The following is a 576,716-nucleotide window of genomic DNA, read 5'->3' as shown; positions in this document are numbered from 1 at the left end:
AAAGGGTTGGTTGTAACATAAAGTCAGTAAGTGTGCCTGCGACAGGGCATCCCAAAAGCTTTTTACTTAATTCGAAAACACTATTTTCAAAACATCTGAGACTCTCAATTCAGGTCTTGCTTTTTTTCCTAGCAAAAGACAATTTTAAAACATAATTATGTAAGCTAAAAATTAGCCAACAGAGAAAGGTAGTATGTCACATAATGAAGTGATTCTCAAAGCATGATGCCTGGACCAGCAGCATCAGAGTTACCCAGGAAATTGTTAGAAATGCAAATTCTCAGGCCACACGCCAGACCTAATGAAGCAGAAACTCTCGGGAAGGCAGAAATCTGTGTTGCAACAAGCACTGCAGGTGATTTTGAAGTGCTCTGAAGTTTGAGAAGCATTGGCAGAGTCCTTAAGAACAGTGTCTCTGGGGCCGGCCTGGTGGCGCAGCAGTTAAGTTCGCATGTTCCACTTCTCGGCAGCCTGGGGTTCGCCGGTTCGGATCCCGGGTGTGAACATGGCACTGCTTGGCACGCCATGCTGTGGTAGGCATCCCACATATAAAGTAGAGGAAGAGGGGCACGATGTTAGCTCAGGGCCAGGCTTCCTCAACAAAATGAGGAGGACTGGAAGGAGTTAGCTCAGGGCTAATCTTCCTCAAAAAAAAAAAAAAGAAAAAGAAAACACTGCCTTTGAAGTCAGTCACTGGGTTTGAATAGCAGACTGATACTTAGGTGTGTGACCTTAGGTGAGTCACTTAATAGCTCTGTTCTTCAGATTCTTCCTCTGTAAAAGGAAGAAGACTGCATTAATACTACTTATTTCATAGTGTTCTTATAAAGATTGAATGAGTTGATATATGTAAAGTGCTTAGAATAGTGCCTGGATATTATAAGAGTTATGTACATTATGGACTTTTACTATTAATATAGTTGTTACACTACAACTAATCTACTGGATTAACTGAAATTTAGCTTCAAGAATGGCCTTGAAGAACAAGACTATTAGAAATAATGGATAAAAGGAAGATTTTTAAAAGTTCCTACGGGGAAGATAAGTCTGAGTTGCGGGCCTCACTGAGGTACCTGAGAATTATGGCTGCTTATGGGCCTAGGGGTCTCTACATACAGTGAAGAGGCATTAGCCATAAAAATGCAATAGAAAACAAACTTCATTGCTTCATGTTTCAACATGAGCTTTCTAAAGCTATGCATACCTTCTATGCATAATAAGGCTTTATTTTTCACACAAAATTCTCAATTGTTTCCATGGTTCTTTGAGAGAATCAATATGTTCCTGTCCCTGGTCTACCGTCACTTTTTTTGGATCTGTGAAAGAAGAAAATATTGAGACAGCCTCTGACTAGGAAACAAAAGAACAAAGCCTGTCATCTTTTACTCTTCCCTCCTCTTTGATCTCTCCATTCAAGTGCTTCTCAAACTTGAATGTGCATGCAAATCACCAGGGATCTTGTTCAATGCAGATTTTGATGCACTGGGTCTCCAGAGGGGCCCGAGATTCTACCTTTCTAACAAGCTTCCAAGAGATGCCAATACGGCTGGCCCCGCCTCCACACTATATGCAGCAAGCATTTCTATCACATCTGATTGTTAGCAAATCCTGTTGATTTCTTCTTTATGGACTCTTGTATCTCATTTCTTCCGTAGCCTTCCTGGTTCAGGCACTTAATCTTCCAACCACACTTCTGATTTTCAGTCTGCCTCACGCCAAACCCCTTGTCTTATCATTGCTAAATTCATCTTTTACAAACAGGGTTTTAAATACATTTTCCCTGTGCTCAAAAACTTTCAGTAGATCCCCTGCCTAAGAGTCATTTAGAGGGCATCAACTATATGATGGGGGCTGTGTTATATCCTGGGAATACAAAGATGAAAAAACACAGGCTCTATCTTTGAAAAGTTCAAACGTAAGTAAACAATTTTAAGACAATAAAAAAGGGCAATGGTATAGACATATGCATGAGATGTTTTGAAAGCTTCAAGAGGGAGATTTATGAAGAATTCCTTACATAGGTCACACAACAGCTGAGTTTTAAGGGATGGATACATGTGAAAATGACAGGGAAGGTCATAGAAGAAAAGTGGTCAGCAGAACAGAGGCAAAAAGGAGATAGTGGGCTGCTAGCTGTTTCACAATGAGCTCTGGAGAAGAGATGTTTATATTGGCTCTTGCTAGCAGGCAAGAACAGACTCCAGCACATCGCTTAATAGAGATATGCAGCCCTGTGGGGAGATGAACAGGGAACTAGAAGTAGTTTGGTGTTACCAGAACATGGAGCATATATTTGGCTGCTGTTATTCAAGATTTTCCATAATTTTATCTGACATTTAGATCTAATAATCTATGGAGTCTTGGGTGAGTCACAAGACCAACTTCTTTAGGGCTCAATTTACTCTTTAAGAAATCAAGGGATTGAATCAGGCAAGCTCTAAGGAGCATTACATCTCAACTCTTACAAATGTTCCTGAATTTTAACCATTATTTGCTATCATTACTATCATTCCCCTTCACATGCTCCATATGCTACTGGTTAGATTTTCTAGACTGCTCCCCAAAAAGCCTTGTGATTATCCTTCTCCACAGTCATCTTATAAAAGTAGGGATACCAGGTCCTTTAGCTACGCTTGCTGTGGACACTATACAGGCAAAGTTGTGATTTAAGTTCACTTTCATTATGATGTGGGCTCAGTGAGTCAAGGAGTCGAAAGAAAAATTTCTTGGACTCTCAAGGTCTGGCAGTAGTGCTCTTTTATTCAGAGAATAGTATGGAATAGCATGAGGACAGGACCCATCGGCAGTAAAGAGCTGCAGGCATGGGGACAGGACCCATGGGCAGTGAAGAGCTGCAACATGGGTTGACGGTAGGGCTAAATTTAAGGCATAGTTATGTGAGTTATCCCTTTCCAAGACAAAAGAAAGACCATGTAAAAAAAGTCATTAAAATGGTATCAGTATAGGTGGGGTCTGGTTATTGGGTGGTCCTATAACTTTAGATAAGAATCAGATCGGATTAAGTAAATGGCTGAAGCCACCACCTTAAATATCACCTTTAGCTAAAGACAAAGGAGGATGTTGGTGGCTGGGGGGGGGGGGGGGTCAGTTGCATGAGGTTGTCAGACAAGTACAGCAAACAAGAGCAAGATTATTATGCAGACTTAAGTCCTTGCCTTCTCCATTAAGAGTTTGTAGAGATAGGTCATCCCCCCTTCCTCCTGGTGCAGAGAGGGAGACAAGCCCGCAGATGGAGACTTCCTTCACAAATGCAAATGTCTCTCATCAAAGGGCAAGCAAATTCCACCCTTCAGAGTTTCCTTCCTGGCTGCAGCTTTCAAAAGTAACCAGCCCAAAATAATCCTCATCAATTAGAGCAACCATTGCTGCTAAAGCTGTAATTGTGGTCCTTTTGGCTGGCTCACTTGGACTCTAGATACAAAGACAGCAGAGTCAGTAAGTGTGACATGATAGTTTAGCCAGCTCTGGGGCAAGTTGCTTACCATCTCTAGGAATTGGCTAACCCTGGGAGGGATAGTCATTCCATGGCCATCAGGGACCCAGATGTCAAAACATCAAAATACAGAAAGTAAAAGACATGGTTAATACATCGCTCCAGAGACTTTTGCTCCAGGTAAGCAAATCTCACCTGTAACTCTATGGATTTGCCTCTCTCTCCAGAGTTCAGGGTGGCATTTTCCCCATGACTATAGTTCTCTGATAGGTCCAAGAAGAGTTATTGATTTTCAACTTGTTCAGCTTTTTCTTGTTGCAAGCAAGGAAGTGATTAACTTCTAAGCTTATTACACGTCAGAACTGAAACCAGAAATCTTCAATCCATTTTAACTGTTCTGCTTACTTTAGTTTCATGCCAAGATTAAAATATTTACAATAATTTCCAGTTTCAATGATATTACCCTGAGAAATTTATTTTTATGGAAATTTTTGCTAAGCCTAGGAGTCAGATGGCAGGCAGTTCATTCATACAATAACATTTGCTCTTATTTTCCTTTAAAATGTAATATGAAAAGATAAAGACAAAATTGCCTCATGATTATCTTTTTTTTAGGAAACTGCCAGGAAATTATTTTCTTTAACAAGTTTAGTTATTCAAACATCATTTAAAGCAGCTAAGAAATGACACCAAACTAAAGCAATTTCTGTTGTCACATGCTGACAAAAGCACTGAACTAGAAATTCCAAGGCCGAAGTTGAACATTAATTATTAATTACCAGCTGAGCTGGATATCTTTACAAATGGTTCACTCTCAAATTTCTCAATACGTGAATTTGGATATTATTTGCCTTTCTAACTCACAGTGTAGTTAAGAGCATGGAAGGGCGTCTGAAAGCTTTACATTTATATCTCAAAGCACTATGGAAATGTAGGAAAGTAATACCCTGATTAATAACTCCCATGCCCATCCTCCCAAGTGTTGAATTAAAAAGGACAGAGAGCTAATTCTGGCTGAAAGAAACCACAGCTTCAGATCACACACATGTTAAGAATGAGAACATAGGCTCTGTATTCTTGAACCCCTTACCCTCAGCTCAGGAACAGAACCTAAGACTCTGAGATGAGAAAAATAAGTGAAGCATAAGCAAATAAAGGATAGCAAATAACACTCATCAAGATAAGCAACCAAGTACATGGTTTCTCAGAAAAGTTAACTAGTTAGGGAGTTTAAATTGCCTTTGTGACAGAGAATACTCCTGTTTGTGGCTGAGGAAGTCAAGTGAGGATCCCAGCACTTATTACCACATCTGTTGGCAAGACCAAGAGAGGACTTATGTTCCTGGCTTGACAATATGTCTTTTTCTTTAGCAGTAAATTCAACCCAAATGACAAACTACAGACAGAAAATGACCATGGACGTTGCCTTCGGTAATAACACTGGGCAGAGAAGTTTATTGCTGGATAAACATTTGTCCCAGGTGTATCATAAAGCATAGAGGTAAGGGCAAAAAATCTCCCTAAATTGTCTATTTTCCACAGTTGTATTCCTATTTTTTACATTGAGAGTGAAGTTTTATATTATTCACTGTTTGTACCTAAGTTCCACAGCAAACACAAATATCTTGCTAAAGTCCAAATGAATTCACTTCCCCAGGATATTTAACGTTAGGAAAGAATGAGGAAGGGACCCAGCCTTTCTTGAGTACCTGCTATATACCCAGCTCCATGGAAGCTGATGCCTGTTGAGAGGAAGTAGACAGCAAGTCAAGCTTCCTTGGATTTGGACTCCTGGTTTCACAAGCTTTAGGCCGTGAGTTTACTCTCACAGTACCTCAGTCTTTTTTCCACCTCATTTGTTCATTGGGGATCATAATACAATCTGCCTTAAAGGATTTTGGAGGCTTGGTACATGTAAAGCACTTATTGCTATCCTGGCACAGAGATGTCAGCTATTTCTTATTTGCCTGTATTACCTCAGACCATCTTCAAAAGAGCTCTATCAGTTAGATATCTGCCTCCCCCATTTTATGGAGAACACAAGTGAAACTGAGAAATAAGACCAAATAAGGAATATGGCAGGATTCGAATCAGGGCTTTTCTGGTTTCCATATCTGAGCTCTCACTCTATTATTCAATTGTGGTATAACAAATTACTAACATATAATATTAACATGTTATATATGTTATATGCCAGAAGTGTTACATAATACACATGTTATATATATTTCAACCTTTCCATCTTCTCTATCCTAACATATTAACTTTTCTTTGAATTTGAAATTAATTGGTAATTTATCTCTCACTCACATTTCTTTCTTTGTGAGAAAAATTCAGACTACTCTCACACTGTGGTAAGTGGTAAAAAGTTTAGCAACTCCCAATATGGTTTATGTGTTCAGACTTTATATGGATCATTGTATCATATGAACTGAAATGTGAGTATTTGAAATAAAATTGCAAATAGCAAATTAATCAGAGACTCATAAATGCAAATATTATTTGAACAAATTTTGAGAAATTTATATCATTTCTATAACCTTTAATTGTTAATATTAAATTTACGATTGTTTTGTCTTATTTCCAGTATGACAAAATTGTAACTAGTTCTGAATATCAATCAATTTTAAAATACAAGGAAAATGTGGATTAGATAAATTAAATTCACTAAAGAAATAACCTGCATACCAAATTTTATGAAAGAGAAATTAACAGAAAGTGTTCAAAAATATACCATTATATCTGGGTAATATACCCATATATATATACCATTATATCTTTTACTTCCTTAACTGGTAAACGAAACTGTGATTTCTTTAAAGATTTAATTTCAAAAAATTGAAAAAAAATGTATTCTTTCATTTTTGAAATTTGACTGCAAATAGAGTTTAATCATATCGATTTCATTTAATTCCAATAAAGTGTTGAGAGAGAGAAATGTAAATGAATAGTGCATGGAATACTGCCATATTTTGATTATGTAAATTAAAATTTTGATGTAGAGTTATTAAGCAATTTTCTTGGATGCTAATGTTTAACAGAGTAAGGCTAATTTTCTTTTCATGTTTTGACTAGTCAATGTTACCTTCATAGAATTTTTAAAGACTCTCGCTTAAATTTTAATGAAGCCAGTTAGTCCCTAGAAAAGAGTAATAAGACATCAGTTATTGAAAGAAAGGTAAGTAGAATGACTAATTATTTAAAACTGGCCATTTCTCATACACATGCATTAAATACTGGAAAACCATCTTTTGAAGTTGGAATGGGAAGACAGGTTAAATTGACAAAAACATTTTGAAGGTAGTGACTAAGACAAAAAAATCAGAATCATAGATATTATAAATTTACCTATTCTGTGTAAATGCAATAAAAGTAAGAGCAATAATAAATGAGTTCATTTATCTTTGTTTACTTTCTGGAAAACAGCTTTTAGTAAATAAGGATTTCAAAAATAATTCAAACTATAATATTGTTTGAAAAAGGGAATTAGAGGAGAACTTACAGAATCTAACCTTGATCCTGAGATTGCTTATAAAAAGTAGCCCCTGAAATAAGCAGTATGCCTAAAGAGGTTTATGTGGACTCTATCATTGAATTTTGGTCTATATCCTACTCTATTTGACCACTGCAAATGGAAAAAATTCCACGAAATTTATTACTGGAGTCATAATTTTAGTGCTTTACCATCTAACATAGCTAATTAATTAGCAAAACACATTTGGTATATACGACATAAGGTTTTCACTATGTAAGTTAAACACAGGACATTTAATGCATATTCATAGAATATGAAGATACTCTTTTAAAAGTTATATTTATATTTTAAAAAGTAATCATATCCTTCTCTCACTTTGCTTTTCTATAAACCATGAAGCTTCTGAAAGGAGTAGTCTGCCGACACTGATTCCATTTATTCAGCTTTAATTCAGTTTATTTATAAATTACATTATTTTACACTATTTAAATGTATAGGGGCTGGCCCCGTGGCTGAGTGGTTAAGTTTGCATGCTCCACTTTGGTGGCAGAGGGTTTATTGGTTCAGATCCTGGGCCCAACATAGCACTGCTCATCAGACCATGCTGAGGCAGCATCTCACACAGCACAACCAGATGGACCTACAGCTAGAATGTACAACTATGTACTGGGGGGCTTTTGGGGAGAAGAGAAACAAAAAAGAAGAAGATTGGCAACAGATGTTAGCTCAGGTGCCAATTTTTAAAAAATAAATGAATAAACTAAATAAATGTATAGATTATTTAAAAATTAATATGTTCTGAGTCTAACAAAATTATAGATGAACTTGCCCTTTGACTTCTGCAATAGATGCACATGATCATTCACTGTAGCATTATTTGTTATAGCAAAAAGAAAAAGATTGAGTTAAATGTCTATCCTTAGGGTACAAATTGAAAACAATTATTTACTACCTACACAATGGAATTATATGCAACTAAAAAAGACGACGGAGGATTTATACACTGATGGGGGTAATCTCTAAAGTATATTTTTAAATTTAAAAAGGCAAGAAACTACACAGTTCATATAATAGTTACATTTTCTGCAAGAAAGAAAAAATTATATAAATTGAGTACACAAAACACATGCATATGCGTCTGCTTTTACGTAAGGAAACACTGGAAATGTAAACCAGAAGCTAAAATAGACAACTACAGGAGGCAGTAGGAGAAATGTGGTAGAGTTAAGAATGGAAAAGAGACTTCTCTGAATAAAAGATTTTACATAATTTTTACTTTGAGCTATATGTGTTTTATCTATTCAAAAACACAGTTATATAAAAAGCAAACACTAAAACATAAAATGAAGAGATGTAAATGACTCTAGCTGTTTATGAATTTGTTAACATTAACCACAGAAGGAGAAATACTATTTCAAAAGACTTTTAAACACTATATTCTGTACATTCTTGGTGGTATAAATTTTAAGGACAAAAAAAAAAAAGAAAAACCAGCTGAGAAATCTTAAATCTAACGCAATAGATATAATGTTAATGGTATTATTACCATTGTAACTTTGAAATCATCCAAACATTCTATAAGATAAAGCAAATAAGAAATTTTGTTAATGTGTTAATGTTATTAGAAACTAAGATTTTTCAATGCAGGAGAAAAGAGAAATATTAAATCAAGCAAATTAAGTAAAAAGTATCAATATGAATACATGATGTTTATTTTTTTAAAAAAAATATTTCCTATCTCTATTCACTGAAAGTAATTAGGAGCAATGCCATCTCAATAGCAATTAGCTCAATGGAACCCTTAGTGTCCACATCTTGGTTTCCAGTACCATTTCCAACTAAAAAAATCAGGATTTCATGGAGAAATTGCTATTCCAATAAGAGGTAGGGAAATATAGGTTAACTGTAGGACATCGTTTTAAGTCAGAAAGCAAGGAAGAGTCCAAAGACTGCTGATGCTAAATTAAATGGACCCAGAGACAGTTTGAAGGAGTTATCACCAGCCAAATTAGATACAATATAAACTTCAAAATAAATAATATCTGCAAATGATGATTATACACTGAATACATAAAAACTCATAATGAAAAATCAAAAAAGGAAAAGGAAAAAACTCATGTGCCACTAATGAAGTTGACTATTATAAGAACGCCTTACTCTGAAATTGGAAATTAAAGAAAAAAATTAACCATTTACCCTGCAGTTTTATAAGGCACCGGAGTTCACCCTAGTGGATGATCAAACTCTCATCATTAGGTAATAATACCAGCTGACAAATGAAGAAAGAGTAACAGAGTTAGAAAATCACAATTTTGCAACTCCCAATGAAATAATTAATTCCTGCAAGTATCATTAATGGATGCTAAAACCATGGGGTCAAATGTCCTTGTTCCAACCAGTGGGAATTCCTTTGCATAGCATAAGTTAACCTCAGCTGATTTGGACTGACCATATGTGTATCTCCAGAGCTGCCTAGAGCAAGATGATGCCTTAGCCAATCAATGCAATATATTAATGAAAGAGAAATGATGTTCTGTAACCCTATATACCTGATTTGTTTGAGGGGCAGGAAATACCAGCCTGTCAGAACTGTTTAACATCAACAATCAGATTTATGTCTTGCACCTGCTTTTGGTAGAGCCTGGGGGTGAGGTGATTGATGGTTAAGGGTCCTCATGGAATTGGAAGGTGCCTATGAGACTCTTTGAATATAAGATAGTCCCGCCATCAGCAGAATTGGGCTTCCTGGTACCAAGATGCTTCACATGCATACCAGGATGATTCAAGATTGTAGATTTGTCTCAATTTGTCACAGCATCCTCTTCAACCCAGCACTGGGAAGACAAAGCTAATCCTGGGATCTCCAGACCCGGTTCAACGCATATCCTTCTCCTGCAGTTGCTGTACTGTTCTCTTTGCCTGTAACAAAGCTATTCCATAAATATAAATCATTGGAGTCCTGTGAATATTTTCAGAATCCAACACTTAAGGCAATTAATGAGTAATTAAATTTACTTCTATATCTTTTTGATATACCTCCTGATTCTCTGAGTATTTCTTTGCTTTTTGCCGCAAGGTATCCATGTATATCTGACACATTTCCTGCCCTAGACCTGGATTCAACCATTTTCTCAAAGAACTTCTAGTTTTTGATGAGTAATTTAATGTGCCAATTTGACTAGGCTAAGGGATGTCCAGATAGGTGGTAAAACATTATTTCTGGGGGTGTCTCTGAGTATTTCCTAATGAGATTAGCATTAGAATCCATAAACCGGGTAAAGCAGGTCACCCTACCAATGTTGATGGGCATCATCCAATCTGCTGAAGGTCTGCATAGTACAAAAAAGCAGAGGAAGGGCGAATTTGCTCCTCTGAGCTGGGACACCCATCTTCTGCCCTAGGACATCAGTGATCCTGCTTCTCAGACCTTCGAATTTGGAATGGAACTACACCACTGGCTTCCCTGGGCCTCCAGTTTGTAGGTGGCAGATGGTGGAACTCCTGTTTCCATAATCCCATGAGCCACTCCCTCATAATAAATCTCTTTCTATATATCTGCATATATCCTATTGGTTCTGTTTCTCTGGAGAACACTGGCTAATACATAGTTACTTTTAATGGGGGATTATATTCAGAAAACAAGACAAGGACCGTGGGGATGCTTTGATACAGTTTCTAGGCCCTTTCTATATATAGAGCTAGCAAGTATGTTTAAAAAAATGTAAATAATGAGTTCACATTAATATTTCCAATTTAAATTCAAACATCAAAATGTTTTCCTGCATTTTATTGATTCTGTATTTGTCTGTACTTTTTCTTTCCATGAAAATATTGTGTCTAAAATATCAACATAGTTATTTATGCAATTTATCTACCATATGCTTTAAATAGTTTAAAAGTATAACGTCAATCGTAATATTAAAAACAAGATACTGAGTGAAGTCTAAGATTCTACGTCATCCATATCTTTAGGATATATTCCTCTAAATATGTGCAGTCAGAGTGCAATCACCTGAAAATTTCTCTCTGTGTAGTCACGGTACAAGCATGGTAAGTCATTAGATTTCTTTGCTTCAGCTTATGTTCAATATTTTGTTTTGTTTTGTTTTGTTTTCTCATTAACTTTATTATTTGAATGGGTAAAACATTTATATGGTTAAAAAGTCAAAGCTATATCTAATGGTACATTAAGAAAAGTATTATGTCCATTGCTATTCCATTCACTCTTCCTCCCACTCCATGGACAAGAGTTCCTTTTTCAAAAATGAGTAAATTGTATGACTCTATAGATTTCATTACTTATTATTTCCTTTTTTGCCACTCAACAGGAAGAATAGTACATACATTATTCTGCACTTTGCCATTCTCTCCCAGCAGTACGTCTTGAAGATGTCAATTTTTCAAGGCACAAGATCTTTCTCATTATTTTTATGGCTGCATTTGAATCATAGTTAGGTTTCCTCCACTCTCACACTTTAAAATAATTCATCCATTTATTAAAGTACCTGTTTCACTTGATTTTTAACAACTGGATTTCTGTTTTGGGGGGTTTTATTCTGGTGTGTGGTACAAGATAAAAGTCCAATATTTTTTTGTTTTAATGGCCATCAAGTTCCCAGCTCCATTTATTTAAATGTATGAATTTTCTCTAGTGATTTGAGACTCACATCGTATCATACATGATATGTCATATAAAAATTTCTTTGTTTACATTGCCTCAGACTGTTTTAGAATAAAAATAATATATACTTATATTGAATTTCCCCTTTTCCATTTCTTCCTAGTCTGATTTCTCTTATTCCCTTCCTCTTGAAAATCAACTATTACCTTGAAATTTGTGTAAATTATTTCAATCCACATTTTAATATTTTTATTGCATTTATGTATATCTATAAACAATTTTTGTCTGCTTTTCAAATTTCATATAAATGTTAGACTGTGGTAGATATCTTCATGTAACTTTTTTCTTTCATTTAAATTATAGTTTCAGGATCTATCAAAGTTGGTACCTACCATCAACCTCATTTATTTTTAACCCCTGTTTAGAAGTTCCACAATCACTTATTCATAATCCCCAAACCCCAAAACCTCTAAATGCAAAAGTTTGATTTGGTTGCTTGTTTATAAATCTGGTACCCAAAACTAGTTTTTTTTGACAAAACTTCAGAATTTCTATGGATACAATTTATCACCTTTATTAGTGGCTCTATATTTTGCTGTAAAAATATTAACTGGCTTGATTATAGAGAAATGTTCCAGATCCTGCTTGCGATGTTAGCGAATGTTCAGTATATTCAGACTTTTCTAAAACTTTGAATTTGAAAACACTTCTCCCAAGGGTAGATTGAAAAAAATGGCCTCAATACTTTGCAACTTCTCCTCTTCAAAGATAGAGTGTATTTATTCACAACTAGAGTCTAGATTAGGTATTTGATTTGCTTTGGCCAGTAGAGTATTTGTAAGTGGGATACAAACAGAAGCTTAAAAAGTTCCTCCACATTGACCTTGTCTATTTGCTGTTCTTGGAGACCAAATTATCTTTCACTCCAGGCAATAGACAGCCAACCTCCAGACTTGTGAGTGAGGTCACGTTTCATCAGCTGCCAGTAGATACACACTTATGTGCAGCCAAATCCAGAAGAACCTTTTGGGTGAGTCCAGCTCAAATTGCTTACCCACAAATAATGTGCTAAATAAATGGGCATTGTTTTAAACCACTAACTTTTAAGACACTACTGTGAAAAAGAAAATGTACCAGACAAATCATGGAAGAATTATACAATATTAAATATTTGATTGATGTTATTTCCTGTGATTAGATCACCAATGATGGAGCAAGACTAATAATTTTGATGTAATGATGATAGCAGAATCCAAACATCCCAGGATAGTTTCTCTCTTGATCACAAATTATTATACAACAGGAATGAATCACAATTTTCAAGGGAATCCAAGATCTACTGCTCCAATAGATGTATCTTTCCATCTATAAGAAGTTATGACCGATGCTTTAAAAAAAATGTCAGCTATCCCTGACTCTTCCTTGGCTTTTTCATGAAAATTATATTGCACATTTTCACCTAACAGGAATGATGGAAGTTGTTTTGATAATGTCTTTTTTATGCCCTCAGTGCCAATAAGCACTTTGTTATTAAGATTTAATGATTTAACACTAAATAGGAAAAATTGTTTGAAGGTTTATTATTTTCCAGTAAGATGCCTCAAAGAAAATTCTATTATAAACACACCAGAGTTAGAGATCCAATCTATTTGAAAAATGTTTTAGAAAATTGTATCAAAGTAAGGATGAGAAAAAAACAAGAAATAATGATGATTTGACCCCTAGAAAGCAATAGAGATAACATCACTGTCTATGATAAAATTTGGAATCTAAAACAAGTGGCAATTAGTGTTGGGTTACTTCCTTCTCATTATAATCACTTAGTTCACTCATCAATAAGGGTAATAACACAAGACATTTAAAGTTCCACATGCTGAGAAGGTTTCAAGTTGTGCTATTCAGGTTTAATAAGAATGTTTATTCCCAAAAGAATGCAAAACATGGAATATTGAAGTACACAAATACATCAGTTTTCTATAATTACAGACAAAGCATTTGTAAGAATTTTCAGGAGAGTGCAACATTCACACTTACCACCTAGATGCTGGCAACTTACCAATATTCTGCAACCATGACTCCAAATAAACTAACTTTGTGGGAAGCTTTCTTATTTGTGCAAGAAATTGGAAGAACTGGAAATAGTTAACTTGATGTTATGGTTGAATATAAATCGAAGAATAAAAATAAATCCACTGGAAAAATATAGCAAATATATGAAAAAAGTAGGATTATAAGGATAACTCAGTAGTTAAAAATTCTAGATCTTTACTCTTAAAAGTGCCAGTGCAATTAACGCTTGATTATACAAAGAAATTGTTAATCACTCATTAGTTTCTCCCACATGTCCAGTCTACAGTGACTATAACTTCAGGTGCATCCAGACTCAGAAAAAGGCAATTTTTTCTTACATATATGCATGCGTAACACTGTAGTTTTCATAAACACATGTGTCAAAAAATCATACATGATTTTTAATATTATAGTCTTTTAGTTTTCTCCCTGTCTCCCCTTATTGCCCAAAAGAGGAATTTTGACTCATTCAACATTCTGGGATATTCCAAAGCATTAGCACTCTTGATACTGGGATAACCAGTATAAAACATCTTCTCAGTGGAAAATGTTCTGTTTTTACAGTCATTCAGAGCACAACCTCAAAGCTGGAATTTCTCAGTTTATTTATAATGGATTCATTATTTCTTTTATTTCCTTTTATTTTCTGTCTTTCTCCAAAATGAATTTTCAAATTATGTTGAAAATTGAGAAGTCCTGATTGCTCACCTACCTACCAAAAGGTTTGTTTCGCATAGATATTCTAACATATATACACACATATACACAAAAAAAGAGGATATCTTTATCTTATGTGAACCTTCCAATAATAAATAATCTTCCATAATATAATAAAATAGTACAGAAAAATCAAACTCCATTAAAACCAACTTTATGTATTATTATATTGTCAGATTTTCTTCTCTAGCAACAATTATACAATTTTTTTCATTGAATCATGCATGATTACAGTAACGATATAACATAATTTGCTTAATACTGTTATTCCCTTTCACTCTTAAAATATTCTGAGTTGGAAATTTCTTTCAAAAAAATGTTTTCCATTTCTAACAAAACGATGAGTGCTTCTACTAGGGAATGCTTTGTCAGGGATGTCGCAAGAATCCCTTTAAACTATAAACTGTAATTGCCACCTGTGCATTTAAGCTCCTTGTGTCAAGGGACTAGCAGGCAAGAAGAGGAGTCACCATTCTGAAGTGAGTTATTGACCTTGATCATTAGGAGAAAGTTGGCCTACTATTACACAAAGGGAGCATGGAATAATATGATTGGCACCTAAGTGATCAACTTGGGTGCCACTCTGTACTCACTTGGTAAATTTTGACAGTAAATGGACTGAGAAAGCCATGGTGACCAAAGACCCAGAACCCTCAGAAATGAGGCTCTAGACACCAGGAAGACAGATCCACTGGAATCCTATAAGAGCTGTTCTTGGACTTTATATGAAGAAATGGATGTGAGAAACACACAGAATAGTCTGTAAAGGATGCTGGCTGTATAGCCTAGACTCCCTCTAGGATTAGAAGCCTTATTACCCCAGCTGCTGGGAATATTGCCAGCAGACCTCCCTCACCTGTCAGTCCCCTTTGAAGATTGTATTAGTGGATGAGACCTGCCTCACCCAAGGCAATTCTTCCTTCTCAAGGCAGACCACAGCAGTGCCTACCTGACATGGGGTAAAGGCCTGGCCCTCCTAACCCTACTTGGGACCTCTGTGAAGGTTTATCCCATCTCAAGACTCCCAGTAGAGTCAGTTCATAACTTTTCTTAAGACTATATCTCCCTCTACCTGATCTTGCTCCGTTTCCTTTACTTTCCATTGATGTTTCCCCCAAGAGTACTCCATAAGAAATCTACTGGCTAAAAAGCAAAGAAACAAACAAAAATCAGCTATGAAGAATGGAAAAGAATTTAGAGTGTTTATTTCAACTCTTCATGATTAAAAAGCATTTTTACATTGTTCTTGCTCTACACATGTGCTGTATGTGATCTTTCAGCGTGTCTTCATTCTCACTTGTTTTATATTTTCATACTTCAGAATCAGGAAAGCTAACCATTATTTTGCCAGAATCTGTTATAGCTGGAGTTCTGTATATTGTTCAGGTTTCATCAATGGTTGGAAAGCCACGGGAGAGGATGTTCTCCCGGTAAGAAGGAGACCATTTTCTAGAGGCTGTTTCTGCTGTTGAACAAGGCCAGAGACATTTCAAGCCAGAGGGAAATAAAGAGTTCCACAGATTTTACTTGCTCATGACTAGGGTAGAGGTACCCTGTTGAGAGATGCTTCTTACTGCCTGTGCCTCATATAATCCAGAATAATGACTCCAAATACATTAAGATAACACCCCCAGTTATGAGCTGTTTGGGGACACTACACTTAGATTTCTCATATTTCAGTCTTAAGTGTTTTATTTTATGGACTTGCATGAATTTCTATCAATTTAAAAATTGAGACATAAAATATTACTAAAAGAGTTTGTTTTAATTTTCAAATTTACATCTAGAAAATGGAAGGCTGATTGTTTTTTCCCATTGCCTGAATAAGCATAGGGAGCCACAACAATTGGTTTGGTCCTTAGGGAGCAATGCAACACATCTTTAGAATGTAAATTGCCAATCCCTGTGCCAAGCTTTCATCACTAAACTCTATAACAGCAGACTCGTTATTTGAAATTTTAAGAACTGAAATTAACTTGTTTCTATTTTCTGTATTAGACATTCTATTTAGAGGATAAGCATACACTTTTTTTATATAGCTTTAGGTTTTAAAGTACACGTTTCTTGAAGAGCTTTGTGATACATCCTACAATTTTAAAAATAGCTCATATAATATTTCCCCTGCCAGGAATCATTTGCTCGGTAGGACAATTCTAACATTTTAGGTTGAAGTGTATGGTTCTTTGGGTAATGTGTATAATATTATACTTCTGTACTTATCTAACAAATACTATGGATCTGAAACAGATCTGTAATTACATTTTTCACATATTTTAGAAAAATGATATACAATTTTAAAGAAGTAAGCTTTCCACTTGCAAAAACCAATGAATTTCATCATCTTTATGGCATCCACTTCACATAAAACTTCATGTAGTAATTCCTCTATTTAACCTCTTGTATAAAAATCTTCCCCATCTCACTCCATGCTCACTCCAACATCCTTTCATGGTAATCATGGCATCTTTTGGCTTCTGGGGTAATCTAAGAATGTTAAAGACAAAGCTGGGAAATGTTAAAACTTCTCAGAATTAATGGACTCCCTGGGAGTGAAAAAGGTGATGTCTGAAACTCTCCAAGAAGTATGTTTTGATACAAGTTGACATAAATTACAAAAATATCATCACTGAGCTGAATATTTATGTTAAGTTATGTATTCTTGGCAAATAGGTTTCCAAGACTGTTTTCCTTTCAAAAGCTAATTTTAGGATGATGTTTTTAAACCCTAATTTGTAAAAATTTTATATGCTAAAAGGAAACCTAGTTTCCTAACAGAGCCATAAGGGCTATAGACAAGAAGAATGTGATAGATTACCAGAGCTGTCCTAAGCCAATTAGTTAGATAAGGAAAGAAACAGGAGAGCCCATATTTAGGGAGTTAGACATTCCAACTACTATTCTTCCTAAAACTAACAAAACCCTGCAATTAATACTGGTTGAGAGTAATTCTACAATGGTACTATTGTCCAGCAAATAATGAGAATAAATAATATTTCTAGTATTTCTAGCACCTACATGCCCAAGCTCTTAACTATAACACTGTACTTCCTAGTTTATTCAGATTCAATATTTGTCTTCTATAACTCTCTTAAGGCTTCAGATTCCTTTGTATCTCATATTGTATCCATCCAGGCTGAGAAACAGAAACCACTCCAGGTATTTCAAACAAAGAGTAGTTAATAGAGGAACTGCTTCTAATAGTGGTCAAGGAATGAAAGAAAAAGTAGTGTTATCCAGAGCCCATCTCTGAGGCTGCTGCTGTGCCAGCAGAAAGCTTTGAAAATGCCACCAAATTAGATAAGCAGGCAGCTAGGAGGCCACACTCTGATACTTCAGGAGCTTGAAGTCCACCCTCCATCTGAAGTGCTGACCTGCCGCCAGTACAGCCAGAGCCTGCAGTCACCTCCAGTAGCCTGCTATACAGAAGACAGTGCAGAAATAATATGACTTCCTCCTTCTTTAAATTCCAGTCTAGCACAAGTGCCTCACTTTGACAGAATCCAACCAGAAAACAGCTGGCAAGGGAGCCTGAGAAATATAATTTTAGGTTTCCAGCCCATAACACAAGACAAAATGAATGTGAGACTGAACTCAGATAAATATTTGGCACATATTTTAATGCGGTATTCCTAGAGAGATATTGAACAATTATATTTTAGGGTTTATTTTGGAGCGACTATTAATATACATAAGCATATCATATAATTTAGGAAGGTTGGTGTGATCAGCAGAAGCAGTGTTCTGATGAGAGCATTCATATGGTTGGGTTGCTATTGATGGATGCTTAGTCCCTTTCAGCAGCTTTTGTTTTACACTGGAATAATTTTCCTTATTAAGAAAACCAAACGTTGCCATGAGCAACGTTGTGTGTCCAATAGTAAGCATTCAACTGATCTTTAAATATTTCACCACTATTAGGTCTGAAGCTGCTACAGGCACAAATAGCACCTGTAATGCAAACTACGAATGGTCAAATCCAATAAGGTCTTGTGTGAGAACACAGTCTTAATTGGAAATAGCCTTTTTGATGCCAGCCCGCACTTTATTCAGTAATAGATCATTTCTAAAGCACATAAATACTTGTTTATGGTACACTGTACTCCAGATTCTGAATTTCCAGATAAATTAAGTAATATTATAATTGGATAGACAATTTATTTGTGCATGTGTCTGTGTATAGAAAGGAGAGACACGTTAGCAGAATGTCACTCAGTTATCTGAATACTTAGGGATATTAATGTCAAGGCCACAATGTGAAAACAACAATGCTTTCTAAGAGAATGCTGGCCAAAGAGAAATCTCCTCTGTATGTATTTGTCCTTGCTATACTGAAATAGTGAGGACATTCAGACATTTTTCAAAATTGTTAATTGATTTTAGAGGAAACGCTTCTAACATCACAACTCTAAACATAATGTTTCTCATATACTTCTGGTCTGTCAAGCTTGGACATGTTCTTTTCCTGGTTTACTACTTTTGAGTGAGAAATACGTAAAAAATCATACAAATGCATTTTTATCTTTTCTTGATAAATTATGTTTTTGTATTTTAATTTATTAAAATAGTTAAGTTCATATATTTTCTAATGCTAAATGACCCTTGGATTTCTAGGATAACTATGTGGACATGTTGTATTGATCTACTTATGCTCTGCTGGATTGCATAAACAAATGTGTATTTGGGATATTGGCAATTGTTTTAAGTCATAATATGGTTGTTTTGTATTCCTAATATTCTTATTCTGTTGTAGAATAAAGGATATTACTCTGACAGAGTGTGTTAGGGAACTGTAATTTTCTGTGTTCTGGAAAAAATTTATGTACATAAAAACTATGGTACTTGAAGTTGCCTGGGTCTAGTAACATTAAAGGTAGAAACTAAGATGGAGGGTTAGGTTTGACTACAATTTACTTTTTTGGGGAGTAATTAGTAGCAGATTCAAGTTTTATACTGTTTCATGAATCAATTTTGGATACTTCCATTTTCTGAAATTTATTGAAACCATTCACAAAATTTCAAGTACATTGGTAAAAATTTTAATGTAATTTTTATGAAAATGTTTACTATTTTCCATATATGTGGTTCTAACTCTTTTCACATGCCTAATAATAGTTTCCTAATATTTGTTACCTAGTGTTAGGGACCAAATTTTGCTCTCCCTCAAAATTCACATGTTGAATGCCTAACTCCCCGTACTTTAGAATGTGACTGTGCCTGGAGACAGAGCCTTTGAAGAGGTAATGAAGTTAAAATGAGGTCATTAGGTTGGGCCCTAAGCCAATTGCACTGGTGTCCCTACAGGAGGGACATGCAGGGAGAGACCCCAGGGATATCAGCACAGAGAGGAAAGGATACTGGCTCAAAGAGGAGATGAGGAGGAGGCAGCTGCCTTCAAGCCAAGAACAGAGGCCTCAGGAGACACCAAACCTGCCAACACCTTGATCTTGGACTTCTAGCCTCCAGAGCTGTGAGACAATAAATTTCTGTTGTTCAATACACTCAGTCACTGGAATTCTATTACGGCAACCTAAGAAACCAATACGTCTTGTCCTGACCAGACTTAACAAAGATTAGTTATTTTATTGTTTCTTTCACTAGAATCAACTTGTGGTTTTATCGATGCTTTCATTTATTGTGTCTCTTCATTTCTGTCTTTATTGTTTCCTGTACTTTAAAACGTAACTCATTTCAGCTTCTTTCTATTTTTTCCAAACTTTCATATTTTAAAAAATATATACTAAAGGCTCACTCCATCAGCTTATCTATTTAGTCCTTGCTTTCCATCCATTTCTAAAACCTGTAGTTTCAGTGGTAATTTTTTTTAACCTGAAGATTTGCTTATATGAAGTTTAGTTAGATAGAGATGGATTTTATTTGTTTCATTTCTCACTATCTTTTTGTGGCTAATTTGTAAACTATTGCATTGCTTTTAAAGAACATATTCTATATTATTTCTAAGAAAATAATATTTTCCTTGTAGCTAAAAACATGACATTTTTAATTGTTCCATAGTGCTTTACTCATTCATTCATTCATTCAACAAACTTATGTTGAACAACTTTTTTTGTGTTCCAGGGTCTGGGAAAGGCAGGGAATAGCACTACAAACAAGAAGCAAGGTCATAGGGATGGAGCTTACATTTGAATTGAGGGTGACACACAACTAGAAGTAAGCAGCCAAACAAAACAATTTTGAGTTGTAATAAGTGCTCTGATGAGAACAAATGAGGGCTGAGGTAGAGAATAACAAAGCAGGGGTCTACTCTAGGTAAGGTGGTCATAGAAGTCTTCCCTGAAAAGATGACACTATCTGAGACATCAAATTAGAGAAGAACTAAACATGAGAAGAGTTGGGAGTATGTGGGGGAAGATGGAGCCTCACAGGGAGTCAAAGCTAGGGGTTGTAGAAGGGAAAGAAAGGCTTGCCACCACGGAGCCTTTCCTCTGGTGTCCTGCATCACTTGCTCTTACTCTAGGTAGGATGACTTACCTCCTGGTGGCCTAAGTAACTGTGGCACTTTTCTGCCTCTCTGGCCCCAGTGCCAACTCTACAAGTCTCCTTGGTAATAACGTCCTCTCTATTTGGAGAATTACATGTACAGATTTAATCTGATAATGATGTAACTAACAGAGAAGTTCTTCCAGAGGGCCTCTTCTTTTGGTCAGCCTGCACCACCTCTGATGATGGAATTATTAGTTTTCTATCAGGAGAAACCAGCTTTTGGGGAGATTTCCACTTTGAGGTTGTGGAATCCTCAGTTCTCTTGGGTTTCTTTCTCAAACTGATGGTATTTACTTTATAACTTTCTGAATTCCTCTCTATTCTGGCTTGTTTGTGTCACCTTTCCAGTTTACGGGTACTGTTATAAATTTATTCTCATAATCATATGTTTTTCTGTCATTTCAACAGAATTTTGGAAATGACTGGAAGTAAGTGCACAGGATAAGTCAACTTTGTTTATATCAGAGTCATAAAATTTACTTCAAAAGTATCCTTTTATTTATTTAAAAAATGTTTTATAGGGGCCGGCCCTGTGACCTACAGTTAAATGTCCTCATCTTCCACTTCAGTGGTCCAGGTTGGCAGGCCGGGATCCCAGGTGCAGCCCTACACCACTCATCAGTCCTGCTGTGTCAGTGACCCACATATTAAATAGAGGAAGATTGGCAATGGATGTTAGCTCAGGGTGAACCTTAAGTAAACACTCTGATGACTTTTGATTGATGTAATGACCAGTGTAAGTATCAACTCCTCAAAATACAGAACATTTCCATCACCCTACTAAGCTACTTCATGCCCCTTTCAAATGCTACCACTGATGGCAACCATTGTTCTGACTTTTATTTGAATGTTCTTTATCTTTGTATAAACAGAATCAGGCAATAGAGTCTCTTTCATGTTGGCCTTTTACTCAACTCAACATTATGCTTTTGAGGTTTATCCATGCTGTTTTTCTGAATCAGCAGTACATTCCTTTTTACTGGTGATTAGTATTCTATTATGTAACTATAGTATGCTTTGTTTTTACATTCCCCTGTTGATGGACAGATGGGCTGCTTTGAGTTTTGGATCATTATGAATAAAACCACCATAAATATTCTTATGTAAGCCTCTTTGTGGGCATAAATTTTCATCTCTCTTAGGTAAATATCCAGGAGTAGAATTGCTGAATAGTAAGGTAGATGCATATTTAACTTCATCAGGAAGTGCCAAAGAGTTTTCCAAAGTGTTTGCACCATTTTCTAATCCCATCCACAAGGTAAACACTCAATCATACCACATGTTCAACAACTATTGATGTTTTCAGTATTTTTAGATTTAGCTGTTTTAAAGAGTATATAGTGGCATCCCATTGTGAGTTTAATTTGCATTTCTGATCACTAATGATAACAAGAAATTTTTCTTGTAGTAATTGACATGCATGTATCTTCTTTTGTGAAGTATCCATTCAAGTTTTTTGCTCATTTTTTAATTCAGTTGTCTTTATTTAAAAATGGATTTGATTGAGTTCATTATATATTCTAGATAAAAGTTACTTCTCAGATATTTGCTAATGACAATAATTTCTCCCCTGATGTGGTACTTTCTTAATAATACCTTTTGATGAGAAGTATGTGTTTTTAATAATATTCTCAGAGAAAAATATAAAACCTTTCCATCTCCCCAGAAAGTTTCCTCATGCTCTGATGTCCATTTCCCCGTCAAGCACACGCGCTTCACAATAGAAGCAATTATTAATCTGATTTCAAACATCGTAAGTTAGTTTTGCATAGTCAAGAAGTTCATATGAATGGAATCATACATTTTCTTGCAGTTAGCATAAGACTTCTAAAATGATCTAAGTTCTTGAACATATCAGTATTTCAATACTTTTTAGTGCATATGTTAGTCATTCTCTATATTGTTGCATAGCTTTCCACTGTATGATTTACTCTTTCATTTATCCATTGAGAGAAATCTGGGTTTTTTTTTCTAGTAATTGTATAATATACTGCTATGATAATAATATTAACATGAACATTTTAGTACAAGGCTTTTTGTAGATACATAACTCTGATAAATACCCAGGAGTGGAATTGCTAGGTCAGAAGGTAGATGTATTTTAAACATTTTATCATTTCCAGCATGTAGATTTTGCACATCATGAGTTACATTTATCCAGAAGCCGTTGGTGCTATTTTAAGTGGTAGTTTTTATTTCCTTTTCTAATTGTTGTTTGTTGCTGATATATAAGAATACAATTGATTTCTGTATACCAACTTTGAATCTTGAGACATTGCTAAATTTCCTTTAACTTTTCCTTCTTTTGTGTCCTTGGTTGTTTTTGGTATCAAGTTTATAGTGGCCTCCTAAAATGACTTGGGAAGTATTCCGTTGTCTTCCCTTTTCTGAGTCTGTATAGAAATAGTATTTCCTTCTTAAATATTTAAAAACATTCCCAAGTGATGCCATATGTGTTTAAACTTTCTTTGTAGGAAGTAGTTTAATTATGAATTTAATTTGTTAAATGTGTATAGAACTATTGAGTTTTTAAATTTTTTATTTAATCACTTCTTATAATTTCTGTCATTTAAGGAAATTCATTTAGTTGTCAAATGGATTGACCTAAAGTTGTTCATAATGTCCCCTCATTCATTACTTGTATTACTAAATTGTATTTTTTCTCTTTTTTCTTGATAAATCTAGCTAGATGTTTATCAATTTTAGTCATCTTTTCAAAGAATTAAATTGTCTCTTGTTTACTTAATCTATTATTTGCTTTCTATTTCATTGACTTATATTTTTATTATTTCTTTTCTTTATTAATTTTGGTTTAATTTACCCTTCTTTTTTCATATGCTTAAAGTGGAAGCAGGGGATACTTATTTTAAATCTTCTTTCTTTTGAGCATTCAAAGCTCATATTTCACTCTAAGGACTACTTTGCCTAAATCCCGCATATTTGTATATGTTATGTTCTTTTCTCATTTGCTGCAAAATAATGTTTCTTATGTATCTTATGATTTTTCTATGGCCCATCAGTTATCTAGTAGTACATTTTTAAATTTCCATATGTTGTGGAATGTTGTAAGTAAGTATCTTCTTCTTGTTGATTTCTAACTTATATCCACTTTGCCCCAGGGTTTGGTCGACCTTGGTGCGTGATCCACATGTACTAGGTATGTATTGGGTGTAGTGATCTATCAATGTCAATTAAGTCAAGTTGGTTGATAGCAGGTTAGCTGAAACTATTGTTCAAATTATATATATATATTTTCTTGTCTACCTATTCTTTCTGAAAATGGGATGTTAAGTCTCTGACATTAAAGTGGATTTGTTGATATTTCACTTTTGTTCTGACAAAATTAGTTTCATAATTGGGATGTTTTGTTATTGGTTTCATATGTATTTAATATTTATATTTTCTTGATTAATAGATTCTTTTTTTCATTATGAAAGAATTCTTTTCTTGACATTGTTCTTGAAGTCCTCTTTGACTAATATTAATATAGCCACATCATTTTTCTTAATTCTTTTCATCCTTTTACTTTCTGCCTGTTTTTGTCTTTATGTTTAAAATGTGTGTTTTATAGAAAATCATAGACTTTGGGCCTTGCTTTTTTAAATGCAGTTTGAAAAACTATTCCTTGAGTTGAAGTGTCTGGTTTATTTATATCCAATGTAAATATGATAAGTTTGGATGTAATTCCAGCATCTAGGCATTTGATTTCTGTTTATCCCAATCATATTTTGTTCCTCTGCTCCCCCTTCCTTTGTATGGAAATAAAATATTTTTAGTATTCCATTTTATTTTCTCTAGTAAGTTTTTATCCATGCCTTTTTTGTTTTTTTAGTTCTTATTTAGAGACTGTAATGTGCATCTGTAACTTATCAATGTCTACATTCAAAAACTATTCTATTACTTGGCAATTTAGGAACAATTTAGAAATGGTGATGTCTGTCCAATTACTCTTCTCTCTCGTTTGTGTTTGTTTCAATATTTTATTTCCATATATACTATCAAATGCATATTCTTTATTATTAATCTTACTTTAAAGAACTCATTGCTTTATAAGAAAAATTAATATATGTGTATAAAAATAGAATAATAAAAAAGCTCATTTTTTATTAAGGTATTTGTTCTTTCCAGTGTTTTTAATATCTTCCTGTAGATCTTGTTTTCTACCTGATATCATTTCCTTTTATTCTGATATAGTTGTTTTCCTCTACCTAATGTGCCTGTTTTGAAGATTTTCTCTTCTCTTTGGTTTTCAACTGTTATTGAAGCACCTAGGTGCATTTTTCCTACTATTTTTCATGAGTGGGATTCATTAAGGTTTTTGGGTTTCTTGATGTTTTTCATCAAGTTTGGGAAATTTTAGCCCATTGTTTCTTCCAATACTTTTCTGTCCCATTATCTCTCCCTTTTACTTCTGAGATTTGAGTCACATTTATGTCAAATTGGTTCACATTGGTCCTCAGGTCATTTAAGCTTTTTTTCTCTTCATTCTTCAAATTGAATAAATTCTAATAATCTGTTTTCAAGTTTTCTAACCACTTTTCTGCTATTTCTAATCTTGAATCCAATGAATTTTTATTTCAGTTAATGTATTTTTCAATTATAAAATTTCTGTTTGATTTGTTTATAGTTTCCATTTCTCTCCTGACACTTCCCAACACTCTCTGATCACTTATTAAAACAATCTTTTCCTTTACATCTGTATTTGTTAATTACAATTCAGAGTCATCTTTAGTATTTTTCTATCCACTATTTTTCCCTCTTGAATATTGGTGACATTTTTGTTCCTTGCATATTTAGCATTTTTCTGCCATATATGTTGGGTTATACATTGTATAGCCTATGTATTATATCTTCCTTTAAAGAGTAGTAATTTTGTCTTATTAGTTAAATTATGGTCAGGTCACCTTGAAATTGTGGAGACCCGATTTTATATTTCATTAATGCTTGGCTGCTTCACTTTTGCCCTTAATCCAAGGCAAATCCCTTAGTTCTGTGAGGTAGTGTTTACTATTAAGTTGTGCTACTTCTGAAGTTTCCATTGAAAGCCTAAGGTGTTTATATATAACCTTTAACTTGGTTGTCATATTTCAAACTCTATATCCTTTTCATTGCGCAGAAAGTGAGATACACATTCAACTGTTTTATCTTCAAGCTACTGTATTCTGCTGAGCTCCTTGGAGTCTTACCTACATGTGTGTATTTAGGGGTCAGGTAAAGACTGATTTTGGGGGCTTCTACTTCTGAGTCTCCATTCTTGCAGACTGGAGAGTGCCATGGGGCAAAGTCATATAAATATAGAGATCTCACTAACTGCTTTACCCATTTTTCAAGGATTAAAACCTTACAGTGTCTACCTGCTTTTTCTGTTCTCCAGTGTCTTCAGAGAGTTATTTTTAATACTCATCCAGAGTTTATAGTTTTTGTATGTGGGAGCATTACTTGAATACAACCAAGGGACAGAAATTTTATGAACAACATTTTTCAAAATATAATCAGCTTTTTAAAAAAATAAGTTCATATATTTCAACACCTATCACCAAATAATGCTTCTAAGGATTTTAACAAAAGAAAAACTTGCTTAATTTTTAATGACTTTTTAAAAATTTTTCTAAATTAATTTTTAGTTTACTTGATAAAATATACCATTTAGAAACTTATAGTAGCATCTGTTTAAATGGTAAAATAGTAGAAATATTCCCATTAAAGAGTGCCTTGTAAAGTACAAATACAGTTAACATGGTAATTTAGTATGTTATTTGGATAGAGACTCAACCAACAAAAATCTAAAATTTTCTACAAACAGATATACCAACTTAGGACATATCATTTTTAAGGCTATGTCTATCATAGTACCAGCAAAATCTATAACATACTGAAAAGTTAATGTACTCCAAAATGTGCTAGACTTGGCTAAGAGAATATATAATATTTTATTTGAGGACATGAAAGACTTTCTGGAAAACTAGAGAAAATAATATATTTCTGCATGGGAAGACACAATCATGTAAAGATATGCCAATAAATTGTGTGTGTGTTTGTGTGTGAGTGTGTGTGCGTGTGTAATGGTACTGTTACAGGAATTAAATCAATCAATGAAAAAGAATAAAATCTAAAAATATATCTCTATACACGTGGAAACTAGTAAATGACAAAATGTTTTTCTAGCCATTTGAAAAGGATGAATTATTAAACGAGTGTTATTGGGAAACTGAGCTTTCTATTTGGGGAGAAAAAATTATATGCATGTGTCATACTAAATATGAAAATTTACTCAAGTTTTGTTAAAGATGTAAAATTTAAAATGGTACAATAAAACATTGGGAATAAAACATATGAAGATAAAAAATAAAAGAGAGAAGCTCCCAAGTAAAGACCAGATAGATTTGACTGCACAAAAATGTAAAACTTTTGTGGAATGAAGGATACTGTATAAAAATACAAGAAAAGTGACACTGGGGAAAAAAGTTCCTGATTCCATATATACATATAAAATTATATATTTATAAATATTTATATGTAAAATTCCATATATATAAAATTCATATATATGTATAATTACATATGTATGTGATAAACTTTCAAGAGTTAGCATCCACACATAATTATAAAGGAATCTTAACTTCCCTATTCCCCCCAAAATAAAGACCCCCATGTAATATCATTTTTTGCCTACCAGACTGGCAACATATTTTTGAAAGAGAGATAATATCTGTCATTGACGAAGAGAAAGAAATTGGTACATTTATATATCATTAACAGAATTGTAAATTGTGACATTCTTTTGGTTGGCAATTAAGCAATATTTATAAAACATGAGATGTTCCTATCCTATGATGCATCCATTTCTCTTCTATCAATACTTACTTTGTGGATGAGAGCACTCATTACAACACTGGTTAATCAGGACAGTAGTTGGGAGGCACCTGTTTAGTAATACGCACTGCAAACATAAATTATGGTAAAGCAGACTATGCACTCTTATTTTAATAAAGTATTTCTTCATGTATTAACTTGGAAGGTATTCCATACCATATTAAGTGAATAAAAGTAATTCTGATACCCTGTGATCAAATGTATTTTTAAATCCATTCATGCATATGGACATTGACTTAAGCAGGACATGAGTATGTATATTGATATTCTTGTAATTGCACAAAAATAGATCTGTGAATGGCACTACTTCCGGGAAACAATTGAGAATGAAAAGAGAGCAAAGAAGTATCTGTTTCAAACCAACAGAAGATGTTCTTGAAATAAAGAATAATAAAACAAAGAAGCTAACTAAAACAAAGAAGCAAAAGAGGGAATCGCTCACTGAGAAACTAGCTCTTTGCAAATTCTCTGCTGTGACTCATCGTGCCCGGACGAAACTGACTTTGTAGCTTTATGCAATTTGCTCATTTTTCGGGGTACCTCGGGTAATTTTGCCTGAGATCCCTGGCTATGCATTTGATGAATAACTAGGTAAACAAATTAAAGTGCCCAATGGAGACAATTTATCCAGATTAATTCAGGGAAACGGATAGATAGTGCCTGCATCTACTTTATCCTTAACTTAAAAGTAGAACCTTTAAAAGACAGCAGTTGCCCTGGAATCACCTCCTAATGAAATGTGAAATCTAGGAATGTCATCTCCTTCTGTTAAATCTTAAGCATTGTCAAAAGCCGGTACTCCTTCCTCTGCTGAAGAGAACTGGTTACTGTAACAACCTCTGGGGCAGTGTTACTAACCACACAGGCAGAACAAACCCACTACCTCATCTGACAAACGTTTCTGTGTTCACAGTGTTATCAAGTAATTTAGAAGTGGACAGAAATGTGGTAAGAAAGGGAGAAATGAAAGAGATTTGAAATTAGATATTAATCCAGAAGGAAACTTAAAATAAAGGATGGAGGAAACCAACTAAACAGCTAGGGTAGCTCTCACCTCAGGCCTCAGGCCTCCTTTCTCTGCTGTGGGGCTGGCAAGATGGCAGTGCTACAGTTAGTCAGAGAGCAAGTTCTCATCCTCAGTCTCCAAATAATTTTTCAGCTGTGGGTGAAATAAGGAGAGCTAACTACTGATGCCAGACAAAGCAATGAATAGAAATTTCCAGAAATGCACCCTGATTTCAAAATAAAGTCTACTGGGAAAGGTGAGAAAATGATTGGATCAAAAGAAATATAAATTTCGAATCCTTTGTGCTTACTTGCTGTAAAATGGATGTAACATTTCTCCTCCCTTCCTTATCACTGTGAGTATAAAGTTACATAATCTTCTTAGAAAGTGATTTAAAATCTACTAAGATTTATAAAATATAAGTAATATTTCTTATTAATAAAATTTAAATGACCAAATATCTGGAATTGATTGAAAAGCTACTTTTTGTCAAAATATTTTTAATATCGTTATTTCTCCTTTAACAACAAAAAAGTTTATATTTGAGACTCAAGACAATTAGAGTATCCTTCTAATACTTTTCAATAAATTTAAGATTGTGGGTAAAAAAATAAAAATGAATTAAATAGTATATCCAAGTATGGGCGGCTATAGTGAATTTTGAAAGAGTCTGAGTCTGAGATTGTCAAAAATATATTCTCCAAATATCAAAAGAAATAACCTTTGCTTAAACTCTCCCCAATATGGTGGTTAATCAGCAATCTATTAATTTTCAGAATTTAACTACGTTTAAAATGTTGAACTCCTGTTATACTGCTAAATATATTTCCCTCCACGTAAGAGTGTAATGACCTAAAACAGTTGTACTCATTTAAATGGAGCCATTTTTATAGCTGTGAGAGAGTAAGTATAAAAATGACAATCTCTCATTTTAGCCCAGCTTTTCTGAAACTAAAAAGGAGTCAAAATAGCATGTTTTAAGGAGAAACAAAAAGAGGTGTGACCACCTTTTCTCAACTGAGTTCACATACACCAAGTTCTCAACCATAATAGTATTTTTATAGCTAGCTGATAAACTTCTAAAAATAGAGATTTAAAAAGAGAAACGTTGGTAAGCTTTAACTCCTGAGCTGGATTATGTTCCTAGAAACACTTATCAGACTTCTTAAAAATCCTAAATGATTGTCCTATTTGTTAAAATAGAGGACACTATAAAAGAATGATAGTGGGGCTGGCCCTGTGGCTGAGTGGTTAAGTTCGTGCACTCTGCTTCCGCCACTCAGGGTTTCGTGGGTTCAGATCCTGGGTGCAGACATGGCACCACTCATCAGGCCATGCTGAGGTGGCACCCCACATGTCACAACTAGAAGGACCCACAACTAAAACTATACAACTATGTACCAGGGGTCTTCGGGGAGAAAAAGGAAAAATAAAATCTAAAAAAAAAAAATTAAAAGAATGATAGAACATGGTAGAGTAGGTGTGAATGTGTAGGTTTAGAAGAAGTATTTGGTTTTGTTGGGTTGAGTAATATCTATGATGAGTTTTATGAATCAGTATATTAACAAAGACAGAGTCTATAGAAAACTAGGAGAAGAAAGATACACAGCCCACAACTCTGTCCCACAGCCTATCAGAATATTAGTTTCTCCAATAAGATAGCATCCTCTGTGGCTATGAAAACAATATCATGTTTCTAGACATTAGTAGATTTGATGTAGTCTTATCTTCATAATAATGTTAAACATAATATTAGATATAAATAATTTTCTAATTATTCTATAAATAAAGATTTGTTTTGTTTTTTCTACTGAAAATTTTTCTGTCAGGAATTCTGTTGTTCTTAAGTTTTGTTGTTGTTTGTTTTAACATTTTCTGAGGGAGATTCAAATCTGCATTTTGATCCTTGCTTTCACCGTAAAAAAGATGAATACATAGATTTTACTAAACTGAGAAAAATTGAGATTCTTATTGAATTAATGAGATTTGAGTCAACATTAGTGGAAAACATGAAAACGTTAGCTGAAAACGTGAAAACATGGCATTTTTAAGCTAATTTGATCAGAAGATAAAATATTTATGCAATGGTCCTAAGCCCTTTATCAATTTACCATTATCCATGTAAAAGTCTAAACTCCAGCTTGGCATTCAAAATGCTCTACTATTCATCACTGCCTCTCTCTTTTAATGTATTCCCATTATTTCTCTACAAAAATCACTCTAGCAGCCAAATCTACTAAATATCACCCATCCATACCAGCATCTATGTCTTTCTTCATTTAATTCCTGCTTGGAATACTCTTCTTTCTTCCTTCCTTTTTCTTTTTATTGAGGTCACGTTGGTTTATAACAATATGTAAATTTCAGGTGTACATCTTTATATTTCGGCTTCCATATAGACTGCATTGTGTTCACCACCCAGTCTAGTTGTCGTCAGTCACCATACCCCTTCTTCATTCTTCTTAGCCATACTTGACTGATCCCTCAAAAGCTAGCTCAAGTCCCTTCTTCATGCAGTTTGCCTGTTCAGTAATCTCTAAGTAATCTCTTCCTCAATCCAAACCTTTATATACCTAAGGTTTACTGCTCATTTGGCACATATTATGGGCTACTGAATAGTATTTGTCACTTATATGAATGTCCTTTCTCTTTAACCACATTGCACTAAGACCATAGAGAGCAGAATAAAAGAGTCACATAACTTTTGTAATTCCACAGGAACTAGTAGATTGTCTTGAACACAGTAATAACAGCAGTGATCACCAGATACATTTATGGACTTGTCATTACGTTTACTATGGAGGAAAGATATAGAACTGAGTTTAAACCCAGTCTTCACCATTTATTAGCTTTGAAGCTTTGATCAAGTTACTTAATATTTCTAAAACAGTATATTAAGGACTTTATAAGAGTTATCTATTGTTCAATATAAACTTGCATGATAGCTTCTATTATTAGCTGAATTTTAAGACCAAAGAAGCTGAAGCCTAAAAAGCTTACTTAAGGACAGAAGCTAGCAAATAGAGGGGCCAGGATGTCCCTGATTGAGATCCAGAGCTAAGGTCTTACCCAGAGAGAGACGTCAACTGACACAGAAAGACAACATGTTGGGTGTATATCTACCTAGCATTTTACCTGCTAGCAAAATGAATTTCAGGACTATTTGGGGGCTGACAGTAGGAGATGAGCCTTCCTAATTACAATAAGAACCAGCCACACGGGCTCAAAAGAATTTCTAACACTAACAGAAGGAACTGGTAAAGAACTACTTCCTATTTGGTCTACTGACAGCAAAGCTAAAAGCCCTGCTGTTCTCCCTCACGCTGGTAGTTATATCAGCTCTCAAGTTTCCGCCAAGCAAGGAAGGTCCTGGCCTAATGGAGGAGCTCTAACAGTCAGCCAGCCACAATTACAAGGGTATTTGTTTTCAAACACAACTGGGCATTTGAAGTTGAAGCTGGTTTCCAATTAACCATTCCAAATTAAGGCAGAAAATATAAAGGAAGAACAAGGAAATATCTCAAGCACTTTTGCTTTTTAATAGGTTTGACCTTTCTAAGGTTGAACTTTGTGACAGGCTTTGCTGCAAGAAAACCTGAAAGAAATAAAACTGCAAAACTCTAAAAATAAGAACTACGAATTGTGATTTTTAAGGAGCTTAAGCCTCAATTCAGCTCAGATGTCCTAAGTACAAATACTTCTTAATTACCACCCCAGTACTCCCCAAACCATGCGAATAGATAGCCTCTATCTGCTGCCTCTCCCTCTCCTCACCAGTTCCACTCCTCACAGCTGCCTGATCCATTTTATCATAACCTCACTGCAAGTGTTAGGTTGCTAGTCATGGGTGCTTTCCTCTAGGGTAAAGCCAGCACTCTTCTAAGTGCTTGTACATGTTGATGTCTCATTTGCATTAAAGGCTAATGACCAGCCAGTGTATTATAGGAAGGAAGGAATTAGGAAGACCTGCTTTAAATCCTATAGCTCCGCAGGAAATTTGTTATAAGATCTTGCCTAAGTAACAACGTTTCTTGATCTCAGTCTTCTCATTTATGAAATAAAACTCTTTTTCTGGATTATAGCCAAGCATTAAACTCTAATTTTGTGCCAGTAAATCTACCTATTATGCATAACTTTCATAATAGTAATCTTCTGCTTGTCTTCTTTCTCTGTCTGGCATTAATTTATTTGTCTTTCTTGGTTTTTAGATGCCATTATCACCTGAGCTGATTTTCAAGCCTTCTCTATTCTTTCACTATTTTCACTCTTATTCATTTTCCTTCTACATTCACTCATTCATGGGATTTCAACTGTCAAATATTTGACACTGAATACTAAATTTTCAATTGCCTATTATATAATCATTATGCCATATCATTTTTCCAGGTCATTTATGTTAGCATTAGAGATCATAGACCCTACAGTAAGGCATTTTCTTATTTCTCGAATTCCGGAGTTTCTCAATCTTGGAGTCACAGTAGACTCTTTCTTCAACACTGCTATAGTTAATTCACAGCTAAACGTTATTATTCTCTCTACAAGCTTTCATTACAAGGTTTGAAACCACCTGTATCAACATAACACAACTATCGGGACTGAGAACTGACACCACCCATTTCAACAGGACTTGGCTGTTTGTTCATAGGAATATTTGCCCAGGAATATAAGACTATAATTCAATAGACTAGATATGAAATTTTAATATCCAGTAGGGACCTACTGACACCTATAACTGTCAGCCCTCTCTTCTAATTTACTCTTCACATGGTTGCTGGACCAAACTCGCTTTAAAAAATGTTTTTGGGGGGCCAGTCCCGTGGCTGAGTGGTTAAGTTCACGCACTGTGCTGTCTCAGCCCAGGGTTTCACCGGTTCGAATCCTGGGCGTGGACATGGCACCGCTCAGCAGGCCATGCTGAGGCAGCATCCCACATGCCACAACTAGAAGAACCCACAACTAAGAATATACGGCTATGTACCGGGAGGCTTTGGGGTGAAAAAGGAAAAAATAATAAAATCTTTTAAAAAAAAAAGTTTTTGGAATGTACACACACTCTAAAGTCCAAAGGGAAGTTTTAAATCTGCAGAGCCAACTTTCTAACATATAGTTTTGAAGCCCTTCTCATCAACCAACCTATTTTAACTCTGTTAGGCGGTTAATTTTAGACCCCTTTTCTCAGTGTTCTCTTACTTATATGAGAGTCTTTCCCTGTGGGTACTTCATTTGCAGCACTTAATTGTCAGCACTTACTCACCAATCTGTAATTTTTTCGTTTACTGGGAACTCTGACCTACCCATGACCACCCATCCACACTTGACACTTCCTTTGCAGATAGTTTTGTTAAAGTGTGTTCCAGAGCTTGTTCCTTCTCTTTGGCAGAGTAAGTGATCCTCATTAAACATTCCATCTTTTCCCTCACGTTTCCCCACCCCTTTGCAGTTAGGAAGGGCCATGTGACTAGTTCTGGCTAATGGGCTGGGGAATAAATGATACGTGTCACTGCTGAGCAAAGGCATGGAAGAGTTGGAGCTCAACCTTCCAGCTGTCTTTTCTACTAGAAGGCTGCATGTGCCACATGGCACAGCTACACAATCATGGCGTCTCCATCAGCCTGGGTTCTCTAGTGACGTTACAGGGCAAATCTCATAAATGGCCTAAACTGGACACATAGTGAGAGCAAAAACAAACCTTTGTGTGTTAAGCCACTGAGGTTCTATCATCTGTACTTAAACAACACAGTTGTCAAATTTAGTCAAATGACTTTAGATAAAGGACTATTTCTCCAATTGATTTTATGGTTCCCTCCACAGTATACTGTATAGATTTCCACACAAATGTTATAGTCAACTAATACTTTTGACTGTATGGTTTTTGTTGTTTTGTATTTAATTTTTCCTAAACATAAGTGACGCTGGAAATTATAATGCAATAGAAATGAAATCAATGATAATGATTAGAACTCTTCCTCATACTGTTCTAAATGTTGCATTTCAGAGATTTGAAAAATCAATTTTAAAGTTGTTAAGAAAGAGAGTTATCTAGGTGTATGTGTTAGGGATTCATCAGGGAAGCAAACTCCTATGAATTATGTGAAAAGAGATTTATTATAGAAATTGGATCTTACACAGTTGGAGGAGGCAGTGGGTAAAGGAAGGTTTGAAAGGGGGAGAAGGAGAATCAGAGTTGACGCCTACCAGTCAGTCAGAAAAGCCAGGAAGCACAGCCCCTGAGGTAGAACTGCCAAGGGCAAGCTGGCGGAGAAGTCTATGGGAAACTGCTGCTGTTATGGGTTTTCAGTCGGTGGTCTAGCGATGAGCTTGGGGCCGCTGTTGGTCAACAGATCAGCAGTTAGGTGAAAGCTGGACATGGAGCGGGAGGAGAAGCTTAATCTCTTACTGCTTGTGTATCTGTCTTTTCCCCATACCTAATAAGAGATTAGGTTTCTGCCAGGCCAATAAGGAATCTTCAAGCCAAAATTGCAAGTGAAAGCATTCCCATGTCTCACAGCAATGGGTCTGCATTAGCAGCCCTGCCAAGCTCAGTCTCTGCTAGGAGCAGCTGGAGGAAAGTGTGGCCTTGGCATTGACCCAGAGGGGGATCCAGGAGCACAGCAGCTGAGGCTCCATTCAATTATATTCCCTGCAGTAAGGTTTGCCATTTCACTTCCACTTTCCAAATCTCACACAAATTCCCTTTTCAACCAAAATAATCCCAAACCATACAAAGAAGGGGATTTGAAGTGCAGAAGGAGGCTGGGCCTTCAAATAAAGAGAAGTTTAAGTGAGAGTAGTCAGCCTGAGGGCAAAGAGTAGTGGGTTAGAGATGACCACAAATTCTGTACTGCTTCTCTATCAATGGGTAGAGGCTATCTCCCCTCCCCTTGAATCACTGTTGGGCTTGGAGACACACTGGTTTGGAGCAGAAGGGAAGCTATGCCTGTTCCTGGCCTAGTTCTTAAGAGACCTTGCAGGGAATATAATTGAATGGAGCCTCAGCTGCTGTGCTCCTGGATCCACCTCTGGGTCAATGCCAAGGCCACACTTTCCTCCAGCTGCTCCTAGTGGAGACTGAGCTTGGCAGGGCTGCTAATGCAGACCCATTGCTGTGAGACATGGGAATGCTTTCACTTGCAGTTTTGGCTTGAAGATTCCTTATTGGCCCAGCAGAAACGTTCTCGGAACTGTGCTAAGATCTGAAATTCCTTTTACCCAACGCTTCTTTCTTCCCTCCCTTTCACAAGGGGCAGACCTCTCATGGCTTCCTTTCCATTTACCCTTCTTAGCCATTTCTGCCAAAAAATATCTTGTGCGTCTAATCCCACATTGGTATCAGATTCGTGGAAGACCTGAATTAACATAAGCTGTTCGTTATACAGCAACAAATCACTGAAACACAATTGAGCATTCTTCCACATTTGTCTAAGACAGACCTCATATGATGTAATTAGATTCTACTTAATAAAGATATTTTTACAAAATACTCAATATTAATGGTTATTCCTTTATGTCCTTTTTATATAAATCACAAATTAGGAAAAAAATACTATTTGGCCAGGCCAGGCATTCTTTATTATTATTTTTTTTGATAGTATGATGGGTATTTTCAAAGAAATACCACGTTCTCATAAAAATGTAGTCTTCAGATTTACCTGCTTACAATGAGCAATCAACAAATCCTTTCTGAATGCCCTATGTATGAGAGGTAAAATAGCCCAGGAGAAAACAAATTGATAAGATAATGATTGTATCTTCAAGAAAGTCTATTCTACTATGGAGAAAACAAATACCCAAATACAATCAACAGTACCATGAAGTTAACGCCTGGTGGGATTGCTCTCTTCATCTGTTCATTACTGGAATAGACAAGCCAGTCATTAACTCCAGGAACGTCCACATTTGGCTATGGTTTATAGAAAGTTTGGTGTGTAACAGAAGATAAAGAACCAGCAAAGAAGACAAAAATGAAAACAAAAAAGAGGGGCCGGCTCCTTGGCCGAGTGGTTAAGTTTGCGCGCTCCGCTGCGGCGGCCCAGGGTTCAGATTCCCGGCGCAGACGTGGCGCCGCTCGTCAGGCCACGTTGAGGCGGTGTCCCACATCCCACAACTAGAAGGACATGCAGCTAAGATATACAACTGTGTACGGGGGCGGGGTTGGGGAGATAAAGCAGAAAAAAAATTTAAAAAGATTGGCAACAGTTGTTAGCCCAGGTGCCAATCTTTAAAAAAAAAAAGGAAGATTGGCAACAGTTGTTAGCCCAGGTGCCAACTTTAAAAAAAAAAAACAAAAAAGAAAACAAAAAAGAGCTAATTCCAGACTCAGGGAGAACTAGAACGGTTCATGGAAAAGAAATGGGACACTAAATGCAAGCTAGGCTTTTTCACACTAGCAGACTAATTTGATCCTTAAAAAAAGTTAGCAAAGTAGAGAACTATATAGGGACCTTGATGCTTAGAGAGCTTTAGAATCTGGAGCATCAAGTATCTTCACACGGCAGAGCAAGGATGCAATACCACTTCTGTCTAATTTATTTAAACACGGTAACTTGCTGGAATTCAGAGAATGAGAAAGAAAATTTGAAGCCACACAGACTAGGAAAGAAAGAAAACAAAGAAAGCAATTACATTTAGCAAGTAGGAGTTCATTTGGAAACTTCAAGATTGCAAATTCGTAGAGTGAGAAATCCCATTTCAAGGAGTATGTAACCAAGCAACCACAATAAAACTCTTCAAAAAAATAGATTTTGAATTTCAGCATAAGTCGTTTTTTCTTAGTTTTCCATTTTCCTTCTAATTCCTGGCTGGTGGAAAGTGGAAAAGTCTTTAAATTCTCCAATCAGATCCTTGGGCCACTTTCAAAAGAGAAAGGCTTATTTAACCAGGCAAATGAGCCCAATGAGGTATTTTAACTTAAGAATAATATCATTGTTTACTGAATAGTGTAATGTGTCAGAAAATGTTTTCCATGTACTATCTCATTGAATCGTTCCAAAAAGGTGAGCAGTAGGCACTACTTTAAATCCATTTTGTAGACGAGGACTCTGATCCACAAAGGTTAAGTGAAATTGTCCAAATTCACACAGCCTGCAAGTAGCGAAGTCAAGCTTCAAACCTACGCAAAAGTCTGGTGTCCACATCCTTCCGTTTATAATTTAACTGATGTTTTGAAACTGTATTTGCTTATTTTTTGAAAAACTTTTATAATCACATGGTTCAAATTCCAAATGTTAACACTCAATGTTAGCAGATTCTGTGTCCTAAAAACATTATGTGCATAACTAAGCAAAAAATTTACATATGTATGTGTATATAAAATGCCTCCTTTTTAAGCACAAACTATCACACAATATACACCCCTCTACAATTTGCTTTTATAAAAAATGTTACTAATTTTCAATGTCAGCTTAGAAAACATTCCTTGGTCTCTTCTTATGACTATGTAGTCTTTACATGGGTGTGACACAATTTGTTAACCAGTCCACTATTGATGGGCATTTGAGTTATTCCCAGTCATTTGCTATCACTACCAATGCTACAATGAATAACCTCGTCCTTACCTCTTCTTACATTTCTTCTGGACCCCTCAGCATTATTCCTGCACCGTGCTGCCTCTCTGAGGAAGCCAAGTTATCATTCTTGGCAATTATGACTCTGAGATTTTTTTTTGTAAAAGTAAGTACATTTTGAGGCACGTCAATTTCTCACTGTAGTATTTTCCACTAGGCAAGGAGGTCTAAATGTGAATGTTCAGCTCAGAGCATTTGTTAAACCAACAGAATGAGTAGGGGGGGATGATGTTAGAAAAAATGGTGAATAGGGTTTGAGGGCAATTAGGAGTGACAATCAAGTACAGCCATCAAGAGGTCTTTTTTAAATAATGACTTTACTCATATTTTAGGGAAAACTGTAGCACTGTTCTCTAGAGACTAACATCCCACAAATTTATATATCAGCTAATATACTGCATGTGCATTACCAGCTAATTCTCTCACCAAACATTTACCTGATGGCTAGACACGCTTTAAAGAGCTCTGGAAGCTAGAATAATTAGGCCTACAGGTTATTTTTTTTCTCCCCCTCATTAATTACTTACTTGGAGAGTCAACTCATGAAACTGCACAACTATCTTCAGCAAATCTATTTTATTTTGAGCTCTTTGGAGGATGCTTGTTATATAAACTTCCAGTAATGTTATGAATGATACTATTCTTCTCACTAACAAGAGTCTTGGAAAGTTTAATGCTTCTATTTTAAAGATATTTACTAATCATATCTGCTCTGATCATTTGTTATTCCTGGTTCCTTCTTTCCGATTATGCCAATTCTATTCCAATGCAATCTTATCTCACTCTAATCAGAAGAACAAGTTTGCTTAGAGCTCTTTAAAGTCAGGTCAGCAGAGTGAAACCCTTATATATTAAGTTAGAGGCTTAGAGGTTGTTCAATAAATGCTATTGCTGTGATCATGATAAAATGAATTTTCCCAAGATAAGTAGGAATTAAGACAGAGGAGACTTTAGCCTTAGATTTCTCATCTTCTCTTAACTCTTGTTGATCCCAGGTTGAGCAGACTACAATTCTTTACTCAAAGCATCAGTAAGAAAAGTTTCATTGTTATATATCTTGGTTTAGAGCTCTTCATGACATACAAATGATATAATGAAAATATTTCTTAGACAGACTAATTTACATCTAGCTGTTGCCTCAATTAAATAATTAGGAAGACATTATTGAATGAAGCTATAATCTAATTGATAAAAGAGTAGAAGCTATTTCTAAAGTGTAGGTGAACACAAAAAATATATACTACCTTGCTCAAGAAAGCAGAATCATTCAGTTATGAATTCATTAATCAAACATTCATTGTGAGCCTCCTTTGTGCCACATAGGAGGATAGGAGCTGATGATGACTAAAGGATGAGCCCTGTTTCTGTCTAGTAGGAGACACATATATAAACAAAAAAATGTCATAGAATAGTATAGCTATAATAATAAGAAGAAGAATTTTCAAAACTAACAGCTAGAATGGCCAGCAGGTTTCATTTCATCTGCCAAAGCTCCTAGGTTGGTCTTAGCTTCTGGAGCATGATTTAGAAGGGTTGAAACTGAGTCAGAGACATGATCAATTGGCAATGGCTGCCATGGATACTGGATGGAAAGAGACAGTCTGCATGTGGTCTATTTGCTGTCTCTGCTGCGCGGTGTAGAAGAGGTGAACACAGATGATGGTGATGATCCCAGGTTTTAGAGATGAGTTGACATCTTTGAATAGCCTTGAAAATTAGATCAAAATATGGAGAAGGTGGTGAAGGGCAGTCAAAGCAGAGGGAAAAGTATGAAAAAAGGCAAAAGTTATAAAATCAGCCTCAGCGTTAAGTTCAGCACTCTCCGGAACTAGAAAGTGGGTTGGAAGGGAAGCAGGGTGAGCGACAGACTAGAGAGTTTTACAGGAGTCAGTCATCACAGATCCCTTTCATACGTGTGGAAAATTTGGAACATAATCCCCAGGCCAGTATTTCGGAAACAGTAGTTCACAGAACATCTGTATCAGAGTTATCTGAGATGGTTTGTAAAGCAACCAACTCAGAATATCTGAATATGGGGCTGAGAATCTTCATTTTTAACAAGCTTTCTAGGTGATTAAAATTTGGGATCCCACATTGGGAAACTATTATAGCATGAGAATAAGACTCTTCAGGCAGTTTCCACACTGAGCAGTTAACTCAGTTTGCTCACAAACGTTCCCCACTGTAGAAGCGGGCCAGGCTAGTGTTCACCAGCACCTGCATCCACAGCCGCCCAGAATCTCCTGCACAGGACAGGCTGTGGTAGTATTTCCAGCTCATCAATTTTAGTTAAGTGAATTTTAGCTAAGAATCTTTAGTGTAGTGGGCAAATTCTAACACTGGAATCTAATTGTAATTGGAAATAAATACTCAGTTTAATTTGAGCTTTTTTCAATAAATTGGAACAAAAGAAGATATTTTGCCCTAGTTGGAATCATATTCTCAGCTTTGGGGAGAAAAAGCTTTAGAGAGAGAATAACTCATTGTCTTCACAATGGTCCAGATTACAGCTAGGTTTGCAAAGAGTTGCCTACTTTCAGCTACAATGTTTCCTGGTTTATTATAGAAAACAGAAAAAAGCAACTGCTATGTCATGGAAACCCCCAGCTCATTACATCGCTGTTAAGAAGCCCACAAATAATTCAGTTAGTTCTCTATTTACATGCAGATATAGTACACTGTGCAGTAGTTCTCTTTTGTTGTTGTTTTAACAAACCTTGTAAAATATGACCTGAGACTTTGGATAGAGAAAAGAAAATCCTGAGAGTTGGGATTTGACCACTGTATAAAATTATTATTGTTGTTATTTTTTAATTCGTATATTCTGGAAGATATTCATTCACTTCACAACATTTATCAACACTGGTTCATTCATTCACTCATTTATCCAAAGAACATTGCCATGTGGCTAGGTATTAGGGCTAATATGGTGGGCAAGAAACAAACAGGTTTCCTGCCCTTGTGGAACTCGGGGTCCAGTGGAGGGGGTAGCTCTTATTCAAATGATCAACCAAATAGGAGTCTAGTTTCAACTATAATAAATGCTTTGAAAGGAAGTCACATCATGCCACGGGAGCATCAAATGATGGAAACGCAGCACATTTTTAGGGTTAAGGAAAAATTCCCTAGAGAGTGACGCAATTTTGAGTTGTGAACTAAGGGGAAATAATTATGAATTTGGAAGATGGGAGTGGGTTCCAGGTAAAGGGCACTTTCTATTTGCAGGTCAGGAGGATGACAAGTTTAGAGAACAATGAATTTTGGTTGGGGAAGAGGAAGGGCTTATACAATTGGAGGACCAAGAGTTATGCAGGGCCTAGGCAATGCAAAGTCTTGAGGCATGTAAAGTATTTAGGCCTTTTATTCAAGCACTTGATAAGATCAGTTAACACTTATTAACTATATACCACATGGTAGGCTCTATGAGTTTATTTTACATGAATGTCTGTAGGGTATGCTGTAACACCACTCCACTTCAGGATTGAGACACTCATTCCCCTCAGCTGCATGGAGTGTCACTGTTGAAACAGCCTAGTCTCTCCTCGTGAATTGCCCTTGACTAAAGCAGTTGCCTGCTCTAAGATTATACCCGTTCCCTGGGGCAACCCTCGCCCAAGGACTGGTTGATGCTAGTGTTCAAAGGCCTCCCCCCTTCACTATCTTGAAGTGAAAACATATTTTTGGAAAATAATGATGCATTGTTATATAAAATCTCTCATTGGATCATTTCATAACACTCTTTGGCTATTGAACTATCAGAGTAAACATGATCATAAAATATGTAACATCATATCAACATGTATACTGCTTTGACTCCTAAAATACAAGGAAAATAGTATATTTACAATATGAAATAAAATAAAAAATAGTGCATAATAAAATAATCAGATGGACTTGTAATTGGTCAAGTCTGTCGAAAGAAACAAGTAGAATTTGTGCAGATTAATTTATTGATCAATAAACAATTCATAAAATGCCAAATTAAAAAGCAGATGTTTATCTATTCTTATCTCCTCTACACCTTTGCATCATTTGACATGCTGAGCCCCCCCTTCTCCTTTAAACTCTGTTCCCCTGCCTTCAGGATGTTATGTCATCTCAAACTTTTCTAGCCATTGCTTTTCTGTCTCTTTTAAAGATTCTTCTTCACGTGCCCACCCTTGAAAATTTGTCATGCAATTCAAAGCTCAGATCTTGTCCTATTGCTCTTTTCACTCTATTCTCATAATTTCACCCATTTTTGTGATTTAGCTACCACATAAATGATGATTTTCACATCTCTTTTTTAATCCCAAACTTATTTCCCATGTGTATCTTCGGATATCTGCTGCACAATTTCAAAACTGATGTGAAATCTGAAGGAAACCAAAATGAAAACCCTACACTGAAATCTTAATTTTTTTTCCTAAAGTTGTTGCTTCCTCCAACTTCTCTATCTCAATTTATGGCTGATTGCATTGAAGTCCTGTGAATTTTACATCCTAAATATTTCTAAAGTCAGTCCACTATTTTAGATTCAAGCCTCCACTTGGCAAAAGCAGGTTTTCTTTATTTCTTATTCATATTTATACCTCTGACCTTATCTCCCTCAAATTCATATTCCACCCTACAGCCCGAGTGACCCATGGAAGATTCAAATTCAATGTGTCATTTCCCAAATAATAATCCTGCAGTGCTTTCTTATTTTCCACAAATTCCAAAATCCCTAGGCTGGCACACAATTTTTTGAAGATGTGGCCCCTGATTTCCTTTCTAGGACTAGATCTTACCTTCATTTAAATGATTCACGGAGAACTTTGTATGGTATTTAGCAGTGCTCAAAATATATTCAAAAATGACCAAATGAGTGAATGAATGAATGTTAGAAATGCTGTAATATACTGTTGTGTATGACTGGACAAAGAGATCTGTGGGCAACAAAGGGAGATCGTGAAGTAAAACACCAACAGCGTCAACAGATAAGCAGTGTGGTGGCTAATAAAACAGCTGATGCAGGGGTCTGAACGCTTGTGCCTCACCACTGAGACAACTGACACGCCCTGATTTGCATCTGTCTACTCCAGGACTACATGCAAAAGAATATTCCTCAGAACAATGGGCATTGAAAATTCTGTATTCTATAACACCATTCCTATTTTAGTACTCCTTACCTGTTTTGAATTACAGACCTTGTTTATGGCAATTCAATGAATGTTAAAGGCACTTTTAGATGGAAAGTGTATAACAACTTGCATTCAGAAATTTTTACATAAAATTTCAGTGGCTTTGCTGAGCTTGACTTAAAAATTCTTCCTATAATTAATCTTTAGCTTTCCTAATGCTTTATTAGGTGAAGCTTAAAAGTTACATCAAGAAAAATTTCAATAGTATTATATATTCTATTAGAATAGAGGATAAATGATTGGTTTAGAATAATATGTCGACTAAAAATTAATTTTATTGATGCAATATACCTACGATTTTTGTTATTCAGTTAAAAAACATATGTATCCAGGGGGCTGGCCCCGTGGCCGAGTGGTTAAGTTCGCGCGCTCCGCTGCAGGCGGCCCAGTGCTTCGTTGGTTCGAATCCTGGGTGCGGACATGGCACTGCTCATCAAACCACGCTGAGGCAGCATCCCACATGCCACAACTAGAAGGACCCACAACGAAGAATATACAACTATGTACTGGGGGGCTTTGGGGAGAAAAAGGAAAAGAATAGAATATTTAAAAAAAAACAAACAAACATATGTGTCCATATGCTTTTAGTCCCAGAGACGCCTATTGCTGAAGTAGAAGCACACATGATGTACGAACGCAGGTCTATAGCTACATAAATAAATGCGAAATTCAAAAACCAGAACTATTCACATTTCATCTAAAATATCCAGATGGTTAAATCATTCATGCTTTAATTTTTAAAATATATTTATCTGGACTTTCGATTTTATTTTTCCCTTTGCATCTCAGAATTTAGAACACACATACAAGACAAAAACACAACGCTTTGGCATTACTTGGTATTTCATTAGTTAAAAGATAAGCATTGTCATTCACTTTTTCAGCCCCATAGGCAAATATTACACTATTTAAGGAAAAGAGAATGAAGAGCTGAGCAATAAGTGAGTGATTCAGAGCCGTATAAATACCCCTCCTGGAGTATTCAAACTCTTATCCTTCATCAAACTCAGGATTGAGAGTCAGAATTATATGGATGCTTTCCCCATCTTGCCGCTTTGCCATCTGTCCTAAAGTAATCATTATTTTTTTCCAACAATCACATTGTGGAATCTGCGTTAAGGAACAAACTACTCCTTGGAACAATTAGGCTGGCATTGAGGCTGTTGGCCCAGCAGAGCACATTATTCACAAATGCCACATGTTCCACGTATGTTAATAAAACTAAAACTCTATAGCTTTTTTTTTTTTTTTGAAGAAAGTTAGCCCTGAGCTAACATCTGTTGCCAATCCTCCTTTTTGTTTGCCTTTTGCTGAGGAAGACTGGTCCTGAGCTAATATCCATGCCTGTCTTCCTCTACCTTATATGTGGGGTGCCTGCCACAGCATGGCTTGACAAGCAGTGCCAGGTCCACACCCGGGATCTGAACCAGTGAACCCCAGGCCACCGAAGCAGTACATGCAAACTTAACCACTGGGCCACCAGGCCGGCGCCCTGAAAGTTTATAGTTTTACCCTGGTTTGATTGCTTAGAATGAAAGACTAGTAAATCAGGTAAATCGAGCCAAATATCAATTTTAGGTAAGGAGCCAAAGCAAGACCTTTCAAAGTCTTAATTGTGGACAGCAACTGGAGAATTAGATCCTTTCAGTTTACTGAGATGTTCATTGACCACAGCTCTGTGTAAAGCTCCCCGTTTGATCCTCATTCTTTTCCTTTGCACGCTGCTGTCAGCAATTACAGACACCTGCTGAAAGGGTTCACAACCGCTGAAATGAGTGAGAGATTTTATGTGTTTGACAGTCTAATAATGTCACGTCCTACTAACTCTCCCTAAGAATTGGAATAATTTTAAATGATATGGGTACTAGGTAATAGTATCAGATCAGTGCCCTCTTTATTCGTTTGTTCAATAGCCTACAGTCAATACCTGTACTAGTGTATGTGATCATTATGAAGAGCTCTGAAAAAAAGGCATGTTTAAGCAATTGGGAGATGGCTGTGCTTGTGTGTTGTTAAGCAGTAACAGAGAGAATCAAAGTAGTAGACTTCACAGAGCTACTGTTATTGTACTTTCCGGTGTATCATTTACTTCTTTTGCTTACATTCGGTTTCTTTCTTTGGGGCAGTAAGTAAATGTAAAAGACATATGACAAACAAAGGTTATTTCCTATACCTAAAATTCCTATGAATTCTTTTTCTTAAAAGACGCAAAATATTTCATCATGACTTTTCATGCTCTTAATTGCTAACAGAAATATCTGGGATCTTTCTGAACATCAGGTCAGGATGGAAGCAACGGTGAGTTGACCTATGTCACATTCACACTACTTTATCACCTACAGATCCCTTTTTGTCTATGCAGAAAGGTAGGGTGTTCTTCTAAATCAAATACAATATTGTAGTAGGCAGAATAAAGAACTAGAAAGAAAGTTTTCATACCGTATTTGTAGGAAAAATGGAAATCTTCTATCTTTCAAAGAAAAGTAGTTAGGAACTTCATTTTACAAAAATAATCCCTCAAATTATTATTTTATTAATAACAATTATCTTCCTATGAAATAGAAGCAAAATCTAATATCTTTTCTAATAAGCACACTTTTCCAAGGTTACATTAAAAATACTGTCAAATATGGGTGAGATAAACTTTACACTCATTAGGATGGCTGTTATAAAAACGTAGAAAATAAGTGTTGGCCAGGATGTAGAGAAACTGGAACCCTTGTGCACTGATAGTGTGAATGCAAAATGGCACATCTACTTTGGGAAACAATATGGAAGTTCCTGAAAAAGTTAAAAAATAGAGTTACTATGTGATCCAGCAATTCTACCTCTAGGCATGTATTCAAAGGGATTGAGAGCAGGGACTAAATCCATGCTCATAGCAGCATTATTCACAATAGCCATAGGAGGAAGCAATCCAAGTGTCCATCAACAGAGGAATAGATAACAAAATGTGGCATGTACAATGGAATATTATCCAGCCTTAAAAAGGAAGGAAATTCTGACAAATCCTAGAGATGAACCTTAAAGACATTACGCTAAGTGAAATAAACCAATCACAAAAGGACAAATAATATATGATTCCGTTTATACGAAGTACTTAAAGTAGTGAAATTCATAGAGACAGAAAGTAGAATGGTGGTGGCTAGGGACTGGAGGAGGGGGGATGGGGAGTTATTGTTTAAGAGAGTTTCAGATTTCCAAGACGAAAAGAGTTCTGATGAAAAGGATGACGGTGCAAGTTGTGTAACGGTGTGATTACACTTAATACTGCTGAATTGTAAACTTAAAAATGGTTAAAATAGTAAATTTTGTTACATATATTTTACAATTTTAAAAACTAAAAAAAAAAATTTTTTGAATGTAGGTGAAATAAGACTTAAAATATGTGCTCTGGGGCCAGTTCAGTGGCATGGTGTTTAAGTTTGCACACTCCACTTTGGTGGCCCAGAGGTTGGTGGGTTTGGATCCCGGGTGCGGGCCTAAACATGGCTCACTGGGTCATGCTGTGGTGGCTTCCCACGTACAAAATGGAGGAAGATTGGCACAGGTGTTATCTCAGGACCAAACTTCCTCACCAAAAAAATCCCTATTCTTTCTTATCAAGTACCTATATGACCCAAATGTGATTGTTGAATTTTCTGTTACTATTTTGTGTTTATAACTAAAGTAACATAATTGAAAATGTAGTCACCTTGCTTCCACAGGTTTACAATTGCCTTGCGCTTTCTCTGTTCCACTTGCCTGCCTTTCTCCCCAGTTTTGACAGCTACTGGAACCTCTATGGACATAATCAAAATAAGAAATCCAGCTTCCGTGATGAGTGGCTTCCAGGTAAGACTGTGTGCCTGATCAGCTAAATCATCAGGCAGCCTCAGATTCCTGAAAATGGAGAAATAGATTGCTATTAAAAATTAAAAATTAGAGAAACCAATCCATTTGAAAACATGGTAGTAAATGTGTTACATACATAAGGGAAAATTATCTGGAAATATAAAACCAAATGTTAATAGTAGCTATGAAATTTTGTTCTTTTGAATTATGTATATGTTCAATTTTGTTCATAATGAGCATTGTATAAAAAACAGTTGAAAGAAGAAAATAAGAAGCAGAAGAAAAAGAAAAAAGAAAATGTAGTTGCTTCTTCTATTTCCAGATGCTAATATCCTGATAAACATGGATTGTTTGGGAATGGTATCTCACTCAGGCATTTTATGACCCTATTTCCCAACTCAAAGAGTTTCCTTTATGAAACACTATCCTCCATCCGAGTTAACAGGGAGCTTTATTTAGTGCCATCTGCAGACTTAATTAATGTATGTTTACCTTCTTTTTTGGGTGATTAATGTGAGAGATGTTACATGTGAGCTTTCACACCGATTTCTTTAGCATTCCTCTTGATAGTTTCTCTTTATTCATTAAGAATGATCATTACCCTCTAACTTTTTCTTTATACCTCAGCTAGCTTTTAATCCATAGGTCTGTTTCAGAGGAATATTGACAGGACTTCTCTGAGAGATAATGAGACTGTTTAACATCTTCACAATTACTGTGTGATACCCTCTTAAAAATGCATTGTGTAGATGACACTAATACCACAGGCACGTTGAATCTTTTTACTTTTTTTTTTTTTTTTTTGAGGAAGATTAGCCCTGAACTAACATCTACTGCGAATCCTCCTCCTTTTGCTGAGGAAGCCTGGCCCTGAGCTAACATCTGTGCCCAACCTCCTCTACTTTATATGCGGGATGCCTGCCTTAGCACTGCTTGACAAGCGACGCATAGGTCCGCACCCAGGATCACAACTGGCAAACCCCGGGCTGTCAAAGCAGGACGTGGGAACTTCACCGCTGTGCCACTGGCCAGCCCCTTTTTACGTCATGTTTTTAATACAGGTCCTATGCCCAGCCACCCGACCCTTATCGCAACTACGGTTCTCTCCTGACAGGTAAGTCAGAGAATTCCAAGGCTGTTCTGAGGAGTGTAATGTAGACAAAACCCAAGAATGGATGTTGCTCTGCTCCTCTGACTTGCCTTGAAATGTCACAATCAGTCCCTGAGTTAAACTGCTCCTGAGGGGGGCTGATGCTGAACATTCCAGAGAATCATAGTATCTGTTAAGCTGGATTTGTTGAGGGTAACAATACATAGTGGATCTAAACTTGGTTTTGAGAAACTGCACTGAGGCTGCCTGTAGACACAAGGCATTTGAGAAATAAAACAGTATTAAACAACTTGAATAGTGCTTTTAATTACTTGTATTTCTTAGTTCTCATTAGTGTAGGCAATTAGGCTTTTTTCCAGCATGAAAATAAATCAATCCAGTCTCTTACATTCAGTATTTTTAAAACAAAGAATGATTTCATATTCCAAACCCTTTTTTTAAACCAAAAATCACACAGTAGTTGTCATTGTCTTTAAGACCAAATACCATCAGACAGTTTTTATCTTTTTAATGCCCACTATTTATATTGCACTTAGATTTTTCAGGGCTTTCTCTGTGCTGAATTGTCAAGGATGAAAATTCATCTCTAATATTCTTCCATTTTCTAAAACTGCTCCTTGTTCCTTTAAGATATCCCATAGAGGGACCCTGAGAATAGTGAGGTCATTTTGCCACACAGGCCCTGGCTGGCCCGTCCACCCAGACATCTCTCCATGTTCTAGATCTTGGCTACTTATTTTCCAAACTTCAATGTAAACATAACTTTTCTGTGTCTCATTCTCTTAATTCCATGTTTCAGTGAAAACTAGCTAATCTGAAAACTAGGTAATCTGAAAACTAGCTAATCCAAATGCTGCTTAGTTCATGAGATCCCATGGCAAAATGTCATCCCTCTATGATATCTAGGCCTCCCAGGAACAATGAATTAACCTAAAGAAATGTCCATTATGTTTGGGATTTCAGACACTATTTTCAGACTTAAGGAAGGAATATTCTTCTTTAGTTAGGTGGCTGTTAGTGTCCCTTAAGGCTTTGATCCTCAGTGTGTGGACCTTAGACCAATGGTATCAGCATCATCTGGAGGCTTATTAAAAATACAGACTCTCAGGTCCCTCCCTAGACCTAATGAATAATATTCTGAATTTTAACAAGATTCCTAGAGATTTATGTGCACACTAACATTTGATAAGCACACTGGAAACCCCATCATACTAATATTTATATATTAATATTGTACATAAATAATAATAAGACCCAATATTTTGAGCGTTTCTATGTGCAGGCACTGTGGTAAGTACTGTCCACATGTTATTTTATTTAATCCTCACCATAACTCTGAGTTATTCCAGTTTTACAGATTAGGTGCACAGCCTGAGAGGTTCCTTGGCTTGTCTCAATTCACAGAGCTATTATGTGGACGAGTGAGGAATCAAACTCGGCCCTGTTGGATGTCTGACCATGAGAACTCAATCATTTCCATCTGTGCAGAAGGCTTTATGTCATTTGGCTTGCTTGGCAGAACATGAAAGTTATAAGGATAGTACCCATGGGGGGGTCACTATACCTAGTACTAGCGGCGGTTGCATCCTCAAGTGGAATTGCCAGGAACAGCATTTTATCCACTCAAATTGGGTGAAAATTCTCAAAAATCTCATAAATATAGGAAGGAATGATAAGCACACATGACCTTCTCTGATATACTTTTGTCTTTTTCTCCAGTCAATGCAGCACCACTGTTAACCGTGCAAAATTGATTTCTGGAGAGTTGACCTTTCCCTGTTTCCACTTCCTATATTACCATCCTGGGGCATTCAAGATCAAAAATTCAGATACTAGCAATGTTCAAGTCTAATAGGAAGTAATCCCACTTGCCTTTTCAAAGAAGCAGGACTGGGAAAACATTTGAATGATTGGGGTTGATAGAAATTGTAGCTTTTCCAAGACTGACCAGGGAAACCTATAGAAGTGATGGTATGAAATGGAAAATAGCCAAAGAGGGATTTCAAATTAGTTTACTTTTAATATGAAAATTCCTCTTTTCATATAAAACTAATGTGAGCTCATTTAAATAATACAAAAGTGTTTAAAACCATTATCAAAACCACTCCCAACCCTGTCCTTACAATCTCATTTTCCAGAAATAACCTTGTTGAGCTGGGTGATTAGTTTTCAGAGGGCTACCTTATCTTCATATCTATCTCTCTACCCACTTATCTATATAGAATTTTAATTTTCACAAATTGAGATTACACTAAGCATTTTGTTTTGTAGCATGCATTCTTATACTAACAACAAATTGCAAACATCTCTTTCTGTCAGGATGTGTAGATCTATGCCATAATTTTAATGACTGCAAGTAGTCCATTGTATGGATGAGCTTATTTAAAAAAAAATTACTATGGATAAATATTTATTTTGTGTCATTTTATTTTGCCGTTACTGTGCTGCAAAAAGAACCCCAAATCTACATTGCATACTTATGTTCTAATGTGAATATCTTTAAGGACAAATTTTATAAATGAAATCATTAGATTGATATATATTGTAAAGTTTTTCTCTTGCAAGAAAGTGGCATCAGTTGACACTCTCACCAGCAGTGTATGAGCCTTCACATTGGCTAAAATTAGACTTTTAAAAATTTTGCCAATATGGCAAGTGAAAATTTGTATCCTATTGGTATTTTAATTTTTACTTATTTGACTATTATCAAAATTAAATGTTTTTATATAATTATTGACCATTATGTTTAAATTTATAAATTTCTAATTTATTTATTTTGCCTATTTACATTTGAATGTCCATATTATTATTTGTAGGATTTATTATGTATAATGGGGATTAATTCTTTCCCCTAAAATAAGTTATACACTTATAGTAAATATATACTTATACTAAATATACTTAATACTAAAATAAGTATTACTAAAATAAGTATTCCTAGCTTATAATTTGATTATGTTAACAATATCTCTTATAGAAATACTTTAAATTTTAGGAAACAAAACTGTAAATATTTTCTTTATATTACCTTAAAACCCAAATTACCATATGCTACAATTCATTTTCACTTCTGGAAAATATGCAGGTGCTTATTAACCAAAAATGAGAATTTAAAACATAAAAGCCCAAAGGCTTTATGTAATTTTTGGTCATCCTGCATACAGCTGGAAAAGTGTTTATTTATTTATGTTTGTCCATTTTTTACTGATTTTTAGGTCATACATTAATAATAACTTTCTAAAGTATTTTTGTTGAAAGTCCTTTTGAACTGAAAGTCTCCCCATCATAATCTTATTTAGACCTCAGAGAGTGTAAAGTAATTAAATGCACGTGTTCACAGACCTCTGCTAGGGAGTGCCCATTTTTACTGTCCTGCTCTCTGAATTCTAATAAATATGATAGATCACACTAAAGAAGTTTATTCTTTCAAACAAATTCTGAGATTCAGGAAGATTCCATGTAGTCTTGTGAGAAAAAAAAAGGAATTGTGCCAGGCAATCAGCTAAATGAACCAGGATTATGATTGGAGTGGCAGACATCCTAGTCCTATTGTCTTTATTCATAAAGAGAACACATCCAAGGACAAGCCTGATTCAGAGAATCTTGAAATACTTGCATTCAAAGAGACCTCACTTGTAATCTATTCTCAAAATCTCTTGCTAGAAATGGTTACTTAAAGTACCTAAATTTAGACAACTCTATCAGAAAGGTAGTTTCTAGAAGTAGAATTCAGAGATAGAAAAGTGTCCCAAGACAGTAGAAATTGCAGTTTATGGTGAGGATATGTTCATAAAAACTAATTGCACATAGTTTTAGAAACAGACTATTTCCCCCAGTGGTGCTGGAGCATAGAAGAGACCCACAGTGCATGTCTGAAGATAGGAAGGATGGCAGATAGCGTGGAGAGTGGATACTCCATGGGGCCATCTGTGCTAGGACAGGTCAGCTTCAGAAAAAAATAACAACAGGAATAAGGCCACCAGAAACAGAACTTAAGACTTGTCAGCTGTCTCCTCCCCAAACAAAAGACCATCACAATAACCTGTTGATCAAGCAAAGTGAAGTTTATTAAAGTTATTTTAGAAAGGGTGAATAACATTTTGACAGTCTCAACAGTATCTCACAGGAGGGAGATCAGATAAAGATATTGATAGAACTTGGGGTTTCACCTTAGTGGTTTAATTCAAGTTTAATTAAACTTTTGTTTGATAAGTTAGCTGTTTGCTCAGGTGAGGAAATTATTTGCCTGGACAAAATGGTTTTCGGGAATTTCCTGGAGTTATGTATTATCTTACAGAATTATTTTCCTGGATAAGAATTTCTTGGAAAAAATGCTCAAGGCAAGTTGACACAGGAGATTTCATTTCCAAATCCTGATAAACTCTAGATGCAATTGGTCTCAATTCTAAGATTACTAAAGAGAATACTTGGGAAACAAGTCCCTTCTGCCTTCTGTCTCCTTTCCAATTCTCACATCACAGTCATCCTAATCTTCAACAAGATTCTTGTTAATTGCCATAGTATAATTTTAGGGACCTGCCAGCCCCTCAAAATACCTTGCATTCTGCTTGAAGATGTCCAAGTTTCTAATTAGAAAGGCTTAAAAGAGAAACAGTTGGTTGAGTTAAGACATTGGCTGAAACTCATTGAAATGACCAGCCATCAATCAGCAAGTTTAAAAGGATGAAATAAATGACTCCTCAGTTCTGAAAGGATCAAGAGATATGAAGAGAGCAGAGGCTCTTTACCATCTCAGATGTGGAGGGGATGAAGAGATGGACATTCAAGGTAGAAGCAAAGACAAGAGATAGAATAAACGAAAATTGAGGGGTTAAGTATTTTGGTTTAGCTGTTACAGGCAATCCCAATTCTGCTTCATGGGGAATGTGAAGGATTAAATTGGTGCATGAATAATCTAATTATTCTAAAATACAGGTTTAACCATTGTTAACAGCCTTCCACAAGATAAAATAAATCCTGAAGCTTGTCATTTTTGGTTATTTTAGAAAGCATTTTAAAAGATTGGGTCAGTTTTACCTAAGTGTTTATTGGCCAAGTCAAGCAAAATACCATATAACCTATTGATGCTTTTTCAGAATGTGGAGGCTAAGTGGGCCCAGTAGTTGATCCAATTCTGGATCCAGATATAAAATATTCACCGCCATATGTAACATGTTTTTCACTTTCCTGCTTGACTTTGTTTATATATGAAAAAACATGAAAACACTCCCTGTATGGAGTTAGAGCTATCAGATGCTAACACCACGTAACTTAATTTGTGAAAAGTATAAAACAAACATGCTGTTTGGGTATCATTTTTCTTTTCAGCATATGTTTTATCTTCCTAGCATTACTTGTCTGACAACAGGTGGCTTCCTAATAATACAGAATGACAGTTTCTCAGTAACTAAACTGTAAACATTTCTTGCTGGACTAGCAATCAAAGTAAACAAGCCACAGTTTCCACATTAGCAGATTTGAAGAATGGCAGCCAAAATTTACCTATTATATTTAAAATGATCTTAAGCACTGTTTTTGGTTATGCCTAAGTAAGGCAGGGAGAACTCTTATGGTTTGAAGTATTTGCAAATAAACATTTAAACATGATCATTCTCTGTTTTGTTATTGAATTTATTAAGTGTTATGTATATAGGCTAAGGATTTTGAGATATTGGATATAAACCACGTCTTCCAATCATAGGTATACCCCTCTGATGTATTACATTCATATGGAAACTTTCTGGTCATAGCACATGAAAAGGGTAGAAAAGAGTAATATTGTTACTTACAATAGTGATTATTGATGTTGACATAAACCCCCATTATTTCATGCCTTTTAAAAAGCTATGACTAGGATAAGCAAAACTATCATTATAATTTTAACTTTCAAAATAAGAATTCCACTGCCCAGGATTATTCTGAAAATTAAAGCAATGGATTCATTTTCTTTTTTTATTAAGAAGGAACATGTCAGCTATATTAGCAATTATTAGAGTACATCTCTTCCTATAATCATTAATCTATTTCCATTTTATATTCTTCAGTAGAGAACAATTACATCCCCAGTAGTCTTTACATAATACTCAGGCTTAGATGATTAGAGTGTGCAAAGAGATGATTTATTTTATTTTATTTTTTCAAAAACTGAGCTAATAAAAAGAGATATAGTTTCAATGCATCATTACCAGGATCTAAAAACTACACCAATATACATTGTCTATAGATCACACCTTGCATTTTTTCTGCTTCATTCTTTGATCAAACTTTAGCCTTTTTAATAGGAGGTAAAAACAAGACTCTTCCTGTTTGGGATTTCTGACTAGGTTGAACTAAGAACAAGGTGCGCCAGAGAACTCGCACTTTCGACAGCACTGTGAGAAACCAGCCTTCTCTCCACCTTCGGGCTGTAGAAAGCAAGCTGAGAAACACCAGGATGAAGAAGGCCTGGGGAAATTTCTTTGTGAAGATTGTCAAAGGGTTGTCTTCTTCTCCCTGCCCTTCTGTTCAGAGAAGGAGGAGGTTTGTGTCTCCTTCAATCAAGTTGGATGTGCTCAAGAGAACTCCTTGGAGAGCTTGACACGTGTCCCTTGAAGTTGGGTGGCACAACAACTAGCGTCTGCCTGATCTGTAAACAATTTCTAAAGGTCAAAGCCAGGCAGGTCAAAGCTGCCCCTGTAAAAAGAGAAACAGGAAGTCTGCAATAGGAACATGCCATTTTTCTACCAATGGTGGGGCAGAGTTGCTTGTTTTTCAAGAGTCAGCTGTGGCACCTGCAGAACTGAGCTGGAACTGAATTATCTTAAAAGGAGCCCCACATGCAAGGCCTAACTGGATGGTCAAAGTCAGCTCAACAGAGACAGACTTGCACTGGAAGCCAGGAGCTGAGGCAGAAGTCATAAGCAGCCAGCCAGCTGGAGGAAGGTGTCACCTATGCTGAGCAACACAGCTGTGGGAGGTCACAGGTGGTTAGATCCTCTAAGAAGTTACAAAATTGCCCCATGAGAAGGTAGCATTTGGCCATCTCACAGATAGGGAACTCCAAAGACAAATTTACAGAGCATCATTCAACTTAGAATTGGTCAGCTCCCTGCTGGCAATGGTGGAGATATAAGACAGGGAACTAGCTTGTAGAAAAAATGATGCAGATCAATAGTGAAATAAATTTCAGGGCCCTTTCCCTGCAGGTTTGCAAGCCCATCAGGCCCGAGGTGCGGGAGAGGAGCAAGCTTCCAATCAAGTGAGAAAGGGAGTATTTTCTTTAGGTTGGACTAATATTTTTATACCTGGAAAAATGAGATTGTTAACTAATTCCTGAGAATTTCTAGAAAATCTAAGGTGTCTGAGAGACAACATGCAGAATAGAGGAAAAGGATTTGATGAGAGTTTTTTGAAAAGAATGATGGGAAAAATAATAGATCCATTTTCTAATGAGGACCACATTGCGTTCTCAGTGATCCATTGGTAAATTGGTTATGCATTTTTAACTGTTCACATTCATATGGTATTTCACAGTTTATAGAATGATTTTATGGCATTATCAAATTTGATCCTCACCCAAAACTTGCATATGTCAGAGTAGATATCATTACTTTCCTCTTGGAGGTAAAGAAACTAGGTCTAAAACAATATGAATTGTCTTGCTTAAAACTGGATGACTAGTACCGGCAATGATAAGACTCCATATTAGCGCTATTCCCTCTGCTCTTTGCTCTCAAATAGACTCTGCCCGGGATGAGGAGATTTGGGATTCACTCATCCATTCTTCATGACTGCCTATTACCCTGTTCCTCCTCCTGTTGTTATTTTTTTTTTCTTTGTATGCTAAATGCATCACTGCTTCCTTAAATATTTGAGTAGAAACTTAGGAGAGTAAACTTACTGCTCACATACAACTGGTGACAAGCTCTTACTGATTTCTTTTTTTAAGCAGCATTATTAGTGTTTAACTTGCATGGAATAAACTGTATGTATTTTCGTGTGCAATTTGCTATTTTGACATCTGTATACATCTAAGGAATCACCACCATGATGTAGATAAATAACATATCAATGAATCCCAAAAGTTTCCTCATAACCCATCCTTCCCTCCTTCCCTCCCCACCTTCTCCCCAGGAGCCCACTAATTTACTTTCAGTTAATATAAGTTAATATGTATTTTATATAAATGGAATCATATATCTATTTATTCTTCTTTGTCTGATTCCTTATACATGGCATAATTTGAGGGAGATTCATTCACAATTTTGTATGTATCAATAGTGTGTCCTTTTGTATTGCTGTATTCCTTGTCAGGACGTACTGCAAATTGCTTATCTATTCATCTGCTGATGAGCATTTGGGTTATTTCTAGTTTGGGGTCATTACAACAATGCTTCTATAAACATTTTTGTACAGGTCTTTGTTTGAATACATACTTTAATTTCTCTTTGATAAACACCTAGGAATGGAATGGCTAGATAATGTGGTAGGTGTATTTTTTTTTTAAGAAGCTGTCAAATTGTTTTACAAAGTAGTTGTACTATCTTACATAGCCAATAGCAGGATATGAGAATTCCAGTTCCTCCATATCCTTGCCAACATTTGATATGACCAATTTTTAAAATTTCAATCATTTTAATAGGTTTTTAGGTGTATTATAGAGTAGTTTTAATATGAATTTCTCTAATAACTAATTATATTGAACTTTGCTATCCATATGTCTTCTTTGATGAAGTGTCTGTTCAAATTTTTTGCCCATTTTGTTAGGTTTTTTGTTTTCTTAGTGAGTTTGAAAGTTCTTTTTATATTCTGGATATAATTTCTTCATCAGATTTATGGTTTGCAAATATTTTCTTCCAATCTTTTGCTTGTCTCTTAATTCTCTAAATAATGTTTTTCAAAGAGCAGAAGATTTTAATTTGGGTGAAGTACAACTCATCATTCTTTTCTTTTATGGATTATACTTTCAAAGTCATCTAAGAATTATCTGAGTGTCATCTAAGAAATATTTTCCAAACCCAAAACACACTGACTTTTCTCCTTTGTTTCCTTCTAGAACTTTCATAGTTTTAGGTTTCACACGTTAAGTTTTTCATGAAATTTTTATAAAAGGCATGTGCTATGGATTGAAGCTCGTTCGTTTTCTTCTTGTTTCTTTTAATTTGCATATAGAGTTATCACTTTTGCCTCGCTATTTTTTAAAAACACTATCCTTTCTCCACTGAATTACCTCTGCGCCTTTGTCAAATATGTGTTGTCCAAATATTCATGAATTTATTTCCGGATTCCCTGTTCGGTTTCATTGATGTATTTGTCAGCCTTGACACCAATACCACACAGTCATGTTAAATAAGTCTTGAATAAATCTGATAGTATCAGTCCTCTAAATTTGTTGTTCTTTTTCAAAGATGTTTTGGCTATTCTACACCCTTTGAATTTCCATATGAATATTAGAAATTCCATATGAATATGAAATTCCATATGAATATTGTCAATTTCTGCAAAACAATTCTGCTCGGATTTTTTTTTCATTTTGATGAGGAAGATTGGCCCTATGCTAATACCCGTTGCCAATATTCCTCTTTTTTTTTTCTCCGCAAAGCCCCAGTACATAGTTGTACATTTCTAGTTGTACGTCAATGTAGTCCTTCTATGTAGGATGTCGCTTCAGCATGGCTTGATGAATGGTATGTAGGCCTGTGCCCAGGATCTGAACCCATGGACCCCAGGCCACTGAAGCAGAGGACGTGAACTTAGCCACCCATCAATGGGGCCAGCCCCTCTACTTGGATTTTGATTGAGATTGTATTCCAACTGTAGATCCACTTGGGCAGAATTGACATCTTAACAACATTGAGGCTTTTGACTAATGAAAAAAGACCACTTATTTAGATCTTTTAAAATTTGTCCCAGCAATGTTTTGAAGATTTCAGTGTACCTACAGACCTTGCATATTTTGTCAGATTTATCCTTATCTGGCTAAGAGACCACATAAAGGTGAAAACAAATTTTCTGAGACATGAGAACTATAGGCTTCACTTTTTGGAAAAAACAAGGAGTCACACTTAAGCCCTCACACAAGCAATTGAATATAAAATAAGACAAAAGAGTCTCCTGAAAAAAATGACTGTGATTCATGTTGATAGAGTTGCTAAGGGTAGGAATGATGGTAGTGGCAGGCTTATGGTTGGAATGAGGATTTGGTTGGAATTCTGGAGAAGGATTTAGGGTGAGACTCGTGGTCAAAGAGAGTAAAAAGTCTAGGAAACTGCTGTGCACATAATCGCCAATTTTTTTAGTGGTGAAATTTAAAATTTTATTTTTAGCCTGGTCTAAAATGGCTACTTATGTCCCCTTGACAAGGTCAGATGGATACACCATTTATTGTAGTATTACAGAGTTTAATTGATCAGATGAAATACCCTTTACTCTAATGCTAATTAACAACAAGTCAGGTTCTGTTCAAAGTTAGTGAAATCCCCATGTCGGGAAACCTTTCAAATTTAATAGCTAATAATCTGTGATGAATGGTGCAGGCACTGACCTTCTTAGAGTCAAAGGCTGCAAGACTATAGAGCCTCCTATGACACCTTAGAGCTCTATGAGCAATTAAATAATAACATTAAATGAGAATTCACATGACTAACAAAGAAGACCATTTGAGTTCACACCCTAAGCAGATTTCCTTCCCTCTTGCACACTCTTGGATCATTTTAGGCTGTGGGGAAATATTTGGTACTGAAGTGCCTTGCAGCTATGATAAGTCCCTTGAGTGGCAGTTGACAGTTCTGAAAGACTGTGGCCTTGGAGGCTGATGAGTCTCCTACCCATCCTGAATTCCAAACAGAGGCTTCTATTTTTAACTCCACTATCAGTGCACATGACTGTCCTTGAAGGGCAAGTGAGCCAAACTGATGCGATGTTTCTATTGCTGAGGTGAGAGAGTTTGAGGTGCAGCCAATAGTTTCACATGATCCTTTAAGGTAGCAGACAGCGTTGAAAAAGGAATGGCAATCCAAATAAAATAAAATAATCATTTTAGTGAAATATTCAGGAAGACCAGATGTTTGTTTCCAAAGCAAATGGAAAGTTACTTTCTAAATGGATTATTCTACCTAAACCCATAATTCAGTTGTTGATGGGATAATGGTGATGGTACAAACACCAATTTAAGGAGATCACTTGACATTCATTTCATGGAGTGCTTTTTAAAGACATGTTTAATCCTACCAACATTTTTATCTCCATGGAGAACTTCATTCAACTCACACGTTATTCCACTCTTCATAAATCACTCAGCTACAGACTTCAAACTTCAATTCACTCAATTCAACACTTACCAAGCAACTAGCACGTGAAAAGCATTAAATTAAGGCTGGAGGGGATTCCAAGATAAATAGAACACAGCATTCACCCTCCAGGGGATCACAGTCCAATAGGTAAGAGAGACACACATATCAATAGTTTTAAAACAAGGGAAACTCTGATAAGTGTTTCTACTATTTTATTTTGGAAAGAGAGATGAATTCTGGCTATATGCAAGGACATAGAAAGAGTGTTATCTTTTCTCTTATGATGACTTCTGCAACCTCTTAATAAATTTAAGTTTTTGCTCACTGTGTTATGACATCTTATCAAGTAGAATGCTTGTAGTTGCAAATAACATAATAATTAACTAGCGTTGTCTTAGTGAGAAAAAAAAATCTTACACACACAAGAAGTAATTTAGAAGTAGATGATCCTAAGTGTGGTATAATAACATAAGGATATCATTAAGGACCCATGTGCTTTTTAACTCTCCACTCTGCTATCTTCAGTAGTAAGTTTTGATCATCTAGCTTGTTATTTCCTGGTTACAAGAGGGCTGCCTCAGCTCTAATCATCACTTGCTATACAATCCATCCAAAGTAAGAAGAAAGGGGCAAGATTTCTCACTATTTCTTTATATCAAGGAGAAAAATCCTGGCCAGTAGCATCCCAGGACATTTCTCTTATATCTTATTTGTCAGTATTGGTCACATTTACTCCTAAAGGAATACCTTAGCAAAGGGATGACACTCACCTTACTTGTCTTTGATCAATCACAGTTCATTTCCTGAATCTGTGGAGGGGCCTGCTTTCCCTGAGTGAGTCACTGTGCAAACAAAACTGAGAATATATAACCCAAAAAGGAAAGGAGAGGAGAGTCATCAATCAACAGTGTCTGCCAGAACATTTTGATATAACTAAGTACTCAGAGATTATACCATCACTAAAAAGAAATGAGTACATCATCCCCAAATCTAAAATAATTCTTGCCAATAAACCAATCATGGGGGAAAGGAAGGTGAAATAGTGGAGGATGGGGCATATGCTCATAGCTCATTCAGGGAGTTTGGAGTGTGACATTATGGGACAAGCACCTACACATGTGAGTCTCAAGCCACATTCCAATTGCCTGAACAGCTTTAAAAAATATTGATGCCCACTTTAGAGACCTCATTTAAGTGGAATTAATCAGTTTTTGTCCTTCTGTGACTGGCTTATTTCAGTTAACCTAATGTTCTCAAGTTTCATCTATGTTATAGCCTATGACAGTATTTCCTTCTCTTTTAGGGCTAAATAATATTCCATTTTATGTAGATACCACATTTTCTAATGGGTTAGAGTTTCAGTCATGAAAGATGAAAAAATTCTAAAGATTTGTCATATAACAATGTACATATAGTTAATACCGTATTGTAAACTGAAAATTTTGTTTAAAAGGTAGATTTTATGTTCTATGGTCTTTACCACAATAAAAGAAATTGTATCTTTATACCTAGGTCACTAGAGATTCCGATTTTCAGATTTAATCGGTCTGGGCTAGGGCCTGGGGATTTCTTGGTTTTGGTTTTGGTTGGTTGGTTGGTTTTGCATTTCCCATGGCAGTTCTAAAGTGTAACTGACCAAGACAGTTTTAATGTTCCCCTCAGCTGAACAAAACGTTAAACAGGTTTCTTCCTGACTATAGGCCCCTGACCTCTTTTTTCTTAGAGGATTTACTTTTGAAAACCTGTAATTATAATTTTTTTCTCTGCTTCTTTGAAATGTATGTAAATCTTTTCCCAACCTCTTGCCAGTTTTACAATGCAGAAAATGTCTTTCCCCAGGAGCTCTCTGAAATGTAAACATTCAAGGAGATAGCACACCTACCTCCCACTCTCTGAGGGAGGGTAGGAGCCTAACTTGGACGGATCCGCCCGGATCAGCAAACACAGATGGTCTAACCACAGAGACAAACATATGTAAACTCAGGAATAACTCAATTTGCTTGTTACGTCCTATTGATCAACATTCGTCCTAACATCCTCCAGTATTTTTCCACTAGCTCACCCCAGCACATAAAATCCCTCCTGTGCTTTGCCTCAGCAGAGTTGGGTGTCCAGACTTAATCTGTGCTCTCTCCTCTACTGCTGGCAACAGTATCGGAATAAAAGCCAATTTTATTCCTATAAAATCAACCTTGGTCTGCTCATCTTGACCAGGGTGATTTTTTCCCTTTAATATATCCAGTTAAGAATTTCTAAAGGGCTTTAGAAGACCTACTGTCAATCAGTTTACTTAACCTCAACAGACCTTCATTTCCCCATCTGTAAATAGCAATTTCCTCAAAAGATGGCTGGAAGGATTAATTGTGATAGACACACACCCTGATCAGAGATGGGCTCTCAGGAGTTGGTGGTTTCTTTCTTCCCTCAGGGACCATATATGCATGGATAAGGTTAGACAAGCTTCAGTTCATTTGTTAGAGGTCTACAGTGTTGCATTGCTCTATTTGTCAATATAACCATCCAGAAAATAATTTCACTTCATATGGACTACTATAAATAACCAATTTAGTCATCAATAAAATTTTAAGAATACAGGGCAGCTAAAGATCTGGGATCAAGAGTTATTTAATTCACATTTTAAGGGCAATGAAAAGTGATTAACCTGGGATTTATCTCTCAAGCCAAGAAGAGAACATTCTGTAGACTGATCATCTTTAATTGAGTCTCTCAACTCTAATCTGCCTCTCTCTGTATTTGAATGTGAAATTAAATTCCTTCTGTGGGCATCTGCCTCTACCTCACTTTGCTTGCTTCTCATCATATTACTAATGCTGGACTCTTAACTTCTTCTTTGTGTTTCTTCTGGCAATTAACTCTAAATATGCTTTTGCTTACATCTTGTCATTTGAGCCTCACACCTTCCCTATGAGGAAGGCAGGGCATGTAAACCACTTTATAAATTAATAAACTAAAAGAAGAAGTAGATTTTAAAATCCAAGTAGATAAAAATTGAAGGAAACTGGAAGGAAATCCCCATCATCTGACTCTAAGTTCAGTGTATTTTCTACATTGCCATGCTAACATATTTTAAAATATGTAATGAGCATACCTTTATATTTCCAGTTTTCACGAAAATATCGGGTAAAATATCAATATCTGGGCCTCTATGGCTTATTCACTCCTCTTCCTTAAACCAACTGCCTAACCGAATTTCTGAATATTCCTAGTACCGCCTGCTACCTGTCTACCAAACAGCATGTTTACACTTTTTGGATACACCTGAAGAAAACTGCTGAATTAGATTAAGAGTTATGGCTGAACTGATTCTGTTCCACCTGACTGGCTGGAAGTTCTCCAGTGCCTGGCACCATATCTGCACACCTCCCACACAACAACTAGCCCTGAGGGCTTCTTCCTCTCTGCCTGCCTCTTTGTGCTATGATTTTTGACTCCGAGCCTGGCTGTGTGGTGAGCTGTGATAGACATGTATCAGAGTTGGACAAATTCAGTTGTCAGATAAATGCCTCCCTGACTATAAAGTTCTTTAAGGAGAGGAATGTAGTGATGGACTCACCAAGGTCCTCTCTAAACTCTCTCTTTCATGGTCAAGCCCCATAAAGAGAGATAAAGTTTGCCTTCTGATGGAAATCTAGGTCTCAACTGTAGACCTTTGGGAATTAAAAACACAAATGATTTATTCCACCACTGTAGTATAAAGAAATTTTAATATTTAACCATAAACATTTTTCTGTTCGCATTTATAGGAAAAAATTAAATCCGAAAAGTTAGGCTTAAATTGAAAAGTTATTAACAATAATTAAGAATTGAAAAGTTAACCAGGTGTTTATTTCTTTAAATTTTTCATAAAATTGTACCTTTGTTTGTACTAGAAGGCTTTCACATTTTTTAAAAATTGTGTTTCTAGGTTTCAAAATCTAACATTTTATTGAATCCTACATCTAATAACTAATGCTTGTCTTCTTCCCTTTACTCTGACCTGAGTGTCACACAATCAGATGAAAAGACAAGAACCCAGCTTGAAAGAGAATTGTATGCCAAAGTTTGGTTCCATATATGTTATTCTCTGGAAGAAATGGGCAGGATGAATTTTTCCACATATTCTGCAATCTGAAATTCATTTGAGTTGTCAAATGTTTTAAATGGAAATATCTCATGGCAATATCAACCCTCCCTTATCCATTATCCATTATTGCTTACTGTGAATTATTAACATCAGACCAGCACCCAACCTGTCAAGGACTGAAGCGCAGGGATCTTTTGCTTTGCAAGGGTAAGAAATGGCAAGCTACCTGGACAACCAGAAAGACTCAGGGGGATACTGTTTAGGCACCGAACACTAAGAAGATTCTAGTTTCCACAGAAAGGAAAAGAGGGCAACAAATATAAAATTAGTCTACTTTCAGGGTGCCCCTGAAAGTTCTTGCTTTAATCACTGCTGCCTAAGGTAAGAAGATATTTTAAGACCGGTTTAAAAGAGATCAGTTGCCTAAGTCACCCTAAGCTAAGTATCCATTTTCGACATGAAGTCCTGCCCTCTTTGTAGCAGGAAGGGATGGGGAAAAGGATAACAGCTGATGAGATAGGAACATGCATCATCCTCCCTTCTTCAGGGTCAGTATAGATCAGTGTATCTGACATATACTTTCCATAGAATTTGTTGTCTATGACTGAGGAGTTTGGGCTAGATCTGCAGGAACACTTCCCTGGAGACATTGTCAAAGTTTGGATCTCAGATAAGAAGGTATGTCTAGAAGTTGGAGACGGAGGTAAACTTCTTCCTCTTCCTGCTTGGAAATCAGCTCTGTTCTAGCACTTTAACTACTAGTACATAGAAAGAGAGAGACAGCATCCTTTGGCATGGGTTTGGTATTGCCATGTAGGTCATAGCAATGACAAAATTTCTCCAACAGGAGGAGACAAGACCCAAGGGGAGTCAAAACAGGATGGGAAGAAGCCATATTGGTACTGAAGCTGGCAGAAAGATTTGAAGGTACAAGTGAGATACCTTCTGGTAATGCCTAGAAACAACTGAGGAGTCCATAGCTGTGCCCCTGAAGTTCTGAGTGAGGGGTTATCAAGTCAGCAGACTCCTGGGTTAAAACTAAAACTGTAATTAAATTACCAAAATAAATTAGGAAAAATAAAAACATTTAACAGCTCATTTTTCTTAGAAAGGGCATAAACCATCTGATCCTGTGCTAGAACTACTCTCTCAGATATCCACGCCTGGACTAGTTATCAAGCTTTTTGCTGTGGAATTATGGGTAGAATACCTTAGGAAGGACCAGGCTATTTAGGGCTGGCCTTACACATGTAACTCAGGAGGCAAATTCACATATCACATACGTTTCCAATGTTCACTAAAAGTTAAGAGCCAACCACCAGCTGACACTTGAACTTATTGGTTTATCCATTTACTGAGTGTCACTGTAAACACAAACTCAGTGACTCATTCCACCAAAAATGAAAGATCTGTTTTTTAGGAAAAGCTGGAAAAAGTCCACTGATCAGAAGTTTCATGACAACTAAAATATAGAATTATTAATACTATTTCCAGATACACCTTTTCTCCAAAAGCCAACATGGGTAAATTTTCTACGATGAGCCCAGGAACCATTTCTCTATCTAATTCAGAACAAGCTTTGTTCATCAAATATTTGTTGGGCGTCACTTCGTGCCCAGTCCTGTGGTGGGGAATTATCGGTAAGCAAAGGGTACATGGTCTCTGCTCTGACTGAAACTACGGTTTAGTGGGGGTGGTTGAGCATTAGTGAAATAAGCCTGGTAACAATCATGAATTACAAAGAAAAGTGTCCTGATGGAAAAAAGAGCCTAGTTTTACCTTGTAACTGGATACCTGGCCTTGACTGAGGATCAGGCAAGAACTCCCTGAGGAAGTGTCAGGAGGACAGAGAGCGAAGGATTAAAGAAGTTAACCAGGTAAGACTAACTTAACTTTATTTCAAACCAAAGTGACTAAATACATCAGAACCTTTGCAGTCTGAAAACTTGCCAAGAGAGGTCGTTTGACCTTCAGCCACAGTCTGATCTTTATGATCATATACAGTTTGAAAGATCACAGTTACTAGAATAAGGACAAGTAAAATGTTGTTAAAGTGGGAAACACAATCTTAAGAATGTCGCTTACAGTCAAATTTTTTACGTTAAATATACTTATTTCCCTCTGATTTGGTCTATCGGGTTTACGAGCTGGACTTGGCACGCCATGCATAGAGCACTGTTCCGGCTCACATTCCCTGTGGTTCCCGAAAGAGTAGTAACTACCATTATCTATCATTTGTGTTGTCATTACCGTGTGATGACAGATATTACCTCAAAAGCATGTAGTAGAATCTGAAATATTCTTAGCCTTAAAACTTCATTAGTGCTTTTAACGTGCCATTGTCAAGTAGTAAAAGACCAACGGAAAAGATGCAAACTTGAATTTAGAGATTTAACACTCATGAGGCTTCTGTTTCCCATGGGCAACTAAATCACCCTGTAACCTTGAGAGGGCCACTTATTCTCAGTCGACTAATTATCCTCACTGATATTAACAGGAGGGGTTTATTTTGCTCTTTCTCTAGCTTTGAAAGGCAGAATAACTCAACCTTGAATGCACCACGGCCAGACTACCTTCCTCCCTCTATTCTGTTCTTCCTAATTTTCACAGTTTTTAAAAAAATTAATGAAGTGTTTCCTTCTTTGGTGTCATGAAATCTTACTCTCCAAGCCTATCAGAAAATGAGGCTACTATTTATTTTGCAGCAGTTTGAAGAAAAATAAAATCATAGGTATGAGAACAACTTGGGCATTATAAGAAAATCATCATCATACGATTTTTGAGCACTGATTGTGAGCCTGTTATTAAGTATTAAGCAGATTATTTCATTTAATTTTCAAGACAACTGTATAAAGCAGGTGCTACTACTATCCCCATTTTACAGATGAAAAAACTGAGGATTGAAGAGACTAACCTCTCAAGGTGGGACCTTTGGTAAGTGTCAGAACTGGGATTTTATCTTGAGTCTGTGTTCTGAATTGTCTCCTTAGTCCACATTATGTAACTCTTCATAGCTTCATTTAAGACAAAGGTTCTGCATGTTGAATTGCAATGTAAATTCTCAGTGTATTGTTTTTTCTGTTTACGCACTCAAATGTTTACATTAGGAAACTCCCCAGGTAGCATCATTCAGTGCCCTCACCCTTCCTGTATCATGAAGTAATTCAAATAACAAGTCAATACACCTGCTCCATAGGTTTTGCCTGTGGGCCCACCATCTGGAAGACACTCTCCAGGTGGGTATTCACACCACTCTTACACAGTGACATGTTTTACTCTCTCCCAAGAAATTCAATCCAGTAGTTTCTGGGTATGAAAAAGTAAATAAATCAGGAAGAAATTAATTAGCATTGCAATCCTTTCCAGTACTGTGTGTGAAAACCGTAGAGAATTTCTAGGGGGGAAAAAAATAGACCAAAATCCAGACCCACTTCCCTGCCTTTTTAACAAATTTCCTCAAGGGCATTTGACCACAGTTTCAGCTTGCTATGGGAAACATTAATAAACCCCTGAGAGTGTTCTGAAGATTAGGATGCATTCTCTTCTCATTTTTGTCTTTTAAAGACTGCATCCCTTACTCTCACGTAACTTTGGAAATTGCAAAACTTGGTTTCTGAGTCTGAAGATCCAAACCTAAAATTGTTTGAAGGACAGAGCGTGAGAAAACACTTTTCTAATGTGACCTTAAACAATTCACTCCTCAATGACTAGAGTTCGCAGATTCTATAGTGACAAAATAAGACCCTGTACACCGGATCTCTGCAATTGATATGTAACTAGAGAATAGAAGCAACCATTCAGCTAATTTAGGTGAAATGAGCAGGATAGGGGGAAGATGTTCTGATGGTACTAAATCAAAAATGCAAACAAATAAAAATATTTTAAAGATCAGTGTGTTACTCATTCACCAACAAACTTCTTTAGGTGAGCCTATTATGAGCCAGTCATACTAATATAATTTTTCTGTACTCTGATTTCTACAAGAGTATTGGTGCTTACTATACACTGTCTTCCATGGGTTTTCAGGTAGAATAATAAAAAGGAAATGGGTTCTGGCTTAATTTCCAGTTAGTTTCTTGCTATTTATGTGACATTAAACAAAGTAGTTAACCCGTCTGAGCTTCATTTGCCCATCCGCAACATAAGGGCAAATAATACCTACTTCCTATTATGAGCATTAAATAATGTGAATCGTACAGAGTGGGAGCCCCTTCATAGCCTCTGCAATGCCTAAAATCAGAGGTTTACTAACCATTTTTCCAAAGATTACCAAATGTCATTTCCGATAATTTATTGACAGTGTCCTCCCCAGAGCAATAAATCATAATTGGCACAGTACCCATTTACATAATAATAATACCAGCATCCTCACACAATAGTTTCTATTAATAAGGTCCACACACATAATCTTATGATTTTATGGCCTTCTATCCAAGAAGCTGTACAAAGCATTTAATTGGAGCGTTTATCTTTGAGACTTTCTCCTCTGCATTTATTGGCCTGTGAATCAACTCCAGGGGCTCCACTCTCCTTTCTCTACTACTCCAAAGGCCTAACCTCCTCCACTCACTAAGGGCTTTCATTTCAACCAGCTCTAATCTCGTTTTGATAGAATACTTCTAAATTGTTGGGCTGAAAGGGATTCATCCATTCATTCAACAAATATTTGTGGTGCCTGCTATGCACAGGAATTGTTGCTAAATGTGAAAACAATGATGCATGACACAGGCTATGTTCATTTTTCTTTTTTTGTATTAAGACCTTACCCAGTATCAATCAAATTATAGCAAGTAAATCCACCTTGATAACCCTAAGAATCGCTTATTTTATAAAGATTAAATTAACCATGGACCAATCCCAAAGGACTGTATGAAAGAGAGAACTTTAAGTTCCTCTGTTATTTAGGAGCTGAGATTTAAAGCAGCAGGCAGAGACTGGAGGTGATAACTGCTTTTCTTACTGCTGTACACTGGAGCAAGACATATTTGCGTATGAGTCACCCTCCTCAGCAAGCTTTAGTCAAAGGGCTAATTACATGTGTTGTCCTAGAATAGAACAAAGAGAATTAACCCAGCAGATTTTTCCATCTAAGACTAATGTGCTAATATGGACATGCACACACATTTTGTAAGAAAGCAGCCCAGAAGTCCTCAATCAAATTGATATGGAAATTATATAGATATAAAAATGTTTGCTTCCAATTTTAATCAAGGGGAAGTACACTGGGTTAGAAGAATGAGATAAATAAAAGTCAGTGCCAAGTTCACGGCTGTTTCTCATTTTAGGATTAATAAGAAGTTTCATTTTTCTCCGCTAATATTCTGATTTATCTTAGGAGAAAAAAGATTTAAAATCACATCTCACATTGTCTGTTCTGAAAGGCCTTACTGTCTGTTAGTCCTGTAACCATTCCTTAATAAATACAGTAGACACTTCTTTTAGTGGGTGTATAGCAGAGGTTTAAAAAAATTCTCTTGACCTTTCCATTGTTAGTTTAGGGAAGAATAAGAAATAAAAATGGGTAAGATGTTCTTTTGTGAGCTAAAGAAAGAGAAATGTTTTTTCTCTCCTCACTCACTGCCCAGTGAAATCTCTCTCAAGAAAGTTAATACCTTCAAAAGAGTGTTTGGTCTTCTCTCTACTCTAATCAATATTGGAGAATGGAGGTCATCAACTTTGGAGATGGCAGAACTTCACAGTTTTCAGTACTCAATATTTCTTAGACGTCTTTCTTCATATTGACATTTCTAGAAACTACCTTGTCTTCTTTTTTCTAATCATCAATTTACCATGTCTTCTAGTTATTTAAGGAAATTCAAGAAAATTTTCTAAATCTAACATAAATAGGTGATATAATCTTGGAATTTTAGTTTTCATTGTTTCTTTATTATATGACTTGTCTTCTTTTTTTTTTTTTGAGGAAGATTAGCCCTGACCTTACTGCTGCCAATCCTCCTTTTTTCACTGAGGAAGACTGGCCCTGAGCTAACATCCATGCCCATCTTCCTCTACTTTATACGTCGGACGCCTACCACAGCATGGCTTGCCAAGCAGTGCCATGTCAGTACCCGGGATCCGAACCCGCGAACCCCAGGTCGCCAAAGCAGAACGTGTGCACTTAACCGCTGCTCCACCGGGCCAGCCCCTGGTTTGTCTTCTGTACATCTCTCTTGCTTCCCATTGTATACCCTTGCCTGATGGCTGATATGCAAAATAGGCACTATTTGTTGAATAGAGTGATGAATTCTATTTCTATAAGAATCACTTCCCATTCCCAGGACAAAGGAACTAAAGATCCAATGAGTGATAATTACTTCTTATGAGTTGTGGTAAAATACATACTGCATAAGGTTGAAATTATTAACCAAAATTAAACTTTAAAAAGTTAACTGTGAATGTAATCTTTAATTATAGAGTTGGCATAATTTTCACATCTAACATAGACTAATTGTCCAGAGCACTGTCTCTAGAGTCATAAGGTTTGGACTGAAATTCTGGCTTCAACACTTATTACTTACTTATGAGATTTGTGTAAATAACTTAAAATCTTATGTGTTCTGCTTTCACCATCTGTGATAACTACCTCACAGAGTGTGGGTGGCTTAAATAAGATTATCCATATAAAGGGCTTTGGGACACCGTCGGGTCCATAGTAAGCTGTTATCTGTATTACATCTCTTCCATCCTATCCTGATGTGGAGCCACCTCTCGTTCCCAGGGACCTTCCAACTGCATCCAGGTGAATCAGAGTTTATTGTGAGCACTGAGAGAGCATATCACCCTAAATTAATGGGTCATCCGGGGCCTAAATGTTCCTGCCCCAATTTATTTTCATCCCTTTCATTTTCCATATACTTGGAAATGGCATATAGAATAAATACAGAGAGAAAGAAGAATGCAAATCAGAGAGGAGAGGAATGGATGCTGCTCTGACCAAGTTGGAGAGCCAGACTTTATGTGCTCCAAAAGAAGGTGCAATGCCTACTGACTGTACTGTTTTTCTGCCTCCCCAATTTGGAGATAGCACAATTTAGGTTCTAGTCACAGCACTGGCACTAATTGCTTTGGGCAAAAAAACTTCAGCTCTCTGGGCCTCTTTTTTCCTCCTGTGAAAAAGTCAGAAGTTAAATGAAATGATCTCAGGGGTCCTGCTGGTGGTGTGGTGGTTAAGTTCCTGCACTCAGCTCTGGTGCCTGTTGCCCATGGGTCCCCGATTCAGATCCCGGGTGTGGACATATGCACCATTTATCAAGCCACACTATGGCAGGCATCCCACATATAAAAAATAGAGGAAGATGGACATGGATGCTAGCACAGGGCCAGTCTTTCTCAGCAAAAGGCCGGCCCCATGAATTTTTTAATCATCATCATCATGATTGATTTCATCAGAATTGAAAAGCATTGCTTGCAGAGCATTTTATATTAAATGGTATTGCCGTTTATTAGGAAAAATGTGAGACTTGTTTTTAAGAGTCTTCACATTGGGTGAACTTCTGTGAGAACTTTGCTCTTCTGCATTTTAGTACCTCTTCTAATTGTTGGAAATTATCTGTGGCAGGAATGAAATTATAATCATGGAGATACACAAAATGCTTTAGGATAGGAGTTTAGTAACATGTATCCTAGGAACTTCGGCACTGGTTATACTGAACTCCGTCAATTTCAGATACGTTGCTTCCTTTGGGAGAGAGAATCTCTGCAGAAAATGAAGGCTGTCTTGATAATGACATATATGTAAAGGCTTATTGTGTTTTCAGCTATCAATTCAGAAGGAAGTGTCTCAGCATTTCCAGGCATCCCATTATCTTCTTAGTTTCAAGAAGATTCCAGATGACCTTTAGAAACATTTTGAAAAATATTCCCTGATGCAAACTCTAGAGAAAAAAAATAATGCCCTGAGCAATCAGGCACAGCATGCTGCTGTTTGCCAGCCATTAATATAGCCTGCAGATCTCCAGCAGGAGACAGGAGCCTAGAGGATGTACTTTCAAAACATTTGCAGGGTGAAAGCTGCCCTAGTCTGGTGGGTATATTTGTGCAGCTGCCTTGGAAAATGTCCCCTGACAGGGCTCTAGTGAATAGCTCTTCATTTTTTCAGCAGCTCTTTCTTTTAACTGTTAGTTGCTTAAACTCTTAGAGCTGGGCTAGACATTCTGATCTCTAATTTCTCCAAGACTACTTCTTTTCATTCATTAATTGGCGACCCATTAAGCACGATGTTTTCAGATGGGCTGGAAAACAAACAGGGCAAGCCACAAAGGCACAAGTACTGTCCTTAAAAGAAAATCATCAGAATACAATTTCTTTTGAGAAAAATGGGTTTGCAAATGACCTGTGCTGACCTCTGCTATGTTAGAAATCTTGACCCTGGCCACCCATTATCTATTACAAGGAAACTGGGGACTGAAAATTCTAGGAAAGAGTTTCCCAACCTCATTTAACCTTGAAATTGTGCCAGTGTTATAGGATACCCCTGTGATTCTGAGCTCATGAGGTGAAAACCATTGATTTAAAACAGTACACACCGTCACAAATTAATTGCTAGAGGAAATTATCAAAAGGAGGAAATAAATTCCGAATTTTGGACCCAAACAAAATTAATAATCGTGACACACCTGAGAAATTAAGTTGTTTTTACCAATAAGATTTTTTTTAAGATTTAAAAAAAGTCTTTCAATTTGGTAGCTTTGTTACAAAATGTATATTTAACAACAATATTTTAAAACCAGAAGAGTGTTTGATCCTCTTTTTAGTAAGTCACATATTGGACAACTGTTAGAAATATTATTGTCAAGTTTGATTCCCACCTCAAGTGCAGCATCTCACTTTTATTATAATACTTTGTTTTAATTATAGAGTAACATACTATTCTTTATGATATAATAAGGAAGAAAAATATGAAATCTCACAATTTGCAGCTTTTCAAAGAACCTTAAATTAGGTTGCTCCTAAAAAATTGTTTCTTCACTAATAATTCAGCTTTCAATTTTTTTAGAAACCAAACTATACAGTTTTTTAAAATGTATAACTCTTTTATTATGGAAATTTGCCATAGAAATAAAGAGAACAATAAAATAAATTCCCATGTTCCCATAACTAAGCTTCAACAATGATCAACATTCTTCTTCTTATTATTATAATATATTATTGCTCTTATTTCACCAAAAATTTTCTTTATTTTCTGTAAACAGGTAGCTAGATCTACCTATTAAGCATCCAACTGCATTCCGTCAAGAGACACATTGTATCTGGTTGTCTGAATTTACTATTGTGAAGATTCATCAATAGTTTCCTACCATGTTATCCATCTCTTATATCGCTATCAAGTTTTCACCTAAGGATTTTACTATTAATGTAATTGCCTAGGTATATTATTTCACTAGGTATTGCAAAATAGGGATTTTCTAGTTTTATCACTCTCGTACACTTGTTAGCCTTGATTCTTACTTAAAGAAGATCTATATCAACAATTTCAAGACTCTGAAAGACTACTGGGGAAGAGTAGGGTAAATGCTTGATTCTTTCTCATTGCCAGTTCTCAAAATAGTGAGTTAGTGCCCTGTAAACTCTTAAGGAGACCAATAATTTGTGCTTTGTTTTGTCATTTATTTTGGGAATCCATGGATTTCAATGTATTTTATGGTTTCAGTGCATTGCAGCCATTATTCTTTTTGATGCTCAAGCTATCCGTCAACGTCAGTGGCTCCTGGCTCTTCTCTTTGATGGATTTCTTGCTTTTAGGTACAACAGGATATTTCAGGTTCATCTTGTACTTTTCCTGCCCTACACTCTGAGTCAGCCATTTGTCCAAGGAGTCCTGGGTTTTTTCACTGAAAAGTTGCATCTAGAGATGACATTGCTGACATTAGGGATGCTCCATTTTTCTAGGACTTTTCAGGGCAATATAGAAAATATACAAATTTTAGAAAAACAATAAATTGTGAATTAATACTGATATTTGGAATTGGCATTACAGAGTTTTACTTAATGTGTAAGTTTTCACTTGATTTTTAAAATATGTATATCTTGTTCTTTCTAAAAATTTTGGATTCTAAATGACGTTAGCATAATTATTTTATAATAATATAATGTGTATAAAATAATTTCTATCTGTATATTATATAGTTTCAAAATACAATTCTCCACATTGTCATTAAAAATAAACCTGCACAGGAGCCGGCCCCATAGCCGAGTGGTTAAGTTTGTGTGCTCCGCTGTGGTGGCCCAGGGTTTCGCCGGTTCGGATCCTGGGTACGGACATGGCACCGCTCATCAAGGCATGCTGAGGTGGCATCTCACATGCCACAACTAGAAGGACCCATAACTAAAAATACACAACTATGCACTGGGGGGCTTTGGGGAGAAAAAGGAAAAATAAAATCTTTAAAAATAAATAAATAAATAAGCCTGCACACTAAAAGAAGTTTAAAATCTGCGTGGTTCTTTTCAGACCTTAGAATAGGTACTACATTTTTTACTCTAAGTACTGTGTTTTTAAAAGTCATCTGAAATAAGTCTTCTATATCTGGTTATTCCACCAACTTTATATACTGCTCGGTTCATTTTTGATTTGTTCCCATTTCAAGGGATTGCTGTGGGTTTTTTTTTTTATTCAATTTTGGTTTTTCAATTCATGAAAAACATTGACATGATTCCAAAGTCAAAACTATAAACCAAAATACTTTCAGTTTCCAGCTTCGTCTTTTCCCCTCCTTAGTCTTTCCTTCCCACAGAGTAACCATTTTTATTACTTTCCAGATTATCCTGCCACTTTTCCTTAAAAAATGGTAGCAAACTATACAAAGTGTTCTTGAATCTATTAGAATTTGATCCGTGAAGCAGAAGCTCTATGAGTGACATAAAGGATTCATTGTAGGGATTAGAAATTGTGCAATCTGGAGAGCCGGCTAAGCCGTCTCTGTAAGCCTGGTACCCCTGGATCTAGGTCTGGGCTTGGAATCAGCAGGACCAGCAGTCAGGAAGTCATGATGCATATAAAGTGAGGAGAGCAGGGGCAAAGCAGAACCTATGAAGATGGACCGAAAGCCACATCTGTCTCTCATCCGAACTGGCAATGGCGTCTCAGCACCTCCAACCCTCTGACGTTGACGATGTGGGTGACCTGCAAAAAAGCTGGAATACTTTGCCACAATGTCAGCCCCCAAGATGACCAGTATTCACAGAAGCTGAAGGAGGAGATCCAGTAGGATTTAGAGGGGCTGCCTGCCCAGCTGCTGCCCTATGCAGATCCACCACAATCTCATAAGTGGGATGAGCTACAATGGTGCCTCACTTCACACAGATCTGAGTGTAAATCTAGAAGCTGATGCCAGACTTCAAATCCCAGGTAAATTTTGCTTGTGGCCAGCCCTAACTTAGAGCTATGCATGGAAGACAATACTGGGAAACGTAGTTCCAACTAAGCTAAGGTGAAAAAATGCAAAACCACCACAGTACATCCTTTGTCAACTTGTCATCCAATCTATATCCCTCTTTTAATCATAGTTAACTCCCCCCGAAATGTAATAGCAAAATCACGGTTCCATCTAACCCAATGCAACTATATCTCGTACAACGGAAAGCAAAATACCTTCTTCCCAAAAAAGGATACCAAGTCCTTTTATCCATTTTTGGGTGATGTTTATTCCTCTTCTTGATGAAGCATGAAGTATTCTATGACTTAAATACCGAGATATGATACTTGCCACTATTAGTACATTAGATAGTAGAGAATAATAGAGAGGAAGAGAAAGATGACTTACAAATGTCTATATATATATATATATATACACACACAGATATATATATATATATATATTTATATCAAAATAAGGAAGAAATATTCAAGACTATCACTTCATTTCTTCAACTTGACAAATGGCCGTAGCTGATATTTATAACTACCATCTTCCACTACACCTACCATATCTTTTTTGACTTTGGCAAGCACCTTGATGGATGATGGTTCTTTGCCTGGTAGGGTGACTTAAATCTTCATTCCTGAAGGTTTGGGCCATTAGAATTGCCTCTTTTGAGTCATTCTAGTTATCACTGAATTTAATGACAGGATATGGGCGTTCTCAGCAATACCCTAGGGTACCCCTGAATCGAACAGTACTCTTCCTTACCCCAAGGAAAAGGGTAAGTTGTATAGTATAGTATACAGAGAAGCTGAAGGAGGAGATCCAAAAGGATTTAGAGGAGCTGCCTGCCTGTATAGTAGCAACCCAATTTTCCCTTGATATTCAGGAGCAATCTATCCAGCAAGTACAATAAATCCCATTTTTGTTTGTTGATTCCAATTCAAGGATTCATTGATGCATCTCCTAGTGGAAGCACTTCTCCCTTGTAATTCAAGACCTCTATACCAGCACAGCCTGATGTTACAGATAAAAGAATCAACTAAGAGTTCTCTGGATTATAGAGAGTCTAGCCACTCCTATGCCCACATCTTGATTCCCAGACCCATAAATCCTGACTGTGGGAGAAATTGTATCATACATTAGTCACTAATTTAGAATATAAACTCTATCCTGGAGAATAAACAGACTAACCCCACAAGGTGTTGTGAACCAGCTGGCTCCTTAACTGAGTCTTCAGAAGGCTGATCCACTAACAAGCATGAACCCATTTCAGCACTTGCTGCAAAATGAGTTTCTTGGTCAGAAGCAACGTAGTAGTGGAATATCATGGAGGCAAACAGGTATGATGTAAATCCGAGGATGGTGATATTGGAAGAAGTATTGTAGGAAGGCAGGCAAATCCACATCCAGATTTAGTGTCTATTCCAGTGGAAATAGAGTGATCCCTATCCATGATGAATATGATCAAAAGTGATCAACCTGATGACTGGAAGAAGTTAATCACCATTTATAACCTAGCCTTGGAAGTAACGTAATGTCAACTCCATCATACTCTATTAATTGAGGCAGTCAAAAAGTCTCCCAAGTTTCAAAGGGAGGGATATATATATGCGCCACCTCTTGAAGGAGGAGTATCAGGGTTCTGATGAAAATGATGTTGGATGAAGTATGTGTTAGGCAATTCTCATAAAATATAATCTGCTATTTGGCAACCAGATGTTTTTATGCACCAATAGGTCTTTGATATTACTGGAGTCATATAGACAGATCTCCCTTATTTTTATAGCTGCATAGTAGTCCATCATGTGATTATATCGTAGCTTATTATGTGGTTTATATCATATGAATTTTATCTATAAAAGCTCATTACATAGATTACATCATAGCTCTGCTCCCTACTGATGGATATTTTAATTTGGTACGGGAAGCAGTTTTGCTATACAAAAATGTTTGTTAAACAAATAATACTGTGATGAACAGACTTGTTCATAAGTTACTCCTTTTGAAATTTTATTTTGTGCATATATTCAGGGTAAAAAAGTATGCATCTGTAAATCTTCTAATTTTGCTCTTTTGATTTAGATACGGTTTGAGAAAAAGAAGCTTGTTTCCTTGAGATGAGCCCCTTTTAGTCACAGATTCTTAGAGGAATGCATTTGTGCACTATAAATTAACATGATCAAATAGTGTCCCAGACATGTTTTAGTACACGTTATAGCACACATTACATAACGAAGAAGCAATCATTGAATAGACAACTGCATTAGAATATTCATTCTGCAGTATTGTGTGGTTTGTACTTTGATGAGAAAGCAAATTAACTCTTCTAACAAATCCATGAAAAGAGAATGTGTTTAAAAAATACGATTGATTTGTTAGGTCCCAGCATGAAATACTTATGACTGTCTGGGATGCTGCTGAAAACAGTGATCCATGCTGTTTCATATCTATTTAAAAGTAGAATTGAATTTTGATCAAACTAAGTCTCTGGGGATCTCCTATAGCATTACACTACATGTTCGCTGTGAAAATGAGTTTTTTTCCTGTGATTCAGGTAAAAAACTGATTCAGTCTGTCAAATCTGAATTGCTACACGTGCCAATTGCATTGAACTTTTCACTGAAAAATACCGTATTTATATAAGATGATTTAGCTATAAAAACTAAAACTGATGATTTCCCTTGCTTTTTTGCTGACACTCTTTAGTTTCTCTAATGTGTTAAGTGACCTAAGAAGTTCACAATACATGAAATATAGGGTAAACTGATATAAAAGGAAGCTGAACAGAATTTTTTAAACCTGAAGAAAATTCAAAAATTACCATGGAAAAACAAATGGAGTGTTTAGAAAAGATGGGTGTTCAGGTGATAAGAGACTGGATGAGTCCAAGTCATAAAGGTTCAGTGTGCATGAAGTAAGGACGTATCTTTCTACAAGTAGGAGAAACACAATAGGGTCTAAACCAAATGTCAGCCAACCTAAATTTGATACTCCACCAGTCCGTGGTCGAACCAGAAATTTTCACTGAAAGAGAACTATAGGTAAATTTGGAAAGGGGTGAGTATATTCTGTGTGGATTTTGCATCTTCCCATCTCCCTGATAACATTTTATCTTCTTAGGCACCTCCTGTTCAGATTTCTCTCCCCATGCCTTCTCCTTACATAGTCCTCAGGTTTTGTTGCCAGTTTTCCAAGTTTCTCACTCTATTTCAGTGTTTTGCAAACTGTTTCGACTGCTGCTTATTGTAAGAAATATATTTTATATTATGATCCAGACCAAAACCTATATAACTAAAACAATTAAAAGTTTTAGAAACAATACTTTCCACCATTACGTTCAATATATATTGATACTTTGTATTCTTTCCAACCCTAACTATTCTATGTTGGTGAAATAAAGAATGCTGGTTTCCACCCACTAGATTGATGTTTTATCTAATATTGCACAACTGCTTAAAGCACTCATTATATGCCTATGACTCCCAAATCTAAAATTCCAAGCTAGATCTCATTCTTTGAGTGTAGGCATGTATACACATGTATCTATTGGGTGTCTTTCTTTAGCTGTCTTATATGTCTCACAAATCCAACTACCTGAGATTAAGAACTTTCCTTCCTCTGTTGTCCAACTTGGTGAATGGAACCAACATCCACTTAGATACTGAAAGGAGAAACTTGGGAGCTGTGCTAGATGGAGGAAAGCAAAGACACATTAATTAATTTTTTTTAACTGCAAGTAACAGAAATCATAACTCAAGCTGGTTTAAACAATAAGGATATTTGTTGGCTCATTAATCTTGGCTTACTCTTAGAAGCAAGTATCTTTTTTCCTACAAGCCCACAGAAAAACTCTCCTGGTATCTCATTGGCCTGAACTGTATTACATGCCCATTTCTAAACCAACCACACGTTTGGGAAAGTTTCAAGTGCTGATTGGCTTGGGCCTACACTCATAAGCCAATCTTCTTTGCAAAGGGAAATGAGACAACCTGTCATGAATATCCATTGAAGTTGCCTTATGTGATCACTTCTGCCTAAATACCATTAATTATATCATAGAGGAGTGACTGTCTGAAGGAAAATTGTGGTTCTAGAAAGAAGACACAATGGGAAAAAGCAGTTTCTCATTAGGTAACTAATAATGCCATTTTCACATGGCAAGTGTGTCCCATCTCTCCTCTCATGCCATGGCAACTGTGGTTAATCCATCACTTTCCTAGTACGTGCTCATATAGCCCTCCAATCACTCTGAACTGAATCACTCCTGGAAGGCACTTCAAATTCACCAGAGTTATCACGCTTTGTTGAAATCTATTTGCTATTTCTGCCCTGGATCCTTCTTTCTACTTTACCCTGATCACCTATTAAGTCATATAATTTCATCTCATATAACTCACAAATTATTCCTAAAGTCGTAGCTCTATTTCAAGTTCTAACCCTTTCAAGTCTAAACTATTGCAAACATCTCAAGCTCTCAAATCTATCCTTCCTTCTGATTTTAACGAAGTATTTCCAAAATGCAAATATAACCATATCACTAGCATGTTTAGAATCCTTCAATGATTACCCACTGCCTATAGAAAAAAAAAAAAAGCTCCAAATCCTTATCAGGAATGCAAAGCTATCCATGACCTGCCCCTTACTTCTTATTTCTGTTTACTGCCACATAAGCCCTATGCTCTTATCATAACAAGCCTCATACAGCTCTTATTTGCATCGTCATGATTCATATCTTTATTGTATATCTTGCTTTCTCTGCTCAGAAAGTGCTCCCTCTTTACTCATTAACTTTCTGTCACTGAGGCACCCCAAGGTTCCCCATGGTATATGTTCTGCTTTGCTGAAACACATCCGTAAACCCCATTTTGTTTGACAATAGGTGTGTTTCTCACAGAACAAAGTAGAGCAACGCTTCATGGCACAGACACACAGAAAATTAGACTACTGTTTGCAAAGCATGCTGGGCAAAGTGGGAGGCTGCTTGGACACTTTGGCAGCAAAAGGCATCACCTGTCTTTTAAAGATTGAGGGATATCAGGCCTGGCCCCATGGTTGAGTGGTTAAGTTTGGACTATCCGCTTCAGCAGCCCAGAGTTTTGCCGGTTCAGATCCTAGGTGCAGACATGGCACCGCTCATCAGGGCATGCTGAGGTGGCACCCCACATAGCACAACCAGAGGCAGTCCCAACTTGAATATGTAACTATGTACTGGGGGACTTTGGGGAGAAGAAGAAGAAGAAAAAAAGAAGATTGGCAACAGATGTTAGCTTGGCTGCCAACCTTTAAAAAAAAAAGGCCAAGGGATATCAGCATCTCATCATACCTTTAACCCAGCATCTAGTTTGAAGAGTTCTAGGAGGAGATTTAGGGTAGATGGTGACAAGGTGGAAAAGATTACTTTGGTCCACAACCCAGTATATAAACTCCCACAAGGCAAATCAAAGACTTACTTAGAACCACCTTTCTTGTGAAGAACAGATATTACTAACTGTTATCAAATGTTTGATCTTTAAGGGTAGAGTTTCCTCTTGTTCACTTAACAATCCCTCACCTCTTTATTAATGTATTTCTCTGATTCACAAACAGAATGCAGAGTGAAAAGGACAGCTCTGGATTTCTCTTTCCACATTTCCAGATAGATTTCTCCGCTGCAGTGATATTGTACTATTTCATATTTGCACCTGACTGGCCTATTAGTGGAGGAACTGTCCTGGTGGAAGTTGGAACCATCTAAGGTGAGAGTCAGGTGGAGTGGAAAGAAAGACACCTGGAAATAATATCACTCACCTCTTAAGGTTTCTTATGGGAAGTTATGACTGCTGATCATTAGTAGTTGTATGAAGGAGGTGGGGAGTAGGGGACAGTAGTTATGGAGAAAAAGTGTGAGTATTAAGCAATATTTATGTTGTTAGAAGAAAAGGAGTGTGGAGTGACAGGGGCAAATGATGCATAAGGTGTAGAGCATGGACGAGAACCGCAGAAAGTGAAGGTGACTGAAGCTTCCGTGACTTCCTTTACATGCTTTCGTGATTCAGCTTTAAAAGAAGAGGCAAATCCCAAGTGGTGTGCATTGAATTGTGTCTCCCCAAAAAGACGTGTTGGAATTCTAACCTCCAGTACCTAAGAGTGTGACTTATTTGGAATAAGATCTTTCCAACTGTAAGCAAATTACATGAGATCATTAGTGTAGGCCCAACTCCAATATGACTGGCCTTTATAAAAAGGGGAAATTTGATGCAGAGACAGACAAGCAAGGAGGGAAGATGATGTGAAAAGACACAGAGAAAAGACGGTAATGTGACTGGAGTGGTGCATCTATACAAGTCAAAGAACACCAAAGATTGCCAGCAAACACCAGAAACTGGAAGAGGCATGGAAGGATTCTCTCCTCTAGCCTTCAGAGGAAGAATGGCCCTGCAGACACCTTAATCAGATTTCTAACCTCCAGAACTGTGAAAAAATAAATTTCTATTGGTTAAGCCACCCAGTTTTTGTATTTTATTACAACAGCTCTAGAAAAGATCTAGAAAAAGCATCTAGAAAGCTCTAGAGAAAACATCATGAAGGCAACTTGAAAGAGAATGGGAGCTTTGGAAAACTTTAGGGCTGGATTAACTCCAACAGGAAATCTTCATAGTCAGCACCCCTGTTCTTTCCACTCCTGCTCTGCTCCTAGAAAACGGCAAAAGCTCCTTGAACCCATGTTTTCTGAAGTCAGGAGTTTAGCTGAAGACAGAATTCAGATTATCCAACTCTAAGTTCCATGAAACTGAGGGGAGCATAGCAGGATATTTTTTTAGCCTGGTTCCAAGCCTGTAAGGTACCTATTTGTAATTTTTTTAAAATAGGGATTTTCAGGGCTGGCTTGGTGGTGTAGTGTTTAAGTTCACACACTCCACTTCAGCTGCCTGAACTTTGCCTGTTCGGATCCCAGACACAGGCCTACACGCTGCTCAACAAACCATGCTGTGGAGGCGTCCCACATATAAAATAGAGGAAGACTGGCACAGATGTTAACTTAGGGACAATCTTCCTCAAGCAAAAAAAGAGGAAGTTTGGGGCCGGTGCTGTCACTGAGTGGTTAAAGTTCTGCATGCTCTGCTTTGGTGGCCCGGGGTTTGCAGGTTCAGATCATCCACTCATCAGCCACACTGTGGAGGCATCCCACATACATAGTAGAGGAAGATAGGCACAGATGTTAGCTCAGGGCTAATCTTCCTCAAGCAGAAAAAGAGGAGGATTGGCAACAGATGTTAGCTCAGGGCAAATCTTCCTCACCAAAAAAATAAATAAATAAAATAGGGATTTTCTACACACATGTGCACGAACACACTAATTGATGAGTGATTTTGAAAGGTTTTTCCTCAAAAGAATTTAAGAATATTTTTGTAGTTTATGATTTTGTAAATTGACTTTAGGCCTACATTTCATACTATTAGGAATCTTGATTTTAAATCTTTACTAAGAAACTCAGTCATGAAAAAACTTGCTTTTGCCTTTGAAGGATTACCTTTGAGAACTTATTCTGGTTACCACAAAATTACTTTCGTTTCATCATTTAACCACCAACTCAGTGCCACATCTTTCTCAAAGACATTATGCTAAATTATATTACATTACTATAATATTGCATATACTACATTATACTAAATAAAACTACAAAGTTAATATATTTTCAGATGACACCTGAAGACAGGCAAAGGTGGCAATAGTGTTGATGTCTTTTCATAATGTCTTTATTTAATCATCTTAACTCATCAGCTCCTAAAAAGTGGAGATCGGATCTATTAAAATTTTTCACAAAATAGTTAGTTTTAATTCTCGGAAGATAGGTGCTTAAAAATAATTTAAGTGATGAATATTACTTAATATTTATATTATTACTTATATTATTACTCATGTTACTCATATTATTACTCATAATTAAAATAAGTGCTATTACTTAATATTCATATTATTATTCATGTTAATCATATTATTATTTATGTTGCTAGTTAATCATTTAAGTCATGAAAATACTCAATTGCAATCAAGTACTAATTAACTTTTTCTTTTCCAATGTAAATTCCATCATGCCTCTAACCCAGTCATGTCCCTTGTCAGTCATTGCTCCAACTTATTTCTAGCTGTCCTGACTTTAAAAAGGCTTTTCTTTTTCACATGCTGTACATTTGTAGGACTTGTTTTATGGGAGGCATAAAGCATTCCTTAGCCAAAGTCACCCTTTAACAGGGGTGTAAGATTTCGGGATAAGCAGATGGAATTATACTGATAGTCACTGCATCTCAGATGTACTTTGATAAGCAAATTTTTACACGTGAAGTCATTACACTTGAAAAGTAGCTAATATCGTCCATAAGATATTTTTGTTTTCTTTACAAAAACTTAAAAAATAACCTCAATTGACAGAAATTATCTTATTAAAGCCCATTTGTTGTTTACTAAAATAAAACACTGAATATTAAAGAAACAAAAGCCACAGTCATTTAGCTTAAACTCTAAGCATGTTAATGGCGTGTAAGCATTTCACTTGGGTATACAATAAGATCTGCTGTACATGCTCTTTTTCTTTGATGTATTGGAAATAAGAGTGGTGAGAAGAAACTAGTTTCTTTTGTGTACCCTCTTAACTCATATACAATTAGAAGCTTTGTATAGATTACAGTTTTACAAGAAATATATGATGTGCATTTAATCATTCACATTTTATGGCTAACGAAACAAGCTCGGCTAGGTTATGTAATGGATTAGCCAGTACAATCTTATTTGCATGTACCTAAAACCCAACCTGAACTAGTTTAAGCAAGAAAGAAATTTACTGGTGCATTAGCCAAACAAAAGAAGGGATGAGGATGGAACTAGACTTAGTGACACTTGGGTCTAGGAAACTAAACTTCTTCAAGTTTTTCTTTTTCACTATTTCCTACTCTCTCTTTGGGGCTTCTTTCAAATCATTTCTGCATGAAGATGGAGCAAAGGCTCTTTAACTGATTCTAAGAGAAAATGAGAATATTTCCCATATTACAAAGAGAACACATAAAAAAAGAAACCTAATTGGCTGACCTTGTATTGCAGGTCCATCTCTGGAACCATCCCTATGGTCAGGGGCAAAGGGTTCCAGGATTGGCTCATTCTGGATCACGAGCTCATTCCTGTGGTCTGACTTTGTGACCTCTTATCAGAAGGAGGTGAGGATGGGTGGTTTCAGCTGTCCCATGAAAGAATTGCTTTAAGGTATTTTCCCAATGCTGTATTGTCAATTGGTTCGTGATGTACAACTTCAATTCTGTTCTTTCTAATACACTATCTTATTGTAAAACACATTTGCTACAATTATGGAGGTTTTTAGGTTAAATTGAATCAAACTATACTTTGAAGTATCATCACAAACATTCTCTTTTGATTATGCAGCTTTCACATAGAAGAAAATCTTTTTATTTTAGAGCAATGAAAAAATAGAGTTATAATAGGCAGGCAGTCATAAAATAAGTTAATATCATAGTAAATGTGTGAGCCTTTCTCTCTACCCATCTCATCTCCACCTTAATATTCAGGCAGCAATCTTGTTACAGAGTATTGATCATAAACTAGATTTATCTAATTGTGTGTTGGTTGAAGAGCTTTAATGTGAAAATTATTTTTTAACCATATTCTCTAATCACAAAATATTAGCCTATAAGCACAAGGATTTATGTTAATGTACCCCACCTACTATCAATGCACTCAGGTTAGCTGATAACAATCTTGGGTAAGCTGTGCATGATCTTTTAATCAGAACAATATTTTTTCACAGAGGTTTATAAGAATTTCAATTTAAAAAAAACTCTCACTTTTTCTACTTCTTTTCCCTGAACACTACTTTCCATTCTCTCAGATTCTGACAAATTTCCAGAGACTTCCAAAAGGATATCATCTTTCTAATTGTGTATTTGGTTGGCATGTAAGTGGAGGGAGCAGGTTGGGACAAAAGATGGAAAATGGGGTTGAAACGTTCTGCCTGAGTGAAGAATAAAGACTAAGGATAGCACTTCTGCTCTACTGGGCTGAAGCTTACAACTTGATTAGTCAACTTAAATTTAACTGCTCAAAATGTAAATAAATGGTTGTCTCCATCTTTCTTTAATTTTTAGATAATGACATTAGATATCTAATCACGTAATAACTGATGTTTGATGTTTAGTCGTAACACACCCTACAGTAAATCCTCACACACTTCATTGTCATCACTTATTCACACAGTGTTTTTATAGTGAGCCTCTTAGCAAAATTCAGAGTATTACAAATCAATCATTTTTACCCGTGTAAAGGAATACAGCATTTGACCAAAACGTAATAGGAGTTTCAGAAACACAAAAACTACCTAATGTGTATTATTTAGCTGTTGGCAAATGTTTCTGACTTAGTGATTTTTTTCTGTAAATAGGTTAAAAATTAAAAGAAATATTAGAAAAATGTGCTAATAAGTCATTGTGAGGACAACAAATGGTCTAATTTCAATTCTTGATAATAATTAATGATATTTTAAAGTTCAAAGCCATAGGCAACTTCAACTCTTCAAGTCAGAAGTAACATATCATGACTCATATATATAGGTACACGTACACTAATTTGAACTTTGATGCTGATTGCATCTTTTGAAAAACAAAGCAGCAATAATTCTAATAGTGTTGGAAAGCCTTTTAAAATATTTGTCTGTAGAACCCAGAATTTAAGATCAGTAGAGCTTATCATAAACAGAGTTTTGTATATCAGTGTGGTAGCTACTGAGGGATGGCCAAAAATGATTGTATTCCAGGCTTACTGCTGCAAATCTAAGGTGCTGCTTTTCAGAGAAGCTGATCTGAAGAGCTTCTACATAAAGTTCCTAAGTTCCAGAATGTATCTTCCTCAGGGTGCTCTAGTTTAAATTCTACTCCACTGACTGTGGGCCTACAGGGGTAAACACAAGACTTCCGGTCTGCTTATGATACAAAACAAAAGCCAACTTCCATAGAAGGTGGGAAAATGAGGGGAAAGACAAACGTAAAATGCCTGGGCATTTCTTGTCCATCAAAAGCATCCTTTGTGTCAGCTATTCTCTAGATGAAGGAATCATAATGAACATACCAGACACAATGCAAACCTTCCCTTAGGTGGCTTTATTTTGTTCCAGAGGCACTTTACCTGAACCATCAGTGACCCTCCCAAGTGCCCTTCAAGGTAAGACCTAGGTGGGTACATTGGCTGATAAAGACCAGAGGCTTGCTAGCTCAGGTTGTATGTGGCCCACATGAGATGGCAACATAAGTCACCAGGCTTCAAAATCCATACTCTTCCACCCTACACTCTAACTGTAGGATTAAAAGGTCATGATCTAGTTCAAAGTAAATAAAACTGTCCTGAGAGGTTATCTAAGCAAGAATAGCTCTTCTGCTGCTTGACTGGTATTGAAAGAGATTCTGTTGGGTGCAAGCAAATGTCATTAGGTCTTCAGGGTCTGCCCTCTGTAGTGCAGCTAACAGAAACCTTTACTTACACTGCTTGCCAAAAGTGATATAGCGGGTATAGCCTCCTGGATCTGTCCAGGGCGGATGAAGAGAAGACAACATCAGAGAGTAGAGCTGACACTGCTTCAGACTTGAGAAGCATAAGAAGGAGAAGAAAATCTCCTCACCCAGCACCAGAGACCTGTGCACAGAAGTGGTGACGCTAATGAAGGGCAGAGCAGGGAGAGTTTAATTTTCGGTTATCTTTTAAATTTGGACTTTATAAATGTATACTGTGTAGTCCCTTTAAATGTATACATCCTCAGGAATGTATAAGTAGTACGTATCAAGTTTTCAGAAACAAACCTTAGAGAGAAATTATAATAAATTTGTACAAATAAAGTTAGTCCGTGATAGCAAATGTTATTTTATGATTCAGGGGTTGATCACATCTCCAGCTGCCTTGTCATCCTAACATTCTATTATCCTATCACAAAATACCACACTTCTGTTAGAGGAAAAATGCCCATCTGGGTCATATCAAATTTAATTACTCTAATACTCATATAATTATGGAGTTGTCTCAAGTTCCAAAGACATCCATTCCATTAAAAATTAATAGTTTTGCAATGAAGAAAGACTGTGTAATCCCTTTAGTAGGAGGATATTAAAAAGCAGAGAAAGTTAAAATGTATCAACACAAAAAGAAGCAGAAAAATCTTAAAGTCCTTCTCTCTCTGCTTCCTTCTCACCCCAGGCATGGAATACAGCATACCAGTAGAGGAGAGAAAAGATGGAAATTCATTTGACACTCAAAAAATATTTCTTGGGTGCCTAGCACATTCCAGGCCTTGTTGTAGATACATGCATTATCACAATGAAATTGAGATCCCTGCTCTTTGGTATTTTATATTCAAGTGGTGGGTGCTTGGTAGGGGTAGAGGGTGGAGAGAAAGAGGGAATAAGTAAGTGAGCGTTAAAAACAATAAGTAAATTTGATAATACGTTAGCAGGTGATAACTGCTATGGGAAAAAATCGGAGCAGGTTTACGGACTGGTATACTACTCAGAGAGAAGGAAGGCAGGCCACAGTTTTAAAAAGGGTGGATGGGGGATCCCACTGAGAATGTAAGTTGTGATCAAGGTGAGGGAGTTAGCATGTGGATATCTAAGAACAAGTATTCCAAGCAAAGGCCTTAAACCAAGAGCATGCGTAGGTTGTTCAAAGAAGTGGTAAGGAGAGTTATTGGAATGAAGCAAGCAAGGATGAAACATTGGAGAGAAAAAGGACAGAGAGATAACAGGGATCAGATCATGCAGGACCTTTGAGGCTCTAGTAAGGACATAGCCCTTTATTCAAAACAGGACACCACTGGAGAGGTCTGAGCAGTGGAGAGACATATCTGGGTTACATTTTATAGCATCATTCTGGTTCTCTGCTGAGAATAGACTGTGGAGGAGGCAAGGGTGCAACCAATTAGAAGACTGCTGCAGTAATTCAGATGGTGACTCAGACCAGGGTGGTAGCAGTTAAGAAGTGGTTAGATTCAGAAAATATTGTAAAGGTGGAACCAGCAGAATTTTCTAATGGAGAAAGAGGTGTTGAGGACACCAAGATTTTTGGATTGAGCAACTGGCAGAATGGAGTTACTATCAGTTGAGATGGAAAGTCTTCTTGGATTGAACAGATTTGTACAGCAGGATAAGTCAGATATATTAAGTATGAGACGTCTATTTGTCTACTAGTCATTCAAGTGGAGCCGTAGAGTAGGCAGGTGCACTTCAAAGAGTTCTGACCTGGGGAGAGACATTTGGTAGTGAGCAGCGTGTAGGAGGAATTGAAACCCATGGTTCTGGATGAGCTCACTAAGGGAAGGAGTGTAAATACAGGAGATGACCAAGGATTGCTCCCTGGTGCACTCCAATCTTAAGAGACGACAGAAAGGAGGAAAGTCTAGAAAGGAAACCAAAAGCAATTGACCAGTGAGGTAGGAGGAAAACCATGAAATGAAAAAAGTTTACCCAAAGGAGGAGATGATGATCTGCTGAATCAAATGTTTCTGATTCTGCTAATGGAAATCAGTTTTCAAAAAAGCAAAGTATGTGAGAAAAATGGATTTACCACTCCCTTTAGTCCATATCATTAGAGGAAGAACTTTGAAGTGTTTTTATTTATGCAATTTAACTTCATGTCGTTTTTTAAAGGGCAAAATTTGCAAGCGTACATAGAGAAATCCAGGTGAGAGCTCAGGAGCTGAAAGTCCAGGTACCATTAATCTCTGTGAAGGCTCTTTTCAATTCTGACCCCAATTGTTCAAACAGTGCTGATTTCTTAGCCTCTGCCTTATATAAGTTATCATGTGGTAGATGAAGGGTGCTTGCTGCTCTGAGTCATTTGTCTCATTAATAGAGAAAACCATGAAACAGATGTTTGCACGTTTATCTAGGTTTCTACTACACAAAATTGGCAAAGAGATTTATCAGCAGAAGTTCAGTCAGCTCTCTATCTGCCAGCTCTTTCTGATAGTAGAAGCTGAGATTAGTAATTAATATCCTTTTCCATGTGGAAAAAATAATCATTATGTTAGAAAATAGTGAGTGAGCAGAGAGGCCACCCAATAGCTCCGTGGCTGAGGAGGAGCGTGAGAGTTCACATTTTGTTTCTACTAGGTGCTGAAGAAAAGCAAAACAAGGTAAGTTATGGGTCTACAAAACCTCAGAGGGGTGGGGCTGCTTTATTAGATTGACCTGGTTAGCACATCAAATAACAGGCTGTGCTCCTGGACAAGAGTAATAGAAAGGAACGTAGTCGAAAGAAAGTAGGCATAACATGGAGTCCCACCCGGTTACAGAAAGACAAGAAGGGACTTTTTGGGTCTATGTAAGACACAAAATCTAGACAATATCTTTTACTTATACCAACAGTATTAGAAAAAGTTTTAGAAAACCAATAAACCAATGAGGTATTCATGATGTTTGCAAATCAATGAGCTTCTGAATCATGCAAACATAATAAAATATTTTAGATAATTTTTCTTCGGAATAAAATTATAAAAATAGGTAGTATTAGAATCCTCCCTCCTTTCTTTGCTCTTTCAACTTAGCAAATGAAATAATCTTTTATTACTTTCTCCCTTGGTTCTGTGTGTGGCTAGGCCTGCAGGGTTGATCCTGGGGAATCCCGCACTGTGAGGTGGGCAGCCTCCCCCATGCTCCCCTCCTAACCTGCACAGACTGACCTCCAGGATTCCAGCACCAGAATCAAGGAATTGGGTACGATTCATATTACTCTGAAAAATAATTTTCATCATATAATATGAAACATTTTAACTTGTCTATTTCATGTCATTTTTATAAAACAGAAAGAGAAAAAATCAATCAAATCATTTTAGAATAAAAAATAAATAAAATAATAAATTCTTTAAAATCATGCACATTTTAATGTTTCTATTTTATATATTTTTGGTATCAAAATTGCACTCAGATCACAATATTTTCTTACTACTAAGAGATATCCATAGGCACTTAATCATTTATTTAAATAATCTACAAAATGGAACACAAACATAAAATACTGAAATTGGTCATCTATTTGAAATGCTAACAAAATTTTAAAAAAACAACGTATAGCAAAGGAAAACTAAATTAGTATATTTTAATTCTACAAAAATGTATAAATATTTAAATTTATAGCAAAAGGACAATTACACCATTTAGTAATGCTTACAATATTTAAAATGTGTAATTCTTTATGCACAATCTACTTTTATAAATGTTAAAGAACTGTGTGCCAAGCATATAACTAAAACATTTTTGAATAATTTCTCATTAGCTGTTGCTACACTGACCAAAAAAACAAAAGCTCCTGCAAAAAAAATTCATATAATCATCAAGTCCTTTTTTTTCCGTTTGTGCTATTTTTAGCTGAAAATACAACTGAAACCAGGCAGCAGCTTACATTCATTCTTTTACCAAATTAAATGCATGATGAAAATCTCATTTTTTAACTGTCATAGATATAGCCTTAATCATCTAATTTCCCATCCTCATCCTAACTCATTAAAAACAGAATATTAAGTGATTTTTTTCTCCCTAGCTAAAAACAAAAGCAAAATGATAACTTTATATAATGAGGACATAAATATCATAGAAGTGGTCTTTATCTCAAAAGACAGTTAACAAAAGAGCTGCCCTGCATCACTAGTATTTCAGAGGGATTTTTTTAAACAAATACAATGAAAATTGCCTTCAGAATTTATTGAACAATATAAAACAAAAGTTGGACACAAATTTACACAAACTATTTAAAACACATTGCTGGTGTTCATTCAACACCTTAAAGTCATACAGTAGCTTATACTTAATAGCAGTTTGAACATGGTGTAGTCACACCAGATGAGTTCATGTGCTGTATAGAAGAGCGGCTGTGTTTTCTATTCCATATTTGACATATTGGAGAAAAATGGGAAAAAATGGTCAGTAGTGGCTGAATCTTGAACTATAAGTTGCCTTAAGGCTTAACTGAATTTTTGCTGCCCAAGTGAACTGGAAATTTATTCAAGTTTGCAGTTATCAGCTATGCAGAAAGACAGCTTGTGGATGATGACACATCCATCAAGATCTTGAATTTGTAAAATTCTTTGTATTTGTCAAATTAGCATCCTTTATAATTTAAGAATGCATACACATTTTGCCTCCTGTAATATTAGATTGAGCATCTATAAATGAGATGTAAGTAAAATGGTTGTGATTAGATATGATCATCATTTCTCAAGTGGTGAAAACAACATAGGGGGGAATCAATATTTTGACCTTCACTGCACCAATTTGTGCTATGCTCTCAACTTCCCACCAAACAAACAAAAAAAGCTAAAATTGTTTCTGTTGTTTTATTGTTGTAGTTATTTTTTCTGTCTCTCCCTTTACTTTTTTTTTTCTTTTTATTTATTAGGCTGTTTCTAAACACCATAGCAAAACTGAATTTAAGGGTTGTGTTTACTAGAACCTACAGAGCTCCCCTGGGAAGCCTAGAAATCTCTGCTGATTACCCGGCAGTCTTTGAAGCTGCATAACCTAGAACCTGCCCAATGTTCACAGTACTAGCTGGTCTAATTCTCTGTGCAAGCTGTAGGCCAATCTTTTAACTTGAATATCATTATAAGGAAAACGGAAGTGAGTGGAGAGTATGTTCCATTAGTTACTGCTGAAGAGGCTTTGCTTCCCTGAAACCCACTTTGCCCAATAATGCCAGGATGTTTTGTAACTATGCTATTTCCTGTTAATTTCTTTATTTCTGCTGCAGGTCTTTATTTATCGCCTGTGGTAGTAGTTCATAGAGCTAATCTTATTTAAGTATGAAAGGTAGTGAGAAGTTATAGGTCTCTAAAGAATCAATGTACTTATCACAAAATGTTTAATGAAGACATTTTCCTCATTATTGTGCCCTTCCTATTTTATTTTTGAGTACTTTAGAATTGAAGACAGTATTAGGTTATATTAACAATGATGAGTCCTGGCAACACTAATAATAGCTATGTGATCCTTGGGGAAACCACATTACATATCTGGGTCTCAGCCTTATTATCTATAAACAGAGAAACTAAACATAGATCATCTGTAAAGTCCTTTCAAAGTTTCTACAATTGTGTTTTGTTCATATACTTGCACTTAGAAAATAAACTTAGTAATAGCTTCTATGGAACCATGAAATACACTATGATTTTTAAGAAAATGATACATCTCCCTCTAAAAGTAAAAATCTTACACCTTCAGGTAGCCATTGAACATAACCAAAAAATAAAAATAATGTTTATCTTAATAAAGCAACTTATATAATATAGCAGCATGTTTATAAAATGTCATATTTCATTTCCATAAGGCAGGATATTTTATCACAGAGAAAAAATATAGTCCATATTTTAATGTGAAGAAATTAGGAAGAAAATTATCATTTAGCGAGAAAGTTATGTAAATCCTGTCTAAATATATGACTAAACTTTATTTTAAAATTTAAAATAATGTGCAAAAAAAGGGATATGATACAGTAGCACTTAGCAACTATAACACATATTTTTCAGTTCATTAATTTAAGAAATATTTAAAGAATGCTTACTCTGTGCCAAGAACTCTAACAGGTACTGGGGATACCACAGTGAACAAAACTGGCAAAGTCCCGGCAGTTATGGGGCTTATATTCTAAGGCGTGTGATGGGGATGTTGGCGGGTAGGGAGGTGGAAGGGTAGATAAAAAATAAGGAAGAAAATTTATAGTTTGTCAGAGAATGTACAGGAGATAGTGAGGGCAGGAGGGAGAAGGCTTTGCCTTACTGACGAGATAATAGTTGAACAGAAATCTAAAGAAAGCGAGTGAGAGACCTCTGTGGGGCAGAGGGAACAAAACACCAAGACAGAAACTTGCTTGGAAGCCAGAATAAAATAAGTAAGGGGCAGAATGGTATGACGCGTAATCAGAAACATGTGCTTATGTGTGTGCGTATGCACAAGAGTAGAGGGGTGTCATTCATCAAGGACCTTGAAGACCACTGTAAGAAGTTAGGTTGGAGAGACACGAGAAGTCATTGGAAGGTTGTGAACAGAGAAGTGACACAGTCAAATTTATGTTTAAGAGAATCACTATGGCTCTTGTATCGAGAAAAGACTATTGGAGGAAAGGCTGGCAAACTAGGGAACCAAATTATATGCATATTGCAAAGAAAAAGGTTACAGTGGATGTGGTGGTAAGTTGTTGGTTTCTGCTTATATTTCAATATAGCATCAAGGGAATTTGCTGATGGATTAGACAAAAGTTGAGAGAGAAAAAGCAAAGTTAAAAGTAACTCTGGGCTTTTGATCTCAGCATCTGGAAGGTTGGAGTTGGCATTAACTGCAATGGGGAAGACCTCAGAAGAGGAAGTGTAAAGTCATTTGAAATATCTATTAGTCTAGTTCCATAGACAAGGAAGATATGAGTGCATTGCAAATTCAATCAGGATTCTAATTTTCTGTACTAAATACAATAAATATTTTTGAAAAAAACTAATTTCTAGCTTTTTGATATTTTATGTCATTTTTTGTTTGTTAGATACTCTAACAGCATGTGCTTAAACCATCTGAGGATTCTTTGAAAATTCTCCTCTGGCATGAAATTCATGCAGTTTTCATTTTTCCTGTATTTTTGCTTATGACCATAATGAAATTTCAAATATTTAAAATGCTGTTGAAATGTGTCAAATTCAGTTTTGATAGAGTAGCTGTACTTTCAAAAAATTTGTCGTTGACTATTTGCTAGATAACACATGCATTTTGATTGACAGATCCATAATAACTGGAACAGATTGTCTGAGTCCTTGATTGAGTCTTTAAGCTTTTTAAGTTTAAGGAAAAATGCTTTGCAGGGACATTCTACCATATTTTAGTCAGGAAAAGGGGAAAAAAAGACAGTGAAAACGGAAAATGGGATTGTTAAGTCAGACCTCAGTTGAGTTGTGAGGCCACTATCGATTTAAAGCAGTGGTTCATAGCTCTTGGGAGTCACAGTTTCCTCAGAAGTTTGCTTTAAGCACTGAATTCTCCCCCCAGAAAAAAATGCCCGACAATCAAACCTTTGCTTATAATTTTAAGAGAGTCAAGGATTCCCAGAGACCTTGAGGTGAGGGACGTCTATACTTTAAGGAGTAAATGAAAGTGCTCCAGGTTGTAGAACTCATCCTTAGAGTTGTACCAGTATAATGCCAAAAGGAAGGAATGCTAGCTGGGAAAGTCACACAAGATATTACTGGCCTTCAGAAAGTGTCCTCCTTTTCATTATAAAGCAGTGTGTGTGTGTGTGTGTGTGTGTGTGTGCGCGCGCGCGTGTGAGAGAGAGAGAGTGAGACAGAGACAGAGAGAGAGAGAGAGATAGACAGAGAGACAGAGAGAGGGAGAAGGAGTTGTCCTGTAGCTGAACTAACATTTTCTGTCGGAGGTTTTTAAGAAAAGATGAGAGGGAAGACGTGGCATCTTCTACTCTACAGGATGCTTCTTCTATTTTTCCCCCAAATTCTCTTAGCTGCTGGGTCCATTTATAATGAATAAAATACATACGTAGAGCAGCTTTATGGACATTTTAAATGGTGCCAAACACTAAAATTTATTAGCACAAATCTCGCTAGTAGATTTTTCTTCCTTTTCATGTTTTTTGCTCATCTATTTTGAACACAAAGGATTTTAAGATGGAGGAAGAACATGTGAAGCTAGCCTAATTCTGATTGTGTTCTGTGAGTCACAATTTATGGCGAATTCTATCTAGGAGTTTAATCAAAATAGAAGTTTAATGGATGTGTATTGAGTTCTTTCCCCTAGTGATGAAAACTTTAGATAGTCTAACACAGCAATGAAATTCTGATACTAACGCATTATTTTTTAAAATATAAAATTAAAATGGTAACTGATCTAACTGAAATCTTTAAATGCAAAAAAACCCTAAAAATTAGGGCTAAAACTTCACCCTTCACCTACAATTCTGTACAGCATAAGCAACACGTTACAGTCTCTATAGTGAAGGCTGTATAGTTTACATGAGACAAAGCGAGTGGGTAAGGACTGAGTTTCTGATGTCAACTCTGGGACTAAGATGATTTACACTCAACCTGTATTAGGAGTGACTGCAACCCAAACGGAATATCTTTTAAAATGATTCAATTGTAGCTTCTTCTTGCTCCTTGCAATGTTCAGCTAGTTTCTTGATTTCATGTACTTTAAATTGAATTTTCAAATTCTCCTCCTCTTTTTTTTTGTTTAAATGTGATGCTTTTTATAAGAACTCTATAATAAATCATTATCCAATTTAATTTTTTTCCTGGTACAAAACTTGGTACGATGAATTGATTGCTCAGAAATAATTCAGTGTGTGGTCTTGCTGTTGACATAGATATTGAACATGTTTCCATGAAAGTCCAGTAGATACAGAGTGAGTTTATAAAACAACTGATATTTCATAATGAAGATATTTTATAAGGCATTTACATTGTCTCTCTTTCAACAACTATGACAAGAAAAATAAAAATAACCCCCCAATAAATCCTGTGATGTGAGGGAATAAAGATTGTTTTTAAAAGCAAACACAATTTGTTTTTTAAGTTGTTCCGATGTTTAATAACAGTTTGCTGTTATTTATATTTCTTATGTGCTTTTTGATCAGATACAAATTTTAGTAGGGAAATAAGCAAACATTCCTAAAAATGAATTATAAACAACTGTGTTTTAGAATACTAAAAGGATTTTAAAACTTTCAATTCAGCAAAGTTAATATTTTTCCCTAGCTGAAATAATGGAAAAACAAAAGTGTAGACACTTTCATGATTTGGGGGAAATGGTCTTCATGCCCCCAAAGTCATGTTCCTTAGCAGCCATTGTTGGGATCTGCTTCCACTACAGTCCTGCATGGTGGGCACCATTTTGTCGTCTTCAGAAGGTTCATCAAGACATTGGTTACTGTTAACATGTCTCAGCGTGAGTCTCTGTAAAAGATAACCAATAATCAGTGCAATATATTTTACCTTTAACTTCATAAGCACATCAGATTACATTTGCTCTTACAAAATCATTTATGATTTTTTTTTACTGTAAACACAGTCATATGTTTGTGAAAGGAAATGTGCACAGGTGGCTCTGAATTAATTATTATACAATTTTCACTGTTATGGTTTCATCATTGTCGAATACACCTTTATTTGCAGATGGTTAAAGAAATCGGCTGTCATTTATCGTGCATTGCCAAGAATTCAGGCTCCTTTGCAAAAAGCCCATTTGTTAGCTCTGAGTTCAGTGGAGGGCTGCAAATATTAACAAGCTTTCACAAAAGCTTAGTTTTCTTAGGCATGTGTTATTCATTAATCATTTGGTAAACATGCAAAGAGATGTCACAGCTGTGACCCAAATGAACAAAACCACCAGAGATGTTCCCATTTCAAAATACTAAACAAGCCATAGCATCTTTGACTGTGAGACAGTCACCATAGAAGAGTGATTATCACAGCAGCAAAGATCTGTCTTACTGGATAGTATGCTCACCATATTTTGGTTTGCATTTTTAAGGATCTTAAAAAATATCAATATCAAATAAAAATAGAGATGTGATGCTCATTTACTTTTAAGTATCTATATTTTATTTTCTTCATGATAACAGTATTCATTAATAAGCATCCTCTCAGTACCCAAATGTTGAAATGTAATTCCAATAAATGCATCATGTTCACCAATCATTACATGTCTTCTCTTTGCAGTTCACATTTACATTTTGAGATCGTATTTTTTGGACTTTTCAGATATACATTTTAAGCCCATATGCTTTATGCATACTAATTGATGCACACTAATTATATACATTTCTATTCAGTTTCATGGACAATGCCTAGAACCATACTATACGACAAACTCCCCAACCAGAAGAGGAGTGTTTGAATGTATGGAAGGTGACTTGCAGATATATCTTGAAAAAGTATGCCATGTACTTTTGCTGCATATTACCAAAACTAAAGGTAGATAGATCTTTTTATTTTTATTTTTTTTGGCTCTTGATATTACATTGGAAGTTGTATGATAAAAAATACAAGGGGCATGCAAAAAAAATGGTGGAGAAACACTGTCTAGACAATGGTAATTTGTTTGGATCAGGACTGCAAACACCCTGGACTGCATTATCCTGAGAAAAGATGGAGCAGAAAATGGTGGGGGATGCCTAATAGACAGCAAGCAGGAAGTAAAAGAGCAAGGCTCTTAGATGTGAAGGAGATTTCAAGATTGAGGCCTTTGTTGTATCAAGCTATTTATATTAAAAATGAAGAAAAGAAAAAATAGCCAGCAACAGGCAAGAAGATAGTTGATTTATGCTTATGATGCCAGAAATTATGTTGTTGGCTTATGAACCAACAGCCAGTTTGAAAGATACAAAAAATCAAACATTTTTCTAGAAAGTTCTAGTTAAAATCAACAAAATATTCCTCATTTTTGTTACGTACTTGAAGTCCTTTGCGTATGTATGTCCTTTTTCAAAAAAGCCACTTACCCTTGATGCTTCTATTAGACTCTTTTTTAAAAAATGTATATGACTTTAAGGATAAGATTGAATATGTGTTTTCAACTACGTAAATAATGATAATTTAAGAAATATTAGTAAATATTGTTCTTTCTAAAAAAATGCTTAAATATTTTCTTTGGAGGAATTAAGTCAAAAGCTACTGCTGTAAAGATAACAACCAACCAACCAAAAAACTCTCCTTTTTAATATAGTACAGTAGAAACACAGATATTTTAGGGTCAGAGAGCCCTAAATATGAATTCCTGCTTCCCCATTTACTAACCGTGAAAACTTGGGCAAGCTACCAAATCATTCTGAGGAATCAGAGTCTTTGTCAGAAAATGCTTAGTTATACTGACGAATACTTAAAATGCCCTTTCTACTTCTGCTTAAAAAATCTGACCGGCAGTCGACTATCTAACTGCGATCCCACAGCAACCTGACAAGGGTAAAAGGGTTATGTTTCTAGGCAACATTGCTTATGGTAAAAATGACCTCTGATTGATAAACTGCATGTCCATCTGATAAACTGCAACGTTAATAGCTGATAGGAACACAAATTGTGGGCTTCTTTAAGTGCAAAGACTTAGAATTTTGCACCTTCCATTGGGTTACTTGGAGCTATGCCTATGGAGTTGTTACAGAGATATTGCTTCCTGTGAAGCAAGAGGCTATTAAGCCAGGAAGGTTTCCAGGTGACATGGCTCTCATCCCCTTGCACAGGGCTATCACCTCTGGCGAAGCCAGCTCCCACAGTCTGTATGAACTGCTGAGGGAATGCCGCAAATTCTGCTGAGAGAATCAAGTTGTGGTTTCTGCCCTAGAATCCTGTAAGCAGACTTGTAAGAAGAAATGTCAAGTCTGAGAAGATCCCTTATTGGTCATTGCACCTATCGGGTATGGTTACTTTGAAAACAAACTAAGATAATATACTTATGTTGCCTTGTACACAAGTGCTATTTGTGCAAAAGGTCCAGACTTTTCCAGCATGTTTGGCATGCCCTTCAATGTATTTCTAAGCTAAACAACACCCCTTCTCTCTTTTCCTCTCCAGACCTCCATTCCAAGCCTTGTCACAAGCATTCCAAGCTCAATTGTGTCCTCTACTAACAACTTTTAACTGGTTCATCTGAACCAGAATAAGTCCCTAACTGCCCATGTGTTCTTATAGCAAGGTATTGGACAATTGAATATCATTTAGAGGACAACGAGTCCCTTAAGATCAAGAACGAGGACACGTTCTTATTTGTACTCTTCACAACAATTCCATACCAGTTTTTTTACTTGAAATGAATGATGATTCATTTTATTGCTTACTAAGAAGATATTCATAAATCATACAAGTGAGAGATAAATGGTACAATTTTTAAAAAGCATTTATTATTATAATTATATCACTTAACCAACCACAAAGAAATGTTTAAAAACAATTTATTTCATAAAGTTATTAAAAATTACATCTTAGCTTTCAATAATGCACTTGCATAAAGTTTCAGGTTAAAATAATAAATTCCAGAAAGGATATGCCATATCTGCACACAACCAAAGTATCTGAGTAAAAATTAACAAAATTAAATATTTCAATGTTCCAAAAGCAATCCATTTTTGGTTATGTTAGTTTTTATTGATTTATTTTCAGCTCTAATGCAAAATCTATTGTTATAGAGACATGGCTATAGTTAGCCTAAAAAAGAGCTAAAATGTCATAATGTATGCCTTCAATTATATTTATGCATATATATATTTGAAATAAAGAAAAAACTGGAAAATACCTATTAATTAATAATAGACTAAACACTACTTAATATATGCAGTATGCAAATTAATTAGCAGCTAAGAGGTGAAAGACAGAAAAATAATTCCATGGAGAAATAGCACATCAAGATTTTTCTTAACCACATTTTAAAGAAATTTCTAGATTTCAATAACAGAATATAACAAAAATCTAAAATAAATTTAATAAAGTCTATAACACAAACCTCCAAAAATTATTTGAGAATATAATCAGTAGGATTCTTAAAAATATTCCTAAAAACTTCCATTCTTGTATAGTTTCTTAGTAGCCATTTCTGCCAAGGGCTATCATTACATATTTCCACAGTGGGCTGTTGGGAGCCATCAGCTACTTTGCTTACAGAGAGACAGGACTGGGTGATTAAGTGAAGAAGAGTGTGGGTCTGTTTGACAAAGAAAATAATGAATAATGACAAAATCAAGTACAAAGGCAGTAATCAATCAATCATTCTCGGCAACATACAATTTCTACTGGATAAGGATGGGAGCTACACGTCACAATAATTGTATCCATGGAGCTGTGAGCTGCATCCTTTTAGATGGCTCTAATATCAGCTGTATTCAGGAGGAGTAAATGAAGATAAGACTGAGAATATGGAGAAAAGCCTAGATCAGATGATAAAACATTTTGGGCAAAAGTTTATTTTGAATAGAGAAGGTTATATTCTCAGTGTTCATCCTAATAATAACATACTTTCAGTGCTAAATGAGTTATTTTGTGAGCAGATATTCAAAATCATAGTTAGTTCAGAGAGTTTCCAATTACGGTCTTTGGCCTCCTCATTCCTTTGCCCTAAACTTGAGTGGATGCTGGTGAAGAGTCTCAGGAATAATTTAGCTTTAAAGCTTTGCTTTACTTTCTACAGTATGGTACTCAAATTGTTTCCACAAGGCTAACCTAGTGGTGTTAAAAGTGTTTCACATATGCTTGCCACATTCACGTAAATGTCAATTAGAAAGTTAGTGAAGGGAGGAGAAAGACAAAGATCAACTCTATTTGGTCTCTTAATTTGAGCTAATTCTCCAAACGCAATTTGTAATTTATTTATTCGTCTGTTTCTTATTTTCCATCTATTTCCTCTGCAGGAACATAAGCTCCAGGAAGGCCAAGGACCATGACTACCTACATCATCAACCCAGTGCCTGCCCACAGGAGGCATTGTATAAGTTTATTGATTGAAACACTTAGTAGAAAGCCAATGAGGAAAATAAATTCTGATAAAATTCACCTACATCTCTCGGGCAGCTTAATGGACACAAATCATTGGATTTTCCATTTCAAGGACTTACTTTCTACAGTAAAATGGTAGAGGAATCATTTATAAGATAGGAAAGGTAACGTCATATATAATACATTTTATTTGTAAATTGATACTGTTCACTATATAGTTTGATTTATTAAGAAGACTAGTTTAGGGTTTTTTTTTAAAACCAAACTTGAATTTCCTATCTATATTGTTTAAAATTTCTAGGCTTGATTATCCTTTGCCCTCAGTGATTTTTCTTTTTGCAATAAAATTTTCTTAGTAAATGTCATGTTAACATCAAAGATCCCAGTGTTAAGGATTGTGAATTCCATGTGTCATTATAAAGGAAAATAAATTGTACAGTTTTCCTTGGTTTAAAATAAAAACAAAACTTGATTTTCCTTATGCTCAGGAAATGTAACTCCAGAACATGAATACAGTATAAAAATTTCCATTAAAAATACATTTGTAAAATTTTACCTCAACTTGTTTATCACATGAATGACCATGAAACACATTCAAAGAACTTTCACTCCAGGTATTTCTAAAAAGTCATGAACCAGAAAAAAATTAGAAATCTCAAGTAACCTCATTGAGATAAAAATTAATTTTCATTTTAAAAAATCCACAAAAGCGTTTGTTAATTTCATTCGTTTAAAAAAATGTATAGTTTATTTTTTCTGGTACTCTGTCGAGAAGATACCAACTATTAATATTTGATGTGTTTTCTAGTAATTTTTATCACATGCAAATTTATGTAATTGAGGTCAGCTAATGAAATATCCTTCTATTTGCATTGCGGGCATCCCTCTTATCATTAAAATAATCTAAAAACATCTTAAGTAAACAATTTATACAAGTAGATTTGCCAAAAGTCATTTAATTTTTCTATTTGGGGGGAATGTCTTTCCAGTTTGGAGTTATAAATAATGTTGTGGTAAACATCTCTGAACATCTCTCTCCACATCTATATTGTTTCTTTAGAAATAATTCTTAGAAGTGAAATCACAAGGTCAAAAGATATGAGCATTTTAATACATTAGCAAAGTTTAAAAAAAACTATAATAATTATTTTGTAATAATAGCAGTCTCAGCTAACATTTCTTGTGCTTATGATACGCCAGAATACTGTATGAATGTCAGTTTTCCTGCATCTACACCAGTACTGTGTGTTGGCATTAAAAACATGTATTGACATACTGACAGGATAAATAAATAAATGGATAAAAGAACACACATGAAATAATTTTTTATTTATGTATTTTTGATAGTTATTTAAATTAACTTTTAAATTTCATTTTCTTTGGCTATTTATATTTCTCCGAGGCTGTTTATTCAAGACCTTGCATATTTTATATTGGGTGTACATTTTTTTCTTTTAAATGCTCTTTCTGATGCATATGAGCCCTTTGTCATATTTGTTGCAAATGCCTCTCACAACTTTAGGAAACCGTCATGTTAACTCAATTTTGAAGGCCATGTGACCTGTAGACTGATATGCATCATACGGCCAAATATCTTCTCCTAGAGCTTTATTTAAAATATTGACTAGAAAACAGGGTAATATGAACCCTAAGGTAGTACTGGTTTTTGTTTATAACAGCATTACTTAATTGTTCTCCTCTGAAGTTTAAAGCATTAGAATTTCCTGGGATTTATAAAATTTTAATCACACTATTTTAAGATGCATAAGAAAAAAATTAATAATTCCTGCCTTTAAACGTATTTGTATGTTTTGCTAAGACAAGATGTGTTACAGAGCCTTCCTAAGTCCACCCTTGGGAAGATACAGTTACTACTGACAGCCAACCGGAATCAGGCTAGGGAAACAACTTTGCTGACAAAATAAAATCATAAAATTAGATCATACCTTTGTACCTTTAAAAAGCACTAAGTAAAAAACTTGACATTTTAATGAACAAATAGAAGCGACTATGATTGATTGAAGAACCAATCACACATGTAGGTCTCAGTTTAAAAGATGCCATACTAAAAGTTTAAAATGAAACCCAGTTGATTATTATATATGATGATAAACAAAGAATAAATTTAGACTGTTACAGATATTTAATTTAATGATAAAGGCAATAGGGTTTCCCCTATTGATCAAGTACAGAATAACAATTATTTAAAAATTAATATAATAAAGTTGTTATTCCAAATATTAAGAAGATTTCCTGACAAGGCGATCTGTGCATTCATTAGAATAGAGTGTGAGTCTTCTTAAGAAAGTGTAAATGTTTAACAAACGAGAACTAAAAATGCAGTACTAAACTATTGAAAGTCCCAGTCACTAACTGATTCTACATAAGAAATCACAGCTATGGGGCGATAGGAACATGGAAAGGTTTTACTACTCTGATATACACAGCCTTCAAAGGTAAATGGAGCCACTGTTTTTATTAGGAATGCTACACAGGGAAATGGCTGGGTTGCCGGTTATAGATCACTTACCTTGAAATTATATTCCCATTTACCTGCTTTCTGATAAAGGTAAATAAAAGAGGAGGTATTAAGTAAAGTCTAAATATAAGCTTCTGTGATTTCAGTAAATATCAATCCAACATATTTTACCTACTGACAAAAATTCCTTATATTGTGACTGTGGGAAACATTTGATACAGATGAATAACAAATTCCTAACAAGTATTTTCTCAGTCAATTTGCTCAGTCACGTGAAAAACAAGACTTATTTTTAGCATCATCTTTTGCTCTCTTTTTTTTTCTTTGTTACATAGTGTTTGTTGAGGATAAGTGTTCTGTTCTAAAATTAGATTCTCACACTGTATGTTGTTGCCTAGATGTTCAAAAAGAAATGTGATTATGTGCACTTGTTGCAGGAAAATGTAAATTTCAAATGGATTGGAACACAATTGCAATGTTAAAACAGAATATAAGAAAACTCGAATAAAACAGAATGAATGGATGACAGACCTTTATAAAAATAATTTCTAAAATGTCTCAGTGAGATGAAATTGCTCCTTTTTGTTTTAACTCTGTGGCAATGGGCTTTTATAGCACCAAAGTGTTCAGGTAATTTATTCAAGAGATTTAAACCTGGTGGGGATCTTGCAGTTTTGCTAACGATGCTCAGTTGCCCCCCAAATCAAACATGTTTGGCCAGGTATAAAGTGATACCAAATTAAATTCACAGTTGTGTTATTTAAGAAATATTTACAAGAAAGTAGGAAGCTATATTTCAAATCAAAGTTGGCCAAAGATATGTATTTATTATCAACATATGCTTAGTTTTATGCAAATAAAAAAAGAAGCAATTAGATAGTAATTAATACATAATGAATATAGAGCTAAAGTTTATAAGCAATTAGACATACTGACAAAATAGTTTTATGATTGCCTGTTTGTCTAAACAGACAATATTTATTGCAGAACGTCTTTCCAATTATTAAGGAAAGGAGAAATTCTATGTGAATAAAGTTTGGTATGACAAACAATAGTATTTAATAATTTCTTTCATTTGTAATACTGTCCATTTAGCTTATTACATCATCATCACTGAAAGCATCTAATTCTTTCTGGTTTTTCACTGACTTCAAGAGGCAATATAGTGTAGTGGAAAGATTGCTAGATTTATTGCCAGAAAGCTGGGGTGTAAAAACCTAGACAAGGCACTGAAACACTTAGAGCTTCTGATCACTAATGTGAAGAACACAAATTTTAATAGTAGTATCTTATAGGACTGTCATTAAGAATTGCGTGAGAAAACAAATAAAATTATAGACACTCAATAAACTTTATTCCTTTCTCTTCCCTCCTCCCCCACCTAAGAAGTAAACAAACCAGTGCAGCTGGAGAGACTGCATGTTTTGAGACTTTACGATACTGTTTCAATTTTCCTCTGGATATTCCAACAATTCTGCTCCTATTTATGACTTGTTTTTCTAAGACTGAAAGGACTACAGGAAATAAGGTGATGGAATATTTCAACCGTTCACACTGTGAGATTCCCAATTGTACTGATAACTAGCTTTCTTTCATTACTGTATTAGGACCTAAATCCTGTCTCTGTGGCTCGCGATGTGATCTTTGCGCTTTAGTTTCGTCCTGATAAAGGCTGAAAGAAGAGAACTTTAAGGTAAATTTCAGCTCTGTAATTCTATAAACCCCACCAAGTTTCATTCTGCTTTGAAAGCGCACCACCTCAGAGGTTTCTCAAAGAGGAATAAATCTGCCCTTGATAGCAACAGATAAAGAACTGAACTAAAGAGGTAGCAAGCTGCACTTGTCTGCTTTCCACTGGTTGGAATAGGAGCAGACTAGAGCTACTCATCAGCTTCTCCTCTTTCCCATCTCAGCACCTCTCACTCTTCTGCTCACTTTCCCTCCCCAATCCCTCCTGGGGACCTTGACATTCTCCCAAGTGTACTTATACCTTTCCATAACTTTGCAATATTTTTCAACAGTGTATAGAAAAACTAAGGAAAATAAGTGGATATTTGGCCACTGTCTAGACCTGTCCTTCTCAAACTTCGATGTGTACATGAGTGACCTGGGAATTTTGTTAAAGTACAGACTCTGATCTATGTGTGTTTAGGGTGGTATCTCAGATTCCTCATTCCTAACAAGTTTCCAGGTGACGTTACTGGTCCTAGAATCACACTTTGGGTAGCAATGGTTGGCTCTATTCTGTAGACTAAAGTGATCCTAAACCTGAAACTTAAAGAAAAGGTAATAAAAATAAATATTATATTTCAATTTCATTAAAACAAATCATCTCCTTTTTTCTGACTTCTTCACAAATAAAATCAGTATTGTCTCAAAGCTGAAATTTCCAGAAAGGCAATGCATTATTCTTATAATTATTCTATTTTCACATGACTTCTCTACATTTTGATTTATACATTTTTAGATGTGGCAAAAATATCTACATTATGATTGGAAATTTTGAATTTAGACAAGTGTAACATCACAATTTAATTTTCAAAACATAAACACATAGGAGAATAAATTAATCTATATTACATAACTATTAGGATGATTGGATTATTTATTTAAAAATAAACATTCCTCAATATCTGTGGCTTTTTTGTGTGTGTTCTAGAAACAAAGTTTACATGACACAAAATACTATAATGCTCTAAAAATACTGCAATAACTACTAGTCATCCAAAATAGCAAATCTGAAAAACTATTTCTTTATTTTAGGTGAAGCTATCTATTTTTTTTCACGTTTTTTTCAAAGTCCCTTACTATTAAATAATCTTGCTAATGGCTGATAAGAATATGAACAAAAATATAAGCCTAATTACCAACAATATTTATTTCAAAAACAAAAGAATTTGAGTTATGCCTATGAAGCTATTTTCCACTCAAAAAATTATAGAAAAGTTTAAAGATTAAAAGTGGAATTTTGAAATACAATACTGCTTCACCTTACAAAAATATGTACACTCATTCTCCTTTCATTATAAATACGCTAGATTTCTTTATTTTTGGCACAAGCCCAATAAAGTCACGGGTTCCCAGTGAAAACTAAAGGGCAACAACAACAATAACAAAAAGTTTTATTAAAAAAATATTACTTGCAGGATCTCTCCTTTATTTGTACATTTTTATCTGTACTGTTCCTCATAGAAGAGATAGGGAGCAGATTAAGGGTCCAGGTTTACCCACGTGTATTATTTGAGGACATGACTTCTTCAGGCTTAATATAAAGAGTGGTGATGGTAATAGTTGAAGAGTAAAAAATGGTGGTCAGACAAAGTTATAAGGTATTGAGAAGACAAAAGAGTCTGAATAGAACATAGGAAGGATTCAGGGTGTTAGTCCTTAATTATGTTCCAGAAAAGACTATTTCATGTCTTGGTAAGAGCTTGGTAATGTATAAACTTTAGGGCCAAATTTTAATCCTATGTAATCAGTTTCAAATCCTATAAGAATTCAGTAAGTTTTCCTGATATTTCACATAAGAAACTACATTGTGTAAATTACAATGAGATTCAAAGAGTTTTTAAAAAGAAGATCTTGTTAAAATATGAATAATACCAACAACTCTGTGGATTGGTTTTTAAAATGTTACTCTTGCAAAGTATTTTAGGCTCGCCTAGAACACTGCATTTGTGAAATTAATTTACCTCTATTGTATTATATATTTTGTAAGAATAAAGTTTATTTCTTATCTTAAATAAGCCACCAAGAATTTAATAATGTGGAAAATGTAACACAACCAATTCATTTTGCTAAGCAAAGAGAACTGAATGAAATGAAGCTGTTTCAAGGCAGCTTCCTTACGCGGAGGAAAATATTTCTTTTTTATTAGCTCCATCTGATGGTTGATCTGGTTTTTACACACTGCCTGGCTATAAATTCCCCATAGTAATTTTATCGTTTTTCTCTCCTTCTCTTCTATCAGGAAGATGTGCTATGTTGAGAAGATGCCACTTAGCTGATTATATACCTAACTAGTTTATCTTACAGAGTATTTACTATTATAAAGAGCATTCATACTAACCTTGTCAACTTTTTCCTTTTTCCCTTTAAGTTGAAAGCATATATATCACAGATTACAACAGCGTAAAATTTAAAATTTGAAAGTATGAAAATAATCTATTGTCCTCTATGCACATCTTCATATATACTTCTCAAACAAGCAAAGCTTACCCCTTACCTAATTTATGTTGAGCACGTACATGGTGATAAATTTTACGCACATAAAAATGACTTTATTTTCCTCATACATGTTTTATATTAATGGACCAGTTTGGCAAAAACCTATTTATATGATATACCATCCTAATGTTATCAGATCTCAGCATGTATGCTTGAAAATACAGCTATTCCAATGCAGAAAAAAATAGCTTAGGATTTAAATGTATTTGAAATATATAACTTGACTTTAAGCATTAAATAAGTGAATTAAGAAAAATACTATACCTCGGCATCATATTCCCATAACTGATTTCCTCTCATATGATGGCATTTTAACATGATTACAGGTCCATTGAGTCTAGAAACATCCAGGCACAAGTCATCTGTTCGGATTTCTTTGTCGGCAGTATAAGAAAATACCTGAAAATATAGAATTCAGCTAATAAAATGATATCTACTTAAAAACAAAAGAGTCACAGTATAGCAGATTTACCTGTGGAAGATTTCCTATCATGTAAACTTATGTTTTCAAATGATCTCTGCTGTGTGATCTCCAGAAAGCTAGGTCATCTCTCCGAGTCCTTTTCTTCAACCGCAAAGTAGGGACCTTGTCATCTGTTTTATAAGATTTTGATGAAGCCTCAATTCAACAAACTAAATTTTTAAATGCTTATTATATGCTGGCACTGTGTTTCCACACTATACTTCCCTTATAATGCTCACAACACGTTCAATAAAATAAAGTCTGTAAATTACATGGAGCTCAATAAAGGGCAGCCCTTTTTCCTCCCAACTTATGACCCCCGACTCTCGAGACAATCATGTTTTTCATAAAGAAGTTTAAATCTTTAATTCAATAACATAAGTACACTACATAAATTTTATTAAATATTGTCAGTGGGTTTCTGAAGCTTATAGAATTATCTTCTCTAGAGATCTCATTAAAGGTAGGCTCTATACTTTCTCATATGGTTTTGGCTAAGCTTGACTACATCAATTCTTCTCAAAATATCCAAGAAATGTCAAGGTGGATTGTAGACTCATTAGTGAATTCAAATTGATATTGTAATAATCTCTATTATTTTGTTCCCAGTGTGAATAATTTATTTATAACATTGATTATTAAAGTTTCATGAGGGTTATTAAGTACATAATTACAAAGGTGGTTTTCTTTTGTTAGCCATGATAAGCACGGTTCAGGGTTCTGTGGGTATTTATTTCTTCCTGGTAATGTCAAGAGGTAGTGTAAGGAGGAAGGTCCTCTCAGGATCTCTTTGTTTCCCAAAGCAGTCTGATGAAATCTGAGGAAGTCAGCTCCACAAATCACTTCTAAACTCTGGAGTCCAAGTCTGTGAGCTGAACAAGTTAATCTTGAAAGGGTTCCTCTATAGCACTGCTACTCTGGGCTTCTGGGAAAATCACAGGAAGCGGTAAGAGGAAGCTGCAGAGTCAATGATGGAACCCAAGTACCCTCTTAAGCCAACATCTGAAAAGGAAATTCTTCACAAACTTTACACATTCTGCTCAAAAATATAAAAGCTTGAGAACCATATGAAGTTCATTTAATTGAGCTATATAAAATATATTATACACTTCCTGTTGAAATTCAGAAAAATTTTTCCTATCTTTAATATTTTTAATGTTCATAGTTTTAGTGGAAATATGAGTAACCAAAAGAAGAACAAAAGAAACACTCATCAAAGATAAGTATTTGCATCCTTCCCAAGCATGTTTTTTTTTTTTTTTGAGGAAGATTAGCCCTGAGCTAACAACTGCCACCAATCCTCCTCTTTTTGCTGAGGAAGACTGCCCTGAGCTAACATCCATGCCCATCTTCCTCCACTTTATATGTGGGACGCCTGCCACAGCATGGCTTGACAAGCAGTGCATAGGTCCGCACCTGGGATCCGAACTGGTGAACCCTGGGCCACCAAAGCAGAACGTGCAAACTTAACTGCTGTGCCATTGGGCTGGCCCCCAGTATTTTAAAAATATAATTACAAACATATTTAATTAACTGATTCTAACAGTAAACCTTAATCTGAGGGAGGAAAATTTCTTTTGCCAATTATAGGGTTATTTCAATGTAAAGGATAATTTTCCACATTAAAATTCCTTTCTTTTGGTTGTATACAGATGCCAGTGTAAACAGAGACACTGAAGCATTCACATTCACCATTAATTTTGCATAATGTGTATAATCATGCCCTAAGCGATGATTCTCCTCCGGTCTCTTACAATAGTTTGGAAACTTTACATGTTGAAAGTTCTAGACAGCAGTCTCCCACATTCTGTTCCTCAATTTCTAATTTTGATTCCTTTTTTTTTTGTCAATTAGCAGATAAGTAATTTTCACTCAAGAAAGATATATTTGTATAATATTTTCTGAGGCTATATATGCACATCTGAAATTATTTTTCCTTGGCCTTTGCACTTGAAAAAAACCCTAACTGATAGAATACTTGCCCCACAGATACTTTTTCTGGGGAAAAAAACTGTAGATAATGCTTTCATTATTTTCTGGTGTTAATGTAAAACCAGGATTAATTTGTTTTTCATACCCGATAATCTCATTTTTTTTTTTCTTTTTGGAAGATTAGCCCTGAACTAACTACTGCCAATCCTCCTCTTTTTGCTGAGGAAGACTGGCCCTGAGCTAACATCCATGCCCATCTTCCTCTACTTTATATGTGGGACACCTACCACAGCATGGTTTTTGCCAAGCAGTGCCATGTCTGCACCCGGGATCCGAACCAGGGAACCCAGGGCCACCGAGAAACAGAACGTGCGAACTTAACCGCTGCACCACTGGGCCAGCCCCTCACTTTTTTTTTAAAGATTGACACCTGAGCTAACATCTGTTGCCAATCTTCTTCTTCTTTTATTTTTTTTCTCCCCAAAGTCCCCAGTACATAGTTGTATATTCTAGTTGTAGCTCCTTCTGGTTGAGCTTGTGGGATGCTGCCTCAGCATGACCTGACAAGCAGTGCCATGTCTGCGCCCAGGATCCAAACTGCTGAAACCCTGGACCACTGAAGTGGAGTGCGCGAACTTAACCACTTGGCCACGGGGCTGGCCTGCTGATAATCTCATTTTTATAACTGTTTCTAGGATGTTTTTTATTCTACATAATAATAATAAACAGCCAGTACATGTCAGTACATACATCTTTCTTGATTTTATCTGGAAATTAGGTTTGTTCTCAATTATTTATCTGTTCTATCTATCATCTTGCTACCCATAACCGTCATCTTTGTGCTTTTTCATATCTCCAACTGTAGGAGGTTCATGGAAATCGCTCTGGCATGCACTAAAATATTATACACAAAATACTTTGTAGAAATCTAGGTACGTAGACAGCATCTGGTAATTGATATTTAGTGTTATTATTCCAGTCTTGGGGCTAATCCCAGGTTGTGGCCTTGCATATGGATTCCTGCCTTGACAATATGCCAGTACCCAAAGAATTTTAGGACAGGATCCTGGCAGGCTTTGCTCTTGCCTGTCTGTGCCTACCCCTTGGCCACCACACACACAGTCCTGAGGTGGCGCTCTAATACCTAATGACAGACCTTCCTGACACATTTAGCATAGTGCCATCTCCATATATCGTCACCCTCTAGATTAACCACTTCTGAGTTCCTTATGCCTGGGGGGACAACCTCACATCTCTTGCTAGATTTCCTAGAAGGCAGCTGCTCCCTATGGCTACTGCCTGTTGCCTGTGTCAATGCCCCATGTAGACTCTCTCAGTTGCTATGTGTAGTTCCTAGTAAAGCACCTGCCCGGTCTGTTCTCCCGTTGTAGTTAAAACCTTTATGCCTGATCATAAGGTCAGATAAAATAGCTAAAACATGAACACACATGAAGCACTTTAACTTAGAGTCAACTGTCACACATGTTGATGACTTTACCAGGTGGATTCCTTCATTAGTGAAGTCTGATTGTATATTCTCTTAGACAAACTGGAAATTATTCCTCCATTTCCGGATACCACTCAAACTGCTTTATCATTGGTTTACCAATACTTATTCTTATTAAAACAAGAATTGAGTTACACAAACCATAGATTTAGCGTTTATTTTCTGTTGCTCCAATTCCAGCTTGGCTCTAATGACAATTGATTGAATCAAAGTCTAATCACTTTGAGCTAAGGTGACTAGAAACAGGGTAAAATAATCAATCTTCTTATCCTCCCATCCATTATAAAAGAGGAAATAGAGAGGAAGTTAACATTAATTGAGCAACTATCTGTGTTAGAAACCATGTGGATATGATTCATATATATTATACTAAATCAATTTGCACTTTTATTACATTGTGCAATTACATGTATATTCCTGTGATGGATACCAACTTATAGTATTGCAAGTATAAGTAGAGCTCTTTATGTGAACCATATGGATGTAAGAGTTTATGGTGCTTTGAAAATTCTGTATTTTATACCTCATCTTCAAATTTGTTTAAATGTAAAGTTATGAGCTATCTGGCATTACATATCACCTTCTGTAATCTGTTGGTCAAGCCAGCTCTACGAACAACCACTAATGAGGCCATTTCTACTCAACTATTTTAAGTTCAGCTGTCTTATAAGAAGTGATGGATCTTTTGCTCCATTTTGTGGACCCTGTTAATTATCATGCCTCTCAAAACTACTCAGTTCACTGTAACAACTCAGTTTTTATTGTCTCCTATTGTATCAGTTTGCTAGGGCTGCTATAACAAAGTACCACAGACTAGGCGGCTTAAGCAACAGGCATTTATTTCCTCAGAGTACTGGAGGTTGGAAGTCCATGATCAAAGTATCAGCAAGACCGGTTTCTTCTGTGGCCCTCTCTCCTTGGCTTGTAGAGGGTCATCTTCTCCCTGCATCTTCCCATGGTCTTCCCACAGTGCCTTTCTGTGTCCTAATCACTTCTTATAAGGACAACAGTCAGCTTAGATTAGGGCCCACCCTGATGATCTCATTTTACCTTCATTACGTCTTTAAAGAGCCCATCTCCAAAGATAGTCACATTCTGAGTTACTGGGATTAGGACTTCACCGTGTGAATTTTGAGGGGACACAATTCAGCTCATAAGAATTTTAACTCTTTAAAATGTGTTGAAAGAGACAATGCATCTTTTTCTACTCCTAGATGAAAACTATAGCATGTGTGATTTTTCTGCTTACTAGCCTAGGTCCCCTGGGGATTCAATTCAAAAATTAGAGTAGTTTGTTTAATATTACCAAAAGTGACAGGGGCCAGCCCGGTGGCATAGTGGTTAAGTTCACATGCTCTGTTTCAGTGGCCCAGGGTTCGCCAGTTCAGATCCTGGGCACGGACCTAGCATCACTCATCAAGCCATGCTGTGGCAGTCATCCCACATATAAAAAATGGAGGAAGATAGGCACCAATGTTAGCTCAGGGCCAATCTTCCTCAGCAAAAAGAGGAGGATTGGGGCCGGTCCAGTGGCGCAGCAGTGGTTTGCACGTTCCACTTCAGCAGCCCAGGGTTTACTGGTTCGGTTCCTAGGTGTGGACCTATGCACCACTTGTCCAGCCATGCTGCGGCAGGCATCCCACATATTAAGTAGAGGAAGATGGGCACAGATGTTAGCATGGGGCCAGTCTTCCTCAGCAAAAAGAGGAGGATTGGTGGCAGATTTTAGCTCAGGGCTAATCTTCCTCAAAAAAGAAAAAAATCAGAATGAAATTTAATACTAAATCTCCTCCCTCTCTGTACATTGGGCCTGCTTTATGTTGGAAGCTGGCAGCGGGATAGGGCATCCTAGACTTCTCTATTTCACCGTCTTAAGCTTCATTTCTTCTCGCCTCTCTTGCCCACTCCCAAATCCCCCCAGCTGCTAGTCAGGTTTTGGTTCTTCCAAGGTGGTAAAGGTATAGGAGAGGTCTTACTTGAACTCTTCATAACTGCTTCCTGTTCTCTGGCCTGGCAGAGATTGAAAGCTCCCTCTCTTGGGAGTATTTATGGTTCTTTAGACATTCCCATTGCTAAGCACCTCTCACTGCAGTGTTAACTAAGAGGATGATGCCTACTTTATAAGTGGGCCACTCTTTATGATCTTTTTAACTCTGGGAGGCAAGATGACCCAGGCAGCGTAGTCACTTCAATTCAGTTGTCACCGGCCAGCTTTACACGTATGAGTCAGGTCACAGCCTGCCATATTTCACAAATGCAAAAAGCACATCACTTAGCGAGCTCTTAAAGTGGTGTCCTGCATCATTTGCAGGGCCCATTGCAAAACGAAAATGCAGGACGACTTGTTCAAAAATTATTAAGACTTTCAAGACTGTAGGGCACTGTTGGACTGCCTGGGTTTCATATTCATGAAGCTGCCCCTGTCTTGAATCTTCCTCTCAGAAGTTTTGTCACTGGAAGCTAGAATTCCAGCCCCCCTCCTCCAAACGGAGGGCAACTACTTTCTCCATAGAAAACCTTATAATCTTCTTCACCTTCTGACACCTCCTGTTATGGGTTGAACTGTGTTCCCTCAAAACATATATTGATCCTAATCCCTAGTAACTCAGAATGTGAACGTATTTGGAAATAGGGTCATTGCAGATGTAATTAGTTAAGTTACCATGAGGTCATACTGGACTAGGGCAGACCCTTAATCCAAAATGACTGGTGTCCTCATAAGAAGACAGAGACCTATGTAGAGAAAACAGCCCTGTGATGACAGAGGCAGAAATGAGCAATGCATCCACAAGCCAGAGGGATTGGCAGCAAATACCAGAAGCTGGAAGAAGGAAGGAAGGATTCTCCCTTAGAGGTTTCAGAAGGAATATGCTCCTTCTGACACCTTGATTTCAGATTCTGTTGTTTTAAGCTACCCAGTTTGTGGCAGTTTGTTATGACAGCCCTGGGAAACTAGCACACCTCCTATTATTCCTTATTCTGGTTGAAGGGTCTAAAAGTCATAGAATCAGTTTTCCAAATTGTCATTGCAAATTTCACCTAGGAAGTCTGATTTTAGATTTCACTTCTATTGTATCTCAGTGTCCAGGCTGAAAATTGTAACATCCAGTCATACTTTCCAAAAGCATCAGAGCAATCATTTTTATAATCACTTTTCTATTTAAATATATGTCCATAAAGTGGTTCTTTACTGTGACTAGATGATTTATTTCTTTTTAAATATACTTTATTGAGGTCAGATTGATTTCTGTCTCTGAATTCCTGTACTCATATGAGTTGAGGAATAATTCCCAAAATATAAAGGATTATAGCCAGTTCCAATCTTGATTCCGTCCTCTCTTAATATTTTTTTCAGAGAAGGCAAGCATTTTCTTTATTTCACAAATGCATATGGTTTGTTCTGGATTCTTCATTTTGGGAAATATGTCCGAAGGCATTTTATGATTCTTCAAATATCTACAATTAAAACAGCATTTAAACAATTTCCAAGGACTGTTGTGAGAACGATCTTCTAAAATATTCTGCATTAAATTAACACTTTATTTCACACAATGAAAGACTGTGTCCATATATTCTTTTAAAAGTTGTATCACACGTAAAATCCTAATGTTATATAGTTACTTCTTTAAAAATACTATTTTATATTTACCCCTTTGAGAAACTGCAAACAAATTTTTGCTCAGATTTGTAGCATAAGCAGCTGCTCCCTTGAAACCTTGTTCCAGCCGGGCAAGTTGCAAAGCAAGGACGCTGTGTTCCGTGTACTGGGACCTGGACCACGCTTCCTTCAGCAAGGGGCTCAGGAACTAAACGCCCTCTGCTGGCTCTATCTTTTCTTCTTTTATCCTTAGATTAAGAAATAGCTTGCCAATATATATACACATATATATATTTATTTTTATATATGTATTCTGTGTGTACTTAAAATATTCACAAGTGCATTTGATTCAGCTTTATAATATAGGTTGTGATTTCCCTAGATTTAGTTTTGAATTTATAAAATACTTTGCCTGTTGAGCTCCTCAGGACAATATTTACTGTAAAAGGTCACAGTTTGAAGGGACTGTATATATTACTCTCTACCAACTGCTTCACTTTCCAGATGAAGAAACTGAGGTCAATAAAGTTACAAGATCCACCCAATTTGAGAGAGACACTTAGTCACAGAGGTCTCTCTCGACCCCAAGCTTATTGCCACTATTCTTTCACTTGACTATACTGTCCCTTACACAACCATCACTTAGTCATTTTGGAGCTTTGGACCCTCTAAGAGACCTCTTTAGGTATTTGAAGTTCAGTCAATTTGAGGAATCTGTTAACCATCCAGAAGGTAAATTATAAGAAAACAAACACATCATGATAGTTTTCTCCCTCATTCTGTAAAAATAGCCCAGGGAAATTTGCATTGAAATAACAAGGAAAATTGTTTAGCAACAAAAATTAGACCTTTAGCAATGTGATTTATTTTTCAAAATTTTCTCTCTTACTGCATGTCACACCATCCTGAAATAAGCATGCAGAATGCATAGATGAAATTGAACTTATCAATGGAACTGCCAAGCAGTGACTTTTGCTCTCAGATGGGGTCTTTTTCTGTCTTAATTGATTTCAAGCTTCATCTATAGCTTGTTAGCTCAGTGGTTTGTGTAAAAGAGGGTAAGGAGAAGTAGGTAGCTTCTAGATGTGTCCTCTTAACTTATCTTAGATGCCTAGATGATATCTATGGTCTTTTGCAGTTTTAGTGCTCTAAAACTATTATTAAAAAGAAGATGGGGGTGTGTATCTCATGTTTAATATTTCCATCCTGTTCTCAACATCAGCTACGAAGTATTAACTCTTTCCCCTTTCACTTCAATATAACTATGTACACATAATTTAATTTGATATTTCTTAATTTGTGCTCAGGAAGTCACATCATTCTTCCATCCCTGACCAGGTATGTGCTCATACCCTAGGACTATCCATTCCACTTTGCCCAGGAAAGACTATGCTCATTAAAAGTCTTAGTACATTCTTCACTTTCTTCGTGTAGGATTTTGTATCTACTCTTACCCAGATCACTTATCCCCACTGTAATGCAGGTATGGCATCATCTGTGTATATCTTTGGAACAGGACAACACTAAAATAATGGGATTTGGAAAATGACACAGACCTGAGTTTGAGACCTTCCTCCACTACTCATCAGAACCAGAGTTACTGTGAGGCTTTGTCAGGATCTTGGCTTCCTCATCTGGGAAAAGGGATAGAGGTGCCCCCTGTTTCCTGGGCTATTTCAGAGGTTGAAGGAGGCAATTCATGTAAACTCTAAACACAGAACTTGCCCAAAGTAACATCTCAGTGTTAGTTATTATCTGTGCAAAATCCAGGCATATAATCTGCATTTGATTACATTCTGTCTCATCTTTGTGTTTTATTTTATTTTGTAAAACTTGTTGCCCAGTAACAATGCTAAGGATATATTCTGAACATCTTTGGAAACAATTCTAGGAAAGGAGTATGTGTCCAATAATTACTTATTGAATTGAAATGAAAACAATTTGTCTTTGAATTCTCTAGCTCACTTTGTGGAAAACAGAGCAAGAGAGTAAGGTAATATAATAAGCAGCATGCACTAATACAATAAAAAAAAGTGACTGATGTTTCTATTTTCTTTCTACTTCATTTTTAAATCTTCCCATTTTAAACACACTGATATTACAGTTTATGCATGTTTAATACTTTACTCTGCCTTGAAGGGTTTTAAAGGAAGACTACACTGAGAAATCTAATACATATATAAGCATTATGCTCCATTTACTCATATTTTACTATTGAACTATTGAAGAATATAAATTGCAAATTTAAGCCCAATTAGCATTCCTTCCAAAAGTTACCCCACTCGATAAGCTTGAATGTGTAGCTGTTGCTTTCTGTGTGATTATGGTAGCATTCTGAGATGGCCCCAACATTCCTGTCCCCTGGTGTACATACCTTGTATAAACACCCTTCCCTTGAGTGTGGGTGAGGCTGTGACTATGACAGGAAAGTCACTCCATGATTACATTATGTTATGTAGGACCTCATATTAGCCGACCAAAGAGAGAGGTTTTCCTACTGACCTTGAACACGAAAACTGCCATGTTTTGGAGATGGCCACATAGCAGGGAACAGATGGCAAGCCCTAGCTGCTGACAGCAACCCCTGGCAGAGAGTCAGTGAAAACACCAAAAAGCACGAAGATGCGACCTCAGTCCTTCAAGTGAAGGGAACTGAAATTGGCCAATAATCAGGAATCTTGGAAGAGGACTCCAAACCTCCAGTGAGATCACAGCTCTGGCCAACGCCTTCATGTCAGTCATGTGGGACCCTGAGTAGAGAACCCAGCCACGTTGTGCCTGAATTTCTGACCCACAGAACTGTTAGATAATAATTTTGTGCTGTTTTAAGCCACTAAATTTGTAAAAATTTGTCACACCATACTAGAAAACCAATATAGTGGCTATCAAAAAAAAAAGGACATAATGCAAAAACTAAAAGTCTCACCATGTGGAATATTTTCTCCCATGCTGTGTCTACATCATTTATTTATTCATTCAATAAGGCATTCATCCATCTTTTTATTCAACTGATGTTTTGAGACTTAAATATTTCAGGCTTCATCCAAACCATTTAGACCTTTCATGAGACTTTGAATTCGATGCACATACGTCTAACTAGTGCCGACGTTTCTGTATGAGTTTCCTCCATTATTCTAGCCTACCTTGAACTCTGTTCTCCATGTTCTCATTGCAATCATTTTCTGTACCAAATTATTTTTCTCATGGTATTATTCTCTGCTATGTTTTCCTCTGATTGTATCATTCCTTAAATATTTATTCTCTGAAAGATTGGCCCTAATGCATATAAATTACAAGGAAGTAAAGGGAATTCTTAGAAGGGATATTCTCCTTCAGCCATGGGCAATTGAGTACATACTTTCCCTTTATCACTATCTCATTGTTTGGCACTATAGAGCAGCAAGATATTTGGTCTTTAAGGTTCTCACTGATTTATGCCTGTGAATATAAAATAGCAATATATATCATCCACATGACATCTATATCAAGTATTATATTTGTTTTAGTGTTTATTAGCCACAAATTCATGGGAAAAAGTTTGTGCCATCCTTTTTGAATATACTTTTACTGGTATTTTGGTAATATTTCATACCTTAAAAGGTTTTCACTTACATTATATCAATAGGCACTTCCTAAAAGTCTAGTGTGTGGCATATGATTAGATAAAAAATGATTAAATATATAAAAAGCCTCAAAGGCAAATTTTAATGTCCTAGATGGCACAAAGATACTCTTATTGTGTATGAGTTACAACTGCCTCTTATCTGTAAAGATAAACTACTCTTTAGTTTAAATTAGACCTAATTAAAATAATTCACCTCCAGGTTATTACTACTAGATGGAAATAATACTAAATTTTTCTTGGTGGTTTCAAACTTAAAGAAATCCTATTTACTTATGGCATTCATCATTGCTGCAAACTAAAATCAAGCTCTATTTAGTTTGGCTTCCTCCAAAAGCTGACACTGAGACAAGGATTCAAGTGCAAGTAGTTTATTGGGTGGATGGCCCTAGGAAGGACCACTGGGCAGTAGGGAAGGGAAAGGAGCCAATACAGGGTATATTACATATTAGTTATAGTGTGGGTAACTGGAGTTTAATCCTGTTGGGGATCGTTGACAACCACTTTAGAACAAGCAACTCAGAATCAGTCCCCTCAAAGGGTGAAGGAGCTGGGGATAATTATACACCACTTGCCCTCAGCTTTTGCTTGAGGTGTGCTTCCGGGAAGTAGAACTGATTAATTCCCCAGGTGTTACTAGGTGGGTAAAGCAGCCTCTGGTAGTGAAAACCCTCAGGCAAAGGGACAGAGGTCCTGGCCTTTGAATGTTGGGCTGGAAGCAAATGGAACAAGAGAAAATAAACAACATTTTGGGAGCACCTGCTGTGTGTTCAGCAAAATAGCAGTCACTTAAAATATATTGTATACTAAATATGATACAGCACATATCATATGTTACACATTTCTTCAATAACCTTTCAAGATAAGCATAATTTCAAGATAAGCATAATTATTACTCTTTTACAAATGAAGAACATGAGGCCTGAAAAGGTTAAATAAATTCCCCAAGTGGGAGAACCTATCTTTGAACTAATCCCATGCTCTTTTCACACTTACCATTTTGCCTCTCAGTGATAATTACAATTTAAAAAAAACCCTCCGGACTTTACTAAGATTTCACTAATTTTTCCCTAAAGTTCCCATATGATTCCCTGTTCGTTGTTTCCAGGATACCATATTACATATAGTTATCATATTTCCTTAGGCCACTCTGACAGATGCTCAGACTTTCTTCTCTTTGATGACTTTGACAGTTTTGAGGGGCAGTGGTTAGGTATTTTACAGCATGTCCCTCAGTTTGGGCTCATCTAATGCTTGTCCCATGGTTAGATTGGTTATAGGTTTTGGGGAGGAAGACTACAAGCTGAAGTGCCATTCTCATCACATCATATCAAGGGTGCATGGCAGCAATGTGACGTATAATGTAGAACCTGGATGACTTGCCCAAAGTCGCATCTGCTGTGTCTCTCCACTGTAAAGTCACCACCACCCCATTCCATGTTCTACTGTCTAGAAGCAAGTCAGTAAGCACAGCCCACATGCAAGGGGGGCAGGAGAGCTAAATTTCACCTTCTGAAAGAGGGATCATCCCCATAAATTATTTGGAATTCTTCTATACAGGAGATCTCAGAGATCAATTTTAACACATTTCTAAAAACTTCAGTCTAAAATTGGGGGCCATGTCTTTATGTTAAATTTATATATAACACATTAAGATTCTCATAGTAAAAGATAAGTCTAGCTCATGAGCCACTTGTTTCACTCACTGAAAGAAGAAAAAATTCAGATCCCACTGGGAATAAGTAGGTAGATTGTGACGTGACCATTTCTGCTGCCTAGAAGCGGCACTTCCTCTCAGCAGTGTGTAGGCTATGGATTGAGCACTGGCCATCGTGACCTATAAAGACCCCTCTGATCATTCCTTGGTGTTACAATGACCATAAAATGCACCTTTAAATTTGTTAAGTATTGTTTTTTGGAACAAACAAAAATTCCTCTTAAAAAAAATAGTCTGAATATCTCAGCCAGATACATACATTTTACTTCTAAGTAAGAAGAACATCCCATAGTCTATTTAGAAAGTTAGCAACTAGAGAGTTGGAGTAGAAATATGTATATCTGGTAGGTTTTCATTTGAAGGCTAAGATTCTTTATTAGCAATTGGAATGGACCCTAGAAATTTCTATGGTAAGCTACCGAAGCTTTTCTTTCCTTTAATGGAAAGGTATCATTTCTGTACATACCACACGTAGCTTCTTGTTCTGTATTGGATCAAGTCCTTTGATAACATAATAACAGAAATAAAATGAAAAAAAGTTCTATAGTCTGTCCCTGCTTGTGGTGAAATTATACTTGGGTACTAAATAATAAGAATAAAAAGCCCTTTTCATTTTGTCTGTACTCACCATGTTATTTTTAATAACAAAAGTGCATGTCCAAGTATTTTCATGAGGTTGTGTTAGAAATAGGTTATAGGCTATCCTTGACAACCTTTGCAGTCTGAAAGCTCTTTGCTTCTTTTGTCCCCTCAAATCAAAATTCCCTTGCTTGACATTTACATTCTATTATAAACTTAACTCCTCTACTTATAAAACTTAATTTTCCACTCTCCTTAGTACAGGCATTCCACTTCATTTGGCCAGTATCCTTGCTGTCCCTGAGCACACTCTATTCTCTGTGCTCACTGACAGCTTTCTGAAACCTTTTAGACCCACTCCTGTCCTTATCATACCTTTTTCTAAATGCCTCCTGTATAGCAGTACAATTTTTTTTTCAAAATGATTGTTTTGTATTCCCACTGAGATTGAGCATAGGGATTGGGTATCTATTTACTTATTTATTTTTCCTCTTGTTAAAAAGTGAAAGTGGATTTAAACAGAATTATATACATATATAATATTATATACATATACTATATATATTATATTATATATATATAATAGGTAAGAAAGAAAAGTGAAAAATCACATCTGCATAAACAAGGATGATATAATAAAAAGAATCAAAGTATGTGGCCACTATAAATATTTGTCCATAGAATTTTATTAATTTTCCCTGAATGGACTATGTATTTGGCAGTAAGAAAGAAAAGACAAAGCTGTTCCTCAGGAGACAAACGACTCTTCCTAATACTCAGTGAAGTATGAAATTCTCTTAGGGGTACTCATAGGAAGGACTCTATGTCATGTAAAGAACAGCATCTTCACCAACTTCCTTATACACAAAAAAGAGTTTGAGTTTTAAGCTATTTTTATATTCCTCTGGGTACCCATATATTTTTGGGTACATATACCTTGTTCAACAAATTCTTGATTAACAGGGGTTTTTTTCTTTAAATCACTAATTTTTGGTGACTAGTAGGTTGCTCGAAATTTAGCATTGTTCTGAGATATTTTCTAAAAACATTTGTTTTCTAATTTTTTTTTTCCAAATTCAAGCTTTCTAAATTTATGTCCCTTGTCACTGGACCAAAGATTTCACAAATTATCTGGACTTGCTGCTCTTGCTTATCTAAAAGTAGAGATAAAAGTATTTTAGAATTGATGGACATGTGGCATAACCATATCAATTTACAGTATTAGAATTAGAGGGCCAAAAGGACAAAGGACTTCTATAAAGTCATGGCTATGGACTGAATGTTTGTTTCCCCGATTCCCTCTCATTCATATGTTGAACCCTAACTGCCAATGTGATGGTATTTGGGGGTGGGGTCTTTGAGAAGTAATTAGGTTTAGATGAGGTCATGAGGGTGGGACACCCACGATGGCATTAGTGCCCTTATAAGAGGAAGAGGGGACTCATCTCTCTGGCATGTGAGGACATAGCAAGAAGGTAGCTGTGTGCAAGCCAGGTAGAGAGCTCTCACCAGAACCTGACTATGCTGGCACCCTGATCTCAGACTGGCTTGCACACAGTCTTACTTAAACTAGGAAGCAACTCAGGATAATGGTTAAGACTAGGGTGTTGTATCAAGAAGAATTATGCATAAGACAGGAGAAAAGTACTTGAAAATATGGTGGAGAAAGGAATGAGCATCAGAAGAATCATAAAGTACCTAGGAGAGAAGTTCTGCTGGGACTAAGTAGTTTAATGGAGACAACTCTATCTTGGTAAAGTTAGCAGGAAGTTTGGGGTCCATCCCTAAGTAACAGAAGCTTCAAAGGAGATAGACTGGTGGGCTGAGGGAGCCGAATGATGCTGCTAGTAACCAAACATTTTTCTTTTAGTAGATTTTTCAGTTAACAGCCTACCCTTCTCAGTAAGAAAAGTTCTATTGATAGTGTGAGATGAGAGAGTTATATATGCCTCTGTGGGGGGCGTGTGTGTGTGTGTGTGTGTGTGTGTGTGTGTGTTGGGGTTTTATTAAACTAGGGTAGCACCAAACTTTCTGCTCTGTGAGAATGTATAATATTTCATTTTTTAAGGGAAGTTCTTCAAAATATTCTGGGAATCCCATTAATAAAATGAATACAAATTTATGTGAATTTTTCCAAAAAGCTTAAAGTATTTTAACATTTAAGCCATGCAGAAATTTAATTTTAAGCCCCTTAGAGAATGGGCTGCTACAATGATACACTTTAATTAATTGGTTAATCAATAGAATAAATATTTCTTTTGTCCTACTATGTGCACAGACATAATTTGACATCATCATTTCCTAAGTGCCTTCTTAGGGGCTGTCTTCCCCTTCAAGTTTAGGTTAGTGTTCCTCCTTGTGGCTCCCTACTCCCCCGTCTCCATATACTTTCTTTATTAGGAATGACAGTAGAAACTTTTATCATCCCAACACCAGGAATAATTGAACCTTATTGAAGCTAGTTTGTTTTTATATTATTCACATAATGAATCATATAACCAAGTTTGTACTTATAGCTAAAAAGCTCAGAGCCAAAGTTGTGGATTATTTAAATGAATGTAGGATTTCAGGGAATTAATCCTACATACTTTACAGTAAAATAGTAAAAGTGCTTTCCAGGTTGACTTACATTGCCAATTTTTTCATAGCTTTTGGAAAAAAAAGTCATGTGATAGATGTTAACTATCATTATGCAGAAATACATAAAATGACAGTATAACACTTAGAAGAAAAGATAAATCTAAGAAACAGCCAGTATTAGTGCCTATTTTTTAGGAATCTTTAACAAAAAAATCTTACAATCTCTGAGTAACTATCAGGGAAAGAAAAGGATTGAACACAACAGATTTGTCATTTGTTTCCATGCCAGGAAACACTCTGGCCAGGCCAAAAACCTGGCAGATTCAGCTCATAAGTTTAACTTCCCACAAGTTTTAATCAACTCCAAGCTTAATAGATGTTTCTTTAATATAAATAATAATATAATTTATTTGAATTAAGAAAATGTTACTTGATTGTTTGCTCAGTTCTTGAATTAAGATTTGAAAAAGCAATTTAAAACAATTTTTAAAACTCCTGTGTAGAATTTATTAACTATTGACTGAAGAGGCCATTACCATTTAATATTTATGGATTCAATTTTAGTTATTTTATATCTTTAAGTTTCCATTAATATACAATTTAGAGCTTATTGTTAATTTTATCCTGTAATAACTGGGAACTCTTTAAAATTTTTTGTTTCTTTTTCCAGTTGGGAATGATATTTTGAAAGGAGATCTCACCTCATTATTGAATGAGGTTGAAGTGAAGTTAGGATCAGGTTGGAGCTATGGGGAAGCTATATTGAAAACTATTGTAATAATTCAAATATGAGGCAATCTAAGTCCAGATTTTGAAAGTAGAATTATGAATGAAAGAAAAGAAGAAATAGCTAAAAAGGACAAGTAGAAAGAATCCACAAGACTTAGTGTCTAATTTAGGGAGGTCAGGGGATGATGAAAGATAAGAGAGGAAAATGTAAAAGATAGATGAATAGAGAGATTGAATGGAAAAAGGCTTTGGATGAAAGATGAGTTAATTATAGACACATTGAGTTTGAGGCATCTCTTGGTCATTCAAGTAGAAATGTACATTAGTCAGTTTGAAATAATGGATGGAAGCCCAGGAATTGGTATGGCTTTGGAGCTTCCTTTTGGATAAATTTGAGGGGATTTATTTCCTAGGAAAATAAAATGTGAAGAATCAAGAATAAATGGAGTAGAATGGAAATCATACTGCCACTGACCTGTACATGTATCCCAAAGGCTTTGTTGACACTAGGTTGACCCCATGATAGCAGGCCCTACTGAGACTTACTTGGAAGGAAACTAACTCTTGGATTGATGGGTTTGAGTATGAACAGACACCTCATGGCCAACTGAAAAACTGGACCAATGTGAAATATTTGTCTTTTTTGGATATTTTCTCATACCAATATCGTCACTAACATCCTCTAGAGTGTCTGCTACAGGCTAGGATAATCAGGTTTTGTTGGATGAATGATTGAGCCAAGTTACCATTCCATCTTCAGCATATTTTAGTCCCTTGGTAGGAGTATAAGCCAATCAAAGACCAGAGAAGTCCTCCCAGCCAAGCAATAATAAGATTGAAATGCTCTTGGAATGATTCCTATTTCTATAGAAGTTATAATAACACTACTCTCTTCTAGCTTGCGTGTATCCAACTCTTTTCAACATTTAATGATTGGTACATGTTCCTTCTTTCCTCATAGGCCATTTCATTTCACTTGCAAATTTACTTTGTGAAATCCCTGGTGAGTTTTAATTCCATTGTGCAAGCTACTAAAAGAGGACCAAATTAGTGTAGAAATGGCTTCTATTTAATTATAGTACTTAGAAAAATGCAAACTTTAAAATGAATACATATCTATTGAAAGAATGTATTCATTACAATCTGTGAGTAAATTAGAGTGCATTACTAAAATAATCACTCTTTCTCTAGGAGAGGGTCTGTAATGAGGAGAGAAAATATTTGTTTACTCTCAAAATTTGTAATGCACTTGTCATAAGGTTAGATTCTTCTTAAGTATAGATAATCCCATCTTAGAGGAGGAGGAGACATTTGTATGAAAGTATAGATAAGACCTAATGATCTCTTGTTTATCTTGGCAGAAAACAGAGTTTTAATAAATGGCCAGCATAAGCTTCCCTAAAGGCTTGCTACCTTGAAAAATTGCTCTAATCATTTACCGCAATAAATCACATGGAATGTTTCCATGTGCTTTCTAGGTCTCTCCAAATGAGTGGATCTAGGGAGAAAGAGAAACATTATAAATACATTTGCTAAAATGTGAATATTTTTCCATCACTTTATATTTTTTTGTCTTTAGAAGGAATGAGTACAATATGTATGGGAGCTGCTTTCCCCCCATTTTTGATTAAATGTGAATTACTACTCAAAGGAAAATGCAATTGGATTTTTAAAAATTTGTACTAATACTTGATATCAAAATGGTTATGTAATAAACATTCTATTAATCTAATTTGTACCAAATTATATTTTATATAAATTTTAAATAAAAATTAGTGTCAAAATTTGAAAAGCTATAGTATATGCCCAATAAGACTAATACATATTTACCAGTTTTGATATTGGCTCCTTTAAGATGATGTAAATGTCTTTTAATAGTACCTCATTAAAAAAGAACAGTGTTTCTACATTAAAAAGAGAAAGCATAAAGGCAAACATTGACTGGAATACACAAACTGTTTAAAAGTCTGCATATGAAAACACACTGTGAACAAATGTCAAATCAGAAAAATATCTGCAGCATGTATAACAGAAGGTAATAATCTTACTTGAAGTGTTTTTTAGAAGTGGACAAGAAAATAAAGAACTCCCTCAACCCCCAATGGAAACATCAGCAAAAACATGACTAGGAAATTCATAAAGTATTGATGCCAATATTAAAAATGCATAAATGCATTGATAATGTTAGAAATATGATTTAAGATGAAATGTTCTTCCCATACTAAAAAGATAAAAGACCAAAAAGCAAAAACACAATACCCAGTTAGGACTGGCCATTGTGATCACAATCCTGGGAGGGTGTGGGTAGGGATGGATATAAATGCAGTGCATATAAACTTGGTGTGGAATCAGCCTGATTTAGGTTCAAACTGGCTTTACCACCTCCAACACGTTACCAGTCTCTCAGGGTTTCCATTAAACTCTTGAGTAAAATCAGGATACTAAGACTATTCACTTCATAGATTGTTGTGAGAATCAAAGTGGGTAATGCATGTTAAAAGTTCATCATAGTGCCTCTTCCTATTTTAGCTATTAGTCCTATTAAATTGGTAAAACCTTAAAGAGGACAGTTTGTCACTATGTATTTAAAGCCTTATAATGTTGCATAACCTTTGATCTAGCAAATTTACTTCCAGACATTATTTCTAAAAAAGTAAATATGGATGCTCACTAGATTTTATCCACAAGAGTATTGATGAACCTAATCTATAACAACAAAAATTCACAAATAACACTGTGTGTTACACAACAAGGATTGATTAAGTAAATTACAGTTTACCCACTAAAATTATGCCCTGTTTAGGTTAAGAAGTTATTAGCCAATAGGTAGCAGAAAATATTCTAAATTATCTGGGTTTTAAACAGTGAGAGTCTAAAGTTTGTGAGTGGAGCAGTATGTGGCCCATAGTGCAATTAGAGAGATCAGAGTCAGTGAACTGTAGAGATCTGAAATTGCACAGAGCACGCAGGGAAGGGAGAATTATCAGACATACATCAAGAGCACAAAGAACTATTAGAAATCAAGGGAGACTAGGCTAGAAAGCTAGATGGGGATGAAATTACGAGAGGCTTTGTATAGCAATATAACTAAGGAATCTGTACTTTATTCTTGGACAGTGGAGAATTCCTGGAGATTTTAATTTTAATGTAGTGTGTATGGAATGTATTTATGGAATTCCATATGATGTATGGAAATGAGGTTTATTTTGACCACACAAGTGAATGAGATATAGGCTAGGATAAAGATAGAGGTCCTGGTTGTAAAGGGACTTAGAGGTGGGAGATAAAGGACATGATTTTCAGAGAAATATCAAGACTTGGTGACCAATCAAACTTCAGAAGTGAAGTGTCTATATTAGATTTCAATTTTGGATGACTGTGTGAAAGGGAAGAAAATGAGTATAGTTTGGAAACAGCTGAGTTTGAGATGCTTGTAGAGATTCCCAATAATTAATTGGCAATAGATTCCAGAGCTCAGAAGAGAGGTTGGGGATGAAGATTTAAATCTGAGTCATTAGCATTGCAGGGGACACAGAACTGCTTCCAGGAATCTGCCATCTTTTTGGAAGGATAGAGAAAACATTCCCATAACTTCTAGTAACACACATTCTACCAGTAAATTGTAAGTTCTTTCTTTCACTTATAAAAATTTATGTTCAAGTTTTAATCAAATTCCTCATTTTCATTCTTTTGAAAGTGTTTAATGATCATTATGATATTACTTGCTAATGAAAAGAAAGCATTTCAACAACAGATAGGAATGGACTAATTTTGTCATTATTCTTTGAAGCAGAAGACTTTTATTACTAAGGTTTTGAAAAGAGCACTTAGAGATGATCAAGTGTAGAGTTTAATAATTTCCCACTTACTGTCTTGTTTTTACAGTATTCCTGCCACAAAAACTGTTGTGCATTTTTTCATCTATTTACCTGACTAGTTTTTATTGGGTGTCTACCATATCCCAAGCCCTGTGCTGGGGGCTGGGGATGGAGAGAGGAGAATATGCTGAGTATTTCACTGTTTAAGTGTTCAAAAAATATATTACCAACAACTACTGAAAAGTGAACTTCTTGGAGAAGAACTTAAAAAAAATAAACTACCAAGACTCCTGCGCAAGGAGAAATGGTTAAGGTATAATTGACAATAAACATAAAATACCTACTTTTAGAAATGTAACTGAGTGGAAATGCTAAAAAGCAACGCTAACATTTGTTACGACTTTTGTGTAAAAGCAGGAGAGGGCAATTTGCATGTTAATTAATTAATTAATTTATTTTTTGAAGAAGATTAGCCCTGAGCTGACATCGGTGCCCATCTTCCTCTACTTTATATGTGGGATGCCTACAACAGCATGGCTTGCCAAATGGTGCCATGTCTGAACCCAGGATCCAAACTGGTGAACCCCAGCACCAAAGTGGAACGTGCACACTTAATCACTGTGCCACTGGGCCAGCCTCCCAGTTTGAATATTTTTATGGATTGGGGCTACTTTTAAAAATTTGAAACTAAATAACTATAAAAATAGATGCTGCTTCCATGGTAACATAAAAGAATAGCAATGAAAAACAGGAAAGGTGGCTCTAGAATAAAATCCCAAAAGCTGTTCTTTTTTAAAGTAAGTCAAAAAGTTAAACACATCCATAAAATAAAAATATTGAGTTCAATCAAAGCATAAATCATAATAGGGTTTTATGTGATGGTTTAATTTTTCATAATATATATTTTGTATTAAGTTACATATTTGGTATAATATATTTTGTATAATAATAATAATAATACATATTTTGTATTGTTATTTGTTAGAACAACAGGACAGGTAGTTCATTTTATTAACCTTAACAAGACCATAGGAAGGGTTGTGTATTTATCTTGCCTCTGGCATTAGGCATCAAATGAACATTTTATTTTTTCTTATAGAAGTAAAAAGACAAATAATTGAGACATAAATGAAAATAAGTGAAGAGAATAATTAATGGCAATAGATTAATATGTACTAAGTGTCTAGTATACGCCAGGTTAGTGTTAGTTGTTTTACAAATTTTACTAATCTTTACAGAATAAAATTGTGGGAAAATCTTTTATCCATTGCATAGATAAAATATTAAAGCTCAAAAATATTAAGTAACTTACCATCAGTTACCCAATTAATCAGGTCAGAGAAATGTCATAATATGATGTTCTTTTATTCTTAACAGTTCAATTTTCTCCAGTTCTATTTGTTTAATTATGAAAGTAATCCATATATACAGAAAAATGTGAGTTGAAAAGTAAAATTTCCTGTTCCAACTCCATCTTCTCACCAGAGGTAATTTACATTCCAGATAGATTTCTATATATTTCTAATAGATTACAATGAATCTATATTAATATAGATATTGCAGGTACTATATAGAGAAAAATGTTCGCATATATTTTTCATAAATGAGATCATTAAAAGTAAGTTGTAATCTGGATTTTTTTCTCTTTTTTTGCTTTTCAGTGACAATACACGTAGACCTCTCTCAGTCATTTTGGTGGCTATGTAGTATTCTATACTATGAGTACACCATGGTTCATTTAAACATTCCCCTCTTGGTAAACATTTGGTTGTTTCCATTGTTTGTGTTATAACAAAAAGGGCTCCAGTAAACATTCTTGTATATATATTTGTAGACAGAAAAATATTACTTTTAACTTCTGTCTTGTCATCAAGTCAATAATGTAGAGACATTAGAATATATATATATATGGGTTTTTACTTATTGTTTATTTGTTCACTTTATTTACTAATCCCTGAGATTGGTGTCCCTCTATATTTTTGGTGACTATGACAATACCAGCATTCTTTGGCAATGTCTACATAGTACTAAGGTATAAATTCATTGTTCTAACCATGAATTCTTTCCTCTATTTACTTGACTATTATTTATCAGGTCCCTACCTCTCTCAAGCAGTCTACCAAGTGCTGTGGATGAAAAGAGGATTAAGATATAGCCCCTGCCAGCAACAAGTTTTTCAGTAGAGTGGGATAGCTCATTTCTGGGTATCGAAAACTTGTAAGTGAATAATATATTTTTTAACGTCTATGATCCAGGTGTTTCATGTCATTTAGACAAATATAGGTACAAGACTAGTTATTCTTTTTAACACTAACCATAGCACCTTAATGAATCTATGAGGATAATTCACCTGGGATATCTTCCTCCTTCAATTGCGTCTGCAATTGAATCAGTGATTTCATAAATAATGTTTCTCTTTTGGAATTCTGTAGGTCATCATGGTAGATGATCAGTTGACTTTTTTTTCATAAGCTGTTGAAACATCTTACGAGAGATACTTCTAAAAGTCTACCCAATATCATGGTAAATAAACTATGAGGAACAGTCGCATGTGAGGTGAAATATTCAGAGTTTCTGTGTTAGGAGTATTCAAATAACATATTTCTGGCCAAAGAGACATACATAGAGGTGTGTTGAGCCTCTAGGAAGTCTTTTGTTTTTCTTAACAGAGGGACAGATGAGGCTATGGTAGCTCTTCTCTACCCCCACTTCTTCCTGCCTTGAATGTGGACATGATGTCTGGAGTTTCAGCAGCCCTTTTGTGACCAGCTGATGATAAAAGTTAACTTTAAGGACTGAAGAATGGAAGATAGAAACTTTCTGGTTTCTTGACGGAATCATTGAGGACTTGAACAAATGCCAACACTTGACTACCTTCAGATTTCTTAGTCTTCTGACAGTTAAGTTTTTTGGCATTTCCAGCTGAATTCAATGAGACCTCACTGGTTTTTGCTAGCAGAGGCCTCTCACATTCTTTGTGAATCAATATAATAAGCTGGACCATTTTTAAATGCTCTGCCATTGTTCTGCCCATGTTGCTTTTTCCATCATCTTCTTTCATGAGGTCATTTTTCCCTGCTATAATTTAGAAAGATTGATTTAAATATTTTCTTACTTAAATTGAAACTCTGAAACCCTAATTAGGATTTTAATAGTTATTTTTTTTTTTTTAAGGGAGAAACTTTCTTTTAATGATCTCCATTGAATCACACAGGTCCTATTTGAAGTACGGTGCCAAAACCCAACAGGGCTGTTGCTTTTTCTCTATGGATTCTTGCTATATTCAGCTACATCGCAAATATAACCAGAATGTTGTGCTGGATATAATAACTTTTGCTTCCTCAGTTCACTCTAACACACCAGATAAAGAACTCACTGGTGTGCTTCTCTTTGACTTTGGCAGACAACATGTCTACAGAGGATTAACTATGTTGAGTTTGCTTTGTACTAAATTCCCATGAATTCCAGAATGTGCCTCTCAAAGTGGCCATGGAAAAAGAGCTGCTCTACTCGAAGATTCACAGCCAAGCAGCCTCCATGTGGCCCACCTTGCAAAGCCATTTCCAATTCTTCCAGAAATCACAAGAATCCTTTTATAGTCTGATAAGTTTCTGATAATTAGTTGGATTGTCATACACACAAAAGGCTGCCCTAGACTTTTATTCAGCCAGCAATCTTATTTAAATACTACATTTTTACTTGGTCCAAAGGGCATCTTCAGATAGGCAAAGCAAAAATGTAACAGATGTGCTTATCCTTGCACCTTAAAATTTTATTGAACCTCAAAAACTCATAGAAAACATGATATACAAAAACATTTGCAAAAGAAATTTAGAATAATCACCATTGGGAAAACATCATATTAGTTGAGGAATTATTTTATATTATTCAGATATAACAGAATAAAATGTAGTCTCCATTTGCTCATACATGGTAAAATGAGATGGGTCTGAAATATTTGGCTATCAATTGTAGGCTCACTGAATATATTGCCCTTCTTATTAATTCTATAGTGCTTTCTTAAGATACTTGGGATAATAAAATAGCCAGATTAGTTCTTGATTTAAATGCCCATTAATTTCCTAAACTAAGCCTTTAACTTTATTGTTATTGGCATGTGAGCCAGAGTCTACCCTGATAGTTTTCCCAACCATATTTTCCCCAAAAATATGAAGCTGATAAAAAAAAGGAGAGTTTACCTGATTTCCTCCCATACCATGACAGTTGAATATACCCACTTTTTCATTTTCCTTGCGGCCCATGTTGTCTAAACATTGATTCGTTTCAACGTTTCTTATCTAAAGGAAACATACAAAAACGTAAGTCAGATAGTGATTTAAGTCAGAAAATCTTTCTGATATTATCAAATTGTATATTGATAACAAAATGATACAAGTTTGTAAAGAAATTTCTCCAAGAAGAACACATTGCTTTAAATATGTATTTTTCTTTTTCTATGTCCATTCTTAGATCTGTGTAAATTTCTAAACTCCTATGAAGTAACCTTGAACAACACTGGCTTTGTCATTAGCATCTAACCAAGAGGCACCTCTTGTTTATAGTATAGTATCAGAGAAGAAGTATCTACATATTACAAATTAGGAATTCTTCCCCAAATCCTTTTAAAATTAGGACAGTTTCCAAATTCCACTCAAATAACCATAGTCTATTCTTGAACTCCTACTGTAACACAATAGGAGGAACAGAAACAAATTGTTTAAATATCCAAATTCATGTTTTTCTTAGGTCACTTCATTACTAGATGAGCCATTCTGTATACTAATAAAGATTAACTACACTGCTTATTTGTGTAACTAAAATATATTCATGCATCTTTTTCCCTTCTCAATGCCAGGCTTAATGAAAAGTAGTTGACCCTAAGAAAAGCTATTACAAGGTTAAATGGTGATTTCACATTATATGCCTCAAAAGCGAGATTAAATTGCCAACTGCAAACATAAGATTCTTGGTTTACACTCAAACACTGCATTAGACCCATGATTAACAGAAAGTTAATACATATTTGTGCCAAATGTTATGCAAAAGTCATTTGTTGAGTTTAAAGTTGCTAAAATTCTAAATCAAGCACAAATAAATGCAAAAAAAGGAGAAGAAAAACCTTTCTAATAGATGGAATGTTTTAGATTTTTTCCTTAGTCTCAACCCCAAGTATGTATTTATACTTGTCCACTCTGCTTCCAAAAACCTCTTATCTCTGGCTCTTATCAGGACATGCATATTTTACTGTTCACTCATATATTAGTCAGACATATCTGTTTAGTTATCTATGCTTTAGGTACGTTTCTTCATATTGGCAAATGGTTAAGGTTAAAAACTTCTATAGAGGATGGATTAGGTTTATGAGATTCACTTTTTTGCATGGTGCAGAACACCATGGTCAAGTAATGGCTCCCAGAGTTGGGAAAACTGATGTGATTTACATGAAGGCCCCAACCAGCAATTGAGAATATTGGTGGGGATTGGAATTCATACTTGGTAAGGGCTGGACAGAGCTGAGTAGAGCGGTCAAGTCCTGTTCCAACGGGTTGAAATTGACAACAGACATATAGATGCTTTCATGAAGAAATCTGAGCAGCAACCAGTTAGAACGGACAGAACACACCATGACTTAGAGGGAAAGGTTACAAGCTTCAAGAAACAAAATCATGTCCCAGTTCCAGACTGGTGGGATTAGGGCTGAAATGTACTCCTAAATCTGATTTAGGTTGGTTCAGGCATTGGAGGAGACTGAGCATATAGGTTAAGGCTAATAATTTTTCAGGACATGTAGCTGGACAGGATTGGGGGAGACAATGATAGCTAGATGATGTAGTAAATTGGTCTGCCCATAGTCTGATCGATATATTACATATAGGTTGAATCACTGTTTCTTTTAAAGATTGGCACCTGAGTTAACATCTGTTGCCAATTTTCTTTCTTTTCTTTTTTTCTTCTTCTTCTCCTCCCCAAAGCACCCCAGTACATAGGTGTATACTAGTTGTAAGTCCTTCTGGCTTTGCTATGTGGGATGCTGTCTCAGCATGGCTTGATGAGCGGTGCTAGGTCCCTGCCTAGGATGAGAATCAGCAAAACCCTGGGCCACCGAAGTAGACTGCGTGAACTTAACCACTTGGCCACAGGGTTGCCTCGAGGCTGAATTATTTTTATATCCCTTACAGCAGACTTTTCTTGTTAACTTTTCATAAAAGGCAGACTTCAGGAGAAGCAATAGAATTATTTGTTATTATTATTTATCATCCTACAAAAGTGTAGAATAGTGTAATACTATAATACAGGAATAAATATCACACAAAATTATTAATTCACTTTTAGATGTCAGCTATGCAATCTGATTTAAAGGCCCTCTGCTTGGTGCATGTTATTTGGATAGATGCTAGTTAATAATTACAGGGGCTACAGGATCAGTCGCTTGTAAGGTTCTGTCTCTTTGCTGGACAACAGAAGATTCAAAGCCATACTCAGTGCAGTAAATACTCTGACAATAGCATTTTAAAGTGCCATATGGTAGATGCAGGTCATCCTACTCTTTGACAAACTAAGCACAGAACTCAAGAATGCTTCCAAAATATTTTGCCCTCAGTAACAATCTATTATTATTTTCTTTATAATAGATAGTTTGTTTTTTGGTCTGTAACCTTTCTCATGAATTCATTCATTCATTCATTCAACAAATATCATTGAGAGTATGCATCCTTCAATGGCAAGCACGATTCGAGGTGCTGAGGATACTGAAATGAACAAAGCAAACATAGTCCCTTCCATCGTGGAGCTCACGTTTTAGAAGGGAAGAGTGCAATACACAAACACATTTGTAATACGTCAGAAAGTCAAGAAGCCCTACGAAGAAATAGAAAGCACGATAAGGGTAGGGAAAGCAATGGAGGGGGTACTATTTTAGATAGGGGACCAGGAAAGGCCACCCTGAGGAAATGATACTTGCAAAAACACCTTATTGAAATGAGAGAACAGCCATATTTTCACCTACGTAAGAGCATTCCAGACAGGGGGAACAGCAAATGGATGCTCCCTGCAGCTGAGAAAACTGAGTGAGAAATGGGCTAGCAATGTGGCGAGGGTGCAGGGAGCGAGGGACAAGTTAGAGGAATATGCAGACTAAATAATATAAGGAATCCTAAGTTTTTGACCATGACAGTGACATATTAATAGTTCATTCTGGCTGCTGTGTGCAGAAGAAATTAGAGGGAGGCAAGAGGGGAAGCAGAGACACCAGTAAGGGGACTACTGCAGTCACGTCAGCAACAGATGATGGTTACTTGGAAGAGGAGAGAAGGGTAACAACGGAGGTGGAGAGGTCAGATTTGGCATGCTTTTAAGGTAGACCCAGTAGGACTTGCAATTGGATTGGATATGAGCTATGAGAGAAAAAAACACAGCAAGAAGCATTCCAAGGTTTTGGCCTGGGCAAATGGGTAAATGATGTTTCCATTTACTGGGATCAATATTCTGAGTTCTTGTATGTTGACACATACATCTGTGGCCTTTACAGTTGTAAATCAATTTAGTAGATCTGGACTCCTTGGCCTACAATATTTTTCCTTGAGTTACTTTAAAATGTTACTCTATTTACTTCCAGCATAAATAGTTGCTTTTAAAAGTCTGATGATAATCTGATTTTCTTTCTCTTATCCTGACAAATGTCTACTTGCCTGAATGCCAAACTGATTTTTTTCTTTAAAGTCCAATAGATTTACCACAAATTATCTTAATATTGTTCCCTCTGGACCACTCTTCCAGGTATGTGGTATTCGTTTTCAACATGTAGGTTCAATTTTATTCCCCGGAAAGTTTCCTTGAATTCTAGTTATTAATGTCCATTTTGTTTCACTGCTTTGATTTTCCTTCTTAGGAAATCCTATTACTTTGGATCTTATTTCTTATCTTCTATAGATGCCACTTTCTATTGAATAGTTTTGTCTTTAATTTCCTTTTCCCCTCGAAAATTCTTATGGCTTTTTCTCCCGGCAGTATTGACTCATGTTCTTTCAAGTTTAGCCTTCAATTCTAAAATGATTTATTCTTTAATTTCTAATTCTTTCCTGTATTTCAGGCCCTGATTTCCAAGGCTTTTAAAATTGATTTATGTTGTTCTTTCCTATATTTTATCATTATAAAATTCCTTTTAGGGTGTTTCGACATATTAGGTTACACATTTCCTCTGTTTTATGAGCATAAAGTTTTGGTGTGCTTGCATTGTTTGCAGACATATCATTCTATTGATTATTTTTATTCTTATAGTACTCATGCTTTTCTACTATTTTCCTTTTTTGGGGGGGAATCATCTTGCACCTTTAAATTATTCTGCCACTTGGTTCTCATGCCCAGATATTCCCATTTAATTGGTACGGAGGGTAACCCGGCCATCAGGAGTTATAAAATCTCCCCAGGTGATTCCAATGTGCACGAAGTTTGGCAACCACCATTCTGGAGGAAGGTATATAGTGTCTTGATGTTAAATAGTGACATTATAATTACTTTTCCTTTTTGAAGTAACTTCTTTTTCAGTGGTTCCCACCTGGGCTGCCTAATAGGTTTACCTGGAAAGCTTTTAGAATATAATTCTACTTGGCCTCACCCTCATAGATTCTGATCCAAATGGTCTGGAGTAGGACCAGGATACAGTTTAAAGCCCCCCAGATGATTTGAATGTATAATCAGAGTTGAAACCCATTGTATCAAGAGAATACAATGGAGCACTTGCTGGCGGGAAGCCTATATATGCTGTGAATCCTCTTGAAAAACTCTGGATGCTCGTGCAAAGTAAAGGAGGTTTTCATAGCAAAGCTGATTCTTCCACTATGCAGCAGCAAGGTTTAGAGTAAATGTTTCTAGGTGTCGCTGACAGGAAATGTCTACACAGGAGACCATTTCTAACTTCACAAGTCTAGGTCTCCTGTGCCAGTACTTTTTTGAATAGTTGAAAAAAGTTGGCTTCTATTCTTTGAGATCTCCTGGCTCTGTTCATCTCTCCCATTTTTTTTTTTTTTTTATCCAATTCTATCTGGACCCTCCATTTCCTTTGCCAAATATTTTCCTTACCTCCTCAATTTGGGCTTTATTTCTTAGAGTTTCTCCTCATAAGCAGGTTCAGCTAGTGAGTTTCAAAATTCACAAGTTACAGAGTGTTCAGCCCCTTCAGACATTAGAAAGGAGATTTTTCACTGACTTACAGATTGGATTTTATGAAAACACCTCTTCCAATTTCAGCTACTATTATCAAATTGGCTTGAAACAATTTTTTCATGAGTATCTATTGGTAATAGGGGTGTTATCCCGATTTCCATCAGACCCCCCATTGCTTACCTTTGTTTCCTCCTGCAAAGGTTGTAGTATCATATGGTCATGAAATTGACCTCTTATATTTTGGGATTTGTGAGAATGCCTTGCCACCTAATTTTGTTGTCAATCTTGTCAATCAAATTTTGGTTCTACTATCCTGTTGCTCGTCCTGTTTCTTTTCAATAGAAAAATTCAAAAAGATTCAAATACTGTGTCACTCCTGCCACTATTTTTTCAGAATTCCAGAATAGACTCATTTTGAAGACTGCATAAGCCTGTCCTATATCTGATGTGTTCTAACTTTCTCACAAAATGATTTCTGGACATGTAATATTACTTGTTCCTTAGAATGTAGCCGGTGTTAAGAGGATACAATATAAGAACTCAAGTGAAATCTGGTGAGGCTGGCTGGACATGAGCTCTGGGAGACTAGAAATAGACAGGAGTCAGTGGTTTAAGAAAGCTGTCAGAATGAGATAGTGGAGACAACAACCACACCACCACTACAATAATAATAATTAGCAATTAGCCACGCGCTGTTCCAAGTACTTAAGTGTAATAGCTAATTTAATAATTCCAAACAACTATTACACTCATTTTACAAATGAAAACATTAAGATACAGAGAGGTCAAGTAATTTGCCAAACTAAAGAATTAAAAGTTATTATAGTGAATTTGGGAATTGCCCAATCCAGACTCCAGACAGGCAGGCAGTGTGAGTCAGAAAGGAGTCCTGGAAGGAGCAAGGGAGGATGAAGTTCTAGTTGAACAGAGGTAAAGGTAACGACATGTCATCCAGACAATGGTGAAGACACATGGAACAAGACACATGAAAGTAACCTAAGATCAGGCCCAGGGGACCAGGTCAAGAAGACTAGAAGTGAAGTGTTCTTCATGCTGAGTGCCAGATTGTTGGGCTGAGGTCATGTAAATTATTTCTGGCTATGGCTAAGATGGCGTTCGATACAAACAGGATAGGGCACGGAGTGTAAGGGAACAGAGGCATCAAAAATCATCTTAAAAAAATAAGAGGGACACATCATCTGGATAGAGACAACATCTGAAAGGTTTATGTCACTAGGTCTATGATATCCAGATTAAAAAAAAAATCCATGCACACTTAGAAGGCAGCTTAGTGTATATCAGGTTGTTCTCCAGTCAGTTAGCCCAACACTGTTCTGCTATATTTTCTTCCAAATATAAAAATGGCTACTGAGTGTACTGAAGGTTCTCAACAAGCAGATCTTAAGGCACATTACAAGATATTGGCATACAGGAAAGTTCTAACTATGCATCTTATATTTTGAGATTCAAAGGATGATCAGATTTAGGATAATCTTGTGTGATTTTTAAATCAGAAGACTTCTAAGAACACCCTGGGACCTCAGTCAAATATATACTCCCAAAGAATGTTGTTTAAGCAAAGAAGTGAAATTTCAGGAAGGACCCCCAATCTTGTCACTGGTACCATATTACCTGACAACACCTATTGCTTAGTCATGCTATTAAGAAAAATCTAGGCAACCAACCACTGAAGAACTTCATGCGTTAGAAATTCCTTACAGAGTGTGTTCTATGACTTGTGTCAACATAAGTAGAGCACACTGGCAGTTCTGAGATCTGGAAAATTGTTTTGACTCATTCTTTTTGTTATAGTATAGCTTTGAATATATGGCGTAGGGCCAACACAGTTTTAACTTTAATTGCTGTCTGTTTTGAGATTTCTTTGTTCATACATAATCTTTTACTACTTGAAAATAATTTTCAATGATATAAACTTGAGAATATTTTTCCCACTTGTGTTTTGATGTTTGAAATCAGCAAGCGTATTCTAAATATTTCTAATCACCAGCAGCATCATTGGTAATGTTCTTACCACTTACATAGTTTGTTCATTAGCTTTTGCTCCCTCTGCTGGATTGTGACAACAAGCCACAAGGGGAACTCCAATTCTAAAAGAGGCAAACACTCTCCCCATCCCTAAACCTTTGCATTTCAAAACTAATATGTAAAATCCATTCTAAAGATAAGAGTCTAAACTTAAACTATGTGGTGTTTTTTTTTTGCTTTAATTACTTCAACACATGCTTATCCTTCAACTGCACATCCTTACTCATTATCATTATTTTACATGTGTTAATCTCACTTGGTTTCTCTTTACTTTGTAATGAAGGAAATAGGCACAATTGCAGTGAATTCCGCAGTTTAATGTTAACATTTCCATATGATAGTCGCTGTAGAAAATATGCATTTAAGAATATTTTCTCTTAACAAAATTGTGAATAATTCAGAAGGATGAGGGCAAAATCAAGTCCGAGCTGACTTTGCTTATGTAGACCTGGGTTTAGAATGCTCTGATTAATGACTGTGAGATTTAAAAATTTTGAGTATGTGATATCCTAACCGCCTTCCACAAAAAAAGTAAAGAACATGGAAAATTGAACAATTTCATTTATTTTGGTGAATAACAAAAACAAACAACAAGAATCCTGGGAGAATTCAGTAAATGCTTACCTGGCACATAGTTTGTGGCAGCTGTTTGCGCCACTACCTATTTGAGTAATAAAATTAGAATTGGTTCTAGCCTAAATATCAGCAATGTGAAGTCAAAACATTTTTTCAGGTAATAAACTCGCTCATTTTGTTCAGAGGTGGGTTACCTGGCCCAACAATCTTCCACATTAACAGCTGATGAACAGCAACATATTCTGTCTGTACATGTGCATATTCAGTTACCCTGAGATGAAAATTAGGTACTGGATCCCAAAGAGTTTTGGGGACATATACATGGGCCGTGAGAATGCCCTAATTTGTGTAAGTCATCTAAAATGAGGCTTTCTTACCGGTTATCCTGTAAAGGGTCAAGAAGACTGTGAATCTATAAATAGATCTCCTGATTACCAACCCAGAGGGTAAATCTCTAAGCATTTTAGCCTCTGCATTTGTCAGTAACTGATTTTACGCTTAATCCCTGCAGCCTAGCAGCTTCACAGATGTCTATTTTTAGTCACCTAAATTTACTCTTTAAAAATATTTAAGGAATACAATACCAGTATGTATAAGGACCTTAACTAGTTGCACAGGTTAAAGAATATAAGAGGAAAAAGAAGTGCTGAGGTCAAGCAAGCATACAAAATGCATAGACTAAAGTCTAAACATCTTCAAAGCAACACGCAAATGCAAATTTTAAGCCCCAAGAGTTAAGTCACTTGGTTCCAGAAATCCTCTTCTCCTTCTTCTGGCCCTCTGATATTCTTGTGTTCTATATAGCTCACAATTTTTTCTCCAAAATGCTGGCCTCTCATAGGCCAAAAATTTGGAACGAGGCATTATGACTTTAGAATGCCATTTTTCAATCTTTTACTTCAATTAGCCTTTATATTTACAAGATTAGAGCCTGGCATGCTAAATCTACATAAGCTAAAGGGCTAGTTAAGAGAGAATTTAATACTGCAAAGAGCTCAACTCCCTTATTCCAATACGATCTGCTTACCGAGTCTAAAACACATATGCTTCATTAAGCTACTTAAAGGTTTTAGTTCAAAGCAATTGCACAGCATTTAACTTCCCATCGGAAATTGTGTGTAATTCATGGACTGGTTAAAGTAATATTTCAATTACCTGAGTAAAATGCAAACATATAAAAAATTAAGATACAATTGATATTAATAATTATACTAATGATTATTTTGTTGACAATATATGATAATGAGAAACTGATTACCACATTTGCCTCTATCTTCCAATACAGCTAGGTAAGTTATAAAGAGAAATTTACAAGGAAATGTTTATATTCACCAATATACTGCAATATTAAATATATAGGCTTTGGAAAAGATTGAAACTTAAGGAAATTGTAGATTGTTAAATCCTAACATTTTCACTTAAAATTGAGGAGTACATATAAATATAATACAAAGAAATAATTTTGTTGTCTTGATAAGTAGCTTGGACACCTGATACCACTTTGAGGCTCCAAGTATTTGAGAGAAAGTACTTTCGTACATAAGGAAAGATAGCTTTTTACATTCTCAAATAATGATTAATGACAAGCAGTAAGAAAGAAAAAGCTTTAAATAAATGACTATTGTCCATTAACAGTTCATCCCAAACTCATAATCAAAATGTCTGCCTTAAATTATGTACACACAACTATACAAAAATTGAATTGGGAAGTAGTGCTTGGTGAATTTGTCCTCCTGTTTCCATGGAAACAGATGTTGTATTGCATCTCCTTAAGGCTGGTTTTAAAGTGGAAAACTACGGTACATTAATATCTCAGAAAGTTTAAAACAATATATCTCATAGATTTCTGAATTTATTGGGTTTTCGAAACAGCAGTTCATAGCATGCCTATATTATACTGCATGTAGGGTGCCGTTTATTTCCACTGAGTTTATTACCTGTTTGATTCTCTCTTGCCATCCCTCCCATCCCTCATTTCAGTAGAATGGCTCAAGAGTAAAGGTCTTTCCTTATTTGACTTCACATCCTTAGCATATAATATAGGTTCCAGCTCAAGCTCTTATTTAATAAATGCATTTTGAATGAATAAAATATAGTAATATAAGCTATTTTCTCCTTATAGTTATAAGAAAAAGTGAGCTTTAGTGTCAGACTAACATGTATTTGAATCCTGACTTCAACAGCTAGCTATATGACCCATATGTCAATCACACAAACTTTCTACATGTCAGTTTCCATATTAAATTGGAGATAATAACAAAACTCAAGTCATGGAGCTGTTGTGATTCTTAAGCAATGTAACTGTTACAAAGCATCTAGCAGTATGTTTGACGTAGTAAGAAAGCAATAAATGGTAGCTAGAATAATTAAAATAATTACTGGTGTTGCTACTACTTCTTTCCAGACATTGTGCTAGATGCTTTTTATCTTCAATCATCCATATAACCCTGTATTTCTATCTTCATTCTGTGGACAAGTAAGTATCAGAGAGGATACTGAGTGCCACTCAAGCTGTGAGGTCAGGATTTACACCCTCCTTGGCTTGACTCCAAAGCCTGGAGATTTTTCCAATACAACACGCTGCCTCATCTGAATATGTTTCAGAAATCCACAAAGGTACAATCCCTCTCTTTAAAAGCTTTTCAAAATATTTCTATAAATTAAAATATGGCCACCTGATCCATTACAGAAGATAGCTAATTGAAAATCAGTAGGTTGTACACAGGAACTGGCCCACACTATGCTTTTACTTTTTCAGGAAGTCAATAATTAGGTTTCTTTAATGTAGCGCTGCAAATCATAAAATTGGATTTTTAACGTGGAAGTAAACATCCAGGTTCCATTTCAGAGCCTTGAGTCGTTCCCAGGAGTCACCCCAGTGGCCCCAGAGAATTTCCAAAAAGTCCTCTTTACTCAAATCTGTCTTGTTATAGGCCGTGGTCATACCTCCTTTTAGAAAAAGTAATCAATGTTTACTCATCAGCTGGGTTTGCTGCCAACAGTGGGAGAAATACTCTACCACATGTTAGAAAAACCCCCTTCTTCTCAGAGTACAGTCAGGTTCAGGATTGTTAAATTTTTCAATAAAGAAACTAGACACTTTCTTGGAGATCTTTAGTAGAACTAGATTATAATAACTAGCATGCAAACAGTGTTCAAGTTTAAAAGGCAGTCTCAGGAGCAGCCTAGTGGCATAGTGGTTAAGTTCATGCGCTCTGCTTTGGTGGCCCAAGGTTCACAGGTTTGGCTCCCAGGAGTGGACCAAGCACCACTTGTCAAGCCACACTGTGGTGGCACCCCACATGAAATAGAGGAAGATTGGCACAGATGTTGGTTAAGTGACCGTCTTCCTCAAGCAAAAAGAGGAAGATGGGCAGCAGATGTTAGCTCAGGGCCCATCTTCCTCACCAAAAAAACCCCCAAAAAACCAAAACACTCTCACATATTTTATGTATTGAATATAAATCCATGTGATATTAATGTTAACATGGGAATATCGTGTATTCGAAAACAACAGCAACAACACCACCCCCCACCAAGAAAAGGAAACAAAAATTTTAAAAATAAAACCCTGAGGCACAAGACTATTAACTGACTACAGTCACATACCTAGAAAGTGGTACATTCAGTGTTATTACACATGAACCTTTTCACTAAATTATTCAAATTAATGTTAAATATAGGTAAACTGAAATATTCTATAAGAGATATTTACATGCCTAATGAGGAAGTGGAGATTTAGCAAATAGTGTATGGATATGACACAGAAAAACAGTCTTTAAAAACAATTCAGCTGGGGCTCCATTCAGTTTGAGTACTTTTTTCTTTAATTACTTTCTAGTTAATCATAAATTATGTTTATAGATTAAACTTACAGAGCAGATAAAGTTACAGATTTTCTTGGCAAACGAACCAAAAAAATATTATATTGAACTGTATAAATTTTCAGATATTTTATTATGGCCTACAAAAATGGCAGTTTCGATCTAAGAATAAACTTAATAATTATTTTCCAAACGCATTATATTTTTGCTGTTGAAATGCTTTAATTGCAACCAATATTAAATTAGTTTTGATTCCCAAACCTAATCTCTATTAAGTGGGAAATTACCAATATGGAGCATATAATTCATATGGGAATAATTCCTATTTTGAGCAATTGAATATATATTATGAATATATGTTTGTATAGTTAGGATGAAGCCAACTGTGCATTTCTAAAGATAATAGATATTTTGGAAAAGAATGATACAGATCAAAGGTTCTCAGTAGGTCCACAGGGTCAATACGATTTTAATAATAATACTACTATATTACCTGCAGTTTTCACTCTCACATCTTGTGAAGGTACAAGGAGTCTTCCAGAGGCGACATGTTGTGTGATATTACAGCAGACTGAATACTGACACAGATTTAAGAATCCAGCTGTCTTCTATTAGGCCAGACATTAATGCAACTTACAAAAATATTAATGATGCTAATCTTCTTACTATTTGATTTTGCTTTGGAAAATAAATTTATTTTTCAAAACTATGTCACTTATATTACATGTAATGGATTATTATATTACTTTTAAGTTATCAGTTTTAACTTCAATAGAGTAAATATTAATAGCTATAATCCATGTTTTTGGGTTTGTAGCTTTTGCTTAAAAGCTCTTTGGGGTTCACAATAAATTTCAAAAGTATAAGGGTCCATACAGCCAGCTCTGGTGGTCTCATGGTTAAGATTTGGCTCTCATTGCGAGGCCCAGGTTAATTTCCTGCTCAGGGAATCACACCACCGGTCTTTTGGTTGTCATACTGTGGCAGCTGCATGTTGTTGTAATGCTGAAGCTATGCCACCAGTATTTCAAACACCAACAGGGTCTCCCATGGTGGACAGGCTTCAGTGGAGCTTCCAGACTAAGACAGACTAGGAAGAAGGACTCGGCCACCCACCTCTGAAAAAACTGGCCATGACAACTCTATGAATAGCAGCAGAGCACTGTCTGATAGAGCACTGGAAGGAGAGAGGATGGGGCAAAAAAGAGTGAGCAGGGTTCTGCTCTGCTGTACGCGGGGGTGGTAGCAGTTGGAGTCAACTCAATGCCATCACCACCAACTAAAGGTCCATATAACCAAAAAGTTTCAGAATTGTTGGTATATAAACAAGGAAGTACTATTTATTCAGTCTTAAACTATTGCCTTACTTTTACAAATCCCAATGATAAAGACCTTTATGGTCCTTGTAATATATGAGAAGCCATTTAAAATAGATTTATTTAAAAACCCTTACAGCATTTTATTCATAAAATAAAAAATATGGAGCTCCTTAGAAATTGCTCCATTTGCAAAATATATTTATAACAACCAAAATAAATAATTCATACCTCACCAAGTGAGTAATAACGTCTTGGGATCTGGGAGTCCGGATAGATGTTTTCAAGGTACCAAGAAAAGGGCTTACACTTCAGATTTTCTCTTAGTGATTTTCTGACTGACACATCTCCATAATCCACTTTGACAACACCTGGAAGTTTTCAGAGAAACACACAAATCAGTTTGTGCTATTTTTGTTTTAGCACTGTTTCAATCTGTTTACTTTGTTATCAGTCTTTTTCTCTATAATTATAGTTCCATCAAATTCAATTGCACATTCAGCTGCTACTACACTGATTTTCTTACTACCATCCAATTAGTACATTAAACAGATGTAAAAAACAGTTCTTCCATTGGTTATGACTTTTCAAAAGCAAATATTTATCACCAGGTACTTATTTTTCTTGGGTTGAATAATTAACCAAGTAAGTGTAAATTGGTGTTAATTTAGCATCTCATAATCAAAGCTTAACTGAACTGTATGATAATGTGGTTCTTTCTCTTTAAGAAAAATTTCAATAGTTCCAATGTTTATTAATGCTTATATTTTCCATACAGTGTCATTTATTCACCATCTGTAGATTTCATGAGAAATTTATATAAATATGATCCTCACAATGGACGGCACTTTTGTTCTAACTTTCCTTTTTCTTGTTGAACTTTTATTCTATCTAGGTTTACCATAGATCTGATTTTTTTGTTGACATTTTTTCCTGTTCTTTTTTATAAGTTAGCATAAGCCACCTCAAATCCTTAGATGAGTAAACTGGTAAATAAATAAGCATGAAGAAATTAACATAATCAATTGGAATATACTCACGTGTATATTAAAATTGCTTAATTTTATTTCATATAATAGAATATATGAAATTAAAATGAATATTTCCATTGAAGATCATAAAAGAATGTTTTCTGGTTGTGGATTAAAAAACTGATTTGTTTTTCTTTTTTTTATTAAAGATTGCCACCTGAGATAACATCTGTTGCCAGTCTTTTTTTTTTCCTTCTTCTCCCCAAAGCCCTCCAGTACATAGCTGTATATTCTAGTTGTAGGTCCTTCTGGTTCTGCTATGTGGGACACCGCCTCAGCATAGCCTGATGAGTGGTGCTAGGTCAGCACCCAGGATCTGAATGGGCGAAACCCTGGGCCGCTGAAGTGGAGCGATTGAATTTCACCACTCGGCCGGCCATGGCGCTGGCCCTACCACTGATTTTTATATAAAATGATATCATGGTGACATGATTTGCTCATTATTATCAATATTTCAAATTATATTTGACTGAAATGACTAAATAACTGTGATAAGATTGCAATTATTTCTTAGAGTATTTTGAAAAGATCTCTGTTTAATGTGTTTCTTTCATACTGGTAAGCAACCAGACTTTGGCACAGAAAAGAAAATGACCCAGCTTTTAGAATATTCTATCCCAACCATGCAGCAAAGCCAACCGATCATTCTGTAAAATAGGAAACAATTGTTAAGACAACCTAAATATCTGTAACTAATGCCATTATTTGGGTAACTGTCTTCAAAAGTGGCAACACTCTTGAAGGTCATCACCAGCTAGTTTGCCCCTCCTCCCATTGTCTCTTCAGAAGTTTTGTTTTATCAAAATTAAATGCCCTAGTGTTGTTAGAAAGCATTCTGATGCTATTTAAGCGGCCAAACCATTTCCCTCTAAAATAAAATATTGATTTTTCTTGCTGATGTGTGTAGAGAAAACAACAAGATCTTTAGTCTTTTTAAAGAGAGAAATATTTACTTTCAAAATAATTCTATCCAGAACTTCCGATCTGGGGTGAAACCTTCAAAAGAAGAGGCTCAAAAACAGTTACAAAATAGATCACTAAAAAATTTCTCTTTGTGTTAACTGCTATAGCAATTGAAATGGTCTAATTGAAAGTCTTCAAAATCATATAAAAAGATGACGTTGGGTCCAAGAAGAAAAGGCACTGTAGTTTCAGAGGACTTAGTTCAATAGTCAGTTTTACTGTTCCAGTTTCATTTTTGAGGTGGGTTCTTCACACACGCCAAGGTCATTCCCAATTTCTGTTTGGATTGGTTTTACTCTGGATCTTACGAGAGTTGTCTTTCACTTTGTCAGAGTCTCTGCTCAAGCTTCATTCCTCAGGTTCATTCTGACCTTCCTATAGAAAGTGATCCCTCCCTCCCGTCATCCTGGGTCATGCTCTATCCCTCTATCCTGCTTAATTGTTCTCCAGGGCACCTATTACTACTTGATATTATATTATAGATTAATTTGCTCATTGTCTCCCTAACAAAAATTTTGGACAAATTATTTATTCTCTTGAAGCCTAAGGTATCCTATTTAATAATATCTTGTAAGATGTTGTAAATACTAAATAATGTCTGAAAAAGCATAAAGTCCATGGTATATAATAATTGTTGAATACATATTGAATATTGTAATGGATATCTGTTGTGTTTGCATGCCCAACATCCATTCTGTCTTCTGATAAGAGAGTTCAAGCTTTCTTTTGGCAACTAACTCTCCCCCACTTTTGGTTTGCATGGTTTGGGGACGCCACTCTTCTACCCACCTTTCCAGCTCCAATTGCGGCAGAGACTAAGGCATATCACCCAGAAATCTTGTTAAAATGCAGATTCTGATTCAGTTGGTCTGGAGTGAGGCCTGAGAGTCTGCATATCTAACAAGCTCCCAAGGGATGCTGCTGTTGTGCAGGCCAAATTCTGAGTAAGCCCAAGACAATCAGAGCCTTCCATTTCTCAACCTTACACCCAACCCATTGTAATGATTGGCTCAGGAACGGGTATGGGAACCAGCCAGCCTAATAAAAGTATACTGAGAATTTTGCTAGGACTATTAAGAAGTTGAAGCTCTATTTCGTCTGGAATTGCTAGCTATAAGATGATTTAAGCCCAGAACTTCTGGGGTTACCATATAGAGAATGCCTAAGTCAGTGATGCCAATACAGGAGTAAGGTAAATAAACAGATGGAAAGAGAAAGAGAAAAAGACAAAGATAGAGAACAGAGGGCAAGCCAAGATGAATCCAACAGATTTTTACTGTGTTGCAACTATATACAAGGCATGTTTTCTAGGCACCTGGGATATATCAATGAACAAAACAAAAGTATTTTCCTCTAGGGAGTTTACATTATGTGTGTATTGCATTATACATTATTATTTTTTTCAAAGGCAACTTACAAGAGTTGCAAGTTTTAAGGTAAGTCTTTCCATGAGACTTGCACAAACGCTGGAAAAGCTTTGACAGGGATAAAGATTCATAATGAGCTAGAAAAAAAGAGTATTTTAATTAACTCCAGGTTTGCAGGTTTGATTAATAGGTAAATGATAACACTTATGGGTTGTTCTACTTTATTTAATAACTTCTCCTTTATTCATCATTTTTAAATCTATTTCATGATAGTATTAAATTAAGATATGTGGAGCAATCATGTTTTAAATTCTTAAATAGATAATAGAAGACCATCATAGTCTCAGCCAAGTTCTTCCCCTAGTAGATGACTAATAAGCCTAATGGTTCTTATTCCCTATAATCAAAGCACCTGATGACAGAATAGCCTGATTATAGGCTAAAGCCTAGAGTTTTATGTATAAGAATATATACTGTAGCATATCTTAAAGTGGAGAAAAGGGGAAATAATTCAATAAGGGAATGCTTAAGTAAATCAATCGTATATCCAATTGACAAAATATAATTCATACATTGAAACAATTACGTCTATAAGAATATGGAAAAATGTTTATAAATAAAAATATAAAGAATTTTTATTATATTTTCAGTATAAGTAAGTAAAATGAAAACATATGGAATAACAAAACTGAGAAAAATAAAACAGCACATTCCATTTGGTACTAAAAAAATAAAGAGAGAGAGAACTAAAAAAATCTCCTATTTTTTCCTTAAGTACAACAATTAAAACTATGAAGCTAATCATAAAGATTTTTATATACAATGATATTATATTAATATACTTGCATATTATAGTTGAGTGGTATACATAGATTCAGCTAAGAATTTTTTTGGTAATATTTTAAAATTTTCCTATAAACAGGAAATCATCTTCTCTGTTATTTACTTGAATAACTGTCACCAGGAGTTTTAAGAATAAGGATCTGAATTTCTTTCTCCTCAAAAGTAAGAAAATAAAAAGATCAATCATTTTTAAGCCAACTAGGGACTACCGTATTCTGAGTATAAAAATACTATATTGTGTCAGAGGTTTAGCAGATTACTTGGAATAATTTTTTTAATTTAAAATTACTCTTTTAATCTACTCTTTTCATTTTACCCATTCTTGATAGTCACCCAAATTACCCAGCCTCATCACCACTCATTAGGAAGTCACTACATAGAACTATATTAACAGGCTGATGGCCCATACCAGCTAATAATACATAGTGATTATCTGTTGAATTTGTCATTTACTATTATTACTGCAATTTTATTTTAATGGAATAAAAATGAGATAATGAATTATACAAAGATCATAGGTTCAGCTGAGAGCTATGTTACACAGAAGAAGTAAATATTATACAACATCTGAATTTATTTGTCTGTCTGATCTCCATAGTCAAAAGTTTGGGCCAGCCCTGTGGCCTAGTGGTTAAGTTCAGTGTGCTCTGCTTTGGTGGCCTGGGTTCAGATCCTGGGTGTGGACCTATACCATTCATCAGTGGCCATCCTATGGCAGTGACCCACATGCAAAATTAAGGAAGATTAGCACAGATGTTTGCTCAGGGCAAATCTTCCCTAAGCCAAAAAAAAAAAAAAAAAAAAGAGGAAGATTGGCAATGGATGTTAGCTCAGGGCAAAATCTTCTTCAGGAAAAAAAAAAGTTTGGCCAAGTCTTGAGGTAAAATTTTCTAGGTAATTGCATCAAATTTCAGTTCAATATTTGACAATAAACACCTCATATTCAACTGCTTTGTTCCAGATCAGTGAGAATATGAGAAGTAAGAAAAGTGAATCTTTGCAATAGCCTTTTAAAATAAGGGTCAATTTGATATCACTTGAGGTAAATGGACTATAACATCTACAATCTCTAGGAAAAATTTCTAAGTAAGGACCTTTAAAGCAATGTTTACCATCCTTCAGAAGCTAGAGCAGCCAGGGTACGTAGTCAACTGATCCCTAATTCATATACTTTATGGAAAATGCAAAGGAGATACTGAACCAATGGAAATACTACTGATCTACCTGTATGCACGCTGTTTTGTTCTGTTTTTTATTCCCCAGTAAAGAAGGATTTATATACAATCTATATATTCGTCTTTTTGGAACTTCTTACATTTACTTAAGAAATATGTATTCATTGCAGACAATTCTAAAACATAGGTAAGTATGAACAGTAAAATAAAAATCACCTGTAATATAACTATATTTACATTATGGTAATGGTTTTTCTAGAAGTCTATTTATGTATAAATATATAGGTACAACTTTTCTTGCAAAAATTGATTCATACTGTAATATACATTTGCGACTTGCTTTTTTCCTAAAACAGTATGTCATGAACATTTTTCAGATCAGTTAAACTCTTTTGTAACTTTGTATTTACTGACTCTGTGGCATTCTATTTTACAAGTTGGTAATAACTTATTTAACCAGTTCCTTATAGTTGGGCATTCAAGTTGTTTCTAATTTTGGATTTCAAAATCAACGAACATCTTTGTGCTTTTTATTATGTATGTCCTTGATTATTTTATTAAGACAATTTCTAGAAGCAATGTATTTTGATAAATTATATGCTGATTTCAAGAGTTTTAAAAATACGTATCTATTATTAACCTGCTCTTCAGAGAGGTTGTTCAAGTTTACATACCCTCCAATGGTATAAACCAATTTCTCTTCCAGAACACTGACTATTTTAATTTATTCTTGAATTTACCACTTTTTGTTATAGGGAGAAAAATGGTATCTCATTATTATTTAAAATTGATTACTAGTGATGATAATTCTCCTATTGGTCTTGCTATTTCTTCTTTTATAAATTGTCTATTCTTTTCCTATTCCCAGTTCTCTGTTGAAGTGCTCACTTTTTGATTTATAAGCATTCTTTTTTTTTGTGGAGGAGGATTATCCCTGAGCTAACATCCGCCGCCAATCCTCCTCTTTTTGCTGAGGTAGATTGGCCTTAAGCTAACATCAATGCCCATCTTCCTCTATTTTGTGTGTGGGATGCCTGCTACAGCGTGGCTTGATACGCTGTATGTAGGTCTGTGCCCAGGATCCGAACTGGCAAACCCTAGGCCGCTGAAGCAGAGAGCATGAACTTAACTGCTACACCACAGGGCCGGCCCCATTTATAAGTATATTGGGGATACGTGTTGCAAACATTTAAATTTTTAAGTGCTTATTTTTGCAATACAAAAAAATGCTAAAAATCTTTTCTGTTGTGTTTTCTGCTCTTCATATTATGCTTAGAAAGGGCTTCACTATCCGAAGATATAAAAAACGTCCAACTACATATCTTCAATTCTGAAGTTTTTTCGCTTCATATATTTTCATTTAAGTCATTAATCATCAGAAATTTAGTTTAGTATGTCTCCAACCATGTTTCTTTTTGGCTTTTGTTTCTTTGTAAATATAACATACATTTTTTAAATGAGTCACTTGTTTTTGTTTCAGTTTGTTTTAATTAAGGACACTAGTCAGCTCTCTAATATATCTTATTGCTTGTAGGCCAACCACTTTTATAATCTAAGTTTTATCTAGGATCAACTTAGTATAATCTATAGCTGTATATTTAGATGATATTATTTTGACTTGTGTGAAATCTAAATGAGGACTTGCCTTATGTTATTGCTTTTCACTGAGGGTAAATTTTAAAAAGATAGTTACTCAAAACTTGTTATTGTACCAGCATTATGAATATGCGGACGTCTTTAAGTATTTCATGATATAATTTTGTTTTGTTTTGTTTTTAATAAGAAATCTCAGAAGCAATTTCTTTTATGGATTCAGAAATAGGAGAAACTGTGTTTTTCCCTAGCAACTGATTTATTTTTATCTTATTACACTCCTAAGTTTATAGCTGATAAGGTATCCTTCTATATCCTATCCTGTGTATCATATGAATTTATAATTTAGAAAGCTGTCTCCAACCATTTTTTGAGGAGGACAAGCATTCTTCCATCCCTCCATGGCATGGTAAGGTCTCAGAAGTACTGGAACAACAGATAGCATATTATTTAAGGGGCTTCATGTTCTCAACTCCACAATAAACACTTTTGTCTATACTTTCTCATTAAATCTCTGTAACAACCCTATGTACTATTGTTGTATTGTGTTTGTTTTAAACAAGAAAGAATTGAGACTTTAAATTAAACATTAAACTTTCTCAAGCTTATTTACAAAATAGCAAGAGGATTAGAAGTCACTCACATCCATCTAACATCAAAGTCCAGGCTCTTGCCTATTCTATTAGAATAGGATCAAAAAATTGGAGAAACTTTGAAAAACCTATACAGAGATATCTTTCCCTGGGTGGTGGTACAAAACTTGAAAATTAGCTTTCCTTGAAGGATAGGATCCAGTTGGCAAATTCTCCCTGTTCTGACAGACCAATGTGATCCAAGATCCTGGACAGACTTGAATTCATAGAAATAAATGATCAGTAATGACATAATTGGGAGTTTTTCTATTGATTTGACAATTAAATGCAAGCCAGAGATTTCAGTGTGCAATTGACTGACCCACAAAAAAATTTCCATAAAATGCTTCACAAATTGTTTCGTACCCATCACAAGTTCTGCAGGATGCTAGATATAACTGTTTCTTCAGTTCTATGACACATATTATATTATTATACCATCTCTGAAATAGTGATATGTATTTCGTAATCAGTGGCATCTTACAATTGCTCCTGGGGAGAAGACAATTGCATTGTAGCTGTCACTGCTTGAGCATGTGCAAATGTGGTTTTCTTTTGTGGAATAACTAGCCAGTTGCAGTTTCAGTAACTAATGTATGAACATTTAAAATCAATGGGCATTTAAACACATCCTGATTATTGTCTGAAAAACTATCCTTTGATACTTCTGGTAAAATCAGGAAAATACCAAGACGAAAATTTGCTGAACGGTTTCAGAGACTTGGAAGACAATCCCAGGGATAATAAAGTTTTAAGAAAGCCTACATCATCAATCATCTTGATGGCATTGAGAATGACAGCGGATGGAAAACACCTACACACCAGTAAATCTATACTCAAAAGTGATTCAAAAAGAGTCAGCCTCTAAATGGGAATAAGTTGCTTGATCAATTTATTTTGCTTATTCAAAAAAATTCTATGTATGTACAAGAAGGAGATATGATCAAAAAGCTATGTCTGAATTAGTTTATGTCTGAAAGAGTCCCTTTAATAGGGACAGAATAATTCTAAGTGAAAAGGAAATCTTATATTATAGTTTAATTGGAAACTTTTTCTGAGTGGTATATAACAAAATGATGATCTTTAAAATGATGGTAGCTTAAATTAGATGAAATACAGTACTTACATATTATTTGACCAGATTTTAATAGAAACAATGAGTTAAAGCCGAATAAGTGTCTTTACTACTGGACTTCTTAGAACTTTTACTATACTAAAGAGTATTTTGAATATCCAAAGTAGGTGTATTTCCCAAATTCATTTGTCCTTTTCCAAAAATTTGAGACAACAATGCCCCACTGAAAACACTGAGAAACTCAGCTTTATTGTATTTTCTATATCTTAGCAAAAATATTAGTCATTCACAGGATATAAATTGATCCCATTAGAGAAAAACTTTAGTGGAGAAAGAAAATTCTGTATGCTTTTCACATTTTCTTATGAGCAAGTTTCTATCCAAGATCTTAATTAAACCAAGAAAGTGGTAGTAAATACAAACATACATATTTGTTGATGTGTATATTTATGTTCAGTTCCTAGAACAGTATCTGGTGCCAACAGGTGTTCTTTAAATATTAGCTGTACTGCTCTCGGGCACGCAGTCTCTCTTCCCTCTTATTCTTTCCTGCTCATTCTTTCTTGCACTTTCCCCCATATATGTGTGTGTAAGAAATGTCTCTATATATTTTCTTTCATGACTTAGAATTACTACTTTACACTTACTGAACTAAAAGTGGTTTTGATTTATTTAGATGTACATTTTATATTACTCTTTTATATGTACATAAACTTACTTCTCTCTCTTTTATATATATCTTTCTCTCTCTCTCTCTCACATATATCTTACCTCCCTTCTCTCTTTCTTTTATATCTATCTTACACATATATATATCTTTCAAAGGAGAGAGAGAAAGAGAAAGAGAGAGAGAAGTTTATGCAAAATATAGTCCCAAAGTGTTAGGGTCTCGTTAACAAAGAACACATTAACAATAACATTTAATACTTATTAAAGTCAATTTTCCTAGTCTGTATTTGGTCAGCATTCTTTTCTGCAAAGCCAATAAAAAATCTAATTATGTTTTTAAATGATGAGTTATTAGGAAAAAAAAAAACTAATATGACCCAGAAAGACAAGTGTGAATTAGTTGTCATATCTTATTAACTCAGGTAATATCTGAGAATGTATTGTGTAACATGTTAACTCAGAATAATTATTAAGGACACATAGTCAATTCTTGATTATCTAGACTAACAGAATGTGAACCTACAGTATGTAATTTTTTTCAATAGGAACGACTTCTATGTCATTTAAAGCTTTCTTTTAAGCAGCAAAAGGAAAGAATTCTAAATATATGTAGAGGTGATTAAAGGAGATTAAGTACACACCAGTTCACTCAGAGTCTAGTTCACACTGCCCAGGTTTGAATCCTGCTCTTCCATGTACGGGATGTGTGATACTGGCCAAGTTACGTAACCTCATAAGGCCTCAGTGCTTTCCTCCATTAAGTGGGCATAACGATAGCATCTTCCTCAGGGTGTTATTGTGATTATTAAGTGAGTTAATAGGTAAAACACTTAAACAGTACATGATATATACTAAGTGCTCACTAAATGTTACCTATCATGTTTCTTGTTTTAATAAGGAAACGGACTTCCAGAGGCATACCATACTCGAATAGAAGAGTAGGATAGTTATTTTCTGAGCTTGTACACTTCTGTTGTAGATTACATGAATGCAGTGGGAAGTCAAGAACTAAACTTTGGCCTGGATGCCCTTTCAGTGAGAAGTGTATCATACATCACTTCCAAGACTTCTCAGAAGTGCACTCAGACAGGTATCATTTAAGGTCTCAAGCCAAGCATTTTTCTACACCCAAAGTACTAACAAAATGAAGCGGAAGCTCCACACATTTCTGCACTTACTATTTCCCCTGTCCACATTTGTGCACTGCAGTGATTCTGACGCATACACCACGCAAGAAAAATACAATTTCCATAATCATCGTCTGTCAGTTAAGAAGACACACTACTAAGAACAGTCAGAATTCAGATTAAAAAAAAAAACACTGTTCTAAGAGAACATGATGAACTCTGCTTTGCAAGAAAAATTGTGAAAATATTTTCAACCTCTGTTGTCAACCAATTTCCCCCTTCTGTCTTGCACTATTATAAATGAGGGAGCTGGAAAGGCTATAGGAGAGCCATTAGTCACCCCTGGGACACTGTGTACTGTTACTTTGGAACAACCAATGACAAAAATTTCAATGAGCATGAGTTTGACTTATGATTTTGGGGAATGGTAGAGTAACATATTCCTCCTGGGTTTCCCATGCAGTATTTATCCTCTTCTAGTACTAGTCATGCCAAAAACTTGATGCTGAAAACAAAGCAAAGCTTATTTATTGCATACATAAGATAGAGTTCACAAACCAGATTTAATACTGCTTGGTATGAGAACTTCTCAGTAGGTGCTAAATAAGAGCAACATTCAGTCATAAGGAAAACAGGCCAAGTGTGTCAGCTGTACTATCGTGATGCTAAAATCTTCTTCTACGTAATAGTCTAGTAATCTTATTACATATACAATTCTAACATGCTTCTCCTCTTTTTTTAGAGATTTGTATTTTTCTCAGGTTGTCACTGTCTAAGACTATCCTACCATTTAATTCAGCCAACTCTCTGGGTCCGTAGAGGCAACTGAGCAGCTGAAGGGGAAGGCAGAATGCCAACAACTTGAAAGGAATAGCATGTGTGTAATGTAGTTTTTTCATTTTCTAGTGAGAAAGGAAAGCATTTTGAATCATACCATAGCTGTGGTATTCAAATGTACAAACTCTAAAGAATATCAGGAGTGTAAATATCGATTTGAGCTTCTCAAATTATTTCTTCCGCCCTCTGACTGCCAGTCGCAAATAGGTTAAAACCTCAAAATCACTGGTCGAAAGACGAAGGAGTAATTACTGAAAACTGTGGGAAAAAAATGGCAATGCAGTGAAAATTTACTGATTGACAATTGTATACAATCACAGAATTACATCAACATTGTAACAGTTTGAGTTAGAATTGACAGGTTCACACTGTCGATTGGACCTGTGTGAAGTAGCACAGCTGAGAAGTGAAAGAGCTCGTTTTGGAGCCTAGGGCTCTTGACTTCGAGGTCAGTGCCCTTAACAACTGTTCCTTCACTCAAGATGTTTTCATTGTTTCTCTCTCTGTATTAAATACTGCGCTGGGTGATAGGGATAAAATGTTGAACAAAACCTATACAGTTTCTTCCCTCACAGGTTAATCAATAGTTAATCAAATAACTAACACAATTACCACACGTAAAATTACAAATGTATTTGAGAGATGTTCATAGTATTTAAAAGCATACAATAGGCAACTGATTCCCTGGTGGTTAGGGAGGGGAGATCAGGGTAGGCTTCTCTGAGGAAGCGATCATTGAACTGAAATGGTTATCAAAGGTGGGTTAGATGAGATGGAGAATGAACTGGGTGGGCATTACAAAAAATGCTATTTGGTTTTATTCTTTAGGAACATGGTTGATTAAAAGGTTGGCTTTCTTGGCTATTAGCCAAGCATTACTCACTTCTTTATTTCTGTATTACTTTCTGTGGCAAATAGACTCTAAGATGACCCTGACTATAACCATTTCCTGGTAATCACACGCTTGTGTGGTCCTTTTTCCCGGAGTGTGGGGAGAATCTAGGCTTGTCACCAAAAGAATATGACAAAGGTGAGGGGATGTCACTACTGTAATAATGTTACATGAGATTGCAACTTATATCTTGCTAGCAGATTATTTATTGACTCTCTCCATTATTGGCTTTTGAGTTAAACTGCCATGTTGTAAACTGTCCTAAGGAAAGGCCCACATGGAAAGAAACTTCTGGCCAACAGCCAGCAAGGAATTGAAGCCCTCCTTTTGACAATATGCAAGGAACTAAAGTTGACGAAAGTCACGAGAACTTGTAAGTAGATCTTTCCCCAGTGGCCTCAAGATGAGAACGCAGCCTTTGCTGACATGTGGGTTTCAGCCATGTGAGAGACTCTGAAGCAGAGAACCCAATTAGGCCATGCCTGGATTCCTAACCCATAGGAATTGCGAGATAATAAATGTGTGTGGTTTTAAGCCACTCGGTTTGTGGCAACTTACTACACATCCACAGATAATTAATATATTGCCCTTTTGTGCCATTTCAGATTGTATTTGAAATGTCTTCTTTTTGATACTGATAGCAGCAAGTCCCCTATCATCTTAGAAAAATCTCCTGGAAAACTAAGAAAAAAATTCTGGGGGAATATCATGAAATTATTTAGATCATTTATTTAATTTTATACATTTAAAAGGTCTTTTAAAATTGAACACCTGAATATTAATACACAACCATTTAAGAATACATAAAGAAAGATATCCTACCACCTTTTCCCCTAAATGTCATACTAGAGTTTAAAATGCATTAGGCTAAAAAATACTATGGAGAAATGGAGACAACGATGATTCATGTCAGTATTTCATGTGTGATTGATCCACCTGAGTATGAATTCCAGAGCCATCATATACTAGCCATATGATCTTGGGTAAACTATACTTGTGGAAGGTACAATAGAAATAATAATTGTAACTACTTCATATAATTGTTATGAGGAAATAAATGAGATAATGCATACAAAGTACCCTGGCACAGAGTGAGAGCATAAAAATTTTAACTATTGTTATGTGAAAAAAGTTATAAACGTCTTTTGTTCAGTTTTATAAAATTTGCAGTAAAGTATTTCATAATCTAATAACAGATTATAGTCTTAATATTTTACTTTTGAATTTTTAGGTACAAATGGGGAAATTTTTAAGTTTAATTACATTCCTTCTTGGAAAAATTTTAAACCAACTTTCAGTGATTTTAGTCATAGGTTAAGATATTTGCTGCTTCAGATAATAAGCATTAAGACAGTGTTTTATAATATTTTCGTGGGGCTTAACAATCTTAATCCCTTTAATCTTTTTCATGTAGTCTTTAATCTTGCATTTTTTCTTCCTGCCCAATGTTCAGTGTTTACTAAGTTAAGAGGCACTCTGCAAGGCAGTGTTACAGAATTCATCACACATTTTTAAGAACATTAAAATTGTATGGTTACCATATAGCGTAATTACAGATTTCTGCTTGATAATAAACTAATGCTGTTTCAATATTTACAGAACACAGACACTAGGGGCCTAATTCACATTCAGTGATTATTAACACATCAGTGTGCTTTCACATTTTAAGTAGTTTTTAGATAATTAACTTTTAAAAGTTTCTTTATTTTAGACAGACAACATGAAAATCAAAAAGCCTTCTGAGGAACTGAATATGTTGGGAAATATTAGACAATGTTAATAGACCAAAGATAAATTATTTTAAAATTATTTACACTAAAGCAATATTTTAATTTTTACTCACAGTTTCATAACCATGGTCTCAACTCTTAAAGATGGTCAATAGTAACACTAACAAAAGTTAAGAACACTTGATCAAACCTTGTTAATAAAAATCTAATTTAAGGCTTTCTTAAAAAAGGAGAGAAAGCTACATGGCATTTTGCATGGTGGGTTTATTTCATGAGAACATATAATTAGTTCTTAGGCAACATGACATGTTTTATTATCATAGGGAAATATAAAATTTTCAACTGTCCTACCAAGATGGGCTAATGACAAAGTTTAAGTGGCTTTTGAAAAATGTTTGCTGATATAGTTTTGTTTTCTGCTTTAAAAGAGCTAGGTATCATTTATTAAGCGTACACTATGTATTTCCAGCCACCATTATATGCTCTCTTAACTTACTGCTATTATTATTGTTTCATTTTACATATATAACAAGCAACTTTCCTGAGACTGGGCCTTAGACATTTTTTTTTAAAGTCATAGTTTATCGAATTTTAAGTGCAGAGAGAAGATTCTTAACTATGCAAGCCAATGTAGAAGCATCATGATAAAATGGTGAAGATCAATGGTTAATCCAAGGAAAACCATCTTTGACTTTGTAATACGTGGTTTTTAATACATACTTTTGTAATACAGGAAATTGTTGTAACCAACCTGCCCTCTGCATTTTTTAACTTCGATAAAATGAAATGCAATTTTTTTTTTTTTTTTAAGGAAGATTAGACCTGAGCTAACATCTGCACCAATCCTCCTCCTTTTGCTGAGGAAGACTGGCCCTGAGCTAACATCCATGGCCATTTTCCTCCACTTTAAAAGTGGGATGCATGGCATGCCAAGCTGTGCCATGTCCGCACCCGGGATCCGAAGCGGCAAACCTGGGCTGCCGAAATGGAACGTGCGCACATAACTGCTGCATCACCGGGCCGGCCCCCCTGAAATGCAATTTTTATGCATGTGTAAACTATATTAGATAAGGCACTTACAACAAAGAGGTTGAATAATGATTTTGATGTAAGTTTTCTAGAGTCCGGACTTTTCCTATTGGAAGGAGATTCAGAAAGAAGTCATTCTCCCTAACATAAAATGTTACTTACACACTTCCTCACCGTCTCAGGAGAAGAGGCACAAAGCCGCACATCTCAGATCATTCATAAGATAATCAACCAGGAGGTTTTAGTAACATTTGTAATGAATGATAAATTCTTAATCGGAATGTTGAATAAGTGTAGCAGAGCAACCTCCTGCTACCATCCCTGTGAACTTGTTGAATGGGGGTTTTCTTTAACTGTGGGGTATAGGGATGGGATTCTCCTACAGAGAATTGATATTCCCTGTGTCAGTTCCCCAGACAGGAAACTGGAGGTGAAATGGTCAGTGGATCTGAAATTTGGGTAGTCTAGTTGGGTTTAAGATGATGGGGGTCATATGAACACAGTCTCAAGGAAGTAAGTCAGGATAACCCAGTTAAAAAGGTGATGTGCCCCGCAAGACCCCCCCTGAGCTTTGTTCCACCAGTAGGCCACAGTGCCAAGTATGGTCAAATCACTAAAGTTTCTCTGTGAAGGTTTTCCCGACTACTGTATCTAAAAGGGCACGGCTACTCTGCCCAGTCCCCTTTCATTACCTACTAACTTCTTTAGCTACTATCATAACATAATATCTAATTATCTTACTTATTATCTGTCTTCCAACTACAAGGTAAGCTCCATGAAGATAAGGATTTTTGTCTGTTTCATGTAATTCTAGATCCTGAGGACCTAAAAGAATGCCTGGCAAATATTAAATATCAATAAATGTTTGTTATGTGAATGAATGAACTAGTCCTCTTAAGTCAGATTAACTACTTCTACATAGCTTTTCATTTTTATTTCCTTTGGAAAGTCTCCCTTAAATAATTTAAAGTTAATGCGTAGACTAAAGCCATAGAGTGATTCTTCTTTTATTGCTAAATTTAGAGGTCTGGGTTTGATTTTGTTAGTGGAGCAAGTACAAAAATAAAGCTAATTTCTCTCTCTCTGTCAAATGCCAACAAATTTTCTGATACAAAAATAAAACAAAAATTCCCAGTGTCAATTAGCATGGGTCATAAATATGTGAAAAAGGTTGGTACAAAAAAAGACAGTGAACAGAACCCAGACAACTCAAAAGCAAGAAACCACAGGACTAAAATAGGTCCTTACTAAAGAGGACTACTATCAGATCATTGCTTATCATTTAATGCTTGTTGCATATACTTACCAAGCTAATATATATTTAAACATAAACTATTTATATTACTATTATTCTTAATCATTTCATTGTCTTCAAAAGTTCTATTTTAGGAAATCCTTCAGGTAGAATTATAAGATCATTCTCAACTGGGCAGATTCTAACATTCTAGTGTATTCCAGGTCCTGGTGCTATGAGTATTCAAAATGAGGTCTATTGCAACCCTAATGGATTCTGCTTTAGCAAGAGATTCTTTTCTAGGTGTAGAATTATATATTCACTAATTTATAAAGGAAGGAATTCGTTCAAGCCATAGAAAACTCATAGGGGAATCTTTAGATATTGTTGTAGCTTAGGAGACAAATCTTAAGTTTTTCTGTTTTATTTCTTCAACCAAACCTTATGGGACCATGGAAAACTCATAGATAATATTGTTCTAGATATCTATGAGCTAAAAGTACAAAAACTGATTCTGTCATGATTTTAAAATTTTGTCTTATTTGCCAGATAATATCCATAGTTATAAACAGACAACATTAACCTGCCATTTCTTGTCCATATTCATTTGGTGTAAAAGACATTCAGTATGATTGTGACATAAATGAGGATTACGAATTCAAGATAGTTCAGTAAGACGCAGAACCTAAAATCCATGCTGCATGCACATCTGCATTATTTATTAGTATTTATTATTACTATTAGCTGAATTTTTAAAAATCAAAGTCTTAAATTCTTATGGTCTTTTTAAAAATCCAACTCTGCTGGGGGAAAAAATGTATCTTTACCTCTTTGAACTCACTCAGTGACAGATAACAGAAAAGAAATATTACATGATTTATCTCAAACTGTATATATATCCTCTAGTGTAGTTCAAAGTATGTCCCTGAAAAGACCTCTGCTATTACCTAACTGTGCAATGCAACACATAAGCAAGAAGATGTCTCATTAAGTAGCATGGACTGAACTCAAAATAGGGGCACTTTAATGAAGATGGAATTTGCTCATGAAAAGAATTTTTAGAAAGAAGTGAGGTGACTATCTGTATAAACAAAACAAAACATCCGTTTCTTTCAATCACCTTGTTATTCCAGGTAAAGTTATTTTTATTATCGATTTTCTTAATAAATAGAACTTTTTTGTTGGGTATATTACTGTTCTGCATCACTTGCTCCAAGCGCAAAGAAAGGTAAATCATATAGTCCTTTTGACTCCCTTGTGTGACATTAAAGTGGGCTTTATGTTTTGTAAAATATGAATGTGTTCATTAATGACTAGATTCTTGAAATAAAATGCAATTTAAAAGAATTATGAAACCTCTAAGTGGACGTGCCAGGTTATGCATTGCCAAAAGAGAGGCTAATGTGGACTCTCATCTTCTTTATTACTCAAAGAATCCAGTAGATGGAAGCCTTTCCCTTTTAAAACTCAAACTGCTTCAAAAGCATGTGGTTGGATTTGTTCATTCCTGATGACAGAGTAGCTGGAAATACCTGGAAAAAAGCACTTGCTCTCCTAAGAGCGTATCAGAAAGACCACAGTTTACCTGCTTTGTAAGTGGTTTGAAAATTGCATTATCAAAGACAAGTTGTTTTGACCCCTGTGAAGTGAATGAGAAAGGGAAGAATAAATACATTGATTGATTCCTGAAGCCAGGCTCTTGGTGCAGTTTTGTTTGTATTCCGGCATTAGTGTCCAGGTTCTTGTTACCTTTTCTCAGTGATAAACTCCTTATGCTAGCGCTTACATCTGTTTTCTCACACTACAGTTCTTTCGGACGAGCAGGGAAGGACATGCTGAATTAGGTTTTCCTGGGATGAGCAAAGAAAAGTGGCCTAGGGTTTCTCCTGAGATGTGAGGCTCAAGTGCACGGCTTGGCTGTGTTTCTCTCTGTCCCTGTATATGGCCTCTATCTCCCTCTCTTAGGCTGGTCACCTCTGCCTTCTTACCAGAGTCCTAATTATTATCTCTGAGAACATCCATAGATTGTCCTCTTACTTAACTGTCCAGGGAATGAATGATTGCATCTTAAATAATTGATTAGATTTAATCATTAAGATGAATTAAATCACTGTTATTCTATTAGATTGGTTATTTAGCTCTCTGTCTCTTTGAAAGATATTCAAAACTAAGGTAGTTAAAAAAAAAGTCTGGGTTTGGAGCCTTTCAATGTACAGTGTAAGCTGAATATTTTCGTCAGTTCAAATCTCAATGTGGAATTAACACTTTGGCAGGAAAAACACACTGTTCTTTAATCCTAAAAGGGGCAATTGAATGGTGTTTTTCCATGTGTTTACAAGTCGAACTAATGAAACAATTATACGTACAATGGCAAACCTCCTCTAGTGTAGCTAAGGTACTTGAAATCAACACTACCTGCTTTCCAGCAAATTCCATCACAATTAGGGGATGGTTCCCCACCCCTTTTTTGTTACTGGGTTTTGAAGTTTATAGTTAAGCTTTAATTCAGAGCCTTCTCTCAGCTATGGCTCCTAACTGCTCTAACTGCTCATCAGCTTTGCTTGTACTAAGGAAAAGTCATCACCTCATGTTTCATTGAAAACTCATTTAACCATGTCCTATATGCTTTTAAGGACAAAAAGGCAATATCCGTAATTAAGATTTTAAAAACAACAGCTACAATAACTTCTCTAGGTGAACAGTATGTAAGTATTCTTTCTTCAACAGGTAGAGATCTGGATAAAAAATTTGGATGATGTTTACTGAATACTGGAAATTCACCATGTACCTAAATGGCTTACGGCAGTACTATTAAATAATATTCTAATTCACAAAATGGAAGGTTTCATCTTGCAATCACAGCCCCAATTTCTATACTGCACAAGAATCAAGGAAGAAGGAAGCAGGAAAAGGGAGGAGGCTGGAAGTAAAGATAATAGCCTGTTGTAACTGGTGAACTGTCTCAGTTGATAAATCTGAAGGAGAAACTCACAAAAGGCTTTGAGAACACAACTTTAGCCTCACAACTGACGAGACCAAAAATGGAACTCAGATGTAAGAAATCTGCCTTAAACAAACGAAACAAAGCAAAATACACATAAAACTCACGGAGCTCTGAGTATCTTTGTTATTACACTCCATTTAAAAATCCTTAGGGGTCCTTAAAGCCATACTCCTGCCCACTTTAAACTACTATTACAAGGCCAAGGTCAGATTTGTACCCAAAATGGAAAAGCATTTGTTGTTACCATTCTGTGATCAAAATCCATTTTCTGTCTTTGACTTAGTTATTTTGTAAGAGAAAGTAATATTTAAACAATTAAATTTTAAAAATTTAAACATGGGACGCTCATTGATTTTAAAAGCAGGTATGTTTTTTATACAAAATTTTGGAGAAAAAGAAAGTCTGGTGATGTTGTTCTCTGTTCTATCCCTTATTGTCTTTGTGATCTTCAACAAGTAACGTGCCTTTTTGGACTCTGCTTTTCTTCTTAGTAAACTGGGAGGCTAGAGCAGATGATTTTAAATTACCTTCAAGATTTTGAATTACAGAGACATGGACAATCAAAAAAGAAAGGGACAGGAAAATCCCAGTGTCATTCAGATTCACGTCTCAATTTAAATTGTGAGGACATACATATAATACAACTTCAATTTTGTCATGTCATTTCTATATTTAGTTTGATTACTAAAACAGCTAAATTCCATGTTTTTTTTCCCTTTTTAATTAGTGTGTTTCCTCATACATTATGCCAGATGTCTTACTCTCAGCATCAGCATCTGGTAATAAATTACAAGTGCTGAAGCTTTCGTTATAAACTGAGGAATTTTTTTTGTACATTATTCATTCTTCATAACATTTTCTTGACTTTGGTATTAAAATACTTGCAAAATGTTTTGACTTTTTAAAATCAAATTTCAATTTTAGCTTATGTTAGTTTCCAGAAAGTGTCCTTTTAAAAAATAATGTTCTAAAAAAACTATTTTTAGACGTATATTAATGATTAAATGAAAGATTGAGTCCATATTTTAACATATCATATTGAAAAGAAAAAAATTAAATGCAGTTTATAACATTTTCATGATTTGAGTTCATCTATAAAACGCATGGCTTTTTTTTTTAAACAGTAGAGAGATGTATACTGACTGTGGAAAGTTTCAAATATACAGGAAAGGAGGAATAAATTAATAATCACATACAATCCCACTACCCAGAAATAAGCAAAAGTAACATGTTATCATATTTCTCTTCATTATTCACTTTCTATTATTTTTCGTCTAGCTGAAAACATACTGTATTTTGCATTTTTGTTTTTTATATTTTAACTCATTTCCTAAGCAATTTCCTAATGAAAAACACCTTATAAATATTTTAGGGCTGCATGATAATCTATTAGATGTGCCATTACTTAATTATTCAGTCCCTTATTATTGATTGTCAGATATTATCACTGTACAATATTACAAATGACGTTGTGGTAAATGCACTTTTGCATAATTATTTGCATGAATTTTTTTAATAACCTGCAAATCTCTTTCTTAATAAGGCTTCAGGGACCAAAAACCTGTTTTCTATTGCCTCTAGTTGCTAGGGAAAATTTACACTACCACACAAATAAATCAGCAAAGATGAGGAAATAGTGAATTTTTCCACACCCTAAGATCTTGAGACTTTTAGGATTATTAGTCTGAGCATATTCTATTCTCCTCTCTGACTAGACATACTTCAAGTTAGTATGACAATATAATCTCAATTTGATAATTCTTGGAAGTTTTGAATTAAACTATCTATTCTGTGTAAATCCCAGTAACTTTCTCATAGTCTAAAAAAAGGCTTATTTGTTTTTATAAAGCCATTAAGCTTTAAAATCTTCACAAAGATGTTTGGACTATTCACCAAAAAGTAGCCTTCGATATTTCCCAATTTTGAAGAAAGCATCCCTTCCTTTCTAATCTTACAGTAACCTGTTGAATATAATTTTAGGCAATCGATTTCCATTTCACTTATGTATTTGTCTATGTCAGGTATAAGCGCTTAAGCTTGCTCTCTTAAACTTTGGAAAGCTCTGTAGTGAATAAATTGTTCGTTCCTTTTTAACTAATTATGAGACAGGTAAGTTTTTCTACATATGTCTTGCCCAGGCTCTTGATCAGAATGGCCCCCAAAGACTAATGTTTCTATTAAGATTTGACTAAAGCACTAACATGTATGAGGATTGTCTTCTTTAACTGTCAAAAAATATAAAAGATATAAAAAATTATGGACAGTTTCTAAAATTGTTTTTGAAAATGTGTTTTTTTAAACATAAGGACCTGTTTTATCCCCTCACCCCACTCAGGATTAGACTACAGCTGCAAATGGAGCAAAACGACTTCCTCCAGTGGTGGAAAATAAAAATGTCTACTCCTGCTAACAGAAGATAAGATACCTGAAATTATACAGTATCTGTCCCTTCTGGCTTCCTCAAGGACTTTCCTCTTGCTATTGTTTATCTTTATCCTGAATCATCAATTTCTCCCTCCCTACCAGATCCTCCTCATGAATATGTACATATCTTATAGTATTTCTGATAAAAAAATACAGTCAAAACTACAATAACAAACACTTTTCTTGCCACATGGTCGCCTCTCTGCTCTCTTTCACACACACAAAACAACTTCTGGAAACATTTGTTGATAAAAGTGATTGTCAATGTTGACAGCATATTAGAATTATCTAGAGAACTCTTTTAAAAATACTCCAAGCTCCAAGAATACTTTCAAGCTCCTCTCCTTACTCTCTCCCTCCCAGAGGCTCTGATTTGACTGATTTGAGATTAGACTGGCCTGGCATTGGGCATTGGCAATTTCCAAAGTTACACAGGACAATTCTAGGATGAATCCAGGGTGGAATAGCACTGGTGGATATTCTCTTTTTCCAGTTCCACACCTCCCATTCTGTCTTCAATCTACTCTAAGATGGCTTCCATCAACACCACTCCACTGAAAGTCAACTAAGCCAGGTCACCAATCACTTCCATGTTACGAGGTACGATAGTCACTTTTTGTCCTCATCTTACCTTCTCAATGGCATTCCACATAGGTGACTACTCCCTTGCTCCCAGCTTACGTTTTCTTAGCTTCCTCAATACCACACTCTTCTGGTTTTCTTTCTATTTCAGTAGGCACCCTAGATCCCCTTTGGTGTCTCCTCTTATGCTGATCTTCCAAATGTTGTTCTGTCCTGATTCTGAGACTGATGTTTTATTCTAAACTTCTCCCTAGGTAATCTCATTGAGTCCAATGGGTTTAAATAGTATCTATAAGCAGTGGACTCTCAAATTGTTAACACTAATCCTGACAATTTAAGATTTATAATCCAACTGCCTATTTGACACTTACACTTCAATATCTAGGAAGGCACCTCAACAAGTCCAAAACCAAACTCTGGATTCAGCTCTACCCAACCCGAAACTGCTCTTACTCCAATCTTCTCCATCTCAGGAAATGGCATCTCCAACTCCCCAGTAGCTCAAAACTAAACTCTAAGGATTTTTACTTTTCTTTCTCTTACCATCCCCCTCCAAGCAATCTATTAACAAACCTGCTGACCCTACTTCTATGACATATACTAGTTCAGATCACTTATACCATCCCTCTTACTACCGTCCCAGTCAAAGCTCTCATTGTTTCTCCTTTTGTTTAGGAAAGTAGCCTTCAAACTAGTTTTCTTGCTTATGCTCTTTCCTCTTTACACTCAGTATTCTACAGAGGCACCATAGTAATCTTTTGAAAATATAAGTCAGATTTTAACAGGCTTTACAAACCTTCCAAAGAGTTCCCACCACTTAGGATAAAATCAAACTCCTTAGAATAGTTTAGAGGACTCCGTTTGTTCTAGTCCTTCTCTACCTCTCCAGCTGTATTTTGTTTCAATCCCTCCCTCACTAATTATGCCTTACTAGCTGCTATGGACCAATGTGCCCCCCCCCCAACTGATATTTTTAAACTCTAACCCCCAACGTGACTATATCTGAAGATAGGGCCTTTAGTATGTTCTTAAGGGTAAATGAGATCATAAGGGTGGGGCCCTAATCCAATAGGATTGGTGGCTTTATAAGAAGAGGAAGAGAGAGAGACAGAGAGAGAAATATAGAGCTCTGCACACCCACAAAGAAGAGATCTTGTGAGCACACAGTAAGATGGGGCCGTCTACAAGCCAAGAGAAGAGTCCTCAGAATGAAACCTATCTTGATGACACATTTATCGTGGACTGCTCAGCCTCCAAAACTGTGAGAAAATAAATTTCTGCTGTTTAAGTCACCCAGTATATAGTTTTCTGTTATGGCAGAGAGAAAAGACTAATACAGATTTTCTTTCTTTTCCTCAGAATTATCAAGTTCATCCTTATCCTATGGTTTTGCACTAACTGTGTCTTCTGCCTTGAATACTCTCTCCTAGATTGCTACATGGTTGCACCTATTCGTTGGTTCAAAGCCACTGTCACAGAGAGACCTTCCTAAACCATTCAATCTAAAGCAGCTGTCTCCTCCAGTTGCTCTTACCTATTTTATTTTCTTCATAACACTTTGTCTTTGAAATTGTTCTATTTATTTTCTCACTTGTAAATTATTCATCTCCTCCACTAAGTTTAAACTCTATGAGAGCTGGAACTGCATCTGTCCTGTTCACTGTGGTACTCTAGCATTTAGAACAGTGTCTAGCATGAATAGTAGCTTAATAGACACTTGTTGAATGAATAAATATCTGGAACCCATAATAAAATTTAATAAAGCCAAAAGAACTTCTGCAAAAGGAGACAAATTCCACACTCAGAGAAATACTCAAGTGGTTTGAAAGAGCTACGTGATGTATTGATACAGTATTGGCAAACATGCAATCACGAAACAGAGGTCTTTGATTCTCTTCCTTTCCTGGGAGCTGGCACTGATTGGATAGAAATTTTGCTTAGGTATTGTGCATGTGTTTCTTAAATAATTTTTACAAAACTGAGGCATGTATAGATTATGCTTTCATTTAGGAAAACTGAAGCTCATATAAGGGAAACTTAGCCAAAGTTACATGGAAGTGAGCAGGGTTTAGCCCAGTGTGTTTAAAGTCTGTGCTCTCTCTACAGTGCCATGCTGCCTGTCTCAAAGTCCCTATTAGATATGGCTAGACACAATGTTATCTGAAAGAAATTCTGTCTCAGGCTTTTAGGCCTCTCCAAGGAAATCTTTGTCTTGGATAAATTAAGTACAATCCTGAAGAAAATAAATTTGGTGGCCCCTTAAAGTCTCCACCAGATACTCCACAATTCTAGAACACAATGGAACATTCACTTGATGAATTGTGCTATAAAACCAGCAAGATCTGACCTTTGAAGGAAGTTAAAGAGAATGGTACCTCAGTAGTATCTTGTTGCCACCCATCTCCTACTAGTCATCAGAAAGTTGTGGAGAATTTTCTGGAATGTTATACTGAGGTAATAATTACAATAGTCAACATTTATTGAGCATTTCCTCTGTCCCAGGCTTGTTCCCACAACTGTATGATGCAAGTGTTATCCCTATTTTAGTAATGAGAAATTTAAGTCTCAGAGAAATCAACTAACTGTGAGGTAGCTGACAAAGAAATGGCAGAAGCAGGATTGAAAAATGACAGGTCTGACTCCAGAGCTCTGGCTCTCAAGCTCCACACTAGGCCAACTCAATCCCACGGTAATATTAGGGAGACATCTGACTAAATATCCTCCACAGAAGAATTGCCTTCACTCCACACGAGTGGCGCTCATAGTTCTTTAAGAGAAAGCTTGGTCTGCATCTGGTCACCCACTCTCCCAGAGAGGGCTTTGCTATTATCTCAATGTTGGCAAGGATTTCTATGCTGTAGCCAACTTTGTCTGAGCAATAGTGGCATTGGTGTTGTCTAATCTCCTATGAGAATAAGCACCTAGTAAAAATATCAGGAAAATAAAAAAAAGAAAATTCATGTATGCTTCTCATTAAGAAGAAGTAATAAATTGTGGTATCAAATCTGTGAGAGTGCCTTTTTTCATCAGAGCCAGAGATATTTTTTTCACGTGCTTTACCCAATTTATTATCCATTGGATTTTCCTTTAATCAAAGTGAATTCATTGGAGACATAAACAAATAGTTTATTACAAGGAAAAAGAAACACCCACATGTTTCAAAATGTATTCTTTGCCAAAAGTCAATCTTTCTTATCTGTATTATTGGCCTAGTGACTCTTTACAACTTACCACTACTCCTTTTTATTTAACCACATTTCAGAAAATGTGAGAATCTTTACTATTGTAAATCGTCATACCTTACTCTTGAACTTTTTTCCCCCTAGTATTTCCATTTCCCATGACAAATGTTTTCATCCTTAGCTACTTATGTTCCATAATTATTCTATTTTGTACAACTTTTTATCCATGCCTTTCATTTAAAAATGTTTCTAGATCACCTCTATCCTTTGCACTCTTGCTTTATTGATAGATAAATTGACAAAGTCATGAAAATTCAGCCTTATTTTTTCATTAAGATAGAAATTATAGCTTCCACACTGTTTTATAGTCAGGACCTGCTCAAAGTTTCTATTTCAAGTTTGTGATAGGAACCAGGAAAATGTGTGATTTTCCAAAATATCAGATTGAGGAAACAGTCGATTCCATTGTTCTTTTGTACTTTAAAATTGTAAACAAGGAAATGCTCTATCAGGTTAAAAAAACATTGCTGACCTTTGGCTTTGGAGAGTAAACTGTATTCTTTCACAATTTGCTGGTAATGCCAGCTGGGGTGATCAGAAATGCTTTCTGATGGCTCAGTTGGGGACATAAGTACTCAACTCTATGTAACTAGTGGCTAACAAAATTATTCTTTCTATTGCCTGACCTATTTCTGGACTATTTATCTACATTATCCTTTCCTTCTCTTAATGTTTATTTCATTTCTTGGGATTATTTCTCTATTTCCAGGGACTAAATCCAGAGGGGAGATTGATATGATTATCTTCCCTTTCCTTGCATATGTGAAGGTTCTTAGCATCTTGAACTCCTTTGTAGCCTGCCAGTTAGAATGATCTTGCTTAGGTTTGCATCACTCATGTTTTATCCCTTCATTCATGGTTTACACCTCAGTTGTCTTACAACTAGGCACTTTCCACACTGTATAATGCAAATTCGATTTCTACATCATGACAACCATTTCAATTAAATAAAGTTTATTTCTTCATTTGATTGCCTTCAAATTCCATCTTTATATGCATATATTTCTCTTTGATTTGCAACACATATTTTCTCCTTTTAGGATTCAATCTTCTTTCTTCAATCGTCTTAACTTGTATTTTTAATGGTAATCTCTAAAACTTTGGCATAAGTCAGAGGGTTACACATAGAATAAACAACCACCACCACCATTTATTGAGATTTTACTCTGTTCCAAGCTCTGTGGTAAAACCTCCTTATATACACTAATTCATTTAATCTTCTTTAAAATATTTGAGATAAAATTTTTTTCTCCATTATACATAGAAAGAAACTGAAGATGAAGGAGGCAGTATGACATTCTCAAGGTCACATAACTAATAATTGATGGAGTCTGGATCTAAAGGCAAGTGTTTCTGACCTGTGCCCTTAAACACTCTATTTTGATTCCTCCAAGGATAGAGTCGATGAATTCTACTTTGTCACAGACCAAATCAACTTTGGGCTCTACTATAATAAATAATTTGTTATGAGCAGTCTAAATTTAAGAAAGATATCACAGTGCCTATAATATCTAAATAAATGAAGATAAAAGGTAGTAGCACTGAAATTCCTTCTTCTCACAGTGTCCACCCAGGCATAAGGGAAAGAGTACTCCATGGTCTTTGATTTACATCACTCATAATCCAGTCTAATCAGTCCCCATATGCTTACCTTCAATGTTTGACCCAGTTTGTTGGTGACCTTTAGTGACATCTTGGAATTGACTTATTTATGACCGTCTGGCCTCAAACTTGAACCTGCTTTTTCTGTGTAACTATTCTCTCCTTCTCTCCACCCTGGTGACGTCCTTTCACACATTATTCATTGTTCAACTCCACCCCAGTCTCTATGTATCTCACAGAGAGGGTTTTTCCTATTGTGTGTTGATTCCTGCCCAGTCCTTTGACAGATCACCTTGATTTTTGCCTGATAATTTTCACCTGAGTAACACTGCTCAGAAGTGTTGACGTTATATAACACATTTTGGAAATTAATGCTGGTTTGAAGAAGATCTGAATTTACCTTAACAGTTTAACTTACTGCATTTGCTATCTCATTAATCCAAAAGAGAAGAGACGTCAGTTGGTTTATCCAGTCTTCCTGCCAGGATCTGGTTGTCACCATCATGTTCCTCTCTTTAGACAGCAAACCTTGCATGACTTATGTCTGAAGCTATGCATATATGACAGGCAAGGTGCTCATGATTAAACTCTCTCTCCCATATATTTTTTATATATATACAAATAAATTGATATATGTTTATATATAATGACATACACAAACTCATATGTACGCATTATTGTGTTTGTATGTATGTACATACATGTGGTACTTTCTGAACTATATATTTTCGATAAAGATATAATTTTGAAAAAAATTTTAAAGGAGGCAGGAATTTTACTTTGGTTTCAAATACAGTATCGGATTAGTTCATTCTTGGTAAGTGTGACATTTTTTGAGAGATAAGGAAGAAGAAAAATAAAGAAAAGAATAACCTTGGCTGTGATATGCCACTAAATCCTTCCTAATGGTTTTGGCATAAATCAATGTTGAACGATGTCCATGCACACAATCAGGAAAATAGTTAATGTATTATTAATTAAGATTAATTACAGGAACACATCAACAGGCTTTAATTCTCATCAATGATGTTTATTTCTTAAGCACTCTAGTGGAAAGGATAAAAGCATTTGATGATTGTCAATAACATTGACTTTAAACTAATGGACATGGTCTAGGTCTCTTCACCAAGCTGATACTAGGTCAGTTTTCTCGGGGGGAAAATACTCATTACTCTTTGCATTGAAGACATCCTTCAGAAGATTTGGCTACAAAGGGGGATTTCCTTTTATAGAGATAGTTCCTTTTATGCAGTAAATAAGACTGTTTAGTCAGTCAATCAATCAAAGTACATTCATTGAATATCTAACAGGAAATAATGTAAGCAATGGAATCCTAAGCCTATGGCTGTTTCTACTTGCTCTGAATAAAACCAGTGGAAAAGTATTTCCTTGCTTCAGGCAAAATGACAAGTCTCAGTCCATTTATAGGATGATCTTGTCACAGCAGCCCGCATTACCTTATGAAATAGATATGCTTTCTGCAAACTGAATCTTAACTTCATTGGGAAAACGTACCCTTTCAAGCAATTTTGGTATGAATCTTTAAGGTAGTGCACAAATGAGACTGAAGGAACTTTACGTAATATTAATGGAATATTCTGACATAAGTTTAAAATCTTTTATTCTCTCATTTTTTAACATTGGGAGTTTATAAACAAAACAACTAAATTTTTCTTTCTATTCTTGATGGTGGTATAATTGTGTTTTTCTGGTTTGTTTAAATTTAAGATCACAGTTGGGAACAATCTGTATAAAAACTATTTATTTATATCCAAAGATTGATGGAAAAAGGGGTAAAACTGTTTTTTGCATTCCTAGAGCCTATTGTAGTAACAGGCTTGGTGAAGGTGTTTAGTAAATGAAATAAATGGATAAATAGAGCCTTGATGAAGTTAATGATTTTCTCCATTCCAAAAGAAGAAAGCAGTAGAGCAGAATGTGAAAATCCCTCCAAATAAATGGGATTCTATTTCTCATATGCAAAGTAAGAGGTGTTGAACTAGATTATCTAGAAGGTACTACTTGGCAGTCATATTTTTGCAGAAAATATAAGAATGCAAATGTGTGTAAAAAGGGTAGAATATTCCTTAGTCATAGAATAAAATGGATTAAAAGTTCATTTCTAAACACATCATTAGAAAACACAGAATTTTAGGTGAGATCTGATTTCATCGGGTCCAAAGTAGTCTTTCTAATGATATTAATTTGCTGTACTTTCTAATTTCTATTACACTGTTCTCGGGGTCTTGATGGAATTCCCTGGAAACAATATGATCTCCCTGGCATCTCCAAGGCCACTCCTCCAGAATCAAAAAATTTTGCTGATCTCCCACAGGAGAAGTGATATTGAACAATATGTTAATGCTTTATAAAGTGAGGTTAAGAGTCTTCTTGCCAAGAAGGAGGTTGCATTATTATGCTCCCAGAACTGAGGTTAATTGAAAATTAAGTTTCTGTTTTAACTCTGAGACAAAATTAGAAATTATCTTTCTGTAATTATAACAGGTGTAAATTATATTTTTTGTCTCTCAATGCAATATCGTTTGCCTACAAACAGGTATTCTGAGATAATTTCAATTCTATAAGGATAGACAACGGTATCTCATCTCTGTTTGCTCAATATAAGATCCTTCTCATTGTGTTCCATTCAACACAAAGCCTGTGTGATTTGAAGCCTATGCAATTTGCAGCTCAAGGATGGTGGGTTTTAAATGCTCTTGACATCAAAAAATAATTATTGAAAGGTAAATGATTGAGACTGTTTCACCTTTCAGACACCCCCAGTTAGTCTCATATGATGGCTATAAAGGGATTAAAGCTTTTATGCCAACCCACTGAGCAGGGCACGGATGTGATTCCTTTGTAGATGAGATAAAGCACTTGGGTGATATTGTCAGATGAATAAACACATTGACTTAAAAACACAATTGCATAAACATGATGTGGAAAGCACAGGTCTGGAGAGTCAATTTAACACTTCTATTTAACTCCAGCCTTTATCTTTTATATTTATTCTAAAGGAGCTTCACATAAAAACTCCCTATGGGCAACAAATTTGCCCACATTTAAATTTCAGGCTATAGATCTAACTATTTCATTTCATCATGCTGCTCTTCACTTTTTTTCCTGTTTTGGAGTGTGGTTTAATTTTCTTTCATTACTATAATGGGTCAGAGTGTGCAGAACAGCGATTGCAGCAAAATTGCATTTTTAAGAAAAGGTCATGCAATTAGCTGATGGATTGATAGAGATAACTATGGCTGGCAGAATCCTCACTAGGTCCATCACAGAAATCCATAGAATAAATGATCAGGACATTTACCCAAAAAAAGATAAAACAAATGCCATAGACATAATTCAGAGCACCGCTCTGAAAAAGCTGGAGACAAGCCAATGTTTGAGAACATCTAAGCCATAACTGGAAGACAGGGATGATGAAAGAGTAGTGATTCAAACTTGAGTGAGCTGGTTGGACAGGCACACATCTGGCTTACCCAGCCTATTTGGTTTTTGACATAACTAAGGTATTACTGTGCTCAAAAGAAAATTAGAAAAATAAAAACTGGATCCAGAAAACTTTAGCATATCCCAGAGATCAGTAATACTGGGTGAGAAGAAAATCAAGCATTGAGTGCTTCATGCCTAGAAAAGATGACTGGATTAAAGTAAATCAGAAATCAAAATAAATACCGAACAATGACACTTTAAAAGCTGCATAATAGAATTTGGTACCTAAAAAACAGACTGCAAATTTTGTGATTTAAGTCTGTTATAATGAAAACTCAATTAATGTATTTAATATGTATGTATTTAATATTTTAAAGGACTTTAAAGTTTGACCTAAACTAATTATTGAGCCCATATAGTGTTGTCAGTTGTGAAAATGAACATGGGGAGAAAGAAGGATGGAATCTCTTCTTTAATGCAAAGCCTAAGTGGCCACTTGTGGAGGATATTTTAGAGGTGATCCATGTGCTGGTAAGTTAGCAGTCAGCTTCTGCTACAGAACAAACCACCCCAAACTTAGCGTCTAAAACAATAACCAGTTATTTAGCTCACAGGTCTTCAGGTCAGCAACTTGGCTGGATTTAGCTGGGGCTCTTCCTTTTCTGGTTCAACTTCCCTCTCATATTTACGAAGAGCTGCTAAATTGGTGGAGGCTGGCTGGTTTATGATGACTTTGGCTGGGAAAGCCGGGATGAAGTGAAACCTCTCTCCACTTCAATAGGTCTCTCATGCTTCAATAGGCTAGAACTGACTTGATCACATGGCAAGCCTTCTCTCTTCCAAGAGGAAGAGATGACGTATACAGGCCTCTTCAGTCCTATGCTCAGAAATTACTCTATGTCACCTATCCCACAAAAGCAAGTTGTAAGACCAGTCCAGATTCAAGAGGTGGAAAACTAGACTTACTTCTTGATGAGAGGGAAAGAATTTGCAGTCATTTTTTGTACTCTCCCATAATCTATGTTAGAGTAGAAATGTCTAAGGACCATTCCAATTCTTATTGCCTACGCTTCTGTGAAAATAATAGGGTGCCATCTTTCTCTCTGGTCACCCAATTCTTGGCATAGCCTCACTGTCTACTTTATTCCTTGCTTCCTACTTCTGAGGTCATAGCCCAGTCAGTGTCAATTCCATGTCACTGAGCTTAATAATGGTGGCAACTCTTACCCAGAATTGTGAACAAACTAAATTGAGTTTGGCAGTCAAGGGAGTCTTACCTTAAGAAACGGCTCTAATTAGTTTTCTAAAAATAAATCAGGCCTTAAGGGAGTACCAGAAGCTAAACTATGAAGTGCTAGGAAAGCCAGAACTAAAATTCAAACATGAGGAGTCACTGTCCAAAGCTAAGGTGAGTGATGTTGATAAAAAGGCTGATTTTCTACATCCAAAGGCTAAGAAATTGAGTGGACATTATTATTTCACTAATCAATATAGTATCATAGCAATGATAGATAGCATTTGTTAAGCACTCACTGTGTGACAGAAAGCAGGCTAAGCACTCGCATTTAATGTAAAGGCAGTACTGTGAGGTAGGCGCTATTTTTAGTTCTATCTTATACAAGAGGAATTTGAGGATTAGAGAGTACTCTCTATTACAGCAAAACGAGAAAAGCTTACACAGCTGGGTAAGCATTAGAGCTAAGATTTGAACCCAAGAAAGTCTGACTCCAGATATTCTGCTTTGAACTACAAAATTATATGGTCACTCCAGAGAAGGTTATGGCTGAAAGAAATATTAGAGACCGTCTAGTTATATTTCAAAAGGGTTAATAACTTAAGCCAACATCACATATTTGGCCAGTATCAGAATTAGAACTGTAATAAAATTTAAGTTACACACACACTAACCTTGAAAGGAATGTTTATACTATACATGCATACAAACTGTATATAGATACACTGTTACATTTATTGATCTACAAATATGCCCATTGTTTGTTACACTTGGCAGTGTTGATCACATTCTGCTCAATAAAATCTTCCTTAAATAATCAGAAAAAATAAATAAGATGTTCCTTTTGGTGTTTTAATCTGAAAAATATACAGAGAAAATAAGCAATCTGTTCAAGATCCTTCTAGCTTCCTTCCCCACCAATCACTCCATGCTAATTACTAAACATAACCCACCCTTTCAATTACACACTGTATTTTCATTTCTCTTACTTTTTGAATTCCCAGCTTTTTCACCAATCCCATCTTCACCCTGATACCCCAATCCTCCAAAGTATGATTCATCTTGATGGCCCAACTCCAATGCCACAGCCCTCCTTGGCTGGATTGATCTCATCCTCTCTCCTCTGAGTTCTTGGAGCATTGCATTTACACAGCTTGAATCGGATTTACATTGTCTGATAGTTATCACGGTCCCACACTAAGCTGTGAGTTCTGGGAAAGCAGGAACTCTGCTTTACTTTTCTTTAAATCCCCTAGTGCACGGTATACAAAATATCTCCTTAATAAAGGCTTATTGAGTAGTCTCATTTATGAGATTAGACTTTTTTGGAGACATCTATCCACCCACAGGTATACTGTTACAAATCTATTACTCTAAAAATGGACATGGGATTGTAAGCACAACCCATTTGATGAGCATTTCCAGTAGGAAGCCAAAAGTCCTCCTTCATTTCAGAATGTGTTTCACTCTTCTGCCAAAGCAGCACCCTGTACTGGGATAAAAAGCAGTCTGCTCTACCCTCTCTGGCACCTTCCCCTCCTGCCTGTCCTTTCCAAGCCTCCAAGATCTAGCTAGAGAATGAGTTGGATGAAGAATTGTCTATTCCCTTAATATTCAGGAACATGAAAGGTTAGACTGTTTTTGTGCGAAAGGATAGAATAAGCCTGAATGGAGAGCTAATGAACTATATAGGGGTTATCATTTTCTTTACATGGTAAGCAACAGCAGTAAACAAGGACAGAAATGTTAGTAATTTTCCTTTCACTGAAGCCACCCACTCAGCACTCTTGCATTCAGAGTAGTGCAATGATTAAACTACTGTAACATATGTATATGTGAATATTTGCAAACACCCAACCTAGGAAGAAAAGCAGTCAATGTAATACCATATAACTCAAAAGAACATGATCATCTTTCTTCTTTACAAGATTTATTGCCAACCATCTTTCTTTTTCCCAGAGATTTGCTAAAATTCATTAACTACATTTTCAGACACAATATGGTCCCTTCACAGGATATTTATTATCTATGCTCATTAAATCATGTTTCTTTTGCAACGCTTATTTCTAAGATTAAGGGCTACATTTTCAGACAGCCCACCTTAACAGATTGACTTAGACAGCACTCTATCACATTAGGTTTAAGAAAATAGCCATTCTAACTTATAATCTGTTTTACTGGGGAGCAGCAATCTAATTCACATTGATTTTGAGTAAACCTTTACATACTCATCTGCTCCATTTTAAGCTGGACTTGTACAAATCAATGCATTCTTGAGCATCAACATGCACTAAGTGATCAATGGGTAAGGAAAATCATTATTTATTGCTCAGTAATCGTGTTTACATTCAAATAAAATATAATAACATGTGCAAAGCCATTTTGGAGGAAGAACAAGGGACCAGTGAATGACAAGCAGACTGTCTTCCTTCACAGTCTTCCAAATGAAGTAGAAGATCTGAGGAATTTTACCAGGAAAGTAAGGAGAAGGTCCTAAGACTCACCTCTACCTAGTTTTAGTCCTCAAGTGCCAAAGCAGTTGTCAACATTTTCATGATGTTTTAATCCTAGGCACCGTCCAATTGGTAAACAGTAGTTCTGAGCACCACGACTCCAGGCAATAATCCTCTTTGCTCGATTGTGATCAGCTCCGGTGCTGATCTGGTCTCTGCCTACCTGCTCACTCTTGGCTCTGACCCCTAGCTTTAATTATCCCTCTTGTCATTTGAACTGGAGTATATAGTTGGTCTCTCTGGTGTTTGACTTTCAGTTCTCCCTAGTGGATTATAGCCTGGACTTGTCCCACTAACGCTGTCATCAGGACCACCTTGAACAGGATACCTGGTCTCGTTCCAACTCCATTTGAATTCTCATCTCTGGTACCACTAGTTACCTGATTTTGCTTTAGCTCCACTGTGAAGGGCGGGAAGCGGAGGCAAACAACAAGAATAGAAATAGAAGTAAATGAAATACGTTGTTGTTCTGGTTTTCTCCTTTTTAGCAAGGCAGCCCTGCAAGCAGCAGGACAGATAAGCCTTGGTTTCTGCAGCACAGCATAACCGAACAGATGGGCTGCGATGAAATTGCCCATCAAAATTTGTTTTGTCCTGTTATTACAGTTATTCAGGCAAGGAATGCAGATTGAAATAAGAAATGGCTGAACATAGGTTCTGTTTTTAGTGAGTTAAAAAAAATTCTTAGTACCATGAATGCAGGTCACACATTTCTTTCATCGTAGCTCCTTGCAGACTAAAAGAGCTGGAGACTGCACTTGGCAAGTATCTAAGTAGTAAAGTTAGATGTATAAAAATTGGAATGCTGAAAACTAAATGGGAAAGCACTCTGTTCAAAGATCGCACAAATTTGTGAATCAAATCAGCACATAAAGATATATCTTGAAAAATGGTAAGATTTACTTTTTTAACGTGACTGTACTGGGGTGTTAGAGAGTGTCCTGATCATCCCACTGAGTGATCACCTATCCCTTGACCAATACTCTCCTGGCAGCTCTAATAAATGTAGCTTTGTTACAGGTGAGAACACACAAGACCAAAGCGTTTGAGTAGCTTACCCAATGCTACAGAAAATATCAAAGTCAAGTCTTTCCCCAACAGTTCCCCACCAAGCGCAATGCCTCATGATTACCTCCTGCTCGTGACTAAATCCAGCTAACGAAAGAATTTACATCCCTTAAATATCAGAATCACCCTGCTTCCTACATTAAACATGCAGTCAAGTGAGAAACCAGGAATAGACATGGGATCCCAAGCCAGACAGCGATCTCTAATAAGGTTATGAGAACTCACATGCAGTATTAAAAGAAAGGATAGCACTATTACCAGCAATACAAGAAAAACAAAAAATAGTAATACAATTTAGAGGATGCCTTGCCAAAAATAAAGGATCACCCAAGAGTGTTAACAGGCAATTAGAAGATAAACTTAATTTCCAATACAATGTTCTTTTCAACATACTGCCTGAATCTCCACATCTCTATTTCTTTTCAATCAATCTCCAGGTTAATAAAAACCAGTATTGTCAAATATCCATATTTATATAGATCATATAAGACAACCAAAAGCTTTTCTTAAGCAGAGAAACGTGTACCACTAGTGGAAACATGATGATTAATAGACGGTATGTGGATACCGATTTGCATCTTAGTAGCTAAGTATTTATTTAATATGCTTTAACCTATAACTTCATAGTTTAAGCCTCAGTTAAATTGTGAGAAGATTTAAAATAAATTTAAAGAAAAAAGTAAACATAGATTAGGATATGGCAAAACTAATGAAAGAGGTAAATAAGTTAATAACAGAGGTTCGGGAAATACTAATCTGAAGTAGAATAAGATTGGACCCATAAAATTGAGAACGGTGGTTTATTTACCAAAAGTTGCACCAGTGATGGGGTTTCCTAAATAGAAGAATTTAGTGTAAGTGATGAAATACCTCACTTAAATACGAAACGAGCCAGAATACTGCGTGATATCAACCCTATAAAGTTTTCTTCAAAATAATTTATTTCTCATGTGTTGCTTTATTGCTATATTGATTTCAAGAACTGATTAAAATGCACTTTTTGCACGGGCCTAGATTTCTCTTAACTAAAATTCAATCTGAGCAAATTGAAAACTGGCAATTCTCAGACTCTTAAGTGAAAACATAGGATTTTAGAGTCCGAGTTTAGAAAACCAGACTAATACACCAGAGACACATTTCTTCAAGTTCTTTTCCAAAGAGTGCTAAGGAAAATCTACTTAATAGCAGTTAGATTTAAATTTACTTGATTATTAGCAGAAAGTTAATGGGACAATCTGTAGATAACTTTGTTGAAAATAAAGCAAACAGGTTTTAAACCAATTCTGAGAGGCTCTGCTCACAAATAATAATAGAATGGTGATCAAAGAGAAATCATTAGAAGTTGTGTTTAGTAGAGATTTAGTGAACAATATCAGACCTAAATGAAGTCAAATTGAGATGTTTGAAACCAGTTTAATTTCAAGAGAACTTGCTGACAAACAAGAAATTCTGTTCTCAATAAGGACAAATGCCAATTAAAGATAGTGGCAGGAAGAAAGGCAGAATGCTGAGATTGAGACTTTCACCACTAATTAGGAAAATTTTAAATTCTCTCCTTGGTAGATTGACAGAAAGAGGAAAATGTACTTCAAAACAACTTGACCTCAGAACATAGTGTCTAAAGTTCTAGAACATTATTAAGTAGATAATTTTGCTTGAGGAAAGTACTCATTTTATGCAGACTCTCAAACTAAAAGCTGTCCTGGGAATGCTGTGAGATTTTTTTATTATATTTACTTAAAAAATCTGGGGTTATCAGCTAAGCATATCAGCAATAAGGAAAATGAACAACTTACTTTTCATAGTTCTATTATTAACTTTTATTATATCATATATATATATACATGTTTTATGTTTATGTTTCATATATATGATTTCACATGTATATGACTTTAAAAGGCAGATTGCAGTGTAATATGTCATATACATTGGAGTATCATCCACCAAAATCTGAAATCTATTTCCTAAAGACAAATTTTAAACAACGCCAATCAGAGTTGCAATTCTCACATGACTTAAGATAAACTACATTTGCCTAAAGAGAGACAATAATCTCATTATCTAAAACAATAGTGGAGGTTCACCCTGCCAATATCTCTAGCAGTGATGAAGATTCAAGAGATTTGTGGCCCTCATCAATGGTACCTATGAATATATCCCAGATACCTACCAGATGCCTAGAATTACACAGGTCTTATTCAAAACCCTGGGTTCTCCCATCAGTTTTGTTAAGACTACACGGCATCTTTTAGGCTCAACAGTGAAAATAATCAAGAAAGCCAATAAATTAAGTCCTTGGACAACCACTAGGTATATTAGGGGTTACCAAAGTACAGGGATGAATAAGAAATAGCCTAGACACACACGAACATTTCAAGAATTGACATTACATTTATGTAATCAGAAGTCTCGTATCCATTCCTATACAGAAATCATGTTACTTCAACCTTTGAGAAATTTTATATTTTTCATCAATTTTAACCGTTTAAATAATTGAAACGTATTTTAACTTTGAATCATGTTTAAATAATTGAAATTTATCTTATTAGTAATTTTCAAAGAATCTCTGCCTTATAAGGAAATATTTGAAACATCACATTTTCCTAAGATGACCAATCCATTAATGACAAAACTCCAGTTAAATTTTTAGATATATAGACACTTATATGTAGTCACTTAAGAGAAACAAAAACTCAGTTACTTTAGAAAAGTATTCATATAATGTGAATATCTTTGCCGGCTCCTGCTATACCTCCCAACTGTGTAAAATAGCCAATTATAATTTGTAAACGGTCCATTAAAATCATAGGACCTACATTACCCAATGTAATCTTGAAATAGAATCAATTTAGAAGACTTATACTATCTGACTTCAAGACTTCTAAAGCTACAGTCATGAAGGCACTGTGGTATAGGCAAAGGAACACATAGATCAGTGGAACAAAACGAGGAGTCCAGAAATAGACATTTAAACAGATATTTGATTTTCAACAAAGGTGTCAAAGCAACACAATGGGGAAACAAAAGTATTTTCAAAAATGGTGCTAAAATAATTGAGTAACTGTATAGGCAAAACAAAACCCTCAAGCCCTACCTCATACTAGGCATAAAAAACAATTTAAGGTTGATCACAGATTTAAATATAAAAGCTAAGTCCATTAAGCTTTTAGCAGTAAACATAGGAAAATGACTTTGTGACACAGGAGTAGGAAAAGAAGTCTTAGAACATTATAAAATAACCATTGATATACTAGGCTTCATCAAAATTTTTAAAATCCTGTTCATCAAGACAGTATAAAAAATGAGTAATAGGAAGGGCCGGCCTGGTGGCACAGTGGTTAAGTCTGTGAGCTCCACTTTGGCAGCCTGGCCTTCGCCAGCTGGGATCCTGGGCGTGGACCTACCCGCCACTTATCAAGTCATGCTGTGGCAGGCATCCCACATATAAAGTAGAGGAAGATGGGCACAGATGTTAGCTCGGGGCCAATCTTCCTCAGCAAAAAGAGGAGGATTGTGGTGGTGGCAGTGGATATTAGCTCAGGGCTAATCTTCTTCTTCAAAAGAGAACAAAAGGTAAACTACAGACAGAGAGAAAATACTTGCAAAATATATCTGACAAAGGACTGATATATAGATATATAAAGTCCTCTTACAAATAAATAATAAAAAAAGACAACTCAATTTCAAAAACTGGAAAATATTTGAAGAGATATTGCAAATAAAGTTATTCAAACAGTTAATAAGCACACAAAAAGTACTCAGTGTCATTAGTTACCAGGGAAATAATAATTAAAACCTTAGTGAGATATCACCATACAAACCCCAGAATGGTAAACATTAAGAAGGCTGACAACATCTAATCTGTCTGAAGTGTGGGCAACCATAACTTTCATATATTGTCAGTGAGATTGCAAAATTTCTCATAAGAGAAATTTTGGTCTGCTTATTTCTCATAAAACTAAATATGCACCTATCCTGTGACTCAGAAGTTCTACTTCTAAATATTTATGCAAATTATATAAAAGCAGATGTTCGCAAAAATACTTCTTCATAAATGTTCACAGCATTTTGATTCATAATAGCAAAACAAAGCCAAACAGAACTGGAAACTACCCAATGTTCATTAAAAAGATGATGGATAAATAGAGTGTAGTATAGTCATACAACGACATTCTACTTAGCAATGGAAAGAGATCACTGACACATGAAATATTACAGATAAGTCTAAAAAAATTGCAGAATAAAAGAGGCCTTACACAGTAGAGAACGTGCTGTATGATTTCATTTATATGAAGTTCTAGACCATGCAAAATTAATCTATGGTGCAAAAGCATCAGAGTTGTGGCTGCCTTTGGGAGGATAGGACTGACAGGTAAAGGGCATAGGGGAATTTTCTGGAGTGATGGTAGTGTACTGTATTTTGAATAGAGTCTTGGTTTACACAGCTGCATACATTTCTCACAACTCAGAAATATGTGCTTAAAACATTTATATTTTATTGTGTGAATATTGCACCTCAAAAAACCTCTAAACAGAGCCCAGCCCCATGGCCAAGTGGTTAAGTTCACACGCTCTGCTTTGGCAGCCCAGGATTTCACTGGTTTGGATCCTGGGTGTGGACATGGCACAGCTCATCAGGCCATGCTGAGGCAGCGTCCCACATAACACAACCAGAGGCACTCACAACTAGAATATACAACTATGTACTGGGGGGCTTCGGGGAGAAGAAGAAGAAAAGAAGATTGGTACCAGATGTTAGCTCTGGTGCCAATCTTAAAAAAAAAAAGGAAAGCAAAACCTCTAAACAAATATTAACTTTAGTTGATGCTATTTAAGTATTTAGTGCTATTTAAGTATTTAGTATTTACATAAAGTATTCAGTCTAAGTATTTATGGGAAGTGTATGGATGTCTGCAATTCACTTTGAGATGCATTAAAAATAAGAGGGATTAATAGATAAAAGGCTAGGTAGATAGATAGGTTTGTGATACAGGAAGTATATAATAGAATGTTAGTAGCAGAATATAGGTAGTTGGGTAAACAGTTTTTCTCTGTAAAGTTCTGTCAACTTCATTGCATGTTTGAAAATCTTCAAAACTTTTGAGGAAAAAATATACTATTTTATCCATAGATGGAATAGTAGAAAGGTAATATCACTGCTAGAACATTAAAAAAAATAGATATGACACCATATCCCACAAAACAAAATTACTGAGGGTGTTTTAGCTCCATATGGGGAACATATGGACGGTGCTATTTCTTACTCATTAAAGTTGGTTTGATAACAACACAGATGAAAAGTTCTGTTTTGCTCATCAAACACTACATTTACCAACAAGATTTTAGAAATCATTTGAATTCTATAATGACATCCTTAAATGAAGTTTAGAGGTACTCAGTGGTTTCTGTAAACTAAAGCATGTACAGTGATTCTGTCATTCTTTTCTAAGCATCTTTGATCACAACTTCAGTGAAAGGGTGTTCATACAAAAATTACCTTCCTCTATTATGTTAAAAGTAAGCTCTGAGCTTAATTAAAATATAATCATAAACTATTCTTGCATCTAGAGAAAAAAAATTTGAGACTCTCAAGAACATTTTGAGTAGTGTTAAGAAGTGCTTATAAAATAAATCAATAAAAACAAACACTTTTAAGGAGGTGCCCAAGGCACAATGTCTCATTGATGTATGTTATTTTTTTTTTTTTAAAGATTTTATTTTTTCCTTTTTCTCCCCAAAGCCCCCCGGTACATAGTTGTGTATTCTTCGTTGTGGGTTCTTCTAGTTGTGGCATGTGGGACGCTGCCTCAGCGTGGTCTGATGAGTAGTGCCATGTCCGCGCCCAGGATTCGAACTAACGAAACACTGGGCCGCCTGCTGCGGAGTGCGCGAACTTAACCACTCGGCCACGGGGCCAGCCCCTGATGTATGTTATTTTTTATCTTTTTTGAGAAAAATAATGTTCTCGGTAATGTGATTTAGCTAATTTCATACAAGAGGCTATGTCAGAATGGATAGAGTTCAGAAATCATTTACTTTCAGGTTCCTATTTTTAACAATAGAATAGATATGAAACTATTTTACTTAATAAAAATGTAATAGACATACACTACCCATTAAGTAGTGCCTGATTAATGTTATTTTAGTTTATCAATTCAGTTAACGAAGATTTATTAAGCAGCTACAATATGTCAGTTATTGCACTCGGAAGGATATATTGGTTAATACTACATTTTATAGGTTTGCAAAGAAGATTAGCAGTCCTTGTCATATAGAACACATAACTGAAGAAGCATTAATGGATCTAACACTAGGTAAGAACATCTGGGCAACCTTCAAAGCATGACCAGGAATTTAGCTGAGTTCTAGAAGAGAAGCAATAAGCTAAGGAGAGTTTCATGTTGGGCCAGTTGATGAAGTTAAGACAGCATCTGTCTCTTGGAATCCTATGCTTTGTTCCACAACTTAAAGATGGCATTTCTCATTTCAATGTGGTAAATGCCATAACATCAGAATGAAGTGTAACATTTACACATACCTGTGCTGATGCATTTCAAGAACAAGACTATTTAATCCAAGAAAAAGAACTCTTATCTTGTATATTTAAGGAAGTATTAGATTGAATCATAAGATGTTGCTGTTTGTGTAGGTCAAAAATGTTCAAATATCATCAATTTTATATGGTGCCACTAAATATTATTTTAAAAAAGCAAGTCTCCATCTGACCTGTTACAATTCCTCAACTGACTTATTGCAAAAATCAAATGAAATGGCAAATATGAAAGTACTTAGTACACTATAAATACAACCTGAGGCAATGCAATCTGAACTTGGGAAGAGGCAAGACATGAGGCTGAGTATGGGTGAAGCCTAGGCTACATTATTTTACTGGCAAGTGAGTGGGGACTAACGCTTAAAAGTTGTTTGTAAATTTAAAAATTAGCCAAAGGAAGATAGGAATTACATGATTATTATTAAATTCCAACTGAGTCTAGTTTCTGACTAGGAAGGATTATGGCAGAGATTCAGACAGGTAAAAAATTAGTATCACAGATATAAATGGGAAGTCCCAGGCTTAGAAACACTAGCATTCAAGTAGCAGAACCCAGAAATGATGGTGCTAGAGTACAGAAGAGAGAACTGGTGTGGAGAGCTAGGGTTAAGAACTATAATAAAAGACAGGTTTATTAAAAGCCAAATATAGAGAAGGCACTATGCTAATGTCCACTATATCCATTATTTCATTGGAATTGACAATAAACCTAATGAGTTATGTATTATAATATCCATTATACAGATGGTAAAATGAAGCTTATAGAGTTTAAGTCATTTGACCAAAGTTGCACAACTTACTGGTTGAGTTGATGTTTGAAACTGGATCATTGTAGTGCAAAAGTCATTATCTTTCTATGATTTCCTGCAAGAAAACTACCCAGTCACAGAGAAAAAGGCCAGTGCTCCCTTCCTGAGTAAGTGTCATTCAAAGCTAGACTCCAGCTGCCAGGGAACCAGAGTGACAAGGTTAGTAAGACACTACCAGTAAGACTAACTTGATGCTGCCCAGATGAGATGCTCCCAGGTAGATTCTGTGCTGGACTAGCTAAGTTCCCAGAGTGCTGGGGGAGGATAAATCAGTTTAGGTAAGCAGAGCTGCAGGCGAGCAAGCTGAGACATTCAGTAGGAGGTACGCTAAAGGTTCCTACACTAGTAGGTACACTGAAGGAACTGAAGTCGGTTGTACTGGGAATCATTTCTTATAACGGTGGCCAGGGAAGAGAGGAGTGAATGCAGTGTTGGCAAAGATATAAACCATGGAGTCAGACTGACTCGGATTCAGTTCAAGCTATGCACCACCGCTTCCTATGTGGCAGACTTTAGGAAGTTCTTTCACCAATCTGGGTTTCAAATTTCTCATTGCAAACTGGGAAAAATAAAAGTACCTACCTCACGGGTCGTGAGGCTTAAAAGAGAATCCATGGACAGCATGCAGGACTGTGTCTAACAATATTAGCAAGCACTCAATAAATAGTAGCATTTGTTGATTAGAAGGCTACACATTATACTTTTCAGAAGATGTGTAAAAGCAAACACCTGTTTCATCTACCTGAGAATCAAAGACAAGTATTAGGGAAACCAAATTTGGTACAAAGTTAGAGAGAAACTGGCCCAGAACAGGAGCAGGCTGTGTAGAGCTGTGGGAGGGCATTTGCAGTGCCTTGTCCACGATTCACTTTATTTGTTATCAGAGTCTAGGCGACGCAGGCTGTCTTAAAGAAATGGGTTTGAGGCAGATACAGTGACACTAGTTGAGACTCTGTTCCTCCTCGGACTTCAATTTATTCATTTGTTAAAAGGGGTAATAATGTTTCATAGCCTGTTACAAGGACTGAAACCAACTTGTTTAAGTACACTCCCTAAATTAAAACAATATGTAAAGTAGCTTTGTACTGTTATTATCATCAAAGAGCACTGAAAAAGTACGAAAGAAAAATGTTCCTCTGGGATGTAAAATGTAGAAAAACTTCACAAGAAATAATTAGACTTCCTGAGAGATGGTGCATTTAGTAAATAGTTTGTTTCAAAGAAAAATGAATCCTATGATGAAGTGTTTATAATCTATGGTTGATTAATATGTGCATTTTATTTTTTGCTCTTTATATGCTTATATGAAACTACTTGTTTTATTGATCACAGTGTTTAGAACCTATGTCTTTCCTTGTGATGGGGTGCGTGGATCAATATGATCTTATCAGAGATTTATCTGTGTGCTGGTGACTGAGTGATCTCATAAAAGAGCTCTGGTCTTTATTGAATTGTTTTTCAATTCAGCTCTCAAAGCTCACAATTGCCAACTTCAACAAGATGCAAGAAAATTATAATGCTAACTCATGTTTCCCAACAAAATTTTTTCAGCTTTACTGAATCTGAGATCTTTCAAAATCATAAAATCATGTTTATGACACCATTTCCAGAAGATATTCCCTGGTCTTGCTATTAATGCTTAGACTGAATCAGAACTAAACTGCATTAAGTTATCTTGCGGCTAAAAGTCCTTCAATGCTCCCCAAGTTCTTCATGATAAAGACTAGAGCTCTCTACGTGAACCTTCAGGAAACTGTCAACTTCCTTCTCTTCCGCTTCAAATCCTGCATCCCCACACCTTCCCCGTCTCTAGCTCCAACCCCGTTTCCCATACGCACATCTTAATCTTCAGCAATACCAAACTGTTTACGGTTCTCCAATAAACCAGGATTTAAATACACACACATACACACATTTCCTCTGTCTTAAATATTCTTCTTGAAGTGGAACTACTAGTTTCTACTTGTCATTTAAGACATGGTTCAAGTGTGATGCTCTTTGGTAAGCCTTGGCTGTTCCTCACTGCCACATGACGCTACTTCCCATCTGTTTGCCCACGTCTCCTAACTTGAATATGAACATATGAGGGCTATTGTGTCTTTTAATCCTACATTCTTGAAAACAGTATGTTCATTTGCACATAGTAGAAAATCCATGAATATTTTTTGAATGAAAAAGTGAATAAATAAAAATTACCCTTATTGTTATTCTGACTCTGAATTAAAGCTTTTTTTTTTTCCCTGAGGAAGATTAGCCCTGAGCTAACATCTGTGCCCATCTTCCTCTACTTTATATGTGAGATGCCTACCACAGCATGGCTTAATAAGCAGTGCATAAGTCCTACCCAGGATCTGAATTGGTGAAGCCCGGGCCACAGAAGTGGAGCACATGAACTTAACCAATATGCCACTGGGTGGGCCCCTTAAACCTCTATTTTTAATACACTTGCTCCTGCTTTATTCTTTTGTCCTTGAATCCCATAGGCTTTAGGTTACTGAGACTCTCTCTTGCTCTTAGCAACACCTAAGAGAACCGAAATCTAGTTTTGATCTGCACTCAGTCTAATGAGCAGAGCCCTTATACTTCTAGCAGACTCGACTGGCATGGTCCTCCTTCTGCTTTTCATCTAGCATTGTCATGGTCTGCAATCATGTTCAAGACTCAAAGGTACTTAACACTGGATCTGTTTTACACTGCCTGTGGGCCTGGATGGCCACCTATCATCAGTGTCCACAGATTTAGGATATTAAGTCTCTTTGCTAGACAGAACATCCTCCTTGCATCAGCTTTTGGATATGCCCATCTCCTTCCCTCCTGGCTTCTTTCTCTGTACCTGTGTCACCCTATAGTTTGGATTTACATCAGTTCCCAGGCCTTTCCCAACTTGAATGATTTCATAGTAAATTAAGCCATGTCCTATGAAGTGACTTGTGATAGCTTTAACGTTGGATATTAAAGCAGTGTTGTTTGTCAATAATTTGATCTTATTCAAAGAACATTTTGCTTTCTTCCATCTTCTAAGGGAAATATTTACAAGTAAAAACTTTTGTCACGTTCATCTACATTTTGGCCAAGGAAGAGAAAAACTTGATGTCAGTCTCTTTTGTTAAAAGTGTCTTAAGGTATTTTACATGGTACTTAGATGATTCTTGCAATATCTCTGTAAGCGAGGTAAGAGAATTGTATTTTTTTTCTTTTCTTTTCTTTTTTTTGTTGAGGAAGACTAGCCCTGAGCTAACATCCATGCCCATCTTCCTGTACTTTATATGTGGGACGCCTACCACAGCATGGCTTTTGCCAAGTGGTGCCATGTCCGCACCCAGGATCTGAACTGGTGAACCCTGGACCGCCGAGAAGTGGAACGTGAGAACTTAACTGCTGCGCCACCGGGCCGGCCCCAGAGAGTTGCATTTTATCCACGTTTCATGGATAGGAAATTGTAACGGTAAATTCACTGGCACATTCTCTTATTTATGTGTCTGATTAGTGATGATAATTAAATGGAGATCCTTTGATTCTCACTTTATGGCTCTCTCCTTGGATTATACAAACCTGTGTACTGATGATTGCCCATGTGAACCTTCTTTGGAGCACTCTTGGTATTTTCTAGAATTGCATTTGATTAATAGAACAAGTATAAGTTGTACGGTATTTTCAAATACTGTGGAAGTTTCAAATAATTTGGTATTTAATGTATTCTAATGAACCAGCAACAGAGGTGATCTTGAAATCACAGTATTCATTTCTAAAAATCTAGTGAAAAATGGAGAAAGGCAGAATTATTAGAAGGAATTCACTAGTCTTTTCATTTCCATGACCCTTTAAGAAGTTCTAGAAAGGCTCTGTTTGATACTGACTATGCTCTTTCATCCTTAATGCTCACCTCTGAATAACATGCAGACTCCAGAGAGCCAGATATTCAAGTGCATTGCCAGGATCCTGCAGAAAAAAAGTGTCAGGGCCTGCTTTGTGAAGGCTTTCCTACTGTCTAGTATAAAATAGTATTGGGACTTCCTCAAATAGAGTCCCCTGCTGGGACACACAGTTGGGAAGCAACTCATAGCACATCAGAGACAGGCCAGGCCCAAACATGAAATAGACGCTGTGGCTTTGTTATGAATATGCCAGACTTCAGGGTCAATGCTCCCATCAGGAGGGAACGCACACTGTTTTTCAAAGGAGCTCTAGGACATGCTGGGAAACCTAACACTCATGTGGGTGTTTTTCCCTCTTAACTTTAAATTCTGCTTAACAGAAAAACACTTAAAAACAAACAAAGAAAGCACATTTTAACACTGTGAAACTATTAAGCACTACTAACACTATTAAATTGGCAATGAATATATTAAGAGCGTCTAGTCAAACAAATGTGCTAAAAAAATACTATTTGGGCAGTAATTCATAAGAATAGGTTCTTTCCACTCTCAAATGACTGGGAAGTCATTTAAAGTAAGAGACAGTACAGAGTAGTTTGAGGCAGGATTATAGAGTGGTGAAGGGCCAAGTGTTAGAAACAAGACCAATGTTATAAGCCTCTCTCTTAATACTTGATAACTGTGTCCTTGATTCTCTATTTTCTCATCCTTAAAACAGGGATATAATATCATTCTATGATATTGTAGTCAATATCAAATAAGATAAAGTATGACAAATATTGAGCAAAGTGCTTACTTCCTAGGAAGGGACAACAATTATTAGCTACGTCTAAATCACTATTATTAACACGAATGTACTTGATAAACAGAAAAGTTCTGGTAAGGTAAGTGGCCTTAGAAATTTCAGTCTGGTGAAGAGAGTACTACTTTGAGCCAGTCGGATCTGGATCAGGAAGCCAGCTGCAGTCATTTCTAGCTGTATGATCATAGCACTGTACTAAGCCTCTCATGGCCTCAGTTGCTTCCTCTGTAAATAAGAGTAACACCTACTTCTGAGAGTTGCGGTGAACGTGAAATAAAGTCACACATGCCAAGTACCTATTGTAGTACTTGGCTAGTCCCTTTTGCCTTCATTGGAAACCTATGGCTATAATCTTTGTCTATCATTTCAGTTGGGCAGAACTGAAAAGATCAGACATTTCTCTTCCATGGCTCTTGTCTGACAATATGATATCTTAATTGTATTATCTATTAGCTTCAATATTATGAGCAAAGATACAGTTAAGAACAAACAAAATACACAATGACGGATTGGTATGGAGAGACAAATTTGACAACACCTGTGGTCAAACCACTGAAGAATGGATGATTTACAAAGTTGAGAAGAGACAGGAAAAATAATTGTAGGTTTGAGTACATAAAAATTATAATATCAGATCCTCAAAATATCTGTTACCAAAATAAGAAAAAAAAGGCATTTGGAATAAAATACTATATTTATAACAAATATGAAAGATCCAGGGTTTTTATCTTTCATATAGTTTGTGCTCAGATAAATTGGTAATTAATATACTAAGGCCCTGATAAATAAATGGGAAGAAGAAGGAAAGACTTTGCAAAAGAGGAAATACAACTATTAAATAAACATAAAGCAAAATATTCAGAATTTTTATTAATCCAAGCATAGAGACTAAAATATTGAGATAGGCTTAATCACCTGTTAATTATTTTAAAAGTCAACAACAGTTACTGCTGGTGATGATGTCTCATAAAACTCTAAATTTCTAACATTGAATTTCCCCTAACTTTCATATTTTCTGGATAAGGTAATATTCTTAACTGCTATTTTTACAGAAAATAATTGGATATTACATAAACAGGTTTGAAATAGTTGACAAAAATTCTCATACCAGAAAGAGATATATGGAACTCACAGATGCTGTGTACAACAATTAAATTTTTTTTTGAGAATTTTTTTTTCTGGAAACTGAAAGTTGCATGGATATTTGATCAGAATCTAAGAGAGAATCTATGCATTAGGCAGTAAAGGCATGCAGTGTTATATTTAAAAGTAAGTTGAAAAGATAAGATATCAGGGATGCAACTTTAGAAATAGGAAGAAGGGGCGAGTTCGTCAGAAAAGATAGATGATTGACAAAGTAATTATAATGTGATATTTTCCTAACATTCTATCTATCTTTTGGAAAGCACTGTCACATATACTTCTCTCATCTAATCCCTTCAATGATTCTGCACAATATATTTCATTTTTACAGCTGATGATATTGAGACTGAAAGAGGTTAAATGGCTTCCTTCTTCAAGTTCAGAGGCCAGTGAAGACTTCAGCTAGGGCTTGAACCTGAGTCCCCTGCCTAAAGGTTCTCTACTTTCCATTATGTTGGCCTGGATGTAAACAGTATTAATATATGAGCCTCAGTGATAAAGTGTAAAGTGTTATTGTAGACTATAATAGAGATTTTGGAGAGAGGATGGGGTAGATAGAGAGTGAACACGTACAATTGAAGTTTTCTTAAGCCTATGCTTTGGGTCAAGCATTGCCTTCTCTTTATTCTAGAGCTTGCCATCCAAATAGTTAAATTTAAATTAATCTAAAGTAAACGAAATTAGAAAAGCAGTTCCCTAATCATTCTAGGTACATGCCAAGTGTTCAAGAGGCACAAATAGCTAGTAGCTACCATATTGAACAACGCAGAATTATAGAACATTTTCGTTATTGCAAAATATTCTGTTGAGCAATAAGTTTCCTCCAGCCTGGTACTTCTTTGTAGGGTGAAAACCCTCAATTCAGGGAACATAGGAAGTTATTTAATCATTTGAGAGCTTGGATTCTTTCTGTGGGGATGTTCTTGATCTTAGGGGACCATCTGTCTCATGCTCCAGAAGTTTGGGAATTATTTATGCACTTTCCAACAGTACTGTTAGGAGTGAAGTGCATACTTATCTAAGGTCTCTTTAAAGAGCCCTATCTCAGGAGATATACAAAGGTTGCTCATGGGAAATCCTACTCCTGTTGACTTAATTTCCCAAATAGTGGATCCTAACACATTTCCAATTTGGAGCAAAGTTGTACAGTACATGGAGTTTGTTTTTAGCAACAACCCAATATTGTTCTGAGTCTCTCTATTTTCCCACATTTCTAACCACAGTGTATTTGATTGGGGCCCTTAAAATATCCTCCCCTGGTCCTGGAGCCCTTCATTGGATCCTAGATAACTCTTCCCAAGCTCAAAATTTGTCCTGCCTCCTTTATCTCTCATCTGCCAACAAAATATACCTTTCTAGAATTCTATTCTCTCCAGCTAATGGCATTAACTAGCTCTTGTCTGGGTAGTTAATGATTCATGGTGATGGCATAATAAGAATGCCCTAGAAACAAGAGTACTTGGGTTTTCTAGTGTGGGTGCAGAAGTGCAAGACTGCATCCTTGAAAGAACGAAAAGTGGAATAAGGAGACCTGGGTTTGCTTCTGCCTCCACCATTTATTAATTATGCAGCTAAAGGCATAGTACTCAACCATCTTGAGTTGGATTCTTCACATAAAAAATGGAGACAATAATACCTACAACACATGGTTTTTGTGAAGCTTAAATGGGATAATCGATTTGGCTCTAAATCCATTCTAACAATTTTTCACCATGATGTCACACTAATATCTGTGCCAGTTTTATTTTATTTCTTTGTGAAAGCATTGATGTCAGTTCAGGGCTGTTTTCTGCAGAAAAATTCAGATGTCCTTTAACACTGTCAGATGCTATTTGTTAGCTCAAAGATAAAAGAATGACAATAACAGCAACATAATGGTCTGTTAAAGTCTTTGTCAGCCCAGTCAACAAGCAAGAACTCATATCTGTGAGCTGTGGAGTATGAGTTAATTTGGTTTAAATTGTGCAATTTTACACCATGTGATTATGCAGTTTGCAAACAAAGTCTTTTGTGTTTTAAAAGCAGAAAATTTTAGATCTGAGGTTAATGTCACTACCTGACAAAGAATTTGTAAAGATCATAGTGGCAGGGTGCATAAAACTTTCCTTTAGAAACATATTCTATCATGTATTGGGTCATAACACTCTCAAAGGAGAGAGAAAATCATGTCTATTTGGAGCTGTATTCATATTTCCAAGCCACTAAGGTGCCACTCAAAAACACGGAAATGCTCTGTCTATAAATAGACAAGTGACAGAATCATGTATCTTCTGAAAATGCAAAATGTTCTTCTCAGGGGCTCAATTAGGCATGGGAACAACAGTGTGAGCAACTCCCTTCCCAAGCTTGAATAGCTCATAAAATTTTTTTCAAAGTATTTTCATAATCTATTATTTCATTTCAAGCAGCCAAAACCCCTAGGAGGACTCTTGTCCCTTTCTAATTATACCAGTAATTATGAGTGAACTTGTTTTATTGTACACAATGTTGTAGCCATGGTTTGGGATAACATATTCAAGATTGCCTAGAACTTCTAAGACCTCATCATATGTAAAGTGCATTCAAGTCAGAATGCTGTTTGAAAGATGCGACAAAAAGCGGGCTAGGGAAGGGCATGGCTGTAGTTTGTTGATTGGTAAATTTCAAAGCTTAGGAATGAATACTTAAAAGACATTTTTTAAAAAATGAAACCTCTCATATTCTAATGTATAAGACCTATGAGATCACATTCTATCTGTACCTGCTTCGTAATAAAGTTGCCTGTTTATCTGCCTACTGATTTGAAAATTTCTTGGAGTCAAGCAAAGTGTTACTTACCATTTTATTTCCAGGTCCCAAGAAAGTGCCTAATACAATATTAAAACCACTTTCTGAAGATGAATGAATTTATGAATGAGTAAATGTATGTATTTCCTGATATCAGTCAATTCCGCCCCCCAAAAAAATAGTTCTAATCATCTGAGGCAGATAACGTCTCTTTAATATAGTATTTCTTAAAGATCATTTCACTCATCTTTCTCTAAATCTCTGAATATTCTCCAAACCTCTGGTATCTTTTGAGAGGACTGGCTGAAGCTGGATATAGTATGCCAGGTCCTGATGCCCCATATAGTTAGCTCCACATGGCAGGCTTGTGGTAGAGTTAAAATGATCCCAGACTTAAAACCCAGATCAGCTTCAGTTTGTATTCTGATAACTTATTCACTGTCTCTGATCCTCAACTTCCTTGTTCTGCAAAATGGGGATGGCAAATTCATACTAAATGTGGCAACCTGCAAAGCACTTGGCACATAGTAGATGCTCGAGACATAGTAATAAATGCAGTCTGCTCAACTCAGGCCAATTAAAAATGTGCTCCATAAAAAGAAAGAAAATGTTTTAAATATCTTTAAAAAACCCCTTAGAATTATAACTTGCATACATATATATATAACAGGTATATATATATGCATAGACTCTTAATTATATAATATACTTTACTGTACATACATACAACTATATAGAATTGTATAAACCAGGAGTTGGTAAACGTTTCCATAAAGGGCCAGATAGTAAATATTTTAGGTTTTGTGGGACATATGATCTCTGTTGCAGTTATTCAGCTCTGCTATTGTAGCATTAAAGCAGCCCTAAATAATGCATAAACAAATGAGCATGGCTATGTTGTAATAAAACTTTATTTATGGACATTAAAATATAGATTCCATAGAACTTTCATGTGTCATAAAGTATTACTCTTTTTATTTTTTCTGCCAGTCATTTAGGAATGTAAAAAACATTCTTAGCTCACAGGCCATTAAAAAAAACAGACAGCAGCCTGGATTTGTCCCACAGCTGCAGTTTACCAACCTCTGGTACAAACCAAGCCATGTGTACTGAAATTTATCGGTGATTTAGGAAATTTTCAAGATTAATGTTTACTATACAATTTTTCTTCCTTATGTACTGACTTAATAACTCAACCACCTTTGAGAGGTGAATTAACTCTTTTGTTATTAGCATCTTTGAATTGCCTTAGCATTCAACCCTTATTAGATCTCATTTTCTCTACATCTACTCTCTCTCGGTGAGCTCATCCGGTGTTCTGACCTGAAAATCATCTACAAGGTGATGGCTCCCCAATTTATGTCTCCAGCCTGAACTTTTTTCCTGAACTCTAGACTCATATTTCAAAAACCCTATCCAACATCTCCACCTGATGGATAAAGTTCATCTCAAACTTAACATGTCCAGAACTAAACTCACGATCTTCTTCCTAAGCTTGTTTTTCTTATAGTCTTTTTATCCCAATTTATGGCAACTCCTCTTTCTATTTGTTCAGGCAAAACTGAGTCATCCTTGATTCTTTTCTTTCCTTTACAACACATATCCATTCCATCTATAAATACTCTTGGCTCTATCTTCAAAATATATCTGGAATATAATCATTTCATGTCATCTCTAGCGTTACCATTATTATGACCTCTCCCTTGAATTATTGCGTTAGGCTCCCAGCTGGTCCCATTGTTCCCCACCTCCCTACCCCTGATCATCTACAGTCTACTCTCAATACATGATTCAGAGTGGTCTATTATAATCTAAGTTAGATCATGTCACTCCTGTGGTCACAACCTTCCGATGGCTCTACTGCACTCAGAGAAAATGCCAGTCTTTACTGTGTCCTACATAACTCACCCATATTCCCCATTTCCTCCACTCCTCACTCAATCTACCTGACCTCATCTTCCTCAATTCTTGATGTTGTTTGCTTCTGTACTTTAAGCAAGACAGTCACACCTCTGGCCAGAATAGTCTACCTAATGCTTGTAACAAAGGTTTTTGTTCAAATGTTACTTTCTCAATGAGGCTGATTATTGATCTATTTCATACTATGTCCCACACCTCCAATACCAGCTCTTTCCTGCTTTATTTTTCTCCATCACATTGTCACCATTTGACAAATACTGCACATTTTAACTATTTAAATCACCCTATGAGAAAGTAATCTCCATGAAAGCACAGATTTTTATCTGCTTCATTCACCATGGTTCTCCCTAACAGTGAAGAATGGTTTCTGGCAAAGCAGAAATTCAAAATGGATTTGTTGAATAATGGAACATATTTTGGTACTGGGATTGTGAGTGATCTTTACTTCTCTTTTCTTTGTGCATGTCTATATTTCCTGTTAAAAAGAAAAAAAAGTAGAACAGACTTTACAAGAGACATAAATGTTGGGCGCTGGCTTTGGTAATGTCATATATATGTGAACTTGGGTAAGTTCAAAAGTCTATGACCTGAATTTTTATCTGTATAACTAAAATAAGATAAAAAGACATCTATGATTTATACGTATATATATATACGCATATACATATATATGCGTATATATATATACAAATTATATGATAAAGTAAAAAGATACTCTAGACTGCCTAACTTATGTATTATTGTGAGGATAAAATATGATAAATGTTTTTGAAGATATTGTGTACACTATTAAATGCTGTTCAACATGAGATCATTACAAAGAAGGATTACTATATATTTTTCTCTAATCATTTTAGGATAAGTGATAGACTCAATTACATTCACATATTTGTTTTTGTTCCATAGACTCTATAATCTGAATTTAATATAGGACTAGTTTTGAATCTAGATTCAAGTTGATGAATAGTGATTTTTTTCTCCAGCTATGGAAGAGGAAAAGGAAGAGAAGACTTGAAAAAAATTCAATTTTACCATCAACATCAATACAGTACATCAGGTGACACAGGAACAATGAAAGAAATGAATCAAAAAGCTATTATTAAATTGAAATCATTAAGGACGCAGTGTCAAGTGGCATTAAGAGCCATATAATTTCATGTACTGCATTTGAAGAATACATGTGTATTACATGGATGAGGAGGGATGAGAAGAGATGAAGGAGTTCAAGGAGGATTAGTGGAGTTGCAAGCAGACGATGGGGGCTGAGGGAACCTCAGTCTCCTAACCAAGTTAGAAAGTTGGGACAATGGAGATCTGCTAAGAGACAGGCAATAGGAAGAACAATGCCACGCTGTCTGGCTTAGGAAGTGTCAACAGGTTCTATTACTTCAAAGCCATAAACGACATTCCAATTCTTTCAATGTCTGTCATTTGAAGACAGAAATAAGATAGCTGCTTTTAAAATCAGTTTGTAGAATATCACCTAGTGTACCTGCAAAATATTCCTGTGATAAACAAATATGAAATATGTTCACAAGGCGTGTATTGCAACTCAAAGTATATTTTATCTACCAATAAACCCCTAGCAGATTGAACATAAAAATTCCCCCCAGCCATTGGAAAACAAACCATCAATCCACGAAACTCTGGTGTACACAGAAAGAAGGCTCAGATACCAAAAATGATTATCCAAGTAGAGCTTTTACTACAAAAAGGGGTTCAAATCATTCCTTGAAAATCAGAATTTAAATCAGTAATTGGCAAAACCTAATCGTTTGATATCCATTGTCACTAAAGCGGATATCCATTTCTGTATGTGAACTAAACACAATTCAAAGCTAAAACTTTCCCCAAAACCTCAGAGCAAATGTTAATCCTTATTTTCATTTAATTATTTGTAATCAAACATGTCTGTATAAGAACATCTACATTACGGGGGAAAACTCTGCAATTTCATTCCAAATAATGATTATATTTCAAACATCCTATTTGGCCAACATACTTCTTGACTTATTAATGGAGGGGGGAAGTACTGAACTACATCAGAACATTTTAATACCAGCCTAAAATAAATTTATTATTTCATTGAGTCATTGCAAATAAATCTTGTCAATTATCCAAACTTCCTCCAAATTAAGACAAACAAATTATGCAACAGTATCACCTCTGTTAAAGAATAAGGCAAGCCTGAAAGCCTGGAAAAGCCATCATATATAGAAGATACGGAAGATAACTATAGCTGTATGAACTACAGGTTAGTTACTCTTGGTTTTGAAACCTCTTGTATTAATACAAACTATGAGAAAGCTACACTAGTATAATGTGTTTGAAAATGAGGTTCAGAGTATAAGTTAAATGACAGCAGGTTCTGTGCCTGGTTTTGCCCATGACTGAATGCCTTACATGTAGTAACTGCTCAGTAAATATGTGTCTCATAAATGAACCAATAAATTATTTTCACAACCATCTTATCTTTGGTCCAATTCCTTTACTCCTGAAGTGCATTACGTACTCCGGCTTAGTCTTTAAAAGCATCATATTTAATACCAGTTTGTGTTAATCATGTCTCCTTACTTTCCGTATTCTGATGCTTTGGCAGCTGGGCCCTTACTAAACCCTGGATGGACTGATCCTCTCAGGGTTAGCTACTTCCTAGAGATAGTAAACAATTTACCAGGGAATGTGCCTGTCAAATGCAAACCAAACAAGACAGAGCCCACACCTCCAACCACCTCTTCTATGGGGCTCTCACACTCCAGGCCACTATCCACTTGTGCTAATAACCGTAGGGCCACATACCAGACACCTAGGGACAGACACTATATACTAGAGCCTCCTATCTCCAATGAGAGACCTTTCACCTATGAAGTTGGCAAAGATTTTTAAATTGGTCACTCTGAGTATAATTTGGTCCAATCTTTCTACAAGGTACTTTGGATAGTCCTTAAACCAGTACAGCAATAATGAACTAAACTTGTGATAGGAAAAAGACCCACACAGCTAGCGAAAATGCCTAATGGAATAGAGTGATGTTAATAATAACGTATTTATATATATAATATGCAATATATGGAAATGTATAATACATTGTTCAAAGAAAAATATTAAAAAGTATAATTTCACATTTATAACAAAACGTGTGTTTGGTTATTCATATAACAATGGTTGCAAGGTTAAACACGAAAATGCTGAATGAGTATCACTATGTGGTGAGTTTATGGATGTCTTAAAATGTCTTATTTTCAATTTTTAAATATTTTAAAAATAGAGAAATTAAACTATGTACCCACAATGTAGGTATAACAAATTCAAATGTTTACCATATTCAGATCTCTTTCTTTTTAAAAAACAAAACTTTACAAGCACAGTTAAAGTTCTACTTACCCCTCTTCCTTCCTTTCCTTCCCATATATGGAAGCAATTATCTTCCATAAATACTTTTCTGAAAGGTTTCTACAGAGAATATATATTATCTTGTAATTAGGAAAACCATACTAAATTTATCTGGTGTGGTATTGCAATGTCTCTTCATGCTGAACTAATGATAACCCACATCACTATTTTATATTTTAAAATGGTAGCAGTTCCTCTTAAGCCTTGGCCATAACTTGAAATGACATTGTGTGGGGCCTGGCACTCCACCAGGGCCAGGCATTCCACAAATCCTTTGATATGGATACACATATTTTGCCACAAATATTTTAACCATTTAAAATTTTTGTTAATTTATTACTAATTAGAGATGGTATATTTGCGACATTGCTCTGACTATGATTTTTTTTTGCTTAGATGTCTTATAGAACATCGAACCAGAGAAGAACTTTAATACCCTGAAACAATTAGGAGTCTTGCCCCAGAGATTTACCCAGTTAGGAATATCAAAAGGTTCTTGCAGCAAGAAGTCCCACCACAGAGGAGTGCTCAGTTGACTGGAAGTAATTTCACTGTAGCATCCCTTAATAATAAATATTGGGACATTAAAATTTTAAACAACTGAATGTCAATTTATAATTACTACCAGGGGCTTTTAATCAGAAAATAAATTTGATCATTCTGAAACTAATGTTATAATTATATTGAAAAAGACTTGTGGTTTTATTAAGTTTGCTTAGACCAAGGAAATTGTCCATGATCTCTGAATTCTAAATTCAATTCTAAAAGCATCCTTTAATATAAACACGCTTTAAATAAAGTGTTCCACATATAGAATAACTTTGTATTCCCTTCGTGCTTGATGGGAGAGCTTCTACAAGTGAAATAAACCCAATTGATGATTTGAAATTTAAATTGACCCCTGAGGTCTCGCAAATGAGCTGGGAGCCAAGAATATCCTTGATTAGAATGCAGCAGTTATCACTGATGTACATAGTCTCTAACTGACCGGATTGGCATAGCTTTCTGGTTTTCCTGATGGTCCTTGGATTGGCCAGATGAGGGTCACTTTTAAAATAAGATCAAAAAGTTTGACTCTTGACTTCCCAAACTGCACCTTGATGGGGTTCGGGGCAGGCTGCCCCAAAATATAGCACTTTGGCATATTGATTATTTTGAATTAGAATTATTTAAGAAACAGTCAGTGAGACAAGGAAACTCTGACCCTCCTTTGTCTCCCTGAAAGTAGGAAATAAATCTCCCATATGAAGAGTATCCTCCCTGTACCAGGAGGTAGGGAGACATCCTCATTACTAGAAATAGGGAATTCAGGGCCAAGAAGGATGTATAAACAAAACTTGTTACTACTTTATTAATTTGCTACCCCAAATCCAAACTTCTTTGTCTTGTCTATTCTTTATAAATTTATTGCTTATCTAAAAGGTATAAAAGCTGCCTGCTTTGGTTACTTCTCTGGGTTTCATATTCTTATGGGGCCCCTTAGGTATGTAATTAAATTTGTATTTCTCCTGTTAATCTGTTTTATGTTAATTTGATTCTTAGACCAGCCAAAGAACCTAAAAGGGTAGAAAGAAAATTTTTCCTCCCCAACAAACTATTTCTTAAAATGTTTCTACCACTAACCATTCCAGTTGCCCCTCACAGTCTGTTCTTCCAATCGAAAACATAGCAGGAGCTGTGTTTAATTTAACTAGACTTCTAGGTACACATGCTAGTTCTATGTGCAGGTGGCACTCAATTCCTTCTCCAACCCACTATTCATGCTATTCAGCCCTTTGGTATTAATATGTGTTTGTCATTCGTCCTGATGGATATATGCCCTTTTATAGACATTATCTATACATTATTCATCTTAGAATTCCTCAGGCTTTCTAACAAATTAAAGTACCAAGTAGATACATAATGAATAGAGACTAAAAAGGCATAAATGTAGCCTTAAAGGACATATAAGAGACAAAAGAAGTGGTCAGATCATGAGAAAACTTGCTTCTTTTATTTTACCACTTATTCCAGCATTTTAACTTCTAACAATTTGTATTAAGGATGGGATAAGATTTAACTCCAAAACATTCATGGCTATGTTATTTATAACATATTTTAAATGACCTGGAGTCCCAGTAATTTGGATTTTGATAAATAATTTTGATTAATCCATATAACATAACATAACGCAGTCATAATTAACAAAGTGAAAATATAATTCCTGAATGGGAAAATGTTCAAGGTATATAAGTTAATTATTTTTCTCTCTTTCCTTTCTCTCATCTAGAGATTAGAAGAATATATACAAAAATGTTCACACTGATTATCAGTGGTTTCAGAGTTACAGTTTTTTCTCCTTGCCTTTAAAAATATTTTTTATTTTTTCTGTATAGACACATTCATCTTATGATAAAGGAAATATGATGAAAAATGATTAAATAAAGTGGTTTAATGATTAAAGTGATTCTTTAGCCCATTGCTCTAGTGCTACATTAAAGAAAATACATAAATGCTTTATCTAAAAAGCTGTATTCTTTGAAAGTAAGAAATAAAATTATATTACTAGGTTCAAAATAATGATGTTTAGCATTTGCCATTTGTTGAACAGTCATTGAAGGAAGCAAAGAAATTTATAAATCTTCAATTGTGCGGACATATATTTTCTATAACATTGTCTTACTTTCCACTGTTATTTCATATTATAATATTAATTTTGAATTCATTTGAAAAAGCAATGAATTCTTTATATCTCTAACTACAAAAGAAACATCAGAAAAATGTTTCAAAATATCAGTGTTGAGCAATGACTAATAATAGTTACAAATGAAGAGCCCCAGCTATTGTAAAGGTGATTAGCAGCTTATCCCTTTTCCTAGACAAATTAAAATTATGAATAGTTCTCTCTGTTAAAGGAAAAAGTGAGTTGTTTCCTACCAAGTCTGCAAGTGGCAGCTGATGCTTCATTTGAAACTAGCCTTTGTTTTAACAAATGAAACTAATCTAGTGGATCCCAATCATGGAAGATAATATCAGAGAGGCCTTTATCTACTACAATTGCAGTAACTTGCAAAGCTTCACGGACAGCTGAGTTCATTATGCTGAAGTTGCCAACCACATTGCCAGTCATTGATATTGCTTTTGAACTCTCATTGTTATATCTCCTCATGGACATTTCTTTTGTCTTCTCTTTCATAGAATGTTTAAACATTCCATTCTGTCTCTTACAAATGACATTCTAGAAGATCCCCATAAGGTTTTTCTTTGCCATCACAGAGAAATAAGATGTTTTTTCATTCCACTAATGTTCAAGATATGATTCTTCAAACTAATCTCAAATTTTTTGAAATCATTTTCACTATTATCTTGAGAATTTTTTTGATTATATTTATGAAAAACCATAGGATACCATCGCATTCTACACACCATAAGCTCATTATAGATTCACTTAACATCCACCAAGATAACTCATTATGTCCAAGAAATCAATAAACAACCTTTAAACTGAATTGGAAGTAGAAGTATTCTCAGCACTGGAGAAATTTAAGCTGTAAATATGACACAGCATATTATGTCGAGTAATTCAGTAATTGATGTGGGTTTTTAGTCCTTACCATCTAATTTCTATGACCACTGCACCAGAACATTTTCGTGGGATCCCCACTTCGGACAAAGACAGTAACCATCCACAAAGTTGCATGCATCAGAAAACTTGCCAGCATCTTTGACTTCTTCCATCTCTTTTTATTTTTTAATTTAATTTTAATTTTTTTGAAGAAGAAGATTAGCCCTGAACTAACATTCGCCTGCCACAGCATGGCTTGATAGGTCCGTGCCTGAGATCCAAACCCGTGAACCCTGGGCCGCCGAAGCGGAGCGTATGAACTTAACCATTATGCCACTGAGCCAGCCCTGACTTCTTCCCTCTCTTAATTGAAAACTTTCAAGCAATGACTACATTTTTTATTTATACCTCCAAAATATTCCTGAACTTTGTTTACATCTCTCCATTCTCACTACTACATGATTTTAGGCCATCAACATTTTATACTTGGTTTAGAGCACCACATCTTGCAGCCTCCAATCTTGCCCCTACTCCGTTTCTTCTACCGTATAACAGCCAGAGTAATCTCTCGAAATAAATAAAATCAATTCACTTTCCACTTTCGTCCTTCACTGGCACCTCGCTGCCCTTTGAGATTAACTCCATGCTGCTACTTAACTCTTCCAATCATATTAAATTTCTCACTTTCAGTTTCTGGAAAGCATCATGCTGTCTCTTAATTCTCTGCAGTGACAAACTTTGATCCTTTTGTCAGAAAAACTTTATTTTTCCACTATTCTCCTTTTTCCCTGGCTAACTTCTGCTCATCATTTATATCTCAGCTTAGAAATCGCTTCATTCAGAAAGACTGCTGTGGCCTCCTAACATTGTTTTCAAAAGCCTTCCTATATGTTCTATTGTACGTTTTTCTATCCTCATCCTACTTTTCAATTGCATCCTAACTGCTTATTTTCTTGCCTTAATCACCTCTATGTGCTAACATTAATGAGGATGGAGAGTATGATTTTTAGTTCAACATCTGAAGAAAAAAAAATAAATGCATTCAAGATTTAACGGCAAAAAATATTATTCACATACATTTCACAACAACTCAAATTTATTCTCAAATGAATAGAACTACCTAATTTTCCTCCATGTAAGCCTTTAAACTCCTTAGTCCTATCCTGAATATCTAAAATAACGTCATCATTCCAAAGGCATTGCACTTTTTTTATGTTGTTCCAAATATTTTCTCCTTTCAGAGGCTGGGGATTTTTCTACTTTCTGTTTAAATAAAACCCATTTTTTTCTCACAAGCGAGTTTCCCATGTGTTTTATAACCAAGACCTTACGGGCCAAAATACCAAGGATAATAAGCTTAATAACAGGCTCCCAGGACCCTTCTCCGTAATGGCCTTTGTTGAAGTAGCTCTCTGTCCTGTGTCCCTTACATAAATGTATCCAGGGGAATAGAGAGCCCCACTTCAACAAGTGAAAAACCTTCATTTGCTCGGTATGAAATTGAAGCAGCTAAACAGCCTTCCATAATTACCAAGTTTTCTGAAAAATAAGGTCATGTGATTTTCTTTTTCCAAACCTCTCTATTTTCTGCCACATATTCAAGTCCTCTTCTTCCCTCGCCTCTTTCAGAGAGTACTTAATATTAAATTGTCTCAAGGAAAAGTTTAAAACTCCATCATTTTTCAAGAGTCAGTGTTTCTTGAGGTCCTACTGAGTCCCAGGTGCGGAGCTAGGCAGGTCCTGGCAATGCAAAAACGAAGAGATAGGCTCCCTGAAAGACTTCCATGTTGGAAGGGAAGACAGACTCACAAACAGATCATTCCAAAGCAATGTGACATTTGAAATCCAAGGTGTGAGCAATTCTACCCAAGTATTGAGAATGGAGTGATTAATTCTACTCAGAAAGAATTAAGAAAAGGAGATGTGAGATGCAGGAACGCTTCATGAGGAGGTAGCATACTACAAGCTTTTTATTTTCCCACAACAAAACATTTGCGTAACAGAAAACACATGCATGAACAAATCAATTTCTTATTTTTCATTCATTTTCTTTTGTTGCCAGATAAGTACACTAATAAATTTTCACCATTTGCCTCTAGGCTTGAGTATAATTTCACAGATTTACCCAATTTCAACAGACACCTTACCACAACCTGGCTCTAGGAGGGGGGAGGCACAGGCCACAGCTATTGACAAGACAGAGCACAGGGACACCAGACCCTACTGCCGCAGGAAGACCCATTCATGTTCTGGTGCTATCTCTGTTGCTGGGTGAGCCACTAGAAGAGGTAGGTGTGTTATTGTAAAGAGGCCCCTCAACTTGTTTGAACTCTCAGCATCTAGAAAATTGGGCCCAGTAAAGAACATTACTTAACCAAAAAAGGATCTCATTTGCAAACCGTGAAACAGCGCTTTGTAGACCACATGATATTTTCTTTAATATCTCACTTGGTTAGATACTCAGAGATTTTCTGTGCGGTAGCTAGGGCCAAATTCATTATTCCCATTTTACAGATGAGTTGCTGTGACTCACTAAGATTCAAGGATTTATCAAAACTAGAGAAGTCTTGTAACAGGCCTTGAACCATCTGGTCAGGGTTTATGTTCCTTAATTCTAGACTCGGCAGAAGTAAGAAACAGTATCCCTTCATCTCTTACACGACTTTCACATTCACATAACTTAAGGACAACTCCAGTTCTTTCCTCTTTAGTACCACCAAACCCTTTAGCTTTTTCTCATAGGTCAGACTATCTGAAGCAATTTACATGCTGGACAACACCGGGTGATTAGACGTAAATTATAAATTCATAGTGTTCAAATGTGCTTGAATAAATAAACACCCCTTTTGTTTATTCATTCATTCATCACTTGCCCATTCTCTCATGCATGTATAGGAGAGCATTTGTGCCAGGCACTGGCCAAAGACATGAATTCAATCAAAGTCCTTGCCCTTGAGGAGCTCCCAATGGAATTAAAGATGTAAACAAAAACACAGTAATAAATGGAATTTTAGGAATCTAGATAAAGTGCCATGGGAGAAGATTCACCAAAATACAATAGTGGAAGAGTATCTCTGTGACATTTTTCAGATGAATAAAGGGTAAGGGCATTCTGTGCTGAAATAAGAGTGTGTATAAAGATACAGCAGCTAAATGTGTCTGGACTGCTAGCCAAGTACGAGAAGCATGGTATTGTGAATGCTGAGTCCAAGAGGTAATAACTTCAAATATCTTCCATAAGATAAAATAAATGATGCAACCCACGACAACTGCATTCAAGTCCAAAATAGATCCCACAGAGACAGCACATAGCTGCTGTTCAAATCGTTCAAACCAGTCAAATGAATTTCCTCCTTAATGAAGATTGCTTTAGGCATTTGCCTCCAGAGCTGTCTCCTTCAAAAATAACACATTTACCCTCTCTCTTTCTGCAGCAAGAAGCAGCTATGAAGTAATTCCAAGAGCTAGATGTTTGCGGTTTTGGAGAAAAAACTAAAGGTATTTCAAAATAGTTCTCACTCCTCTGGGACATATGCCTACATATGAAGATCTCCTGGTTGTTGATAAAAACAGGCATTGTTCAGAGCACATAAAATTAGCACATAAACATTATAAAAATTAGATTATATCTTCACTTTTCTCTAAACTTTCCAGAAATTTATTTTCATTAAAATTCTAGAGGAGTTATTGGTAATGAAAAGAATAGTTTTGAATAGAAATATAGGGAAATTTCTAAGTAAAAAAATAGAGGTTGCTTAGTAGATTTTTTTCCTACCACAGATTATTTCAAGAGATAATCTTATCAAATTCTTGCCACATACTTTTCTCCCCATTTTCAAGAGCTTGCATTATTTTTGTTTCATGTATAGCCAATGCCCTGATTAAAGTTTTATTCTACATTGCATTTTAATAAGGAAAAGAAATAGTGTTATAAAGGGAATATTTATGATGAGCTGTGTTTCTTTAAGTTCTCATAACGCTTATTATGAAGTGGAAAAAAGTGCTCTGGAATATTAATTACCCCAATCCTACTCTTCATATTATCTTTTGTCCTTCTCACTCTTCCAGCTGAGACAAGAGAAATTATGGGAGAAAAATATTTGTACTGTAATTCCTTTGAATTTATATTATTACCAAGGGAGAAGGATTTAAAATAACTTAGAAACTCAGTAATGGAAGGGATAAGGTCATATTGTTCAAATTTACATCATACTTCATTTTGTTATTTGAACCTGTATAATTTCATGTGAGTTATACTGGACAACACAGGTTAATTTAATGTAAAATGGGGGTTAGAATAAGGTGTGAATTTTTGATACACGATATGATGTGGTCTGAGTGAAAAATTAATATCCTTTTGAGATCCAATTCAGAGATTTCTGGAAGCAAGAGGTGAATGTCTCATTTTACTTTATTTAGCTTTGGTTAACAAATGAGGGAACATGATGATTTTATATTCATTTCACTGCCTTTGTGGCTCTTTCCTCCGCTGGTTTTGGAGGTAGGCATTGCAAATTTGATTGGGCTCAGCCCCAAATATTCACTAAGCATGTTATACGAATGGATGGGTTTCTTGGGCCCCACCAGCAGAGACAGAGGCTCTAGTCATCTCCAGGCTCATTTTCTCCAGGAAACTTCCTGTTTCCTTGTGCTTAGTGAACACATGCTGGTCATTCTCTGTGCATTTAAAGTGTGTGTATGTATTTTAATTTCCTCTGACTGGGTTTGTAGGTAACATTGTGTCTGCTCTGGAATCTTGCTTTGAGGATAAGTATATATCATTTGCCTGGCTCTAATAAGTGATGTTTGCTTCCCATTTGGCTGTTTTATACTTGTCTTGTATTCTCTTTTGCTGGGAACTTATTGGCTAGGATATGAAGGGGTTGGTAGGTCTAGGTATGAGCACTTCACTATGACTTGTGTTTCAAAAATGTGCAGGATTAGATGTCCAAAGAAACCAAACTGGCAAAGCACACACACATACACACAAAACATCTGATGACGATTAAAAAACAGTTGGTAAGGCGTCAGCCTGGTGGCGCAGCGGTTAAGTTCGCACGTTCTGCTTCTCCACAGCCTGGGGTTCACCGGTTCAGATCCCGGGTGCGGACATGGCATTGCTTTGCACGCCATGCTGTGGTAGGTGTACATATAAAGTAGAGGAAGATGGGCATGGATGTTAGCTCAGGGCCAGGCTTCCTCAGCAAAAAAGAGGAAGACTGGCAGTAGTTAGCTCAAGGCTAATCTTCCTCAAAAAAAAAAAAAAAAACTTAGTAAATCTGTCTATATTGAGAATAAGAGCTTCAGTTAATCAACAACCTCAACGAGATTAAAATTAAAAGCCATAAACTGGGTGAAAAATTTTCAACACCTATAACCAACAAAGTAGTAGTATACAGAATATATAAAGAATATCATAAAATCAATAAGGAAACAATGAAAAAATGAACAAAATTATGAATAAGCTTTTAAGAGAGGAGGAAATATTGATAGCCGACAAACAATTGATGTTTAACCTCAGTAACAAGATGACTGCATAGAAGATTAATATGTAAACATCAATTGCATTTATATACTTGTAATCGGAAAAATATAAAAATAATACCATTTTCACAGTTTCCTTGTTACACTGTTTTAAAGCCTGAAAATTCCATTGTTGGTGATAGTGTTGGAGCAAGAGGAACTTTGAGGGTAGCAATAAAAATTGGCACAACAACTTTGGAAAAACACTGGGCTTTGTGTTGCAAAACAATTGAACTTGATCAGCATTTTCACCCCTAGGTATATAACATCGACTAGTGCTTTCAAATGTTAATAGCTATAGAAGGATACAGTGAGATGAAGATTCCGATTTGGTAGATCTGGGTGGGGACATTTTTAATAAGCTCCAGGTAATGCTGTTGCTGCTGGTCTGTGGACCATGCTTTTAGTATCAAGCCCCGGAGAATCTCCTGTATGTGGACCAAGAGCCGTGTAAAAGAATGATCATAGCAGCACCCTTTATAATAACGGATAGTTGGAGACAACCCAAATATCCATATTTGGTAGCAGGAATAAATGTATTATGATACAGTCATACCACAGAACATCATGCTGCAGTGAAAATAAGTCAGTATGGATGAATATTAAAAACATCATATTGAGCAAAAAATAAGTTCCAGAGGAATACATACAAAGTAATTCCAGTTATGTAAAAAATCAAAAGCAAGCAAATAAACATATTTGTGGTAAAAACCAGTAAGGGAAGGAAACAAAAGAATATTTATCACAAAATTTAGGACAGCACTCAACTATAGAAGCAGGATGGTCAAGGTAATGCAATTAAGAAGAGGCACATGGTGCTTTTAAGCTACAATCAGTACCCAGTTATTAAACAGCATGTTGGGTACAAGGATGTTTATTTTGATATTATTCTTTAAACTGTACTTTATCACATGAATGTTGGTTTTCATAATAAAAACAAACAAAAAACCTTCTACACTATGTCCCTAATATAAATACAAGTTAATGTAAATATGTAAATGTAATATCAAAGAGGAAAATAAGGTTAACAAAATAAAAAAGTCAGAATCAAAATGCATGGGACTATATGACAACTGAAAAATCTGAAGGCAAAACCTAAAAAGAGAATTCAGAAAAGGCAACTCTGCCAAAGGGAGATGATCAAATTTACAGCTTTCTGGTGGTCTAATTTGATCCAAAAATAGACTTTAAATATACAGAGGAGTGCACTGGTAGCAGCATATCCCTTAAATTATCTTCTATGAGACTTTTGGTAGAAACTACAAATTATACATCAATAGTACTTCTGTAGTAAGAGTTTAAATTGCAGTAATGATATTGCTGATTAAGGTCATTTATGTAAGTTCTGGAAACCTGGCGAGCAGGGACAGACTTTATAACATATTATTGAAATTAAAGAGTGCTCTCATCCAGTACTCTCATCTGAGTAAAAGCACACTTCATCTCCACATGGAGTTGTGCCCAAGGACGACCAATAAGAGATTTCCTCAGGAAAATGTCTTAGTTACCACCGCACTGAATCTGTATTCCCATGCAAATTCCCATGCAAATTCCCAACACAGATTATAGCAGAGACAATTTTAACCTAAAAAAAAAAAAACACTCAAAGCAGGTGTTACTAGTTGACCTCCAAGACCAGAAGAACCTTTAGCAATGATCTAGCAGATAAAGCATCGGATTTAAAGCAACAGGGGCTCCCGATGGACAAGCCAGAATGACTTTGCTGCAAAATGTGCCCTTGGCACCTGAAAGATTTAACCTATTGCAGAGAATACTAGAAATACAGAGAAATTAGTTGATACGACTTCTCTAATTTTTTGTTAGAGAATACTTTCCAAAAAGAATTTTTTTTTGTCTTTTCATAGTTAATTTTAAGTCCTCCTTAAGACAAGTGTTAGATAGCAGGGTATTTTGGATTTCAAGGTCAGTTCCTATTTAAGATAACAAGGCTGTGCTTAATGTTATCTTTTATAGGTATGCAAAGGCATATAGATGGTGGCTTAGTAGAGGGTAGAGACCAGAATTTCAGCTTCTGTCTCTTCTAAAAGGAGATGAAAAATTGTTATGTAAAAAAATACAGCTGCTTTAGCAAATATTGATATTGATGCCGGCAGAAAATACTAGTTCTACAAGTGGGAAATTTTGACCTATTATATAGAGGTGCCAGATGTAGCAAATAAAAATACAGGATGTCCCGTTAAATTTGAATTTCAGATGATCAACAATTAATACATTCTTAATATAAATATGCCCCGTGTCAAACATTACATAAGACATACTTATATTAAAATATTTGTTTACTCGACATTCAAATTTAATAGGGAGTCTTGCATTTATTTTGGCTTGGGGCCCTGAAATCCCTTCCTATATGGAATAATCACATTGCAAAGCTTAGTGATTTGATTTTAGAATTAAGGGGCTCAATGTTGGAAAAACCCATGCATCTATGAAAAGGGCCAGAGAGCAACAAGACAGCCAACAAGAGGAGATAAAATGAGAATGAACAATTTTTACTAGACTTTAGTGTTTCTCCAACTTTAATACGCGCAAGAAGCACCAGAAATCTTGATAAAATGTAGATTCCGTTACAGTGGTGTCTTAATTTGGGCTGAGAATGGAGAAGCTTGGTCATGGGGGATGCTAGTATTTTCACAAAGAAAACACAGCTTTTATGCTATAGCTCCTGTCAAGCCATCCTTTGTAATTTTTCCCACATAGCCACCACCCCTCTCTACGACTCTTTACTGACAGCCCTGGGGAAAAAGACTTCCGTGAGCACACTGTGGCATCTGACACAAACAAACATTGCTGGGCAACATCTCTATGGAACCGACATTCAGAAGTCTGTCAAGAAGCTCATACCCCATTGCTCTCCTTTTTCGTCTTTACTTCTTTGTTAATAAAATACAGTCACTCTAAACATGGGAAAGTCCAAAGGAAGAAAATAGAGCACAGTCGACACAATGTCTCCCTAGGTTGCTCTTAAGCCCATCAGCACTGGCTTCCAAGTTTCTTTATTTGATTTGACCAGGAAGAAATTATATTTTCATTGTCAAAGGTGGAGACTCTAGACTGGTAAACCATCAATTGGAGATGATAAATATGTTCTAATTGTGTACTTTACATATTTGGCAGGGAAAAACCTAACCTTGATAAATAACTCCTCTTGAAAATGTCCATTTTTCAAAAACTGATCCACAGTATTCACAGAAATAATAGTTTAGTCTGATATTACATAGAACTTCTCAAAAATAAGACCCATATGTATAGGATATATTTTTATTTGATAAAATTTCATCTGATTTATGTGTCTTATTGTGAACACATGAGTATTAAGATATCCACTAGCCGTGCAACTATTTGGCATACAAAAACATAGATAAGAGGAAAATGTGATTTTAAAATCTGGGGGTATACTGAATATAAACTACATTAGATGCCATAGGAATTTAATGGCAGGAGTGAGGAAGTGCAAGGACGTCTGCTACACGTTATCATGTTATCTCCAGAAGCAGTATTTCACAATGGAGGATAATGTATTTGACATGTCTGAGATTACAAAATAATTTTATATGAGTACTTTTGATTTTCAGAGAGAAGGATACTGGCAAATACTATTATCATCATGACATGTCTATTTAGTTCCGTAAACTTGTGGGGAAATCTGCTGTCATTCTATTTTAATCTATAATGATATTTCAATCAAAGTGATAATTTTACATGGCTTTTCCTTCCAATATATTTAAGGTAAGGCACTTCTATTATTGCTAGAGAAGGTACAGTATATTAAACAATCCAAAAATCAGATTGAAATAAGTCTATAATTCTCAAACAATTCTGAATAACTCTGAATATGTATATATATATAAAATTATATCCATATAAATATATGTATGTGCATATATAAATACATTTTTCTTATGTGGGAAAATATACGTATTCTTATATCATTATATATATTATATATATCTATCTAATCTACATGCATCAGCACATTAATCTTGTTTCTTTCATGTTTGGTATAACCAAGGAATTGAATAAGTTTACACTCTGTTTTGTAAATGAAAGTTTAAATTTAGTATATATAAAAATAATGAAAAAGTAACCCTATTACCTTCATACAAAGTAATAAGAAAATGATGGCAAATAAATTATCAAGAGAAATCAGAACTAGTGATATAACTTTATCTCCAAAGAGATAGCTTTTTAAAAATTAATTAATTATCTCTTTAAATTAAAGAAGGACATTTATTTTGGGTGTCAGAGAGGTTACTGGACTAGAGAATTTACTTGAAAACTGATAGTCCAAAAACCTGAAAGACTTAAGGGCTTTTCTCTAGATTTTGGTAAGACAAGGGCCTTAATAGAAGTCTACCTTGCACTCAATCCCATAATAATTGCTCTCCCTGTCAGTTCACTTAGCCCCTTCCAGACACAGTCACTTCCACATACAGTATACTGGATGCCTTATAAGTAGAATGACCAAGTAATTTATTGTTCAAATCAGGACACCCATGTGAGTGAAAGGGTATCCTATTAATAGTTATCCACATATACCAGGCATGCACCACGACTGTCCCAAGCAAACAAGGATATATGGTTACCCTTCTTCAAGGCTTCCTGTCTCACAGTTAGAGAATTCCTTTATTAGAAGTCTTTTATGTTAGTTGAAATCTGTTTCCTTTCAATTTTAATCCAGGGGCTAAAAAATATAATGTGTTTTTATTCATTGACATATAAGTTTCTATGATGGTAGAATTTTACAGTTAGAAAGATCTGATAAGAAATAAAATCCAACCTCATTCAAGCCTCCTTAAAACATCCTTAAATGACAGACATCTAGGCTCTGTTTGAATATTTCCAGAGATAAGAAGCTCATTGCATTGCAAATCAATCCATTATATTTCTGGAAAGCTTCTTGATCTAGAACTTAAAATTATCTCCCTATAATTTCTTATCATCTGAATCTACAAATGCCTAAGCTCTTCCACATAATAGCCTCTTTTAGTAAAAAAGCTGCATGCTTTCATATCTAATTTCCCAAAGTCTCCCTTCCTTTCTCTGTTGATTATATAACATAGATCAAGGGCTAGTTATATAGAGATATATTTAATTTGGTGTTCATGTTGATCAATTAAATAATTTATTTAGACACTTGGGATTTATCTTCTTTAATTCCAATGAGAATTTTTATTGAAAATGTACTTAATTAAATTATGCTGAAATAATAGAATTTCCTAAATTAAGTTGTGCAAAATCTCTAATTGATCACAGTTTTCAAATTTTGTTAACAACAGAGATGTTGCATCAAGAATGTACAAAGTTTATAATACAAAATAGTTAAAAAAATTAAAATGATATCATAATGGAGCTCATTTAGTAATGTAAATTCTGACAGATTAACTTTCAGTACCATCACTATAACTTCATTTATCTTATTTTCAATCATATAAATTGGAAAGATTTAACTGTTTGATACATTTTATCAGTGTTTCCAAATGTTTAGAATACACCTTAATTCAAATTTCTAATATCATATATAATTTAAAATTTACCTCTTGAACCAAACTAACCAAAGACAAAGCCTAATCTGAGTCCTTCATTATTTTGTTCCTTTTAATCCATTTGTAAAATATAAAAATCTGTTCATTTTAGCTCACGTCTCCTGCAATTAAAACATGAATATTTCTGGACAATTAATATAGAACTAGTACCTGACTGACCACGTGTTAATGAATCCATGTGTATGTGTTCCTATGGTCTAAAGTAGAGCTTTCACATCATGTGGTTCATAGCCAGACAGTTATCAATATGGAGGCCACCTGCTCTTAGGCATTGACAATTAATTCCACGTTAACAGTAACTATGCCATATTAATGCTGCTTCTGATACAATTATGCAGAAAGCCTATTTGTTAAGCAGGCATCCTAACTTTTCAGAAATTATTTCTCCTCCCCTTTACAAAGCCCTCACTTTGTCTCCATAAAGCAGCTTTCCATCCTGGTCTATATGCATTGTCCAGCATTCCTACCTACCAAGGATGTACTGCAAAGCTCTCTTCAACTCGCAACCTCATTGGATTAAGATAACTACAAAAAACAGAATTTTTATTTTCTAGATAATTTGTGTTAATATGTTAAGGACAGCAATTATCAAGGGACTATTAATTATTAGGATACTGGGGTAATCTGTCGTTAAAGTTTGATGTCTGGTAGGCAAGTTTGTGATGAGTTTTCTTGTTTTGTTTCATTTTGTTTTTGCAAATGACTATTTTAAAGAGCTTCAACTGAGCATATCTGGGAATTAATCCATCGTTTTTCATTATCGGATCTAGAAAAGACTGGGTTTCCTAATTCTCTAGAAGTTATCCTCGACTCTGCTCACTTTCCTGAGAGTATACATAACTAATTCCAGAATTGAACTCATATTTTATTTAAAATAGCTGAAAGATGATGATAACATAGGAATCCAGGAAAAGACAATCCACTAGGAACACCTAATGCCGGGGACTTAGCCTGAGTATTAGAAACAAGAACTGTGCAATGTGTAACCACCTGACCACCAATGCTTGATGTAAATGACTGCCAATGAGTGTCACAGTGATCTGTTCAATTCAGTTAAGAATTAGAAATAAAATTTAATGTAATTGATTATATAATTTTTAACCCATTCAATTTTAGTTATGCTAAAATTACATAATGAAATTAAGACACTCGGAAGATGACAGAATGAAAGTAGGTATGATAAAGCCTCTGCATGCACCTGAGTCATGTTGGATTCATATTTCATGCTCTCACAGAAAACAGAAAAGCTCAGCCAACTCCTGACAGTAAAAATTCATGCATCTTACAGATGTTCTTGATCATCTGCTCCAATTTGAAAAATGCTGAAATTTCCTATTTTGACTAGTTGAACAGGCCTTAAGGAAATGAAAAGTAATCATGACCTGTCTGATCAAATTGGGGCAGAATTTAGTAATTGGAGAGTTTAGAATATTGCATTCATTACACACACACACACACACACACAATGATTAGACCAGAGCTATACATATTTTGTTTGAGGGAGAAGCAAGAACTAAATGTATGAATAGTTCTGGTATCTAAACCCCGGAAGGTAGTGACTATTCTGTGAATAAATCTATATTAGAATTTAAGTTATATTCATTCACTCTAGAAATACTTTGAAACTAACCAGATTTGATAATGATAAAATTGTTTGAGGAGTTAATTATCTGAAATAGTTATTGAATTGCTAATCAAAGACTCTAAGGATATACAATGATCCACCCTTACTGTTCAAATTCAATGTTTTTGTAATATTCCATAAATATTATTTATATCATCTGTTTATTAACTTTATGGACCATGAATACAATTCAAGATATTTGGAAACAATACTGTAACAGGAACTGACATAATCATTTTAATAGATTTATTTAAAATTGTAACTGTCATAGCTGATACTTTTATTTATGTTCCACAGATAAAGATAACAGTACATTGCATATAGAGAGTTATCTGATTCTAGCATTCTGCTCATGATATTGCCCAGAGAGATCACTGACTACTTAAAAATCCCTTTTGTTTTACTTAGCTCAAATCTAAATCATTCAATGAATATTTCTGGGGCACCTAAAATGTGCTATGCTTGGGGGATACTGTTTTAACAAAAAATAATCCTAAAAGACATAAAGGCTAAGATAGACAGATTTTACTTAAACAATTAAATTACATTTTTAAAGATCTTTTTGTATATCAATTGAGTTACAACATGTGTAACAGTCTGGGAGAAAACCCTTGCAATGTATATAACAGACAAAAGATTAGTTACCAGAATACATAAAGATCTATGAATATATGAAAGGGCAAAAGATATACAACTGTAAAATGAACAAATGATATGAATGAAAAGAAAAAATTCAAATTAAAAAAAAAAACAGCAAAAAACTTTCATTCCTAGTAGCAATATGAGAAAAGAAACTGGATATATGTCTAAATAAATATGCAAATATAATAAATATATGCATATATATACATGCAAAAATAAAAAGAACCGAGAATCTAGAGTGTTAATAGCATACTGTAAATGCTCAAGCACTTGTTGGTGGGAGTGTTAATGGTTACAGTCTTTTTGAGTGGAAATTTTGAAAATATCTGCCAAAATACAAAGGTACATATCCATTGAGCCAATACATCTACTTCTATGAATATATCTGGCTAATAATAGCAGAAATATCTAACACTGTTTAGTGTTCACCAGGCATTTTTCTAAGTGCTTTATATATCTTTTTTCATTTAAGTCTCAAAAAATTCTGTGTGGAAGGCCCTATTATTTTAATTCCCATTTTATAGTAAGGAAACTAAGTACAGAAAGGTTAAGTCAATACAGAGGTGTTACATGGAGCCCAGATTTGAACTCATCCAGGCAGTCTGCCACCAGAGCTCTCTTAATCCTACTACAGAAATATCCTCTCAGGTTCACAAAGATGTTTCAAAAACGTTTCTGTAATTTGTTTGTTTGTTTGTTTTGGTGAGGAAGATTGTCCCTGAGCTAACATCTGTTGCCAGTCTTCCTCTGTTTTGTATGTGGGATGCTACCACAGCATGGCTGGATGAGTGGTGTGTAGGTCTGTGCCCAGGATCGGAACCTGTGAACCCTGGGGCCGCTGAAATGGAGCACATGAGCTCAATCACTACGCCACTGGGTGCGCCCCCATGTAATTTTTTTTATAATAGCAGACCTGACTAATGCTTCTCAATATTGGTATGATTAAACAATTTTGATACATTTATGCAATATAATACTATTTAGCTGCAAAGTGGAATGATATAATCCTATGTGAATTGTATGGAAACACTGCAGGACATATTATTAAGTGAAAAGAAGGGAAATTAAAACAGTACCAATTACGTGATCTTATTTACTTATATATGTGTATGTATCTGTATATGTATGCAAACGCATAGGAAAAGGATTTGCAAGATACACATCAAATGCTTAACAGAGGGATATTTTGGGGAAGGAGGACACAGTGATAGTGTTTGAAGCTTATATATTTTACTTGCCTCTGATGAATGTAATAAAATAAGAAAAAAAACCCCCAAATTTGAGCTCATGAACTCTTAAAACAAAACCAAGCAAACAAATTTAAAAAACAGATATAGTCCCTTTATTCACAAAGCTTAGTGAGGGGAAGAAATACTTTAAAATGCTAAGTGCTACAATGAGGGAAGTACAGGGAGCATTGGAGTTCCTAGGGGAAAATATACCAAACCTGATACATGAATGATGAATGCAAGTAGATGATGATGTTATTTTACGCAGAGGTGGCAGCATTCATTAACTCATCAAATACTGTTGTAGACTTACGCAAAAACCTAAAAGCAGGAGGGAGCACGTTGAGCTGTGGACCTGAATACAGTTCCACAGTTAGTATGTGGAATGCTAGGGTTGAAAGCATGGGACAAAAGGCTGGAAAGCTGGGGAAGGACCGGATCACACAGGGCCGTGTTGGCCACATTCCCGACTTTTAACTTTGTGTTAAGCTATTAAAAGGTTGTTAGGTAAATGAGAGATGAAATGAGATTCAGTTTTACGAAGGTCCTCCAGCAGGACTGTAAAGGTGGGTGAAAAGTCAGCAAGCTTTGAGGCAGGGAGGCCCATCAGGACAACCAGGAGGTTATCTGGATGCAGGATGAGCGTGAGAAAAAGGATAATTGAGTGGATTTGAGAGAACTTAGCAGGTACAATAGAAAGGACTTGGAGAATCATTTGATTTTGAAATTTGTGAGTGAGAAGTAGGAACGAAGGAAAATAAAGGAAGTTCACATACGTATCATTTTTAATTCTTGACATTGTGTTCCCTGTGTCCTAAGCATTTAATTTTATTTTTCATTAAACTAATGAGAAACGATGATGTAGACAGTTCACTCTTTAAAGGCAAAGGCAACATCTTTTCTGTGTTTTAATCCCCTACCTGGCATAGTGCAGATCAAGAACTTAATAAATATCAAATGAAGACAGAGGAAAGGTAGTATCATTATTATAAAAATTCAAATAAATATCTATTAAAAAGCAATAAAAATACTAACAATAAAAATTGACCTAATGTATTAGAGAACTAAAAATTTCAAAAGTGTTTGATTGTAGCAAGGAAAAGCAGTTGTCTGTTCGATCTACCAACAATATTGACTATAGCTGTCATCCCTTACTTCATCATTTAGCATTTCAAGGTATCACACTGATAAATGAATTATTACAATATGGGGTATTAAAGTGATTTAGAATTTCCTCTTCATAATATCATATTCACTCAGTGATACCTTGATTGATGCTGCTAAAAAGCATTTATTAAATAATAAAAATTTAAAATTCATAGGTACAAAGGTACTTTACTTTCAGAAGTGCTGTACTCTGTTCAGATGAATTCATGTGAACCCAACCAAAAACTGATATCCCTGGATTATTAAAAAAAAATCTGCATGCTGCACATTTTGCTGGAAGCATCAAAACCTGTGCTTATGAAATCATCCTGGAGCCACATTTTTATGACTTACTAAAGAATTTAGGCCATTCACTCAAAGGGCTAGTTATTAAACAATGTATCTTTAAAAAAATCAATATGCTGCAAAACATTTGTATTTTATAGATACAAATTACAAGAGCTAAAAATGAATATAGGCTTGAAACTTTAATATTGACTCAAAGATGCTGCTAACAAAGGCTACGTTTGATGAGTTGATTTTTCTAAAGCATATTTAAAAGGTTAACAAATAGAGAGTTAACCTTCAAAATAAGTTCAGGGATCCTTCTCCAAATGTTTAACTGGAATACAGATCAAAATACTACAATATTGCCGAAGGAAAATCAGCTGTTTTCCTAGGTATACATAAATACCTTTAAAGATATGTTTTGGGAGACTTTAAATTTTATTTTGAATTTGTCTCTGCTCAAAACAAGAGCACAAGCTGTCCATTAAGAAAACGAAGAAGCACAACCAGAGGGTCTATAAGGACACCTGCTCCTAACCACCGTGTCAATTTATAAACACAGTTAGAAATCTACCTCCCCAAAGACAGACAATCAACATTTACGCACAGCCAGCATTTCAAATATATGGTTAGTTTTATCACTACACTCTATTTTAAAGTTCTTAAGCTTTTTACCTGTGATCAATAGGGAAAAAAATGTTGCCATTGGTAAAGGGGTGTTCTGTGAAGACCGGTTTCTGATTACATCACATCATTTCAAAGGATTTGCTGGGACAATCAGATTGGCTCAAGCTGAAACAGCCCAATTACTAGTAAAAACTGCCTCAGGCTTTAAGAGTCTACGGGGCTTTAAAAATCAATGATACCATAGTATTTGCATCTTTCAAAAGACAGCCAAAAAGCAAACCAAACAAATGTTGAAAATGTATTTTTCAACACTATTTCAAAGTGTTTCTACTCTTCATTCACATACCCATTTAGGAAATATAATTAGACACTCCCAACTCTGTCAATATTGCCCATGGCTAATGGGCATAGGCCAGGGGAATTAGGACATATAGTAAATATTTTGGAAAAAAAATCAGATAAAAGTAATTCACACCTGTAGTTATTTATACATCCCATTTTAACATTAAATTAATGGGGGTCACGAGGAAAATAAAAATCAACATGTGTAAAAGTAATCTTATTTTAACTTTATGGGCTCTTGTACTATGCTGCTCTATTAGAGAATGTTACTGTCTGCCTAAATTGTGCCTGTTAGATTTTATATGAGTCCTGGAAGGTAAGATTATATTATTGTGTGTGCCTATGATTATGGTGGAATCATAAAACCCTAAGTGCAAGCGCAAACCAATGCCAATGGAACCTTCTTTTCTGATGGCAAACTCAGAGGAATGATATCGCAGATATACGAAGAGTTTCCTTCACCTCTCTTCTATCAGTGGGTCCTCAATCAGGGGTTGGATCACTTAGGTGGGACCAAGGTTTCTGATTTTCTGTAATTCTTGTGAAGAGATCCTCTGGTGTAAACCAGACATCCACGGAGAATTCGGCAGAAAAAAAGTGGCTGCCTTTTAAAATTCATTCATTCATTTAGTCATTTATTGATTCTTCTAATTATTCAACACAGAGATCTCATCAACATGGCGCTGTGAGCAGACGTTGAACTCACCTCCTCCCACGAACACAACCAGGTTACAACAATTTTGGGAAGAATCACCCTGGATTGAAAACTGAAAACTGGATAAAAAGAACCCCCATGACAAGGGACAGTCCTGACGAAAGCAGAAGAGGCAGTAACTCCGGCCGGAGAGGAAGAAAGCCACCTGTGGGAGCAGCAGAGCTTCTCAGCTGGCCAGGTGGGAACCACCCTAAGGTACACAGCCCTCCCTGGAGGAGTGAAGTCCGGAGCGGGGGCAATACTGCTATAACCATCCTTCGGACTCAGCCCAACTGAGAGGGGTGTCTTACTGTCGGGCTTTGCTGGCTATTAACTGCAGTGAGGACACCCCAGAAAAGCTATGGCCGAAAAGATCCGGGTCTTAAAGGGCCCACACACAAACTCACTCCTTGCAGCAATCTAAAATCACCAGAGAGAAGGCTAACTGTCCTTTGGTGAAACAAGACTCACCTGGTGGGCTCTGGGGGCATCCTGGTGAGAGGAGGATCCTCTCTGGAGACTGAGTCATTGGTGGGGGCCATTGTTCTGAGCTGGTCCAGGCATGCTGATATGGACACTGGTGGAGGCAATTGAGGTGCATCCCTTGGGCTGTTAGCCCAGGGGTCTGCCACACCCACTAGAGCCCAGATTTAATCCAGTTCAGCCAGGGCAGGCAACCCGCCCTAGGGACTGGCCCCACCTAACAGCAAGCCCTCAGGCTACTTTTCAGCCTGCCTTGACTGAGTGCCTTGATCCTCTACAGGCAGGCAAGGGTGTCTGCCTCTGTGGGGCAGGGCTTGCGTGAGGACCAGGTGAACTGTGGGGGGCATTGGGGCAGAGGTGAGGGCCTCTGCAGTGTGGCGTTGGGATACGCTCCAGGGGGTTGAGAAGTGTGCATGGACCAGGACGGTGTTGACAGTTTATGTGGTCCAGTGGGGGGTGAGGCTTATCAGTGGCAGAAGACTTGTGCTTCACAAATAGACATAAAAAGGATCAGCCCCACCTTCCAAAGCCAGAAACAACTGAGTGCCTCCACGCCAAGGGCTAGCCCCACTCAGCTGCACTCCTAAGAGAACTGAGAACAGCCTTGTTGGCCTCAGGCCTATCACAACTGTACACCCCTGAGCCTAGCAACCAGCTACATTGGGTACCAACCCAATTAGGAGGACAATTGCAATAAGAGTGTGCTGATAGACTTTGTAGCCAACAGTGCTGAGGCCCCTCCAAACCAGATTTACAAATAGCTGGCCAGGGAAGGAAAGATCAGACTCCCTGGGTACCTGCAGTGGGAGTAACCCTGCCACAGCAGAAGAACACAAGTAGCCCACAAAGGGGTCACTCCTGGTACTTATGGTCTGGTGCCGAGAGGAAAGCACCCTGCTGGGCCTCATAAGGCATCTCATGCATAAGGCCACTTCTCCAAGATCAGGAGACATAGGCAACTCACCTAGTACAAAGAAAATAGCACAGAGAAAGAGCCATAATGAGGAGGCAAAGGAATACTTTCCAAGCAAGGGAACACTATAAAACACCAGAAAAAGAACTAAGTGAAACAGAAACTAGCGACCTGCTTGACAAAGAATTCAAACAAAATATAATGAGGATGCTCACAGATATGTGGAGAAGAATGGATGAACACAGTGAGCACATCAGCAAAGAACTGGAAGATATAAAAAAGAACCAATCAGAAATGCAGAATGCAATACTTGAAATGAGAAATTCACTAGAGGGACTCAACAGCAGAGTAGAGGAAGCAGAAGAACAGATCAGCGAGCTAGACGAAAGATTAGAGGAAATCACCCAAGCAGAACAGAAAAGAGAAAAAAGAATTAGACAGAATGAGAACAGTGTAAGGGAACTCTGGGACAATATCAAGCATGCTAACATTCAGATTATAGGGGTCCCAGAAGGAGAAGAAAGAGACAAAGGGGCAGAAAATTTATTTGTCGAAATAATAGATGAAAATTTTCCTCACCTGAGGAAGGAAACAGACATCCAAGTTCAGGAAGCAAAGAGAGCTCCAAACAAGAGAAGCCCAAAGAGGCCCACAACAAGACATATTATAATCAAAATTCTAAAATTAAAGACAGAGAGAGAATCCTAAAAGCAGCAAGAGAAAGGCCACAAGTGACATATAAAGGGAAGCCCATCAGGCTGTCAGCTGACTTCTCAGTTGAGACCCTACAGGCGAGAAGAGAATGGCATGACGTATTTGAAGTGCTAAAAGGAAAAAACCTACAACCAAGAATACGCTGTCATTCAGAATGGAAGGAGGGATAAAGAGCTTCCCAGACAAGCAAAAATTAAAGAAGTTTATCACCAAGAAACCAGTTCTACAAGAAATGCTGAAGGGACTTATTTAAGTGGGAAAGCAATGACCACAAATAGAGATAAAAGAAAAAAAATTATCAAAAAAACCCAAAACAACAATGAGAAAAGACAGGTAATAAAATCACTTGTAAGGTAAAAGTATAGTAAAGGCAGCAGATCAACTACCTGTGAAGATAATATGAAGGTTAAAAGACAAATGTACTAAAATTACCTATTTCAATGATAAGAGGGTAATGGATAGACACACACTACACAAAAGACTATATATGACGTGAAAAACATATAATGTGGGAGGAGGGGAGTGAAAAAGTAGAGCTTTTAGAAAGAGGTCAAGCTAAAGAGTCTATCTACTCAATATAGACTGTTATACGCATAGTATATTAAATAGGATCCTCATGGTAACCACAATCCAGAAACCTATAACAAGCAGGAAAAAAAGTAAGACAAAAGAAATCAAACATATTACTAAAGATAGTCATCAAACCACATGTGAAGAAAGCAAGAGAAAAAGAAAGGAACTTAGAAGAACTACTAAAACACCCCCAAAAAAAGAAAAAATGACAAAATGGCAATAAATACATATTTATCAATAGCTACTTTAAATGTCAATGGACTGAATGCTCCAATGAAATGCCATAGGGTGGCCAACTGGATTAAAAAAAAAGATACATGTATATGCTGCATACAAGAGACACACTTCAGAACTACAGACACTCACGAACTGAAAGTAAAAGGATGGAAAAAGATATTCCATGCAAATGCCAAAGAAAAGAAAGCAGGGGTAGCAATCCTTATATCAGACAAAATAGACTTTAAATCAAAAACTGTAATAAGAGACAAACACGGGCACTACATAATGATAAAGGGAACAATCCAACAAGAAAATATAACACTTGTAAATATCTATGCACCCAACATAGGAGCACCTAAATTTATAAAGCAATTATTAACAGACATAAGAGGAGAAATAGACAGTAACACAATTATAGTAGGGGACTTTAACACTCCACTTACACCAATGGATAGATCATCCAAACAGAAGATCAATAAGGAAACACTCGCCTTAAAGGACACATTAGACCAGATGGACTTAGTAGATATATACAGAACATTCCATCCAAAAACCACAGAATACACATTCTTTTCAAACGCCCATGGAACATTCTCCAGGATTGATCACATATTAGGCCACAAAACAAGTCTCAATAAATTTAAGAAGATCGAAATAATACCATGCATCTTTTCTGACCGCAAAGATATGAAACTGGAAATCAACTACATAATGAAAACCAGAAAAGCCACAAAAATGTGGAGATTGAACAAAATGCTACTGAACAATGATTGGGTCAATGAAGAAATCAAAGAAGAAATAAAAAATTCCTGGAGACAAATGAAAATGAAAACACGACATGCCAAAATCTGTGGGATACAGCAAAAGTGGTTCTATGAGGGAAGTTTATAGCAATTCAGGCCTACCTCAACAAAGAAGAAAAGTCCCAAATAGACAATCTAAAAGTACACCTAAAGGTACTGGAAAAGGAACAACAAACAAAGCCCAAAATCAGCAGAAGGAAGGAAATAATAAAAATCAGAGTAGAAATAAACAAAATAGAGACTAAAAAAAATAGAAAAAATTAATGAAACCAAGAGCTGGTTCTTCGAAAAGATAAACAAAATTGACAAACCCTTAGCTAGACTCACCAAGAAAAAAAGAGAGAAGGCTCAAATAAATAAAATCAGAAATGAAAGAGGAGAGATTACAACGGACACCTCAGAAATACAAAAGATAAGAACAGAATACTATGAAAAGCTATATGCCAACAAATTGGATAATCTAGAAGAAATGGATAAATTCTTAGAAACATACAACCTTCCAAAACTGGAACAAGAAGATATAGAAAATTTGAATAGACCGATCACCAGTAAGGAGATTGAAACAGCAATTAAAAACCTCTCAAAAAATAAAAGGCCAGGACCAGATGGCTTCCCTGGTGAATTCTACCAAACATTCAAAGAAGACTTAATACCTATCCTTCTCAAACTCTTCCAAAAAATTGAAGAGGAGGGGAGGCTTCCTAATTCCTTCTACGAAGCAAACATTATCCTGATACCAAAGCCAGACAAGGACAACCCAAAAAAAGAAAATTACAGGCCAATGTTACTGATGAACATCGATGCGAAAATCCTCAACAAAATTCTAGCAAATCAAATACAACAATACATTAAAAAGATCATACATCATGATCAAGTGGATTTCATTCCAGGGATGCAAGCATGCTTCAACATCCGCAAATCTATCAACATGATACACCACATTAACAAAATAAGAATAAAAATCACATGATCATCTCCATAGATGCAGAGAAAGCATTTGACAAGATATAGCATCCATTTATGATAAAAACTCTAAATAAAATGGGTATAGAAGGAAAAAACCCACAGCAAATATCATTCTCAATGGAGAAAAACTGAAAGCTATCCCTCTAAGAACAGGAACCAGACAAGGATGCCCACTGTCACCACTCTTATTTAACATAGTATTGGAAGTCCTAGCCAGAGCAATCAGGCAAGAAAAAGGAATAAAAGGGATCCACACTGGAAAAGAAGAAGTGAAAATGTCACTCTTTGCAGATGACATAATTTTATATCTAGAAAACCCTAAAGAGTCCACTAAAAAACTTTTAGAAATAATAAAGGAATACAGTCAAGTTGCGGGATACAAAATCAATGTACAAAAATCGGTTGTGTTTCTATACACTAACAACGAAGTAGTAGAAAGAGAAATTAAGAATACAATCCCATTTACAATTGCAACAAAAAGAATAAAATACGTAGGAATAAACTGAACCAAAGAGGTGAAAGATCTGTAGACCAAAAACTATAAAACATTGTTGAAAGAAACCGAAGAAGACACAAAGAAATGGAAAGATATTCCGTGCTCTTGGATTGGAAGAATTAACATTGTTAAAATGTCCATACTTCCTAAAGCAATCTATAGATTCAACGCAATCCCTATCAAAGTTCCAACAACATTTTTTACAGAAATAGAACAAAGAATCTTAAAATTTATATGGAACAACAAAAGACCCCGAATAGCCAAAGGATTCCTGAGAAAAAAGAAGAAAGCTGGAGGTATCACACTCCCCGATGTCAAATTATACTACAAAGCCATAGTAACCGAAACAGCATGGTACTGGCACAAAAACAGACACAGAGATCAATGGAACAAAATTGAGAGCCCAGAAGTAAAACCACACGTTTATGGACAGCTAATATTCGACAAGGGAGCAAGAGCATACGATGGAGAAAGGAGAGTCTCTTCAATAAATGGTGTTGGGAAAACTGGACAGCCACATGCAAAAGAATGAAAGTAGACCATTCCCTTACACCATGCACAAAAATCAACTCAAAATGGATTAAAGACTTGAATATAAGACCCAAAACCATGAGACTTCTAGAAGAAAACATAGGCAGTACACTCTATGACATTGGTTTGAGCAGCATATTTTCAAATTCCATGTCTGACCGGGCAAGGGAAACAAAAGACAAAATGAACAAATGGGACTACATCAAACTAAAAAGTTTCTGCACAGCAAAGGAAACCATCAACAAAACGAAAAGACAACTTAACAATTGGGAGAAGATATTTGCAAACCATATATCAGATAAGGGGTTAATATCCAAAATATACAAAAAACTCACACAGCTCAACAGAAAAAAAAACAACAATCCAATTAGAAAATGGGCAAAAGATCTCAACAGAGATTTCTCCAAAGAAGATATACAGATGGCCAACAGGCATATGAAAAGATGCTCAACATCATTAGCTATCAGGGAAATGCAAATCAAAACTACAATGAGGTATCACCTCACTCTGGTCAGAATGGCCATAATTAACAAGACAGGAAACAACAAATGTTGGAGAGGGTGTGGAGAGAAGGGAACCCTTGTTCACTGCTGGTGGCAGTGCAAACTGGTGCAGCCACTATGGAAAGCAGTTTGGAGTATCCTCAGAAAGTTAAGAATAGATCTACCATATGATCCAGCTATTCCACTGCTGGGTATTTATCCAAAGAACTTGAAAACACGAAGGCATAAAGATACTTGCACCCCTATGTTCATTGTGGCATTATAAACAATAGCCAAGACATGGAAGCAACCTAGGTGCCCATCAAGGGACGAATGGATAAAGAAGATGTGGTATCTATGCAATGGACTACTACTCAGCCATAAGAAATGACGAAATCCAGCCATTTGTGACAATGTGGATGGACCTTGAGGGTATTATGCTGAGTGAAATAAGTCAGAGGGAGAAAGTCAAATACCATATGATCTCACTCATAAGTAGAAGATAAAAACGACAAAAAAAAAAAAAAACACATAGCATTGGAGATTGGACTGGTGGTTACCATTGGGGAAGGGGGGAGAGGGGAGAGCAAAAGGGGTGATTAGGGTTACATGTGAGGGGATGGACTATAATTAGTGTTCGGGTGGTGAACATGATGTAATGTATACAGAATTCAAAATATGATGTACATCCGAAAAAAATAAAAATTAAAAAAAATAATAATTATTCACCACAATTCTTTTTCAAGGACTGCAAAGTGACAGGAAAGTTGCCAAGCACTGTAATTACAAGTCTCTGAACTACTTAGGATACAGAGGCAAGTAACAAAAATAAAACAATATGGTACACAGTAATAATGGATTGGCCATGGTACCAAAACTACAGGGAATACACTTCCCAGATAGAAAGAATACCCAGTTAGTTCAAGACAGACAGAGCTGAAGCACCCCTGAAACCAACCCATAAAGTAAATAGGCGATAGAGCATGTTGAGAGGAAGCAAAGCTGTCGGAATTCAACTCACACAGTCTCAGTACTTAAAGATCGCATTTTGAACAACTGCATAAGTAGAGAATAAGATTCAGTAATAGAAGCCCTGGTGTAAAAAATGAGAGTCACCTCACACAACGTCTTGGACAAATTATGGATACACAGAGGTGCTTCTAGAAAGAACCATAACAATTTCCTTCGCCAGATTATTAAGGAGGTTCTAGAGAATTAAACAGAACTCAATATAAAGTTTTTAGAGTTTTTCACAATTATGTTTGTGTGTTTATGTATATTATAGTAAAGGATATAATTCTAAGTGTAACTGTGCATCCATCCCCCTACGCTGACTTCTCTCTTTATAAACTTATCCTTTACCCAAGGAAATGAAAAATAAAAACCCAACAATTTTAGATGATAGCAAAGAAATCCATGATTTTGATTTTAAGAATATCAGAAACTATCAGTAATGATTAAAATAGTTATTCACTCAAAAAAGGCTCAACACCACATAAATGACAGATTCCTGACTTCCCCAATGCAACCCGCTTTATCTGTTTTTGGATGATCTGAAACCTGCCCAGGGCTAGAACTGTTTTTAGGCATCCAACTCTAGTTTCCGATTACTTCCTCCTTCCTGTGCCACTGAGAAGCAATTTATTGTTTTTGTTTTTCTCTTATTGCCCACCCTACAGCAGGCAGGTTCCATGCTCGGCAATGCTGACTGTCCCTGAGACACATGGAAGCAAAAATGCCCCTTAGGAACTTCCTAGATATTTTCAGCATGTTCCCCAAATGCCCTTTTTTCTGCTTTACAAAGTACCTTTCTGGATTTAAATGAACCAGTTTTGTAAGAACAATAACCTTCCAAACGATATTTATTGCGATGTAAAACTACCCTTTCCAGACTACACAGACAGTCCCCTTTGGGCAACATAGAGTCATTAGTTGCAGATAGGAGGCATTCTTTCCATCCTTTAAACTCGAAAGCTTGTCATTTCATTACAGTTTGAGAAATGATTCTACTATTTATCTGCCTCTTTCACTCAATAGGAAGTTATACAAAAGACTAACACATCACTTTTTACAAATAATAGTCATCAAGAGTGACTATAATACATATAGTTACAGTTATTCTCAATTACTTATATTCCTGAATGTGCATTGCATATAATCACACATAACACATTTCTTTCTTCCATCACTCTTTTCTTCATATTTGAGCTTATATATTTCTACAGGTAATGATTTGAATTCAGAAAGAATCATCAGAAGAAAATGAAAAGGTTATATAAATGTCACTGCCTCACTGCGAATTTTATATGCTCTTGCTGAACTGAACTCTGTGAACATCTGGAGTGGTTTTCTACTGTAAAGAGAAATAGGTCTATGCGTGAAACAGTTTTCCTGACAAAAGCTTCTTGACATAGAAGAGGCTTGAAAACATGTGGAAAAGTCCTTCTCCTAATCACACATTTACACATGCATTGCTCTCAATTTTTCTTTTCTATAGAGTAGTGCTGGATCAAGAAAATTGATACAGCTCACTCCCCAATGAAAAGAACAGTTTTCATTGCCTTATACGTACTTTCAGAAATCAAAGCATGTCAATTAGAACCCAAACTCGTTTTTCTAGGCCATGTAATAGATTATAACATAGAAAAGAGGATGTGGGCATGGATTTTTGTTGTTGTCCTTATGGGTTACATAATAATAACATTGATGACCAAAAGGCCTACACATAAACTATCAAAAGTAGAACATTAAAAGTTATTTTATCAATACAGTTAAATTCTTATTTATTTATTTATTTTATTTTGAGGAAGTTTAGCCCTGAGTTAACATCTGCTGGCAATCCTCCTCTTTTTGCTGAAAAGGACTGGCCCTGAGCTAACATCCGTGCCCATCTTCCCCTACTTTATATGTGGGACGCCTGCCACAGCATGGCTTAACAAGCAGGGCATAGGTCCACACCCAGTATCCAAACCAGCGAACCCTGGGCCACCAAAGTGGAACATGCGAAATTAACTGCTGCACCATCGGGCCAGCCCTACAGTTGAATTCTTGTTTTATTAATTTATGTTTTGGTCTCTTTGTCTAGACTTTGAGATCATGAAGGCAACCCTGTGTCCTCCTCTTGTTTATATCTTCTCACACATCTTTTTCTTTCTTAAAAGACAATATAATGTATCAAACGTTCTCTTTTTTTAAATAAGTAATATAATTGTTGGAGAAATTCTAGAAAATTCTAAAGAATGAGATCTCTCATAATCACACACCCAGTAATAGGATTTTTCTCACGATGCTTTACTTTTTTCTTTTTTATTGACTTTTAAAATATTTTTTAAATTTTTTATTAAAATTTATCTGTTTTTTAAATTCCTTATAAATTTTTAAAAATAAATGTTTTATCAAGAAAATTTAGAAAATACAGAACAGGATAAGGAAAAGAAAGAAATTACTCATAATCCCGCCACCCAGTGATAGCCCACATTTAGTTCTATTTCCATGTCTATCCTTCGATGTAACTAAAGTAGGATAACATTTTATTGTACCGTATTATGCTTTTTCACATATCTTTTGATGACTAATTTACTAGTCATTAAACTCTTTAAAGATATAAGTTTTAATATCTGCATAATTTTCCATCTTGTTTCTGTAGGAAATCATTTAATCTTTCCCTACTCAGATATTTAAGAAAATAAGGCAGTAGAAAACATCTCTGTTTAAATATTAACAAAATTTCTTACCAACTTAGCCAGCTTTATTTGTGAAACAAGGAAATAAAGGCTTATTGCTCTCAAAAAAATTTTTTTTCTTGAATTGGGCTCATACATGTTAATTAAATTTGGATCTCTCTGTGTATTGCTTGCTCTGTTTTTCTAGAACCATGCTTGTGCCAAAAAATAAGCAAATAAAAAAGAATATTTAGGGATTTGAGGTAAGTATAGTATTTTTCATTTTAGGTGAAAATTGACTTCTTAGTATAACTTTCTCAAACACAATTTTCTGCAATATTATGGTGATAAACAACATTTTATTTTAAGCAGTCGAATAAGAACCATAACAAAACACATATTCAGCATGTTTAAAATTTTATTTTTCCCTGCCTAGGAAGGAAAATGTCAGAATTCTTTACCTGGGGATATGATATAGAAGAAATCTTTAAATTCATCCATCCAGACTTCTGCCAGTCTCCTGTTGTTCTTGTTGATGACATGGCCAGTGCCACCAGGGAACGTGTATGGAGTCGCCTTCCGAAAAACATGACCAACATGGGAGCAAGTCACAATCTCCAGTGAGCCTCCACACTGCCAAATCTGGGAAAAAGAGCAACTGTTGTATAGCAATCCTTGTAGATAATGCAGTCATATTGCCCGAGAAGCAACTGAGGTTAACGAAGGCCAAACCTTCAGATCTTACATGGTTCAAGAAAACATCAAATGGATGCAAAATTTAGAACTAGCATACTCTAGGTTTGGCAAAGGATTCTAATTTGGAACAGCTTGATATATTCAAATATTGTAGCATTGGAATTATGCAAGTAAGATGTAATTATTTTCATATGCTCTTATTAGACTACCTAATTTTCAGTTTCTAGTTAATCTAACTGTTATTTAATGGAGGTTTGGTACCAAAATCTGCTATGAATGAAGGAAGTTGTACCTGTTAAATGCCATGGTCAATAACTAAATTTGATTTGGAGAAAAATCAACCTACTATACTCCATCCATCTGAAATTTTAAATGACCATTAATTCTCAGTTGTCCAATATCCCCTGTATCTTATGCCTTGGGATATGTTATCATTCATATTAAAATGTGCCGGAACTCCTTTACATCTGCTCAACATGTACACATCCTTCAAAGTCCGTCTCCAAGATCATTTCTTCTAGGGAGCTCTGTAGGGTGACTTAGCGTCGTGTGAGTTTTGTACTTTAAACATGCTTTCATAAAGAACAAACTACACTGTTTTACAAGCCATTGTTTACTTCACTCTCTCTCCATTAAAACTATGAACTCTTGGAAAACATATACCATATATTTCTTGGTGTCCCAGATTCACTGTGCAGCTGAGGCTAGGTATTAAGTATTCATAAAACATTTATTTCTATACAACTATATTGTATAGCAATAGGTTATACTAATAGCATGTGTGTTATATATGTTACATATATATAACATGTCATATATATGTTATACACAGGTACTATATACACATGTACTGTACACACTCATATATATATTTATTACATACATGTAATATACTACATATGTGCTACAGGTTTTTTATCCCAATAAATAAAAGTCATAGTTATCACTACATGTAATTAGAAGGGCTTGGTTTTATACTACAACTAACATTGTTCTTATTTTAAGGAGAGTTGCTTATTTTGAAAGATAAAGTTTTCTCCAATTGATCCCTCAAGTAACATCCATCTTAGAAGAGGGCTGCTACTGGGCTTCGGTAGCAGTAAGAGACGTTCATTGCAACCAGAAGATGGAAGATGCTAAATAGCAAGTTACATTCATCAACACTGGTTTGTGTATTACATGTGCCATCTATTCTTTCTCATTTTCTAATTGTTTCAACAGTGCAATGCTAACAGAAAAGGGGTTCAAATCCAACACTGAAATGATGGAGCAATAAAAAAGAATGGAAATCACCATTCCCCCAAAAGATAGGATAATTCATTCTTTAATAATCAAAGTATTTAATTGATTGGTAACTTTCTTATCTTTCTAGCTTGAAATCTACAAACCTTCTTGTAATTACACACATCTTTACATTCTTCCTTCCTATTAAAGTGCAGGAAGTTGATCCTTCCCCTATCAAAGACAAATCGATACTTGTATGTCAGTCTAGGTCATACCCCTTAAGTCCGTCTTAAGGACTTCACTGGTTTGGTCCTCCTCTTTTCTCCTGAACCATCAATCATTTCCCTCATTACTAGATTATGTCTATCCTCACATAATATCTCCTATATTTCAAATCAATTAAAAAATCAGATAAACAAAAAAAGTTACAAAACACAACAAAAACTTGGTCCCTTTGGACCATCTGTTAGTCCATATTCCCATCCAACATATCTCATTTTTCTGTTTCCCTTTACTGTAAACTAACATAAAATTTTTATTGATATATGTTGTTTCCCTTCCTCAATTTTCATACATCTACTCATTATGAAATGCTGTTTATTTCTGCAACTCCCCCCAAATTGCCATGGTGAAAATCACAAATTTTTCTGTTGATGAATATCTAGTAGACTCCTTTCTTGGATTCTCTTGCTTTCCTTCCTACTACTTTACTGTTTATACATTTTCATCCTAAATTTCTGTATAAATGTTGGCCTTCATCTTTCTTTCTTCATTCTCTAGGTGATCTTATTTGTTCTTATTACTTTACATACGGTCTGAATCTCACAGCCTCAACGGTGATGTCTCAGCCCAGGCTTCTCCTCTGGGATCCAGACTTGTGTATCCAAACATCTACTTGATACCACCTCTTGCACATCTCAGAGACATCCAAATAAACATGTCTGAAGTAGACTTGTTGATTCATTCCAATCTTGTCAGCCAGGTCTTATTTTCTTTTATTTCAGTCTTTTTTAAAAATTAACAATAAATGGTGCCACCATTCACCCAGCTGGTCAATCCTAAAAAACAAAAGCAAAAACAAAAATCCCCCCCAAAACCCTAGAAGTCATCAATGATTTCCCCTCTTCTTTCATCACTTATGTTCACTCCAGTACAAATCCTGGTGGTCTTATCTATAATATAATTCTCAGCATATCCATCTCTCTCCGTCTCCACTGCTACCATCCTTGTCCTAATCACTGATATCTCTTGTCTGTCAATTGCAATACTCTTAATTGTCTTGCTGCTTTCACTGTTGCACTCCTATAATTTGTTTTGTACTGAGAAATCTGAGTGGTCTTTTTAAAAATTAATCATTTCATTTTACTTCACTGCTTAAATCCTTCAGTGGTTTCCCATCGCACTGTGAATATAAACAAAATCCTTCAGCAGGGCCTCTAAGACCCTACATGATTCTCTTTGTCAATAAACACTGGTGATATTGGCCCTCTGCCATTTCCTAAAATAACAGTTCACATACTCTCTTTCACACACCAAAGTCTCAACACATGCTTTCCCTATACCTGGAATACAATTCTGCTTGCCCTTCACCTGACTGCCTCTTTCCCATACTTCTCATCTCAGCTAAAACATCACCCATGAGAGAGAGCTTTCCAAATGCCATATTTAAAGTGCCCCATCCTAGTTATTTTCTTTAATAGCACCCTGTTTATTTACTTCCTTGCTTATCACAATTTGCAATTTACTTATTTGTTTAGCTATGCACTTTTTTCCTCAACTAGAATGTAGATTCTAAAAGGGCATGGGAGGTGTCCAGTCATTGCTAAACTCCAAGAGCCAAGCCCAGTGCTTGTGACATAGTGTCACTGTATGTTGGTTGAATGGGAGAATGGACAACTCAAAATCAACTACCAAGATTATCATAAAACAAGGCATCCTTAGCAGAATGATGAGATTTAAATTGGACATATTTGGGGGGATTTTAAATTGCATTTTATAAGAAAATATTTTTAGTATTAACCTAGGCAGAGTAGTCTAGTAAAATGATATGCGACTGCTGTTCCACACGCCTTGGGAATTGAGGAAGTTCTTTGAAGGTCACAACACAACAAATAAACATTAGGAATGCTCGATGGTTTATGACAAACAAGGTTGCCAAATGATACGATCTTAATTTTTAACGTGTTCTCAAAGTAACCATTTAGCCAAACTCACACTATCTCTCTTACAAACATGATTCAGTAAAGTATTCAGGTATTTGTACTGTGACCAGGCCATTGGCAGGGTACCCAAAATTCAGAAGAAATATCATTTGACATGTTATACTTGAGAGGGAATTGAAGATCTTCTCTTTATTATACAGAATGAGTGTTAGTGGTAGAGCTTTCCCTCCTCTTCTGTGGATGAGGCATGAACGAAGAGCTTCTTTCTTCCCTCATCCAAGCCATAGAGGGGAACTAATAAATGAAGGAGAGACTAGCATTTCATTCTCTGCTAAATACTTGCTGAGCAGTAAAATCAGCAGAGTGTCGTGGTGCTGCCATCAGAACATAACAGAATGTGGTGAGTGAGTTTGAGGAAAGCTTCACGTGTGGGGAAGAACATGACCCTAGTAAAATGGGGACCACTTCTGGGCTAAAAAATCTTGAAGGTGGGTTAAGGTTTATTGAATAGCTTGTTCCAGCAGAATTTACAGGTCTAGTGATGCAGTGACCCTGGGAGGAAGTGGTCTTTGGGGACAACTGAACAAGACTTCAGTGGTCTTCCAAACTCTATAAAGCATGGAATAGAGAGGAGAAAAAATGAGCTGTGGCACTAGCAATATGGCAGCTCAGCAATGAGATATACCATTAAGAAAGACAGTTGGAGACCTTACAGGGTAAGAGAGAGAAACTAAGATTTCTGCCTACAAAAGGCCCTCGGGTGACAGCGGGGATAGGAGGTGGAGCTGAGAACACTTTTAAGAAAACAATGAAACTGTGTATAGAAGACCATCATATGGATGGAGGCCACTAGTAGCATGTGGAACCACATTGAGCCAACAACAGGTAGCCATCATAAAACGTGATATCAGATAAGACCTGCCATTTCTTTAGCCCTCCTATTTGACTCTATACACTGGGGGAGTAGCAGCCCAGAAAACCCTGCCCTTTCCCATTCTGAGAGCTTCTATCAGCATGGGCCTAACGAGAGAACCGAATGTGAGCTATGTATTGCTTATGAAATCAAAGCTTTAAACTGAACATTTCTAGCATTTTTAACAACTGAAAGTGACCAGAAAATTATAGAATCTATCCTAAATCACATCAGAACTGGAAAGGAATATTCTTCAGAACATGAAGCAATGATTGGAGAAAAAAAATCAAACCATTTTAAGTTTGTACCCCACTAAATTCACTATATGATAAACCCTATTGCATATAAACCAGTAATTGACAGTTGTCCTCAGGGTTCCCAAATTTGCCTCCTTGAAAATGTGGATTAGCACTGTGGTTGTGTAAGTGAGGGCACTTTACTTCTCCTCTGCCGCTTCTTGGCCATACCCTGGTTTGTAAGCTTATGGGTTCTATGCTCTGAACATGGGCACAGAAAAGAGAACAATATCTACTGTGAAATCATTTAAAAGTAGGGTTGCAATGGTCTTTTATTTCACTCCTTTCCCTGCTAATAGGCAAAGGTGAGAATATATGAAAATGGATATATGAAAGTGCTGATTTTTGGTTGTCCTCCCAACTTGCGGTGAGATTTTGTGTGTACATGTACAGGCATAACACAATAACAGTTGTTGATTTACAAGACAGAAGGAAAACCTGTCCCTGATTTTGATTCTCACAGATCTAGGCAGTTCTCAAGTATATTTAGGAGAGATAATAGAACTAGAGGTAACTGTTCCATAACTCATATTGGTCTGTGTTTTGCTTGTAAGCTACAGTCTACTGATTCCTGGGATAAAGTGACTGCTTCTCCCATTGCCATCTGTGCTCCTAGATTGTGTGGATAAACATTCATATTGCATTTCCTAGGTAAAGCCTCTCCCCCAAATTTGCATGAAAATGAAAAGATCAAGGTAGGAATGCATAACATTATGTATTAATTAGGCTAATTTCTGGACATGATAATACTTAGTTAATATAAAAGCAAAACATTTAATTAATCATAGTTACTGTGTACTTAGTAGACACTTGGGTACTGTGAAAGAATTAAAAAATAAACTGTTTCCAGAAAACTATACAGTTAAAGTGGAAAGAACATAAATTAACTCGAGTCCTCAATGACTACCATGATAACTTCCCTTAGTGTACTTCCAATAAATATTTCGGAAAGATGGAAAAAAGAAAGGAAAAATGAAAATAAAGAAGAAAGAAGAGTATGACATAGTCCTTAAGAACTTAGGTTTCGAAATAAGCAAATGGAATTTTCCTAGTGGCTCCATCACTTACTATCTAGTTAAACTTGTGAAAATTATTTAAGTCTTCAAGGCCTTAACCTCCCCACTGGAAAACAGGGATAATAATAACTACCTCCTAAGACCCTAATGAGACTGTGTGCATCAAGCACCTTGCTGGACAATATGCAAAGAAGTGAAATGTTATCTGTATATTACTTTTATTGTTGTTGTTGTTCAGGGAAATCAACATCTGTACATCATCAGCTTATTCTTGCTTCTTAAAAAATATTTTATTTAATTCTTTGTGAATTGTGCCTTTTTCCGGCATTGCAATATCAATGTCTAAGGGTACAGTGAGGAGTTTACAAGAATGGCCAATTAGTTTCAAGTTAGAATATTACATTCTGTTCTCTGAAATTACTTTACACTGTCTGAACAAAAAGTATAAAGTGAAGAAAACATGATGTATCATCCACACAAACACCTGATGTCCGAAGTACTTTGTATCATTGAGCATAGCTGATTGTTATTTTCTAGACTTCTAACAGATTAATATTTGTTTACTGTGTCTCTTTCTATGTCTCAAATGGTAAATTTGACCATTTATAAGATATAGACTGTCCTTTTACCCACAGAGGACTGAAGCTAGCTAGTTACCTGTCTTCGTTCTCAGACATTTTTATGAGTCTTTTGATGGTAGAGAAGGTTATTAATCAAAATGTAAAATGCCCATTGCTTATTTGATTAGCTACTTGATTTTCTTCCCCCAGCTAGAAGACAATTAACTAACATACATTATTCTTTTCATGTTTTTTGGCACCTACATCAGTGGCATTTTAATTAAGGTTCATAAACTTCATAAGCTCCAACTTGCAATCTCAGTTCTGGTGCTACTATTGTTTCTAATTTTACAGCTGTTGTGCCAGATTTGTGCAGCTGCTTGTTTTTGTACTAATCTTTATCCCCTCATCCCCATCCCACACATATACTATCTCTGGCACAAAGTCATTGTTTAATATGGTCGTAGTAACAACAAAAACAATAGTACAGCATGGAGGCCACACAGTGCAAGGGTCGTGAGTGTGTAGGCTCTGGTTCCTGAGAGCATATCCTAGCTCTTCCATGTACTAGCAGGGTAGCAGGGTGAACTCAGTTGCTTCATCTTTCTTTGCTTCAGGTTTCAGGTAATAACATGAGACTAGAAGAATCTACCTCGGAGGCTTGTTGTGAGGATTAAGGCAAACCAGTGAGCATAAAGATACTTGGCCTTTATGTGAAAAATGGATTGGAATGGAGCAAATAGGAGACATTTATTAAGGGGTTCTTGCAATAATCTAGGAAAGATATGATAATGACTTTGACTGGAGTGATGGCAACTGAAATGAAGAGACATGTAATAACTTGACATAATTTGGGGAATTAAAATTAAGAATTAATGTATATACGCTCCCTTATCCATAATGTCTCCCCACTAGGTCCAACTTACATTTTCTTCTGGTAAACAGTCCTTAACCATACTAGCTTTCACTGATCTCAGTTTTCAATGACTCATAACATTTACTACTTATCTCTCTTCCAACCCACCCCATTTAGCTCTCAATTCTATATAGTTTGTGATCTTGTTAAATGTTGGTGTGTGTATGTATATTTATGTGTATGTATATAAATATACATATTAGTCTTATCTCTCCACCCACATTATTATCGCTTTGAGAAGAAGCATCCATGTTTCACTTCATGAAATTGGTAAAATTCACATATAGTGGGAAAAAAAATCAGAATTTTACAATGCCATTAAATCAGTGTTTGCAAAGTTTAAAAAAATGTTTAGCTCATATTGGTGTTCAACACACAGTGATTGACTGATTGATCTATTAGTATTGATACAAGAAAATCCGGAAAATTACACAGTGTACACAAAATGTATCTATCGTTAAATGGAAGTAGGAACAAAAGCTATTATTTTCTTAGTTCTGGCAAAGGGAAAACTGAAACAAGGTACTGATGACTCAGGTTTCAAAATATTTCATTCTATATTTATCGTTTGTTTCAAATAATCCCTGTCTGCACTTCAACTCTCCACTTTGTTTATACATGCTCAAGTAGACTTATGACAAATCTTTTGATTCTTGCAATTGAAATAAAGTCTAAAAGAGCCTTCCTTGAGTTCCTGGAGGCACTATGATCCTTGATAAGTTGGCACAAACAGAGGAGTCATGGATGTCAGTATTCAAAAGGGGTAATTATCAGGGGTTCAGTAGACATTTTTCTATTCATTCTGGACATGAAACTTGCTAGTTATTCCTCATGGTTATTTTGATTGGGGGAACGTCTTCGTTAATTGGTTGGTTTGATTCTTGGCCTCGTTTTCACTTCACAGTATAATGGTGAGATTTATGTGATCTAGAAGAGGTCTCTAGAGCTGGAGTCATATCCTGATACGTCATAACATCTCAAGATGAGGACTCTTGTACACCAAACTGCTGAGGGCTTTAAGTGCTCATCTGGCTTGCCAGAGATCACAGATTCAACATGCCTGAGGAATCTATTCATTCCTTGATAATTTAATGTTTTTTTAAGACAGAATTCTTATTTGTATGAAAAGAGAAGAAAGCATTAGATTTGAAATAGGAAAGCTGAATTCTTGACTTAAACACAAACTGTAGAATTTGGAAAGTCACTTAATCTTAAGAGACTTCAGAAAGTTCATAGGTAAAAGAAGAGAAAGTGAGGTTGATAATGGCTAAATTTTCTCCTTCCAGATTTCCAGGATTCAGATTAATCTCTTTGTATAGAGTAAATGATCACTTTTAGAGATCAGATTTTTAGATAGAAATGATAAAAATCTCCAAAATTTTAATTAACATTTTCTTCCTTAGGCAAGCTTACTTTACTTTAGTTGTATTAGAAGTACACGGTACAAATACCATTCTCTGAACAAGAGAAAGTATGAGATGACACTCTAAAGCTTATTATGAGGCAATCGATGTGTTTCTTCCCTCAGATTTGGGAGTTCCCGTATTTTAGAAAAGCTTCAAATGGTATAAAAATAAGGAAGCCACAAAAGTACTTTTGTTTTCCAAGAGAATTTTTCAAGATATAGCTATACATTAGAGTACTCTGAAGATTTTATTTTCACATTGGCATTAAATATAGAGAATTCTAAGTTGACTCTATATCATTTCATATATGCCATAAATTTGCTTCTAAAATATCCGTTATCAAGCAGTTTCCCTTACAAAGTACTTTCCATCTTAACTTAGAAATGAACCTCTTGAAAGCCCCAAATTCAAAATGGAGCCTTTTATACCTACTCATTTACTGAAGGACTTGTCATGCTAATCCTGAAATAAGTTTCTTTAAGGGAATTCTCCCAACCCTGTTTATCTTTCTCCTTTGCCAAAAAGTTAGCAAGTGACTCTTGGGGGTTGAGGGGTGAGACGGGTAGTAGAAAGGGAGAGAGGAAAAAAAGTAGAGCAGAAACACAGAAAGGTGTGCTTACACTTGTGATTTGTGAAGTGGAGGAACAGTTCTGAAATGGAACTGAGACAGTATGTGTAGGAACCAGTGGGTATCGGAGGTATGGTGAGGTGGTTGTAGTCACAGATGGATTATTTTTAACCTCATCTCCCACTTCTTTCCAAGACGAACACTCATCCCCAGCAGTTAAAATGAATAGTGGAGATATCTCCAATATACACATGCCAACATTTTGTAATGTACATTCTACTATCACTTTTTGCCTCTCAACAACTTTCTTTGCCTTGGAGCTTTCTGATCTTCAGAACTCCTACACATTATGGCCACTGTATTTCCCGGCATCAGGAGAATTGTTACTTGTCATTATTCCACATCTTATTAGGACTGCTGATATTGTGGAAATTCCCAATTCTCCTTTAGATCAACAGAGCAACACATAGTCCTGATTGTGTTATGGGAAGTCTTCCATTTTCTGCTTAAATGACATATATGAGTAGAGCAAGCAAGAAATGAAGAACATAAAGCAGCCAACCAGGTATTGAAAATTCTACATAATATAAGGTGATTCTGCTTAAGAAAGTCAGTGCCTAGCTTTTCATGTTTACAAAAACAGTATTAGTTTTTTTTATTAGCATACATTGTCACAAGCAGACAATTCATGAAAAAAAAAGAACACAAGAAATAATGTGATAGAATCACACTTTTTCATCTTTCAGTAATCAATCAATAATCTTGAAGTGTGATAAATGCTAGAGGTTTTAAAAGTCTTTTCAGTGCATTGAGAGGAATATTAGCTAAGACCAAAGTAGAATTACCGGAATTTGTGCTTTCATTATTATACAATTAGTCCTATGAATAAATCTCAACTGCACAAAAATTGTATGTAGATGAAATTTTTGAGAACTGCATGGAAAGGGTCCGTGATTTATTAAATGATATTTGGGTCAAATATTTCGCATTTTACATTGATGTCTTCCCATGTCTGATGATCTGACGGCCTGTCAGATATCAGTAACATCTGCTGCTTCTAGCCACAAAGCAGCTCATGACAGCTGCGTGATGCTGCCCTAGAATTCATGCCAGAACAGCCCCCTTTGAATATCAGCAGACCACCTGGGTACCCAGCTGCAGTGTGTGACAACATCTCCTGCTTTTTTACAGCTGCCAGAGATACTTAAAAAGAACTTGGATGGGGTAGGGGATGAAAATCTGGTACCTCAGAAAGAGTTATCCTTCAGTTAGTCAATTTCTCTATCTGTAAACTGTCCATCTCATCGCATTGCAGCTACAGCATTTTAGTTTAAATGAAATTTCCTATATAACTTGTAGAGTGGTCAAGTGTTTTTCAAATGTAAGTCCCTGTAATAAATTTGAGGAGAGCAAATGACCTCTCTCCTCTCAAGAATTTTCCCCCAGGACTTGGCTGGCATCTGTTCAGCAAATATATACTAACCATTGACTTTGTGTCAAGCACCATGCTGGGCTCTGGAGCATAGAGAAAAAATAATAAAACATGGTTCTCTGTCTTCAAGTAGTCACAGGCCAGTCTAGTTGTGAGAGTTAGAACTGGGCATATTAAAGTCCAGGCATCGGTTTGCATTTGACAGTTGAAGAGTAGTCTCTCATGCCTACAAGGAAAGGATTGTTTTTAAGAGGTACTCACCCAAAATGTAACCCCTTCATGGACAGATTTTTCATTTCCTGGTTGTTAATCAGCTAGAGTAATTTTGTTTCTTGTCAATGACCTGAGACATTTTTATAGGAAGTTCTAAGTTTTACTTCAGATAAATACTTTCCTTAGGAAGCACCTATAAAACTCTAATGTCATCAATGGAAAACTATGATTCCCTTCTCCAAATCATCTCATAGGCATCTTTTTTTGCTGTAAAATGTTTAGTGAGATAAATGTGAAACATATAAAAATATCCATATTGATATCACCCCCAGTGCTCACCACAAATAGCCACAAAACCCACTGTGAAGGAAAGTAATATTCTGACAGTTTTTGATTTTTTTAAAAATAAGTTGGTAGTAGTCAGTGTAGGTTACATTACACTTTAGAAGAAGAGTAAAGAAATAACCACAAAAGAGCAACCTTTAGCATGTTACTTGGCTGACTTATCAGTCACAAACAAGGAGAATGCAGTATAAAATGTATTTCTCCAGATATGATGCTTAAAGCACAGTGAAGATAATTTCCTCGTCTCTGTTGCATTAGAATTGCAAGATGTCATTCTTGTGACATTTAAAGCTTGTTTCATAAAGAACATCAATGCTCCTTCAAATGCTTGCTGAAGAAGCTGTGTTTAATCCAAAACTTTCTCCTCTTATCAAGCCTCAATATCAATCTTATCTTCTCCGTAGATAATCCTTTGCTTTCCACTTGTCTTGAGCTCAAGAACAGGTGACCTGACTTTCTATTCATTTCCATCTTTAAACATCTCCTGTAGCCTTAGTTTCTTCTTTCCATTTTAGGAAAGAGAGTCAACTCTCCCCTCCAGAGTTAAACCTTTGGGATCTTGAACTCAGAACACAAGAGTACTCAACTGGGAGCAGAGGATGTGGGTTTGGTGTTCATCCCTGCCAATTTCTAGCCACATGACAGTTTTTTTAAGACTCAAAATCTTTAGTTATAGAATAAGACAATAATAACAACTCATCCACAGTGTTCTGGTAAGGACATAGTGGAATAAGTCTAAAACTGTTTTACACTAAAAAGTGTTGCACAGATGTACATTATTATCTTTATAATATTCTTCTAGCACCTGCAAGTGTTTATCTCATCAGTTGCCCCTTCTTTCATTTTCAATATCACCTAGGTTTTTTAATCCTTTCTATCAGCTTACATTTTATTTTACCTCTATGATAAAATAAAAAAATAGCAAACATAAAGTAATTACTTTGATCATATTTATTCTTTAAGTTATTATGCATTTTTTTCCTATTTGCTCGGAAACGTCTTAAAAATTTTTTTCTTTTCTCTGCATATCTTCACAGTCCAATTTTCTTAGCACCTTATATTCTAGTATCTTGATTCCATCATCTGAAACTGTGCATGAGGTTTTTGTGAGCTTTCATTATTCTTATTTCCTTAGTTCTCTGTGGCATTTGACACTGTCGACAATCACCATAACTTTCAAAGATTTTGTTACATATATTTGTTCTTCTCTGACAGCTTTGACTTAGCATCACTTTCTCTTTTTTCTCCCACTCCTAAAGGTAGGTGCTACCTAAGGACATACCTTGCTATTCTGCTCTCTCTATTTTCTTTCTTGGCAAACTCATCCATTCTCACATGCTCATTTAATTATAAATTCTGTAACGCTAACTCTCAAATCTGTCAACTTCCTTATACTTTGCCTCAACTCTGCAACACATTTCCAACTTCCTCAGGTACACCTTTAACTTCCATGACCTTAAAGATTCAAGAGTTTCCATTTTGTTCCTCAAATAAGAAAAGAAAGCTTGTAGTTCCTGGGGCCTTCTCTTGCAGGGCTAGAGAAATGAGCAAGAAGCACTCGTCTTTTATCAGGTCGAATTACTATACAAATACATCATGACAGGATTAGTGTGGCACACTTTGCTTTTAAACAGTTTATGTATAGATTCTTATCTTAATTCAGGAATTCCAGAAGTTGTGATTGCTTAAACCCAATGGCTTTGTTTGACCAGTTAAAAATATAAAGTTCGTTGACCAAGTAAAATACAGAATTTAAAAATATAAATAAAGAATTTGGTTGACCAATCAAAATAGAGAAAAAACACAAGATTGGGACTGCATGTTGCTGGACTATGAACTAATGAAATGAGTAGAAAAATGTAGTCAAATCTTTGACAGTGTAGTAGCGAATGCAGAAACATATTTTAGTATTCAGTCACATTGTGGTGCCAATAAAGAAGTGCTAATAATTCTGCACCAATATTTTGATTTCAATTTTAGAATATTTGCAGTCTAAACTAGTGGCTAGTTTGAATAAAATATTTTAAGAATTTTTACTTCATTAAATTTGAATTTTTGCAGATGTAGTAAAAACTGTTAAGTTCGATTTATTTTTTAAGGGTAACCTTAAAAATCTACAACTACCTTTTCAATGGTACTTAAAATTCAGTTTTATTGGTACTTAATACTCAACTTCTGATCAGTTGGATCAAACTCTTCCCTCAACATTGTCTCACATCCTCAAAAGAATCATTCCTTGTATCCAGAATCCATTATTGCTGAAATCATTCAGCCTTATTTAAATAAATCTCATAATTGGCTTCCTTTTTAAACTACATTTCTGGTTGACTAGAAAAACAGTGAAATGATTGGTAGTCATGTACTTAAGATAGACCTCACTAACTGTGACAGTATAATCATAGCTTAAGTTGTTGCACATTTATTGCAGTAGTTACCATAGAGATTTAAATTTGGCTCTTTAATAAAGAGTACATGCATTTGATTTTGAATGCATTAATTTTGACTGAAGGCACATATATAGAAATAACAGTTTTGGAATTTTGTCCTAGAAATTTTTAAGGGATCAAATATAGGTGTACAAAAATAATAGGTTCAATTTCTTGAGTTTTTAATGGATACTTCATCAACTCTGTCACTTGAATCCTACTTCTGCAAAATATACATTTGATGGTTTAGTGATACCTCATTCATGTAACTTTCAAGAGGAAAATAAAAGGTGGGAGGATCAGATATTCCAGCCTAAACTTGGGTATGGCTCAAAACACAAAGGAGGACCACGAGAGGACAGATTGTAAATTTAGAGCCAGTATCCAGCCCCTGCTCCTCTGCTGCCTTCTACAAGATCCTTGAATTTTTAATTTCTAAATTCTTCCCTGACTACCCCAGACCACATAAATCTCTTCCTCCTTTGAACTTAATGTACTATCTATCTGCACCTTCAAATGATACCTGGATCATATTGTACTCTCCAGACTGACTGTGATCAAGAGCCTCATCTTGTATATATACCATCCATAGTGTCTAGTGCAAGTCTAGCTATATAAATATTTATATTGATTGATGGGTAAAATGAGGGCAGATTGATATCTGGCTGATACACAGTGGTAATCGGAAGTATAATGCAAATACTACAAAATGCATTAAAGAGAAAAACAAAATTTATGGGGGAAAAAGCTTCTCCATGATGATAATACATGTAAAAGAGTTCTATGAAGTGCTATTCAACTGTAAAGCCTCATCAAATAATAAACTCCTAGAGAGCATAGCCTGGCCTGTTTTGTTCATTTCTACATCTCTAGTACCTAGTACTGAGCTTGTGGTACATAGTAGGCACATATTAACTATTTGCTGAATAAATCGATCAACCATTGTTCTGAGAGAATAAATTATTTCTTAACCTTTGAGTAAGAAAGCTTTCCCTCTCCAAAAGTTTAGGATATATGTGATCCTATGAACTTGGAATGAGAGAATTCAGCCATCATTTCATAGCTGCCTAGGGCCTTTTGCATTTACTCTATCTTGCGTTATGATCTATCTTGAATGTTCCCCCATGCAAATCCTTGCACAGGCGGCTTCTTACCATCCATCTGGTCTCAGTTAAAATGCTTTCTAAGAGGTCTTCCCTGACCACTCTGAGCATATGCAGTGCTCCAGCTCTCATTTGATTTTCTTCAAAGCACTTATCTTTATCTGAAATTAACAGACTATTTTTCCGGTCACTCTCTTATTGTCATCATCTCCGTCTAGCAGAAGCTCCATGAGACCAGGGACTGCGTCCATCTTCTACACCTCTGTATGCCCAACTACTAGGAAATATTTTTTGATTAATTTGTAAATTCTCTGAACTAAATTTATTTGCAAACGTTATTGAATTTAATGGTAGGCTTATCTCACATCCAATATATATATTAATGATGCTTAAAATTTCAAAATTGGAAATATTTTTGGAAGTTATTTACTTTAACTTTCTCTTTCCCTTTCCAAAGAAAAAATGGAATCTTAATTTATAAAATAAATAGTTCAAAGTCAATTCACAGCAGCACATATTTAGATATAAAAAGAAAGCTAAACATCTCATTATCAGGATATTTTAGGCGCACTTCAAATGTAAATCAGCAGGATAATTGCCCTAATTCTCAGCGCCATTTTGTATGATTAAGTACACTTAATGGGAGGCTTTAGTAAAATTTGGCCATGACAGAAGGTGTCAAACTTCTCTGTGCAATAATTCTGAACACATTAACATTCTTCATAGAGCTCTCTTTATTGCCATAAATTCAGACAGTTAAATTGAAGTCCTTTATATTTAGGATCGGAAGGATCATAAATATTTTTATAGTTAACATGGATGCATATGAGGTATCTGTGCATTAACAGAGAAGGATCAGAAAACAGTGACAGAATTGGACAGTGTTTCCCATAGGTGATATTTCAGATATTTTCCTGTAAGAAAGATGGTTGGTCTCTTAATGTACTGAAACTCACTGAAAAGTCAAGTGTACCTGGTTTATTGCTATATACAGGGAAATTCTGCTTAGGATGTTTGAAACAAGGCTGTATTTGTTTAAAAAACAGCATTGTCAAACATGTTTTTATTATAGTTCATAATCAATAGAGTCTCTTTCATGTACCTTTACTTCCATTCAGTAGTTTAATCCAAGAAGATGGAACAAAAACTGAGAGTCATCACCCAGTAAAATTTATTTCCAGTGTGTATTTCTGAATAAATCCTGTAAAAATATCATTCATCTCTGCTTTATATATTAATGGAAATGAAAGCGTATATTTTACACATAGTATTTTTATATCATTTTCATTCCATTTCTTCCTCTTTTTCATGCATTTGATTCCTACCCATCTTTCAGGGTTCCATAATTTCTTAATTCTCTTAATAACCTGAGTCTCATTCCTTTAGAATGTCTGGTGAGTACCCTTCAGCACTCATTTGCAATAGAGGCCATATTTGCTGTAAACTTTTAAAATCCATATATTTATTGTCACATTATATTCTTTACAACAACTGCTACTAGAGACATTCTGGGTCTTCATGAATATTTAATTATTCACACTCCCATAGACTCACATACGCATAAATTTAGATAGACAGATAGATAAATGGATAAAATAAGCAGAGAGGAGACAGAATAGGTTAGATACTACATGAGTACATTCGCAGACTAATAAATATGGTATATATTTACATTCTCCTGAGAAACACTCATATGATAAGACTTTATGAGGTCATGAAAAAGAAGCAGTGAACGTTATTAGTTCAGAAGGCACAAAATTGTGAGTGGTACTGACAACCCAAAAAATTATTTTTCAAAAAAATATTCATTTTAATAGATCAGTAAGTGAAGGTAAGAAAGAATCAGAGATGAATCCGAGTGCTAGTGTACCTGAGTCTCCTAGAATGGCTCATATTTCTAAAACCATAAGTATGTCTGCATGTAGTATGTTTCCACGGTGAAGAAGCATCACATTGATGACTATCCAATAGAAAGGTATTCTCATTTTCTGGTTTTCTGAACCAGAAAGTTTTAATGAAGAGGGATAATTATCAAAATTACCAAACCTTAGGCTATTATAATTTTAAAAGCAAAACAAGTTCTGCTATCATTTGCTAACATTCTCCTAAAGTTTGGTTAATGTCTAATTTACCAGTTGTTCATTTGTTTTTCTAAGGGAACACAAGAAATTAGGTATTTATTGCAGTCAACATTTAAAATTTTAACACATTAATTTTGGAAAATAGAGTCCTCTACAGATATCTTAATTAAATATCACTATATGGTTCCTACTCACCTAATGCTTTAAACATACATATAGTAGATAGGACGCAGTCTTTAGAAGCAATGTCTCGGTTACCTCCTACCTGGAGACATTTTATTCTGTGATTTCAATTAAACAAGCCCTTCTTTGAATAAAGAGATATGTTTAAACAATAATTTAAGGCCGAGTAGTAGCCCAGATGCCAGAAAATCTTATTGTAAGCACAGAAGCTAAAAATTCCAGCTATTCTCAGTGTTTAACGTTCACCTTGCACCAAATAAGTAACCAGAGAGAAGTTTGCTGGACTGAATCATTAATATTGGCTTACATTCTCTACGGAGCCTATACATGAACACGATCTCAGTTTATGACCTCTTAGCTTTTTTTAAAAAAGAGGCTAATGAAGTGTACAAACCTTCACTTATAAGATGAATAAATTCTGAGATGTGTATAGTATGTGATTATAGTTAGAAAGTATTATATACTTGAAACTTGCTGAGAGTAGATGTTAAGTGTTATCACCACACACACACACACACACACACACACACACACACAAGGTGACTATATGAAGTGATGAATGTGTTAATTAGCTTGATAGCGGCAATCTTTTCACAATGTATATTTATATCAAATCATCTTGTTGCAAATGTCCAATATATACAATTTTTATTTGTCAATTATACCTCAATAAAGCTGGGAAAAAAGGCTAAGAAATCTCTTTATTAACATTAAAAAAGTGTTTTATCATATTTAAAGAAAAGTGTTCCACAAAACCATCTCCACCAAAATTGTGGATAACACACGAACTTCATTAGATGAAGTTCACTTATGGGACATATTTCTATTATAGTCTGGTTTCCATGACCAGCCAAATAAAACAAAAACAGTCAAGTTTTATACACTGACAGACAATCTACTATGCTCCGATTTTCCTAAGTTTAAAAAAAGGCAAAGGGCTTAACAGAAATAATTCAACTAGATTTTTGCCTAAGTTGATTTCTGTCTGTCCAAAAACATTACTGTAACTAACATTTTCTCTTGTCAAAATTTGTGTGTGAACATTTCTAGAAAATTCTTTATTTTCTTTTAATACTTTCAAAAACCTGGATACTCCAAGTCTCCAAAAGTCTACAAACTTCTTCGCCTCATTTACCATACTATTCTTTTCAATGAAAACCCTTGCCTTTCATTTTTCCATTATTTATGATGTCAGCTAATTTCTTTTCCACTTCATTCCCTGCACAATTTGGAAATAAATGGATTTCACATCATAAGACATTTCACTTGGTTATGTTCTTCAGATAAATACATTGCTATTTTCATTGTGATTAGGAAAGAAAAGAAAATTGGAACATTTAACGTAAATTTCATCCTTTTAATTAAAGTATTGGTTATTGACAAAACAGTTTGTTTTTTAAGAGTAATGATACAAATAAAATTAATATTTCCATAGTATGGTACAGTTTATAAGAAACTTCAATAAGTATTATCTCATTTAATCCACACAGTTGTCCTGAGAGGTAGATTTTTAGACTCAGATCAACAGGGGTATTTAAAAGTAACTGCGTTAAAATGTATTGAAAATCTGGCCTAAGGTACAGAGGTGAACAGTTGACTAGATACCATCAATTACATTTTCCTTCATTTGTCTCTCCTTGCAAGATGCCTGCAGGTGTGTTTGTGACTTTTGATATTTTAACAGCTTTACTGAAGTATAATTAACATACATTGAACTGCTTACATTTATAGTGTACCATTTGATGAGTTTTGGCATATGTGAAACCTGTGAGACCATCACCATAATCAAGATAATGAATATATCCATTATCTCAAAAAGTTTTCATATGACCCTTGGTAATCCCGTCCTCCAACTCTCTTTTTCCACCCCAATCCCCTGTATCCCTAGACAACTTATTTGCTTTCTGTCACTTATAGATTAGTTTGCATTTGCTATAATTTTATAAATGGATTCATACTGTATGTAATCTTTTTGTCTGACTTGTTTCATTCAGTGTGATTATTTCAGATTCACAATGTTGTTGGTTGTGTCAATAGTTTGTTCATTTTTCTGAGTAGTATTTCATGTATGGACAAACCATAGCGTATCCATACACCTTTTGATGGTTGTGTGCATTGTTTCTGGCTTTTGGCTATTGCAAATACAGCTGCTATGAACATTAGCGCACATCTCTTTGTATGGACATATGCTTTCCTTTCCCTTAGGTAAATACCTATGAGTTGTTTAAGAAATAGTAAAACTGTTTTCCAGAGTTATTGTACCATTTTACATTCCTATTTCCATTTTATGCGCAGATTTTCTACATACTCACCAACATGGGCCTTTTTAACTTTAGTCATTCTAATAGATGTGTAGTGTTATCTCATTATGGTTTTAATTTCATTTCTTTAATGACAATGCTAAGGATTTTCTCTTGTGCTTATTTGCCATCTGTATGCCTTCCTTAGTGAAATGTCTATTTAAATCTTTGAGCTATTTTTTTTATGGAGCTGATTGTTTTCTTATTACCAAGTTCTGAGAGTCTGTGTTTTCTGGGTTTTTTTTCTGGATACAAGTCCGTTTTCTGATGTATTATTTGCTAACAGATTCTTCCTGTCAGTAACTTGTCTTTTCAATTTCTTAACAGCGGCTTTGAAGAGCAAAAGTTTTTCATCTTGATGAAATCCAATTTATTGATTTGTACTTTTATGGGTTGCCTAATCAAAGGTCACAAGAGATTTTTGCCTATGTTTTTTTTTAGAATTTTATAAGCTTAGGTTTTACACGTTGAATTAACTTTTTATATAGCATGAGGTATGGATTTAAGATATTTCTGTCTGCATGGATATCCAGTTGTTCCAGCACTATTTACTGAAAGTATTATCCTTTCTCCACTGAATAGCCTTTGAATATTTCTTTAAAATCAGTTGTCCGTATACGTGTGGGTGTATTTCCAACTTTGTCTATTGTCTGTCTTTATGCCAATACTACACAGTCTTGATGATTACATCTTTATATTTTGAAATCATATCCTGTTAATTCTTTAACTTTTTTTATCAGACTTTTGTGTATTCTATGTGTTTTGCATTGCCAGATGGATTTTAGAATCAGCTTGTCAATTTCTACAAAAAAAGGCCCACTGGGGTTTTGATTAGTATTGTATTGAATCTATACTGATATGGAGAGAACTGACATCTTAACCATATCATGCCGAGTCTTCCAAATCATAAACATGTACATCTCTCCATTTAGGGCTTTTTTAGTTTTCCCTCAGCAATATATTGCAGTTTTCAGAGAAAAGGTCTTCGTATACATTTTGTCAGATTTATCACTATTTTTGATTCTATGTTAAATGCCTTTTTATTTCAATTTTTCATTGTTTGCTGTTAGTAAGTAAAAAATACAATTGATTTTTTGTATAGTATTCTCATATCCTGAAAACTTGAGGAGATCACTAGTTTGTCTCAGTAGCTTTTTTTTATAGATTCTGTTGAATTTTCTAGACAATCATATCATCTGGAATAAAAGTCTTACTTTCTCATTTCCATCATGGATGGATTTTGTTTATTGTTTTTACCTTACTGCACTGCCTAAAACTTTCCACCATCATGTTAAGCAGGAGCAGTAAGAGTTGACATCTTTATCTTTTCCAGATATTAGGGGGAAAGCATTCAGTCTTTTAACGTTAAATACGATACAGGCTTTTTCATACAAGTGCTCTATTAGGTTGAGGAAGTCCCCTGCTGTAATGATTGCTCTGGGCTTTTCCTTTCTTTTCATTTTTTGGTCAGGAGTAGAATTTGGATTTAGTCAAATACTTTTCTTGCATCTATTCAGATGATCATTTGATTTTTCATTTTTTGGTTTGTTAATATGGTGAATTACATTGATCAATTTCTGAATGTTAAACCAGCCTTGCATTCCTGGGATGAACCTCACTTAGTCATGATGTATATTCATTCTACACATTGAGGAGACTGATTTGCCTAGGTTTTATTTAGAATTTTTACATCTATATAGGTTCATCATGAGGGATATTGGTTTGTAGCTTTCTATTTTTATAACATCCCTGTCAATATTTGCTATTTGAGTAGTACCAACCTCATAGAATGCGTTGAGAGAAATTTCCTCTTCAATTTTCTGGAAATTTATACAGAACTGTTCTTATTTCTATCCAAAATGTTTGGCAGAATCCACCAATGAAGTCACTTGCCAATGGAATTTAGTCTGTGAAAAGTATTTTTTAAACTAAAAATTTGATTTCTTTACTAGATATAGGGCTATTTGAGTGATCTGTTTCTTCTTGTAAGCTTTGATAGTTTGTGTTTTTTAAGAAAGTTTTATCAAAGTTTATTGGCATAATGCTGTTAATAATATTACTTTATAATCCTTTAAAAATCTATAGAATCCACAATAATGTCAATTTTCTTATTCCCACTATTGGTAATTTGTGTCTTCTCTCTATTTTTTTGTTAAATTTGGCTAGAAATTTATCAATTTTATTAATCTTCTCAAAGAAACAGCTTTTGGTTTCATTTCTTTATCTAAAATTTTCTTGTTTTATATTTCATAGTTTATGCTTTGATCTTTATTATTTCCTTTCTCTTACATATTTTGGGTTTACTCTCCTCCTTTTTTCTAGTTTTTGAAGGTGGAAGCTAAAGTCATTGATTTTAGGTCTTTCTTATTTTCTTTTTTCTAATGCAGATGTTTAGTGTTATAAACTCCCCATAAGTATTGCTTTAGTGGCACCACAAACTTTTATATACTGTTTTCATTTTCATTTAGTTAAAAATATTATTTTCACTTTTAAGTTTTTCTTCAACTAATGGGCTGTTTAGAAGGGTATTATGTAGTTTCCCAATATTGACCTTATCCCACACCCCATGAACCAGTTGGCTGGTGAGTACTGGCACTTATTGGTCCTTAGTGAGCACTAGGCTATGAGACCTCTAATCATTCTGAGGTTTTTCCCTCAAACTTGAGTCATTTTCTCACACATATGCACTGATCAGTACTCAATATTTCCTGTGTTCTCTGTCTGTGCTGCTCTCTCCTCTCCAGTACTCCATCCATCGAACTCTAGCTGCCTTGGTCTCCCCAGACATCAGCTCCATTTCCTAAACTCGTGGAGTCCACTGGGATCTGCCTAGGTGCCCCCTTCTGTTGCTGAAGCCAAGCCAGAACATGCGAACTTAACCACAGTGCCACCAGTCTGGCCCCAAGATAGCAGATAGTTTTGATGGGAAATTCACACTATACTAAGTTCATTCTGCCATCAATTATTTTATATGGATATTCACTTCTGAGTTCTTCTTATCTAAAATTTCAACCCCTACCAACCTCCAACATCTACCATTTCATATTCCTCTTTCCTCCTTACTTTTTCTCTTTAACACTTACCGCTAATATATTAATATATTTTACTTCTCTTGGTTTATTGTGTGTCTCCTTCACTAAAACATAAGTTCCATAAGAACACACAGATTTGTCTGTTTTGTTCACTACTCCATCCTCCCTATCTATTGAGTAAGGACTCAATAAATATCGGTAAAATATATTTGTGTTTAGGCAGAGTTGGTAGGATTTACGTTATTTTGATGATTGTTGTGTAGTGGAATGGAGAGCAATATCTGAGAGTAAGTTTTCAGGAGCATTAGGATCTACCTGTAGATATTCTCACTGCTATTGGATGCATATTATTTGCCATAAGAGGCTAAAGCCTATAAGAGGAAGATAAGATCACTAGATGAGATAACCATCTCAGAATTGTGGAGGAAGATCACATTTGCATGTTAGTTTCTCCCCTCTCTCCTCATAACACCATCAATTATTAGGACTGTCACGTTAAGGAGGGATAAACCTTAATGGGGAGGTAGTGGTGTAGTAAGCAGCATAGCCACTGGTCTCAGAATTCTGGGATTCAATTCTCCACTATTGCACTTGCCCGCTCTATAAATATTAGAATTCATTATTATTATATGCCAAAGATTTTTATCCTGAGACTTCAAGGGGTTCTTCAACCCTTTGAAACTATATTCAAATCTATTGTGTGTAAAGGGACTGGATGTATCTTTCTTGGGAGGTCTACAGTTTTCATCAAATTTTCAAATGTCTGTCAGTACTTATAATACTCTAGGCATCAAAGATCAAGTGATAGCTATAAATAAATCCACAAAAATGTATTCCTTTGGATTGGCTTAAACTTCTTTAGGGCCAGCCAGAATCCTCATATTTTAAAGCCCTTAAGATTTCTCTGTTTTACTTATTCTCAAACCTACACAGGCCAGAACTACAAAAAAACAACTTCACTATTATTATAATCACCTTTTCACAGTTGAGGTTAACTGATCTGCCTGTACTAACATGATAAAGACAAGAAGACCTCATACATAAATTTATAAAAGAAATGATTACATTTTATTTTCAATAATATCTCTGTATCTCTCTCATAGGAATGGGTTCTTTGAGAGTAAAAGCATCATGCCGTATTCATTTTTGTAGCCTCAGCATCTGGAAAATGTAAAGCACATACTATATGCTCCATATGTGTTTGCTGTATAATGACTGAGTTGGATATTAGACTCATGTCTTCTGATTATAAATCCTCAACATATTCTCATTTCATTAAGTCACACATCTTTTCATAGGATTAATCTAAAGGGCAAGTCTCATTCTGTTGCTAATGTACTATTCCAGCATTTTCTCTTACTCAATATCTTCCTCAGCTAGGATACTGACTACTAAGCAAACGCTTATATTTGTGTCACGGAAAGGAAAGTAAAACATGAATAAAGAGTCAAGTAAAAAGCAAAATATATATTTTGCTTCTATTGAAATATATGGAAACTAAAGACAATGATATGTCTTAAAACATTTGAAAAACAGTCACTATGAGAACTTTAGTTCTTAATAATCTCAAACAACCAATCACAGAAAAACTCCTGTGTCATCTTCTAGGGATCTGATCATTCTTACGGCCACTAGTTGCATTCACTCTGTGCCCTGGTAGCTGCATCACCTACCACATTCTCAAATCTTCCTTTTTGCTACATTTATGCCCATGTTGCATTTCCTGATCACACTCTCCTGGTTTATTACATTATTCCACTAAATTCCTCTCTAACACATCTTTTAATCAGTTAGACAAAGAGCATCCCTCCAATCCGGGAGCTATGTAACGAAAGTAAGGGGGATCCATTGGCAGAGAATTAAGTCGAACAGGTGGAGAAAACAGAGGTGAATAAGAATTTTAGCAAAGAAGAAAAAAAGATGGGCAATATGATCACAAATAATGGCAATATTGCTATGTTGATCTTTTTTTCTTATGTAATCCCAGTGCAATAGCCAAGGGATATCGGTTAACAGATGCATAAATACTCTCATCATTGTATCTAAGGGTAACAGCAAATTGCTTTTGAGCTTTTGAATAAATTATCTTTCTTTCCTTTCTTTTTTCTCTTCCTTCTTTCTCTTTTTCCTTCTTTTTTTTTAAACTGTCATTTCTTATTCTTTTCATGTTGAGAACTATACCGAGTAACAAGATTGGGTCCCCAAAAGTGGTGAAAAGATGTATTTATGGGCCTCATAGTAAGAAGACATTCCTGAGTATGATACTGAGTCCTGTGGGGCAAGTTCCATGAGACTATAAGTATATAAGCAAATATGGGAATAACAAAATCCTATTAACTAGTGATATTCTTAGATACCTGACTACAAGGAAGGTTTATAGGCAAAAAAAAAAAAAAAATTGTATAACAAGGTCATTCTATTGCTTCAGAGTATATAAATTCAAAGTAATTCTTATCCTCAAATTGATCCTCTAAATTCCACATTATAAAAATTAAAAATAATTCTTATTCTCAAATTTTGACATTTTTGTATACATCAGAAATATTTTACTATGTTAGTGAAAAACAGCTTTGCTTTCTAAATGAGAAATTAAATGGTACAACTCTTGAATTTCACAGATAAATATATCTAAAATCTAATAATTTCATTGTACAAATAATTTCCTCAAAACAATAGAGTGATAAATTCTAGGAAGGAAAAAAGAACAGTATTATTAACTTAAATCCTTTAAAAAATGATACTATGTGTTGTTTGAAGGAAAAAACAGTATGACAACACATCATTTCTTAGCATCAAGGCAATTTATGTGTCCGTATTTTAAATTTCAGAATACAATAAAATATTAAAATTATTAATATGCTTCCTAATATCATATATGTGAAGGATTAACTCAATTTTCACTTACTTGGACGGTCGTTTAACAAGTGAATTTGTATTATTCAAACTAATTCATCAAACAATAATGTCTATGACTGTGATAATAGTCATGCTTCTTGCAGAATTATTCAGAATTCCTATGACCACAGGTCATTCTCAAAGTTATTTGATAATAACTTCAGGCAGAACTTGCAAATTCAGATAACATAAACACTCCCAAACTTCAGCTCAAAAACACAAAGCGATTTTATAGGGTAATGCTTTATTTAAAAAATAAAACCCTTCTTTATTTAAAAAATTGAAAGCCTTAATGTCTTTGTAGTATGAATAAAAGAATTATCTTTGAAAACTTTAAAATACCTGCAATTTCCCAATTAACAGTAAATATTGCATGCAAAAGGACTTTAGCAAAGCTTCTAAATAAGTATTAAAATGACCAGTCGATCAGTAATTTGCATCACTTCAGAAAAAGATTTTACAGTAAATTATTGTGTCTAATATGTGCATGCTACAGCATAGTATGTTCAGCATCAAAAAATAAAGTAAAATGCAATTACCCTAAAAGACATTTCAAGATTCTCTCCACCCCAGATATCCATTCCTGCATCGTAAGTTCCTATCTCTTCAAAGTAGTTTCTGTCAATAGAAAATAGGCCACCAGCCATAGTAGGGGTCCTAGTTGAAAAAAACAAAAAAGAAAAGAATATCTTTTGAAAACAATGTGTGGAGTTTAATGACACTGTAGCAAATATATCTGAGACATTTTAAATAAAAAAAAAAGTACTCAAAAACCTCAAACTGGAAACATAAAGCCAAGATGTAAGAGGTCTTAAAATTAATAAATAGCATTTTATTTCACATTTTCTGTAAAACTAAATTTAGATTAGTATGTGTTTTTCTTATAGGCGATCAAATAGATACACGGAAGGAACACTGGCCACTTAAGACTGGGGCACCTACAATCTTCTGAAAGACATCGTGAAGAGAATTTAGTCCTCTTAGCACTATAATTAAAGAGATTAACTCGTCATGAAACTCCCAGTTGTGATCTTTTGTCACCTAACTATAAAGCATTTTAATGTGAACTCTTGAAAAATCTGTGGAAATGGCTTCTCTATGAAAAGATCTACAGCTTATTTACATATGAAAAATATTAAATGTTACAAAATGTTTATAGGCAATAAATACCTAAGAAAAGTTATCTAAGTATTTTTTAACATAAGAGCTTTACATTTAATTGTTTATTCTCCTCTTGCCTTAATTAAAATGATAGAATTAATCACATAACCCTATGGATAAACATAAATCCCACATGCTATTCAGAGGTGTAGAAGGACATTTGGCACAGATTCTAAAACTTTTTCCTAGGAATAAATGCCTTTTGTTTTGCACATTCAAAATTTCTCTATAGGAACTAAGAGGTCAAATGTGTTAACCGAATTATTAATTAATTTAAAAATATTAATTAAGTCAATGGTTAGTGTGTGAACTACACAAACCTTTTTATATAAGCAGTAAGAATTAAAACTAAAAAAGAACATTCTAGTTGTTCACAAATGCACCTATCTATACTGGCAATGATTATTTTTGAATGTTAATTGTAGCATAGTGGTTTTTAACCTTCGTAGCGCATTAGCAGCACCTGAGGCAGCTTTAAAAATAATTTTAACGCTTGGATACCACTCTCCGCAGATACAGATTTAATTGGCCTGGGGTGGGGCCAGACCTTCAGTATCGTGTGAAGTTCCCAGGTGAGACTAATGTGCTGCTAAAGACGAGAACACTGGTCTAGTAATTTAGATTTGGAATTCTCATCCAAGTAGTCTGAAACTGTTACAGAACAAAATGTTTTGCTTTTCTCGAAATTATATCGTCTTCTGCCACAGGATATGCTCATGTCTTCTAATTGAACAGTGTACCTCACTGAAAAACCACCAAGTAATATTGTACTGGGATATTCACCATATTGCAAAGTTCCCTATTTCTCCCAGTGCTTTCATCATTTTATACTCAGGTAATTAACTGTCCATCAGTTGGGGTAGCAGGGCCTCGCTTAGTCTCAGAGCTGTTTTATTACTTCTAATCTTGCTGGGTTCCTATCATGAACAGTATCATTGACCTTCTGAGTTATAATGAGAAATGCTAAGAAAGCTAAACAGATGGTAATTATGGAGTAGCCACAACCCTCGCCTGATCGAGGTTTTGGAACTCTATGGCAATACTAACTATAGAAGGTGTTACAGCACTGGATAGTCAATTTAAAGAAACGAGGAACAAAAATTGCTACAATTATCCTATCATAACGCAACCAAGTGCTTAAGAATAAGTGATACATTTTTAACAATCAGTTCAGAGTGCCTATCCACTTATCTATTTACTAATAAAAGTACTAATGCACTTAAATACATGTATTGAATTTCATCCTACAGTTGATCATGATTCCTATTAATATGTGACAAATGTATAATAAATTGCTAAAATAAATTATATAGGGAACTACAAAATGATTCAAGAAAGTTTCTCTTACACTTGAAAAGCAAGAAAAATTTGTATAAAATTACAGTTCTTCAAAAAAATCCTCTATTTTCTGAAGACAGATGCTCCTAGAGAGATTTTTTGTATTTGCAATGTCAAGTTACCTCTCTCTCTAGAGACTGTGCCTTAAATAATATCTACTGACATAGCCAGTGTTATGCAACATGTTGCATTCTAAGTTAACTGCTTTGTAACGTCCCTAATGAACTATTTACATATGCCTGTGCGGACTTTGTGTTCAGGGTGCCAAGAAAATTAAAAACCATGATTATAGTTGAATTAGCTGAGATTATTTGCTTTTTAAAGTTGTGTCTATACAATGTCAAACCAACCAGCCAATTCAACCAATTTTGTTGGGGGAAAAATAATCAGCCCCATGGCTGTGAACACTACCCACCACACAGTAAGTAGGTGAAGATGAATGGAGTTGAAAAAAGGAAAGCACACAGCACAGTGCCTGGCACATAATAAATGGTTAATACAGTCAGGTGATACATCTGTTGTTGTTGTTGATGTTAATCCTTCAAACAAAAGTCCTAAGTATCCCTCACTTAATTTTAGCTCCCCCTACACACTCCCTCATTTTGGATTTCAAAATCATTTGGAACTACTTCATCTCCAAGATGTTGAACACTGAAATCTGCCTCTCTGAACACAACTTTCTATTTTATAGCCCCTCTCATTTCAATCCTATGGAAGTTACTTTTCATCCTTCCCTGGTGATCCTGGTTCCTTAGCTACTCCATATTCTCACATAATAACTCTCTTTGGGAATTGTTCGCTGTCATCCTCCCACTCTCCTCTCTGAGATTCTGGCATGTCCGTGCAAAACTAGCTTAACACCCTACATCCTCTGTCTTTGCCTTATCTGATCCAATTCTCTTTTTGTAAATATCTGTGCCCGGGCAAACTCAAACCTTCCTCTCATCCACTTCTGCTCTTCCAACCCAGAGAATCATTGAAAAAGTAATAACATGGGGTCAACTGGTCATACTGCAAGTCCATGTTATTGACTCTCAGCTTTGTCCACAAATAGCCAACAATCCTGTCATCTATATTTATTTGATCATCTACCTCATTTTTAATGGAATCTTTTCTAAAAGTTTTGGACTCTTTTCAAGATTAATGCAAGGCATAAAATCCAAACTCCCTTGATTATACAATCTAAATTCTCTCAGTCGCTTTCTCAGTATGTGTATGTATCTTCTCGTGGCCTCTTCCTCTTGTCTCAGAGGAAAGAATATCTCCTTTCCTACCATTGCTGGCTAGCATTCACTCCCTCGCCCTCAGCCAGCTTTTTCCGGACCACTTTTTCAGCCACTTGCTCATTGACTATTACATTTATGTTTTATGCTTTTGATTTCCAGATTGTCCCCCTGAGTTTACAAAACTGCTCAATTAAGTTCTGTCCTAAACTAAAATACATCTTCACTCCATCCTACTGCTCATTTAAACTAGGGGCATATATTTTCTATACCCTTCACTGGAAACTTTATTGAAAGGATACTTTCTAATACTCCCTCAACTCCTCTTGACCTTCTAAACAGAATTGGGATCCTGCTCCCACCTCTACAATAACTTCTTTCTGAAAGGGCCCCATTGATTCTGAACTTCAATAGCTTTTCCTTAACTTCTTCCTTTGAAAGCGCTTACAATTCCTCAGCCTCCGGGCTTGAAGGTCTTTTCACCTCTGACTACTTGCATTGTTCTAGAGAGGATTTTCCTTCTACCAATTTAACTATTCATTTTATCATTCTTATTGATGCCCTTTCTTCTTCCTTCCCCTTGTTGGCTGTCAGATCTTAGTCAAGTTCTTAGTTTCGCATCTGTGACATAAGTACAATATACCATTATAACATTGTTTTGTATGATTTGCATTTAATAATTATCTTCTCTTGTCCCAAAATGTAGTCCTCCGAAGGGTCTCTGAGTGGCACTTTTCTCTCTTTCTGCTCTTTACCTGTAAAAGCTCATTCATCATATGCCTTTAACTGTTGCCTCTGTGAGGCTGAATCCTAATCTGTGTTTTCTTTTCTCACTTCTTCTCTCTGCATTGGTTGTGCTTCTCCAATTACTCATCAGACGTTTTCTTTAAAATGAAATCCTTCTGACTTTGCTCAGTGTCTCTAACAGAGAACTGCGAATTTGCTGTCCCTTCCCTACAGCTTCTCTTTGAATGTCTGCTCTTGTCTTCCAGAGGTGTAACATAAGATGAGGAAAACAACCTTTCAGCACCTTTCTTTTCTGTGCCTCATCCAATCATTTCCCAAATACTTCCTATTTTTTTCAGAAGTATTTGGGCTCTTATCCATTCTCTGTTATCATGGTCACTATGCAGTTTTCGTCCTCTTATTTCTAACTGTTTGCTAATGGAATCCTCTTGCTTCTAGATTCTGCTGCTTCCAAAATTTACTCCACAAACCATAGACAGATTAAATTCTGTAAATCAAAACTCCTCTAAAACTGTTAACTGGATGTTTAAAAACCTATTTTAAGGAATAAATTACAGCTTCTTATCCTGGCATCAGTGATCTGGCACCATCCAATGAGCTCCTCCCCTCCTTTTAATTACGTCCCTGTATTCTAAGCATTTAGCTGTTACTAGCAAATGCTTCACACTTTCCCACCTCAGTACATTTGTTCCAAGTGACACTCATTTGTCACTTGGATTTTCCTTTATAAACTCCTCTTATATGTTCAAACCTGCTCTATTCTTAGGCTAATACAAAGGGTATATATTCCATGCAGTCTGCCCTCCATACAATCCCTCCACTCTGGACATAATCTTCCTCTTCTACTTCCTTCCATGGCTTTCTCTCTCTGTCTCCCCCAAAGCACTTGTCACGTCTTATTGAGTATTACATTTATTTATATATGCATTTTACCACCTCTATACGTATAGCCAGTATATTGATTTATTAGTATTAAACTATTAATAGATATTTATTGAATAAATGATTTAATAAACAAATGAGTAATGTATTCCGATGGCCACAAAACAATCTTTTGAGAGTTAAAATTACCTGCAATTTTATTTGTGAAATAACAAAAAAAATTCCTTGCTCACCTCTGTTAAACTGATGAGCAAAAAGATGCCTTCACTGATTCCAGGTTTTCTAAAGACCTTATCATCTAGAGGGGTTTTGGGGATTTAGTTTGATATTTTAGAATTAAAGATGGAAAGCTTTGGAACAATGTAGAATAGGAAAGGATTTCAAACAAGCAAGCATTTGACATAGAAAAATATTGAAAATTTTCACCAGAAGTTGGTAAATCAAAAGAAATCATAATGGAATACGTTTGATTATGCAGTAATGCTAAAATGCAATGCCTGCATTTTCACCAATAAGACAGCATGGCCTGTATTTCACACCGGGATAAGCGCCATGTGTAGAAAAGCTAGGTAGACAATAAGGAGACTCTGAGAAGCTGCCAAGTTTAGTTTTTAGGAATATAAACTTTATATCTAGATTGACTGGCTTCAAAACTCAATCCTACAGTGTGACCTTCAGTAAGCCACGTAAACTCTGTGCTCAATTCAATCATCTATAAAATGGGGATATATATGTTAATGTATGCAGCACTCAGAATAGTACCAGCATAAAGCAAATACTATACATTTTATTTAATTTTAATTTTTTGTTTTTGTTTTTTTTTGAGGAAGATTAACCCTGAGCTAACATCTGCCACCAATGCCCCTCTTTCTGGCTGAGGAAGACTGGCCCTGAGCTAACATCTGTGCCCATCTTCCTCTACTTTATATGTGGGACGCCTGCCACAGCATGGCTTGACAATTGGTGTGTAGGTCCGCACCTGGGATCCAAACCAGCAAACCCCAGGCTGCCGAAGTGGAATGTGCAAACATAATTGCTGCACCACCAGGCTGGCCCCTATACATTTTAAATATTAATTTTAATAAGGAAGAGGAAAACATCTGTGTTTACCAAGATTATAATCAGCTTTATTTTTATCGTGTTCAGAGTCTAATTAATTTTAATAGAATTGTAATATTTTATGCTTTAAAATCCCTACAGATTTGGTCAACCAAATTTATTTACAACATGTTTAAATGACTTGTTCAAGGACCTCCCAGTAGTTAGTGGCCTAGTTAAGAAAATTTTTATCTATCTATTTTTCTATCTAGCTAATCATCTATTAATTAGTCATCTCTCAATTTATCCATCTAACTTATACAGCAGAGGAGTTGAGGTAGCTAATTAGAAATACACTTTTCCTGATTTGAAGTTCCAAATTTATGCACCACATTTTCCTGTGAATTTTAGCATTGCTCTTCAAAGCAGTTTCTTTCAAAGTTATTGAAACATCATCCCTGCTTACTAATTTTTTCTTTGATATATGAGGATTCTATTTAATCTTATTTGCCAAACAACCAGGATCTCTGGGGAAAAAAATTGAGAGATTTGAGGGACTATAGCTCAAAAACTGTTATTTGCAATGGTCAAATAAGACAATATCTAGTCTGTTAGAGTTTAGCTCTGTAGTAATAAAATTTCTCATATATTATAAACCATAATAAAGAGAAATAATACACATAAACATTTCATTATTTATACAAATGTGAGGCATGAATACCTGAAATATTCACATAATTTTGATTTTTTAAGACCTTAAAATAAAATGGCTTCATTTGGTTAACCATTTTGCAGTTTTAGAAACCAAAGGAAAATAGATGCCAAGAGTTTCTCTCCTTCCTTCCTTATTCTGTCCTCTGTACTCAATATAGAAAGCGGAAGAAAGAGAAAGGAAGCAAAAGCACAGCAATCCTTTTATTAGAAGGATGAATAATCAAATGTTGAATGTAATTAAAGGTTTTTACAGAGAAAAACTGGGAAGTTTAGTGGAATACTGTGCACCATGGCACTCATTCGAACATATGTTTGAGTGAGAAGAGGCAGTTTTTTTGTAGACAAGAAACTGTTACTTTAAGAGTTCATGCTGGCTTAGGGTCTGAGCAAGGAAGCTTACTCAAAGCCTGTAGAGTCTATGGAACACAAACAGTTTCAAAGCTATTTTTAAAGGGTAAGAAGAAAATTAAACTTCTGCTTAGTATGGGCAAATGGCATGTTTTTCTGTCAAAGAACCAATTTACCAACAAATATTGGAATCAAATGCTTTAACCTGTGCTTAAAGACCTATATTGCCAAAAAAGGAAAGGTTATTTTGTCCTTTTTCTTTAATACTTTTTTCACAATCCTCACAACCTTATAAAACTCTAAGCTTCAAGAGGATGTAGGGCAGTTGGTGCAAATTTTTTTTTTTTTTTTTTTGAGGAAGACCAGCCCTGAGCTAGCATCCGCCACTAATCCTCCTCTTTTTGCTGAGGAAGACTGGCCCTGAGCTAACATCTGTGCCCATCTTCCTCTACTTGATACGTGGGATGCCTGCCACCGCATGGCTTGACAAGTGGTGGGTAGGTTCGCACCTAGGATTGGAACTGGTGAACCCCAGGCTGCTGAAGCAGAATGTGCAAACTTAACCACTGCACCACCAGGCTGGCCCCAGTGCAAATTTTAACCTTTCCTTTGACCTCTATTTCATACTTAAGAGAGGTCAAAATCAACAATGGGACCAGCTGGAATGAGATGTTTTAAAATGTTTGGGTTAATGTGATCAAATTACTCAGTATATAAGTGTGATATTTAATTCATCACTCTGAAAACTTTTTGTATTACCTCTGCCCTCTTCTCATCTCAACAGACTGCCAGGAAAGTCTTGTAAATTGTTCCCTAAACCATTAGGAAGTAATATAAACATACTATTTCCTCCAAAGAATATAGATTCACAGATTCCATCTGAGCTGGGAGTTTTCCTTTTCTCTCAAAATCAAAATATATTAGATTTTAACATGAGTAGGCAGGAATATTGAATAGCTGAACATTCCAGAGTTCAACTCTTTCTTTCCAAGTCCTTGTTCTATTCACAACCTTGACCTTTCCCTGTACTGTTGCTTTAGTATCTCCTATTGTAAAGAAGTGCCTCAAAGTCTTTGAGAGTATCTCTCTCTGCTTCTTTGCTCCACTTTAGAAGCAGATTTTCATTGGACTGAAAAAAACCTAATAGAGAAGATCTGATAGATGAAAATTAAGAAATATATTATTAGTTGCTATTAAGTAATAAGAAATGTCTTATATTTGTAGAACATTTTACAGAATAATATGTGTTTTTAATTCATTAAACTTACTGGGGGAATTATAAATTGGAGTCAGTGATGAGTTTTTTGGGGGGAAATCAAACTGGCAGAAGGTACCAAGAACATTATAAAAAATTTCATATTGTTTGATTGCACAATTCTAAAAGACAACATTATATGCAAAAACTGTGATCAGAAGACATAATTGGCAAAAAATAAACTGTAAACAAACTCAGTTGACTTTAGATTATAAAAAACAGAAGAATTAAGTAAATAATTGAGATATTAGCAGACATTAAAATTTTAACTTGTGGGCCACACTGGTTGCGTAGCAATTAAGTTCACACATTCCGTTTTGGTGGACCTGGTTTTGCTGGTCTCAGGTGTGGACCTACACACTGCTTGTCAAGCCATGCTGTGGCAGGCGTCCCACATATAAAGTAGAGGAAGATGGGCATGAATGTTAGCTCAGGGCCAGTCTTCCTCAAAAAGAAAGAAAATTTTAACTTGTGAAAAAATCTAATAGCATAGGAAAATATTCATGATATATCAACTTTTAAATTGTGGAGAAATGCATCTGGAAAGAAATGCTCTGAAAGAAAATATAACAAAATACTAAAAGACGTGCCTCAGTTGTGTTCTGCTTCTTTATACTTTTAGGTACATGTCACACTTATTTTGCAATGCATATATGTTACTTACATCATCAGAGATAAAATTAAAATAACTCCCTTCAAATACATTTCCCATTTAATATTTTATAGCACTTTGCAAGTTAAGAAAGGCAGGGAGAATAATTTTTCATTTTATAGTTGAGAAGACCAGGTAATTTCCCAGTTGGAGGAGCTTGAAATAACACCCAGATCCTCCAAAGTCAGCTTCAATGCTTCTTCTATGATACGATACTAGAAGGATGCAGGAAATAATATAATATGTACATTCTATGAGTTTTTCACAGTGAGCCATAATAATTATAATCTGAGATGTTATTACTAATGTTATTTATTTGATCTTCTTTATAAATTGCTAATTTGAATTGAGAGAAAAATAAATGTGTGAGATCAGACAAATGTTAATAAAAGGGGATAGCAAAGTAAGTAAAATGTGTCATGAAGAAAAACTCATAATTACATTTATGTTTGATTTATTATGATAGCAAGGATTAGAAGAAAGTTTAAAACTCTTCTGTTTTACTTTAGGAAGATGCTGAACAGGGTTCTCCAAGTAAGAATAAAGGAAGTCATATTAAGAATATTAATAATGGCTAAATGTAAAAGAGTCCATAAGCTAAGATATAAAGGGTAGATAAAGTTAGATAGACTTGATAAATAACCAGTAGATTTTTAATAAACAAATCTATTTTAATCAGTGAGAGATTAAAGTAGAAAGTCATTTTTTTATAACTGCTTATTGAGGGTTACTTACAGGACATAATTAAGAGACTAAAGCAATCAATGAGATTAAAGCTAGGTGCTTTTCCAGAAGCACATACCACTTGAGCAGCTGACATCATATAACTCCTGTGTATCCACACTCTGGCTGTTTATGCTGGCCTCTTTCTCTCATCCAGCACATGTATGGCTACTCTCAGTCAGAAACTTTAGAGCAGAGATTGACTTATTCATCTTTGTATGTGCAGAATCTAGCACAATGCTCAACAGTGTATACGCGTGTGTATTTGCATATGGAATCAAACTCAATTCAATAGCCTCAACTAAATCAACTTAAAAGTTATATACATTAGAGTAAATCCATAATATACCCACAAACGAATTAAATGATTTGGGAGATTATCAGCACTAACAGATAGCTTATGCTACTAGTTGCCTATTCCATTAGGTAACGTATATGCACATTTATACAGGGCTAATGCGTTTGATGAGTTTCAAACTCAGCCATTTCCCAGGCAGTAGCTTTAAAAGATTACAGCCAGGCAAATAAAGTTAATATGTAAAGTTGATTACTTACAATAAGCATATTTCTCTCACCTTTGATTGGGACAGAGATACAGAGAAATACTTCCCCAAGTGCAAGAACAATGACAAAGGCCAACTGATTCTCAGCCTCAGGGTCAGAGACACACAAAAAAAGGAGTTGGGGGGTTGGGCTAAACTTTCATGTCATTTCTATGTGGGCAGCTTCTACTTAACTCCACCTGATGGTGCCAAGTAGGAATACTGGACCATTGTAGCAAGATCTGACTTCTCAAGAATAGTTGGAAATCCAGATTTTTATTTAAAACATCTCATTTTTAAAATGTCAGTAATTTAAAATGCAAAATGCTATGTAGGCTGAATAATACACATCTACAGAGCATATTTAACACACAAGCTCCTGGTTTTATGACCTCTGGTTTAACAATTTGATTACTCTATTGTTGTACATATAATTGAGATATTCCTGAAAAGTCATATAATTTGACTACGAGAATGTCAAGCAGAGTTTACTGATTAAGAAAAACTAAATGTTCAAGATTTTAGGTGCTATTATTCTATATTCATAATTTCACAAATACCAAGTATTTCACAAGTTCGATTTATTATCAAAATGAAAATATCAAAGCCCAGAGATCGACAATAGAATAATGAACATAATTATTATAAACTTTACTTTAAGTGTGGTATAAGTAAGGTTAGGTCACAAGTTCAAGTTGATTCTCTATATATGCAGATGCATGATTGTATTTCTAAAGGATGACTAGCCAATTATAGTCACTAGAAAGTTCTGTCAAAACTGACATTTTAAATGAAGCATTTTGCTAAGAAAACTAAAATTTCAACCTCATTTTAATCACTTTAGCTATTCAAAATTCTGTTAATCAAGTAGGGAAAAAAATGTGTCTTTTGCACCTAGAATGATTTATCTGTTTGTATGAATGTGAGAAAAATGATCTTCAAGTAACAGATTACAAGAACAAAGAAAGTTCATATTACGGCTAAGCTAATGAAAATTACCTTCAGGCTGTTATAACAGCCAGTGAATTAATTAACCTTTTGCCATAAAAATCAAGAAACTTCAGCAAAGACTGAGGTTCCTCTGTTTCTCTTGTTCCAGCTCCCTCAGCATTTTAGAAAGTGAAATACTGTGGAGTTACTGAGGCAAACAAATAAAATATACTTAGATTTTATCAGCTCTCCACATTACTACAATAAAACCACATAACTGTGGTTAAAGTATAGCAAGTTGGATATTTCATCTTTTGTTTTAGTTAAGAAAAGATGAGAAATAATGGCCAATTTCTATATAGATCTTTACTTTTATGAATTTCTTACTATGAATGTTGGCTATCTCTTAATTATCTACTTTGTGAGTCTGTGAGAAAATAAAGTTAAATCAAGCATATCTTTTGCCAACGTTTAAAAAAAACAAGGAGTACAAACACACATTCTTTCAAATTTCATTTTCAAATGAACAAACACATTATCTGTATTTGAGTGTATTAGTCAAGTACTTTGACAGTTTTCACTTGCGATCCGAAGCTTAAAAATCAGCTAACACTAAATGAAACCATGATCTGGGAAAACAGGAATTCTCATAAATAATGGTAATATGAAGCACTGTACTTCCTCAAGTTGTTAAAGGCAAAGATCAACAAGACTTGGTGAATGCGAAGATTACAGCGAGATTTAAGGACTACTAAATTAAACTTGAAATATTGACATCATAATTTCACTTTTTATGCAATTGTTTGCAGCCACATTTTATTTTTCTCTTTGATGTAGTGTTATCTCCCTAAGAGGGTTAGCAGCTTCAACATTTAATTGTTCAATAACAAACAATTAGAGCTGTTCTCTTCCATTAGCCAATTTTTAGTTTTAATTAATTCATTATATAATTATTCTTGACAATGGCTAAGTCGTTCCCTCAGTAGGTTAGGAGACTTTCTTGTTTAGACAATGGGTTAGGTGTTTTACAGTGTTAGGGTATTTCTCTATTGTTCCTAATAAATGATGATTTGCCAAATTCAACTCCCTCCCCAAAGTACTGTTTTTGTTCAGAAAATCAATTTTTGGTTGCAGGTAAGAGGTACACAATAATACGGTAAAGTAAGAAGGTGATAACTTTATGTTAATAAAGTGGGTAATGCTTATCTAGACAACTAAAGATGCATATGATGTTTTTTATTTTGTGTTAAGGGCACACATATACCTTATGAATAAATATTTTGAAGTAAGTACCTATTTTAAAAATTTAGAACAAATAATAATTCCTTCATAATTGTTAATATATTAAAATTTTCCAGATAAATCTTTCTTTTGTATCTATAAGGAAGATAGTTCTTTAAGGTTGGTAAATTTAGAATATTTACCAAAACATTTTTGGTTATTCCAATTTTGAGAATACCTCTATTATAAAGCATATACATTTAGCTAAGATATGCATCTATCTGAAATGTCAAGGCTAGCACACATCTGTCACATAGAAAATTCATAATAAATATACTATGAATCTAAGAATACACAAATTTTCAAAAGAAATTTGGCGCTTCTGTCAGTACTTAAATTTATCTGTGCTAATTTAAACTAGATTTAATGTTACCATTCTTAGATAATCATGTAAAAGATGACAATACATATGTGCATATGAATAAAAAGTATATCACTTCAAAAGGCTTAAAGATAAGAATACAAATTTGTAATACTCCTTAATTATTTTAGGAATACACATGTTATCCTTTGGAAGATATGATCTACATACCTGACAGGTAGTGTTCTGTCTCCTTTCCTCCTATCCATTTCTCTCTGGGGAACAGGATACCAACGGAAATTCAGTTTCCAGTTAAAACCCCCATAAGTCATGTCTGACCCAGCCATATATTCAAAAGTATCATCACTAATCACATCAATGATGGGGCATACAACAGTTTTCCTGCAGGAAAATTAAAACCAGTTTATGTATAAATAATAATTCAAATATTACATTAGCTTCTTCAAGCTCAATATAGCCGATACGTTGAAATTTAATTATTTTGTGACTTTAATATGTCTTTATTTTCATTTTATCCTTTTTCTCTACGGAATTATTTCCTTTTGCTACATCTTTCTTACAGTCTATACTATCATGCATAATCTAATCAAATATACTAATTAATCTTAAAGCTGATTTCCAAATGCATTCTAAGTACTAACTCAGCAGGATGAATATGGTCTATTTTTCACAAAATCTCCATCCACAGCATGATTAGTAAGCTGCTTTGAGATTATGCATTATTTTAGCTGTAGCCCACTGCAAAGCACTAGCACGTAGGGAGTGGAGAATGGATGATGGCAAATTAGATCTGGTAGTTTGTCTCAAAGAGGATAGGTCAGTTTAAAGAGAGAGTTCTGAGAAAATGTTCATGGAGAAAATACCTACTAGGAAAAACAAATAAAAATCAATAAACAGCAATAATAAAATCAAGATGTATCGTATAAGTAAATGTTTCCTATGAAAGATATCAGGGTCACAACAATTTCTGAGTGAACTATCCTAGACTTAAGAGTTTACAGTAACAATCTGCACATTTTAAGATGGGGAAAGATAAGCAACTTCAGTTTCTGATGTTTTACCCCATGACCCATTTTTTCTTAAAGTAAGAGGAAGAACCAGGAGATTTGGTGTTCTTGAAGGTAACTTTTTAGGGTAAGAAAATTTTCACTATGGGAAATCATTAAGTACTCTTATAGTCCATGCTGTGCCTTCTCCACTCTTCCCCTACTCCCAGCTTAGATGTTTTATTACGGTATCAACCTTCTACCATCTCCACACTAAATGTTCAGGTCTACCCAAGATTGTATTGGTTGTAGCTAATTCCAAAGAGCAGAGCTTGTTTTTTCATATTTGGTAGAAGATAAATATATGAATATGCTTTTGAATCACTCACAGATGTGAAAAAGCACAGAAATGTCCATTATTCATTCTGGTTTTGTAATAGTGGTATTACCAATTCCCATTTTCAATTGGGTCTAATATTCCACACAATCGGCCAAAGCCAAGAGTTCTCTGAAATCAATATGATTCGTCTATCCTTGGAAAAGCTTCTTGGTGACTCCAGTCCCTAGAAAATCAGTATCTTTCTCTCTTTCTTCATTAAACTTAATGATTTATTTGTAGGGAGATGAAATTAGATCTAACAACCCTCAACAGAACTTTATTATCTAGTTATGGCAACTTTAGAACTTACAAGCAGGACAAGACATTAGAGTTCATTATATGCAAGTACAATCACAATACATTGTTAGATTCAAAAATAAATGACCTATGCATGACCATATTGAAACATTATATTAAAAACTCACTAAATTGAATATGAAACACACGTTTAAAAAAGCAGCATAATGTTCGAAAAGTTGCCAGAAAATGCATTTAAGATATTCCAAGCTCGTTTTACTTTGTCAGTCTTACCCTCCTGTGGGTACTGTACAACACACAGAGTGGGAAAAGGTTATTGGCCATGTACTACACTTGGTTGACTAAAAGGTTCCTGCTGCTTTCTTCAACTGCTGTGGTTCATTTTACTGACAGCCTCCATCCATCTTCCTGGCAAGTACCAAATCCTGCCGTTTATGTGATGTACCTGGAGTAGCTCATACTAAGTAGCCCCTGTCTTGGATGCTTAATTAAAAACTTCAATTCTAGAAAGATCTTTCTACTATAGGTGAAATGACTATGCAAGGTGTTTTGCAACACTTTGTTGTTATATCAGATAGCATTTAATGTCCATTGTCCTCATTAGGTGCTTAGGGATTATACTCATTTACCATCAATGCTTATTCACAAAAAAAGCTTGTACTTCATAGCATCATCATCAGAAAGAGTTGCAAATATCTATGAAGATTCTTAATTTCTATAAAGTAGTATTGAATTTTTCAGATTTCACAATTTGTATGTACAAAGTGGCAATATTGTTTAAATTATTAAACTTATAGCTGTGTTCTCTATCATTTTTTTGATCGTGACTTCATTTCAGTACATGTGTGAGTGTGCGTATTTATTTTTAAGATCCTCAAGGTACTTTTGAACTACACTTTGCATAAGGGCAAAGTGACCTAGTAGAGAGAAGACTAGTCTGTGAGCGAGAACTGAATTGTTCCCATCCCTTCCAATAACTAAGGCAAACTACTCAACCTTTTTAATCCTCCCTATGATTAGCTACAGGTAAGAACATCTACATTCCCTACATTACCTAGTGAGGATACAGTAAGGTGCTTTGAAAATATTTTATAAAATACTGTACTATTTCACATTGGACTGATTTCTTTCACCCAAAAAATGAATATTCAACACATTTTTACCATTTGAATTGTGTGACTATTTCTTGATCAAATATTCATGTTTTCAGCATAAATAAGCCAAGATCTTTATTAAACAAGGGAGGGAACTGCTTTTTTGAAAGCTAGGAAATAAACCTTCTGAAAATAGCAACTTGGAAGAGACATTTTGATGAAAAGCTGGACCACTCCTAACAGGTTCAGTCACAATCCAGGCAGACATAACACATGAGCTCTTACCTGTCTTCCTTTATTCTTGCCAGCAAGGGCTCCAGCCATCCTAAAGTGCACTCACAGTGTGCATCGAGAAAAGTTATGACCTGCCCTTTTGAAGCAGCTGCTCCTCGAAGGCGGGCGCGTATCAACCCAGAGCGCTCTTCCATTCTAATAATTTTTACTGGCACTTCTAAATTTTTCACATAATTCTCTAATGTCAACTTGAGAAAATCTGTAACACGCAATAAGAATTTATAAGAAAGTTTTGAAACTGTTTTAAGACATAGCAGAGATACTACTGCCCATTTGGAAATTCAACACACAGGAACGGTGGCCAACTCCTGTCAACATTTTCTGCGTTAGGTGAAATAAAGATATAGAGATTTCATCAGTAAATTAATGTACAGTTCATTATGACCCTGTCACTTGGCTGACAAGGATAAGGATAAAATAGGAAGTTAATATACCAGACTCTAATTTGGAAATGGCCACATTAGCAAATGCAGACTCCTCAATTATAAGTTATTTTGTGTTTATCTGAACTAAAAGAAAAAAAATGACAAGTAGCCACAAAGTCACATACATGCTCAATAATATGATCAAGTTGGAAAAAAAAGAAAAACTTTGTGTGTGTGCGTGTGAAGAAGATTGACCCTGAGCTAATATCTGTTGCCAATCTTCCTCCTTTTGCTAGGGGAAGATTGTTGCTGAGCTAACAACTGAGCCAATCTTCCTCTATCTTATGTGAGATCCCACCACAGCATGGCTTGACAAGCGGTGCTAGGTCCATGCCTGGGATCCAAACCTGCAAACCCCGGGCTGCCGAAGTGGAGCATGCAAACTTAAGCATTACGCCACCCGGCTGGCCTCCAAAGAAACTCTTTTGAGAATCATTTTGGCTGATTTCTTCGGTTAGTAAGAGCCATGTGGAATCACGTGAGAAACTGAAAACTAGTTACTTGTTGCTAAAATTGGCATTGACTAGGTCTATTGATGAAAATTTGATAGGTGGTTTCAGGGTTAGTATAATTATAAGGAAACTATACATCATCGCCCAGCTATCTTTTTGACTATAATAAAGTTATTTTAATTTTAAAAATATATACAAGAAAAATATTTATACCTCTTTCACTGGCATCATCTACCAAGATGACCTCAGAGAGTAGATAGTGTGGGGAACGATTTATAACACTGTAAACAGTTCTAAGGAGTGTGCTCCATGCTTCATTATGAAACACAATGACTACACTTGTGTTTGGAAGTTCATCAGGGTAGACCTTTGTCTTGCATCTGGAAAAGAGGAAAGCAGAGGGATATGTTAAGAAATTCACTTTTCATTCTGATCATTGCAATAAAAAATAACCATAATAACATAACTTTAGACTTGAAAGCCCTTTCCTAAAAAAACATTTTATGATTATCCAAAATCATTTTCCTTTTTGTAAATGCTGTGAGTAATCACTAGGCATTTTGAAAATTAAATGTGCATAATTACTAATATTTTATTTTAACTCCTGCAGGAGTTAAATAAAGCAGCATGATTTCCACAAGTCTAAGAAAGCTAAAATTACACTCTGAGACTATCAATAGAAGACCAGGTACAACAGGGATGGATGAATTTTTTTAGTGGATATAATTTTATTCTTTGTTTAGAAAAAAACAATCATTGTATAACTCAAAAAGTCAGAAGAACATAAAAAGACATATGTCCACAGGGTTTTGAAGCATGTAAAACTCAGATTATTTTTCTTTTCTAAAATCTAGTCATGCCTGATTTCCATTCTGTTTGAAAATGCTATAAACCACGTCAACTTTGAAGGAAAGTTTCAGGGGTTAGGAAGCATTTTGCAGATTCTTAATTAGTGCTACATAATCAAACTCAGAGACAGGAAAGGGAATAGGCTACCAGTACTTCCCAAACTTTAACGTGCATAGCAGTCACCTAGGGATTTGTCAAAATGCAGCCTGAGATCCTGCATTTCTAAAAAAGTTCCAGGTGATTCAGATGCTGCTGGTCTTTGGAGCACACTGACTAGTAATGGCCCACACTAGAATCTTCTACATTTAGAACTTGATGTTGTGAGAAAAACTTTTATTTTTGCTTAAAAATCCAAAGAAGCCCAGACTTTACTTTTGAAGCAATCAATCTGAAAAGGTACATTTGGATAAACAATAGGCGTCGTGCTCTAGGTGGTCATCCCAGTTCAACCTGCAAATGGTCCTTACCCCATCAGCTTGTCAACATTCACACATTTCCGTCATGTAATTTTAAATCATCACAATTATAGAACATTAAAAAAATGTCACTGGGTACCCAGAGCAGGACAGGAAGTTGGTTCACTTTAGGTTATTTTCTCATGTAAAATATTCTGAAGAGCTAGAGAATTAAAGTCGTTCCATAAAATAAAATGAACCAGATACTTCTTGCCACTCATGAACAACCTTAAACATGACACAAAATTAGCATCATTAAAATTAGTCTCCTTCACAGGTAAGTGAAAAAAACCCAATAAAATGTGGGAGATGAAGGCATACAGTAAAACAAATACTGATTGTGTGCCTGTTGAGATTTTAATCATCTTTTAAAACCGTCTAAAGTATCTAATCTATTCAGGTAAGAATGTACAAATACCTGAACTATGACATTTTTTTCAGCATTTATTTATTTGAAAAACATTCACTAAGCATCCATACTTTTAAGATATTGTGTAGAGCCAGCCCTGATGGCCTAGTGGTTAAAGTTCGACTCGCTCCACTTTGGTGGCCCAGGTTCAGTTCTCTGGCATGGAACTATACCACTTGTCTTAAGTAGCCATGCTGTGTTGGCGGCTCACATAGAAGAACTAGAAGGACCTACAATTAGAATATACTACTATGTACTGGGGATTTAGGGAGGAAAAAAAAAAAGAGGGGAACACTGGCAACAGATGCTAGCTCATGGAAAATCTTTCCCAGAGGAAAAAAAAAGAAAATTAACACATAGGAGGAAAAAGTAGAAAAGTAGCTTGATTCATAGTCATTTCTTCTCCTTCTTGTGGCAACATTCAAATGGTTTCCATATGCCTCATATTCTTTGACTTGCATCTCCAGTCAGCTCATCACTGAATGAACTTAGAAAGCCATTTTGATAATTCGGAAAGGTTCTTGCCACAGTTTTCCTCAAACCTCCATTCTTCTGCCTCATCAAAACATCCCATCACCTTTACATGCTAAGCAAAAAGTATGGTGAAGATCATCATCATCATCAATAAAGAAGTAAAGTTGGAAAAACAGTCTGAAAACAGTCCAACAGTCAACAACTACTGGTTTAACCCATGGATAAGAGTCTATGAAGCCAATTCAGTATCATTTGGAAAAAAAGGGATTTCTTTTAAATTAAAGTGTTTTGTATGTTACACTAAATGTCAACAAATAAAAAATGTTCAAGATATTAATTTAGATAAATCACTTCAAATACCACCCAAAAAGCAGATATTTAGATCCAGCTTCTTAAACTATTTCTATCATGCTTTATTTTTGTGGTTAAAAAAATTCACTCACACATGTTAATTTTAAATTCATTTTATGTGACAAAGTTATAATGAACTAATTTAGTATTAATGTAGCTATTATGTTTACTTAGAGAAAATTTCCACTCTGTCATTATTTAATGTAGCATAAAGATAAAATGTGGCTAATATTTTTATGAATTCTTCCTATGTAAACAGTTATTTAGCAAAGAAAACTTTGTATAATAATAAAATAATTTACAGAGTAATTCTTAAGCTTTACAAATTAATCACTTTCTATGTCAGCTTACCCCCAGTTATCTTAAGTGCATAAATATATATGAACAAGAGTTATTATTTTCATGGTTTCTAGTGGGTCTGTGATACACTGAATTGGTATCATTGGCTATATTTTATCAAAGTTATTGTTTCATCTCTAGTAATACACACCATGATTTTATGTACCATTGAGAAAGAAAAAAATGTTGTCAAATAAACTATAGCATAATGCTTCTTATCACTAGAATCTATTTAATATCTAACTAGAGCTTATAAAGCTTATTTGGACTTATTTGGGCATAGATTTCTATCAATATTTTCATGCTTGCTTATGAATCAGTCAAACCAGTTTCTTGTTGCTTTGAAGTTCCCTTCATCTACTCTAAGGAGCTTTCTCCAGCTTTAGGTTGTGTTGCTTAACATATGAGAGGCATACATTTAGCACGTCTCAGTAACAAAATATAAAAGAGCCCCATCATCTGTGGGTATCTTCCTTGGTACTATGAAGGTGTGATCTTCAAACTTTAAGATGCACAGGAATTACGTCAGGGATGTTGATAAAATGCAGATTCTGATTCAGTAGATCTGGGATGGGCCCAAGGTTCTGCAACTCTAATAAGATCCCTGATGATGCTGACACTGCTGGTCCCTGGTTGACATGATAAGAAGCAAGCCTATATAAATCAGTCAGCTGTTGATTAACAGGAAAATACAGAATTGTAGTCATCGCTCGAACAATAAATATTGGCTTCATCATATGAACTATAATTCTTGCTGCTTTTTCCTTGCCTTTCTTTTCAGACAATAACGTTTTGTTCCAATACTGAATCATACTGTAATCTTTCTGAAGAAATGCTGAATGACAGTTAAACTCTGCATTTGTGGTGTGAACAGTGCACAAAACTTAGTTGAGCGTAACTATGTGAATAACTACGACCAAGTCCATACAAGCTTAAGAAATATTGCCTACATAACAACTATCAGCCGTAGACAATGATTGTAACTAACCACTGACTGTAAAATCCATCCTGATTTCAGACACATAAAATGTAAAATGTGTACATCTTAAAACAGGTGAATATAATAATTTTTTGTTCAGCCAAGAAAATGTACTTAAAGTGTTGTTTAGTTTTCTTCTTTTTAATGCCTTTAGTATCTAAGCTGGCAGAGTTTTTAGCTCAATGATTTTTCCAGAAATAATTAAAAACAAAACGAAACAAGAAACCTATATGAGGGAGGTGGGGGTAAATACTAAAATAAATGGATTGGACTTTTCTAATAATCTCTTCTCCCTGACATGGGGCAAACAACTTCTTCCTTGTGCTATTACAAGAGTAATTTCACCACTGTCCACCTCAGCTTTTACATCTTTTACGTAATAAGATTAAAGTAGGTAACCTCCAATGTGTAGTAGATATTGCTTGGTCTATACTGCAGAGTACAGCTCAGAATCTCCAAATGTTCGAATTGGAAAGGACTTTCAATGTTGACTAATTCAAATGTTCACTTCTCAAATACAAGTGTCAAGTCACAAAGCTAGTGCAATACTCTATGTAATAAATAATAATTTCATATTTAATATTAGTAACAGTAATGATATCTTCCACACATTATATGATACATCAAACATTTTAGATGATATTGTTCGTGTCTGAAAAATTAGAAAAAAACATTAAATTATTTAAAAGTATGCCTTAATCATATACTCAAACATCTATCTTTAAACCAACTAGAAAAATAGCCTTTCCTTTAGGACCACTTCATTAAAATTAAGCACAGAAAATCTGTTTTCATTGAAATTATGTACATATGGACCAAATACTCTTTTGGCAATCTGTCTTATGAAGATATTACTTTTCTTTTATGTAAACATCTAAATGGGATTGGCAAAAGTTGACATTATTGTGGGAGCACAATGTGTATGTAATTAACTTTGACAGTAAAAGTGGCAGACTGCAATAGCAATTTTCATCAATTTTGAAGGAATATTTGATGCTCACTACTCAAATTAAGTTCCTGAAATTTGGTATTGCAGTAAAATTATAAGCTTTCTCATAGCAGCATTTCATATTTACACTATATTATGACATACTAAAATCTATAATACTTGAAAGGAAAGTGAAAGTTTATTTCCCTTTAATTCTGTAGTAATATACCTGTGGCTCTTAATCTTGGCTGCACATTAGAATCAGCCCATGAGATTGATGTGTGGGTTTCATCCACAGAGATTCTGATTTAGGTGTCTCAGGTGTGGCCTTGGGTAATGGGATTTAAAAAAAAAGGAGAAAATCTCCCTTGGGGACTTGAAAGTGCAGTCAAAGTTGAGAACTGTTACTTAAAGTTATTAACAGAAACATTGATTTAAAAAATATATTTATATATGTAAAACCCTCTTTTTGCTCACATCATTTTAAAATAAGATGCATAATGTTAATATCCCTTTTCGTGTTTATATTGGATGAAATTTATAGGACACTATTTACTGTAATTGTAAGCACTGGAGTCAGAAAGTCTTCTTCATTTCATTTATAATCTCTTCTGTCATCTGGATGTACACTAATGGTGGTCCAGTCTTCTGTGTATCACCTGTTGATTTATAAATATATGAGAACTAAATCCAGCTGCTCTTCTTTGGACAGAATATGGTGGTAGAATCACGTTTCCAATGTCTGAAACGTGGAAATACAGTGAGATAGTATATCTATTGACCATCTTTCCTCTTGGCTATGCACACGTTATGGGAACACAGACTGTTACAATTTGATTTTATTCTTTTCAAAACCATATTGATATTTTCAGATAAGCTACTGAACACAACATGCCACATCAAAGAAAGAAAAATTGACTATAAGATGAGAATGTGAAATCACAAAGGATGCATAATTACACAGTGGTTTAGTGAGACACAATCCATTTAGGACTCCAAACAGTGACTGCCAACGTTGTAGTTTGCATGACCTCTTGGATCGCCGCTCAGCGCGTCAGTGGTTACCTTTTACCGCCTCAATCAAAGAAGATTAATAAAGGTAATTAAAAATAAAGACTTACCAGTCCTCTATATTATTCTTATTTTTAAGATCTATGGGAATTGCACTGAACCCTGCAGAATTATGTGTGGTTTCTAGGTTTCCCAACCGTTAACATTCATATCCACAGAGAGAAATTTCATCACTTTCCAATGCACCCATGCAAAGAAAACTTGGGCAACAGGAAAGTGATTCTTTCATAATAATTGAACAGCTTGGGGCCTCAAGTAAAATGAAGCACTTAATTTTGTATGGGTTTCTATATGTTGATTTACATTTACATTGAATTCTTAAAAAGAATAAGGAAGGATAATCTTATTTATCTCTGCCACTCCAGAATGTAGCATTCTGCATGTCACAAAACAATAAGGGGTTGACGTGTGAAGACTTCAACGAGGCAGACTATTGTATGAGTTATCAGATCAACTTCCTAATCATAGCTCTGCATTGTTATAATTTGAATTAGAGGTGGAGAAATACCAGTTTTTCTACATTTTTTTCATATCTTCAGTTGTTATTGTTTTTCAAGTTTCTAGAGCCAGGGCAAATAAATAAATAAGCTAGGGATAAGAAAGGGAAAGAATATAAGAAAATTGGTCTGCAAGTCATTCTGTTATAACAGATTCTCCTCAAACATAGGTAACGTCATTCCTATTTGGACACATAAGAGCAAGCTCTGTGTCTGGAAAACTTAGGTTTATCTCCCAATTTTGCCACTTTGGATCTGTGAACAAACTCTCTAAGTTTCAGTTTTGTCATCTCTTAAATCAGAGTAAAACTGCTGCTATATCTATATTACAGGACTTTTGAGGAAAACAAATTATATTATAAAGGAATTATATGAACACAATTTAATATTACACTGTTCTTATATTATGAAGCACTGTATCAAATATTATAGACAAGGTTTCCATAATTATTTGGGTCAGTCTTGCTGCTGATAGGATTCTGACCATTGCCATGTTCTAAGAACTTGTTTTATCCTTAGTTCTTGTGGCTGACCTTCCATTTTATTCCTTACTTCCAATGCAGTTTCAATAATAGATCTGGTATCTAGACCATCCTTGCTTGAGAACTGCTTTACTTGTTTGTCTTGTATAGCAGTGTAGAATAAAGTTTCTATCTCTTTCCCTTTTAGTCCTTCTAAATCATTTATTGCCCTAATCTGACATTTCTCTGCCTGGCTGTGGCTGCCTGCTATTAAATCTTCCTGTTTACTTACCTTAATCTATGTTTATTATTTCCTGCTGGAAGAACTCAGAAGATGGTCTTCTGCCTGTCTGCCGAGATCTCTGCTTCTTGCCTGTTCTTGCACACACATGAGCTAAATATCTACCAACGTGTGCTCATTCCTATTAACCAAGCTGGAATTGCCTCCCACTACTTGCTTCACCCTATGAGTCGGTCTGATTATCAAATCTTGCATTCCTCAGCCAGGCTAGGCCATCTCCTCCAGCAGTTAAGCCCTGATTTAATAAACATCATAATAAGAAAGCCAGTACTAAGTGGTGAACATTTATTTAACTCTTAATTATGTAGCAGACATTGTACTATATGTTTTATATGGATCCTCTCATTTGACCCCGAGAACTGAAACCTCCTCCAACCACATAGGTTAACTATCAGAACTATGATAAGGCTATAAACTCATAAATAGCTTCAATGCATGCTTCAAGAACTTCCAGAAAATAAATTTATTCAAAAAATTAATTGCTCAAACAATCCCTTCTAAGGAGAATAGGTTGCTCAGCTGTCTTCTCGGGATGATATATGTCTAAACTAGACAAACTGGTTGTTTATTGATTGATCTCCAGACTCTCTCCTCATTATGTCCATGGACCCTAAACTATTACATCACATACTTGACCCATCTCAATAAGATTCCTGCACTGAAGACCAATCTTAAACCACTTAAGCCCAGACCCCCAATCTCTATAAATATCCACCTTGTCTTCCTCTTTCCAAGACTGTTAGGACTGTCTGTCACGGTGGTAGTTATTCTGTTGGTCTTCTGTGGAGTGAGCAGTTGACAATCCTTATTATTATATCATCATATTCCTTATGAACTAGTTATATTGTTACTCCCACTTGATAGCAATAAAGAAAGAACCTAATGTTCAGATCAGTTAGGTAACTTGCTTCTAAGTGAAGCAGCTGGGTTTCAAATCCTGGAAATCTGACTTCAGAAGTGGCTATTCTACCTCTTTCCTGATAGGATAAGGTCCTTTCTCATTTAGGGAAGAAAGTGTCTTTGTTAGGGAGAATTTCTAGAAGAGGCACTCAGGGAAGCAGGCATGAGCCTGAAGGCATACATCTCCAGGAAACAAAGGAAATCATAACTGCTTTGAATGAGAGGAGGGGAGCCATTGCTTTGTTCCAGGAGGGTGGGGGCTTGAGGTGGGAAAGGCTAAAAATATGAATAAAAATGGACTGGGGAGAGACGATGAGCCAGTAAAATGATGAGAGGCTAAAGTGGCCAGAAGACTTTCCTCAGTGATGTGATAGCTGGCGGATACTTTAAAGATGAGTTATGTCCAAAGTTCTTATTTGAACACAGTGGTATAATGCAACCCCTCTCCCCTCCTATTGTCCACTAAATTTACCCTAGTCACCAATGCACTGCATTAGTGGTTACATGAGTATGTCTCTAATTTGAGAAAGAAGCCAGGTTTAGTATCTGGACTGCACAATGAGGAACAGAGAAATCAGTCAGGAAAGCAGTCACGAAATAGTAAGTCCACCAGGGAACTGAATAAATCTTGAGAAGGGCTCTGGACTTCCACAGATAATTCTTTTGGGGTTTAAGCTGACCTTATCTTGACTTTAACAGACCGGGTAGACTCAGTTTACATCTGGTTTATATTAAAAAATAAAACTTATCATAGACCTAATTTCTACCAAATAAATGGCAATCATATACTTCCATTGGAGTTACTTTCATGATGTCAATAGTTAATAAACAGTACTTTTTTCAAGACATAAAAATGAGTAATGTACAAGCAAGTTTTATATTCTTTCTATTGCGAAGAACTCTCTTGAATTTTGGAAATGAACTATAATTCAACTCTACAGCTAAAAATAAAGAATACCATTCAAGTAAGTGCTGTGGCCTTTGCTGTTTTGGAACATGAATTTATGAGGTTGTTCTTTTTGTGTGACCTCTGTATATAACTCTTTCATGCTATCGAAAGTACTTAACAATGAGTTGTCTAAACTAAATGTTTATTGAATGTGATTAACTATAATTAAAGTGACTTTGCAACAAAATTACTCACTATTGCCATTAATAAGTTAAAATTCTTACATTTGTTACTGAATATAACTCTGATGTTTATATCAAAAGGCCTGCAATCTGGACCAGGCTTTGCTTCCGCTCCCATTTATGGCCTTATCCAAGTCAACTGATCACCCTGAGCCTGACATTTTTCACCTTTCTGAGATAATGAAACCACTATCCACTCAGATTCAAAGCCAGAAATTTTGATGTTGACACATGATGATGATGATGTTGACATCATGAGTCACCAAATCCTGATGATTCCTCCCTCAGTATCTTTCTTACCTTTCTCTGCTACCGTGTCCTCTCCATAGATCATAACCTCTCCTTTAAGTCACTGCATACATACGAAGTCGACATGGTGCATTTGTGGAACTTTTTTAATCTCAGAAGCATAACCTCCTCACTGCAGACTAAAATGCAGATCCAAACAGCCACTTCTTTATTCACATGTTCTTGATGGCTCTTCCTGGCTTAAGGCTAAACTCTAAAGGCTTCTCCAGATCTGGCTCAGTCCCACTCACGTTACCATCTCCTCTCATTATGGCATTTAACTCTTCAGCAATATCGAACATCTCAAAGTTCATTCAGGAAACAAAGCTCTCTCATGTCTTTCTCTCTCTCGAATTCCTTGCACTGGAATGCTTTCTTTCTGGAAGAACTCAGACATATTGTTCAAGGCAGGACTTAAGTCACAACTCCTTTACAAAATCATGTTTTCCCCAGGGATATTCAACTGGTCACTCTCCTAAATTCCTAGTATGTTTTATATATTTAGTCCCCTTTCCTTCTCATATAAATCTGTTGTTAGGTAATTCAACACATTGAGAGAATTGAGTCATTCTGAAGTGTGTGGAAAATTCCCTGTCATACTGTAGCTACTGTTTTCAAGAAAAGATCTGAAAAGTTCGCTGGAAGGATCGCTTTCCTCTTAGTAGTCTTCTAATGCGACAGTCCAGCTACAGAATTCTTTGAATGTAAAATATTTATTTGGTCATTAAACACTTGAGATTTATATATATACTAAAAAAATATGTCGGTTATGAATTGTACATTCTTGAGGGAAGATGGAGTTATAGATAATGAAAGAAAGTTCAATCAGTCAAGCAAAGCTCTGCATCCAGAGTAAATTGTGAGAGATGGCGCTTCAGAATAAAAGTCTGTGTCAAGAACAGCCTGGTGTTGGCAAGAGGTGAAAGCATTGTCACCGAGAGCCTGGCAACAAGCAAAATGAACGTATACTAACAGAGAAATTAGTGATATTTGTGGTACCTAGTATCAGGTAACAGGGACCCAATCCAGGGGATGAATTCAGAAACAGAACACCACAGTCCCTGAAAAGTCAGAGAAAGAAAAGAATTCACTCATGAAGAAACTAGGGTTCTGCTTTTATTGGATCAAAGATATTGACACACAAGTATAGGAAACACACTCAGTTCATGGATCATGGTACAACATGGGAAGCAGACCTTATAATCAAAGTGGGAACTGAAAGAGATACACAGAATCAAGCAAGATGTAAAACGGGCTTGTTGAACTAGAATGAGGGCCACACAGCCTATACTGCCCTTTGTGTGATTAGAAAAATGTGCCCCTTCTGGACAGTGGAGTCATGCCACCACAACTTAAAAGCAAATTAGGTTTTCGTACCCTCTTTTTCTATGTGTTTGTCGTTGTTGTTGTTGTTGTTTTTGCTTATCTCCCACGTATGAGTGAAATCATATGGTATCTGGCTTTCTCTGACCTATTTTGCTAGCATAACGTGCTCAAGGTCTATTTTGTCTTTTAATGTAAAATTTAAATACAATGAAATGCACAAATCTTGAGTGTACATTTCCTAAGCTTTGATAAATGCATGCACATATATAACCTAAACTGTCAAGATATAAAAATTATCATAACTGTAGAAAATTTCTTTGCATGGAATTTTTGCCCCCAAGTCAACCATTTGCTTTTTTTAACCATACACTTTTTTTGCCGTGATATATACTATGTGCTCTTTTGTATAAGACATTTCATTCTCTGTCTCTCTCTTTACATACACACAAACACACACACAATTAAAAAGCAATGTAAACTCTTTTTCTCTAAAAATAACCTGAAGAACAATCTTATTACAGAGCATTTTCTGAATTGTATTGAATAACTCAAGTCAAAGCAATCTCCGTATATCAACTCTTCCCTTCCCATCATTAACACCTCATAAATGCCCGAGCCTCAATTGTTATTGCTAAATGTAACATAAAATATCATGCTTCAGTGACTGCAAGCAATATCAAAATGTCAAATATATCTATCCTTAATTTCAATGGAATGTTAGTTAAGAGCAGCCATTACTATTGAAGAATGAGAATCCTGGGTGATAAATACATTTATGTAATAAGATAATTTCCAAATGATTTACCAGAAATGAAGTAACGAGTTCTGGCAAAGTAGATCAGCTATTCATCTACAATTACAGAGTGAAGAGAAAGAGTGAATATAATGACTGGAAAACAGTTTTGGTACCTGTCCAGCATCCTTTGCATGTTGCTGATATCTGTCATATTGAGCTGTCTAAAACATGGTGTGTGTTTACTTACTTTCATTATTAAAAAAATTCAGATCTGTATTCTATTAAAAAAAGACAAAAATAAATTGAATATCAGTATAATTTGTTTTTCCTTTAAATCACATTTAAGATTTAAGAACACCTTATTAAATATCTAAAGGTAGATACTTTTATAGTTTTATAAGCTAAAGAAATTCTAGACATTATCTTCAAATAAACTAACCAAGAGTTATAATTTTCAATTTAAAAACAAATCAGATCTTTAAACCCAATATTTCTCCTCTGCTTCACATTAGCTCTGGACTATACCTGGAAAAATCTCCTAATTTTGTCTTATTTATGATTTATTTAATTAACATGCTCTTTTCCTTTTTCCTTTGTCCTTAAATCCTTTGGAATAAAATAGAACTTAAAAAAAAAAAAACCTATTTGCCTCTCTCTTCAGTTCACCCCCATAGCCCCAACCACTTCAATCCAGCCTACCCCATGCACTCACACTTGCTGACCCAGTCCCAGCTTGAAGAGGTAACATATGTGCACCAAATATTTTCCTTAATTTCTCTTCCTGAGACATTACCACGTGGGGTAAATTTAGCTTCTATTTCCTCATTGTAACTCCTATTTCATTAGTTTCCAGATGGCTTAGACTCCTGGTACCAGCATTGGAATTTACTCCATGGGACAGTTAACCCAATTTCCGTTGTAGAGAATTAAATCCATAGAGACATCCAGCACCATGACAGAAGGAGGAGAGACGGAAGCTGGCAAAAGAGGAGGCAGAAATGACTGATAATGGGTCTAGGACATACTAAAGAACCAAGACCCTGAAGAAACTGTGCTTCTTGCCACCACAAGCAAAGTCATGTATAAGTGTATATTTCCTACTCCTTGTTTTACATTATATTTATAATTGTATCCACAGAATCACAGAGAAGGAAGGAGCCTTACAGACCATCTAATACGTTTAATTTCATGGATAGGGGAACCACATCACAAAGAAAACAACCTGACAAGAGTATCACAAATACCTGTTGGCTGTGCTGTAACCAGAAACTAGGTCTTTGAACTCCCTGGACAGTGACCTTACCTCTTCAGTGTGTCCAGGAGCTACTGGGGGAAATGTCCCCACAAAATACAAATACTTTACATATTTGACCTCTTATGAAGCATATAGCAACAGATTAAAAACAGAACAGGCCAGGTAAAATTTCATTCAGTGGTTTATTGAAAATCATTTTAGTGAGTAATAAAATAGAAGGTGCATTATTTTTTTTCCAGTTTTGTATAGTCTATACTTACTGGTTTTCTTTTTTGTGTGTGTGAGGAAGCTTGGCCCTAAGCTAACATCTCTGCCAATCTTCCTCTGTTTTATGTAGGATACCACCACAGCATGGCTAGAGGAGCAGTGCTATGTCTGCACCCAGGATTGGAAACTGCGAACCCTGGGCCACTGAAATGGAACACGAAAACTTAACCACTATGCCACCGGGCTGGCCCCCTTATCTGGTTTTCTTATTATTAATGCTTCTTTATCTTTCAGGATGATGGTTGTTTAATATATACATTTTCATTGAGACAAAATAGTACTGATGAGGAAATGCAGTGAAATGTTTCAAAAACCCTTCTCATTGACCAATAAATTTTTTTTTTTATTGCAGTAACATTGGCTTATAACATTATATAAGTTTCAGGTGTACATAATTACATTTCAGTTCCTGTGTGGATTACATCATGTTCACCACCCAAAGATTAACTATAATCCATCACCACACACATGTTCCTAACCACTCCTTTCTCTCTCCTCCCTCCCTCCTTTCCCTCTGGTAATCACCAATCCAATCGCTATCTCTATTTGTTTGTTTGTTGTTGTTTTTATCTTCTATTTATGAGTGAGATCATGTGGTATTTGACTTTCTTCCTCTGACTTATTTCACTTAGCATAATACCCTCAAGGTCCATCTATGTTGCCAAAAATGGTCAGATTTCATCATTTTTTATGGCTGAATAGTATTCCATTGTGTATATATACCACATCTTCTTCATCCAGTCCTTCCTTGATGGGCACCTAGGTTGCTTCCAAGTCTTGACTATTGTGAATAATGCTGCAATGAGCATAGTGGTGCATATATCTTTATGTATTTGTGTTTTCATGTTCTTTGGATAAATACCCAGCAGTGGAATAGCTGGATCATATGCTAGATCTATTCTTAATTCTTTGAGGAATCTCCATATTGTTTTCCATAGTGGCTGCACCAGTTTGCACTCCCAGGAGCAGCGTATGAGAATTCTTTTTCTCCACATCCTCTCCAACACTTATTATTTCCTGTCTTGTCAATTATAGCCATTCTGAGGGGAGTGAGGTGATATCTCATGGTAGTTTTGATATGCATTTTCCTGATAATAAGTGATGTTGAACACCTTTTCACGTGCCTATTTACCATCTGTATTTCTTTTTTGGAGAAATGTCTGTTCTGATCTTTTGCCCACTTTTTAATTGGGTTGTCAGTTTCTTGTTGTTGTTGAGATGTATGAATTCTTTATACATTTTGGATATTAACCCCTTATCAGATATATGGCTTGCGAACATCTTCTCCTAATTGTTAGGCTGTCTTTTCATTTTTTGATGATTTCCTTTGCTGTGCAGAAGCTTTTTAGTTTGATATAGTCCCATTTGTTTATTTTTTCTATTGTTTCCCTTGCCTGGCCATTGACCAATAATTTATATAATTCATTGTAGAATTTATTATAGCATTCCTTTAGAATTTAAATTTTATCTAGATCAAATACTTGATTTCCTACATAAAATTTATAGACAAAATACTTACAGCTTTCTTCTCTAAGGAGAGTGGGATCAACCTCTAAATTGTACAAAGGGAGCAGGCAGGAATAGAATAAGGGTATGTAGAGAATAAATGGTGACGAGCAAAGATAAAAATGGTAGGTGTTCCTGAAATGCTAGGAAGAGGCAGTCATACATAGTATTTTAAATTTCTCCCAATATAACAAACAAAGCTTGAATTGAAACAACTGTGGAGGAACTGCAAATCATGACAGAGAAATATTGGGGTGATTCCATCTCTTGGAGGACTACAATAGTGGCTTCTTGGGAAAGAGGAAAGGCCACTTTGCACCCCACTTCAAATGCTAATAAAAAGTAAAACAAATGACTATAATAAGAGAAACAAGAGATGTTTTCAGCCAGGAGAAGAGCAAACTTCATTTTAATATCAACCTTTGTGTTCTAAGAGAGAATGTTTCCATATCATAAGAAAGGTTTCCAGAGCAATGAGTGGAGTTAGCATCTGAAATTGGATTCCTTTTTTCACATGCTGCAGGAAGGAATGAGTTATCATTTGAATCTATTACTAGAAGCCTCAAATAGTATTGCCTTTCATTTTCCAAGGAGAAATTACTGCAATTGTGATGGTCAGATTTTTACATACTCATGGTCACTCCTCTCTCAGATCTCAAGTGGTACATCATGGATTCCAATTTTAGGGAACAAAGTCAACTCTAAACCAACAGTCAAAAGAAATACCTCCCTGCAAAACAAAACAGTTCATTTAGGTGAAATACTAAATAATGGAGTTATTCTCATAAGAATCCTAATTACAATCGATAGTGGCTTTGAAAACAGTGATGAGGATGATGCCCTGTTGACTACGGATGTTACAACTTGCTTTATTAGTGTTATTAACATTAAAATGGTTGAACTCTTCATAAGAAATTCAAGCACAGAATTTTGTATGCAGTCAACATTTTAAGAACTTCTACCACAAGGTCATAACATAAATATTCAAGCTAAAATAACATTCGATTCTTCAGAAATATTTATGTGTGTAAATATGCAGACGTACATGTATGCAGATGTGCACATGTATTTTTAAGACTTGAGGTGAAGACATGAAGAAAAAGGAAAATAATTGAAGAGCTTGTGATCTAGAAGATGATTTTAGAAGGGTCCAGAGAATCTAAGTACCAGAAAGTAAGTGGTTCCTCTCTTTGGTTATGTCATTGAGTTTTTCTTCAGTTTTTTGCTTCAAGACTTTTACTAATCCTAATATTGATTTTCAGTTTCTTATTATACTTTGTAATCTCTGCAAATCATTTCAAGTTTTCCTTTTTACTATACATTCAAACTTTTCATTTATGGCTCATGGATAAAATTTATGCTTGGAACATATGGGAACATTCACTCATGGGGGAACTATTGAGTCAATATGATTCTGATACTTAACAAAGTGGATAGAGGCAGACGTGCAATAAAGCCAAAGAAGATCAAGCTTCAGAGCCCAATGCACAGACCATTCAGCATACTCTAATTTTATAATCACTATTTTTATTATTTTTCTTAAAGAAGACTCCAAATTAGTGTAACTTTCAAGCCTCACAAACATAGATCTGACCTGGAAATTGAGGATAATGTATATGAGATCTTTCCTGATTCCTCACTTATCAGAAATCAGCTTGCTGATGCTGAGGATCACCTTCTGTTAGTGTATCAGGCATCTGGAGGTCATACGTGCCCAGAGAATGAAGGTTTCAGGAAACCACAAGCTCTGCTAAGAACCATCACTTCCCAGGCAGAGAATAGCATTCTTCTCCCTCAGCAGGGAATAGGGCCTGACTGTGACACATTCATGGCCAGAGACCACAAAGCTGTGTTGTCACTTTGATAGCTCCAGTTTCCAAAGAGCACCCAAGGCCAAGGCCATCTGAAAACAGCTCAGCTGGGAGCAGGATTGGGTTGGTGAGGTGTAGCTTCATCATAAGCAGAAGCTGAGTGGCTTACTTGTGAGAGACTTTTGAAATGATGAAACTGAACTTGAGGCATGCTAGTTTGTACAACATACTATTAATGTGGATCCCCAACTGGTATTGCCTAAGAAAATATGGATAGAAAGATTTAGATTTGGATTTAGGCTTGGGAAGTGGTTAGATTGAAAAAAGAAAAGGGCAGAGACAGGTAAGAAGATTAGGAGGCAGGCTTTGGCACCAGACTGCCTAGATTTAAACCTCAACTCCATGATTTACTTGGCATGGGACCTTAGTAAAGCGATTTAATCACCTTTCACCTTAATTTCCCCATCTTTAAAATGGAACTAGTTACAACACCTATCTCAAAAGGATGTTGGATCAAATAAATTGATACATATAAAGCAGTTGGCACAATGCCTACATCATAGTGAACACTCAGTAAATGTTAGCTATTATTATTACCATCATTATTACTTATCATTTTAAAATAGGCTAGAAAGCAGATAAAAATTAAAGACACACTTAAGCAATATTTTGTGTCTTGGTGATTGATTTCAATGTGTGGGGATAGATATGGATGAGTTTGACATGACTCCAGATTTTCAAATATCACTAATAGAGATAAGCAATACCTTAAGAGGAACTGGTATGAGAGAGGCAGAGAGAGATTATGCATCATTTTAGGTTATATGCTGGCTTTGACAGATGCAAGAAGAAATGGAAAGCAAAAGATAAAATGCTTGACTTTGAAGCTCTGGGGTTAGTCAAATGTTGAAACAGATAATAGGGAATCATCAACAGACAACTGTTGACAAAATTAGTAATAACAGATGAAAAAATATGTGTCAAGAATGGATACTAATGTTGAAGATGTGAGAGGCAAAAGAGGAACTCATGGAGGAGCCTTGGAAGAAACTTTGAGACTATTTGGATAAGATTTAAGATAAAGTGATTTCGTGAAGGGCATTGACAGTAGCGCAAAGTAAGAGAAAGACTGAAAAGCCTCTGCTGGATTTCCAAATGTTGAGGCCCTCTGTAACCCGAGTGAGAGGAATTTCAATAGACAGTCTTGGGGGACAAACAGATTGCACTGGATGGGATGAGAAATTGGAAGTAAGTACGTAGAGATGGTCAGTAAGGCTACTTTCTCTAGAATTTTGGCTAAGAAAAAGTGGGAAACAGTGCAACATCTGGAAGCTTTGGGCTGAAGGGACAGCATATTTCTTGTTTGTTTACCTGGTGCTTTATATGACAGAAGATAGATGTGAGAGTGTTTATAGGCTGAGGAAAGAGTCAGTAGGGAAGGAAAGTTCAAAGACTGAGGAAAGAAATGCAGTTACTGACACATCTCTGTCTATGGCTGATACCAGAATATACTGAGAGTCACCTGTTTACTACCTTGGAGTAAATACCATCCAGGTTGAATGCCAATGTCCCAGGCTGACAACTGAGACTCTACTATTGAAAGCCAGACCATTCTCTGTTTGGGTTCACTGATCTATCTATTTGACCTTTTATTGACTAGCTCCTTTGCCAAATTTCTATTGTTTTTATTTCCTGGAATCTAATATCTGATGTGATATCCTGGTGTCCTGGAAACTGAAATGTCCTCATGGCCCTCCACTATGTCCTTGTCGAATACTCTCCATTTTAGTAGACATTCCTGGTCCTTCCTTGCAATATATATGTCCTAGACTCCTATTGCTTAGTTAAGATCTTATTCTGGATGATTTTGCATATTGTCAACTAAGTCCTGAGGTAATTAATACACACAAATTTTGTTCACAGACACTTTTGAAAATAAGTCTCACAATATTTTTCTGAGGAGGGTATTATTATTATTATTATTATTATTATTTTTTACTTTCTACTTTAAATTCTCTATGCAGTTTTAATTTACTGTTATTGGTGTTTTTTCTCTCTTTTTTTAATCATGAGTATTCATTTCTCTTAGAATCATGCAAAATAAAATTTTTTCCATCTGAACATTGCATAATTCTCATATTACTGGAATGTTAATTCCTCAGCAAGGGATTTTGTTTTGATAGATATTTCTAAAGCTTTCTCTACATGAGGGAATCATCAAAGTCACCATAGTCTATAAAATTCATGAGGCTAACAACTGCCGCCACATGTGTATAATATAATTTAATGTCACTGAAATCAAGAGGTATATAAATCAGCATAGAACATATGATTCATAAAATTAAAATATAAACTTAAAAATGTTGATAACCTTTCTTCCCACTAATTTACACAATTATATTTTCCCTTCAAACACTCTAGACTGGTTTCCAAATGTATGGCCAGATGTAATCCCCTGCAGAAATAGTACTTTGCTCAATGTTATGTTTCAAAATAAGAAATTAAATGTGAGTGTGTACTAAATAGTGAGAATGCATCACTGGAAACTGAAGTTTAAATTTTGTTATTTGTCAAGTTCTTCAGGACGATGTTCACAAGGGGTAAGGCAAATGACAAGGACTTTTTTTTTACTTCCAATAATATAAAACACAACTCTTCTAAGAAGATAGAAGCAACTAGAATAATTTCATTTTTAAAAAAGAAATAAAAGTAAATGGAAGGTGTTTAATATAACTGGCATTTATAAAAAATTTTAAAGGAGGGGAAACAAATTATTTTTGTATTTTCTTCTTAATAAGTTTATGCAAAAACATTGATAAAAATCTATGGAAAGTAGTCATCCTGAAAATTGTACCTATACCAAATTGCAATGAATTGAAAACAAAGCAAAATGAAATCCTATTGTAATATTTCGAACCATTCTGGTTTAATTTCATTTTAATAAATAGAAGGGGAATATTGGAGCATTTTTTAAATGGAAGCCAATTACATTTCAAATTCATAATTTATTATGACAATCTAATCAGAAAAACAATTAACAAAAAATTTGCCTCGTATGGAGGAAATGGGATCTATAAAACAATTACATATTCGCTAGCTTCTTATTTTTTTGTTTTAATATATTTTAATTTAACTTAGCCTATCCAAAGTATCATTTCAATGCATAATCAATATGAAAATTATTGAAGTATTTTACATTCCTTTTTTGTACCGTTCAAAATCAATGTTTATTTTACACTTATAGCACATCACAATTAGGACTAGCCAGATTTCAAGTACTTACTCTATTTCACTAACTTCTTGAATTTTAATGAATGAAAATATTCAAAAGCCAATCAATTTTTATACTTAGAAAATGATGGATATGGAAATATGAAACAAAAATGGCTCTCTAATGTTCCATTATGCAATATAAATAAGTTTTTAGTCTGCAAGAACAAAAAGACCCTTCAGTCACACCTTCAGCTGCCACAGTTCCTAATGATGACATATTCTGAATCTAGTTTGCAATATCAAATTGTAAAGGAAACACATTCCCCCAGTGTGTCATGTCTCTTCTGCTCTCAATACTCTACTTCACTCTTGTCCCTTCTGATCACCAAATGTGGGCTAGTTTTTCACATGTCATGCAATTCTGGGACACAGCTGGGTGTCTTACAATTTAATTTAATTCTGACACTATCTACCTAGAATTGGGGTCAGATTCCACAGGTTAAGGGCTCAGTTCCACAAAACTGCCTACCCTCCACTTCAGATGCCAATTGCAAGTCCACGCTATTACTCGTGCTTCTGACTGATTTGCTATAAATCAGAGGTTCCCACAACCCCCTCTCCAGGTTTGGTTAAGTTGTTAGAGCAGCTCACAGAACTCAGGAAAACAATTTACTCACTGGATTACCAGTGTATCACAAAAGAATATAATTTAGGATCAATCAGATAGAACAGATGCACAGGGCAAGGTGTGGGGGAAGGGGCGTGGAGTTCTATGCTCTCTCCAGGTGTGCCAATCTCTGCATCTCCAAGTGTTCGCCAACATGGAAGCTCTCTGAACCCCATCTTTTGGGTTTTTATCAAGTCTTCATTACCTACATAGCCATCACTGATTAAATCATTGGCCATGGGTAATTGAACTCAATCTCTGGCCTCTCTCCCCTCATGGAGGTCAGGGGATAGGGCTGAAAGCTGCAAGTCTCTTCTCTATCTACGTTTGATTTTCCTCTATGTTGACTTCTCTTTCCACACATGGTTGCAGAATTAGCCAGCAGAAACATTTGGCTTATGCATACTACTCAGCTCAGCAATATTTCTGAAAAATATGGCATTTCTCCAAACAGCCCAAATTAAAGTTGAGTGAGCGCTCTCATAGATCATCTTTAGTCACGTGCCATTCCTGAATCCAATGCTGTGGCTAGGTAACAGGCTGCTCTTAATGGCACACCAAGCACAAGCCCATCCCGCAAGGTAGGACGTTGGCAGCAATTCCACTCTAATCATATAGACTGACACTGGGGAAATGATGACTCCTCTAATTATGAACTGGAATAATGTTATTTAAATAAGATGGGAGTGAATATGAGAGGCAAAAACAAAAGAATAAAAAATAATAGCAAAACAACAAAAAGCAGGGTCGACATGTTGGATCACTAGGTAGAATGTTTTACTAAACCATGCAATAAATGATGAGGGTTTAAGCTAAGAAAATGGAAAATTAGGGCTGGATTCAAGACAAGCTTAGACAAGGGCAAACACTGGACAGCATTTGATGAAGGATTGGCTATTGGTTGCAGGAGAGAGGGAAGAGAAAGGAAGATTTCTTAGTGCCTGGTCTTAGTACATAGCCTGAATAGTAGAGCCAGTCACTGAGAAAGAATCCTATTGTGGATTCATAAGTGGAATTGATAAATTATGTAATGACGTCAGTGGAATATTCTAGTATGCAGATGGACCTCAAGAGAGAGATCTGGACAAATCAAAGTTAAAACTGTTTAAGTGAGTGAGAAGGTAAAGAAAAATTTGCATAGTAAAAAGATTGAGGAACAGACTAGTCAGGAAGAAGTGAAGTACATGAGAATGACTATTACTCTAACTCTTCTTGAATAATTATGAACAAATTGGAACATACGAATAATTTCAGGTAAACAAAATAAACATTAATGAATATCTTTTGGTCTGACCTGTCTTGTTATTTAAAGATGATCTGTCTTGTAAGAACATGATTTTCTACTCCCTGCTTTCAGAAAAAGGGCTTCTGAGGTTTAGTTCCAGCCACCACCCGCTCTTGGTACATCCACATCCAAATTCTCACTGTTTGCCTGTGTCTACTCTTTTATCCCCCTAGCATGCAAAATTCTCCTCTTCCTCTCCTCCTCATTCCCCTTACCCATCTAAGTATTCTTTTTATTTTCTAGTCCGGTATCTGCTAGGTATGTGTCTGATTAATTTGAATCTGACTTCACGAATGGAGTCTATAAATTAATATTTACAACCTGCTTTCTGCTAGTCTGTCTGCAACATTTACTTTGAAACTCCAAGCCATTTGACTACCTCAACCTCAATATAAAGAAAAGTGATTGTCTTTGTACCTAAACCCACACTTCTTCACCTTTATAGCAAATATGACCATTCTTCTTCTTTAAACCAAATTCTAAAAGTAACTTTCAATTACTGGCCCAGCCCTTTGATTTCAACATCCAAAATGAATATTTCACTTTCCTTATATTATCAGACCACAGAATATTTTGAGACCCATCCTATTCTATTTCTACTACTTTTGTTGCTGTTGTTGTTGTTGCTTTTGGGTTTTTTTGAGGAAGATTAGCCCTGAGCTAACATCTGCCAATCCTCCTCTTTTTTCTGAGGAAGACTGGCCCTGAGCTAACATCCATGCCCATCTTCCTCTACTTTAAATATGGGACGCCTACCACAGCATGGCTTGCCAAGCAGTGCCATGTCCGCACCCAGGATCCAAACCAGTGAACCCTGGGCCACCGAAGCTGAACGTGCACACTTAACCACTGTGCCACCGGCCCGGCCCTCTACTACTTTGATTAATAAAAAGTATGTATCTAAGTGGAAACAATCTGGAAAGAAATATGCACAATTCTCAATAATCACTGTATTATATTGAAAGAATTATATTACTTTCATCTGCAACCTCCTATCTACTCTACTGCCTTATTTCTCTGGGCATTTACACTGCTCTAGAACTATCTAGTGATTTAAAAAAAGAAGAAGGGGGAGGGGTGCAGGGAAGGAACATACGTTTAAAATGTTTGCTTAACTGCCTATATCCAAAATGATATCCCCTCCCCAAACAACTTTGTACCTTTTCAGAGGCAAAAGTTCTTGAAAAGTTGCCTACACTTTCTATCTCCACTCCACCTCTCATTCTCTTTTAAACCCCATTCAGTCTGCTAGCATGTTAGCAAAATTACTTTGGAGAGCATCACCAAGAGCAGGCATTTTTCCAAACTCAGTGGACATTTTGCAGTCGTCACCTTGGTAGATCTTCTCACAGATTACTCCTTTCCCCTGGCTTTCTTGACCTACACTCTCTCTGGGTCATCTTGTTATCTTTCCAATCATTTCTCCTCAGTTTACTTTTCTGGATTGTCTTCCTGATCTATACTCTAAATGTCCCCAGTGCTACCTCTGAATTCACTTCTCTTCTCCTTTCATACTTTCACTTTAGGAAATCTCATCTAGGACCATGGCTTTAAATACCATTTATATATTGATGACTCATACATTTCTGTATCAAGCCCTAATCTCTCTTCTGGGCTATCAACTTTGATATATTCACTTGAATGTCTCACAGGCATCTCAAAATTAACACATATTGAACTATCAAAGCTGCCACGTTTCTAGTTACCCACATCTTTGAGATACCCACCCTCCATTAAGTTATTTAAACTAGAGACCTATGAGTCATTCTAACACTGCCCCTATCTTCAGTCTGTCAACTACATTCCCTAAATATATCTTGAATCCATCTTCTCCTATCTATCATCACCATATCCTCTTAGTTCAAATCATCATAATTCTCTTACCAGTACTAGAAAAACAGCCTCCTAAATGGTCTCCCTGCAACCACATTTGCCCAATTCCAATGCAGTTTTCATAAACCATTCAAATGATATTTTAAAAATGTAATTATGATCATATCATTTCCCAGTGTGAAACCATTAAATGGTCCTCATTACATTTACATGAAATAATACAAACTCCTTAACATGGCCTGCAAGACCCTGCATAATATGGACCATGACTATCTCTTAAACCACATTGCCTGACATTCTCACAATAACTTATATGCGTAGGCACATTGGCCTTCATTCAGTTCCTTAAATGTGCCAAGGTCTTTCCAGCTTCAAGTTAGGGTTTTCTCTTTGATGGGAATTTTATTCTTCATTTTCATCTAGCCAGATGCTAGTCATTCTACTGTCTTCAGCTTAAATATATATATTCCCCCAAATGTCATAAATATATAGTACCCCAAATATATATATCTCAAAGAAGTGAACCGCTTCACAAATTATTATATCTCATAGTATCTTGCCTTTTCCTCCTTTCTATTTATCATAAATTGTAATTACAGGTCCATTTTGTGGCTTAACAGTTTACCAGCTATCTTCTCCTAAACTGTAGGCCTCACTGGGGCAGAGTCCCTTTTGGATCAATTACATTGTATTCCAAACATCTAGCAAATTCCTGGGCATATATGTTCATTAAATAAATAAATGGATATAATAGTATAATTTAAAATCCACTTTATACTTTATCACCAAAAGTTGGTGGTGTTCCAGTAACTAAAAATTCACAAAATATGGGGAAAATACAAAAAAACAGGAAAAAAATCTATGAACACTATTGTTAAGACATAGGATCTAAATGTTCAAGGAATTTCAGTGATTTAAATTTTTTACATGAACATGTTAGAAACTTAAAATACAGAAAGGTTGTATATCATTCTAGTGTAAAAACTAGGATACAAAGTTGATACAATATCATCCTTCAAGAAGTTTAAATTTACTGATGTTGTCACTAGACACATATATATACACAATTGGAACTGAAGAAACACACAATGATGACTCTAAGACAATGACCAAATAACTCTTTAGCAGGAAATATGGAAACTGAGTGCAACACAGGAAAGTGAGACCTAACTTATAGATTCGGTCAGAAGTTATTAGCTCCAATCCTTTGGATCCTATTTCCCTGAAATTATACGGAAAAGTTTGCATTTATTTGCACACTTGCATTTTGTCTGAGAGAAAAGAAACTTGGCTTTCATTAAATTCTCCACTGAGCCTCGTGACCTAAAAAGAGGTCAACAACAAAACCCATGTATCCTGACATATAATTAAATTGGCTTTCATGAAGGATTTGGGTATTCTCATTTTATCCAGTTGAAAACACTATTTACTACTATATATTGATATTCTTTCTTTTTGCTGAACTTTCACAAACCCTTTTTCTTTCCTTTATTTTTTCTTTTACAAAACCATAATTCTTCCTGTTTTTATTGTTATACCCAAACACACGGAAGATCCTGACTCTATAATATGGAATTAAGACAGGCTGGAAGGAACTTGATCAGTGTTTATAAAGTCAGACAGAAAATATAAAGGGGACATATGGGCCTACTCATCAAATTCTTAAGTACTATTATTATAGGTATGCCTTGCTCCACAATAAAGTTAGTTAAAATAAAAAGAATTTCTACTTCTTTTACTTCAATGCAGGTATCACATTCATGGATCTCATTATAAAAAGTATTCATATAGGATTAAAACATATACAGATTCAAAGAGATCAGGAAGTCATACTACGGTAAGTGATTATGAAAGACTATGACACTGAAGGGCATTTGAGGTAATAAAAATATATGATGCCCATCTAAAATCTGACTAGCACTGTTCTAGGCATGAATACTGAATAAGCTACACACCTAAGTGACTAAAACAGGACAGTGCAGTGCTTCAGAGATCAGACTGCTGGGTCAAATAGATCTGGGTTGAATCTTGTGGTTCTGTGACTTCATGACTCCAGAAAACATGCTTAACTTTAGCTCCATATTATTGTGAGGATTAAATATGAAAAAACAATAAATACTCAATAAATATTACCTAATATTATTAGATTTCACACATTATGTTAACATGACATTTATAATCATATATATTAAATAATTTTATATTTATTTTTATATAAATGCAATATATAGATTAATCTTCTCACTCTAAGTGAACTATTTTTCTCATACTAAATACTCAAAAGCCCAGAAACTAATTCCATCCTATTAGTCAACATACTGTGTTTACTGAATAATATCATAAGTGCCAGACACAAAGAAAGAACCAACTACTAATTAATATGGAATTATTCCTATTCTTTTTACAGCTTTTTCTGGAATGATCTTTTAGTTAATACTTCTATTTTTAGAAGCTACATAATGTATCTCCTCTTTCATCTAATTGGAAACTTAGTAAAAATTAATAACACCTTTATTGCTTGCTAAAAAAATACCTCATTTATTGTTTCAGTAGAAAAGAGCCAAATTAGTAGTATAGAACTGTAGGAAGTAAATCAGGATATTGCTGTAGAGGGTACATTGAAAAGTCCCATTTCAGCACTATATATGCTCCCTTTGTCTTACTGAGCATCTATCAGAGACCCAAAACTATGGTCTCTGAGGGAACTTACAACGACCATGTGAAAAATGACTCCTCACAAGGCAGTCAAATTGAATGACCAAGGGTCAGGCCAGGGTGGAGGCATGCTAGTTTCAGTTGGAGATTTCCGGCCTCAAGCTTTCTTTTTCAGTTTTGTCTTTCTTAATTCAATTCAGTTTTCTCCAAGTCCTTTATTCCTGGGTTCCTCAAAGTAGTTGACTGTCCAATCTTTATTCACTCTACATACATTTACTGAGAGCCTAATATGTGTCAACAACGTGATAATAAACTACTACTATTGATAATTATAATAATAACAACAATAATCACAATATAACTAACACTTGATGAGCACTGACTATTTGACAGGCACATGTATTAGTACACTCAGCCCTCCTCCAAAGTAAGTAATGTGTCATTCTCATCTTTCTGCTGAGGAAAATAAGCCACAGAAAATAGGGTAGGCTCTCAGCCTTATAGACCCAACAGTCTAGTGGGGAGATTTATAATTAACAGATTCTTAATGAAATTGGGTAAGGAAATGATAGATAAATCAACAGGTTATTAAGGGGAGGGCAATGAAAAGATTCAGTAAAGGCAAACAGAGGAGTAGAGCATAGAGATGAGAACAAGGAAGACATGACTGGTGTTGCTAGAAAAGATGGCTGGAGGGAGAGAGTAGCAAGCAAGATACACTGTTGGAGAAACAGCCAAAGGTTCAGTTACACGGGGGCCATGTATGCCCTATCAAGGGTTTAGCCTTCATCTTTGTACTTAATGAGCCCATAGTTGAAGATTAACACAGGCTCTTACATAAGAAAGTGGTATTTTTAGATTATAAATATTTAATCATCTCTCTGGTAACTGTGTGGAGAATGGATTTGACGGAGACAATGCTAGAGGAAAGAACAGCAGTTAGGAGATGGTTGACAGCATCCAAGCAAGAGATAATAAAGCCCTAGAAAAGGACATGGAATCAGAGATGAGGAGGATGAACAAATTAGATAAACACATCCTAATAATGGCTGATTCTGTATGGTGAAGTAGCCTCTTTATTCTTGACCTTAGAGTTATTCCTTAACTCCAAAATTCTCTTCCTCTTACACATCTAGACAAATATGATCCTAAACATAGCATCTTTAGTGAGTAAATATCTGTGCCTGAATAAGCAGACTTATTTAGAACCACAACTTTCACTTAACCAAGGAAAACTATACATAAAGTTTTCAAAAACTGAATATGCCTTACTGTAATTAAACAGTAAACATCAAAATCATAAATGCCTCAAACCGTGTAAGGCAGAGCTTGCAAATAAAATACAATGCAACATAAGATACTCAAAGATAAAACTGGACGAAACTGAAATAAAGAAAACTAAAGCAATGGATTTTTTCTGATACTAAAATTGGACATATTTCAAAATTTTTGAAATAATCTCTAGATTTTTCAGGGGGTGGAGGTAAAAAGGAAAATGAGTCATTTGATTATTCTGACTTGGGAGAGTTACTGATAAATTATAGACACAAATAAAAATTTACATGACACCCATCTGACTTTATTTCATCCTGCAAAAAAAAATGTGATGAAAAGAGGAGCTCATAGGAACAGAATAGCTTCATTGGCATAAACGCTGTGTGAGTTAGAAATGACTGCTGTTAACAAATAATAGACAAGTTGGAAAAATACAACTACAATTGTAATAAAATAGAAATAAAATACAACTCATATATGTAATTCTAAATTTTTGAATTGCCACATCAAAGAAGTAAAAAGAAACCAACAAATTAATTTTAATTATATAGCTTATGTAACCCAGTATATCTAAATTATTAACATTTCAATAGGCAATCCATTTAAAATTACTACCTAGATAATTTACTCTTTTTTCTACTAAGTCTATGTATATATATTACACTTAAAGCACATCTCAGTTTGGACTAGCTATGTTCCAATCGTTCAGTAGAATCAAGAGACTAGTGGCTATTACATTAGAGAACACACGGGTAGAACATAGGAAAACTACTTTTTTTTTTTTTTTTTAAAGATTTTATTTTTTTCCCTTTTCTCCCCAAAGCCCTCCGGTACATAGTTGTATATTCTTCGTTGTGGGTCCTTCTAGTTGTGGCATGTGGGACGCTGCCTCAGCGTGGTTTGATGAGCAGTGCCATGTCCGCGCCCAGGATTCGAACCAACGAAACACTGGGCCGCCTGCAGCGGAGCGCGCGAACTTAACCACTCGGCCACGGGGCCAGCCCCGGAAAACTACTTTTTTGAGAGGAAGATAATTCTCCCTCAGACAAACGTAAGAGAATACTGCTATTTAAGCCACTCATTTAACAAGTACTTAGTTATTTTATCCATTCATTTAATAAATAGTGTTAAGCCTTTAACATGTTTAAACCCTTGTGCCAAGGGAACAGTCAGATGATTTAGAGAGATCCTGCGCACATGATGATTATGGATTAGTAGGAAGATATCTTCCATCCATCCATCTATCCATGGATCCATTGATCCACCCACCCATCACTCATTCAATTTGTATATAGGGAACATATGCTGATCACTATGTTAGTTTCCAGGGCTAGAATAACATAAGGAAAAATCACCATAGGGCGTAATAAATGCTAAGATAGAGACTTGTACAAGCCACTAACTGCCCATGAAGAGGGGAGAACTGAGACAAGATGAACCTCCGTAGGAATAATGTACTAGCATGGGCAAAGACATGGATCACAAAATACTATAGTATGTCTGAGACTATTCATAGTTACTACATGATTGAATAGTAAGGTTCCCAAGAGGGAAGTACCAGCAAATGAAGGTAGAAATAAAGATGGAGACTAAACTATAAAATACCTTTAGGCCTTGCTCACGACTTTTAACTTTATATTACGGATCTGGGGAACTGTAAAATTCCATCATTCTATTGGTTTAGAAATTTAATTTGGCAACCCTGTGGAAGGCGGCAGGCAGTGAGATCAAAACTAAGGAAAGGAGAATTGTTAGAATATTATAATTGGGAGTTTAAAAAAGAAAACATTGCAAGGTCCTTTCACAATTCAGGAGCTTTTAGAATGGAAAAAAGAAAGTCAAGTCAATAATTCAAGTTATCATGTATTGAAATGTATTAATTTATTTATTCAATGAATATTTACTGTGTACCTACAATGTATAAAGCACTTTTCCAGGGTCATGAATACGGTAAAAAGACAAAACCTTCTATTTTACAGAGAGCGAATTTTTGTTAAATCAATATACAATAAAAAAAAAATTAAGTTCCACGAAACAATTAAATGGGGTAAAGTATTGAGAGAGACAATGGAACGGTGGCACTGTAGTTAGGCTAATTACAGAAGGCTATCTGAGGCGCTTGATGTTTAAACTTCAACTTGATTAATGAAGAGTCAGTTAAGAGTAAAATGCCTCAGAGGACTGCAAAGGGCAGTGGTCCAGAGGGTATGAGTTGAATATCCAAAGAACAGAATGATGGCCTGTGTGTCTGGATCAAAATGGGATTATGGGAATGTAATATTGTAAGTGTGGTCAGAGAGGTGGGCAGAAGCCATATTACTGATGGCCTGGTAGGTAAGGTAAGGATTTTGCGTTTTGTTTAATACAATCAGAACCTCTTGGAAGTTGCCCCTGAGGCCGTGATGGTATCATACTTAGTTTTTAGGAAGTCCCCTCTTCTACTCCATGGATAATGGATTGGCAGCAACAGTGAAAACACAAGCAATGGCAGTGACGTAGAGTGCCAGCCTACGAGTCGGAGAGAAGTGAATTGATTCAGGATACTTTATGGAGATGGATGAATAAATGTTTCAGATAGTTGAAACTGAGGGTAGGGTATAAATGAAAGAGAAGTATCCAGAAAGACTCCTGGAGTTTTTTTCAAAGCACTGAGTAGAAGGTGGTGTCACTCACTCATGGAGGGAAGACTGGAGGAGGAACAGATGAAGGGTGTCCTCTGTGAACCACGAGTTAGAGCTGGCCTCCAGGCTTCTAGTGTGAATGACTTTGAAAGGAATTACAAGCCCAGGAGGAGGTTTTATAGAGAAAGGAAAATTTCCATTAAAAAAAAATAGAGAAAGTGTGACATGAGACATATCACAGAAAAGACAATTCAGCTACAACTGGGGATACCAATCCTGATAGCTTGACAGTAAGGCTTTCAACCTTGATAAATTGAGAGCTTCCTATTGCAGAATATTAAAAAGTTATTAATAATCTAGATGTTTAACATGAAAACAGAATTGAAAGGGAACAAGGAGGAATATAAAACACTCACATTTATTCCCCCATCATCTTCTGCCAAAGCTGCTCAAGGCAAAACTGCTTACTGAATTTCATTATGATGTATCCTCCCACCCCTAACTGGGTTGCAAAAAGTTTTAAGTTCTGGGATACTTTTTTGGGGGGCCAGTGACAGCCCTGAGATCAAAAGACTGGAAAATGTATGAAATGTATATTTCACTAGCTGGTATATAAAATCTAGATTAATGGTTTCCAGGCCCCATTTCATATACTGACTGAGTCAGAATCATCTGAATTACATACTGAAAGCCCTTATTTAATTTTCTTCCCCACACCTATTACAGCAAAACATCCAATTCTAGGCTCAGGATTCTGCATTTTTGTTCATTTCCCTGAGTGAACCTGATGCCAAATTAGGTTGAATCCACTGATGGTGGTGCGTGGGGATTACTGACATATGTCTTGAAGTATTAAGGAATATGGTGTTAGTTTATTTGGAATATCAAAAGAGTCCAGATTGTAAACAGAAACAACGCTTCTAAACATACGTTTAAATCGAATGTCATGGTGAAAAATGATGGGTAGAATTATGAGGAGATTAGACTCAGTGTATAAAATCTTCATAGTGATGGAAGCTTGGACCTTGGTATTAGCCATCAGGTAACCAAAAAAACTCTTAAATTTCCTCAGGCTAATAATCTGTTACTTTACTATATGGCTTTAAGTTACTTTGGGTTCTGTGGACCATGGCTGAAGAAAGAAGATGCTGTTAATCATAATCTTAATCTATGTAGAGTCCACCTGAAAGATCTGTATTGAAAAACAATGCTACCTCCACTCATTTTTATACTGACCCAAAAGCAGAAGTGTGTTCTCAAAGACATTCAGAGAAGTAGTGTTCCCTGAAAAAGAGATCTTTAATCAGGGAACATACAGTACCTACTATATGCAATTAAAAAATATATACATATCCTTCGAAGTCTAGCTCCAATATTATTTTACGGGATTCCCCTCACTACCCTGATCCAGCCCCTTCCTACAAAAGGCAAGGCTTTCATTTCTCCACTATAGAGGCTCCATTAACACTTTATAAATGTCTGCATTATTCTTCTGTCAGATAGCAATCTATCTGTCTTTCCTGCTTGACATACAGCAACTTCTCCTGCATCCAGACATACAGTAGCTATTTCATACAAGTATTTTGGATTGAATTAAATCTTAGGGTAAGCGGTATAAATGCTAGAAGGTTACTTTCATCCATGCAGCTTAGTTGTACAAATGGGATTGTCAAGAGACAAATTGTAAGCAGCAATAACAAAGTTAGGCGAATCTCTCCTAGTCTTTGAGATGTCAAGGACGAATCACAGACGGCACCAGTATCCATCAATATGAGTCACTCCAACAGAACAAGAACTTAGGTAAATGGAAAGCATTGCCAGACAAATCAATCTTTTTGGACATATCTGCTCAACTAGATGCCAATTTTGTAAGTGAAAAGCAAACAATTCTCAAATATACACGCTTATAGCAAAAAAAAAAATTTGGAATTGACTCTTACCATTATCAAGACACAAATGAAAATAAAGGAACCGTGCGAAAGGTGCAGATAGATGCTTTAAAAAAATGTGGCCTAAAAACTGGCATTTTATCTTCTACGATTTTGATTGTCTCTGCATGTGTAAGTGGCCAAATTATGTAGGCCCATTTGGAATAGTTATTTGAAGGGCCCAATCTCATGTCACTCTAAATAAAGCTAGAAGGTGATGATATACATGTGTGCCATCATCACTAATGCCTTCTCATCATGACTGCTAATAGGTGTGAGACAGTTTTCAATGCCATGCTTCACATAGCAGGTAACAGATGTGTTGGTCTCAGGGCTTCCTTCCTAAATTGAATTTCTGTCAAGAAAGCAACAGCAACAAATCAGACAAAGCTTCTATGGCATGCCAGGATTTCAAAGTACACCAAGAGAGAATTATTCTCCCACATTGTCATCAATATATATTCATGCAAGACTTTCTATTGTCTTTATTAACTACTGACATTATAATTTCATCACTGCTCATTCAGATTACATTATTAATACCCATGACAACTCTTTGTAGGCTGGCCACGATTCCTTCAGTTAGCCAGCTGAATTTGATAACAGCTCTAATGAACTAATACAAAGCATATTGCTTACACATATACCACCCCATATAACCACATACACACACACACACACATAAAGTGACCTCATATTTAAGAACTGATAATATTCCAAAACATCTTTCAAGTTCATTTAGTTGTTATAAAATTGGATTGCATTTTCTTAGACAAACAAAATTATGTAAGATGCTAAATTTTCTAGCCTAGCTCCTAAAGCCTCTTTAACTCACAATATAGCTAAAAAGATGAATACCATTACAATAAACGTTAGCCAAATTTTATAGCATAGTCTCCATGGGAAAATGCATTTAGTAGTGTAGTAGTATTCCCTCCATCTCTCCTGCCATGCCCCCACCGGAACACACATTCATATCTTTGATGGGATCCTCTTCTTATTCACTACCCAATTCCCATGGTGAAAGTAGCAAAAGCTTCTAATTGGAAGTAAAGGACATAAGACAGAGTATGCTTCATGCATAAGTTTAATAGTAATACCTAGAAAATTGACTTCAATATGCAAAGACAACATCTAATTCTATGTTCACTGTCCAACATATCATTATGATTCCTAAACTAAAAGCTTACGGGGATGACAATTTATAGAAAGTTTAACACCTTAATATTTAAGTTCCTTTGAGTTAATCACCCTCCCCCACCAAAAAAAAAAATCTTACTAATGGAAATAATTTTACATTTGTTGAAGATACAGTTTCTGATGAGTGTGGAATAGGGTAACTGTTCATATCTCTGGGATTCTTGCTCTGCAATTATAAGATCAAAGACATAATGCATATCTGAATAATGTGCTATGCATTCAATCTAAGCCTTGATTATTACAAGTCTTAGAATAGTCAAGACAGAGTTCAGATAAAAGATTTCTTATCCTAGGGTCAAAAAGTCCTGATTTTAGAATCCAAAAGAGACACATTCCAAATTAGATTAAAAAAAATTTGCAGTCTCTGCTCTCTAATAGTATTACAATCTCCAGTTTTATGTCTCTAATCAAATTTTATGGCAAAATTATAAGACTGATTAGTTTTGCAGTAATAAAAAATTCTAATATGTACATAAGCAAAAATTACTCCACTCAGACATATCTTGTTTAGCTTCCACTATTAAACAACTGTAAAACCCTCTCACTAACTACCTTGTCTTAGAAGAAAATTGCATAAAAATAAAATCAAATTAATGAAACCACTGCGATACTGGAAAAAGTGTTAAGGAGACTGGAAAAGTGACTAAACCTCAAGTGTCCTGAAGTTTATCGTAACCACCCTGTGCTTGTGTTTGATTATAAAGAAAGCACAATGTAGTTTAAAATATTCCCTAAAATCAAAGTTGAATGCTATTTCAAGTAATACTAAGCCTAAAACAATTATTTGCAACATATTTTATTTTACTTCTTAGGGTAAAAACATTTCCCCTTCTTGTATTCCATTTTCACAGTAATCCTATAATAGGTATCCCATTCCATTAACAGTAAAAAATTAAATTTAGATATAACATAACTTTAAGAGAAACATTAATGGCAGAACAGAATCAGCTTTCTGAACCTAACAGGATGATTATTTTTTAATAAAAGCAGTACATGCCAATGGTTAAAAAAATACAAAGGAACTTATAATTAAAAGCCGCAATTTTCTTATTAACCTTCCCAGCTGATTCCAACTCCTCAGATTCATGCACTTGGAACCCTTTCTGTTTTCACTTCTCATCGCTGAAAATAATAAACTCTTATTTTCTATATTTGAAAATATATGCATATTTTTATTGGGTTGTTTAATATTAACCATTGAACTTTGCTAGACTAGATTAATATTTAGTTCATTTATATCATGCTATTCTTCCCCCTATAATTATAATACTACGTCAATTACTCTATTATTTGCATTTGTATATTTGTAAATACCATTATCTAAATCTTTATTCTTCTTACATCAACAACAGAGGGTAGTATGTCTCGATTTTCTAGTTGTTAAGATGAGCATATTAACTCTTCAACCCTTCAACTCTTCCCCTTTCCACTTTCTAATCTGTTGCTATGTCAATTTACATTTTATTTAGTCAAGGTTAATATCATTTATATTCTGCTCTGGACTCTCAGCTGCAAAGGCCATATGCTCAAAAGTATCCTTTAGAATTCCAAGTCTCACTCCAAAAGAGTGAAGGAAGTTACAATCTCTTTCAGTATCTTTGCCTTCCTAATTTTCTGTTTCAAGATGGTACTCACATCCTTAAGGGGAAAACATCTTGTTATATTTATAACATATTGAAAGAATAATCAACATATGTTGAGGATTTTGAGAAGATTTATCCTGAAAAAGATGTTGGAAATTGGAAAAAACAATTATTATGAAGGATGTCTTTAAATTTCTAAAAGGCTTTCACGTATAATATAGAATTTCTATACAGCACCAAGGGAATGGGATAGCAAGGGAATGGCTCATATTTTGATGCAGGAAGAAGGAAATAACAGAACTCATGGGACTCAGAACTCGTGAGACTTAAACATATGCTGAATGACTGCTTAGCAAACATACGGCCAAAAGGCATTCTACAGAAAATTCATGAAATAATGATTTTACAAACCTAATTCTTTGAAATCAGGATACAAAGAGCATCAAAAGAACAGTAACTTTTATTCTGACAAAATCCTATCTATAATTACAATGCGACTATTTAAACATCATTTGATTTGTAATTATCAGGGAGTTTATATAATTAAAAATAAACTTAGCAACAATAACGATAGCTGCCTACTAGTATTACTATTGTTTTCAAACACACTTTAATCATCACATTGATTGATTCAAAGCCTTAAACTAAAACAGGAATTGAGTTTTATTATAGTTTGCTTTTTTATTTCTGTATTTATGTCCCCTCTGACTCTCTGATTAGCTAAGGAATTCATTTCCCTGTGTCTTTGGTACGACTAACGCTAGAGGATTAAAAATAAATAAAAAACAAATTAAAGAACTACTGTAAAGGTTTGTAATTCAAGAATGAACTCTCCTTTTTCTCTCTTGAAGTATCATTAGGACTTTTTATGTTATATGTAATCTAAATCCCTGAGAACACAGCCTTAAGCATGAAAAGGATTTGAAAAGTTCAGTTTTCTTATTTCACCTATGATTTGATCTGAATTCTAACAATGTCCTTAGAGATTTTTTTCTAACTATTATATCCTAAGACTGGCTTTTCTCTTTCTATCAGAAATAGCTGCAACAGTCCCAAACTTTACAATTTTATATTCCAACATTCGAAGGAGAAGAGACTACTATTTCCCCAAAGCTCTCAGAGGAAAAAGGAAGCTTCTTACTCAAAAGGCCCCAGCAAATATTTGCAATGTCCCATTGGTTCAAAGTGGCTCACAGGCTCAAGCCTGATGAAATTAATATGGGCAGAAGAATGGACTTCACAGATTTAGCTGCCAGCCTGTTGGGTCAACCTTACCTAAACTGCAGATCTATGACGGGAAGAGGTACAGTTCTTCAGAGAGAAGTTGCGGTTCTGTTCCCATGAAGGGGGTGGGGGCAGCAGGAAGGATACTGCTCCGTGGCAAAAGCCTTTCATTGTAACAGCTTAGTTGTGCAGGGCTGGTTTGCAATATACCTAACCACTAGTTTAAAAGTTGAGAGAGAGTAATTCATTTAATCCCCAAAGCTGTAATTATTTCAAAATTTGAAGATGTTCATGTTTAATTACCCCTAAGAAGCAGCTCGGAGCTATATCTCCCATATGTGTGGAAGGCTTGAACACTAAACAAAGAAAGGATAGATAAAAAAATCATTGTCAGACGGAAGTGTTGAAAATCTGAGCAGTGCCAGGGGCAGAGAAGATCAGGATGATATGATTAAAGTTGAATTTAAGGTGAAGTACTTTATCTGAACAACTTCAAGTGAGAAGCAACCTTTAAAACTTAGGAGAATAATGGTTTCTTAGGAATTCTCTGTTTTACCTGGGTGAGTACATTTATTGATACGGATTATTTAATCATGTCTAAAGGAAAGGACCCTGAAGGAGAAATGGTTGCATTTCTCCCATGGTGAGTTTTTAGAAGAAAATGAAACATAATTCTCAACTGCATTCAAACTTGAAATGCTAAGAACAGCAATTTCAACTAAGAAGGTATGGTGGGGGCCAAGTCTCCGGGCCGAAGACAAAAGTCAGGAGAGAGAAAGAAATTTCTAGGTAAGAATATTTCCATTTCCCAGAAACCATAGTCTATTAAAGCGGAGGTATCTATTCGCAAAAGGATCTGGCTGAAGAACTGCAGTTTAGGGAGGCAGCAGCACAGAGCAGTAGTTAAGAATGCAGCTCTGGAGTTAACTCTTTAAAGTTAAAATGCTTAAAATCCTAGCTGTGTCACTTACAAATTGTGTGGTTTGGGGCAAGTTGCTTAATTTCTATGACCACAGGTCTCTTATAGGTAAAATGGTGATATTAATAGTTCCCAGTTCATTGTATTGTTGTGATAAAATCATGCAAAGCCCATAGAACAGTGTTCTATTAAGGCTCCCAAGGGCCTTTAATAAATTTTAGCCAATAATAATACTGTGGATAATCTGAAAAGTTTATCCTGAGTGGAATGCAGCTGTGCTCTGGGAGAAGCTGTGGAAATCTTGGGTAAAACGAAGGCACAAAGACATTCAAACGTGCCATTAATACAAAGAGACCCAACCAGTTCACCATCAATCCCCCAGGAAATGATGGTTCACTCTAAGGGGCTTGCAGAAATCTCGATTTCTCTCTTTGTCTACATTTTATTTGCAAAGCTAAACTATGACCCCTTGTGCTCCTCTTTCCAATTTCCACTTTTTTCACTGCATGTTATGACCTAGACAAAATTAGTCTCCACCTCTCATTTGAGATCTTCAGGTAAATACTGACAATGACTAGTGGTCAAGAGTCAACAAAACACAGCATAGCCACTGTTAGTAAATAATTAATTTGTAACTCATCAACACTGGACACCAATTAGATTGATAATGTCCTTTTATAGCAGACAGTCTCAAACTCGGCTGCATATTAGAAACATCTGTGGACCTTTTTTTAAAAGGGCACATCATGGGGATTACCTCTCAAGATTCTAATTCAGTAAGTCTAGGTTGGGGCTCAAGTAAATTAATTTTTAAAAATTTCTCTGGGTAATTCTGATGTGCAATCTAGAGCCACTACTGTACAAAGATACTATCCCACAATGATAATAATAACTGATACTATCGGTTGCTTACCAAGTGCCAGGGACTATTCAATGTGGTTTACGTGAATTAACACTTGTGACCCTCAACTCATCTAACCCTCACACTTACCCTACAAGGTGGGCTGCTATTATTATTTCCATTTCACAGATGAGGAAACTGAGGCACAGGGAATTTAAGTAACGTGCCCAAAGCAGCATAGCTAGTAAGAGGTGCAGCTGGGATTTCAACCCAGGAAGGCTCTGGCTCCAGAGGTCATTTACAGCTTGTAAATATTAGAAAGCAAAGCAAACATCTGACATTCACTCTCAAGGAATAAGTGGATGTAAATTAGATGAGGAAAATTATTATTGGTTGTTACTTCTATCACAAAGGGGAACTCAGCGCAGCACTGCAGCAGGAACCTCTGGGGACAGGGCAGTGTGCTTCTGTCAGAGCCTGTCAAGATCAGGACTGTGACTGACCACAGACCAGGCCTCGGAGGAAATCAGGATCCCAGAGGACAGTTGTCGAAGGAGAAAAACTTCTAACTTTCAAGTGATGTTTAGTCACGGCTATGGTTCTTCAGGAACTAACTGCCTATGGTAGACTGGTCAACTCTGAGAAGGCCACCTACCCTCCCCCAAAGATAGCTGCCCTAACTCTGGAGATGCAACTGAAGGACACAGACTAAGATGCCTCCCAGCCTGAGTCCACGGGTTCTATTTCATAACAATAATAAACAAAGCAGCTAGAGATCAGTACCATGTAACTTTACAAGAGCGAAGATGGGGTGAATCATATGGATATACACATATAATATTCCAGCTCATCTGGTTCTGTGTACAACAATTGTAAATTATTTACACGTATTTTCAATTAGAACTATTCTGTCATTTTTCAGAAATAGACAGAGATATTTTTATTCTTATCCTTTATCCTGATGCAAAGCAAAACACATGCACACTCACATGTTTTTGTTCAGAAATACATGCATACACACATAATAATATAATATTTTATCACAATGTTTTAATGCATTTGTGATATTTACTTTTTAACTATATTAATTAACGTTTTATTATAGCTCTTTTACTATTTTAATTAATTTTTGCTTATAGCCCTTTTACTCAAGAAATGGAACTTATAGCCAACTTAAAGAACTCAACAAATTTCAACTTTCTTTGTTGCAAATGCAATTTATTTATTTATTTCTTTATCTTGTGAGGAAGATTGGCCCTGAGGTAACATCTATGCCAGTCTTCCTCTATTTTACATGGGATGCCACCACAGCATGGCTTGATGAGCAGTGCTGGATCCATGCACTAAATCCAAACCTGTGAACCCTGGGGCCACTGAAGCAGAGCACTGAATTCAACGACTACACCATCAGGCTGGCCCTCAAATGTGAGTTATTAATGAGAATTATTAATGGAAATTTTTTAAGTGTTTCTAAAATACCAAAACCGTCTCTTAGCAACAAAGATATCTGAACATTTTATTCAAGCTATACCTACGTCTTAAGTAAACCACAAAATAACAGCCTTAAAACTTTTAGGATTTGCTTAGAAAACTTCCAGTATTCCAACTTCTGCCTTTAAAAAACTTTAAAAAGTACTTCTGAAAACATTATGTATTTGACATAAACAAATGGAAATTATTTATTAGAAACCTGTATGAAAATGGACCTAATTTCTGACTAAGAAGGATGATGAAAAAGCAAATTTTATAAAGATAAATGCAAAGTGTTATGCCATGTTTGCTCACACACACAAAAAAAGTAAGACAAATGATTTTACTTCATATTGCTGTCAAGTATAAACAACTGTGTACACTATATAACTGGTCACAAGCAGATAAACCATTTAAAAATATAAATCTATATCATTGGCCATTTAACCCTTGTAAATAAAAATGTAACCCAAATAAACCTAGCCAACTTCATGGCCCATCTAGGTATCATGTCACATTCTAAAAACCATCAATTCAACACCTCCGCCAATTGAAAAGTGATTTAAATCTTTACCAAAGGCACCGGAATGGATAACCCAGGATGATTACATTCCTGTCACACAACAAAACGTTACCTTTCTGCCTTCCTCTTTCTATAGTTGGAGATCTTCAATCTCTCCTATCGCTCTCCTCAAAATCTAACCCAACAAGGACATTTTTCTTGCTTCCAACTGCAGCCTTCCCAGATTTATCTTTTCGTCTGAAACAGCAGTTTTCTAGCCTTTCAAAATCTAAATAAATCTAAACTTCTTAATCCATACTTTGCTCAAGACAAGAAAAGTCAGTGAGCCAGGAAAATAAGTGCTCTGTGTGTGTGTGCATGCACGCATGTGTGTGGTCTCAATATTTGCTATTGTTTCCATTGCATATGCAAGGAAGCTTATCCTTTATAGCCATAATATATTGAAAAAGCCTCACTAAAGCAAGTATCCTCATCCGTTCCTCTCAACCATTTCATATCTCCAGTGTTGGCCACTTATTAAGGGGTTCCACATAAGTCCAGGTTGTTTCAGGGTGTTGAGAATGGTAGACCTGCACTGCCCAATGATAGGAGCATGTGGCTAATGAGCATTTGAAATAGGGCTACTCCAAATTGAGATGTGATCTAAGTGTAAAATATATCCAAGATTTCAAAGACTTAGTATGAAAAAAAATATACAAAAATCCCAACAAAAATGCTTTTTATTGATTAAGTGTTGCAATGATCATATATTTGATTTATTGGGTAAACTAAAATATATACTATTAAAATTAGTTTCACCTGTTTCTTTTTACTTTTTAAAAGTGACTCCTAGAAAAAATAAAATTACCTATGTGGCTCACATTTGTGGTTCAAATCAGACCATTACAGGACAGCTCTGCAGACAATTAGCATTTTCCTGCTTCAGAGCCTGCGATGCAAAACAACAGCACTGTGGAAGTTTGATTAAGTTAATGAGGAAAAAACAAAGGCATTGTTCCCTGCATAGCAGATGGTCAAAGATAAAGCTGAGCTGGACTTTGCCTCCTCTGTAATTTTTAAACCTGGTAGAATTTTTATTAAAAGTATCTTGCTTATATCTAATGAAAGCCTTTCTAGTCAATTTAAAAAGTCTAACATTTCCACCTGTGCTATAATCACATCTGGTTCTTTTTAACCCAGCATGTTAATCATACAGTGCTGAGATTCTAGGAAGAGCCACACACCTATTTCCCCCTTTTAACTGTCTGAAGGGACCTATTTTCTACAGTGAGGTATACAGAAAAGCTTAACTCTGATTCCAGCAACAATTGGTTGGGTCAACAGCTGTAATCACAGCGGACATCAAGTTTTTGAGCCTTGACTTGCCAGGTAAAGGGGATTGCTCTACATGAAGGAGGTAATTTCATGCTTGAATAACCCTGCACTATTAAATCAGAAAATTGAGTTACAGCCCTCTCACATCACGGAACCTGCTGCCAGCACGCCTGCCTCAAAGAGCGTTTGAGGGAATTTCATCACGAACAAGACACTGAAAAGAAACCCACTCGAGAAGGAAACTAAATAGGGTGTCTTTTATGAATGGACACTTTTGCTTAAAATTCTTTCATTTTCATGCCTTTTTATGGTTTTGATAACCACTTGCATTTTGCATACTAAAACTAATGGTAAAAAAAATTCAAGCAGCACTGTTATAGGTATAAAAATGTGAATCTTTCTCTATTTTGTTTTTTCACTATGAAGTGAGGTGATTTTTACTAATCTTTGTAGAACAGCTTTACTTATCTTTATTTAAGAATTACTTAAGAATTCTCCCTGCACCCCGTCTTACTGGAGCGGGTGGCAGAGTAAAATATAGTTAGTGATATAATATTTATTGAGACGAAAGCTGATATCACTCTTATCTTTAGCATTTCAACTCAATCTTTTTTTTTTTTTTTTGAGGAAGATTAGTCCTGAGCTAACTACTGCCAGTCCTCCTCTTTTTTCCTGAGGAAGCCTGGCCCTGAGCTAACATCGTGCCCATCTTCCTCTACTTTATACGTGGGACACCTACCACAGCATGGCGTGCCAAGCAGTGCCATGTCCGCACCCGGGATCCGAAGCGGTGGACCCCGGGCTGCCGAGAAGCAGAACATGCAAACTTAACCGCTGTGCCACTAGGCCGGCCCCTCAACTCAATCTATGTTTTTCTAAATTAACTTCTAATTTTTATCCCTCTTTTTAGCTTTATATGTCCTATTTATGATTGACAACATCTCCATTCTCACTATATAGCTTATTTTTGGAAAGGTCAGAAAGTACAATTACATCAATAAGAGAAACACTTTATCCCAGATAAAAATCTTTCCCTTATATCATCTCATTCAAAATTTTTAATCCTATGAGATAGAATTATCAAATTTGTTTTTTCAGATTAGGAAACCAAGCCACACTAAATTTAAATAATTGCTTCAAGACTATTACAGTTAGTAAGTGGAAAACCAGAGACTTATAAAATATTTTCAATCTTGGGCAAGGTGCAGAAAAATGAAAAGCCATATTTTGAGTATGAGATAATGCTTGTATTTTAAGAATTAAATGAAATACACTTGCTTTCCCTCTGATGATTTTTGTTTCTAGCACAATATTAAAGTAAACAAAAATAAGAAAAGTCACATCTTACTCCATTTGTTATACACAAGTACAAATGAAATATTCACCAATCTAATTTAGAAATAGTCTGCTGTTTCTCAAATGTTCTTTGCTATTAGGAGATTAATATGCTTATCTTTTTCTGCTTTAACATTAATAAATATAATTAACTTACATGAAAAGCTTCAGCTGGGCTCATAATCATAACATTGTTTCGTGTTTTGTTTTCCCCAGCTGGCAGTCAGCCTACTAATGGATTTTGCTTTTTATTCAATATGGATACATTTTGTAACTATAATTTATAATAACTTTTAATAGACCTAACTTTAAAAATCTTGTAACAATGAATCTCTGCAGTGCTCACTTTTATTTTGTTTGCCTAAGAGCCACTTCCTTCTTCAGGGACTATAAGACCTGTTATTTGGGGATTGTCATCAACCCATACTCCATCCATACAGCCCAAGTGGGGACTTTCATGATTTTTAGCTCTTAGTCATTATTCTGTGTGGTCCAGTGTTCATCTGACCAAAAATGGGCCGAGTCCCTTCCCTGTGATTTTTTGACATCTGTCCAGGACAGTCAAATTACTATAAGACAAAAATTGGGGAAGCCATTCTTTCCACTATTTGGAGAAAGCTATACAGCAGCGTGAAAAAAGGAAACTAATACAGAGAGAAGAGCAAAAATGAAGGACAGACAGAAATATGCCTGATTCCAAGCTGCATCACTACTCTTCCTTTGGCTTAATTATTCTGTAAAAAAGCCATGGAACTTCTTTTCATCAACACTAACAGAAAAGAACAATGTACATTACTTTTATCACTTTTTGGTGAATTAATATGAGTTATGTTTCTGTTACTTATAGTCAAAAGAACCCTAATAAAATGCCATAAGAACAGCAAAGATTTTTATCTTATATTTAATTGATATATAAACAAAATGCCATCTTTAATATCTTCAACATATAATGTAACTTAGTTGCACCTCTTTCCCCCATCATCAGTTTTTAATTTCTAAGTGTGATCTCAGTTTTGAACTCACTTGTCTCTCTGTCCTACTAGAGAGCCTAGAACCTTTAGTATGATTAATAAGTCATGTACTTCAGTAATTATAAAGGATAGATTACCTAAGCTTACACATTTATAAATGTACCATTGGACTTACTAGCCTAAACCTGCATACTCAAAACAGGGAGATGTCCAAAATCAACAGAGGTGAACACTGACATATTAGCATGCTTGCTCTAGCTCAGGCCTCTGAAAGTTGATTCCAGCAGAGATTTCTAAACACATTTCAAAAAAATTTATTCTATCTTATTCTTACTCATTCACTCATCTATCGTCTCTGAAAATGATTAAACAAAAAACAATTTACTGACATTATATTTTAAATAATCAAAACCATATTTATGTGAAAAGTTTAAAATAATTTGAAATCAGATATATTTGACAGGAAGCATCAGGTTCAAGGGTTTTATTATCATGTCTTGACCAAGCAACATGGATGGGTAGTCCAGAATTTGCTATTCCTCATACAACCCTGACAGTTTTCCATAGCACAACACATTTACCAATTCAGACTGTTGTTTTAAAACATACAAATCCAGAAATATTGTAAGACTACTTAGGTGCAATTGTATTTTCATGATAGACTAAGTCTCTTTTGGTACTGTTCTTTCATCATGCTTCTTATATCTACTCAGGCTAATACTGGTGGCACGTGAGAAAGGGGTTTTCCCAATATACAGTATGTCATCATATATAAATGTTGATGAGCTGTTGGAACACTTTCTTGACATCTGGCTTCCTATATGATTTAGTTTAAGTTTGAAGACGAGAGTGACCATGGGTAGTGCCACCACCCATTATTCTAAATTAGTCCTTCTGTGCATTCAGGGTCAAAGTCATGGGTATAATCTGTAATCTCCTTAAACTGTGAAAAACAATTTTATAACTTTATCTCACCGATATAGGTAGATAATTTCAAGAAGAATCAAGTAAAGAAATGTGGATGGATTGTTGCAGTGTTTCTCAAATAGTTTCAAAACAAAACTAAGACGTTATTCTCCTTTATTTCAGAAATAACATTTGCACTGATGGTGTGAAATCAGTGGTGGGTAAACTACTGGTTCCGTCAGCACTGAATTGTACTAGAGAACATCAAATTCTTCACCAACACGGCTCTGAGTAAAAAGCAACAGAAACACATCTCCCAGCAAAAGAAGCAACACAAGCAATAACAAATACCATTTAAATATTCTGTGTGATGAAATGGGAAGTATGTCCATGATGGTTAATTTTATGTGTCAATTCAACCAGGCTAAGGGATGCCCAGCTAGCTGGTGAAACATTATTTGTGGGTGTGTCTAGGAGGAGGATTCCAGGAGAGTTCACCAGTTTGAATTGGTGAACTGAATACAGCAGATGGCCCTCCCCAATGTGAGTGAACATCATTGAATCTGTTGAGGGCCTAAATACAACAAAAAGGCAGAGGAAGGGAGAATTCACTCTGTCTTTTCTTGAGCTGAGACATCCATCTTTTCTTGTCCTTGAACATCAGCACTCTTGGTTCTTGGGCTTTTGGACCCAGGTAGAGACTTACACTATCAGCCTCTGTCCTCTCCCCTCCTCTCATTCTCATGCTTTTAGACCTGTACTGAATTTTGCCACTGCCACCAGCATTCCTGGTTCTCCAGCTGGCACACAGCAGACTGTGGGACTTCTCAACCTCCATAACTGAGTGAGACAATTCCTATAATAAATCTCTTATATATATATAACAAATTTCCTATCACACAATTTGATAGATTTACAATATCAAAAAATTACATTGGTTAATATCACAACCAATCTCATCAGAGAACTTCTACAGAGTTGTCAAGCTGTTTTTTTTTTTTTTAAAGATTTTTAAAACTTTTTCTCCCCAAAGCCCCCCGGTACATAGTTGTATATTCTTCGTTGTGGGTTCTTCTAGTTGTGGCATGTGGGACGCTGCCTCAGCGTGGTCTGATGAGCAGTGCCATGTCCGCGCCCAGGATTCGAACTAACGAAACACTGGGCCGCCTGCAGCGGAGCGCGCGAACTTAACCACTCGGCCACGGGGCCAGCCCCCAGAGCTGTCAAGCTTTTTATGAAGCTCTCAAACTCAAAGTGAAGGATACAAGTTTTCCAAAATTGTAAATTTTGCTTTAAGTCTTGAATTTTTATAATTGACCAACACACACACACACACACACACCCTACTGATTCTGTTTCTCTGGAGAACAATGACTAATAAAACGTCTAAAGAACTTCTGCATACCTAAATATGACGGTTATTTAAAGAAAATATCTGGTAAGATTGAGTTGTAAGCTAAACTAGCTCCCTGTTTCATGGAATGCCATTGTTGCCCGAAGGGACAACTGACAGACAAACTATCATTTAACAATTGGGAATTTGCCTGACATTTTCTTGAAAATTAACAAAAGTAATCCTGTCTTTTCAAGGAAGACAACTGACAGTAGGAGATCTTTGCCAATTATACGTAAAAGTTTTCTGATGAGACTGGCTGTGATATTACCCAATGTGATATTTTGATATTGTAAATCTGTCAAACTGTGTGATAAGAAATTTGTTAAATTTGGAATACTAGCATAATTCAGTGAACAAATACTTTTCAAATGAACAACGAATGATGTTACCAAATTTTGCACGAGTAAAAGATTTTAATACAGCAAAGTATAGAAAGTTCATTGACAGGGTTTCAGATTCTACATTGCAGATGCTCTTTAAGAAACTACCATTGCTGAGTTTTGGTATAGTATCAGATAAAAATGTCCATAGTTATCTTAAAGAACTATTATAACACATCTTCATTTTCCAACTATACATCTCTGTGAGGTCCAATATTCTTCATATATCTAAACCAAAGCAACATTTCCAACAGATTAAATGCATAAGCAGATATGAAACTCCAGCATTTTTCTAAGACAGACACTAAAGAAATTAATACTACTCATGTCAGTTTCTAAATTTGTAAAATAAAGTTACTATTTGTAAAAATATTTTATGTAACATTTAATGGCCTTATTGTTTTCTAAATAAATCAACAAATATATGTGTCAAATTTCTGTTTTAATGTCTAATACAATAAATATCATTTGTTATAATCGACATATCTATTGTTATAATCTACATTGGAGGTTCTTCAATAATTTTTAAGATTGAAGTTTCACAACCATTGGTTTATTCTCCACACTGATAATGGGAAAGAAGGATCCCTAATAACCCAAGAATAGAACCAACATCATTATAAACAAAAAGCAGCCCTGTAAGGCTCAGACTTTGAAACAGCTTAAAATAGTCACTGAACAAAAAGCACAAAAACCCGAAATGATTGTGAGAAGGCTACAGATGTCACAAATTATTTTTCAGGCACTGATGCTTTCAATGCCATCTGTATTATATGTGTTTGGGTTGGTTTAAACAACTTGATGACACCTTCATAAATTGGTATTCATGCTGAGTATGTGAATTGCACTACAAACTAAGCAGCATATTTCTGTAAATTTTGCTGCGAAATTTGTTTTCAAATCAAGCACATAATAAAACACACTCTAAGTCAGCTATAGAGAAATGAGTGTCCAAAAACATCTGCCTCCCGAAGCATCTAATTGAATATGTAGTCAAGTAATAAATAGAATTATGTCAGAGTTAGCTGAAAACACCCTTCAAGTTGTTCATCATGAAAGAGGGTCCCAAAACCAAAAATACTGACACTCAAGTGTCCTTTCTTGAAAAGCTGCTCTGTCTGGAGATGAAATTGTAGCTGAAGCCTCTTTAAGTTATAAATGTCAGATGAAAGGAACAGCCCTTAAGAACTATCATTTAGTATGTCTTCATGGCCTATTTCAGAACAAAAATAACAAATCCAAGACATTTTATTTTACAATGAATATTAGTAAAGTCCTTGACACCCAATCCTACAACCCTAGAAAAATCACTCTCTTTTAAGGGACTAACCTTTGCATTTTACGTAATTTTTCCTCACCCTGTCTCACTTTGGGAAACTTTATGCACACTCATAATTTTAAAATGATGAGAAAATCTACAAGAAGTTAAACCATATGTGCAATTTACCACCAAATTTCCCTTTTTGTAATTTGTGATGAAGTCAGACTGAAAAATGACATTATTTATTTCACATGCAGATTCACTCACTCATTTATTCATGCATCCATTTGTTCCCTGAACATTTACTGAATATTTACTATATGCTAGGAAATTAGACATGAAGAACACAGTCTCTGATTCGAACCCTAGAGGAGGGAGATAGACATGTAGAAAAATAATCATAATAAACTGTATAATAAGCGTTATCAAAAAAGTGTCAACACAGTGCTCTGCTGAGGCATACTTATTATCATAACTGGGAGAGAATTAGGTAGTAGAAGAATTAGGAAAACTTTCAGAAGAAGGAGATGAATTTGTTGGGTCATAAAGGATGAGTGGGAGGTTATCAGGTGAGCTTGATGAGGGAGGGAATTCTAGCATGGTAAAAGGGTTATGTTACTAAGAGAAAACTGAGCGCTCTAAAAACTACAAGTTGGTTCTGTCTGTCTGGATCATAAGGCACCTTTGGGGCAGTGGCTGCAGATGAACTTAGAAAGGCTGTACGAAGAATTTTTAAATGATGCCAAGACATTTAGACTAGGATGGCAGTGAAAGATGTTAGGAAGGGAGCCATATGATCATATTTGCATTTAGAAGATAATTCTAGCTGACTTGTGAAAGAAATTGGAGTTGGCTGAATGGGGAAGGAAGTTGACCGCAAAGCTGGTGACAGGGAGATAAATTAAGAAGCTATCGCAAACCCTCGGGCAGCAAATGCTGAGGAGAATACAACTGGAAGAGTGTAGAGAGACTTGATAGAATCAAGGACGTCATGCCTATCTAGATATGCAGTGAGGGAGAGGGAAGACGGGCAAACTTCTGAGTTATGTTCTCCCTAAGCAGGCCCCACGTTTTAGACATTGTTTCTTCACTCTATACTCTACTTCCTACTTGAAAAATCCCTGTCAAATCTGTCAAATGCAACAGTAGTCAGAGACATTTTGGTATAGGCTGGTGATTCTGAGTACCAGCTTTGCAGGTCGGTATGCCAGTAGACAAGTGTTACCTCTTCCCTTTAGTGCTCATGTGACCTGAGTAAGTTGCTTCCATCTCCTAGCATCTGCCTCACAGAGGTGAACCAAGGCATCAACAAGCTGGCATATGTAAGGCACTTGGCACTGTGCTTGGCCTATTGGAGGAATGACCACAGCCGGGTGGAGTAGCAGAAGACATGACAGCAGAGGGCCCTTCACTGTGAGTTCTCAAGAGCAAAGGATTTCAATTATTGAGTGAATTTAATGAGAATTCTGCTCTTAAAACTCACTTTTGGATTATGTGAGTGACTCAAGTGTGGGGGCTTGGCTATAGAAATCAAATTCCTGAAATGGCAAGTTGGGCATTGAGGCAAACTGATGTGTCTTGGCCCTTCCAAAGAGTGGCTACTTCTCAGCTGCAGAGCATTATTACACTAAAAATCTAGCCCAGTGTTGCCAGATCCTTTTTTGGGTTGGCGTCTACATATATATTTAATAGACTTTATTTTTTAGAGAAATTTTAGGTTTACAAAAAAAAATGAGCAGAAAATATAGAGTTTGCTTATACCCACTTTCCCTCCACACCCCTCCTCTTACCACACAGTTTCCCCTATCATTAACACCTTGCGTTAGGGTGGTACATTTGTTACAATTGCTGAGCCAACATACATACATAAGTATTATTTAGAGTCCATAGTTTAGAGTTCACTCCTGTGTTGTACATTCTACCGGTTTTTTATTTTTTGGCTTTTTTTTTAAGGAAGATTAGCCCTGAGCTAACATCTGCCACTAATCCTCCTCTTTTTGTTGAGGAAGACTAGCCCTGAGCTAACATCCATGCCCATCTTCCTCTAGTTTATATGTGGGACGCCTACCACAGCATAGCTTGCCAAGCAGTGCCATGTCTGCACCCGGGATCCGACCCAGCGAACCCAGGGCCATCGAAGTTGAACGTGTGCACTTAACGACTTTATCACGGGGCTGGTCCCTCTACCGGTTTTAACAAATGTATAATGACATGTGTTCACCATTACAGTATCACGCAGAACAGTTTCATTGTCCTAAAAATCCCCTGTGCTCCAACCTATTCATCCCTCCTTCCCTAGCCCCTAACACCTGGCACCTACTGACTTTTTACTATTTCCATGGTTTTGTTTTTTCTGGAATGTTATGTAGTTGGAATCATACAGTAGGTAGAATTTTTGGACTGCCTTCTTTCACTTAACAATATGCATTTAAGGTCCCTCCATCTCTTTTTGTGGCTTGAGAGCTCATTCTTTTTATTGCTGAATAATACTCTATTGCCTGGATGTATCACCGAAGATCGCCTTTTTTCTTTCTGTTTTGTCATGAGAGTAGAATTCTAGATTCTTTTAACGTAAAGTCTTTTGATGTTTGAATATTAGCAATTGATTCAGGTTGTTGTTATTGTTTGCAATTGTCTGTGTCTGTTAAAAGACTGATCCCTTAGCCATACTCCCCCAAACTATGACTCAAGAGATTAGAAGAGGGCTCATGAATTTGCATATTTAACAGGTTCCCAGGCAGCACAGATGCTGCTGATGCTGGGCCCACAATTTGAGTAACACCAGTCTAGATCATCCAAACTATAAATAAGGCCTAAGAAGAGTGTTGGCATAAAAGCAAGTCACTGACAGTATTCTCAAGAGGAATTTTTGCTTTGCTTCAGTTGATACATTAAATGAGACATAAGGGACACTATTTGACAACATCTGCATTTTGAGAGGAATATGACTAGAACAATAACGATGACAGAAAAACCACAGAATAAAGAAACATCTCCATTATGATTGTTTCCCCTTTTCTGTTTTATGTAACAACATTCATACGCTTATTCACAGTATACTTGTATTTTAAAGGAAAGTAACTGCTTTTCATTCTTTTGATACCGAGATTTCTCAAAAAGAGCACTATTAATTAAATTATATGTCCCTCTACTAGAACTTGAGCAAAAATATTCTGGATCATGCTGACTTCCAAGAGGCACACATTCCCAGAACAAATGGATGGAAGTTCTAATACAAAATGGGAAACGTTCCTTTTTTTCCTGTGTGTGCAGGTATGTGTGTATGTGTATAAAACCTAACCAGCATAGTGCAGAGTTGTCATCTTTTCTGTCTCTCAAAGGAATCACTGACACAGGTTTTGTTATCCTTGTTTCTACTACCCCAGAGGGGATCCATGGAGAGAAATCAGGAGATCATGAAGTTGGATGGAAAAAATACATATTTCTAAGTGAGAGACAGCATTTCCTTTAATTATAAATGTAGGCAGCAAACCATGGACATACTGCAGTACCTATTACTTTGATACTGGTAGTAATCACGGATATTTTCATCAGCACATCACAGTTGTGTGTATCTGGGATTATCATCTATGTTTATCAATATTTTGAAATCAGAAATTATTGGTAGCTATTAGAAGTCCCTCAAGATAGAGGTAATTGTGTAGAACATGTTATTCTACTACTAATTTATTTTAAAATGTTTTGGTGAACATATTTCAATATAATTGGCTTCTTTTATATTTTCTTCATATTTCGTACATTCTAAGAAAGGGTCCACAGCTTTAATCAGATTTAAAGGAATCCATTCTTCAAGCTTAAGAATCACTGCAGAACAGGGCAAAAACATTCTTCTTGTTCCATATTAGCCCTAAGGATCTCAGTGGCTTGAATTATTCCATCCCAAATAGTCCTCAATTCTGCCATTTGATTAGCGCCCCTCATATTCAGTGTCTACACCTGAAATGTGGTAGTCAAACAACAGAAAGACTCAGGTCTTTCTGAAGGAATGTCAGAGTGTTGAAAGCGTCATGTAGGTCATCAGTGCAGAGCTCCATAAATTGAGTTAACCATCATATTGATCAGGAGAATAGCTGAAATGAGCAGATTAGCTATGCTGTACACTGATGTATTTGCTGTGTAGGCTAAGCTGCTCCAGAAAGTGAGAAGAGAAAGCTACAACTAAAATTCTTCAAGTTATTAAGTTCCTAATAGTATTTATTTGGTAAGAATATGCAGATGTGTGGCTCACTGGTTCTTTTCAAAGCCTGGAAGACCTGAACTTACAACTTCTTTAATCAAACTGATAGAGAATATTACACATGATTTGTTAAGGAAAAAGATAATAGTTATTATAACCACACTAAAATAAAATAATATCGGCTCAAGTCTTCATAAACATTTATGATAAATCACTTTTTAATATGCAGAGACTTTTTAATCAAGCATATGGGAAGCAATATAGTTATGTTGACAAGAAGAATTTCCCTATTTCCCGAAGACTGAAAACATTTCCTTATGATAATAGATATGCAGCCAGAAAAAATGTGGTGATGATCTATTACAGTCAACAAAAAAAATGAGAGACCATAAACAAAAAGCACCACTTTCACAATTGCTTAGGATTTTCAAAAGGCTTCAGGTTTATTTCTCAATGCCAAATCTAAAAAGTTAGTAAACCAAAAGTCAAGTTTCCTATATATCCTTACATAGAAGAAAATATATATAGGTTATACTTTCAAATAAATCTAGTAGCACTCCTACTAGTCTTGCTTAAAAACTCCCTTTTACTAGGGCCAACCCGGTGGCACAGTGGTTTAGTGCGCACGTTCGGCTTCTTGGTGGCCTGGGGTTTGCCGGTTCAGATCCTGGGTGCGGACATGGAACTGCTTGGCAAGCCATGCTGTGGTAGGCGTCCCATGTATAAACTAGAGGAAGATGGGCATGGATGTTAGCTCAGGGACAGTCTTCCTCAGCAAAAAGAGGATTGGCAGCAGATGTTAGCTCAGGGCTAATCTTCCTCAAAAAAACCACTTCCGTTTACTATAAAGAATGACGTCATCAGACAAGTTAATGTTTGTTTTTCAAACTTGCGCGTGTCTACTCCATTAAATGCTTTCCAACAGGCTTATGGAACTGTATACAAGCTTAGGGAATCTTCAGATTTATCTCCCTGAATTTCTTATTTAATAATACCCCCTATAACCATATTTGCCTCATTTCTCCGCCTTTTTTGACCCTACAGATCGGTGTCTGCCTTCTTTGTGGCTCCACAGATTCTGTCCCCTGGGTTAGGACTGCTTATCCCAGCTCAGACTGAGGCTGCAATCATGCTATTTGACATCCTCGTAACATGGACACTGGGATTTGATGAAGGATTTGCAAATACTCTGAGGCATTGTCTAGCTGAAGCTACTCTTAAACCCACCAATTTATCAGTGAAGAGACTGAGACTACACACTTTCAATGCATCTTAAATTTTCTTTCCAAAGATAACAAACTAAGAAAATCAGACATTGTATACTTATTATAATTAAATTATGCCTATCTAGTTTAAGTTCAAAGAATATTTTTATTGGAAATGGTCATTGAAGTTGATCCTTGAAAACCTTCTTTATTTGATAAAGTTAGTAAAAAACTCAGTTTTTCCAGAATCCAGATTCTTATTTGATGTCAAACTCAAGGCAAGTAAAATTAAAGCTCACTTGCTTGGCTTATATTGTGTGTGTGTGTGTGTATTTAATTCTTGTGTAGAGCACAAATACCATGTCTACTAAACAAGAAAGTATTGGATGGAAAGTGAAGGCAAATAATTAATAAGAAACTCATAAAAGAGTTATCTTAACCTACAATTTACCACTACTTCCACAAATGGATTATATCATTAGTGACTCACAGCAGGCCAGAAGGACAAAACTCTCAAGTGGAATAATCTTGTAATAGCTGACAAAACAAGCTGTGAAGCTGAGATAGAGTTTAGCACTTATGTGTTTCTACTTCACTGGTGTTCGCCTTATTAAGACATCCAGGAGCCTTCAAACAGGACCACAAAGTGTCCAAAGTAGACAGACACTTTGGAGTCAAGGAAACTAGGTTTGTATCCTACCTCTCTTTCAACTGTTAACTGTATTGTCTAGGGCAAGTCAATCAACCTATTGGGATTTCGTATTTCCCATCTGTGAAATGGAATTTTTACTGAACTTGCCAACTCATGTGCTGTTTTGAAGTTCATTTGAGATGTAGTGTATGGAACCCTTTTATAGATTGAAAACATACACACTTACAATATAGTTAGTTTAGATATTATGTTCCAAGTTATAGGGAAACGGGAGTAGGTGGGAGGCAAGTGGAACCGAGGACAAGATAGTGTTAACCCCTTTCCACCCACACATGAATGAGAATTTTATAACTTGATAAGGAGTGGTTGGAGATGGGAGACTGTCTGCTTGGGGAAGTTTGTTCAGAAGACTCTTTCCAAACCGTCTATAGAGTTGTTCAGTCTTCAAAAATATTTCTAATCTCACTCACTTTTTTCAGCCAGGCAAAGGAGATTGACATTGATGAGCATCTGCTAAGGCCAGTCCCATCCTATGTGCTTTAACGATATCCTTTTTGATCATCAACAACCCAGCAATTGAGAAAAGTCAGGCTGAGAAAGTTTAAGCAAATTACCCAAAGCCCAACTACTGCTTGTTAGATCTTGGAGTTGACTCAAGCCTTCTGAATCCAACAATCCTTTTCCAGCAAACTACACAGAGGATTCATTTGTTAAATCAAATCTTTCTTTCTTTTTCTCATTAGTGCCGGATAATTTTCATGTTGGAAATTTATTGTAGAGCCATTTTATTATTTATTCATTGAGGGGAATATAAAATGACATCACAAAGAAAATGTAATGATACTCAGGGGCTGTTCCAATAATTTAGCATGCATATTTTACCTCATTTCATTCTCACCACAATCTTAAAATGTAGGCATTATTATTTCCAGGTTACAGATGAGAGAGGAAGTCTGACATTAAGCACTGCACTACGCTGCCTCTCTGGTAGAAGCAACAGTTAGGATAACTGTGATTTATTGTCCATACTGGGCTCTTAATAATTAACAATTTTAGGGCCAGCCTGGTGGTACAGCAGTTAAGTTCACACGTTCCACTTTGGTGGCCTGGGGTTTGCCAGTTCGGGATCCTGGGCGTGGACCTACACACTGCTTGTCAAACCATGCTGTGGCAGGCATCCCACATAGAAAGTAGAGGAAGATGGGCATGGTTGTTAGCTCGGGGCCAGCCTTCCTCAGCAAAAGGAGGAGGATTGGTAGCAGAAGTTAGCTCAGGGCTAATCTTCCTCAAAAAAAAGAAAAATTAATTTTTCCAGGTAACAGGTGTAGATCTATGTAAATCAGATATACGATCCCCATAAACAAAGTGGATAGCAGTCTAGGATCATATCTCCTACCTCTCCCCCATTGGCTATCGTCTCGATGGGCCTATCAGTTAAAAGTACTCTCCCCTTCTGTGGTTAAGGACTAGTTCCATGACCCAAGTAAGCCAATGAAAAGGCTATTTGGGAATTGAGTCCTGGTCTGTTTATAAATCAGGTGAGCATCTTTCTTTCCAGAAGCTATGCTCCTGCTCCCCAGATCTTTGGACGTGCTTGGGTTCTTGTGCATTAAATGACATTGGCTTCTTGTGCATTCAGGCATTCACATCTTCCTCTTCCCTTGTATTTTGTGTTACCTCAAATACTATAAAAATATTTACTTTTTGGTTAAGTCAGTTAGAGATAGCTTCTCTTCCTTGAAAGCAAAGAAACATAATTGCTACAAACATCAATCTAGAGGACTCCCTACATAGCCTAAAAGTTGCTTATCACCCACAATTAACATCTCAAAGTCCTTGTAAATGTGAACTAAATTCTGTCTACCAGACCTGGAAGAACACCTTGAACTCTTGAACTCCGGGGCTTTCCTTGGCATTGGTGTCTTGGTTTCTTATGGCTGTCGTAACGAATTACCACAAATGTGGTAGCTTATAACAGCACAGACTTATTCTTTTACAGTTCTGGAGGTCAGAAGTCTGAAATCAGTTTCACCAGGCGGAAGTCAAGGTGTCAGTAGGGCTGGTTCCTTCTGCAGGCTCTGAGGGGAGAACCCATTCCTTGCCTTTTCTAGTTTGGAGAGGCCACTGCAGTCCTTAACTTGTGGCCCCTTCCTCCATCTTCAAAGTGAGTCACTCCAATCTCTGCTTTCATTGTCACACTGCCTTCTCTCTGACTGACTCCTCCTGCACTCTCTTCAAGGACCCTTGTGATGAGAGTGGGCCCACCTAAATAATCCAGGATAATCTCCCTATCTCAGTATGCTTAACCACACCTACAAAGTCTCTATTGCCAGACAAGATAATACTCACAAATTCTGTGGATTAGGGTGTAGACATATGAGGGAAGGAGGGATCATTCAGCCTAACAAAACTGGCAACTTCATACTTAATGAAAGGCTATGGGAATAAAGATGGACTATCACAGGAAAAAGCCACCTCCAAAGAGGGAAAAAAAATTTTTTAATATACTAAATTATCATTCTATTTATAAAGATCCTTCAGAATTTAAAAACATGCATAATTTTCATAATGTTTTGTTTTAAATATTTAATGCATCAAAATTAAAACTTTTAAAGAAGACTGATTGGAACTCCTGACATGGTGTTAACAGATACAGAATTGGGGGTAAGAAGAGTTTCTCAATGTTTGAGTCTCTCTATATATCGTCCCTAATTTCTTTGTATGAATTTGGTGAGACTTAAACATTGGGATTCATCACTGAACATGACAGGTGCTATGATGTGCTGCCCAGATCTTCAACTGGGAAAACAGAACTTATCCAAGCTGCTGGAGTGCTGCTGGCAAATAGCCCCAGGTGTCAGCTCGAGTTCGAAGACCTCTGAAGAGGGCTGCCTTTCTCAAAGCCACGTCTCCTTTCCTAAGGCACCTGTATCCAATGATGGATCAATCCAGGGGTGTAGTGATCTGGCCCACTTGTGCAAATCTGGGACAATTTTGAAGGTACATCCCATCCTCAAAACTCTCCATACGATTGGCTGAAGCTTCCTTTCAGGCTTCATCACAGCTCAACTCAGTGGGGTGCTAAAATTGGCAAGTATCAGCTCACAAGAGCTGATTTGCACATCTAACTCTTCTTTACTTCAAATCTAGTGATATCAAGTGGGTAACTTATAATCAGCCATAGTGAGAACACTTACACCATGGAAAAGGACTAACACTATAAATTAGAGCTTTAACAAAAAATCACTATTATTCCAGAGAATCAGATATTAAACATTTATCAGCAAACCAGTGGAATTCTCCTTCTGCCCACTCCTGCTTCCTTCTCTTCCTTCCCAAAAATATTGATCCCAAGAGCATCTCCTAACAAATCTGCTGCAAGGTAATCTCTGTCTCAGAGCCTGAGTCCCAAGGAAACTAATCTGTAACACTTAAGACGCTACATATTTAACCAGTTTCTAAAATAATTTTGAACGAATGGCACATCTCCAATTAACTCAAGACATCAAAAAAAATATTTTCAGAACCCCACAATAATATAAAGAATTCTTTTGAACGTTGTGAGACTAAATTGCTAACATGATGAGGCACTAACCCCAATATTTTAGAACTTTCCACAAATAGGGATATTATTTTACATAACTACGATTCAATAATTAAAGAAATTCAAATTGACCCATTATTACCATTTAATACTCAGACACTATTCAAATTTCACCAATTGCTCTAACAACATCTTTAAAGGAAAAGGCTTGAGTTCAACATCATGAGTTACATATGATTGTCATATCTCATTAGTCTCCTTCAAACTCAGGCTATCCTTGACTTCTCTGACCTTGAAATGTTGAAGTTTACATGCCAGTTTTTTGGTGTTGTTGAATGCCTTTCAGTTTGGATTTGTTTAACGTTCCTCATGAATAGAGTCAAATTAAGCATCTCTGGCAGGAAGGTCACGGAAGAGCTGCTGCATGCTATCAGGTGGGGCAAGATTTTTGACTCATCCAACTGCCGACTGTGTTCACTTTCGTCATTTCATTAAGGCAGTGTCCTTCCTTTTCCCTTCGATAATTAATAAGTATGTTTGTATGGCAGACCTTTATTTAAACGTCCCATTGCTCACCAAAATGTCTATTTATGCATTCATTTACTCACAACAGTATAGACTCATGGACTCTTACTTCATTCAATAAGTTACAATCCATTAATATCATTTTAAATTTATTTTGGTACTAAATTTGTCCCCAGTTTGGGTAGTGGGAGCCCTTTCACCCTGGCTTCTGTGTACTCCATCATTCTTTATGTACTCCCCTGCTCTCTGATACAAGATGCTCTAAGCTCATCTTAAACTTTCCCTGCCTCAGGCCAGCAACCAGCCATTTCTCTAAGGAGTTCTGGTTTCTTTTATGGAGAGTGGTATTAAGAAATGCAGTATAATGGTGCTAGGTATGCTCACTGTTATTGGGATGCCATTGTTCCCAAGTTCTCTCAGTGGACAGCAGTAGGAATTTGTGTGTTTGTGTGTGTGTGTTTGCCCATGCACGCACATGCACATGTACCTTTTAAAATTTATTTCTATTTCTTTCTCTCTATATTGAAATCCAGAAGTTAACATTGATATTCCCAATTCCATTCCAATATCACAGGGTTCATTCTAGTGTTTCCCCTTCCACGTTTTTATCTTCCTTTTTTGACAATAAGAAGCCCGACTTATTTGGTCAATCCCACTGTATGCAACCAATTTCCCATGACCTCAGTCACCTTCCCCACCCAAATGAGCTCTGAAACTCAGCATAGGGTACCACCTCAGCTCAATTTGGTCAGCTTCCTCACGCTACTCATCCTCTTACATTCAGCTCTGGACTAACCTGCCACCCAGCAGCCCTTCTCACCGTACCCAGGCTCCAGCATCCTTCCATGGGCCAGCTTCTACAAGGACAACCCACTCACTACACTTGGCCTGCAGGTCCTCATGCCAAATGCATCTCCCCATGCAGTCATGGAGTGCACAGCTGACTTGGCTTTGAAACCACAAACGGCTGGCCCCCATGTGGAAGCACTCTTCATCTCACTCAGGTTCGAAGGTCCTGTTTTGGGAAGTCCTCCTATGAGGATGCCTTTCTCATGCCATGCCAGACCACCTCCCATGGGACTGCCATCCTACACTTGCACCGGTTCAGATACTCCATTCAAATCCATCTTTCTATGAGGACTCTCTCCTCACCCCGCTTGGGCTCTGACGCTCACGTGGTTGCTCTCCTTAAACTCTACAGACTCTGACACCTTGGACCACACAAGGATGACTTCCTCACCCTGCACGGGTTCTGACTCTCCGATTGGTAACCATGGTCCTTCCCCCATGATCAGCCCCACCTAACAGCTTTGGGACTGAAATGTTTAGAAAGAGAAGGAGAACGGGAAGTAAAGGAGAAAGCCTTTTGCCTTATTTTGAATGTGAGGGGAGAAGTTTGCTGTTGTGATCACTCACAAAAAGCTCATTCAAAGAAGAGTTTGCCTTTTTCTTTTAACCTATCAGATATTTAAACTAATTCCTGAAAGTTGCTTAATCATCAAAAGCCTAATTAGTACTAAACTTCCGCTATCAGCTCTGGAAGAATACAATTTTTTAAAGTGCTTTATGTGTCTGTTGGAGAAACAGATCAATTGATCATGCTAAGTTTTCTAATACACAGGTGTTTCTTGTGTACTTTTTTCACTTTTCCTCAAGTAGAATGTAAATCCCATAAGGGCAGGGAGCATGTCTAATTCATATTTTCAATCATAGGATCTGGCACGGTTCCTGGCACCTGGTAGGCCCTAACAATATTTATTTAGTGAACAAGTTAGTTGAGTTCCTTTCGGCCAGTCTTTCGGAACAAATAGAAAGCTATTCTGTTTAGGCGTGTGAAACTCCAGGAGAAATTTCTGACCGGCATACCAGACCTAGGTCATGACATCCAAATTTCTCACGCAGACTCTGAAATAATAACCCTGTGTTCAAAGATTCAAGCAAAACGTGCCTCTGCTCAACACTCTGTTGAGCTCATAATCAACTGAAAATCTTCTACCACCTGTGGTGTTTGACCCAATGATATCCTTTCTAGTGAATTCTTCTAATAGCCTTTCTCTTTGTGTAATTTTCTTCTCAGCTTGGAGCCCAGATCCTGGTTTAATTTCACTTTCTCCAGCCAAAAACTACAATCAGTGCCCCTTGATAATGATTCTTTTAGACTCTCTCTTCATCTAAGAGAAAGATCCAGAATAATCCTTAGTTCTCTCACCATAAGGAATTAGAATCCTATTTTGCATCTTATACCAAAAAGTTACATTCGAACAATTCTAAATACTGATGAAAACCAAAGAATCAAAAGAAATCTCAAATAATAACAGGCAAATAAGTCTTCATTTACAGCATTCTCGATCATATCTTAAAATGATTAAAGACCCAAGTCAATGCTTTATCCTTTCTAAAGCTGATTTTGTTTTTATTTTGATGATATAGTGAAGCTAACTGTAAGTATGTACATATGGCCCAGTTAATTACCAATATCTGAAAATTGTGACAATCACCAAATGTGTGAAAAAACAGAAAAACGAAAAGGAAGGAAAAGAAACCCAAAGCTGAAAGGAACTTTCCTCAAAAGAAAACAGACAAATAGGAGGATTCCTTACAAATTTATTGATGCTTTTTGTTTTTGTAGACAGAGAAGAGGCAAAGATCTCTGGACAAAAATATCAAACTTTTAATTGACATGTTAGATTATTTTCTTCTACTCCTTAAGAGTAATATTTTTATTGATCTTTCCTTCACACGAACATTGATTTAAGAGAGAAAATAAGTAGCATCCTACTCTTTCCATTAGTTTTCCTTCCTTGAGTTCTCTTTCGGAACTCTTCTGAGATAGTAGGCACAATTTTCACTCAGTGTGGGATTTTCATTTAGATTTTAGTTTTACAAACAATGTACTTACCAATTTACTCAATATATAATTATTGAGTATAGACTTTGTATCAAATACTTTGCTAGACATGAGAATTATAATAATGAAACAAATTAGCCTCAAATCCTGTCCACCTTAAGCTTAAAACCTATTATAAATAAATGAAACTTTTTAATTTTAATAAATAACATAGTTGATTTTTTCCCCAAACTTTTTGATTTTCTCAATTCTAAATTGGATATGTTCTCTGTGTGTGTGTATTCAAATTCAAATATCTATTCTGTATCCAAATTCTAAACGTAAATTACAAATATTGAGGTTGACACCTTGTGTGCTTTCTTATGTTCCTTATGAATAGCTTTTCAATAGGAAAATTATATAAATCTTCTGAGTAGATAAATTGAATGAATCTTTTAGCTAAATATAACAGCTATTTATTGAGTCAATAAAGTTCCTACTCCTGAACCCTGAACCCTGTCATTTGTTTTCCAGAATGCCGAATTTAGACTTTTTTGTATATTTTAATGAATTTAACATATCCTTCCTTTGAATGGCAGGTACCTGATGCCTCTATTACTTTTTGTTAAAAAATACTTTTAGTTATGGAAATCACATAAATACTTTAAGTATTTAAGCTATAACTCCAAATCTCAAACGTTATCACTATAAACTAGAAACGAAATGTTATACATGCTCTATGTATATTTCAGTTATATTTAAGCCATTTATCATCCAAAGACCACCTTTTGGACCATTTTTATGGTAATTTACCACTATTACCAGATTTGTCTTAAAAATATTGTGAATTTCTGAATTCATAGCTTCTTTTCCATTATCAATTCTAAACTTTTATTCTGCCTTGTGTGTTGGAACATTAGAATAATTCTATATAATGTCTACACTGGGCCTGCATTGCTGCCTACCAGAAAGTTTTATACACACCCCAGCATCTGTAATTCAGCACGATATAAAGGCTTTGCACTACCGGGTATGCCAAGTGATCTAGCAATCTTCATTAGGCAGAGGTCATATCATAATAAAATACTCATTTTAAGAAGGAATCTTAGAGCTGAAAGAAAGCTGGGATAACATCAAGGTAAATGCTTTTATTTTATAAATTAGAAAACAAGACCTATGGAATGCAAATGATGTGACCTAAGGGAACTAGATCGCTAATGATAGAGGAGAAATTTTTTTTACTGTTTTCTGAATTTTTGTACACTACTATTTTTTAAAATCCCAGTTTAAAATAGATATTTCTATGTGTCCCTACTTAGCCTCCACACTTTTACTAACATCTCATTGTTATGATCTTGTTCCTCAAAATACATATTCATCAATGTGAAACACCACATTAACAAAACGAGAAATAAAAACCACATGATCATCTCAATAGTTACAGAGAAAGCATTTGACAAGATCCAACAGCCATTTATGATAAAAAATCTCAAAAAATGGGTATAGAAGGAAAGTACCTCAACATAATAAAGGCCATATATGACAAACCCACAGCCAACATCATACTCAATGGGGAAAAACTAAAAGCAATCCCTCTGAGAACAGGAACAAGATAAGGGTGCCCACTCTCACAGCTCCTATTCAACATAGTACTGGAGGTTTTGGCCAGAGCAATTAGGCAAGAAAAATAAGTAAAAAGAATCCAAATTGGCAAGGAAGAAGTGAAACACTCACTGTTTGCAGATGACATGATTTTATATACAGAAACTATAAAGAATCCACCAAAAAACTACTAGAAATAATCAACTACAGCAAAGGTGCAGGGTACAAAATCAACTTACAAAAATCATTTGCATTTATATACTCTAATAACAAACTAATAGAAAAGGAACTCAAGAAAACAATCTCATTTACAACTGCAACAAAAAGAAGAAAATATCTAGGAATAAATTTAACCAAGGAAGTGAAAGACCCATACACTGAAAACTATAAGACTTTATTGAAAGAAATTGATGATAATATAAAGAAATGGAAAGATATTCCATGCACATGGATTGGAAGAATAAATATAGTTAAAATGCCCATACTACCTAAAGAAATCTACAAATTCAATGCAATCCCAATCAGAATCCCAATGACATTCTTCATGGAAATAGAACAAAGAATCCTAAAATTCGTATGGGGCAACAAAAGACCCCAAAGAGCTAAAGTAATTCTGAGAAAAAGAACAAAGCTGGAGGCATCACAATCCCTGACTTCAAAATATAGTACAAGACCACAGTAATCAAAACAGGATAGTACTGGTACAAAAACAGGCACACACATCAATGGAACATAATTGAAAGCCCAGAAATAAAACCACATATCTAGGGGCTGGCCCTGTGGCTGAGTGGTTAAGTTCGCGCACTCCGCTGCAGGTGGCCCAGTGTTTCGTTGGTTCCAATCCTGGGCGCAGACATGGCACTGCTCATCAAGCCACACTGAGGCAGCATCCCACATGCCACAACTAGAAGGACCCACAACGAAGAATATGCAACCATGTACCGGGGGGCTTTGGGGAGAAATAGGGAAAAATAAAAAAATTAAAAAAAAAAAACCCACACATCTACAGACAGCTAACCTTTGACAAAGGAGCTAAGAACAAACAATGGAGAAAGGGAAGTTCTTTAATAAATGGTATTGGGAAAACTGGACAGCCACATGCAAAAGAATGAAAGTAGACCATTATCTTTTGCCATATACAAAAATTAACTCAAAATGTATTAAAGACTTGAAGGTAAGACCCTAAGTCATAAAACTCTAGAAGAAAATATAGGCAGTGCATTCTTTGATATCGGTCTTAGAAGGATCTTTTCAAATACCATGTCTACTCGGACAATGGAAACAAAAGAAAAAAGAAACAAATGAGATTTCATCAGACTAAAGAGCTTCACCAAGGCAAAGGAAACCAGGAACAAAATGAAAAGACAACCTACCACCTGGCAGAAAATATTTGCAAATCGTATATCTGACAAGGGGTTAATCTCCAAAATATATAAAGAACTCGCATAACTCAACAACAAAAAAAAACCCGATCAAAACACAGGAGGAGATATGAACAGACTTTTTTCCAAAGAAGATATATAGATGGCCAATAGGCACATGAAAATATTTTCAACATCACTAATCATCAGGGAAATGCAAATCAAAACTATACTAAGACATCACCTTACACTCGTTAGAAAGGCTATAATCACCAAGACAAAAAATAACAAATGTTGGAGAGGTTGTGGAGAAAAGGGAACCCTCATATACCGCTGGTGGGAATGCAAACTGTTGCAGCCACTATGGAAAACAGTATGGAGATTTCTCAAAAAATTAAAAATAGAAATACCATACAACCCAGCTGTCCCACTACTGGTTATTTATCCAAAGAACTTGAAATCAACAATTCAAAGAGACTTATGCACCCCTATGTTGATTGCAGCATTATGCACAATGGCCAACACGTGGAAGGAAGCCAAGTACCCATCGAGTGATGCCTGGAGAAAGAAGATATACACACAATGGAATACTACTCAGCCATAAAAAAATACAATATCATCCCATTCACAACAACAAGAATGGACCTTGAGGGTATTATGTTAAGTAAAATAAGCCAGACAGAGAAAGACAAAGAGACAAATACCATACGATTTCACTCATATGTGGAAGATAAACTAACATACGGACAAAGAAAACAGTTTAGTGGTTACTAAAGGGGAAGGAGGTTAAGGGGTGAGCACAAGGGGTGAAGGGGCACATATATACAGTGCTTGACAAAAAATAATGTACAGCTGAAATTTCACAATGTTATAAACTATTGTGACCTCAATAAAACTTTTTTAAAAAGAAAAAGTTACAACAAGAGGAAAAAAATGAATTTTAAGGAATAAACAATCACCCCAGATACTAAGTATAGACAACTGCACCAAAGAATACACGATCACCTTGGATATTGGGTATCAAATGCAAAACTGTCCCAAAGACCACACAGCCACCACAGGCTGGGTGTCAAATGGACATTGGCAGTGAGACGAATAGTAGAACACTCAAGTATTTGAAGAATGTGGGCTGAAACATAGTCTTGTCCTTTTTCATAAATGATCTTGGAGAACTCAGCTAATTACTACAAGGGATAATGATGTCACTAACTCATCTGACATTTTGTGTATTGAATGTAACAAAATATTTGAGCGGGACATAAAAGTCACAATAATGGTCATAGTAACTGTATATAAGGGTCACTATAAACCCAACAAGGACAGTGTGAAAACCATTCACATATTTAAAGGTGCCACAAAACTAACACTTTCATCACTAGAATTTCATGAAGGTGAAACTAATAATCTGCCAACAAATATTTTTTTGGTTGCCACAAGCACAGTGAGGATGAGAATCTGTGTTAATTTATCTAACAATGTTTTTGTAAGACACAAATATTCAATCAGTTAAAAAATAAATGAATATTCTTTATTAGGAAGATTCTATTTCTGTCTACCCCCCATATCATAAAAACTAAATATAAACATATGGTAGTTGTGTGGCCCCAGCCAAGTTCCCCCAGAAAGCATTTGCCATAGCCAGGCTGTGACTGAAACGCGCATCTCATGTACACCTCACATCTTTCGGTCTCCTGTTTTCTGGACTGAAGTTTTGTGACACAGTCTATTAAGCACACAGTTGAAGCAATTTACTTCTGTTAAAATCACTCACAGTTGAATTGACTCTCAGATAACCAAAACTGTTTGAAAGGCACTAAATGTCTTTTTAAAAGTTATGTTATTTTGGAATTGTACATGACAAAAATTGAACAGTTAAATTGTTCAATATTTAATAAAAGTTAAATATTTCCCCACATATATACATTGGTGGTTCTCTTACCAATAATTTTTTTTTAATTACATGAGTACATGACAATTTTTCTCATTTGACTCCAGCTTTTTTTTTTTTTTTTTTTGGTTTTTGGTTTGTTTGTGTATGATATAGAGTATTTACGTTAGGATGAAAAACCACAACAAAATTTTTCAAAAGAAAAAATACACTTGATTCTGTTACGTTGCTTAGCCTCTTCTTTTATTACAACCTGATCATCTTGGCTGTAACAACAGGTTATAACAAAAATGTTGAAAAAAACGTTCTTCCAAGTGTTATTTGCTGTTGCATAATTTTCACTGTCAAAGGTAATACACATTTAAAGGCCTTATCTCTCCCTATATTTCCTGAATTCTTGGGATGAGATTGTCCAACTTTTCCTTAATCCCCAATGCTTCTCCCATCATTATTTATCTACCACCCTCTGGGTTTCTTTATTTGAAGTCCACACCATCTGTCTCAGCCACCCCCTCAATCATTTGTGTTGTTCCCTCTTGTCCCCACTCCCACCACAATGCATATCAATTCTGGACTCCCTAAAATGACACCACTCACATTTATTTTTCTTTCTACTTCAGGGTTTACTTCAATCATCTGGTCTTGATATGCATTTAGCATGAACTTCTAAATGCCTTAAATGCAGACATATCCATTGTATTTGAATACTCATTAATAGCATTTAATAGATATTTATGATCTCAGTCTTTTTACCATTGACCCCTCATTGCTGTATGCATATTTCAGTGTCTTCTGCCATCTCAAAGAACTCAAGTAAGGAACATCAACAAGAGTACAACTTTGGAGTCAAAGAGCCATGTACAAATTCTGGCTTTGAAACTTGCATGCTGTCTGATAACACATAAATGTGGAGAGGTATAACAGGATAAGAAAAATACTTTTCCTTCCATTTCAGCAAGTCTCAAAACCGAGGTCAGCTAGTGATAGGTAACGCAGGTTCTAAAAGAAACTTCTGGAAAGATAACGGAACTGATACTGTGGCTATAAATCTCTAACCTCACCTCCAGCCTCTACCAGAGAACATCAGGAATTTGAAGAAGAGTTCAGTGTAGTAAGGGAATTCAAAGGAATTGGGTATGTAGTGATATTTCCTACCTCTGGGGAAGGGGAGAAAATTACTTCCCACTTATCAAACCAAATTACAGAGACTTCATTCTCAGAGGTTAGGACAGCTGTGAAGAGATCAGTATCTCATTCTTGCAAAGATGTTTACTGTTTGTGAAGTTTTGGGGCCATAACAGAATGCAATGAAAAAATACTTAGGGAATCATGTCTTGATTTATTCGGTGTTTGGAGACATGCAAGGCAGGAAGCACCCTAAAAGAGTCTGAGTGGGGAAAATAAGTCAGTAGTTAGAAAAGTGCATTTCCAAGTTTTGTGGGGCAAGGAACCATGAGTTTCTCAGGGCAAGTGGACATGGTAGGAGGTAGCTGGACTCAAGGCCTCTCAATGGAGCTCTCTGCTCTAAAAGGCTGTCTGCTGAGGCAAGAGAGGCCCAGAAGCAAGTCTTCAGGTGGTGTATTGCCTGAAGCAGGAACTGAGGGCGGACACTGAGAGAAACCAGCTGGAAGTCTTTAGTCCACCTTGGCAATTGTACAGTGAAGAAATCTCCAAAGTGTCCCTCATTAAAAATGAAAATATAGGGCCCGCCTGGTGGCGTAGCTGTTAAGTTCACGCACTTAGGTGGCCCAGGGTTCACAGGTTTGGATCCCAGGCAAGGACCTATGCACCGCTTATCAAGCCATGCTGTGGCAGGCATCCCATAAATAAAAAAAAAAAAAATAGAGGAAAATGGGCACAGATGTTACCTCAAGGCCAATCTCCCTCAGCAAAAAGAGGAGGATTGGTGGCAGATGTTAGCTCAGGGCTAATCTTCCTTGGGAAAAAAAACCCAAACAAACATAAATGCCTGCTTCTTTGGAGAGTATGATAGCCATCCAATATTCGCCAAAAACTAGGCTACATCTTACTATTTAAAATTAGACTTTTATAGTAGCTGAAAATGGCCAGGCAACAACAGATAAAAATCATCCAAAGCCTGGGAAGTCGGATCTGGCAGCAAGTTTAGAAGGAATTATGGGAGAAAGCCCTTTCCAATAGTTCAGCCCAAACAAAAATATCTCTTCTCTCCTCAGTTTCCTTAATTGGAAAATGAGAATAATGCCACTTACTTCTGAAGCCTAATTTGAGTATTGGAAAGGCGAACTAAAGGTTGAGAATTTCTAAGCATCCAGCATAGTGATTTGCACCCAGTAGTTGCTCAACAAATAGAAGCTAAAAAAAATAGGATCTCCAACATTAATTTAACAATTTTTCAGTCCTCCCTTAGCTATCGTTAAATTCCAAATACTTCAACTTTGCTCTAATATTTTAAAGAGCACATTGTAGTAATCTCCAATATTGGATTATTTCTAATTTCCACTTTTTTCTTATTCTGTTCCAGGCTAAAGTGTTCTGCTGGAAAAAAAGATGACAAAAATGCCAACTTAGCCCATACAGATCTACATTTCTTTCATCACGTCACTATCACGCTGAAAACCTGGAACAGCTCTCTTTTGATTACAAAATCAAAGTTAAGCTTTTCTGCCTGTCACATCATCTAAATACTATAAGAATATATATCGTCATTCATTAATTTATAAATTCACTCAAGAAATATTTACTGAGTGCCCACCATATAGCAGAAACTCTTCTAGGAGCTGGGGATACAGAATGAATAAAACACAGATCTCTGCCTTCAATGAACTTATGTTTTAGTGGGGGAAGCAGATAATAAAGTAGATAATAAGTAAAACATGCTTTATCTTAGGTAGCCAGTAGTATAAAGGAGAAACATAAAGCAGAAAAAGGAGATAGAAAGTGTCATGGGTGGATGTAATTTTAAACCATGTGGTCAGGGAAGACCTCAGAGAGGAGGTGACATTAGAGGAAGGACCTTAAAGGGAAGGGAATAAACTATGTGGATATTCAGGGAACAAACATTCTAAGCAGAGGGAATAGAAAGTGCAAAAGCCCTGAGTGGGAGTGTTCTTGGTGTGTTCCAGTGTTCACTGTACCTGGAACTGAGAGAGAAAGTGGGTGAGTACTAACACAGAACGTGGGCGCAGTCGTGGGAAGTTAGATCATGAGGAGCTTTGTAGGACAGTGAAAGGACGTTGGGTTTTTACATTGAGGGAGATGCAAAGCACTGGAGAGATTTGAGCAAAGTCCTAGCACAAACTGACATATTTTAACAGGATTACTCTGACGGTTACGTTGATCAGAGACTGTAGGGTACCAAAGGAAAAACAAAAAACAAAACAAAACAAAAGACACTTAATGGGCTACCATAAAAAATCAGGTGAAAAATATTGGTAGCTTGGACTAAGATGGCAGTAGTGGAGATGATAAGAGGTAAGATTTTGAATTTGTTGATGCATCAGACGTGGGTTGCAAGAGAAACAGTGCTCAAATGAGACTCCAAGTCTGTCATGAGCAACTGGAAAAATGGGGCTTCCATTTCCTAAGATGATGAACTCTAGGAAAAGAGGAGGTTTTATGGGGGCTATCTGGTGCAGAGTTTGAGACCCATTAACTTTCAGATTAGTGTTAGACTTTCAAGTGAGGCTATCAAGAACACTGTTAGCTGTTTAATTCTGGATGTCAAGGGGGAGTTCTAGCCTGGAGATTGAGATGATTTATAAAATGAAGAGACTACATGAAATTACCAAGGGAGTGAATGCTGACAGAAAATAGGCCAGCTCCAAGGACTTATCCTTGGAACATACCTACGTTTAGAGGTTAGGGAGAAGAAAAGGCACCAGCAAATAACAAATAGTAGGAATGGCCAGAGAGGTACGAGAAAACTAGGACAGGATAACAACTTGGAAGCCAAGTGAAAAATCTGTTTCAAGAAGGAGGTAGAAATCATCTGTGTCAAATTATGCTGATAGCTTAAGAAATATGAGGACTGAGAACTTATGATTAAATGGAGCAACACACGGATCATCAGTGACCTTGACAAGAGCAGTTTTGATGGTATTGTGGGAATTAAAGTTAACTGAAGTAGGTTGAGGACAAAATGGAGGTGGGGGATGGTTCAAGACAGCAAGTCAAGCAATTTTTTCGTGGAGATTTTGAACAAGAAGAGAAATGGACATCTGTGAGGAGAAGTGTTCTCTAAAGAGTTATTTTGTTTATATGTTTGTTTTTAAGGGAGAAAAAATGGCATGTTTGCATGCAGTTAAGAATATACCCAAGAGAAAGAAAAAACTGACGATTGAAGAGGCAGGAAGAATTATTGCACGATACTCTTGAGTAATTAAGAGGGAGTGGCATCTAGTGTGCAATAGCTGGGCTGGTTTTCAGTAGAAGCAGGGGCACTGCATTCAGAGTAACAGGAGAGAAGGGAGAGTATAAGGCTGCAATTCAAGTAAAGGGGTAGAGCCAAGGTGGGACTAGTAGGAATTTTCTTCCATTTGCTTCCATTTTTCTCAATAAAATAGAAAATAAGATCATAACCTGACAGGAAGGATTGGAGTGGAGGTATCAGGCGGTATGGGGAGAGCTGAAATTATGAAATAATAATTTACAAAGTGGAAAAGCGAATAGACAAGGGAAACGTCATGCGATTGATGGAAAGCATGAGAGGCCTTCTCGAGGATATAATCACGACCATACGAGTCAGCGTGACTGTCAGCATGACTGTATGAGTAGTCCTCAAAATAAACTGATAAATTAGATCACTCTCTCCAACATACCATATAATCATCCTATTTTGTGCATCTCCTCATTTCTTCCTCCCACTTTGAATTTCTGTGGTCTCCCTTATATGTCCAACTCATTATTCAAGGGCTAACTCATGGCTCATATTTCTACAAAATTCATCTTGTCCATCCCTCTATTATGTTCACTGGCATTCTCCAGTGGTTGAAAGCATATACTTAGAGTTATACTGCCTGAATCCAAAGGTCAGCTGTGTGACCTTGGAGAAGTTCCTTAACCTCTCTGAGTATGTTTCCTAATCCATAAAACAAACACAACAAAACATAGGATACACTTCATGAGCTTTTATTGAGAATCCCATGAGGTAATGCAGGTAAGCTACTAAGTGCAACACCTGCTATGTAGTAAAAGTTCAACAAATATTGATTAGTAGCTACATTTACTATTGCTACAGAATTTATTGTCATTTATATTTACTAATTCATGGAGGAAAAAGATCTCCCTAATCACTATGTTATTTAAGCTCCCTAAGGATGGAGATTGGTGCTATATTTATTTTGTTTTTAATTTCTAACAAAATACTGGTCAGAAAATATAAGAAACTACCAAATAGAAGTCAAAGAGCTGAAGAATACACTAACTGAACTGAAAAACACACTGGAGGGGTTCAACAGCAGACGAGATGAAGCAGAAGAAAAGATCCTCAATTGGAAGAAAAGGCAGTGGAACTTAATCAGAGCAACAATAAGAAAAGTTAAAAAAAAAGTGAAGATAGCTTAAGAGACTTATAGGATAACATCAAACAGACTGACATTGACATCATAGGGCTCCCAAAAGGATAAGAGAGAGAGAAAAGGAGCAGAAATCTTATTTGAAGCAATAATGGCTGGAAACTTCCCTAACCTAGGGAAGGAAACAGACATCCTGATCCAGGAAGCCCAGAGAGTTCCAAATAAGAGGAACCCAAAGAGACTCACACTAAGACACATTATAATTAAAATGTCAAAGTTAAAGACAAGAAGAGAATTAAAAGCACCAAGAGATAAACAACTTGTTAAGTACAAGGGAGCTCCCATAAGTCTAATGTCAGATTTTTCAGCAGAAACTTTGCAGGCCAGAGGACTGTGGCACCATATACAGTTGGCCCTCTATATCTGTGAGTTCCGCATCCACATATTCAACCAACCACAGATGAAAAGGCTTACGACGGTTGCATCTGTACTGAACATGTACACAGTTTTTTGTCTTGTCATTATTCCTAAAAGAATACAGTAAAAACAATTATTTACATATCATTTAAATGATGTAGTATAAGTAATTTAGAGATGATTTAAAGTATACAGGAGGATGTGCATAGGTTATATGCAAGTATTACACCTTTTTACATAAGAGACTTGAGCATCCAAGATTTTAGTAGTCATGGGGGTTCCTGGAACAATCCCCTAGAGCCAGCAAGAGATGACTGTATTCAAGGTGCTGAAAGAAAAACACTGCAACAAACAATACGCTACTTAGCAAAGTTATCATTCAGAAGTGAAGGAGAGATAAACAGTTTTCCAGACCAGCAATGCTAAGGGAGCTAAAGTAGTTCATCACCACTAAACTGACTTTACAAGAAATGTTAAAGGGACATAAAAAGAAGAGAAAGAATGCCTTTTGTCAGGGGGAAAATAAAGTAAAACACAATAAGAGCAATACATAAATGTTTGCTGAAAAATATATTAGTACACATATATTGTTATCATAAAATGATAACCAATACCTACGTTCCATCTCTTTCAAGTTGGATGTGGAGTGTACACAATAAAATTATTTATTTTTGAACATTGTTTTTAGCATGTTTTAATCCAACAAAATTGCATAGCAATATTAGGATATTAAAATTAAAGTTCAAAGACCAAACACAAATTTTCTGATTTATTCAGAAATTATCACTCAGAAATATCTTGGTTTCTACAGGGAGAGTTTGCAAGGTCATGATAATATTAATTATGATATACAATGAGAATTTTTAGAAATATGCCAACATCTCCCATGTCAATAAAACGATGTCATCTTACTGTCATGGGTTAAGCTATATTAATTATGGAATCAAATTCTTCTTCAGCAAAATAACATTGTAAATTGACATTAGAACAATTTAGCCTTCTCTTAAGGCACGGATTCATGTACAGAAAACATCTATCAATGGGAAAAAATAGTGAGGAAGAATTTCTTACAGAAGTCAAATATTCCTTCCAAATAGGATTTTTGTAGCAATAGCAACTATACTCTTTCTTAAGTTGAATTAATCTGCAAATGTTTGTTAAGAAACCATCTTTACTTTTTAAATTAGATTTTTTAGGTGGTAAGTAAAAAACTACACATTTTAACCACAATATCTACTCTCAAGGGCCAATTTTAGAAATATTAGAATCTCAAAATTTTTAAAAAATTATATTTCATTCAATTATGATAATACTGTACAGATAAATGTAGCATCAATTGCACAAAGGAAAAATAGAAAATGAGAGTATTAATTGGATTTCTGATCTCTGTTACACATCTTTTCTTTTTAATTTGAGAATTACTTCAACTTTCATATGCTGGTAAAACTTTCCTGTAACGATAACAATAGTTTCTACAATACTTTTATCTATGTGCTCATGTAGGGAATTAATTTCACTACCCAAATTAAAGGCACTATTTAAGTATGCCTCTGTGTGTGTGTTGGGGGTGGGGTGCGTAATCAGCAATCCCACCAATCTCCTAATCTCTCAAATTTGAAACGTTAGAGTCATCTTTTCACTCCTCTGTTTTCTCTTCCTTTACATGCAATCGGTCACCAATGATAATATATCATTTCAAAATATACTTGGGGTCATCTCTACTTACAGTTTGTTCCCTCCTCCTTATTTGCTTCAGGTTTAAAACACAAACACATACACACACACACACACACACACACACAAACACACAGATACAACTGAAAATTCAATTGCATTCTCTTCCCCCGGAAGTTATCTTGAGTTTGGTATCTACTTTTTCCCTTCATTTTCAAAACTTACTACAAAGCTACAGTAATCAAAACAGGGTGGTATCAGCATAAAACCAGACACATAGAAAAAGGGAACAAAATAGAGGGCCGAGAAATAACTTTTTACGTATACTGTCAAATTATTTTCAACAAGGGTGCCAACGAGACACAAAGGACACAATGGCGGCAGGACAGTCTTTTCAAGAAATGTTGTAGGTAAAACGATATATCCATAGGCAAAAGATACAGTTGGACCCTTACATCACGTACAAAAATCAACTCAAAGTAGATCAAAGACCTAAAGGTAGGAGTTAAAATTGTAAAACTTTTAGAAGAAAACACAGGGGAAATGTTTCATGACATTAGATTTGGCAATAATTTCTTGGATATAACACAAAAAGCACAGGCAAAAAAGATAAAAATAGATAACTGGACTAAAACTATTTAGAATCTCTGTTTGTAATCAAAGGATAAAATCAACAGTGTGAAAAGGTAACCTAGAGATTGGGAGAAAATATTTGCAAATCATAAATCTGACAAGAGGTTAATATCCAGAATATAAGTCATGCTTCACTTAATGATGGGGATCTGTTCTGAGAAATGTGTTGTTGGGTGATTTTTTTCATCGTGCAAACATCATAGAGTACACTCACACAAGCCTAGATGGTACTGCCTATTACACGTCTAGGCTATATGGTACTAATCTTACGAGACCACTGTTGTATATGTGGCCCATTGTTGACCAAAATGTCATTATGCGGCACATGACTGTATAAAGCACTCTTACAACTCAAGAACAACAAAAAACAAACAATCCAATTAAAACACAGGCAAAGGACTCGAATAGACATTTCTCCAAAGAAGATATACAAATGGCTATAAAGCAGATGAAAAGATGACCAACATCACTAATCACTAGGGAAATGCAAATCAAAATCATTAGATACCACCTCACACCCATTAGGATAGACATTGCCAAAAAAAACAAAAGAAGAAAAAGAAAGTGTTGGCAAGGATGTGAAGAAACTGAAACCCTCGTACACCGGAATGTAAAATGGTATAGCTGCTATTGCAAATAGTAAAGTGTTTCCTCAACAAATTAACAAGTGAATTAGGGGCCAGCCCAGTGGCACAGCAGCTAAATTCGCACATTCTGCTTTGGTGGCCTGGGGTTTGCCGGTTCGGATTCTGGGTGCGGACTTACGCACTTCTTGTCAAGCCATGCTGTGGCAGGCGTCGCACATATAAAGTGGAGGAAGATGGGCATGGATGTTAGCTCAGGGCCAGTCTTCCTCAGCAAAAGGAGGAGGATTGGCAGCAGATGTTAGTTCAGGGCTAATCTTCCTCAAAAAAAAAATTGAATTAGCATATGATCCAGCAATTCCACTTCTGGGTATACACTCAAAAGAACAGAAAACAGGGTCTTGAAGAGATATCTGTACACTCATGTTCATAGCAGGATTATTCACAGTAGCCAAAAGATGGAGGCAACCACATCGCCCATCAACAAATGAATGGATAAACATAGGTGATATACACATATAATGGAATATTGCTCAGCCTTAAAAAGTTAGGAAATTCTGATACATGCTACAACATGGATGAACTTTGAGGACATTATGTTAAGCAAAATGAGCCAATCACAAAAAGACAAATACTGTATGATTCCATTTATATGAGGTACCAAGAGTTGCCAAATTCATAGCGACAGAAATTAGAATGGTGGTTGCCAGGGGCTGGGGAGAGTGGGGGAAAGTGAAGTTGTTTAATGGATCTAGAGTTTCAGTTCTGCAAGATGAAAAGAGTTCTGGAGATCAATTTCACAATAATGTGAACATATTTGTAGAGGAGGGAAAAAACTTCTCTATCCTCTTGAGTTTAGTACCTGGAGCCTGCATATTAAACTGACAGAAGAAACTAACAAGAGAAAAGGTACATAAATTTTATTTGATATTAATATTTTGGTTTTTACATGTATGGAGGTCTTCATAGAAAACAAGTGAAAACTCAAAGAAGTGGTTAAACTCCGGGGCTTATACATGATTTTAACAAAGGGTGATAAACCGTGGAGAAGTGACAAGACAAACGAAAAGGGGTTTGGGTTTCTAGGGGTGGTAAATTGTGGGAAGGCAAATATATGGGGGAATCTAGTGGACAACAAGGGTCATTTAGTAAGGGTTAGTATGCAGAGTCATCTCAGCACCATCAGCATCTCCAGTGATAAAAAATTGTTGTTTCCTTCCTGGTCCAAGACAGGGGGACACCTTCACAAGGGAAATTTATGCCTTACTTTAGGCAGACAGGGGAGGGCAGACAGCCTTTCCTGTGTCTGCTTTTTCTCAATTGCCTTCCAATCAAGATAATCTTTATGCCAAAGTGGTATATTTGGGGCGACATTATCTGATCCCCTTTATACTTAACACTATTTAACTGTGCACTTAAAAATAGCTAAAATGGTAAACTTTACATTATGTATATTTACCACAATTTCTAAAAATTTCAAAATAATGTCAGAAGATTAACTTAAATAAGGAGACTGTTGTGGGGTATTTCAAATATAAATGGAGTTATACAGCATGCTTTCTGCCTACAGAGGTACACAAATGTGTCCCTGTGAACACGCCTAGAAATGTTTTACTCAACATATTTGAAAGGAAAGTTATCGTATATCAGTATTATTATCCCAAAGAGAATAATACCTATCATCTCCACTTTTTTCAAATATGTATATATTTATATGCATACATAAACACACATAGACATTCTTACAAACCACTTTTAATTTGGGTACTGAAATCAATTCCACATGAGCACGTTACATAAATCAAAGTATTACAGAAATTATTATTATCATCACAGGCAAAAATTTTTCCAGTATATGAAAATTGTAGTAATTCTCAAATTAAAAAGAAAAGATGTGGAACAGAGATCAGAAATCCAATTAATATTCTCATTTTCTATTTCCCCTTTGTGCAATCAAGGCTACATTCGCCATATTTTAATTCATGGGAAAGGCAATCCATATAAATGGATAGGTACACTTACAAGATTGAGCACAGGAAAATATATACTACAGTTTATTTCTGTTTTATGTAGTAAATAAACTCTTTGTCCTTTGAGAGCAGCTTATTCAGAATTTGTATGCTATAGCTCTGCTTCTAGTAATAATGCAAGACTGTTAGATTCTTTCTCTCTTTATCAGCTTGCAAGTGTGCATACGTAAGGAGCAGTTATTTGGTCTAGGATATAAATAGCTGAAATAAATTTCCTGTTTCCTCATTTTTTCCCTGATGAAATATATTTAAATGCCAGCTGCATTATAACCTTCAAATAACTCAATACCAGAACTTGAAGTGCTATTAAATGTCTGAATACAAGTAAATGCTAAAGAACCTTAGCATTTTGTTTTACTTGCCCATAGCTTTTTTATAAATATTCACCCAATAATTACAGCTAATTTCTTATTCAAAAAGAATTGCAGAGTAAAGAGAGAAGCCGATTGCTTAAAAAGTTTCCTCGCTTCATCCAAAAAAAGGAGCTAGAGGGCATACAAGAATTCCATAGAATAATAATAATTATCATTATAAAAATTTCACCAAGAACTCAGGGTAACCCTATTCCTACTTTGTCAATTTGCAATTACAGGTGTGTTCATACAATATTGTAATTTGTAGTTTATGTAAATATATTCCTTTGACTCCTCCAGTCTAGGTCTGTTATATCCATTTTTCTGTTCACAAGGCTAAGCCTATATTATGCAAATGACTGGGACTGGTTGGTTTGTTGGCTGATTGATTAGTTGGCTTAATCAGTAAAAGGGAACTGGGGCCTAGAAAATTAATGACTTGCCCAAGATCGAAGAGTAAGCCAGAGAGCTAAATCTCAAACCTGTGTGTTTTGGTGTCTTATCTAGAGATTTTCCCCTTAATTACCTGCAAAATCTCTCTCCACAGTTGTCTTTTCCCCGTATTTGTTTTGCATATGATGGAAGACAGTCATGTACCCACCTCACTGATTATGATCAGAGTCATATTTCCTCAACTTCCAGGAAAGCCCAGAGGCATGGGATAACATCCCCTACAGACATCTTAGCAAACCAAAATGTGATTTTTCCTGGCTTTCATGGAAATATAATTCAAACACTGTTTTCAAAAAATAACACAAATACACACACACGTACTTATGAATTTGCTTAACGTTTGTTTCATTGCTTTTGTATCTTTATGGTGTCTTATATATCCATAGAGCTGTTACATTTCTAGCATCGTCTGTTCCAGGAAGCTAGGAAATATTTAACAGCTCAGTATATTAGCAAAAAGAAATTATAATATTTAGGTGCTCAAGGTCCACTGGACTTACTCAAATGTGAGTTTCTCAAAGACGCTTTCCCTCACGACTCTACTCTCTACCCCTCACCATCTTACTTCTGTATTTGTTCTAAGCTCCATGAAGCAAAGTCCTAGTTTTGTTCACTGCTATATTCCCACACAGAGAACAGTACTTGGCACGTCTTAGCATATTAGGTGTTCAAAAATAGTGTATTTAATATTTCTTAATGGGTTTCTTTAATCTGGTAATTCTTTTTTCTCTTTCTCCAAATATTATCACAAAAATCTTACGTTAAAAAACAAACAAAACGGGGGCTGGCCCCGTGGCCGAGTGGTTAAGTTCGCGCGCTCCGCTGCAGGTGGCCCAATGTTTCATTGGTTCGAATCCCGGGCGCGGACATGGCACTGCTCATCAAACCACGCTGAGGCAGCATCCCACATGCCACAACTAGAAGGACCCACAACAAAGAATATACAACTATGTACCGGGGGGCTTTGGGGAGAAAAAGGAAAAAAAATAAAATCTTTAAAAAAAAAAAAAAATGATATGTACTCACTTGCTTTCTGAAAACAGAAATATTTAAGCCCTATTCTTAAATCCGTACTATATACCTTTACAAGATTTTAGACCCACAATTGATGAGAAATATGCTAACAAATCTTTAATGCTAATCCATCAATATATCAAATCAACATCATTTTTCTGAAAGTTCCTAATCAGAATTTTATGACATTTCATTTTTCACTTCTTTTTTTTAATTCATGGAGGATGGGCAAAGGAGAGCGAGGTTCAGTTACAGCTGTCTGGAATTTTATTTATAACTATATCGAGACTATAATAAGAATCTCAGAGACTGAGGCCCTCAAAGAAAGAAATTTAGTACAGCCTTCAACCTTGATTGCACTTAAAATTTCCAGTGCCATGTGATTTGCGACACTATTATTCTACATCTCTCAAATGATTAAAGAGTATATAAAAATGTATCACACCCATTAATAAATATATTAAGTAAATAAGTAAATTAACCTAAATGTTTAAACATCCCTAGGGATGGGCATTCCAGAACTTAACTTAAATTTGTCTTAATGTTTCATCACAATTGCCTCCAAAATAAGATGTTTTTATCTAGTCTCTTCTCTGTGAAAACATGGGATATTTATTAGATTTATTCCTTGAACACATCCTCGAATATCTGTAGATTGATATTAAGGCTAAACACAACCTTAAACTATTTGGACAATTTGACAAATTCAGTTGAGCCAGTTTAAGGGCATCTTCTGGTAAAAAATACTGAAATATTTGAATGAATTCACTTTTTTGGGCGGTTCTGACACTTTTCTAAATCAATGTCAACTTAAGTTTTCCACTGAAATAAGATCTTTTTTAAGTAATTATGTGTAAATCCCATTTTTTATATCTTTTTATCATTTATACGTCATCATTGAGGCTAGCTTAATGTGTCCATATCTCTTTAAGACATAACTATCCAAAAATTAAACTGGAACTAATACCAAAATTGAAAGAAAGCGTTTTCTACAGCAAATGAGTATTAACAGATTTCTACATATGTTAAATAACAATTTGGGCATCTGATTCATGGTGTGTTTTTCAACATTCATTGTTCCCAGGCAGTCACACAATTGAGTCGTTCAAGATAACGTCCTCAGTAAACCTCATACACACTTTATGATTTGTCTAGGAATTTTGGATGGTATTTATGTTTTTTTACTGATAGCGTACACTATGGTGTCACATAAAAACAAAACAGAAAATTACTTATTTCACTAACATTATTTCAACGACTATTTGTAAAATCTCAAAATTCAAGCAATAATATCCACAGTAAGTGTGCCATTTCGTGTACTTTTTATTCTAAGCAATATGAATTCTCCATTTTTAAAATGTCGAATTTTTCCATAGCTAAGGCCTAATTACTCAAGTAAAGTACTTAACATGCTAAATGATTCCTAAAAGAAGAAATTGGCCACAAATATTTTAAATGACTGCCCAATGAAGATTTTGCCTCTTTTTTGTGTGTGTGAGGAAGATTGGCCCTGAGCTAACAACTGTTGCCAATCTTCCTCTTTTTGCTTGAGGAAGATTGTTGCTGAGCTAACATCTGTGCCAATTTTCCTCCATTTTGTATGTGAGATGCCACCACAGCATGGCTTGATGAGCGGTGTGTAGGTCCACGCCTGAGACCTGAACCCACAAACTCCAGTCTGCTGAAGCAGAGTGCACGAACTTAACCACTACGCTACTGGGCCAGCCCCTGCCTCTGTTTTTTTAAGCGATGGCTCTTACTAAAGCAATTCTTCCCTTAATCATCCCAGATTTGATCTAAAATTTAATGTATTTATGTTCTGATAGTTGAAAATAAAGATCTTTTAAAAATTTGAAATAGCGTTTACGTGGTTTTCCTGAATACAGAAGTATCACATTTACCCATTTGATCACAACATAGTATATAAAAGAAAGTCATAAAAGCAACATTATAACATTATAAACTTAGCATCTAAAATGCTCAAAATATGCTTACTGTATATCTTTAAAAATGCAAATGTGTCCACATACCTACAAACAAACATATACAAATACGGACAGAAATACCTGTAAAATTATTTAGGCCTTTGGAATGCACAAATGTAATATTCAATGTTTTAGCTATTTGCTGGGGACCAAAAATATCCATAACATGTAGTCACTTGTGATCTTGTTGAGAGAGACATTTTAAAAACACACAAGGGTGTATAAAACCAGTTACTTAGCTACCAAATAAACCATTGGACAATCCAGCCCCAGCATCTCAATAAGGTTTTGGTTACTCTATTTTGGTCTTTTTTTTTTTTTTAAAGATTGGCACCTGAGCTAACAACTGTTGCCAATCTTCCTTTTTTGTTTTTTTCCTGCTTTTTTGTATATTCTTAGTTGTGGGTCCTTCTAGTTGTGTCATGTAGGACACTGCCTCAACGTGGCCTGACAAGCGGTGCCATGTCCGCACCCAGGATTCAAACCAGCGAAACCCTGGGCCACCCAAGCGGAGTGCACAAACTTAACCACTCAGCCACGAGGACGGCCCCATCTATTTTGGTCTTATTTGAAATAATTCAGAAAGAAAAAGTCAGATTTAGTAAACATGATATTAACATCACTATGATACTGATATAATCCATTATAGGTGGCAAACTTTATTTGCATTAACTATGATTTTATTTCATATAAAGAAAGTCATTACATAGCTCAAAGAACAACTTCTATTTACATAGAAATGTGTACTGGAGCATAACTGCAAACTTGGAGATCTTCTAAAATCTCAGACATGTCTTTCCTGAGTGTCAAAAGTTTGCTTTATAAGGACTATAAACTAGAGTGACAATATTGACACTAAATATTTTGATTTTTATTGTTTCCATTTAAAATATGTTCAACAGTCTAGAGCATGGCTTACAGTTAATCACACACAAGTTGAATTTTTCAACATCATTTCTCATGCTGTACTATTATTTCCGAGTGAATATTTCCTGCGTGACTGATAACTGAGCACTCTAATTATAAATAGCAGCATAAATTCCTGCAACTCATAATAGATAATTTTTAAAGGGTCAAAAATCATACAGGCAACTTCCTATTTTTACTGTGGAACAGAAATATATATAGTTTTTCAAAGCGAAGTGTAAGAGCTTTCTATGTAGACAAGCAAATAATCTATCAAAGAGCATGTTTGCTCTGTATTTGGCAAGATAAAGCAAAATAAAACAAAACACATCTAATGAAGAAGAACCTGTTAGGCTTGTGTATTCTGTAATGTCTTTGCAACTAACACATTTTGCTCTACCAGAGAAGAAAATCATTCATATGTGTCGTCATAAACATGCACAGTAAATTCCTGCTGTGGCATAGATATTCAGAACCATACAGTTCTAGAACTGAAATAATCTGAGTTAACTAAAGTTCTGAGATATTCTGAAATACGGAGATTACTAATATATAGGATTATATAACACATATAAACTCACCCTTCTAATCTTACATCCGGCAGACTTCTGTTAAGGGCAATCAAATCACTGGCCATAAGATTAAATTGATTGATTTTAAACAGTTCTTTCATTTTCTCATGGTCATCTTTCGGAATCAGCACAGCCTTTCCCATTTCTCCTGGCCCTTCTTGGTTTCTTGAAATAACAGCTGTAAGACACACACAGGGACACACATACATACAAACACACAGATAATGAACTGAATAAATCAACTCATGTGTTGGATTCGATTCTGAAGTGGATTATTTGTATACTGGCTTACTAATGTAATCATCAAGTTTCTATTGACTTTTACGCACCATACACTACACTGAGAAAACAACCTATTTTAATCAATTAACTCAATGCTACATGTTGTCTTTCAAGTCTAGATATATTATATGATCTGACTGATCATTAAGACTTAATAATTAAGCAACACAAAATACCAAAGTTTAAAACTTCTTTGTTACATTCTCTCATCTACCTATCAGAGAGGGAACAAGTTGAGCACTGGGCAGATCAACTTGTGCAAAATAAAAAACTTTTGAAAATATACCAAGATTAATTTATTTTCACATCCAATTAAAAGGTTGGGTATTCACATGTTTACTGCCATTACACCTATTTAAAGCAAACAAGGTTGATAATCCTGTATCCTCATCGCCATTTGATTCTTTTCTCAAAGTATTTTCAAATAAGTAAAAAGAACTTTCATAGTGGTGGCATATAATGTCAAACTTCAAGTTGGATTGGGATACTGTGTGCTCCTTAATTGGATCACTTCCAGTATTGCCCACAGCAATATTCTGGGCTTGACTGTTGATTAAGAGAACTCAGGATTTGATATACCAGCTAATGTGCTTGCCATTTCCTCCAAGATGTCACTACACTCACGTCCCTTCTAGGTCTAAAATACATATTTCGATGTGTATGTGTAAGTGGGAGTATGTGTGCACACCTGTCTATCTGTCTGTATGTTAACATATAATAATAAAAGGTTCCAGTCAGTCCTAATGTACCCTGAACTTACTCTTCATAATGGCATTAAACTAGGTTAAAGTGAAAGAAATGTGGTTCTGGTCTTGACTTTCCCAATGTTTTGCTAGATTATAGTTCCTAACACATTAATCTTACTGAATTTAATTTCCACACACTTTAAATAGCAACTATTTGGAAACAAATTACATTAAAATATTGTAAAAAATTTAAAAGATAACTTGCATGTGAAAATACTTTGTAAATTGTAGCATTTCATAAAAATACAAACTCTAAAATAATATAAGAAGATGCTCAAAACTAAAACACAATAAGTAAATTTTCCTCTGATTTGACCTTTGCAGTTACAAAACATCAAGCCTGGTATTACCAGTCTAATATACAATTGCTCATCCAGTTGATCATTCTCTTAGAAAGGTTTTCCTGGCTTTGGAATGGCATGAGTGAAACTATAAAAGAGAATAGGCTTCTCCAAGGACCTTCAGATATGGGTATCAGGAAGACATTTAGCATGGAAATCTCCCTGTATATAGAAAATGATAAGAACTAGGAAAGTTTAAAATCAAAAAGATACATGTATCCAAATTCAAATTATTAAAAAACCTGTCATCTAAAGAAAGCTCATGAAGAATCTCATTCACTTTAAGAAGCAAAAACGGAAATGATGTCAGGAATTTTATGAGAAAGTGTATTTTGCTCAATTCATGAAATAAAATTCTAAGTGCAATATTTTCTTTTAGGAGTTAGTCAGTTTCTTGTTCCTGACATCAGATGGGGTTTCTGGAGCTGGCTTTGGCTGAATTTGTGCTCTTGGTGAGACACTGGACTTAGATAGGCATTAAAGTACCTTCTATTTCTAGCATTATTTTGTTTGATTCCACAAGAAGTGTTCAAAATTAATTTCTATCCCTCCCTCAGAAGTCTTTCTAACTCCGAAGTAAAGAACATAATCAGGCTACATGATACTACTAACCATGGATATTTTATGTATTATATATTATTTGTATGTATATACATGCATATATATATGCATATATATGTGTTACATATCCTAGTTATAACCTAATGCCAGAAAAAATAGGATTAATTTTTTGGGGGGTAAAGAATTTTTGAATAATTAAAGAATTTGAGGTTAAAAATTTTTTTTAGAATTTTTAGAAATTAAAAAAGCAATTCACCATTCACAGTTCTTTAAAAGGTCCTCCATAAACTCTGACAAAAACACATTATGTTGCAGAGAAAGAAGCAAGGCTCAACAAAATGCTACAAAGGGTAGCAAGCAGATGGGATCAACTTTTATTCTATGCGGAAAAGACATGGAGCTTAACTACATCTTAAGGCATGAAGATCAAGGTAAGGTACACTTGGTTTTTGCAACATATTCAAAGGTGTGACCACTTCCTTGGCTTAGCATTATGAAGATTATAGTTTTGTAGGTGGTAGTAGGAGTAAGTGTATCATGTTACAGTATCATCAACAAAAATAAAATCGTCATAAACAGTATCGTTACACGTAGAACTAGTTTGCAAGCACACACAATCATTCTCCTTAATTATTCTGTTTTTTAGTGGAGAATAGATCACAATGTGTGTCAGGTTGTGTCTCCTCCCCACAGTTAAATATATTTTTCTATAATAACTTCTAATGAATGCATATTCGAGATTTTATGAAATGTTTTTTTCTTGTGCATCAGGAGACTTATCAGTGTTTTTCACCTTGCTTGAGCAAAAGGAATGCTAAGTAATTATAAGGTTGGAGCAGATTTTTTCTTTTCTGGCTCTTACCTGGAGGAATTCATCTTGTTTTTTTTTTTTTCCCTTCAAATAATATAAATAGGAAACAGAAAAGATTAAGTAATTGGGCTACGTGGCTTGTCTCTGATCTGCAGAATCTTTAAACAGCAACTCCTATTTTTTTTTCCCACCTATTGATTTCTCTCCACTACGTAGTTTAAAAAGAACAAAGACCACTCACACACACAAAATAACATGCTCCCTCACAGGTGAACTAAAAAAATTTCTCATTGAAATGTTTGTGTACTTTTCTAATAGGCAAATGTAATACATAAGGGAAGTAATTTTACATTATAATTTCTTGATTATTGATTTGAATAATGGACGGAAAATCTCAACTCCAAAGCTAGTTTGGACTGAAAAAATATATTAATATACTATATGGTAAGTTATTTTCTTCCTAATAATATGGTGAAATCATTAAAAAGCAAATGACTGGTGCCAGCCCATTGGCATAGTGGTTAAGTTTGCATGCTCTGCTTCGGCGGCCCAGGGTTGGCAGGTTCGGGCCCCTGCCATAGATCTAAGCACCACTCATCAAGCAATGCTGTGGCAGCATCCATATACAAAACGGAGGAATATGGGCACAGATGTTAGCTCAGGGCTAAGCTTCCTCACAATAAATAAATAAATAAATGAATAAATAAATAGACAGATAATAACTTAAAATTACATTATAATGCCTGTAAAAACATAAAGCGGAGTCATTTTATATATATCTTTCTTTTTGTTTAACATAGTACATACTGTAAAGATTTACAGGAGATTTATTTAAATCTTAGAATTCCAGCTGATAAAGAGGATGACAACTAAAATATAAATAAATCCATGGATCAGTCTACCAAAAGGAACACGATATATTGATTGCTTTATTTGCTTATGTACACTGCATCATGAACATTTTTTCATTTGCAGAAATGCCCCATTAACAAGGAGCATTGTCTATTTGAAAAAAGAGAGATGAGATGACCTATATCTAGAAAAAACCTGCAAGTAAAAAAATCTTTTTAATTGATTTTGAAGTAGTGATTTTATTCTGCTAAAGAACACAGTAATATGTGATACATGTTGGTAAAAGCATAACACTGAACCAAAATCTAAATATTATTCCATGTGCCACACTTTCCAAAAACTACTTTAAATTGTATTTCCATTCTCAGATCTGCTTGTTTGTTAATTTCTGTATATTTACCTTTAAAATCTTTCTTTGCATTGACACTACAGCTCTTCTCTTACTTTTATCACTTCCAATTTGTCAGCTGTAATAAATTAAAAACCTTGACTTTTAGTCTCTCTCTCATGTTTGAATATTCATACTCTGCTGCTAATAATTTCCCTAAGACAATGCTTTTTGTCTTGTCAATCATAAATGTGTTTGTAGTAGAGTCAGAAGATGAGGAAATCACACCAATGGGACCAACTTCTATCATCCAAACCACTTTGCCCTCCTCCGCGTTCCCTGGGCCACGCTCTTTGGCCAATCTACAGACCCTGAGTTTATTCTCATTGAATAAAAGGTAATTCTCATTAAAATAAAGGAATTCAGTATATACTTGCTTTGGCTCATTTCTGTTAGAAATAATACTAGGCTTCCATATCAATATTATAGTATCAATATTATAATAATATACTTCAATATATTACATATTAAACAACCAAATTCATTCTATTTAGTGTGTGAAAAATGGTGATTCATTTACTATCTTTTTGAAAAAGGACTATAAACAATTTTTATAAATCTGACACATCTGACAACAACTTTTTATTTTTTGTCATAGCCACATGTGGTGTTCTGATTTTTGTCCATTATATTTTAGTAAGTAGATTTTTAGGCAGCAAGAAAGCTGCAAATAGCAAGCCCTGAAGTGATCAAGTCCAGCGGACATTAGCTACCCTTGCCTGGAAAAGTGCCTTCTGTTAGATAATCAATAAGGTGGCATTTTCCACCAGCTAGCTAAGTGAGAGATCATCTGCAGAACCAAGGGAATACTGACTTTGAAAACTGTCTTTCACTTATTTTTTAAGTCAAAAATATATCGTTTTTATGATAGATAAAAATACACACTCATTTAAAAGAGAGAAAGAATGGGGCCAACCCAGTGGCACAGTGGTTAAGTGCGGCCCAGGGTTCACAGGTTCAGGTCCTGGGGGTGGGCCTACACACCCACTGATCAAGTCATGCTGCGGTGGGATGCCACATACAAAATACAGGAAGACTGGTGCAGATGTTAGCTTAGGGACAATCTTCCTCAAGCAAAAAGAGGAAGATTGGCAACAGATGTTAGGTCAGGGCCAATCTTCCTCATTAAAAAAAAAAAGAAAAAGAAAGCAAGAAAGGAAGATGGTAGGGAAAGCGAGCAGGAGCGAGGTAGGTAGGTAGGTAGCCACTTCGAAAAAGAAGTGAGCAATTAGCAAAACTACTGCTTGAATAGTCAACTTTAACCTATTTAGAAACATACTTATGTATTTAAAGTAAAATCATTTATACACACTGAATCCTATCATTTCATTTATCATTATCATTATCATACATGCTTGTTTTTATCATTTAAAAAGCAGTTGTGGAAATCTTTCCAAATAAATATGCAAATCCATACCTACTTTCTAGTGGCTGCAAAATATGCCATAGCTTGGTTATGCCATGATTTATTTAACCAATACTTTTTCAATGACTATTTATGTTATTTTCAATAATCTCCATTATAAACCATGATTCAATTAATATTATTCCTTATGCATAAATGTTTGCAAATTTGTTTAAAAATCTGTTTGAAAAAGTAGAAATTTAATGAGGAAATTGCAGATTAACCATGCAATATTGGAGTTACTCTTTTTCTCAGCGTTTGACTTTCCATATGATGTTCCTTTCAACAGGAAGTTCCTTCTATCTCGGATGACTGAAATAATTCCTGTTCACCAGTTTCAACTTTCAGATAAGGTAATCATTCTCTCCTCTATGATTTCATAGCTTTTTTTACTTTATTCCATTATCTCTTTTATGACACTTCATTGCCACTACCTGTTTACATGCTCTGGCAGAGAGTCTAAGCACTGAACTATCCATTTTCTCTTCCTCCTGGACAGACAGCTAGACAACATTCCCCAGCCTCCCCTGCAGTAAACTATGGTTGTGTAACTGAGGATAGAAATGATCTGTGCCAAGTCCAGTCCTGGCCCATAACAACTTCCCACGTGTGATTCTCCATGCTCTTTCCCTTGCTATGGCAACTTTGGAAGCCATGTGTTGAAGAGCCATCACAAGAAAGTAGTAACATAGGTTGTCTGAATCCCAGTGGGAGGAGAGCCACTGGCAGATCAGGCATACCCACCGCATAATTGACAAAGAGAAAAACAACTCTATTTTGCTAAACCATTGGGATTTCAGACCTATCTGTTATACCTGCTAGTGTTATTTTTATTAATACACTCTGTTCTTTCCTCTGTAGTCTTTGAAGACCCACTAATACATTCTGCCTCTTCACTGACTCAGCCCAGTGCCTGCCACTGTTCAATCAATGAATAAATCAAAAAAAGCAGAAGGAAATTTTGAGACACTCTAGTTCTTCTACTGAAGGACTGATGAACAGAGTAATTAAAATAAAGTTTTTCTCCATCTCAGAGATGCATAAAACTACCCACTGTGGTATTTTAAAAAATGTAAAACTTCTACTTCATATTTATTTTTCATATTAAAAAATTAGTCCTCACTAGTATCTAACATTTGTGTTAAGAATAATACCTGTATGCATTATAAATAAATTTATAACATTAGTACAAGCTCAAAAATTTTTATTGATAGTGGCACACAATTAAAATATGTGGACTATGGCCTTAAGGAGTTTTAATCAGATGACAAATCAGATCCTAAGCAGGTGAAGAAACCACTATTTAAATAAAGCAAGTATGTGATTAATGTATTTTCTATTTCTCCCCCTATATCTATATATCTATATATTATATATATGCTAAATATTATATAAACTGTTATATCTATACAAAGAAAACTATACAGTAATTAAAACTATGCTATAGAAAAATATTTAAAGATATAGAAGATATTCGTATTATACTTAAGAAAAAAGGGTCATGAAACAACGTTAAAAATAAGCCCATTTTGGGGCTAGCCTTGTGGCATAGTGGTTAAGTTCAGTGTGCTCCACTTTGGTGGCTTGGGTTCGCAGGTTCAGATCCTGGGTGCGGACCTACACCACTCATCAGCTATGATGTAGCAGCAACCCAGATATAAAGTGGAGGAAGATTGGCACAGATGTTGGCTCAGGGCTAATCTTCTTTAGGAAAAAGAAAAAAAAGCCCATTTCTATAAAAAAATAAAGTTATATGATGTGTATGCATATGTCACCAAAGAAGATTAGCAGTGGTTCACTAGATTATTTTTTATTTTATTTTATTTACTTATTTTTGTGTGTGTGAGGAAGATTGGGCCTGGGCTAACATCCATTGCCAATCTCCCTCTTTTTGGTTGAATAAGATTTTTGCTGAGCTAACATCTGTGCCAATCTTCCTCTATTTTATGTGAGATGCTGCCACAGCATGGCTTGAGGAGCAGTGCTATGTCTGCACCTGGGATCTGAACCTGGGAACCCTGGGCTGCCAAAGCAGAGTGCATGAACTCAACCCTATGCTACTGGGCCTGCCCAGTGGTTCATTAGATTAAAGCAGCTTTTACATTCTTTCTTTAGCATTTTCTCTGCTTTCCAAATTACTTCAACATTACCCAATAAGGTGATTTCAGCTACATATTAATCAAAAATCTGGTTCAGTGAAGATGGTGACCCACATATAAAGATATAACCTTGCTTTTGCAGTGATAGGCACAAAGTGAAGTCAGTAGATACTGGGGGCATGAAAAAGTAAGGATCAGAGTTAGGTGGAGTTCCCGAAGGAAGGAAAGCTTCTTAATGTACATAAGATGAACAGCAGGTAGAATAGGATCCATAAAGAATTATATGGTTTGTTCTAGTAGGAAAGCTCCTCACAAGAACTTCACTACAATTCATAGATAGGAAGACACGTCGTAGCTGAGCAGGGACAAGTAGCAAACTTCTGGTTCCTTTTTAGGAAAAAGAAAATTCCTATATTAATATAAAAATGTTTCACTTTCCTTTCACAATCATCCTCACAAAACATTCTACACATCTCTTAAGGCAATGCTATTCTTATACACAGTAAGAGGTTGTTTGGCACATGTTACAGTCATAAATGTTTCCTGGAAACAATTGGCCCAACTCTTAAAGTGTTCACTAAAGTAATAAAATAATGCTGAAATATGAAATTATTTCCTTCTGCATTAAGAGTGAGCTTCCATATAAAAGTATTTAAAAGGCCCTCATCTTGCAATGGCTCTGATAATAGCCTTAGTTCCAGCTTCAAATAGGAGATCTCCCCAACCCCTGACCTCCACCTAAACTGCCAAAAAAAATTTAGAAAAGAATTCTTTGGAAACAAAAGCACGAATTTTGGCTGCCAGATGCTCGGGGAAGCCCTTTGTAAGGCGACATCTCAAGTGGAACAATAGTCATTTTAAAAAAGCCCCTTACATAACCTAACATTCATTTTAAATGGTTCCTAAGAGATACAACAACAAACTCTTGGCATTGCATGCATTCTCACACATATCAAGTTTGCAAAAATATACTCAGTTTGGCAAAAAGATAACACTGCGTTCATTGACTGTACATCCAATTGAGGAAGTACACACATATTTTTAAAATAATTTCTGAATGTAAGATTTTATTTATTTATTATGAAGCTGTGTGAAATATTTAATAATGCTCAAAATTTATTAACTAATATTAGTCACAGAAAATGTGAGGGAAATATTACTCAGCAGCTTGTTATGAGTCCTCAGCAGGCTGTCATGAATCCTCACAAAAGTCTGCAATTAAAAATTATAAATTATAAATACTGGATTAAGGATGAGCAGAAAAATGGATCATCTCAAATACCTTAAAGCATTTTAAGTCACAAAATGAAATCTACTGCTGGCTTGTGGGACTTTGTTGATGGCAGTTGTGCTAAATGTCTTCATTTTAGCCCGCCAACCTCACTCTGCACCATCTTTGATGTACTCTGTGTCCCAGGTTACTGACCTCTACGTCCACATCAACAAGGCTCCTTTGCCCTTTGACTTCTGACTGGGAAAATATTGACAGATATTAGGGGACAGGAGATGAATGAGGCTAAAGTATTTATTTCCCTGGTTCCCTCTGTATGTGTTGCTCAGGGTTGGCTCTCTCACTCACAACTATAATTTCACGGGGAGTGCCCCATGACCAGTTAATGAAGGAAGGAAAAGTGCAAGCCTAGATTAAATAAGAATATAACCTTTATGCTAGCACATGCTAGAAGCTGCTTCTTTGCAACCCTCCTCAGGGGTTATCCTGAAAGTCAGTGTGTGAAAGGAAATCCTCCCACCAGGCAGAAAATCAGAGAGGAAATTTGACTGAGTACTGTATGAAGGGAATGATGGCTTGAGGTAGGGATCTACACTAATCCATGAGCAGTAGCTAACCGGTTGGGCAGCTGGTAAGAGTCTTGAAAAGAACTAGATTTGGAAATTGATAAGGAGGTCTGATAGAGAAGAATATGAGTGGTGCGCTTGACATGGGAACAAAAGATGAATATCCGTGTCCCATGTAATCTTCAAGAGAGCGCTTCCATTACAGAGGAGCCTCTCTATAATTAGATAGACAAGATTATACTTCTTATAGCTGTCAATTAGTCTCTTTCTTCAGTTAATTCAGTGCTTTCTCAATGGGAGAAGTACTAAAAGGCCAGGATAGCTCAGATGAACACTATGCATAGATTTGACAACATGAGCTTCTCACCACAGTTGACATGCTTATGGCCATGCAACTTGCCAATAGCAGAAGACAACACAAAGCCATTCATATGGCACCATGCTTGACCAATTAATGTGAGGTTGATTCTATTAGACTCCTTTCATCATTGTGGGGAAAAATGTCTTCTTACAGAGAGACAGTATCTAGAATCTGTCTTCTCTGGCCATAATGCTGTCAGCACCACCATCTCCAGACTTAAAAAATCCTTATTTTCCTTTGCTTTTGACATAATCTCACCTCAGAACAGGGGAAATAATTTATGGCAAAAGAAATGTGACCATACGCTCACTCAGAAAATCGCCTGGTCTTAACATCTAGAAGCAGCTGACTCGATAGAACAGAATGATCTGCTAAAGAATACTGTGGTATCATTTGGGAGCCAAAACCTTGTGGATTTGGGATGCCATCCCACAGGATGTTATACATCTTAAACCAATATCCAATGTGTGATGCCATCTCTCATATAGACAGAATGCATAGGTTCAGGACCCAAGAATGGAAGTAAGAACGGCCTCTTCAACGGATAATGCGTTGAAGGAATATTTGCTTTCTATCTCTATAACCTCGGGCTTTATGCATAGAAGGGTACTAGTACCCATGGAAGAAATGCTTCCACTAGAGAACACAATCATGGCTCTGTTAAATTGGAAACTGAATCTGCCCTATGGCCGTTAGAGCTCCTCAAGTTTTTGAACTTACTGGCAGAGAAAGGGACCACAATAATGGTTGATGTGATTGATGTTATTTACCAATAGGACATTAGATTGCTGTCACACAGGGGAGGCACGGAGAACTATTTCTGGAACTTAGAGGTTTCTCTGGAGCACCTGACTTCTGCAATAGGCTGGATAATAAAATGACGAAGCAATTCAGTAAAAGCAAAACCAATCAAAGGCTTATACCCCAGGATCATACCGCCAGGTAAAGAATACTGTACAGATTAGTTATGGGCAGAGATTATGATATACATTGAATGGGTGTAGCTAAAGGAATATTTAATTATCATCTAAGACCTCACGAGCAGCTACATATGTCATGAGACTATCGCAGCTATATTTTATGTTGATTAAGAATTCCTTTCCTTACTTTTTTCTAGATTACGTTATATGAAGAGCATTGAGGCTTACTAACATTTTAGATTTTGGGGGGAAATATGACTAAACTGGAATCAGTTCTTGAGGATATGGTAGTTGATGGGATTTGTATATCCTTGGGGACACACATTTTTCGTCTAGAAAAGAGCAGATGCTGAGAAGAAAGAGGAATGGAATGCAGGAAATTTTCAATTTGTCCCTCTAGATCCACACTCCATTCTTCTCTTTCTCAAGCTATGCCCCAGGAGGCTGAGCTATATGGACTATATCTGTGCACTTTCTTCTCTGGTTTTGGATTGGATTTGGCCAATGGGAGGAACGAGTAGGAGTTCGGAGGTAGGACAAAAATAAAGTCAAGACATTTACTCCCTTGATTCTTCCTCGTGTAGTAGTCACAAACTGACTCTGTCCTCAAACCAAAGGCTCTGTCTCTGTCAAGTGGTCCTCTCCATAGAGGTATTTTTTATGAGTTCATATAATGGCTTCCTCCTCTTCCACTTAAGATCTGGGAGTAGTAATGACATGTCCCATAATTGCTAGCCCCAGTATACAACCAGCTCTTGTTTGTTCTAAACTCTCTTGACTCCTTAGTAAATAGCCCTTGTATTATATTCTGCTTGGCTACTTGCTTGAAGTGTGCCACCTGTTTCCTGCTGACAAAAGAGTTTAGAAAGGTTTGTGGGAGCTGTAGTGGATTCCCCAGTTACATGACAAAGTCTACACTTAAACCACTTTAACTAGCTCTTAACCCATCATTTACTCTGAATTAAATTCTACTTTAAGTGTCTAATATACTTTCCTAAAGGTCTTCAACTTTTCGTTTTGGTCATGTTCTTCAATCAATTAAAAAAATGTATAAGCATGTATCTGTAACAAATTTTTTATTTATTAATGATTAATGTAGGTGTAATGGCCAACCAAAAATAGACAATTTAAAATAAGGTAAAAAATAAAGAAAAATTCTAGTATTTCCTTTTTCCACCTCAATAAAGTATCTTATGCATCCCTGGAGTGCATACAGCACATTTTGGAAATCACTGTAGATAACGTGATAATAACATGCATTTTTTCTTGTCTCAGGACATTTTGCTGTCAAAAAGGGTCGTTTGTTGTTGTTGTTGTTAGTTGATTGTTATATAGGTACCATTTCATTTTGGAACACACCTCTTGATGCTGGACATGGGTTGACCTTCTTACTGATTTTTCTTAACAGCACAATATCAAGAAAAAGAGAAAATTACTGGATAGGATTTCTTAGGGCAAAAATATGCATTAGATTCAAATGGTACACAAGTTTTACTGCCTTTCCTGATAATCCCATTGTCACATTTCATGGAATAAGGTATGTTAAGGTATTGTATATATGTGTGAATTCTGATGTGGTGTGGTGAGTGGGGTTGGGGGGAATACAAAAACTGGAAAAGGAAGTTTAGAATGGTGGGGCACATAGTGGAATCATAAAAGTACAATTTGCTTGTTTTATTTTAAATATTAATCAGAATGTATCTCTTAAGTAGGGTTAAAATATTGCCAGTCTCTACAATGCTAAAAACATTATGAGGCTAATGAGAGTTTGTAAGGTTTACATTTCAGAATAATCAGATGTAACCCTGAGGGGAAGCTCGCATATTTCATCAGTAAATTCAGAAAAATGAAATTATATCAATTCTTCAATTTAGCTGTCACGTAATGGACTCAGATTTCCAATTACCTAAATGGTTACTTGATTTTTAAAATCAGATCTTTCACAGAAGCTCCAGCAATAATTTCAGGCCATCAAAATAAACTGATGTAAATTGGCTGCAAGAGGCACCATAATGCGAAATGTAACATTTTGATAATTATTTTTTCATGGAGAAAATTTCTGGTGGGAAAGAAAGTCCAATGTTCTACCCAAACTAAAAGCTAACCTCAGCGATCACACACCTAATCACTAACTGCCTCCTACCGCCACCCCTTATGTTTATGTTTTGGGCATTCCAACATTTTATTGGCCATCTGTATACCAGCTGCTGATCTCTATGTTTACTCACAGTTATTCTAAGTCTTATTGCTTAGCATTAATTTATACTGAGTTTTGAGTTTTCCACTGCCTCTAGGCATTTTCTGTTAATAAGAATAAAAACAACAAGGATACATATCATATGCTATAATAAAGGATGACTTTATTTAACAGTCAAAAGAATTAAATTGAATGCTCTGGCTGAATAATGCAAACATATCATTAAAATTTCAGAAATCCATCATATACTATCTTTGCCCTTTTTAAAGTATACAAATATTCCAGGAACTCAACCATTCAAAACACACAAGGCCTATGTCAATACTCATTTAATAAGCATTTACTGTCTGTGCCAAAGAAAGAGGATAACTCTAAAATTTAAATGCTGTCATAAAAATCAACACAATGCTCAACCACCAATAAGGTACATGTTTAAATGAACACACTCTTTCTTAAAACTCATCAGCTCTATAAGAAATATTGTCAAACGTACCCTGGCTTTTATTCTCTAAATGTTTTTATTTTTTTAAGGGAATTTTGGTGACATCATAGGTCAAAGGCATATTGTGGGTGCTTACTCACCTAGACAAGCTACAGATTAAGTTAGTGAACCAGTATAAAATAACAGTTCTCCAAGCCTGGAGATAAGCAATAACCTCTTCCTTCTTCTTTCCTGATAGTTTCCTCTTAAAATCCTTAACATTCTACTTGACTATATATAATAAAATATATGTTTACATATGTGCAAAAAATTACGTATACACACACATGCAGAGATATTTGGTAGTAATGTTTAAAATATCTTTACTGACATTACCTTCTGTGTTTTATAATATTTGATGGTTTCATCTTCACTTTTTCATAACTACATATGAAAGTATTTAATTTTCATTACCTACACCTTGCTAATTTAAATCCTATCCTACCCAAAACAAAACGTATTGTTAAAATTTATTTTTGGAGATTCTGCACTTGGACTTGATTTTCAAGATAACTATGAACCTTTCAAGGAATTTTTCCCATGAATTTATATTAGCTTGAAGAAAAAGGAGTTTACTCTGGCATAGTTGCCTTTCAATGTTTAGTAATAGATCCAGTTTTTTATAGGAATAAATAGTACCACTCATTTTACGAAACAACTTTAAAATTTCTTTATATTAGGGGTTAATGTCATCCAATAGGTAATTTTATTGCAATTTATGGTTAACAGCACTTTTATTCATGCTACTGGGGAGGAGCAACTAATTTAATATGTATCATTATATTGTCATATTTTCAGTTATTTTATATTTACTCCTCTGCATCACTGAACTGAATTGAATTATTTCCTTTCTTATTTTATAGTACATAGAGGTAAAAATACTCCAGCGATTTCAAAATGAGGTTTTTTAAAGTAGACCTATAAGATGAGCGTACTTTTAGAAGTGGGCTTTAAGATTGCTTATTGATCAAATTTAGTTCATCTTCCATTGCAGCACAGAAAAACCATGCACTATCCCTTACGTATTGTTTCTTTCCAGATCTTTCACACTGGGATCTTTTTCTCCTATATACTGTGCTTTTTTCATGTACTTTCAAATGGGAGACCAATTGGGTGAAAAAGACTTCATCTGAATAGGTACATGCACTGTATGTTTAGGCCACACTGACTTGCATTCATCAAAACCCAGATACCTGCACATCTTATAAAATTATGGACTCACAATATCTCAAGATTAGAAATTTAGTTGTTTTGTCTGAATGCACAGTGTTTTGAATAGAGAATTGTTTAGAGTCAGAGTATCTCTCTCTACCCCAGCTATCTGAGTTACAAAATAAAGTTGAGTTTAACTTGCAAATCAGTCTTGTAAATTTATCTCCATGATCTTAACAATAATTTATGATAATTTAAAAAGCAAAAGTATGTGTCTCAGAAAAAATAGATTTATGGGAGCATAGAAAAGCGAGTAAAATTCCTTTACATATTGAGTATCACACTCAACTAAACAGAATCACACAACAGTAGCAGCTTGCTATTTTGCCTTGCCTATTAACTGACATAATGTGTCCACTCATCAAAACATAGTCAGGGACCACCTGCTTGAGATGTTGAAGAAGGTACATTATCTCCCTGTAAGGAAAAATCTGGGATCATTATGTGAAGGCTTTCTGCTCTTGAAAAGATGTTCCTATGACTTTAAAGCAAGGTATAAGTAGAGGTCCAAGGCAGTTACAAAGTTCAGTTTCAATGTGATTATTCAGGTAAACTCCATCCCTATTGGTCATCTTTTAACTACGCAGACTAGAAAAAAGGAAGCAGGGAAGATGGCACCAAACTTTGTCAAGTTTAATCGTGCAAGGTTCAGTATGATATATTTTTCCAAGAAGAAAAACTCAGGAATTCATGGATTAATAAAAATTTTTTCTCCTTAGAGTTCTTCCACTTCTTTTCATTTCTTTCTCACCTAATATGAATTATTATCACTTTCTTTTGTCCTGTCATTTCCAATGTCTTATCAAGATATTTTGCAGCCTTTTTCCCTACCTGCAAATTATCTAATTCATGTAGCTTTCCTTTTTCAAGTTTGAGGTAGTATTTCATGAAACAGTTTCAAGTTCTATTTTTATGTATATTGCACGTTTAGTTACAATTGTTCGGATACAACTGAACATTTAACTCTTTTGAAGCCATCTCTTAACCTTCAACATAATTCAACTGAACAAACATTTATTGACTTCTATATGCCAGGCTATATTTGGGATACTTGGCATATATCAGTGAATAGGACAGAAAAAATTCTACCCCAGTGTTTCTCACATCTTACACATTCCATAGTTTTGCTTCACCCACCAATGGTTTTCGTTTTCTTCTATGATATCCATTCTTACTACTACCACCAGAAATGTTTCAATGTAAAATCGTGTTACTGTCCAATATAAACAATAACAAAACAGGTAATACTTCAGCTGTGTTAATGTGCTAGACACCGTTCTAAGCATGTTACATATATTAACTCATTTAGTCTGCATAACAAGTCTATGGGATAGGCACTGTTTATCACCATCTCAATTTTATGGAAAAGGTAACACACACATATAGAAAGCTTAAATAACTTCCAAGCTTGCCCAGTTAACAAGTGAAGCCTGATCAAACCCAGGCAGCTTAACCTCAGAGTTTCTGCTATTTACCCATATACACATACTGTATCTGTCCAAAATCTCTCCAGAAAGCTTTATGTAGCATTCCTTTTAATGTGGTTACTTTAATTATCTCTTTACTAGAAATCCAAAACTCAATGCAGGATCTATGATCCAGTTCAAACTGTGCTGTATATTTAAAATTAATTTAAAGCCATCAAATTCCACTGAATAATTCTCAGAGCACAGTATCTCTCCCTTGCTTAATCAATTTACCTTAATCTCATGGTCACCGATTTAAAATGTCCCTCTTTAATACTGAACTGATCATTCTTCATGTTAATTCAGAGAATTTACATCTGTTAAAAATAATTAAATTTTTCCTACAAGTGAGAGAGAGACTGTAATAAGAGAGCAGTGTATATATTTTACTGCTCCAATGCCATAACTAATTTGGGTTGTAACAAAGCAAACACAGCCTACATATCCAAATATTTCATCCTTAAAAAAATGATTCTAATAACTGCATAATTATTTCTCCAGGAAACATAACATCCCTTTAGATAGTGGCTTTATTTGTATATTGTTAGTTGGACAAAGACCTACAACGAATATAAAGAGCCAACCTGACTACATCAGAGTAAGTAAATCAATTTAAAACATAATGACAAATGTACCTGATTCTTATTCTGAATCCATTGTTCCAAGCCTGTGAGCATATTCCTCATGGCTAGAAATCTGCAAATGGTGGATCTCTCATTTTTTTCTTTTTTATCGTATCCATATAATTATTAGATGTATAGTTTGCCTATCTTCCATATAAATCAGCTTGCCCTCCTCTGGATGAATAAATATCTCTTAAGATAATGAAGTACATTCTAGTTATGCCCATCTTCAGGTAAAAGAGAGACAGAAAAAAAGAAAGAAAACCCAGATACGTCACTAATTTTAAGGTTAACTCTTGGCCTTCATAGTTAAGACATATTTTTCAAAATTAATTTTACCGAGGTGTTATTTAAATATGATAAAATACTCTCATTTTATGTGTGCAGTGAATTTTGAGAAATGTATAAACCTATTCAACCACCATTCCAACCAAAACAGAAAATATCCATCAGCCCCAAAGTCCCCATGTGCTCCTTCTAGTCAAGCATGCATAAATGCTCAGACTTGCTTGTGTGTCTTCCGTCACTATGGTTTAGATTTGTTTTTAAAGTATCTGTATACACAGAATGATATAGTATGTAGCCTTTTGTGTCTGACTTCTTTCCCTCAGCATATTGTAAAGATTCGTCTGTATTGTTGAGTGTATCAATAGCCATTTCTCTTGAGCGAATAGCTAACAATAAAACTGGTGAACTCTATGGTAAGTATATTTTTAGCTTTATAAAAAATTGCAAACGTTTCTCCAAATCACATTCCTACCAGCAATGTGTGAGTGTTTCAGTTGCTCCACATCCTTGCCACTACTAGATATTGTTATCCATTCTGATTTGGGCCTAAAAATGGGTATGTGATGATAGCTCATTGTAGTCTTTTTCTACATTTGTCTGGCAAATGTTTGGCATTTCAATTTGGATAATTTCTACTGCCCTATCTTCAAGTTAGCTGTTTCTTTCCTTGGTTGTGTCAAGTCTGCTACGAGCACACAATGTATTCTTCATTCCTGCTACTATGTTTTCTTTTTTAGTTTCTAATATTTCCTTTTAATTTTTTCTTATGGTTTTCATATCTCTGCTAACATTATCTACCTGATGTGGCATGTTGTCTACCTTTTCCACTAGACTCTGTAACATATTATCATAACTATTTTAAATTCCATAGCTGAAACTTCCAACCTCTGAACCACATCTGAGTCTAGTTCTGATGATGACTTTATTGCTTCAGATTGTGTTGTATCTTGCCTTTGGATGCCCTGTAATTTTTCTGTTGAAAGGCAAATTTGTATAGGGCAATAGATAATGGCATAAATAGGCCTTTAATGTGAGAATTTAGGGTAATTTGGCCAAGATTGTGGTTGATAGATGTTTATACTATCTATATCATAAAGTTTTTAAAGTCAGATATGCTAATACCATCCTTATTAAGATCAGTTTTGACAAATGTATACAGTATATAATCACCACCAAAATCAAAATATAGACTACTTCCCAAATGCAATAATTTTCATCATGCTCATTTGCAGATAATCTGCTCTTCATGCATCCAGCCCCTGATAATCACTGTAACTGTCTTGTATTCCCATAATTTTTACTTTTCTAGAATTTTATATCAATAGAATCACACAGTATTCAGTTTTCTGTTTTTCTCTGTGTGTCTGGCTTCTTTCACTTAGCACAATGTTTGAGATTCAGTCATGTTCCTCTGTGCATCAATTTGTTCTTTCTTTTTATTACTAAGTAGTATTTCTCAGTAAATACATATCAAAATTTGTTTAATCCATTCCCCAGTTAGTGGACATTTGATTGTTTCCAATTGTCGGATGTTTTAAATAAAGTGTCTGTGAACATTTGTGCATGGGTATTTGTGTGAACATATTCTCTTGGGTAAATATTAAGGAATTGGACTGGTGGAATATATGGTAAGTATATGGTTAAATTTATAATAAACTACCCAACTGTTTTCCAAAGTGTTTGTATCTTTTTCCATCTCCAGCAGCAATGAATAAGATTTCTAGTTTCTCTGCATTCTAGCCAGAACTTGTTATTTTTAGTCTTTTGGCTTCAGCCATTCTAGTAGATGTCTGTTCTTATTTTGGATTTAATTTGTATTTCCCTAATGCTATGATCTTGAGCATCTGTTTATGTGCATATTTGCTATCATATTATCCTCTCCAGTGAACTGTCTGGTCAAATTTTTTACGCATTTGTTTTATTTGGGTAGTTTTCATCATATTATGGAGCTATAAGACTTCTCTATATATGCTGGATAAAGTCCATTATAAAATGTTTGTTTTGCAATGCTTTCTGACACTTTGTAGTATTTTTTTCCTTAACAGTATCTTTTGAAAAACGGAATTTTAAATTTGTATGAAGTCCAATTTACCAATATCTGTTTCCTTTATGGTTTGCTCATTTGTGTCCTACCTGAGAAATCTTTACCTACCTTAAGTCATTGGATGTTCTCCTAAATTTTCTCCTAAAATATTTATAATTATACCTATTACACATAGCTTTACAATCCATTTCAAGTTAATTTTGAATAAATGCTTATCAAGGCTCAGTTTCTTTTTATATCTGCATATGGATAGCCAATTGTTTTAGCACCACTTGTTAGAAAGACTGCCCTATCTCCATTGAATTACCTTGCCAAGGTTATTTAAAATCAACTGACCAATAACTATTTGTCTAAAGTAATTATAGTAATAAGGTACTGGGTGGTTATAGCATATAGACAAGTGACATGTATGAAAGAAATGTCATAAGGCATAGGATGGAGGAATTGTTAATACTCTGTTAAAAGTTATCTGAACTACACGTGAAGTGGTAAAGCATCATTTGAAGGTATATTTAGATTAATTTAAAATGTATATTGTGAATTCTAGGGCAACCACTAAATTTTTAAAAAAGAAGTATAACATATAGTAAGAGAGAAGATAAAATAGAATCACATAAAAATCTCAATTATATTAAGATAAGGCAGGAAAAGTAGAGGTAAAAAGATGCAAAGAGCAATTGCAATGAAGAGAAAACAGTTACAAACATGGTAGATATTAATCCAACTATACCAACAACCATTTTAAACATGAATGGTCTAAATACGCCAACAAAAGGCAGACTGTCAGGGTGGATAAAATAAAAAGGCCGAAATCTATGTTGTCTACAAAAAAACCAACCTTAAATATAAAGACTCAGATAGGTTAAAAGTAAAGGAATGGAGAAAGACAACCCATGCTAATACAGTTCAAGAGTAAGCTGAATTAGGTATATTAATTTCAGACAAAGTGGATTTCAGAACAAGGAAAATTATCAGAGATAAAGAGGAGTGTTACATAATGATAGAGTGGTCAAACCTCCAAAAAAGACAACAATCTCCAACATGTATATGCCTCATAAAGGAATATTAAAATAAATGAGTCAAAATCTGATAGAACTGCATGGAGAAACAGACAAATCTACTATATTATTAGAGATTGCAACAGCACTCTTCCAAGAATTGATAGATCAAGCAGGGAGAAAATCAGTAAGCATCTAGATTACCTGAACAGCCCTATACTTGATCTAATTGATATCTGTAGAACATTCCATCTAACAACAGCAGAATAAACCTTAACTCACATAGCAGATTCACCAGGATAGATCACAGTCTGAGACATGAAATGCACCATAAAAATTTTAAAAGAATAAAAATCATACAAAGTATGTTATCAGACCATGATGGAATTAAACTAGAAAACAAGATGTACAGAACGTATATGTGGAACACTATAAAATTCTGATGAAACAAATCAAAGAAATAAATGAATGAGAGACATTCCATTTTCATAGATTGGAGGATTCAATATGGGTAAGATGTCAATTATTCCCAACCTGATCTGTAAATTAAAAAAAACTCAATCAAAGTCTCAGGAGGCTGTTATGTACACATTGACAAACTATTTCAAAAATTAGTTGTAAAAGTCTATGATAAATAACAAAACACTGAAGAAGAACAAAATTAGAAGACTGATCCTACCTGACTTCAAGAGTTACTACAAAATTAAGCAATCACAACATTGTGGTATTGGGCAAAAGAATAGACACATAGTTCAATGGAAAGAATAGAGAACCAGAAATAGACCTATACAAACGTAGTCAACAGATCTTTGAAAAATGTAAATAAACTTAGACACAGACCTGACATAATTCACAAAAATTAACTCAAAATATATTACAGACTTAAATGAAAAATGCAAAACTCTAAAACTTCTAGAAAAATAGGAGAAAATCTGCATGATCTTTAGTTTGATGATGAGTTTGTACATATACCACCAAAAGCATGATTCATGAAAGAAAAAATAAGTTGTACTCTATTAAAATTTTAAAATTCTGCTCTACAAAACCATGTTAAGAGAATGAAAAGTCACTGACAGGAAAAAACATACTTGCAAGATATATATCTGATACAAAACATCTATCTAAAATATACAAAAAATTACTGAAACTCAACAATAAGAAAACAAACAACCCAGTTAAAAAATATGCAAAATATCTGTACAGATATCTCACCACTGAAGGTATAAAGATGACAAATAAGCATAAGAAAAGATGACTAACTTCATTTGTCATTAGGAAAATTCAAATTAAAACAACAACAATGAAATACCATTACACATCTATTAAAATGGCTAAAATCCAAAAAGCTAACAATATCAATTGCTGGTGAGGATGCAGGGCAACAGGAACTCTCATCCATTGCTGGTGGGAAAGCAAAATGGTACAGACAACTCGGAAGACAGTTTGGCAAGGTCTTACAAAACTAAACATAGTCTTACCATCTTTAAGAGCAGCAATCACACTCATGGGTATTTATCCACTGATTTGAGAACTTTTATCCACATAAAAACCTGTATGTGAATGTTTATAGCAGATTTATTCATAATCACTAAAACCTGTAAGCAACGTTTTTTACAATTACATGATGCTATATTTATTTTATAGTAATAATTCATATTATTTCATCATTCTACTGATTGCAAGTATTTTGCCAGACAAATTTAGCTAGAGAAAACAGCTTTTTAGTTGCTACATAATTTTCAGTATTTGCTTCTACTCACATATTTTTCATCTCTCATGGTGCTTCCTGTACTGTGATATAAACAGCTTCAAATTATTATCTGAAGTAAAAGTGCTAAAATAACTGAAGTCTGAACATTGCCTTGTCCCAGAGTCTACTCCTTGTTAACAGCGAAATTCCAATAAATAAATTTAACCCCTGACGAAAGCAACAGGATGAATAAACTAACAAGCTTCAATTCAATTTGAGTCAATAAATATTTCATTGAACCTAACTGAAATAATAAATATATATATAACATATTCTCAAACATCCTCTTCCAAGTCTAGCTCAATATATCCATTAATTCTACTGAGCCAAAACAAAATCATTGCTAACAAAACAAAATCATTTAAAAAAGCTTAAGATACATTATTAAAGATAGTTTGAATACATTCTTCTGAATATTATGTCAATGGCAAGTTGCCATCCTTTTTGTTGAAGGGGAGCAAAATATGTCGCCTGAAAATATGCCGCTTTGGTATATTGATTATTTTAAATTAAAGTTATTTGAGACACATCCGGTGCAAGGACACTGACCCTCTCTTGTCCCTGTGAAAGCAGGAAATCAATCTCCTGTGTAAAAGGCACTCTCCTGGCACCAGGAAGAACAGAGACATCCTTACTACCAGAGATAGGAAATTTAGGGCCAAGAAGGCTATATAAACAAATCTAGTTACTTCCTCACTAATTTACTACCTCAAGCCCAAACTTCATCATTTTGTCAATTCTTCACGAATTTATTGTTTCTTTGTCTAAAAGTTATAAAAGCTGGCTACCTTGGCCACCTTATTGAGTTTCATATTTTTAATAGGACTTCCATATATGCACAACTAAATTTGTTTTTCTCCTGTTAATCTGTCTTATGTCAATTTAATTATTAGACCAGCCAGAGAACTTAAAAGGGAGGAGGGAAAAAATTTTCCATCTCTATATTTTTTATAAATATATGAAATGATTTGGTGTCAGATGTGGAAAAAAGGAAAGGTGTTGAGAGGTTTTTATATATAGGTTCATAATATAATTTACATATATACATACACACTCTAATTAAATATATTCATTATATATAAATGTTTATACTTAATATTTAATTAGGTAACATTATAACACAAAATAATGGGACAGATAGCATGTGGTGCTATTAAATCTTCTCTGAAGGCCATTTTACTAGGAAGAGCTCCCAAACGTTTTGAATACCATCATGAAACTAAGGATATAGCTCCTAATAATGTATGTACCTGATACTGAAACAGGCTCTTCCTTAATTCTGATTTATTGTAACATTTTCCTTTAAGCAATATCTGTTGCTGAACAGAAAATTAACTTTTCTTCCCTCCTACTGCCATAGTACATCATTCACTCATAATAGCATTTCTCATATTTAGTGTTGTCCCAGAGGTTTTGTGTTATTGTTTGTTTTTATTTATGTGTCCATCTTGCCCACTAGTTCATGAACTATGGGAGAACAGAGACTTTCCTAATCTCTGTTTCCCCATAAAACCCAGCATTATGCTTTGAATAGAGTCAGCACTCAATAAAAATTCACTGAAGCACTAATCTCTCATTAATTTGAAGGAACAAATTATGTAAATGTATGGCAAATCCCCTACGAAAATAAAGACTCCTTACAGTTGCAAGAAATTCAGGATGTGATCTGCTGTGTGTTTTAAGGATTCAAAAAAGAATTATTTATTAATTTACTTCTTTTCTTATTTACTTACTTACTTATTTTGAGGATATAGGGTATGCCCTCCCCAAGCACCCTGTGCCACCCTGGGTGGTCGGTCTGCTTGATTCTCGATTTGGTCGGATTTGGGTAACAGGGCCATTTGGTTCTCATACTAAGCTCTGTGTTGTAATTTAATCTTTATCATTAACAAAAGTGCTATTTTAGCCTTCAACTGCTAACACTTTTCATATTTTTCAATTTTTTAGAACCCATGTAGGGAAGAGAGTCGCTATTTATTGGTATCCCTCACAGTCATTTTCACCAGGGACTCGATAACTATGCTACTAATTTTGGATTTATCCTAGAGGCAATAAGAAGCTTTTAATAGTATTCAAACTACATGGTGTAAGTATTATATAACTAATCAGCGGTAGCAAAGGGAATGGTTGTTTATGATGAAAATGAGAAAAATAGCATTTGAGAAAATATTGTCCGAGATGATATACATCTCTGTGTACCTCAGTCTCTTGAGTCTCTGTAAATACAAGAGATGAGAAGGTTTTGAAAACCATTTCAGTGTTGAGAGAGATTTTTGGGTTTTTTAACTGAGTTTGAGATTACTACAAGCCATCTCAATGTCACTGCCCACAGTCAGTTCGAAAGATAACATGCCTCTTATGAACCTCTTCTGGTTCATAACGAGAGTATCTGTCTTTTTTCTCCACTCCAGTAATTATGCTAGCTGGGTATGTTCAAACCCAGAAGCCAGAAGGGGAGTGGCTATGTACCTAACACCAGGAATAGGGGCAGGGATGGGGATGAAAAACACTATGCAGAACCTGTGAGTTTCTTTTATTTGAATATGCTATATAAATACGACTGGAAGACTTAAAATTCTATTTCAGTATGCTTGTCTAAAGAAAATATGTACTTTAATAAAAGTGCTGTCTTAGGAATAAATATAATTCTTCCTTACTATATACACACTAATAGTATATTTTATAGAACACCTATTCGCAGAGCTGAAAGAAACCTCAAATCACCATCTTGTCTAGCACCTTGCTAATAAGAAGATAAGACATTATCAACCCGTGTTTTATAGATATGGTATCTGGAAAGAATAAAAGCAATTATTTTAATCTACATATTTTGTGGTTCGTAGGAGCTGATAAGCACACATTGACAATGACGGTATTCCATTTACAGAGGATCAGGCTTAATCCTGAAATCTTCCATAAGGTACAAAATCAAAACCATTATATTCAATATTATAAACATTAAAGCCAGTGTATTTAAAAATATAGGAATGATTTAATTTCCTAACATTTATTCAGATGAAATTATGCAAATTCTATATTAACCCGTAAGTAATCCATGTTATTTGCTTTTTTCCTAAGTTTAATAAATAGTATATTTTTGGGTAAAGCCCATGAATAAATGGAAGTGAATAAATAGAACTGTGTTCTATTCAGATATTAAGGAAAAGCTATTCTTGTCCTTGTCTCTTCTTGCTGAGACTATATGCGTTATGCATAATGAAACAGATTTGAAGACAAGAATGAATTGGGGTGGAGTGCAAAAATTAGCTTGTTCTTGGCAATGATTTGACAGCAAATATTAAGCTAAATTTTTTTAATTTATTTTTTTATTGCAGTAACATTGGTTTATAACTGTATATAACTTTCAGGTGTACATTGTAATATATTTCGAATTCTGTGTAGTAAATTAAACCTTTTAAAATAGTGGTTCTTGGCCCTTCTTTGCTCCATGGATCCCTTTGGCATTCTAGTGAGGCTCTTGTAGCTCTCTTCAGATGAATGTTTTAAACATATAAATAAAATGTATAGGGTTATAAAAGAAACCAATTAGAGAGGCCGGCCCGGTGGCGCAGCGGTTAAGTTCACACGTGCCCCTTCTTGGCGGCCCCGGGTTCACCCGTTCGGATCCTGGGTGCGGACATGGCACCGCTTGGCACGCCATGCTGTGGTAGGCATCCCACATATAAAGGAGAGGAAGTGGGGCACGATATTAGCTCAGGGCCAGGCTTCCTCAGCAAAAAGAGGGGGACTGGCAGTAGTTAGCTCAGGGCTAATCTTCCTCAAAAAAAACACAAAACACAAAAGAAACCAATTATATTAAAATACAGTTATCAAAATATTTTTGAAAAACAAATTTGTGATACAGTAATAGAAATTCTTCTTTGCTAACACATCATATAACATGATGTAGCAGCGATCTAGTATCTCCAATAATTTTGAAATAATGATGAGATTAAATGATACTTAAAGATATTAGAGCATCTGGACAATAAACTAACAGCTGAAGGAATCACAAAAAAGACATAGCCACTCAAAGTGTCAGTGCAACATTAAATTGGCTATATGTGAACAACACAGGACGGATTTATTAAGTCCTGGACATCTGCAATAGGAATTCTCACTTGGAAAACATTTCTCACATCAGTTAATTGTGCATCAGGTAAAGCTGATAAAGATATTCATACTCCATATATAAGTATTTTTTCTATTGAAATAAAAAGTTTAGCTTTTTAAACTTTGGATTCAAGGAAATAGACATAGGCATTGGGAAATTAACTGATAGAAAGTATTGTATAGTGGCAAAAATAGTAATATGCATTATATTACTTTATTCATCTTTTCTCCTTAATCCAAAAAATAAATTAGTGCTTTATGGACATAGGTTATGTAAGACTGATAGGTCTGAAAATGGAAATATTGAAAATGATGACAAGCAAGATAACTAACTGGGAGAGGAATAGTTAATATATAAACCAAGAGAACATGTTAAGTGAATAATATTTTCCTTCAAAAGTGAAGTCAGACTGCCAGTTAAATATTGTCCATAACTACACAGTGCCAAGTTAAATATTGAAATTTATTTGAAGAAAGACAAGAGAGGAAGAGAGAGAAGGAGAGAGAGAAAGGAAGGGAAGGAGGTGGAGAGAGAGAGAGGGAGTGATAGTAGAGGGTGAGAGAGGGACGGAGATAGACAAAGAGAAAAATTGATTGTTTACAAGATTATAACATACATCAATTAAAATGAAAAAATCTTAATTTTTATTTGAACAGATACTTTTTTTCCTCAACCAAATATGTCTTTAGAGTTTATTTGAAGTCGGAATTTTAAGGTAAGGACTACTGCTGGCAAATAATTTTGACATATTTGCTACTCTATTGTGTCTTAAAACCAATGCCTTATTAATCATGAAAGCCTAGGGTAAGAAAGGATGGTAAAAATATATGTTGAAGCTATGCAGCATTACATGAAGGCTTTGAGCACAGCAAACAACCTCAGAGGGAACAGGACACTGCCCAAATACCTCCTTTTGTGACCGCACTTTTCGCTCTGCTCTTTGGGAAGACACTACCCTTTGCTCCCCTGGAAGCTTCCTGGTGGCCTAGTTTTACAGGAACTTGTCCAGCTGGCTATAACGGGCTGCTTAACAGCACTGTGTTTCACGTAGAAGAAACAAGCTTGAGAAAAACAATACTAATAACTTACCTACCCAGAAAATGGCGCCCGTTTTAAAGGTACTTTACATTTATGAACTCTGAGATAACTCTTTGTGCAACATCTTTTGAAAATTAAATGCCAAACTCTAAATGGCGACGGGATCTACATGTGGGAAATAGCCACAAAACCATGACATCAAAAGATCTTACTTTTACAAAAAGTCAACGGGCAGTTCCATTTACAGCCTTATACTGTTATATTTATATACTACTTTTATTCAATTTAACAAGCAGCTTGATGCCATTGAGGGGGGTGGGTAGTATTTAGTACAAGATCACCTGGGTTTGAGTTATGCTCTGTGAGGTACTAATCGCATGCTGAAGTATATGTGTCCCGGGCAAGGACAGTCATCATATCATCATAAATTTTCTCATTTGCAAAATAAAGAAAATAACCATCCTGTGAAATCCTCATTAGATTCAAATGAAACAATGTCCGGCAAAATGCCTTAAATACTACAGGATATTTCATAAATGGTTTTATGTATTTATTTTTACTTATCTTTAATGCAGCAACTCCCCCAAGAAGTCTCCCCTAAACTCTCAGTTTGGACTATTTCCTTCTTTGTGGTTTTACAGCAGTACTCTGTGCGAATGTTTACGTGAATACTTACATAGTTAATTCATCTTTCTCACCAAACACACAACCGCGACTATATACTACTCATTTTTGTCATGGTAGAGTAGAGTATATTAGAGCTGCTAAACAAATATTGCTGAACTGTAGTAAGCTGAAATTAAAAATTAACAAAATGTTTATGGGCATTAGTCTTTACAACAAAGAAACATTAATCACATTTTTGGTTTTCTCTTAATAATCTCAGCAATCACTGATATCTGGTTATAGATATCACTAAAAAAACAAAGCATAAAAATATAAAAGAGAATCCTTTACCCTCAAATACTTTACAAAAAAGACAGTTTAAAAATATCCACCCTTTACTACCTATTTCACATCTCATTTTCTTTATTCATATTATTTTATTTCTTCTACAATTGAGATTCTATTAAGACATAAGTAGGACTGTATTATTTTCATTTAATGGGACATGAAATCTTTTGAGCCTATAAGCTTAAGTACTTGAATTTATATTTTAAATTTCTCTACTTAGTGCTTTAAAAGTGGATGTGTTGAGCATTCTATATTTATTTTTTGAACAAGCACTGGGACACAAGCCAGATATTTGCTTGGGCATAGCACAAAAACCAGAATCATTTTTCTCTACTGGCGTCCCTTCTGGCAAAGAAGTACCTTCAGCTGCCTACACCCCACAATGTTCCCTGTACTTATATTTCACGCCTCTAACTTACCAAGCACTAAGCACACACGATATATTTTTCTTGTTACAAATTAGGTGCTTGTTCACCTGACTTCACATCAGGTTACCATTGTTAGTGTTGATTATGGAGCAAATTATGTTTCTGCACAAGCATAAATTTCTCTTAGTCTTGATACTGTTAACTAGCTCCTAAGTACGTTCTTAGGTACTCTTAAAGCAACTTCTGATTCTAGCAAGAATAATTGTACATTTTAAGTATTTGGCTACGCCAGTGCAATTCCAACAGTGACAGTTTTCAGTTAATTAAGTTAATTGGAGAAGATATTTTCAGCATTCCAGGAGATATAGCCTACATGGAGCATGCATTTCAAATTGGGTAGCTGCTCTTACACTCCAAAAGATCCACATTATAACAGACACTTTGCATATCTCATTTAGTCTAGCAAAACACCTTCACAAAAACCACACGGCCTTCTAATACATACAAAATGTCAAACATTTGCCTCAGATTTTCTTAATAATTTTAATTAGTTCTTATTTTAGAACCAAATTAGTTGTAAAGACAGCAGTGTATGGCAATTCCTACCACTCTAGATGAGATCTATCAAAATTGACTGCGGTTAACTTGGCTGGGAGTTTACAACTTTTCACAGAAGGATTCACAGGCCTGAGCAGCTGGAACTGAGGCTGTCAAAGCATCGACTGGAAAGCATCTGAACAACCGTACACAACTAAATTACAGCATTTTCTGCAGACATGAAGCATGAAATGCCTCCACTGGCGGCAAGATTCTTTATACTTAGTTTGTGATAACAGGGTCGCCAGACAGGGCTTCTGCTTATCTAAATTTTGATAATGAACTCTCAGGGTACCATTAAATGTCTGATTAGTTCAAAGCAGTTCTGAAATCTAAATGATCCATTCAGTTATTGATTATAGAGTCCTACGGTGGTCACTTCGTGTCATCAAGTCACTAATTAATATCTGAACGAATATTTAAAATTACCTCTGTAGAGTGAAAAAATAAAAACTTTCAGTTTGACCACTATGCATCCTTTTCTCACAGAAAGGACATGTAATTCTGAGGAAAGGGGCTATTAACACTTTTATAGATAACTTTTTATAGATAAATTAGATCATTTTAAATGATTTAATACAATAACCCCCCATTACAAAAGATAACCAAAATGACATAAACTTTTGATTAATGGTCTTCAATTCTTCTATTTAAAACTGTTGAAAGCATAAGGTTAATGATAAAATATAATCAGAAAGTATGATGAATGCTATAAAAATGATAAAAGGTAATAACTCATAACTTTTATTTAGTATATTTTGCAATGCTTAATACAGACTATATATATTGACGTGATCATTTTCTTCAGCTTATGAAGGTTATTTTGAGAGTCTTGAGTTTTCAAGCTGTTATAATCAAAATTCTCTCCAAGTTGATCGTCTTTTTTACAGATGTAATAAACAAGTCTTTTGTGTTCATTCTAATCAGTGCTTAGAGTAGAAGATTAAAAACTGAATATAAATCAAATTTATTTATATATTTATAAAATTATATAAAATTATATAAATATTAAAAGTAAACCTAAATTAATGTAATATGATTCATGTAACATTATTCATTATCTCCACCCCAAAGTGCTGAACTCCCCAACAAAAATATTAGGAGAGACTTCATCAAATATCTGGAGCACTAGACTTCAAGTACAGCCTTCGCAGTAAAAAAGCAAAAGAGTTAGTTGTTGCATATCATTATAATATTATACTCTATTTATGCAGCATAAGACATTTTAAGTAATTTTTATGGCTACAACAAACAGTTGACTCTTACTGAATTTATCTCTATTGAATCCTGTTGATAATGATGATTCTATATTTAATAGTCTGGCTCATCAAATTAAGAACCCCAAACTATTATGCAAAAGAGTCTAATGAGAAGATTTGGTGTTTTCTTCTTATATCAAAGAAATCTTACCCAATACGGTGGATTACATTTTTTAATGTTGCATTTTAGATTTTTAAAATTTAAAATGGTGCTGATGTATAGATATTTCTGTTGGATAATTGTGACTTACGTGTTTGTACAAGATGGGAAAAAATTAGGGGTACATAACTGGAGGAGGATAAATATAAAATATCCTAATTGAGAGAAGTTATCTTCATAAAGGTAAAGGAAATCTGAGTTGAATATCCAGAGTGATTTCCTGACTATGAACAATAAATGAATTATGGAACAGCTTCCTGAGACTGTGGAAGCAGCTCAATCGCAGAGGTTATTTTAAAATAGACTGGGAAAAGTGCTGAAGGGACATTTTGTAGGATAGGAAATCTAGGTTTTCAAAAGGATAGAATGAGTAAATTAAGTTTGGTATTCTTTATGGGCTTATATTCTGGGCTTGCATTGATAAAATAAATTTGAAATTGAGGGGAACCAGCATTTGTCATTCCCCACCCCCAGGTCTATGTTGCAGAAGCTCTGTTTCAGACAAGAACGGCTGAGGGGCCTTGGCTTCACTCCTTTGTCTAGCCTCCACTCATATGCACACCCCGGGTATGGCAGGCTGAGAAAACTACCCGCAGGCCAAGAATAGTGGGGCCCTGATCACATTGGCCCTGGCTCACTCTCAGAGGGCAAAAGTTCTATGCTAGGAGAGGCAAACCAAGAAGACCAGAAGCTCCCACCCACTCCCAGTGTCCTGCTTGTAAAGCAGGAATGTCATCACTCTTAAGTACACCACTCACTGTCCCACCCTCAGCTCACCCAGAGCAGCGAGGCACAGAGATTTTGCCCAGGTCATAAGAACAGAGAGCTCCAAAGTTCTCCCCAGAGGAGGAACTGACTTTGTTTGGAACAAAGTGTAGGGAAGATCAAGCCTCAAGATGATCCCCATAACAAGAGGGATTTTGGAAGTGAACATTAAGATGAGGCTGGTAGCTCCATGATAGTAACCAGGTGAAAAGATAGTCAAGAAGAGTCCTCCTGGGTTCAGGACAAGTATCAAAGACTAGTCTCTAACACTACTCTGCAAAGGAGTCTGGATTTAATCAGATCAGACTTTGGAGCAATCTACTTCCCTGGGCATTTTTAGAAACTATAGAGCAATCAGTCGGCAATTGGTGTTGAGGAACAAAAACAGCTCCGACACTTTCGTGCAAGAATGCTTTCCAAAATTGTGCTGACACTTTACTTATTTGTTTTTATTGAAGTATAGTTGACATTCGGATATTTTATTTTAAAACAAGCACTGTTACCTCCACTTTTTAACTGTATATAGAAATGATTAACTGTGCGTAGAGCACTTTTATAGAAACCCGTACAAATATTTTTAAAATATATAGAATGTAGAGAGTTAAAGTAGGATTAATGAGCAAAAGGAAATAGTGTCTGAATCTAGTTAAAATTAAAGTACAGAATAATTTCTGCTTCATGCCTACTAAAGATAAAACAAGAGAAAAGAATATTAGAATATAACAGAAGAGAACAAAGCCATGGTTACTTTTGCAAAATCAAATGGAGATTTAAGGCTATTGTACTGAATTACAGTGTATGGAAAACAGTCTGTGGCCACCTCTGTTTAATCCATTTTCACCATATGGTAAAACTCTTCACACTATATTATAGTTATCTGTTTACAATTACTTATTTATAATCTACTTCATTCACAAAGGATATAAGGCAATTCACAGACACACATTTAAAATTCTCTGATACAAATGCATTAATGGAAAATGAAACACAATGAGTAGCATAAAGCCATGAATAATTCCTGCAAAAATGCTGTCAGATTCAACACAATTATGAAATTAGGATACAGGTTTAGTTCTGTTTCTTTTTCTTTTTACAACAAAAAGAGAAAAACATGAATAGTTATAGTTTCACATTTTTATTCCAAAAAAAATTATACTGTCGCTTTGAAGGTCAGCCTCTTCTAGGACTGAGGTCTGATAGAAACAACTCTACATGTCCTCATTTTGGGAAGATTGAGTAATGACAGGAAAATGGACCACATGTATAACAGCACCCTAGATCAAATTTATTAAATTTGAAAATTAATGAATTTACACCTTTTTTAAAAAATTATTTTAAGGAGTAAATAAATACATTTGAAGATTATTGGTCAAGCTAACATAATCACACTTTAGAAGAATAAAGTCTTTCAATTGTTCAGAGTCAGGAAGTGGGGGTAGTATACAAATCGATAGCAAGACCTAGACAAGTAAACTTATAATGGATTATGATATCAAATCACAGTCTCATTAAAATAAAATGAATTGGAAGAAACTCCAAAATAGATCTGTGAATGTCAAAGATAAAAAGAAAAAAGGTCTCTGTATAATCAGAATATAATAAGTGCTATGCATTCTACACACATGTGCCTTCAGTAATGTGCAATATATTGGGAGACAATCACTCAGAGGCATTTTTTAAAAATCATGCACCATAGTGTTTATCTAAGGCTCCACTAATCTGTACAACAATCTGAAAAATTAGCCTATGCCCAATGGTACATGTAACACTATTAGAAAAGCATTTTTCTTTGACAGTCAAGGTTTCTCAGTAGTGTATAATCGCACAATGTCAACAATACCTTCCTCCTTTCAGAAGATACCAATTTATCTTTTTCTTTTCCCTATCAGAGATCTGAATTCACACCTGCAAACATTTGATATGAATAACTAAATCCTCCCGTGAAAAACAAATGGTGATGAGAGAGTGCATGTGGTGAGCTAATTCCATCTATTTCATCACAAGCTAGATTTGTTTTTTCATCCAGAAAGACGTTTCAGTTTTGTATAATGGTATACCTATAAATTCTTTTGCTAATATATGTTACTTTCTTGAGGGCATCAATCTGTAGGGTCCCTGTATGTTATGTTTATAAAATTTAAAAATATAAATAGTTATATCTAAAAGTATAAATAGTTATATATATAGCTTTAGTAACTATTTAGTTCCCAAGTTGTAATTTAATTATTGGTTTCCTAAAAGTTAACTCATGCTTTAAAGTATCACCAAAACAAATTTAAAGGTAAATCCTCCGAGGACAGAAAATTATATTTATTGTGCAAAATAATTAGTGTTCTGAATAAAGATGCACACACAATCAAAAGTTTATGCAGATGAATATGTACAACACTGATTACATTTATAAATTCATAAGTACTCATACCTATAGCTGAGACAGACCCATAATAGTATATATAAAGAGATTTCTCGGGGCCGGCCCTGTGGCCGAGTGGTTAAGTTCGCACTTTCCGCTGCAGTGGCCCAGGGTTTCTCTGGTTCGGATCCTGGGCGTGGACATGGCACCACTCATCAGGCCATGTTGAGGCCGTGTCCCACATACCACAAATAGAAGGGCCCACAACTAAAATATACAACTATATACTGGGGAGATTTGGGGAGAAAAAGCAGAAATAAAAAAAAAGAAGATTGGCAACAGTTGTTAGGTCAGGTGCCAATCTTTAAAAAAAAGAAAGATTTCTCTATGCAAAGAAAAAACAATACACATATATCTCACTAATGAAAAATGGAAAAAGAGTATGGTCACTTCCATATTACAGTTTGCTGAAATGTTGTCTGCTGACAGTGGGCAACAACCACAGTGCTCCAATAACTTTCTAATGTATACTACTACCTAGTAGCAGTATAAAATCAAACAAGCCAAATTTCAAAGTATTTAAGAAAATATAATTTTCAAGAATGAATTCTTCGTTAAAAGAGACTCAGAAGAAGGTGGGAGAGGAACCCCATTTATGCCTAAAGCTTAGAATACATTATCACATGTAATCCCCATAGAAGCTCCGTTACGTGAACCATGAGGAAGCTGAGGCTCAGAGCATAGGTGACTTGCCTGAAGTCCACTTCAATTAAATGATGGAAGTAGAAATCAAACCCAAGACTCTGAGACTCTCAAGCCTTTAGACCCCTGTACAAGGCACCTCACCGATGGGAGCACTCAGCCTCTCACCCCCTCCTGTCTCATAAAGTCAGTAAATTTTGAATGAAGCCTCAATCTGTGTTTTCCTCAATTTGTGCTTTTGGATGTAATTATTTCTACAACTAGCTTTTGTGAGGCTAAGCTGCACCTGAAAACAACAAAGGTTTACGTGAACAAAGAAAAGTCATTCACACACTATTCTTACAGTTTACAGCAAAATCATAATTGTACTTTGTTTTAAACAGCAATTAGTATCAATCCACATTTTCAGTTGCCACTATTTCAAACTTAAGCAAGAAAATAAATATTCTCTTCTCTAAAGAAATGATCTAAATTGGTACTTTTCTTCATTTTAGAGTGCTTTTATCTTTTGAGAATTAGTCCTGCCAAACATTTCTATTTCCTGAGCGGGGGAGGGATGTAGAGGGACTAAGACAGCTCAGCAGGAGTATAAATATAGATCAATTGTGTGGAATTGGTTTCTCTGGCATTTTCATTATAGAAAATCTTCCGTAGGAACAGGCACAGGACCAATAACTAAGCATGACCTTGAAACTACTTGAAAGCAATTAAATTGCCTTAGTGAGCAAGAAAAAAGGAAACAATGACAGAGAACATAGGAATTTCATTCTTAAGCAAGACATTTGATGTCAATGTTCAAAACTGATGCTTGTGGTAAATAATTCAAAATATAAAAGATTTCTAAACAATTTCAAATACAGTGTTACTAACAATTGGTCTATGTTGAGGAATTAAAAAAAGAATAACATCCAGAATGAAGAAGGAAATCTTTATAATACATGAAGTTTTTCTTAGGCAGTACTGAGAGCATTAAATTTGATCTGAACATTAACAATAAACTTCCCTAGTATTTTAGCCAGAACAAATACCTGTGTTATAGTTGGTATGAAAGACGGATCTGTTTTAATATACGGGCTTTTCACCATTTGTGATAGAGGTGAGTGAAAGCATTAGTATTACAGTAAGCAGTTTTAGAATATAATATAATCTTTTAAAGTATATTTAAATAACTTAGGCATTATATTATACTTAAATTTCCTGAAATTTAGTGGGCTTACCTTAGAGTTGTAATATTCTTTCATAGATCACAATTTACTTTTAAACATTCCTTTTCATACACAAGATATATCACCCTAATTTTTATAAAAGCCATATAGGATTCGTATAGTAGAGATGATATGAACCAAGAATCTTGTTAGCCAGTTCAACAATAAATTTCCCATGATAAATTCATAATTAGCTTATTATAGAGAGAATGTCCAGGAAAGCACATGTAAGAAATTTAATAAAAAATGATTTTCTAACATCCTTTAACCTATTACACTACAAAGTGGCATTTACAGTTAAAATATTACTTTTGGACCATCACTGTTTAGGACTCTAAAAACAGCAGATAGTGTTTAAGTTAAATCTCTCGTACAGGAAATATTTTAAAGTGCACCATTTTTTTAGTATTCCAGAGGCAGCCTATTTGCACACTGTAACTCTCTTAAACCCCTTCAGTCTGCCCTCCTCTCCCACCAGGTGGACAGTCTTTGCCCCTTCAGTCCTTGAGTTCAGGATAAGACCTTTCTCCCCTCCTGCTATCCATGGAAACATCAAGGTTGAGCTATTATTCATGATATTTAACACTTATTTTCCAGGATTCCCAAGCACTGACAATCTTCCCTTGATACTAAAGCCTGTCACTGTCTCCCCTACCCCCAAACCATTGGTTCTGCTGCCTTCTTTACTTTAGCAAGGACCAAACCAGCACTGCTGCTATTGCCACATAAAGGGAAATGGCAGGCAGGTGTGTGGTCATCAGATGAGAGGATACAAAGGCACTGCTCAAACATCAGTGGTGCAAGTCATAAAAAGGTGAGTCCTCAACCGAAGTATCCGTGGGTCAGAGAGCAGAGGATCAAGGAAGATGTCTTTCTCATCCTTGAAGTTCTCTTTCAAAGCCACTTCCTCAAGTAAGCCTGTTCTTTTTCCAACTCAGAGAGCTGAACAACAACGGGACTTATTTCTTGAACCAAACACTTGATATTTACCATTTTCTTGAGGGAAGGAACTGTTTGTTACATTTCATAATATTCATCATCATAGCGCTGCATACAGGGTATGCTCGAAACACAAGCGTCCCTGCTAATTCAGAAAGTGAGAGCTTTAAAGAATTTTAGACACTGTTACATTCAACAACCTTAATTAAGAAGTGAGAAAACAGAGGTAAAAGGAAATTAGTAGAACCAACAATCAAATTAATTTTCAAGTTTTATAAAATGAAAATGAAGAGATTTTACTATCATAAAGAAATCTCAACTGCTCTGGTATGTAAGGTAGAAGAAAGTTCTTGCTTTGAAGCATCAGGCAAATGTCAGCTCAGTTGTCCTTGTTTTATGACCTTAGGTAAGTTATTTTACTTCAGGTTCATTTCATACAAGATGAAAATAAAACTCATGTTGGTTATATTGTTTTAAGAAACAAAGGAGATAAGTCATTAAATAAACACACATCATAAAACCATGATCAAGTTCTCTCTCTTTTTTCTTTTTGCTCTCTGGCTCATGGATACACGGAACTCCTAAACATTAAGAACAAGCTTGAGGGCCAGCCTCGTGGCCGAGTGGTTAAGTCCACCTTCTCCCCTTCATCGGCCCAGGGTTTTGCCAGTTCGGATCCTGGGCGCATACATGGCACCACTCATCAGGCCATGTGAGGGGGCATCCCACATAGCACAGGCGGAGGCACTCACAACTGCAATATACAACTATGTACTGGGTGGGAGGTGGGGTGGGAGGAGAAGGAGGAGGGGTCGGGGAGGGGAAGGGGAGGAGAAGGTGATGGCAGAAGACTAGGAGGAGTGTGGGAGGGAAGGGGAAGGGGAAGAGGAAGAAGAAGAAAAAAATAACAAGCTTGTACCCAGAGGCATCTATTTGAATAGGCAATAGTAAACTGGTTTCTAGATTTTAACCAGAAGCTGGGTACTAATAACCTACACTCTTTTAAAAGAAATCTGTCATATTCATAAAATGTTTAAAAAATCTTTTGGTTGTGTGGACAGGAAATTGCTTGAATTAGAGCCTAGAGACTAAGAAAACTCAAGGCTCAAGCATGCTGCTTTATTGTGGTTCAACCACAAGTGTCCATTAAAGGTTGAGGCTACTTGATACTCTTAAACACCAGACATATTATCAAAGCATGAATAAGATAAATCAATGGTCATTTGACAATAATCTGCCTTCAAAGCAAACTACATTTGGATCTCTGATAGCATTCATATGTGTGGGAAGTTACTCAGTGGTATGGGAAAAATCACTTTGGTATGGAGTAGAGGAGTATAATTTTGGTGTGGATTACCAGTAGACAGACCTCTGAACAAGGGAGTCTTCAGAATCGACAACCTGAGTTTTGGGTTGGAGTATATTTGGAATAATAATGCTTGATCCATAATAGTCCTTTTTTCTACTATCACTCACTCGTACCAAGGACTAAAACAGAGCTACTGGTACTGCCACATAGAGAGAAATGATGGGCAGTGATGTGTATTTTCTGGTAACAGGGTACAAGGGCAGTGCTTAATTAAAAGTGATGCAAGTCATTATAAGAAGGTAAGTCCTGAACAGAGACAGCCATGGAACAGAGAGCAGAAGGTAGAGGGCTGGAAGAACGCCTGCTTCGGTCTCAAGAAGACAGGTTTATATGCTAATATTATGGTAATTTCAGATAAGGAAAGGATGTAGAAGGAAAATAAAACTGAAAAAGTCAAGGGAAGGGTGCTAGAGTGGAAATGAAGGAGACACTTAGAAAGATGATGAGTCTGTAGGCTACGTAACTTCTCTGTGGCGTTTATACGTAATCTTTGTCTTTTTTTCCCCCAGAGTTTCATTCAGTCATCAGTGGGGAGGACAGGATGAGAGTAGCTATATTCTAGTCCATGACCAGTGAATTTTTGCAGAATGAATAAATGATGCCAAGCAAAGCAGCCAAGTTGCCTAGATAAAGGTTTTCACAGGACATCTCCTTCTCAGCACCCTTTGTTCAAAGGATAGTGCACAGATCATCAACTCTATTAAACTAAGGGCAATTAAGAAAACAGAGATGAGATGAGTCCAAAATATCTGGACATATTATATCCAAATATTCTCAAGTCTAAAATATTGCTTACTTGAAGAAAAAACTATACAAGAGTAAACAGAAGAGTAAAATATAACGTGCATTTTGCTCAATATTCCTTGTCAATATTTTCAATGTTATTAAAGAGGGCTCAAAGTAATTTAATTTTATTTGGTTTGACTTTTTATGTTTGATGATGAATATTAAGAAGAAAAATAGTGGTAATCATAACACCTTACATTTGTAAATTACTTAAAAGGTCATTTTATGTATTTCAAGAATATTCTTTATATCAATTATCTAAATTTTAAAAAAGAAAATTTTAATCAAGGAAAACTACTTGCGTAATGTCTTCTATCAAGACGGGAAGACCTGATTTTACTCTGATTCACAAATATTTATCACCATACTGTTTTGGGAACCCCATAAGAATTTACTCTTCTAAAAGCTCTTTAATGATATCCCATAACATTCATAACTTTTATCTCTCTAATTATAAATTCATCAATAAACATTCTGGTTATCATACATTTCCCTACATCCAGAAATCTCTTGATGCATTAGCTCTACATATGTTGATTATCTTCTCCATCCTTCCACATAGCAGTAGAGCGCCCAACAAATTATTCCCAGGTTTGAAAACGTTTATGTTTCCTCTAAGCTCTAGCTATGCACTCTAACCATTATAGTCACTTAGCAAGGAAATTATCTTGAAACAATAAAAACTAAACATGCCATGAGCCAGGCATTATTCTAAGTGTTTTGTAACCGTTAACTCACGTAATCTGCACAACTTTGAAGATGAGGAGGATTGTTCTCCCCACCTTATCATATTTGAGATAACTGAGGCACAGAGAAGTTCAGTAACTTTCCTTTGGTCAGAGAAATACTGGGATTCAAACACAAGCAATTTGGCTATAGTCTGCTCTCTCAACCACTGTATTATTGCCTTTCTGTGTGAATGCAAACATGCATTTAGTAATTTATTCTCTATCATTTGTCTCACATATACAAAGTTTTGGCAGTTTGGAAAGACAGAAAAGAGAAGGAAATTAGGACCCTCTACCCTCAAAAAGTTCATCATATATAATATATAAAACAAGCAGGAAAAATACAAGTACGTTTAAACGGCTGTGAGGCAGAATTGTTATTTTCTCATTGAAGATGTACGCAGCAGTGACCAAAGATGCTTCCATTAATTTTGACTTTATTCAGGTGCAAAGAAGGTTAAAAGAAGAATCTTCTTCCAACCTACATTCACTCTACTTAGATTTTTTTTTTTTTTGCTGAGGAAGATTAGCCCTGAGCTAACATCTGCAATCTTCCTCCACTTTATATGTGGGTATTCACCACAGCATGGCTAATGAGTGGTGTAGGTCCATGCCCGGAATCCAAACCTGCGAACCTAGGTCACCAAAGAGAAGCACACCAAATGTAACCACTACTTCACAGGGCCAGCTGTTGACTTAGATATCTTGTAGCTTACTTACTTAATTTGTTTATCTATCTATGCATCTATCCATGTATCTATCTATCTGTCTGTCTATTTGTAATTACAGTCTGAGACACACTTTCATCTCAAGAAGAAAATGTGTGAATCTGAAATCAGAAAATCATTCTTACTTTCTCTACCTACAATATAAGTTCAACTCATTAAATATAACCTACTATAGTAAATACAAAGGAGAAGATCATACCTGGACTAAATGAGCTACATAAACAAATACTATGTTATGGATTTAAAGATATTTAGTACATCAGATGTTAGTCAACAAGTTAAAATATACTCCTCCAAGAAGCAGCATTCTACTGGTAAACTTAAGTTTTTAATGGTTTAATTTCATTTAACAGTTGTTTACAGATTATAATAAAATATTTTTGCAGAATATTTGGAAAATATCCACAGTTTTGAGAAGGAAAGAAAAGCTATCCATTTTCCGCACAACACAGTTTACAACTGCTGTTAACGATTTGGTACATATTTATATTTCTGTCTACTTTTTAAAATCATGCTCATTTGACAACTTTACAGACAGCTATTTTCACTCAACACTGAAGAATTAATATTTCCTATGGTGTGTTATTTGAAAACATGTTTTTTAAATTACTATGTAATATTTCTCCAAATGGACAGACCATCATCTGCTTAGCTTTTAATTATTATCTCCAGTTTTCCATTATTAGAAATAATGTTTGTAGATAAACTTTCATTAAGACTTCCAAGCATATCCAAAAGGATATGTTCCTTGATGTCAATGTCTAGGACTATATATGACATCTTGTCCTATTATTTTAGATTATTTTCCACAAGCATGTGTCCATTTAAACTCTCACCAGCAGGATATGAGAATGTGCTTTGACCACACCCTCACTGACATGGTATGTTATATTTTTTTAATCTTTGCCCATTTAGTAGATGCAAATTGTGTCTTAGTTTAATTTTAAGGGGTATTTACTCACAAACAATGTCACAAATAATATGGAATCTATTTGTGCTTGTTTACTATTATTTTGTATTTCTTTTGGGAGTTGCCTGCGTATTTCAGATTCTGCAACAAATTGTCTACATGGAATTTAAGTTTCACTTTTAAATCTTCCAATTTCGGGGCCAGCCTGGTGGCACAGCGGTTAAGTTCGCACATTCCGCTTCAGTGGCCTGGGGTTTGCCGGTTCGCATCCCAGGTGCAGACATGGCACCACTTGGCAAAAGTCAGGCTGTGGTAGTCACCCCACATATAAAGTAGAGGAAGATGGGCACTGATGTTAGCTCAGGGCCAGTCTTCCCCAGCAAAAAGAGGAGGATTGGCAGTAGTTAGCTCAGGGCTAATCATCCTCAAAAAAAAAAAAGATTTTCCAATTTCAAATATTGGATACAAACTGATGGGAACCTTGTAAACAAACATACCAGGACAATTAATGAGTATGGTACACTTATAAAAGTTTGCAAACCAAAACTCCCCTAAAGGTTTCTAGTACCTGAATAAGCCATGTTAAAATTAATGAGGTTTTGTAGTTTGTATACTCAGCTGCATTTAAAAATTCCTTCACGAAGCACACAAAACCATAAGCATAGAAAATCTCAGGTCAGAAAATCTTGGTCCTTTTCATTGTTACACTAATCAATTCTTAGTGTAAGTTTTATTATTCATTCCACTTGAGCTATTAAAACTTTAGAACTGTTATTTAGCATCCTTTAGGAATATTTATTACTTCAAATAGTAGTTAAAATGAACTAAAATAAAACATATTTTACAGACTATCTTGCGAAACACTACAAACATTAATAAATTTCACTTATAGTGTACAGCAAAGAAGCAAAACCAACTTAGAAATTTACTATGCCTTAGAGGGTATTACTTCATGTATTTTGCAGTGAAGCCTCCTTAAGTGTTTACATGATTAATATTCCTTATCCAAACTTGCCAAGCTCTTAATTACTGCCCAATAGTACTGTGTTTTATAAAATCTACCTCTAGGTTAACAACTCATCTTGGTTTCCTTGGGACGGACTCAAAACTAGTCCACGCATCCCATTCAGTTTAGCATTTATCAAAGCAAAAGTGTCTGGGTTTGGACAATACATTATAGAGTTGTCATATTTATAAAATACCATGAGGTGCTAGGTGATTTTTACTCGATGTAATTTATTGCCTATCATTAGATCAGAGCATAGTCTCGAAAAACCAGAGTGCTTGGGCTTGTATCCCCACTCTGCCATTTATTAAATCTCTCAGCATGGGTAAGTTACTTAAACTCACTGTATCTCAGTTTTCTCATCTATCAAATGTGGACAATGATAGATCTAGTGTGATAGATTATATTTTTGTCCCTAAATATTCGCCACCCTTCCTTATGAGAAGGTAACACTTTCCCTTTCCCATTGAAAGCATGACTGATCTTGTGATGTGCCATGCCACATATGGAAGGATTACATATCGTCATCTCATTAAGACAGGTTGAGCCATTTGAATTCTGTTAGTCAAAGCAATGTGAACGAAAGTGATGGGTACCACTTATGCACAGAAGTTTTAAGAGTCATTGCTTTGGTAAGCCCTCTCTCCCTCCATTTGGTCACAAGATTGAGAAAGTCTCAATAGGGATTAATCCCTCAGCCTAGGTCATATAATTAAGACAAGGTAGAGCAGAGCTGCTGTTGTTCAACAGCTATGCAATGCAAGCAAGAAATAAAACACTGTTGTTATATACTTCTGAGACTTGGGGGGTGTTTGTTACACCAGCATGTCTTGGCCTAACCTAACTGCTACATTTATCTCAAAGGGTAGTTTTCAAGGTCAAATATATATATAACTTTTAGAACAGTCCCTCGTACACAGCAATTAATATATAAGTGATGAAGATGATTACATCTAGTAATATTTCAGTAATTATATCTAGTAATATTTCATTAGTTAACAAAGATTTTTTAAAACTGCAAATGACCTATGATCATATGAAACAATGTAAAACTCAACAGCAATATTAGTGATAAAAACAAATGAAAATTAACATTAAAACAAAAATATTTATTGTCAGTAGTAAACTGACAATAAATATTAGAATACATTTATATTGTTAGTTACAACTTCTCTGCAGTACAATTCAAAGATACATATCAATAATTCTAGTGTTAATATTTTTCTGGGAAAGGAATCATGGATATAATTCTGAATTATAATTGAAGAGTGTCTATTGCTACATTATTCATAATGCAAAATATGTAAATATATCTGATCCCCAATAATAGGAAGTTATTAAATAAATTATGGAAGTGATACAGTTAAATTCTACTTGGAAGCTAAAATGTTATAGAAGAATATTAATGATACCTAAAAATCAATTTTATATATATGTATGTATATATATATATATATATATAGGAAGATACTTTAGAAACAGATATAGTAAATGGATTATATAGTAACTTCATTTTATTAGTAAAACCAAATACACATGAACAAATACACAATTGTCTTGCCTTTTATATTTATTTTCAATTTTTACATGCATTAATTTTATAATAATAAAAATAATTTAAAATTCAAACATAACAGGTTTTATCTATTGTATGGATATGGCTCAAAACCTAAGAAGGAAAAAGAAAAGAAATCCTTCTCATAGCAACATGGTGCAACAGAAATACCAGGGCGTGTGGTGCTGAGAATATCTAGCCTGAGTCTTAACTCCATCACTTTCTGTGTGATTTCAGCTTAGTCAATGAGCCACGTTTCCCACATCTACAAATTGATGATAGTAGCATCCACCTCAATGAGTTGTATGGAAAAGAAAGAAAATCAAGTATGTAAAAACCTAACTGTTCTCAATAATGTTAGCATTTCAATGCTCACTCTTGGATAAGAAGAGGTATTATGCTTTACCAGTTGACTGATTATCCAGACCTCAGGCAAGCAAAATATTTCTTCTGTTCTTGTGGTTTATTCACACCCTTTCACCATATAGCCACTGAATGGGAACGTGCTGTCCTTTTCCCACATACTTACACCAGGGACTGTGTCAGACAGTACTAGCTCAATTGGTGATAAAATAGCTGAGTCCTGAGACCTTGCTTTTGATTACCCTGTATAACTGCCATGTTTACTTTTAAGAAGAACTTATTCGAGATAATAATGAAATTATATACTATTGAAATATCTGCAATATGTAGTATAACAGCTCAAGCCTTTTGGTCTTAGAACTCTTTTACTCTCTTAAAAATGATTAAGGACCCAAAAAAGCATGTGTTTGGGCCATATCTATCAACAATTACTGTATTAAAAATTAATACTACAAATTTTAAAAATTATTTATATATTTTTAAATGAAAAAGTAATAATAAACTTAACATATATTAACATATAAAATATTTTAATTCAAAATAATTATATTTTCCAAAAACTAGTGAGAAGAGTGACAGTTTTGTACATAAATAAAAATCTCCGTAATATGTCTTAAAAAAAGCCAGCTGTGTCCTCACATCTGCCTTTGAATTCAATTTGTTACAATATGTTATTTTGGTTACATTATTTTCTTCACACATATATTTAGTTGGAAAATGAAATAGTATTTTTATAGCATTTTTCCAATATTTGTGGATACTCTGCTTTGATATTATATCAAAACTCAACAAGTAATAGTTTCATAACGGTTACTTTCACTGCAGAACTTGAAGCCACAGCAATGAATATTTCCTATTAGACTAGGTTAAATCTATTGGTCTACTTTGGACTTTGAATGGGTTTTTTAAATCTATGCATAATTTTGTAACATTATGCATTATAATATCATGCATAGAAAATATTGGTTCATTGAGTTATGCAGATCTTCCAATTGTTGACACACTTCCTATGCATTCTAAAAAGATCACATTTGCTTATTTCATCACTGATCTCAGAAAAGTGTTTAAGCTTTAGAAAACTGTCGTGATCACAATGAAGAATATAAGTTTTCTAAAATTCTAATTTTCACTTGAAAGCTCAAGTTTATCACTGGCAATAAATACGGTTGTTTTCCTTGACGTGAATGGTTCTCTTAATAATGCAAGGAGAATGTCTGCCAAACACCAACTTTGAATACCCATGGTTTCTCTGTCAGCCATTCTTTCAGTTAAAAATGATGTTCTATGAAAAAAGTTGCTAGTTCAGCTTACCCCTCAAACAACTGCACACCAGCTTTTCCTCTAGACAGCCATCGCACACATAGTATGAAGCAGGAGTAGTTTATGCTCCTTTCCACTTCATGATAAATATTATGTACTCACTGCCTTCATTCTCATGAAGGCATCAGCAGTTGTAGCCACGATTTGTTGTCTCCATCGGTATAAATGTCAATAAAATGAAAAGGCAGAGAATACCTTAATAGAATTATGAAAAGAAATTTTGACCTCATGGACCCCCTGAAGAGGTCTCAGGGATCTCTAGAGATCCACAGAGCATAATTTGAGAATCACTGACATGGAGCATATTCAAGTCCTAATGTCATGCAAATGTTTGCATATCCTTACTTCTACGAGGTAGGTGGAAAATTGCTACACTTCCTTTTATTCTCTTAGAAGATTTCCCTGTCTTCATTTAATTCTTTGTTTTCCCACTTATCAGTGAACAATTTTCCAATAAACAATTTGGCAGCAGATTGCAGTCTCCCCCTTCAGCTTTATCTAGATGCTGAAGGTGCAGCCCCACCTCCACCCGCTGTAAGGGTTCCCAGAGGTAGACAGATGAGTACAGCTTCAGTCCTCTATTACTTATGACCAGGCAACAATGTTCTATTGTTCTGCAAAGCATTTCACATTCTACTGTGAAACATTGTAAACGGGGGAGTATTGAACGCGGAAGCATAGCTATGGGCTCTGGAAAACTTCTAACTCTTGTGAGCTGTAGGGGTAGGGTGTGATTTTTGAATCCAGTCTTTAACATGATAATGAAAAGAGAAAAGTTACAATTAGGTCCAGTCTCTTTGATAGTAAACAACAGACTCTAAGCTATGTGTCAATGTTTCCGGTCACAGACAAGAACAGCAGTCTCATAAGAAGTCTCATGTTCAAATACAATGACTACACACATACGTAGACGAAGTACAGTTGACTCTTGTTACTTACGGTAGTTCTTTTCTGTAAAGTTGCTGCGAACACTGAATTAATGAACACTGCACTATTGCTCTTAGAGGAAATACAGGATTAGGCTACTGCAAGACTCTGGTCACAACATTTTTGTCATCCAAAATGCTATTTGCATTATATAGGTTGGTTTGCCAAAGGCCTTATAAATTAAGCCAATCACACCAGCCTTGAAAATATACTCTTCCACAAACTCTTTTCCTGTATAACATTCAGCAGGTATTTTTAAAGTTCTTCTACAGCCTCCTATCTACAGAAGCTGCCTCACATGCAAGTTTAACATTTTCTTGCTGTATCACCCTTTGAAACACGCAAGCCAGCCAGCACTAGCAGAGAAGGGTTTAGCATTTTCCTGACCCTGGGGTGACCATAAATTTCTCTGGCGATCAGCCTCACAACAATGCTGTCCACTATGCTTTTTATTGGTCATCATCTCACAAATCCGCAAGATTAGCCACTTTTGCATCTTGTCCACAGCTTTATCATGCAACATAGACGTTAATTTAGCACATGAGGTCTCATGTACAAATCAACAAATTTCCTCTTCTTTTTCTGGATGTTCCATATTGTTGATTCATTATCACTGAACTCAAGGCCAACAGCACTGTAACTCATGCTGGAACAAAGCTTATCTAACACACGTATTTTCTCCATAAAGCACATAACAGCCATCTTGCACTCAGGAACACCAGACAGCACTTCAGCACCATGCTTTGGAGCCATTTTCAACAGTGAAAGCATCAACAAAAAACACAAAAAGGCAAAAAACATGGGACCAAGTAGACTGCTAAAAAGACACTTGTTTACAGCACAAGAACCGAAACAAGAAGACAGAGCGTTACCTTGTTCTGTCTCAGGTGGGAATGTGTGCACTGGGCGACTCAAGTGTTTTGCTGCTCTGCATATGTGCAAGAATGACTAAAAGCACAAGAAGTATTGATTTAGGGGTAACACATATATTTCGGTGAGTAGGTGAATTCACAAATAGAGAAGCCGTCAATAATGAAGATTGACTGTACTTACACAGAATTTAAAGTTCAAAGGTATTTAGAATCATAAAAAGATACAATCAAGAACAGAAAAGACAAAACTGCAAGTGCATTCCTCTTCTGTCAGGAATTAAAGTGTTCATCTATGAATTCCTAATCTTTAGGGACAGGTGACCAAGTATTAGGATTAACGATACTAAAGTGGTTTGTTACACATAGTGTAACATTAAAAATCTAGAAATTCTGGACAATTTTAATTATGAGCTCTTCATCCAAATGGCATCAACTCCTGATTTAGGTCCAATGATAGAAAATAAATTTCAGTTATTATTTCAGTATTTAGCATTGAATGAAATATTCGTAGAATAGCCATGATGCTTGAATTAATAAAGAAAAAGTGCTAACATGCAATAAAAAAGTCATAAATCAGAAGACATTTCTGAAGCATTCAATTTTATTTTGAAAGTTCGCTTTCAGAAAATTAGCATTTTCTTGACCATGACTGATTCCAGAAGTTTTAGAAAAGAAAAACAAATATAGAAATACAATTTACAGAAAAACCTCATTATTATCCATTTTAAATCATCCCTAAGTATTTTAAGAACTCCTTATTAATAGCTAAATGCTATAACTATCTTAAACTTGAAACTTGCTTTATCACGACAAGAAAAAGGAGAAGGTAGGAGATTATTTTTTTCTTTTTTTAGTGACTTTCAACAGTTTTTCTTTAGTACCCTCATATTCTTCATTACAAGACACTAGCCCTAAACTACTTCACCCGTATTACTCTATCCTATGTCTGAGTTTGATGCTAATTTAGAGTAAACCTTCTTGAGCCAACTTTTTATGGGGTTATCAGTATGTGGAACCATATGACAGTATCATGTTAAGTACCATAAATTTTAGAAATCATCTTATATAATGAGGTTTCCCTTATTTAGTGATACAGAAGAAACCTGAAAAACCGTGCTTCCATTCTTCTTTACTCTATCTACTTCAACAAAAAATAAAGAACTCTGCTTTGTGATAGGCTCAATAAATGTGGAACTATAAATCCATGGTGGCCATTCAGTTGTGAATCCTCTTGAGTTGAAATCTAGTTTGAACACCTGTAGGAACAGCCTTATTTATATTCCTCCAACCCTCAATCAGGAAAGTTCTAGTATCCTAAACTCTGGGTCAGTCATGTTGCTGGTCCTAATATGTTCCACTAGAATTTTCTCAGTAATGAAGGCTATTTTAAGTGTCATTGATTCATCAACTATTTATTCCATATCCAAAATGTGCCTTGAACTGTTCACCAAGAATATAAAATGAATGATACTATATTATTTATGTTAATTCTCATTGTTAACTTTTATGTATGGAAATAAGGAATCACCATTTTCACTAAAAGACCATCCTTTCCCCAATGTGTATGTGTTGTTCTATTTCTATACTCTATAGTCTATCTTACTGGTTGACTTGTTGATCCTTGCATTAATCCTGTACTCTGTTAAATTCTCTAACTTTAAAATAAGTCCTGAAATCTGGTAGCATGTGTTCTTCTTAAAGAATATTTTAATTATGTTATGTCCTTTGACTTTCCATATAAATATTACAATTGTCTAATTAGTGTCTACCAAAATAAAAAACCATGCTTGGATACAGATTAGAATATTAATAAATCTATAGATCAATTATAGTCTCCATTTATTTAGCTTTTCATTAAATTCTCTAAGCCATGTTTTAAGGCTTTCAGTATAGATATCTTACACATCTATTAAATTCACTCCTGGGTATTTTGTGTTTTTATGGTGTTGTAGATGATATTTTTAATATTACATTTTGCAATTGTTTATTTTGTATATTGACCTGTATTTATAGTTGACCATCTGGAATTGTTTATTCTTTCTGCAGTTATGTGCTTGCATTTGGAACTACTTTCTTTCAAACGGAAGAACTTTCATTAGAATTTTTCTATAGCAAAAGTTACTATGGACACATTTAGTTTTGCCTAAAACGTATTTATTTTGTACAAATTTTTGAAGAATATGTTTGTTGAGTATATAATTTTCTGTTGACCTTTTCTCTTTTAGCCCTTTGAGATACTATTTCATATTTTCTTCTTCAATAGCAAAAAGTTAGCTGTCAGTCTTATTGTTGCTCTTGTAAAAGTAAGGTATGTTTTTTAATCTGGCTATTTTCAAACTTTTCTTTTTATCTTTGGTTTCAAATATTTGGCTCTGCTGTGCCTTGGTGATGTTTCTTTTATATTTACATGACTTGGGATTGATAAATTTCTTAAATCTGCAGATTGATGTATTTCATAAGATTTGGAAATGTTTCAAGCATTATTTTTCTAATATTGCTTCTGCCCTAATCTGTCTCTTTCTTCTCTTTCTCAGATTTTAATAATTTGGACTTTTTTCTCTATTGACTGCCTAATACAGCTCTCCTACAATATGTTTTCTTTTCCTCATTTTTTAAATCTTATGCTTCAGTTTGTGTTTTCCATTGAGTTCACTATTTCTGTTTTCTGTTGTGCGTAAATTTCAGTTAATCTTCATTCAATGAGTTTTTAATTTCACATACTATATTTTTCAGTCCCAAAATGTCCACTTGATTTTTTATATATATTTAAATTTTGTGTTGAAATTCTCCAACTTTTAATTAATTTTTTCAATTCCTTTATTTCTTTTAACATACACAATAGCCATTTCTGAGTTCTTACTTGGATCACCTGTAGTTCTGCTTCTACTGTCTGCTTTTTCTCTTACTGGTCATATTTTCTAGTTTCATAGCACGTCCAGTGTTTTTCTTTTACTAGTAGTTTCTGTAGACACCACAAATAACTTCAGAGATAAAGTTCTTACAATAATTCTCCAAGTGAGTTGCATCTGCTCTATTAAGCATGTAGGTTGAGGAGCTGAGTCAGAGTGGGGTTGGAACTGTACTTACACTTAGCCCATTCTCTATTTTCAATTATCTAAATGAGGATATCTATTCTGTGGTTGTTTCAAGCTCTTTCCTGTAGTGGAACTTTGTTTCCAAAGCACCATAACAACAAGGGAAGTTCCATCTTGGATTGACCCCTTTTATCATTATGTAATGCCCTTCCTGGTCTCTTACTATAGTCTGTTTTACATTCTATTTTTGTCCAATATGAGGATAGCTACTAAAGCTTTCTTTTGGCTTCCAGTTGCACGGAATATCTTTTTCCATCCCTTCACTTTCAGTCCATGTGTGTCCTTACATCTAGAGTGAGTCTCTTGTAGGCAGCACATAGATAAGTCTTATTTTTTATCCATTCAGACACTCTATGTCTTTTGATTGGAGAATGTAGCATGTTTACATTTAAAGTAATTATTAATAGATATGTGCTTAGTGCCATTTTGTTAATTGTTTTCTGGCTGTTTTTGTAGTTTTTCTCTGTTCCTTTCTTCTCCTCTTGCTCTTTTGGTGACTTTCTTTAGTAGTATGCTTGTACCTTTCTCTTTATCTTTTGAGTATGTATTATAGGTTTTCACTTTGTGGTTTCCATGAAGCTTAGATATAAAAATTTATATTATAACAGTCTATTTTAAGTTGATAACAACTTGAGCTTGATTTCATTGCAAAGCTCAACATCATTACTCCCCCCACCAAGTTTTCTGTTTGTGACGTCACATTCTACATTTTTTATACATGTATTCCTTACTTAATTATTGTAATCATAGTTATTTTTACTACTTTTGTCTTTTAACCTTCATGTCAGCTTTCTAAGTGATTAACCTACTACCTTTACTATATATTTGCTTTCACAGTGAGATTTATTCTTTCTTATGTGTTCTTGCTACTAATTTCTGCTCTTTCTTTTCAGCTTAAAAAAATCCCTTTAACATTTCTTATAAGATCAGTTTAGCAGTGATGAACTCCTTTAGCTTTTGCTTGTCTGGAGAACTCTTTCTCTCTCCTTCTGAATGACAACTTTGCCAGGTAGAGTATTCTTGGTTGGAATATTTTTTTTTCAGCACTTTGAATATATTGTTCTACTCCCTTCTGGCCTTCAAAGTTTCTGCAGAAAAATCTGCCGTTAGTTTTATGGTGGTTCCCTTGTACATAACAAGTTGCTTTTCTCTTGCTGCTTTTAATATTCTCTCCTCATCTTTAACATTTGACATTTTAATTATAATATGTCTTGGTGTGGGTATCATCAAGTTCATCTTATTTGCAACTCTCCGGGCTTCCTGGATCTGGATGTCTGTTTTCTTCTCCAGGTTAGGGAAGTTTTCAGCCATTATTTCTTCAATGATATTTCTGCTCCTTTCTCTCTTTGTTCTCCTTCTGGGAGCCCTATGATGCAAATGTTAGTTTGTGTGATATCTACACTTTTTTCATTCTTTTTTCTTTTTGCTGCTCTGATTGAGTGAGTTCCACTGCCTCATCTTCAAGTTCATGGATCCTTTCGTCTGCTTCATGTAGTCTACTGTTGAACTTCTCTAGTGCATTTTTCAGTTTAGTTATTGTATTCTTCATCTCTTTGACTTCTATTTGGTACTTTCTTATATTTTCCACCTCTTAGTTGAAGTTCTGAGTGTGTTCATCCATTCGTCTCCCCAGTTTGGTGAGCATCTTTATGGCCATTATTTTGAACCCTTTATTAAGCAAATTACCTATCTCCATTTCATTAAGCTTTATTTCTGAGCTTTTATCTTGCTCTTTCATTTGGAACATATCCCTCTTTTTCTTCATTTTGCTTGACTCTCTGTGTTGATTTCTATATAGTAGATGAAAAAACTTCTTCTCCTAGCCTTGAAGGAGTGGTCTTGTGTAGGAGATGAACTTTATCATTGAATTCTGCCTCAACTCTTGGTTGTTTCTCAAACCTTTGTGCTTGTACACGCAGCCTATTATATTTTTAATAGCTCCTAGAAGCTGAGGATGAGCAAGACCTTTCAGTGTCCCAAGGGGAAGGATCTTAGCACCTAGATTCAGGTGGGCTGAAAGCCAGACCCTCAAGCATCAGCTTTCAAAAGCATGCAAATATATACAGACCTGTGGGACTCTAAGCATAAGCCTCACTGTCCACCAGAGCCAGGTGATGCAGAGGTGTCCCCTGGGAAGCAGCTGCAAAAATCATGGCTGCAGATGAGTGTATAAGCTCTTTTACAGGTGATACCAGTGAGCTGGAGCAAGACAGAGGGACAGTGCTGAGATGGCATGCACAGCCCACATTTCTTGAGAGCAGCTCCACAGGCCACTAAATGTATGCCAAATGTGCAGCCTGTCCCTCAGGCCAAAGCTCTGGGACAACCAAAGAGGCCTTCTTCACAAAAAGACTGGAGAGTGTGCCTAAGCCCACCATCTGTGCAGTGCTCTGGAGGTGGTAGCCTGCCAAGAACTGTCTCTCCAATTGCCACAGCCCCCTAGGATCCCAGAAGACAAGCCTCCCCAGCATTCAAGACAGGCGATCAAGGGGTATCCCCTGGGTGACAGCCACAAAAACTGGGGCACCAGACTTAAAAACTAGGGCACCAAACGCATATAAAACACCCCTCCAAGAGACACAAGGAGTTTGGAGCATGGCGGGGGGGGGGGGGGGGGGCGGGTGCAAACATAGCGCCAACCCTCTGAGATCTCTGGGAAGATTTACAGTCAGCCCCTAGATGATTGTTTAAGTAGAAGCCCGCCACTTAGGCCACAGTCATGATGATTAGCTAATAGACCTCCTTCACAAAAAGACCAAGGTCCTGGGTCTACTGCCTTTTGCTGTGCCCTAGGGACCACAGGTGGTTAAGAACTCTTTCTCCACTGGTTAGAGTTCTAGGGGACCTAGGAGCATAAGCCCCACTGGTCACGAGGCAATGGAGAGGTATCCCTCTGACAGCAGTTGTAAAAACTGGGGTGCCAGACAGGAGTATAAGCTCCTTTCTGCATGATACCAATTGTGACAGTCCCATGGGACCAGCACACAAACTACCCTAGCCTCCAGAACCAAGTAATCAAGAGGCATCCTCTAGGTGGCAGCTGAAAAAATGAGGGCACCAGACAAGCTCCATTCTGGGAGACATTGGTGCTCTGGCAAAGGGAAAGTGCAAAGATGCTTCCTGCCAGTCTCTGTCCCCAGAGAGTGTTCCAGCAGTCTCATAGATGTACGTCATTAGACACCTGTCCCTCAGGATGAGGCTTTAACATAAGCAGGTGAGCCTCCTTCACTTTAAGTCTGGGCACGATAGACTGCCTCTGAGCTGTGCACTGGGGAGGGTGAGTCCAGGCACATGAGCCCTTTAAGGCACACTTCCTCAGATTGCTACAGTCTTGTGGGACTCAGGACACAAGCCCTGTTGGTTTTAAAAGTTAGATGTTTGGGAGTCTTAACTCCCAAGTTTGTCTTATAAGTTGGGATGCTCGATTTTGGGTTCAAACTCTTCACTCCTCAGGGAGAAGCTCCAAGTTTTGAGTTCTCTCTAGTTGCGAGTTGCCACACCAGGAGTAAGGTTTACAGCAAGATTGTGTCCCAGTCTCTCCTACCCACTTAAATGTGGTTTTCTTCTCATTTGTTCAATGTGTGGTCATCAATAAGCCAGGCTTTAGGGCTTTTTTAAGAGAAAATTGTTCCATACGTAGCTGTAGACTCAGTGTTGCTCTTGGAGGAGGTGAGTTCAGGATCTTTCTACATTGTCATCTTGAACTGGAATTCTCATCAAGACACAGCATTTGTAAATATTTATGCACCCAACATAGGAGCACCTACATATATAAAGCAAATATTAACAAACCTCAAGAGAGAAACAGACACCAATACAATAATTGCAGGGTACCTTAATACTCCACTTATATCAACAGGTAGATCACCCAGACAGAAAATCAGTAAGGAAACATCAGCCTTACATGACACATTAGACCAGATGAACTTAGATATTTACAGAACATTCCATCCAAAAGTAATAGAATACATATCCTTCTCAAGAGCATGAAACATTTTCCAAGATAGATCATACATTAGGCCACAAAACTAGTCCTAATGAATTTAAGAGGATTGAAATTATATCAAGCATCTTTTCTGACAATGGTATGAAACTGAAAATTAATTACATGAAGAAAACTAGAAAATTCATAAATATGTGGCAATTAAACAACATGCTACTGAACAACCGATTGGTCAAAGAAAAAATTAAAAGAGAAATAAAAAAATACCCTGAGACAAATGAAAATGAAATTATCAGAATTTATAGGGTTCGGCAAAAGCAGTTTTAAGACGAAAGTTCAGAGTAATTAATGCCTATCTCAAGAAACAAGAAAAGTCTCAAATAAAAAACCTAACTTTATACCTCAGGGAACTAGAAAAAGAAGAAATGAAGCTCAAAGTTAGTGGAAGGAAAAAAATAACAAATATTAGAGCAGAAATAAATGAAACAGAGATTATAAAGATATATAAAAGACTAATGGAACTAAGAAATGGTTCTTTGAAAAGAAAAACAAAACTGACAAATGTTTAGTTTGACTCACCAAGAAAAAAAGAGAGGGGACTCAAATAAATAAAATAAAAAATGAAAGAGGAGCTATTACAACTGATATCACAGATACACAAAGGATCATAAGAGACTACTATGAACAATTATATGCCAACAGCTTGGATACCCTAGAGGAAATGCATAAATTCCTAGAAACATTCAACCTACCAAGACTGAATCATGATGAAACAGAAAATCTGGACAGACCAATTTCCAGTAAGAAGATTGAATCAGTAATCAAAAACCACCCAACAAACAAAAATTCAGGACCAGATGGCTTCACTGGTGAATCCCATCAAACTTTCAAAGAATTAAATTCTCAAATTCTTTCAAAGAACAGTAGAGGAGGCAACTCTTCCAAACTCATTTTACAAGACCAGCATTACTCTGATGCCAAAACCAGACAAGGATGCCACAAGAAAAGAAAAAGGTCAGTATCCCTGATGAACATAGATGCAAAAATTCTCAACAAAATATTAGCAAACCAAATTCAACAATACATTAAAAGGATCATACACCAGGATCAAATGGGATGTATTCCAGGGATGCAGGGATGGTTCAACATCTGCAAATCAGTCAATGTGATACATTTTATTAACAAAATGAGGATATAAATCATACAACCATCTCAACAGATGTAGAAAAAAGCATTTGACAAAATTTGACATCCACTTATGATGAAAATTCTCAAGAAAGCAGGTATAGAAGGAACATATCTTAAAACAAGAAAAGCCACATATAACAAGCCCACAGCTTACATCATACTCAATGATGAAAAGCTGAAAGGTTTTGCCTTGATCAGGAACAAGGCAAGGCTGCCCACTCTCACCACTTTTATTCAACGTAGCATTGGAAGACCTAGTCAGAGCAATTAGGCAAGAAAAGGAACAAAAGGTATCCAAATTAGAAAAGAAGAAGTAAAACCATCACTATTTACACAGGACATGAAATTACATAGACCCCTAAAGATTGCATCAAAAAACTGTTAGAACTAATAAACAAATTCAGTAATGTTGTGGGTTACAAAATCAATATGCAAAAATCACTTGTGTTTCTGCACACTAATAATGAACTATCAGAAAGAGAAATTAAGAAAACAATCATTTATAATTGCATCAAAATGAATAAAATAACTAGTAATAAATTTAACCAAGGAGGTGAAAGACCAGTATACTGAAAACTCTAAGACACAGATGAAAGAAAACTGAAGATATCATAAATAAATGGAAAGATATTCCATGCTTACAGATTGGAAGAATTAATGTTGTTAAAATGTCCATACTACCCAAAGTAATAAATAGATTCCTATCAAAATTCTAATGCCATTTTTCACAGAAATCAAACAATCCTAAAACTTGTATGGAACCATAAAAGTCCCCAAATAGTCAAAGCAACCTTGAGAAAAAAGAACAAAGGTAGAGGCATCATTCTCCCTGATTTCAGCCTAAATAACAAAACTATAGTGATTAAAACAGTATGGTATTGGTATAAAAAACAGACACATAGATCAATGGACCAGAATACAGAGCCCGGAAATAAACCCATGCATATATGGTCAATTAATTTTCAAAAAAGGAGCCAAGAATATACAATGGGAAAAAAACAGTGTCTTCAATAAATGATGTTAGGAAAATTGGACAGCCACATGCAAAAGAATGAAACTGGCCCACTATCTTACACCTTACACAAAATTAACTCAAAACAACTTAAAGATTTGAACATAAGGCATCAAACCATAAAACTCCTAGAAGAAAACGTAAGTGGTAAGCTCCCTGACAGAGGTCTTAGAAATGATTTCTTGAATCTGACACCAAAAGCAAAAGCAACAAAAGCAAAAACAAAAAAGTGGGACTTCGTCAAACTTAAAAGCTTCTCCACAATGAAGGAAACCATCAACAAAATGAAAAGTCTACTAATAAATGGGAGAAAATATTTGAAAATCATCTATCTGACATGGGGCTAGTATACAAAATGTATACAGAGATCATACAACTCAATAGGAAAAAAAATCCAATTAAAAAATGGGAAGAAGACATCTTTCCAAAGAAGACATACTGATGGCCAACAGGTACATGAAAAGACACTCTACATGATTAATTATCAGAAATGCAAAATCAAAACCACAATAAGGTATCACTTCACATCTGTTAGATTGGCTTTTAACAAAAAGACTAGAAATAACAAGTGTTGGCAAGGATGTGGAGAAAAGGGAACCCTTGTGTACTGCTGCTAGGAATGTAAATTGGTTCAGCCACAATGGAAAACCATATGGAGGTTCCTCTAAAAATTAAAAGTAGAACTACCATACGATCCAGCAATTCTACTTCTAGGTATTTACCCAAAGAAAACAAAAACACTAACTCGAAAAGATACATGCATCCCCACGTTCATTGCAGTATTATTTACAATAGACAAGATATGGTAACAACATAAGTGTCAATCAATGGATGAGTTGATAAAGAAAGCGTGGGGTATATATACAATGGAATATTAATCAGCCATAAAAAAGAATGAAATCTTGCCATTTCCAACAACATGGATGAACCTCAAGGGCATTATGCTAAGTGAAATGTGTCAGACACAGAAAGACAAATGCATGTGACTTCTCTTATATGCAAAATATGAAAAAAAAAACACAGCTCATAGATACAGAGAACAAATTGAGGTTTGTCAGAGGCAAGGAGTGGGAGGTGGGAAGAAATGGGTGAACTGTTTTGATTAGTTTAAATAAATTTAATTAAAAAAAGAACAATAACCATCCTCATTTTATAGATAGGGAAAATAGGCATGAGGGAGTTAAATCAGCTTAGGAAGTGCAGAGGCAGTGCTGAAACCCTGGCAGCTGGGCTCCAGACTCTGTGCTCTTAGCCTCCATGCTATGCTGCCTCTCCACAGGAACACTTTAAAAATTAATGTATTCAAGGAAAAAAAGTGAGTTGATTTGAAGAAAACATTGATATAAAGAAAATAAGTTTCCCACACTATTTGGAAATAGCAGAAATCATGAAGGTGACCTGAATTGAGTGCAGGTGGTGGCTACTCTGGCCTACCTCAAGAAAAAATAATTAACCAATTAAGCACTTGACCTCAGACACAGAACACTCTACCCAAAGGATGCCTGGAGCTTCAGATTAAATTTCTTAAGGTTGATTCTGTACTAGAGATATCTTGCAGGAGTAGATGTATTTGTAGTCATATATACATGCATACATATACACACACACACATACATACATACACCGCTGCTTTTACTGCTGTTATGTACCAGGAATTGAGCCACACAGCATAATCATTACCATGTATTACCTCCTTTAACATCTCCTTTACAACTATCTCCTTTCTTTTCACAACAGCCTATACGGTAGTTTTCATCCCCACTCCTGGATGAGGAAGCTGAGAACAGAATCAGCTGTGGAACTTGTCCAGAGCCACTTCACTGACAAGGGTGGAGCTGTGCTGGGGGGTCAGCCTAGATCACTCTTGAATCCTGGCAAGTCCTTTACCACCGCATTACACTGTTAGTTATTTGTTACTGAAAAGTGAGCTCAGTCTCCTACATTCTCTTTCAAAAAAGAAATTGTTAGGTTAAAACAGGACTCTGGACAACGATTCTCAGACTCTGGGATTGAATAATAAATAATTTAAATCTTAGAGATTTAAGCAAAAGAAAGTTCCATTCCATTCCGACTTTTCTACTAATAATGAATCTCCTGTATGATCCCAGAACTCAGCACATGTCCTATGAGGAAGGGGACAAGAACAGCTGTCTATTTGGAGCTCCTCTAATTTCGAATCTGTCATACCACAAAAGCATCAAAAGTTCCTCGGATACCTCATTCCTTCACTAGCCTCCTTCTGTGTAACCCAAACTCACCCTGTGTCCAGACCTCACAGATTCCCCTGTAGGGGAGTCGGGGGAAGAGAGAGACAGAGAAAGAAGCCAAAGTCAGTGGTATCAATACATCTAGGAAGGGCTCCTCCTTATTTGAAACGTTAATTCAACTACTTCTCTTTGCTTTCACAGCTCTCTACTGTCTTACTTACATAGGATTTTTATAATTTATCTGTTTTTATTTTTTTTTCCCAACTTCTTTTAGTGGGAGCAATGGCATGCTGCCATCAACTTCATTCTACCCAATAGTGGAAATTTATCTGGAAGTTTATCTCATTTTTTTCAAGGTGGGAACATCCTGCCTAAACTTGTATTCAGTTTTTGACAGTCATTGAAGTTAGACCTTACTGACTCCTAAATAAAGTATAATGATGTTATTCAAAGAAGTGGTTAATTATACTAAAATGTCTATCAAACTGGTAGAATGACTAAATTGCCCTGTCAATTTAGTCAAAACAGTAAATATGTCATCTCTTTCAGAAAAAATAGAGATAAATTAGAATATTTACCTTTTTCTCAGAAATGTGCAAATACATACTGGTTACTAAGCATTTTTCTTAATGTTTTTATGGTTAACTACATCACTACTAAACAGCAGATTAGCTTATGTCACATCTTAATGACATCAAAATATCAAAAGTCTAGAAAGGGATGCTTGTTGTCACTTAATTGTCTTATGCTAATGAAAAACTTCATATATTGCTCTTTTATAGACTATATATTGCAAAAAACACTCTTTCTTTTGAAACGAAACCTCTCATTTCATAATCAGTACTTATAAGAATAAAACTTTATGTGATTATTTAAACTAACTTTAAATTTTTTGAACTTTGCTACTGTTGTCAGTCTTGTTTAAAATAAAAATAAATGAAGATCACTGGGTTTGGAGAATAATGGTGGCCAACTGACTCTGAATCTCCCCCACACAATTCCAAATAAAACATAAAATCAACAATAATGGCAAATCAATCCCAAAATAACCCATGACTTCAACATCACTAGGAGACAGAGAACACTACAACCTTTAAAAAAGAGAAAAAGAAAATTCCAGCAGACTGTCTACCAGTCATCTGATATTACAAGCCAGTGAGTATGGAAAGTGAAAGAGAAAAAGCATAAGACATTCTATTAAAAAAGTGAGGGGAGGTCAGCCTGGTGGTGTAATGGTTAAGTTTGCCCACTCTACTTCCATGGCCCAGGGTTTGCAGGTTTAGATCCCAGGCATGGACTTAGCTTGGCTCGTCAAGCCATGCTGTGGTGGCATTCCACATAAAAAATAGAGGAAGATTGGCACAGATGTTAGCTCAGCCACAATCTTCCTCTAGTAAATGAGGAAGATTGGCAACAGATGTTAGCTCAGGGCCAATCTTCCTCACCAAAAAGAAAAAAAAAGTGAGGGAAGGAGAGGATGAAAACACAGACCAAACCACTCTCAAGTAAACAAACTGCAGCATTAAATTCCAAAATAATAAATGTAGGTCAAAACTTGGTGGTCACGATATTAGTTACAGAGAAGGATTTCATAAGGGTGCAGGAGCAGAAGTGGCAGCCTTGAAGAAGCATTGCTTCCTGGAAAGAATGAAATATATAGATAAGAGGTTGAAATGAAGTAGTGAAGAAAAATAAGGAAATAAGAAGGAAAAATTATGTTTCCTACAGAAAACATAAAAAATCACACCAACTCTTCTTCTCCACACCACCATCAATGACAGCATTCTTTAAAAAATTGAACAGAAAAGAGAAAAAATGACAGAAAAGACTACTCTTCAACTAGGAATCCTGTTCATAAAATGAATAACATCAGAAAAAGTCAGATCACATGAATGCGAAATGAATGGCCCTTTTAACTTTTTTTTTTTTAATAAGAACAAGATTAGCCCTGAGCTAACATCTGCTGCCAATCCTCCTCTTTTCGCTGAGGAAGACTGGCCCTGGGCTAAGATCCATACCCATCTTCCTCTGCTTTATATGTGGGATGCCTACCACAGCATGGCTTGCCAAGTGGTGCCATTTCTGCACCTGGGATCAGAACCGGTGAACCTCAGCCCACTGAAGAGCAAAGTGTGAACTTAACCACAGTGCCATGGGGCAGACCCCCTTTTTTAACTTTTTAAAAGGGCCAGACAGAAAGTGCTTGAATTGGAAGAGACGCAAAGATAGTCCAAGACATGTATAATTGTAGTCCATAAAAAAGAAAACCAAAAGAATGAAAGAAAATTAATATTTCAATATTTACAACTATAAAAAGGAAAATAGTCCAAAAAGATAAGAAGACCTGATTCCACATAATGACATAGCACAGCTTTCAATTGCTCCATAACAATAAACTCTGGCACATCCCTAGCAAGCTATTAAAGTTTAAAGATAAAGTTCTCAGGACCTTCAGGCAAAGAGATGCAAACGTAAGAGAATTGGAATGTCATCAGACTTCTCAAAAACAAATACAAAGCAAGGCAGAGTGGCATTTTCAAGAAAGTTAAAAATAAAAATGTGAGCCAAACACATTACATTCAGTCAAACCCTTTTTCAAGTATCAAGGCTACAGAAAAACAGATTTGATGTGCAAGGGATTACTGTGCACATCTACTCTTCCTGAGAAGTCTACTAGAGAATGAGCTTTACCCAACCAGGAGAGAACTGGAAAAACTTTGCAAAAGGACTGATGGGGAGCATTCCATGTGTTTACTTTTATAATAAGACTAAAACAAAGTTGGAACACAGGTAGAAAAATAATATGCATGGGATCATAATTCATGATGAAGTTTTGAAGAGTCTGGCTCCAGGCTAAAGTCCTGTGTGTGATCTTTGAGCCCCATTACAAAGGCTTTACCTGGCAGGCCTCCTGGGGGAAGTCTACCATCCCCACACCAGACTTGGTGCAGCCAGTGCATTGCAGTCTCTGAAGGGAGCTGTAGCCAATGGCCCAGGCCCTCCTGGCCAGCCATGCTCTTAGAATAGAACAATATAAAATATATTAAAGAGAGAAAAGGATGCAGGGCATATGGTAAAACAAATGGAGTAAAATGTTAACAATAGGTAAATATGGTAAAAGGATATTTGGGTGTTCCTTGTAATATTCTTATTTTTACCATTTTTCTGTAAGTTTGAAAATAGTTTCTATAAAGATTCAAAAAAATACATATAAACTAAGAAGAAATTATTTGCAAAATTTATCAATTTGGGAGCATAATGAAGGGTATTGGCTCACAACATTTCAAATCTTTGTGGATCTCAATATAAATCAATTCTTCCCTTACAAAATATAATTTCATGTTGGCTGGATTTCTCTACTTGTTCCTCCAAATCTGTTCTCTGGCTCTCTGCAGTTTGCTAAGTCCCCCTGGAGGCTGACATTTAGGGACTGCCTTAATTGGCTCCCTTTTCCTAAGGTACTCTCATATGAGTACCTTATATTAGCCAATAAGAAATGCAAACAGGATCCGCATGGGTGGAACAAGTCACAGCAAGCTGGCTTTGTTCCTCTACCAAAGTCCACTGTTTCTTTTGTGTGGCCCTCTTGTACAGATACAACCATACCTAAAGGTACAACCCTATCTCCAAGTACCAGCAAAACTGCCCCTTCCCCTTGCTTAGGGCGTGTAACAGCAACCTGAGTCTTGTGAGCCCACACCCCAAGCTTCACCAGCCCTTGTTGGTTTCCTTTAATCCTGCCCACGCTTTTGTAAATATTCCCTATGAGTCTTCCTCAGTAACTCTTAGAGTACACAATCTCTTTCTTGAAGGGATCTCGTCTGGTGCATAAAGCTAATGGGGAAAAAAAAACTATGAGAAATGTAAGGTATTTAACTACTGAAGATATTTTGAACTGCATATTACAAAAATTGTAACTATTAGTAGAAGCAGTGAATTAGTATGAAAAATTAATCATTTTGAAATATCTACATGGACTGTTTCACAGATGAAAAATGGATGAAACTAATTTAATTGTGTTAAGAAACCATCACTTTTTCTCAAAAGATTTCGACAGAGTAGCTTAACATAATGGTGCATATACAATTTAGTAGGAATTAAATATTTTTGTACAGAGAACAGGAGCAATGCCTTCAAAATAATATAAGTATGTGCCATTTCTGATCAAGTCTTTATATTGTAGATTACTATCACTTAATTTTTATCACTCTCCTTGCAGCCGTAGTCAAGATCCTAAAGACCATTCAAGGGAAAGAAAGGGTTAAAGTAGCTAAAAGCAGCTTAAATACAAAAGCCTGCTGTTTTCCTATTTTTTCCTTACCTTCCCTCCACTTTTCTCAAAATATTCTGTTTATATTCTATAACCAAATCCACCTGAATTCTACCACTGAATGTCAATATCAGCAGGTTAGGTAAAAGGGGACAAACATTTTCTTTCATTCAGTTTATGGTAACTCCATCATTCCAGTTGCTCAGTCTCAAAAAACCTTGTAGTCATCCTTGATTCTTATCTTTGTCTCATACCTCAAATCCTATCCATCAGCAAAAACTATTGGTTCTGACTTCAAAATGTAATATCTGACCACTTATCATCTTCTCCACTGCTCCATCCTAGTCTGAACCACCTTCTCCTCTGACCTATTTTACTATAACAGCCTTCCAATCGGTATTATTGCTTCTATATGGCCTATATGAAAGTCTCTTCTTAACACAGTGACTAAAATAATCCCTTTAAAAGTAAGACAGACTACGTCACACTTCTCCTCAAAACTCTATAATGGCTCTTCTTTTCACTCAAAGTAAAATCCAAAGTCTACAACTGCTTAAAAGGCCCCATGTGATCTTGCCCTCATTACCTCTCTAAACTCATTGCCTACTAATTGCCAACACTTTCCCTCATCTTCAGCCAAATGGCCTTCTTGCTGGTCCTCAAATACAGTGGGCATGATGCCACCTTAAATCTGTACATGGGCTGTTCTCACTGCCTAGAATGTTCAACTCCCAAATATCCACAGGACAAAATTTATATTTACTCAATGTCACCTTTTCCATGAGGCCTACCTAGACCTCTTACTTAATATTTGTAAGATATCTCTCATCCCATCACCTGCTATCCCTTTTATTTTCTATTTTTTTTTCTTTGTTCCACAAGTCATTGCCTTATAACTTTCTATATCATTTATGTGTTACATTTATTACTTATGGCCTCCTGTGACTCAAGTGCAATGTCTGGCACTAAGTGCTCGATAATTATTTGTTGAATGGATGAATTAAACCATTCAACAAATATGTATTGAATGACTCCAGAATTTTGGGGTACTCTAAAAGTACTTTTCTTCCCTAAGAAACATTTATTCTGTAGATGAACCACACAGTGTAAATGATACTGAAATCATAATATGATGTAATTTTATCACAAAGAAATGAATTTCTAATTGCTGACTAAATCCTACTCAAATATTTCTGTTCATATATTTCAAACATACCCCAAGGTAAATATTTCTCTTATCATTGCTTCCTCTTATCTCCGCTCTCCATTGCCATCTCAGCTCTGAAGCTGGATTATGTGGTCCTATTTCTCTTTGCTCCATCATAGCACTCAATGTATTCAATTGGGGTTATCTGTTAATGTGTCTTTATTCCACAATTCATCATGCAATTTTTGAGGGCAATGTCTATTGTACTCAACTTAGTTTCTTCAGCACTTAAAAGTCAGTACTGAATAAATACTTAATGAATAAAAAGGAGAAAAAAGGGAATAAGAAAGTGTACAGAACCTCTCTACACATTTTTTTGCAACCTGTCAATGTATAGTTGTTTCAAAATTTTTAAAAAAGAATTAAGTTTCCTTCCTGTCTTTTTCTTTGTTTTCTTCAGTTGTATGTAGTCAGATTTAAAAAAACCCAATAGTAAAAATTCTTCAGTCATCAAAACTCAACCTAAGACTAAAAGGAGTTAATATTATTCCTCAATTTTTCTAATGTAAAAGTTCTACTAAATGCAGGTCATTATTTTCAAAATGCCATATAAATGTGCTAAGACTTTTATTGTTTTGATATTCTTTATCATCGATAGAGCACTTTATTAGAGTTTGCAACAAATTCAGGGAACCTAAGTCATAGTGTTTTAAGCAAAGACATTTAAGAGCTTAACTAAAATTTGAGCAGTTCTTATTATCAATATCAGCTATAAGTTTGATTTCAAATTCCCGTTTATTTATTGATGGCTCTACAATCAATAACTTTAAGTACAATCAGAAGAAAGACTATGGGGCCAGACTGGTGGCTTAGTGGTTAAGTTCCCATGCTCTGCTTCGGCAGCCTGGAGCTAGCAGCTTTGGATCCCAGGCACGGACCTACGCACTGCTCATCAAGCCATGCTATGGCGGTGTCCCACATAACAAAATAGAGGAAGACTGGCACAGACATTAGTTCAGTGATAGTCTTTCTCAAGTAAAAAGAGGAAGATTGGCAACAAATGTTAGCTCAGGGCCAATCTGTCTCACCAAAAAAAACAGAAACAAAGAAGAAAGATTGAAAATTAATTCAAGTACAAAAAACAAAAACTCAAGGGTTTTTAAAGTTCTATAAAAAGCACTTGATCTATGAATCTAAAGCTATCAGGACAGTTAAATTGATCAACTAATGTATTAACTATATCCTAGGATAGGCTGATCAATATTTTGCCTTAGATTAAAAATGTAAGCATGCTACTAAGATATTTCTAAGATGAATAGTATAAACCTAGCTGTCCAGTAATCCTTAAATTTATTCAGCAAATAAAATGCATTATCAGCTTGGGAATCTTTTTTTTTTACAAACTGGAGGGCATATTTGGAGAATGTCGAACGCAACAGAATTATATTGATTTTTGGCCAACATGTTTTCCAGTTATCTTTTATCCAGAAAAGGAACTCACTGTTTTTTCTCGTCAACTTGGCAAAATAAAAAGATGCACAGCTCTAAGAAACAGGACAAAATTGGCTTAACACATTTTTCTTACCTAAGCTTTTATCTTTATGGGGGATCAGTAATTCTGACATAAAGAACAGCCTATCACAAAACTATAATTACAAAGATAAAACTTGCTATTGGTTTATTTAACAATAAAATTTAGATTTCAGTTAATCTCCTTTGCCTTAGGGTATAGCCAATCCTTGCCGCAGTAGACAGCTATATTAGGCATTAAAGCTGGGGAATGACCATTACATCATACCCTATTGCCTTTGTCCTGGTTAGGTTACACAAGCTTCTAAAAACCCTACTTGAAAATGTAATATTCCTAATGAGAATGGATCTGCAACTGTGGAAATTTAGCAAGAGAACGTTTGTGACTACGAATGCTAGCTTGTCTTTGTGCTGTCTCTGTAGTTAGCTCCTGATTTTTAAAAGTGAACCTCTTCTAGTCTACTCAGACTACTCTAATTGCATGCAACAGCTTCCCTCTTCCTATCCGTTGAGCCTGCTTCTCTAAAAGTGCACCTCCAGGATCCTTCCTCCACTTAGTCACTCCCATTCTTATAGCTGAAACTCAGCGCAATCTTATAATTATGTGCTTATCTCTGTTTTAATGATTATATATTTGTTTTGCCTCTGAATACATATACATGTTGCAGAGGAAGGGATATGTTTAAATTTTTGTGACTGCTGTGGTCAGATAATAAATGCTAGATGACTAATGGACTGATCATACTCTCACAAAAAAGGCATCATGTTCACTTCAATCCATATACAATTGTAATTCCATGAATAGTACTGGTTCAATCAAAAAGAAAGGGGCGGGGGCCAGACCCGTGGCCAAATGGTTAAGTTTGCCTGCTCTGCTGCAGTGGCCCAGGGTTTTGTGGGTTCGAATCCTGGGTGTGGACATGGCACCTCTCATCAGGGCATGCTGAGGTGGCTTCCCACATGCCACAACTAGAAGGACCCACAACTAAGAATATACAACTATGTACTGGGGAGCTTTGGGGAGAAAAAAGGACAAAATAAAATCTTAAAAAAAAAAAAAAAAGAAGAAAGGGCAGCCCCGTGGCTGAGTGATTAAGTTCCTGCACTCCACTCTGGTGGCCCAGGGTTTCGCAGGTTCGGATCCTGGGGGCGGTCCTAGCACCACTCATCAAGCCATGCTGAGGCAGCATCCCACATAGCAGAACCAGAAGGACCTACAACTAGAATATACAACTACATACTGGGGCACTTCGGAGGAAGAAGGAAAAAAAAAGAAGATTGGCAACAGATGTTAGCTCAGGGCCAATCTTTAAGGAAAAAGAAGAGCTACATATTTGAAAACATGGGTTAAGAGGAAGGACCCCTGCTGTGGATAAACCCATCAAAGGTATTATCCTGCCTTCTCATAGGGAGACCTGCTGCTTCGAAGTGATATCTGTATCTACATAAGCAATGTAGCAAAATAAAACATTATTTTCATTTACTTATAAAATATTTCTCCTTGTAAGGGAAATCATATGAGTAGAGAAATAATTATGTGAGATTCAGTGAACCACAGAGTCTAGGTCCTTGATCAAACCTCCACATAACTTTGCCTAAGGAGAGCAATTTGTCATAGGGATGCAAAGGGTGACAACAGGAATTCTTTTACTTGAATAAAATTATGTTCCACACATATTTTACCAATATAATTAGACACTGAACATGTCATGCAGCCCACTGAAATCATACAGAACATTTAAAGACCATTTTAAGACGTGCTTATAATTTCTGATTTCTGCGATATTTTATTATGGATATAGTTTTCACTTCATGAGGCTCTCTGTGAAGAAACTTCTACCAATAATTTTCTTGTCAACTTGATCGGGTTTTTTTTTTTTCCCTCCTACATAGAAGTTGCTCTGTTGGCTACTAGCATGCATTCCTCAAGAGGAGTTATAAAGGAAAGAATAAGGCACCTACACCCCTGTCTGCCAAGAAGGGAGTCAGTAAAGAAAGGGGGAAATCACCTTTATGAACACTTGCACACAAAAAGATAATTTCTGAGGGATTATGCATATGCTTGCACACATGCTTTATATCTTAATTTTAAAAAACAAAAATAAGAATATTTTTCTATTTAACTTTGGCTTTTTAAATGAAATGCAAACTATTTCATAAATAAATCTCTTAAGTACTGGAATAAGCAATCAATTGGCAGTAACTTTGATAGTGGAGTCTGTGTTCCTTTTGTCACTCTTCCACCTTTATTCTTCACATGGATGGGAGCAGAAGCAGAGAATGTCACTTTAAAGCACGAAAATAAAAATGGATTATTTGAAATTCACAACACACTTGTTCAGAAAGCATTCTGGAAAAAAATAAGGAAAAAGTAGCATAGAAAACATTTGGAGGATGAAAAAGCACAAAAAAGGGGACCAAGAAAAAGAATCGAACCTGTAGCGTGAAAAAGAAAGAATCAGGGGCCGGCTCCGTGGCTGAGTGGTTAAGTTTGCGTGCTCCGCTGCAGCGGCCCAGGGTTTGGATCCTGGGCACAGACATGGCACTGCTCGTCAGGCCACGTTGAGGCGGCGTCCCACATCCCACAACTAGAAGCACGTGCAACTAAGATATACAACTGTGTACGGGGGGTTGGGGAGATAAAAGCAGAAGAAAAAAAAAAAGATTGGCAACAGTTGTTAGCCCAGGTGCCAATCTTTAAAAAAAAAAAGAAAGAATCATACATGGAAAACTTCCCACCAGTATAATATAGATTCAAAAAATAAAATATTAAAAGTGAATGTATTTGTCAAAAAAAGTTCCATGCAAAAACAATGCATTGTATTCATATGCAAAGAATAAAAGCAAAGGATAAAATATGGTGAATATAAAATAAAGGAAAAATAAAAAATCAGAGGTCCTCAGGCAGAAAGTGATAAAAGGAAAAAGACAAAAAGAGAAGTGTCGAGAACTAGATGTTTACCTGTAGGTACAATAACAGGAAAATCTACTCGTTCTGTTACATGTGTTTATCATCATCCAAAACATAGTAGGATAGATGTATTCTCATTTTTTATAAGAAAAGGAAAGTCAGAAAAATGAACCAAAAAAGAGCATTTACCTCAAAAATGACTCTCGACATTGGCTTTTCATCCATTGTCAGCCCAGATTCAAACTATAGGTTCCTTCACACCCTATTCCTTTAAAACCTAAGCCACAAAGCCACAAATTACCTAAACTTTTTTACAAATATTCTAATATCTATAAACATCCATTCCACTGTCTGCCACAGGATCTAAATGCCCTAATTCAAAAAGAACTCAATTTTATAAATGATACCTGTCTCAGCCAGGGAGGCAGACAGTCCTGCAGAAAGAGAACTTGTTTTAAACAGAACAAGCTAAAATTATTGAGTACTTATTATGTGCTAAGCACTGTTATTTACACGCGTTATTTCATAACGATTCTATGGGAGAACTATCGCTACAACTATTTTGAGAAACTACAGTACAAAGAAGGCAAGTACTTTGCTCAAGGATATAGTCCTGTAGGGAAGGGAAGAAGAATGTGAACTTGATATGGGCAAACTCTTAAGTCTAAACTCTTAATCATTAAGCTTCCTGAGGTAAAGGGCTGACCTGGCAACTAACTAGCTATGCAACCACAAGCAAATTGTGTAACCTTTCTGGACATACCTCAGTTTCCCTTAATTGTAAAACTTGCTTCAATTGTTTGTCACAATAGTTAAATTCTCTAGGTTTCAAATAAAAACAATTTGAATTAAGCAGCATCACTGAGTGATTCAGCCTATGAGGCAATATGATGATAGAAGAGATCTTTTCTCTTAAGAAATAAACTTTCTCTTCCTTTCTTCTTCATATGTATTCACATGCACTTGACTGTGAGAATAAGAAACAATGATATTTCTTTGCCTGAATCTGAGTGTAAAACAAAGAATCTACGCAAGACTTGACTCCTGTCTTCACTAAGGAAGCCACAAAATCTATGAGAAATTGTCATTTTGATGAGCCAAAGCCAATGTACCTCCTGCAAGCTCCTCCAGCCAGAGTTCCTTTGCCCACTCACCCTTTGCATGAAGCCAGAAACACTCACCCCCTAATAATCCCTTACCTCTCAGGTATTTTAGTAGAGGTAGAGTTATCCACAATAGGATCCAGATATGGCATCAGTTATCCCAACACCAGTCCTTACCCTCCAATCTTCTATTTAAACCAGAGTTTACTTAACCTTGATTCATGTAATTTTGATCCCAAGGTAACCAGAAGTGATAGCCTTCTCCCAATGAAGATGAAACAATTAATTCTTTTTTAAAAGTATAATTATATTCAGTAAAATTCACTCTTCTTGATGTATAGTTTCACAAATTACAGCCACGTAACCACCACCAAAATCAAGACATAAAATAGTTCCATCACCCCAAATTCACCCTTTTTGATGTATAGTTCTATTAGTTCTGGAAAACACATACAGCTGTGTAACTAACACCACAATCAAGACATAAAACAGCTCCTTCACCCCACAAGATTCCCTTGCGCCCTTCTGTAGAAATACTTCATCGTTTATACCCTTTCCTTAGCAACCATTGATCTTTCTGTCTCTATAATTATGTTTTTTCCAGAATGTCATACAGAAAGAATCATACAGCTTATAGCCCTTTGAGTCTAGTTTTTCTCACTTAGCATAATGGATTTGAGATTTATCCATGTCGTTGCATTTATCAGTAGCTAGTTCATTTCAATTGCTGAGAAGTATTGCATCGTATGGATGTACCAGTTTGTTTATCCAGTCACCAGTTGAAGGCACTTGGGTTGTTTGCAGTGATTATGAACAGAGTTGTTATGAGTATTTGCATACAGGTGTTTGGATAACCATAAGTTTTCACTTCCCTTGGGTAAATACTTAGCAATGGAATTGCTGGGTTGTGAAGTAATTAATTGTAAGTTGACCTTACAAGAAACAGTCAAACAGTTTTCCTAAGTGACTATATCATTTTGCATTCCCACTAGCAGTGTACACATTCAAAAGAGTCCATGTTGCTCTATATCACCACCAGCACATGATATTATAGATTTTGTTGTTGTTGTTGTTGTTGTTAACCATTTTAATAGGTATATGGTGGCATCACAATGTAGTTTTAATCTGCGTTTCCCTAATGACTAAAGATGTTGAGTAAATTTTCATGTGATTACTTGTTGTATACCTTCATTGCTGAATATCTATTCAAATATGTTTCCCTTTTAATAATTGGGTTTTTTGGGTTTTTTAATTATTGTTTTGAGAATTCTTTATATTATCCAGATAAAAGAATCTTATCAGGTATATGCTTTGGAATTATCTTCTCCCAATTTCTCTCTATAAGTAGGTTGACTGTATTTTCATTCTCTTAAGAGTGTCTTTTGAAGAGCAGATGTTTTTATTTTGATGAAGGTCAATTTATTGGTAGTTTTATTTTACAGGCTGTGCTTGGAGTGGTATTTAGGAAATCTTTGCCTAATGCAAGGTCACAGAAATTTTCTACTATGTTTTTCTTTTAAAAGTTTTATAGTTTTAGGGGCCAGCCCAGTGGTGCAGCAGTTAAGTTTGTGCCTGCTTTGGCGGCCCAGGGTTCACAGGTTTGGATCCCAGGCACAGATCCAGCATTGCTCATGAAGCCATGCTGTGGTGGTATCCCACATAAAATAGAGGAAGATTGGCACAGATGTTAGCTCAGCAACAATCTTCCTCAAGAAAAAGAAAAAAGAGGAAGATTGACAACAGATGTTAGCTCAGGGCCAATCTTTCTCACACACAAAAAAAAAGTTTTATAATTTTAGGTTTTACACATAGTCTGTGACCCATTTTTCAGTTAATTTTTGTATATGGTGCAAAATATGGATTAATGTTTACTTATTCCACATATGGATGTCCAATTGTTTTAACATTATTTTTTTAAAAGGTTATCCTTTCTCCACTGAATTGCCTTTGCACCGTTTTTGAAAATCAATTGAATGTGTGCATCTATATCTGGCCTCTCTATTTAAGCAATTCACTCTAAAGGGTATTTAGGAGGTAGATGCTAGCAGCATATCTAGATATTACTAACCAATAAAGCTTTTTGCCCTGAGCTAACATCCACCACCAATCCTCCTCTTTTTGCTGAAGAAAATTGGCCCTGAACTAACATCTCTGCCCATCTCCCTCTACTTTATATCTGGGGTGCCTGTCACAGTATGACTTGATAAGTGGTGTGTAGGTCTATGCCTGGGATCCAAACCAGTGAACCCTGGATTGCTGAAGTGGAGCACATGACCTTTACTGCTATATTGCCAGGCCAGCCCCCCAATAATGTTTTTTAAAATACTTCTTTTTATATACTTCACCATCCTAGAAGCTTAAGGTACTATTGTTTCATTAGCCTGCTTTTCAGTATAAATCAAATAGAATTTTCTCCAGTTTTTGCATATGGGAAACCAAAGGCACTAGAAGAAAAAGGCTGAATTGATATAATATAAAATCTGGGTCATAAAAGTTTTAAAAGGACTTAAAAGTTTAAAAGGACTTAAGTTTATTTAAAAAAATTACTATTTTTTTTTTTAAAGATTTTATTTTTTTCCTTTTTCTCCCCAAAGCCCCCCGGTACACAGTTGTATATTCTTAGTTGTGGGTCCTTCTAGTTATGGCATGTGGGACGCTGCCTCAGTGTGGCCTGATGAGCAGTGCCATGTCCACACCCAGGATTCGAACCGACGAAACACTGGGCCGCCTGCAGCAGAAAGTGCGAACCTAACCACTCAGCCACGGGACCAGCCCCAAGAAGATTACTATTTTTAAAGGAGAGGACAGGATGGGAAAGGAAAGGAAAAGAGCAAAATGAAGGGAAATAAAAATAGGAAATGGAAAAAAAGGATCATTTATTAAGCGCTTATTGTAGCCCTACACCATATTAGGTGTTTTTGGCAAATGATGTTAGTTATTTTGGATCACTGACTCTAAGGCCAATTTATTCAACCAGTCTGTAGGAAGCCAGGCATAGAAGTCAGGATTCTCCTCCTAACTCAACGTTCAATTTTGTTATGTATCTCAAATCAAAAGTTATTCTTCAGCTGTCTTTAAAAGCCAGTTCTGTTGAATTCCTAACGAATCACATGAGTTGTGGGAAGTTTTCAAGATATCTAGGAGGATGACTCACAGGAGTTGTGGGAAGTTTTTAAGATTCTAGAGGGAAAAGTGACAACCGAAATAGTAACCCATTCTGTAGTTAAGTGCGAACAAAGGAACCGTGTGTCCCCTCATTCAACAATCATTTATTGAGCACCAGCACACTGACGGTCCTGTGCTGGGTACTGTGGAAGAAAGAAGAGTTAAGACACTCACCTATCTCTTCCACTCACTAACCTCAAGGAGGCGAGAAAAGTTATATTCGGCAACTGCGATTCAAAAGGAAAAAGAAGTTTAATAAAAGAAATGCAAATAAAATGCTGAGGGAGTTTTTAGATGACCAAAAAAGAAAATCTAAATGAGAAGATTACAGAAACCACAGGAACAATATACACTTGAACTGGTGGTTCTTACAATGATAGGCAAAATGGAGCATGCAGATATGAGGGCAAGCCATTTTAAGGAGGAGAGAAAGCATATAAAATGCATGGAGAAGGTAGAGGTATATGCAGGGAATAGAAAAATAAGCTTACTCGGTTAAAACATAGACTATGTGGAGACAAGCTACAGGAGATAACCTACGGAAAGCAGACTGAGGTCAGATAAGGCAGTGCCCTGCTATGACATTTCTTCTTTCCCAAATATTTCCTGAGTCCTACAATAAGACATGGACAACAGCAAGCACTGAAAATATTAGCCACAAACAAGACAGAAAAAGCGTCTGCCCTCCTGGAGGTTAAATTCCAGAGCCTCAGGAATTCGGACTTTGTTCAAGAGGCAATGACTGTTAATGAAGATTTTCAAGCAGTCAGGCTGGGTTTGGGGAGGCAGAATGGTAGAGAAGTACTAGTATAACCATGAGAGCAAGTCGAAAGAATAAATATTCAAACTATTTTCTCTTGCATCCTAACTTTGATTTTGCCAAAAACTGTGACCACTGAGAAATACATGGTGTTTCACAAATGAAAATTATTTCTAAATAGACTTTTGAAAGTTTAGAATTAGGATAGCACAGTACAGTGAATGAAATGTTTTACTAAATAGGAGAATCACATGGTTTACACATAAATAGGATAAAGGCCACATACTAGAGTGGGATGTCTAATATGGTTATCTAGAAAGGAAAGTATCTTATATCTATACACCTTAATAACATCCATCCATCTAATATAATTGGACCAATGAATATGTACACTCTTTTTAGAAGGAAAAATCTAAATGAAATAGATTATTTAACTTGATTCAAACCCTATTTAATAATTAATTGGTAAAGGTTTCAACTTCAAAAGTGAATGAGATAATTTTTCACCACTTGCTTCTTCTAGTAATTGAGATTTAAGCAGGAGTGAAATTTAACAATTTTAACAGATCTACAGAACAGAACATTCTGCACATTTGATGTCTCCTTGGCATTATGTCCTGATTTCCACTCAGACAATGTCTGATTCATGCGATGATAGGACGGATATTGTTACTGAGAGTCAGGACTACTGCTGGCTCTCATCAGAGCGCCACCCCTCAGTCTGACACAATGCTCCCAAAGTTTCCGAGAAGACATTCTATTCCGGGGTTTATAATGGCCTATGTCCTTGGCGGGATGGTCAAATATTGTGTGTGTGCTACAAAGCAGACATAAAATACTCAGCCTTGGTAACTGAAACAAGCAACATGTGATTCCTTTTAAACTTTTCAACGACGCATTCAGGTACTTTCTAGCATAGTACGGTATAAGAACAGAATATTTCAAAGTGAAAATTGATTTTGAAGATGATAAGTGTGAAGGAAAAGGCAGTAACAAAAATATTAAGTATTAAAATATTTCACTATGCTTGTTCTCATGAAGAAAAACAACTTGCTTTTCTCTCTCCTATATTTATAGTATATAAACTATACATCTCTCTATATCATATATAATACACATCCCATTTATTATAATATCATGTATGTCATATATAGTATATATATTTATATGTTCATATATAGCCCCTAATATTATTAAGCTTCAAAAAGAAAGCAGCAATCTATTCACATATTCCCTCTTAGAGCACTCCACCATATATGATACTTATCTGTTAAAATGTGGATTTATATTTCAATATTATTTCCCTCCTAAATTGGCTGCTGTGTCTTTCAGCATCAGAAGGAGAGATCCTCAAGGTTTCATAAAATTACAAAATAAAAACGTGGGGAGTGGTGCTTTATTATTCCCCAAAAACTTTTGGGTGTCCTTATCAGACTTTTGAAGACTCTGCCAAGAGGAACTACACACCATAATAAGGAATCCAAGTTCATTTTCTCAGCAACAAATGTGAGAAAAGTCTACAGCAGACACTGTGATGGAGCACAAGAGTACTGGCTCTGGAGCCAGAGGAACTACGATCAAGTACCTCTCCTCTCACCTACTGCTCCACCTACCGAGTCCTTTTCCACCCACAGGCTCACTTTTTTCCACCAGTAGTAATTACACCTGCATCATCCTACTCTCATGAATTTTTTTAAAAGTCATGTATCGGAAAATTATACAAATGTCAATTACTATTACATTTTAAATCCCTTGCTTATCTTTCTCTCTATTCTTGATTTCAATAATGACTCTGTAAGACAAAGAATAAAGGAGAAAGGAAGTGGGATTGACAAAAATTTTGCACCTAATTTTTAGATGGTATATTTAAAATAACATATTGACCAAAAAATTAGCCAAATCAGGGGCCGGCCCAGTGGTATAGGGGTTAAGGTCACCGCTCCACTTCAGCAGCCAGGGTTCACCAGTTCAGATCCTGGGCGCGGACTTATGCACCACATATCAAGCCATGCTGTGGCAGGTGCTCCATATATAAAGTAAAGGAAGATGGCCATAAATGTTAGCTAGGGCTAATATTCCTCAGCAAAAAAGAGGAGGATTGATGTTGGATGTTAGCTCAGGGCTAATCTCCTTAAAAAAAAAAAAGAAATTACCTAAATCAATAATAAACATTTAATATAACTGAGGAAAGAAGATATGTTTAGATAGAGCTATATTCACATTTCGGAAAAACTTGCTGGTACTGGTCAAAGAGAAAAGGTATCCAATAAAACGAAAACAAGAGAAATAATTTTAAAAATTCTCAGAATGACAAAAACCGTAGGATAGCATTTTTAAAGTGGTAACCAAAAAAAACCCCTTTCTTACACACTGAATAAGCAATAAAGAGGCAACCCATTCTTTTCCAGATTGTCACCTTGCCAGTAAAGGGTTATATAAAACCTACTCTTAGCCTGAAAACTTGTTATAGTAATTATTAAATATGTGAAAAACTCCATTAGGCTCTTAAAGTTAATATAATTGTAATTTTTAAATGAATAAACATAGTTATCTCTTATTATATCTAGTGAATCTGATTTCTGGATCCATTTTATACATATGACTCTTGACTTCTACACTATAGTATGATTATATGTATATATATAACCTTTAAATATGTAATTTTATCCTATTCCACGGACCAGTATATCAGTAATGAAGCACCCCAACTTCCAAGCAGCAAAGGAGTAATGGATGGCAACCGATAGGTGCTAATCATTTTGATTGATCCCAAAGAGATGTCAGAGAGAAGATCTGATGTATCATTATACTTTGGGATTTACACAAATATAGTGAAATTTTTTTAAACTTTCTATTGGGTTCTTGAACCCCTATAATCTTCACTCAATACTCTAATTTAGAAGGATGTTATACATCCACATGCATTTGACCGCAGTGTATTTTATTTCTCTAGGAAAACAGTATCTCTATGGTACACTTTAAAATTTACCACCTACTTCATCTTTCTACACATTTAACCATGAAATATGGCAGCACACTTCGATGAATATTTAAATTTCTCTATCCTAACCCCAATGCTACTTTAGTCAAAGTGCTCTACAGTATATGAGAAATATCAGACAGTAATTACTTCCATTGCTGATAGCATTTGAGTTAGCTCTAAAATGCAGATGTAACTTGTTTTATCTAAACAGAGGTCTTCATGAAAATGTATCTGATCAATTTCTTAAGTCAACTATATTTTCCACTTTATGCATTATTATTTTAGGGAAAAAAAACACATACCAAGATATTTTGGCCTTACGCCATAATAAAAGAAATTACGTGTTACATTTTAGCTGACCTACTTTAATTAGATTTTGAAAGAGAAATTATCACACAAAATCCCAACACTAACACTCAAAATAAATCAAGCACCAGTTTAGCTCACTTAAGAAACAGGTGATAGGTATAATATTTTCCCAAACAATTTTTATTTGTCAATCAAATATTTTCCAGTGATTCTGAACTGGAGACAAGTTTGTCCTTCAGACGACATCTTGCAATGTCTGAGGACATTTTTTAGTTGTCATAATTGGGGGGGGCATGGCATTAGCTAATGGCGTTTAGTAGACAGAGTCCATAGATGCTGCTAAACATTCTGAACGCACAGGATAGCCCTCACGACAAAGAATTATCTAGCCCAAAGTGTCAATAGGGCCAAGGGTAGAAATCTTGCCTTAAATTAACATCACAATAAGGTTCAATAGGAACAATACTAATCAAAATGATTTTTCAGACCAGCAAGCAATAAAATTCAGGAAAATAATAATAATAGCTCAGATGTAGGGAGTATTTACCATGAACCAGGTCCTGTGTTATTAATTAGCTTACTCAGTGTTAATCACAGTGCTATGCGTTGGGCACCACTATTATTATCCCTATTACTTTAATTTATCCTAAAGTATACTTTAATACATCCCTATATACTTCAATTTAATTAATTATCTTGCTCAATGTTACCCAGCTTCCAAGGGGCTGAGCCAGGATTTCAACCAGTCTGCTAACTCCAGAACATATACTCGACTACATAACTACCTAGTCTTCATGTTTATCAGAGAACCTGCTTTCCGATATAGGCTTTTTTAAAAAAAAGCATCATATTTAATAAGATCTGTGAAAACCCCTGATGTATTATTCTCTATTGTAAAATTTCATTCTTGAAGATGTATAAAAGTTCAAGCACACAGCAGACGTCACTAAATCATTATTTATTCATTTATTGAGATTCTCATTTCAGTTGTAGCAAATGTACTAAAAATGTCTAGAAAAAATGAAAAATGCAACTAAGTGAAACACATCACACTAACAAGAAAATGAGAACAGAAAGCACTTAGCTTTAGTATAATATTACAAGGGTAAAAGCAAGTTAGAGTAGGAGAAAGGCTCATCAAATCATCAGGAGGCCTCATATTTTCAGCACAGCAGAGATAAGTTATAGGCTGTCAAAAATTCACTCAGGGAAAATACAGACTTACAAACTGGAAAGGATGGTGTATTAGTTTGTTAGAACTGCCATAACAAAATACCATAGAGTGGGTGGCTTAAGTAACAGAAATGTACTTCTCACAATTCTAGAGGCTAGAAGTCCAAGATCAAGGGGCTGGCAGATTTGGTTTCTCCTGAGGCCTATTTCCTTGGCTTGCAGATGGCAGACTTCTTGCTGCATCCTCAATGTGGGCATCCCTGGTCTCCCTTCCTGTTCTTATAAGGACCCCAGTCATGCTGGATTAGGGCCCAACCTTACAGCCTCATTTTAACTTAATCACCTCTTTAAACACCTTATTTACAAAAAATGGTACCTCCTGAAGTACTGGGATTGGGACTTAAACATTAGAACAAGGGGGTACACATTCTGCCAAATATGTTTTGGCACAATGTCCTTAGGCAAGGACAATTCCTAAGAAGACCCGGGGCTTAACTTGCCCAGAACTTTTTCATAGTGGACTAACAGAGCAATTTCTCAGATATTAGAAAAAATCTAAAAAACAGTTACGAGAATAAATAACACATCATAACATGCAGGTGCTAAACCTAAAGGGACATGGCCTGCCAGACCCAGCACAAAACTTGCTTTTGTCTACAAACGGCAATCATGGTTCTAGCAATAGCTCTGCAATGTTGTCCCCACATTTACCAGACGGGAAAAAAATGACTTTAATGGCAAAAGTGCAATGACAGTCAAAGTGTATTAGATCTCTGTCTTTATCAGTGAGCAGAAGAGCTAAGTGAAATCTGGAGCTCCTTCACTTTCAGTTGCTTTTTTGCTATTGCTTTTCTTGTTTTTTTTCCTAAACTCAGAGGAACGTCAGAACTGCTGCCTTGATCTAAGGCAGTTGTTTTCACTAGAATTTAAAGCCTGCTCCTCTGTGCCTGCCAAGAAAGCCAGATCCTAACTGCAGGATGTGCTTTTCTCTTCTCTGCTCTTGAAGCTACACCACTTGCGTCCAGAGCTGTCTGCCTACTCAGCAGGTCAGCAAAAACAAACAGAAAAAGATGAGAGTGAGGCAGAACAAGAAGGAAAAGACCAAATGGAAAGATGACTCAAGCAAGTGTCACAGAGGAACATTTTCTTAGAAAACATGGCTAATTGGAAGCAAGATAAGAAGGAGCATGGTAACAATAAAGAACATTTCTTAAGTGTAGGCAAATCAGTAACAATTATCAATCGTGTGTCATTTGAACAAATTTCCATTTCATTCTTTTTCTTAGTCTCCTATATCATGGTGGTTATGGTCGTCTCCTATCTCTTCTAACCACAGCAACCAAAACTCACACGAGTTTGACTGTAATAAAGTCTTCCCCTTCACACTATACCTGATTAGTTGTCCTTAAACAGCTTTTTCACATGATCTCATGTTCCTTTTCTAAAAGTTTCTTGAATTAAAAATTCACATCAGCTCTTAATTATTCTATTACTTCCTTCCATAATTTGGCCTCACCCTACAGGTCCATGATCCATCCTTATTACACACTAGTCCAGCACACATTGAGTTTAGTAATACCTGCCTCCTCATTATACTAAACGCATGTCACCAGTTAACCCAGAATGTCCGCTCCTTTTCCCTGTACTGATCATAGACACTTCACCTTCTGAAGCACAACTAATATCCAATTCATTCCCAAGTGATGGCTTCCAAATGGATAATACCAGAGTTGGACCTGACTATCCATCTACCCTCTGGCTATCTTACCCTGCATCTCCCACAGTTACCTCAGTTTAAACATGACTAACACTGAATTCATTATCTCCTCCAAAACAGCTGCTCCTGCCCAGGGGACCCTTTATATACTCAGTTAGCCAAGACAGACTTGAAAATCATCCTTCATTCTCCTTCCTCTTCACCTTTCCCCACATTTGACCATTCACTAAACCCTACTGAACTGACTTTTTAAAAGCGTCTAACATCTAGTTCTGCTTTACTCTTTCTTCTACCTTGTTATCCATCACCTCCCACCTAGTCCAAGAGCATGCCCTAACTCTCTTCCTTGTTACTCCAGCCTTTTTCAGTGCACCAAACTTTAGCTCTACAGTAGGGCAACCAATGCCCATCTTGATCTAGCACCTGGAGTACTGGTCAACCTGTATCACTGTCACATCCTCAAGCCAGCAATATCATCCTCTCACATGACTGACAGTGAATGTCTCCAAGCTTTTACACAGGGAGGACCTCTATCCGAAATTCCCTTTCTTTCATTATCCTTCAGATAAGTTCCTATACGTCCTTTAAAGCAGTTCAAATGCACCTATTTGATGAAGTCCTCCCTGACTTCACCATGCAGACTTGGTCATGCCTTCCCCACAATTCTAGAGTATTTTGTACAAACTCTGTTTTGACATTGGTAATGTTATAATATAGATCTTACACATTATTTCTGTGAGTAACTTGTGAGCAATTTGAAGGTTTGAGTCATGCATTTTTTAATTTTTATAGTTCTAGAAAATATCAGGGTAATTATTCCACAGAAGATTTTAAATTCATGCATGAGAAGTGATTCAACAAAAAAGGATTAATTATATAATACATGTGTAGCACCATACTAGTTGAAAACAGTAAAAAACTAGATAAACCATAAACTTTTTTATAGATGTAAGAGTAATGCTGATGTTTTATTTAAAAACCTAAAACATTACTTAGCTTCTGAGCCTTCACAAGATGGTAAGCCTTGGAATCTTATGATTTATACTAAAAATGAGTACTGGTATGTTAATATTACTATAACAATATTGAAATAAAAACAATGAGCTACTACATGTGGCATGATGTCTTGTGAAATATCCCACACAGATCCTAGAACACAAGAAAAAAACATTACTATTACATGAGATGAAAATTGATACTCAATAAAAGAATATCTATTATATCAGTGAATAACTAGTTGTAACCAATTCAACTAAAAGGAAAGGAATATTTTGCTATTTTCAAAGGCTTGTGATGAGGTCTTTGTATATGTTACTTACACTCAATATCATTTGTATATCATTACTTACACTCAATATTATTTGAAAATGAAATTTGGGGATGTTAGGAAGCAATCCAATAAAACAAGAAAGATGCTTACTTTGAAAACAGGAAAAATACTTTCAAGGAGATATTTTTAAGAGATATCAATTTATATTACATATGAAAACCATTCATTTCAACCTGTACATAAATGATAATATTATGCTTTAGAAAGTTTTTCGCCAGTTTCTCTAGAAAATTAACTAGATGTTGAATTATATTCCTTTTTGTAATCCATAGTCCAAGATCTATTTCATTAAAGAATTTTGTCCGGGTAGCTTTCAATTAAGGTCTTAGTTTTTATACTCTTGAATTGAGTCTTCTCATAAATTCAATCTATACGTTAACTTCACACATCTTGCTAATTCTTACTTCTATGACTTGGACCTCTAATGCTTGTCTTATTAACACCTTTCCCATTCTCCCCACTTATTTATAAATATACATGTTCTTCTTTTTTCAAAATCTAATTCAAATCTGATCCCCTACAGAGCCTGATATATTTAACCTAGCCCAGATCTTACTCATCTCTTCCCTTTTATTTATTTATATTTTTTCTGAGGAAGATTTGCCCTGAGCTAATATCCATTGTCAATCTTCCTCTTTTTTTATGTGAGCCACCACCCCAGCATGGCCGCTGACAGATGAGTGGTGTGGTTCCATGCCCGGGTAACCAAACTCAGGCCACCAAAGTGGAGCACATTGAACTTTAACCACTAGGCCATGAGGGTTGGCCCCCATCTCTTCCATTTTAATTTAAGTATCATCAACATGTTTACTATGTTATTTTCAAGTACGTAAATTTTAATTCTCAGCTGATTTTTTGACACTGAACCTAAAATTTTTATCTCCTTCTATGCAAAGAAGATATTCAATAAATATTTTGACTTAGCTATAAATGTATTTATAATTCTCTATTCTCTATTGTTTATACTATAGACATGGTTTTCAATTCAGTTTGCTTCATTTGGACAGATAGTGTTTTACTTTCTTAAAGACCCATATGTCTACAAACAAGTGACTAGCAAATAGTTGTTCACTTAACCATTTCACAGATATCTTATATCTATGTGTAATGGATGTATACATGCATGTGTGTGTGTGTGTGTGTGTGTGTGTATGTGTGTACAGCATTTAATATCCTTAAAGTAAAACTAAGAGTAGAGATTTTGGAAATGTTGATCTTTCAAGGTAACCCAGTTACATCTCAGGACAAGGATTCTATGTACCACTGATTCTTTTTCTCTTTTCCTTTGCTTACACTATTTCCTCTTTGTACATGTTTTTTTTTATATCAAATTACTAATACTGAGCACAATTCTTTACAAGTTCTAGGTTCAGCATCTCAGTCACATCTTTCCCACTTTACCAAATGCTCCCTAGAGTTCATCAATACTGGCCTTCTTTCACTTTCTTGGAAGACCCTGGCTGCCACCACCACAGTGCCTTTGCACATATTAGTCTCACTGCCTTTGCATGGTTAACTCAGATCATTCAGATTTTAGCTCAAAAGAAACTTCCTCAAAAGGCTTATGATCTCTCATTTTAGGTTAGGTGTTTTGTTATACGCTCATATGGCCACCCTGGACTATTCCTTCATAGTATTACAACTGTTTGTAATTTTGTAGTTGGTCAATATCTGTCTCCCCACCAAACTAAGATTAACATAGTATTCCCAGGAGCAAGTACTATGCCTCAGGAACACAGTAAACACACAACAAAATGAATGAAGTCTTCTCATCTGTGCTGCCATAGCACAAGCGTTCTTAAATATACTTTCATTCGTTTATTCAGCAAATAATAAACGAGAATCTTATACATAGCAGGAATAATTCTAAGAGCTATGGTAAAGAAGTGAATGAAATGGTATCTTCTGTCATAGGAATGACATTATATTTGGAGGAAACAGAAAATACATAAATAAATAAGTAAATAGATAGATAGATGATGGATAGATAGATAGGAAAGAAGCTTTAGAGAGCACTGTGCACTTTCAAAATGATTCTGCTATTGCCTGGGAGACTGCTTAAACACAGCAGTCAGGAAATTCCTCTCTGAGGAAGTGACATTTCAGCTATGACCAAGAAATAAGACTCAAATGATAATGCCATCACATAGTAACCTGGAGTAAAAGAGTCCGCTAGCTAGTCTGCCCCATTGGCTATAAGTTCCTTTCTTTGAAAGTAGTGACTAACCTCAGTACTTAGAATCACGAGAAGCACATAATAGATACTCAGTACATGTTTCTAAGATGACCAAAAAAAGCAAAACTGTGTGATTAACGGGGCAAATGTCATCATTTGCAATACATCTGCTGCATCAAGTCACAGAGTTCATACATTCTGAGGTAAAGACACAGTTCTTGTACAGAAAGAATGTCACTTGCATGTGATTTTTATAAATCAATTATAAGCCATTCCAGTTTTAAATTTGAAGCTTGATTCCACTCAATAAATTTAAATTTACCAAACTCTTAGTTTATATAATGCCATGGAAAGAAACAAACATTATTAAATGATAGTGTTTACTGTCACAAGGTTTACAAACTAGTCAGGAAGACAAACCTGAAAAAAACTAACTATAAACCACACTACAAGGCATGAAGTTTGATGGAAACACAGAGGAGGCTGAGAGGAGGCAGCCTTCAAATCTTGAAAGGACTGTTCAAGGCACAGAACAAAAGAAAATACACAGGCCTTTTCCCTAGGGTCTTATATAAGCTTACAATCCAAGGGAAAAATGCATCAATATGCTATTTAACTGAATAAACTGCGTGTTCCTTGTTAAATTGACAGTTGTCCCACTTCCTCTGAATTTTTCTCTTTCTCTCTGTCTTTACTTTCTTAAAAATCAGGAAAAAAATAAATTGGCGGCTGATTTGTGGCTGGACACAAATTATGGTGATTTAACATAAAGTCTTAGACACAACTTTGTAATGAGGGAAAAAAATCATACCTTAGTTCAATTTTATTTTTTAGTTAGTGTAACAGATTGTACATAAACAAAGAAGAAAAAGCAATAAAATCTATATTTAAATTAGATATGCATTATAAACCTCATCTCTGACATCATGATGATTTTGGAAGACACTGGAAGTTTCCTATATCAGCAGTAACTATATAGAAATTATGTTTTATATCATAAGAGAGTTTCTATAGTATCAGTACAAATTCTTCTGTCTGTTTAAAAATATATACTCTCAATAGGATAAGCCAGGCTGAAGGAATTCTGAACTTCTGATTTGTCAATAGGTTTTACGGTCATCTTGATGATTTACATAAATTAATTCATGGTGCACTTCTTTTTTGTGTGTAAATTTAATACTGTATTTTCATTGGTTTTGATCAATTCTGTCATAACATTTGCTCAGAACGAAACTATAGCACATTATCTAAGATAAAAAGTACAATTAAAAGGCAATGAAAAATTTGCATTTTCTAAATCTATCACAAAAACTCCCTCTTCAAAACAAACAAACAAAACATATTTCTCAGAAGCAAGGCCTGAATGCCTAAAAGTAATGATGTACTTACTGTGAAAAACAAGCAAAAATAACAGTCTAAAAAATGTCCAGAGAATTTCCCATTTAAGCTAGCTTGAGTAATTTCTACAACAAAACACATTCAGCCATGAAGAAGCCACATTTCATAAGACCCTTCACAGGCCCTGAAATCTATAAAAGAAAGATTTTTATTAAAGAACAAGACAACCACTGAATTTACAATACCAATCCATCTGAGATGTGTGGTTTAGCTTACAATTGTGTCCTGCTCATAACGAACAGTCAAACCAAACCTATATAATCACATGCTTTAGCTGCAGTCCTAAACTTTTTATATGAGTTTGATATTTTTCCTACTGAAGAAGTTTCATAGCAGCACTTTCTACAAAAACAGATGTTCTCTTTAAGATTACCACATGGTATTATATAGAGAACGCAAGAGCCTTATGAATAATAATGAAGAGGTTAGAGCATGCTGATTTAAAATAAAAGTATTTTACCTTTGCCAACTTTTTCCTAGATCTTGCTGATGAAATAATTTTTCTCTCCAGTTGTATAATTACTAGCACCTACCTTAAGAGTAAAATATTTCCATTTAATTGTTTTGATGCATAGAAAAGCAGAAAGGATATTCTCCCTAAATAAGCAATATAATCAAAGTAATTTTATAATAAATTGTGAATAATGGCCATTCCCTACATGTCAGGCATCATTCACAGAACTTTAAAGGTATTACCTCATTAATTATCACAACAACTCCAAGAGGTAGATGTTACTATTATTATCTTACTTTACAGATGAGGACAGTGAAACACAGAGGTTAAAAATCTGCCCAGGATTGTACAGCTGACTTGTCGTAGAGCAAAGATTTGAACCAAGAGAACATGATTTCAGAGTCTACACTTTTATCCCTTAGTTTATACTACTTCCTCATAAGAGAAAATCATAATCAAACTATATCTCACTCAACATACCAAAATGGCAATGCCTAAGAAGCATCAGAAAGATGCCTTAAATTCGAATATATTTGGTTTAGGCTTTAAAGAACTGCAAAATGACCTTCTTGATTTGGCATTTTCATATTTTAGTTTTGCATGTCCTGGACTTTTAGCTTCCCCCCATCTGAAATACAAATTGTGCGTGTGTGTGTGTGTGTGTGTGTGTGTGTGTATCTTCTGTGTCAGAAAGCAATTTGACTGAGACAGGAACCAGTTGTGGCTCTTTATCTACAATACCTACAAGTGTCTGAAAAACACATAGTAGGCATTTGAATGAATGATTATTTAATGAACAAATACATGAAGGAACTAACCATAAATACGTTATTCAGTAAAAGGACCTCAGAAAACATCCTCTATAGACATGAAAGACCGGAAACAGTCTATGAATTACAGTGAGCAACTACACCTGACATCTGTCAGCACCTAAAAGTTTAAGAATTTCCTTCATATACACCATTTTTCAAAATACCAGAAGGACTACACTGCTATCTGCACTTTATATTTAAGGAAGTAAGTTTCCTAAGAAACTCAGTCAAGATAATATAGTTAGGCAGTGGTATAATCACCACCCAATTATTTTCTTCTGACTCGTAACTGGGTCATTTTCCACTGCGTACACTCCACAAAAAGAACAAGTTACATCTTACTTCATACCCCTTCTTGAAGATTGATATGGTATGTCAAATCACCTTTAATTCCTTATAATAACTTCCCTACATTTTTGAATCATAAAAGTTAATAAAATTGTTGCTTCTTGTTTCAAAATATACAAGAATCTGTGTTTATTAGGCACTTATATAAACCATGACTTCTAGAGCAGTGGTTCTCAAACTTTACCGCACATTAGGATCATTTGAGGAGTTAAAAAAAAATCCTGATACTCATTCTACAAACAATAAATTTAAAATAAGAATCCCTGGGACTAGATCCAAGGCATCAGTAGGTCTTTAAAACTTCACAGGTGTTTCCATGGGCAGGCAAATTTGTGGACCACCCCGAGTTTTCCTTGACTCTTAAAGTGCTTTGTTTACCCCCTTGTTGGATTAGAGGACAGACTTTTGTTAGGTTGTAGAGGTCAAAGTAACACATGATGGTGTAAACAAAAAAGAAAAATATTTTAATTAGAAAAGGAAAGTGTGTGAAAAAACTGTGCGTGCGCGTCTACACACACACTCACACCCACAGACATGGGCCACTAAGAATATATCTTAAAACTGTATATTTTCTTGCCATTACTTGTTCATCAAATGAATAAATGATAAGTCAAGGCTGATTTACACCTTAGGAATGGATTCTGAGATGTATAAACTGCCTTGTGGTGAAACAATTATTCTCTCAGAAGCTTTTGTTTTCTCATCATTCTATAAATTTTGCATAAGTTAAACAGCATTTACCATGATGGTATCTGTAATGCAGAATTTGTGGTTCACATTCTAGACAATTAGAACATATCAGGTATATCAGGGGATCAATTATGCTATTTTTAGTATAGATAAACTTAAATAAAGGAGTTATAATATGAAATGTTCTCATTTTATGATCAAAGAAGGCCTCCAGAGAAGTTACTGTTGCCATAGCAGTACTCTTTAAGTTGGACACTAACAGCTGGCATACTGCATCAAAAAATAAGACAAAAATTCAATTTGTCTTAATAAACAATTCTTCAGAATATATACATTTATATATACTTTGAGGAGAAATAACCAATCAGTCCTTATTAGGGACAAATTAAAAATACTAGAACAAAGAAATCATCTGAAAGTCAGTACAGAGTAGAAACCCAGTTTTATAAGTCTATCCACAACAAAGACTTGTGTATCTACAATATTAGGCATGGAAGTAGATCTTCATCTCGGAGAGAATTATTTATTCTTCCTCCTCCCTTCAACTGTGACTAAGGGTTCAATCCATATTTGCAGTATAATAATGCAAAAATTCTAAAACATGTTAAAAGTGTATATATATTATAGATTTTGCTAAAGCATACCTTAGAAAAATAGTTTTGCTATACTTAGTTATGAGGTGTTCTCATTACAAATTCATTTATTCGACAAAGTATTCAACAACTATGTATCAGATATCTCCTACATTCTAATCATTGGTCTAGGCATTAATAAATAACTGATCAAAACATCTCTGCCTTCACGGATCTAATCTTCTGTTTAAACTTAAAAATCAAATCATAGTTTAAACGACTCCACTTTGAAAGAGTTTCCTACTTAAAAAAAAAATGAGGTTAATCAGTGTGGGCAAAATATAACCTAGTTCTGGGGCCAATTTAAAGTTCTAGGTAACACTAAATGTCAGTGCCCATTTGAGTTCCAACAGACCATTAAATCACATGAAAATAATTAAGCTACAGGTTATTCGAATTCACTTCTATATCAAGTAATCTTTTAATGCAAAATATTTTCTGCTAAAAAATATCATACACACACACATACCATTGAATAATGGAAATAGAGATGTGATGAGCAACAAGTAAACCAAGAGAAACCAAAAACTTCACTTATTGACTCTAATTTTATCCTGAAAACTTATTTGTCCTCTTCCAAAATACACAATCATATTGTATGTAGTCTTTTGTGTTTGCCTTCTTTCACTTAGGAAAATCCAGTTGAGATTCATCCATGTTTCTGTGTATATCAGTGGTTCATTCTATTTTAGGGCTGCCTGTCCACTCTGTGGTTCTACCACAGTTTGTTTATCCATTCACTGGTTGAAGGGCATCTTGAACGTTTGCAATTTTTGATGATTATGTGAAAAGCTGCTACAAATATTTATGTATAAGATTTTGTGAGAACATAAACTTTCATTTCTCTTGGGTATATGCCTAGTATTACAACTGCTAAGTTATATAGGAAGTGTACGTTGAACTTTATAAGAAACTGCCAAACTGTTTTCCAAAGTAGCTGGACCATTTTGCATTCTCACCAGCAATGTATGAGAAGTCAAATTGTTCCACATCCTCCTCAGCATTCACTATGGTCAGTTTTTCTTTCTTTTTTTTTTTTTTTTTGGTTTTTAATCTATAATAACAGGTTGTAGTGGTATCTGATTGTGTTTTTAATTTGCATTTCCTTTATGACTAATGAGGCTGAGCATCTTTTCATGTGCTTAACTGCCATCCATATATCTTCTTTGGTGAAGTACCTATTCATGTTTTACCCATTTGTTTTAATTGTATAGTTTTTCTTACTATTGAGTTGTAAGAATTCTTCATATATTCTGGAGCCAAATCCTTTGTCAACTTGGTAATTTGGAAACATGTTCTCCCAGCCTGTGGCTTTTATTTTCATTGTCTTAGCAGTGTCTTCCACAGAGCTAACATTTATTTTAATAAAGTTAAATATATTAATGTTTTCTTTTATGGATCATGGCTTTGGTATCATTCCTAAGAATTCTTTGTCTTATCCACGTCACAAAGATTTTTCTCTTATGTTCTCTTCTAGAAATTGTATAATTTTATGTTTTACATTTAGGCCTGTGATCATTTTGACTAAATTTTTGTATCAAGTGTAAGATATGGTCAATGTTTATTTTTTTACATATAGTTGTCCAATTGTTTCATTTATTGAAAAGACTATCTTCTCTACTGAATTTCCTTCACACTGTTTACAAAATTGACAATATTAGCGTGGGTGTAGTTCTGGAGTCTCTCTCTCTTTCCCCCAAGATCTAGTCACAGACAACACTGGTTTCTATGTAGAAAATTCCAAAAACTCTATAAAACAACTCCTAGAACAAATAAGTGAATTTACTAAAGTTTGCAGGCTATAAGGTCAATGTAAAAAAAAATCAATTGTATTTTCACATACCTTGTTCCTATTCTTAGGGGAAAAGCACTTAATCCTTCACCAATAAATATGATGTCAGTTATTTTCTTAATAGGTATCTTTTTCAGGTTAAAGGATTTTCCTTCCATTTCTAATATTTTAAGAGGTTGATCATGAATGGATATTAAATTTTGCCAAATGCTTATTCTGCATCTACTGAGATGCTCATATAGATCTTCTTCTTTATTCAATTAATATGGTGAATTACATTGATTTTCAAATGTTAAACAAGTTTGGGATTCCTGCATAAATTCACTTGTTCATGGTACGATATCCTTTTAATATATGGTTATATTTGCTTTCCTAAAATGTGAAGATTTTCGCGTCTGTATTAATAGAGATATTGGTCTGTCGGTTGGTAGTTATTTTTATTTTCTTGGTGTTTTATGTGTGGTTTTGGTATTAGATGAATCCTGGCCTCGTAAAATGAGTTGAAAGTGCTCCTTCTATTTTCTGGAGGAATGGGTAGAATTTGTACTATTTCTTTCTTAGAAGTTTAGTAGAATTCACCAGTTAATCTATCTGAGCCTAGACTTTTCCTTGTTAAATGATTTTTCACCAAAAATAGGACAACACATGGAATCTATTTTTCATAAGAGAAATTTGGTATTTTATGTCTTTCAAGGAATTGGTTTATTTTATCTAAATTTTTGAATGTATGGTATAGAATAGTGTATAATAATCCCTTAATATCTTTTAATCATCTGTAGGGTCTGTATGAAACACCCTATTTCATTTTCAACTTTGAAAATTTCTGCTGTCTCTGTTTTTCTTCCACAGTCAGTCTAGCTAGAGGTTTGACAATTTCAATGCTTTTTATCAAACATCACCTTGCAGTTTCATTAATTTCTCTACCGTTGTGGGTTTTTTGTAAATTTCACTGATTGTTGCTCTTATCTTTATTATTTTCTTCCTTCTGCTTGTCCTAGGTTTAATTTGCTCTTTTTTGAATAGTGTCTTAAGGTAGAAGATTAGATTACTGATTTGTGTCCTTTCTTCTTTTCTAATATAAGCATGTAATGCTATGAATTTCCCCCTAAGAGCTACTTTAGCTGTATCCTACAAATGTTATCATTTGATATTTTCAATATTAAAAATATTTTCAATTCCTCTTGAGACTTCCTCTAGAGTTTAATTATAAGCGAATTTAATTTCAAAATATTTGAGGGTTTTCCAGGTGTATTTCTGTGTTTTATCTTTAGTTTATTTATGTTCAGTGAACATGCTTTCTATTCTTTTGAAACCATTAAGGTTTATTTTATGACTTGGAATATGGTCTATCATGGTGAATGTACCAAGTGCACTTGAAAAGAATGTGTATTCTGCTATTGTTCTCTGGACTGTTACATAAATGTCAATTTGGTCAAATTAGTTGATTGTGTTGTTTGAGTCTATTTTATCCTTATTTATTTTCTTTCCAGTTGTCTTATTAATTATGATAGAGAAGTGTTGCAGTCTTCAATTATAATTGTGGGTTTGTCTATTTAACCTTTCAATTCTATCCATTTTTGCCTCATATATTTTGAATCAATGTTGTTAAGTACATGCATATTCAGGATCATATGTCTTCTTGGAAAATTGACTGCTTTATCACTATTTAATATCCTTCTTTAACCCTGTTAATGTACCTTATTTAAAGTCTACTGATATTAATATAGCTACTTCAGCTTCCTTTTGGTTAGTATGTCCATGATCTATCTTTCTCAATTCTTCTACTTTAAGTCCATCTATCCATCTATTTAAAGTTAATTTCTTACATACTTAGATACTGCTTTTGTTACCAAATCTGTTATTGTCTTTAAATTAGTGTATTTAGACTCTTTTCATTTAATGTGATTATTAACATTATTAGATTAAAAAAACTACCAACTTGCTGTCTTTTTTCTGTTTCATCTTTGTTTCCCCTCCTTTTTCTGCTTTTTATTATTTTTTATGATTCCATATTAGCTCTTCTATTGACTTATAATTTATAACTCCTTTCAAAAAAATGTCTAATGTCTACCCTAGGGTTTAAATTATACATCTTTACTTAATCGGTCAACCCTCAAATAATATTATATTGCTTCATCTGTAATGTAAGGATGTTATGACACTATATTCACAATTCTTCCCCCTCCCCTCATTTGTGCTATTTTTTCTTATATTTTATTTTTACATGTGAAATATACCTTTCATTGCTACTATTTTTTGCTTTAGACAATTAGTTATATTTAAAAGCAATTAAAAATATAAGAAAAGTGAATTTTACTTTTACATCCATTTATTTCATTTTCAGCACCCTTCATTTGTTTCTGTATATCCAAGTTTTATCTGGTATCATATTCCATATCCCTAAAGAGCTCCTTTAACAATTTTCATAGAACAGTTGTGCTGACAATGAATTCTCTCTAATTTTGTTTGTCAGAGAACAGTTCTATTTTTTCTTCACTGTGCTAAATTTCAATAGGCATTGAATTCTCGATTGACAATTGTTTTCTTTCAGCATTTTTAAAGAAGTCACTCCTTTGTCTTTTGGCTTGCGTAATTTCTGATGAGCAGCCTGCTGTACATAATATGTCTTTTCCTCTGGATGCCTTCAAGATTTTCTTTTTGTCTTTGGTTTTTAGCAATTTGAATACAATTTGTCTTGCATCTGTGTTTGAGTGCACATTAATTTATTCTTTGAGATTCTTCAGTCTGTGCTTTAGTGTCTCTCATTGATTTTTATTCATTAAATTCTCAATGTTTTTCTTATTAATTTTTGAAAATTTTGTACCATTATTTTTTCAAACATTTCTTTGGTCTTGTTTTCTCTTTCTTCTCCATCTGGGATTACAATTACACACACACAAAATTACTTCTTCTAGGATTACAAACACTACTTGATATTGTATTATAATGCTTGATTTGTTTGGATTTTTCTGTTTTTAGACTTTCTTCCCGTCTTTGTTTTTCAGTCAGAGTAATTTCTGTGGACCTACATTCAAGTACAATAATTCTTTCATCAGCTGTACCAAGCATACTGCTGAGCTGATCAAAGGGATTCTTCTTTTCCATTACTGTTTTTCATTACTAACATTTCTGTTTCATTCTTTCTTACGATTTCCAGCTCTGCTAAAATTACCTACATGATGTGCATATTACTCACCTTTTACATTTGATCCTCTAAAATATTAATAGTAGTTATTTTAAATTTTCTGTCTGATAGTTCTATTATCTCAGTCATATCTTTGTCCGGTCCTGTTAAATTCTTTTTAATCTTGGCATTGTGTCCATTTTATTGCACCATTTTGTGTGCCTCATAAATTTGTTTAAAGCTGAACATCTTGTGTAGGGCGTTAAAAACTGAGTAAATAGATTTATGTTTTTAAGTGAGAGTGATTGTCCTTCTGCTAGAGCTAGAGTTTGAATCAGTCTACTCAGGAGTTGAGCTGGGCTTGGGATTTGTAGTTACCATGGTTATTCTGGCACCACGAGCTTCAAGTTCCTCTAGTATTATCTTGTGTTTACGGTAGGGACTAGTTGGATAGAGAATTTCCCTCAATGGCAGCTCCACTCCCAACTTTAGGTCTTCCCTTTGCTCTGCATCTCAGAGAAAGTCTCTCTGCATGTGCTGTTACTCACCCAGCAGCAATTTACTGTTATCTGTTATTTGAAATTTGTTATCCTGGTTGGTGTGGGAGGAGTCTGGTGGGTGTTCTCTGTTTTTCTGATTAACTCTATTCTGATTAAGCCTGTACTGGAAGAGATGCTTTCTGAGGGCTCCAGCCAATTTTTTTTTTTTTTTTTAATGAGCATCCTTTGAGGTCCATGGAGAAAAGCCTGCAAGTGAGTGCAAATTCTGCTTATGTCTGCAGCCTGTAGGGATACAATATTCTCTTTCTGGCCCACATTGCCTTTATTAATTAGATAAAGAGTTTAGCTAAATTCTTTTTTTTAAATTTGTTTATGGAAATATATTTGACATATAACATTGTGTAAATTTAAGGTGTACAACTTATTGATATGACATATTGATATTTATACACTGTAATATGCTTGCCTTTGTAGCAATAATTAGCACGTCTATCATGTCACATAATTACAATTTCTTTTTAGAGGTTGGAATAATTAAAATCTAGTATCCTAACAAGTTTGATGATTATAATACAATATTGTTGTCTATATTCACTACACTGTGCATTAGATCTCTAGGACCAATTTACTACTTGTTGCTAGTTTATACCCTTAAATAAAATCTCTCCAACCCTCCACCCTGCATCCCCTGGTAGCTATCATTCTACTCTCTGTTTTTATAAGTTTAACTTTTTTATATTCTGCATATAAGTGATATCATACCTTACCACTGGCTGCTGGCATCTACCCCAGGCAAACAAGTGCTCATGTCTTATCTTAGGTTTCAGGTTAGTTGGTTGCCCTACGACCTCAGCTCTCTGATGTGTTGAAGAAAAATTGTGAATTCACAAATTGTGCAGTTTTTTGTTCTTGTTTTAACAATGAGAATGATGCTCCCTCTAGATTTCTATATCCCAAGCAGAAAGCGAATTCTCTTGTTTAGTTATTAATCCATATATTGTATCATATTTCTTTATGCAAGTATGATTATGTCCCTTAAAATGCAGCAGAATTAAAAGCTATGACTAAAGTATAAGCAAATTCTAATAAAGATAAGTCAGGTTAAATAATAAATAAATTTTATGTACTCCAGCAAGGCCTCAATTACTCTAAGGAATTATCTAAAATAATCACAGGGAAGTTATCTATTATTTATTAGAACTCGTGGAATATTTTTAAGATGTTAGAAGATTGGAAATAGGCAATTATGTTGCCTTTTCTAAAAGTGTATATTTATGTAGAAAGAAGTAAATGAAGGAATAATCCCCCAAATGATAGGGATACTTAACTAAAATTTCATGCTTGGGATTATACTGGTACAAATCATAAAAGAAAATACCAATTTGCAAGCTATAATAAAATTACTGGCTATTGAATTTTAAAATATCATCATGCTCTTGTGAAGAATAAACTTATCAGACTAATCAAATTTATTTCCATAGCAAAATAGCACAAGCAAAATAGTAAGCCATAATATACTATGACCTTACGTAGCTTCTGATTTTCCCTCAATGAAATAATTTTAAAAATCCAGAAAATATTGTTTAGGGCACTGTCAACATTTCCTTCAATTCATATCACTGTCAGTATCTCAAATACCCTCACATGCTAGGAAGTTCAGCATTACCTAAAAGTTTGCCATCCTTCTTTGGCTTCAATGCTTTAGATGTGTAGCTATTACCATGCGAAGACCAAGGTTCGTTTTTGATGAAAAATTTTATATTTTTCTTAAGAAAAGTTTACCAAATAAGAAGATATGTAATGATCATCTCACTCACAAATATTTTTGATACATAATATATGAGATATATTTTTACAACAAATATTCTGTTTAATTTTGTTGTTTTTTCTTTTTTTAATTCAACAAAATGTTGAGCTTATGCAAATGCCTTTGTCATTAAATGGTTCTGTGGAAATATCTGGAGATATATTTCCAGTTCCTATTTATCTATTCTCCCATGATATTTCTAGATATTATACAGAGTTTATTTTGTACATCTTTTCCTAATATTCTTTTCTTAACACTAGGAACGTTAAGTTTTCTTAATATTAGGTTACAATATCTTTCTTTTGAAAAATAAAACTCTTTTAAAAAATCTTTAATTTTTCCCAGGAAAGGTCATGCTTGAACAGTTCTAAGCTCATGGCTTCTGTGCTATATATCTCAGGTATCATTCACATAACTCCAAATGGAGAATTGTTATGGTTTGACATCTGAAAGAGGACTCATCTGGTGTGTGACAGATTTTCTCTAGTTAGATAGTTTGTCTATTCAGCAATCTGTCCCTGTTAATCCCACGCAACCTCCAGTCAAGGATCATTTTTTTTAAAGATCAAATATTAAAAATTGTAATCTGCTGATTACAGAAAAATAGACGTCAAGCAAGATTTCCATATAGTCAGCAAGGCTAATGCTGTGTCATTAACATTGTTCATTACAAGCAATGTAACAGAACAGTGGTAAAATAGGACAAATGAAACAGCTGAAGGGAAAGGAGGAACAAGGAAGAAGTGAGGAGTGAGTGAATGCCATCAATGTCATATGCCGCCAAGAGCTAAAGATTTGTTTAAATAGGTAAAATGGTTTCTGGCTCATTTTCTTTGACGTCTATATATCATTTGATACTGCTAAATCTTCCACTCTATATAAAACTCTCTATTTCCTTACATTCAGAGACATCCTACCTTCTGCTTGTCCTCCAGCTGAATGTTCCTTTTCAATCTGTTTTGTGATCTCCTCTTTTTCTAAGAGCAACTTAAATATTTGAGTCCTTGACCCTTTTCCTTTCTTACTATGGATGTCCAACCTGGGCATACTCATCTATTCTCATGATGAGGCATACTCAACTATATCTTCAGCTCCAAGTTGTCATTTAAGTTCCAGATTTCTATCTAGCTTCTATGGACTAAACTGTGTTCCCCCAAAATTCATATGCTGAAGTTATAACCCCTAAAGAGACTGTATCTGGAGACAGGGTCTTTAGGAGGTAATTAAGGTTAAGTGAGGTCATAAGGGTTGGGCCCTAATCTGATAGGACTGTGGTCTTATAAGAAGAGCAAGAGAGAAAGATCTCTCACTCTGTCTCTCTACCATGTGAGGACACAGAGAAAGTGGCTGTCTGCAAGCAAGGAGGAGAGCTCTCACCAGAACTTGACCATGTTGACACCCCAACCTCAAACTTCTAGCCCCCAGAACTGTGAAAAAATAAATTTATGTTGTTTAAGCCACCTAGTCTATGATGTTTTTTATGGCAATATGAGCTGACTAATACACCAGCTAACTATGGCTCATCTCTACCTGGATGTCCAACAGGTAACTCAAGCCAAACACATCTAATAATACTCATTATCTTTCCACTAAACCTGACAATCCCCTTGAATTATATATCTCATGTAATAGTAGCAAGCCAAAATATTGAGAACACTCTGATTCTCCTCACTCTTTACCTTCTGACAGCCAACCAGTCATCACATACCATAAATTATCTTTTCAATAAAGTCATAACTTAACGTCTCTCCACTAGTAGTGTGGCAATATTGAATCTCATTTCCTACGTGAACTATTTCAGTAGATTTCTCACTTCAAGTAGCTTCCTCACTTCAAGTTTTATACCTGAGCAATGCATCTTCTGCTGTAATATAATCAATTGAAAATGCAAATCTAGCAAGCCCCCCCAACCTTGAAACTTTTAGTTTTACCCATTCCTTATATAATGGCCTCCCTCCACTATGATCTAGGCCCTGCTTACCCTTCTAATTTACCTCTTGCTGCCTCACATGTATCCTCCTCTCCAGTCATTTATTCATATGTGAAGACTCAGTTCAAGACCCATTTTTTCCCCTAAGAAGCACTTCTTCATCTACTTTCCTTTAAAGAATCGACTGACCTGAATTTGATGAACATATTGCTTTACTAGTCTCTTCCACATTATGGCTCCAATCCCTCAAGGTAAGCGAACATATCCTATTGGTTAATTGTATCAAAGTGTCTGATACATAGTAGAACCTAATAAAGATCTGTTGAATAGAAGAAGGAACCAAAAAAATCAAAGCTCTGATGAGGCTACAATTAATATTCTGTAAGTTAAAAAACAGAATGATCATAAATAGGAAAATGGTTAATTAAATGGTGTTATAGTAAATAAAAATTATCTCCAAAAATCATTTTGTTAAATAAAAATAGTACAACATAAAACTGTATATACTGTTGGTCATGATTCAGTTAAGAATTAGAGCATGTGTGTGTGCGTGTGTGCGCGTGTGCGCGCATGTGTGTTTGTATACGTGCATGCTGGCATACACAGAAGATTACAAGAAAATATATCAAAACATGAACAGAAGCTACTCCCAGATGGTGGGATTAGAGGCAAATTTTATTTTATTTTTTGTTAAACATGTGTGCATTTTTGAAACACGACAATAAAATTATTATTCCTATAGCAAAACAAAGTATTAAATGGAATAAAAATGTTGAAAAATCTAAACAGTCCATTTGATTTTAAAATATGAGATCGGTAAAGCTTTGATTTAATTTATGTCTTAGTCAAGATTCTTAGGGTTGTAAGAATGAAGCAAAATAAATGAACAAACAATACAGGTAGAACTCAAAGAAGCCAAGACAAAGAGTGCAGTCAAGATTCTGGGAACTATAATCAGGAAATAAAAAGAGGTTTGTGACCTAGATCTCTATTTCTCTGAGGATACCTAATCTTTTGATCTTGGCCTTCTCCATACATCTGTTTCCTACAATCTGGCCCTCTCCTCCTCTCTTCCTCTGTTTTGGCTTTCTCTGCTTTTGTATATACATAGGTCAAGCAAGGCTAAACCCTTCCATCTTGAGTTTATATGATCTTGTTTGAGTGACCACAGAGACTAATATCTACAAATCCCAATTCCAAACTTCTGAGAGAATCTGATTGGCCCAGCTTGGATAAGGTGTGGCCAATCAGCTGTGTCCAGGTTCCTGGGGAGGGCCTAACAGAATTATACTCTACAAACATGGTTCCTTCTGCTATGGCTGTGAGTGGCAGTACATAGGAGACATTAAAGCCCAAACAATAAATAGCAATATATTAATGGCAAAATACATGAAAATGTAAAATATTTTTTTCACTTATATATTTTCTAGGTTTATGACTTTATCATTGAGGATATATCATCTGATATTTCCAAAAGAACAGTTCTCAGGTTGCTATTACCCTTGAATATCTAAATATAAAAATAGACAGGAATGATAGAACTATCACTAACAAAAATAATTATATGTCTACATTGTTTGCTCTTCTGATTGACTATACAGGTATCTGATTCTCAAAAAATCATTCAGATGTCATTAAAACAAATTAGAGAGACATAAAGTAAAGACCACTAGACATGGCATCCAAAGACCTGAGTCTCATTTCAGTTTTCCCATTTAGTATATATTTGACAATCTTAAAATTACTTAATTTCTCTTTTTGTTAGTTTCCTCAGTTGCAAAATGGAGAGAATGAAATCTGACATGCTTACTTCCTTGCACTACTATGAAGATTAAAGTGGATTAAAGGTACACTGATAAAAACAAACTTTGGGGGGCAAAAAGTAAGCAATATACAGTGACAAGTGTCAACAAATAACTTTATTTCCACCTGTACTAAAAATGTAAGTAGGAATTTGAAGACAATATATGTCATAATTAAAGCTCATTTCAGCACTTCTGAAAGCAGTTAAAATGTAACGTCAAATATCCTCCACATGAAGAACCACAATAAAATTCACAATGTGCATGTCAAGTTGCAGTGGCAACATATATATAGAATATGTTTTGAAAATAATAAAAATGGCTATCAGGGGCCAGCCCCACGGTATAGTGGTTAGGTTAGGTGCACTCCACTCCAGCATCCTGGGTTTGCAGGTTTGGATCCGGGCATGGATCTACACCACTTGTCAGCCATGCTGTGGCAGCGACCCATGTATAAAGTGGAGGAAGACTGGCACAGATGTTAGTTCAGGGCTAAACATCCTCAGCAAAAAATAATTAATTAATTATTACTTAATTTAAAAATGGTTGTCTATTTAGAGAAGAAAAGTTAATGCTACATTTCAGAGAAGAGCTAGTTTTGCTCACGTTTGGCAGAGAAATCTAAATACTTTTGTCCACAGCTATAGCAAATTAATTTTTGGGTGTTCAAGACATAAAAAATTAGTCATTCCATTTTTCCTAAATTTTTGGAAACTATGTAGATTTCTGAAATGTTACTATTACCAAAAAAAATCTTAGTAATTTATAAATAACAAAACTTTAAATAAAGTCTAAAGTAGTGTGCTCGTTGAGTAATTTCCAAAGACACTGTCCTTCAGCCTGCACTGTACTGTCACAGCAACCAATTATTTATTTAAGAAGAGGATGGCTTTTGATAGTTTTTTAAAACAATGAGTATATTATGGCTCTAAAGCTAGTACTTCCATAATTCCCATTCCTACTATGTAGGTCAACTGAGAGTATATGTGGATATAGTTTCACTTTATAGTTAACATACATTTAATAATAACAATTATAACATTTAATAACTTATAGTTTTAAAATATACTCACAAAATTCATATTAGTCAGAAAAAGCCGAATCAACAATTCCCATTTTGCAGATGAAAAATGGAAGTCTCTGGATTCCTAGCGCAGTGCTTTCTCTGGGAACCGGGCTACCCATGGTTATATTGTTCTGTGCTCTTCCCAAGATCACAGGTTCCCCATTGATCTTCTGTTATATAAGAGACAATCCTGCCAAAGAGAACAGACTCCTTTCTGCCCATGTTATACTCCTTCTCCATGTCTCTGCTTGTACTTTCCTACCTATATTCTCAGGAAATTCTTATTAATTCCATATTCTTCATTATTAAACTCCAGCACCTTCAGAAAGAAAACCTTCCCCTTGACTATCACATTTGCCTTTCAATAATGAGCATCTACATCATACATTTTAGAATTTAAATATTGATTTCTTATCTCATTTAAAAGTAAAAATTATTATTATTCTTCAGTTTTCTGGTTCTTTCATGTAAGTCATTCAAATCATCTGGTTGGCTTGACTTGTTGATTTAAGGGTCTAGCACAATGAAAATCTGCCCAATGTCTTCTGAGGAGGCTAACCATCAAAACTGAAGTTTCAAAAATTGAATCTGTAAAAGTTGCCTCCATGCTTACTAACGAATAACCCAAAACTCTAATCCTATGCTCAACAAACACACTGAACTTTCATTTTGTTCACTTTGTCCCAGCTTCTCATTTTGAAAACTGAGATCAACTATTGATGGAAAATAGAGACGAAGCCATCTAAAATTATTTAGAATGTATTAAACATTATAGTTAGGACGTTAGATAGTCCCACTCCACCATCAATCAAGGGCATGTGTTTCTAAAACGATCCATGTCAGTCTGTCAGTTATTTGCCAAGAGTGGGACACATATAATTTTGCATCATTAATGTATATATTAACCCAAAGAATAACCTAATTTGTTACCGTCTGTGCTCATAACCGCCTAGAACAAGTAGACACTGATTAGTTTCATTTTGGCTGGCACTTGTGAGGCTATACCTAAAACCTTCACATCCTCACATCAACATTCAAATGGTTACAGGTACTTGTTCTTTGTTATGTAAAATGTTAGTGAGAGTACAAAGATTTAAAATTTTAAAGAAAGAACAAAGGATTTCTTTTTCAGGTAGGAGAATACAAAATCATGGCACTAACATGCTAAATATTGGGTGGGAAAACTGATTGCAATTAGGAACATTCAAAATGTTTGAAAGTAAAATTCTCCCTGTAGACATTATCTTTTTTAAATTTAAGCTCTTGTTCATTTCCTCCAAGCCCTAGGGTAACTAATGTAAGAGAAGGCAATGTGATGAGCAACATATATTTCCAAGTGTAAATAAGCAAAAATAGTTTTAAAATCCAGAATAAAATTTAAAAGTTGTTCACTGAGAGCTGCTTTCTCCTAGAGGAATGCTGAGAAACAACAGCGAGATTGCTAAAAAGAATAGGACACAGTGATGTCACCAGCCAGTATATCAGACACCTCTTATTGATATAAATGGCAGAATCCCACTTATTGATTGGAAATCCCTACTTCAGCAAAAGGATTTTCTTAAAAATTCATCAATGCTTCCATGCCTTGAGTCTTATCTAGTATCAGGAAGTAATTATTTTGTTAATTTTTTTCTCATACTCTCCACTTATAACTTAAACATAAAACTGCTTAAATCTGCTAACTTAGATTTCTTCTGATGGTAATAATTTATATTTTAAGTAACCATGGCAATTCTTAAAGTAGCAGAAGAATTGAAGCACTTTAAATTCTGATTTTGGAAAAGTAGTAACTATTAGTTTCCTGTTTTTATTTCTTGTGCCAACATATATAAGGCCTTGTCTCCTCTATTAAATATATACTTATCTATGAAGCCTGGATACACATTTTTCTGTAGATAGCATGTACATGTTTTATTTTGTTTTGTTTTTCTATTTCATACATATGACAATAAAGGGAAATTATATATTTTTTCCATTGGCATATTTAGAGTCACAGAGATACAGGGAACTATCAGAAAGATAAAAAGTTGCAGAAAAAAACAATTAGAAAATATTTTCCAAACAGGGAGAAATCATTAGCACAAGTGGTAATATACTAAGACCAGACAGGAAAAGAATATGGCATTATGTTTCAAGATAAAAGATAACCCAAACGTCCCTAAAGGAGAACTTAGTGAGCAGACTTGATCCCATCCCCTGAGAGAGAAAGATTTTGGATGACACTACCAACTATAATGAAATTCTAATGAGGCATAATGAGGAAATTATAAACTGAGGTTGGACATCCAGAGACCAAAATTTGATGAACATGGGTGCAGTTGAAAAGCAGCAAGGAAGGAGTGGAGATGGGGAAGGAGTAGGAACATGAGGGCTCTATCTTTTCATGGAATATAGAATGGATTCCCCACTGGCATTAAGTCTATATGAGGCTACAGTAGGTAATAGACTTCCTCAACACTGTATGTAGAACAGTTTTTGGCACTAGTGTGTTGTACTGCTGAATCAAAGTTGATATCAGCGTGCAAGAGAGTGAAGAGCAAACACTCTTTGTGCATAAAAATCAAAGTATAGAAGTGCCTAAAGAAAATTTTAGAGTTCCCTTCTCTTTCTCTCATCTACCACCTCCTCATCCTGCACCTAATGTAGCCATTACAACATCAAATGTTAAGAGTTTGGTGAATATTCTTACAGGGCTTTTCCTAGATAGATAAAATCCTTTTCAATGCAAGAAATACATCTCTTGACACAGAGTCAATTTTAAAAACCTCCATTCAGAATATAATATTAACGTAAGTTGGAAATATAATGTTTAGAAATGAAAGGAAGTATACAAATTACCTAATCAAAACCTTTCATCTTATCACTGAGGATTCTCACGAGTTTCTGTGGGTCAGGAGTCCAGGCACAGCTTAGCTCTGCCCTCTGTTCAAGGTCTCTCACAAGACTGAAATCAAGGCGTTGCCGAGGCTGTGTTGCTTTCTGGGGTTTAGGATCCTCTTCCATGCTCACATAATTGTTGACAAAATTCAGTTCCTTACAGTTATAGGAATAAGATCCTTGTTTTCTTGCTGGCTGTCAGCCAGAGGCTGCTCTCAACTTCTAGAGGCCACAGGGCCTTCTCATACCATGGCTGCTTAGTATTTCAAGGCCAGTAGGAGCATCTCTCTCTCTAGAAAGAGCCCATCACTCTTTTAAGAAATTACCTGATTAGGATAATCTCTTTTGTGATTAACTAACAATCATTTGCAAAATCCCTTCAGCTTTGTCATATAGTTGAATCTAATCACAGTATGATATCCCGTCATATTCAGAGGTCCTCTAACACTCAAAAGGAAGAGATGATACAAGGATGTGAGTCACTGAGGGTCATCTCGGAATTCTGCTGACCTCAGTATTGAGGAGTCATCTGAGAATTCTGCCTATCACAACCCCCATATCCAAGATGTAGCCCTTCAGTGCTATCAACGGAAAGCTTGGGTATTTACCACAGCTTCTCCCTGGTATGCTCCTTGCTGTGCATCATAGCCCAGGAAGACTACCAGATGCTCTGCTTGGCTTCTTAGCCTAGAAACTATCACTTGCAAATTGGCAATTACCAGAAAAATAAATCTATGCTGAATATTGAGCTCTGATCTCTGCTTCCCTTCTTTCCAGGATCCTTGGCCCCTCATATGTTCCCCACCTTGGTAACTATTTGACTTTCACATACATGTGGACTATGGTGTGTTTCTAAATTTCTTTTTATTTTATTTTTAAAAATAACATCCAGGTTTTCTGGTTGTTCTTATTAGGAATGCTAATCTGCAATAAGATGGTTTACCATTATTGGAACCCAAAATCAACTTTCCAGTATTTCATAAGATTTTATTCACAAACGGTGAATTTACATGATGTAGCATGACAGTAATAACCTAGCAACTGGTACAGTTTGAAAGAAAGTTCATTTCTTTTTTTTAATCAATAAAATCTATGATGAATTAATTATAAAACAGATTCTTAAAATCAGCTTTTAATGTTAATCACTCTACTTAAATGTAAATTTTATTGATAATAGTCCACACCACCAAGAACATTAATCAAAAATGTTAGTGTATGCATTAGACATAGTATTTTGTAAAATATTCTCTTTAAAATAATCAATAATTTGAATGTTAGTATTTTTTTTTTTTTGGATAAGTGATCATTAATAGAATCAGCTTCCATTTTGAGGCTTAACCTGGTCCAGCAAACTTTGGGAATTAAGAATCCCACAGGATTATTCTAATATAAAGTTTTTATGAAACAAAATAGACGTTCAGCATAATTACCACCAAATGTGCACCCTTAAAATTCTGTTAATTATTAACACTCAAACACGTGGAAAATGCTTTGTGTGCTAATTTAAAATGTACTCATTCTCCTCAAAGTTTTAAACATTCAGCTCATATCTCTGATTGGTTAACATTATTCATCTTGATGTGGATTAAGGCTGCCCCAGCTAGAGAAGCCCAAGGTGACCTGGCCTACATGCCAAACTATACGACCCAGTGGACTTTTTTTATGGTATGAATTAGGACCGCCCCAGGGAGAGAAGCCCGGGGCATCCTCACCTGCATGCCGATCTATATGGCCAGATTCGTATCTAAAGTTATATGACCGCACAATAACCAGACCCCATCTGCACTGAAATCATTTAATGACTTTTTACATCATCTTTTTCTTTTTCTTTTTTTTCCAGTAAAAATAAGTCACGTACCCATGCCTTATAAAATTAGCCCTAACCCTCAACTCAGGGCAGCAGCAGGAGCTCTGACTGCCCGTGGGTCTTGTCCCCACACACCAGCTCTGCCTGCCCATGGGTCCTGTCCCCATGCCAGCGGGGGCAGCAGCAGGAGCTCTGACTGCCCGTGGGTCCTGTCCCCACGCACCAGCTCTGCCTGCCCATGGGTCCTGTCCCCATGCCAGCGGGGGCAGCAGCAGGAGCTCTGTCTGCCCATGGCTCCTGTCCCCATGCTATTCGACACTATTCTCTAAATTAAAGAGCACTACTGCCAGATCTTGAGAGTCTAAGAAATCTTTCTTTCGACTCCTCGGCTCACCGATCCCGCATCATTTCTGGTGGCCCGTACGGGGATCTCGCTTCATCGGCTTGTGAGCTCGAGTTCTGGTAAGTGCCCTTTTCTTCCTTGTGCCTTTCTCTTTTTCAAGGATGGATCTAAATTCACTTCTCCATCGGGAACTTTCTTGGATGGCTGTATGAATCCACGTTTGCTGCCCATGGCTACTCTATGGGGCAAATTGTGGCATTCAGCCTGAAGAGAATCAGTACCTTAAGCCTGAGGGTGATGGAAAATGAATTAATCCATTCCTTCCTGCTCTTTTTCAAGGATGGATCTAGATTCACTGCTCCATCGGGAACTTTCTCGGACAGCTGTATGAATCCACGTTTGCTGCCCATGGCTACTCTATGGGGCAAATTGTGGCATTCAGCTTGAAGAGAATCAGTACCTTAAGCCTCAGGGTGATGGAGAATGAATTAATCCATTCCTTCCTGACTCTATCTCTAATAGACAAATTTTACGTGGGCGCGGGTTGGCCACTTAAGTCATTAGGACGGCCGCCAATCTCCAAGACTCCCGTGGAAGGTTTCTTTTCCTAAGGCTGGATTGGCATCCCTCCCTCTGGCACCTGACCACGCTCTGAACTGCGAGGAAAGCCCCACTCGGGACTCCAGTTCAAGGAAAGTACCAAACTCTAACCTTTGGTGGAGTATGGGAACCCCTTCTTGGGAGAATGGCTCCAGGATGCAATTGGGTAGAATGTCCCCCAGACTGGCGGAAAATTCCTCACTGTCTTTCTCTTTCTCACTGTCTTTGTCCTTTTATCCTGGGGACCATTCGCCAGGCACCTATTACTGTCAGGCATAATAGGGAAGATGTTCAAGGGATGCCCCCATCATCCCTTGCTACAGGAACTCCATTGGGGGGATTTTCAAGGTAATGGCTCCTTTTCTCTCTGGGACCATTCGCCAGGCACCTATTACTGTCAGGCAGAATAGGGAAGATGTTCAAGGGATGTCCCCATCATCCCTTGCTACAGGAACCCCAATGGGAGGATTTTCAAGGTAATGGCTCCTTTTCTCTCTGGGACCATTCGCCAGGCACCTATTACTGTCAGGCAGAATAGGGAAGATGTTTAAGGGATGCCCCCATCATCCCTTGCTACAGGAACTCCATTGGGGGGATTTTCAAGGTAATGGCTCCTTTTCTTTCTCCTTTTCTCTCTGGGACCATTCGCCAGGCACCTATTACTGTCAGGCATAATAGGGAAGATGTTCAAGGGATGCCCCCATCATCCCTTGCTACAGGAACTCCATTGGGGGGATTTTCAAGGTAATGGCTCCCTTTCTCTGGGACCATTCACCAGGCACCTATTCCTGCCAGGCAGAATAGGGAAGATGTTCAAGGGATGCCCCCATCATCCCTTGCTACAGGAACCCCAATGGGGGGATTTTCGAGGTAATGGCCCCTTTTCTTTCTCCTTTTCTCTCGGGGACCATTCACCAGGCCTATGCTGTCAGGCAGAATAGGCACCAGGCTCCTGTTACTGCCAGGCATAACAGGGAAGGTATACAAGGGATGCAATGCCGGGGGACGCTCCCATCACCCCTTGCTATAGGAACCCCACAGTAGGAACAACGGGTAGGACGCTGCCCTAGGTTCAGGGGGCATTTTTCACGGTAATGGACCCGTTTCTTTTGTCTCTCTTGGAGTTACAATGGCCATTTTCATCTCCTTTTGAGCTTTGCGACTGGGAAACAAAGAAATCTTTAAAGAGTAAAAGGCTCCACCCCTGGGAGCCCCAACTTTGGGTTTCTGGGCCTGATCACCCCAGCAACCCTAAGTGGGGGTGCCCTCTCTTGACAGTTGACTCATTGAGTATTTTAGTCACCTACTGAGTTGGTTATGAGGGTAGGAGACCTGTGATTTATTCTGTGAACTGTCGTGCTAGCGTAGTGTGCCCCAGCACGGGAACTGTTGTGTGACTCTTATCTTGATAACCCTCTGGAAGAGGCCATGAGGGTGAGGTCTGATCTCTTCTTTTCCTTTCTTTGTCTGTTTTGCTCATCATCTCTTCTGTTGTCACCAAGTCGAGGTTAAGTTCAGGCTAGACCTGAGCAGAACCTTGACCTTCTGTAAAATTGGAAAAATAAGCCTTTTGCCAGGGATTTAACTCTCAAACCTGGCTCTGGGAGCCCCAGCCTCCAGCCAGTTCCAGGCCTTTGCCTCCTGCTTCCCTACCTCAACTTTGCTGGCTCAGAGACAAAGTGCCCAGGCTGAAGCGGGACTTGACTAAATCTTATAACTATGTCAACACCTGCAATCGGCCTCTGCACACCCGCAATCGGCCTCTGCACCCTTTCTCCAGCTGCTGTCAGACACTGGCTTTACCGCCATGGGGAAGGCTCCTAAGCATCCCCAGAGGCCCACCATGTGGATGCGTTCTAACTCCATCTGGTAGAAAATTTGAGGGGTTTCTCTGTGCCTCTGTGATGCAGTTGGACAGGTAGATCAACCTGGAATGTAATTTGAGTTACAATCCAGTTTCTGGGAAATCAAGAGCAACTGTCCTTAGAAAATCCTTGCAAGACTGGAAATACTGCTCTAGAGGCAGTTCAGATCCCACCTAGTTCCTTTATCATGGAAAGGATTATCATCTCCCCTCTCCAGGAACTACTATCTAGCCCATCACTAATTCCTAAGACTGAAGAAAAAAAAAAAAAAAGACAGAAAGAAAGAGGAGTGGAGAGGAAAAACAGCCATAAGTGTGCCCTTGCCAAAAATCTAGCATCTTGAGTGTCTCCTCCACAAATATTGGTAAAAAAAAACAATAGCTGTGCAGTCTCTGTGTACGTATGACTTATGTATGTTATATGTGTGATATTTTTACCTCCGGATGGTATTGCCAAAATTAAGAGCTCTGTTTAATTGGCTTAAAGTAAGCCCTTACATAAATTCTAAATATAGTAGAAATTAATCCAATGTCTTTCAAGTTAACTTGATGTGAATTAACTTTTGGTAAATGAAAGCTTGTTTAAGTTTGTTGGTTTGATTGAAAATAGTCTTCTTGTCAGAGTTGTCAGTATTTGCATATGATGCAGGCATGCAGCCTGGGTTTACTAGTCAAATAAGTTCACATTGTCTGTTAAATTCGTCAGCAAAATAATAGCTTTAAATGATGACCAGTTTTGTCTAATGTCTCATGAAGTTTTTGTGGGTACAATAAATGTTTTATGGTCTGTATACTTGAAAAAAAAAAAACAGCTTCCAAATTGTTTTGATAGCAATCTTGAGTTTTGCCAAGTTAAGTTAAATGATAAAAATCTGAGCATCTGGGTCATTTTTGGATTGGATAGCACACAAGCATTACAGCTAAACTTATCTAAGTTATCTACTTTTGGCTTCTTATTGCAGAGAGGCTAAAAGTCTTTGGGTCTGTTATTGTAAAGCAGCGTGTTTCTAGAAATTATGAAGTGTTTAGAATGCTGGTATAAAAGACAATTCATAATTGCTTACCTTTTTAGTGTTTACTATGGTCTGTTAAGGGTTAAAAGTTCTTATTAACCTATATAATTAAAGCTACTGGAAATTAATAAGGAAAACAGCTCTGTATCTAAGGAAAGTTAAAATGTATGTTTTCAGTAAAGAGGGTATAAAGAATGGAAGTATTTTTGTTTGATGGGTTAAGAAAGATAAGTTTGTCCTAAAGTACTAGAAAGGAAAAAAGACAGACTTTGGGACAAATTCTGAAGGCAAAAAGAAAGTTGTAGAAGGTTTGTGAAGGAGAAATTCTGAAAGGAGTTTTATGCCTGGTCAAGTAGACTAAGATTAGAGTAAATCCAATTAAGTGAATGAGTTTTAATGTTAAAAATAAGCTGGTACAGAAATTAAAATTTGGTTTTCTCTCAAAGCATAATTTTCTTGAACTTTTGGCCTGCTCTAACTCTACCTAAAAGACAGAAAATCTATGTTTTGTTAAAATAATTTCCTATATTCAGAAAGAAAGAGGTCTCTTCTAAAATTTTTTGATGATGTTGTTTGCTCTTGACTGTCTCTGTTGTCACTTTGAATGGATGCCTGAGCATTGTTTAACAGTGAGCGTTGTTTCCTATTTGAACAAGTATTTTAAAAACTTTTGATATTTTTGACAAGCTTCTCCCTCAAAAATATTCAAGTCCTGAATGAAGGCTTTCTTTTGACCTGGTAGATGGAAGAAGAATTTCTCTGAGGATTTTCAGAGGGCCCCTGAGACTTCTCAAAGAAATTTGCTCTCTTCCTATAAGGAGGAAAATACTAAATTAATTAGGTTTATTTGGTTTATTAAATTACATGGGAAGCATTGTCAAATAAGCGATGATAAACTTTCTTATGTGGTATTACGTGGGTGAATGTTATTAATATACGTGTCAACATTATATAGCATTCCTAAAATTCTAATCTGTTCTGGTTATCAGTCATAATTCCAGTTATTATCTTAAAGTGTTATATGTCACAGAAGTAACCAAGTTTCTTTATCAATTGCCCTTTGAGTCTTTTGCCCATTTACAGATAGTTGCTGTTTTACTCTGATGCTTTTTGCTTTTGCAAATATGTTTCATCTCCAGAGAAATTCCTGGAAAGGATTCTGACACAAGGGTTCTAAACTACAGGTTTCTGATAAACTTTCAGATTGTAAAACTGAACCGTGTAAGAAATTACAGAATTCTAACAGAAACTAAGCTCATAGACCTGCTAACAGAAGATTAAGCTCAAGAACTGATTATACAGGACTGTGTGAACTGAGGAGGATGATTATAATTTTTTATGACTTCTGTTTTAAATATTGCTGAGTTTTGATGTTTTGTTTTGTTTTCTCATGTTTAAGGAAATCTTTCTTTCTTTTCTCTTATGCTAACTATGACTTACAGCAATTTAGTGAAATACATCTTTATGAGCAAAACTGAAACATTTGTCTTTTTCTCCCGACCTGATCCCTCCAGAATTTAGAAACTCTTTGTGAGTGAGCATGGTTATTTCGTGGCAATATAGTTATTTGCATAAGTTCAATAAGAACCTATTCTCCTTATAACAGGACACATTGGTTATATTACCAAGGCTTTGACTGGAATGTCATATTTGAAACATACAGGCTCAGATATGACAACACAGCTTTTCAGGAACAAAGATTGGACATTCTGGAATACAGCCACTTGGAAACATGGGCCTGGTACCTTGTTTACAGAGATTCTGGCAATCTTACCCGGTAAGTAAGGAAGCTTGCTTATCTGGCAGCTGCAAGGAACCTCAGAATATTTTGGGGGACCTCGAGAAGAGAGGAGTCCACCCAAACCTGTAGGTACTGCAGGCAAAATCTGATGGCAAGTCCTTGGCTTGGCTTTTCTGGCCTCGAGAGGCCTTTACAGTTCAATCTGAGATTCCTCATAAAAATTCCAGCAAAGCAGATTTAAAAAGCCTGTATAATCAATTGGTATTCTTGCTGCACTTATGTAAATAATTGGCAGACCAGTTAATCTTAATTTGGCTATCTTTTATAAAAATGAGGGTGATTTTAGAGAGAAAAATTATGTTTCAGTAGAAGCTATAGTACGCATTCATGGATATTAGATTCTAGCTCTTTTCTTCCACAAGATTCATCTATTACTAATCATAATGTCTCCTTGTAGCCATCCATCTCTGATACCTGGGAGTTCCCTGGCCACAAGCAAACCTTTTCCTTCAACACTACTGCCCAAATACTAACTAGATTTGCCTTGTCACAGGTGGATCATAAACGACAAGTTCCAAAGGTAAAGTGCCCAACTTATTGATACACACAGGATGGACTATATCAAATTTGGGACGAGTATATTTGGCTTACTCCTGCTAGTGATCAACTCAGTAAAAGTCCACTCTATGTTGGGAACAAACCAATCACACCTGTGATGCATGGCCTAATAGCACCCGACCTATGGGAAAATTCCCTGTCATAGGTGTTCTCATATCATAACCTTAAAAAATACTGATTGGTTTGAGACTGACTGGGATAGACGGCCCAGCACGCGTTGGTTAGCCCCTAATGGCACTCAGTGGCTATGTGGCTCCAACTTATGGCCTTGGCTGCCACCTGGATAGATTGGACGATGCACTCTAGGCTTTATCTGGATGCAAGGTAGAACTACATTTACTATATCTCCTCCTGCTAACCTACCCAACCTGCAACAGCGCTGGACCTGCTCTGTCTTCCACTGGTATGACCACGTTGCCTCAATTTTCCTTCCCCAGTTAGGAATCGAAAGTGTCATCTGGCCCATGGAATCTCTAAACAAATTTACTATGAAAGCATTAAAATGATACACAACATAGCCTTTTGCTGCTTGATTTAGAAGTGTCCCAAATGCGTAAGGCAGTCCTCCAAAACCGAATGGCACTGGATGTCTTGACAGCAGCACAGGGGGGCACTCGTGCCATTATAAAAACTGAATGTTGTGTTTATATTCCTGGCTACCATCAAAATATCTCTGGCTTCCTCTGTGATATGAACCACCAAATTAAGACCATGTCTGACCCTCCCCTATCTCTAAATGACTGGTTGAACTCTTGGTCAGGTCCAGGTTTCTGGACTGCTATCAAAACCTTATTCATTGGGTTAATCATACTGCTTGTATTTCTTATTATAATTTGTTGTCTGTTTCATTGTTTGTCTTCCACATGTCAACAAAGTTTCACCTCCTGGACCACCACTCGTCAAATGATTCTCTCGTCCCCAGAGGCTCTGGATGCCTTGTCAGCCTTGGACTCCACGGGTGCAGTCTTCCGGTCCGCTGAACCTCCTACCTATACCTATGGCCCCATTTAGGGACAGCTCGACGACCTTGTACAGCCGGAAGTAGTTACAGAAGACTGACCGTCGTCCATATCCCCAAAAGATTTCGGGGCCAAATGGGTTCAGGGGGGGTTTATGATGTGGATTAAGGCTGCCCCAGCTAGAGAAGCCCAAGGTGACCTGGCCTACATGCCAAACTATACGACCCAGTGGACTTATTTTATGGTATGAATTAGGACCGCCCCAGGGAGAGAAGCCCGGGGCATCCTCACCTGCATGCCGATCTATATGGCCAGATTCGTATCTAAAGTTATATGACCGCACAATAACCAGACCCCATCTGCACTGAAATCATTTAATGACTTTTTACATCATCTTTTTCTTTTTCTTTTTTTTCCAGTAAAAATAAGTCACGTACCCATGCCTTATAAAATTAGCCCTAACCCTCAACTCAGGGCAGCAGCAGGAGCTCTGACTGCCCGTGGGTCTTGTCCCCAGACACACCAGCTCTGCCTGCCCATGGGTCCTGTCCCCATGCCAGCGGGGGCAGCAGCAGGAGCTCTGACTGCCCGTGGGTCTTGTCCCCACACAACAGCTCTGCCTGCCCATGGGTCCTGTCCCCATGCCAGCGGGGGCAGCAGCAGGAGCTCTGACTGCCCGTGGGTCCTGTCCCCACGCACCAGCTCTGCCTGCCCATGGGTCCTGTCCCCATGCTATTCCACACTATTCTCTAAATTAAAGAGCACTACTGCCAGATCTTGAGAGTCTAAGAAATCTTTCTTTCGACTCCTCGGCTCACCGATCCCGCATCAATCTCAGTGTTACTCCTAACGTGGTCCTTGCAACACCAGGTTATCTAAAATGAAATTGTAAGGCAGCCTACTCCTAGACCCACTGAATCAGCATCTCAGGGGGTTATAGCCAGGCATCTGTGTCTTAACAGTCTCTCCAGGTGATTCTCATGCACACTCAAGCTTGAGAAGCATTTAACTCATCTTGATAGCAGGAATTTTTATTTTAACAACAACAACACAAATCAAAGTAAGTATGTGAAATTTTCCCCTTATATTTGTGCCCATCTTTGAATTAGTTGATAAACTGTCCCATCGAGAAGGAAGGGGATAACAAAATCACATCATGTTTGGATATGCCTCTGCAACACAGGGCAAAGGGCCCAGGCCTGAATGCGGAGTATTAGTTCTCATTTCCACATGATGGTTTGGGGCCATAAATTCCGTCATAGTGCAAACAACTGAACAATAAATCAAAGATAGCACTTCAGTCTTGCAGAATATGTAGTGAGGAATTTAAAAGGGAATTTTAAAAAATACAATAGTTGGCACAAATTTTCAACATACCAAGAATCACATAGTATAAAAAGCATAACCCTGAAAATAAAATTCACACCAAAAAAGAACCATGATGTAAGTAAATAATTGAACTTCTAAAACTATAATATAGGAGTATCTTGCTTGTTACTCTCCTAAAAGCTAAGATAATTACTGCTTGTATATAAATATCAATATGACTTAGCCATTTCACCAACCATCTTAAATCATTTTCAATAAAATCATGATATAAATTTAAAGTGTAATTATTTAATACGACTGAAAAAGACAAAATCCAAAAATAAGTATTATTCACAGAAGTTAAAAGCAGCAAACATAAGATCAAAAATGAAACATGCACAGAATATGATCAGCTTTTCTCTGTGATAGAATTCTAAAGCCGCATATTATGTAAATCCTGTATTAAAAATTACTAAATTTGTCATTCCATTCTTTCTAACTTTAAATACCCTCTTTAGTGATTAAATATTTTTCTGAGGCTGTAGCCTTGTAAGCAATAAAATAATGTTAAATGCTGATATTACTAAGCCACCATCCAACCTAGTGTGTTTGTTTGCTTATTAGCATTTGTAAAGATTTATTCTCTTTGCAATTAAAGATACATATTTGAAAGATAACTATGCTAAAAGTATTCTCCTCACCAATGAAAAAGTTTTAATACCTGCTCCCCCATCCCATCAATGATCAGAGTTAATTGAGAGACAGCAGGGGCCAGCCTCATGGCCAAGTGGTTAAGTCCACCTGCTCCACTTCAGCAGCCCAGGGTTTCACCGGTTCAGATCCTGGGCACGGACATGGCGCCGCTCATCAGGCCATGCTGAGGTGGCGTCCCACACAGCACAACCAGAAGAACATACAATTAGAATATACAACTGTGTGCTGGGGGGCTTTGAGTAGAAGAATAAGGAAAAAAGACTGGCAACAGACAGTAGCTCAAGTGCCAATCTGTAAAAAAAGAAAAATTGAGAGCTAGCAGATCAATTTTTGTGGCACTGGTACCATCAGAGGTAAATACTGATCTAAGGACCCATTGAGATAGTACAGACCAATAAAGACACTGAGAGATCAATTTATAATTTGTAGTAAGAAAGTCTCACCCATATTTATGTTAACTTACATGTTCTGTCAGAAACTAATTTCTCAATGTATTGTGTTCACCTCCATCTTGTAAAGTCAGGTCCATAATGAATACTTTCGTATATTGGGGAAATTTAATACTTTATTTGGATACTCCATAGTAAACTACTAATGATTAGGAATAGTCCTATGAAAAAAATCAAAGGTAGATAAGACTTTTGTATTGAACACAATTAAAATAAAATTAAAATGTCAGTTATGAAATAACTGAAAATATTTCTAAGTTGCCTCTAATCTCCTTGAGAGAAACTGCAGTGTCTTATTCTTATTAATTTACACATAACCCTCATTGGTTTCAAAATGAAGCTGCAGTTGGTGTTTACTTGTATATTTGACACAGAACTGAGCTTAGAAAAGTAAACATAAAATAAAACGTTTTAATTAAAGGGACTTGAGTTGTTTAAAATTTTTTTAAAACAAAAACCAAAAGGGGCTGTCCCCGTGGCCGAGTCGTTAAGTTCTCGTGCTCTGCTGCAGGCGGCCCAGTGTTTCGTTGGTTCGAACCACAATGAGGCAGCGTCCCACATGCCACAACTAGAAGGACCCACAATGAAGAATATACAACTACGTACAGGGGGGTTTTGGGGAGAAAAAGGAAAAAATAAAATCTTTAAAAAAAAAACAAAAAAAGAGTTGATTTACACATTTTAACCAAGTTCTCATTATTTGAGTTTTAAAATTATTAAATATATAAATCAACTTAAAAGAACAGAAAAATCCAATATAGAGATGCAAATGTTTATAACTAATGTATTCAAAAACTGATAAACAATTTCTGTATAAGAAAATAATCCAAAACTGTCTATACTAAACTAAGGGGTATCCATGACAACATTCTTTATCTTATCTAGAAACATACGGGTTCATTCCACTAGAGATTTCAACTTTCTTAGATGATGTGATATTTCATAACACTACTAAAAAAAAAAAAAATGTTTTGTTGAAAATACATGAGTCATTAATAAGAAAACGTTTCTTTTATTCTAAGTAATTAAAGTATAATCGTGTATGCTTATACACATTTTTTGGGCTTACACACATTTTTTACACACAATGGGCTTACACATCTTTTTTTTCCTGCTTTTTCTCCCCAGATCCCGCCAGTACATAGTTGTATACTTTAGTTGTCGGTCCTTCTAGTTGTGGTATGTGGGACGCCACCTCAGCATGGCCTGATGAGCAGTGCCATGTCCAAGCCCAGGATTTGAACTGGCGAAATCCTGGGCCGCCAAAGCAGAGCAGGCAAACTTAACTACTTGGCCACAAGGCCAGCCCTTACACACATTTTTTGAAAAGTAAGAGAATAAAGACCATTACTACAAAATCTCTGCATGTTTGTAGCATATCTTCTAATATGTTAATAGAATTTGATCATATTAATACTGGCTTCTACAGTGAATGTTGGAAGAAATCATTTGCTAATTTTACTAATATAGCTGTTATGATCAATTCAGTATATCAAGTTAATACTAATATTTTAATTTGTTCTATTTAGTGAATTGATAGCCATTTTAAAACTTTTATACTTCTATTCAGAGTGAACTGGATAGTTAATTTATAGCAAATATCTATAGTTGCTAAATATAGTAAATTAAAATATCTAACAGTTATAACACTTTGGTGTTGGAATTTTCTAAATTTTTTGTGTGTATTTATAAATTGACTTTTCACACCTGGTAAGAATACAAAATATATTAGTCATACATATAGCACCTTCTGAATTTCTCAGAATTACTTTGTAAAGAAAAGCTTGGGCTAATCTTTCCTAATTAAGTAAATGCTTCCCTAGACTCTATCATGTCTGATTTCACAGTATATTTTCTTATAAAGTAGACATGTGTAAGCTTTTAAAGTCATAATGAAGGAAGAAGATTGAATATTAGGAAAAGATACAAGATGTGCAAGAAAAACAGTCATGAAAATTAATTTACTGCTATTGGCCTTGAGGAAAATAATTAATTTGCTAACAGGCATGGGTGACGAGGCAGCACTTAGAGCGCACGTACTTTTTCACTCTTAGTGCTACCATGAGTTTTCTGCTTTTTTATTCCACCTTTTCTAAAATAGAAAAAAAAGTGTGAGTACTGTTATGTTTTCCCAGACTCAAATGATAACCAAGAACAATATATTACAAATGTACTTTGTTTTCAGAAGAGTTACTAGGAAGAGATACACTTATTCCAGAACCATCTACTGCTATTACGAGGCAAACAGTTCTACAACGTTAGAAGCCCAAGTTATACAGTCAGACCACTGAGTGTTCAGGGTGAGTCCAACTTGTCCATATACGTATTTCTCAATGAGTTATATATAAAATTAATAATTTAGTAGTAAAGTATTCAGTCGTCTTCCATTTAGTTCCAGATGTGTTTCCACAGACTAAAGTAGGTTCCAACATGCATTCTAAATAGCATTAAACATTCCTGACGTTCACTGTTATTTTATTTTCATCAAAGCACAGTTTGTGCTTGAACTTTTTCCTTATAAACTAGTCAAATGAACAAGTGTATGTTATTTTAGCACACTAATTATAAACATGCATATGGGATATTGAAATACACTGAACTGCTAATTACCACTTCATTTCAAGTTCTTTTACTTCGTGATACTCAAATATTTAAATCAACACAGCAGTTGATATTTCTTTAGTTATTTAGAAGAACTTAGAGATTGAAAGCATAAGAATATAGCTATGATAATTCACTCATTTATCAAATTCCAGGACAAAATAATCAGATATTAGTATTTCTCTAAAAAGTTTAGTTCCCCCAAATAGGATAACAATTGTCAAATTCATATGTCATTTATGTGATTTCACTCTCCCATTATTTCAAACCCATTATTGAAGCCACAGCCTCCCACATTATTTTCATCTTTGCCATTAAATCCAATGCTGTCCCTAGTAAAGTAGAAGTGTTTGATGATCTTCAACCCACTGATCCAAAACGACAGCCCAATAATATTAGTAGTATTATTACCCACATTTAAGGAAATGAAAATGGAAGTTTGAAACAAATAATTTCTCAAGATTAACATAGCCAGAAGTGGCAGATATCAAATACAGGCCAAGCCCATCCCCTTAACCACCACGCAACACTGTCTCTGTTTAATGCATTATATGATAATTATTTGCTCATAGGCCTATGTCCTCCCCTAGTTATAAGCCCCTCAATAGCATGAACTACACCAAATTTATTCTCTTCTTCTAAGGTAGTCCAACAGGGCTTTAATGCTAGTTCATTCTTTGAAGAGTGAAGGCCCAGTCTCAGGGAGAAATGCTCTGTACACTCCTCTGCCCAGTCTCCGCCCTGACTGAGACCTCAGGAGAAAGTTCATTCTTTCTCCTCTGCCTCTTGCCCACATCCTTCAGTCCAGCTTCACATTTCATAATCTATCTGACTTGGGTTGACCTGCTGGACTCTTGGTCTCACTCTGCCTTCCCATTCAGGCTTATTCTCAGGCCTCTCCATCCTCAGCCTTTATATTCAGCCAAGAGTCAGCTCCTTCTTAGGGTCTTTGTCCCACCACAGTCCAGGCCCAGCCAATGGTTTATTGGAATGAGTTGTACATTATTCCCAATATTATGAAATAATTTTTCTGTCCTCCTTCCAATTACGCCTCAATTTCTCTGAAATTTATGTGGTAATTGTTCTGCTTGAGCATCTTGGAGAAGTTTTTGCTCAGTGAAACTCAGAGGATGGTTTTGTAGAAAGCTGCCCTGCTTCTCTTTGTTCTATTTCCCAAAGGTCAAGTGAACACACATCCCCAGAGATTTGAAAGTTACTACAAGTGAGTTTAGTCAGAACCTTGCACACCCATCCCAAATGGAAGTTGATTTGCTGGCTTCAATTGTTTTCCCTTCTTACAAAGTACTTAAGTTTTAGGCTAAGAGCCAATTTTGTGTTTCAGTCTGCTCATCAGATGTTGAGAAAATAGCTATCACCATTTGTACACCAATTTTCTAAAATATTAGTCTGAACTAGCTCAAAGTTGCAGAAGAAAGTTTTTAGTTCTGCTTTGTAAGCTGTATGGCTAGAAAAGCGCACATTAGATTATTCATTTAGACTTGTTTCTAGCACTGCTTTGGGATATTTATCATTCCATATTCTCAAACCTACTCTTTTGTATCCAAAGTAACACTACTATATGTAATGAATGTCAGACCAGGCTCTGAAACATATTTTTTAAATATGATGAAGGGAGCCTAATTCTCTTGTAACAAGAATCTCCAAAATTTATCATCCTCCAATGACTCATTTTCATTTCTACATTAAATGTGAAAAGACTTTATTTCTAAGAAACTGAAAGTGCATATTAGTTATTTATTTATTATAAGTATGCCTTATACCAAGAGATTTAGGAATCTAACATTGGCAATCCACATAATTAAGCATGGAAAAATATTATAAATACAAATTGTAATACAGAGAACACACTCTTGGTACATATATCTTCTCTCTCACTCTTATGTGACAACCTGCCATCTATCTTACATCTTTTTCTCTTCTGCACCTTTTTTAAATGATAGCTGCCTCAATTAGAATGCCAGCTCCACCATTTACTAATTGTTTGATCTTGAGCAAGATATTTAACCTCTATGTGCCTTAATTTTTTTATATCTGAAAAAGAGAGGTGGGGGAAGCATCAACCTACAGATAGATTAAATAACACTTGTGCTATACAGAACTGTTCACCGGAAGCCTTCAATAAATGCTAGTTATTATGTTATCAATTGTATGTCTCCTCTAGATCAAGAAAAATTAAACTCTGATGTATTGCCCCATTTCAGTGAGCATATTTCAATATACTGTTCATCCTTTTTTGTTTTATCTCTGCAAGTAAATATATCCTTCTCATATTGGAACTCATACCATTGTCTTCTGACAAGTTTATTTACCTCTAGTCTTTTCTTTGTCCAAAATTTCATGCATTTGCAGATCATATGCCTTAAAATATCACTTCGAGCAATATCTTTCACTGCCTAACACTTCTAACTAAATTCCCAAGACATATGAGGGCAGGAAAAGGGTTGTGCATCTTTTTACTGCTGCAGTATTTTGTAGTGTGAATAGATACGGAAAATAGTCAACAAGCAGTTCTCTGTGATATTCACTCTCTCCCTGAAATTAACCTGGGCTTTGCCACACTCATATCCTTTCCTCACACAATCCACCTTGCCAAGAATACTCTTCTACACCTTTATAGAAATCCAATTTCTACCCATCAGTTAGCTTCAAAGAGAAGGAAGTCCTCTTCACTTCGTCTCCATACTTTCTTGCAAGCTATTCTAAAAGGGAAAAATAAATGGCTTGGTTTTCATCATTAATAGGGCCACATATATTTAATAACTGATGCCTTAGAGGAAGGCATATAAATAATCAGGCAAAGACTAAGTAGTTCCTACTTTCTAATTCTTTCCTTCTGGCCCCAAAGGATGTGGCCTTTTCAAGCAATAGAGGGATATGATTTGAGAATATACTCAGAGCTTGAAATATGCAATGCAGACCCATCTCTGTACTTTGATTCTAGATTAAAGCCAAAAATATCAGATAATGGAATTTTTTAACAGGATCAAATCTAGCTTTGTAAAGTATTACTTTGACATTACTTTGAATCACTATGCATTAATTCCTTAGAAAATTTCTTGGAAACTTTGATTAGGAGAGGATTCAGGTATTCTCAATGCACTCGTCAAAATATTTTTACAATAATATCTAACTGTTACTCCATAATTGCACCTCTATCTATTATTGCAAGCATGCAGCATGTCCAGGATTAATCAAATTTGACATGAATTACCCTATCCTTTTTCTCTTTTCTTTTCTTTTTCTTTTTTTCCAATCTTCCTCATTTGCTGAGAAAGATTAGCCCTGAGCTAACATCTGTGCCCATCTTCCTCTACTTTTCGTATGTAGGACACTGCCACAGCATGGCTTGATGAGCAGCGCATCAGTCCATGCCCAGGATCTGAACCTGCATACCCTGGGCCACTGAAGCAGAGTGCATGAACTTAACCACCACATCACTGAGCCTGCCCCAATTACTCCATCTTTTCAGGTTCAGTTTAAATCTAACATGATGATTCTCACAGGAAGAGGACATAATCCTTTATTACTACCATCTCTGGCAGTTACTTTTTTTGATTCAATATATTTCCTGATTTATGCCTAAATCACACTTCTCATTTTGATTAGTCACCTGAGTTTAGTAAAAAGTTAATAAATAAACAACTCAAAGATTTTTTTAAAATATGTAGACTTTACTACATATTAGGACTTTAGGTCTTCATCATCCTATCAAATTTTTAAGATTTCCTCAAGGATAGGGGTGGATACATATTACTCAAGAGAGCCATTAATGTCCTTGTTTCCCATAATCACGTAATGCCAGCCAATTTAAACATCACTGCCAGTGCTTATTCCAACATTGCCTGTATTTTTAAATTTCTATTTCACAGTGCTCCTCCCCACAATGTTCTTAAGTAGCTTAATGCTGACTTTATGGATTGCCAGAGAGCCCTTACTATTACAACTCTTTTTATATGGCCAATCCTTTCCATTTAATTCTGTTGCAAAAGACGCAAGAGAGTTGGTCACAAAAACAAATGAATGATTCCATAACATCCTTCTCTACAAAGAATACATTTCCATTGGCTTGAAGTCAATTATCCCCAAACTCAGAGTGAGTTCCATTCCATCTAGTATCATGTCAAGGAAATTAAGTGACAAATTCCATTCCTATGATAGTCCACAAGGCCAAGTCTTTGAGGTCATCTGTCAGCACCTACTTCTGTAGTATAATTCCTCCAAAGATACCTTACACTAATATAATCGCTATGTCTTACTCTGGCATGAGCTAACATGCCCCAATTCCCTACAATAAGCACAAGAATAGGCTCTATCCTGGAAACATTTAAACATGTGTATACACATTTAATTTCTCCAATTAAAGTGTGAGATCTACAATCCAAGGGTTAATAATAATATTTATCCCCTTTAGTGCCTACATACGTACCTTCATCTTGCTAAGTATTTGTTTTGTTTCCAAGGTAGAAGCAGCAAAGGTCCTCTTCCCTAAGCCCAGATTCATTTTTCAGCCACTTACCTAAAACCTCCACTCAGATGGATTATGAGCCACTCAAATCTAATAGCCAACACCAAACTCTGGTTTCACAAGAACTCTCTTTTATTTTACACCTAAACAATTCCTCTCCCTATGTGTTTGTCCAATTTCGTTGAATGACCTCTGCATTTATACATTGCTTAGACCAGAGATCTAGATGGCATCCTGATTCTTCCCACTCCTTCATCTTTCAGATCCCAAGTATTATCAAGACTTGTTCATTCTATGTATAAATGTGTCTCAGCTCCATGCATTTGTCTCCATCTCCATTTCCTCTTCTTAAGTTTAAACCACCTTCCTCTCTCCTCTTGGACTCCTGTGGTAGAAGAGTTATTGGTCCTCCTGTTTCTCCTCCTATCTCCCTCCAACCTAATTGCCAAACAATTTGCACAATGAGATTTTTTTCAACATAAATCTAATTATGTAATTTCCCTCTCATGCCCTTCCTCTACTGTTAATATTCTTCAATGGCTTCCACAGTACTTCAGATAAAATCCAAAGTTCTGCCAGGACCTGGAAGACCCTGCATTAGCTGCCGCTTGCCTAACTTCCATAATTATCTCTTATAATTCTCCCCTTCATCCACCTGGCTAAATCCAAAATAGCCTTAATTCCTTGGCCATGCTAAACTCTTTTTAGAGGCTTCCACAATTAAAAGGTGTTTTGGTTTTTTTTAAGATTTTATTTTTCCTTTTTCTCCCCAAAGCCCCCGGTACATAGTTGTATATTTTTTTAGTTGTGGGTCCTTCTAGTTGTGGCATGTGGGATGCCGCCTCAACATGGCCTGATGAGTGGTGTCATGCCCACACCCAGGATCCGAACCGGAGAAATCCTGGGCCGCCGAAGTGGAGCATGCAAACTTAACCAATCGGCCATGGGGCCGGCCCCTAAAGAGTGTTTTACTTTTTAAAACATTAGAACAGAACACTAAGTTTTCCACTCAGACATGAAAATCTAGTCACAAGTGATTGGAATAAACTTGAGGTAAATGGTTTTAGAGGTGGAGGCGTTAACACTAAATGCCAAAGCAACTTTAAAATTGTAAATGCCTGTAAATTCAAATTGAGATGCCAAGAGTATGTCCATGTTAGTGATTTTCAAATGCGTGATTACCAAATCCTGGTATTTATATGATTGATGTTTGTTATATGATCAAAAATATTGTAATCCTAGTAGTTAGCGATTACTATACAAATAATTAAAATTAGACCATCCCATTTGGAACAGTAACAATCTTTCTCTTTTGTTTTAATAAACAATACATACTTTTGAGTATTGCATGCTTTTCTTCTGATTTGGAAGTCCAAAGCCAAAATGAAAATACTGTAATCTCTAAGTGACATTCTTCCGGAATAAACCAACCTCCATATTAATGCATGTAGCATTTGATATTTGGAAGATATTTACTATAAAAATCAAATATAAGGTAATGATTTGGAAAAGAGGCAAAGTCACAGAGATATAGTTGTCTTTTTATTGCCAGAATCAAAGAGTAGGAGAAAGCTAGCTCCCAGGGGCTCCTGCTCTGTGTTTCAGTACCTCATCATTGGAAATGCTACCTAGCTATTTCACATTACTTGTGGATAATGCTTGATGATCTGGCCAAGGGCCGATTTTAGAACTACCACAAAAGTACAAAAGTGCTCTGACCTGGACAACTGTGCTGAGATCACATAACAACTTACACCAAGGAAACTAAATACAGCCAAAGATTTCCAATAAAAACTCAGCACTGCAAACCATCACTAAATCCAGCTTCCTGAACAGCATTTTAATAAATAATGAAACAGGGAAATGCATCAGGCAAACAGGCCTGGAAGTCTTCTGGAGACATTAGGTCAGGACATATTTCCATGTGATGTCAAGTAGTTGTTGGGATAAACCATATTCTATAGTGAGCCAAGAAAGGTAGGAAAAAAGGCCATTAATGTGCAAAGCAGACGTAGTCCATACTGCTAAAATAAAAATGGCATGTAAAAGTTAATTGCTTTTTCTACAGTTTGTTTACTTTTTGTATATTGCCCTTCAGTATTAAGTAACATTATGCCAGATACTGTGTTTGGTGCTGAAAATACAACAAATAACATGAAAACTCACTTCCTCCAGGAGCTCCCGGTCCAAAGGAAAGGAATTCATAAATAAATCAAAGTTAATTTAGAAATTGATGTAAAAGAGGAACACCAAGTGAACAGGAGACGAATTCCTCACACATCTCAACTACCAGGAAAGAAGGTATGTTGTGTATAAGGTGGGTGGGAAGGGGAGTCTGGGTGGGACGCTGTCAAAAGAACTCAAGAGAAACTGACGTTTGAACTTACTTTGGAGGGAGGAAGAGTTAACAGGAAGCAAGGGCCTTTTCTGAGGAAAGAACTGCTATTAACTGAGAACTAGAAATAATGATCTTATTTAGTTATCTAAGAATCAGCATTTAATAAGACTGGAACACTAAATAATAGTAAAAGTAATAGCTAGTACTCATTGAGAGTTTACTATTTAAGGTTAAGGGCTATCCATAGATAATTGAATTTAATCCTATAAGGTATATATAACTATTTTTCCTTTTTACAGATGAAAGACTTTAAGTTCAAACATCAGAGATAGGATTTGATCCTGAATAGTCATTTGAAAAAGTGTGCATTTATTACAGAAGTCTTTCCAGAGTTGGAAAACACAATAATAGAAATGAACAATGAACTGGAAAGAATTAACAGCAGATTTAATACTACAGAAGATAAGATTAATAAACTTGATAGTGATGAAAACTATCCAAAATGAAACAAAGAGAGGAAAAACCAATAATGTAAACAGGAGTATCAGTGATATGCTGGACAATAAACTATAGTTCCAAAACCAGATCAGTGATTTCCAGGGGCTGGGAGGAAGGGAGAAGATCACATTGGTGACTATACAACCGTATACATCTGTCAAAAGTCATCATAATGCACACTTAAAATTGGTGAATATTATTGTTTACAAATTACACTTCAATAAAGCTTATTAAAGGAAAAAAACTGACTCGTGGGTAATTCACCATGTGGCTTTCAAAAGATTGCAATATATCTCATGGAAAACAAAATGTTGAAATTTATGTAATTCAAATAATAAGATTTAAGTAATATTAAAGGTAATAGAAATCGTGTTTCTCTAAATTTCACTTTTCAGACATACAGGAATGTTGACTTCTCTGGGTGCCTTTAACCTATCAAAGTCTTATGGAGCTAGTATAGCACCCTTTATCATATTAGCCTCCAAATCACTTGCAAGTATCGAAGACAAGACTGCACCCAGCGTGATTGTGTTCCACATGTTAACTACTGCTGATGACCTAAGCAGTCAATTACAAAAATAATTTAAGGTTTCCATAAGCCTGGCCTCCATGTTTTTATTTCAAATTCCACATAAATCCTGACACAAAAGACCTCAAAGAAAGCGTTATATTATTGGAAATCATCCCTGACCACAATAGAGTTTAAGAATTAGGTATTTCATTAAACTTTTAAAGCTGGACCTCCTATAAATAGAAAATTAGCATTCAATGGATTTCCTTTAAGAGCATTTTATTGTAAAAAATAAAACTTTAAAATTAAAGATGACAGCTATAATCAAATATGATAGATCTTTCCTTAAGCTAACCAGTAAAATTTATTGCAGATCTGTGATACCATTAAACATTTACCTGTTTTATTCTCATGTTATATTTCCTTTCCTTTAGGAAGAAGCACAACATTTTTTCTAAAAGGAACAAGGTAAGTGACATCACCTTTCTTGAAACTGTTAGTATGTCACATCACAAAGGGCACAGAATGAAATACATTCATTTCGTTTAGACCATACACACTGCCACATGTTAAATGGGTGTTAAAAATTAAAACAGAATGCCAAGGACATAAAGGGTTGCAATGAAATAAATTACACTCAAATTCTTTCTTACTATTTTATTATGCAAATGAACTCTCATTTTAGTTTGTCATATTTGGAAATCATTTTGAGAGAATGTTTAAAGCCTAAATCTTTCATTATTGTAAACATAAACCATCCATTGAACACTTCAGTGCATGGTCACAGGACAGCTTTATCAGATAGCCTTAACCATCCCAAAAATTAAATGAGGGAAAGAGGAGGAGGGGAATTAAATTACATTATTTTAAGTGAATAGTCTAAGTTGTAGTTTCTCATACTTACAGACTTGATAAACAAATATCAATATTAGCCTGATTAAGAGTTATCTTAACTTTTAGATAGAAATTACTGAGATACTTTTTTAAGAGAAAAACAGAAAACCATTATCTTATTTAAAATTATATAATTTGGAGCTAATATTTCAATGCCATAAATAATTGTATTTTTCTAAGCCAATATAATAACCTGCATCAGATTTCTTTGGATGTTCTATCTCAGCTCAGAATGGGTAAAGATTAAAGTAACGTTTATATTCCCCCCACAAAAAATAAAGTACAGCAAATTTCACTACACTCTGTTGATACCAAATTACACTCTCTACATAAGCGAAAAAACTAGTTTATAAATAGAAAAGACACACATCAAGATTGCTTTTTATGTTTCTGACAATTTAACTTCATAAAATATATCCTATTTTCACACAAATTATTTCCAGATAGAAATTGTTCTCCTTTCAATAAATTAAGTAATTTTACTCTTCTTGTTTTTTCTCTTCAAATGCTGACAAAAATTCTCAGCATCTTCAATATACCCAGTACCACCCTGGTACAGAAAAATACCAAAACTTTTTTTGAAGTTATACTTTTTTTTCTCCAGGCAGATTAAAAACTACAGTCATCTGGAATCTTTTTTTTCTTTTTTAAATAAAGTTACATTTATATGATCATCTACAAACCAGTTTGAAAAATGAAATAAAACATGAGGCTTGGTTAACATCATTCAACTTATCTCTGACAGTGAGATTAGAAGTTATAGCTTCATCATGTCACTTGTTAAAGAAAATAGAGAGTGGATCTCAGAATAGGCCCTATATTACATGCTAAAGATAGTTAAGCTTCTCACCTATAAAATGAGGTAACTATCTGCACTGGCAGATGCTAGGCAGAAACTAATCTATCCCTGTCGCTATTTTTTCTTAGGAACACTGACTTTAACATACCAAGTTAGTGATAGATGATCGTTACAACTTGTGACAGAATTTGCAGTTATCAGCAACCTATTTACAGACTTGTAAAGTGAATCCGCACTGCATTTGTATCACAGTAGAAAATGCTTTGCATACACTTATAACTTCCACATTTTGAAATTCATTTAATCTTTCCACTGAAAACAGATCAATATTTAAATAAATTTAGCAGTATTTACTTACTAAGATGAGCCAAGTACGTTTTCATCCTTGCAAATGGATCATAAAGTTTAATTCCACAGTATAACTTGCCTCTGAGCTCATCACTTTGATTCCTAACATTTCACTGGCCTAAAAATGATCAATGTTGAAACTGTGCTTGTTCTTGTGGATTGCAGTAAAATATAAAAGAAAAAATTTTAACTTCTCCCAGAACACATTTGTTAGAGTTGAGTGTCAGTTTGAAGGAGCATCAGAAAACTGAAATTATAACTTTTCAGTTCCTGCAGTAGAGGGGCATTTTGTGTGTGGTTATTATTTGTCCTTCATTGCAAGAAAAAGGGCAAGGCTACTCACTAATCCTGCAAATGACATTACAGTAATAGGCATGATAAAACATAGAGTAAATTAGGGCCGAGTCAGTGGCGTAGTGGTTAAGTTAGCACTCTGTGCTTTGGCAGTTCAAGGGTTCGGCTCCTGGGCAGAGACCTACACACCCTCATCGAGCCATGCTGTGGCAGCGTCCCACATACAAAACAGAGGAAGATTGGCACAGATGTTAGCTCAGAGACAATATTTCTCAAGTGAAAAGAGGAATACTGGCAACAGATGTTAGCTCAGGGCCAACCTTCCTCACCAAAAAGAAAATCTATCTATATACAGTAAATTAATAATAAGACTGTAGAAAAAATAACTAGCAAAACAAAATATATCTCAGGCTATCTCATTTCAAGGAGAGGAATACTGGATATGGACCACTAGTCTGTATTCCATACAACCAGAAAAAATCTGCAGCTGAAAGGAGATTATCTGGTTCAGTGAATTGCTGACCTCAGGTCACAAGGCAAAACTCGCAATACGAAACTATGAACTGAGCAACTTTTGCCTCATTGTTTTTGAAAATTATGTTCCAAAACTCTCACAACGGTGAAAATAATTTTGCATGAGACCAAATGAACAGTCCTTCCAATCCAATATTTAGTCTCTAAAGAGATAATTGGGGAGATAAGTATGAGTAGCTGCCCTTCATGACTTCATCCTCATGTTAGGCATGTGAACTGAGATTCCTCACTATTCTTTAATATGTATCAGATAATTTCCATCCATGCATGTAGATATTTTTTAATTTAAAAAGTAAATCATTTTAAAAGTAAAATATCATTTGAAATTGCAACTTACATAGGAGATAAAAGCAGAGCTCCTTTCTTTGAAAAAGAGGTGGAGGGCTTGGCCTCCTATGCCCAAGCTCCTCCTCAATACACAAGGTGCTTTGAGGCTCCTCCATGATGCCCTATAGCTCTGAGAAACAAATCTTACAAACCACTACATGCATCTAAATCCTTTGGAAGCCTACTTCTATTTCCCACTCACATTTCAAGAGACGTAAGATGACAAGTTTCCTAGGTTTATATGACGAGTACAGAAGTATTTCCTTTCATTTGCCTTAAAATGATAGTTTTCAAATTTTAAACTTGCCTCTTAGTTCTCTAAGCTTCAGAAACATGTATCTAACTGCCTACTCAACACTCTTACGTGAATCTCTCAAAGGTGCCTCAAGCGCAACACAGCCAAGACTAAACTTACTTTCTTAGCAAAGATCACTCTCACTCATACAATAGCTCAAGAAGGAAACCTGGACTCATCTTGACCACATTCCTCTCATTCATTCCCAAACAATTTCCAACTGTCTCTAAGTTATACCCATTATTCTTCTTAAAGCTTTCTTTCTCAAATCTATCTACTCTTCCTGTTCTCCATCTCAACTACCACTAAACTGGTTCAAGCTACCACTATGTCTTCTTCCGAGCTACTGCAGTAACTTTCCAACAGGTCTTCTCTCCCATTCATTTTTCAGGTTTTCTAATCTATTTTTTTACATAGCAATTAGTTATGACTTCAGGGCTTCCCTGTTTAAAATCCTTCAGTGGTGTCCCACTGCTTTTAAAATTAAAAGCAAAACTCTTAATATAGCCTAGAATTATTTGACCACACCATTAGCTTCCTTGGTCTACATCCTACAGCAATATTAGCATTCTCTCAGACCTTCAAATCTGTCAGTTCCTCCTTGCCCCAGGGCCTTGACAGAGATAAGAACAAGTCATCCATTTACAGCTGTCATATCATATTGGATTAGAAGTATTTATCACAATTGCAAATCAACATGCAATAATGTTTTCCAAGTTTATGTTCCATATTGGCTGAACTCTCTGGTTCACCCTCATATCCCCACCATGGCATGATGTTTTGCAAAGAATAGAGTTCCATGAGTCTCTGTCAGTTGAATTAGTAAGTAATAATCTGGGATCTGGGGAAGAATATGACCTACCTTTCATTTGATTTTCATAGACTTTTGACCAAATTTAAAACTTTGAATCTTTTTAGTCTCTTTTCAGGAAGCAGATCAGCCTCATTTTAGATTCTGAAATTGCTCTTCTCTATTTTTTTCCAGCTTCAGTATATCTTTAATAAGGTTGAAGACTGTCTAGAATCATACATACAAACATTTTATTTGTACATATGATGTTATGTATAAAGATTCCACAAGAAAATGGTTACAAGTTGCACATGTATTTTCAAAGCTATTACTGATTAAAGAGTTCAACTCTTCAATACCTTTTTAAGCATCCAGGCAAATTAATACCTATTGAAATTGACAAGCATTACAGAAAGGGAGGATGGTAGAAGAGGAATATGTATTCAGGTCACTAAGTTTTGACAGACATCATAATCTTAGATCCCTAACTCCATCTAACAACAGCGAATCTATTTTTAATCCGTTCCTGGATATTTAGTTGTAAGTGCCTCTGATTCACTTACAGATATTGATCTGTTCAAAAGCAAGGATGCCTTTATTGCTACATTAATTTTTGATCCTTTGCCCCTCAGCAACCTGGAAAATTATTTAAATAAGTGTAGCTAGCTGAATTACTGACAAGATTCATGAAAATATCCATATTTAAAGTTCAAAACCATTGACTTTGGGTAATTTACTGAAGGTAAATATAAATTAAATTATTTAAGAAATTTTGTATGAGCTTTCCTTGGATAGCTACACTGAAGTAACCTAGATTTAAAATAACAAAATAATATCAATAATAATAGTCATTTCAGAATGTTCAGTGTATTCTAAGGACTATGCAAGATTTTCTGTGGATATAACAAAATTTAATCCTAATAACAACTCTATGAAGTAGGTAGTATATCACTATATTGTTATTATTCCTATTTAACAGATAAAGAAAGTAAGACTTGGAAAGTTAACATACTTGCCAGGCAAAGCAAGATGGCAAAAAAGGAATTCATGCCTAGGCTAGCTCACTGCAAGTACAGATGATGATCCAAGCATAACTCTACAGGGTCTCAGCCAAAATGAAAATGGAGGGAGTCTCTTCAGCATTCCTTTCCTCCATTACTTTCTTAGTCATGGAGGGAGAAGACAGAAAGCTTCTGACTCTGAGAATCAGGAATGCCAGCAATTCAACAATAACTTAGGAAGCTGATAGACAATAATCTGTCTTCTTACCTCAGAGAAATTGACTTTGTATTAAATTCAGTGCTCCATTTGTAATGTTCTGGGAAGCATGGATATAATTACTGACAGAACATTTTTGGAAAATCTGTGAAATCCCCATTTCGCTGGGGGATGATTTCGGCATGAATAGTATCCTCAAGGAAGAAGCTGACACACAAATAACAGTTAATCAAAGGCAATATTTCAAAAATTACAACAATTCCCAGGTTTGAGACATCATATTTCTCTAGAGGATTCAGAGAAGACTTCAATAGGCAGGGGTATAAGTGTGATCTTGGAGAAAAGTTAGAATTTCAAAAATTGGACCTTACTTCTACAATTTTCATGTACATATGAATATTCCAGGAATCTCATTAATATAAAGATTTTAATTCAGTTGGTTTGGGTGGGACCTAAAATTCTGCATTTTTCTAACATGTTCCCAGGTGATCCCAATGCTACTGGTTTAAGGGCCACACTCTGAGTTGTAAGGTGAGTCGAGACATATAAAATAGTATGAGCAAATCTACAAGGCAGCAAGAATCATGCAGGTTTTGAAGAACAGTCAGCAGCGCTCTGCCTGGAGAAGCAATCGCTGGAAGGAATATTTAAGTCAAATTACGGAGGGCCTTGAATAACAGCTTACCACTTTGAGATTTTATTTCAAGTAAATACTTATTTTCAAGGCTTTCTCAAAGAAAAATCTTCCCTCAAAGAACTTAAACGACGTATCAATTTCGTTAAGGCTACCATGCCCTCTAGTCTTACAGAACGCAGGGTTCACGCCCTTAAAAAAACTTCATTAGATGGAATTATTTCAATATTTTATTCTAACTAAATCTCTAATTTATTTTAAATGTACATTCACATCAATAAATGTTCTTAAGTCTAATTTCACATCACTTTCAATCAAGCATTGAAGATTGCCAATTCATATATTTCCATGTTATTCATTTTTTACCAAAAATGTTCTAAAAATATGCAAACATCAAATGCTCTGCAGCAATTCATTACTTAATAGTATGGAATTAAATATATTTACTAGGTAACTTTCTATAAATAGCCTAACACAGAAGACTGACAGAAAAACCTGTTTTTGCAATAAAAGCTAAAATGAGCTCCTCTTATTTTCCAAAATGAGCTATGATCTCAAACATTTATTATGGGTTCCAAATGTTTTATTCACTCAATTCACATAATTATAACACAGTCTGTTCTTTAAAGCAGAATTATTTTACTTGATTAATTAGAGTAATACAAATATTATTCTGACAAATTAATACCTGATTAGCTTGGAAGAAAATGTAGTTTAGGTATGGAAGATTATCCAGGTTTTATAAGACTTGAAACTTATCAATTTTGGAGGCTCTCTTTACAAAGAATACAAAATTGAAAATAGTTCCTGATTGTACAGGACCTTAAAGTTTATGCTTTAATAGCTTCATGGTAAATAAGATTCAGTTTAAGAACTATAGAGTCCAGATTTAATAACATTATACAATTGATTGATTAATTATTGAGTACCAACTATGTTCTGATACCATGTTCCAATACTATAGAATAGCCAATACTCTTCTAGGCACTGAGGATGAAATGCTAGATGAAATATAAAATTTTCATCTTCATAGAAGATATGCTCTAAAGGTGGGAGATACAATAACACATAAATAGATAAGACAAATCCAGAGTACATAACAAAATAAGACCGATGAAATTAAAACAAAGAAAGGAGATGCAGAATAGTTTAGACTGAAATGTCAGAGAAGGTGCATAGGATCTGATATGTAAATTGAATCTTTTAATGATAAGGAAGAGGGAGCCAGGGTAGGAGACATTAATAATTTTTTTTCCAGTTTTATCCCCAGCAGAGAGAGGAGTTGATCAATAAATATTTGTTGAAATGCTAAATGAATGCATCTAGGGGAAAGCATTTTGAGTAAAGTAGAAAATGCACAGGCCTTAATAGGAGTGTAACTTGCCATCTTGGGGAATGTGTGCAGAGAAAGGTAAGTTATGGAGAGAACCGAAGGAGATGAGGTTGGAGAGAGAGGCAAGGGCTAGATCATTCAAATCAATGGTTCTCCAGCCAGGCTGCACATTAAATCATCTGAGGAATTTCACAGAGCACCAACGCCTAGGCCCCACCAGAGGCCAATTGTATCAGTAGAGGAACGGGAAGTGGTAGTCAAACACAAGCATTTGTTTTCAAGCGCTCCAGGTGAACCCAATGTGTGCATCTAGTATTAAGAACCAATGATCCACAGCATTGAAAGCATATTAAGAATTTGGGTTTTAATCTATTGCCAAGGAATGCCATGGCAGGATTATAATCAGAGGAAAACTAATAATGTCATGAAGCTGTATATTGCTTTGAATTAAGATTCAGAATAAACACTTTGCCCAAATTCTTCGTTTTTTCTCTAATTTGTGTATATATACACAAATATAAAGAAAATAGCAAAGACAGTCATATGCAAAGCAGCAAACGGTATGAAATATTTTCTATTCTTTATAATAATGATACCCATATAGCACCCTAATCAAAAATTCCAAAAGTTTCTCACTCATCACGTAAGAAAAAAAACATTCACTTTTCCTTCATCTAGACTATTTTACATTATAAATACCTAGGAAGACTAAACTGTCAAAACCAACTTCTTTTCCTACACATACTCCAATTCCCTAGGACCTTCTGACAAAACAAGTAATAGGAAGCTTGAATCAGTTTTATCTCTAAAATCTGAATTCTCCTGGTAGCTCTATGATTTCTGGAAAGCAAGGCAGGAAGAATACTTCAGTTGTTCCAAGAATGATTCCCATCCTTCCTCTTCACTGCCACCTCTTCCCAATACTTAATAGTCCTTATCCATATTTTTTTCATAGCACTTGTACCTTCTAACCTACTCTATAGTTTATTCATTTATTCTAGTTATTGTCTATCCTCCTCTCTAGCATGCAAGCTCCAAAATAATTTTGTGTGTTTTGTTTATCAATTTATCCAGTGCCTAGAGAAGCGCCTAGCACGTAGTAGGCACTCAGTAGATATTTACTGAAGGAAGGAATGAAAGTAGATGTGGTCATTATTTCTATTTTCAAGAAAAAGAAATTGAGGCTCACAATGGCAAATGAATTGTACAAGGTCACATCTTTAGGAAATGAAGAACTTAAGATCAAAATGCATATCTTTCTCACACTAAAGTCCATGTGTTAAGCACTATACACTAAATATTTAGTAAAGCATTTAAAGCTAGGACTAGAATTTTGTGTTATGGTCAGACTTTAGGCAGCCTCTAGTGCCAGACTAAGGAGTTATGACTTTGAGCTGCCATTAGTTGGAAATTATTGAAGGACACTGAGCAGGCAAGTAACAGCATCAAAGTAGTGTTTCAGGAAGATTTATGTCCCATCCGTGTGGAGAATAGATTGGAAGGAGAAGAAGATCAAGGCGGCAAGACAGTTCAAAGAAAAAAGCACAATGTCAAGATAATTTCAGGAACTAGCCAAAGTCAAGTCTATAAATCATTGGTAACCTCAAATTATTCTTCCACTTTGAAATGCAGACCTATTACAAATGTTCATTCAACAAATATTTGTTGAGGGCACACAGTGTTCACGAGAGTCATCAGCAGACTCAACCAGACATTTTAAGTCAAGTGATAAGACAAAGTCATCTTTATATGGTCCTGCTCATTTCGTCCCACCCGGTAGGCATGTGAATAGCAAAGACAACCTAAAAATCTTCAAAGAACCACTATAAAGTAAAAGTAGGAAAGGATATCCAAACCAGATCAAAGTTTACTCATTTACCAAATGTTGGTCCTGTACCTGCTGTATGAAAGACACTCAGTAGATGATTTCCCAAGTCACAGATGGATCTTAAGTCCTGAAATACAAAGTGCCCCCATAAGAACAACAACAAAAAAAACTGACACACAAATAGCCTACAAATAAAGAGACTATAATGGAAGAAGTTTAGATAAGTTATTACGTGAATTGAGAGGAGAAATGCATTATCTTAAGCTTGGGATTGCAGAAATCATCAATGAATTGTTAGTAATTGAGCTATAAAATATATCCCACCAAAGTACATCAAAAATACTGTATTAATGGATTTGGGGTAAATATTGGTAAATACCAGTAACTTTTAATGATACTTGGTACAGCACATGTAACGATAATGATGCATTTCAGGAAGAGACATTATGAAACTCATGAGGCCAAAACCAAGGGTGCAAATTGTACAGGCCCTTTCATGGCCACTGTAATTTCTAAATAGGGCACTAGGTTGGCTTGGCCTTTAGTACTTGTCTAACTTTGATAACTGATTGCTCTCCTTGGATCTCCATTTCCTTGTTAGGAAAAAAAAGAAAGGCTATGCCCCACTAACCCCTCCTTTACACATAAAAGTTCTATATTTGATTGATCGAAAAATTGTACTGACATAAGATTTTATTTGAAAAATGTATTCTATATCATTGAGAAAATCTGAAAATATAGTTAGGCTAGATATTCCTAAGGTTGTTACTAGTTCTAAAACTCAACGACTATCTTTACATCATTCTTTTAATTTTCTCTTTGTCATATAGGTACCAATTCTAAAATGTTACATAATACAAATTCTATCAATGAGGCCACTTCACAGATGACCCTGAGTGATCCATACTAGTAAGTTTTAATCTGCATACCTACTATAGTTACATGTACATATTACAATAGAGCTTCCAATTCATTTGTAGCCTCTTTTGTCATGAGAAGCAGAATTTCAAATTATGAAATATAATAATCATTCCAGCCACTTGCCTATATAAGCTGGTAAAAGTTTATATATTCTCAATATTTAAGTTTTTTTCTAGCATAGGTGATTTTCTGAAATATGTGTCCATATCTTCATAGAACTCTAAAATATTTTATTTTTATCCTGATATTTAAGTTAGAAAGATGGAGAAGTATATTTGTGACAGTATCTTGAACCAGGGATGAAGACTTCTTAATATCACCTTCAGTATGGTGACTGAATTACTTTGTGATTTAGGACAAGTCATATGTTCACTCTCCCCTTACTTTTATGACTGTGGAACATTTTAAAAATAGCCATTAGTGGTTGTATTCATTTCCTAGGGCTACCATCACAAATTACCACACACTTAGTGACTTAGAAACAACAGAAATTTATTTTCTCGTAGTTCTAGAGGATAGAAGTCCAAAATCGATTGTCAGCAGGGCCATGCTCCCTTCAGATTCTATGGATGAATCTTTCCTTCCCTCATCCACCTTCTAGAAGGTGTTCCTTGGCTTGTGGCAGCATTAACTCCAATCTCTGCCACCATTTTCACATGGTCTTGTTCCTGTTTGTCTCTCTTTGCCACTCCTCCCCTTATAAGGACACCAGTCATTGCATTTAGGGTTCACCCTAATTCAGTATGATCTCATATTCACTATTATATCTGCAAAGATCCTATCTGCAAATAAGGTCACATTCCGAGGTTCCAGATGGACATGAATTTTTTTCAGACACTATTCCAGCCATTACAATGGTTATGAAATATTCTACCAATTTGTGTGAAATATGAAAAATATTAGCATATATAATAATGCACACATTATTATTAATATTATGAAGTTATGTGATAAAAGAAAAAAATCACTGCTTTCAGCTGTTAGAAAACCCATATTTGAAAACTTCATGCTTTCTTTAAATATTGATCATGTTTATACACTGTTTATGTTCCATGTAGATTTCTAGTTAGTCTTGAAATGATTCTCTCTAGTGGTAAATTGTTTTTGGAACAAAAGTTGAATTCTTGCTCTATAGAACCTTCCATCATGATAGCATTAAGCAAGCAGTCACTCAGCATTTCTTCCCTCATTCACACATATGATGCGCCAGGCTCTTCTAGGCATAGGAGATATAGCAGTAAACTAAATGGATATTATTGCTGTCAGGAAGAAAGGGAGAAATAGTGTAAATAAGTAAAATATATAATATGTCAGGTGGTAAAAAGTGGATGGGAAAAAACAAAGCAGAGAAGAAGATAAGGAGTGCAGGGATAAGGAGCAATTTATATTTTCAAATAGTATGGCCCTGGACGCCACACTCTTGTCAGTTACATGTGAGGAAATGCCTGAAAGAAGAGAGAGAGAAAAAAATCAGACATGAAGAAAGCTGCAGAAAGAATATTACAGGCAGAAGAGTCAGCAAGTGCAAAGGTCCTGAGGTGGAAGGACACCCGGCATCGTCCAAGAGCAGCAAAAAAGCCATTGTGAATGGAGTAGAATAAACACGTGAAGATTAACAGGATTCGAAATTGGCAGTGACTTCAGCACACATGGTATAGAACTTGGTTAGGCCATTTAAAGACTTTAGCTTTTAGTCTGAGGGATGAAGAGCCAATGAAGACTATTGAGAAGAGGAATGGCATGATATGACTTAAGTTTTAAAAGAATCACTCTGGCTGATCTGTTGAGAATAGATTAAAGATGAGCAAGGGTAGAAACAGGAAGACCAGTGATTTGGTAAGAAGCGTTTGAATTCTGAATATATTTGAAGGAAGAATAAATAAGATCTGCTATTATGGAATGTGAGAGAAAGAGAAAGTTAAGAATGACTAAGATTTCTGGCTTAAGCAACTGGAGTGCCAGAGCTGCTAAAAACAGATAGAAAAGACTGCAGATAGGGAAAGTTTTGGTGGAAGATTAGCAATTCAGTTTTGAACACAGTAAGTTTGAGACGTCCTTTAAAATCCAAAAGAACATATCAAGTAAGCCTGGGTCGTAAATGTCTAGAGCTTAGGAGAAAGGTGTGAGATGGATATATAAATTTAGAAGTTGTAAAATTATAAGATTGCATATAAAGCAACGATATCAGACTGGATGAGATCACTGTGGAGTGAGTGTAGATAAAGAACAACCCCATTTAGATAAATCCAATCCCGTTTGCTGGGCTACCTCAACCTTAAGAGGTGAGATGAAGAGAGGGAACCTGCAAAGGAGATTGAGAAGGAGGAGTCGATGAGGTAGAAGATCAGAAGAGTGTGACAGCCTCTAAGTAATAAAAGTGTTACAAGGAGGTAGGAATGATTAACTGTTTCAGATGTTATTCACAGGAAAGTAAGACAAAGATTGAGAATTAACTATTGGATTTAGCAAGATGGAGGCTACAAGTGGTCTTCATAAAAGCCTTTTTGATCAAGTCATAGCAGAAAGAAACTGACTGAAGTAGTTTGTACTTAAAAGAGTTTATTCAAAAGGTGACTACAGAAAATTATGTCAAGATAATTCTCTCTTAACTTCTCCATACAGATGTCTGAAGACTAAACGACACAACACGGTGCTTTGACTTAGGGCTTGGCACATGGTAGACAATAAACAGTAGCTCTAATGATGGTGAAGATGTTGATGATAATGCACACAAACCTAATTCTGCAAGAGTGTCAATCTACTCAATTTCTCACCTCCTGGAATCTATTTTTTGAGATCCAGTTCATATCTCACATGATAAATAATAAATAGAATTAGGATGCCCAAAATAGGTATATTAATAACGAAATTACAACTCATAGATTATGTTAAAGAAGGAGAGATAACTAAGAAATAGAATCATACTACATGTCAGAAAATAATGAGGACGGTCATGAGTGAGGAACTAATAAAGAAAGTTTGTTAATTTTATTATCTTCCCTTTTAAAAGCTATAGAAAAATGTTTAAACAAATTATGATATATTAGATAGAATAATGTACAGCCACTAAAACTGTTTCAGGAATATTCAATGTTGCAGGAAAATGTCCAAAATATAAATTCAGAGGACTAAAGCAGGATACAAGAATAAAATAAAGTAGGATCCCTATTAGAAATATAAAGAAATAACCAAAATTTTAAATATAATAATATATACATGGTTGGCTTATTGTAGGTGTTTTTTATATCCTTTATTTCTCTACATTGAGAAAACATTTTTTAAAATAAAAATTATCTGTTACTGTACCGTGAAAGAAGAATTAAATTTCCAACGAGGGAATCGTGTTATATTTAGGTGATTTTTAATAATAACAATATTTTAAGTGTTTTTACATAAAACAGTAAGGTTTTGTTTTCAGAACTATTAACTTTAGGGAAATTAAGGGTTTAATACACTAATGTCTTTTTGTAGAGTCGTTTATGATTCCTAAAGCATTTTTTAATATATCTATTTATTCCTCAAAAGATGGAAGAAGCAAGGTTACGTTTGGATCAGACTTCTAGTTAAGGCCAAAGCCACGATAAAATTGAGATCTGCCAACCACAGCACCAGTGTTCTTGCCACTAGATTATTTTATCTCCCATATCCCCACTCATTGTACCAACCCAACAGAATCAGTATGACACGCCTCTAGGAAAACTCAAGTGAATATACTTCCAAAAAGAATGAAACAAAAAAGATAAAAGAATACTGGTTATAGTAATGCCAGATACAATTTTTAAATAAATATTCTGGCACAATTTCACAGCCTGATTCTATTAAGAAATATAGTGAGAGTCACAATATGGTGATAACACAATACTTTCCATTCATGTATCATAAAAAAAAACATCATGTTTAGACACGGAAGAAAGTAGGTCTCCACCAAGCCTCTCATTTGATAGATCAAGACAAGTATACAGAGGGACATGCTGAAAGTAGCAAAGCCAAGATGAGAACCATAATGAGCTCAGTCTCCAGACCACAGCAGTCTGCAGCCTGTCAAGTGTTTCATCACAAAGATTTTCTATATGCTAATTTTAACATTACAAATCAGTAATGAGAGGAAAGATACATATGTTACAAGTGAGCAATTATCAAAAAAAAATACATCCTCATTGTTACACTAAAATAAAATAAACATGCGTCAAATAATTAAATGTGAAAAAAATTCACGTGATTACAAATTTAAATGTGATTATAAGAACCTCTCAGTTTAGTCCTGAACAGGTTTCTCCTCCAATTCCAGCCCAAGTGCAAAAGTTTTACATTTATCTTCCTGTCCCTATGGAGTTTACTTGTACCACTAAATGTGTCATAGAAAAGAAACAGAATTTTACTACCACCTGATTCTATAATAGCTTAATATATTCTACAATGTCTAATATATCATATGCTTTAAGCCAAGTGTCCACTTATCTTTACATTTAAAAAAATCCGGACATAAGGCCAGAACATACTTAAGCTCCATATTTAATGGTAAAATTTAAAGGTAAGTAAAATAAAACATCAATACTGTAAAAAAAAAAAAAAAGAAAAAGAAGTTGTGATCAGAAAGTACTCTAACTAGCAAATGTGTTTTCAATTAAACTATAAATATTCTGCTGAGATAAGTATTCTCATATGTTGATGATGAGATGTGAAGATTAATAGACTTTCCAGGAAGTCATTAGAAATATCTATCAAGAGTCTTTCAAAAATATGTATCCTTTAAAAAAATAAATCTCATAACCAACAATCTAGCCTAATAATATAATCTGCAACATTTTCAAAGATAACTTCCTAAAAATGTTTATAACATTATTTGGTAGTAACAAATTGGAAGCAATCCCCATGAAAATCAGTGAAAAGTAGTTAAAAATGGAAATTATGCTATATAGATATGATACAATATTTTATAACCATTAAAACTATGTTTGGAAAGAATATCTCATGAAGGACAAAATGCTCACGCTGTACTGATTGAAAAAATTAAAATATTAAATTTTATTTTAGTATGATGCCAATTCCTGAGTGGAATTCTAGGTTATTTTTCTTCTTTATTTTTATATGTATTTTAAATCTTTCCACAATAAATATTTACTAATTTTATTATCAGAAAAAGTAAATAGTACTGCTTTTTAAAAAACATAAATTATATTACATTTTTCATTTACCTTCAAGCCAAAACATCTAAAGATTTGTTTAGGAACTTTTGGATACTTTTCAAGCTATATAACACATTTTACATCAATTACATATAACATGAAATGCATTCTAGAACATAAACTCAAATTTATAACCAAATAATTCATATAAGCAACAGAAAAAATAAGGGTTGCATACTGAGAAATAATACATGAAAACGTCATTCTCATTTCTAAAATCCATTCCTTTCTTATCTTCAAGAAACAAATGTTTCTGGAACTGCTGGGTTTTTATTTTGGAAAAAAGTAACCTTGACTCTACTCACACCATATACAAAAATTAACTCAAATCTTAAAAGGTAAAACCATAAATCTCCTAGAAATAATACAGAGAAAAAATCTTCCTGGCCTTGGCAAAGACAAAGATTTCTTAGGACACAAAAGAACAATAAAGGAAGAAATGATATATTAATGTCATCAAAATTAAAAATCTCTGGTCTTTGAAACCTATCATTTTTAAAAATCTGAAAAGCAAGTCTAAACAATTCAATTACAAAACAGACAAGATTTTGACCAAGACTTCATAAAAAAAGACTGTTAAACATGAAAAGATGTTCAACACGACTAGTTATTAAGACATGCAAATTAAAATCACAATGAGATATTATTACAAGCTCACTAAAATGGCTAAAATTAAAAACAGTGGCTATGAAGTGTTGGCCAGGATATGGAGTCACCAGATCTCTCCTGTGTTGCTGATGGGAATAGCAACTTGAGAAAACAGACTGGCAGTATCTTACAAAACTAAAATACACTTAGCATATGACTCAGCACTACCACTCCTTGATATTTACCCAAGAGTTCTGAAAACATATGTCCACACAAAGACTCGTGTACAAATGTAGCAGCTTTATGCAAAACAGCCACGGAAAAAACCCAAATGTTCATCAACAGGTAAAAGGATAAACAAACTGTATAATATACATACAACAGAATACTTCTTAGCAATAGAACCACTGACACACTCAATACCATGGATTAATCTCAAAACCATGGATTAATCTCAAAATCCTCATGCTGAGCAAAAATGGCCAGACACACAAGAGTTCAGAATGTACATTTCCACTTGTCAGATTTTCTAGAATAGGAAAAATTAACCAATAGTCACACAAAACAGACTAGTGCTTGTCTTGGGCTAGAGTGGAGGAATTGCCTGCATAGGGGTGTGAGGGAAAATTTTAGGGAGGATCGTCATCGTGAGGTTGAACCCTGGGATTCATTTGTCAAAACTCGTCAAACTGTACACTTAAAATGCAACATTACATTATATCTCAATAAAATTTATTTAAAAATAATGTTCCTTAGCAAGCCAATATCCTCAATCGTTCCCAAGCTTACACAGAGCCTTACTTATTGACTAACCATGGTCCTGTTCTACAATTGCATCACTTTGTTCTTGGCAATTTTCCTTTTTGATCAGATTTTTCCCTTTTAAAAGTTTCCAATATTACTTTCTTATATTCATTTTCCATCACCTTCATTCTCCCTATCTTCTTTTTATACATAAATTAAATATATCACCTACCTACAATTTTTTCAAGATTCCTCAATCTAACTTTCACGAATGTCCCCCTGTGTCCTCTGTGTATTGATTCATTCCACATATCCCACATGATATGCCTGCTCCCTCTAGAGCTCTCCTCAGATAGCACTACCACATGTCGACATGTAGTGATCTCATATGCCTCTGCATCACAGAGACCGTATATACAATGCAACACAAGACACATTCTGAAGGGAAAAACGACTGTCCCTTGGCTAGAAATTTGCCAATTTGGACTGTAAATCAAATTAAATGAGCCAATAAAAGATAAATGAGGAAGTTTGGACTATGTGTGTGAACAACAACAACAACAAAAATTTGCCATGATACTTGAGTTATTTTAAATTTCTTAATTATCAACCTATCCTGGATACTCAATAATCATGAGAACACTCAAAAAGTGCCAAGCTGATCAGGTATTCATTCTTCATTCATTCAACAATTATTAACTGAGTATCCACTATGAACCAGGCACTGTTTAAGGTGCTGAGGATAGAAGTGGACAAAACTGTCACAGCCAGTTGTCTCTGCTGCAGCATAGCCCTTTAGTGACAATGATTTCCAGTGGGTAGAGACAAAATTTGTCCATTCCCCTCTTATTGTTGAACTATTCGGCAAATAGTTTTGTTCTCCGCTCTCTACTGAATCAACTCCAATCTTTATGGAATTGAAAACGAGATCTTGTCCTCAAAAGACAGATATTGTCTTACTGAATTTTTTTCTCTTTATTTTATATATTCTCTCTCCTCCTGATAGTACAGCATTTGACAGGCTGACATTTCGTTCATCTAATTCTGAATTCTTTCTCCCTTTCTAAACATGAAAACAAGAACATCTTCTTTATCTTTCTATCCTCAGCTCTGACACAAATCAAGCACTCGATTGTTTGTTGAATGAATTGACCCAGCTTGTTTAATACTAAATAAGTAAAGATTTTGAGTACTTTTTTAAAACAATATCTAACCTCGATTTTATAAAATGGAAAACTTTCTTGTTCCTACCAATATAATTTGCAAAGTGAAGAATTAAAAGACTTAATATTCCATTATTTTACCATCTAATTCAACTGGTTTTAATTAATGGATAAAACTTTAGAGTCTGTCTTTATTTAAATAAAGATAAAAATGTCTCAGTCCCTTTGTCTTGCCTATGTAATAATGAGCATTGCATTTTCCTTCTAAACTTCATTTGACGATCAACACACCTTTCCTTTTCCAGAAACCTTCAATGGTTCCCCATTTCCTAGAGAACAAAGTTAAAAATTCATTTCCACAGCACTCAAAGAGTTTTAAAATATGTCTTTATCCTAACTTTCAACCTAAAATCTAGAGATCACCTTTATGTCTGATTCTGCTCCAATTAACCCAATCACTGATTTCTTATATCCTCATGTTCGGAAAGGCAATAGCTGTCTCCTTCTACTTTATTTCCTCCTGATATCCACTTCCTCTCAATTTTCACATTTACACATAATTTATATACTTCAAGGCCCCTCACAGTAGTTTATTTGGTATCTCTCATAGCAGCCACCACTTCCTATTTTGTAATGCAGTAATGTACATACAAGTTGCGTATGTACACATCATGTCTCCACTAGATTGTGTGATTCTTGAAGACAAATGTTCTAGTCAATTAAACTCTGTATATTTCAGAATACCTAGCCCAGTGTTTTTATTAAATAAATGGATGAAAAATTGCATCAATTATTCTTATTAAGCTTTGAAAAAAGAATGGTGCTTCACTACTGTTCATAACTTTTACTATTCTTTCTGAAGACTTCGGAGGATTGGCCCCAAAGGAAACTGCTGAGGAAAATTGCAATCTAAATTATTAGTATGCTACAGAGACTCAATAATGCAAAATTGCTAAAGTCTGAAATAATGGATGATGAGCCTGCCAGAGTACTTTTCTCCTAAGCTCTATTAAATAAGACAATTTTTACCCAATGTCAGCGGCCACCTTCTTCTTTGTCCTCCAGAAATATCCCTATATGTTTAAGTATTTTATAAATAATATATAAATGTTATGATTACTGTGCCTAAAAGGAGTCCAGGCTCACCTGAGTCAGGGACGCAGCACAACATTATGGTTCAAAGTCTGGGCTCAAAAGTCTGATAAACCAGGCTCTGAGCCCTTTCTTCCCTCTTACCAATTTTGTGACCTTGGGGAAATTAAGTAACCCATTTAGATCTCAGGTTCTTATACGTAAATGAGGATAGTAATAGTACCTACCCTTAATGCTACTTTGGGGATTAATCGAAATAATGTATACAAACCACCTGGCACAGTAAACCTAATAATCATTCATTTTTGCAATATATTTTTATTTCTGACATTGAAATGTCTGTGTAGACTGTAAAAGGAATCAGAGTGAATTGTGAATAAAAGTACGAAAGGCCAAAGCAAATATCAAAGGTCAAAATTTTGTAAGGTATATTAATTTTTGAATGCTATTTATAAACTTGATTGAAAATTATCTGGAAAATATATGCCCTTAATCCAAGTTGATTGTGTGTGTGTGTTTGTGTGTGTATATATATATATACACATGCCCCACTTCTTATATCACTCTAAAGATTACCATCTAAAAGTTCCAGTGGTCATCATAACTTATACAGGACAATTCCAATACTGACAATACACTCTAATCAGTCACACTTTCCTACCTCTCCACAAAAGGTAAAGTCATATTTTTTAAAAACAAGGAAAATTTGGTGTTGGTTTTAACACTTTAATTTACCAGTTTTCATTTCCCCTTACACCTGCACATAGGAACTCTTCCCTGAAGCACCAAAGATTAACCAAACAAATTCAACAAACATTTACTGTTTAATAAATGGGTACATAGCTAGGTGTTAATGCCATGAGAAGATCATTTAGAAAGAAACAAAAGAAAGGGCTGACATAAAAGCCCACTAGCAAAAACCCAGGAGAGCAAGGCTACCTGTGTCACCAGATTTATGAGAAGGAGCCAGTTAGTCTCCAGGCAGGACCAAGGGAAATATGGAGGTATCAAATTGAGACCACCAGCCAGCCATTCCACTCATTTTCTTGATTTTCCCCAATTCATAGCAGCAGTGAGGAGGTCTTAAGGGACACAAGTTGGTAAGAGCAGCTTTGCAAAACCTTAAAATGCCAAAAGGCGATACTGTTTTTATAAATGATCTAAAAACCGAAGGGTCCCCAGGAAATGTTTTCCTGGCTAGAGTTTATCTATCCTACTATCCAGGGAGATCTGGCAGGGTCTAGGGTGTCTCTGAGAGTGAAGACAAAATGTTCAATTCAAGTTTTCAGAATATGTCCTCTATATTGGTGTCTAAGTGAAAGCATGGTACTCGAATTCCAATGCAAACTGGCATTTATGATGACAGAGTCCTTTACTGAACTTACAGTATAATAATCAAATCCTATTCTATTGATGGTAAAACTCTGGCACGTCCCCTTAACCTTGCTGTGAAATAATAGAAGATATGTATTGGTCTCTGCCTCTGGTTCCTGGCACAAAAATCCACTAATGTTTGTCATTTCCTAAGTGACAAGAGCACTAGAAGCATCTTTTGTTCTAATATTTGGTCTTTCACTCTGGTTCCTAAATTCCTTGGAATTTCCTAGGTGATAGGAGTGTCCTTTGTTCTAACAAGGTGACTCAGGGTGGGCTCCTGGATAGCTTCAGGATTGGGGATAGTACTAGAAAGACTCATCCATGATTAGAAGCTTGGACTTTCAGCCCCACCACCCCACCCTCCAGGAAGTGGAGAGGAGCTGGAGATTGAGTTAATGATCAATCATGCCTATGTGATGAAGCCTCCATAAAAATCCTAAAAGTGTGGGGTTCAGAGAGCTTTGGGTTGGTGAACACATCTACATGACAAGAAACTGGTGCATCCTAACTCCTTGGGGACAGAAGCTCCTGCCCTAGACACTCTTCTGGACCTCCCCTTAGCTATCTCTTAATATGGCTGTTCATTCATATCCTATGTTATATCCTTTATAATAAACTGGAAAATGTAAATAAGTGTTTCTCCAAGTTCTGGAGACATTCTAGAAAATTATTGAACCCAAGAAGGGGATCATGGGAACCCCAATTTATAGCTGGTTGGTCAAAAGTACAGGTGACAACCTGGGATTTGCAATTGGTGCCTGAAGGCGGCGGGGGGGGGGGGGGGGGGAAGTCTTGCGGGACTGAGTCCTTAACTTGTGAGATCTAATGCCAACTCCAGGTAGATAATATCAGAATTGTAGGATACCCAGCTGATGTCACAAAGAATTGCTTGGTGTGGGAAAAAACACCCCACACCAGTGGTGTTAGAGGTACTGTGTCTGTGAGTAAAGGAGAAACACAAAAGTGTTTTTCCCATATGCTTACTCTGCCTCAGTTTCCTCACATGTAAAAGACAATGAAGAATACCTACTTTACAGTCTTTTGTAAAAATTAACTGAGTTAACAGTTGTAAATAATTTAGAAGTTAATAGCTCATAAGTGTTGTTGTTACTATTGGCTGATGTACTTATCTTTGTTTACATAAACAGCAATTTCTTCTTACATATTTTCTTTTTTTAAAAGTAAATTTCACTTCATTTCCTAAGTATGTGTAATACATTCAAGATTCAAGATCAAGTAAAGAAAAGTAGGTTTCTTCCCTTCTTGAATAGCATAACTTTATACCCCTTCTGTCCTCTGTGATGCTGAGCAGCGCCTTCTGGAGTTTCTAAGCAGATCCCTTTCCGTCACGTCACTTCCATATCACCACTTCTTATATCAGACTACACATTATCTATGGACTAACGAAAAGCTAGACACTAATACAACTTTCCATAGATTTATTGAAAAAAGTAGCTAGAAACATATGATCATTCATTGAGAGACTAGTATCATTTTTAAAACCATAACTCATATTCATTTCATTTCACAGATGGCAGTTGAGGCCCAGAGAGATTAATTAACTTGTCTGAGGACGTAGGCCCTTACTAGGGGAGCCAGCAGTAGGATCCACTGTTGCACAGGGCTCATGCAAACCTGCCACACAACCTCAAATTTCCTCAAAATGTTTGTATGTGCACTGCAGCAGCATTGGTCTTTTTAAATACCTATTCCCTCCAATATCTATTTTAACTCTTCCATCTTGGGAATAGCACCACTTAAAATTCCACCCCAGTTAGGAGTGAGAAATATCCTTCAGTGCATTTTAGTTCTAGGTGGCCCCAGAGTGGCATAAAAGAGTTAACATGCTCCCATAGCAAATACTAATGTTACCAGAAAGCAATCCTTCAGAAAATAGGAAAAGAAAAAGTATTCATGGGTATGTATCTCACACTGGTCTATGTGCTCCCATAAAGTCCCTGAAACAATCTTTTTTCTTACACCATCATTCATGAATGGATGTGTAAAATGACAATGCTGAACCAGTAACAAACATTCAGTTATATTCCATACACTCCATTTAATAAAGAAGAGAAGAATATAATCCATTTTAGAAAAAATGTCCATAAAAGTGATAGTTTTTAAGTTTGATATTTAGAGTTTAATAATGTAGCCAACTTTTCCTAAATAATTCCATTCAGTTGTCTAACACATGTCTCAAACTCAACATGTCCAAAACAAGCTCAATGTCCACCCTCAAATCGTCTCCTCCCTCATCCTCCCCTCTCTCAAGAAGCTGGATCAAATAATGCTCTGCAAGAAACCCGAGACTTGTCCTTGACACTTCCCTCTCCTACATCCACCCAAGCCAGTCAAGCATCCAGCTCTCTTACTGCCATATCTCAAATACCTCTTCACTTTACCCGCTTCTCTCACATCTCACTGCCGCTACTCTGCTCTAAGTAGGTATCACTTCCTACACGGAATTCATGGAATACTGCCAAGCTTCCTACCCACCTCTCTGAGGAGACTGACTTTTCTTCAAACCACTCTTTACACAGAATCCCTGGTGATCTTTCCATCACACAATGGTGATCTTCTCTGCTCTGTCTTTAAATCCATTCAGGGGCTTCCCAATTTTTAAATCCCATTCAATGGCTCTTACTCATTCATTTAGCTATCTACGTAATGTAACAGACACACCAAATTCACATCCAAAACAAGTCTAGGACCCTAGTAATGCCCTACATTCAATCAAAATGCTCATCCCCATCTCATGCTCCTGTCTCCCCACGCACACGACAATCAACATCCTAAGTCCCATAATTAGTCTCACTTGCTTTATATAAAGTCTTGTTGCATCTCTATATATTCCTAAAACGTCTGTTTTTAAATGTTAGTTAGTTTTAGCTTTTCAAACTGTATCACGCTGTATATCATCTTTGAAGGACATAACTTTTATACTTACCTTACTATTGTACCATCAAAGTTCATTCATAGTAGTGCAAGTCACTGTAGTTCACTCATTTTGACTACTATATATTATTCTCTTATTGATACACCACTATTCATGCATCAGCTTCTCCATTTATGGGCCTATGGGTAATTTTCAGCTTTTATTTTTATGAACAGTAGTGCTATGAAATATTTGCATATGTGGAAGAAATTTTCTTGAGTATATGACTACCAGTGCTGGGTCATACATGAATGTTCAGATTTCAGAGATAATGTCAAACTGTTATCTAAAATTATCATAAAAATGTGGAGATGCATCACCTCTAACAGTTGGTATTATCAGTCTTTTTAATTTTTGCCAATTGAATGGATATAAATATGTCACTGTAGCCTTGGTCTGCATTTCCCTGATCACAATTAATGCTAAATTTCTTCATAAGTTATTTTGTTATATGTGTTTCCTTTTCTAAGAAGTGTCTATTCACATCTATTGCCCATTTTTCCTACTGGGTTATTCGGGCTTTTCTTATTTATAATAGTATACATTTATAGTATATACTAGATAACCTCTCAGTTGCAAATTCTTTCAACATCTTCTACAGTTTATAAATTCTCTTTTAACTTTCTTTAAAGTATATTTGAAAGAACCAACTCTCTGTCTTAATATAGTCAAATTTATCAATATTTTCTTTTATTGTCAATGCTTTTTTGTGTAGTGTTTTAGAATGTTTCCTAAATTCAAAGTCTTATAGGAGCTTAAATTTTTTTCTGCTAAAAGTTTTAGGTTTGTTGTTTACATTAATACATCCAAAGTTTATGACATGAATTAGGCATCCAATTTCACTTGTTTTCTACATGGATTACCATTTTATTTTCAGCTCCATTTACTAAACAGCCCTTCTTTCTGCCATTGATCTGCAGTGTTTCCTCTGTCATGTACAGAATGTTCCAGACATGTATGAGTCTACTTCTAGGGTCTCTATTCTGTTGCACTGGGCAATTTCTCTACCCTTTGCATCCCTTTGTGCCAATACTACAGGCTTAATTATTCTAATTTTATAAGTCGTCTGCATTTTTCTCCTTCAGAAGTATCCTGTAACCTTTATAATTCCATTATAATTTTAGTATATTCTTCAACTATTTACTACTTTTGTGTTTTAGACCTCAGTTTAAATGCGACAGTCTCCATGAAGTTTCATCTAATACCCTAGATCCATTTCCTCTACTCAGAGCATATCTCTTCCTCATTCTAACACCCATTACACCCATTATGCCTTGTAATCATTTCTAGACTGCATTTTTACAGAAACAGAGAGAGAAAAATATTTGCTTTATTATTAACTATAAGCTCCATGACAGTAGGGACCGCAGTTCCCTTATATCTCGCGATCTTAGCACATAGTAGGTACTTAACAAATACTTTTTTATTTTTTAAAGAGTCACTTCCTTGATAAAGGGTTACTGTGAATTCTCCACTGAGGGGTTTATGTACATCAACTCATTTAATTCTCAAGGCAACCCTGTGAAGCAGAATTTATAGCCTCTAAGGTTCTCTTTTTTCTTTTTTTTTTCTTTTTTTTTTGCTGAGGAAGATTCACCCTGAGCTAACGTCTACTACCAATCTTCCTCTTTTTTTTTTTCATGTGAGCCACTGCCACAGTATGGCCACTGACAGACAAGTGGTGTGTGTCAGCACCCAGGAACCAAACCCAGGTCACCAAAGCAGAGCACAACAAACTTAACCACTAGGCCACCAGGGCTGGCCCTCTAAGGTTCTCATTTTAAACAAGACCATTAAGATTTTGTTAAAGAATTTGTCAAAAGTCACACAACTAGTTCAGTGGGGAGGAGGTGAGACCCAGGTTGGTCAACAAAGCCTGGGCTTTTAACTATGTGGTAATTTTAGTATACCACCTGTGAGCCCAGGGGTCCTGATGCTTGGGATTTCTTTTCTCTTTGTCCATCAGGAGGCTATGTGCATTTCTGCTTTTAATTGAGCTATAATTGACACATAACATTGTGTGAGCTTAAGGTGTAAAACATGTTGATTTGATAGGCACTTAAGTCATCAATGATTTGATGAACAGATGAATGAACATCTCCCAAAAAGTAATTGAGAGTGTATGCTAATATTGGGTACTTAAAAATGGCTTAAAATTTAGAACTAGAAGGGATCTTAGAAACAACCTAGTCCAAACTCTTTGTTTTAATAATGGAGACACATACATCCAGAAAGAACAATTTTTTTGAAGTTTTTTTCAAAAGGCCTGTTTTTAGCATATTTGGAACATGAAAATTTCAGCCAAGTGCACTTTGCATAGCATCATCTGCCTGTAAATAAATATTACTTTACATACATACCACAAATTCCTAAATAATATTCTGAAATAATAACTAACAATAGAAAATGAACTTAAGACCCTAAAGTATACTTCCATTTGTTTAAGACAAAAATAATGTACAACGTTAAAGTCTCCAATAGAAAGAGAACAGAATTTAATTTTACCATTTAAGCATAAGAAAAAATTACTATTTTTGCCTTGCATCATTAAATTTCACATTTTGAGATTTAAGACATCATTAAGGACTTAAATCAGCAGAACTATACGTTTTTGGTACTGTCACAGCAGAAAAGCCTGTCATAGTTTTGCTGAATCAGACTGTAACATTTTTTGTGACCAATCTAGACGGCTCTGTTCAACAAATGGCAAGGTGATCGTTCCAAGCTGATGTGATCCATCAACACACATTTCTACTTTCAGCCAACCAGCAGCTCAACTGAGTCCAATAAAGGAGCAGAAAGGCTGATTTATTCTGGGATTTTAACTAAAGATCAGCAAATCAAGCCCCATGTTCATTTATCAAAAACTGCTGGACTCATCAAGTTCTCCTCTTTGAATAATTCTAGTATAATGGTATAAAAAAATGCATATAAACTACCTAAATGAGTACAGTCACTTCTAAAGTGCTTTTTCCCAATTCTTTGCACTAGTTAAAAACTACAGTGACAGAGTTAGACTCATTTTTAAAAGAGGAAGATAATCAGAATTTCTCCAACTGAACAAGAGCATTATTGCAATCTAAGGCAAACTCAAGATGTCCAAAGTACTCTTTCAACAAAAATTAATTTTTAGAAATGCTCTTCAGTGTTTCCCTAAAGCTCATACAACCAGATAGTATCAATGAAGTTCTGTTTATTAGCATGTTTTGATTAATAGATAATCTCAAAAGTGGCTGTAACATTAAAAGTAGATTATATTCATTGAATAAATGGAAATCTCAACTCAGTAATCTAGATTCGCTTTCCAAAAGTACAAACATTTCAACTGGGACTCAAAGTTTACCTTTTGTCATATTTATGAAGAAAACTTTTGCTAAGCAGAGCGTTAATAAAAACCAGATTTCAAGAAAAAAAGTGATTAATTTCATGAGAATAAAATTAATTGTAAACACACATAAATATTTTAGAAGCACTAATTTTCTAGCAATATTTCAGAAATATATTTATAGATCCAGAAGTCAACAAAAAGCATAGAAAAAATTATTTAAAATCACTCTGCAGGAAACAAATCTTTATGCCTTTACTTAATAAGTCACCATTTATACAAATCATCATGTTTCTTTAGAATTCACTCTTATCTAGTCATTGAAACCAGTCCCTGAAGAAAAAAATATTGAGTTAAAGTAACTTGAAATAACTTGAAATTATCTTTTGTGCTTAACACAGGGCAATGATCTGGTGGCCCACAGTTTAATGTGGCCACCAATACGAGTTTTGTTTGAAGAACTGGCTATTTGTTTGTTTGTTTATTGCTTTTAGAAGTCTTCAAGGATGTCATGTGTAGTCCTATTTTGCTACAATTCCCACCATCTCACTTTAGTAGTTTTTCCCTTTTATGTTACGTACTTGGTCTCTAAGGCTCGTGCTTCTGGAAGCCTAACTTTAAAATTCTGTCCCATTTGAATGCTCACTAAAGCGTTCCTTCCATACAGTCACAGATTGTTGGAACTATTAGCACTGGAAGTTACCTTAGAGGTTAGCTAATTCTCCTCATTTCTTCCAACAAGACAACTGAGGCCAAGAAAAGTAAAGTAGCTTTCCTATGGTTAAATACACATTAAAACCAAAATGTTCTTCTAACTCAATAAGCTGAAACGACTCCTATTTTAAAGTTTCACGTTTTGCCATCAGTCAGCATCCTTCTCATCTCTATAAAAATAATAATTGCTTCCTAAGCACTTACCCCTGAGTGCAGGTAGCAGAGATCTCTCCTTCTTGTCATCACATTTGTTACATTCACTGAAGTACAGGAGTAAGAAGACATCAACGAGAACCCACATCAGTGAAGTGGCTAGAACCACCTTGCAGTAAACAAACCTCCTCATGTCTTTCCTTGATTTCTAGTTAATACATAGATTGAAGACAGAGGCTACTGTGATAAAACCAAGCCACAGAGGTAATCTCCAGGATAAAAGCAAGATGCATCCCACTGTATTTAAAAAAAAAAGAAAAAGAAAAAAAATTAGTTGTTGTGAGTTTGTTTTACATAAAGGAGATATAACATGAAATATATGACTTATTTAATGTTCCTGTATATACCAGCACTCAGCCTTCAAATTCGCAATTAAAAGCCCAAACAAAAGAAAGTTGTAAACAAGCCAGGTGGATAAAATTCTAAAGCCATCCCTAGACTTGTCACTACTCTGCTAGGCCCTTGACAACTATCTGATTTCTTCAAATTATATTGTCTTTTCCTTAAAGTACCATCATGATGTTACAGAGCATCAAGCTGTCAAATAGTGCAGTTCTGAATTTATCCTGATTCAGCACTTCCAAGGGGCCGATACTGCTGAAATAAAAATCAGCCTGCGATACAATATATTGCAGTGGCTAAGAGCTGGCCTTTACGCCTGGGTCTATTCACTTTCTAACTGTGGGAGCCTTTCTAAGCTTCAGCTTTCTCATCTATAAAATGAGACTAACAATGCCAAACCTAAATATTTGCTATAAGGATTAAGTACAGTAATGCTTGTAAAGCATCTTGCAGAACAGACAGTTATTACCATTAAGATATAAAACAGAAAAAAAATTCTCAAGATTCTCAAATAGGGCAATTACATGAAATAAATCAACAGTTATTCAGCTTTAAAAACCCCATCTGGTCTTCATAGAAAGTACTCACAACAGATGTGTATTTTAGAATAGACAGTATACATTCAAACAATTTATCAGAGGAGAAACAACATACCAGAGTGAAGTGACTTAAAATAACCACAGCAAGAATTCTAAAAGGCATAACAAAGACTTGCACAATTATTGAGAGATATTCAAAGTAACTGTAGAATTAATACCATATCCATATTTGTTTTACTTATACTACATCGAGCAATAACTACCTGGTTAATTCATTTTCATCTATACAGTTGTAGGGGAGGAAGACAATTCCTCTACCCTCTAGGTCCTTCTGGCTCGTCTAAGAATTAAACTGACATGAAACAGAATAACAGGAGAAAATCAAACAAAGTTTAATAACATGTATACATGAGAGAAACCCAGGAAAACTGAGTAACTCACCAGAATGGCCAAAGCCACCATCTTAAATACCATCTTTAGCTAAAGACAAAGGAGGATGTTGGGGGTAGAGGTTTGGATTTTCAAAAGGGAGGAAGGCAAGTTACTCAGAGATGGAAATACAAATGTTTGATAAACAAGTGTTCTCTGGGCCATCTATAGAAAATATGACCCCAGAGACAGAACTTTGATAAAAATGGGCTTGCTGGTGCCTTTGTGTCTATCACATCTATTTTACATTATACAATCCTTATCTTATGGTATTAGCTCCTTCCTGGAGCAGGCCTTTCTATTTTAGATTCTTTTAGGCAGTTGGGAGGAGGTCAAAGTTTCTTTCAGAGTCTTTTGTCCTTAAAAATAATCAAGCCAAAGAGACACATTTCGGAATGGCTAATTCTGATCCCCTACACAGTCAATATATCAAACCAAAAATATTCTCATGTCATTTGCTGCACTTAAAATAATACCATCTTAAGTATAAATTTATTTATATGACTAAGATAACTAACATAGTTCTGACATATATTTGGGGAGAACAGTTATTAACTACAAAGATACTTGGAAATTCCATAAACATTTGTCTCAAAATAAAAATATCAAAGTACAATTTGCTGAGGCAGAAGCTCTTTAAATTCATGGCAGCTGACTTTGCATCATAAAGAACACAAATGCTGTCTACTGTTGCAACCCACCCAGACCAGTGACAAATTTAAACTTTACATAAAGTGACAGTTAAAAAATTAATTATTATAACAAAGGGTTTATGTTCAATATCTACATAAAATTTACACTTATTCAGCATATTCTTTTTAAAAAAAGAAAGATGCAAAATGTGCAAATCTAAGGAATACATGATATTTAGAGTTTATTTGTTTGCCTGTTATTTTTTTTTAAATAAAATGGCATGTTAATTATCTAGTTTCCTTCATTTCAACCACACTCTTCTGTAAAAATTGTAACTAAACATTGGAACTCAGTCTTTGAACCTGATAACGAGGGAAGGATTCCTCCACATATATTTCCTGTTACTTTGGGTATGCTTTACTGAATTTGGGATATGAAACAATTCAAACGATCAAATTTTCTTTCTTTGGTCCTAAGATAGAGTAGGTCCCTTAGGTTTATTGTAGAAAAACAAATCCCAAGGAAAATATACATATAACACTAATGGTTACCAAATGGCCATCCCCAGATTTAGAAGGAATACTTCAAAATAAAAGATCCTGTAATAAAGGATCTATATATTATATCAGATCTATATATTATATAAGATCTTTTATTATGAAGGTCTATAATAAAAGTCAGAAACAGCACCAGCCCTGGCTCTGCCATAAAATGAGAAGATGACTTTAGGTAGGCATTTTGCCTCTCTGTGCTTTATTTTCTGTACTTATAACATATTTCCCGCCCTATCCACCTCTCAAAATATTGTGGGGTTTAAGTAAGATAAGACCGAGAACATTTTTAAAAGGAAATATGAATATTCTTATTATAACAGAAAATCTGAAATCACTTAAGATTAAATATTAAAATGTCTAAGATAAGTCATTTCCTAATAAGAGCCTAACAGTTGAGGTCATTGAGAATTTAATTTAAACTTCAGCTATAATAGAAAGTCAAAATTACATCTTATTGCCACTTCAAGCATTATTCAAATTATTCTAATTTCATAGCCTGCTAGATCTATATATCAAGACATTAACACTGAAAAGTCTAACTTTACTACAGTATTTTATGTAATAAAACTAAGTTACTGTTTAAATGTTTGCTTATTTATGAAATAGTATTATTTCAAGTTTTTAATTCTATCTCTACCTTGAAAACATCTCTACCTTGGAAACATAGTAAATTGTATCATTGATAAGAGTATTATCTGTAGGCACTAGTAAAATAGTAATTTCATATACTGTGTTCCAATATTCTTCTTTTCATGAGAACAAAACTGATTGTGCAGAAGGATGGTACAATATACACAGTAACATTAACCAACATAAGCACAGTTGGTGGCCCAGGTTTATTTAAGGGAGTCAGCATCTGTATTATGTTTTTATTCCAGGAAGCTCCTATTTATTTGCAAACACTGCTCTGTTTCTCAAGCCAGATCCAAGTTCTGCAATATCCCTGGCTTGCCAAGCAAGCCACTGTGGAGCAGGACCAAGTTTGCATAAACGACAGGTTCTTCTATCCGAAAATATGACCTCTTTTCTAATTGTTTCTGAATCTTTTGAGCACAGTTATTTCCCTCTTTAAGAATATTTCTCTAGACAGGAAAACTTGAAGAGTTAGAGAACTATCAAATACCATCTTGCTAGTCAGAATGCCTCTCCTTTGCTTCTTGCCCACTGAACTAAGTATTGGTATCAGCCAGATACGCTATTAGATATTACAAGATTTTTGTTTGAAAATATGCACCATTTTTATCATCTTTATCAAAACTGTATTTCAAATACAAAAATAAAATCTAGATAAAGCTTAGGAGTTTATTATTTGTCCCTTTTTCTATGTTTTCAAAATAAGAAGAAAGAAGCTTCTGTTTTTTCCTTTTTAATTAGGAAGTTATCACTTACCTGGGGAGTCTAGTGTAGTTGCTATTGGACATATTTTTATCTGTAGTCATATATTTACTTTGGTAGAAAATTGCATAATAGGTGCACATTTACTCAATCTATTGTACGAAGCTATACTTGAGGCTCACCCACTTGAGGCCCTGAAACTCCTGTGAATAGTAGTGAAGCATGGTCTGCTACAGAGCCAGAAGGTGAGAGGAGAGCACAAAAAGACCAGGCAGGGTTCTGCTCTTCTGTACACAGAGTGGCTAGGTGTTGGAATCGACTCCACAGCACTAAGAACAACAAAGACTTGAGGCTGCCAAAGGATCCTGAAAGCTAGTGGAAGACTGCTGGTCATGCTCCCAGAACTTTCAAGCACCCAACGTACTTTAAACATTTCAAAGGGCCATGCAGGAGCTTCTGTGAGCTGATGACTGGACAATTTTGCAGAGTTTGGTTTAAGGACAGATAAATCTAGAGAGTAAGCATTGAAAAAATATCTTGAATTAGCTACAGGTCTTATTGACAGGAAGACTGACCTTTGTATAAATGAAGATTTAAAATTAAGGTGGACTAGAGCAATCTACCCACAGCCTAAACCAAAGGGTCCACTGTAAAGACCATGTCACACCAAAAGATACACTAAGAGACAAAGAAGCAGACAAAGATAATGTTAAATCAATGAAAAGATGGTGGAAAAGAAGCAAAAAAATATGCCCTCACTTGCATTTAATCTAAGGAAAGTTTGCATATTCATAAACACAAAATTTGACTATTAGGATGCAACTTAGCATAAGATCTAAAAATATATATTGCAGAGTTACAATGCCGTGATTTGAATCTGAGTTACAATTCTCACTAACTGTATGGCTTAATTCAGGTTATTTAAATGTTCTATGCCTCTGTTTTCCTATTCACAAAATATGAACAGTAGTAGCTACCTCATAAGGCTATGATGAGTATTGAATGAATTAATACATGTAAAGCTCTTGTAACAGTGCCTGACAACTAGGAGGAGCTCATTATACATTAGCTACTATTAGCAGTAATAGTAATATTATCATCAAGAACAGCATTGAAAGAACAAGAAAAAAGAATGAGGATTCTCTTTGCCAATCCTTCTGGAAGCAGTATATGTTCAGTATGTATGGACTCAAGGGGTGGAGAGGCAAGATGAGCATCACAAATATATTTAATATTAAATCACAAATACATTTGATATTAAATATATGTAATATTCATGAGCATTACAAATATATTTTATATTTAATAATCACAAATATATTTAATAGATGTAGTTTCTGATGGGGTATGAGTTACACAGGAATTTATAATTGTGAAAACTCACAGAACACTTAAGATCTGTGCATTTCATTCTATATAAATTATAGCTCATTTTTTTAAGGCGAAAACAAAATGTTTATGTACCTATCATATGATTCTCTGAATTAATCAATTTTTGATTAACTAAAGAAATTATAGCCACAATTGCAGCAGATGAGAGCATTTCTACTTAATACCTTTCTGATCGCATTTCTTACCATTGTTCTCCATGCCAGTGACTCGGGTCTCCTGGCGATTCCTACATTTCCCAATCATGACCTTGTATCAGGGCACGTGCAGATGCTGCTGAGATGGTCACGGCTCCCTGCTCTTGTTTCCTTCAGGTCTTCCTTCCTGCTCAAATGTCAAATCACGGAGAGCTTTCCTACCATCTATACAAAACAGCACACAACCCAGTCCTCTTTATTGCCTTACCTCATTTTATTTTTCTCTTTGTACCTATGACTCCCCCCAACATATTAAAAAATTAATTGGGGTTTTTATTTGTTTATTATTTGTCCCTTTGTCTTAAATAGTAAGCTATCAGAACAGGGTTTCACATCTCTTACATATGCCCTCTCTCACTGCAACATATTTAAGTTTTAAAACTCCAGTGCTGGTTGTTATGGGCTGAATTGCACCCCTTTCCTCCCAAAAAGATTCATATGTGAAGTCTTAACCCCCAGTCTTTTAGAATGTGACTATATTTGTAGATAGGGCCTTTAAAGAGGTAAAGTTAAAATAAGGTAATCCCCTATGAGTGGCATCCTTATAAGAGGCCATGAGAATACAGTTACACACAGAGGAAAGACCACGTGAAAACAGAGAAGGTGGCCACCTATACACCACAGAGAGAGGCCTCAGAATGAAATCAACTCTGCTGACATTGATTTTGGACTTTTAAAATCTGTGAGAAAATAAATTTCCCTTGTTTAAGCCACCCAGTCTGTGATACTTTGTTATTTCAGTCCAAGCAAACTAATACACTGCTTAACTCCAACTTTCCCCTACTCCACTCCTACATGCAAACAGATGAACATAGCTAGTAAGAAACTGCAAAAATATGCTGCTGCCTGTTCTCATTTTAAATCTATGAACTCACACTACAAGTGGACTCTCAACGCTTTGCAGCAATCCAGCTGCAGCTCCTAGTCAAAGCAATCTCCATCCCTCTGACAATTTTCACGCTTTGTTTGCCTTCCTCAGATGGCCATCTCCATACTTTTTCCTCTCAGCTCATCACCACACTTCCACATTTAGCAGGGAAGACATAAACAATCAGAAGAGAATTGTGTATATTACTTTGTTGAACGTACCAACTTGCTTGTTTAATGTGATCCAGAATCTTCATGCTTAAAGCTCCCACTGGAACACTGTTCCTTAAATAATCCAGTGGCATACCCCTTCACCCTTTATTCAGGTTTCTGTTCACATATCCCCAGAGGGTTCTTTTCTGGACCAACTTATCTAAAATAATGCCCTTCCCCTACCTATGCCATATACTTATGTAGTTTATTCAGAGTACACATCATCAGTACGTGTTAATTTATTCATTGTCTTCCCCAACGGAATGAAAACTGAAAACATTAAACATTCATTTGGTTGAGCCATGGGTGAACAGTCACACTAAACTAAAAATAAAGGCAAACTTGTTCACAGGCATAAAGCTGTTCTCTCCCTCCATGCCCTCTGACACCTCTGGTCCCCTCTACCTCAACCTTGGCAGGTTTAAGAAAAAAAGATGATAAAGGTGAAGTTGAGTGTCCTGTCACCAGAGTGGACAGAAGGCCATATGTACCTGTACAAGTACGGCTCAGAAGGGGATAGTGGGAGTATGGCTCCCATGTACAGCTCTGTTTGAGTATGGCTCTATTTGGTACAGGCACCAAGTCACCATCCTACTCAGTCTCAGGTTAGAGTGTTGCTGTTCTAGTCCAATTAGCCACTTCCGGCCACACCACTGTGGCCCATGAAACTAAATTAGGTCATGTTTTCTGACTTCCAGGCCATCCACAGTCTGATGATGGTGTGACTTTTGCCACAAAGGCCACTTAACAATGGAATATCAAGGTATTAGATAGATTTTTTCCATACTCCCTACCATTCAAAGTTTTTTGCTGAATGTTGGAATGACTTCCTCAAAAACTGACTGAAAAAGATATCTGACCAACCTTCTAATCACCTCCTCATCCACCCACCTGAGCAAGGCAGTTGGCTCACTAAATTTGGCCTTCCCCCAAAAAAGTTAATCTTCTCTTGACCACCTATTGAGTAATGATCAGGATGAAATAGGTGGGGAATTATATAAAACTATTTTGAAAATATGGGATTCCACCCTGTCCATTTCTGGACATGGTGCATTTTTCTTTCCCCTAATAGCAACCCCAAGCCAGCTTGATTGGTATACCTCCAGCTAGTAGCTCAGCCGAAAGTGGGCCAGGAGCATTCAAACTTAATTCTGACTCAGCTCCCTGGATTCTCTTGTTGGCTTCACATGGTCCTAGACCACGAGGATAATAAGCTCTTGTTTGTGTTCACTGTAAACTGAATCCCCCTAGAATGGCCCATGTGAGCCAATATAGGAGATATCTGTAATTTTTGTAAAAATGTCTTTGTCCCATTCACATTTAACTCTTCTATATGAAAGGTCTGGATCAGAGGAACAGGTGATTGAAAAAAAGAAGTGAAGTTATATTTATTGAGCTGAGACACACCAAATTTCATGGCTATGGAGGGAGAGTAACAATCTGACACTTGAGGAAGAAACAGATGGTATCCTAAGAGGTAGAGGGAAGGGGCGGGTCAATTCGTGTTCTCTCTGTCATCTAGATCCAGCATGAAGCCTAGCAAAATAATCACATGGCATACCTGAGTGAAGCAGCTTCTGTGGCTGGCCATCTGACTGCTGTTTCATCTGTCACCTAAACTTAGTCTCAGAGGAGTAGAGTTGATTTACAGTCTTCTATAGGTTTGAATTTTAATATAAGCATGTATTACTTTCAGAATAAAACTATTACTTAGTTATAAGAAGTAAAGTATTCCTTTCATTTATCCTACAGATGCAATTGAGCTGTCTATACAGATGCCAACACTATCCTAGGCACTAAAGATTAAAACTGATAGAAACACACACGATCCCTGCATTTTTGCTTAGGATCCAGTAAGGGAGATGGACAAGATCATTGGAGTAGCGATAAGAAACGAGATAAGTGAAACACCTGGAGAGATTCCAAGATGTGAACACTTATTAACAGACAGTTATTATATGGAATTATTAACGTTGAGACAATGCAGCGACAAACAATTATTGGCCATAGAGAGATTGAAAGAAGCTTTATAGAGGATGTTTATAAGGCTGATGCCATTTGTCAAGGCAGTTGGTTACACATTGGTCTTTCTAGTCATGCTTGGATATAGAGATATTCATTCTATGAAGATGCTATGAATGTCAAAGCCTAAAGTACATGTTAATGAGATTTTATAAGCAGTAGATTATCATTAAAACATAATGAAATTAAGTCTTCAAAAAGAAAGCTTACAAAAAACAACATATGACCCTCAAAAAGACAATGAAATTAAGTTGTTTTAAAAACTGTAATTAACCTGAAAATTGCTCACCATTTATTTGGTTTAGGTATTTAATAACTGTGCAGTATTCATCTTATAACATGGCATACTAGTGGTTTAAGCTTGTTCATTAATTTACCAAGAGGGGAAGTAGAAATCCAAAATGTTCAACTGGATATAAAACCTAGAGATTTAAGACAACAGTAGAGCATTTAAACAGTTCCCAGTGGACATCTACCAGTGAGCCGGCCATCTTCTGCCATAAATTATATGATTAAAAAGAAAATAAATGTTTCCACTGAGACATCCAACCATTAGAAAATCTTAACCTCAGCTCCCTACCTGGCCTTAAGGCTTCTAATTCTTCATGACAAAAGACACAAGGAATGAATTACAAGTGTTCCTTCTTTGAAATGTGTAAGGTAATGTGGCTACTTCTTATCTAGGCTTTCTTTCCAAAACAGAGGCATTTATTTGTAGAAGATAATGAAGAATAATATCAAATTGTCTTGTAAAATTATATGAGAATCACTGCTCCTGCTGGCCATTACTGGGAGACAAAAAGAGAGTGAAGTAGAGTCAAAGAAAATCTCAGAACTCTAAGGCACAAAAGGACCCCAGAAGCACAAAGGAGAGGATGTAGAAGGGACTTGGCCACAGAAAACTCTAGAAGTAAAATCGGTTAGAGCTGCTTTCTGAAATGGTATTTTAAAATTGCAGAAATGTAAATAAAATTTTATTGGCCTGTTTGAATATTTTAAATTAGTAAATTTTTTTTACCATAATTGATACATGAGAGAAATGCATACCTTTCTTAAAAATAGTTTTAAAAAGTATTAACAGGTGAAATATTCAACTTCCTCTACTCAAAATAAACCCCACCTTATTAAATCTACTGTATATTTACTTATTAGTTTGATTTACAGCTTTGGGTTTTATTTTTTTTCCGGCAACCTTGTTGGTGAAGTTATCAATCATAAATTAAATGCCTTCAAGGACAGGCGATTAGAGGGGAAAAGTAAATAAAGAATTAAAAACCAGAAAATTGAATAATTAGTCCCCAATTAATTAACAGTAAAGTGAAATTATTATATCCAAAAAGAATTAAAATTCATATTCTATTAGCAAAGCAAACTTATCATACGAAATTGCCAGACTGTAACTTGTTAATCAATATAAAGCAATCTAATATAATGGAGTACATAATCCAATAATAGAAAATACAGAAATACTATAAAGTAAAGAAATTGGCCAAAATACATGAGAAAGGAAAAGATATAATGCCTCTTTACAAGATTTAAAAGTTGAGCAGAGATTACCACTATATGTGCAAGCACAGGGACAGGCAATCCAAAAACAAGGCAACATTTTTCCTCATCTGGGAAAACTGCTAATTAGTTTAATTAGGGATTTTTCTAATTAAAGAACTAAATTAAAATTAAATACTGTTTTTGACAAAATTATCTTTTAGCAAAGGTGGATGACATAGGTCTTTATTCTGCAAACGGAAAGGTAAATTGGTAAAAAAATTTTTGGAAAGACGTGGTTTATTAAGAATAAATATGATTTTTACCTGCTTTCTTAAAAATAATCATATACTTTGAACTAATAATTTCTCTACTAGAAAACTCTCTTTTAAAAGCCCTGTGTTATAGAAAAGGCTTTATGCACCAAGATGTTATGACAGGATTATTTACTAAAAAGATTTCAAAATAGACATATAGCTAAATGACAATATATTATGCAGTTATTTAAAACTTATGAAATTTTGTAATAACATGACAATAGCTTATATGATCATATAAAATTAAACAAATCAAAATATTTATGCACTACCATCAACAACTAGTTTTTTACCTTATTCATATAAAAGTACAGGAAAGACTGGGTGGGAATATGTTGTTTTTTTTCATTCCTCTTACTATTTCTGTTAATTTCCAAATTATCCAGAAAACGTATATATTATCTGAATGATGGGGAAATATATGTTTTATTATAAAGTAAATAAGAAAACCACCAATAATAGAGATAAATAATAAAATTATGAGTTATGTGATATTTATGCATGTGAGTACATACACAAACACACTTATGATGAAATATAACAAATAGAGAGTAACAGACCCAAAAGACTGTCAAAAGTTACTCAAAAGTTATACAAAATAGAGTAATTGAGAAAGAAAAGGGCAGAACCTCTCATTAAAATAAAGCCTGATTTAAGTATTCTACTTCCAAATTTCTCTCTTTTACTAGTCTCCAGTATTACAGAATCTGTGTGACTTGAGAAAGATAAAAGTTTGCTCCGCATGTCAAATTCTATTAAAACTCCACATTCCTTTCAAGAAAGTGGCTAACTTTCCAAACTTGAGAGTCTCACCAAGATTCAGGAGCCATCTTTTTCTGGTGCATCTGTGGCCTTTCTTCCAAAGAAATCCCCTCTTAAAAGCATCGAGACCAGCATTTAAAAACAATCATCGAAAATGGGGAAGACCAGTCACTTCTAATCATTCGAACTGTTGCAGCCTATATATCATCAAATCCAACTAAGCTTTTACAAAATAAGCAACACAAAAGAGTTTTACATTCCACTGATGTAAGGAAATTTTAACATATTGAAGACATACCTACTCAGACCCCAAAAGGCTCGTCCCTTCTCTATGATTTAGATTACAACGGCATGCTAACTGAGATATCTGAGAATTACAGTGACTGTTGCTAGAGAAAGACATGGCCTCCTCTCAATGGTATACTATAATTTGAAAAAATCATTACTGAGATAATGACAAAAATGATTAGATTCAAAAATCAAATTAGCTTGAGTGAAAAAACCCTCTTATTAAAAGCAAACACTCTAGTATTTGTTTTTATTCAGAAACAATAAAAAAAAGATGTGGCATACAAATAATATAAAGCTATCCTATAGTCTGTTTGTAAATGTCCAATCTAAAAATACTATTTTAAATGACCTTAATTACCATTTTAAAGCAGTAATTAAATAATATTATGTCTCTGGGTCACCAAAAAATATATGTCCATTTACCACTTTGTGCCAGTCTTTGCCAATTAAATCAACTTCTGGAAACAACTTTTCTTTCAGTATTGTTCACCAGAAATTAGCTATGGGGAATATGCTGGGAGACTGGGGAGCTGTGGGGGGTGGGAGAGAAGCAATTATCACCCTACTCAACGTTACCTCAATTGTTAGATTTCCTATTTAGAAAGGAGATTTTTATGGTTTATACTATAGCAGTGAGACACAATGAGTTATTAATAGATGGTTTTTCTTTTTACAGCTTATTTTCGAGTCAAGGTTCAAATTCTAAAAGCAAACAACTCACAAATTTTGTGCAAAGGTTTTATAGCTTCATAGCTCAAACAGCAAAAGTATAAAGCTTCAAGATCAATAACATCTGTTTAGTCCAAGGAAAAGCTCCACTATTTATGGGGCTGAATGGTTATAATATTTTCTTTTGATTTTGATAAGCATAGTAAATACATTCTAACCACTGATTGACATCTGAACAAATCAGTAGGTTTGCTCCATTGCAAAATCTCTTATCTATTTATTTCTGTGGAATGAAACAGTGTTCAAACTGAGAAGGAAAATGCTGTATGACTCCTCTCCTGCAAAAAACCATAATCAGTATAAAAATTCTCAGATTTCCCACATCTATTCAGCTCTACCCCAATAGAACAGCAATCAACATTTTATTTTTCTTTTTGCTTCACATTTCCAGCAGATACGTACAAAGAGAAATCTGAATCAATGAAACCTATTAACTGATGCATAGGATTTTTTTTCTTTATGGCATTTTTTAATTTCTGGTTATTCCACTCCTCTCATTTTATTAAATTATATTTCTCTTTGATCATATTTAAATTATGTTTCTCTTCATTATATTTCTTATATTCATTTTTTATTCATCTCATTTCCTCTCCATAGTCTCCTCTTTTTTCAATTATAAAAATCACCTAACCAGGGCTGTTCATTTCAATTTGCAATTGGCTCTGCAGAATATATTTGTCAGTAGTTTTTCCACGTCATTTGTTTTTCCCACTCTCTTTCCAACTTTTCTTTATTTTCGTCCTCTTCTGTGGATAAAACACCATATTGTTTGGCCATCCCAATATTTCTCCATAATCTTCACTTGCCATTTTACAGAACCTCCTTTTCTCTTACCCAAAGCCTGGATAGATATTCTAAGTTCTTTCTTCATTCCAACCCAAACCAAAATGATAATTGATACCACCTAAGATTGTGCTTGTAGTCAGGTTGCCAGTACTGAGACACTGAAGACATTAAATAATAGCAAAAATATCAGAACAATGAATGTTTGTACCAAAGAGCCAAAAATATAGAAAGTGGTTTTTTTCATAAAAATTCACATTTATAGCATTGTTAGGAGTATTAGACTGACTTTGATTCAAGTGCCACCTCTGCCACTCTTGCTTTTGGAGATATTAGAGAGGTTAATTTGTCCAGCTAACTCCAGTTGTTCCCATGTTTATAAAATGGCAATAAGAGCTATACCTACTTATAGAATCTTTGTAAAGATTATGCACATAAAATGAAAACCAGAGAAACTGGCCATAGTAACTAATCAGCACATGTTAGCCATTGCTGTGATGACGATCAATGTGATGATGAGCAAAAGAATTTGTTAATACAACTCAGAAAGAGAAAAGCATTTAAGATTTATAAGAATATAAGCTATTTACTTCATTTATTGGAAATTTAAGTACCTAAATGCTCCTGGCCCTATGCTAAATGCTTGGGACATGTTACTTAAGACCTGCTCAAGATTAAAGTTTCTGGAACAGCATCATTGTTAAGAGTACTGATTTTATTATTTTTATTTTGTTCTTTAGGCATCTCATCACTTTATATATATTTTTAATTAAGTTTATTGTAGAAAAAATAGGGATATTCATAAATTTGCTAGTAGACTTTGACGATTTTGAGGCTCCTGTGGGACATAACCAGTGGAGCTGCCCAGAAGGCAGGTAAATATAGGAATTGAATTTCAAGAGAGGTAAAGATGAAGGAGTCAGTAAACCAATGTTAATTAAAGCCATGAAAATTGGTAAAATTTGTTCAATGAGAGTGTGAGTGTGAGAAAAAAAGAATGCCATGAAGACTCTTTTAGAGTAGCAATTTGAAAGAAAGATAAGCCCACAAATGAGACTGGCAAGGGCTGTGAAGGGAAGAGAAAAACAAGAGAGTACAGTGTTATAGATTCCAATAGAAAGAATATTTAAAAATAGAGGGTGCAATCAGTGGAACACAATCATGCTAAGAGATCAAAGAAGTACATTCTATAAAGAGTCCCAGGACTAACTTTAGTGATCTTAGAAAGAACAGTTTCAGACGAGCAGAAAAAGCAAGACTTGGCATGTTGAGGTATGAATGAAGGTGCAGATTTGACACAGAGAACACAGACAATTCTTGGAAACGTTTACCTGTGAGTAGAGAGAAGAGTTACTGTGTAGCAGAAAGTGGACCTGGAATAAAGGGAGGATTTGTCCCTTTATTGTGTGCAGATGCATTTTCTTTTTTATGGGGAAAGATACTTTGATATGTTTAATGCTACTAGGAAGGAATCAAGAGAGAGGGAGGAAGTTGAAGATATAGAAGAGAAAGAAAATGTTCATGTGAGTTAGGGCTCTTAGAACATGTACAGGTATAAGATCCCAAGCATGCATGAAGCATTGGCTTATAGAGGAAGAAGCATGGGAAGGAAAGAATAAAAAGATTTATGGATAGTGGTAAATTAGCAGGAACCTCATAGGCTCCTATCTCACAGATGCTATTTTCTCGGTACGTCATCTGTTAAGAAGGAAGAAAGAAGAGTAGTGTGGGGTTAGACACAGGACAGTAGAAAAGGTTTTATACAAAGCTATGGAGAACAGAAGAAATCTCTCTCAAAACATACCATAAAAGTTGCATCTCAGAGTAGAGGGCTCAGCTGAGGTCGTCATCCAGATTCCACTCTGTCTGCTTGGTGTATATATCATCTCTTCTGATGCCGGCCCAGAGGGACTTAGGCATGCCTCCCTCTCTATTCCTTTTTACCTTCCAAGAAAAGGGTTAACTCCAGATGGTAGGTATTATATTTTGTACTCTCCATCTCTTTTAACAAAGTATATCAATTTAAAAATCAGATTAATTATTTTAAGCATGACTGAACCAGACATAAAACTGTATGATTAAAATCTCAGTGAACTCTTAGCGAACATGGTTTGAATGTGCTCAAAATGACTTGTAACATTCTTCTCTCCTAAAAATCACTGATGATGCATCTTGCTGAACCTTTGCACTCATATGTCTAGACATAGCAAAGGAGGAAAACACATTGAAGGAAGTAGAAACCCAAAGAATTTTGCTCTAAGCTAGCTGAATGTTACTCGAAAAAAAAATTGTTTACTGTCATGACTAACGTGGATAAATGCTCAAGTGATACCCTTTCTCTTTTTTTTTTAATTCCCTTTCTCTCTCCTCTCTCCCTCTCTTTCAATTGGATCCTTCTGTTTCCAAGATACCTTCTAGTTTGACTCTCCGCTGCTCAATCGGGTGTCTCTGATACTGACTGAGGTTGCCTGGCAACATGACCGACAGAACACTCACCAGCCTATGTGACCGCTCTATTTTTTGGTTTGTAGTGGGAGATTTGTATAAAATTTCATGAGGTTTCCACATTGCAATTCTATTTCATTTCAGTCAGTGTGTAATGAAGTTTATTACTTGCAATATTATTATTACAGTTCATTGCATTGTTCAGCATTGTTTAGAGGTTTTTATTTTTTGTCATAATTATTAATACTTCCAGAACATTTAAAAGATTGTAATTGCCCTTCAAAATACTTCCATATCTTTTCAGAAGCTCATTATCAGAAAGCCAAAATAAAAAAATATTAAAAACCAAAAGGTTATTGATGGGGAAGAGATGTAAGAGGAACTTCTTGGGGATTGGATATGTTCTGTATCTTGATCTGTGTAGTAGTAACACAGGTATATAACTATGTAAAAATCCATCAATCTGTACACTTAATATTAGTGCACTTTACATACTTTAATATACATATGGCCTACTTTATGAGTCTTAAAAGGTGGTGACAAGACAAATAAATATAAATACACATATAGAAACAGAGACTATATAAGTTTGATATATGTTAGTTTGAGAACAAAAATAATCTCAAGGTTTTTATTATAGAACATAATATCTTCTTAAAGACTGGGCATTGCTATTGAATTTCATCAGTTCAACATTTGAGACTATTTTGCCATACGGCAACCATGCTTTCAGTTAATTACTTGCTATTTATAAAGGAGCCTTAACTGTCAATTCAAATGGGCAAACTGAGGAGAAGAGACAGCACTAACAGCGACACACTGCAAATGATATGCTATTTGTTTTAGACTCACTGGATCACAAGCAGAATGTCTCCGATGCAGAGAAAGATCACACCTAGAAACGTGCCTCAAGAAGACCCTCCATTCACCAAGTTGTAGACATGGCTTGCGGGTCTGGCCTCTGCGGGGTGCACTAGACCCAAAAGTTCCTACAACATAATGTGGACAGAAAAATAGATTGCCCAAGTCTAATACAAACCTTATAACAAAGGCCCTTAGTAGCTTTATTTTATTTATAAAGTCTTATCATACAATCTCCATACCAGAGAGTGAGGGCATTTTTTGTGCTTTACCCATTGGACCTTCTAAAGAGCTTAGCATTGAACTTGTGTGGTTTTCAAAAGTACTTTTATGTTGTTCTTATTTCATTTGACCCTCATCATGGTCTTAATATATATTGCCCGTTTTATAAGTGAGTAACCTAAGGTGAAGAGAATTTAAGTGACTTGTCCAGAGTAATACACTTTGTGTAAGCCAGAAATCCTCACAACCAGAATTTGAAGCCAGTTTTCTAACATGGTGTTACAACATTGAGAGGTATTACAACCTCTTAAAAAAAGCCAGTTTCTGTAAAAATTCAACTTTGGTTTGAGTAAATAAGTCTTCATCATTTTATTTGCTGGTCTTTAGGCTATTTCTTTTGACAAGAGAATCTGTCTAGGGCAAATAAAAACACATAGAATTGTGGTGTTTAAAGCTGTCACATAGGTGGTAGAAGTCAGCTCATCCACCTAACTGATTTGTCAGCTGATGAAACTGAGGTCCAGAGGGTTATCACGACTTTCACAAGTTTCATAACTTCTAATGGTAGAATTCAAATTGGAATTCATCTTATCTGTTTCTTGGTTTGACATTACATAGAGTACTACTATCATAAACCTAAATTTTTAGCAATATTTCAGTACAGTTTAAAGTGTAAAAATGATATATTTAAAGGGTGGAAATTGAGATGCTCAATCCCATCTAAAAGATAGAGCTTTACCCAGGAGAAACAAGATAAATGGTCTTTCTATTCTATCAATCAGCATTAGGGATAAATAAATTCTGTCCTCCCTTAAATAACTGAATTTATGTTAATATAAGGTGCGTGAAATAAAACCTACTATTTATTGATCCTTTCCTATGTGATAGACCCTTTACATATATTATCATATTCAATTCTCACCAAAATGTTTCTAGATAGTTATGATCACGCTCTTTTACAGCTGAGAAAGTGGAACAAGTTAGGATAAGAACCTTGCTCAAGGCCACATAGCTAGTAATTTGCAGAGCCAAGATCAGAACCCGGCTCTGTTTGATGATAGAATCTGTGTATTTTAACCCACACCATCCTGCCTCAGAAATCACATTACCTAAATGTAGTCCCCATCTTTTAAATGTGACTGAGGCTGCAAAGAGCCTCCCAAATACCTATCTTCCCCTTCCCTTCTAGGGACGCATTCAGATCAGTTGTGTGTACAGCTAAAACCTATATGTAGCAGCTTCTTTTACAACAAAGAGTAATGATGGTTAGCTAGAAAATATTGGGTGGAGTTTCTAGGGAATCTCTTTGACGGGGGCTAAACCAGCTGGTAGCATGCCTCTTTGCCATTTTTCATTGTTTTTATTCTCCCTGCATAGAACACAAACATGATGGCTGGGCTCCAGCAGTCATCTCAACTACTGGTAAACCCTTGAGGATGAAGTCATATGGCCAAGATGGTGGAACAGAACTACATAAGGATGACCCTAATGACCAAGGCACCATTATTCCAGCCCCACAATGCCAATGACCAGACTTCCTCTGTGCCGGGGAAAACCTGAACTCCACCTTGTTTAAACCAAAGAAACTTTGTTACACATAATCCATTCAGCTTCAATTGCTCACAAAACTGTAAGAGCAAGAACTCATTTTTGTGTGGAAAGACTACTAAAAGTTCCAACTAATTCAGGACTTCTGCCTCTGGTAAAAGCAGACTAGGTAATTTGAGGGAAAAAAACTCATCTTGCTTTGGAAAACTTGAAAAGCTGGGCTAAAATATATATGAAAAAAATTTGCAGTTTTGCTTCCACTTAGAAGGTCAAAAGCCACAACCGAATATTGCTCTTACCTTAACAATGAGAAAAGGCCAGATAATCTACAAAATAATAACTTTTCTTGAGCTCCTCAGAAAGCTAGGGTCACAAGGCAAAGCGATTAACTAAATTTCAAAGGGTAACAGGCCCTCTGAGGAGAGACAGGACATACGAGCCGTTTCACCTTTGACAGGACAAGAGAGGAACAGGTGCTCATTATGAAAGTGGGTAAGAAGAAAACAGCTAAAATTGTACCAAATACTTAAAGGCCAGAATGGGTCAACAGAACAGTATAGATGCCCTGGGATCCCACAGACACAAAAGGATATGCACTCATTCATAAGCTCTTTTTTTCAGGCACCTACCAGCTGCTCAGCAGAAAGACTGAGGTCAGGGCAGGAGACCCAAAAGAGCACTTTGGTGTCACAAAGGCACAAAATCCTTTCTGATTCCCCAGACTCTTCTCTAATACAAAGCAAAATTTAGCCTTCTAGGACTGAAAACCTTCACACCCCAGAGCCCTGGAAAAGATCCATAGTTACTAGAAAGAGGCAAAAATCATCTGAGCCCGCTGGACGGGAAGGTAACTGTCTTGAGCCCGGAATCTTACACTGCCACAAAGCAGAGATCTGCTACCAGCTGGGGAAGGGCAGGACGCTCTCCCACCAAACAACCCCACAGAGTCAAGGAGGAGTTTGGGCGCCATGGGAGGAATGGGCAGGGACGCTGAAAGGCCCAGGTGCACAGGACACTCCTAACGTTAAGACTGGAGCAAAGGAATCCTGAACAGTTGTGCCCACACCAGGCACTGCAGCAAGTAACAGGCAACAGCACTCAGCCAGCAGGAGAGGTACAAGAGCGTAAAAAGATGCTGCTTCTGTTAGGCAAGCATGCAAGACATGCTACAAGGGGAAGGTGGAGAACAAACACAGAAAGTCCTGGCACTCTACGTCCCACACCAAGCACAAGGAAGCAGCAGTTCTGCTGCTGGAATTTGAAGTCTGTGAAAAAAAGCAATCAATATAAATCATCACATTAACAAAATAAAAAGGGAAAATCATTTGATACTCTCAATAGATAGAGAAAACATTCAAAACCCAGTTACGATTAACAATCCCAGTAAAATCAGAAGAAAGTAAGTTTCTCAATCTAAAACAATATGATATTTACAAAAACATTACAGTAAATATCATTCTTAAAAAAATGGTGAAAGTTTTCCCTTTGATTTGAGAATAAGAGCACAATTTCCTCTCTTCCCACTTTCATTCATCGTTGTTCTGAACATTCTAACAAATTCCATAAGATATGAAAAACAATTAAAATTATAAATAATATTATCTTTGATCACAGACAACATAGTTCCTTACAGAAAATCCAAAAGAATCTACTGAAAAAATATTAAAATAAATAAGTGAATGTACAATCTACTATATACAAGGTCAATATAAAAAATACTTTTCCTTATTCAAGGAACAAAAAGAAAGTAAAGTTTTAAAAAATATATAATATATAATAATATTAAACTACATAAAACTTCTAGGAACAAATTAACCAAAAATGTACAAGATCTTTATGCAAAAAAACATAAAATATGATTGAGAGAAATTAAAAAGACCTAAATATATCAAGCACATATATATATGTTCCAGATTAAAAGTTTATATTGTAATTATGCCAATTCTTTAAAAATATTCTTAAAAATAGATTGAATGCAATCCTAACTAAAATCCTAACAATGTTTTTGTCAAACTTGACAAAGTAATTCTAAAATTCATGTGAAATAAGGTAAAGTCAAGATGATTTAAATAAAAACATGGTGGGAGAACTTGTTTTAATAGATATTAAGAATAATTAAAAAGCAACCATAGTTAAAATACTGTTATAAGTAGTAAGGAGAGACTGATAGACCAACTGAGAAGAATAGTTGGCCCCAAACACACAGACACATATGGACATTTGATTTATGATAAAGATGGCATCAAAGAGCAGTGGGCAAAGGAGAGAATTTTCAGTATGATTCTGTAACAACTGTATATTCATTTGGAAGGAAAATAGGACTTAACATCTACTTCAAACCATTCACAAAAATCAATTCTAAGTGGAATAATCTAAATGCAAAAATATGATTAAAATTAAAATTAGAAACTTTTCCTCATCAAAAACTCCAGTAAGAAATTGAAAAAGCAAGTCACAGAGAGGGAAAATGTATTTGCAATGTTTAATTGACAGGGGGCTCTTAATCCAAATATAACTAACTTCCACATATTAACAATTAACACAATAGAAAAATAGGCAAAAAGACACTTGAACAGGCAATTTACAGACAATAACATCCATATGGCAATTAAACTACATAACATAACCACATTATTCAACAGGAAAATGTAAACTATACTCTCATAAGAATGGCTAAAGTTAAAGAGACTGATAATACCAAGTATTGGCAAGGATGAAACAATAGGAACTCCCATACAGAACTGACAGGAGTATAATTAGTGTAACTACTTGGAAAACTGTTTGGCAGTATCTACTGAAACTGAAAGCTTGTATATAATATAAGTGAGCAATTTCATTGCTAAGTATATATTCAACAGAAATGCATGTACATGTGCAAGAAATTTTTAAAAGAATGTCCATAGCAGCATTATTCATAATTGCCCAAACCCAGAAACAGCCCAAATGTCTATCAACAATATAGTGGATAAATACTCTGTAATATTTTTATAAAATGGAACACTACATAGCAATGAAAACTAAGGAAACACGCAAAAAACATTAATGAAATTTAGAAATATATGTCCAGGAAAGAAAACTAGACACAAAAGAATGCATCTTATACAACTATTTATGTATGTACATAAATTCAAAAATCAAGCTAAACTACAATTTTGTATTTAGGGATGCATGATAAAATGTTAAAACTATAATGAAAAGCAAAGAAGTGATTACTATAAAAGTCACAGAAAGGTTATCTGTCAGGGAATTGATAGAAGGGGAGTAATGTTTGGGAGGCAGATAAAGTGGGGTTTCTGGGATAAAAGAAATGTTCTATTTCCTGATCCGTATGATGGTTACATGGGTCTCTGCTTGTAAAAATCATTGTTTTGTACCCTTAATGCGTAAAAACTTGTAATAAGATTAAAATGGCAATAATTCTGTAATTTAATTTTATAAATTAAAAATTATGATACAAAGTTCAATGAGTATAACTAACACCTGTTGAGAATTTACTGTGTGTTAGGAACCACTGTAAGTGCTTATCTCATTTAACCTTCGCGATATTTAGAAGACTTAGTACTATCACATTTCAAAGGTGAAGAGACTGAGGCACAGAGAGCCTACATCGTTGACACAGTCACACAGCTAAAGACACCTCATTCTGGGATCTGAACCCACGCCTCAGTATGGTTCTGGAGCCCACGCTCGCAAGCAGTACATTACGCTACTTCTCCCATATAGAAAAAGAGAGAGACTCTCTAAGCTGTGTGTTAGTTTTTTCCCTTGTCAAAATTATTGCTTAGTATGATAGGTAAACTAAGTCTAAAATATTGGTCTTTCATGGACCCAAGATATTAAATCTTTAATTTAGCACTCTATCCTTGTTTCATTTTAAGCCCTGCTAAGGAAGAAAGACAAATCACATTAAGATGACATATTTACTATTCTAATTTATAATTGAGCAATATCATAAATTACACTGTTCCTGTTGCCCAGCACAGAAGTGAATGTATACAAGAGATTCATCACTAACCATAACGGGTATTTCTCCCTAGAGGTCAGGAGAATTTTCTCTCTACACAAACACTTAACTAAAGAAGGGGAAAACTCAAAAAAAAAAAGTCTCTTTCTCTAACTATTAGTAACATCATTTTCCAGTTCAGTCAACCTGGAAATCTCAGTTATTTTTTAGAGGAATGATGTATAGTGGTTAACTGCAGAGACTCTGGAGCTTGACCAACTAGGCTCAAGTATCAGCCCTGCTATTTTCTAGTTATTTGACCTGGGACAATTTACTTCGCTAATTCTGCCTCAGTTTTCTCTTGTACAAAATGGGGATGACGTTAATGACTACCTGTCAGGATTGTTTGAAGGTTACATTAAATAATAAGTGTAAATAATTTCAAATACAGCCTAGTACATAGTAAATGCCACACAAATGATAAGGATTATTATTACTCTCTGACCTTACTCCCTTCAAAACCTCATCAATATCTATTCCTTCCTCTCCATTCCCAGTGCTACAATCTCAGCTCTTGACCTCATTCCTTCATTCTTATACTGTAATATTTTCCTAAAACTTGTTCTTCTTGTCTACAATTTTTCCAGCTGGAATCCATTATAAAGACAACACCAGACTGATATTCAAATATGATTTTTTTTTTTGTTGAGACGATTAGCCCTCACAAAATATTCTCTTTGTTTTTATTTTAATTGCCTACCAATTGAATTCAAATTTCTTACTCTGATTATCAATATTTCCTAGAACCTAGCTCCAACCTTATTTTTCAGTGTTATCTGTTTTTAGTCAAACACAAGAAACCTATTCTGTTGTCAAACTAATTAATTTACCATTCATTGAATATGAAGTATGCCTCTTCACCTCTAAGCTTGGTATACCAATTCCTTGACTTCCCTGTTAACATTTTCCACTTGCATTAAGACCTAGAAAAACGTCATCTCCATCATGAAATCTGGAGCCAGTGCAGTTCAGAACTATATCTCCTTTCTTAAATCTCCTCTAATGGTTTATTTTGTTCACATATATATGACCTTTTTATTATTTCTCAAATTACTTGAAACGGTTTTATTAATTTCATTGCTTTGGACTATCCTCCTGATGCCCTATCCTAATATCATATCCTTTGGCTTATTTATGCCTGAGCATATCTTATTTCCTCAAATTGAAGACAGAATTTTCTCGAGAGTCATTTTTGTCTTACCCTCCCACTTGCTCTAGTACTTAACTACCACAGTGCCTCTCAAAATAGGAGCATGCAATAAATATTTATTGAATTAAATGTAATCACTAGCTTTGTCTTTCAGAAACCAAATATGGAGATTGAAAGTAGAAGCATTCTATAAGTTTTTCACTCTCAAACCAAGAGAAGTGTGAGAATACAAAAGACTTGATCCATCTACTTTTAGGGCAGTAACATTTTAAATATTAGTAAGATTGAAAATGTCCCTCAGGCAAAATGTTGCTGATGGTTTGTTTCAGGAAATGATACGTAAAGGAAATGGGATCAGTGGATGACTGAAAGGGAAGAAGATGAAGATCACACACAGGTGACAACAGAAGGTATCAGTGTGGCCGACGTGTTGTAAAGGATGTCCCTGAATGCTGACACACTTGAGGACTATAAACAGGGAGGAGAATGATTAAGGTAAGCTGAACTCTTCATTCCAAACTTCTCTGCACTGTATGAAGTGGCTGAGGGACTGCAAGGATAAGGTGTGGTGTCAGTCACTTCAAATTCTGAGAATTAAGACTAATAGAAGTATAAAATATGGTCTCTGACCTTGGGGAAGAAACTCTTTTATTTTTTTAAGTTTTCTTTACTCAAACAGCATTTTTTCCAGGCAATTAGTTTTGGATTTCTGAGTGGTCCTACCAACAAGTAATATAAGGCAATTGCCATTTGTTTCAGTTAAAATTCAATCATCAACTACTTATTTACTAAAGAATTGATATGTATGATTTAAGGTTTGGGAGAAGGGTTTTTACGCAAATAAAATAAAGTTAGATCAGCCACAGAATTTCAGTGTTTAACACCCAGGTTAAGAGAATAAAGAAAAGAAGCTTTAGAATTAGATTGGCCTCCAGCTTATTCCTGTGAATGATAGATTTAGACCATCTGTGGTGCATTTTCCTCATATGAAAAATGGGGATAAGAACATATGTACCTCATGATATTATTGCTTAGATTAACTGAGATGTTGAATGTAAAGTGTGTGGGATAGAGTAAATACTTAATAAATATTGTTTTCTTGTCCACATCACTTCAATTTCCATGAATTGTTTAATGAAACATTGAAAGAGATTGTTCCTTCAAATTATTTGACCATCATTTCAACTCTTCTCTTTATTTTGTATCCATAAGTTTGCACTGTCTCCTTCAAAATAAACATTTCGGACTCCACAAGCACTTTACAACTGCCTCCCTCTTTTCTCCAAAAAGCACAGAAGCACACTTTCAGCCTAGGTATGCAATCAATGCACAATGGGATATATATACACACACTCATTTTATATACCATATATATACATGCCGATTACCTCAATGGTTTGCTTCTTCAATAAAAGCTCAAAGAAGTAAAGATATCCACTAAAAGCATTTTGCTCTGTTTATAAAGAAGGCTGAAGTTTAATTTCTTTTTGAGCATATCAACGAACAGTATTCACTGAGTACCTTTGTTGTGTACACCATATGACACGATTAGGAAGTTATAATGCTTATTAACAAGCATACTTGAATTGAAATATCAATTTACTATGTATCTAGAACTGTCCTATACGTTACATGTGCTAACACACTTACCACAGATGAGGTAGTTCCTAATTTTATATCCATTTTAAAGAGATGTTAAGTAATTTTTTTCAGCCACACAGCTAATAAGTAATAAATCCAGAATTTAAAGCCAGGGGGTCTGAACCCAGAGTCTGAATTCTTAAACCACTGCACTATGCCACCTTTTTCTGAAGTAGTTATCTTGGAAGACAATGTATGCACACCAATGCTACCACCATCTCTTTCATACTTTTCAAAAATTCTATTTTAAAATTGTCCTCCTGATCATCCCACTTCATCAAACAAGGAATCTGAGCATCTGGAGGCTAGGACTCTATGATTCTACAGTCCCTTCCAACTCTAAAATAATAACATGATAGTATTTAATTGTGTCTTTTTTCTTAATGAATGAAAGAAGACTCTTGGAGAACTTAGCAACTCTAATTCTAAGCACTTTTTATTAAGAATAATTTAGGTGATTTATAAACTTTCTTTCAGAATCTGCATTTTCACTTATTTCCTACTAGTTCAAAGCAGTCCAAGTGAGGAATTGCAAAGTATCATTTGAAATGAAAGCAATGACATGATAGACAGTAGAAAAAATATATATTCACTACTTTTCAGGATAACGCTTAAGCAAAACAAAAATCCAAAGAAATAATCAGAACGTGTTTAAACTCTTAAATATTCAGGCTCTTAAGTAAAAGTTATTTAACTTTTCTAAGTTATTGGTGGAGGCAATATTTTCTGAAAAGTCTTGTGTTCAAAACCTAGATTCATCACTTTGAACAGATATTAAGCAAAGTATTAAAATTTCTTGGGTCTCAGTTTTCTTATTTATAAAATGGGAATATAAATATTGATCTTAAAATATTCGGGGCAGAGTTAAAGACAATACGTATAAATTAGCTGATACACAGCAAATCTTAATACTTATTTCAAAATTCCTTTTTAAAATTTCCATACCAACACTGGCTAATAGCACTAATGTCTTCACTCTTCTCAACTTACGATTTAGAGGGGAAAAAAATCTCACTTAAATATTAAGTGAGAAATATTATATGCAAGTTATGTACACAGAACAATAGTAATATGTCATTAGAAATCTTGAAATTATACAACTTAATTCAGACTAGCAAATAGCTCACCGAATTTTTATTTTTTATATACATGTTGCCTCAATAGTCACAAATATCAAGAACCGTAATACAAATGTGTTCTTTTATGACTGTCTGCCAAATTCATTCAGCATGACTGCAACTGAGTGGAAAAATAAAAATACATATTACTTACTGTATGTGGCGCTTGGCAATTTCAAAGTGATTTGCAAACATTCATCCTCAAAATACTCCTACAAATTGCATCTGTGAAAAGAAAAAAATCCAAAAGAGTAAGCAGTTTGCCAAGGTTACAGAAAACCTTATCCAGATCAACAAATACTTAGATACTACATACTTTAACATAGTGAAATAAAGTTTTGCAAGTTATAAATTGTACATCTGGTAAAGTAAAATGGGCTGATGAACAGAACTATTCTCAATTATATGCAAATATTCTACACATCAGTCGAGGAGGACGCTCTTAAGGAAGAGGTAAGAAGGGTCTGCACATTGGCTTCAGAAGTATATGCAAGAAACACAGTGCCCCCAGAACATGGCAGACCAACATAAAAGCATATTTAAAAATATGAGATATTTATAAGTAAATTTGGATGGAGATTTGAAGTGGTTATTAAAATAATTCAAGTTTTTAAAATGTATGTTTGTCTGACATATGAAGATCACTGAGTTAGAAGAGAATTTTACTTGATTTACCCAGAGAATTGCACTAATTCACTTTGTACTTGAACTTCAATTCTAATTGAAAACATTGCAGTGAGAAAAATGCAGGCATGCCACTTGCACACCTCACAAAAATACACAAACATTCATTTCCTTTTCAGAAAGTCAATTATAAGGAGAAAGTTATTTAATCAGATTTTATTAATTTGTTTTATAGAAGAGGTGTTGGGGAAAACACATTAATTTCGAAACAAAATATTTCAACAAATGGATTTTATGCTACTGGGTATACTGTTCAAAAGAACTGTTCAAAAGAAACAAAACAAAACACAATCTAATGATCATTAAAGTAACCCTTTAAAGTACAATGTGTTGTTTCAGACAGAGCAGCCACACTTTGGACAATACAAATAAAAAGTCCCCTAAGTAGCAAGCCACTTTAGGGAAACATTAGTTCTCGGGTGACCAATAGAATTTCTGCCCAGAGAGATCTGGTTCTTTATAGTACTGAGAAGAAGTACCAGCTTACTAACACTGGAGGTGTGCTTTTGTGTTCACTAAAACCAACTATAAGCAAATCAACAGTTCAACAAGACCAACAGGCATTCTGAGAGTCTAATTTATCTTCCTCTAGCATGTGGGAGACAACAGGATGGCACTGGCCTCTCCCCAGAACAGGAATGAATGATTTTCCTAATGCTCAACACAAAGTCTCTCAAACAAGAGGAAACTAGATAGAGTTCCAAACTTATAATTAAATGTCAAAAGTAAATCAAGAAATTCTTAAGAAACTATGTAGTTTTATAAATTTCATTTTTCTAAGTTTAAAACGTAGAGCTTAATAGAAGATAAAAATTTATGTTTACATATAATTTCAATAGAATTATAAAGTTATAACAAGTTTCAGACCTGTATATTTCTTCATGCTTTAGCATATTCATCCTCATAGACAAGAGAATTGAAATTAACAGTAATCATGTGTCCTGCCCAATTTAACCCAGCTAATGAGAGGTGATCCTGGACTCAGAACAAGCTTTTCTGACCCAGATTTTTTCTCACTACAACACCTTCCTAACTGCACCCAGAGTAGAGGTTGCAAACTGGGGCGTAATAACCAAATCTGGCTTACTGACATGTTTTGCTTATCCAACAGCATAATTTTAAAAAGATTTTTAAAATATTCGAAAGAAGATTTCTCATAAGAATCTTCATTTCTAGCTTTTTTGAAAGAGGGAAGATTTCATAAGGCTGGTCTCCAAACCTCCAGAGAACAGAGAAATGGTTGCCCCTCTTGCATGGGACCTACTTTCTGAACTCACCTATTTCCCACTTTTACAAGCTGTCTTCTCCTCCGCCATTGTCATGCACTGAAGTGTTTTCCTCCTGATCCTTACCTACCAACTACAATCAGACCTCTTTGCTGTGAAAGTGGAGGAAGGATTTTCCTTAATTAAGCTCAAAGAGCTTATTTCATCAGTTGAAGCAACTGCTTATAAATGCATTTCACCAGCTTCTTACAATCAGGTGCTATTGATTAGTGATGTTTTAATCTATATACATGTTTTTAAATTTCATGGGCTTATGTTTCCATTTGTTTAAATATATATCTGATAATTTTTAAAGCTAAGGTAGAAATTACAAATACAATCGATTGGTACAAATCAAGGGAATTAACGATCCTAAATAATGATTTTACATTTATCAAGGACACATCCTTCAGAGAGAGACTTCCCAGATTGACAGGTGGACCATTTAGTAAAATAAGGATAGAGATAAAAAATATTCAACTTAACCAGATAAACTAGACTAAGAGAACACTGACAACAAAAGGTAAAGCTATGCAATCCACAAATTCTGGTTACATCACGGCATATTGCAAATAACTTGAAATATCAATATGTTTTGTAGAATACTTAAAAAATGTGGACCTGGAATTCTGGGTAGTTGTGGTAATAGCAGCCATCTAAATCTGAAACTCTTCACACATCCTGCAAAAAATATACAGCCAGCCAACAAAAACAAATAAAAACACACAAATCCTAGGCCTTGAGCATAAATGGAATTTGGAGAACAATAAAAATGTCAAATTACTTGTAAACAGAAAATTAAACACCAATTTCTAACAGAGCCTATCTTTCAAGCTCCCACCATAGGTATTACAGAGATCTAAGCGGTCCAGAAAAACTGTGAGGAAAAGAGAAAAACAAAGGTCCTAAGCGAGCCACAAAACACACTCTCAGAAAGTCCACTGAAACTATGAAAATATTGAAAAATTGCCCTGGCATATTAGAACACGGACACAGGGAGGAGACTCAAAACTATATGGAATTCCAGGTGACATTTTTTCGGGGGAAAGAGTAAGGCATTTCAAAATGATTGGGATATGTCAAAAGGACATAGGCCCCAGCTTCAGGAAGCTCCCACTAGTCAAATCTGGAACAACTGGAAAATCAAAACAATAATTATCATAAAGAATTAAAATTCATTACAGAAAATAAAATATGAATAAAGTACATAAGGAAGAAGCGAAAACTCCTCCTTTGCATAGGATGCCACCCTAACAAATACAGATGGACCGATGGAGTTAGAAAATCACCATTAAGCAAAATTTACAGTTAACTGATTCAGTCAAGAAAATACCTGTGGATCAGCACTTGCGGCTGAAAGTGTGATGATGAACCAAGTATTTCCACAGTCCTAAAGAATCTTCTCATACATCACTTATTAATTACAATGGGGAAATAGTAACTTTCAATGGAGAAACTTGGCAGAGACCACCTTAACTAAATAATCAAAGACAACATCATCAATAACAGGACAAATACACATGACGTGATGCCAAGTATGCACTTGACAAGGACACCACATCACTTCTGTAGTATATCTGCCAAAAATGCATAACATGAATCAATCATTAGGAAATATCAGGCAAACTCAAATGAGGAAAGTCTGAATATTATCTGGCCTGAACCCAAATTGAGGAAAGTCTGAAAATACCTGGCCTGAACACTTCAAATTCGAAGTCATTAAAGAAGAAATTTAAAAGACATGACAACCAGGGGCCAGCCCCAGGGCCTAATGGTTAAGTTCAGCGTGTTCTGCTGGGGCAGCCCAGGTTCAGTTCTCAGGCGCAGACCTGCACCACTCATCAGCAGCCATGCTGCAGCAGCAACCCATGTACAAAATAGAGGAAGACTGGCACAGATGTTAGCTCAGGGCTAATCTTCCCCAGCCAAAAAAAAGAAAGAAAAAGACACAACAACCAAATGCACATGTGATCCTAGATGCACTGCGAGTTACAGTAACAGCATTTTGTTAATAATGAATTTCTTGATTTTCATAATTGCACTGCGGTTATATAGGACAATGTCCTTATTAGTAGGAAATACACACTAAAATACTTCAAGTAAAGAAGCATGATGTCTGCAACATATTCCCAAATTATTCAAGGAAAAAATTACATGTATATGTACATATATACAGGTGTATACATATATATAATTATGTAAATATACAGTATGTGTGTATATATATGCATACATATATGGAGAGAGAGACAGTAAGCAGAAATAAAGCACAAGGGGCAAAATGTAAACAACTAATGAATCTGGACAGAGAATATACAGGGTTCCTAAGTACAACAACTGCAAATTTTCTGTATGAAACTATATCAAAATTAATAGAGAAAAAGGGTAGAAATAAATGTTTTATTGTCATTGAAATATTTGGCATCACAGAAAAATAGTCAGTCAATGAAGTGTTTTTAAATCAAGAAAAAAATTAAGAAGCTAGAAAAGAAATCAGAATCATTGCCCAATGTTTTAGACAACTAAAATAACAAAAATCCAGATATATATATATACATATATTCTCCTGTATTTTGTATATTATATATTTATATATACCTTATTTATTAAATATGCATATCTTTAAAGATATTATATATTTATTTAAAATTTATATATTTATACATGCATATCAAATATATAAAATACAGAAGAATGAAAATAAATGTGGAATCTAGCTTTGGATTTTTAAATAAATAATATATACAATATTATATTCAGCAAATTCAGCAATGTAAAGTTAAATAATGAAATGATATTCACAAAAGAAATGAAGTCATCAGCGATTTAAAAAAATAAAGAAAAATATTGTCAAAAAGTTATCAGTCTAAGTGGTTTTTCTTTATATCATTGCTTTTCTAAATAAAAATTACCAAGGTCTTTTTATAAAAATTCAGAAAAAAACATAAAAACTGAAGTCACTCAATTCCTATAACAATGTACTTCATGAATATCTATTCTGTCCTTATTTCTAGAATATTCTTTAAAGAATTATGCCATATAAACCATTTTATAATTAGATCCTCTTTTTATTTAATTGTGAATTTCTTTCTGTGGCAATATCACTTTTTTTATCAGTACAATGGGAAATCATTTCACTGATTGATATTCCATATATGCCACCATTTATTCTGTATTTTTTGCATATATAAGTTGTTATCAATATCTGTTACCAGAAACATAAAAAATAAAAAACACTGCAAAGGTCTTTTGGTACATATCTTCTGCCACAGCATCATTGTTTCCTGAGGATTGAATACCCAGAAGTGGAATTGCTTGATCAAATTGCATGAGGCTGTTAAGACTTGTTAAACTATATTTTATTAATACAGATGCACAGAGTTTTCACCTTTGAACCCCACAATCGGGTTATATTTTACAATTACTACAGCCAGTGGCAGTTGTGGCATAGTATTTGTTACCTGTTTATGCCCTGATCTGGCCCTAGCTCTTCATATTGTCACATCTTGAAGCGAGTTCTATGCATTCTTGGTATTATATGCATTGAGTTTAACTACCTTTTAAAATGTCTTCCAAGAGGTTACCCCAAAATTTGACACCAAAATAAAAAATTGTTTATATGGAAAAGCATGGAAATAGAGCAGCTTAATAAAATAATTATTTCTTTTTGGAGGAACTTACACAATTCCTTATTTTCTTACAAAGCAACAGTCAAGTATTTTACAGGACCCAGGAAGGAAAATACCTACAAATGGATGAAAATGTGTTACAGTCTTGTAACTGACAACATTCAAGAGGATTATTACATGATAAGTGAAGCAAGTGCAGGCAGGAAACACTACAGATCCCTCCAGATCATCCAGGCAGCAATACCAGGTCTCAATTCTAATTTATAACAACAGAGTATCACAATGCCTAGACATTACCAGTTTTTAACACTAGACATTACCATTTACATTTTATTACATTAGACATTATCATTTTTTAAGTGCCATTATAATTAACGCTTCTCCTTGTTCTTCAACCTACTTCAGCCACTTTTCTTTCTTCCTAAATTCACTTTGGATGCTTGCAAATTCCCACAGTTTTAGCAACTTTCCTAGTCTGTGTATTCATATTTTGTATTCTTAAATTCTGGAGATTAACACAAATTTTAGTATAAGCGCCCAATCGACACTTCTGGAGTGTTAGTTGATCTGCCCTGGCAAGTCATTGATTCAATGACAAATAATAAGCTATGCCTCCCTTTACACAAGACAGTGTTTTCTTTACTGGTTGATAAGAACATAGTGTGAGACAAAAACTAACCCTTCTGAAGTGAAGACATATGAAGTCTTTTGCTTCCCCTCATATTTAAGTCCTGTCATTGTGTCAGAAGAATAAAATTAGATTAACCCAGAATGATTTACTTCTCTCAGTCATGTTGGTTTTTACCCTTATTTGTTCTGCTCTTTGAGGTGAATGAAAATCAATTGTCTTTTTGATTCATTCTTCTGTTTTCCTAGATATCAAAGCAAGCTGATTAATCTATAACTTCTAAAGTCATCACTAGTATTTTCTCTCTCTCTCCCCATTTTCGTTTGGCCTTCAAGAACTCTAAACTAACTCCCTCGCACATTTCCTATTGTAAATATGACTTGATAATAATAATCCTATGATAATTTCAATCATGAAAAGCACGACAAATCAAGATGTCCTGAATATTGCACATTATTTAAATGTGATTTTCCTGGAGTCTATCAGCCAACTTATACCAGTGCATAATTCCATATCTGGTCTATACTCCATGGTCAAATGCATAGGTAATGCCTTGACCAAGTTCCTGAACACCGTTGCCCCTTGATTTTTGACTGCAAGTCCACCTTGTTGACAGGGTCTACATTGTGGCGTTCTGTAACCGAAGACTGTTTCATCCATCCCTCTTCTCTATTCATCCACTTGGGGAGAAGTCAAGACCTGTTTCCAACTCAAGTGGGTCCTTGGTCTGTTCTTTGCTGCCTTTATTTTATTTCATCTTTTTTTCATCAGATGTTGAAAGAACTGGCAAAGTGATCTTTCCAAATATTCACCAGCTTCTCCATGTAAAGAGCACTGAACGCCTTCTCTTTCATCACCTGCTCCTATCTATCTGAGGAGATAAGAGAAAATGTTGGTTCCTTCATCCTCTGAAGTGAAAGCTGAAACAGTTTTGCTTAACTCACTCCACCCTACTCTCAGCAAACACCTGCAAAGCACAGCGTATTTTATATCCTTCACTTCACTATTTTCCAGTCTCTAGAAAATAGAGGTAGAAATTTTACCATTTCCTTTCCATATCCCTATCTTCTGACCCATTCCACTTGCATGAAGTTATTCCAACAACTAATTAGACACAGGCAAAAATTCATGTTCAGAGAACTTCATCAGTGTCATTTATAATATTTATAATTGTAGATCTGTAAAAGCAACGAGTGTCTAACAATTAAAGATCAACTAAATAAGCTGTAGTTTGTGCAGATGATAGAATGCTATGCAGTCACAAAATTCATGTCTCAAATAGGGTTTATTTACAGGCATAAATCTTCAATATATATTTTTAAAACAATATAAATACTTCTAACATAATGATAAATAAGGTAGGAATTGTGTAAATAACTATAAATACACACATATATTTACATTATAAATATATGTATAAAATTCAGAAACATTAGAGGACTATACAGCAAAATGTTCATAGTTATTTCTGAATGATTTAAAAATATAATATCAATTTTCTTTTTTATACTTTCCTTAATTTTGTAAATCTTATGAAAAACATATATCATGTTATAATATGAAAAGAAAGAAAGAATACTAGTTTACAAACTCAGAGGGAACAAAAGCAACAAAGTGTATACATAAGAACCAAACATACAGCTATAAATCAGGCAAAATTTCAGCATTAAAAGAGCTGGAGCATAGCATAGACAAAATTGAAGCATAATTATACAATAAGATGAAATTGTCAAAAAGTTGACAAAACACGATTTTTTTGATGTGGCTGGACCTGCTAGTTGCCTCCTCAGTATCTATTCACTCTCCTCCCTTGGTTGCAATGTGCACTTTTAGGCTCTTTGACCTTTACCTGCCTGAATTGTAGATATTGGAACTCTGGCAGCTATTTTGAGTGCAGGAAGCTTAGAATGGCTACAAGGATCCCTGGTGACAATATACAGCCATCCTATCAGGCTTGGAAATCAACATCTAGACTTCATATATTGTGAGGGAAACATACGGCACTAACTTTAGGCCACTCTCGGTATACACTGAACACAGTTTCTAAGTAATGCATATTATCTAAGAATTCACAGGTAAAAATAAAAAAAGTTTCTCTGTCATGGATTTAATCATTATTTGATCAGCATATATATATTACCAAATATTAGGATTCATATTCCAAATCATACTTAAAATGAAGAATAATTTTGAAGGAGTTCAGAGGAGAGAAATGGAAAGAACTAACATCTAGGAAATTAGGATACTTAAAAATGACTCAAATAGAGAAATTTATATGTCATAAAAGGAAATATTTAGTAGTTTAATTATATTTAATTGCATGAAGGGTTATTTTTAAAATTAGATTCCAAGTAATGAAATAGCTTTAACAGGAGCAGGAGAGATTATATTATGCACTAAAAATGAATTTCCAGAAACTAAAGATTGTTTAGATACCAGTTATTAAAAAATAATGTTAATACTCTTTGAACATGTTTAAACCTAAATTTAGAACTAGAGCCTTTCAAATCCTGAGATCCAATTAGAAATGTGGTGTGAACATGTGGTAAACTTTAGATAGAGGATGTCAGTTAGTTTTACATTGTTTTATGGTCAATATCCGTGCTTTCTTCATGTTTTATGCCATTGTTTAAAGGTATCACATTTTTGTTTACTTCTTCTGAGAATAAGTTAAAATCGAAAGTGCATCCTTTACTCCATCGCACCATCCAAACATATAGTGTGGCAGGTTGTATTTTCCAAAGATGGCCACAACATCTCCCATCCAGCATGCTCTTCTGCAATGTGACCTTGACATTCACCCATCATGAAATGAAGCTATTTCTTTACTTACTAAAATCTGAGTAAATCCTAGGACTCCTTTGATCAAGAGGATATGGTAGAAACAATAAGGTACCAGTTCCAGGAGTAGCCCTTAACTGGCCTAGCATCTTCTGTTTTCTGCCTCTTGGAGAACTCAGCTGCCATGTAAAAAGTGCCAGCTACTGTGTTGGAGAGAGAGGCCATGCTGAGGAGCACTTAGGCATCAGACATGTGAGTAAAGAAACCATATTGGACATCCAGTTCATCCAGCCTTTAAATGACTCTAGCCCTAGCCACCACCTGATGGTAACTGCATGAGAGACCACAAATGAGGAAGGGTCTCCCAGCTGAGCCCAGTCAACACACAGAACTACAAGAGATTATAATATATTGCTGTTTTAAGCCACTAAATTTCAGGATAATCTCCTGTATAGCAATAAGATAACCAGAAAAATGTGATCTTCCTGGAGTCTAAAATTGGGAATTATAATGCAATAATCTGGAATCCTTTATTTATATATCTGACATTATATATATGAACATATATTGACTAGAATGTGAATTGTTTGTATGACAATCTCTCTGTTTTTCTGTCTTTGTCTCTACTTCCATCAAACGAATTACCTTATTTCCAATTAAAAATATTTCCAATTGTTTTCTGGCTAGTTGCTGATATGTGTACTAACACAGATGTCTACAAGTATAAATATATATATAATGTATGTGTGTGTGTGTGTCTGTATATATATATATATATATATACACACACACAGTGTGTTTATATACATATACACACACACACACACATATGCATATATATACAGTGAGTATATATATATACTCAAGTGTGTTTTGGGGCCATTCAGCCTTTAAAATAGATTATACAGCAGAAACCTGAATGCTGTTCCTATGTGAAGAATCGACAATGTGGAAAGCAGTTTAAAATTGTTTTCTGTGTTCCCTATAAGTAGAACTCAGACCAATAAGACCAATGAGAGAAGTTACACAGAATCAAATTTAAGCTCAACACAAGGAAAAGCTCTCTTACTGTGAGGAATGCCAAAACAGAATGGGCTGCCCTAAGAAAAGGCCAAAGGAAGAGTTCAAGAGGAAATTGAATGTCCCTTCTCCAGGAAAGTTGAAAAGTACCTCAAACACTGGCTAGATGCTGGAATTAAATGGTTTTTAAGGACTCTCTTGAACCTACTAATCTGAAAAATCTGTGATGATTATCTTTGGAATAGATTATATTAATATTTTTACATCCTTATCATATTCCAGAAAAAGATACTAGGAGTGTCACAAAGATTTATTCAAAAGAGCATCTTTACATTCATAGCCCTTTATGCTACTGAATCAATATTTAACAATTTTGTAAGACATTTACTGAATAACTAGCTATATTATGGACTTTGGTAGGCCTCAGGGGAACAATGAAGAATGTGATGCCTCCATTATGAAAAAGCTTATAATTTAAAATGGTAGACAGACGAGGACACAACTAACTATGATAACATGGTGTAAGTTAGCAACAGCAACACGAACAAAGTGCTACAGGAACAGAAAAAAAGGAATAGAATAATTCTGCCTTGGAGACTCCAGAAAATTCTTTTAAAAAGGCTTATCATTTGAGCTAAACCTTGAAATGAGGAGATAGGTAATTCAAGGCTGAAAAGCAGTGTGAGCAAAGAAACAGTCATGGACATCTATGGCATACCCAGGTAACAGAGAAGTAACTCAATGAATCCTGAAACTAGATTGGGAGAGCGTAGAAGATGAAATATGAGGCTGCAAAGATCATTTGGGATAAATTTCTACGAAAGGTTTGAATGATATGCTACAGAATTCGAAACTTAACCTGTAGAGCTTTCAAAGGTTTGGACACCCAGGAGTTACATGCTTAGAATTATATTTAGAGAGATCCTTCTATTGGCAATGTGGAGTGGAATATGTAAAGGATTACACGATGTGGGGTAGATTTAATTTAGAGAAACACGTCAGGCTTGGGTTTAGATTAGGTACAACCTTGACTGAGAGCAGGTGGGGTGACAGGATCACCCCTCAAGATCCCTTTCAATCTTAAACTCTGTGACTTACGTCCCTGGCAAAGGAAAGGAGTTCCAGATAAATTCTAATAAATGACAGAGGTGGTAGAACTCTCGGGCCAGTCTGGTGAAAATCATAAAGACAGGCTATTTCAAGTACCCAATGAGTTTTACAAGAAGTATATAAAGTACACAATCTTCAACTAGCTGACAAAGGAATTTGAGAGGAAAAAGAATCACAAGGAAGACATTAATACAGCACAGTGGAAAGACATTTTCAGCTATCCTACTGGGAAAGCCAGATAAAAATTTGACTGACCTAAATCCTTTTTGGCCTGCATCATTTTCCAAAGTAGCGTCTACTGCTTTGGAAGGCTCAGGGGACCTAGCTAGACACGTGCAATCTAATTAAATGCATGTATTAAGGATTTAATTGTGTAAGGCATTTTGCTAGGTACAGCACAAAAAGAATTGCATTGGACTGCCTTCTTGGATTTCATGATCTGCACAAGACAGACAGATATAGATATACATCTACCATTTAGGAAGATAGAAGAAAGGACTCATTAAACTACAGGAACAGGCAAAAATACATGTACTTATACTGAATGCTCCATGAGCATTAATAAGAGCGAGACAACTCCTTGATTAGTTCCATTTCAAGGGGAAACACTAAGGGTCAAAGAATAAATGCCAATGACCAGATCTCACTACCGAGACTCAATGGAAGAAAAAAGGAAAGCTCTACCCTATTCAGCTCTAACAGCACTAAAAGCCAATGTCAGTAAGGCAGTCCAAGGCACAACATTTCCCAGGATTGCAGCTGCTTGAAGGGAGGAGAAACAGGCCAACCACGACACAGCATCAGTCTGGGAATGCAAGCTCCTTTTCTTTCCTCCCTTCCTTTTTGCTGTCACTGGTATTGGTGTTAGTGATTCCAGTAAGTGCCTTTGGCCTTGCAGAGGGAGATCTATATATGGGTGTCAGCAAAAAACCAGGAATTCATAAAATTTCTAATAAATAGAATGTGTGAACCTGGATTGAGAAAGTGACATGTGAAAAAGTTTGAAATTGAGGTGTAGTGTGAATTTTATCCCTGAGACTAATACATGGTCTATGACATCAGAATTCTTAAGTCCTCTGAATGACTTGCTTGATGGCAATCAGCCAAGCACACCATCACACAGAATTCTACATACTAAAGACCCTGACTGTCCTTGAAGCCCCCACACAGTGGTAAATGAACAAATGAGGCACATATTTTCCTATAAAATGATACAGCCTTGAATAACAAATATGAACACATTTGCTGAAAAGCACAGAGAAGAAAAAGTAAAAATTCTCCACGATAACAATATGTAGTAACATGCTTATGATTCATAAATTTGCAATGTCGTTAATACAGAAAGATGATGTTTCTACTTGTTTATGGTATAAGAGGCCCTTGCTTGATAGAATGGCTTTGCCTTATGAAAATATGTACCTCTGTTTTGCAGAGGTTGTTCATCTCTGAATGAGGAAATAATCCTCAGAAGCAGGAAAGAGAAAATCATCTTTTTAATAGTGTGAGACTTCAGTAAGGCGGAGACTCGACAGACAGCAAGCAGAAGTGCAGACACACAGAAAAAAGGATTTTGCCTAGTGGACCCCCAGGGTTTTTGAATTGCAAAACCACTCAGTAATTGCATGCAGTGAACATGAACCCACTCCTTAAAACCCATTTGTAAGTATGTGTCTCTTAATGAAATTCTGGAAGCACCTGATCTTGCATTTACATAGTGCCTTAAACTAAGTGGATCCCAAATCCACTGGCCAGATTTATTGATTGATTATGTATACTGACTGTTTAAGCAGGAATCATTTCATGCATCCATGAAGTGCACTTCTGTATTAAAATGTGGCAACATTTTACTGGCCCACAATTTTATATATCACTTTCATGTGAGATATAGTCCCTTGGCTAATTAAAAGTGCATGAATATTTAGAGAATTATAATAAAATACAGATGCATATATTACAACTTGATTAAAATCACATAATAAAATTTTTCCATGGCAAGTACTAAATATATATACGATTTTAAAAATAGACAGAAAATAACACCAGTTAAAAATGACTAAATGTGGGAGTTTTAGGGTATGTTAGTGTAGAGAGGAATGACAGGGTGAAAGTGTGTATGAAAGGTTTTAAGGTTGACTAAAAACCCAAAACTACTGAGTTAAATCTGACAAGAAAGTTATACTGCAAATAAGGTTTTAGATAGAGAAGTTTAAAAAAGCTGGACCAAAACTTAATTTGGTCAAAGAAAAGGTCAAAACAAACTCTATAGTGAATAAAGCAAATAAAAGTCAAGTATAAACCTGAATTATCACAAAATAAGATCAGGAACTTCTATCTAGCTTGAGTGGCACCCAAGTACAAGACTGTGGAGGTCCACATTAAAAAACACCCAGGGAGTCCATAAAAATGAAAACTCAACTTTAAGTAGAAGCCGTTTAAGACACACACACACACACACACACACGTAGTGGGCATTAGCCCCACCCTATGACAGGAAACAGTACATATCTTTGATTTAGTGTTAGTCAAAACTGCATTGCAAAATCAATCATAGTGTTAAGCTTTCTATATCTTGGTTTTATATTTATAACAATGGAGAATATTTTTTGTGGGTTACTTACTTTCAAAGCACTTGCTAAATAAAATGAAAATTGTTCACAAAGTAAACTTACACGGTTAATTATCAGTGGACTATTTTATACTATAAAATAATTACATGCGGTATAATATTTCGGCAGATGGATGCAATAATACAAGAACCAATCAATTGTTTGTGACTTCACGTAACCTTGGTTGAAAATGGTTAACCTCATGCATGGTTCCCAGACATGACAAGAGTTATTACTTGATTTTAAATATTCCTCATGTAGAAATTCCTTACAATGTTGTTGAAGCTTATACTAAGGTCTTCTTTTTAATCACTTTTAAAATATATTCAGGTGGCACACAAAACTTCAGGATGGGAGGCAACAGGAGTACTAAGCAAATGCAAGCTGAGGACTCAACATTATTTTTAGGCAGCATGAGAAAACTGAATCATAATAGGAAAAATAGGAAAAGGTTATTTAAAGCATTTCCTTATTTGTAATATGAAAAGGATTTTTAAACAGATAAAACCCATACACTATTTAATAACCTATAAAACCACTTCTTATATAATAAACTCTCATAAAACATAACACGAATTAGTCTTTTTTTTTTAATATTCTATTTTACTGAATATGTTTCTGGACTTGAGGAATTTGTAGGTTACATTAAACAATTAGTCCTGGTACATTTCAACAGTCTGCAAATGATTCAAAATAAATCAAAAGCAGCATGATGCATCATTAGATCCCACCAGCAGTTTATTAATTTATGTACAATTATCATTTGTACAAATTATTGTGAAGGAACTGACAAACTATCAGTGCTCAAAACAACAGATTTTCTTCATATGATAAGAAGAGAGAATTGAAATTCAAATATGTCTAAGTGAGAAATCAATTTCAATTTGTTATTTCAAATTATGTGTTTTTCTAAATAAAAAACAGAAAATTTCCAATTAAGCATTTATAAAAATCCTTGAAAACAAGTAGATATCACATTCTGAAAATGAAGTCTGTGTCTCTAAAGAACAAAAAATAATCATGTTTCATCTTTTTCATTCAGAGACTAAGGCTGGGTGGCAATATGTTTTAAAATTTTCACTATTTTTCATATTCACACACCAAAAAGGCACTCATCTTTCAATTTCTCTAAGGATCATCCACAAGAAAAAATAACAGTCAAAGATGATCAAAAAAACTAAGGGGAAAATGGAGTATGACTGCTCAACTTAACCAAGAACAACTAACAAAAATCAGCAGTGACGTTGGAATTTTCCAAATAGAGTAAAAGGGAATAGAAGAAGATTACCATCCTTTTTCTACACTAGATGCACTTTCTGCAAAGTGGCATTTCAGTGTTAAGAATTGTTTACAATTTGTACAGTGTTATGATATCATATTTATCATGATATGATATACCTTTGCCTTCACACATTTACCTTCTCTTCTCTCTTAAATAAGATTTCTAAATATTTCACTAATACACTTTTACTGTGTTTCTATTTTGCTTGGCTCCAATCCTATCTTTCACTCCTATTTATTTATTGTCTCCTGGGACCCGATTTTGTAGTTACTCTTTACAATAACTCTTTCAGGTCTGAGAATTTTATTTCGGAAATCGGTTAAGCAGGCCAGATTTACTAGGCACCTGTCACGCTTGATGCCAGAAGAGGACCCTGGAAGAGGAGATACACTAATAATAGCTATCATTTGTTGGGCCCTTGCTAAATGCCAAGCACAATAATCAGTACATCACACGCATTGTCACTTCAATCCTCACAACAACCCTTTAAAGTAGTTACATTAGGTACATGAAAACAAATATCTAGCTCTTAGTATTGTGAGAATAAAATGAGCTAAATTATGTAAAGCACTTAAAAGAGACCCTCGTGCCCAATTAGAGACCTGGATTAATTACTGTTAGCTATTATTACTATTGCCCCCATTTTAAAGATGAGATTCCATAGACTAAATTGCAAGGAATATAGTCTATAGAGGCTATGTAATTCTGCTTTGTCATTCTGCTAGTAACGGGATGAGTCAGAATTTTTAAACTGTATTTATGCAAGTACCTTAGTCTTAAACTTGTGTCTTTAACACAACCATGCTCCATTGCCTTCTCCCAAGTTAAGTGTCTGCATTTTCTTATCTTAGAATCAAGTTAGTCCATATGCTAAAGGTTCTAAGAACTTCAAGGTTCAAGGTTCAAGAACTTCATATTTAAAAGGAAATTTAATGGACCCTTGATTCATCAAACTAGGTGAGATAACAGACAAAGCAGCTCTCACTGCCCATAAGTCCTTGTCGAAAAACCAGATCACTCGGAAAATAGTAAAAGGAGGTGACCCAAAAGATTGTAATCTGTCAAGAGAAATCAGATATTCACAGCTTTAAAGAATGCCTCATTGTTAATTTGTTTTTTCTCATTTCAGAATCCCCTATCTTTCCATATCACAAAAATACTAGATTTTAACATATCAATTAAAAGTCATTTTTGTTATCCGTTTTCCACAATACATACGTTTTTGTGTTACCAACGTCCCAAGCTATGGGAGAAAACTGGGGAACTTCCTCATTCCTGCGTCTCTCTCTTTCTCAGTCTCTTTATTTCCATCTCTCTATAAGGAAGCTACTGCAATTTTCTTTTAATTTGCTGAATTGATGTTCATAGTTAAAAGGTGCTAAAGCATACACACACACACACACACACACACACACACACACACACACATAGAATTCTTCCAAGAACCAGCAGGTTAGAAGTTTCTTGTGGGACCCATCTGTGTTCTCACATTCATTAGCATTAGCTAGCATCTTAAAAGCAACTATTTCCGATTAGCTACAAAATTAAAGTGTTAGCCCAAACAATAAGAAGCAGTGAGAACTTCAAGAGCAGCTGCTGATCTAAGATGGCAATATCTTCACATCTGTGTAACGTTGAAATGGCCATCCTTCATCTATCAATTCTTCTGTGAATCTGCAGACACATCAGGTAATCACAGTAACTGGTGTAATTTAATAACACAAAGGACTGTAAAATTTACTGTCTCTGTCTGGAAACCACTACAAAATGTTGTTTAAACCTATTGTTTAGCGCTACTAAAATGTTCAGGAAAACAGAGGTAGAATGGAGATAGGATCATTTAAAGAATTATTTAGTAATGCTATGCATTTTTTCCTTAACCAAAAAGGTTATATATTTTTAAATTATAAGAAAATAAGGTCTTGAATAAGGAAAAAATTCTATCAAAACAATCCTATTTGGGAAGTGACTATTACAGATCAATAGAACTAAACATACATGATTCTGATTTGAGTGGTCAATTCTGTTAGACACAAGGTAAAGAAATACACTTAAAGAAGAAGGAGGAGCATTGTTAAAAAGGCAATTAATACCTTTACTCTAGTAAGGAGCTAGAGCAAGTCAGAACCCTGAGCCAGTCTGGAGACCTACCATACCTAGAAAAACTATAGTTCATTTCATTCTCAAAGAAAATGATAGGACTATCTTCTTCATAAAGGAAACACTAGAATATAGACAGATACTGGATACTTCTTATACCAGCTGCCTCATTTTAAAGATGAGGAAACTGAGATCCAGAGAACTTAAAGGACATGTTTCAGAGTTTACTAACGGCTTTATCAGAACTACAATCCAATTCTCTCATCTTAGCCCCCTGATCTTTACAATACTGTGGGGCATCACTGCTGCTGTGTTTAATAACAAAAGTCCCGAGTATTTCTATTTCTTTATACAGTGCAGCCCCCTCCCCAGCCCCAACCAGTTCCTCTCCCCAGAGGAAATCATTTTGTTTATTAGCTCTACAATAGAAGCCTTAAATTCAAATGTCTTTATGGACCAAAGTTATTCAATAGAAAGTGACTGGAATTTGTAGAAATCTGGAGAGTACATACCCACCTAAAAGCAACTACATTTTTTAAAAATCAAACTAAAGCATACTTTGACCAAACAAATGGACCCAAAGTATTCTAGACATTATCTAAATTATTTTATTTGCCACACTCCCCACTTCTCCATCCTGTTCCTCTTAATATAGTCATTATTCATCTTTTGGGTTAGCTTTGTAACTTTAAGGAATATATCATCACTGATATTCCCTATATCAACTACAGACACTATCTCTTGACCCCGTTTTCAACATGCTAACGGTCCAATCCTGACCTTTTCCTTCTGCTTTCTCCAACCCCCATACCCCCATACCTAACTCCCACCCTCTCGCCACCTGAATGTTTACTGTAACATTGCCATCGTTGATAATATTTGCAGTTGTCCATCTTCCATGGTTTATCTAAAGATTGACACTAAAAGTCGAAAACCAGTAAATACCATTTATATTTAATTAATATAAAAATATTGTTCACTTTGGGGCTGACTAAAGTTCTACAATTACTTTCTTTTCTTGCATATTCTTTTGTTTTTCCTGAAATTTCTACCATTTTTCCTCTTGCACTATTTTTGTCTTTTCAAATATTTCTGGAACATTAAATGCTGTATAATGTCCTCTTTTTGTCCCAGAGCCTCCTACCAGCCAAAGTCCTCCATTTTTTTACACTAATCCTACATCAGATTTCTAGGACTACCTCGTAGCTATCAGGCCATGTCCTTCCCTTTCTTTTAATTACACTTTGATGGATTCGACCTCAAGTAATTTTGTTAGAAAGGTTACATCTGAGGAAATTATCTTGATAGTCCTTATGTGTCTGACAATGTCTTTATTCTACCCTTGCACTTGATTGATATTTTGAATGGATATGAAATTTTGAGTTGCAAATCACCTTTCTTCAGAAATTTGAGTATTCTATTAATTCTTTAATATTTGTTCTAACTATATTTTTTGTTTCCTTACATCACTCCAGTTAGTAAGAATCACACTTCAAGGACATTCACTGTGACTCCTGTATTTTCCTTTTTTTCCTCTTTGTTTGCATTGTGGAGATGATTTTCTCTATTTGAAATTACAAATTTCCCCTTAAACTATTGATTTGAATAACTTTAATTTCCAAGTTTTTCTTGTTCACTTATTGTCTTTTCCATATCATCCCCTTGTTTTACAAATGCAATATTTTCTTGGATATCTTCAAGGATTCTAATGTTTTTGTCTCTTTTATGATCTTTTAATTATATGTTCCCTGCAAGATGACTTTATTGTTATTGGTTTTCATTTATCTTGGTCTCTCTTTGGCATGTTACAGACTTTTCTTAATATTGTTTTCTTACATTATTTCTTAAATATCTGGCGATCCCTAGTTGCTGTTTTATATTTAAGAGTGAAGGAATAGAAATGCTGAGCCCTCTGTATTTGAGAGGGTCTTGTTAATTAGAAGACTTTGCTTTAGGATAAGCAAGTTGCTGATCATTAGGCTTAAAGACTTTAAGTGCCAAAATAAAAGGGACTATATTCTCTGGTTCTAAGATGTAGCCCTAGTTGCCCTCATGGCCCCTCAGCAGTGCACGTAATTCCATTAGTATGTGTTAAGGGGGGATGGGGAAAGGGCTAGTGAGAAAAATTTGCTGTGGGGATGTTCACGTAGGAGGTAGAATTGGCGAATATAAGGCTGACTATTCCATCTACACATGTGGACTAATTATTTGGTTTCAGTCCAGAGTCTCACTTCTGTCCTCTATGTTTCCGGCATTATGGAGCCTCAAGCTGCTGGGGGCTTGTTCAGGGCGGAGTGGCTCTCTCCTCAAGTTCAGGCCACTCCCCCATATCTTAGTCAGTTCCCTCCGCCTTGCTTCACTTCGTCCAGTTTTTAACAATTTGTTATCTTTTTAACCCCTTAATTTGACGCTTAAATTAATGAGGTTTCAAGGAGGAGGTTTAGATAAAGGTAAGTCTCAATCCTTCTTCTTACAGTCGATACTTGCTTGTTTAAACGCAATTCTGCTAACCTGGAGAAGTTACCCTTAAAACACCCAAAATGAAGAAAACCCAAGAACAAACAAAATTATTATGCTGTTGCATATCACCAGTCATCATGGCAAAAATGCTGTTCAGAATGATTCAAACAAGGCTCTCTGGTGAAATAAATACAAATTGCACATCTGCGCAGATCTTAAGGTACAAAGGGTAAAAGTAACACTACTGATTTCATGTTTCTGAATTGCCTTATAATCTATCCTTTTTGTAGGGAATGAGACAACTGATTAACATTCTCAAAAAAAAAGATTTATTGAAGTTCAAAATTATTTAATGAGATAGTCGCAAATATCTTACATTAGTGGAGGTTATTTGTCCTTACAAAAGAAATGGAAATGATGCATACATGTTATCCCACTTGAATTAGAATTATATAGATAATAAGAATTTGTGCATTGTAGAAGCAAAATGGGCCTATTGTTGCCTGCAACAGCAAATGAAGTGTCTTATAACTAGCAATTCAATGTGTTAATTCAGCTGCACCATCCAATTACCTACGATTCATCTCAACTTAGTGCACAACAATAAAACTCTTAAAATCTGTGACAAGATGTCTGCGCTAGGTTTACCAAGTAGAAGAAATACTATCCCAAAGTCAGGGAGTGGGAGCCACAGAATATAATTATTAAAATTGTTCATCACAATCTATCAACTAACATCACGATGAATTTTTGACATGAAGTCAATAACGTAGAGTTAATAATGAAACATATATTGGATGTTTTATAAGGACTATCTGACCAAGCAATGTGAGAACTGTGTGGCAACTGAAATTGGCATCCCCTCAAAAAACACAGCATTCCCTTGGAGCCATAGGCCTGCCAACTGCCAACTGACCACAGGGCCCAAGCACACAATTCTAAAAGTAGACAAAGGTAATGAGATGTGAGTTTAGCATCCCCAGCCTCCTGCTAAATGACCCAGATGCAAGAGCTAGAGCGTCTGTCTCTTACCTTCTTACAGACTAAGTGCTGAAATGAACAGAAGCTGTTTTTTATTTACCTTTTTTTCTTACAGAATCAAAAGCACAAATAGATAGTCCAATACTGCCACATGAGGATTTATTAAGCCATAGAAGAGACACAATTTAAAGTAGAGAGCACCATGAAGAAGGAAGACAGGAAGGGAGGGGCGAGGAAAATATACAAAAGAAAAAGAGTATTTAGAAATGATAAACACAGCATTTACTTAAAAAGAAAATACAAAGGTACACTGAAAATCTATAGGATATGGGTAAAATCTGAACCATTATAAGGGACAGGCTGGTATCTATAATATTTTTCGGGACAAGTGATGTATAGTCTCATTTGAGATTGAGCTATCAAGAGAATCAAAGAAATATGAACCTTGAGGATCCATAAAAAGAGGTGGAATTTGCTGAGAAAAAGAGAAAAGACTGTACTGAGTTTCAAAACTAGGCTAGTCAGAAATCCCATACACCCTTGCTTCATTTACCGAATCTGAAAACATCAGTGTTTTGTTTTGTTTTTTTTTAAAGATTGGCACCTGGTCTAACAACTGTTGCAAATCTTTGCTTTTTTTCTTTTTTTCCCCAAAGATTGGCACCTGGGCTAACAACTGTTGCCAATCTTTTTTTATTTTTTCTGCTTTTATCTCCCCAAACCCCCCTGTACACAGTTGTATATCTTAGTTGCACGTCCTTCTAGTTGTGGGATGTGGGACGCTGCCTCAACGTGGCCTGACGAGCAGTGCCATGTCCGCGCCCAGGATCCGAACCCTGGGCAGCCACAGCGGAGCGCGCGAACTTAACCACTCGGCCACAGAGCCAGCCCCAACATCAGTGTTTTTAAGTGCAGATTTTTATTTCTTTAAAAAACCAGACAGGTGGAGTGACTCATTACTGGGGGTATATAATTCAAATAATTTATATACTGTAATCAAGTATGAATCAGCCTAAAATAACATTTATTTTTTAAAAAGACTTTAGAAAAGTCATATTAAAACACTGTCTTAGTGCATTAAACAAAAATATTAAGTTAACAGAAAATTGCTGAAAATCAACTGAGAAGACCAGAAATAAGGAGAAAATGCACCTCACCAAAAATTAATACATCAGTTCTGACAGATTACCCGTGATTACAAATAACTATAATTATTCCATCATATAAAAAGCTTACCAAAAAAACATACTTGAGGAAAAAGTACAGTAGTTTCAGTAGGATTTCCCCAATCCTTTCATAGATATGAATATTTCCTAATGTAACTAATTTAAACAACTATCAGCAGTATTGAAGGAAAATAGGCTATTGCTTATTAGATTAGAGATGCAGATCTTCATTACAGATGGAAGTCTATATATAGAAATCTTATTTAGTTACAGATTTAAAATTGTTTTCTTCCTGTCTGCATCATTATGTGTCAATTTCTTGTTACGTATTTTGTTTTCTTTTTGGGGGGTCAGGGGTCTGCGACTAACTAGAGACAATAATGAAGCTACTTGAAGAAAACCACTCTGACTTTTCCATGTTTACCATCCCCTTCATAGTAACTTACTTTCTGAATCTGGTCCATGACTTCTAAAAGGTAAACATCTTGTTTCCAACTCTAGAACCTGGGTTTGTTGGTCAGATTTTCTTCCTTCACTTTTAAAGGTAAAACTTAAATAGAAAACAAGAAATAGAAATCTGGGTTCCATTTTCAATTCCGCTACTTCAAGATTTGTGACTTAAAGCAGGTCATTTTAATCATTTCATCAAAATAGCACAGTCCTTGACCTGCCACTTATCAGCTTACTGTGGACAAATTACTCAACCTTTTGTGTCTCAATCCCTTCATCTTTAAAACGAAGATACTCATAAAACCTACTTTTGGGGGTTGTTATGATTAAATGAATTAATATCTGTAAAGCATTTAGAACAGTGTACAGAACATAGTAACTTCTATATTTTGTTAAATAAATAAAAATAAGTAAACCTGAAAAATGATGTACTAGATCAAGTTGCTTCAAACCTCACTGTACATCAGAATCACCTAGAAAAATGGTGATAAAGTTAGATTCTGTGGACCCCCGCCCCCAGGCAAATGAGAATGTGCATCAATGGGATCTGACAACCGATATTAAAACAAACACACAAACGAACAAAAATTAAAACCTCTTTAGGTAATTCCAACTTACAAACTGGTTTGTTAGCAATGACACTAAACAATGCCTTAGGTCAATTCTGCTACATTTCACACACCCCATCAGCATTCTTTTCCTTCTCGGTGACCACAATAGTCACTATCCAAAGTAACTTGGGATTTAACAGCATCAGTCAGTTTTACAAAAGCAGTTAGAAGTTTAGCTTTGATATTTTCTTTCGTACCTAAAGCAACATTTCTTCCTCCTCACCAAGGCAAAGAAAAAAGTCAAACAGCAGCAAACCGATCCCCAAAGGTTGAGACCACTCGTTAGGGGGGAAAGACAGAGGAATAAGTTCTTAAGAAAGACATGCTCCTTTTGTTTTTGCCCAGCACTGTTTCCTTGTCCAAGGACAAAGATTGGCACCATCTTAGTGATAGTTATTTGTGGTTAACTACCACAAAGGAACAGGTCATCTCCAATCCTCTACTCCTTTCAACAGACACTGACAGTGAACTGAGGCTAGAGCAATTGCTAGCATCTTTCCTAGGTCCAAATTTTATTGCCCAGACTTGCAACTAGAAAGAGAATGGAATAACTGTAAGTGCTATGTCTCATCAAGTCATGGATATGACAATCATGCTGGCCTGTGCTGTGTGGATGCACGGGGTCCACGGTGTAGACAGTATATTATACTGGTTCAGACTAAGAAGGGTTCCCGAGCACAGTCTACAGAATGCAGTGAAATAAATTACCAGATCAAAGTGAAATTTTCATCAGTCTTTGTTAAATTAGAAAAATAAATGCAATGAAGAAAAACGCACAGAAATCTAAATTTAAGAATTATATTTTGAGATTCAGCTCTGCCGTCCTGGTTGGTGTTAAAATGTCCACTCTTATAATATGATGGTAATATAAGTAGACTTTTTAAATTATTCTTACTCCACAAAAGAAAATGTTCACATGGAAGTTGGCACTCATTTTTAAAAAAATTTTATTAGTGAAAATTTCAGACCGAGAACTATTAGAGCATTGGCCTCAGAGACAGAAAGAACTGATGTGATCCCTGGCCCTAATACACATTAGCTGTGTGATTTGGGGCAAGTGAGTCCTCATTTATACAATGGGGGTAGTAATACTACTTACTACTCGTTTGGTTATGAAGATGAAATATGGTAAGACCTGTCATATGTTTACTTAACCAAAGTACGAAGTAAGTATCCAATAAATTTTAGTTATTTTATCAATTTATAATTCAATTCACCATTTTTAACTCCCTCATAAATAAAATGAAATGGCTATACCTTCATATATATTTGTTTCCAAGTATTTTTTTCTATTTTTTTTATTAGACTAATGGTAGGATTGCATAGGGGTCTTGATAGTCATATAAATCTCATCCTCTGTATCTGAAACTAATTATATAATAAAAACCTCAAAAGGAAATAAAGTCGGTTATTACGCTTCTGATCTACAAGAAGATAATCCTCTCCATATGTCAAAACCCACTCTTTAACAAAAAAAGAGATGCTGTGTTTATAATATCAAGGTAATTACTATTAGGTAAGATACTAAGTTGACATTTACGACTATCTCTGAGGCATAATTTCGATGATTCTGAATGTGCAGGCTATGCTTTAAATTCTTCTTTCTGTTAACAGTGGCTACTCAGCACATGCATTATGTTCACCAAAGTGCCAACCAACAGCTTAATCACACTCCTCCTATAATGTTCTACAAGAGCTTCAATAAGATTTAAGTGACAATTCAATGTAGTTTAACGTATCAAACAGAGTCTCAATTAATTCCGCACGGTGTTAAAAGCCTGATACGACATATCTTGGACAGTTCCCATCTATCTTAACAGTAAGTTCTGCTAAAAAAAAAAAACAAAAACAAAAGAAGTCTGAATATTTACTACAGACAGTGTGTTTAATTTTCTCACCTAACAGAAAATACGATTTCAAAATATTCATATCAGTGATGCTAACAGTCACTACTTTGCCTACATCCCTCTCAAGTGAAATTGGGAGGATTAATCACTAATATGAAATAACTATTAACAATGGATATTTTGCATCTTGCTTTAGGTCTATTGTGAAGGATGGACAATTACAATACGGTAAACATTAGGAGAGAACCTGAGAGTTTATGAGGACAATAACTATGTGGACATTTGCGTGAAGTTGGGCCCCTAAACGAATGTCTCTCTACTTTAACTTACATTTTAAATATTAAGCCCCAGCAATCACTTAATAATCTCTTGTAATAACTTTTAAAAATTAGAAATTTCAGCTTACATAAATAGATTCTGAAACATACTAAGAAAATAAAACTGGAAAACTCACAGGTAAAACTGAACTTTAGCTAATGCATTAACAAGGGTCATTAATCACACAGATGTCTTTAGTCACCTGAAATTATTTCCTGGTAATCAAGCTAAGATCAATTAAATATATTATGATAAATATACTACATCAAAAACATACACATAGGTCTAAATCTGAATCAAGGAGAAATAAGTATCAAATGAATAAAGTCTGTTTGATTTATACTTTGCTCCCAAAGACAATTACATATAATGCCCCAAGTGAATGTCCAACTACTACTGAATTAATGTGTGTATTCATTTTCACAAATTTCTTTGAATTCTCTAAGTATCAAATGTCAGTCAAAAAAGTTTGATTCTTCAAAAACATATATGCCTGTAATTGAATGACAGAAGTCCTTAATTAAACAATGTGCTTTAAGATAGAAATTGTAAATAAAAGTTTAATCTGTTAAAATGATAAATGATTTACCAAAGGAGACAGTGCTGAGATCTTTAAATGTGATTTTTGTGGTCAAACATATGTTTAGAGTATGTGTGTTAGGTGGGGGGGAGTGATATTAAAAAATATCATCAAATAGATTGTCAAAGTCAATATGAGTATACATACTTAAGTCTTGATTTGATGTTTCAGAACAACGTGTTTATTCTGATGACAAGAGCAGGAGGAAGAATTTAGAACAAAAGCCTAGTTAAAATTCCTCGATAATTAGGCATATGGTCACTCAGACTTCAAAGCAGATCCCTGTTAGATCTCATTAGATTTAAGATGTCTACATGTTGCTACTACTGGCCTTGAGATACAAACCCAAGAAGATGTATTAAAAGTCGGTGAAGAATGTGTTGTTTATCGCAAAAGGTGCCACTTGAGACTATTATATCTAATAAGGCAAATCAGTTAAAAGACAAAACTATAGGAACTGTTCATTTTCATAAAGCACAATGAACATTTATTATCAGGGACAGGAAGTGTTGTTATTTATTTCACTTGGTGGGACTTCGGTCATACTTTACTCTCAATCATTTTCTTTACTTTTCTTGTTATTCAGAAATACCAATATTCTCTTCATTTGCCCAACCAGAAAGAAAAAAATATTCATTTTTTGCTTGTTCTCTCACTCTCTTCCTAAAATGCCAAGGTTTTAAAAACCTGCACAGTCTCTATTACCCGGAAATGTTCCTGTTACAATTACCACTTCTAAAAATCAAGTAGGCAAAATGGAAATGTATTTCACTCTGACATAACTGTGTGACCTGAAATTAATGCACATTAAGTTAAAAAGTTAAATATGTCTCGATATTTGTATCAGTAAGAAATCAGAGCATATCCCAACAAGTATCAGAATTTGCACCTTCACTGTCTTTGCCATTTTTAAATACAAAAAATTGGGTAGAGTATCAGGTGATTTATAAGTCATATTTTTAAAGCAAATTTGCCTTGAACGTGCTCCTCAACAAACTCATGGTAAATCTCCAACTGTTTTAAGAGGTGATGACCATATCACCAAAAAAGCAATATTGCAGCCCACGGATTCCTACTACTTGTATCAGGAGGCATTATATTTCCAGGTATTTCAGCAAATTCTCATATGCATGTAGTATCACACCTCTCATATATACCTGAAGCAGTAAGGAAATCTATAAATTATTTAAGGTAAGTGATTCAATCTGCAGATCAATTTATAGCCCCCAAATATTTTAAGCTGATACATCTGTTCTTTACATTAAAAGACAGGCTTTTTCACTTGTTAAAAACCACACAAAAGTATTCACCCACAAATGGTGTCATGTCTCAGCTTACTTTCAGGTAGGAAGGTTGAGAGGTGCCACCCACCAGAGCCTCTAAACTCAATTCTCCAATTCTGCAGTGACTGTTAGAAAACATCAGCCAAGTCAAAGACTTAGAGTGAGGGGCAAATTCAAGCAGTGAATGAGCTACAAAGACACAGAGGACTCATGTTTCAACATCCCTGCTACTAGTCCTCAATTCCCATTCATAAAAGACTAAATGAAACAGAAAAAAAGGAGGCAGAATTCAGCTTCTCGTATATAGGCTCATTAGCATAGCTGAGTGATTTCAAAGCCTATAAGGAACTGCATGCTAATCAATCAACCAACAAGTTTTTATTAAGCATTCACTAGTTTTCTCACACTGCGATAGGGTCTGCATATCTGAGACAGAATCTGGTCCCACTCTGGACTCGGGGATCCAGAACTAATCTACAGCAGCAGCGTTGTACTTCCTTTGGAAAAGCTTTCTTTTCTTCCTCACCAAAGCTGATCTGAGACACAGTGGCTGCACTTAAGCAAGCAGCTTAAGCCCTGGAATGGGATGAGCATCACAGAAAGGGTGAATTAAAAGCATTTATTTAAACAACCAGGAGCAGCCAGTGAAAATTCTCAATGGAGTTGAAGGTGGGCAGGGGCATAAGAAAGAAATGTGAAATGCTGGTTTGTGGCAAACTGCAGAGAACTGTACGTGCCTTAGGCTATGAAAATTCTCCAAATCTATCCACCTCTGAAGTCACTCGAACAGGGTTTCAATATTAAGGTTCTAATTCTGCAGGAGAGGAGGAGTTTGTAGAGATCAGGGAAAAGGCAAGATTAGCAATGAAATGCAAAAGGCAAGATGAGGAAAAGGCCATGGGCCAAGGCAAGGAGAATGATCTGGGAAGGTGAGAGGTCCAAAGAAAGTCAGCAGTAGGTTAACCTTACTTTTCAATATTCTCAAACCAGCAGGTTTTTTTTTAACACTTACGGGCATGAACGCAAACACACGCACGCCCCCCCCCCCCACACACACACACGACCGAGGTGGGGGTGGGGGGGTGAGGGAGCAACCCTGAGCAACGGCAGCCTTCATATAAAGCCCCAAGGACACCTGAAATTTCAGGGGACTGGGGCGGCCAAGTGTCTTTAGCACTGCAAATAAAATCTCTACGCTGTGTTTCTGGGAAGAGGGACCGCGATCTCTTTCAAGAAAACCGCTCAAGGATTGAGTGCTAGGGCAATTTAAAGCACAGTCCCCAATGCTCCTCTCCTCCGCTAGCAACACCTTTGCCTCACGGAAGCTCCCACCCTTTTGAGGTTAGTTTTTCCTGGATCCCGAAGCTTCTGTGTTTGTCTGCCCACTGTCTCTTCTCCTGTGGCTGCCTGTAAAGGCTGGAGATGTAGACTCTCCGCCTGGAAATTGAACTGATCGCAAAGAACCGACTAAGGGGAGGGGCGCCCGCAGCTTTCGCTGTCCAGACCAGCAGCCTCCGTGAGCTCGGGTTCGCGGCAGCGCAGCGCCCTCGGACCCGGGAAGAGGAGGCTGGCCCTTGCGCCCCTCATTCAGACAAGGGCAGGCTGCAAGCTGCCTCCATCCCCGCGCCCCCTCTGGCTCCTAGCAGGGAGATCTCCGTACCTGGAGGTGCCCAGATGGTGGGCCGAGGCGTGTTCCCCTGGCCAGGGCGCCTCGGGATCTGAGAGCTGGTGGTTGGAAGGATGAGGTTGGAAAGATGAGAGAGGGAGACAGAGATAGGCGGCGAGAGGCAGAGACAGAAAATACGGCAAGACGGAGAGACAAGCGGAAGAGACAGAATAACAGGGACACAGAGACATCCCAAGAAAGACAGAGAGAAAGAGTGAGAGAGAAACAGAGAGACCTGGAGGGGGTGGAGGGAGCCAGAGAAGGAAACTGAATCGGAGACGCACAGAGAGTGAGAGGCAGAGGGACACTAAAAGAGAGCGGCAAAGGAAGGCAGAGAGAGGGGAAGGCAACCGTCGAGGAAGCCACCAAGACACACAGCGTCCCCGGTGTCAGCGTGGAGAAGCGCCCGCGCCCCGCAGCCCCCGGCCGCCCGCAGCTGGTGGGAGAAAGTTGCCGGGGCGGGAACGCCGAGCCGCCCCCGCCGCCGAGGGCCACCAGGGCGCAGAGGGTGGCCGGCGCGCCCACTGCCCCCCAGCTCCGCTCCGGGTAGTGGAGAAAGCGGAGTAGAGGGCGGGAGACAGCAGAAAGTTCCGCGCCCGCACCGCTCTCTCCGCACCTGCAGCAGCGGACCAGCGCGCTCCGAGCGCCCGGGAGGCCGCCTCGTCGGGTCTGCCGGCGCCCCTGCCCCGGGACCGGCCCGGAGCACTCGGCTCCGCGCCCTGCCACTCGCTGCAGACTTTGCAGCGCCCACCAAGCACCCTGGCCGCCCAGAGGGGACTCGCCCCAGACAATCACAAGTAACAGAGGGACAGCAAGACAGAGATGGAGACCTGCGATCGTGGCCAAGGATCCCGCGGAGAGGGAACTGCGGTCCGCGCGCGGAATTCAGCCTCCGACCCAGCCGGGCAGGCGCCGGGCGGCCGCGCTGAGTGCCGGGCGCTCCAAGCCCGCGCTCACCTGGACCCCGCGCCGGCCCGCGGGCGCCGCGCAGCCCTGGCCCCCGCCCGCGCCTCTCTTCACACTTGCCGGCGAGCAGAGCGAGCCGGCTCCGGCCTCAGCCAGCCCCCGAGAGGCGCCCTCATAGCGCAGCGGCGGGCTCGTGGGCTCCGCGAGCGCGGCGAGAGAGGGAGCCGAGGCCGAGGAGGCGCGGGAGACCAGGCGAGGGCTCCTAGCACATTGTCACCTCAGCAGAGCCGCCGCCACCGCCGCCGCCTGGTCACTTCGCCCCCGGACCCCGCCCCCCTCTCCCCCCAGCCCGCTCCCTCCCAGCCCCTCCTCCTCGCGCGGCCCCTCCCCCTCCCGGAGCCCCAGCCTGGAGGCCTCTCACTGGGCTAGTATCCTTTACGTAACCAGCACCCCCAGCCCTCCTCCCTCCCGCGCCCGCTCCTCCCCGGGCTGGGGCGGTGCGCACCGAGCGCGCTCCAGCTGCTCCTGGAGCTACCGCTCTAGCGATGTGCACAAGTCCCGCGATACTTGGCAGGCACTGCCCCCGAGAGCAACCGTGGGGTCGGCTCCTCTACCCCAAGAGCGCCTTGAGACCCGTGGCCGCTCAGGGTCCTACGATGCGAAAGCGGGCGTGCGCAGACCGTGTTCGCCCAGTGCACCAGAGAGCTTCTTAGACGGGTGCTGGGGGGTCAGGGACTGCCCTGGGGGAAACTCTGGCAACCCCACCCTCGCCGGCTGCTCTTCGGTGGAGAGATGCTGCGGAAAACTTGAGGTTTCGGCGCCCTGAAGCAGAAAGGGCAGACGAGAGTTTGGCCTCTTGTCCCTTACAGTTCATACACCCTGACAGGATCCTAGTATTCCGGTTAGCGACAGCTTTCTGCCACTGAAAGCACTGTAAGAAAACTGGGAACTCAAAGCGCTTCCTTGTGCTCTTAAAATTTTTAGGAAGAGGTAAAGAAAAACGTGGGGCTTTGAATTCCTTTCTCAGTGAGGAAAAAATATGGTCTTTAACACTGAAGGCCCTGAAGGCTTGAATTTCAAAGTAAAGTTAATGTGCAGTCATTTCTAAGTTAGTGTGCAGTGTAGCAGGAATACTAAATGAGTTGAAATATATATAAGGATTTTAGAATAGTGCCGGGCACAAGGCACAGACTTATGACTTAGAAATTAACTAGCCTCTGAAGACTTGAGACCTATCCCCCACTGCCTTTGGGGGGAACTCTTCTAGGAAATTGGGATTGCTGACTTCCAGTCCCTGCTTTGCCGTTTATTCTCTCTTGGCTCTTGGTTAGTTTTGGTCCTTGGCTTTCTTCAGTCTCAGTTTTCTTGTTTGTAAGATGGGCGGGGGAGTGGGGGGGCGAATAGGGGTCCTTTCCTGGTGTCACTGTCACTTCACCGTTGTCTTAGCTCCCTCTTCTTAGTTTGTGTGGCAAAACTGGGGGAGGATATGATAGCTACTTCAAAAATATTAACAGCCATGTTTTACAGACATATATTGTTAATTATAATCTAGTATGTCGTTGACATTCCTTATTATACTCATGGAAAGCAATTTCTAGAGATGTTATCTTTGTATCTTTGCATGAATCAATTATCTAAATTGATTTGATAATAATTATATTTAATGTTTCCTCCTACAATGTGGATTCTGCTCCTCTCACCTAACTATCAATTATAGGGCATCTACCAGAGGTGCTTCTATGCATGTGTGAGGACACAGGTGTCATTCACAACAACAAGGACCCTCTGGAATGTCTATTACTTGCTCTTGTGAGTTTCGGTTCTGTCATCAGGTCACTCACCTCTGCATGGCATAGAGAGAAAAGCTTTGGACCAGCAGGTAAAAAATTGGAGTTCTAATGCTGGCACAGCCACTTACTTGTCATACATCCTTGAAAGACATATAAGCCCACATCCTTAAATTCTTGGTCTCTAAAAAACATAGCAATACCAGTTTTGCAAACTTTATAGTAATATTTAATTAAAGCAAGAGTCGTAAAACTAGTCAATAAAAGTTATGTGTGTAGCAAAATATTTGTGTAGTCCCAAAGTATCTCTCTGGGAATTATTATCTTTGGTGTATAACATATAACACGGCATGCCAAAACTTTGTGACTTAAAATAATAAACACATAATTTCTCAAGTTCTGTGGGTCATCTGGGTGGTTTTCTGCTGTGGCTGGCTTAATTTGGACTAGGATGGCCTTACTCACATGTTTACTGGTTCGCAAGCTGATCTGGGGACAGGGCTCAGCTGGGATGGCTTATCTTTGCTCAATCTGGTCTGTCATCCTTCAGTAGGCTAGATCTTTCTTCTTGGGTAGTGGTAGTTGCGGGATTCCAGAAAGCAACACCAGAGTGCAAGCTCCAGTATAGAGCACTTTTCAAGGTTCTGCTGACACACACATTTTCCAGTGTCCCATTAGCCCAAAGAAGTTATATAGCCAAATCCAGAAGGGTAAATTAATAGACTCAATTTCTTGATGGGAGAAACTGCAAAATCATATTGCAGAGAAGAATGCACACAGAAATGGAAAGCACTTAAAGTCGTTTTTGTAATCTACCATAGATTCTTCTTAATTACAAGGGAATAAAAAATTCCTTATAGTGAATAAATCTGGTAGACATCATCTTAAGCAAGTAATCAAGGTTAAAGTCATCAATAATGGGACAAGGTGACATCATGAGCCTCATGATTTGATGCACTAAGAAGTACACAATATACTTCATTTACTATTCCAGACTCAAAAAATATATATAATTTGCTATAATCATGAGGAAGCAAAAGACAAATCCAAACTGAGGGAAATTCCACGAAATATCTTGTCTGTACTGTTCAAAAATATCACTGTGATGAAAGTCAAAGAAAGGCTGAAGAACTATTTCAGACTGGAGGAGATTAAAGAGACAAGACTACTAAATGCGATGTGTAATGCAATGTGATTTGGATACTGGACTGGAAAAAAATTATCCATAAAGGACATTGGGACAATTGGCAAAATATGAATAGTCTATAATATTTGATCTATAGCCCTCTTATTTATGTTGAATTACAATTGGTTTTGTGTCAATATTAAATGTCTAGTTTTGATAATTTTCTGTGATTACCATAATAAAATATTTTGGGGTAAAAACGGTAAGGTGGCTACAATTTATTTACAATGCTTCATAAATACCTCGAGACAGAATCATGTGGGAAATGTGACAAACTTTTAACAGTTGATAAATTTGGGTTACAGGTATATGGGAATTCTTTACAGTAATTTTGCAACATTTTTTGTTTGAATTTATTTTTTGAAAACTGAGAAGAGAAACAATCTTTGTTTATCTCAAAAGAAAATTAAATGCATAATTTATGTGAATGAGTGTTGAAAGTAATAAAAATTTATATTGTACTTTTTTATGGAAAGAGAAAGTAGGAATTTAGCTTTAATCAGTGAGGAGTTATTGCAACTATTTTTTTAAGTAAATGAGATGACCAACATTGTATAATGAGTTGACTATAAAGCATAGAGTGACTTAGATGGGGACTAGACTAAAGACAGGGATATGAGTTTAACAGATACAATCGACTGTCCATCCTGTGGACAATCAAGGCCCCAACTTAAAATGGATGATATATATTTATATATATATATATGTAAATAGATCTTGATGAAATTAAATTGTCAGGTTTTGGCAAATTATTAGTGAAAGAGAAGGAAAAAAGCATTTATAATTTTGAGAGTTTAAGACTAAGTGAGCAGGAGAATGGAAATGCATCATAATTTCTCTGTTAAGAGAAACAGAAAGCAAAAATTTTGTCCTAAAATGAAAATCTTGTAAGATTTATTTCTAATTATAATACTTTAGTAGCTTCTTGTTGCTTTTAGGAACTAGTCTAAAATCTCTAACATATCATACAAGACCTTTACAATCTGGACTCTGCTTACCTCCTTAGTATCTACAGTAAGCTAAGCACTAGGGTAAATACTGAAGATAAGAAGATAAAGACAGCCCTCGTGGAACTTAGAATCTAGTCCTCCATCCAGTGAATATGTATTGAATACCTACACCATGCACTGGGAATACAACAGTAAGCAAAAAGATAAAGACTCTGTTTTCATGAATGCTACAAGATGGTGTCTATTTTTGGACATCTACTCAGCATTCAGCTGCAGACCACTGACAAGGACTCATGGAATGTTTTGAGGATTTTTTTTTTTTCAGAGGCCTAGGAACATTGCATGTGGTTCAAAGCATAGCTCATTACAGATAAGAGAGCAAGAGGTTGGGCAGAAACTTCTAGCGAGGATAGCTCTAGTTAATGATCTAAAGCTCTAGCAACATAATTATCAGATGATCCTGTTCTATATGCTGCTGACTTACTATTTTTGTGGTAGTCATGCCAGCTGCAGATTGGCTGTTCTACTGATGCCTGGGCATTCTTCAAATTCAATACAATGATTTTGAATGTTCTGATTAAAATTTTGAATAGATTTGAAATCCATTTATAGCCACAAAAATTCAAAAATCACAACCATTAATGTAGAGCTGATATATTTTAAGTACCATTTTAATTGATATAAATATTTGATCAAAAAAGTAAATGTTTAAAATCTTTTTTACCTACCTTCACAAACATTTTTTTCTCACCTTGATGATGATCAACTGTTATATCATCATTTTTGTTTTTTTTTCAGGATTGGAACCTGAGCTAACATCTGTTGCTAATCTTATTTTTTTTCTTTTTTTCTTCTTCTTTTCCCCAAAGCCCCCCAGTACGTAGTTTTATATTCTAGTTGTGAATACCTCTGGTTGTACTTTGTGGGATGCCGCCTTAGCATGGTTTGATGATCAGTGCCGTGTCTGCACCCAGGATCCAGACTGGTGAAACCCCAGGCTACCGAAGTGGAGCACACAAACTTAACCACTCAGCCGTGGGGCCAGCCCCTGTTATATCATCATTTAAATTGTCATGATCAAGAAATATTATAGCTATTTCAAGTGCAAAATCTATTATTAAAAAGTTGAGTTCATGGATGCAAGATTTTATTAAAATATATTTTAAAGATTTTTTTTGGAATTCTTATACAACTAAGTAGATCTTCTTTATTGTTTTCTAACAATAACTTAATAATGTGAATAAATGTAATAAATCCTTAACCAAGCTCCATATTGATATGCTCATATTTGCTCTGGTTTATCTCATGATCCCTAAAGCCCTGTATCCTTCTTAGCACCTAACACAGTTGCATATTTACATTTTTCCATATCTGTGTGATTGATGTTTGTTTTCTACAATTTACAGTAAGCTACACTAGGGTAAAGTATAGGTTTATATGGTGGCAGTGGGGATGGGTGGAGTTGTTGTAACTTCACTCCAAGCACAGTTCCTTTTGTACAGTAAACTGTTGTTGAATGAATAAACTAATCCAACCATCTGTTAATCAATAGCTAAGCCTTTCCTGTAAAATTTAATTTTTTTATATTTCCTTTCCCCACTGGAATTTTCTTCTTCTTGCTTTGAATTCTTGGTAGGGAAGTAATCATTAGTGTCAAAGAATTAAGGGAAACAACTAATTTTCAGCCCACAGTGATCTTTCAGCACCACGGAGAGCGACACTTGAGTGTCTCCCAACCAACTTTGTGGTCAAACCAGCCTGACTATGCTATGATTTAGCATGCACTGACAGGGATAGGTAAATGGGTACAAAGTAGCGCAATGTGGAAAAGCATTGGCATTCACTTAAGGGAATATAGTTTTGCTGTCACTTAACCACTGTGTATCTGCGTTAAATCAAAAGACAAATATGAAGTAAAATGTTAAGTGCTATCAGAGTTCAAAGAATGAAGCAATTACATATCCACAACCTCAAGAGTTTTTCACTTACATATGCCATATGGACATATCCCTTCTTAGAAGGTAAATCCCTGAAAGGAGGAACTTTATCACTGCTTCCCAGGACTGAGTACAATGTCTGGCACAAAATGAGTAGTCATTTATTTATTAAATATATATACTAAATTGCATCATCCTGTCAATAATATTTCACTTGTTATTAAAGCTCATGAATAATCCATTATGTTGACGAAACTATTTTCACATCTAAGAATCTAATAATTTCTATTTAAAATTTGAATATGAATGCTTATTAAAAATAGCTACATAGCTGGTAAACTTTCTTGGTTTTCATATTTTAAAGCTATATTTAAAATATCACCCTCTTGTAATGAAGGGTTTTCCAGAATGTTTTCATTAGTTGTTTGAAGCTTTGCTCATAACTCCAGCATATTAATGTAACAACTACAAAATCCTTTAGCCAACAAATAGCTACCATAGCTCTCTATCAGTGCACAAATGTAAAACTTATTGCCTTATAAAGTTAGAGTAAGTCAGATATAAGGGACAAAGAAGAGTATCAAAGCCACTGTTTTTAAATTTAAATATTTAAAAATATTCCCAGGGTCATATTAAATTTTCTTCTTCAGCCTCATTTTTCTTCAGCTATTTCACTCAAAGCAAATTATTTGTGTTGCTACACAATGGACAAAACAAAATGAGGTGTACTGGTCAAGAAAATTTTAAACAGGCAAATTCATAAATTATTCAATGTTTAACAGGGAACAAAAAGTAGAAAGCATGCAGTGGATTATTGAAAATTTTGGTTCTGAAATCCACTTACATATCTGGATAAAAAGGAGAGAACCTGTTTCACTTTAAATCCATCTTTGTTGCCAAATTTATGTGAAGAGGCAATTGTCTCAACATTAAATGACTATCATTTAACAGGAAAAAGTGATTACAATTAACTGTGAGGAATTTATGAAACTTAAGTAAATAAATAAAGACACTTAGTTCACTTTATTTTGAAAGATTAGAAGTTCATATTATACTACAGATTCAATATAAAAAGAGAATATGTTAATAGGGTTTTTCATTCATTAGCCTTGAAAGGATAATAATCCGTTAAGTCAGAAATATGTAATAATTATATTATATATAAAGGAAATATGTATTATACGTAATATATACATATTTTATGTATATACAGTTCCTTTGAAAAGTATAAAGTATTTTACAAATGTAATGTATAGTAATGACAAGTGTAGAAGTAAAACTTAGCAGCTGGTTAAGAACAAGAAAAATGATGGAACATTTAAAGAATAGGCCCCATGAATCTAAACTTAATAGATAGTATTAAGGAAAACATATTAGGGTAGAATATGTAGCGATGTTTTGAAGTAGTATTGCCTTGGAAAAGTCATTAGTATTGTATAAAGGCAATCAAGTTTATTACCCATAACTATCAAGAAGACAAGAGAAAACAGGTGCTGGCAAGGTCTGGTGAAAAGGGAACCCTTATACACTGTTGGTGGGAGTGTAAATTAGTCCAGCCACTACAGAAAACAGTATGGAGGTTTCTCAAAAAATTTAAAATAGATCAATCTATGATCTAACAATGCTACTTCTGGGTATATGCCCAAAGGAAATGAAAATAGGATTTCAAGGAGATATACACACACCCTGTTTATCACAGCATTATTCACAATAGCCAAGATATAGAAACAACCCAAGTGTCCATCGACAGATGAATGGATAAAAAGTATGTGGTATATAAATGCAATGGAATATTATTCAGCCATGAGAAAGGAAGATACCCTGAAATTTGTGGCAACATGGATGGTCCCTGAACATATTATACTAAGCGAGATGAGTCAGACAGAAAAAGACAAGTACTGTATCCCATCACTTATATATGAAATCTAAAAAAGTCAAACCTGTAATGAAACGGAGTAAAGTGGTGGTTATCAGGGGAAGGGGGTGGGAGAATAAGATTGATGGTGTTTAAGGGTACAAACTTATAATGAGTAGTAAATAACTCATAGAAATCTAATGCACAGAATATTGAACATAGTTAACAATACTGTGCTATAATGGCATAATGTGATAAATATGGCTTCAACGGCAATTATAATACAATATATAAATGCGTCAAAGTAAATGCTATATACTTTAAATTTACAAATTTTGATGTGTTAAATTTATCAAATAAAAAAATTTATTAGCTACAAAGACCATAACGGTAGGATCTCCAAGAAGAATTTCATAAATATGGGAATTGATCTTTTACAATTTATAGTCTAAGATATTAACAAGTACTCAAATTTGAAAAGAAAACAGAATTTAAATTATTTAAGTGCATCTTTGCCCAAGGAATATACAAAAACACTCTCAAAATTCTTTCCAGACTTTCAGTTACGTCAATTCGACTGACATCTTTTTGCTGCTTCTCTGAACAAGAGGTCATTATATATGTATGTTTGTAGGTATGTATGAATGTGTGTATATGTGTGTATCAATGAACTATAGTACAATCCACTTTTATAAAGTGAATGCCAGAGTTATCTTTCTAAGTGTGTAATAGCTATAAGATCCTTGAATGTGAAAAATTAGCTTTTATAGCTACCTCTTATTAAACATGCAATGGGACTAAGTATGCCATGTGATATGTAGGTGTTATATTGATCTTTGAGGATTCTTCAATACTTAGTGATGAAAATTTTCAGAGTGGTTAAAAATTAAAAACTGAAAATAATACTTCCCTCCCCACAAATCTGCACAGTGTGAGCTGCCAGTAGCTAGATTTTAAGAACAGATACAAAACCTAGTGTCATGGCCTCTAGGTACCCATTTCAAAAAGGAAAGCACAGCAAAAATTAACTATATTAGAATAAGCTTTTCAAAAATTGTGCTTCTGCTTCCATTTTCATCATAAACAAACCATAGAAATAAGTAAATTAAAAAATTGCACTTATATTCACTCATCAGCCTATACAAACTTGTGTATGCGATTTTTTCAAAGCAAATGATAGGGATAGTCATTAGAACATTGCACATGATACGACCAACCATACAGGAGCACACATGCATACAATTCCACTTTAAAATGTAAGCTCCATGGACTGTCCGCACTGGTCACAGAAATATCCCAAGAGACAGAACTGAGAGCCTGCCACTTAATAAGGGCCCCATAAATAGCATGTATCATCTTATAGTCTTATATTCTCTCCTCAATAGCCACTGCGTACCAGAAGAAAAATGGCTTTTTATCAAATGGTGTCTTCGTGATCAGCCTTTTTAATGGCCTCATAATTAGGCAATGAATGCTGCTCTCTGTAGAGAAGATCATCTTGCTAATAAACACCTGCTGAACTCTCCATCAGCTTTGCATATAGAAGAGGATAGAATTGAACCAATTTAGTACCAAATAAATAAGCACGTACATCTATCCTATATTCCTAGTTTGGTCTGAAGTTTGCTTAGCTAACTCTGGCAATTACAGAGATGTCCTAAACTTCCTAAGATGTGAAAAATGTAGAAAGCTCTTAAGAAGACACGGGAACAGAAGCATCATCTTTTCATCATGACTCAAAGCACTTTGATAACTCCAACAGTTTGCAAATTCAGAATTTTTTTTAAAAAAGCATTATAGAAGATGACTTCCATTTTAGCAGCAACATTTTGCCTTTTGTCAGCCCAATTTCCAGAGTTTCAGAAGCAAGTATTAAATCTCTGAATAAATTCATGTATTTGCATGCAATTTACTTACCTATTATTGAAAAGTGGATTATCTAGGACTTCTTTTCCACCCTTTTTTATCTACCTTCTCACTATTGAGTTTTTAAAAATCAGTGCCAATGGAAAGAGGAGCCAGTTTTATACATACGGATTATGAACTTCACCGTGATAAACCATCCTACAGACCTATTTGAATTGAATTCTAAGCCAATTAGTCTATTGATACTGAATAGCATTGCAGCATTTACTACAAGGCTTTGCAAAGTCTTCCATTAGAAAGTATAGAAGTGATGTTTTTAGATTTTAAAATAAATATGCACTTTTTAAATAGAAATTTAGATGGATATTTCAACAACGTTTAGAAAACGTTCCCCAATTTGCATTTTATAGTCACTATCTGTGGTTCAGAGCCAATCCATGTTGTTGCTTTCTTTTTTCTCCTCATGTGAACTAATAGTTGGATCATGGTTGATTCACCTATTTCTTTTGTCAATTATCAACCACTCATATTTTGAGATAAATATCAAAGAAAAAGATTGCCAAAAATAGCTCACTGGGGCTAAAAGAGCTCTATTCAGTTTCCTGTTTGTTTCTTCTATTTAGGAATATATTTCTCAAATAATTTATCGTATTTCAAGATTCAGCATAGTAAAATGAAAGGCAATACCAAAAGGTGTGGAATAAGTAAGGAGAGACAACAGGCCAGAACCTGGTTGGAGACTCATCTGCTTATGAAGAACAGACCTAGCTACAAAGAGCAGTCGCAAGGGTTAGGAGCAGCATTTCACCGACACAGTGCTTCTGGTAAAAACAAATCTGTAGATGTGGATTTTGTATATATGTGTCTTTGTGTGGTAAAAAACAAAAGAATAGATCCAATATTAGAAAATCAGCATATTTCTCATTAAAAAATCTTGACGCTTGGCTCGTCTTAAAAATTAGAAGATCCAGAAAAATTAAACCTATTTTGCTAAATGCAAAATGGAACTACTTCACTGGACCAAGCAGCTATCATTTTTCACATGGGTTAGTATAATAGCTTTCTTTTTCTATCCTTGCCATCCTTGCATCTATTTTCAATGAAGCAACTGAACTGATCCCGTTAAACTTTGTTAGATCCTATCTATATTCTGCTCAAAACTCTGTACATTTCCACATCTCAGAGTACAAATCAGAGTCCTCATGGTGGCCTGCCTGTCTGACCCTTTCTCACTCTGCTCCAGTCAAACTGGCCACCTTGCTAGTTCCCCAGTAGTTCAGCTATGATTGTGCCTCAGGGCCTTTGCGTTCCTGTTCCTGCTGCATGTACTGCCTTCCCCGGGACAGTTGCGTCTTGTGCTCCTACTCCATTCAAATTTGACTTACAGGTCATGCTCTCAGTGAAAACTAACCACCTAAATAAATACTACACCACTGACACCCCTATCTCCCCTCCCTAGTTGACTTTCCTCCATGGTTATCACCACATATAGATTTTACTTATATATCTTATTTATTCTGTGTTGTTCTTATAAAGGAATCAACTTTAAATCATGGATCTTTGTATATTTTACTTTTTGTTATATTCCCTGTGCTAGGAATCATACCTGGCATACTCCATAAATTGCTTTCAAAAAATAAGTGATGGGGTATGATTACTTTCCCTGCTTTGCTAATGAAGAAACTAGAAGTTAAAGCTATATAATTTGTCCAAGATCATATAGCTAAAAAATAAAAAGGCTACATTCAAACCTTGGCAGTCTGATACGAGGGCTCAATATTCTAATTATCAGGTTACAAATATATCAAGGAAAGTATGTAATTTTCAAGGAAAATAGGAAAAACATTTCTGTATGGAGGTGCATAATATTCCTATATGAATATATGTGCAAACTCTGTCTTCATTCTTTTATGCCACCTAGCTGACCTTTGTAATAATGAAAGATCATGACCCTTGATCTAAGTGGTGAAAATGGAGAGGAAATCAATGTTTTTTATCAGTGCTTTGGCCCTAGTGCTTCTCTCACAGATGCCTGCTTAGCTCTCCTGCTCAACTTCCCCTGGATTCCGGTTAATCAATATGTAGGGATATTGGTTTGAAACTACAGTGACTTCCATTTTTTCTCCTTTGAATATGAATTATCTTTGGAAGAATAAGGTAAACAGAGAAAAGTTCACAAATCACATGTGCATGGCTCTGTGAATTTAACAAAGTGCACACATCCTGTACCAGTATTATGCTGGCAAATACATAACAACCAGCTGCCCCACCTCAAAACAAAGCAAAACAAAAAACACCTTGAAAAAACACGATTTCTATGGCATGAACACTCCTGGCTTTGCCAATTTCAAGCTACCAACTTGAAGTCAACCAGCTTGCAAAATTCAAAAATTTAACAATCAACTCTTGCAACCTGATGCAAGCCAGTTGCAAGACATCGCTAAAACACAAGAAGCCCTATTGTGTTCCCCCCAATCACTACTTCCCTCTCTACCAAAGGTAACCAGTATCTTGACTTCTAACATCTATTTTTGGACACAATATAAAGGAATCACACACTCTTTCGCATATGATTTCTGTCTCTCAATTTTGTGTTTATGAAATGCATCCATGTGTTGCAAGTAGTAGTAGATCATTAATTTTCGGGGCAGTATAGTATTCTATATGATGCTATAATTTATATATCTTCTTTAGAGTTGGTAAACATTTGGTTTGTTTCTAGTCAATGGTTATTACAAATAAGATTGCTATGAAAATTCTTATGCATGTCCTCTTGGGAACACATGTACTCATTTCTGTGGTATAGTACTCACCACACCTTCTTCCTAGGAGAAGAATTGCTGGATCAGAGGATATATCAGGTTTACTAGAAACTTTCAAAAATGGTTCCAAAGTAAGTGCATGAATTTACACTACTGTTTAGAGTGTGTGGGAATTCTACTTTCTCCACATCTTCATCTAGGCAAGGAATTTTCAAGTCTTCTTAAATTTTATGCATTCTGGTATGATGTATCCCATTTGGATTTAAATTTGTTTCCCTGATGACTGGTAAGATGGAGCACATTTTCATATGTTTAGTGAACCATTTGTATGTTCTCTTTTGTGATGTGGTCAATTTAAGTTTTAGGTCCATTTTTCTTTAGGTTGTATGGTTGATTTATAGTATTTTATATATTCTGAATACCAGACATTTGTTGATTACAGGTATTAAAAATATCTTTTCCTACACTGGGACTTGCATTTTAGTGCTCTTAATGGGATTCTTTAATGAACAGAAGTCCTTTATTTTAAAATAATCTAATATATCTATATGTATATCTTATCTATCATCTATCTTTCTACCTACCTACTTATCACAGCTTTGAGATGTAATTCACATGCTTTTCAATTCACCCATTTAAAGTGTATAACTCAATAATGTTTAGTATATTCAGAGTTGTGTAATCATCACCATCAGAAATTCTACAACATTTTCATCACCCTCAAAATAAACCTCATGTTTGTTTGCAGTGACCCCTGGTTTCCTGCTTGACCTCACCAACCTTAGACAAGCACATATCTTCTTTTTGTCTCTCTGCACTTTTCATATAAGTAGAATCATACAACACGTGGTGTTTTGTAACAGATTTCTTTCATTTAGCATAATGTCTTCAAGGTTCATCCGTGTGGTATCTTGAATCAGTACTTTATTATTTTTTAAAGCTGAATAATATTCAACTGTATAGATATATTACATTTTTTAAATTCATTCATTCAACATTTGAGTTTGTTTCCACTTTTTATGGCTATTGTGAATAATGCTGCTATGGACATTCATACTCGAGTTTTTGTGTGCACATATGGTTTCGTTATTCTTGTGTATACACCGAAGAGTGGAAATGCTGGGTCATGTGTACTTTGTTTTGAATGTTGACTTGAACTTTCTAGATCTCAAAAGTTCATTGTTATAGACACAGACCACTTACTAAAAAAGGACCTCATTGTAATTTTGTACTTACAGATGTTCTGCTTTAAACTTGAAACCTAACCATAACACAGATGCTCATGTGATTTTCTCAAAACAAGGCACAAGTTGTATAGTAAAAATTATTAGGGAAAGTCGGGGGAAAGTATAAACACTATGTTGTGTATTTCAGGAAGTCTCAGCTTTGGGCTGAGATAGATATGTGCTCAAATCCTGGCTTGACCACTTATTACCTATATGACCTAGGATAATATCTTACTCCTCAGTTTCCTTTTCTGTTAAATTAGTCTCTGCTATTAATATTATGTAAGATGAGTAAGTTTAAATAAAATAATATGTATAAAATGTCTAACTCAAAATCTG

General features: G+C 35.6%; 1 protein-coding gene across 16 annotated transcripts; it reads right to left on the bottom strand.

The window, feature by feature from the left end:
- Positions 1-92,545: 92,545 nt before the first annotated feature.
- GALNT13 (polypeptide N-acetylgalactosaminyltransferase 13) lies at positions 92,546-563,138 on the bottom strand. 16 transcript variants are annotated; one of them, XM_070507787.1, is made up of 15 exons: positions 562,733-562,872; positions 533,590-533,660; positions 507,552-507,797; positions 455,289-455,471; positions 356,277-356,445; positions 275,429-275,595; positions 274,330-274,537; positions 271,538-271,708; positions 258,711-258,828; positions 232,866-233,046; positions 144,997-145,136; positions 132,041-132,139; positions 107,561-107,695; positions 99,605-99,802; positions 93,649-96,066 (listed from the first exon to the last, which is right to left on the bottom strand). In XM_070507787.1, exons 5-14 carry the CDS (start codon positions 356,408-356,410, stop codon positions 99,614-99,616), a joined length of 1,542 nt encoding a protein of 513 aa, XP_070363888.1. In that variant the 5' UTR covers positions 356,411-356,445; positions 455,289-455,471; positions 507,552-507,797; positions 533,590-533,660; positions 562,733-562,872; the 3' UTR covers positions 93,649-96,066; positions 99,605-99,613. The 16 variants fall into 16 exon arrangements, with proteins under 16 accessions (XP_014686756.1, XP_070363888.1, XP_070363881.1 ...); XM_070507780.1 differs by lacking the exons at positions 99,605-99,802; positions 455,289-455,471 and adding an exon at positions 523,745-523,881 and having other exon boundaries at positions 562,733-563,091; XM_070507785.1 differs by lacking the exons at positions 99,605-99,802; positions 455,289-455,471 and adding an exon at positions 523,745-523,881 and having other exon boundaries at positions 562,860-563,088.
- Positions 563,139-576,716: the final 13,578 nt, after the last annotated feature.

The sequence above is a fragment of the Equus asinus genome, chromosome 4 (assembly GCF_041296235.1).
Source record: "Equus asinus isolate D_3611 breed Donkey chromosome 4, EquAss-T2T_v2, whole genome shotgun sequence".
Classification (NCBI taxonomy): Eukaryota; Metazoa; Chordata; class Mammalia; order Perissodactyla; family Equidae; genus Equus; species Equus asinus.
The sequence above is the reverse complement of the archived record's forward strand: the minus strand, read 5'-3'. Positions and strand labels throughout refer to the sequence as shown.

What these genes read in the sequence shown, in the direction of transcription:
- GALNT13 (XM_070507775.1), bottom strand. Translation starts at nt 507,693, where the DNA reads ATGAGGAGGTTTGTTTACTGCAAGGTGGTTCTAGCCACTTCACTGATG. An exon ending in AGATGATGCCAGTGAAAGAG is followed by an intron (nt 274,538 to 275,428) that starts GTATAAATATTT and finishes TGCGTGTTACAG; the next exon opens with ATTTTCTCAAGTTGACATTA. An exon ending in GACAGAACACTACCTGTCAG is followed by an intron (nt 258,829 to 271,537) that starts GTATGTAGATCA and finishes TTTTTCAACTAG; the next exon opens with GACCCCTACTATGGCTGGTG.